The 576,716-nt window shown below is 44.4% G+C and overlaps 1 protein-coding gene across 2 annotated transcripts; it reads left to right on the top strand.

Annotated features, from left to right (window-relative positions):
- The first annotated feature begins 104,535 nt into the window (after positions 1–104,535).
- On the top strand, positions 104,536–411,927 carry LOC119186935 (protein amalgam). Of its 2 annotated transcripts, XM_037435281.2 has the most exons (5): positions 104,536–104,982; positions 337,184–337,377; positions 392,891–393,101; positions 399,289–399,582; positions 411,418–411,927. In XM_037435281.2, exons 1-5 carry the CDS (start codon positions 104,844–104,846, stop codon positions 411,537–411,539), a joined length of 960 nt encoding a protein of 319 aa, XP_037291178.2. In that variant the 5' UTR covers positions 104,536–104,843; the 3' UTR covers positions 411,540–411,927. The 2 variants fall into 2 exon arrangements, with proteins under 2 accessions (XP_037291178.2, XP_075749819.1); XM_075893704.1 differs by lacking the exon at positions 411,418–411,927 and having other exon boundaries at positions 399,289–399,919.
- Positions 411,928–576,716: the final 164,789 nt, after the last annotated feature.

The following is a 576,716-nucleotide window of genomic DNA, read 5'->3' as shown; positions in this document are numbered from 1 at the left end:
GGGCAGAAAGCATATGGAGGGAAGTTACGGATGATGATTGCAGCAACAGGGAAAAAAGACAGCAAGAGGCCTAATGTTGTCTGACGTTAGTACATAAGGTATATATACTCTGCGAGTGCAAATGTTTTATGCCCCACCGTGATGGTCTTGTGGCTAAGGTACTCGGCTGCTGGTGGGCAGGACGTGGGATCGAGTCCCGGCTGTGGCAGCTGCATTTCCGATGGAGACGGAAATGATGTAGGCCCACGTGATCAGACTTGGGCGCACGTTAAAGAACCCCAGGTGATCTAAATTTGCGGCGTCTCTCATAATCATATTTTGGGACGTTAAACGCCATTTATCAATCAGTAATCTGATGATTGATAAGTTTATTTCTTTAGGGTTGTCTCACTTGCATGGCACGTGAACCCACTCGCCGTTTTCTCGCCGAGGTGGCATATAAAAACGCGTGCGCATTTAGAACAATAAGCGAGTGTTAAAGTCCAAGTAGCACACCTCTTCATTATTTACGGTGGAGCTCACCAACAGGAGGAACTGATAGTGAGCGTCCACTCAGGTATCTCCAGCTTGAGAAAGAGGCATGGCCTACAATAACTCGGCGAGAAAGCACAAGGCGAAACAGCGCAACGGCAAATCGTTTTTTGTCGCGTCGTTCACCTGAACACGCTCCGCTGGCGCAGACACGGTCACTGCCATAACAGTAACTTAGCAGCGCCATTAACTGCTTCTGCACTGACGTGCACTGGTCGTTTGCGGGAACATAATCTTCGCACAGGCAGAACAGGCCACAGGTGCACATAGGATGGCATTACGTCTCCAGCAATGCCTTTGTTTCTAGAACCAACAGTTTCTTTTTTTTTTTGTAATCTCTATGCAAGAAACTCTTCGATCAACTTGCGTCAGCCTTTCAGAGTTGCTAACAGTAGTTGCGCTAATACTCGTCAGAAATAAATTTCAGCGCAGTCTCAGCGTATTCTCGGTGTAACACGTGATGTCGTTGATTTAGCGTTAAAACAGAGCAATAAATCTTAGAAAGTGAAACTGACATGCATTTTATCACGCATTAAAAGTAGCAGAATGTTGTATCGCTCGTATTGATTCGATTTTAAAGGGCCAGTTACGAATGCGTTGTTAGACGACGGAGAGCATTAAAACATTTATCGAAGTGCGGATACTACAAGTAAACCCCATTGCTATCATGACTTAGGCATATGAAGAGTTGTGAAACTTGCAGAAAGAGAGGAAGAACATTTCAGAGAAAGGCAGGAAGGTCAAACCAGAATTGTATCCGGTTTGCTACCCAGCTCGATGTGGAGGGGGAAGGGGAGAATACAAGAAAGTGCAAAGTAAACGCACGAAAAAAAAAACGGGGATGCTATAGCCTAATTAACAGGCCACTACCACGCAAAAAGCTCCATAAGGCCTTGTTTGATTTTCTGTGCGAAGAGAGATCGTGTTGAGTTTCGAGCCACCAACTACTAAAATTCACAAGTTAGAAACAAAATGCACAAGTTAGAGTCAAAGCGATTCGATTGATATGTGTGGGTTAACGTCCGGAATTTACCATACGATTATAAAAGACGCTTAGAAAGACGCTTATAAAAGACGCTTAGAAAGTGAAACTGACATGCATTTTATCACGCATTAAAAGTAGCAGAATGTTGTATCGCTCGTATTGATTCGATTTTAAAGGGCCAGTTACGAATGCGTTGTTAGACGACGGAGAGCATTAAAACATTTATCGAAGTGCGGATACTACAAGTAAACCCCATTGCTATCATGACTTAGGCATATGAAGAGTTGTGAAACTTGCAGAAAGAGAGGAAGAACATTTCAGAGAAAGGCAGGAAGGTCAAACCAGAATTGTATCCGGTTTGCTACCCAGCTCGATGTGGAGGGGGAAGGGGAGAATACAAGAAAGTGCAAAGTAAACGCACGAAAAAAAAAACGGGGATGCTATAGCCTAATTAACAGGCCACTACCACGCAAAAAGCTCCATAAGGCCTTGTTTGATTTTCTGTGCGAAGAGAGATCGTGTTGAGTTTCGAGCCACCAACTACTAAAATTCACAAGTTAGAAACAAAATGCACAAGTTAGAGTCAAAGCGATTCGATTGATATGTGTGGGTTAACGTCCGGAATTTACCATACGATTATAAAAGACGCTGTAGTGGGGGCTTCAGAAATTTCGACCACCTGGGGTTCTTTAACGTGCACCGAAATCTGAGCACATGAGCCCGATTACATAGTTGGTTGGTCAAACGTGGGCCAATCAGGAAGGCAGTGTGAACCATTGTAAAGGCATCCGTCTTTGCGCCTCCATCGTAAAGGCATCCATCGCACACTTAAATCTCAGCACATGGGCCTACATTCTTTTCGCCTCCATCGTAAAGGCATCTGTCACAGCCGGGATTCGATCCCGCGACCTGTGGGTCAGCAGCCCAGTAACTTAGCCACTAGACCGCCGCGGCGAGGGAGATGAAGTGTGGCATACTTGCATTGTGCAGAAGAGGCGATCTGTAGATATTAGTAAATAGAGTTGCATTTTATCTTGCAACGTGTTTACAAGGTCTTTTTATAAGGTTAGATAATTAGGTGACGCACGTTCAGCATACTAGTTTTCTAATAAATTTTTTGCCTTGAACGAAAAGCCGTCCTCACGTTCACGTGAAGCAAGCATGTCTCCATGTCTATAAATACGCTCCACAGATGTCTGCGCTCAACTAAATGCGATAACTCTAAACGATTTGCGCCTATGGAAAACTTCTGAAGATTTAAATGGTGAGGTGCATGAGTGAAACGTCTCATACTTGTTGCACCGACAAGATGTGCTGTGAAAACAATGCTTGGCACTAACTTATTCTAGGTTTTTCGAAACCAAAAAAAAAAAACGGGTAAGATTGCACTTTTTTGACTGTACAGAACGTACCTTTGTTTCAGAAAAGTGAGTATAATATACGTGTTAGCGCCTCCGTGTTTACATATTTATTTTAGTTGAGGCACTTGATTAGGTCAAAGAGTTTCTACCAACAGTTTAAGGAACTGAACAAAAAGTGTTACGCATTTTTTGTAGTTAAAAGGGGCTTTTTTTACATGCGGTATTCTCATGTGAAGTTTCTCATATTTTTAACGACAGTTTGTACGCCCTTGTTTACAGTTTCATTTAAAGAAAATAAGTTTGATTTTTAAGTACTACGGCTATACAATGGCTTTATTTTTTGAGACTATATAAACACAACACAGACAGCTTATTTTCTCGCGATTAGTAAAAAGCAGGATAATATAGGCTAAGCAAAGGGCCAAGCAATATGCGCGGGTACCTTCCATACCACTCATTGTATTACTCAAGAAAACATTCGTGCTATTACACTATGGGGTACTAGGACAGCGTACAAAATGGTGCGATGAAATAGAAAATTGCTGGCGCTGCTTGGATTCAGCTAGCCATTCTTTAATGTCTGTGGAAGACTTCTGATTAGTGGAGGACGCAAAAACAGATTGTTAATACCGACCCCAACATCACAGTAATGAGGAATTCACGAGGCTTAAAATTTGATTATCCAATCAGCGCCTACATCCGCGTAGACGCTTTGAGAATGCACCTAAGACATTTCACTCGGCTTCCATCACATCACCTCACCTCACCTCATTTGGAACTCCTAGGCTCCACTCAGCGTTCAGCGCAGCTGTAGCTCAGCATTGCGCCGTGCTTCCATTGCACTTCACGCATGCAGCACAGCCGCCGTTATCCTTGTGGTGCCTACACCCACTTGAAGCCCTTCTTACAATTCCTGGCATCCAAAATTAAAACAAAAAACGTCGTCGAATCTAGCCCTGAAACAGGCCACATTACTCTTCCTGCAAGAGAAGCACAACAAACGCCTTGACATTTACACGGATGGCTCTGTGTCTACAGTAAGCTCAGCAGGGGCGGTGGATATTCCCGCGAGGCACATAACAATTAAATTCGTGACATCGCATTTGACGTCGTCGACAGCTGCAGAACTTGCCGCCATACGTGCAGCTCTGGGGTTTATAGTTGAAGAACCTTCGGGAACTCGGTCTATCTTCTCGGACTCGAAGGCACCTCTTCAATGTCTTATTTCACCCTTTTGTCATGGACCTAATGAGCAGTTAGTAGCTGAAATAAGGCTTCTTCATCACCAAGCAATCGAAAAACAGCACAGCATAGTGTGTCAGTGGATACGAGGTTATTGCGGTGTATATGGCAATGACCGCGCATATGAGGCCGCTAGATCTGCACACGATGGTACCCAATACACAGCCATACCGTTCTCAAGAACCGACGCAGCTACAAGACTTCGTTCGCTTGCACCTGATCTCACATAGGTACAGTAGAACTCATCAGAATTCACAAACGCGCGCCTGCATAACTTGGATCCCGATCTGCAGCTTTGTCTTCCCTCAGAGATATCTCGAGCTGAGGAGACTCTTCAATGCCGCCTGTGGCTTGGAGTGGCCTTCAGGAACGCATACTCTTATCTCATTAGAATGGCCAGCTCTTCTACATGCACGTACTGCAGCTGCGAAGAAACCATCGCGCCCCTTCTATGTGAGTGCACCCATTTCAACGCGCCAAGACAAGAACTGACTGCAGCTCTGAATAGACTAGACGATCGGCCTTTGTCGGAACAAAGGATTATGGGTCATTGGCCGAGCCCATCCTCAGCCCAGAATGCTTTGAAAGCTCTGCTACGTTTTTGCGGACAACTGGCCTCAGAGACAGACTTTAGCGTCTTATACTCTTTGATGTTGCCTTTCCTCCGTCGCTATTTTTTGTAATTTCTTTCTCTCTCTTCCTTCGCAACATTTCTTTTTATCATATTTTATTCCCCGCACCTCTTTCCCCAGTACATGGTAGCCAGCCAGTCTAAGAACTGGCTAACCTCCCTGTCCTTCCGACTAAACTTTCCTCCTCCTCCTCCTTAAAAACTAGGTTCTAGCTTATTTATACGAATAGGATGTTTTTGGGGAGTCAGTGATACCATTCAATTTTTGAATAATTAACAGCTCTCGGTTACCTAATATTCACTTGTTCTTGAACTCTTCAGACTATTTCAGTATCACGGTGCCAATGTCCTTCTAACCGGGACATAGGTGTTTTAGTACCACAGTAAGCTTGTGTCGATTTTCATTTTCCCTGCACTGTATTCATCATATTTATTCGTTTCATGCCCTCGTATTAAACAAAAATAGACACTGAGGTACAAAGCTAGCATGTGGGAGGGAGCGCGAGTGTGAAATAAGGCGGCATGCTGCGAGTAGCGGCATCGATACGATGCCGTGTTTCCAAGGTCACAAAGGGCAGCAGCAAACAACAGACAGGCAGACAGGCCCAGACTCAACGAAGAGACGAAGAAATGAGAATACGCAGCTCGGAATCGCTTAGAAGGAATAGAGTAGAAGAGAACGGCAAGAGCGAGTACAACCGCTTCCATGGTCTCTGCGAGACGCGGCAGCCAACCAGCAGTCCATTGTATACGGCCACAATTGGAAAGAACGGTCACAGCACCGGTCCACCATAAGAAAGATTTATGAAAGATAAGAGGCAGGACACTAGAAGGAGAGAGACAAGAATGGAAGACGCGTAGTGTGCGAGAGAGACTTGCGACTGTGATTCGCAACTGGGGGTCTGTTGTCCGAGACCATTCGCTAGATGGCGATACCAAAAGACCTTCTCTCTCTGAAACCGTACACTCGCCCTCACTACTCTCTTCCATTTCTCTGTTTGAGGCACAGACACGCCACTCTCTGCTGCCACGATGAGAAAAAAGAAAAGGCGACTGTGCCCGGGTAGGGAACAGAATAAACTTCGCAGACCGGTGCAGCCGGGGATAGTTTGGAGAGATGAAAGCTCCGATAGACCGCACGGTCTTTTGTACCCGTTTCTGCGTCGCCCTGTTCCCGTCCTTCTAGTGCTCGGATGCGTGGCTTTTAAATTTGGTGCCTGCGAATAAAAAAAAGACTTAGAGAAAGGTTGGACTAAGGTTAAGAAAATGAAACGGCTTGTGTAGGCCAGACTTCAGCGCTGATGGCACCCCGTAAAGGTGAACGCCACTGCAAGCTGAAGCCGAATCGAGGGAATGCGATAGAGGCTCACACACAACGAGGAGGTCTTTAAGTGAAAAAAAAAGGTCGTGTTACAATGTACCGCATTGTGTGCACTCTTTTTTTATAGAAGAGAGATATCATTGACAGACTATTTCGCAGAAAAGGAGCCATTCTATTCCGCTTTGCCGTACTATTTCACTGGAAACTGCTGCTGCTGGCTGGCTCCTAAAGAAAATAACAGCGGCCACACGCTCAGGTTTTTGTATTTTTCAAAGTGGTTTAGAGACAATAGATGTCTCGTATCTCACCCTCAGTGATCAGTAAATTCAGACAAACGTTTTTAAACCAGCAGAAAGTGGTGTTTGTTTCACAACATAAAGATCCGCCCTGTACGAAGTATCTTTCATTAATAAATAAGTGTCATGTTCTGTCTAGTCACAACACTATATGAATACTTTTGTGTCCTACACTGACGTCCATATTGACTGATTTATTAAATGCACACAAGAAACGAACAAAACAGACAGTTTTGAGCGCACGGGCCTGCATACAAAAAAGTGTTAAACTTGCATAACGAATAAGGGCTCAAATACTCAAAGCAAGTTCATGACAGTCAGAAATATAAGAGAAAAATAATGTTGCATTGAGCGAATAAGAGCCGCTAAAGGAACAGCGTGTTCAAAAAATTGTCAAATCCGACGTACAGTCGGAATCGTTGGTATTTGAAGCACAAATGCGGAAGCTTGATTGTGACTTTAAGGTCAGTACAACCTTGGGAGGTGGGGGTATATTATACCGCACAGAACTGCCATGTCATAATTATCATGTTTGAACGTTTCATTCACCTTCATCATCTATTCACGTCACGTGATACGAAATTTAGCATATGTGGAGCTAGCGAAATGGCACCCCGCCACGGTGGTCTAGTGGCTAAGGTACTCGGTTGCGGACCCGCAGGTTGCGGATCAAATCCTGGTGGTGGCAGCTGCATTTTTGGTGAAGGGAAAACTGCTGTAGGCCCATGTACTGAAATCAGGGCGCAAGTTAAAAAGCCCCAGGTGGTCTAAATTTCTGGAGCCCTACGCTACGGCGTCTCTCATAATGATATGGTGGTTTTGGGCCATTCAACCCCACATATCAAATCATCATTAGCAATATGACCACGAGCCTATCATGAGCATGGTATGTTGTCATGTCTTACATGACACGTTTGTCAGAATTATTATGCTTGCACCAGTCATATACCTTCGTCAGTCATTGACGTCTTGGAACACAATACTTGATATCTGTGAAGCTAGCGAAACAACCATGAGCGCACTATAAGCGTAGCATATAGTCGTGTTCTACATGACATGAATGTCATGATTATCATGTTTGAACATGTCATTCACCTTCGTCATTCATTCGCGACATGATACCAAATTTGTTAATGTGGTGCTAGCGAAACGACTGTGAGCGCTACATGAGCGTGGCTTGTAGTCATGTTACATGACACGCATCTCATGATTATCATGCTTACACTACATTCATACCTTTGTCGTCCATTCACATCCTATAATACCAAATTTGGTAAATTAGGAGCAAGCAAAACGGGCGTGAGCGCAACATGAGCGTGGCTTGTAGTCATGTTGTTACATGACACGCATCTCATGGTTATCATGTTTACACCAGGCACATACCTTCGTCATCTATTCACGTCCCGTAATACCAAATTAGGTATATGTTAAGCTAGCAAAACGGCGGTGAGGGCATCATGGGCCCAATATACTCCGACGTAACGTAGACGCTAGCGCACGCTGGGCACAGCGACTCAAAACGCGTGCACTCTATAGTCTGACGCCCGGCGGGACCGGCGCAAGCAGTGTCCGTCGGTGCGGCCTGGCGGCAACAGGCGCGAACTGCGACATGCTGCGTTTGCGCCGACGGCGTTACCCCGACAGCACCCCGTCTGCCTCTCTTCGTGACGCAGAGACGACGGGCGCGCTCATACGTGCATGCGTCAAAGCGACGCAGAGCGGCGCGCGCCTACGAGCATACTGGCGTGGCATCACCCTTTTCAAGCGATGAAACGAACGCCGCACGTAAGCGCGCGGGGTCACGTCAATGTGTATTGGCGCCTTCAGTGACTGTGGCATGTAGTCATGTTATTACATTACACGCATCTCATGATTATCATGTTTCCACCACTGACATACCTTCGTCATCCATTCACGTCCCGTCATACTAAATTCGGTATATGCGAAGCTCGTGAAACGGTCGCGAGCATATTGTGAGTGTGGTATGTAGTCATGTTGTTACATGACACTCATGTAATGATTTTCATGTTAGGGCCTGTCGCTTGTGTTCGTCATGCAATTATTTCATACCATACCAGTTTTGCGACATGTCGTGCGAACGAAGCTTCCGCAAGCGCAGCAAGATCATGAAATGTAAATGATAACATTCATGTCGTACATGTCATGATTTTCATGTTATGACTAGTCACTTACTCTCTTTATACCGTTACGTTATGTCATTCCAATTTTGGTACCGATACCAGTATTGAAATGGCCAGGAGAGCCAACAGTCGTAGGCAGCTAGATAGATAGATAGATAGATAGATAGATAGATAGATAGATAGATAGATAGATAGATAGATAGATAGACAGACAGACAGACAGACAGACAGACAGACAGACAGACAGACAGACAGACAGACAGACAGACAGATAGATAGATAGATAGATAGATAGATAGATAGATAGATAGATAGATAGATAGATAGATAGATAGATAGATAGATAGATAGATAGATAGATAGATAGATAGATAGATAGATAGATAGATAGATAGATACGCTCAAAGTCACCGAAGTTCGCTAGGAAATGCTTCGCATTTATTATATTATTACTCATATTTAGTATTTATTACAAAATCAATTCGCAACACACTGTAAAATGGTGTAAATACCGCCACGCATAGTACAACGAACGCGCAAGCAAATACGAATAAATATGTCTCGTTAGCCGCAAATATTCGCTAACGACTATATTTGCACCCTCTCAACCTACGTTCTCGAGTTAATTGTATAAGTAGGAATACCAAATATGTTAAAACATTTGTGACAGCCAAGGGGACACTAAGACACTGCAAGAAAATAAGAGAAGCTTTCAGTTGCCGAAAATAGAACATGTGCTACAGTTGTTACTGTAGAGGGTGCACCACTGCAATGTAACGAAGCATGTGGCGAAGATGCCTAGCAAGCCGCCTTTCAAAATTAGTAAACGTGATCTGCATTTTTTTTTTCTGTAGAGAGTGCACCACAATTACACGAGATAGAGAGAAAGAATATCAAAAATATAGGGAGGTTAACTAGACCAAGTTCAGTTTGTTACACTACACATGGGGAGAGGGGAAAGCAGGAGTACAAGATAGAGAGGGGAGGAGACACACGTTGCACGTAGCACACACACACACACACACACACACACACACACACACACACACACACACACACACACACACACACACACACACACACACACACACACACACACACACACACACACACACACACACACACACACACTGTGCTGGTTTCACAGGTGGTCGCACAGTGATGTTGCCCTCAAGAATTGTAGAAGGGCTCGTGTAGCTGCAACATGACTTTGAATGTGGCAAAGCATATACCATGTGGTATTTCGAAACGCAAGTTTTGATGATTAGGCAATACAAAAAATGTGGTGCGTTATTAATTATATACTGAACTTAAGCAATGTAATAGTATTTCGCGCAAGGCAACGTAGAGAAGGTTTCATATGCTATGACTGGTCACGAAATGTGGCTACATATTATGCATTGAAGGCTGTTGGTGGTAAGCGCGAGCAGCGCCTATTGGACACTAGTTGTTATGGTTTCTCGGCCTAGGCACGGCACAGTACTTTGTAAGAACCGTTTATTAGACTTACGATTAAAAAAAAGCACGACGCATCACCCGTTCTCCTTCAGCAGTGCTATTTATCAAATAATTACGGTGAAGTAAAACTGAGGCATATTTACTTAATGACCTTAATTTTTTCTTGACTTAGGTTAATTCTGCAGGCGTAAAACTCGTAGTGAATATAGACAATAAATTTCAAATAAGACGCGTTTTTGCCAATCGTTACAGTAAAACGATGACCAACAACAGTAAACAACTAGAAAACCTTACTTTACCCTCGTAGTGTCTGTAAACATTGTGGACTGCACTTCATTATTGTAGCAGCGAGTCTAGCAGAGATATTTGGATTCCTTAATCATAGGACTTTTGAGTGACTGAGAATTCTAGGAGATGAATTTAAAACAAAAGGAAGGATGATACCTGCAGTAAATAGGCCAACAGTAATAGATAGGAGAAATAGCAGAGAAGGAAAGGCAGAGAGGTTAAACAGTTCAGGGGAACTGATTTCCTACCCCACACACGGGAAGAGGGTGAGATAGATAAACGATCGAGAAAAAAAACAGATGAAAACAGCACATGGGACTGCACACATGGTCATTCACAGTTAGTAACCCATGCGAGGTACGCAATATCCCTGTTACAGGCGCTTGTCCAAGTCCGCTTTTTTTAAAACCTGAGTAGTGCCTTCATTGCTTTCGTCGCCTTCAGCTGCGATGTCCTCTATCGACGACATCTAAGGATGGTTTCAACAGGCATCGGGCTATTGTCAAAGTGCTCCAGAGATGACGCTAGGAACCGTCTGTGAACATTACATCAAGGATAGTAACACAGAATGTGTGGTAGCATTTCCTCGCAACGACAAGCATCGCAAAGAATGTCGTCGGCCACTTCAACGAGAAATGAACAAAATTTCGCAAATGCCACTTCTAGTCCTAAGTGATAAAAACAGATTGGCTTCTTTTCGACTGTGTCTAGAAATGCATATAAGAGGACAGGTGGTAATGAGAACAAGTCCACTTGTTCTGGCTACTTGGTGCGCACCATAAAAAGATATGTGCAAGCAGTCGAACTTTGCTTGCGGCGTTGTTCCTTCACGGCTAAGGTTAAGGACTATGCTACTAATATCAATCGTAGCATAGCCATTATTATACAATGATCGAAAAATTCTTTGACAAATATGGTATGCTTGTCTGACTTCCAAAAGTGACAAATAAAAATAGTACAACCAGAACAACTGATAAATTATGCTGCAGAAGAGTAGTATGACTGGTATACCTTAAATATTAGTGTAGTGGTACGCAAATAATTGACCTAAAGAACATGAGGGCGTGTGCATAATTTTACTGGACTAGCAATAATTTACTACACTTTCGGATAGCGCTTTTTATACTTAAATAGTAGTCAATAAGAAAGATTCATTCGGAGAGCAGTCAATCAATTTGCCTTTTAGGGCCAATAATGGAATGAAATCAATGAAAAGAAAAGGCAGCAGTCATGGGCAGATGGAAGCTTATAATGAAAGTGACAGTAAATGAAGTAAGGCAAAGAGGCTGACCGCCCTTTCGCCTTCTGAAGGCTGCAAATGCTGCACCAGGTCAGAACCAGCTTACAAACTTTTAATGAAGAACAAATATTCTGTATGTTCGCAAGAAATATATTTTAATTTATTCTAGTTCGTTTAAGCCTATCAACCCACTATATTATAACATGTAAATGCTTAGAACGTGACTGGAGTTGTACTTCTTTTCCCAAAACTTCTGCGTATCATAATTTTTGTTTGCGAACCGTGAATCATCCGCTGACCGCGGCTGTCCGCTGTCTGTCTGTTTGACGCACGCACGGATGAATGGATGGCCGCATTGACGAACGAAGGGACGGATGCACGAATGAACAGATGGATAGACGGACGGATGGACGGACGGATGGACGCATGAACGAACGCAGGGACTGACGCATGGAAGGATGGACGCATCGATTGACGCACGAGAGGATGGACGGACGAATGAATGAATGAATGCATAGACGGACGCACGGATTGACGAACGAAAGTTCGTATGAACGGACGGACGCATAGACGGACGCATGAACGGACGCATGGACGGACGCATGGACGGACGAATGGATGCATGGACGAAAGCAGGGACGGACGCATGGACTCACAGATGGACGCACGGATGGACGAACGAAAGGACAGACGTATGGCCACATGGACAGATGGACGCACGGACGAATGCACGAATGGACAGATGGACGCAAGAACGAACGGATGGAATGACAGACGCTTCGCCCCACTCATCATTCACTTCTGGATAAGTTGGCATTTTTATTGCTTATCAAACTATAAGTAACGTCCTTTAGTATCGTACCATTTGCATTTTTCAGCGTATATGCATTTCCTTATACATAAATTACCGCCCTATACGGCCGGTTCGAGAACTAACGAGAGGTGGCTATTTACGATTACGACGGGACGCTCAGCCCACTCGCTAAGAAGCTTCGCTCCTAAAAGCAGCAGCGCCTGCTACATTATCACGGGAAGATGAACAGCCTCGATATCATGTAGTTCTCGCTGTTGTGAGAAAGCCGAGTGGCTACAACCGAAACAGACAGCCGATGAAGGAAGAAAAGCAGAATGTATCGAGCGTAGGTGAGCTGGCATGCGCAGAATTATCGCCAGGTGTAACCTATGGAGAAGTGAGCAGCGCCCAACCAGGCCAAACCAGACAAAAAAACGACAAAAAAAAGTAAGCGAACACGCGGCTCTGCTGCCCCGGGAAACTGGCAGTGACTAATGCCATCGGTGCAGTCGTGGTAACAGCAAAAGACAGTGAATGACGATGCTGGCTTGAAGAGCTGAGTGTAATTTAGCGTGCAGAGCTGGTCTTAGCGCAAGGCACATTGCGTTTGAGGCGTGAAGGTGTACAGGTTCCTACCATTGCAGGTTTTCTTTCTCTCGTACTTTTTTTGTGGTTCTTACCCCCTTACTGGTGGAAGAAATATCTGTGCTATGAGCGGCAACAAACAAAACTTTCGTAGAAGAAAAAAAATGAAGCTGCCCTACTTCTCCTCTGGCGGTACTTCTACTAACGTTGTAGAACTGCCTTTATGTTGGTACGAGAACAATCCAAAGAGAGTATTGACTGCTTAACATCGATTGTATAAGCTTTCTTGTATGAATAACGCGTAGAAACAATGTGAAGAGACAAAGAAACAATGCAAAAAAACAGGCACAGCGAAAGAAATAAACGAAACCAAGCGCTGACTATACCAACAATGCGTTCATATATGTGTTGACCGACTAAGAGATTAGATATATTCACCGTTGAGTATGCTGTAGAGTAGGGCTCGGGCTTGTTTTGGCATCATATTTCCCCTACTCTTATAGGAAAAGCGTTTATATTTTTTACCGCAAAAATCAACGCATTGTCGGTAGTACGCGCTTGGTACTGTTTGTTTCTTTCTGTGTCCCCGCTTCCTGTGTCCTAGGCTCATGCTCACGAAAATATCATTCAGCCGAGCTCACTCAGACCCAAACTCACTAAAGTATTACTCACCCGGGCTCACTCTCACTAAGACGCACGGCTAGATCCGAGTCTTGCCCAGCCGCGGTGGTCTAGTCGATAAGGTACTCGGCTGCTGACCCGCAGGTCGCGGGATTGAATCCCAGCTGCGGCGGCTGCATATCCAGTGGAGGCGGAAATGTAGGCCCGTGTGCTCAGATATGGGTGCACGTTAAAGAACCCCAGGTGGTCGAAATTTTTGGAGCCCTTCACTATGGCGTCTCTCATAATCATATGGTGGTTTTGGGACGCTGAACCCCCCACATCAATCAATCAATCATCTGTGTCTATGTGAGCCCGATCGAGACGACTCATGACTGAGTTGTCAAACCTATGCAAGGAAGACGTACTTTTTTCGCCTCCGCCTCAACCGAACTCGAGGCAGTCTTAACATTTTATTTTTTACAACTGGGTTACGATGATGGCTAAACAAGCGTCAAATTTTTAAAGTAGCCTTTAGGTCTATCAGCAACCACGAACATCGGTTTTTACTGGGACAGACTAAACATCACGATAACAAGTCTAAACCGCTAACCCTGCTGCTCGGATCAGTAAATGCAGTGCCTGGCCTTGCTTCCGAAAACAGAACACACAAGATTAAACTAAGTACTGATTACGACATGCGTGCCGCCATAAGGGCTTCATTTGTGGGTGTGCCACATGTATTATCAAGTAATGGCTGTTGCCCCAATATGGCAATGCAATATTATGACAAGTGAATAAGACAAGCACAGTGATGCATGGAAAGATGGTGATTAGCGTTATCGTTGAACGATGGCCACTTCGACATAACTGAACGATGAAATACACACAGATAACTATGTTTATACAAGCCGACTGTTGTCCCACTAAAGTGAAATACATATTCCTGGCTTCATAAATTGCTTCGTGCAGTCAATAAAGAAACCTTGAGGGTGGGTAACCTACGTTAATTTTTCAGGGGTCTTCTTCAAAGAACGAAGACGAAATATATCACACGAAAAAGAAATGTAGATTAATTTGAGCCTAATTGAGCCAGAGTCGCCGCAACGCAGTCGCTTACCTTGTGCTCGCATTGACCCAATTTCTACATTGCCATTGGTGTGAACCCGAAATTCTTATATAAAATTGTAGTTACGCTGCGGGGGTGTAGCCATTATGATGCTCGGATGCTGACCCTAAAGTAGCAGACTCAATCTCGAGTCAATAAAACGCATTGCTTGGTAAGTTGGTGCATGTCTAAAGATCAAGTTGATGTTTAGTCAATCCCGACCACAGCGGTCGCATTTTGGTGACAACTAAATACTAGAGTTTCGTGTACGATGCGATGTCAGCGCACCTTCGCAACTCTGCAATGAAGGCGTTCGACCAACGTCAGGTGATAATTCGCTTCTGCCGATTAAAAGAGCGAGCCTGAAAGCCGGCTTTCCATTGAGTCCGCTTCTGGTGAATGTGTCTGAAAAAAAATGTCTGTAATGCGTCCCAACACTGCAATCGTAATATCTTTTTTTTTTCATCAGCCTGACTACGCCCACTGCAGTACGAAGGCATCTCCCATGTTCCACCAGTCAATTCGGTCCTGTGCTTGCTGCTGCCACCTTACAACGGCAAACTTCCTATTCTCATTTGCCCTCCTAACTTTCTGTCTCTCCTCTACCCACTTGCTTTCTTCTGGAATCCATTCTGTGATCCTTAATGACCAGCGATTTTCTTCGCTTCCCAGTACGTGCCCTACTCATATCATAGCCATTTCTTCTTCTTTATTTTGACAATGATGTCATTGACACCCATTTGTTCCAGCAGGAATGGTGTAGTGGTTAGATATCAGCCTCACGTGCAAGAAGTCCGTGGTTCGAATCGCGGTGCTGCACAATCCCCGCCACATTTTAAACAGAAAAGTTGTCCACATGATGATGGAATCGCATTGAAGAGGCCGGAGTTTGGTCTTACCGGTGACCTCCGCTGGTGACCTACTGCCTCCCCGGAGAGGGATTGGCCACCCTGGTGCAGTATCTGGTCACTACCTTCCACATGGACACGCGGATTATCATAGACTACACCAGATGGTCTATACATCAGGAGCCCTCATCTGCGGTGTCTGTCAAATTATGGTATTGGGACGGCAAACCTTATCTATTACTACTTTATAAAAACTGTGACTTATGTCCTGTGGCCGTCATCACCAATACAGGACACGCATACATAGCCGGTGCAAGATTCCAGTGACGGACTCTATGACGAAGACCTTCGTGTCACTGCTGAGTTGAGGTCCTTGACAAGCATGATGAGGCAACCGCACTAGCTCGAAGCGCACTGCAAGTCATGGATATCATAGAACCAAACTCTGCAAGCCTTTCTTCGCATTACGCATTGAACTCTACTTCATAAGACAGTCAAGGTCGAACCGTACGATGTGACATCTCGCAGTTTCAACACTTCTGATTTTGCGCGTGAACACGGATATGGGTGTGTGCGTGTATCACTTGTTGCATCCTTGCTTTCGCTCTATCACTTGTTGCATCCTTGCTTTCGCTCTTGCTTTTTTCCTTTACCATCTTTCTTTGCGAAATGTAGGGTAGCAAACCAAGTGCACCTTTGTTAAACTTGTTGTCTTTTATTTGCGTTCAACGTTATTTAACGTTAGAAAAGTGAGACTTTATAAGACCAGTTAAGTGAAGTGATGTACTGTTCTGACATATTTCATCTTCAGTTCAAGAACCGTATTCCCAAAAAGAGCCTAAGCTCAAAATTTCCATAAAATATTATCGGCTCGAATCACGATGCGGGACATTTAGTGAAATCCGCTGGCCAATGAGAAATGAAAACGTGCTCGATGTTCAATGTATACTGCGCGGTACAGAACCCGGACGACAAGCAGACGGGGATAAACAGACGTGTTTTCTACCATGCAGTATACATGGATGATGAATCACCTTCTGACCAAATTGCCAACTTTGACTGGCTTCAAATTTAGTGCCTTGTTGGTTTTGTATCACACACCTAAATACACTGAATCGCATTGGTTTGGCAAAAAAGAAAAAGAAAGTGCGCAGTCCTGCTTGCGTTTAACCGAAGACAATTTCAAAGAGCACGCAAAATTTGTCTTCGCCTATATTAAAAACTGTTGGAAAGAAAATTGAAATACTGTTGAAAAACTGTTGAAAGAAAATTGAAATATATATATAAAACTGTTGGAAAGAAAATTGAAATACCTATTGAATTCGAGTTGGCTGGAGTAAACTTTAAAATAAAAGTGCGGATGAAACAAGTTTGAAAAATGGAGCTTTTACAGCAGACACGATTTCTACTTCACCAATCTTCACATATATGTTTCTGCTATGCTTCGTGAGAATGGCCATAGACGACCTTCTCAAGCCAGCACGTGTGCCAACGACTGTTCCTGCCTAAGAAAACACGGAGTTTTTCGTTGGTCAATATAAAGAAGGCTACATTTGCCTTCTTGCTAGTAGCACGCCTAATCTCGATTGAGCACGTGCAATGTATAAACAGTGGGGCTGCATCGAAACTAACCGAAAGCTTCCGCAAAGAGCGGACGAAAAAGTGCCCTCTACTCTGAGGCAACCAAACTAGAGTTCTTTGTGCACCGATTAAAACACTAAAGCACGTTGCTTCGGCTTGAATAATCAATGCGCGTGCTGACATATCGATGTGCAGCTTTTATTAGCAGAAGCACCAATGATCGATGCTTCAACCTTCAGCCATGAGACTAGCGTGCTACAAAAATATACAATTTTATGGTAACCGTTAGGCGAAGCGACTAGTGCTATTGAATAATCGTTTGCTGTTAGGTGTGCTCTAAAGAACAAGCAGATATACATAATCCTGCTGCATGTGCGTTTCAACCCCTTTTTAAACTTCGTGCACCATCTTAAACGAATATTAGCGTGACAAAACAGGCACTGGAAAAAACTATTTGTGCATAAATCAATGCTTCCCTTATCTATGAAAAGGTGTGTTTGCATTGTTAAGTGCAGCGTCGTTCATTGTGCAATGTGCATAGCACACCAGCGGCTCGGTTTCCTCTGCTATGGGCGGCACATGGCGGCTGTTGCTGAGTATAGAAAAGCGTGTATGCCAGTGTGGATCGGTAAAAACAGCCCTGTGGATCTGCTAGCTTTACATGGTGCTAAAAGCACAATCTAGGACGCAGCTTTACAACCCGGTGTGTTTTTCAAGGCCGCTTTGCATCATGAATGTCAACTACTACGCCTAGCCGCGGTGGTCTAGTGGCTAAGGTACTCGGCTGCTGACCCGCAGGGCGCGGGTTCGAATCCCGGTTGCGGCAGCTGCATTTCCGATGGAGGCGGAAATGTTGTAGGCCCGTGTGCTCAGATTTGGATGCACGTTAAACAACCCCAGGTGGTCTAAATTTCTGGAGCCCTCCACTACGGCGTCTCTCATAATCATACAGTGGTTTTGGGACGTTAAACCCCACATATCAATCAATCATGTCAACTACTACTTTTTTGATGTTGTTGAAAAGTGGTAGAAACGCAGTCCTGCCTTTTGTATTTTGAATTTTTCATTTGGAGAGATTCGTGAGAGCTTATTTGTCTTATATAGAATTGGGGGGCGAATATACTTACATAGTTACGAATTACGCAAATAAATAGCAAATAGTCAGTGGTGAATATGCTTTTCATTTTGTGTGTAGTATTGTAGACAACGTCGCCCAATTTTTTTCATTACCTAATTGTTAAGAAGAAAACTGAATAATGAGATTTCTTGCGTCATAACGTAGTGGGATAATTAGGGTTAAGTGGAAGGGCCACAGATTGGCTAGCCAACGTTTCGATAGGAGGACCTATCTTTTTGAAAGGTGCAATGTCATCTTTGGCGTGTTAGTTTTAAAGGGGTTGTTGGTGACGTCATCTCCTAGTGGTGGCGCGTGTCTCTGCTGATAATCGCCGTCTGAAAAGGAAAAGAAAAACTATAAAGCAGATGAGTGCTGTCCTCGCTTCCCTCCAAGTCAGGTGGTAGGCATTCAAAATTGTTCTCGGAGAATGAAAAAAAAAATCAAAGTTGGAGCGGTGCGCTGAAAAAATGGTGGCCGTGTCCGACGGGAAGAAAATAAAAAAATAGCTTAAAACTTCAGAGCCGGCAGACGGTCGTCACGTCCGGCTGTCACAAAGGGATGACGATAGTGATGACGTCTCTTCCCGTACACCTATGAATGGGACGCACCCTAAGAAAGCAGTTACAAAAAGGGGGAGAAGTAGGCGGCGTACGTTTGCCCCGCCGTGGTGGTCTAGTGGCTAAGGTACTCGGCTGCTGACCCGCAGGTCGCGGGTTCGAATCCCGGCTGTGGCGGCTGCATTTTCGATGGAGGCGGAAATGTTGTAGGCCCGTGTGCTCAGATTTGGGTGCACGTTAAAGAACCCCCGGTGGTCAAAATTTCCGGAGCCCTCCACTACAGCGTCTCTCATAATCTTATGGTGGTTTTGGGACGTTAAACCCCACAAATCCAATCAATAAATAGGCGGCGTACGTTTGCACACCAAGATGTCGAAGGTAACTGACTCCATGCTCCAAAAGTGCTACACAGCCATGCTCCAAACACGCTCCAAAAGCACAAGTGCACCTACACCACTTCTCACTACAAAGTTTTCTAATGCACTCTCTAACAAAAACAACATCTTCGCAACATACTATCCAATTCTAACCAACAACCAGAAAGTTAAGAAAATCATTCCCGAAGCACCTAAAGTGGCCTACAGACGCAACGCTAACCTTAAAGACTTGCTTTTTCACGCAAACACTAAAACAAAGAGTGGGACAACGTCTGATCCCCGTGGCTGGCCCAGATGCTCCACCTGCAAACACATACAGCGTAAAGCGTAAAAAGCACCAGCGTAAAAATCACAACATCTGATTACGTTCACAAGATGACATCTAGGTTCACCTACACTTCAAACAACCTAATCTACTGTCTTGAGTGTGCCATCTGTAGAAAACAATACATAGGCAAAACTGGGCAGCCGGTTCACGTAAGACTGAATGGCCACCAAGCAGACACAAAACACAATTCACCAAAGGCAGTGGCCGGCCACTTCATTGAACAGGACCACAATTTCGACCAAGCGAAGCTTGACATTCTGCAAACTAATTTCCGGTCACCACAAGAGAGAAAATACATGAAATCATACTTACTACACAATTTGAAGTTCCTACACTCATCAGAAATCAATGTAGAACGTGGCAATTCAAAATCATTGAAAGCCATAGCATATCTGTGGCAATAGTTACAGAGAGAAGATACATTCAACCTTCAAATAGACATAACCGGTACAACATTGATGCGCTCCTAGCCCGCACAGCGTACTACTGATGTTGTCTTTCAATTTTTCAATTTGAATTAGAGATATGAATGTGTTTATATACAACTACGAAATTTTCGTTTTTTAGAGCCATTAAACCACTGCTTTGTTTCCTCTTTCCTCGCTTCTAAAAGCCACTCCTACCGCGCATCGTTAAAGACATTGCCAACCCAAAAAGTCCTCTGTGTCTTTCCTCTCTCTTCTTTCTTCTTTTTTCCCCGTCTCTTTGCAGTAACGTCCCGACTACGCCCCCCCCCCTTTCTGCCTGTTCTCCCCCTCCCCTTTGTGTGTGTGTGTATTCCTCTCCTCGTTGCTCATTTCTTTTGCAAAATCGATTTCTCGTTTCGTCAGCCAACATGCCGCCATATTATTTAATCAATTGCTCTGAGCGTGCCACCTACAGGGATACTGAAAGCATATTTTTGACAATGACCTTCCCCATTAAACACGCGCTCTTCGAACCCCATCCGGTATCGCTTACCTTCGACATATTGGCGTTCAAAAGTACGCCACCTGCTTCTCCCCTTGTTTGTAACTGCTTTCTTGCGGTGCGTCCCATTCATAGGTGTACTGGAAGAGACGTCGCAGCCATCGTACGGCAACCTTTTGTGGCAGCCATACGTAACGACCGTCTGCCGGCTCCGAAGTTTTGAGATATTTCGTTTCTTCGCGTCGGACGCGGCCACCACTTTTTAAACACACCGCTTCAACTTTGCGTTTTTTTTTCTTCTTTTGTTTCCATTCTCCGATGCAATTTTGAATCACTACCACCTCACTTGCAGGGAAGCGAGGACAGCACTCCTCTGCTTTAGTTTATTTTTTTTTGCTTTTCAAACGGCGATTACCAGCAGGTATACGCGCCACCAACAGCAGATGACGTCTCCATTAACCTTTTTAAATGTAACATGCCAAGAATGACATTGCGCCTCTGAAAAAGATAGGTCATCCTATCTAAACTTCGGCCAGCCAGTGTGAGGCACTTCCACTGTTAACCCTGATTATCCCACTACGTTCTTTACATATGTCGGCTCCCATCAAGATTTTGCGTCATGGCGGTACTTTAAGAGCACTTACCTATTGCGTTTTTCTTCTTCCTTATTACGTCAAAAACGTGGCCCAATTCTTTGCTGTTTACATTGGATACAGGGTTCAGTATATTACAGAAGCAAGGGAATAGAAAGTTTCTGTTTAATAGAAACAAACATGGATACGTTTGGGCGCAGAGAAATTTCAGACGTGGTCGCCAGGCGCCTGCGGTCGCGACAACCACGCGGGCGGCAGTACGAGCAGGCGAAATTGGAAGAAGTTTGTCTTCATTTACGAGTCAGAGACGGCGAATGTTTGCGACAAGAGCGGCAAAACTAGATTGGGTACGACCGCAGTCTCATGTGTCGAGCCACCTCGATGAGCTCAAACAAGAAAGAATTGGCCGTGTTGTACTATTTCTTTTCGTGCGCGGGCGCGCGCGTGTGTGTTTGTGGGTGCATGTTTGTGTGTATGCGTGTGTTTGTGCGTGTGCGTTTGTGTCCGTGTGCGTTTTTGTGTGTGTGTGTGTGTGTTTGTGTGTGCGTGTGCATGCACGCGCGTGTTGTGCACAACACGGAAGATAGTGTGGGCAACTGGAAAGAGTCGCCACGAATCAGCGCAGAATGCACGTTCTCTTAGGTTATTACCAACACAGGCCGAATTCCGGTCAAACGAGGAACAGCAGCAGAGAAAAATGCCACGAAAATGAACGCCTCCGGCGCCTCTCCAATTCAGCTGACAGTAATAGGCATTTTCTGGCGACCTGATTTTAGAAGCCCGAAGTGGCTTGCATTGCGCAAAATGCAGCCCCATTTGCATTTTTCAGTCGCAGTGGTGATCGTTACGTAGTTAGCGATTGCAAAGTTGAGGTATTAGTCACGTTACGTGACTGGCGACTATTTTGAGTTCTCGTCACCTGGAGTTGGAACCGGGCACCTGGTGAAAACGTTAACTATAAAGCAATTAGGTCTCATAAGCGAATTTTCTTCTATAACTGTACTTCCACCTAATAGCACCGAACTTGGTTATTAGGCACACGTTTGCTATAGCTAATAAGTTAACGCATTATGGGCACATAGTTTATACTTTGTAACAGAAAGAATAGTTATATGTGACAGCGTGATACATGAATGAAATGGCGGTCCATCACCAAGGAGGATAAGCTGTGCTTGCTCATAGTCTTACCTCCTGCCAGTGAGCGATTATTTATTTAATTGTGCTGAACATGCACTAGTTGTATAGAGCCATGTGGTCGTGGCAAGCACCATAACGCAGCATTTTATATGTAATACATAACAGCGTAAATAGTAATCACTATTGAACTGAAGAAATTATATCTGAGAAATCCGTGTTATAGATCGGCTGATTTGGTAAAGAAACCATGCCTATGCTTCTAGTTTTTGCGACCTGTTCACTGGGCTAGCTAAAAGGGACTGGTACAAAAGTACCAACAGCATCGAACAGTTTCTTTTTCGACAACGGACCACTCGCACGTACTCATCAAATGAGACCTTGGCCGCTGGCTACGTGTCTTGTTTGTGGCACAGAAAAAAAAAGCTGCTCTTTCGTTGCCCCTAGTGTATTTATGTCATTTTCGGCGGTTCTTTTCTGCATGCCGTAAGTGTATTTACTTGACACGCGCGGTGGACTCTGTCGAGCGACCACGCAGCGCGTGCCCACTGCTTGTGCGTGGTCTTGTGTCCTTCTGCTAGATCTCCGTGTGTGTCCAGCCTGTTCAATTACGCGGAAGGGTTTGTCTTGTGCGCCGCTGCGCTGGCAACTAAATGGACCGCAAATTGGGTGAGCGTGCCGAGATCCGCTACTCCCTCGGCCCACCGTCTTGTCTTTTCGGACGGCGCCGATTCGCCGTTCCTTGCCTTCTTTTCGCTCCTCTCTGCAGCTCTAATTTCCGCTGCTTCTGCAGATACTTTCGTTTAGGCGTGGCGGAACTTTGCTTTTCATTGTCTTTCCTTACTTCCTTTCTTTAAAGCGAACGCGAGCCGCGTTCCCGGTGGCAACAATTTCTCGGCCTAGTCGCATGACAACATGCCGGAGTAGGGCGCCGTATGCAGCAAAATGTGATGGGAACGTCAATAGAAGGAAGACAAGAGCCTACGTAGACACATTGACACCAACTAATTAGCACGCCTTTCTTTCTGCGAACTTGCCGGCGGTGCAAGTCTCGTCTTGACGACAGCATTTCCTCGCTCGGCAACTGTAAATAAACGGTGCCCGTATAACAATTTGCGGCCTATTCGGCTAAGCGAGCGCTGGTCGTCGAGCCCCGGGCTGGAAGAAACTGCAGGCGCACACACAATAGAACAGCTCGGAGCTCGGCTGGCAAGCGGATTTCACCGTCAGCAGCGACGGGTAACGCTTTGAAGGCGCAATGTAGGAACAGGATTGGGCAGCGTAGTAAGAAACAGAATTCGTTTAGTGAGACGCGGGCAGTAGTGGAAGTAAGTGCGGCGAAGTCTGAAAGCCGGGTCTTGTCTATCTCGAGTCAAGAGGCCGACTGTTTCTTTGTTGCCACTTGTGGCCCGAGGCGATTGCAAACGCGTGGGGTTAATCAGACCACGGAGAATTCACCATGCAGTGCTGACGCACCTACTCGGGAAACTTCTTGTGTGTTTTGCGTGCAAAGAACGCTTCGACAAGGGATGTTTAGCGTGCTGCTGGCGTTCCGAAAGCTCATTTGCTTTTACTGTCACAGAGGTACGAAATGAAGCAGAAAAATTGAAAGAGGGAACAAAATGTATGTGCACGGAAAACGTATCAGTGTGGTTCGGGTTGATGCTGGCGCTGATGCTTTCAGCATCCCTACTTGTGGCTATACGCATGCGACAGCGTGTGTGCGAGTTCGCTAACTTTGACTTGACATAAGCAATCTGTCGAGGCTGCTGTTTGGGATAACTTCGTTTAATTAGACATGCAACTTTTTTTATGGTCGCCCTTTTTGAGCACCATTATTTGCGAAATTTCAAAAAAAATGTATAATCAATGCGTGTAAACATAATGACGTTTCAATGGTTAAGGAGGGAAAGTTCAAAAATGGGCTTTGTTTTACCTTAAATATGCCTGAGAAAATACGTTGAATTCATGTATTTTGCACTGCGCAGGCAGCCGCATCCCATCGGCACATAATACTAACGCATATAAAGTCCCCCTGACTGCATCATTGTAATAAAAATTATATATCACTATAATAGCCAGAAACGCTGAAATTTCTTGGAGGTTCTGTTAGGATTTACCCGGTTATTGCAGTGGAGAATTCCGACTTGGAATGATTACATAAGAAAAGAGTTGACCATTATGGCAGATCATTGAAAAATAAGGGACAGTGAACAGATAGGACACAGCGCTGGATACCAACCAGCTAGTCCACCCAAGAAGTGTCGTGAAGCAGGGCTTAACGCTTTTGTGTTTTAACTGTAATAAATGCGAAGTATTTCTTAGCGAACTACGGCAATATTGAGCGTATCTATCTATCTATCTATCTATCTATCTATCTATCTATCTATCTATCTATCTATCTATCTATCTATCTATCTATCTATCTATCTATCTATCTATCTATCTATCTATCTATCTATCTATCTATCTATCTATCTATCTATCTATCTATCTATCTATCTATCTATCTATCTATCTATCTATCTATCTATCTATCTATCTATCTATCTATCTATCTATCTTAGCCGCCTACGACTTTTAGCTCTCCTGGCCGTTTCGATAATAGTATCGATACTAGACTTGGTATTACATTTACCATGACTCTATGAAGAACATATTTGACTAGTCAAACATGAAAATCATGAGATGTATGTCATAAATGTCATAATATACATTTCATGGCCCTGCAGCTCTTGCGGTGGTTTCATTCACATGGCATGTTGCAAAACTGGTATGGTATTACATAATTTCATGGGGAACACCAGCGACAGACCCTAACAAGAAAATCATTACATGCGTGTCATGTAACAACATGACTACATGCCATGCTCATGATGCACTCGCGGTCATTTCGCTAGCGTCACAAAAACATGACATGCGAGTCATGTAACAACATGACTACACGCCATGCTCATGATGCACTCGCGGTCATTTCGCTAGTGTCACATATACCAAATTTAGTATTGCAGTACGTGAACGGATGACGAAGGTATGTGACTAGTGCAAACACTATAATCATGAGATGTGTGTCACGTAACAACATGACTACATGCCACGCTCATGATGCACTGGCGGTCGTTTCGCTAGCTTCACTTATACCAAATTAGGCATTACGGGACGTGAATGGATAACGAAGGTATGATACTAGTGCAAACATGATAAACGTGACATGTGTGTCATGTAACAACACGACTACACGCTACGCTCATGATGCGCTCATGGCCGTTTCGCTAGCTTCACATCGGTATTACGCAACGCCAATTATTGGGGAAGGTATGTGACTGGTGCAAACATCATAATCGTGAGATGCGCGTCATGTGAGAACATGACTACATGCCACAGTCAAGGTGCCAATACATTTTGGCATGACGTGGTGTGCTGCTCGCCGGCGATCATTTTGTCGCGTCACGCCGGCCTGCCCACGCCAGGCGCCGGCCCTGCCATATACTCGCAGGCGTGCGCCGCGCTATACGTTGCTCCGATGCATGCGCGTTTCAGCGTGTCCGACGTCCCTTCGTCACGAAAAGAGGGAGACACAGAGCTGCCTGGGTAATGCGTTGGCATAGAGTAATGTTATTCTATGGCATCATGACATGCAGCATGTCGCGTATCGCGCCGGTTGCCGTCGGGCCTGCCAACGGACACTTGTCGCGCCTGGCGTCAGACTATAAAGTGCTGGCGTTTTGCTAACGTAGTTTCACTGTGCATAGCGTGCGCGCGCGTCAACACTACATTGGAGTATACTGGGCCCTTTAAGATGTGCTGGCAGCCGTTTTGCTAGCTTCACATATACAGATTTGGTGTTACGTGACGTCAATGGATGACGATATGTATGACTGGTGCAAATAATATAATTCGGACACGCGTGTCATGTAAGAAAATGACAACATACCATGCTCATAGCATGCTCGCGGCCGTTTCGCTAGCTCCACACATACTAAATTTGGTATCACGTGACATGAATAGATGAGGAAAGTACACGAAACATCCAAGCATGATAATAATGACATGGAAGTGATGTACGCCATCATTTACCTCCACCTCGTAACGTTGTGCTGATTTAAAGTCACATATCAACATTCCTCATTCATGCTTCGCATATCATCGATTCCCACTGTACGTGGGATCTACCAAGTTTTTTTCCAGAATTTTGAGCATTCATTCTCTCTCAATCTCAGTGACACAAAAACAACGACGGAAAATAGGAAGCCCTACAGGAACAGTTGTTACTAGGTCATTTTCGCATTCTCCTCACTGCAGCAGTCTCAGGAAAGCAATTACGAATGCTGAGCCCAGCGAAGAGTCGAATACAGCGTTGCCCACTGAGAGGGCTTCACCTGCCCTTGTAATTAACGGGTGGGAGTCGCGCAGGGGTCTCACACATGACGCAACGAGGGAACCGGGTCACCGCTGTCACCGAGTCGCACACGGCTCATAACAGACAAACAGGGCTAGCAGTTCTCCCAGTGCTGTTTATAGTGCGCCGCTGAACGCACGGCAGCTGCAGTTCCAACGGCCGCCTATGCGTACGCGCTGACGCGGCAAACACACGCACCTTAATGTTAAACAGTCGGCGTCTAATTTAGTTGGTGAATTTAGTGGCACGTGTTTTGACTCCAGAGTTAAAGAAATGTCAAGGACCCTTATGCACTCACCCAAGGCGACTGGAACACGGAAGTCATTTTCTTCTCAGTCTATTACATATCTAATCTTGCCCTGCCAACCTCTGATACCTTTCTGCGCGTAACGTGGTTCCATGATGGCCCACATCCATGAACTAGGCACGATGTCTTGTGATGAAACCATCTTGTGATGCCAAGTCACATGAGCACATAATGGCGTCACTAGTTTTGTTAATCTCTGACGTCAGTATGGCGTCATTTGGTAACGTTATCACGTGATTTTAAGGACGAAGCTCCTTAAAGGCCCACTCACCAGGTTTGAAAATTTTGAGCTGCCAAGCGCAATGCGTTGACAAAGCGTTCGTTATCACGTATGCCAAAATTTGCAACGCTACACGCCAAGGAAACGGGTCAAATTTCAAGATGAACGCTGCTCCTCCCTCCTGCCCGCTCGCGCCCAGAGAATGAGGCAATGACGTGCGCGTATGAATGGCCCTGCGTACACGGAAATGCAGTGACGTTGGTCCTCTACGTAGACGACTCTGCTCTGACGTTGCAAACAGTGGCACGTGACATGGCAAAATTGAGTTAACATGGCACGCGTAGTTTATATGAATTGTTCCTTGAAGAGTATAACAAAGCTCTAGATAAATATTGAAACGCAATAAGAGAATGTAAGCGTCTTTTTTCTATTTTCTTCTGTGAATTACAACGAGATACGGGGCTAATGTGTCAGCGTTTTGCAGGCGTTTGTGTACCCGTGGTCAGCGCATCGAGCATACGACCGCCATAGAACATTCCTACGCGTTCGCGCACTCATTGTGCTCATCTATTCTACCGCGTTTAAGCCAGCGTTTCCAAACCATCCCGCAGAAATAGGCAGAAGACCACAAAATAACGCTGGTCAATAAAGCAACGCCGCTTGCGTGCTCGGGGGTCGGACTTGTTTCGGCACGTCATGCGCACGTGACCTCTTGGTCAGATGTCTGAGAGGGTGAGGAAGAAATTTGGCTTGCGAAGGCTACGTGAAGGAGCGGCAAAGGTTTCGAGCTCACCTCCTCCCTTCCTTGTTTCGCGCCGCTTCAAAAAAAAAAAACAGTTTTTTTTTCGCTCGTGATGAACTCATTCAAAAACTTTTTGTGGCAAAATGTTCCTCATCAGACACCCAACAACTTCCACTGCCTAACTAAAATTCGGTATGGAGCCTGGTGAGTGGCCCTTTAAGGTGTGGGTTGGTCGTCACCTATATGTATGCAGGTATTGAGTAACCACCTCATGGCATATCTACAGAGTCAATGACGATGAGTGGGGCGAACCTTCTAAGGGATTTATGGGAAAACCAGGGATCACCGCTGGCCGCGTCCATCTGCCGTCTGTCTGTTTGTGTGTCTGTTTGACACACGGACGGACACAGGGACAGACACACGGACTCACGGATTGACGCACAGACGCACAGACGCCAGGCGGACGAACAGACAGACGTACGCATGGACGAACGTAGGGACGAGTGCACAGAGGGACGCACGGACTGAAGCAAGAACGAATGAACAGATGGAAGTGTGGACGGACTGATGGACGGTTCGCCCCACTCATCATCGTTCACTTCGCTGTGAGTTTTTACTGAGACAGCAGTTAGAAGGGCACACTGCTCATTTTCCCATCGCCGTCATGTCCCAAATATATATATATATATATATATATATATATATATATATATATATATATATATATATATATATATATATATATATATATATATATATATATATATATATATATATATATATATATATATATATATATATATATATATATATATATATATATATATGTATGTATATGTATATGTGTGTGTGTGTGTGTGTGGTGATCTCTCGGCATGGTCTTCGACTTGTGACGATGCTTTCAGGGGATTTCCACGTGTTCCCCGCACGTGCTGGGACCCCTGCTGCACCTAAGCGGAGGCTGAAAGAGCGTCGCCGATTCACTCAGTCACCCCCGCTTGGGCGCGGCAGGAGTCGTGGCACGTGCGTTGAGACTGCGAGTAGAGCGTGGAAAGGCCCTCAACGTACTTCACCCCCTCCTCAGGTCACCTATTCTGTGACACTATCACCCATCTACACCCACAATGATCTACACATACGCTAGTTGTGTAGCGCTGGGCACTATTCCTGCGTGGTGTAGACACGGCTTTCAAGCAGTTACAAGGACACACTGCTTGAGAGTCCATCATTGCGCAAGCCGAACTCTTTAGAATGCTGAAAGCAATATATATATATATATATATATATATATATATATATATATATATATATATATATATATATATATATATATATATATATATATATATATATATATATATATATATATATATATATTTATTTATATATATATATATATATATATATATATATATATATATATATATATATATATATATATATATATATATATATATATATATACATATAGTCTTACCATTTTCTGTTGAAATCTCCATGGTTTCAAGTGAACAAATACATTTTACAAACTTTCGGAAGGTTTGGGGCTGGCTATCAGTTAGAACATAACTAACCACTCGAACTGAACTCGTGTACCTGATTTGGCAAATGATGCAGGTTCATGGGAGTGCTCTAAGGGCGTTTTTTTTTTTGCAACGTTAAAAGCAAACACTCTTGAGATCATTACGTGGGTATAGCGGTAAACGCAAACAACCCCTGCACATCCTGTTTGAGAAGCAATACAAAGGGGCAGATAGTTTATTCAACGAGCATATGCATGTAGCGTACTTACTTACTACACGAATCTGATAACTATCTACTAACTAAACGTACTATTTGCGCTGAGCCAGACTAAGTTTACCATTTCTTTACCTGGATAATCAATCAAGTTCCCTACGCTGTAGTAGGGTGGATATAAAAGTGCGTGCTTACTTTTTGTTCCGAATACTTATCTTGAACCATGATATTACAGAAAGCTTCTTGCATATTCTTAGAACCAAATGCTAACGAAGAAAACAAGTATTATCTGTGTTATACAGACGCACGAGTTCCGGTTAGGGTAGAGTACTTGTAAAGCTATGTTCGAACACACGAGGACCACATTCAAACGCGTCCCAGTGGAACCACAATATATATATATTCCTATCAAGTTTACTACAAATTGTGTTTCAACTCAAACTCTGGACCATACTTCTGAATGCCAAAAAGAGGTTTCTGCGCTATGAATACATAAACATGAGCATACATAAATAGGGTAGACAGCTAAGTCAACGAGCAAAGTGAAAACAAAAACAGGTAGGGTGATGATAAAAATAGACGGACAAAAGGCAATATGACAAGAATAATCTAAAAGAAACGCAGGGTCTTGCATGCCATATTTGAAAACAAATGGAGCGAACTAATATCAGGTACTCAATTACAGATAGTTTTAACCAGTGACGTAAAGTAAAAAAACAAATATAACTTGATGAACTTTTAGTTTTTTTTACTGAATATAAAATTATTATCAGATCAAGGTCTAATATGGAAATGATTATGTGGGCGAGTCAACATTCCCCCAGGACACGCAAAGAATAGCTGCACCACCAGGTCAGGGAGTGAACTCTAGGTGTAAGCTCAGCGGAGTGAACTCGAGGAAGTGTCCAGTACACAAACTTGTATGCAAGACAGTTGTCAAGAATGCAAGCCCACTCACTGTCAGATAACCGTAAATGCAGATGGCATTTACGAATGCAGATGGCAGGCACCTCAGGGCGTGATAGAACGTAGCCGTAGCGTCGGCATAGCTTGCCTGCTGTTAGCGCTAATATTGTAAACGCCACTACAATGTGGTGCACATGGCCCTATGGATTAAGTGTGATATGTACGCTGCTCTAAACTGTTTTGTTAAAAAAACCCGATCTGTCTGCGGAAATAATAACATATAACAATTGAGTGCTGTTATTAAATAATACTTTGTGGAATTAGCTACATGAAACGCCTTCGCCACCTTGATAAAGTTATTCAGAGTAAGGATTCTGCTGCAATGCATTTGTACAAGCCCGAATTTTCAACAGTGGACAAACTGAAACAATCCACGCATTTGCTCGACGTCAGTGATGACGAGTGGGCGAAGCGAGGTCCTAAGGTCCATAATGTCTACGTTGAAGCCACGGACTGGTATAAACAACGGATAGATTGACGGACGGACGCATGGACACACGGATACGTGGACGAACTTGTGGACGGACGTATGGACGAATGGGCAGACAGGTGGGCAGACGGACAGATAAACAGACGGACAGACGGCATGAATGGTCACGTATTGGGCTGTCATATACTTGATTGATGCACACATAAAGTTTTTTTTTTACTCAGACGTTTACGTTTTTCGCTGCGCAGGAGTTCACTTTCGGTAACGGTATTGTGGAGCACTACGGACGCGGATAATAAGGGTCGGCCCTAGAGAGCTTTGCATCTGGAAGGGAAGTTCAGCTCACGCTTTTTTTCTCAAAACACACACCATCACCACACACACAAAAAAAAACAAAAAATGGCGTTGTTTCTGGGAAATATAACCAGCCGGAAACAACGGGGAGAATCAGCCTTGCCGCGGTAATCAGCCTTGCCACTGTGGCGAAGTGGTGACTCTCTTTGTCTGCGTAGGTCACGGGTTCGACTCCGACCGCATCAGTCGCAACGTGATAGGCGCAATGCAACAGATTCGTGTATTGTGGGATACCTGAGCATGTTAAAGAACACCATGCGGATGGTCAAATTCTCAGGAGCTCTCCTCCATATCTCATAGTCATGTCTTGGTTTTGGCACGTGAAACTCCGATATTGTAATTATTACTGGCGCTGTAAAACAAGGGCACAATGTCAGAGAGATTTAATATTGCGGTACACATTTGTCCGCAAAATTCTTGTGGTTGTTTATTCATGCACTTATAATTACTGGGGTTAAAGTCCCAAAACCACCGCATAATTATGAGAGATGCCGTAGTGGAGAGATCAAGAAGTTATAACCACCCGGGGTTCTTGAACGGGCTCCTAAATTGTTTAGTACACGGGTCTCAAACATTTTGCCTTTATAAAAAGCGCGGCCGCCGCTTGCAGCATTCGATCGTCTGACCCGCGGGTCAGCAGCCGCACATCACAACCACCCCACTTCCATGGCGGGCGGGTTGGTGGGCTAGGCCAACAGTTGAATGATGTTTGTTCCTTAAATGACGGCTTCTACATGTCGCTCATGCAGCAGACTTCTTTGCATAGGGCTGGGGTTTTCCAGAAAAAAATTTAGTTTCACGAGAGAAGTTCCGATACGACGGTTCAACGTTTGCATTCGAACGCAGCCCGTATACCTGAGCCAAAGGCGGAACACCCGGTGAGACAAGTGATGATGATTGCGATGATAGTTTTATAAAGATGAAGATGGTGAACTGTACATTAGCCGTCCATAATATTTAGTCTGAAACCACAACCTATGGCACAAACTTGGGATGTAAAAACAGCGCAAAACATAAAGACAAGGACAGAGGAAGAGACGACACCGCGCTTCCTCTTTCCTCGTCTATATGTTTTGCGCTGTTTTTGATTGATGATTGATTCATTTGTGGGGTGTAACGTCCCAAAACCACCATTTGATTATGAGAGACGCCGTAGTGGAGGGCTCCGGAAATTTCGACCACCTGGGGTTCTTTAATGTGCACCCAAATCTGAGCACACGGGCCTACAACATTTCTGCCTCCATCGGAAATGCAGCCGCCGCAGCCGGGATTTGATCCCGCAACCTGCGGGTCGGCAGCCGAATACGTTAGCCACTAGGCCACCACGGCGGTGCTTTTGCGCTGTTTTTACATCCCAGGTATGAACCACCAACTAGCCCAGCTTTCGCTATTATTGCTAAGGGTACAAGTTAGCTAAGAAGTATGAAAAAAATAATAATCATCTTATAACTTCTGTTCTTATTTTATGCGAAAATGATATGTACACAGTTTCTGAAAGCGTGGTGGAAAGAAAGAGAGAAGGGCGGACTGCTCTCGTTAATAATAAACCAGAGTGAAAAGGACCCAACGATGGGAATGTTTGCTATTTATTTCAAGGACGTATTTTAATGACAATTCCATCCATGAGGTAAAGAGCAATAAGCCGTGATAATTCTCCACGCCCTCTTCATGAATTATCGGGAGAGTGGAGTTTGCTGGACTCGTCGTGAAGTTCAGGCATTTACACCCGGAGTCTTAAGGCCAAGAACTTCCAGAGGGACAACTCGAGTGTTGTATGCGGGGCTCTTATAACGAGATCAGTGGTTTCTGTGTATCGCCCGCTTTAGCTTTGCTAAATGATGCGTAAGAAAAAAATTAAAGGAGCATATCTTAGCTTCGTATGCTAACGATGCGCCAATCAATCCAGACCAGTGACTTCCTGATTTTGCTGGACGGGCACTAATGAGGAATACTAGGTTGCCGAGTTGAACCGTGTGAGTAATTTGTCCACCTTCAGTTTCGAGACGAAGACTCTCAAGGAGAGAAGGTTTGGTGTGTCAGAAGATATGCAGAAACAGTACACCGGAACATGGTTATTCCCCACTCTGTTTGTTATGGCATCGCTAAACTTGCAAGTGCATGTTCGGGCCCTATTAATGGCTTGTGCCTGTATTATTGACGCCCTTCATTACTAGAGGAGATGAAAAACGTGAACAGGTGATATTGAGCAAACAATTACCGTAGCACTATATTTAGAGCTTACAGGAAATCATTTTGGAATGAATGGCGTGAAGCAAGCATGCTGGCTCTTACGTTTAGAAATGCAAAATTGGTGAGGCACGTCGCTGATGTTTTTCCGCCAGAAGTGAACCCTTTCTCGTAGAGTTTTAACTCGAAGGCAAGTTTGTACACTTTGGGGCTCATTTTGTCCCTGAACAATAACCGCGAGTTTATCGCGTGCGTATTCAATAGTTCTGTCGTTGCACACATCAGGTGCTTCGCGGTAATGAAAGCCGTGTGTATTTTCAGTGCAACAAACCATTCCCGACTGCAAATGCAGTGGGTGCAGAGTTCCCAAGAAACAAAACGGAAGCAAGACAAGATACGTCTCAGAGGATGTGAACTATCTTTAAAAGGTTGAGCTTCGTGGCCTTTAAATTCTGTATTCTGGCCAGAACCTCTCTGCTAACAATTATATATCGCATTCATGGGCTCAGCAAAACGCGTAAATTTTGGTGCCAACCACGAGGACCAAACTGTGGCGTCTTGATGCGTCTCCTACGCAATTCAACAGAATATCCATCCTTAGTTGAACCTATGTTGTCCTGCATCTTTGGTGACGCTTGTAACGATTATAAACAGGCATGCACACAGACTAAAGCACCATCTTTGACTCATGAGTTATCCGCTAAAATTCAAGGCAACAGCTAGTACATATGCTACAGGAATTTGCGCGTCCTTTCATAAAACTACCATCATCATAGACACGTATACGTTCCACAGAAAATGGGTGAATTCCACTAGAAACAACTTCCACAAAAAAGGAAGAAGGCAGCAATTATCCCCACAAATGGCAGGCACGTTACAATAGTCGCACCACTGTCACGTGATAATTTGCGGTTATAAAAGGTAGTGACTTTACCACCCCGTTAAATCTTAAGAGAAGTTAATAAAGAGCAGTGGCACAATGCATATAAAAGACCGGAAAAACATAGAACTTTGTTAACCTGACTCAGTGAATGCCACCAGTTTCGCTGTTTTAAACTGCATTCGCGAAGCGTAGCTGGTTGAATTTTCTTATGCATGAAGTATCACGCCACCGACATGCCACTATCACCCATTAAGCCAATAGAATACAATATGGCCACTACGATGGCGTCATTGTCTAAACTGTACATCATCTCTTTTGCAGAGTTGCATGCTTGAAGACCTATCTTTGCAAAATTGAAACATCGTAATATGAAGTGAATTGTCCTAGTGGCAATCTACTGTTCCTCCTATTTCGAAAGCTAGAGACCTTGCTCAAGCTGCAGGCTTACCGGTTAACAAGTGCTTCACACTGACGATACGCGTGCTACAACTACAGGCATTAAAAGAGGCAGCCAGCGCGCCGCCCAGGGCAGAGATGTCTGAGCAGCCAAGATTGTATGAATCGTGATGTTGAATAAATTATAGTGTGTTTGTTATGATTTGAAGCATCCTCCATGTTTGCTTTAAGTACGGACAGGAGGCATTAAGTCTAATACTCAACTCTTCATCTGCAGCTTCCATGGGCTTAATACTGCCGTGAGATATTCGTTTCATTTATTTATGAATGTCTGTTTCAAATGTCATTGACCTAAGCGAATCTCATGGGCTCTCCATCAATGTGTAGTAAGTGATGCACCTCCCTACGCCGTGAAAGAATTATGCCTGCGTGTATGTATGGCTTACGCAATAATGGTATACAGAAATGTTCTAAGCCCCTCGGCCTCATGGTTCGATAAATACAGTCCCCATAACTTTATTTATATTAATTAGAAATATTTATTTGCGAAAGGAATCGAGCACCAATAACTCACGCTGGATCTTTGGGAATGAATCACTCTAATATTATTATATAACCGGGTGACCCAGGATGTTTAGAACAAGCAAAAAGGACAGTACAATTGTGCCGATATGTCCCAAACTCTGCAGAAATTTAGACATTTTTGGTGCTGAAACGTGTCATCCACAAGAAACAAGTACGTATCGTAAGTTGAATGTAAATGCTAATGCAGACAACAACACTACGAAATGTTGTCGCTTAACCTTAATATTGTTGATGTCGTAGCATTGATACGCGTGCACGGCTGACGTGGTCACCGATCACCTTATTGCACTTGGTTTAATTTACATTCAATCGCCAAGTTTTTTAAGAGAAACGAATTAACCTTCTCCTTCCCTAATTCAGTGCTGACATTATTTTCGTCTTTTTCGTAACCAGCGGTGAGTAGCGGGTCTTGTCCTATTTCTTCTCGGCGGTATTTCTTCACGGTGGTCTAGTGGCTGAGGTACTCGGCTGCTGACCCGCAGGTCACGGGATGAAATCCCGGCTGTGGCGGCTGCATTCCCGATGGAGACGGAAATGTCGTAGGCCCGTGTGCTCAGATTTGGGTGCACGTTAAAGAGCCCCAGGTGGTCGAAATTTCCGGAGTCCTCCACTACGGCGTCTCTCATAATCATATGGTGGTTTTGGGACGTTAAACCCCACAAATCAATCAATCGTCCTATTTCTGCATAAAGGTTCACGTAGCGCAAAAATTTGACAGAGAACAAGAGAAGACACGACAATTACTTTTTTTTTACATGCATCAAAACTTTGCGCTACGTGAACAATTGTGCATTACAAGGAAGCATAAATTTACAACCGTGTCAAATATTTTGGGGGACACATGCCCACGGGGAAACTGCGCACGATGGTCCCCCGGGATTAGCATCGATAATAAATGGCTTTAATGGGAAATTTGTGCAACGGAAGTTATAGGGTGTTTCTATTAAATTCCGTTGGCTAATCACAACCGCTTGGCCGCCTCGCGAGCGGAGCGCGTCAGTCTGTTCGGCAATGCTCTCGCCAAATCTCCCATTACAACGCGTGCGTCTCCAGTGAGTGAACCGTCGGTGCACGCAAAATAGAGCGAGATGGTGCGAGGGGCATGAAGCGCTTTCTTGGTTGTGCATGGTTGCTTAAGAGAATAAACATCTGGCCGTGATGGCATGAAAGGCAGGCGCCCCGATTACGTCACGTACACTTCCGGTCAGCTCTGTCGATTTCGGTGAAGCAAGAATTCTCGCTTCATAGAGCAATTCAAATTCTGTAGTATTTTTCAATATTCCATTTAAACGCATATTTCATGCTCTTGGTTCTGCCACTGAAATGTATTTGTTCCACTCAGAGCAGTAAACGTTCATCTGGATCTGCCATTGTACTTAAACATAGCAGTTTGTCTTACTTAGTAGCGTCCCTGCATATACATGGATGCGTAAACTGCGTGTGCAGAAGGTTAGGAAAGGATGGAAGAGATTTTAGGTGAGAAAAAAAAAAGTGAACCCCACAACTGGCTGTCACGAAGTGCGGCACCTCAGCAGTGGTTCATAAGGGAAATGATAAGGAGGGATTAAAACAGATAGAGAGAGAAGTAAAGAATGAGAGGAACGTAAGAGATTGGGAGACGGTTATGGAAGTCCGTGGACGGGGCCTCGATTAGCGAACGGTCGTCGAAGAAAATACATTGTGGATGGGGCAACCGTCAGCCACGAAATCCACCGAGCGTCTCCGATTGTCGGTTCGGATTCTTCCTGTTACCGCTGGCGAACGTTTTGCATCTGCAATGTTTGACGTAATATTCCGTGACGGGTGTTAACTAGCGCTAAAAATGCGGCAGTCGTTTGTAAATTACTGACTATAGATGGCTGAATTGCCCCGCTGCGGTGGTCTAGTGGTTAAGGTACTAAGCTGCTGACGCACAGGTCGCGGGATCAAGTCCCGGCTACGGCAGCTGCATTTTAGATGGAGGCGAAAATGCTGTAGGCCCATGGGCTCAGATGAGGGTGAACATTAAAATGCACCAGATGGTCAAAATTTCGGGAGCCCTTCATTGCGGCACCTTTGAAAATCATATGGTGGTTTTGGGACGTTAAGCTTAACACATTAGTCAATCAATCAATCAGGTGGCCGAATCAATAACGCCCTTTTTAAAACACTCAGAGAAATAACACAATATAACCAACAGAGCTGGATCCCAGACGGAGCTACCGCAAGATGTATCACCATTCACAAATTTTATGCAAGATGCCTAGGCAGGGAAGAATTCACGAGCAACTGCGCGTGATGCGCTAAATATACGAGGCCATGACAATGCGGTGCTTAGCACTCGGCGATGCCACTGTAATAATGATACGGGAATTCTCAGACCTTTTTTGATGTGCCTTTTTTTTAGGTAGTATCGTTCTAGTGCAGCCGCAAAGTCGACCATATCGAAGTGCGATAACAAAACGTGGGTTTAAGTTGAAATGCTTGGCACTGCAACAACAGCGTGAAATATGGCTGCGTGTGCTTTCCTTTTTCGGTCTTGTCTTTGCGCAGTTGTTCATGTACTATGCATGCGACTATTTTTGCGCATTTCCGCTATGCACCAGTAACGCCAAGGCGTTGACCCTCTAGGCTTTTTTTTTACATTTTACGATTCTAAAACACGGTTTGGGCAAATAAATTACCGGTTACTGCCAATGACATTATTGACACGTTGCCCCAGTAGCGTGGCCTGAACAACTCACTCCTCCTCATATAATATATATATATATATATATATATATATATATATATATATACAGCGTGTTCATCAGCGCGTAACTGCTGCGAACAGGTGGAAACGACGAACGTCATCACCGAGAAGTGAATTAACGAGCTGGACGCAGCGGTGCTTCCTTGATGACAGCGCGGCGCGCACGTGCCGCTACTCGCAGAAAATTTAGCACCCGTCCAAAGGTAGCTAAAAAAAGCGCGCGCTAATTAAAACCACTAAGTAAACATGCAAATGCCAACTAATGTGACGGAGGAAAGCACAGCGTAGTCGACCGTCACTTTGCGCTCGTGCCGCTGGTGTGGTTCGTTGTCTCCATCAAAACGCGTTGTCTCCATCAAAATGCCGGCTCCGCGCTGGTGAGGCCGTGGAAGTGAAGCGCGCTGGTACAACTGCCGGTCAGTGGCGCGCAGGCCAAGTGGAACGTGCGTTAATTCTCAGACAATTATGGCACTTTGCATGTTTTCTCGGTGGGCAGTGGAGTCCTGTATCAGCCAGTGCTGCTATGGAAATCGCTACCAGCGCATTGAACCAAGAAGTGTATTCTTGCAGAATATTAGCTGGCAGTTTACCGCTGTCCCAGGGCTTTAGACGCCAACGGCAGGAACGAAAAAATACCTTCTCTTCCCTGCTCACGGTTGCCCGTCACATTTTTGATTGCTCTACGCAAACGAAGCATAATTATTGCTTGTACAGTTGTGAAGCGAGGACCTCAGGTCGAAAAAACACAAAATAAAAAAAGCAGCACGTCCGACAAGGCGTCGTGAGACAAAAATCAAGGCAGCTGCTGTATGCAGAGTCACATTAAAAAAATTACACCGTCTCCCGCTAAAGAGAACCATGTGTAGATGCGAAGCAGAGGGCGCTGACGCTTACACTGACGGCGACGTTGACGCTGGCGCTCATCTCGGTGTTGCACAGAAGAGAAACGTTAGGAGGCGCAAAGCATGCAGTCATGGACCGGTGTTCTCTACTTGAACATGTTAATCGCTGCTATCAGGTAATGAGAAACACAAGACTCCATTTGGACAAAGAGAGACCCGCTGCCCATTTTTAGTTAGGGCGCACGCAGCAAATTTTTATTGTTCAACAATGAACAGGAGAAATATCCCACCGGCACCACCTTGAAGGTCAAGACCCGGTGAATAAATATACAGAGGGGCCCGTGAATGGTTGTTCTGCGCGAGCAGTCGGTTTTTAAATGCGAACAATTTCTTAGCGAACTTCGGTGACTTTGTGCGCATCTATCTGTCTATCTATGTAGCCGCCTATGACATTTAGCTGTCCTGGTCGTTTGGATAATGTATCGGTACCAAAATTGGTATGCGATAACATGACTCTATAACGAACATAACCGATCAGTCATAACATGAAAAGCATGACAATATATGTCATTAATGTCATGATTTCTATTTCATTGTCTTGCTGCTCTTGCTGTGATTTCGTTCAGAAGACATATTGCAAAACTGGTATGATATGGCATGACTGCATGGCGAACATAAGCGACAGACCCTAACGTAGAAATCATGAAATGTGTATCATGTGACAACCTAACTACATTCCACGCTCATGATGCGCTTACGGCCATTTCGCTAGCGTCACATGTACCCAATTTGGCATTACGGTACGTGAATGAATGACGAAGACACGTGACTCGTGCAAACATGGCAAATATGAAATGCGTGTGATGTAACAACATGACTACATGCCACGCTCATGCTGCGCTGGTGGCTGTTTCGCTAGCTTCACTTATACCAAATTTGTATCACGGGACGTGAATGGATGACGAAGGTATGATACCGGTGCAAACATGATAATCGTGAGATGCGTGTCATGTGAGAACATGACTACATGCCGCAGTGAAGGTGCCTATACATTTCAGCGTGACGCGGTGCACGTGCGCGCCGACGTTCGCTTTGTCGTGTCACGCCGGCGTTGCCACGCCAGGCATCGGTCCTGCCATATACTCGCAGGCGCGCACCGCGCTGCGTTGCTTTGACGCATGCGCGTTTCAGCGCGTCCGACCAACACCACCTAGAAAAATAAGTTTTTTATGTGTTGTTGGTCCGACGTCCTTCCGTCGCGAAAGGAGGGAGACGCAGTGTTGTCTGGGCAACGAATCGGCGCGAAATGCGCCGGTTGCCATCGGGCCGCGCCGACGGACGCTGGTCGCGCCTGGCGTCGGACTACAGAGTGCTCGCGTTTTGTTAACGTAGCGTCACTGTGCCCAACGTGTGCGCGCGTCAACGCTACATCGGAGTATATTTGGCCCTTCACGATGCGCTCGCGGCCAAGCTCCACATATACCCAATTCGGTGTTACGTGACGTCAATGGACGACGAAAGATATGACTGGTGCAAACATTATCACCCTGACAGCTATGTCATGTATGAACATGACAACATACCACACTCATAGCGTGCTCGTGGCTATTTCGCTAGCTTCACAAATAGACCCGCAGGTCGCGGGTTCAAATCCCGGCTGCGGCGGCTGCATTTCTGATGGAGGCGGAAATGTCGAGGCCCGTGTGCTCAGATTTGGGTGCACGTTAAAGAACCCCAGGTGGTCAAAATTTCCGGAGCCCTTCACTACGGCGTCTCTCATAATCATATGGTGGTTTTGGGACGTTAAACCCCACAAATCATCATCATCATAGCTTCACAAATACTAAGTTTGGTATCACGTAACGTGAATAGATGACGAAGGTAAATGACACATTCAAACATGATAATCATGACATGGAAGTCATGTACGGCATCATTTACTGCTACCTCGTAACGTTGTGCTGATTTTAAAGTGACATATCAACATTTCTTATTCATGATTTGCATATCGTCGATTCCTACCATACATGAGATCGGCCAATTTTGTTTGTTTTTTTTTCGCTCAAAAATCTGGCTAGCAGACGCTGCCTGCATCAGCCTTGCCTGGTGAGACAGGGGGAGGGGATGCGCATTGGAGGTATAAAGCCGCGGGAAAGAATTCCTAGAGGAGAGAGAGGGAGTGAGAAAATGCTGCCTGCGTTAGCATTGCGAGGTGAGAGAGGGGGAGCGTCAGAGAAGAGAGAGGGGGAGGGGGCACACATGCTTCGTAAAGATGGGCACCCCACACACCGGATTGAGTTTGATCATAGGACGCTTCGCATCAAAAGCGTTGGACTGTCATCATTTAGTAAAGAAAGCTCATTTTCTGCAGCAAAGGATCAGACTTCTTGATTTTACGCTGAGAATGCATCCCCATTGCGTATAATGAGCGTTGACGTTCTCAATTATGGCCCATGAGCCAGCAGTTGATTCCGTTACGGTAGTAGTATTTAGTGATCAAATTTACGTGATGGAGACAGGTAATCATCTACAACAATGACCCTAGGACTGTTTTTTCCCGCTGTGAGGCATACTTATTGGTTATCGTCATTAGGTGATACAGGCTGAACAATGTACGTCAGGTCATGGTGAGAGACCAACAGACCCTTACTCTTTTCACTAACAGTTGCCGACATGAATGATTAGAGTTTGGTGGGTCTTTTTGAGTTGGATGAGTTCGGTTCACAGAAGACGACGATGAGAAAGATGTTTGCGAACACGGACCGTCGGAAATTAGCAATGTGTGACGTAAACGGGTAGCTTTCATATTCCCGGAGGGGGCGGGGTGCTCGACTTGCTCTTCCACATGCTCTCCAGTGACTATAGAGCGCCACTGCTGCTGTCACCAGCCGGAGAATCAGCCGAGAAGTTGCGCAGCCACCTCGTTCATTCCACTGCCCCTTTTCAGTACACTATTCGACCATTCCAGCGACTACAGGTGGCGCAGCGGAAGGTTGAAATGGCGGACGGGATGGTGATGTCGCGAGCGTTTACGTTAGCGTCATAGAGCGTGAAGACGCGTTCATTGGTTCATGACTACTGAAATACCGAACTGCATCGCTGTTTTATCACCGTGTGACAGCTTTGGAGCACGGCTACATGTCACCGCCTGCGTCGCTGGAATGACCGAATAAGCCAATTTCTGAAAACATTTCTCTGGCTCTCGCCTGGGAGAACTTTGCCCCCTATGATGCCACCCGGAGGTGGTCCGAGCCCCTTAGACCCCCTTACCCTCCGCCTAAGATCCTGGTGCTTAAAACAATGCATAGGTCTTGGAATAAATAGTCGAACCTGATGACTAAAGTTGTGAAACTTCCCGTAGTAGTTGTGAATGTCACCTTTCACCGTAATCTTCGCGTACCATGTGCTACCATGGTGACCGATGCTCACATTGTAATTGTCTTCCCTCACTGGTTTTATGAGCACCTGAAGATATGCGTTAATCGTAACAGTGTCAAAGTCGTAAATTACTCCTGTTACCATGGCTCCATCAGCCAGTGCGGTGGACTTGACTCTGATGTTACTCAGTTGCGTTACTTGCTGTAGCGTGTTCAGCGCACTCGGGTTCAGCCCAACGATTGACAAGATGTTTGTTCTTGTGTTTTGCCGTACATCTTTGGTCTCGTTTAGCAGAGTGTTCTCAAGATACACAGAGAACGCTTGCCTATGCAGCACACGTGGACTCTCGGTAGCGTTCAGCAGCCCAAACAGAAATGACCTTGTACAAAGAAGATGTATGGTTATTCACCGTAACCCAGCATGATCTGTCGTCAAGACAGCTGTGCATGGGATTGAGAAAAGTGCCCGTCAAGTGGTATAACTTTAACTACAAGCGGGGAGCGGCTGAACAAGTAAAAAGCCTTAGTGAGTGCCCCGCAAATGCTGCCAACCTGCTTTCTCTAATGTACAGGTGTGGATATTATGCCATAAAACTAGTAAGACTTCTGGTAGTGGAGCGGATAGTCAGAAATCAATGTTTACTCGGTATGAGGGAATTTTTACACAAAAGAAAAATACGCTTTGATATCCGGCCAGAATATTTTTATGGGTAATAGAGAAGTGAAACTGTGTAATATATAGAGGTGTTAGTTTCACACAAGCAGTTTTAAATTAAGAAAAAAATGAACAGTTTTTTTACTCTTATGAAATTGGCAAGAATTCGATCAGGCAATAAATATCTTCGTCAGTGCTGAAAAAAATAGACTGCCCAAATTTTTTAGAGGGGTGGATCGTTTGTGATCAAAGCCACATGACAAGAATGGCTTCATGTAAGCAACTAATGTATTCGATGATGAATGATTATAATGATGCAATTCTTTGTCTAGCAACTATCTTGTACTATTCACTGATGCAAGTGCTGAAATCTGAGTTTTGGAAACAGTCAGTCATTGTTTCGGCTTGTACCCTGTTTGAGCACTGTAGTTTGAAGGACTCTCTTCTTTGCATATAAACTTCCAAAGCTCCGCGCGCATGTTAAAAGTGCTTTTTTCGAAGACTATAATAATAATAATAATAATAATAATAATAATAATAATAATAATAATAATAATAATAATAATAATAATAATAATAATAATAATAATAATAATAATAATAATAATAATAATATTAATAATAATAATAATAATAATAATCTAGCTTATGACGTACCTTAACGAATATATGGTTATCACCTCCCGTCCTTCATCCATCTAACATTGCCAATGGATGCTGTTAGTTTTCTGTCTTGAAACCCCCGGTTGCCACATAGCCCTAATATTGGTTCTACGCTAAAGATACAAAGCTGTTTACCCAATCTATACACCTGTTCCAAGTATATTGTTTGCATGATGCGAACTTCATGCGTACGCTTGGTATATGTATTGAATAAGTCGAAAATTTCTGTGAGGCACTCTAGATAAGCGACATCCAATCATGATTATGGCACCACTGGTCTTTCTTGCGTGTGCTCCAACCGCATGTAACTGGCAATTTTCTTGTCCACTATAGAAACGATCACGTTACCTTTATGAGCTCAGGAGAGATCAGTGCACCAAAGGCTGGAGGAGGACGCTAAAGCAATCTATCTGACACAAGCATTTTCAGAAGCCTTTCATTTGTTGTTTTTTCTTTATTCCCTCACCTCACTTTCTGTGCACCAGGATAAGGGGCTTCGGGTTCGCTTTTATGTATATTCATCTGTCTCTGCACTTGTATATTAATTCTGCAACAGTTGTTTCTTCCTCGACAGATACAAAGATGAAGGATTAGGACTAAACAATGAGAAGAAGATGGATAGCGAAGAAAGAAAGGAACACAAGAGGGCAGAGAGAGATCGAGGCAGCGACCTCTCAGCACTTCGCATCCGCGAAGCTCCCTAAGCCGCAGCATGCGCGCCACGATAGTGGGTGGATCAAGAGGCGGTAGAGTTGCGGGTAATGGCTAATGAACGCAAGGCAACGGGAGCTCTTTCGTGATTGGAAAATGGCGCTGGCCTTGAGAAGGAGAGGTCCAGGAGGGGAAGGGAAGGCTTAGGGCTAAGCTAGCGAGCGCCAAGCGCCAGCTGCCACCAGGGTATGCGCTATACTAGAGTGCAGGCTCGGGCGCGCCTTTGCGCCGGCTTGCTCGCGCTAGGACGAGTGTTTACTTGAGTCGGAAAGGTACATAAGCTGGCATACATGTTTTCCGAGCTCTTCCGAGGCCCGCATAGACAAAGATCTGCCTCGAATGCGCTTTGATGAGTGCGTCTGCGCGTTCTTTACGAATGCTAGTGCGGACGTGCGAACGCGTGTTGAGAATGTGACCTTACCCAGCTGAAGTTCCGTCGAAGAACTCGCATTAGAGATACGTTTTACGGATTTCTCAATGTTTGCGGCGCTTCGAATCCCAGAGCTACGCAATCATTCGGTGCATTGTGATGAAAATTTTTGAACCAGGACTGAGGCCTTAGTGAAACAGCTTTTTTCCCTGTTAGTTATTTCCTTCACGAGAAAAGACAGGAATACATATTTCCATGTATTATTTTGTTGCACTTCTTTTTGTAGTATGTTGCTAACTCTGGTACATGTCTAGGTATATAAAGTTAGTCGCCAATGAAAGCGACCAAGAACATTCAAAAACGAATCAAATATATTGAACGCCCAGGTACACGGAACCCAGCATCGGGTTCCGCTGAATTGCTTTTTAAAAACGTGCAACTGCATTTCAATCAGACAACAACAGGTTCTGTATTTTTTTTTTGTCGCGCGGCTTGAAAACTTGAGAACAAAAGTCTTCCACAGTTACCGCGTCACCAACATGAAGGTTTGTTCTGCCGAACCGGGAGGAAGGGTTTTAAAACCTACGCTCTCAATCGTTCAAACGGCTTCAAAACTGCTTCAATAGTTTCCATGTCTAGTACGCTCCCTGAAATAGAAATGACAAGTCTATTAAGGCTGCCGAAAATAATTCCGAGAAACTCCCAGAGAAAATTTACGTCTAGCATTAACAATATTTGGAATTGCATGGGGATAAGTTGAAATAAGTTTGCACACGATTGCGTTTATTCGAAATAATTAAGGCAGGTATTCGTCCTTCATTGGACAAAGAAGTTTGCTGATAATGATAATCATCATTATAAACATCGTCATTGCTAATATTATCAACAACTAAGAATTAAGTGTAATGAAAGAAAGTTTCAGCTGACGCAAATTGCTTGCACCCATCCACATATTCCACGGAACGATGCTGTAGCAGCAGGAGCTGTAGCTCGGTCTTTTTTACCATGTTTTATAAACGTGTACTAACCTTGCCCTGGAAGTGTTGCTAGCGTTATTGAATCCCGAGGGGCCACATCTTTGTGGTGATAACCTGGCAGATTTGAGGAATAAAATCAACACGCGGTTCAATTATTTGACTTGCCCGCACAATGTTAATGTTATTCCATACTTCATATCTCACAGGGCCACCAGAAAATTCGCCGCTCATCAGCGGAAAGTTTGTCGTCAGTTTCATGGCACCAGTGCCGATTATGCCTGCCGTTGGTTGTAAATGATGAACACAAAGCAGTCATTATCATGATACAGCACGCACTATCTTCGTCCTATTCTTTATCTTTGCTCCTAAAACACATGCAACGATTTATCCGGTGTGGGACGGAATAACTATGATAAGTGGAGAAAAAAATAGAAATCACAAAAATTTTTGGCGAAAAGATTCCATGATGAGGCGGAATTCGAGCAGCGTATCCGTGATCCGGGGGCGAGCTTACTAACCACTCGGTTATCCTGGCACAATAGTGAAGCATAACGCAGTCTTATGCATTGTGGCAAGGCAAGAAGGTGGGACTTAGAAGTGAGGCTGAGGAGAAGAGACTAGAAGGTGACAAGGTGGGAAATGAAAAAAGGAGAAAGTGAAGTTTATGTAGAGACAGAGGTAAATAGAGAGAAAGAGAAAGAGAGAAAGAGAGATAAGAAGCGAGCAATGCAAAAAATTATGTAGAGCTAGAAGGAAATAGAAATAGACACTACAGGAAGACATAAGAAATAGAGAAAAGAGAAGAAAAAGAAACGAATGAAGAAAAAAGACCGAAAAAAATTACAGCGAATCCACAGGGTGAGTGATGATGAGTGAGCGAAGCTCTGGAGCTTTAATCGGTACCGTGAATCCTGCGAGAATTTTGCCCAGTCGATCATTATGTAAAGATGGCGAGCACGTGTGGCAGCTCCACCGCCTTGTCTCCGTCGCTTATGAACCACACAGAAGAGAAAGCGCGCCAAGAGCCAAAACATTTTAACTAAAGAGCGAGCATGGTCTCTTACTACACGAGAGCACACAGCCAGCCCCCCAGCGTCATCTCGTATTCAATTCATCACCTATGCCATGCGAGCGCCATCTAAGTGATCTCTCATCACACTATACGCTCCCATTCTGGACGCCGCAGCGCAATTTTGCGAACAACCCGAGAACTAGAGGTGGCTATGAGAATGCCAAACTTGGCTACGCCTTAAGGAGCTTCGCCCCTAAAAGAAAAAGAAGCAAATCAGGCTGCCCACCTCCACACTTCCTTCAGGCTTGACACCACCAGTGCAAATTTGTCTTACTTTTTTTTTAGTACATAGTGATCTAAAGAATGTCTGCTTAAGCCAAGTTTTAACATTGTAGCTATGAAGCTATATTGAAGATAGTTGGAGCTGGTGGGAGCGTGGTTAGGGTCGGAGTGTTTGTTAATCTTCGGAAAGGGGGTGGTGCGTATCTAGACTGTGCTCGACAAAAACGTGACAGAGTTCAATTTTTTTTTCATTGGAACTCTTTAAAAGCTTTAGAAATTTAGTCAAGCTGTTAAAATAGAGCAGTAGAATATCAATAAGAAACGAGGTACAAATTATATCTTTCGTGAGACGGAAATAAATATTAACTTTTTGTGGGTTTTCCTCCGTGCTACCTTTTACTAATGTGCACGTACACCTCTGGTAGTTAGCAGGAGAACAATAACACGCATTGCAAGTGAGTATGTGAGTGAGCGAGCGAGCGAGCGAGTCGGCCAATGAAATTATCAAGTTATGAATTGCAATAAGCCCAATTCTGGGCAATAAGGGCCAGTTGTGGTAAACCTATCACGCTGCGCTTGATATCGCGCTACAGTGTGAAACAAGCTTTAACATCTTTTTTTCCTGGTTTATCGTGGTAGTCTTGCTGAGTGAACGTAGTGGAGGGATTTGGAAGCTCTCGCGCTAGCATATTAGATGGACGTTAAGAGAACACTAGCATCACAGAGTTGAAAATAGCACGGTAGAAAAAAAATTGGCTCTTATCTGCATGTTACACTCAAATGTCGTCGAAAGACGACAGTCTTGCGTCTGGATAGAGTGAAAAAATTTTATTTGATGTTCTGTGCAAGAAAATTGGTGAATGGTATTCTAGAGGCGCTGCGTTATGTAGTGCCTCGAGCGTGCAGCGGAGGCGAACGAGCCCGTCAAGTCACGTCAGACGTGAGACATGGGCGCTATCCTGCAGTTATATTAGAAGACGAAGCACGGCGGCGTGTGCGCCCGTCTCGGAGGCGATAAGGCATAGAATGCAAAGCGATGGGTAGGTGCCACCACCGTGTCACCATAACCAAGCGTTGGAAACACTTGCCTTTTCGCGCATGCGTTGCATTGTCAGCGCAGCATGATAAACGCTACGTTCCTTATAATTATGTATGCCTTTTCTAGTAAAAAGGCACACATAGAATATTGACGTGTTGTTATGGTGCCTCAGATATGTGCAATAATGGCCTTTTAATTGGCAATTTCCCAAGTATGAACTTTAAATATTGAGCAATATTGATGGGCGCTGTGGATGGGGTCGGCCATTTGGGGTATCGTTAAAGGCGGACAAACAAACAAATAGACAGACGAAAAGACAGACCAAAATTTTTTCGTTGAAGGTCCCCGAAAAAGACTATCGTCTTTGAGAGACGTAGTGTGTTCGCGCAAAAAAACAGTAGTGGCATTATTGTGGAAGAGTCTAGAGGTGAAGCTCTCCTACAAAATATATATGTACACGCTCCTAATTATTATTATTGTCCATATTCTGTTTTATGTGTAGGAAGAGAGAGAGATAGGGATGCAAATAAAGACAGGGACGTTCACCAGACGCACGTCCAGTTTGCTACCGTGCACTGGGGAAGGAATGAAAGGGAGAAAAGAGGTTGAAGAGAGAAAAGAAGCACACAATCACGAGCACACTAGGAGGAGCACATGCAGTCTACAGGCGGTCGCTCAGGTTTGTTGTCTTCAAGTAATGTAGGAGCACTTCAGTCACTTTTTGCGCGATTGAAGCAGACGCTCAAGGTCACAGACTCTTCTGCACACAGAATGGTCTAGAGTCCAGTTGGTTCAAAACCATCCGGAGTTGGCATCGCTGCGTGTGGTAGCAACGCGCAGCTGCACAGGATGTGTTCGGTGGTCTTTTCAGCTGCACAGGAGTCGCATGTAGAGGTGTCTAGCATATCGAGGTGAAAGGAGTACACCTTTGTGAATGCAACACCCAACCAAAGGTGGCATAACAGTGTCGCATCGGAACGGCAAAGTTGCGATGGTAGCTGTCTCTTGAGCGAAGGATCCAGTTCATATAAGTGACCCTTTTGTAAGCTAGTAGACGACCAGAACGTGCGTGTAAGATCTCGAACCAGCAAGTAAAGTTGTCTTGCTGCATCAGTCCTTGATAGAGGAATCTCGACCACACGTGTTCCATCGTGGGCTTAGCGGGCTGCATCATTAATTCTTTTCCAGTAATACCGGTATGTGCAGGCAGCTACTGATAAATAATATCATGCCCTTGTGCTTGATCTTGATGGTGACAATTTCGTATTTCATGTGCCAATTGTCCATGATTCCTCTTACGCATGGCAAACTGCAAACTCTGAAGTGCTGCCTTCGAATCGCAGAATATGACCCATTCTCCTGGACGCTCTTGAACGAGTTATTGTAAAGCGGCTCTTATAGCAGCAAGCTCTCACATCGTAGACGTAGTCGTCTGTGACAACTTAAATTTGATTGTCATTGCTGCAGCCGGAATTACAGCAGCACCTGATGAGCTGCTGGACGAGACCGACCCATCAGTGTATATCTACGTTCAGTCCCAGTACCATTCATATAATATTAGCAGTGTTGCTTGCTCCAATGCTACTCTGGAGTGATTGCTTTTCTTTTTGATACCCGGAATTCCTAGACGTATGGCGGCTGGTCGAGGCACTACAAGGGTCATGAAATTCTCGCAGATGGCGTATATTCTGACGGAAGGCTGTTTAGGTACTTGGGTATGACGTCTGAAAACGTAGCACGTGGTCTTTCGGAGGGTATAAGGGCCTCGTGGTGGTCGGGGACACGGCCTGCATGTCTAATGTGCGCTCTGAGGCAATCCACAACTGTATATGTCCTGACGGGATAGTCCTTGGCAAGCTCGATTGTGGCATAGGTAGAAGCACATCGGGGCAGTCTTAGACAGATACACAGCGTCTGGCTTTGCAAACTATCCAACGAATGAATATTGGATTTGCAAGTGTTCGTCAGTATCGTCCAGCTGTAGTGCAAAAGACTCAGAAATAGGGTCCTGTACAACTGTAGCATGGAGGCCACAAAAGTCCTCCATGCTTTTCCGCACACGAATTTCATTATATGCACAATAGATAGCAGTCTCTTCTTCAAGTACGCGTAATCCGGGCTCCATGAGACTTCTGTAGATGATTATGCCCAGGAAACGATGCGTCCATGCATATTTGACACTCTGCCCATTGATGTAAACAGGGTATGGCGTCATTCGTTCGCGTGTGAACGCAATCAACGCGCACTATACAGTTGATATATTTAGGCCTTGTTTCTGAAGGTAGGCTGTTGTGAGGGTTGCTGCCCGCTGTATTCACGCATGCACCTCAGGGCGAATAACTGCAGCACTCCAGAGGCAAATATCATTGGGGTACATGAATAAGTACACCGACTTTGGCAGAACCTCCGCCAGACGAATGAGGGAAACATTGAACAAGGTGGGGCTTAGAACACCTCCCTGAGGTACTCAGCAGTAGGTGTATCGTTCAGTAGTTTTACCTCCATGTGCACAAAAAAGCACCTGCCAGTTATATAGTCTTTTATTCATTGAAACATTCGTCCACCAATGCTCATTACTTCGAAAGAAGTAAGCATGGCATCGTGAGCTACGCTGTCATATGCACTCTTCACGTCAAGAAAGAGTGCCACTGATATACGCTTGCGACTTTTTTCTTGCTGAACAAATATAGATAAGCCAAGGACACAGTTGATGGAGGAGCGGCTCCGACGGAAGCCTGCCATGCAGGAAGAGTAGTTGGTATATATCATTTCAAGTGCCACTCGAGACGAAATAGAACCATTCTGTCCATCACGTAAGACCAGTGTTGTGCATGAGATAAAGCGGTGTTTTGTAGAATCTTGAACAATTAGAAGCCGAATTTTTCGGCATTCAAAACTTGTTGTAGACACCGAAACTGTGCACGCAAAACAGATCTTACGCTTCCAACGTTGTAAATAAATGTAGCCACACTAAATTTTTATCAAAATGCAAAACATTTTGAAACAACCACTCGTGCGACGGAAATCTACGTCAGTATAGCGAAACTTATGCTGTTTGTAATGTCACAAGGGTGACAACAATCAAGCATAGCCACGTAATTATCTGTTTTCAACATGGTTCGCAATATACGGTCTCGTTATCATAACGTTTTTTCCTTCTATTCTCTAACACGATGAGTTTAATTTCCGCTGTTGAATAAACACACTCCTGTATCTTCCTTTCCGGCAAGGCTAAGTGGGGCATCACAGGATTAGATAGCCAGTCCGCAAAGTGTTCGGAAATCATGAATATACCTCGTGTTGACTGTGTCTAATTGTCTACGGTATAGTCTTAATCTGTCAGTGGACACCTAAAGACAGTGGTTCTCAAAGGAGGATCCACGAAGCCAGTTTCAAGTGTCCCTGAACTCCTCTCCTCTCTATCAAGGAGGAATACTCGTTTTTTCGAAGTCATACTATGTCTTATGCACTGTGATTCAGTGGAAACATATGCTTCACTGCATACTCATGAATTGCAGCGGAGCTGAATTATGTTTCCCCTTCCCCACAAGATGGCTGTAAAGCTTTTGTTGTAATGTTTCATGAAAATCTCACAAGCATACTCTTTTTAGGCTTATATAGTTATAGAACAAACATAGCTATGAACAGGTTAGAAATGGTTGCACAGTTCACACGGCTTTGCTTTGTTTCACCATTCATTGCTAGGGAGAAATAAAAGGCACATATTTACGCACCAGGTTGTTCTGATTTATGACCGTCTTTCATCTCTCCATGTTAGGGGTGCCTTATTCTTACATCCGGTCCACAAGGGGTTTTTGAAACTTTGGTGTCCGAGAAGCCCTTTCCTAAGAAGTAAAATACAAACAAAACACGCATGTGGCTAAGGGTGTCTTATGCGAACGCCTTTGCCTGCCGCGTCAGATGGGCAGACAGTGCTGCACGTGACCATTGCGGTGCTGACGAAACCGTCGAACATATTTTGTGTCAGTGCCCTCAGTACAGCTGTCAGAAGCAGTCCCCGTCAGCAGTGATTGCACGCCTCGACGAGCAGCCGCTTTCCGAAAAATCAATTTTGGAATGCCGGTAACATCGAGCTTGACGCCGAGAAGCGACGACGGCTCTCTTGAAATTTCTGCGAGCGACCCGCCTCGTCGAACGATTGCGCCATTACAATGTGTGAGTGTGTGTGTGTTTTCTCTACGCTCTCTCTCTCTCTCTCTCTCTCTCTCTCTATATATATATATATATATATATATATATATATATATATATATATATAGGAGAAAAAAGTGTATGCCTAAGGGCTCGTTTTTCCGTGTTTTGGCACAATAGTAATGAGGTCTAACACACAATATTGCCAAGTATGGAATAGGGAAAGTTATTAGAACCAATGTAATGTAAATAAGAAGAAAGAAAAGTGGGTGAAAAATTAACTTGCCGCAAGCCATATATATATATATATATATATATATATATATATATATATATATATATATATATATATATATATATATCATCACCCTCCTGTTCTTTAATGGTCCTCTTCGTTGTCGCGCCACGTCAGCGTGGCGGCGTATAGTGGCTGGGGTGTCCCATTTCGTTTCTGCTAAGGGTTGGTTTGCGGAATTTGGTTGAACTTGAAGGATGGACGCTAACATGAATAGTGGTCTCAAAGAACACTCGGAAGTGACATTGTAGGTTAAATATAGGTCATACAGGCACCGATATTGGAATGAGATATGTATAGGCACCTATAGGCATTTGGGCATGAACGCTTAAAATAGGCATGTATGAGCGCTATAAAAACACTAGAAAGGCACTCCTTGCAATCTGATTTTTTCTCACGCATCAAAGAAGGGTGACACTAATGAAAGGTAACAAAATAGGCGTTTGCATAAATACTGGTATCTGCTTGTCACATGTGCAAAAGTGATAGCTGTTCGTATCACAGTAGCGATCGAAGGCCGGTTGGCAGGAGGCAATGGCAGCTTTTCAATTGTAACCTTTGAAATGTTCATATAACATAGTATGCATCTGCTTGCACCACTGAAACCGAATAGTGTGGATACGTAGCACACAGTGGTAACTGCATACACACTATGTCAGCTTCATTTTTGAAGGTCTCTACCAACGATGAACTGGTGATGTGCATTTGATCAAGCCTTCGTAGATAGTGTAGATGTACCCAACTTTGTGGGTAATTTTTCATACAAATATTGGCCTCTATATTTGCGATTCTTGTTGCAAGAAAACAGGCAGGCAAATTGCCTCAACTACAACTGCTGTGTAAGACTAACGAAGTGAAAAACAGCGCGCAATGCAGGACAGTGTCAGATACGGACGAAGCGCTCAACTTGATTTATTGATATGTGGAGTTTAACGCCCCAAAAACACCATATGTTTATGAGAGACACTGTAGTGAAGGGCTCCGGAAATTTTGAACACCTGGGGTTCTTTAACATGCACCCAAATCTGAGAACATGGGCCTACAACGTTTCCGCCTCCATCGCAAATGCAGCCACCGCAGCTGGGATTCGATCAGCAGCCGAGTACCTTAGCTACTAGACCACCGCTGCGGGGCAAGTGCTCAACTTACAACCTTCGTCCATCTCTGTCACCGTCCTGTGTTATGTGCTGTTTTCACTTCGTTTATCACGTATCAACTGGCCCAAATAAGCACTTTAGTACTGTGTAAGACTTGCAAGGTATATTTTCAGAAAAAGTTAGACGGCAACATTGGATTAGTTATGGAAGTATAGAAGTAATTATAACACAGTCATATCCGTCCATCCTGGTAATGTAGCGATAGCGATTATGGTGTCCGTCTGCTAATCCGAAGCTGACAGGTTTGATTCCGACCATGGGGGCTCTATTTCGATGGAGGTGAAAATCCGGAGGCCCCTGTGCTGTACGATGTCACTGCACGTTAAGGGACATCAAATGGTAGAAAATTATGAAGCTCCCTACTAAGCATCCCTCAAAATTATATCGTGGTTTAGGGACGTAGAAAATCCAGATAATAATATAATACGCCCATAAGCTTTCTTTCAAGATCATTAATGTAATATCTTATTTAAGACATCACGTAAGCATTCGGCTAACTCTACGCGATTGGTGTTAGCACACTGATCTAAACCAAACATCTACTGAAAGTTCCTGCCCGGTTGCGGAACAAAAGGTGGAGGACAGCCTTAAGCAAACAAGGGAACAAAGAAGCCTCTGCCCCTGTCACAGTTCAGTGCGAAGTCCGATGAGCATGGCGGTAACACGACACAACACTACACCTTTCGTCACTTCGAAAAAAAATGTTGCCTATTGTAGCAGAAATGAAAGTAAAAAATTAAAACAAACTGTGCCGTTACCAGTGGTGACTTACTAACATCAACTGGCAATAGAATAGAATGCGAATTAAAACAAATCATTTATATCACGCATAACAAATTACCTAACAAGTGTCGACGTGTAAAGCGTTAAGGTAATCACACTCGATAAAATTGATATTAGGGCTTGCAAGAGTGAACTTTAGTAAGTGGTTTAACATGGGTTCGCAGTAAGCTTCCGGGTATTGCTATAGTCTCGGAGCGCACAAAATGCGTGTAAGTCTGTTCCATAAAGATGAAAGAAGGGTTCGCGCTGCGACTCGATGTGTTTTATTTTTCTAGAATTCTTTAGAAAGAGTGAGTACCAACCAACTAGATATCCATACCATATTTTGCAGGGCGCCGCTATTCACTGCCACGGCCGCTGTCTCTGTTTTGTTAACAAAACGAGCTCTTTCTCCATTGCGAGTCGCAGCATTGCAAGCCTTCAAATATTAGAAAAAGAAAACAAAGCCCTTTATGAAAACGACGCGTGTGCGTGAATGAATAACAAGTGAGGAAAAGGGGGGACGCGCGCAGTGGCGCCGAGCCAGCGTGGCAGAAGTAACGCGTTCGTATTGACACTTCCAAGTGGACGCTTCTAGACGCATCGTCCCCAGCGTTCCACGAGACTGTTTATGCAATCGATTTGGGGATGCTTTTTCCCCTACCAAAAACTCTGTCGCTTCGCGTTTCTTGCCTCGCCCCATGCTGTTTCTTCGTACCCAACGTCTGCGCCAAAAAGGAATACGCAAGAAGAAGAATTAAATGGCGTCGACAGATAAAATGCAAAGCCCGACAGACAGCTGGCGCACTTCCAGCGAATAGGTCTCTCTTCGACTCCGTCCACCGCCGGCCCTTCTCAACTGCCGACCACTTTGCTTGCTTCGCGCGAAGAAGCGTGGCGATTCACGTATACGTGTTCCGGCTTGTTTCTGCGTCATTTCGTTTCGCCTTCCTCTTGCTCCAAGAGGCTTACGCCGTGCCCTTAGAATACAGGATCCGCGACTGACCAGACGTCGCTGTGCGTTCGCTCCCGCGTCGTTGACATCTCCTGCCTATCTCGATTTTACTTTCGTCACTTCCGCAAAACAGATTTCTCCTTTCTCTCCTCCTCACTCCGAGTACTGGCTGCTCATTTCCGACGCCTCTGTCACGCCGAACACTTCTTAGCGTTGAGAAATAACAGCGCGAGCGCTTGTAGAAATGTAAAAGACAAGGCGGAGAAGTAAAGTAAGTGGAGAAAGAAGAGAAGGAAGCGATGCGTGGAAATATAAAAAGGGGGGAGACCGGCGTCTGTGGGCGAGGGAGAGTGGGAGACAACTATATACACGGAGAGCGTACATGGAGAGCACCCGGATTCCCAAAATACGCAAGCTGCGGTTGACACGTTCCAGTGCTCGTGTTGGGACGCGCGTGGCGGTCGCTTGCCGCCGTGTCGCGCTCGGGTCCTCTCGGCATGTCGAGGCCGGCGGCGCACTGGCGCCCGCCAAGCTTGCTCGTGGTTCCAGCTCAAATTGCTCAAACTGTCATCCGCAGCGGCCGCTACGCGCGGTCCGCAGAACGGAGAGAATGAAGAGAGGAGCCAAATGCGAGAAGGAGATTCGAACAAGGCGGGCCCCGACAACGATGGGCATGTAGCTCGCTCGCCACGGGACGCGTTTTACGTTGGTTTAGGACTGTTGAGAAGCCGATGGCGCGGCGATTTTGAAGAAACACGCTAAGCGTCCACCTATGTTGAATACGGCAGCTCGGGTGTGATAAGCTAGCACTTGAAAAAGTGTCATAAGGTGTGCCGTTGGGTCGCTTTCACCCGTGTTTTCTAGAGACATGACATATTTTGATAGGTTTATTTAAATAGCTCAAAAGGACATACTGGGGAAAAAATTTGTTCTTTTTTTCAAACGAAAGCTTCTGAGTGCTTGACACTTCGCTTACGGACCAAATGCTCTCCCGTCAACGTAAACGTATTCTTTCCTGGAGAGCGATAGCCGACCTCTTCTTGATAATACCTATAATGTCTGGAGTATTACGTCCCAAAACCACCGTGTAAATATGAGAGATGTCGTAGCAGAAGGCTCCGGAAGTTTTGACCATTTGGTGTTCTTGAACGTGCACTGACGTCGCACAGCGCAAGGGCCTCTACCATTTCGGCTACATCGAAATGCAACCCCTGCTTCCGGGATCGAACCCGTGACCTTTGAGTCAGAAGCCGAGCACCATAGTCACTGTTTTACCCAGGTGGACTAGCTGATTTTTCGAATGTTCACTAATGAAATATACGAAGGTGCCCTCATTATTGGGAGCAAACTCCTGTGGGAGAGATAGCACACGTTGTTTCACCGGCACTCCGGGTGTGTTTGTCGCCAGCGATTCATTAAGTAAAGCATACATTTTTTTAGGTTAGGTTTTTCGTAATTTGGTGACGAGTGCGGCGAGTTGGGCGGGTTGGTAACGATGCATGACTAAGAAATCTTAGCGCCACAAAACGGAGACAAAAGAAAGAAACGTAGACAACACGAGCGCTAAACTTCAAACCAAGTTTATTAGGAAACACACATGAATATATACGAAATCAAATCTCAGAAATCTCACGCCTTTTTTTTTTTTTTTTTTTTTTTTTTTTTACACATATAATGTTATACAATGTCAAACAAAACTAAAAAATGTAATATCATGGAATAAACAGGTAAACGCGCATGTGTAAAAGGAACCAAGAAAAAAATTTAGAAAAACTTAACAGCCCCCCGAAAAACCCTACAAACGAAAAATATAATACCAACTGCGCAGGCTTAACTCGGTGAAACTACGAAAACGTGCTCATTAGGAATGAAAACTCTTTATCGTGAAGGAGTACAGACGGTTGACTCACGCACTTATCGCCATGTTTTCGGATGATACAGGCCTCAACTAATTCTCGGGTTAGCTGCTCTCTGTGACGGAATAGCACAGCTGTTTGTTCGAACATTGGAGTGCAGCCACACTGACGGCAATGTAATGCCAAGTGGGATGACGGTGTGCCTTTCAAAGAGCTGTGGTGCTCGCGTAGACGGATATTGAGACACCGCCCAGATTGGCCCACGTAAACGTGTCCGCACGAAAAGGGCGTCTCGTATACCACCCCTTTTACACAAGACACGAAACGAATGCCATGTCTCATTGTGCACTTGCCTTTTTTACCACTTTTTTTATTTTCAAGGTGCTGCAGTCTCGGGCAAATATCCTTCAGTTTACTTTTGGCTGAAAACACCACGTTGACGCCAAAGCGTGCCGCCACTCTCTTAAACCGGTGGGACACTCCGTGAATATAAGGGATTACCGAGAAAGGTCTGCTCCCTTTGCATCGTTCCGTCGGCGCCAGCATACCACCTGCTCTTACGGTTTTAAGCAATCTTTCACTAACAGCGGCTATAACAGCATCAGGGTACCCTGCCTGCCGCAACTTAACTGCTTGTTCACACATGCTTTGTCTAATCAAATGCGGGCATGACTTTGAGATGGCAGACCGGATACAGGAGCTGGCTATTCCGTTCTTTACAAGTCTGGAGTGACCAGACTGGTAGTCGAGCAAGCCCTTTTGAGACCTTGGTTTATATCGCCAGCATATACTATCAGGGTTAAATGCTAACTGGAGGTCTAAATACTGCAAAGCATCGTTCCGGGGTACCTCACATGTGAACGTCAAACCGTGCCCTTGCTCCCTGAACACCTTCATTACATTAATCATTTTTTCGATAAAAACACACCTGTCCACGAAAACCAAGTAATCGTCAACATAACGAAACACTTTGATTGCCAGATCAACAAGACTACCCTGTATAGCCCTGTCCACCTTTGCCAAAAATATTGTGCTCAGAATAGGCGCGACACACGAACCGATACATACGCCAGATTTCTGAGCAAATACTTTCCCTTTCCAAGTGACAAGTGTCGCTTCCAGGTAACACCTCAGTATCTCGAGGAACCCCTCAACTGACACACCTGAACGAGAGGTGAACTCATGTTCGTCCTCTTGATTCCCAATACACTCCTTTACACTCTGCAGAAGAGGGGCTTGCGGTAAGGAGTAGTAAAGATCCTCTATGTCGAGGCTAAATGCCCTTAAACCTCCCGAGTCGTTGTTCCTAAGAAAATCTACGAGCATATCCGAACTGGCCACTTGAAAAGGGTCAACCACAACCAGAGATTCAAGGTTCTTTTGAAGATATCGGGAGACTACTTGAAGCCAAGTGTTCCTTTCAGAAACTATGGTACGGAAGGGAACGTCAGGCTTATGGGTCTTAGCGGTAAAGAAAACATCTAGAGTATCACCCATTTCTTTCTTTACCTTATTGACCAGTTTATCTAAACTTAGGCTTTTGAGCAGTTCCACTGCTTGCTTTTTTACCTTGGAAGGGTTGTGCGACACTTCTCGAAAATTCTTGGCAATAGCCACGCTTCCTTTCTCGGAAAACAATCCACGAGTCAGAACCACGAAGAACCCTTCCTTGTCGGACACTACACAAGTGAGGCCAGAGGAATGCAAGAAATCAACAACCGAAGACATGACAATATCATGCACTCGCCTTGGTCTATGCTTAAGCAGAACATCGGTGCACTCCGCCACACAAGTAGTCCTGCTGTCCTCGGGCACTCTTCGAGCCACGGACCTCGAAACCGATACCAGTTCTGCCGGGCGAAGGGCCGGTTCCACTAATACCAACTGCCTGCGCAGTTGGTATTATATTTTTCGTTTGTAGGGTTTTTCGGGGGGCTGTTAAGTTTTTCTAAATTTTTTTCTTGGTTCCTTTTACACATGCGCGTTTACCTGTTTATTCCATGATATTACATTTTTTAGTTTTGTTTGACATTGTATAACATTATATGTGTAAAAAAAAAAAAAAAAAAAGAAGGCGTGAGATTTCTGAGATTTGATTTCGTATATATTCATGTGTGTTTCCTAATAAACTTGGTTTGAAGTTTAGCGCTCGTGTTGTCTACGTTTCTTTCTTTTGTCTCCGTTTTGTGGCGCTAAGATTTCTTAGTTAGTCATGCGTAATTTGGTGTTTACTACTCTCAAAAAACACTGAATACATGTGTGGAGCTATGAAAATTTTGTTATGGTGGAAGACAAGGTGTGTTACTCTAGCTTGTTGCGAGAGGAAAGTCATAAAGAGAGTGGCACCAACAGGAACTCCTGTCCCAGTTTCTTACGAGTGATGCATCCAAATCTGTGAACCAGCTGAAAATTACTAACGGAATGTTTGACACAAAATCATTCCTGAAAGTCTCCATTTTTTTATATTTGTGATTGTAATAATTTTCGAAAAGAGGAAAATGGAGCGCCGAAAACTACAAGAGATCGTTGCCACATGCTCGACAAACGAGCTAGCAACTACCATCAGCGAGCCGCTGGTGAAATAACCACGTTATGTTGGTCGTTTTCGTTGTGGTTCATTTTTACATATTTTTGGCTTAGCGTGGAGTAAGTGACGCTTTCTCGGACAATGGGCACAGCTGCCCACGAGATCTCTGAATATGCACTAACAGGACAAATACCAATCATCACTTCAAACTATTCTAGTAGCCGTCTAAAAGTCGTTGCTATCCAGATACATTTGATGGGGCAATGTTCTCAAAGCAGCGAGATCAAATGTTAAAAAACACACAGAAGATATACTGTCTTTCTTGTTGCAATAAAACTTCGTCAAAGCATAGAAAAGAAACAAGCAACGTGAACGTTGTGCATCGTAAGGCGTTGAACTTGGGCCATACAAAGCGTAGCTTGACTGTATACCCGAAAGTGCCAACGAGCACAAAAAGCAATAATTACTCTTTTTGTTTTCAGCCTCATATACTGGGTGTGTTGCGAAACCACTGACAGCAGCGGAATAAAAAGTTGCACCTGTGACTCGAAGTCCTTTTGTGTACACCGAAAATAGCAATCACTGCGGCTTAGTTAAGCCACCCAAATGGCCACATATACTCCGATAAAGCCTCGTGAGCTATGCTGGTAGGTGTACTTACATGAGTAGGTTTGCATTCGAGGGAACGTTTTACTTGCGTCTAAACAACGCGAACACTATAGACGTCTCTAATCATGACTAGCCCATCTATTTGTGTCTCTATGCTTGGGCCCGCGTGGAATTTCCAGAAACTTAAGCCAGCGTAACTACGTTTTCACTTAATGTGCAAGGATATCCTAAAACTGTGTGCTCAATACCAGAGCGCCAGGTCCGTAAAATATTACAATGCGTATAGTCGGCTGACCATGGATCGGTTAACGAACACTGCTTTATACTGGTATCACACGAGCACTTTTAACCATGATCATGCGTAATGCGCGTCAAATTTCCCAATCGTGATTGGTTCTTTTAGGCAAGGTGCGGAACGAGTCTAATCACAGTTGATCCATTTGATTTCGATCGTCGTGTGACAGGGGTATTAGAAGATTGTGAGCGTAAATCAACTTTCTAAGATTTTTAGAAAATTGCTGTAAGTCTAAAGCATTGCGGGAGTCGATTCTTGCGTTCGCTTTCTCTCGATTTTGGCAAATAAACCTTCGCAATTCTCCCTGATTTTAGAGCGTTAACCTTTCGATTTATTGCTAGGTGATAAGTGCTGTGGCGGAAAACAAGTCTGCGTCAGGCTAATGAAGCTGACCCTACGAAATAACATCACCAAGGTCGAATCTACGAAGTTTGTCATTCATAAGTGCCTCTAAGAGCGCGTCGACAAGTTTTGCAAATGTGACACGAGTTGCAATGATTTACTATTTATATCTTACGCAGTTGTAGCCTAACAACTTTTTAATAGAAGCTCCAGATCCACAAAAGTCACTACAAAAAAAGTTCGATAAAAGTCTTCACAAATGATATCTCCGGCATCAGTATTTCTTAGCAAACTACAGCGACTTTGAGCGCATCTATCTATCTATCTATCTATCTATCTATCTATCTATCTATCTATCTATCTATCTATCTATCTATCTATCTATCTATCTATCTATCTATCTATCTATCTATCTATCTATCTATCTATCTATCTATCTATCTATCTATCTATCTATCTATCTATCTATCTATCTATCTATCTATCTATCTATCTATCTATCTATCTATCTATCTATCTATCTATCTATCTATCTATCTTAGCCACCTACGACATTTAGCTCTCCTGGCAGATTCGATAATGGTATCAATACCAGACTTGGTATGGCATAACATGACTACATGAAGAACATATTTGGTTAGTGCGGCCATTTCGCTAGTTTCACATATGCTAAATGTTGTGTTACGTGACCTCAATGAAAGACGAAACATACGACTGGTGCAAACATGATAATCCTGAAACGCGTGTCATGTATGAACATGACAACATACCACGCTCATAGCGTGCTTGCGGCCGTTTCGCTAGCTCCACATATAAAAAATTCTGTATCATGTGACGTGAATAGATGACGAAGATAAACGACATATCCGAACATCATAATCACGACACGGGAGTCGTGTAGAACATCATTTAGCTCCACCTCGTAACGTTGTGCTGATTTTGAAGGGAAATATCAACCTTCCTCATTCCTGCTTCGCATATCATCGATTCCTACTGTATGTGAGATCTGCCAAATTTTTTTTCCCTACGAACCATTCTGACGTAAGATAATTTTGTGAGGGCGAGCACTCATGTTAGTCAAAACTGGTGCACCTTCACACTTGCAACGAAGTGCAAGCCGGCTACAACAGAGAAGCGGTCCGACGCACACAGGGTGCCTGTAGACAGCACAATTAAATATTCACAACTCGAGGTTGAATCTCTTCAAGGAGTGAGTGAGCATACTTCTGCGTTCGACGCTCTGTCATGCATATAGACACCCAGTGTTATTGAAATCTACGGTCTCGCTTTGAAATATTCGGCATCATAGCACTACTTCCGCGATCGCAGGATTTTCGAGCGCATGATGCTCATCTTCACCCAGATAGGTCCTTACTTTCAAGGTTTAGAATCGTAATATGTTCTCTGGAACAGATAATGCCTTGTTTGAGAAGATGAGCATTTGGTCGCACACGTACAGGCAACAACGAAAGTTTACGGACCACGCCGGTAGGCACCCATTTCTTGTCCACGCCACCTATATTGCCGACAGCAGCAGACCGTAAACCGATTTTGGTATTCATTAGATCACCAATTTTATACTGGTGTGCAGAACACTGTTAGTTATTTATTAAACTGCTAATTACGAAAACTAGACTCAATACACTCAGAAATGACGAAGACCAGCACAGGTCCTTGTTAATTTTGAGGTATACTGTGCCTGCTTTTTTTTGGCGCTTAGCAGTTACATGAGCCAGCAAACATTCAAAGATAGTGCTAAGAGACAGCACACCAGCACCGAAGCAGTGGGAGGATGCAACGTGCTGCTCGAAGACTAAACAATACTCAAGATTATCTACAAAGTTCGCAAGACAGCAAAGGCCACAGGGTCCCTTGACTGAGGGCGCCACTTTCGACGGAAACATTCCTTTGAAATAACGTTTTCCAGTTCATTTCATAAATATTGCATATCAGCCAGCTTGATCCCGCACTTCACTGTTGGTCGTTGTTCCGAAATCGCAGATCTGTGACATGATCGTCGCACCCCTATACAATGATAACAGAATGAAAGCCACCACGGTGTGCCTCGAACGGGCTGCCGCTGGGTACATACGCCCATCACTTTGTGAAAAATCTTGCCACCGATAACAGTTATGCTGATAGACTACTCCCAAGGCAGATGCACGTAGTCAGGGCTGCGGAAGAGCGAGTTGCTTTAAAAAGTGAAAAGCGGAAATTATTCGTGCCCGGTGGGAAGCAGGACCAATCATTATATATAGTGGATCCACCTTGGGCATAGCGCTGCTGTCGATCATTGCTTACATAGCGAAGGAGCTCCTGGCCACGCTATCGAGTGGTTTGTAAACTTTTGTGCTTGGCTGTACATTTACACAGTCCCGAGGGGGGAAAGTGGCATCGGCTGCCCTTTAGACTATCTGCAAACTTTAGTGGTTCCTGCGTCCTATACAGAATGTTCCCACACTTTCCACTTACTAGTATTTGTTTGTGCTGGACTTATTATCTTTTTATTACTTCATCAAAGAAAAATGGCTGCCGCTGTATTAATTATGATGCACATTTACATTATTTTATTTATGAATAATAATAATTCATGAAGATGCAATTAAGGTGTCTAAAGGGTTAGAACACAAACCATACAACAGCAGGGGTATTTTCTGCTTGTAGTATTACTTTTTATCGTATTAAGGAGCGCATGATACCACATCAACGGTAATGACAGTCTCTGACGAAGTCCTAACAGTTTAGAAGATAGCTTAGAAAGCACACTGGTCTTTTGGTGTTACAATGGAGTAGAACTACATTGTGTAAATGCGTAGAGCACAGGCAGAGTATCGCAGAACTCAGTGTCTCAGGACGACGTAAAACACAGCTACACAGGGACAAAAAAAAACATCTAGATTCTGCAAAAAGTGTAAAATGTAGCGGTGCTCCTCAATCAATCCTCCTCAAGGTTATCCTTTACGTCTGTGAAAAAAAAAAACTGCTTCCTCTTTTAGGTTCTTGCCTATAAATCAGCGAGGGCTATGCGTTACTGCTTTACTGAGCCGGCAACAAAGATTACCCGTTTCTACCATTCACTTTTTCGAAAATAACTTCCGCTCAGAATATCTGTTTGATGATTCTTATAGCTTCCTTCTGCGCTATTATTACGTATTAATATTCTGATTACTGCTTGTTGATTTTATAAAGATGGCTAGCACTGTTGCCGCTAAGACAGCCACGTTGATGCCCAACAGGGTCCAACGCAAACTTTGTGACGTCACGTCACAAAGTTGGCGTCCGACCAAGTTTTATTATACAAACATTATTATTATTATTATTATTATTATTATTATTATTATTATTATTATTATTATTATTATTATTATTATTATTATTATTATTATTATTATCATTCATAAGAAAAGTAGTAAAGCTTTCCTTGTACAACAACCAGCTTTGCTAAATATGTCTTCGACACCACGCTTCCCAAGCAATGTCTTTCTTTCCGTATCTATTTATATGTGACAACATGCAAGAGTAGGCTGCGTCAATGCTGACTATCCCAAAATTATGAAATATATATTGAATCAATGAACAAGCAAGAAACTTCAACCAATCCCACGCCCCTGTTCTCGATTTTCCTTTAGATAGACAAGCATGTGCTATCATTCCACGGCAATCGGACGATAGGCCACTTTTCACGTGGCTGCTTCCTTTGACAGCGGTTCATCGCTCGTTGGTCCGCAAGGCAGTCAAGGCGCTTTTATCACCTTTACTGTGTGCTTCTAGAGTACTATGCTGTTTTGTACCTTTCATTGATGGTGTGATTCCACACGCCTCAATGAACTGACCATTTTTTATTGGTATATATGTCACCTATCATCCTTCTGCTGCTGTTATTTCGCAACGTCCCGGCGTAGAGTAGCCGACTAGACTTTTTTTCTTTAGGTTCACCTGCTTGCCTTCAGCCCTTCTATTTTCTTCCTCCGTTACTTGTTTTCTTGTGGGCTATTAGCACGCACTGCACCAACCAACTGCTAGTTAAGTACAAATGAACCTTACCGGTGTTTAGGCTCAAACTGCAGGCTCCGTGAACGCCAGTTCCCGGTGGTACATTGATGCCGACCTTCACCGCACAAAAAAGAACCGAGGTATGGGGTTCACTGCAATTACCACACAGAAACTGCCACTTGTTTTACACGGCTGGCTAGCGAGCACCGAGAAAGTTACGCCAATCGCTACACGCTTGGTTGAGGGCTTAGCAAGCGCTAACGAAAAATGCTTTTGCAAGCATCATCGCCCGGGCAGACGAAAGCAGACGAAAGGCAGACCACTAGTTCTCCTTACAAACAGCGCTGAAAGGTCAAGCTAAAGAAATCCTCACGTAGCTGTTACACTGCCCTTCGAAGAGCTCGAAAATTGGGCTCACGTGCAAGGGGGAAAATATAATGAACATGACTGGCCTGAGCGATAAAGGAAGCAAGTGTCATTCCTTTTGCTTCGTCATCAGATAACGCCATTAGATGATATTTTGTGATATCAGTCACCTGACTAATTCCTAGGTTTATGGCGGGAACACAATAAATGAGTATTTGTTACTTGATGTTACGTGATTTATAATCCCATTACTAGTTTTTACCTAACTGTACATTCACTTTAGTCATGTAACTAGCTGTTAAGTGACGCTACGTTATATTCAGTCGTGTGGCTAGATTTCTGTGATATGTCATATTTAGTCACGTGAGTAACCATTTCGTAACGTAAATTTGATTTTAGTGACGTGTCCAGTTACATGGACTGTTACCTGATGTTACATTGTGTATTGTTTTGCATGATTTTTAGTCACATGAGTGTTACGCAATGTTACGTGACTCTTAGTCCTGTAGCTAGTTACATTATATTGCATGATTCAAGTCTCGTAACACACTCCCATCAAATATATTGAATTTCACGTGGGATAAATATGCGTACCTGTTGTGGTGGCGAAGCAAGACTTGAAGAGTACTAAGTGAGCGTCGGCCTGTTCATGCCGATGATGATTCCTGGTGGCACTACCATGCGCAACGAAAAGCCTAATGTTCACCCTTAAAATACTATCAAGGTGACTAGCGGCCGGAGCGGGGCTGTGGTCACTACACGTGGCGCTGTGGTCTCCGAGCACACCGATGGCGAGACGTTGATAGAGAGAAAAGAAAAAAAAATATAAAAAGGTAGGAAACGTTAACTAGACTAAGACCTGTTTGCTACCCTCTACGGGGGAGAGGGGAATGAGGAATACAAAAAGAGAGAAAGAAAGAGGAGATACACACCGCACATAACACACACACACTCACACTCACACACACACACACACACACACACACACACACACACACACACACACACACACACACACACACACACACACACAACGCAACACACAATTCAGGTTCCACAGGCGGTCGCACAGTGACGTTTCTCTCAAGGAGCATAGAAGGGCTCGTGTGGCTTTCTGGGCTGATGTACTTGAAGGCCATGCTCTCTAGATCTTCTCCAGAGTAAAGGGTCGATCATGCAGCCTCCCTAAGGATCACTGCAGAGTCCGGCAATCTTTTTCAAAGCCTGGACAATGGCGCAGGACGTGGTTGAGAGTTTCTACATAATGGCAGTTATAACTGTTGGGGGGGAGTCAGCCATACCAATGCGATAACTTAATGAAGGATGACTTTCTATATTGCAAAGCAAAGGCGACGGGTAAAGCGAAAACAAAAAAAAAAACCTGATTGATCTCTCTGTCACAGGAATCAGTATAATACATAAGCAAAACATGTTCTTTCAGAATAAGTTGAATGTTGACTGTATACATTGTTGGAGAAAGCTAGTACAATTTTGCACTTTTAACGGGGACGCATTTACGTTGAGGCTTAGTGATAAATTTCCATCCCGGTGACTGCCATACCAATAATTAATGAAACAAACCTTTGTGGCCATAGAATACTGTGGTAGCTGTAGTATAGTCTACGGTGTCAGCGGAACGAGATGAAATGGTGTGACAGCCAGAAGAGCTTGACTGATTGGTCACCGGGCTTGAACCAAAGTCGCCTATAGCTGGCGGAATCTTAGAGTTATCGAACCCTACTGCCCAGCTAGGTGGAACCCTACTGCCTCATGCTGGGGCTGACTGGTTAGCGGGCACGAAATCTGTTGTCGCGGACGGAGCAGTCGTCTTTCCGGCGATCCTTGACAGAACTTTTCTTCGTCATCTCTTCCATGACGCAATATGTCACTGAACTCTTGGTTAACCCCTGACATTATAAAGAAATTCGCCCAACCTTTCCAGCGTGCGAACGCAAACATCTGATGAACTTGCCTCAAACACCACATATGCTGGTGGGATAGGAGGGGGGGTGAGGGTGGCTTGTTTTAGTATTACCTTACAGAAGCAGCTCTCGAGCATGTTGGAGAACCCTGCTAAGCTACATTAAGCGACAGCGACCGCCTTTACCACCCACCCGGTGAGCTTTTTTTCATATTTATTTCCAGTAATTCAAATTCATAATCACTACTGCAAATATATACCATTTGCCTGACATCGTTAGAGGCCCGTAAACTATACGGACGACGAAACTTAGTTCAGGAATCTAGAGTCTTCAGCGAACGTGCTCGTCGGCTCGTCTGTCCACCTTTCCGTATGCCCTTTCTCAGCGTCCGAAACAAAACGCAAAAAAAAAAAAAACGCGCGCAACTGCCAAGCAGATGAGCGCGCGAGAGCGAACGTCTCTTGGTGGTGTAGCGGCCTGGCGTTTTGTTTTCGCCCACGGACATAAAACCATCGTGGGATAGTCGTACAGAGCTTCACTGTGAAATGGAATGTGGCTTACACTCTCGCTGTCTGCACGCTCGGAGCGGCACATAACGCGATATTTCTGCTACAGGCACAAGCATAGGCGTATCAGCCGGGGGCGGAGGGGAAGGGGGCCAGGGAGGCGTGAGCCCTCCTCCCTCTCCCCCCCCTAAGCAAAGTTGGGGGGGAGGGGACTGAGCTTAGGCCCCCCACTTTGATTATTGATCACTCTTGCTGTACGCTGGGGAAACCAACAAGAATATGAACGTTTACGTCACAACAGTAATCACTCAGCTATGTTCTTACGGGAGAATGAAAATGAAACGACGCAATTATCCAAAATAGTAGAATTTTGCCAACAGTTTCCCTGTGATGATTTTTCTTGTAGGCTCTTTGCGGTGTGGGTTGCCTATGCGACGCTTTTGCGTCTTGCGCTGTAGTATTGCAGAGCAGGCAAACTCCATAATATTTCATCACTTGTTCATTCTTTTATTGTGCTGTAACTTGTTGATGAAGTTACTGAAGGGAATGAGCTAACTTTTCAAAGACCAGTCAAATCATTTGCGGCTTTCGGAAAATAATTTTCTTCAAAAAGGATATATCGTCACCGCTGCTCTGTCGAAACTCTTGTGAGCCCATGAGTGTGACGAATTGTTTTGGATGCGGAAATCGGGCCAAGCGCGCCATTGCTCAGTCTGTTAAAGTGTGATTAAAGTTCGTGGTATCTAAGAAAGCGAGTCGTGTCACTTCGGTGTATTAAAATTTATATCAAAGTGCGAGTGCTCCGAATAATTTCTGTCTTGATATGTATATATATATATATATATATATATATATATATATATATATATATACATATATATGGGGGCCGCGCATATGTAGCACGTAGACAGGATAACCGCTGGTCATCAAGGGTAACTAACTCGATTCCAAGAGAAAGCAAGCGGGTTAGGGGGTGATAGAAGTTTAGGTGGGCATATGAGATTAAGAAGTTTTCGGGTATGAATTGGCAGCAGCATGCACAGGACCGAGTTGACTGGCGGAACATGGGGAAGGCCTTTGTTCTGTCCTGCAGTGTACGTAGTCAGGCTGATATATATATATATATATATATATATATATATATATATATATATATAGATATATATATAGATATATATATATATATACATATATATATATATATATATATATATATATATGTATATATATATATATATATATATATATATATATATATATATATATATATATATATCAGCATACTACGTACACTGCAGGACAGAACAAAGGCCTCGAACGCGTTATTCGAAAGGTCGAAGGTTCGATTCCTGCTCATGGCTGGTTATTTTTTCACCCACTTTTCTTTCTTCTTATTTACATTCCATTGGTTCTAATAACTTCCCCTATACATTCCTTGACATTACTGTCTGTTAGATCTCATTAATATTGCGTCAAAACACGGAAAAACGAGCGCTTAGGTAAACACTTCTTTCCCATATATATATATATACATAGTGGGGAACAAGCCTACCTGACTCGTCCGTATATATATATATATATATATATATATATATATATATATATATATATATATATATATATATATATATATATATACATATATATATATTTATATATACGGACGCAATCCTTACCACCTCTCCACCACCACCCCGTCCGTCCAAACTGGCCGGTATCGAGGAGCAAGCTCCAGAGGCTTTCCACCTCGAGGCTGCAGCTGTGCGCTGCAGCTTACCACATGAGAAGTTCCCGAAGCAAGTTCACTGCGGCGAGAGGCCGCTACCGAAGTCGGACCTCTTGAAGGGCGTTGCTCCAACGAAACAGCCACAGAGAATCATCTGGACTGTGCTGCATTGCCCTTCACAGACGCAACCCCATTCGCACACAGAGCTGAAGTGGAGCAACACCTCGAAGGTACCTCGAAGCCCTCCAGCCGTGCGGCAGTAAGCTTCTCCGCCTATCCTACGAATGACGTCAGACGCAGGTGCGACACGCCACTACTGCTCTCAGTACTCGCGCCGGTACGCGATGCCATCATGTCAGTGGAAGAGGCTGATACCAGACCTCATACCACTCAGTTAGAGAAGCCAGCCCCAATATCACCTTTACTGAGGCAAGTGGAGACACCAGCATCGCCTATGCTTGAACCGCCTACGGTGATGGCGCCGGTGGAGCCCAAGGTACCCAGCGCGTCTTTTGGGATATTCTTTCGGCTACCCTCGTCCGGAGTTCAACGTCTGCCGCTGATTTTGCGGCCCGTCCGAAGCGGGCTGTCAGAAGCATGTTTAGCTGCTTTCCACAGAGAGTCTCTGCATGGCCGAGACCGACCACAACGATGCAGCCAGTCTCGACCTCCCGATAGACTTGTGGAAAACTTTGGCTCCCAGTTTCAGCGTGGCCGAGGCTGACCTCCGAGATGCAGCCACTATATCGACCGCCAGATCTACCTTTGGCAGATACCGGGACCAAATCGCGGCCGAGAGCGTTGGCCGCAACGGGGCAGCCAGTGCCGGCCGCTTGAGTCCACAGCACTTTTTCAAGAGACATCGTGGCGTGCAAAAGAGCGACCAGCTCGAGGCAGCCAGTGCCGTCCACCAGAGACGCTTCCCCCAGACCGTCACTCCATGTTGCATTGTGGTCCGGGCTGACCACCACGATGCAGCCAAGCCCGCCCACCAGAAACTTTGCCGCCAGCTCCGCGCGCGCGCAGTCATGGCCGAGTGTCATGACCAAGAAAGACGCTGGCGCTTCGGCGCGCGTGTGGCTAGAGCAAAGAAGAGAAGAACGAAGTCAGAATAAGAACAGGTGGCCCAGGATCAGGTGTTGTCTCTTGTTCTCTGTCTCGCTCATCACAATATATATATATATATATATATATATATATATATATATATATATATATATATATATATATATATTGCAACGAGCAAGGTTGCGTAAAAACACAGGTTATTATTCCAGAAACGTTAGCCGCAACAAGCTGGTACAGGCAGGAACCCGGCAAGCACGAGCCACACACGGACGTCAACGTCTTCTTTCACGCTGGCACAGAGCTGGCGCCACTATGCTTCGGTACAATTACTCCCCGCGCAGAAAGGAGCCAACCTGGCGACCTAGGGAAAGGACACGACGAGGGGGTCATAGCACGGTTTGAGGCGTGATACGTGTACTGTTTCACGCCCACGGCAGCGTTGGTCCGAAGGTGGATCAATGGGCTCAACTTCATAGTTGACAGGAGGTGTTTGCCGCACCACACGGTAGGGGCCATGGTATTTCGACGAAAGCTTCGGGGAAAGACCGGGAGGGGTAGACGGGACCCAGAGCCAAACCAGCATTCCTGGGTTATAGTGTACAGTAGACGCAAAGGAATCGTGGTCAGTTTTCTGGCGCCATTGGTCTTGTGCGGTAAATGAGCGAGCGAGTTGACGACACTCTTCGGCATAAGCAGCTGCTTCGGAAACAGGTGTCGCTTCGGAAACATCAGGCCTGTAAGGGAGAATGGTGTCCATGGAGCATGATGGCTCACGTCCGTACAGGAGGAAGAAAGGAGAAAAGCCAGTGGTTGTTTGTGGCGCAGAGTTGTACGCGTACGTGACAAAAGGGAGCACTTGGTCCCAATTAGTGTGGTCGTCAGAGGCGTACATGGCAAGCATATCTCCAAGGGTACGGTTAAAGCGTTCCGTCATGCCATTGGTTTCAGGATGGTATGCCGAGGATTTCCGATGGACAGTGCGACATACCTTGAGTAGCTCGTCGACGGCGTTCGAGAGAAACACGCGTCCACGGTCACTCAGTAATTCACGAGGTACACCGTGTCGCGAAATGAGATGGTGAAGAAGAAAGGACGCAACGTCTTTCGCAGTGGTAGCAGGCAGCGCAGATGTTTCAGCGTAGCGTGTCAAATGATCCACGGCGACGATAATCCACCGGTTGCCTCGAAGAGAGTTGGGTAGAGGACCATAAATATCAATTCCGACGCGGTCGAATGGTCTCGCTGGGCAGGTTAAGGGTTGTAAAGGGCCAGCAGTGCTGTGAGAAGGCGTCTTGCGTCGTTGACACGTGGTGCATGACCGAACGTACTGGCGAACGTGCCGATACATGCCGCGCCAGTAGTATCTTAGACGAAGGCGAGAGTAAGTCTTAAATACTCCAGCGTGGCCACACTGGGGGTCATCGTGAAAGGCAGCGCAGATGTCCGAACGCAAATGACGAGGGATGACAAGGAGCCATCTACGGCCGTCCGTCACGTAATTGCGGCGATACAACAAGCCTTCACGGACAGCAAAGTGTCTTGCTTGACGAGAGAGGGAGCGTGAAGTCGTTTCTGACGAACTGCGAGGGAGGACGTCGAGCAAAGAATTGATCCAGGGATCCTTGCGCTGTTCGGATGGCATGTCAGTGATGCTCAAAGATGACGAATCGCAAATGGCAGTTGATAAGCAGGCAAGGTCAGGAGGCAGTGGAGAACGGGATAGTGCATCGGCGTCTGAATGTCTGCGTCCTGAGCGATAAACAACACGGATATCGTATTCCTGAAGGCGTAAAGCCCAACGAGCGAGGCGGCCAGTAGGATCTTTCATGGACGCTAACCAGCATAAGGCATGGTGATCTGTGACAACATCAAACTGGCGTCCGTAAAGGTAGGTGCGAAATTTTCCTATAGCCCAAATGATAGCCAAGCACTCCTTTTCCGTGACGGAATAGTTGGACTCTGCCTTCGTTAGTGTACGGCTGGCATAGGCGACAACGTACTCGTCGCAGCCGTCCTTGCGTTGAGCGAGAATGGCACCGAGGCCGACACCGCTTGCATCCGTGTGAATTTCAGTGGGTGCCTTGGGATCGAAGTGGCGGAGAACTGGCGGCGACGTGAGTAGCCGGCGTAGCGCCGTGAATGCCTCATCGCAGTGGGAATTCCAGCCAGAGAGGTCCGCGCTACGGGAGAGAAGCTGAGTCAGAGGGGCAATTATAGAGGCAAAATTGCGAATGAAACGCCGAAAATAGGAACACAAGCCTACGAAACTACGAAGCTCCTTTAGGGTAGTAGGCTTGGGGTACTCGGCAACGGCACGCAGTTTGGCAGGGTCTGGCGATATTCCTTCTTTTGAAACGACGTGGCCGAGAATTATGAGTTTGCGGGCGCCAAAACGACATTTCTTGAAGTTAAGTTGCAACCCGGCTGCCGTAAGGCACTGGAGAACTTGTTCCAGACGGGAAAGATGAGTTTCGAAATTCGCCGAGAATACAACTATGTCGTCTAAATAGCAAAGACAGATGTGCCATTTAAGTCCCCTGAGGACACTGTCCATCATTCTTTCAAAAGTCGCAGGCGCATTGCAAAGACCGAAGGGCATTACATTAAATTCATATAAGCCGTCAGGGGTCACAAACGCCGTTTTTGGACGGTCTGGTTCAGCCATTGGCACTTGCCAATATCCAGAGCGCAGATCCAGTGAAGAGAAAAACTCCGCACCTTGAAGGCAATCCAAGGCGTCATCAATGCGTGGTAGGGGATAAACATCCTTGCGTGTGATGTTGTTTAGTCGACGATAATCCACGCAAAACCTGATGGAGCCATCCTTTTTTCGCACGAGGACCACTGGCGAAGCCCAAGGACTGTGTGAGTGCTGAATAACACCACGTTGCAGCATCTCGTCGACGTGTTGAGTGATGACGTCACGCTCAGCCTGCGAGACGCGGTAGGGGCGCTGACGAAGTGAAGTATGATGACCGGTGTCGATATGGTGAGCGACAACTGACGTGCGTCCCAAGGGAGGTTGTCCGTGGTCGAAGGAGGCGCGGAAACGGTCAAGTAGTTGAATGAGCTGATTGCGCTGGTCTTGCGTAAGGCCGGTGTCTACGCTGCGCAACAGAACGTCTTCGTCAGGTAGTGAGGGCGCGGTGCCAGCTGTGACAGCATCCACGGACATCGGTGTCGTATCAGAACGGGCATCGAAAGGAAAGATGTCATCATAAGTGTCAAGACTCCCAATGCATTCGCCATGCAATAAGGTAGCGGGACAAGGGAACGGATTGCACACGTACACGACACTGGAGCCATCGGCAAGTGTTATGACGGCAAACGGGACGACAAGGTTCCGGCGACGAGCGCATTCTTGTGACGGCATAAATAGGGCAGTTGAATCGGAAACGGAGTTGCACAAAAGAGATACCGCGGCGACCGAAAAAGCAGAAATGACGACGTCAGCGGCGACGATCACATTTTTGGGTGAGCGAGGGAGATCTATGAATGTCGTGCTGAATGGAAACAAAACGAGTTGAGCCCGAGCGCAGTCAACAACCGCATGATTAGCGGAAAGAAAGTTCCATCCCAGGATGATTTCATGAGACGCATGCGGAAGGACGACAAATTCAACTATGTAAAGCACTCCTTGAATCACAACACGAGCAGTGCATGTGGCAGAAGGTTGGACGTGTTGCGAACTCGCTGTGCGTAAAGAAATTTCAACCAGTGTAGTCGTCACTTTGTTCAGTTTGCGGCATAACACTTCACTGATTATACAAATAGCGGCACCTGTGTCGACAAGAGCAGTTGTGGCGAAACCGTCCACAAACACGGCAATCTCGCTAGGGGGCGAAAGATGAGGCCTTGGAAATTTCGTCGGTGGCGCAGCTCTTGCCTCAGGAACTGCGACTGTTAGTTTTCCTCCTGGGCGTGGTTGGAACGGCGAAGCATGGGGAAAGGAGACCGAAGACGGGGTGAAGGAGATCGACGTCGGCTGAAGTCTGGTCGACGTGAGCGGGGGTCATGTGAATCAGGTGTCACATGCGATTCTGATTGCCGAGGTATGTTGCCGGAATGCTGCACATCATTAAAATAGAATCCACGGCGACGACAGTAGCGTGCGACATGTCCTGGAATACCACAGTTGTAGCAGACGGGCCGGTTATCGGGAGTACGCCAAGAGTTTACAGGTGCTCGAGGTGGTGGAAAGGGCCGATTTACCGGATAAACTGAAACTGGTGACCTGTAGTAGTTAGTGGCTGGACTGTATGAAGGGAGCGGCGGTTGGGCAGGAGGTCGGCGGACGGCTTCTGCATAAGTCAGCGGTGCAGCCACTGATATTGGGGATGCGGGCGAAGGGAGAGCCTCGGCAACTTGCGTCTGAATAGCACGGCGAAGTGAGTGGTCCAGTGTTGTGGGGGTCTCGTTGATGATGGCGACAAGAGAGAGCTGTCGAGCAACTTCTTCCCGGATGTACTGTTGAATTTGAGGCATTAACACGCTGTAGTCGGGGCCACTGCTTTTGCACTCCAAGGTCGAAATATCAGCTGTTTGCGTATTAGCGCGACGTGTAGAATCTCGTTGCTTGCGCAGCTCATCGAAACTTTGACATAACTGAATCACGGCCGTGACGGTCTGTGGGTCTTTGGCCACAAGCATATGAAAAGCGTCGTCATCAATGCCTTTCATTATATTCTTAATTCTTTCAGCCTCCGTCATCCTGGAATCAACTCGCCTACAGAGGCTGATCACATCCTCAATGTAGCTCGTGAAGCTCTCACCATTTCTCTGAAATCGTCCCCGCAGTCTCAGTTCAGCACGAAGCTTACGCATGGCTGGACGACCGAAAAACGAGGTGACGGCCTCTTTGAAAACCGACCAGGTGGGGATGTCGGCTTGGTGGTTGGTGAACCATAGGTTGGCCAAATCCGTCAAGTAGAAGATGACGTGAGTCAGCTTCGCAGGGTCATCCCACTTGTTAATCGCGCTGGCATGCTCGTACTCTGCCAGCCAGTCCTCGACATCTTGATCTTCAGTGCCGTTGTATACTGGTGGGTCACGCAGACGAAGTACACCAGAACACATGACAGGTGGCAGCGTGGAAGAGCCTTGTGGGGGATCGACGCGCTCGGTCATCACGGACTGAGATGGTAGCTTACGGCTGCGGAGCTCCAGGACGTTACCCAGCACGTTTCGACCAAATGCAACGAGCAAGGTTGCGTAAAAACACAGGTTATTATTCCAGAAACGTTAGCCGCAACAAGCTGGTACAGGCAGGAACCCGGCAAGCACGAGCCACACACGGACGTCAACGTCTTCTTTCACGCTGGCACAGAGCTGGCGCCACTATGCTTCGGTAGAATATATATATATATATATATATATATATATATGTATATATATATATATATATATATATATATATATACATATATATATATATATATATATATATATATATATATATATATATATATATATATATATATATATATATATATATATACGGACGACTCAGTTAGGCTTGTTCCCCCACTCGCGAAAAAGTTGGTACGCCACTGGGCCCCCGTCAGTTAGGCTAATCTATGAAAGCGATAGATTTACTGACCTAGTCGAGCAAGTTTCGCCGTGTATCTTCGCTTGGCCTTGTAGCAAGGAACGCATACCACTTGAGCCTGTCACCGCCGTTGCTCCGACTACTGCAAGGATGACAAACGCCGCCTCACCGGAGCTGTCCAAGTGATTTACCACGTGACTCACCGCTCCCTACCGCGCCGAGTCAGCGAGCGAGTGTTTCAGTTCAGCCGTTGTGCCACGGGCGCCTGATGGAAGTCGGGAGCGAGTGCGCTTGTCGATCTGGGCCGAACTCGTCTGCGTGGTCCCAGTAGCGGAAGCAACAGGTTGAGTCAGACCATCCTAAACGGATGCCACTCGGCTTGCTGAGGTGTTGAAGCGGAGCGTTTGCATTAGCGTGCAAAGTTGTAGGCTGGAACGACTGATTAACGGGAACATTGGCGAGATGAAATGTCGGAAGAAGAATGCAGCCCCGCGACAGCGACAAGCTTCAGGGTTGGCAATGAACGCCTCGCGTACAATTTCAGCGGCGGCTTCAGAAATTGACTAACCCCCGTATTCTAGAATGTCCCTTCACTCAATGCTTCACCTTCACTTGAGAAAGCCGATGCGAGAGTCGTCTCTAGGCACGGCAAGTCACGGCATGTCAGCAATAATCTGCTGCGATTATTGAGTAGCGCAGCATCATTTTCAGCCGAGCAGCGGCGCAGTGCTCAACTCTGTCAAGTGAAGGGTGAAAGTCGAGTCGAAGAGCGTATCTGAATACAGGGGTAAACAATGATACTACATGCTCGCAATACGGCACGGTCAAAGAGCCATATTGATCGGCTGGCACTGTCTTCTTCGACTACGGGGGAAAAAAAGCATAATCGAGTGAAGCAAGCTTTTTTTTTTTTTTGCCTAACCGCGCCTAGCTGAGCTAAGCCCAGGCCCCGCAAACTCAGAGCTAGTTTCGGCGTCAGGTAATATATGCGCTCATGTTAATACATGTGTTTGGCGCTTGCCTCCGCTCTCCTTTGCCACTTGCTTAGTGGTATCAAATGTTCGATCACGCTCGGTTAGCGTGCCAAGTATGAACACAGAAAAGATAAGACATTTGATGCGGCGTGCAGTGAACGAAAGCTGCAGTAGGCTTGCAGTGGTGACAGATCAACCGTGCATTACACGAATCATACAAAGAATGCCTAAATTGGGGCACCGCATAAACTGCTCTGCTCTGCACTGTGTTAAAACTGGTATTTTCAGTTCCGTGAAGGTCTTGAGAGAGAGAGAGAGAGAGAAATAAATAAAAGGAAGAGACAGGGAGATTAACCTAGACGAACTGGTTTGCTACACTGTACGGGGGTGGGGAAAAGAGTCGGAAAGAGGGTTGATATAGAGAGATATAAAATAAATTAGAAAAAAACACGCGCACACATTCAGGGAGTTCCGATCACAGTCGTTTGGACAGGCCGGTTGAACGCAAGAGGCGCAGGAGCGCCTTCACAGCCTTCTTCTGCGACACAAAGTTTTGTCGGCAGCGCAGGATTCTTTCTTCCGAAAGAGGCTGGTTGTCTAGTTCATTTAGTGCATTGCAGAGTGACTGTCCCTGCGAGCTGTATTGTGGGAATTCACAGAGAATGTGCCAAGTTGTTTCATCACTGCCACAATGGTCACATGCAGCAGTGTCAGCCATTTCTATGCGGAACGCGTACGCATTGGTAAATGCGACGCCCAACCATAATCTGCACAGTATAGTAGCGTCTCGTCGGTGTAATTCCGGAGTAATTCGAAGACTGAGAGCTGGGTCTCAAGTACCTAACCGTGCATGGATGAAATGGAACTCATTCCAATGTGACGTGGTGCGCTTGCGAGCAAGCATGCGGAGTTTCCGTGCAGCGTCAGTTCTGGAAAGCGGAATTCATATTTCATCGCTTTCAGTATGGGCAGAACGGGCAGCTTGATCGGCCCGTTCATTGCCAATTATTCCACAATGACTTCAAAGCCATTGAAAGGCTATTTCATGTCCTTTCTCAATGAATTGGTGGGGCTTTTCTGCAATCTCAAATACCAGCTGTTCGTACGGGCCGTGGCGTAAAGGTGATAGAAGGGATTGCAGTGCCGCCTTTGAGTCACTAAATATTGTCCATTTTTGGGGCTGTAGATCGCTGATGAATCGCAATGCGGCAAGAAGAGCTGTGAGCTCTGCTCCAGTAGATGTCGTAAGGTGGGAGGTCTTGAATTTTCTTGTGGTGTCTTTTATCAGTATTACAAATGATGCCGTTCAACTCTTCTGTAAAACAGAGCCGTCGGTGTATACGTGTATACAGCCTTGATACGTCTCGTATAACAAGAGCAGAGCAAGCTGTCTAAGTCTTCAAGTTTTCTTAGTGACAACGGGTGTGGGCAAGTATTTAGGTTCGTTATTTTTGAGCAAGTATTCATTTTGAATGAGTGCATGGGTGAACTCCGTCCTCTGTAAGCCTGACTGGAGTGACAAAAGCGCAGTGCCGCTAGAGTACTTTGTTATGAGGGGAGCCTACCTGCTGCTCGTAAATAGTTTCGTGAAAGGCTTTAATGCGTGTTGACTCGGGTTAAAGCGTGTCGATCCTTTACTGCTAGAATGTAGTCAAAACGATGTGACGCAAATATAGCCTTCTTCCTCTCCATGAAAGCCCCACTGAGGTGGTCTAGTGGCTAAGGTACTCGGCTGCTGACCCACACGTCGTGGGATCGAATCCCGGCTGGGGTGGCTGCATTTTCGATGGGGGCGAAAATTCTGTAGGCCCGTGTGCTCAAATTTTGGTGCACGTTAAATACCCCAGGTCGTAGTAATTTCCGGAAACCTCCACTACGGTGTCTATCATAATCATATGGTGGTTTTGTCACGTTAAACCCCACATATCAATCATTATCATCTTAATAGAAATGCGTATAGCCAGTGAGAAACTTTGTAGGCCTTTCCTTCTAAGACTGTAAATGAATTATGTTTGATGGACACACTGAAGCTTCGAGAAATAGTTGAACAGGGTATGCCCCTTAAGCCAACGTTTTGAAAAGTGGGTATTTTTTCCTCAAGGCAATGCCTTGACGAAAGCAAGTCCACTTGTTGAAACGATCTCCAGTGGCATTCACTGTTCAACGGTTTCTCATCGTTTCACGCCCTTATTAACGCGATAGCGTTAGAGAGCTCGTGTCGCAGAAATTCCGCAGTCAGTGTCGGAACCGTTGGTTGTGAGCGAAAAGTCTTTCGTGAGCGAAATGACGATAAAAAAGCAACTAAAATAAAAAGTAAAATCTTCCGTCCCACTGAGAATCGAATCCGTTCCGTTCACGTGGCAAGCAGATGTCCTACCACAAAGCCATGATTCATTTGCACCTGCTTCGGGAAAAATACTACATAAGTGCCATGTAGTGGAAGGAGTCTCCTTAACGCTTTAGTTCGACATGTGTCACGACGAAAACAAGCTCATTCGGCGATTTGTGCGTGCATTTAGGAGGCCATCAAACTACGTCAAAAAAGGCCAGGATAGTGTAGCCATCGCCGCTTAAAGCACACACGAACTTTCAAACAGCTATAAAAATTGACAACTATGTCCATCTAGCGGGAAACATATCGTGTCTTTCCAGAGGCGTTGATCGAGCAAACAGCAAACGCTAGATGATGTACTACCATCTGCGAGGCATTGTGAGACTCTTCAAGGCACTGAGATGGCAAGCGCGTGGCGTGTATCTCGGAGGCCATGCGACTCTTGCTTAAGATCAAAAACCTGTGTGTACCATTCGCGCACGCACGCTGGTGCAATCTACTCTCTCTCTCTCTCTCTCTCTCTCTCTCTCTCTCTCTCTCTGTGTGTGTGTGTGTGTGTGCGTGCGTGTGTGTGTGCGTGCAAGCGTGTGTGTCTGTGTGTCTGTGTGTGTGTGTGTGTGTGTGTGTGTGTATGTGTGTGCGTGCGCGCGCGCGCGTGCGCGACAGAACATATTAAGTGTGCTCTTAGCGGTTGAAGGGCACCAGGGGCCAGATTTCTTTATCGCGTTCTGCTCCTAAAGGTGAAGGCTAAGGGTTAAAAAAACAACAAAATGAAATGTTTGCTGTCCCAAAACGTGATTCAATCAAGTACGACTTGACACACTTGTGAATGTTAGCCATTTTCGCAAGGGTTCGCATATTCTTGGACCATCGTTTGCTCATTATGTGCATTATTAAGCTGTGATATTAAGCTAATTTTGCAGTATAACTCTTCAAAGTACGTGCATGTGTGTTTAAGTACGACACGTGTGATAAAAAGAGTCCGATTTTGCGCGTGTTGATAGAGTTTTGTCTTATTGAAAAATTGTTGAGCTTTTGTTTGTTCACTTGACAACATGCGGACAACATTTAAAAAGTGGTTAACAAATTTAACGAAGGGTAACGTTGCGCAAGCGGCCAGAGGACGTGCTAGATGGCACAAACACATACCGCTTGCATGCGAACGGGCAAAAGAGAGCTTTCGCGGTAGCTTCATAGAATGACATAAAAATGACAAGAGTGGTCACTCGGGCCAAAAAGTGGTTGAGCTACGCAGCTTTACCCAAGCCGTAAGATGGCAGCACTTCACTCATTGCTTCATTCACTCATTGCTTCAAAGAAACACGCGTACTAGTTATTTACTACAGTACCTTTTCTAGTGCATTATACGTCTACGTGTTCTTTCGTATGTGATAGTGACCTGAATCCGCCTTTATCTTCTGTGATTGTGGGGTGCGATAACGTCCGCCTGGGAACAGGCATGCATCGGACGCGAGAGAAGTGCACATGACATCGAAGCGACGGCAACGTTGTCACACTCCGTGTTCATGAGCATTTGCGGCAATGAAGAAGTATGGGCAGCAGCAGGGATGTGCCATAAAAGATGTGCGATAACGTGCATGGCGTGCATTGTGGTCTTCGCTTGTTTCGGCTGCCTCTCACCTTGGCTGCTGGTAGGTACGAATGCCGTCAATACTATGTTAAGTGCGTGTTGCATTTGTCGTTGAATCCTTATTCTAACATTTCTGGCATAGTTCTGTTCAGCGCAAAGATCTCTTTTGTGGTGTTCACTTCACGTGCTGTTTTCGTGGATTGCTTCTCGCGAAAGAAAACTGTCAGAAATGCTTCGCAGCACGTTTGCCAGAAAATTTTCTCTTGGCTCCAGGAATTGAGTCCCCGCTCGCGTTGTTAGGTTTTCGTTGAGCCGCTACATGTATTTGAATTCACTGCATGAGTGAGACTGTGAAAGGTGCAGCTATGCTCAGTATCGTTGTCTGTGCCGTTCCCAAACAGCTTGAAGTGCTAACGATCGCAACACGAAAGAATTGGCGAATCTAGAAAAATATTTGCTAGCTAAACATAGGAGGTAACTTTAAGTAAACACTCCTGCCTCGTTAACGGCTTGCATGACTTCTAGAATTGCTTTGTTTTTCCTGCTACAATTGCTTGCGGCTGTTTTTCGCGAAAGAGCGGTGTAAAGTGGGCAGGAGAAAATTACTTCAAAGGTGGAAAGAAAAACGTAGCCAACATCTTTCTTTTCTTTTTTTTAATCATGCCAGATTCTAGTGCTGAGGCGCCTACTGCCGTGTCGCCTTGTGCACTATATGTGTAGTTGTATGCGTTATTTGCAGCTTTATTCTGCAGCAGTTCTTTTTATATTGTTGCCTGTAGGTTTATTTCTTGTATGTAATTTATAATCACGATATGGGAGCTGTTTCTCCGTGTCTCGTAGTGCAATTAGCCCTTCTTTCTGCCTACGTTTATCAGACATTAACAAACAGGCATGTGTTCACGAAGAATATCACTTGAAAAATAAAGTTTTCGTTCCTCCAATGATTCTCATGTTTTAATTAAATTGTCCTCTCTTGGCGTTTTATATTATACTCTATGGTGAGCCTCCACCCAACTTTTCTCATACTTTCCCACTATTTCCTCCCCTTATCTGTGACGTCATAAATAAATGTTTTGTTTGGAAATTATGTCTAGTAAAATACCCGGCAGGGGCCACCAGTGGTGGAAGCGGCGCTGCTGCAGCGAATCGTCATGCAAGATTGCTTCCCATAAAGGTATAGTGAGTTTCCGCCTCCTGCTAAGCCGTAGCCAATTTTTCACTTCGGGCTATATGACTATGAGTAGAAATCTTGAACTATTTTGGGAAATATAAAAGAAACCATTTATTTACATCAATATAATTGGACTGGAATAAAAAAATTGGATTCACTCGGCAGTGAATCCGTCTTAATAGCTTTTCGAAACAATAGTTCTCAAACTATTTCCATAATTTCTTCGTATCATTCAAGCTGCTCAGTCCAGTAGAGGGAGGGCACTCGGGCCCAATGTGGTTCAATGCTATTGTGCAGTGCACCAGAAAAGATCTCGGTGAGCTCAAAAAACTTGTTTTATGTATTCATCGTATCACGAATAGTTCACAGTGAATTCCAAGGTACACGCCTGGTGCATGGTTTATGGCACATGGTTGTTGCATTGAAGTGCATGATACGACCACACATGACCAGGAATATCGCTTCATTACAAAAACATTTCGGCAGATACCACTCATTGTGGGAATTGAGTTCAGGCGAAGGAGTTAGTGAGTAGCTGCTTGGGCCACACTTAGAACCAAGTCCTGTTCGATTTATCAGTGCCTTTGTGCGATTTCTGTAATGTGCTTATTACCTCGGGTGCTTCTTTTGATTTATTATGTAACTGTAAAACTTATACCTATACCGCTTGCACAAGCCCCGCCCATATGTCTGGGAAACCTTCCAGTTTAATTCAGCCTTCCAATAAGCTTCAGCGTGCAGACGCGAACAGTTATCTTATTTATGACTTCACGCGGCCACCAGGAAGAGGGTTCAAATGTTCCATGCCACAATTATAAATGATGACATGCCTTACAACAGATAAGTTTACTCGATGGGCGATCACTGTCCTTGCCGCTACCACTGCACAGCGTTAATCTCTTCTATCTAAATTTTCATTTTGCATAGGTTCTCCCAAACAAAGAGTTATGTATTTCTGAGTTCTGCTGCAGCCTCCATTACCGTTACGGCCACGTGACAATATTGTGCGCTTTTCAGGTACTACACTGGCATCTGAAGGGTCACTTATTGTCTGACCTAACACAGGCGTTAGCGTTACAACGCTGATGCAACTTCCATTGGAATGAAGTGTAGCACCCGCAGGATTCCCAAGACCTTTACGATGGTTCAGTGACGTCACCTCTTGTGTCCGTGCAGGCGCTGCATTCCCGTATTCCGTAGCGTTGCACTCGCTTCAACTGGCGTTTTAGAAGACCATGATGGCTGCAAAATACGCTCATGTCTTTGAGGAGCTTTCTCGGGCACAAGTGAAGCATTTTGCACGTAGTTTTGCTTTCTTAAGAAGAAACATCTTGTGACACCAGATAAGCCTTCAACCTGCAATGTGCAAAAGAAAAACGATTACGAAGCAGCTGTTACAAATGCGTTACACATGACACACACTACGCGTAGACATGTAACGTATGAGCGATGTTTGGTAGAGGCAGAGAAGGAAGAAGTGACAGTAGAATAAACTTGGCGTATAAGCAGGACCACGTCTCCCATTCATCATAGCGTCACACGAGTGGACGGTATGGAGAACTGCCTGCCCCTTCATCAGTCACTTATCATCGACGCAGTTCTCCACAAGCCGCCCTGGCCATACATCGACTAGGTAATGATCTACTAGCCGCACACAGCGACCAGCACTATGATAGAACCATCGGCTGACCTTGAAATCCCCAAGTACACCGGATAAGCAGACGACGGACCCGTACAGGACTGGTTCAACCTATTCGAGCTCCATGCCACCGCTGCATCCGGGTCGGAACGGGAGATGATCACCAACTTCAGTGACTACATCTCCGGTGAGGCATTTAAGTTTTACCTCACCCACATATTTGAAAACGACGAGTCGTGGCGAAAAATCAAAGAAGAAATGATCATTCGATCCAAACATTACGATGAAAATTTGCTTACAACCAGCGTTCTGAAGGCAATTAATCCCAGTTGTCACAACCACCAGCAGCCTTCAAGCACTGAAACACCCAAATTGAATCGGTCATTCCCATTTCGACATGACCAATTCAAACGTCCGCTCACTGAAAGACATCAAGATCTGTTTCCACGAAGAGTTAATCTTCCACCATGTTTTGCTCCAGCACGAAAATCGACCTTTACATCATTACTTCACCACATGACTCGTGTTACCGAACCATTCAGTGCACTGTACTTCCCGCCTCGTACACTTGGCCCACCACCTGGTTTTACGTCACTTGGCTCTTCAGTTACTCACAACGCCCACCTCACGCCTCACACGCTCGCTACGGCTGCTATAGAGCTGAGGAACTACGAAGATACTCAGCCAAGCCCAGGGCTTACCGTCCACATTCATGCACCAAAACAGCCAAGCTCCAAAGTTGCGCAGACAGAGAGACATATTCAAGCAAAATCCGACTAAAGTAAGCGTTTGTCGGTATCGCCGTCGAGTTCCCTGTCATCCGAGAATCCAACCAACACTAGGCTCGGAAGGATCAACTCTCAAGCACTACCCTGGGCCAGAAGCGTCTATTAAGAATGGCGTTGCAATAGCCTCCAAAGACCTCCCTGTCGATTCTAGTGCACCACCTTCATTTTCTTTCGAGAATCACGACGACCCAACGACTACCAACTATTTACTGGTCACATCAACTATCAAAGAATAGCAGGCTCATGTTACTTAAGGAGTGCCACCTCGTCAGATTCCGCAAGATCAGCAGTGTCATCAAGAACTCAAATAACTCCGGAAAGTACGGCAGTTACATCAAGCACAAAGACGAACTGAAATGAGATCACAAGCAGGTTCGCAGCTTAAGGATGGTCGTCAGGAACGAAACCAACTAAAGGAAAGAGTCAACATCTGAGCCATATTCGTTGAAGGAAACGTCAAGGAAGTCTTCTGTACCAGATATCAAAGCATCATGTACAATTCTACCGACAGAGATACCACCACAAAAAACCACAAAACAGACTGAACGATACCATTTGCAAAATGCGGGAACACAGACATCGTATCATCAACATCAGGTCTCGCAAACGCAAGCTGAAAATAATACTTATGTCTCAGCCACGACACAGAATACAGTACCCATGACCGAAAATTCGGCGTCTACGACGTCCGACCTTCAAATACTGCAAGGACGTCCAACCTCGTTCGTTCTTCGCAGTTGCTGAAGCCGTGTTATGGTCAGTGCAGTTGTGCAGGACGTGGTTATCTCCTCTAGAATGCCACATTCAGCCTCGCCCACCAGAACTCTTGCGTTAACCAGACTGCTGAACTCTCCCCTGAAGTTTTTGAAAGTTTACGGAACTCCCCTGGAACATAAAACATATTGTGAATTTTGACATTTGTGAGTTTTCAACCTCTCCTTGTTTACTTTTTCTTTTCGTAATCCATGCCTTTTTTCGGGGGTAGGGGGAATCATGTGACGTAAGAAGTGATGATTAGTAGAGGCTGAGAAGGAAGAAGTGACAGTGAAATAAACATGGCGTATGAGCCGGGCCACGTCTCCCATTCATCATAGAGATATAATCTGCGAATAGTTGTTCCATCCTAATTATTTAACTGCGCTGTACGCACAAATTCATTCAAAAAAGAAAGAAAAGAAAAACGCCACCATCATATGCGTGAAACCATCCTCGGACGCAGGTTTCTACATCTGCAATAAAAGGAAATTAAATTTTTGTCTTTGACTACCTATTTCTGGCATCGCATCATGAGATTGCCATTTTATTGTCGAAATCACTTGCTACATAACCCGCTTGACAGTGGAGGTTGTTGCACACAACAACCATGCAAAAAACAAAACACAGCTACCAAGCAAGGCGTAGTCAATGGCAGTAAAAGCAAAGTAGAAGCTATTTTAACTATACTGTAGAAAGGATGTTCTTCTTAGCATTGTTTATTTAAAAATTCACCCCATTTCTCAGTGAATATTTACGAGAAATGGCTGCTCTTTCATTGTTGTGTTGAAGTATTCTCATTATGTATGTGAAAAGTATTCTTTTTCGACAATTACAGCTTTTGCAGCTATGAGCGAAGATTCACCTGACCGACAAAGGAATGTTATGAGTATTTACTATCGAATGCACTATTGGCGTCAAATCTTTGCGTGGGATAGCTCGGAGCCAAGCTCTTTCTTAGTGCGTCGGGCAGAAAAATAAGTGTGGCTGACGGTCACTTGGCGTGACGTAGCACGCGGGGAAAGGAAAGTGTGAAGAGGCCTCAAGAATTTTTAAAGTGTATTGATTGCGAGCAGTGTTGGGCTGCGCATTGCCACGAATACGAACAACGCTGGACCTGTTTAATATCGGAGATTAATATGTAAGCACTGCTGTGCTACAACAATATGACGAACTATGAGAAGCAGTGCTATGTGTTTGTCTTGTTTAAGCTTTGCAAAACGTGTGATAAAGTGTTCAATTCCCATTCTTGCTGTCCTGGGTTTGCATAAATTGTGTGTAATCTGTGGCAAACACTCGCATAACATGGACCTGTATGCGTCTATGCGCCAGGCGTGACGACTGCAAAATGTTTCATGACATCTAAGACAGGAATGCTATGTTATTGCGTAATGATCTGCCAGTCAAGTTCATCATGAACTCATACCCTCATATGCCGCTTTTAGTGTTTACCGAGTTAAGCTGGTGACCACGAGAGCAGGTAGGCGTAGGCGGCTTGATAAACAGACATATGGGAAAAAAATGTGCATTTGATTCTCAAAGCAATGCAGCACTCTTCCAAAATCGCGAGCATTGCCTAAATTATGCAAAATAGTACATAAAGCTCTCCCCACGTAAAGATATCGGAGCACTGATTATTTTTTCTCTCATTTCCAAAAGCTTGATCAATATGTATCGTGTTTTCAGTCATGCCACGTGTCGCATGCCTTTCGGTTAACAGAGGCCCACTTCATCAGTTTAAAAGCCTAACCAGCTTTCTCGTGCTCTAACTCCTTGCGAAACTCAACTCTTCTTATCGCTGTGTGCCACTGGAACAAGTTACGAAATCTAAATTGCATCATTTTATTGAGCAAACGATTACGTGTATTCGGGTACATCCTTTATTAGAACATACCATGACAGACAACTTAATTTTGTATGAGCACTTCAATTGGGCGGTAACTACTGTAGAAGGCCTACAGTTTTGTCACGAGAAGGGTAGTGCTACCGCACGTTTGGACAGGCACGTTGTACACTTAATAATAAGCTCTCTAGGAATAATTTTTACAGGTTGGCGTAAAGACGCTCGTTTATAACGTAGCGGGTCGCGTGAAATGTTTTATTACTCTTGGCAGAAATGTATGAGCAATTTGGGGGGGATGCAGTGAAATGGTGCAAATTCACGTCAACAAATCAACTTTTGGTAATGCGAATGCGTCGACGATGACGAAGAGCGGCGAACACCACGATCAGAGTGAAAATATAAATGCCCAGGCAGTTGTATTTGAGTTCGCTGCATTAATTTGCGAACAATAAGTGTGTGCTTGTGTAAAAAAAAACAATACAATGGGCTTAAGAATATTGTTCGAATCAAATAGGCGCGTTTGCACGCTGTCTGCATTTTTGCACAAAGCTGGAAGTTTCCTGTAGAATGCCCTTCGTGTAATCTAGCTCGTTGAAACTCTTGGAACTCGCATACCCCATTTATATTTCAGACACGAGGCACCACCTACGCAAGGGCGAAAAAAAATGGACGCCATCATACTAAGACTTGAGCGAGTTGCACCACCGAGGCGAGATCATGGCAAAAACTTAAAAACTCGTTGGAGGACTGTCCGTAAGAGCGACGGTGGATAGTTTCACAATACTTACGCTTTATCGGAGAATCACCCCTCAGATTTTTCGTATAATCTCTTTCCCTATCCCATAGGCACGGCCGTATATTAGTTAGCGTGGTTATGATATGAGACAGTGATGCCCACTTTATTGATTTATTTTTGTTTTTTTTTGTGTCTCATTTGCCTGGCAACAATATGATATACCAGCCTTTGAATACCCAGTGAGTACCTCGGAAAAGCATCAAAAGCCTGCAGTGAGCTAGGTTTTCCCGAATTACACTCGAAGCTTTTTTATTTACCAAAATGCAGTGGCACCGATAGAAAAGAAAATTCCTATCCCATCACATTTGCCTTGCTTCAGGTGGTGTGTGTAGTGTCCCTAATCTTTCTTTCTTCTTCGCTTCGTGATTTATTGATAGGTTTGCGTTTTTTCGTCGTACCTGAACGCTTTCTCTGTATATTAATTTCGAAATAATATTATGTCTTTACTAATGAAAAGCAGCGTAACCACATTTACTATACCATTTTCAACCTCGTGTTACTAAGAGCTTATTCATTCAAATGCCTCGGTAATAATTAATATAGGCGGCTCGTTTTAACTAACTCGCAATATGTCATTGTACGTACGCGTAAGTGGTCGAGACAGGCGGACGAGATACGAGAATGCACAGGAAAGTAAGTACGCTTAAAGGAACAGTGACGCGTTTGTCATTCTTTTATTTTTTTTTTCTATGTGCGTTGGTGCTATTGAAAGGGGAAGCTTTGGTGTGAAGTTTTGTTGGTGCTGTTACAAGGGGAAGTTTCTGGGAAGTTCCAGTGTTACTAAAAGAAAGGCTGCGGTGTGCAGCTTCGTTGCTGCTATTACAAGGGAAAGTTTCGGGGACGCTCCGGTGTTACTAAAGGAAATGCTGCAGTGTGAAGCTTTGTTCGTGCTATTACAAGGGGAAGTTTCGGGGAAGCTCCGGTGTTACTAAAGGAAAGGTTGCGGTGTGAAGCTTCGTTGGTGCTGTTACAAACGAAAGCTTCGGGGATGCTCCGGTGCTACTAAAAGGGAAGCCTTGGTGTGAAGCTTCGTTGGTGCTATTACAAAAGGAAGTTTGGAGGAGCTCCGGTGTTACTAAAAGAAAGGCTGTGGTGTGAAGCTTTGTTGGTTCTGTCACAAGGAGAAGCTTCGGGGAGGCTCCGGTGTTACTGAAGGGGAAGCATTGAGGTGCAGCTTCGTTCGAGCTTTGACATGGGGGAGGCTTCCATGCTACTACAAAGGGAATCTTCAGTATGAAACTTCGTCGGCGCGGTGACAAGGAGAAGCTTCGGGTAGCTTCGGTGCTATTACAAGGGCAAGCTTCGGGGAAAAACTTCGCTGGTGCTGTTACAAGGGAAAGCTTCAGTGTCATTACAAGGGGAAGCTTCCGTGCTTTATTTTATTTGTCAAAAGCAGAGGAGGTACGAGCACAGTTTATAAGTACAGTAAATGAACACGCCGTGATTGTACCGCTCATGACTGGCATTTTCCAATCAATTCACCTAACCGAAAGTGAGGGAACAAGTGTTGACCAGTGCTAAGAAATGTATTCTTGTGGGAGTTTGTTTTCCTTGCTGCAAATTGTACGAAGACAGGTAAAAACTATGTACGAGTGATCGAAGCGTGTGTACACACGAACAGTCTCAAAAGAAAGTATTTATGGGTACATCACGTGACATGACGATACATCGGCGCCAAAAACGAATCAAGCCTCCATTCTTACTCTCATTCTTCCACCTTATTTTCTTGTGTCGTTATCTTTTTATAACGGCCAAAGGTTCGCGTCCTGACGAAAGTAAATCAATGAGTGCCTGCGAACACATCTACATGTCATTTGTCAAATGACCACACTGTGTGGAAATGTTGCTGTCAGCGATGATATCATTTTTGTGTCGGTATCTTTGTAAGGATTATTCGATCGTGGGATAGAATGTCGCTCAGGATAAACGCTTTTTTACTTCGCACTCGCAGTACCAAACTCTGAGTGAAGAATGCGATACGTCTTCCGCGTAGTATGACTAGCGAAATGTTTTTGTGATATTAGGGCAATTCATGGTCACAAACCAGAAAAGTCTATTGAGTATTAAGGCGATAGCGTTGAAAAGCCCGTTTCACAGAAATTTAAGCGTCCGCATTGTTGGTTATGAGCGAAAAATCATCATCTTACGCATGGCCGAAAAATTGAGAACAATGTAAATATAATAAATATTAAAAAATTCTGGCTCAGAGTGGGCATCTAACCAGGGTCATATGGGTCCGAGCGGAGATCGAACCCGCATTGTTTGCATGGCAAGCGGATGTTCTACCCCACAGCCATGCGTCTGCTTGTGAATGCCGCGAAAAGCACTTCTTCTGCTTGAAAATGCAGTGGAAGCAACTTTCATGCTTTCAAACACATGCATCCTGTATATATGCTTCATAATACAGCATGAAATATTGGAGTACTAATGCGTGGTACAAGCGTACATTGTCATTGGGCGTGTTAACCAGTCATTATCATAATAGCTTCATAGTTTAACTTCGGTCGTCTACAACAAAAGTCACACACGTTACTGTGCCTGCACACTTAATGCCATGTAGCGGGTGCATAGCAGTTTAGAAAAGATTTCATGCACTAAGTGTTTGAAGTACGCACTAGGTACAAGATATTGCTATAGCATTCAACTCTTAAAGGCGCAACTTAAAAGTTTGGCAATCGTTCGTGAAAGCGAATACTGGAACGACGAATATATACGTTGCATGCACCAGTTCCACAGAAAGATTTATTTCGATATTACCGCGAAATACTACTGAAATAGGACAGATAGAACTCGTTTGCTTGCCGTTCTTCATACACATAGCCATAAACTAGCAGCATCACTCCACCTTCTCTCTAAGCGCCTCAAGTCTCAGTCAGTATTTTCTCACCAAAGTAGACACAGAGGCGAAAATTGAGAAACTAAAAAAAAAGCTTCAGTTCATGCTGATTTACTGAGCGCCATCCACCCTGTGACAGCAATGACTGGGTAAAACCGAAATACAAATAGAAAGATACGCATAGAAACGAATATAAAGCAAGTAATAGTACAAGCGCAAAAGGTTGAATAAATCATGGGGCAAAATATACAAACAAAAAATATTACATACACACGTGAGCACAATAAAACATACAGGTAGAGCTCTTTTTTACGTAAGATAAAAACAACAAACTTATATTTTAATAAAAATATGTAAAGTCTTACGTGCCAAAACCCCGATATGTCTATAAGACAAGTGCCCGACAGAAGACATTGCAACAGAAGGTGACGAAAGCTCTGTTGAAATTCCTACGCGACACGGACTTGAACAAGCGGCTGTAACAGCAATGCCACACACCACGAAAGACAAGACTGGACTATAACCGAGTGTGCGCGCGTGTGCTGCCGAATGTGCTGTGTTTCTCACTTCCCTCTCTGCTCTCTATCTTTCATCTCCCCCATCCCTCTGTCATGCGCAGGGTAGCAAACTGGCTGCCTATAGGCTGGTTAACCTCCCTGCCGTTATTTTCCCCCTATTTTCCTTCCTTCCTTCCGTGGTTGAGGGCTTCAGAAATGTTGACCACCACCACCACCACCACCACCACCACCACCACCACCACCACCACCACCACCACCACCACCACCACCACCACCACCACCACCACCACCACCACCACCACCACCACCACCATCATCATCATCATCATCATCATCATCATCATCATCATCATCATCATCATCATCATCATCATCATAATCATCATCATCATCATCATCATCATCAGCCTGACTACGTCCACTGCAGGACAAAGGCCTCTCCCATGTTCCGCCAGTTAACCCGGTCCTGTGCTTGCTGCTGCCAATTTATACCCGCAAACTTCTTAATCTCATCTGCCCACCTAAACTTCTGTCTCCCCCTAACCCGCTTGCCTTCTCTGGGAATCCAGTTAGTTACCCTTAACGACCAGTGGTTATCCTGTCTACGTGCTACATGCCCGGCCTATATCCATTTCTTCTTCTTGATTTCAGCTATGATATCCTTAACCCCCGTTTATTCCCTAATCCACTCTGCTCTCTTCTTGTCTCTTAAGGTTACACCTACCATTTTTCTTTCCATTGCTCGCTGCGTCGTCCTCAATTTAAGCTGAACCCTCTTTGCTAGTCTCCAGGTTTCTGCTCTGTAGCTAAGTACCGGCAAGATACAGCTGTTATATACCTTTCTCTTGAGGGATAGTGGCAATCTACCTGCCATAATTTGAGAGTGCTTGCCAAATGTGCTCCACCCCATTCGTATTCTTCTAGTTACTTCAATCTCGTGGTTCGGCTCCGTGGTTATTACCTGCCCTAAGTAGACATAAACATTTACAACTTGAAGTGCACTATTACCTATCTCGAAGCGCTGCTCTTTTCCGAGGTTGTTGTACATTACTTTCGTTTTCTGCAGATTAATTTTAAGACCCACCTTTCTGCTCTCCTTGTCTAACTCCGTAATCATGGGTTGCAATTGAGTTACTCAGCAATGCAATGTAATCGGCGAAGCGCAGGTTTCTAATGTACTCGCCATTAACTCTTATCCCTAACTGTTCCCATTCTAGGCTTCTGAAAACCTCCTGTAAGCACGCGGTAAATAGCATTGGGGAGATTGTGTCCCCCTGCCTTACACCCTTTTTGATTGGTATTCTGTTGCTTTCTTTATGAAGCACTATGGTAGTTCTTAAACGTGCACTGACATCTCACAGCACACGGGCCTCTGCCACTTTGCCTCCATCGAAATAAGACTGCCGTGGCGGGGATCGAACCCGCGCCCTTCACGTCAGCATCCGAGCACCAGAGCCACTCTTCTACTGAGGCGGCCTTGCACAATGCTATGTTAGGTGTACACTTTGTGAAAAAGGCCTGTAGAAAGCAACACAGAGTTAACAATGTAAACACCTCAAGATAATGTCATTACATTGGTAGTGTTTAATGTGCCGACTTGTATGTTTTGCTGCTTATAAGGATTGTGAATCATTGGTAGCGTGTGCCTGAACCTTTGTGAACCGTCAAGGATGCGCGATAATGGAGTTTTCTAGGGGGGGGGGGGGGGGTTATGTCGACTGAGGTCAATGCTTTGAGTGTTTTCGAGATTTGCAAGAGCCAGAAATGCGTCGATTTTCCCCCTGCTTGCCCTTATGTACGTTTGTAGTGACCTTAATTGGTATATGTCGTTTGTCATGACAATTTAATGTTCAACGAAACGTTGTGCTCATTGTTCGAGGCATGTTATGTATTCTACTGCCTTAGTCGCTCTTTTCCGATGTGTTTTCAGTTTATTTAAATTTGTCGAATTAGCGTTTGCAAAAACCAGAGCAAAGTAGTTCAAGTGGGCATGGAAAAGAGCCTGTATAGTTACGGGCCAAAGACGTCGACAACGATTTAAAAGGGCCATGAAGCACCCTTCGGGCTTGTTGAAAAAACACATCCTGTGGGAAGCACACACGACTATGAGCCGCTCAGTCATATATTGAAGCCGTGCGCACCCCGTAAAATCTACTAGCGGAGCGTGAAGGAGCCAATTTTTCAGGTACCCTCTTTTTAAAAAGAGGCCAGTTCTTGCTCTCGTTGGTGGGCAAGCGTCTCTGATCGGACGTCATGTTTATGCAATTCAACGTCGCAAAATATTATTGGCCAACAGCTGACATAAATCAAGAGCGCTGTTTGGATCACGTGCGCTTGTTGCTGTTGACACGGTGTGTGATAGTTGCTGTACAGTTAAATAAACAGACTACATTATGGTCGTTGCGAGTTTTCGAAAAGATGACTCACTTTCGCTAGAGGCCAACCGTAGTGCGCTGAACTGTGCCCACTTGCGTACGTTCGAGCTTGCGCACATGTAAGTTTGCTTGGAAGTTGAATGCGGCTCAGATAAGTGGTTACGCTGATTATTTTTTGACAAAATGTGCCATATGGTTATTCCGATCCTGACCAACGCATATATAACAAAAAACTTAACTCATTTCTGTTAAGTCTCCACGATCACTGAGAGACAGGCATTTGTTTTTATAAACAAGGTGATAAAGAAACAGGCCTTTGAAATCAGAAATAAAATAAAAACAGCACCCTTGATCTTTGAAGTGTAGTGTAGCAGTATAGCGTGTCAGCTTCGCATTAAAAAGTCCTTCGACTGGTTGGTTTGAGCCTCAATGAGCATGTTTTTTTGTTTTTTTTTATGTCTAACTGCTTATGTTTGAGTCAGAATTACGATCTGACATAAGCAAAATTTTCAAAATCAATTTAAAAGCCGGATTTCGGCCTAAAACGAGTGTGCTTCCTGCCATTGTCGAGCATGCGTCGTGCAGTGTGCAAGCCTTCCATTACCCTACGCAACAATGATCATGTTAGTGTGTTGGGCGTTGGGACAGCGCCATTGTATTTTCCAATTGGTTAGCCCGTAATTTGTCCATGCATTATGGCACCTGCGCTTGTGAGGAAACGTGAACATGTCTGCCATTTTATGCGACGCCAATGCTGTTGATTTTACGCCAATGGCAGTCGCACAGGCAAAGCTTCGCCGCAGAATGAAACACAGAAAAAAAGCCTGCAGTGTAGCCAGAGAGAGAGAGAGAGAGAAAATTTAATGCGGAAAGGCAGGGAGGTTAACCAGAAAACATATCCGGTTTGCTACCCTGCACTGGGGAAAGGGTAAGGGGAAAGGGAGGAAGAGAAGCACAAACACACATACACACACTCGCACACAGTAGTGTCACAATCGTTCAACGAGGCGGGTCGCTCGCAGAAACTTCATCAGCGCCTTCGTTGCTTTCTGGCGTGAAGCTCGATCTTTCCGACATTCCAAGATTGACTGCTCAGAAAATGGCTGGTCGTCGAGGCGAGCAAACACTGCTGAGAGGGACTGTCGCTGAGAGCTGTACTGGGGGCACTGACATAAAATATGTTCAATTGTTTCGTCATTGTCGCAATGGTCGCATGTAGCGCTGTCTCTCATTCCGATGCGGCAGGCAAAAGCGTTCGTGAAAGACACCCCAAGCCACATACGGCAGAGAAGGGTCGTCTCGGATCGGGGTAGGCCAGATGGAATAGTAAGTCGTAGGCATGGGTCCAGGCGGTGAAGACGGGTGTGGAGAAAACCGGGCGTATTCCGCATAGACCTTGTGACATCCTGCGCAAGCGTATTAATCTTTGCTGCTGCGTCGCTTCTTGATAGTGGAATAGGTTCCATCACTCCATTTTCGTGAGCATTCTTAGCTGCATTGTCGGCATGCTCGTTACCGATGATGCCGCAATGGCCTGGTAACCACTGAAAAGATATGTCATGTCCTTCGTCTATTAGGTGATGGTACAGTTGTCGTATTTCGAGCGCCAATTGATCTTGAGGTCCACGACGTAGAGTATTGTGTAGACATTGGAGAGCTGGTTTCGAATCAGTAAAAATGCTCCATTTTTGTGGTGTCTCTTGGTCAATCCTGCGGAGTGCGCTGCGGAGTGCCGCGAGCTCCACGGCTGTCGATGTCGTCTTGTGTGACGTTCTGAACTGGATGGTTTCGGCTCTTGCTGGGAAGATCACAGCTCCTGCAGATCCTCCAACAGTTGTCGAGCCATCCGTGTAAAGTTTGACATGATCTTTGTATTCTTCGTGTAGCATGAGTAGAATCATCTGCTTTAAAGCTGGCGCCGAGAGCTCCGCCTTCTTGCGAATCCCCGGCACTGTCAAGCGCAGTTTTGGTCGGTCCAAGCACCAAGGAGGTGTTAGTATCCGTTCCGGAGGTGTGTAGACTGTTGGAAGGCACTCACGGAAAGTCAGTACTCTCTTACAGAAGGAGGCACTCGGTCGATCTTCTGGAAGCGAAGCTAGGTGGTGGGCAGGGGCGCGAGCAAGGTGTCTAATATGAGCTCTAAGCACCTCCAAAGTAATGTGCACTGTGGCCGGATGATCTTTGGCGATTGCGATGGTTTCCGCTGTTGATGTACAGCGTGGTAATCCAAGACAAACTCTGAGTGCCTGGCCCTGGGCGTTTTCTATTGTGCGTATACTGCTTTTGCAAGCGTTCGTCAGAACCGGCAAGCTATACCGCAGGTACCCCAGAAACAGCGTTTTGTACAAATGCAACATCGCGTGCACTGATGTGCCCCACGTTTTGCCTCCGAGGAACTTGAAAAGTTGTGCGATGGCCGTTAGGCGCTTCTTTAGAGTGGCCACATGGGGACTCCAGCAGAGATTTCGATCGATCGTGACCCCCAAAAACCTGTGGGTCCTGGCGTAGCAGACACTGTGTCCATTGATGGCGATGGGATATGACGTCATTGCCTTCCGCGTGAACGCGACCAGCGCCGATTTCTCAGGAGAAATCTCGAGGCCTTGTTCTCTAAGGTACGCCGATATTGAATTCGCTGCTTTCTGGAGTCTCGCACGTACCTGAGGACGTGTTACACCTGATGTCCAGGCACAAATATCATCTGCATAGAGAGATATCTGCACGGAATCTGGTATGCGTTCAACGAGACCGATCAGAACCAGGTTGAACAGTGTGGGGCTCAATACACCACCTTGAGGAACACCACGGTGTGTATAATGTTCAGAAGTCGGCCCATCATCAGTTTGCATAAACAATGATCTCATATGTAGGTAGCATTGGATCCAGCGGTACACTCGCCCACCCAAACCAACTGACTCGAGGGCGTCAAGTATGGCTTCGTGAGAAACATTGTCATATGCTCCTTTGATATCTAAAAATAGTGCGACAGATAACCGTCTGCTCATTTTCTGGTGTTGTACGTAGGTCACCAGGTCAATGACATTGTCAATGGAGCTCCGAAGACGACGAAAACCGGCCATGGCGTCTGGATATATTCTATGGCGTTCTAGGAACCACTCGAGTCTGGCAAGGATCATTCGCTCCATCAGCTTCCCTACGCAACTAGCCAGCGCTATTGGGCGGTATGATGTCAGCTCTAGAGGCGATTTTCCAGGTTTGAGAAGTGCAACCAACCGGCTTGTTTTCCACTCTCTGGGGACCGTTCCATCTCTCCAAGACTCATTGAATACTTCCAGCAAAGCACTTCGTGCTCGATCACCGAGATTGCATAATAGGCGGTATGATATGCCATCCGGCCCAGGCGATGACGATCGATTGCATGAAGCAAGAGCCACATTCAGTTCTTCCATTGAAAAAGGCAGGTCCAGGTGCGGGTCAAGTGAATGTGGCGTGTAATCAGCAGTAAGGGCTTCTGTGCAATTTGGTGGGCCCGCAATCTTCCTACAAAAATCTTCCGCTACCTCGATATCCCTTCTATTTTGGAAAAGGGCCAAGGCTTTAAACGGAAAACGTTGTTGGGGAAATGTGCGTAGGCCTCGCACGGTTCGCCATATTTGAGAAAGCGGTTTGCGAGGGTCTAGACTCGCGCAAAATTTCGCCCACCGTTGAAACTCCAGTTTGTCTATACGACGCTGGATCTTCTTTTGCATGCGCCTGGCCATCCGTAGATCTTGAATGGATTTTGTGCGTCGATATCTACGCTCCGCACGCCGACGAGTCGCACGGAGTCGCTCTAACTCCATGTCCGTTTCTGAGGGCCTTGAAGAATATGCCAGCGTGCGCATCGCACTCTGCGCTGCTTGTTTGATCGCTTGTTCAATGCCAGAGGTTAAGCCTTTTTCACAAGCGTGTTCAATGTTGGTTGTGAATGCTGAAAGATCGATCCTCCGTACGGTTTTCGGCGGGTGGTCGCTAGCAAAGCCTTCGATGGTGAGATAACTGGGGATGTGATCGCTACCATGTGTCTCAATGTCTAAAAACCACTTAACGCTTGTGGCGAAGCGACGTGACACGAACGTCAAGTCCAAACAGCTGCTGTACGTTGATCCTCGCAGAAATGTAGGGCTCCCATCATTAAGTAGAGACAGTTCATGAGTCGATACAAATGAAGCCAGCCTCCGGCCCGTGGTATTGACTTTTGAACTTCCCCAGATTGGGTGGTGGGCGTTGAAGTCCCCTATAATTATCCACGGATCCGGGACGCTCGAAAGAATGTTATCCAGTCTTTGGCAATCAAAACGGGCTGAGGGAGATAAGTAGACACCTATTAATGTGAAGGTGAGGGTTTTCTGCTTCACAGTCAGGCAAACATATTGGTTCTCATCATGAGGCGACACAGGTTGAATGATGTAGGTAAGCTCCCGACGAATATACACAATGACCTTGCTGCTTTCGTTTCGGGTTTTGGACGGGATTGATTCGTAGCCAGATAGCCTGATCGGGTTTGATAATTTCGGTTCACATATTACGATGATTGGGAAAAGGTTAGAAAACACGTACTGATGAAAATCGGAAATCCGTGATCTAAGTCCTCTTGCGTTCCACTGGATGACTGATGCTTCTCTGACGTCTTTGCGGAACGATTGTTGATCTCCTGCCATGACTCTACGCGAGGGAGGCGAGGACTGAGCTCAGCGCGTCCAACACCTGTAACCCGCTTCGAGCGGTTGGAGTTCCCAGGCTTCTTAGTATGTCTGCCATGACAGCGACGAGGGATCGTAACATCGGGATGATCTGTCGATCGACCCTTGACACATCCTCAACGGAAGTAGACTCGGTGGAAGGTGTAGGGCGGCGAGGCCTCGCAGGAGGCTCCTTTGCAGGCTGTGTACGCGGAAGCGTAGGCCACTCATCCGCAGCTGTGAGCTTCTCCACTTCTTTTCGCTTCGTGCTTACTACTTCACTCGTGCTCGGAGGAAATGGGTTATGCGCAACACTCTGTCCTACACGCCTCCGTCGGCGACTACGTCGCCGCCGTACCCTTTCAGCAGCCTCTCTGTGGGTTGAATTGTCCCTAACCATTTGTTTGATAATGGCGATTTCCTTCTTAATCCGAGGGCATTCCTTGGATGCAGCATCATGCGGACCATCACAGTTTCTGCACTTCAGACTTGTTGCCCGACATGCGTCTGCAGTGTGCGGCTCAGCGCATCGGGGGCATACTGTGGTGTTTGTACATACACTCTTGATGTGACCAATTTTCATGCAGTTATGGCACTGGAGTGGTTTAGGGACAAATGGTCGAACAGGATGTCGGAAGTGTCCCACTTTGACATGCGACGGAATGGAATCTCCTTTGAACATTATCTTTACACATCGGGTGTTTCCGAGGCGAAGTACATTCGCGATGAGAACTCCTTCGTTCGCTGGTTTTATGAGAGTTGGGAGGTCCGAGTTTGCTATGGCCAAATCAATGTCGTAGATTACTCCCGCCGTGCAGGCACCGTCCATTGGAATAACCGGTCGTACTTTGATGCCTCCCAAATCTGGTACTCTGCGAAGCTTGTCTATGGCGCTGGCAGTCATTGTGTCCACAGCTAGAATATTCTTCCGCGTGTTCACCCGGATATCCTTAATGTCGTTTGGTGCTACCCCCTCAAAGTACATAGAGAGAGCTTGCCTGTTTACTGCTCGAAGGCTGATGGTGGAGTCCTCGGGCATGAAGAGGATGGTGTGCGGCCAGCATTCTCCTTTTGACTGAGACGTTAATGTCCCTGCTGGTGAAGACGACTTGATACTTCTTCTTTTGGCCTTCCTGCTTCTCACGGTCTCGAAGTCGTCATCCGACGAGTCGTCGCCAGTGGCCGAGTACAGTTCCGTGTCCTCGCTGGTGCTCGAACAGGTGCTTCGTTTCCGCGACGAGCTTGCCAAAGGTGGTCTATGGTCGGACATAGCCGCAGAAGGCTCCACGTCCACAGCCATGATGCAGTGACTATCACCGTTGGCCTCACTGGTTCTGGGCCAGGCGCGCTGATTTACCGAGGAGCTCGCCATAGCAGACCTCTGGCTGGGCGGACCAGTGGATGACTCCGCGTCCGTCGCCTTGGGGCAGGGAGCAGCGTCTCCCGTAGAAAGCGAAAAACTTGATAACAATGCTCGGAGCCGAAAGCAGAAGCGTTCTATGAAGAGAGACTTCGTCGTCCGCAGTGTAGCCAGCTATATTATGTTGGCAGTGTAGCCAGCTATATTACCAACATATGGTGACAGTGAAATATTGAGCTCAGCTTGCTCTTCGAGTTCATTTCGTTGGAGAACTCACATAGATTCAGGCTAATCCCAATCATATATCACTGCTTATTTTCTAGTAAATCAAGCAAAACTTGATACTATTTAGGGGCAACTTCTCGTGAAACGTCTTTCTTGAAGACCTTGCTAGTCAGCTTAAGCAGTATGCTGCTCTACAGGCAAGCGTTGCTCCAAACAAAATAAAAGAAACGCGTGCTCACCAATAGAAAACCAGTTGTCGCGCGCTCACTTCCAGGACAAAACTGCAGCTTACGGTGGCTTCAGCCGTACACGGTCGAAGCGCCATTCCATTCGCCCGAGGGGAGATAGTGAATGCACTGCTCCAGACCGCAGAGCTTCAGCAGCTACAACGCAGCGAAAAGCACCAGACCAGAACTATGAGTTGTCAGCAGCAGCCGTCAGCACCGCCATGTAACGCGGAAAAGAAACCACACTACATTGGAGTGAGGTGACGTAATGCACACACCATGGGCTGGGTGCAACGAACGGCGTTGCCCTCTCCTGCGGTGTGAAGCGAATTGAGGGGCAATGCATCAAGAAAATATAGGAATCGCCCTATCTCCGGTCCTATTATAGCTTTTCGAAAAATTCTTTCCGCTGTGTATTCCTCGGAGGCATACGACTTATTACAAGGTGTTTTAGACGCCAAGTGCGAGGGGTGGTTCATGACCCCTTTAAAGCGCTTACTACGCTGGTCACGTTTAAGCTAATAGAATTTGTAGGCTCAGTGCTGGATATACGCTCAATATATATTAGTGCAAGCGTCTTAATAGACTTCTTTACTACAGTTTTGTATGGGTCAAGGGTAACGTACTTGGGCAACTGTAGGCATGTACCGAAAGCTCGGAAAAGGACACATTTTGTTTGTGTTTTTACTTAGCTATGAACGGTTTTTGGTGGACCAATCCCGAAACGTACATCTGCTGACCGTTATAGAGCCACCATACGCACCCAGATAAACATTATTTGCGTCCTGGAAAGAAAATTCCTATGAACCAACCAATGGCAGCACCCGCCATGGAGCACAAAAATTTCTGTCAGTAAAATATGGTGCCCAGTCATCAGGACATACCATGAAGTTGAAGTTTTCACCTGTGAAGCAAATGAGGCTAATGTTCACTCTGAAACATGGACGTGTAGGGGCGCTGAGGTTGGTGGCAATTGTGAAAATTGATTTCAAAAAAAATTCCAAGAAAGAAAGGGAACATGAAATACAACATATAGGAAGAGAAAGCGTTCAGGTACTTGTACAGGCACCAAGGCTACAGGTACCGAAATACTGGTACCAAGGCTACACTTGGTACCTGTATTAGTACTGGTACCAAGTGTAGTACCTGTATTGGTACAGGTACCAATACAGGTACCAAGGCTACACTCACGTGTACACTGATGGCTCCGTCGCCAAAGAGACAGCGACATCAGCATTTATATTTCCGGAATTGCGCAAAGAATACGCATGTCGATTGGACCATCTCTCCTCTTCAACAACGTTGGAGCTCGTAGCGATGGCGCTAGCCTTAAGCTTTATTAAACTGTCAACGATACCAAGAAAATGAGTGGTAATTACAGACTCTTTGGCGTCACTGGCGTGTGTGGAAAATTCCACTTGAAGACACATTGATTTGCGTATAGTATACGCTATACTAAAGGAGATTTCAGAAGCTACGAAGTCGAATCAACGAGTGGCATTTCAGTGGATTCCCAGTAACTGCGGAATCAAGAGAAACGAAATGGCACATGAGTTAGTGATTACCACTCATCATTCTACACAAACGTGCCTCATTCCTGTATCTCAACATGATGTAAATAGAATTTTAAGAACAACAAATCGTGAATTCCTACCTCGTTTACAGACAAAACGAAGAAATCGATCCTATATGCTGATGATCCCAATCTTGATTGCCAATTAGACCGTGATCTCCCAAGGCGTATTGACACACTCATAGACCACATAAGACTCGGAACTGCTTACACAAAGCACTTCCTACTTCGTATTCAGCATGCTACATCATCAGCATGTTCATGCGGCCACGACGACGAGGATATCTCTAACTCTAGATCGACTGGCCAAAACACGACACACACCGAAGGCTACTCGAACAGGAACTCAGTACGTTATATCCCGAGCGGCCGTTTGCGTTGGATAAAATACTAGGTCCACGGTCATCTAAAGCAAATAGCAAAGCAATGAAGGTGCTGCCACGCTTTGAAGAAAGGAAGATTTGTGAACACTGCTGAGCCGACTATAGTTAAAAGTGAGCGTGGAGACTACGTGTTTGTTCAGCCCATAGAATTTTCGCACTCATCTATGTAGGACTATATATATGTATATATGCTATTTTGTTTTTTTTTCTATTCTTTATTTGTAAAAATCAAGTGGAAAGGGGTAGCCATCGCCAAGTAGTGGTGACAAAAAACTTCTTTGTTTATTTTCTACTTCAATAAAAAATGCTATCGGGAGCGTCTTTTTAGATTGGCATTGGAGGGTTGGATTGGCAAATGTGACTGTCTGGTCATGACAGGAATATCATAAAGATCTTGTAACGTATCTCGCCAAACTCTTTTCAGCAGACATCTTTGGCACATATCCGCATGCCATAGGCCGTGCTATGCGGGTAACTAGCCCAGGCAATTGACAGTTTACATAGGAACAAGAACTGCGAGAACAGAAATCGGTAATTCGAATGTGGGATCGTTAATAGAAACCGACATCGCCAGCGCTGACCAGACGAATGCAAAAAATAAAAATAAGCACCACATCATGAATAGTACCCAAGGATCCTGCTGGCTGTCACATATTCGGCCACAGCGCTATGCCAGGTCTTCAAACTGCTTTTGGAAAAAAAAACGCTATGCAGGTGTAATGACGGTGCAACATAAATTGTGTTGCATTCCTGGGTATCTAATTTTATGATAAAGCATTGAACAATGCATATGTACTGCCGTGATGCAGGATTCATGTCTGCTTAACGTGAATTTAGGTTCCAGTATTTTTTGGCACAGCACAAGATCGACGAAGATGGAAGACGGAAATGACGCAGACGAGTGTCTTCGTCAATGTCGTGCTTTACCCGAAAATGTGGTCGTAACAACTAGCCCAGCTTTCAATGCTCTTGTGGTTCTAGTGTTGGCTCTACTTTTATAGCAGTATAATTAACATTACACTTAGTCTCCTATGATTCAGTAAGCTATACTCAAGCTTTGGTCGACGTTGCTGGAACACGAAAACGAACGCTACATATAATATTTACATAATCGCACCGTAAAGCGCTCATCGTGTCGACCATGCTGACGTATATGCTCTAACGTGAGCGCTGGCGTTACTACAAACCGTTTTTTCAGCTAATATTAAACGTCAGTGTAGTCAGCATTCCAGGTAAACATACGATGTACAAACACTAAACTTACCAATAGTCGTCGACCTACGTCGAAAAACGTGCCTCAAAGCTAATAAATGTAATATTGAGAATTACTCGCTGTTTGATTCGCATGAAACCGACTACTATAAAAAGTAAGGATCTGCCGATTTTTTTTTTCAGCTTGACGCGTTGCCTCAATTGATATGCAGCTGATGCTCATAATTATTTCACTTCAGCGCTCACCTACATCAGTGCGGTTTTAAAAAGCCCGCCCTATAAACATCACTCACGTGAAACTCATTACAATATTTTGACGTTCTCCATCGTCCCCCCCCCCCTCTGAAGTTTTCTATTCTCCTTGGGCGCTGGCCTCTGACCATGCATTGTTAACCTTTTTTTTTTCAACCATTACCGTTGTTATTTTGATCACAAGCTTCAAGTGTAAAGTGTAAAACTCTGGCGATGATGGTGGCGTCGCCTGCTGACGGGAGGAAATGTCTGGTTTTCAATACAATCTGTGTCAAAGTACGCGCAGTGCAGCGACGAAAACTGCAACCACCGATCCACCGATCACGTTACAAGTTTAAATACTGATCTCTCTCTCTCTCTCTCTCTCTCTCTCTCTATATATATATATATATATATATATATATATATATATATATATTTATATATATATTCTGATTCAGCGTGTCTTCTCTTGCAGTAGAAAGTCGGACATGAAGTAAAGTGTACGGTCTTTATTATTTTTTTTTGTTTAGTGTCACTACAAGGTGTTGGTGCACTCATGAATCATAGAACAATGCACAGCCCCGGGCGACGACAGCTCGCACAATCGTGCGAAAACCCGGTTCTCCTTCAAAGGCCCACGCAATCGGGGGAAGCCGGTAGTTCTCCAAAGATCCACATCCTGCCACATCTCCTACTCGACGGGACCCTCGGTTTTCTCCCCTAGACGGAGTTCTGACGCCGGGTCCTCGCTGCCGCACCAAGCCCTCTCTCATCTCTCTTTCTTACCAGTCGCCTTCCCCATTGGCTCCGTGCCTGTCACGTGGGCCCATGACGTGTTGGTCCAGTTGCGCCGCGCTGCCGCTGCGCGACGCCACCGGTGCTCATTTGTCGATCGCGTCTCTTGTCGGTACCACCGCACGAGGACCGACTGCCCCTTCGGCCGGAAGGATCCCACCGCTAGTTACGACGAAATTCCACCTGCTTTGTTGTTGACTGTGATCGGGGTCTGCTGGCGTAGTTGTGACGAATGTAAATTACCACCACTGCGGTTTTTCCTTCTAGAAGCCCCGACTAATTCTACAAACCTTGAGTACGAGACACCGGGAGATTTGAAAAAAAAAAGAGTCTTTTGTGGCGAAGCCGACTGTGACGCGAGTGTGATTTGAACGTGTGACATTGGTGTACTGCTTGGATCGGCGCGGGCGCATTGGCGACTTTACAACTTTGTTCGTTTTTGTTTCTACTGGTGCTGTGAGAAAACATGCTTTTTAGGCCGGGCTGACTTGTATCAGAATACATTCTAGTTAGACTACGCGGGAGATACTCTGGTGGTGCCGGGGATAGAAAGAAGACAACGAAAACTATGGATTGTCGTCGTGCCGCAGCGGTGTCTGCTGGCGCTGTGACTGTTGGGAAAACGTTCGTCGGTGGATCACATGCCAGGATTTCAGTCTTCTTTCTTATTGGGACTCTCCTCGGAGTCGTCTTGCTCGCCTCACAAGGTCAGTGCAGTCTCGCACAGCAAGCATATCATCGCGGTTGTGGCTGTCGTCTAGTTTTCTTTTCGATTCATTTTTCATCTAACCAGTGCAAGTGACCTTACGCGACTTTGTAATAGACTAGAAAGTAAGTTGAGTTATGCGTTGCGATGTTTGTGGCGTTAACCGGGCAGTTGTGGAAATGGTGTTATTTACACCGAAATCGGGGCACCTTCATTCGAGTATAAACTTCACTCCTAGTTTGTTTCAGGGGGTTGTGCTTGTGAGTTTTCCAAAAACGCAGATGCCATTTCTAGGAATCGTGATGAAAGTGTATTGAGTGTATGGCATCGCACGTCATTCTCCTTTCTACAGTCGTGGCTCAGCAGTACTGATTGAATTATATCACCTACGTGCGTAGTGCTTGTGGGCTCCAAGCGTTAGCAAGCTTTGTGAGAACGAAAACTGTCGAAGTCGCCGAACACACATTTAATTCATTTTATTTTAGTACTAATGATAAAGTCAAATACTGTAGCCATGCACAAGAACTGCTACTTATTTGACATTAATTTCATTGAAAAAAAGTCATATTTGCTGTACAAACCTTAGATACACTTGCGTGTCAAAACGCATTAACATTGCCTGTCCGATTAAGCTGTAGCATTCAAAGCAGTCACTCAACTTTTTCACGGATGTTTGTCATCTGTTGCGTGCAAATTCACCCTGGCCCCGCCGCAGTAGTCTAGTGGCTAAGGTACTCGGCTGCTGACCCGCAGGTCGCGGGTTCGACTCCCGGCTGCGGCGGCTGCATTTCCGATGGAGGCGGAAATGTTGTAGTCCCGTGTACTCAGATTTGGGTGCACGTTAAAGAACCCCAGGTGGTCAAAATTTCCGGAGCCCTCCACTACGGCGTCTCTCATAATCAAATGGTGGTTTTGGGACGTTAAACCCCACAAATCAATCAATCATCAATCAATCAAATTCACCCTGTCCTTCCAATGGCATCTAAGCAGGGCTGGTACTTCCATTAAATGCCTAGCGATAGTTGGTGGTGCTGTGATTTAATTAACATTCCAGTGTACATGCACGTGCTTTTATCAGCTCTAATGAGGTAATAACAAAATATATAAAAATAACTGGTTTGTGTTCCGTGGATGTTACATGTGCGCGGTATGGTAGATATTACGCAATGTAACTTCAAAACGCACCGCTCATCGAAACCCTCGCATCATTTGGGATGCCTGCTTTTACAGCACATTTCACTGATGAGCTGTCAGAGAATTTGTCATGCTGCTAATGACTCAGTGGTAAGCTTGAAACTAAATGAAAAATGAGACGCCATTGAAAAAAAAAACAAAGAAAGACACAACAGGTGTGCATACTTTTCTTCCATAATTTTGTACTAAGGCGTTATATTTAGGATTTGAATTATGTCAGCCGAATAGTTTCATTCTGTCTTGTTTGCTGCATTATAGTGAATAACGACGCCGGTACGCATTCTATGTCACTGTTGCTTGCCAAAAATAACTAACCGTCAGGCAGTGTGCAGAAAAAAGGCGGTAAACAAATGGTCTGTAGAGCAAATACTAGTGAGAGCTTTTTCTCCCGAGTTCTTTCGAAAACATGCCAACTTTTCAATTTCGAATAAAAACTTAGCTGCATGCACACTTGGCAACCGTATGTGTGTATTCATGTCTGTACACCCGTACTTTACGTTTTTTCAATATAGTGAGCAAGCAATTAAACACACTCGAAGAAGTTTCGCGAAACTCATAGATTAATTTATGCTGTCTACAATGCTCAAACAACGCTCATAAAACGAACGAATGCAAACAAAATATTTCATGCAACGTGGGCCTCGTCGTCATACGCTCATGGCACTTCCTTGTGCTTTGCATTTTTTTTACCTTGAGTGGTAAAGCGCAGCTTTATCAACATGGCGAACTATATATTGCTGCACACATTATGCTTACAACAACCAGCACAAGATCAGGAGCGTATGCAAATAAAACTGCATTTCGTTGTTCGTTTTATAGAACGTTATAAACCATTAAGGACTAGAGGGAAGTCAAATTCTGTGCACGCACACTCCGAATATACGCCTGAGGTTTACTGCGAAATGCAGAAAATGCCATAAGTGTTCCTACCAAAGCGTTTTATCGCATCTGCTTTCCAGCATGATCAGTTATTCATTACGACAATTGCACGTGCACGCTAGGCGTACTATCAATGCACTGTTCCCACGGTCATTTCTTCCTATAGCCTCGTATCGATAAGCCAGTTCATTCTCTATTGCCTGTCTATCATACGGCTTCGAATATTTTTGCATCCACGTTTATGGAAATTCCGATTTATTGCAAATGAATAGCCACACTTCGTGTAACCAATTGATTCAGTGGTAGCTTCTTTAGTTGAAGTTCTGTGAAGGTAAATGTGGCCTTGGAAATAGCTAAAACTACATCAAAAGCATGAACTTCGCTCACTTTACGTCAGAACTTCTACTTGACGAAAATGTTGGTGTTTACTACCTTCCTATTTTTGTCCGAATGCATTATGTCTGAACGCATAAGACGCTGTGAATAGCTCGCACACATGCGCGACTATATACTCTTCCGCTTTGCGGCCTGCGTGGCTTACTTTACTCAGAAGCTGGGCAGAAGGTAACTTATGACATAAGATGTATGGCGACCTTTCTGGTAAAATTTTAGGGTATATAAATTATTTCTCCACTCCAAATCTTAATACCTTTATAATCCACTTTTTCATTTACCTTTTTCTTATTGGACAGCCGGCTGTGGTAATTGTATGTGCCTCTGTCATCGTAATGGGCTCAAATATTCTCTTAGGCAAAATTTTAGTCTATGATGTCTTTGTGAATTGCTGCTTTACTTTTATGCAATAACAATACAAAATTCTTTAAGTGGCCATCTTGCGCACTGAATACGGCTCTACTGGAGCAAAATTAACGTTTTACACATACAGGATTACATTCAAGTAAACATACAGGGGTTCACGTTGTAAATCGTTGCTGGTTGAAACTAACTCGTGAGGCCCGATGGCGACTGTTACTGCTATTAGGTTTTCATATATATATATATATATATATATATATATATATATATATATATATATATATATATATATATATATATATATATATATATATATATATATATATATAATAAGGGAAAGAAGTGTATACCTAAGGGCTCGTTTTTCCGTGTTTTTAACACAATAATAATGAGATATAACAGACAGTAATGCCAAGGAATGTACAGGGGAAGTTATTAACATTAATGGAATGTAAATAAGAAGAAAGAAAAGTGGATGAAAAAATTACCAACTGTAAGCAGGAAACGAACCTACGACCTTCGATATATATATATATATATAAATTCTATTTTAACAACCCAAAACAGAGATATGGTTACAATTGATGCCATATGAAGGACTCCAGAAATTTTGGCCTCCTGGTGCTCCTTAACGTACAAAGTACACAGGTCTCAAGTCTTTTCATTCGCATCCACAATGTGGTGACCGGTGGTGCCTGTTATGATGATGATGATGATGATGATGATGATGATGATGATGATGATTGTGATACCTAGAAATTATGCTCTCAGCGCTGTTAATCGAACACTGTGACTAATGAATAATAAGTGATCATTTGCAATTCGCATAACTTGAATACATGCTTACGAACATTAGCTTACCAAGTACCCCTTTTTTTCAAGGTAAATTAAAGCTTTTGAGCGTATCAACGACGCAGCCTGTGCCTACGTTCACAATTATTGATGCTATACCAATAATAAGAAGCAAAAAAAAAACAGATATCCAAAGTACATTGCCTAAAACTCAAGGATAGAATCCGCACCGAGTGGGTAACGTGAGACCAAAAGAGAAAACAAAAAGAGATGAGCACAGCTTGCGCTTGGTTGCGCAAGGCTGGGACACTGCACAGCTGATGGGCACCTAGCTGGTCTTGGCTTGGCTAGTCATTTACACTGTCTCTTTCCCACCCTTTGCTATACTGTGCTACAATTGATTGCTCTCTTTTATTTCTATCTTCCTTATGTCTTTCTCGTTCTGTCTTCCTCTCCATGTCTATTTCTCTCTCTGTGTTATCTTCTTCTGTGTTATCCAATTTCTTTCTTTTTTTACTTCTTTCGGTGTCTGCTTCTCTCTCCCTATTTTTCTGTACTCATTTTTTTGCCTTCTATCTTTTTCTACCTTCCCTTGTTCTTTCTCTCTCTCACTGAACTCATTTTTCCTTGCTCCTTTTCATCCTTCTCGTCTCGCCCCGCCGTGGTGGTCTAGTGGCTAAGGTACACGGCTGCTTACCCGCAGGTCGCGGGTTCGAATCCCGGCTGCGGCGGCTGCGTTTCCGATGGACGCGGCTTGCGTACTAAGATTTGTGTGCCTGCGCGCTTAGATTTGTGTGCACGTTAAAGAAACCCAGGTGGTCGAAATTTCCGGAACCCTCCACTACGGCGTCTCTCATAATCATGTGGTGGTTTTGGGACGTTAGAGCCCACATATCAATCAATCCTTCTCGTCTCTTTCTGTTTCCCTTCCCATCGATATACTACACCATATCCAAGGATATGCTATACTCTGCTATCGTGCCGGGAAAACCGAGCAGTTACGACACTCGTCCCCGGGTCGCGGGGACGTGGGTTCAAATCTCGCCAAGAAATTTCTTTTAGCCAGATTTCTACTTTTTTCTATTCCTTTTTCTTTCTGTGTATTTTTCGACTGGGGATAAGAATTATTGCTTTCAAAGGCAGACGAATCGGTGCACGTGTTCTGGGAGCGATGCAGAAGAATAAAAAGGTGATGAATAAGAGGGAAAAGTGACGTTTTGTCACTTCATAACGAAGAAAATTTTCTATATTTAGCACACGACAAACCTTGAACCTACGACGCTACTGTATGAAGGTTCTCTATTTCTCTCATATCTTTTTATTTGCTACAATAAATTGTGTTTCTACAAAGTCAGCATTTCTTTCACATTCGTATAGCTAATTTGAATGTTGCGTCACGTTAACAGCACAATAATTAAAACGTACAGAAAAGTAACGTCAGCAGTGCGCGCTGGTGTCGTGTTCTCTTTTTAGTAAACTACTTGAGATTGGTCAAGTGAGATTTGAACTTAGGGGACAATCATTAGGTTTGGTCGGTCAGATTTGTGTTTTCTATAAGAGTGTATCGAAAAGAGGAGAAATTTATGTAACATATGATTAGTGCAGCACCCATATTTTACAGTTGCGCGGAAAAAAAAGTACTAAATACCGTCCACCCCTCGTGGTGTAAAGTTATCGCCAGTGCAAGCAAAAGAATAAAAAAAGCACACGAACCCACTTGCTTCCTTCACAGCGTTTAAGCAGCACAAGATGCGAGGATAATCTCCCGGGTACCCGAGACGGTTGCTTTTGCAGTGGCGCGACTGATTGTAGGAAAACGCAAAACGCTGCCAGTGCAACTGGAAACGCCTAAAAGACTGAGACGGTTGCGCGTTTAAGCACTTGCTGTTGCGAGGCAGCGCTATCAGGTTACCCTCTCTGAAGTAACAAGCACGTGCAGTAACACAAGCAAAATGGTTGGCAAGGGCAGCGCAAGCTTTTCGCGCTAATGGAGAAAAAACAACAGCATAGGAACAGAAAGGCAAGCATGGGATTTTTCATGCAGAATGCTGGGAGGGCTAGAAAACGGGAGGTGTTTGGACAGGGCAAGCTGCCTAACCGGTTGCCTCCAGCATGTAATAGGAGCTGTGCAAGTAATTTAGTGAGAATTCAACGAGCGATAAAATAGTGCAAGACGAGGCACGTTGGAGCTGCGGCACAAGACAGTTACCTGGCTGACTTTGCGGCCCATTGACGTCGTGGGGTGCGCAAGTATAGTATAACGTGCGACTGTCTCGACAATATTTCAGGTCATTTACGCAAGGAACTACATGGCTTCAGCGTAACCATAAGCTGTAGGGTGGAGTGATGAAAAGAAACTAGGGAAAAGGTAGGGAAGTTAACTAAGCTTCAGCAATTCTGGTGTGGCGAACACAACAAGCTTGAAAAAAATTTACTGTGCTATTTACCCGATATGTTATATTTTGGTCACTTGACACCCGTATTTTGTTAAGCTGGCCTATTGGCGTAAGAGCACTTGGAAAAACTTCGTTGGGCCCTTGCTTTTATATTGAATGGTTCGTCAACTAAACTTGGCCTGCCCTGAACCATTCGTGAAAAAATGTAATGAACTGTGTTCATACTGTGATCCTCACACGATTCTCACACGATCGATCAGTATGTGCTTCTGCTATGTATCAAAAAGGGTTCGCGAGCTCGGTTTATCACGGAAGTCACATACACTGTACGCCTCATATCGTTAAGTCTGTCAAGCAGCATGTTATGTGGCTTTTATACGTAAGAACTCTAATACTCTAATACGCTTTCTAATATACTAGTGGCGCGTAACAACTTCAGTAATGCCTTTACCAGCTTCCTTTGTATCCTCTGTTTACGTCTGATTATCTGGCCGAAAAGATGCCGGTCGTCTTCAGACACATTAAAGTGCGATATCTTACTCCGGTAAAGTGACTGAAGGACAACTTGGGTAGCTGTTGTATTTGGAAAGTTTCAATTACTCGACATGGCAGTTTAGCCCGTAAGGAGCAGGCTCAAAGGGCGGGTTTTGTTTACTTCTACAGCGGCCGCACTTAGATCAACGCAAATTAAGAGCACCCGTTTGCTTGCACATGGAAGGAGGAAGGGAGACGACAAAGGGAGAAGGCAGGGAGGTTAACCATAAAGACATCTGGTTCGCTGCCCTACACTCAGGATTAGGGAAGGGGACAGAAGAATGGTAAAGAGGGACGAGAAGGAAAATAAAAGAGGGAAAGAGAGACAGTAAATTCACTGCAGCATGTATATATATAGACTGCTACCGCAGGTCACATGGGTTCAGACTAACTCACCGTCCTCAAAACAAAAAGAAACATAAGAGTACTTTCACTGCACGCGGCATACAAAAAAAAATACTAGGTGGCTAAAATTTATCCAGGGTACATCACTGAAGTGTATCTAATAATCGCATACTGACTTTAGGACGTAAAACGCATGCCCAACAATTATATGCAATCTCAAGCATTCCCAGAAGTGCTCGTGTCATATTGATTCTTTTTCCTTATCGCCATGTTTTGACATGCTCATCTCACCATATTATTTCCAATCTTATTTGCGAGCAATAAACGGTAGTTGTGGACGGTTCATAGCTTGTAATCTCTGCTTATTGTGTACCTTCCCCGTTTTCATTGTGTGCGCTGCCATATTCCATTATTTCAATCCTTTCTCCACTCTCGAACTATAGACTCGGTTTCTGGTAAATGAATCCTGATAAACCGTATAAACAAAGAGTGAGGAAGATATAGGAACTAAAAAAGGCGTGCGGGACATACATATTCAATAATTTTACCCCTACGATGTTCACCGTGTTTTCCTACAAAACATAAAAACACGCTCCCTCGAAAACATCAGAACACGGCTCAAGGTCTTTATCTGCATCACCCTTTTAAAAAAATCGATAAAACTTTTATTTATTTTCACCGAATGAGAGTGGACGTTTCGCGTGATTGCTGTGCTCACTCGGGGAAACAAAAACTGATTGTGTGCAGATAAAACTCGGACAAAGGCCTTGAAAGCTGAACGCTTTATGTAAGCAAATAGAGCGCGTGAATGCGAGCAACCACTGGCAGCAAGGAGAAGTTCCTTCCGAGGAAAATACGCAATGCCGTAAATGGCCAGAAGTATGACCTGGATATAGAGAAAAAAAACATAGACTGCATATTATAAACAAACGTGAATGTAGGTCACGGGTCGAAAACATTCGTTGTTTCTGCTCTCTCTTGATCTGCGACTTTTACAGCGAAAGCTGTTATGAGATAAAAACACGGGGCACGCGCGGTGCCGTAGTTATCTGCCGCCGCCGCCGGTGTCCGTAACCGGTTACGCAAGAAATGCGAAAAACAAATCTTTGTCTATATAAAACACCAAAGACACAATGAGATTCAAACCCGGGTCCGCTGCGTGCCAGCCCAGTATTCAGCTACTAAGCCACGGTGGTTTTCTTTCTTTATTACTTTTTTGCTAATCATACAGTAGTAATACAGTGCTTATAAACAGTGCGTACAGAGGTAACGAGCAGGATGGTTACATAGTGATTAGAATTCATTAATACGGATAAGTAGCTCAAGTTCTTCAAGCCACTATGGTACTCGATCTCTCAATTTACAGTCATCAATAAAGTTCATGATCATTTGGCGAAAATATTCACATTTGAGTCACGACGTGCTTGGAACTCGTTGGTAAACTGTCCTTAGGCAGACTTGATGTCGGGAAAGGAATCATAGTGTATGAGTAATAAACTGTTTTAGAACAGCAAAAAAAAAAAAACAACTATGTGTCACACGATGCGAATTGTGTAACGAGTGGTCGTCCAATGCTTCAGCCCATTAGAAAAGCGATCGCCTAATAACAGTTTCGATGGAGGCGAAAATGCTTTAGGCCCGTGTGCTCAGATTTGAATGCACGCTAAGGAACCCCAAATGGTCTAAATTTCTGGAGCCCTCCAGTACGGCGTCTCCCATAATCATATGGTGGCTTTGCGACGTTAAATCTCACATATCAATCAATAAATTGACCACTGTGGCACATACTCACCTAAGGCCTAATTCTTCATCGTCGTGAACCACTGCATAAAAAATGGCACAAAATTTCTTGCAAGTGTGTAAAGAATACCTCGCTTCTCCAAAGAATGACGATTGACGTATAGGGCATAGTGAAGCCTGGCCTACTGCGCGAAAATTATCACTACGGCGTACTGGGCACTCAGCAAGTTTTCGTGTAGAAGTTATTCAATGAGTGTTAGGAATGGTTCTGAAAGGCCGTTCTTGTAGCTTTCGCTGCGACTGTGCTGCGAGTTCCGCGCATGCCTGACGATTCATTTCTTTTTTTCGTAATGTCGTACATAGCCTTTTCTGTGAATATACTCATTTTTTTTATTCTGGCGCAACAAGGCCACCGAAAATTCCAAAAGCGCACGAGAAAAAAAAAGACAGAAATAGTAAGAGGGCTAAAAAGAATACCTAAGAAATCAACAAAAAGACACTGTCACGGAATGCAGACAGAAAAGTAAGAACAAACAAACAAAGACGTTATATTAAGTTTCACCAAGATGAAGAACAAAAAAGGGAAGAAGCACGGAAGTTACAAACATCAGGAAGCGAGCCTTTTCCTAGATTCTCTCGCGTACTTTTTTATATTTGAATTTTCTTTTCGTTGTTCACCCCTAGACTTCTAAGTCCTCACAGACTGAGCGCAGAACTATGGCGCTGAAAGAATAAACGGTCCAAGGTTCGGGGCAGCAGTCACCAGCGCCAAACAGTTTACGGCCGGGAAGCGACCGCGCAAGTTTTACGCACGCACATTTTCTTCCCTCCGAGTCCGGCTCCCGGTTCTGCGCGACGTTTACGGTCAGCGCGGTTGGCGGTGCCTGCTGCTCGCACAGGGCTTCTCGCCATGCTGCCAGGCCGAGGAAGTCGGCCTGTGGGTGGACGGTGCCCCATCCTTTTGTTGTCGGAACGCAGCCACGCTCTGTTCTGGCTCGTGTGTCTTGCCGGACGCCAGCACCTTGGAATGCTTCTTTCGTATAGCTGGGCTCTGTTATTCTAAGACCGCTGAAGCCTCTTACCCTCAACTTCTCTTTGTTTCTGTCTCCTGGCGTATATCATGGGACCGCCGTGCATGGAAACTGAACGCCGATTCCGAACGAGTCCACTTGCGCGGTTTCCGGACGGCCCTCCATGGCGTCTTCACATGGCTCTTGCGATTTTGCGGCTGCCATTGCGATCTGCTTTTATTTGTTATTTTTTAGGTTCCTCGCGTTCCTTGTATTATTTGATATCGAAGTGCAAATTATAAGAGCCTTTAACTGGCACAAATCATAGAACTTAGCTCATGGAGTAAAAAAACAACAACTAATCGTTCCAGTTTTGCTTATGAGGGAGTGTCGGCCCTACATTTACGAATGAAAAGAACCTTCTAAGTATACTAGGTCTCTCATAAAGTACGGCAAACCTGTTTCTACCTAATTATTGCGCCTAACTTCATTTGCCTTTCTCGGAATCCCTTTTTATATTGGTCATCGATACCATTATATTTTCTGAGACAACAAAACGGCATTCATTGTGGCTTTACTGCAGCTTTATCCTTCCTGGAGCTTTTTGAGGTGGACGTCGCCCGCTGTGGGTCTCGCGATGATGTAGGCATGTTAAGCCAGAGCTGAGAAGAAGAGAGAGCGATAGAAGAGGAAGGGGAGGAGGGTGCGCAAGCTTATCGAACTGGGGCAGAAACGGTTGACGGTTATTGAAAGGCATGCACGCATGCTGCTCAAGATCGTTTCGCGGCTCCTCTCAAGGAAAATATAAAACAAAGTGCGAAAAACACATCGGAGTTATGCCAAAGGGAACATATATGAAATCGAAAGCTATCAGAACCAAGACAGAAGCAGATGCGACGATAAATGAAAAGAAACTGAGTTTACCTGAAAAAAAGACACGATCAACGGGCGTTGCTTTACTTGTTATGCGCCCTCTTTTCGCCGACATTGGCATTCACTGAAGTGTACAATGATGTAGGCATTTCCGGGTCAAAAAATTTATAATAGGAGGCACCTCGGGTATACACGTCGCGTTTTGTGAAAAATATCTTTAAGATAATAAACAGCTCTAAAATTTGGTCGGTGGCTCACTCATTCTTTGCATGGGGTCGTGATTAATTTATGGTGTAAGTTTCTCACACCGATTGCGGTCGATAAGAGGGGATGCTTTGAAACATTAATGCTAGTTAACCAGCCCCGTGTTCCGGGTTCGTGCTGGCTTAATCTCGGTGGCGGTGATCACATTTCGGTGGAATTGAAATCGTTGAGGCCCGTATAATGTACCATATCAGTACACATTTAGGAACGCCGGATTGTCAAAATTTCCGAAGCCCTTCACTACGACGGTTTGTGGTTCACATAACAACATCGTGGTTTTGCAACCTTAAACCCAACGTATTATTATTATTATTATTATTATTATTATTATTATTATTATTATTATTATTATTATTATTATTATAGTGTGTCTGAGGACACTACAGCGAAACGCTTCAAATGTAATCGATGAACTTCCCAACTTTCCAGAGTTGTGAATTTGTGCGGCCAAGCAAAATGCAGGAGCTTAATTTTTTCCTGACCGTCATTAATTTTCTTTTGTCCCAATGTATTGGCATTACTGACCAATGCCCGATACTCACAAGGCAGTGCTGGAAGTCTTATAAACCAGTCAACTAGAGCATACATGTATATATATATATATAATGTTCGCCTTTCTCGAAATTTTCTGCCACTCTGAATCATCATCGAGTTGTTTTTCTTCCGGGTGTATTGGGTATGTCAATCGTAAGTTTTTCTCGAGAGGTGCGGCCCAACATGTACGGTAGGTATATTTTCTCAGGTACTAGAAAGTAATCTAGATAATATGACATTTTCTGCAACCAAAACCATGGCATTCGTGCTTTATGCGTAGTATTTCGGCATATTTACCCCGGGTAAGGCTGATATAGCCGCGAGGACCTATTTCAAAGATAATCTCTTAGAATAACGTAACCGTAGCTACTTCAACGTCGTATATAGCCGTGTCTCGATTACTCAGTCGTAAACAAGACACGACAAATGTTATGAGCAGACAACGTTTCCAGTCGTGCGATTAAAGAAATGATACAACATACGCGCCATGCGACGCTCATCAGGACGCCCCTGGTGCGTGAGGCTATACTCTAGCGCTGTTGTTCTTCTTCTTTATCCTATTTTTTTATTCAGGCAGAGAGGGCTGCTTCTGGGTCACGTGACAGCGCCACTGCTTTAAATGGACAGGTAGCACGCGCGCCGCGGCTGCCCTTTTCGCGAGATTGAATGCGTCTTCCACTCCAGAGCTTGCTACTCGACCCCAGCCTCTCCCTCCTCGATTCCTGTTTATTTGCTTTCGTGCGCGTTCGGCATGCTTTAGACGTTATGGTCTCGGAAGATGGCCGCAATTTATTGCGCCCCTTTTCCTGTGCGCAAACAGGCGCGTCTCCATGGCACGACCCGGGGGCCCGGCAAGTTTCTGTGTCACGTCGCCGAGAGAGGAAGCGGCCTTTGTGTCATCGCAGCAAACAAACGGCCGCCTTCCTGCGATGCGGTCGAGGTCACAGCGCTGACCAGGTGCGCTTTGCGATGGCTGACCACCATGTTAACGTTTTCTTGGTATCATCTATTCCTGGCTGTCAGCTGCTCGAGACGACGACAATATCGAGCACTCTTGAAATGAATTGCTAGTTGCTAGCGAAGGTATTGAGCGTACGCAAACAATGTCATTCCATAGATTACTGACTTAATAAGCTATCGTTTTCCATTAGAGTCGTGGTGAAATCTACCCGGCCGTTTGTCCTTGTTTTATCATCGTTGTGTGGGAAAAATGGATTCAATTGCATTAATAAAGCACTTAGTATGGCTATCTCGTATGTCATTCGCAATGTTTACATATATAGATATGCTGTTGCCCACCCACATTTTACCTACTATCCTCACGGCAGGCACGCATGCACTTAAGTATCGGAAAAACACACACACACAAACACATGCATAGACACGCACACACATACACGCACACGAACGAACACACAGACACACACTCAGTATAGACAGGGTTGAAAAATAGGCCGACGCTATCTGTGATGATACGACTAAGTAAATGTGTGTTGCTTACTCTTGTCTAACATATAGCACAATTTTTTCGCTTGATTGCTTACTTAGGCACGAATAATTACGTGAGTTTTCAAGCAGCCAAGTTAATAAAAAATACTTGGGGAAAATTGTAGATTGCTTTGCTGAATGTTTGATAAGACAGTTTATATCCTAATAGCTGTTATTTATTGTTGTTTTTCCGCTTATTGCAAACACCTGCGTAATAAAAAAATGAACGAAGAAAGAAAAGCGACGTGCCATGCCCGATGGCCCGCTTTTTTGCGACCATCTTTTGCTAAGCATTCCATGTGAGGAATACCACTGATTCAATTGGCCGGGTGCCCCGCCGTGGTGGTCTAGTGGCTAAGGTATTCGGCTGCTGACCCACAGATCGTGGCATCGAATCCCAGCTGCGGCGGCTGCATTTCCGATGGAGACGGAAACGCTGTAGGCCCGTGTGCTCAGATTTGGGTGCACGTTAAAGAACCCCAGGTGGTCGAAATTTCCGGAGCCCCCCACTACGGCGTCTCTCATATTCATAGGGTGGTTTTGGGACGTTAAACCACACATATCAATCGATGACATTCTCTTTTTGCCATCACGGCACAGCGCTTGCAAGGTACACGCTATGTGTCATGACAGCCACGACGAAGCACCCACTAAGCCACTATGCAATTCATAATCCTGCTTATAAGCGAGGTACCCGCTACACATTGGTAAGGCATCATGTGTACTTTGGGTGGTGGCTGATGACGATGAATAATAAGCGCGTTCCAGAACACATTCTCTTTCTGCCAAGGATTAAAACAACTGCGGCGGCTGCATTTCCGATGGAGGCGGAAATGTTGTAGGCCCGTGTGCTCAGATTTGGGTGCACGTTAAAGAACCCCAGGTGGTCAAAATTTCCGGAGCCCTCCACTACGGCGTCTCTCGTAATCAAATGGTGGTTTTGGGACGTTAAACCCCACAAATCAATCAATCAAGGATTAAAACAAACGTGAACGCGCTTTTATCCGCGAAGCCGCAGTTGAACGAGTACAAAGGCAAGTCGATCCCGATAGGTTGATGGCTCGCGCAGCTGCCGCGAAACTCGGTGCCGGCAAGCCAACCCGCAGTGTAGGGCTCGCGAAGCTGCAGCGAGACGTGATCATATGAGAAGCGTATCTCAAGTTTGGGGGCCGTAACAGGTGTAATAATAAACCCGGTAATTTCTTGGCCTGAACCTAGGCCGTCCCCGTGGAGGATCGGGCAACCTGTCTCCTCGCTGCCTTGCGGGCTTGCTACATGGCACACAGTTGATGCTGGAGGTTGGAGCTGCGCAGCGCAGCCGTCCGCTACACAGCAGCCTCATCTGGGGAGACTGCATTTTCTTCCGCTAAAGCTGCAAATTCCCAGAGAATGTGCCTAAATGAGGCATGAGTCCAGCCGCACAATTTGCATGTATCATCTGGATACAATTATCATCTGGGTATATCCTCTTAAAATGAATGGGGTTGGGGAATGTCTAGGTTTGCAACTGCCTGCAATCTACCGCTTCGGATCTGTCGATGTTTGGGCTTGGTGGTGGATGAATAACCTAGATTTTTAATAAAAGTTTGTGATTTCGTAGTATCTGGTCATTCTATTCCTCTCTGAAAATTCATATTTCGCACATCAACCTTCTTGTAGGGTAGAGTTACAACAACAGAGAAGCTTACGACCTTAATTTGTTATTATTGGGTTATTATGTCCAAAAACCACCATATGAATATCACAGAGGCTGTATTGGAGAGCTCCGGAAATTTCAACCTCCTGCGGTTCTTTAACTTGCACTTAAACCTGAGCTCACGGGCCGCAAAGATTTTTGCCTCTATCGAAAATGCGGCCGCTGCGGCTGGGATTCGATTCTCTGACCTGCGGGTCACTAGCCGAGTGTTTAGCGAGCGCTTAGCGAGCGTTCAGCCGCAGTGCCATGAATACAGTGAACTAATATACACCATGAACTCGAGGTAGTTGAAGGCGGGAAGTAGATACGAAGGGCAAGCCGTAAGAAAGTAAAAGCCGAATTCTCCTGTCTCTCATTCTCCATTAGTAGCCACTGACATGTACATTGAGCACTATCTGACAAAAAAGGGTGGCTACGTTATACTCACTGGGCGTAACCTCCTTGGTTTTAGAAAGATTTAGCGAGCGTTGGGCCGCAGTGCCATGAATAAAGTGAACTAGTATATACCATGAACTCGAGGTGGTTAAAGGTGAGAAGTAGACACGAAGCGCAAGCCGTAAGAAAGTGTGCGTGTGCCACCTATCGTTTAGTCCTTTGAATGTCTGCTGGATGGCGGTGCTTCGATATGGGGAATATATGATGAGAAGATGCGAGATGATGGTACTTGGAGGGTTGAATATACGGACGAAAGGACACACAGACAGATGCATGGACGGACGCACGGATGACTGCACGGTCGGATGGACGCATAGACGGATGCAGGGGAGGATGCATGGATGAATGCAGGGACGGACGCACGAACAGACGCACGCACGGACAGGCGAATGGACGCACGAACGGTCACTCAGACGGACGGAAGCAAGAATGAATGGATGGACGGATGCTTCGCCCCACTCTCCATCATTTACTCCGTGGATATACTGCCATTTTTTTTTGAGTTCTAAGGGAATCGGAAGATGGTCAGAGATGTACACAGGCGAAGTTGGGATGGGCGGAACACGCAAATCGGAGACAAACGTCGCTAAAGCATGTGGAATGTAAGCCCAGTCGAATCTGCTGGAGGATGGTCCGCGGCGCCATGTCCAAACAAAATTATTCCCGTGCATGACACTATGCGCATCCAGCAATGAAAAATGCTGGACAAGACGTCGCAGCTCACGTGATTTCCAAGCAGACCAACCCTAGCCAGGACCTTGTGCATTGCATCGCGTATTTAGCACAGTATTTATGTCTCCAATTAGAATTAACTGACAACCGTCTAAAAAAAATAACATCCGAATTCTGAAAAAAAAATCATTACAATGTCTGACTTGTGCAGGCGGGCACACACAGAGTATCCTCATTCGAAAAGTAGGTACAATCCAGAGCCAGAACTCTACCAACGCCGTCATAAACAACGTGGTGACTTCTCGATAAAGCCCGATTAAGTATAATAATGTCTACTCTCGTAAAACGAGTTGTAGCGAAAGAGAAAAAACAATCCAAGTTAAACTTTTGTTTAAAAGCCCTAACATCGGATAGCGAAAAGAAATCAGTTTTCTGCTGGCACAAAACATCACAATTTGCAGCAAGGGCTACACTTATCACCTCGGCCTGCTTTACCGGACTGCGAAAAACCTTTTACGTTAAATGAAAGAATATTCAATGAAGTAGCCATCGTAAACAATAAAGACTAATTTGGACACTGAACTCACAGTTCTGACAAACGTGGGAGCAGGTGCCCCGCAAGCAGCTCAATCACTTTTTACGAGCAGACGGCCCACCGGAAGCGCGGGGCTTTTGGGGTCGCATCGAGGTCCGCAGGGGACTTCTGTCTTTGTTGGGGGCCTCTGAGTTGCTGCTGGATATTCTGTGGCGCTTGGTGCCGAGGCTCTGGAGTGAAGATGGCATAAACGCGTCTAAACTGTCCCGGCTGAGGAAGGCTTGGAGTGCTGTCGGTGTCTAACTGCAGGGCCGTGTCACTCCTAGCGCTGTTCGAGTCCTCGTTGATGGAACCTCGTAACCTAGGGACAAAGTCTCTTTAATGGTAGAAGGACTAACAAAAGGCTGGGAAGTCGTGGGGTGAGCATCATGCAGATATCCCGTCATCATCTGCGACGCGTTCACCAAGAGACACCTCCTCTGGCGAGGGCTCGACCTGTGGTTCTGTGGAAATCATGATCGATAAAACAAACTGCTCTCACTGCGCAATCGTTCACTGGCCACCCAGTGTAATACACTGGAATAGGACCTCCAAGATAGTGCCGGTGGGAGATGTCTCCTGTGATTTGCTGAAGAATAAAATTTCACAGCGTGCGCGTTAACTAAAAGTGGACTGCGGGACCATTCGGAGTCTCTATTGTCTCTTAATGCCCATTAGCAGCCATTAACATGTTCCAGCAGGAAACACGAGTTCATCACTGCACGCTTTGCGTCTCCTCAGGTTTCTCTCGCGCGAAACGCCGCGATTCTAATACCACGATGAGCGCTAGCGGGTTAGCGTCCGCTACTTCGCATCTGCACATGGTTTCGTTTAGCCAGATATAGTTTAATCTCTTTCTTTCTTTCCTTCTTTCTTTCTTTCTTTCTTTCTTTCCTTCTTTCTTTCTTTCTTTCTTTATTTCGTTTTCTTTCTTTACATTTTCTTTTCTTTCATTATCTCTTTGTTTCTTGCTTTCTTTCTCACCACTTACATTAAAATAATCTGTTTTGAGATACAGTGCTGATGCTGCGTAAATTTGCTCTGGCATCACGCACGTTCTTCGTGGATGTCGGACGAGTTTCTCTCAGTGCGTACTACAGTGCGCACAAGCGTTCGTAGCACATTAAAATTGCGAAAGGCATTTTTATTGCTGTGTTAATTCTTTAATCCAATTACCGCATTCCGGGCTTAATTTGTGCCTCCCCATCAGGGCGTTCTGGCATGCACCACGATAGCTTGCAGACTTTTTTTTTTTTTTTTTATTGGCGCTAGTATGCCCTACGGCATCAGTTAAATAAAAAGGAAAAGTTTTGTTTCCTGTATGAAGGCCAGGAGTTGTCGATGCAGTGGACCGTGCGTCCAGCGCGTCAAGTCAGGTGGTCGGCCGGGGTGGTGGTGAAGGCCGCGTAGGTGGCGAGTGCGAGCCTGGTGAAGGCCCGGGCAGGTTCCCAATAGGTGATCAAGCGTTGCCTCTGTGGCTGGGGCAACGCAGAATGGGCACGTCGTTGGGGGAGGCTGTGCACCAGATGTCCATGTAGCCCGGATTGCAGGAGTCAAGGCGGCGCCCACACGAATCCTCCTGAGCGCAACCTCCTCTCGGCGAGTTAGGCCGCCGGGAAGGTCAGATCCACGCGGAGGAATGAGAGCACGCGTGGAGCGCCGGAGGGTTTCTTTGTGCACAAGCAAGCTGTCCTTCGGGGACAAACGAAGTAGAGGCAGCGGGTGTTGAACAGTCGCTGGATGGCTTGCAGACGTACGCGCGCGCGCACTCTCAATGAACCGAAGGGCCCAGTCGGCGGCATTCCTTTTGCGCGGCCCAGCTGGACGCACGCGGTCTTCGGAGAAACTTCCCGCTGCCTCAGAATAAAGAACGAAGAATCAGTGGAAGAGCCGAAAATCGAATTCCTCTTCCAGCTGCCCAGGCCGCTAGCAGGAGCCCAGATAGCTTCGGCACGGTTGTGCGTGGGACCGTCCTCCACTTGTACCCCCTGTATTTCTCTTTCCTGCCGGTGAGCGGCACACTTGCCTTCTTTCTCGTCTTCTTCTCTTTTTTCGCGGGTTGCCGTTGGACTGCCCTCAATACTTTCTCCTTTGAGGTCGCACCCCTCGCTTCTTCTTCTCTCGTCCACTTACTGTGACGTTCTGCATTTCGCTCTCTTTCTTTCTTTTTTTTTTTTTGAAGTCTAAGTGCTTCTTCGCCGATTTCTATCTGTTTGTTTTTTTTCTTTCTTCCCTGCTTTCTCGTCTTCTTTTTTTCTTTCCTTTCTTTCTTTTTTTTTCTTTTTTCAGCTGCGGCTTCCCTAATGCATGCGCTTAGCTGATGTCCGTCTTTTCGGCCTTCCACGCTTATTAAGAGTTATTCGACTTTCTAGCCGTCTGAGATTTCGCCGTTTCTGGGGACGCCCGCCGCCGTACGTCTTTCAAGTGCGTGCATTACTACTTCGTTGAAATGTTTTGGCTCACTGTTCTTTTTTTTTCTATGGAGCCCTCTAAAAGCCAGTCACATTTTTCTAAATTTGTTTCAGCTGTTAGTGTATCCGAGTTGTGTAAAAATTAGTATAAAATGGTACGGCGTCTGAAATAGCTAGTACGCGTGTGTGTAAAAAACTAGTAAGCGCGTTATGTGTTCTAGGTAATCGTGTTTCTTGCCTTTGTATGTGGCATATTGCTAAGGAAAAATTGAGGACCATATACTTTCTATGGATCGTTCTGGTGTGTTCAAAAAGATTATTGAAATTATGAATAAAGACATATTTGAAAATAAATGAAATACTGTATTTTTTATGGTAGCAATGCTACAGTGGATAAAACTCTAGGTCGCAGATCTTATCGAAATGATATGTACATACTTTGCGTGGAATAAGATGAAAAAAAAAAATTGAGGCATGCCCACATTTTGGTGCAGTGCAACCAGAAGCCGAAAGACAGAATGCAAAAGAAGCCAAAAGCCAAAATAAGCCAGACGATAATCACTGAAAAGAGTTGTAATAATGGTAAGGTAACACAAAAAGGAATTGAACTACTCGAAAACACAACTTGTTTTTCATAATGGCTGATTAGGATACCTTAGCAAGCAAATATTGCCGGTTCAGTTGTTTTTGCTGACGTTGCTTTAGTTCCTACGGCGAACTCCATCGTTCTCTCATGCTGCATCACGCGCATGCGCGTACACACGCACACGTAAACACACACACACACACACACACACGCACACGCACACGCACACGCACATACACACGCACACGCGTGTGTGTGTCTGTGTTCGCGAGTGGTATTAACATCCGAGACAGATCTGTGGTTCTCCTTTAGTTCCCGCTAGATCATCAGCAGAGATGCGTGAAAAATACCTCAAGTTTTAGGCGATACTACAAACATATATAAGCCTCAACACATCACGGCACGCAGCAGTGTTCACACGGTTCACGCAAACCACAACGGTATTGGACCCACTCCTTCTGCCCCTGCCAAGACACCGACTGGACATTGGGTCGAGCCTCGCTCTCGACAGGGGAACCAAGCAGCAGCAGTGAAAGTGTGCGGGGCGGAAAACTTGTTATGGCGAGATTGATATTCGATCGCTCCTTCCGAACACTTCTCGGCGTCAGTTACCTTCCTGGTGACTACACACTTTGCTGCAATGTGTTTCCGTGGCGCAGCGTGTTTACTCTTCAGGCAGCGCTGCGGTTAGCGTATACGTGTCCCACCGCTAAGTTCACGAAAATCTCCTATATCAACGTTACATCTTTCGATCAAGCCATCGAGTACTTCCCCACTGCTGTTTATCCTCAAAGTGGCTACCACCCGACCCTTGGTCGTGCGGGGCTTTTGTTTCCGTTAGTGGGAGGCTAACCGGAGTAGAAAGATCGGTGAAATGTTGCTAATACCGGCAACAGGAATGGATACATAAAAAAAAAAAACACGCCGCGAGTATCACAGGGGTTTTGGTCTTCCTCACGCATAAGCCTATTTCAGCGTTAGTAATCTTGCTATTCTCTTTCTCACTTTGCTCCTCCTTGCGCCTCTCTTGCACGCAAGCCGTGTCACTCATGTTTCTTTTCCCCACTTTCTTTTTATTATTTTGAGCTCTCAGCGCCGAGATTCATTCGAGAAGAATGTGTCGTGTAGCGCTGACTGCAGCAAGGGTGTCGAGACAAAACAAAAACGCAGAGGAGGTATCTGGCAAAAAAACTTTTCTTTTGTTATTATTGCAGTTAGTTGTTTTGTTCATATTCGTCGACGAAGAAAGGAGGGCGGTAGAGCGAAGAAGCCTCGGTGAGGAAAGGTCAAAACGACTTTGCGGTGCGCGTGGCCGCGATGGCAGCCATTACCGAGAATTGAGAGGTCGCTCGTAGAAAAGGAGGAACGAAAAGAAACAACAGCATTTTTAACGAATTATTAAGAAATAAGAAGAGCGACGGGGAGAGCTGAGGGAGGCGTTTGGCTCCTGTACTCGTAACAGCGTTGAAGAAAAAAAAACAAGTAGTGAAAAAAGTTGGGGTAATGGCTTCTATATTCCGTACCTTTGTAGCCGCGCTTTTATTTCGCCGTTGTTCCGCGTGTATGTGGTGGTTCGATATTTCCCTGCGACAGCGATCATTCTTTCGCGGCAAATTTTCGCTTCTCTCTTTATCTCCGTTCCCGTCAGGAAGCCTCGTTTAGGTCGTTTGCGACCTCATGCGCCCACCAAAATGATGGTCTTGTTACGTTGGCACGTACCGGGGCTGCTAAACATGTTCGGCTGCACAGTATATATGAGGTTCCTTATATACACGTGGCACTGTTATCACCACTGGTGTACATTATTTGACACCGACATGTGGGACGCCTTTTAGGCTAGTCACAATGAAAAAATTGGCTCATTTTACCGTAACGCTTCGGGCGCCTCGAGTAAACGCTATAGGCAAATCTTATTATGCATGTGTTCGAATAGTACGCTAACGAAATAGCAACGTGAACGTTCGTACGTGAAAGAACACTAAAAAAGGTAGAGACGGCGTAAAAACAAACTGCGAAATAAGATGTTCTGGAACCAGAAGTCACAGTGCAGCACCAGCACTCCATTACGTCGGATTACTTACAGTTTACCTATTATTTTATTCGTACTGAAAGGCAATGGATGTAATTCCAAAAACCGTATAGCCAGGAAAACTTCTTGACTTGCTTGACATAATTGTTGCGAACACTGTAGTATTTTTTAAGTTACTATTTTCTCTGCTTATTGCACATTCTTTCTCAGACTGATTGTTTTCCATACTTTATTCGGTAATAGCTACACAAGCATGTGTTCATTTGCGATTGCTACTAAACCCGCACCGTTCGAGATAATAATTTGTGCCTCTAATCAATGCTATCACAACGTTATCTTTCAGAAATATATGCATTACCATTGTGCACGCTTAATTGATATGTGAGGTTCAACGTCCAAAAAGCACCTTATGATTATGAGAGACGCCGTAGTGGAGGGCTCCACAAATTTCGAATATAGGTGTGCACTGTGGGGGCACGGTTCTTTTCCGCGCACCGACAGTGCACACTTATTCCCATTTAGCGCGTTCCCAAGTGAATTAAGCTCACAGTGTACTCTGTGCGGGATGGGGGAGGGGGGGGGGCGTGCGATTTTGAGCTCATGCTCTGCAGGTTATTTGAGGACCCCCGTTATTTGAGGACAAGAAGCTGACAGAACAAAAATGGAGCTGGGCCTTTAAGATTCGGGGTATAAATATCAACTTCAGGCTGTTGAGAGAACCTTCAATTCGGTGATTAGGCTATAGGTCTAACTGTCCCCACGCGGGAGCGCCCAGCGGTGCCACTCGGAATGCTTTAACGAATGTTTTTCGTATATCAAACTATTATCAGTCAGTCACATAAAATATTTCAGTCACCAGACAACCAATTGTTTTCGAAGAATGGCTGATAAAAAGCCTGCCGGAATATGCTTATTGCAGCCCACAAAATAAATCTAACTCTCTTATTGTACTTGTGATACTAGCTGCTTATTGCGCTCAATTCGTTGTCTTTGTAGACTGTCGCAAGCGCATTAAGGAAAACTGACAAAAATCATGTTGAGGCTTCAATAAAACACAAATTAAATGCCTCAGCCTGCACCATAGAAGTATAACGGGCTTAATTTAATTAAAATAAAGTGAATAGGGCTTGCGCCAAAGAGTTGGTTTGGAAAATAAAGGATTAACAGGAAGAAAAAGAAAAGGAGAAGTGGAGAGGGAGGATAAAAAAAGTTAAATACGGTGCAGCTCCCCCAGCTACGGGAACCAGCCCAGCAAATCAGCAGAATTTATTTTCAATAAAATATGTGATTATACAATGGATTTCCTTCATGAGCTCCGTATCTTGACTAACAAACTTCTTCTCGAGTTTCTTGGGTCTTGTGCTTGGATCTTTTTTCGTTCTTCTTTGTCGCCTGTTTCACGGGTTGACTTTCGCTCTCAATTCCTCCTCCTGCTCGAGAGAAGGTTATTAGTGGCATGTTACGCACTGTTTTTTAATACCGAGTATGTTGCCTCCTGATTTCTCGATTTGTTTATTTGAAACCTTCTTATATTGCAGGTTCGCTAAAAACTGGATAACTAACTGGAACATTTGGAAGCCTGGACGGTTAATGAGTTGGGTTTTAACTTGTCAGTCATCACTGGCTGTCTCCGTGCGAGGTTTTCAGCTATACCTTTTCGTACTCATTCAATATGTTGATGTTATATGTTTCTTTTCCTTGTGTCATTGCCTCTTTTCATTTGTTTAGTGTTATCACACTTTCCCTCTTTTCATGTGTGATAGTCTTTGCTTGACCAGGGATCGTGGTGGACCCGAAGCAAAGATAATAGATTGTTTGTAAAGGTTGTCCTCTCAGTACTGTGCCACTTTGAAATAATTTTTATTCATTATTATGTTGATTATTTCCTTTTTCCTATGTCTTTTTCCTTAATATTAGGTTTTGACGATGGTACACAAAGAGAATTGATGTTCGAATGCATCATCTTTGCCAATTGTAATATTTCGATTCTTGTTCTCGTTTATCCGTCATCCAAACATGCCTGCCTGGGGTGACTCCGCATCTCTTCATCTCATGTTCCTGGGTGGTTATGTTCAGGTCTAGGATTAGGAATCAGGAAGGCCTCTTGCGTGAAACTTACCCGAACTTTCATGAGGTCTATCTTATTCGATAGCTCGAAGGCTGTGCTTTACGTCCTTTTTTTGAGAGTGGATGAATTTGATTATGCACGAGTTTCATGCTGAATTCTTTGATTTTGCATAGGTCTGGGACCCAGAGTGCTGTCGTATGCGCATTAAGAAAAACTGACAGGATCCCTGAATGATTCTGCACAAATGTGGTAGTTTTGTACTGCATGCCTCCAGTACCGGAGCCATTAGCAGCTCCTGCCCCTGATCTGGTATGCGCTACCGTTGTGATCGACACACACTTGTCCAAGCGATTATTTCATGGGAAGACGTCAACATGTGACGTCCCATTATAGCGTTTTTACAAGAAATCATCGGTTGGTCATGTGTGGGTTGATCATAATGTGACGTTCGGGTGTGTGACGTCACAGTAACGTAAATTTTGCTGATCTGCACCATCATGATGGTGTCTTGTGATGATCTCTTGACGTGATGACGATATTTTTTTTTTGCATATTTGATGCCGACGCCGACGCGAGACGTCAGCACCGGTGGTCAATCTTTGCTGTTTTTATAAGCCGTTTGAGAATATAATCTGAAAATTGATGTTTCCTATTAGGCGTCAGTTCCGAGGTGAGTAGCGGGGCCAACAGCAGTGAAAGATGGGTTGACCAGGGTCGCACTTGGAGTTGTAGAAACAGCCAGGGTATCACGCAACCTCCCAGCATCACATGTCGCAAGCGCAGCACTCCTATATAACCGCACACGTCGCCGCCGCTGCTGCAACAAGCAGGACATTCGACGCCACAGAGACAGTGTTATCGGTGAAGCCGGACGTCCAGGGGCTCCACTTTGAAAAAGGGGCTTGGAATATGGCAGCCTCGGGGTATCTCTTCCAACAAACAGCTCCAACTTCGCGTGCTGACGAGAGATACGGCCCTGTTATTCTGTCCGCTCCGGGCGAGCCCTTGCGTCGCAGTTCTCTCGTTGTTCGCAGCGGCGCTGGGTGACGTTTGCGTCCTTGGGAAAGGTTAGAACGCGGGAACTTACACGCTCCGAGATACTGCACACTCGCACGAACACGCACACAAAGACACACACACGCACGCGGGAAAACACACACGCACGCACTACTCTCTCGTAATAAATTGCGAAACACATCCGATAAGGCAGAGCATCACTGGGTGCACAATGATGCTATTTTACACCATTGAAATAAGTACAACAGGAAAGGTGAAATAACTAATGGTACTCTGATTAGAGAATGAGCAATGAAACATCTAGATTACGTTCATGTCCCTGAGAGAGACAGTACACTGGCAATACAGAAATAACTCTTCAACAATTGACTGGTTTCGCATTTGTGCATGCTCCAGTCATGTACCCTACAGAGCTTACTGAACTTAGCATTTGCACCGTGTGATGAACTTCGTCCGGGATCGCTATGAAAAAAAAAAAGGGATACGTGATTTCAATGCAACCAATTAAACTACAAGCTTCATTTGAGTTTGTATTGTAGAAAGTATATGCCGCATTCAATGTAAGTCTTGTGGCACGCAGTTGGCTTTTAAAGCAGCCATTGTGACTGCTATTACAAATATATCAAGACATGACATATCATGTGCACCACCGAACAGAAACTACATGACATGTCTCTTAGAGTGAAGGACAGAAGCTAGTGTGTTTGCGGCTGATTTAAATGACGAAAAGATAGTTCAGCAGGCAATCTGAATTGATGTGAAAAAGATCAACAGACAGAAAAATCGACCCCGGGACTGGGTGGGGTAATTAAAAAGGCCCTTAGTAACTTGGACAACGAGACCATCTCTGAACTTAATAAGTAGACAGGAGAATCGGCAGCGTCGGCACCCCACAAGGCTCCGTCATCTCGCCGATGCTCTTCAATCTCGTTATGATCGCCCTCCTCGAACGCCTAAACGCCTTAGAGGGAGTGAATCATGCCACATACGCAGACGACATTGCAATTTGGGTATGCGTTGAAAGTGACGGAGACATCTCGCAGTGGCTAGAGACTGGGATTGAGGTAGTGGAACAGTACCTTGTGGGAACAGGTCCTGTCTGCAGAAAAATCTGAACTTCCCCTATACCACCCGACGCTCAAGGGAAGACCTCGCAAATGTTTCATCCGGCATGCAAAGTACGAAGAAGTTTGCTAGCGCACACAACATGAGCAAGAACTTTCTCGCGTAAAGCAGATCAAGGTGTTTGGACTCAAAATAGAATCAAATGGTGCCAAATGCAGGAACGATAAGGAACCTGGAGATTAAGGTCATGAACACCACGGGCCTCATCAGGAGAATCACCAATAGACATCGGGGCATGAAGGACGCCAGTGTCGTCATACTTACCCATTCCTTCGTTATTAGCTACATTGCATACGTGGCCGCCTACCCCAAATAGTACACTGCTGAAAAGACTAAGCTGAACAACCTTATTAGAAGAACACAGAAGATGGCGCTGAGACTTACAGACAGCACCAGCGCGGAACTTCTACTGCAGTTGGGCATGCCAAATGCACTTGAAGAGCTATTAGAGGCACATTAAATGTCACAACTGGACAGACTAACCAGGACACAAACGGGCAGGAACATCGGAAAAAAAAACACGGTATAGCCTATCACAAGACGCACGGCGATAATAAATCCCTCCCCAGCCCGGTCAGAGAACACCTCCATGGGGCTAACTTACCCAAGAACATTCACTCTGAAATTAATCAGGGTCGAAGAGAGCAGAACCAGGACTCTACTACAAACCTTTGGTATAGATACGAGGAAGCGCAGTTCATAGACGTGATACAACATGCGTATCTACGTGCCTTCACAGCGGCAGTCCTCAATACTGACAAGCAATAGGTCAGCTCATGTAGTGTACGCAGCAGACACCCTGAGGTAACGGAAGAAGAGCCGATAGCCCTAGCCATAGTTTTCCCCAATAGCTGATATATTCTAAGTGATTCGCAGACAGCGGTCAAAACTATGCACAAGGCTGAATTTTGCCATAGACCGCGGCAATCATTAAAGCCAGCGGAAAGCATATGACCTCTGTAGAGACTAAAGAACGACATATTATATGATTCCCGACTCACACGTTCCCCCACACCCCCGTTCTCAGCCTCAATGCGGAAATCCATCGCGTAGTGCGAGGTCTCACGTTTTGTGCCCACGTAGAAAGGTCTTCTTCAGAGAATGAACATCCCGTGAAAGACTGAACAGAGAGGGATAGAATGACCCAATACTGCGACATTCAGAACTTTTATAAAAAATATAGGCGTATTTATGCACCACCAAGCTTCAAACTCGACAAATCGGAAGTGGTAGATTAGAGGAATTTACAAGCACACACCTTCCCCAACCCCATTAATTTTAAGAGAATATACCAATATGTCTATCCAGATAATACTTGCGAATTGTGCGGTTGGACTCACGCATTGCATAGACACGTTCTCTGGGAATGTGCAGTTTTGGCAGAAAAAAAATGCAGTCTCCCCAGACGAGGCTGCGGCGTGGTAGATGGCCACACCCGCAACCACAGTCAGAGCTCCAACCTCCAGGATCAACTGTGAGCCAATCAGCACGCCCGCGAGGCGGCGAGGAGACAGGATCTCCGGTCCTCCTCGGAGGTGCACGTGGCCTAGGCCCAGGCCACGAATTCGCCGGAGTCAATAATTTCATTTCATTTCATTTCATTTATTTACTCTCAAGGCCGAAGCATTACAGAGAGGAGCGGGTATACATCGTACAGAAAATCAGAAAATACAGCAAATCAAAATTATATGCGCACAATGGTGATCTGAAAACCATAAAAGAAAAGAAAGACTGCGTGATGTGAAGAAGAGGCAGGGTGGTTGTAACAACAATGTTCAACATGGTTGCGTCTTTGAATGACACGCGCACACAAAAAACTAACAAGAGAAAACACAGCGTGACTTAAGTGGCGAGTTTACGCGAAATGGTTAGAGAGGGCGTTTTTAAACAAAGTGAGGTCAGTGATAGCAGCGATAGGGCGGGAAGGTGGTTCCACTCATTTGCAGTTTTCGGGATGAATGATTCAAAATATAAATTCGTGCGGGCGCTAGGAACGCCCACTTTAAACTGATGATCGTTGCGTGAGGAAACGTACGAGGGGGGCTGGAAAAGAGTGTTGTCAAAAGACGGAATACAATGAAAGATCTTATGGAACAGGCAAAGGCGAGATATTTTACGCCACAGTGAGAGAGTGGGTAAGTGAAGATTGGCTTTCATCGAGGTAACACTGGACGTGCGATGGTAGTTTGACATGACAAAACGTGCCGAGCGATTTTGAACCGCCTCGATGCTGTCAGCGAGGTAATTGGTATGTGGATCCCAGACTGATGACGCGTACTCGAGTTTAGGTCGGACTAATGTTTGGACAATAAGGTTGTTACCACCACCACTTCCTCAAATGCATCTACACACCTGATGGCTAGAGACTAAAAGGACTGCAGATATGTGTGAAAGCGCGTGTTGTGATCGTTTTGTTTCTCTGATTTTGTTCACTGTCTAATATCCTTTTTTGCTTCACTTTTTTTTTACGATTGAAGTAGTTTATGAGTAATCTCATAAGTTACGTACAAAACCACGATAGGAATACGAAGTACGCCGCATTCGAAGGCTCAGAAATGTTCAACTTTTTGAAGTCCTTTAACGTGCGCGGGCCTCTGGAATTCAGCTTTTATCACAATGCCACCACCACGGCCAGAATTTAACTTGAGATCTTCGATTCGGCTACCGAGAACCGCAACCACTACCCCACCACGGTCAAACATGAACCAGTTTCAGCAAGGTAAAAAACCATGCACCTTCCTCGTCGTTCTTGTTTACGTTCGTCAATAAACACCATTACTCCACTCTCTAAATCAAGTTATTCGCAGTTCGATGAGCGATAGGCGGCCCGCAGCGGCTGTGTTCATGGGCAGTAGTGGGGTTTATAATAATAATAATAATAATAATAATAATAATAATAATAATAATAATAATAATAATAATAATAATAATAATAATAATAATAATAATAATAATAATAATAATAATAACGGTTGGAGTTTAATGTCCCGAAACCGCCATGTGATTAGAGAGACGTCGTGGCGGAGCGCTTCGGAGTTTTTGCCCACATAGGTTTCTTTAACGTGCACCTCAATAGGAGAATGCTCCCCTCGAGCATTTTATCTAAAATGCAGGCACCGCAGCTGGGATTTATTCCCGCGATGTGCTGGTCAGCTGTCAACAACCATAACCACTAGAACATCGTGGCGCTTCAGTAATATGGTTTCACTCGCAGCTTTAGCACAAGTTTTCAATTACTTCAAGAGAATGCTCGCAAGAAAATGTTCTTCAAGCCAAGCTTGGCATTTGTTGAACACATTCGTCACAGCGTTGTCGTGTGCGAAAAACCCCGCGCGGGAACGAATCGATTCTTCGCGCCAGTGGAGCTGCAGCCCTCGAAGGTTCACCGCTCGCATGCGTGTTTGTTTGCGCAGTTTTCCCATTGCTGGTGCTCTATCGATCATGAGCTTGTTGGTGACGAGCCGTTTCGCACATGAAAACCAGATCTGTCATCGAGGTCATTTGCAATTTAACGTCGCCACGCTTAATAGTTGTCTGGACATAAACGTATGACCCCACGTTTTGGCACAGGAACGTGAGTCAATAGACACAAGGCCAACTGCGCAGGCATGGCCCCACGCCCCACCCGCAACAAGTCAAAGCTGTTTCGTGCCAGCTCTGGAGAGGAAGGACTTGTGAAACCATGGAAGAAGAAAGAAAGAAAGAAAGAAAGAAAGAAAGAAAGAAAGAAAGAAAGAAAGAAAGAAAGAAAGAAAGAAAGAAAGAAAGAAAGAATTTTGGTTAGGCACGCCCACACGAAGCCTTCTTTGTCCCCATTTTTCTGATATGGGGAAGGGCTCCTGCTTTTACTTCTTTTTTTTTGCTTTTCAATCAGCCTATTGCACTATAGAGGGAAAGGAACACCAGGTACACCTAGATTACCAAATCTATGTTAACGATGCCTGAGTAGCAATACAAAGAGAGGACCATGAAAGGATAGGCACATACAACACGGTACTTGCAAATAAGCTTATTGAAAAAAAAAATCAGCTTTTAAAGCCACATAACAAGCGTATGCGCATGCTCACTGTAAAGGAAACAGTCCAAATAGGAACATAAGAGCAGGGAAAACTTTGTCTTGCACACGCACCTGTGCGTTTTTACAGCATGAAGAAAAGTAAACGCTTCAGGGAACGCTAACGTGCTGCTCAGATATGTATTATGTAGACTCTGTGCAAAAAAAACATATTCTAATATTTTGCATCTGCGTATTGAATTTGAGTTTATTTGATAACACGTTATATTAATGTTTCGAAACACTTCCGATATTGTTTCAGCTTAGGCAATATGCGTTTCAGAATTTCCATATCGGTCCTCAAACGTGGGCTGCATCGGTTCACACAGTGCGTACTTGTATTTCTTCTTGTCTCGTGAAAACTTCTGCTCTCTCACAGGACTTGGCAGCAGCTGCAACAGTGAAGCATGTGAATGCAGTAGAATAAACAAACACTAGCAAGAAGCGGGAAAAATAAACTGTCACAAAATAATCGTTCCGCTGCTTTCAATTCGGTTGCGCAATCCACTGCAGAATTGTTTATAGATAATTTCGAGCACGTCGCTTATATCAGCAACATGCAGCACGCGAACCTAATTGAAGCTTTATCACCAAGCATGAATTTACGTTCGCTTATTAAACATGACCATCGTTCAGGCGGCGCTGTTTCTTTACATGGTGACCGTAAATAAAACTATATACTTCGCCAAGCGGTCATTTCTGTTCTCTTATTTACGCTATAATGTATGCTTTCGAGCGCATTCGGGTTTTTACAGGTGATAAGAGTGCTTTGATTGATGCTTTTACAATGTACGCGTTATGTGAACGCTCAGAATAACTTAAACGCAAAAAACGTATCTCCACTTTATTGAATTGGAGATAGCTTTTTCACATTTCACATTTGTGAGTTTCAGATGGCCCGAAGTGTATCCAGGCTAGTGTTTATATTCTCACGTAGGTTTTAGCAAGATAATGCTAACAGAAATATGCCACGTAGTAACGATATTGTTCTTTACGTGCTAAAACTGCGATCATTAAGAAGTATGCCATGGCTGAGGGCTCTGGACATGCTTAACATCTAATGCTCTTTAACGTGCACCAACATCACGCAGTTCACGGGCCTGAAACGTTTCGCCTCTATCGAAATGCGACTGCCGTGGCCGGAGTCGAACCCGGTACCTTCAGTTCAGCAGTCCTGTGCTGTCGACTGTCACCACAGAGGCGTACATCAAACATAACGGGCACGTCAGCATGTTATAAGAGCTGAAGGTTTCATCTTAGGAAGTAGCAGCAACGGAAAGTTATTTTAAGTCATTCTCGACATTACGACTGGAGTCCGGCACCCACTAAGGATCTGAGTGCAATACGATGTCATGGCGTTAACTGTAATTCGGCAGGTACAGCATCTGCTTCAAGGAACAAGAATTCTAACAGCTGCCAGATGATTTGGCAAAATGGTACACATGCGGCCGACGACCCTAAAACCTATGGCCACTTCGGTGGTGATGGACCAATTTAAAAGTAATCTTTGCGACTGCCCACAGTACTGTATAAAGTGATTATGACTTTGCAGTGCGCCCACGACACATTTTCAGCCTTTTCGCAACCTTTTCAGAAGAGGCAATCCTGTGCCATCGACAGAAGTTCATGCCACAGAATAAGACTAAGCAAACGCTACTTCTCTTTTAACGTTCAAGCAGTCTATCAGAACAGCTCTGGTTGGATCATCCTACCTATGTCTTCGTGCGTGGTGTGTGCGCGCGCGCTTTCATTTTATTTTGTCTGCCTCTCTGTCAGCTTTCCGACTCCTGTTTCCTACCCCTATGCAGGGTAGAAAACGAGTTACTAGCCCTACGTTGACCCCCCTGGCATTTCTTTTCATCTATTTTCTTCTCTCTCTCTCTCTCTCTCTCAGTTTCATTGTGTTTTCCTTTAAACCAACAAGAAGTTGTCTGCTGGCCTAAAGCGTTATTCATTTAAAAATTAAGCAGACCGCTTCTGATTAACTTTTTGCGAGTGAACACTTACCGGCGAGTGGTTACGCTTTGCAAGCATATACGCCTATTGTGTATGTACCTAACTCGCACACTGTTTTGCGCATCGTGATCCTACTCTGTGAAGCTCAAGGTAAGAGATGGGGCAGACGCTGTATAAACTTCATGGCGTTCCGCACCTCGCGTGTTGCAACCTGGATTCCTCATGGTATATACGACATGCACCATCACGGAAAATAGTAGTAACTGGCCGAGTGAAACTTTAGTACCTTGATCTGCACTTTTTGAAAACTTGATTTTCCGCTACTGGAAAACCATGGCGTACACATTTTTTATTAAGGTTGTTTTTTATTACAGCCTCCCCGAAACTTTTGTGAGGAATGTATTTCTACATGGCTTTCGTGAATATTACAATGCGCCGAAATCCTGATCTATAACGTTGCCTGAGATGAAGGGCGTAATGTATGTCCCTGCATGGAAGATTGGGTGAGATTGATGGTGTAATGTATGACTGTGTATGAAAAAGTGAGCATTTAAGTTTTAAGTGATCTTTGGAGTGAATGCTTTTATACCTCACTTTTATCACTTTTATCACTTTTATACCACATAAATAATTATCTGCTTTTAACATGCTCAGCGCCGGTTGCTGGACACTGCAGAGAGTTTGCTCTTTAATTCTTGCTCTTCAAAAAAAAATCATTTAAACATCATGTTGTATTGTCAGCTACGAATCGTGTTATTTCTAAATACTGGGGAGCCTTCCTTTTGTACTTGGGACATGCATCTTGTTGAGTTTGTGTAGGCTAACTTATTCTCCGACACAGGTGATCATTGGAAGTTTATAACCAAAAAGATAAGGAGCAAGAAATGGAGGGCCACGATGTAGTTCCGACTCTACAATAGCTTCCGGTGAATACGGGTCACTATATAGCTTAACCTCGGGAATCCATCTTCTTTCATTTCACTCATGAAATCAATGGCTAAAAATTTGACATGGATAGAAAGAGGCACCCACAGTTGTCGCAGTTGCAATGAGTTATGCATGCTATCTCCAAGAAGGTGATGAGAAATGCGAGCTACTACACACAAGGCATATGCAAAGGGGTATGCTTGTGAAGGAGTTCGGGTGCATTGTGGTCTGCTGGTGCAGAGCGTCCTATGCAGGCACTTATAACAATGTCCTATGAAGGCACCTATACCAATTGCTTAAAAGAAAAACAAAAGCTTAATACAGAGTATAGGAATTGTTTTTTTTTTCATGAGTGCTCTTTACTATTAACCAGCTGAATCTGCCTCTGATATGTTGCCCTTTAGGAGTGGCTGAATGGTAATCACACGGTAACGTTACAACATGTATATGCAGACGATTAGAGCAAAGTAGGGTTCAAGGTTATTCGAAATTTTGACCCATGATTCAAACTGTGCATTTAATGAATATTGCATGAGCACTGGTTTGTTAATTATTAGTGCAGTGAATGAAGTTTTGCAAAGAGAATAAAGCTTTTTGAGAGAAAGGTACGGGTTGATGTGCGTTTGTGAAAGGCTGTTTTTCTTTTAATAACCATTCAATCGGCAGTCAGTGCGTCTTCCGTGGTCTTCGTTCCTGTGCTGTTCTCGTTGCACTCATGACGTTTCACTATCTGCCCCGAATTTTACTTGATACATGTTGAGTGTCAAAGAGGCTGTGGAAATCGCGGTCCATGACTGTCTCAGTTTCGTTCTATTTGGTACGCGAACTACCGCTTCGAGGAGTGAGTGCGCGTGGCTGACAGGTTGCGACGGCGATGTCAAAGCAGCACGAGAGATGCGGAACATGGCACGTAAGAAATGTTTCCTAATGAACCATTCAAGTACGGAAGTTTTAGAGCGCACAAGTTCATTAACACGAAACGCCCCAGAGAAAAATCAAGCGTGGAGATGAAGTGCGCAGTAGAATTGGTTGTGGAAGTGGGACTGAAAGTCAACTAAATTGAAATTGGCGCTATCAAAAAAAAAAAAAAACGACGAAACCCGACCGTATACGAAGTAAATAAAAGGTGGGAAATTTTTTCGAGGGGCTTGTTTCTTGTTTCAGTAGAACTAAATTAATCCAATGGACTATTAAGCCAGGTGGCAGTGGTGCTGGTCACTACATTTCGGCCGGCCAGGTTCACCTGGCACACATAGGAGGCAGCAGTCCCACCTCTGCGTCTCCTGAAATGCAGGGGTCTGTCACCACGTTTTGAAGAACCCAGTGTCTGGAAGAAAGGCAATCGAAACTCGTTGCACGCTCCTTTTCGTTGCTGCGGGCCATTCGAAAAAAAAAATGGAAATTTCAAATGTTCGGTTCGCAAATGTTCCCGTTATTATATTATTATTATTATTATTATTATTATTATTATTATTATTATTATTATTATTATTATTATTCCTAATGAAAGCATTATGCTTCCCCTGGGGTGCGATGCAGGATGGCCCGAGCTTCTCGGGCAGCCGAATTTGCTCCGAGCTCGCTTGCGGTGGCTGTGGCATGAAGACAGTGTGGAGCGCGTGATAGCAGCGTTGATAAAAATGGCTACATGAACGTGCATGTCGTTGGAAACGCGTTAGGGACATTCGCGGCAGTTATCAAAGAAAAACCGCGTGCAAGCGCGTCAGCGCCGCCGCTCACTCAACATTTTAGCAGTGCAGCAACGTCAGCGTAACTGTCGCGCTATCTTTTTGCCAACTCAACACGCTACTCCCAAAGACGTGTTTGTGGGCGTACGCCCTCTTTCGGACAGGTTCTTTCGTTCCCCCTGCCACACGGAAATTTTTACTCTCAAATGTAGCAAAGGTGCACACGTAGCACTCTCATGCTGCTCGTCTTGCTTCTGTGAAATATTGCAGATAAATATAAAGACAGGTGGTCACCAGGGGCGCTCGCATCACTGCGGCAACGCGGCTGTGATTGGACACGTCATGAGCGCGGTGAAATTGAATGCGAGACGTCGTAGCCACGTGCTGATATCCCTTTCACTTGTGCGTGCGTGTCTGCACTAAAGACTGTGCAATAAAGCTGATAGAGCAATCGTGCCGCTCGCTGGCGTTGTGGCGTGAGCAATGCTCCTCGGCCAAAGCAAACGTGATGGGCGTACCCAAACTTCGCCGCGGGCGTTTGTCAATTAGACTGATTGACGCATGAACTCTGATACAAACTCGTTGATTCTGAGAAGGCCCGAGTTCAACTCGTGACTGTGATAGTGCCGGTGTGGCTGTCAAGCGTTTGATGCGGTGAAGGCCAAGCGGCAGCTTTTTTGCATAAAAAATAGTTTGGCGAGTTTACACTACCTGTGCAAGGATGAAGCCAAGGAGGAGTTTGTGATAATCTAGCTCTTTGCAGCTATTTAAGTTGGTGGTCTACTTTTGTGCGCAGTCGGCTCCAAAGTGCAGACTTCAACAGTTCTACCTTAATTGTTATTGTACTAATTGGCTGAGGCTTAACGACCATTACATTTAGCTGCCATGTCATCATTAATAAGGCTTTATTTAAAAGGCAATTATTTCGGGCGCAATTACTGTGGCCACCATCAGTATCGAACTATTAAATGTAATCCTAGTTAGCAGGATACTAATTGTCATCATATTAGAAAGGGGTATTGAGCATGATTTTACTTAGCTTGCTCAAGATTAACGTCGCGTTAATTAGAATATTTTGGTTAGCTCATCAACTAGCATGCTTTAGTTAGCCCGGTTCTAGCTTTACATGGCATCATTAGCATGGTCGTCTTAAGATGTGGCTTGAATGCTTTGGCCTTACCATGACTTAGCGCAATTAGCTTGTTCATAGCATGTTCTGGCCAAACTAGCCAATTATGCCGTCTAGCCAAAAAATCATGGCATATCTACGGAAGAAATGATGATGAGTGTGGCGAAGCTTCAGGGGGTTTATCGGTATAAACTGTGAAACTTCTGTCTGTCTGTCTGTCTGTCTGTCTGTCTGTCTGTCTGTCTGTCTGTCTGTCTGTCTGTGTGTGTGTCTGTCTGTCTGTCCGTCCGCCTGTCCGCCCGTCCGTTCATTCACACCTGCTGAGTCATTTACAAGGTGGTGACGTCCCACGAGCTACGAGGGACAGACCCACGGCTTCAGGAGCTTTGCCCCTAATAGCTAATTAACCGGCCGCGCGTGCTTGGGTGCTAGCGGGCGATGGCAACAAAGACGACGCACACTGGCCGAGCAGCGCACTAGAAGGTACAGGCTGACCATGATGTATAACACGTGACCTCGGGTTTAGCTGCGGTCGTGATTTCGTAAGACGCTCGTCCAGTGCTGATCTCAGAGGCCACCGTGCTGATGATTCTAAAAGATACTTAGTGGAGGCTTTAAATGCTTCAAAATTAATTTGAACACCTCGCTCCTCTAAAAAATATCATCACTTCTGCACTCAGTGGAACGACAAATAAATGAAGGAAGATGCCAGTGGTTTTATAACACCGCCCAACTTAGTCGACCGTCCTTGACGCGATGACTGGTTCCATCGTAACCAATGAAATGCAGCGCGCTGAAGGGTGGATTTGACTGTTTTGTACTGTTGGGTCGTTCTTAAGGGGGTGTCGCCAGAGCTCGGGAAGATGCCGAGTTTTGCGAAACTCGGCCTATCCTGCATAGCGCCCCCGTCGCGCACTCTGAGCATGGCGACGCCGCCTGGGTAAAGCATGGCGCTGCGTCCAAATAAAATGTGGTAGGACGAAGCCAGCTGCAAAACAGCGAGAGTGAGAACATATATGTGTAGCCTCACGTTAGTGCTTGTCTTTTATTCGGCTTGAACATGCTGATTACACCCGACGCCTACTTTAATTATAAAATGCTCGCTTTGCATACTACAAGCATAGCTACACAGGGCATCTCTCTCCATAACCTGTTTAACCAAGGCGCTAAGCAAAAAAAAAAAAAACATAGGACTCTGCGCAGTCTACATTTTCACGTCCTTAACTTGTTTTTATATAACCGGAACGTGTCTGAGTACCCGGATGTACACTTTCATCGTTGGTGTATACCTGTACATCGGCATCACCGAGAGCAGCAGCAGCGGGCCTAGAAGCTGTGCCGCAATCATAAAAGCATGAAATACGAGTCGCGACGGTGGGCGCGCCTCGCGCATACACAGCGGCACGTCGTCATTTCCCCAGCTCGGCCATTCGTGGACACGTATAGTGAGATACGCGGTGACGCGTGCGAGTCTTCGCTCATGCCTGACACGGAAGGAGTGGCAAAACGAAGCACCCGCAGGATCGCCTCCTCTATGGCCTCCTCCTTTTCTTTCCTCCCTTCTCTCTCTCTCTCTCTTTCGGTCTTCTTGCTTGCAAGCGTGAGCGAGTAGAGACGGTGCTCGCTACCACCTCTGAATTCATTCGCTTCAAACGCTGCACCGCACACTGCAGCAAAAGCGGAGAAGCGGAGATGTGCCCGGCCAAGCTGTCATCCTCGTGTTGAGGCTGCTACACACCGAGACTCAGAGTTGACCAGGCGGCTGTCGTCCCTTGATTGCGTATGTTCGGCTTAGCTGGCCTGTCGTCCGCGTAGTAACTACATTTTCCCAAAGTAGACTTTGTTGGCTCATTGTACCTATCTTTGTTTGTTTGTTTGTTTGTTTGTTTGTTTGTTAAAGTTAGTAAGGGAAGAAAGTTTGGTTTGACCGATAATGCCGGTGTTAGACATAGGTACTCCTCAGGAAAAGCATGGTAACAAGAAAAAGCAAGGATACGTTGTGATTGAGTATTCGCTTTCCTTGTGACAAAACACGCGTGAATATATCTACTAGCGACGCTTAAAAAAAAAACTTGCAGGAAATCATGACTTTTCTTTCTTGCCGCAATCTCTCTCTGTTTCTCAGATTTTACAGTTGCCTAATGATTCACTGATCTAAATGAGTCTCGTCTTCACTTCCCTTCCCTCATCCTTTTCGAATTTTTGACTACTTCAAGCGCGCAACTATCACGCTTTGATACACGTAGAGTGAAAAAAGATGACTAAAGTGGAATAAAAAACAACTGAGTACTTCAGATGGCTCCGAAATTTTCACGTTCTAAAACAGCTTATGCCATGTGGTGCAGGTAGAAGGTAGAAACTTACATGAAATTCATCTCATTTCGAACGTGCGTTTCGTACAGTGTAGGTGGAGCCAGCTGTTTGCAACACCTACCAAAGGTACACGTCATTCTACATTCAGCAGCTCACAGGTAACAAGAGTGTGCCCACTTATTTCAATGTTCTTTAGCCTTATTGAGTGAATAAAGTCATCGTGACGTCTTATACCATCCGAGACACGCAGAAAGATATCTTGAGGCAGTCGTTTGATGGTGGCATGATTTAACTGAATGCTGACGTGCCTGATGAAATGTTAGCCTTCCAATCCTCAAGCCACGCGTTAAAGAGTGACGTTCGGAACACCGACCTCGTTACCTAAGCATTCGGCACACTTTCACAGCATCCGTAAGTCGTCAAGTACCTCGCGACTATGTGTGCATTCCTCAATGGAATGTCGATGCTCGAATAATTCACAGAACCTCCTATGCATTCACTTATGGCGACTCGAAGTTGCAAGTCATTATCTTCTTTTTTTTTGTCCGAGTCTATGTATTGATTTACCTTCCCCCTATTTCTGCTGCCTCTAAGTTGTTTTCCGTTGCCTCTGAGATCTGACCACCATACAAAGAAAGCATCATATGGCATGCAATAATGTGACGCTGTGTTTAAATACGTTTATAGGTAAGGATTTTTTCACCAGTCATGTTGACACCACCGACGCGGTACGCCAATGCCGCCGATAGTCCATTTTCGAGGTTGATGATGCGTCTATGTCTTTCAGCTTAATACCTACCAGACAAACGCCGAAAAAAAGAACATACTTTGCCCAAAAAATACTTGGTTAATGCGGCAAACTACCGCACTTGCGGTATACACAAAGCGTGCTTTGTTCCGCAGCGCTGTGACAACTTGCGCGTTCTTGACGGCATCCCGTCCTTAAGAGGCTTTGCTCGAGACGAAACCTTATCGCAATCCTTAGCTGCGCATGAGAGAGCCCGATGACTGAATAACATGGGGGTCAATAGGGCTTTCAGTATATACTCTAGACGAGTGCATTCGTATCTATACAGTTGTGAAATAAGCCTTGACTGGCTTTAGCTTTCGAGTGGCACGTTTCGGTGCTGGTAAATCACGACCCAGAACTCATCGCAGAACTTTTACGGAAACTTTGAGTCGAGGGTTCGCAAGATTGCAACAACCTGCATTTCCAGCTAGCGCGTGAACGACCGGAGAAACACGCCCCATTCTTAGTCACGAGCTTCCAAGCTGTGCGCATTTATTGCTTATCTAAGTCTTCAAGGCGGCATCTCGTGCTGTTCTGGCTCCAGTCATCTCTTATTCATATTTCTTCCTGGTTTATGCATCTTGCAGTCACTGACTGCGTGTTTCGGAAAAGAAAGTATAAATATATCAGTAGTTCGTTCACGATTTCTCAATAATATATTGAAATAGCCTGTGCTAATGCAGTGTACCTTTCGATCGGCGGGCAAGCAGTTATTAAACAAGAACACACATTCGTAATCGATTCCAAGACTCGCTTAAATCCCGTCTGGAAATCGCTTGCGGTGGTACTTTGGTTTCTCAACTCCATACATAACTTTGATCGAAAACACAGATGTCTACTTCACTGTAGGAAAGCTGTTGTTAGACGTACACCAATGTAGGTTCCAAAATAAATATGGACTCCACTACGACAAACGAACGCAACTGAAAGCGAATGCCAAGTGTGTTTCTGTTTCCGTTCGCTTGCACGCATTTTTCATGCCTTGCATATTGACATTCACCTTACATTTTGGCATCCCTACATTACTACCCGGTAATTATTAATGAATTTATAAGGAAATAGTCCCCATGTGAGCTGAAAGCAGTCGTCACACTTACCCATTCTCTTTTCAAATTTTCTTTTGACGGGGACATGAACGGGGCGTAGCCTAACGCTGTTTGATATGAAATACAAAACAAGAAGTAAACGCATGCAGCATTGTTGTAGTCACCTTTCGCAGTGATGTGCATGGAGCAGCATAAAGAACACAGCACAAAACTCATTATTTATACAATATGCGCCCCTCTGGCGAAACATGTGAAACAGAAGAAAGAATATTTTAAAAACACCTGCCTTAATGTTTCATAATATATTAACCGGTATTCAACTAACTGGTAATAACTCTGGATTAGACTTACGCAAACATAGCTATCAGTCACAACCAGTCATTAGCTCTCCAGAATGCCAAAATATGGAAATTATATGCACGTCGTACGAAGTATATTATTTATATGAACGTGATAACTAGCTTATGAGGCGTAAATATTCGCCCGAACTTTCAAAACTGGCAACAGCAGCAGCAAAAAAAAAAAAAAAACACTTGAGTGGACTTGCTGTGTGTATTTTGATTTTATCGAAATTAGTCCCGTTTACCATTAAGCGAACCACATATCCTACCTCCAAACGAATTCAAATTACGCTTTTATCAAACGTAGTGCGCTTGACAGTTGCTAATAGCGGTGGTATGAGCTGCTTTCTCCAGTTACACGCACTACGAAGTCCAGGACTATTTAACTTGTTCGATATATAGAAAAAAGCGAGGGATTAGCTTTCTGTGTTTACGGAGAGTGTATTTTCGATGGCTTTTTATTCAGAGAGTTTATTGTTCTGGCCATACATACCACGAAATCCGGAACAATACGAACTTGTTCGAGAAATGGAAAAAGCGGGGGAATCGCTTTTTATCTTTACGGAAAGTGTATTGTCGTCCACTTTTTATTCAGAGTATATATTCTTCTGGCCAAGGTCATCTCTCATGTTTGAGTGATGAGCTGTCTGAGTGAGCATGGTGTCTTATTGTTGTCATACTTGCTTTTCTTTTGTGTGTAGTTGTCGTCTTTACTAGCAGCAATATGTCATACAGTATTCTTGACTCAGTTATATATCAATACACAGGCCTATAACTCCTTCCTTGTCGTGACGATGCAAAATGTAGGGCAGTTAGGAGAACCTGTAGAACCTTCACGCTAAATATTTCAAGTCTCTCACATTTTCTATCTATCTATCTATCTATCTATCTATCTATCTATCTATCTATCTATCTATCTATCTATCTATCTATCTATCTATCTATCTATCTATCTATCTATCTATCTATCTATCTATCTATCTGTCTATCTGTCGGTCTTTCTGTCTGTCTGTCTGTCTGTCTGTCTGTCTGTCTGTCTGTCTGTCTGTCTGTCTGTCTGTCTGTCTATCTATCTATCTATCTATCTATCTATCTATCTATCTATCTATCTATCTATCTATCTATCTATCTATCTATCTATCTATCTATCTATCTATCTATCTATCTATCTATCTATCTATCTATCTATCTATCTGTCTGTCTGTCTGTCTGTCTGTCTGTCTGTCTGTCTGTCTGTCTGTCTGTCTGTCTGTCTGTCTGTTTTATCGCAACGTCAAATCAGCGCAATGCTTGACACGGTGTTGAGTATCAGTAGTAATATTCAGCGTTGGTTCACAAAATTGCGCAGTCAAAGTAAGCCCCTAACATAGCTCTCATTTATCTAACGGAGCACCAACATTATCGCCGCTTTCACTGACATCCACGTGGGTTACTGTTAAAGACTTTTTGTTTCGCCGAACAAGCAAAAACCAACCGTTACTCCTGGGGACATAGCATGTGTAGTACGTAACAGCACTCCGTCGTACGGAGGTACAGTAGCCGGGACTAAAAAGCGAAAGCTTGCAAAACGCCCTATTCGCAACTCAGCACTTTGCCATCTAATACACAAGCGTGACATGATTCTAGCTGTTCAGCCTGTGGTTCAATTTGGCCAAGTTCCAATTCATTTTTGTCATTATTTTTGTTAGTTGCTCTATATTTTCTCACTTCCCTCCCCATTTCCCCGAACGGAGGCTCGGCCAGTCGAAAAGGCGCGTTAACCGCGCAAGCCGCGCTATATCCACGTCCTCACTACGTGCGTGGTAGCACCAGGAAGGGAACGTTCTCCGCAGCAACGAACAAGTGGAAGCCGGGAGCCCGATCCGACCGGGCCGAATGAACGGTCGGTCGCTAACAGATGACCGTCATTCGTCAAAGTCGCCAAGGAATGACCGCCTCTCTTCCTCTCTAGTCGACTGCGTCCCCGATCTCCCTCCTTCTCGACCCCTTCCTCCTCGAAAACGGGGCTATCATCTTTCTCTTTCCGCCGGCAGAGCACCTCATCCCCTTTCGGTTCGTAAAGCGATGCTTAAGCCCTTGTTTCGTGCACCGACGATCCGCTGGCGTGTGAAAAGGTTCGTGTCCCTTCTGTGACCGGACTCACTCGCACGTACAAGCATACAGACAGGGAAAGAGTGAAGGCGTGAAGGGCGTGAAGTATGGACGACTGTCGCGGTAGGAAAGCGCGACTCTGTTTCGACGTGCGATCTGCGGTTATGAGACGAAGCACCACGCTCGCGCGTGGCACATCGAGCGTGAAGGGGCCTTCCTTCCCCTGCGGCTCACTCCCCTCTCTCTCTCCCACTCTCTGCAGCATGTGCGCCCCCTCGGTGTCCCGTGATCCCAGATTTGATTTGACCCTTCCGGCAATTGGGAGTTTCTCATCCTGCCACGTGCCAGTCCGTTTTCTACGTGTTGTTCTTGCTGCTCCCTCTGGCATCCTGTCAAAGCCATGCCCGTCTCCGAAAGCTTGCTGCTCCTCCTTAATCTTCATTAGATGGGCTTAAGCCTGCTGTTGCGAGAAGATTCGCTTGCAAAAGCAAAGGCCATAGGGAAAAAAAACAGAGAAGCTATGAATTGTATTTTTGCTTTATTTTCAAGTTGACTGTTCGATTTGATGAAGACGCGCGTTGCTTAGCGCGGCTACACGTTCTGTTGTGAGAGATCGGGGGGAGGGGGGGGGGAGGAAGCTCATGGGCGTACCTTGTGAAAAATAGGGTCCATCAGAACCTCCTGTTCCTCTCGAGAAATGTGCAGATCGATGCCTGCACCGGCTTCTGGATTGGGCAAAAGTTGCAGGGTGCACTGGAATGCCTCATCTGGCTTTGGTGCCGGTCATCATCGTCCTTCAAGTGAAAGTTCGTTGTTGAATAACCGCACACAAGAACTGGTAAACAGACGTCTGCTTTGTCTCGATGCTGCTGCCTAGAAAAGAAATCTCGAATGTGGTGCAAGTCGGGTAGTCGACCCCTGATATATACGCCAAGGTTACCGCTGTTTCTCGTGCACGCTGAGTCACATTATCTTTTAGTGTAGCTCACTTTAATATTTGAGTTATCGCTGGCTTGGTTAGTAAAGCATATCTCCCCCAACCTATTGATCTGGAGAACACTCTAGACACACGTGCTTACATCTTTGTAGTATTTTACCACAAGTCACTTGCGGCTTTTTTCATGCTGGGCAGAGACCATTTGTCTAACTGTAAGAATAGTATTAGATATTGAAATATTCGTCGAAATGGTAAGAATGTCCCATTCTATTATACTGATGTATATTCGCTTATTGTTACTCTTTTACTCAGGATATCTGCGTTTAAGTGGCGCCAAGGCAATGGTTCGCTTAAGAGTACTATGAAAAATTACGAAAGAATAACTATCTATTACGGCCGTGGAATATCACCATGTCGACCTGCTTAGCCGTGTTCTCAAAATATTGTTTACTTATTTACTTATTTTGAATCTGCAGCAAACCAGACAACTTTCGCGCTTTTTACAGACAGAAAGCAATGGCATTGCGCAAATTTTTCTGTGCGTTGGGTTGGCGGGATCACCCAAGACCGCTTGACTCTCAAGGCCTGTCTCTCCTTTTCTAAACGCCTTTATTCGCCCGGACTTTAGCCAGCGAGGCACGTAGATATGCCACCATTTCTTTTTTATACCAAAGCTGCTAATGTTAGAGGCAAAATGTCGGTTTACCCAAGAAAGCCCTTCACGTGGTTTCTTATCCTGCACCGTTGCTCATCAGCCTCGCCCATCGACCGAGAGAGTCCACGAAGCGGCCGCACAGCGTTAGCCCACCACGTGAGCCGAGTACGGGCGATGAAAGGCCAGCGCGCACTTCTATGCGGGGGGCACCAGAGCTAGCTTGGCGCGTTAGCTCTGGTGGTGTAGTTTGGACAATCATGCATGGTATGTGACAAGCACTGGTCAAACTCTACTTTGTCTACGCCAATGAAAGACCTGTAGCGTCAGCAAAGAGGGCCACGTTAACCCAATAAGATCATCTAGCTGCCCTGTTTCGTAAGCTTTACATGGCAAGTGTGAACGTCCCCACAACTTTTTTTTTTAACTCAGAAAAAAAAAGATGGCAAGGCAGTCTAAGCAAGATTGAAGTCTCTCAAAATCATGACTTCCTTGCTCAAGTGACTCGGAAAAATAGCAGTGAAAGGAAAACAATAAATATTCAAGTGATAGACCCATACACACCCTATATGCACATTGTTTCCCGGGAAGCAGCGCTGCGAAGATAATCCAGAACACTGCTAGAAATACGTTATAGCGAGGACGAACAGTAATGTCAACCATAAGCCACATGTAACGTGTGAGTGCGCTAAAATACACTATAGTCATAGTGTTGCGTGCCAGACAAACGTCCATTTTGAAATAAGCTGACTGCTAACTTAAAAAAAAAAGTCCAGTTTAGCTGAGCCATAGGCTTACAATTTATGAGACGCCATTGTTTATATTCTGGTCTTTGCTATAACGTGTCTTTTTTTTTGCAACTCTTTGTTTATTCTGTAGACAGTAACCAGATAAATGTAACTATTTCTTCTTAAATGGTTATAATTGCCCTAATTTTAAATCGGAGTTTGCCAAACGTAATAAAATGGGTTTCTTCATGGTCTGAGACACTCCTGCCTCTTATGCATGATGTTAGAAAGCATGGCTAATAGTGGGAATGGCACTGACATGAGCGCGAGTGCACTTTATGTTGTTTTGATGTCTTCACACAAGCATGCACTGTAACTCGTCTGTTCATTAACACGAGTCGTAATTTACATGGCCATTAAAACGTTAGTTATGAAAGAAAAAAACATGTTAACATAATCGTAAAAATTACACAGAGAAACTTCACATAAAATTCTTAGCGAATAACTTGCGAGTGCTATTTGTTAAAGAAACATGACAGTATCGCTCTGGTGTTATGTCCCAAAATTTGCTTCTCAATTTTCTTTCACCGCTAGATCTCAGAAAGCATGTCTGCTCATTTCCATTTCCAATGCGTCTCCTGCGAGAAAAAAAGATGCTGCTGCGACCAATTTTTATATTAAGGTATTTCGCGCGTGTTTTTTTTTTTTGGCTAATAGTTTCACTTGTACTTTGATCCTGTTTCGCGAGCGATATCGATGAAGCGTCAGAAAATAAAACACGGGTCAGGAACCCAATCGGGACTCGCCGGCAGCTGAAGCACAGTTCATTACAGTATCACTCGTTGGGTTGGAAGGGGCGCGTGCTTAGTGCAATTTCCTCTCACAAATGGAGTCTACAGGCATTTGCACACTGCGCTGATAAGAAATCCCAGCCATGCTTGATTCGAAGCAATAATATTATTTTTCTATGGCGTGCTCTTGCTGGGAGCCTTTCGCTTTGTGTTTTCAGGTTCATCGCAAATGAGTTTTAAGCGTGTACTTAATTTTGTTATTCATATGGCATACTCTTACCTCAAGTTTTTTTTTTTACTTTTCTGCTTCTAATGTTATCGTAAGGTTAACGCGCTATAGGCAACATTTCAGAAGGAGCACGTCATAGCGCTGACTTCAGCAGTGATCTAACCTTAGGCAAACCAGCGGAATCGCTTAACGTGTTCTCGCATCAACAACTGAGATAACGTGATGTGAGGTCGTTAATGTGGAAGTAACTATGACATGCAGATGTCATAATGTTGAAAAAAGACATTCGAATCAGTAGGAAACACGTAAGACGCCGAGAAATAAAAAAAACGAGAAAGCTAACTTACATCTAAGCTCAACGTAGGAAAAGAAATCCTCAGTCTAGACGTGTGGTTCTGTACAACAGCTACTTAAAATACCCGACCAAGATGCACACTCGTATTTACTTGTTTCTAGCTAGGCCGTTGTTATTGGGCATGACGGGGAAAAAGAGAGTGATGAGGGGATTTGCGTGACTCAAATGAAATAGAATTGAAACAGGCTTCTAGTGACCGAGTGCACTCTAGCCATGCACTGCAGCACACTGTGGGCAAGCCTTCTTTAGTTTACGTTTGATTCGTTCTTTTGTTGAAATCCCGCATCCACTGACCATTTGCGTTCCACATAGACGCGCAATTCGGTTAGAGACTATCCTTTTCATTGCTGTTTTGTGGCACGTAGGAAATGCGCGTGTCTATTGGTCAGCCAGGCTGCGCTACAACGACTGTGCTTTCGGAGGGAACCGGACCCACTTATTGAATTACCGCCTTCGATATTACTTATGAAAGCAATCACTCTTCCCAACTCATTCGAGCGTGTAGTCGATCTTCGAATGTTTGTGCCCGAGGCCCATTGCTACAACATTCTTGTAACATGGTCATGCATTCATGCAGGAATGTTATTTTTCGTGCTTTTTGAAGGAATGCGTGCCCTCAGAATAACGTTTGTTGTCCCTGCTTCTCATCGCCCTTTTCTTGTAATCTTTCTATTACCGAGTGGTTTCAATAAAAAAAAACACTTCTGGTGGAGGTTGTTGAATTTTGTTCCTGCAGCGTCTACTGTACGCGTTAATCGATTCTTGCATTTGTGGGCTTCTACAGAAAAAGAAAGGCAGTTTATCCTCTAACATGATAGTATAGTATAACTGTTGGGACTTCACGGGCGAACATTACGCTGTGATTATGAGAGACGCCATAGTGGAGGGCTCCGAAAATTTCGACCACACTGAGTTCTTCAACGTACACCTGAATCAATGTCCTTAGGCATTCTCGCCTCAGTCGAAAATGAGCAGAACAAAAATTATCGTCAACATGAACAGGCACGGGCTCCATATACACTCTCTTTGATCGCCATTTTCTTTTTCTGCATCACCGCAGAAAAGTTGCGGTGATTTGTTCAACGCTGGGCGCAGTATTCTGGTGGGCGAAAGCACAAGCACGGAGAGAGAGAAAGACAGAGAGAAAAGAAAGAGGAAAAATTACTGATTAGGTGGGATTCGAACCCACTTTTCCATGGTCTGAAGGCGAATATTGTAACCACCCTGGTATATCCAGGCACGCTAACAGAACATGACGTAGCCTTTTATAGTATAGCATGGTATAGTAGAGTAGAGTATAGCAAGGGAGAGCAAGAGGGAAGTGAATGCGAGGAGAGGAGATAGGAGACGTCAAAGAGTGTCAGAAAGGGAAGCACAGCTTAGACGAAATTAGCAAAGGAGAATCAAGTGTAGAAACAGAAGGAGTGAGAGAGAGATAAAACAGAGGAAAGAGAAATAAAAGAATAGAGCTACAAAATAGACAGAAAGCGGAAGCAATCTAGAAATGGATAAAGAGAAGCAAAGAGGCGAAGTAGAAAGAGAAATATGAATATTAGGTTGAGGTTTATACATGTGTGTGTGTTGAGAGAGAGAGAGAGAAAAAAAGAAAGAAGGATAAGCACAGAATGAGAGAACAAAACAGAACGCATATTAATTGAGAAAGAAAAAGAAACAAAGACCAGCAGAAAGTAAGACAAAAAGAAAGCATTTGTCTTCAGCTCCGCACTGCCTTCAGGCTTGGCACCACTAGTGCAAAGTTCTGATTTTTAAAAAAAAAATTAGAATGGTTGAGCGCTTTTTATGCACTTCAGAATTTCGATAGGCGAAACACGATATCAAAATATTTTTCGCACCTTAGGCGAGTGACACCTGCTTTGTCCTTACAGCAAGAATTAAAATTCTGATTTACCAAAGAAACTTAAAGATGCTGCAAAAACTGAAGCACGAACTGATCGCCTAAGCGCTAACTAAGGTGATGTTACGGAATTCCATTTTTTTAAAGCTTGAAGTTTATTCAATGTCTAATACAGGAAAAGCTCATGCAAAGTATGTACATTCACGTATAAGAAAAGCCCCCATACTCTAAACGTCGACGTCGTGTGTCATACACGTATCTGCCCTACTTATAAGAAATGATTGATCTCGTTTGTTAATAAACTACATTGTTGAATTTATTACTTCGTGTTCTGAGATGTGAGCACGCATTAAAATTTGCCCTGTTGAAGCTCTCGCTTTCGATTTTCACGTAGAAGAAAATAAATACCTGACTTCCATACCTTTCATGGATTCGCGACTCTTAAACGTATGTTGGCTGAGTAATGAATTCGTATATCCCACAACTTTTTCCCTTGCTTAGCGCTTATTCTTGCCGCGACTAATCTTCCAATTCTGTGCCATGTCTTGGGGCCCTGGACACATACCCTTGGTTTATTCTGTAATTAATTGTTCCTCCGTACTTTCTAGCCGCTTCCAGTTGCCAGTTTACCGTATGCAATATGCCTGTGCGGATGATGTTTAAGCAATCACATTGGGATTACGCAGCCAAATGTAAGTCGGCAGCACGCGATGCAAGCCCTGTCGGCAGTTCTAAAGCATGCGTAGAAAGATATTTTTAATAAATTATATATAAGGAGAAGTCAGTGCGAATGCATGGCGCCGGTTACTCCTTTTCTCATGCGACATCGCATGTTAGGTAACAAACATACGGCTATACATAGGTACATAGCACAACACATACGCTGTGGATCCAAGTGTTTTTATACAGAAACGTGTCCACACCACACAGAATTCCAAAAACACAAGTAATCACGCAATCGAGATGTCCACACTAAACGTGAAAGTTCCCTAAATTGTCAAAGGTGATCATGTCCCTTGAATACTGTAATGTTTTCACAAAGGTTTTCAGAAAGGTTTTCCCTCGGATATTGTTGTGAAACACAAGAACAACGTTGTGAAACATACCAGTTGAGAGTAACGCGAAAACAATTTCTTTTTGGTTTAGCACTTTTGAGATGTTTCTGATTCCTTCAGAAAGTGAATTACTGCACGCGCAGCAGCGGTTTGTAGGTTTTCTTTTGGCCATGGACACAATATGTTTCTATAAAAAGAGGTCGCTTATCTGAAGAATTTAGTTTTTGTTAAAGTTTCTTTTCGAAGGCAATCATAATTTTTACAATATAGAACATTGTGCTCAACAACGTTTCCTTCAGCTTCTCCACACGAGCAGGTAGGACTGCTAGCTTTTACTATTCTATGTACAGGAAGGCCTTCCTCTAGGCCGTGCCAAGTCGAAGCCTATAGATGAGAGTTTCTACTTTTAACAGAATATTTATTCTACAGGGGGATCAATGCTGAATAGCTGGGAGTTTTTCGCACCATTGTTGAACCGAGTTTCCTAGGACAATGAACACCTCAGCTTATTTATTGTACATTGCGCATCGTTCATTAGTAGAGGTATGTGTGATACATCACTATATTGATGCGCTGCATTTGCCAGGCGATCAACTACGCCATTTCCTATGATTTTACGGTGGCTTGGTACTCACTTAAACATCATGGTAGCGTTTAAAATTTTTGCTATAGTTAAGTCCTTTGTATTTTGTATGCAAACACAATAGTGTTGTTGCCCAGGCTGTCTCCTTTTAAACGAACTAATGAGGATTGTGAGTCACTCAGAACTACCCATCGAATAAGACCTGACTGTAAACATATCTAACGTAAATAACAGAGTGTTGCACAAAGCTCTGCCGTTGTGGATGTTGTTAAATGGCTGAGCTTGAAAGCTTTTTTCTCTTGGTATGCAGGTATAAATAATGCTGATGTAGAGCTTTGATTCTGACATGATCTGTCGATGTGCACGTGAATACAGTCTTCATACTTGTTGTAAAGATGTGCTAGAGTTAATGATTCATCGGAATCATTGGAATTTACTTGTTAGAATGATGTGGAAAGAGCTTTACGGCACGTAGTTAACTGCTTGACACTATCCTAAGGACGACAGAAGGAGCTTGCACGTCGGCTGTGTTTTGAAACGATGGAATCTGGCGCTGAAACAATTCTACTTTGATGAAAGTGACTTTGTGAGAGCACTTGCGGTGCCCACAAAGTGCGTGTTTTCAAGATCATGAAATGTACACCTTGCAATAAATTATGAAATGTGGTAACGAGCTCTTGTAGAACAGGAGACGGCCACAGCGACCACAGAAGAGCCCCCTCATAATGGTGTCAGCATTAACTTCGGAGGGAGAGAGAGGGTGAAATGTGGTCTGGAAAAGCAGGAAGGTTAACCAGTAAATAAAAATTCGGACACACACACGGCCGCAGACACCCGCACGCACACACACCTGCACACGTACATGGGAGTGTCGTATTTGTTCCACGAGATCGATCACTCGTAGAAACTTCAGCAAAGTCTTCATAGCTTTGTGGCGTCGCATCTGTAACACCTAATGATGACATCTAAGACGCGTCATTGAGAGATTTGTGCTTGCTTCAATTGGCGTTCACTTATCGTGTTTTGATGATATATTACCGGCATTGTTTCATTCTGCTAGAGAAAAAAAAACTAAGTAGGAACCTACGTTTACTTTCAAATTTTGTGTTGTCAATATTATTATCATAAGGCAGCGCTTCAACAACTGTCTTCTCTTTTCTTTAATCAATAGGTTGCTGTGGAGAGGTATGGCAAAGAACGTCTCGGCTACTAGATTTCATAAGTTGCAGTTAATAGTAAATGAGGCTGGCATCAACCGTTCGTAGGAGAAACTGTAGGAAAAAAAAGTGCCCTAGTGTGCATCAGAGAGTAGGGAAAGAACATATATATATATATATATATATATATATATATATATATATATATATATATATATATATATATATATATATATATATATATATATATATATATATATATATATATATATATATATATATATATATATATATAAATCAGATTTTTAAACGTCATTCACGCTGGACCCGACGTATTGTATGCAAGAAAAAGACGACGAAACTTTCGTGGAAACGTCTTTACTAAACGTTTTCAGCTGGTCCATATATATATATATATATATATATATATATATATATATATATATATATATATATATATATATATATATATATATATATATATATGATGAATAATAGACGAGGCTGAGAATTGACTAAGTATGAAGACTGTATGAGAAAAGCATGCAGCTTCCTGCATGCTACACCGCACTGCGGTAATAAAGACGCAGTTATATTCACGCCACAACTTTCTATAGCAACAAAGCTTCGTCACCAGGTAACGACAGGATCGCACTTCTTTGTATTCTAGTGTGTGATCCCGAATTCAGCAAAGTTGCCTATGCTTCGTGGACTAGATTTACGTGTATCTATCGTAGCGGCGCTGTATTTAAAGATTAATATAGCATGCTACGTGTAGCTATACGCAAATATGCGCTGAACCGTCGCCGACCAAGATTTATATGCCATAGTCCACTCCCGGTGACTCATTGTGCAAAGGCCTGCTCTGAAATTCGCTGGATCTATACCTGGTCGATATCGACACTCCTTATATATTGCCGTGTTATAGCTCGATATAACTGTACCAACCAACAAAAGCGTATGCGATAAATATTCCATAGTGTCATCTCAGCCAGCACTTCATTGCAGAGATCAAGCAGGTAGTGCAGGCAAAAGTGGTTCCGAAATTTCAAGTTTGTTGTCCAATGTGGCCACACAGTTGTCTTTCTATGAAGGAAAGAAGCAGTACATTACGACAGTATCGCAACGTGATAGAAACACTGAGGTGTAAGGCAGTCTTCTATGGACTTGTCGCTCGGTAGTGTGACTTCGACACCCCTGTTGCATCAGTACGCCCATGCCGACATCCTTCGCCTTTCCTTTAGGGTTATCGCCCACTAAATCGTCTATACATCCGGGAGGCCGTGCCGAAATACCCCTCCAAGGCATGCGGATGGATACTAGTAGGATTACGGCTGAGTGAGTTTTCAGTCTAAGCCTTCGACCGGATAGAAGAGACCCCAGGCGCCCTTCGATCGGGCTTCTAAGCCTCCGAGATTAAGTGATTAAGTCAACCATGGGAGTAGGGGCACAACGGGAATATTCATCATGTGTCGGGGCTTTGCAGCGGGTGTTTTTTCTTGTGTTTTTATAGTTCATTCACGAATTTCTGGGCACTCCGAAACTCGGATCTTGGTAATTGGAGTGTCCACTGGCTGGACAATGCTAGGTTTCCCTAAAAAGATGCCATTGTTGAACGAGCACCGTTCATAATCCCTAAATCCTATGACAGTGGCACCAAATCAGTAAGAAAAGTAAGAATATAAGTGAGAAGGGAAATTACGTTTTGAGACGACACTCTAGTGCCCGAACTAAAATTGCAGTTGCGTATTAGACAATAGGCTGCACAGCGTGACGACGCTGCTTGTACAAGTCGACGTTGTCAAGTATGCTGTTTATTAGCGCCCTGTTTCGGGCCTAATTGCCTGCGCTCATGAATGCTTAGTGATTAAGCAATTTTTGACTTTACGTCTGCAACTATACTGATTGTTACGAAACAACCATGTGATTTATCAGCGGAAAAAGAGAACCTAGAGGATAGGTAATTTATATGCTATGTAACTTTGTTTTGGCTATTATAATATATATTTTATAAAGCACAACCAGTTATTATCTTTCGCAAAACCACTTTTCTATCAAGGCGTTTTTATTTCACGTAGTGAACGGTTTTGAATACCTTCACCTCACAAAGAGTCCTCACAAACTTTATGTTAAAATAGTGCTAGAACAGGTAACTCATTTGATCCGCCGGCATATTTTGCAGAGGTGTATGATTTTTAATGAACAGGTGGGGAGAAAGGAGCACTTAATACACAGTACACGCACGCATGGCTCGGCTTGTAAACAGCAACGCAGGTTCAAACATAAAGATGTCTCTTCGTAATGATGTCTTGGAGGTAAAGAACCTGTCTATTACCCAATCATTCACACACATCTGTTTTCCCCCCTCCCCCACCCCAACAAAATAAAATAAAATAAAACAAGCCTTGAAAAAGCAATTTCATCCACTCGTGATGAAATCGTGAGAGCCTCATTAATATCAGCTCACAATGTCAGAAGCCTCTTGCATTCCCAACGGTGTTGTCAGACAAAGCCCGCGTTTATGGAATTGTGTTATAAGCGCCATTTTTTCTACGTTCCTGCCTTCAAGGAATTCTGTTCCTTTCTGGCTTCGCCATTTACACAGCGAGGCATTTCACATACCCAGGAGCGCCATTCACAAGCAAGACGATGGCCATTGTTTTGCCTGAATGAATATGGCTGGTTGGTCTTTCCTTTATGAGCACATGACAGCAGCTAGATAACACTAAGTTTAAATCAATATACAGGTGCACTGACTTTTGCGACAGCATTTCTTTAACATTTCATTGCATCGCTACGACAAGAAGCAGAACACTATGCCTAATGTGCTGTATAAGATGGCCATTCAACTCTGGATATTTTGCGCATGATAGCAGTAATTTTCTCGTATTTTTATCATTCACCAGCATCACTGTTCGATATTTTACGTTGCGAAACTGCTGCGGAGTTGTAGGAACGACTGGATTTGGCAACCACTACTTTTCTGTTTGAGTACTGACAATCGTGTTGCTTCTTGTGGTGAGATTCGCAAAATTATGTTCCCCATGCAATGTTTGGTAGATTAGGCAACTGTAGTTCTGCTTCCATGCGATATAATTGTCACAAATGAAGATAAAAAAAATGAGAAAAGAAATCGTTAACTGAGGTACGACGGGAGATATTTCCAAAGGCCTTAATCTATTAGGCTAAAAAAGGCCCAATTTTTTCTACACGAATGTTTAGTGTTAGATTATTTAACGAAATTGGTGAAATTAAGGTTGTTACTTTATTTTCGTGATGATAGATAATAAAATATTTGACTTATTCAAGAAAATACGTAAAGTTCAGCTGTTTCAGAGAAGATTGCCCTAAGCCAACGTAAGTCACAGATACTTAACGGCTGCATAAAGGCAGTGCATCAACGTTATATTTCTCGAACACTCATGTAGTCAGTGACGTTACCTTGAATGACTGCGCAGCCATGAAATATGACAGCATGTTTCTGAGAAATCTCATAGTTGCTGTCATTAATATTATTGATATGATTATGTACATGGTTTATATTCTAACGGCATGATCATGTAAATGCATTTAAAAAATCAAGCGAATTTTTCTTCTTTGAATTATGAAAATACATTGTTTAGAAGACGTGAGGTTAATGCCTGAAAAATTTCTGTGGTGTACGTCGTACGGACTTGTGTAAGAACCTTCAAGGAATACTTGACAAAACAGACAGACAGACAGACAGACAGACAGACAGACAGACAGACAGACAGACAGACAGACAGACAGACAGGCAGGCAGGCAGGCAGGCAGGCAGGCAGGCAGGCAGGCAGGCAGGCAGGCGGGCGGGCGGGCGGGCGGGCAGGCGGGCGGGCGGGCGGGCGGGCGGACGGAAAGACGGACGGACGGACGGACAGACGGGCGGATTAATGGATGGATCGATGGATGGATGGACAGACGAATGGATGGACAAATGCGTCTTTCTACTGCTTACATGCTACAGGCGTAAGTTGACTGTGGCGTTTTAAAGAACGTTAAAAGAAGAATATAAATGACGCATGCTATACCAGGGATGAATAGGCGAAAGGAAAGATTGTCAACTCCCAATTAACTTTATTTTTTTTGGAAACCACCACACTGCTTCTTTCCACACATGCACAATAACTCATAATTTCGTCAAATCGCACAATTGGACCACTGCGCGTGTTAGGGCAGAATCCGTAAAAAAATCTAATTTCCCTGAACGCAGGGCCACCGACGTATCGCTAATACAAATACACCTTCTCTTCCTATTGAGGTGTGTTTCCAGCATGTCTCGCTCAATCATCTCCTTGATTCTACCTAGAATGGTGGTATTAGCAAATCTTTTTACACATACCCACGTGCTGCAGTGTATAGGTAAATGTTCCAAAAGATTATTCTTGATCGAAAGATCACGCTCTCGTGCGGTCATTTGCTCATCGGCAAACTAGCATGATTCAATCTTTTCGTACATTTGCCTATGCAATGCAGCACGTGCGGTTTTGTAGCAAGATTTGCTGATACCACCATTCTAGGGGGAATCAAAAAGGTTAGAGAGAGATGCTAGAGGCATACCTAATCAGGAAGAAAAACGATATTTGTTCTAGCGAGACCTTGTGGTACTGCGCGTTAAAATGAAATTGATCTTATGACTAGTTTCTGAGCTAGCACGTGCAGTGTGAGTGTGCGATATTGTGATGTGACGTAACGGTGGGTTATTGTCGAATTTGTGGCGTGGCGCGTGTAGTGCGGTCGTTTTTCAGAAATATATTTAGTTTGCGAAGTGACTTTATTTTCTTTCGCTTATTCTCTCCGGTAGTTTGCATCGTCTAATTTTCTTGTTACCTCACCAACTAGTCCAACAACGAGTTTTACTAAACGTTAGAACCCCGTTGGAACCACATAACTGGCTGCATCTTTATTCTGTGGTCCTCCTTCCTACAAGTCTCGCACGTTAATTCTTTACAGCATTGCCCACCGTTTGACACACAATTAGGAGAACTGGGGTTCATCGCGTGGCTGTTTATCGTTGGCTGACTCAAACTATTTTGACCATCCTGTGCTGCCATATAAATAACTGTTATAAGCGTTTCATAAATGGATTCGTACCAGCAGATAACCACCTTATTCAGATGATTAGTTAAATCTCCGAGCACTGAGAAAGATTTCGGTACATAGTGACGTCATCCAATTAACTGCTGCCCCTATAATCGCCTAAATTGGAACTCTTACCCAATCACACTTCCATTCTATCTTGAAAAGAACGCACTTTCGACATCGTCACACACACACGCAAAAAATTAGAAGACGCCCAAGGTTGCAGTGTTTTTTTTTCTTTTACTGTTGCTGAAGCTCCTCTGTCTGATTATTTCAAAATCAGATTAAGTTCACTGCCTAAAGCTTTTTGTGGAATTCCGAAGTAAATTGCCTTTCACTGCATTAAATTAGATCTCAGCTTCCCTAATGGGTGGCCGTGCTTTGAATATGTCATGTTTTTTTGTAGTACTCTTTTGCAATTAAGATAATAGAGGTTCGCAAAAGCTTCCACATGGCAAAAAGAAGCGTAGATAGAGATGATCTGCACAACCAGGGACAGCAGGGTGGTAAGGAAGGCGAACACGTGGCGTTTACGTTGTTTTGAATTTATATTCAAGCGGCTGTTGTCACTAGAGTCATCTACGGTACAGTAACGAACTATAAAACATCTTTATGTTGCCATCGGGGTCAGAGCAGGATAATAGGAGTGCTTCTCACTGCTTGAGTTTCTTTTCATGTGCGTCACGTGGCAAAAAGAAGCACTACGCACACACGCACGCACACACGCGCGCCCACACACTCACACACACACACAAACACACACACATACACACACATACAGAAGCTGAAGTGACGTGCTTTGTACATTATTGCTTTGCCAATGCAACTATCGATTTAGATGGCGGCGATTATATGGACAAACATTTGAACTCCAGGAATTCGTAATGTGTGGTATAAAAAATTTGCTCGTGAAGACATCATTAGGTAGAACAAGAGTAGCCGGCTTTCTCTGGATATTGAATTTTTCTGTTAGATGTTGGCTCACTGGCACTTTTTTACGTGAGCAAGAGAGAGAGAGTTTGTCGGAGGGTGGAGAAGTCGGCCTGATCTAGGGCGCTCAAGCCTTATAAACAGACCATGTACATGCTAACACATAACTTACATCGCATCTCAGATCAATAATCATAATATTGTATACACCAGGCTTCTTGTCGTTTGCGCGCTTCTCTGTCATTGTGTGCACTGTGTCCATCCGTACATTCTTCCTTCCACGGCCACCAGCCATAAGCTAATGCTTGTAAACTTGCCATAATTGCATACAGACTGTCTAAACTTCTTTATAAAAACACAATGAAAACACTTTTACGTACACGTATTTGTCCCATTACTGATAGAGTTTCTTAAACTTAACTAGAGGAGACTCTGTCGCTGCGATAGTTCAGCGACCACGGAATGATGGGTAGTGCACACATTTGCCTAGTATTCGTACTTGTGGGTGGCGAATCGTACTTGCGGCTTTGTTTATTTATGTGTTCCGGTTTTGTTTTGAAAGAAAAATTCAACCCTTTTGAGCTTCGTGACCCAACTTGGAAAGGTAAGTCTAAAAGAATAAGGTGGTGAAGCGCCACCGCCGAACATTTGCTGATTTTTGTTTGAAGAGAAAACAGCTCCAAGCCCCACGAACACACACGAAGCCAAAAGCAGGCCAGAAGTACGAAGATTAGACAAATGTGTGTACTACCCATCATTTCTATGCTCGCTGAAGTGCCGTGCGTTGCAGCTCCTATAGACACTAGCGCCAGAGTTCCCTCTAGTGTATATTAGGAAAGTCTATGCCATTACTGTGGCAATAGTGACGCATTACGACAACACAGAACTTCTTGAAGGTCATTCACGTGACATTCAATGAATGTTTTTTGAGGAGTTTTCCGAGAAAAAAAATTATTCCTACATGACGTAAACATTTTAAGCTGACGAAGCAAAACTTGGACTTTACAAAACAAGCGCGAACTACAACACTTAAAAAAGTATGCTAAAGAACACACGAAAGCCACTCCTCGTCTTTGTGTTCTTATTTGCACTGTTTCTAACTTATTCAGGAATTAATACCAACTAGCTGTTCTTCTGTGATGTTACAACTTGTGTTTCTCACCGAGACTCAAAGATAAAATTGGAAAAAAGTTTTTTATTAAAAGCACGCCAGTGTGCTTACTAATGCAGTAGCTGTGGCTCTGACCAAAACTTTATATTGATTGCGTCTATGCTTCGGTCGTATGACAGAATAGGGATTCTGTTTTGTCGCTGTAGAAAGCATTCGCACAAGTATACGTTATGTAATCAAACACTTCTAAAGGGTCAGTCTCACGAAGAGCGTGTTTGTGTTTGCTCTAAACTTCTTTTTAAACCTTTTGGCCGGGTTCTCGAGAGGCTGAGAGACAAAAATGAAATTAACTGTGACATATCTAGTAGGAATAAAAGTTATCGGCCCTTGATTGCTTTAACGATTTACTGCCCGCATTAGAAGACCTTATACAGCATGTTCACCTGCAGATTGTTTTTGTATTTATTCATAGACGTACATTTGTCCACTATGTCCTCGTAAAAATTAATAGCTCCCGGAGAGCGTATTACGAAAATGGACGGCTTAGTGAGTCACTTAATACCTAATATTCTAGAGGGAATTTAAATAGTGCCAAAAACACACAGGGAACGCAGAAGGACGTGCACGTGCACTCAGCGCCGAATATTTCTTAAATGTGCTCAAGGTAATGCATCTTCTTCTTTGAAAGTGAGGTAAATCTTTATGTCTGCCCAGCTTTCTTCACATTGTTTTATTTTTTAACCATACTACTACATAAGATTCAGCAATGTGAGTATGGTAATGCGCATAGAAGAGGTTACAAGTGTTTAAAATGGCTTGGCGCACCGCAAAATTCTTTACGGGAATTCATTTATGAAGCAAGGTTCTCTCCTTCGCGGGAGTTGGGAAACCATCACTTGCAAGAAACTAAAAACGTGCACCCATTCGAGATAGTGTGCAAAATCAGCAGAAACAAATACGGCGGAGAACGCGTGGGCGAACAAACAGAACAGTGATAAGCGAGCTCGAAGCATGTACTCTAAGCAATGAGGCGCCAATTTTTGTGCAATAGTTTCGTAATGTTTGAAAGATCCAGCGTAGAATAAGCAGCGGAGAAGCTGAAAGAGCATCGGCCCACGTGGGGAGCTTGCACTGCGAAAAGAAGCCAGTGCAATTTGCTAATTGCCGGACCTTGTCTGAGTGGAGTGAAAATAAAAGCCTCTCACCCAGCAGCGGGAAAACCTCGCGCAGTCATACTCGATTTCCTCTTTACTTTCCGTTTTGGCTCGGCCCAGTGGCACACCTTTGCACGTAAAGAAATAAAGAAATACAAAGTAAGTTAGAAGAGAAACGGGAGCAATGGAAGGGAAGCCTTTTGGTACGTGTTAACGTTGCCGTGATTGCGTGACGGACAGGCAAGGGCAATGCAGACGGAAGCCCGCCTAAGAGCCTTCGATCACGCTAACCGTTCCTGCAGTGGGCATGCGTGTGACTCTGCGCTATATGACTATGTGGATGGATTGAGTCAAAGGTGTCAAAAGAGGATGTGAGGAAGGAAAAAAAAATGCGTCTCGTGTTCCGGCTTCATCGATATACGTATACATTTCGAGAACAACGTGGTGCTTTCTTTTTTTTTTCTCACCCAAGTGAGAGCACTCGGGCTGAGGTGTCTGAGTCATAATGACATTTATAATAACAAGTGTGATCTTTATGTTGCATGTACACTTACTCCCAAATGTTGCATGGCATATTTGCGAAGTAGGATTTAAACTCAATTGTGCAGATTTGGCGCTAAAGCTGAGTGTGAAGGAGTGGAAAACGGGAGAAATTAAAGCAAATATCCACTTTTAGCCGTAAAATTCAAGTTTCTGTTGTTACTTTACAAAATTGCTTTCATTACTGTAGCATGCCATTGCGCTGCGGTCTAAACGTCTCTCGCAATATTTATCATAAGCAAACAAGTCGAAGCAAATGGTTGTCTTTAGCGCCAAACTATGTCTGGCCTAAAACCAGTCTTCTATTTCTTTTTTCATTGTGTCCTTTTAAGTCATGTCTCAGAGGCACCATCTGTTCAGCGTTGCTGTGTTGGGGGTGCTTTAGTGCACTGACTAACCATGGACAAGAGGATCGAGAATTGGAGCGAGAAATTCAAAGAGAAAAATAATTGCAGTATCGACTCGTTTGGGGTTCACGATGTGCTATATAGTAGAATGGCTAATGTAAAGCTCTTGTAAATTGCTGCACGGGTGATTCGTTGCATTATATAGCTGTCCCGAGCATTTGAGACCAAGCTATCAAGCGTCAGATTCTCTATATGTACCTCAATTGAAATGAACGGCTTTTTCATTCATGCCATTGCATATCTCTCATTTCTCACTTCAGCATGAGTCATCATATTCAGCTAGTCAAGACACCGCTTAACACTCAAGCACCGCTGCTTATTTAGCTGGATTACCGCATCAGGCCAATACAAACTTGACTATTTGTCTTCAAAAACTGGCGACGCGCACACGCACACTAACGCTTCAATTTAGAGTTATCTGTATAACCACGTACGCTCATTTGCCGCAGTTATCTATAACGATGTGCACGCACTGATGCGCAGAAATGTTAGGTAGTCTCGTAATCATTGATTATTTTTGCCCTATACTTTCTTTGGCGTGTTCATGCGACATGTGCCAGCGAAGAAGCACGTCTCACATAATAATATCGCATTTCAATGAATATTTATAGAATAATAGTTTTAAAAGGGGTTTCTAATAAAGAGATTTGACCAGCCAATTGTAGTGAATTGCTTTTAAAACTTATCTGATTAATACTGATACGAATTTGATCTCGTAAACTGTTTATTAACGAGCTGCGAAAGAAAGCTCGCTCTATCTGAGTTTCTTTGCTTGCATAAAAAACATTGTTCAGAGATGCACCGCATTGACCTAGCTAAAGAACGAGTAAGGAAAAGAAAATATACAGTTTCCAAACAACAGCTACACATAGTAACTCATGAGAGGCGAGCGTTCCCCCTACACATTCGCGCTTTCATGGCACAAAACAACGCCTTATTCTGTCAGGTATAAATAAGCCAATTCATCAAGCACAGGCACCCACGTAGAGTTGACGTTTTTTTTCTACATTATCTCGACATTTTTTCTCTCCTAGGTCTTCCGAAACCTGAATTGACCCAGTCTAGTATATTTGATTCTTCAGACTTCTTACAGAGGAGCCCTTTGGCTCTCGTCAAACACGAATTATGGTCACGTTGGCGTTCGCCGTTTCTGCTTTCAGCCTGCGTACCTGCGACGTTCTTTTACTATTTTTTTTTTATCAGGCGCTCATTTTTTTTCTCGACATACCACATGAGCTAGCTCTTGAAAACAGAAGCGCTGTCTGCCACGCGACCCCCCCCCCCCCAAATAGAGGCGCACAAACTTGACAAAACCCCCGCGTCTAGCATCGCCAAAACAAAGAGTAAGTGTCGGCAACAAACGCTCCTGCGAGTTTGCCGCGTACCAAAGCTCGCTGATAAATGGAAGTTTGCTTTTGTTAGGAGAAGCGCTCCGTCGTATTCGCTCTGGTATCGTTTGCTTTCGGCTGCATGCACAACCGACTCCTTCGCTTAGTCCTTATTTTAAGACGGCCTCAGTATTACTCTTTTTTGTTTTTCTTTTTCTTGTAGTTCCTTTCTGCATCAGCACTGCGAGCGACGCTCGCGGGCAATGTCCGCGGCATTTCTTTGTCGGACTTCACGCGTGAATTCACGATTGTGTTCAAACACTGCGCCAAAAAACTGGTGTTTTTACTTCGCGGTTCTTTCCACTGGTCATTCTTTATTTTGTGGTTATTTCTTATTGTCCTCGTAAGCGGGTGCCTGGTTGAAAGCTGATCTCATTTTTGTTTTCACTTTTCCATTTGTCAGACGCATTTCTGTTATGGTGTAGCGTGATATGCCCGCAAGAAATCAAAAGGTAACTAGAGCAAGCTGCAAGACAGGAATCTCTTTCTTGTTCATATTTTGCTGGGCACTATTTCTGCAGTTTCAGAAACTGAATGTATGTTGGTTAAACATTATTACTACCAGCTTTTTGAAAATATGTACAGTGAACTGCTGAAACATAGTATTTTGTTTTTTTTATCATTGAACTTGAGTATATGATCCACAGGTCAAAGTTGAGAATTTGTATAGCCTTTCTTGAGATGAATATACCTGCCAAAGCTGCAGTCTTCTCAGTCGATGCAAAATACTTTGTAAGTAGCTTTCTTACAAAGGTTTTTCACTTGTCACAAGGTGCGGTATGCCCATGTATCAGTTTACTCTTGCTCGAAAACAGTTTCTTGCGCAATATTTGTGCGCCATTATCATATTTTTGCCCTTTTCAACGAAATGGGTGCTTCGTCAAGTACACCGATGCGGCAACATTGTTCTTAGCTACGTTGTTAGTCGGACACTTATACAAGCGGACAAGAATGGCATGACATTAAGCGTCGGTTTTTTGTTGACTGTCAGGGTTCAGAGTCGCAAGCTGCCAGACAGAAGTGAAAAAGGGTAGCCAGCTGAACGACAGAACAAATGTTTCAAGGACATTTCAGTCTGTAAGTCAGGATAGCAAATGCTTTTCGCAAAAGCTTTGTTTTAATTGGCTGTGTTGATTACACTGCACTACTTTGATGGTTAAAGGATTCATGTATTCCCTTTTTCTTTTTACTTCATCATCACATTAAAGCTGTTGTTTAAAGTTTTGTTCATTAACCCAAATCAGCACGGTAAACTGCGTAGTTTGTCTCACTACGCTTCATTTTGATCTGTCCAACACGCTATTGCATTTCTTTTACATGTTTTAAACTTACCTATTCATTTGGAATACATACGACTACTATTGTACTTGGACATATTTTTGCTGTTGTTGAGGTACTACATTGTTCTTACTGACTTGTTAACCCAATTTGTTATTACTTTGCATCGGCCCCCCCCTTACACAATGCCTCTGCGAGGACTGTAAAGTACGTGTAAATAAATAAACAAATAAATAAATAAATAAATAAAAGCATATTTTAAGGGCTCTCCTCTTGTTTTATTGCCCAGTCGTTTGATACACACCATTATAATCGACCAAAGCATCAATATTCAGTGCAGCTGCGTGACTGCAAAGCATGGGTATTGCCTTACGGACTCGTAGGGAGTGCTTCGCTGTTACGCAGTCTAAATGATTATGGTGAAGTGCGCACTAAACATCTGCACATGCAGTATGCAGCACGAAGAAGCAAAGCATGACAAAATGGCAAATTAATATGAAACGTTCGTGAACGGCGTCTGATTACGCTATAATGCTCTGTTTTTGGATGCTCTTGGTTTAGGCGTTCTCCATGTTTAGTGCTAGGTATATTTATGACTTTAGTAAGTTCGTGTTCGAACAATAGGTGTACTTTCAAATATCAAGTTATAGTCGAGTCATTAGCCTTTAGGGGCATAGAGAGATAAACATGAATCTACCAAGTGGTGCCACGCCTGAGAATCGACACATCATAAATATATTTATAGAATTCTGAATTTTGCGAAACCTTTCGGTGCTTTCTCTCTTTCAGGTGCCAAGCATCTTATGGTCCAGCTCAATGCGTTGTGCGGTGTGATCACCCATACCACGCATGAACGCCCATCCCCCTCTCCTAGGCTTCCCCCTTTCGTCTCGCAGTGCGGACACAGGCAGCGTCCACTAGCCCCCCTTCTCTCTTCTTCTACGACCTCCCCCCTCTCTCGCCTTGCAACGCCGACGCAGGCCAACTGCTCGCGCTGCGAAATTGTTCACTGGCCACCCCGTATATTTAGGCACTGGATTTTTACCGCCAAGGGAGTGCCGGTGAGGGATTTTAGAGGCAAACCCCTTTACGCCGAGGGTCGTATATCCTGTGTTGTCGTAGTTGACGTAGTAGCCAGTTGCATTGCATTGCATGGCAATAAAAAAATAGTGTCATAGCATATCCACGGAGTGAATGATGATGAGTGGGGCGAATCATCCGCCAGTCCGTCCATGCATCCGTCGGTGCGTTCGTTCGTGTGTCCTTTCATCCGTCCATGCGTCCGTCTGTACATCCGTCTGTGCGTCTGTCCGCTTCGCCCCACTCATCAGCATTTACCTCGTGAATATGCTGTGATTTGTTACTGTGGGTTGTTGAACAATAAAAATTCGCAGCGTCCGTGTTATCTTAAAAGTGGACTGCGGGTCTCTATGTCCAGTTTGAGTTTTCTGTCCTTAATTGGCCATTAACAGTGATGGGAAAGTTCCAGTAAGAAACACCGGTCCATCACTGCACTCTTCGCTCCTCTTGCGGTTTCTCTCCCGCGCAACACCACCTTGAGTTTAAGCGTTAGCTCCCGCTGCTTCTCATCTACACGTGGTTCCCTTTAGCAGGTGGTGGCATAATTTTTTTATGGAAGCGTGATAAATGTGACACTAGGGACACGCACAAAGGCATCACCATAAGCTCATTGCGCTTCTTCAAAATTCATACGTATTTTTGGAAAGCGTTCGGAAAGCGGGTCGATCATGTAGCAGCCGATTCGTATGCCAAACATCCATCTTTGCACTCTAGTGGTAAGTTGGAGCTCATTTGTTGCATCGAATTCAAACGACGTGTCTCGATATAGTGAAGAAAAAAAAAAGACCTCATTTTCCAAAGCGCGTGAGGAAACTTGCACTCGGCCTATGTCTGCGACTCGCATCCGTTGCGCAGATGCCACGAAAGCGAGTTCTGCACTTGCGCCACAAGAACCACTTTTTCATTGTTATTTATTTCGCACAACTTCCATCTTTCGCATGCGTTCGAATAAACGTAATATAGTATATGCCGTAAAATATTGTTGCCTTGACGACGTAGTTGCACAATGCCGTGAGGCGCGAGTGCATCTGAGGTGAATCAAATGACAGGAGGTGTGCGCAAGCCAAGCATTTGAAAGCCAGCCTCCAACTGCAACGCGGGCGCACTGTGAAAGAAGGCGACTGAACCATATACGAGGCAGAGCCAGTCGTTGTGTACAGGAACGTTTGGCTCAAGCACATCGAAGTTGTGTGACGGCGGTATTCATGACTGTTCGCTTGGCACCGGCTCTTAAGCAAGCCTGCTTGAATATGTCACGCTCCAGCCATTCGACTGGCTTGGTACAATGAAATTCAAGCTCACTATTTTTTTTATTTAATGTAAAGCTTGCTTCCTTCTATTTATCAGAGCTCTATGGGTTCACTTTTTTTAAACACCATCTTTTCATCTGTGTTAGCCCCATTTTCGGAAGTAGGTGCCTTGTGTTTCGCGATTTTTTTTTCACATATTGATTTTTTTTCACATATTGGTTTGTTATGCTTGTTTTTTGTTTCAATATAGCGGCTGCGAAACCGCTCGATACGAGTTCTACAAATTGTCCGTATTTCTATTTCTTTTTCCGCCTTGTTGGTTCGATAAATCTCTCATTTCTTTCATACTTGCGCAAACGTGGACGCGTGCCGTGTTTGTTCACTCTTGGGCCTTGTGACTGATTTGCTTTTGGGAACTTGAAAAACCGGGTCTCTTCTCGGATCCTTCCTTCTACGTCGATAGTTCTTGCTCCTCGTTGGTCCCGTCTTCACTGGGAACCGTTTTTGAGGTCTTCTCCTATGAACGATATATTTCGCCCCCATCGCTGGTAATCGGCCTCTTTCAACGCTCCGATGGGACCGCGTGTGGTACGGAGCTCCAGGGATGGGACCCATCGAGCCGGTTCGAAACCTCCCCGACGGTTTTCTTGCCGTCTCATTGAGCACTTGCATCTGCGACGTGAAGGCACTGTGCCTGTTTCTGTGTTGCTATCCCAAACTTGGTGCTTCTCTTCTGCGCCGCCACTGTACCAGCCTCGCCTTCTTCACCGACGTCCAGCGCATTGTTTGCCATCCGGGTTCTTCCTCGATCGGCGTAGTGCTCTGTCGCCGTTGCTTTTCTCGTATTGCCTCGCCCTCTCCTCATCGTATGTCGAGGCGCGCAGACTTTAAATGGGCTAAACAAGGAAAAGAGCGCACGTTTCCATTGGTGCAGAAAGAAAGCGGTGCGGAGACGTGATACCGGCCACAGAAACAAACACGGTTAGAAGCTAGTAGCAAGAAGAAGAGCGGGAGGCCTCGCGCTATTTAGCGGCGCTACCGCTTTTGTGCGTGTATGCGCTCATCGCTTTTGCGCCGCTCGGTCTGAGTGTTCTTTGTGAAGCATTTTTTTGTTTATTTTTCCCCCTGCTTGCGTTTTGTAAAGTCTCGGCAAGAAGAGCGGTTTGCGGATCCCTTCGAGAGCGCTTATGCCACATGGATATCACAAACAAAAAAAAAACAGCAATTGAGTAACACAAGTTGTAGATACAGCATTACGAGTAAGAGGAGCAACACGGCGGAAAGGTTGGGCGTCTTTAATACGTCAAATTGATGGTCGTTGTTGAAGTGTGCACACTTAGGATAGCACCCGTCTTCGATGTCGAGTTTTTTTTTTCCGTGGCCATTGATCGGTACGTGATTGGTGGTGAGTCTTGTCGTGTGGCCATTTCTCAGCCACCTTATAAGAGTGCGTGCGACATTTGTTTTTTTTTGTTTTTGGTGTCATGTTTAACATCGCAACGTGTAACGCAATGTCGATGAACAAAGTATTCCTACTTCTCTGCTACGGCCACTTGAAAGGTGCATACTGCTCGACGGTTTCGTTCCACTGTCACAAATGTTTTTGCTGAATTGCATTAACGTGATGCTTGGCATCTGCGTGAATATTACGCTAGAAAAGAAACGCGCGGTTAAACTAAGCAGTGAACGTACGGGATCACACTAACTAATTTTACGAAGATGTCGGACTTAAATAATAAAATTACGCCCAAAATAAAATCGCCTAGATTGAAATACGCCGCTTCATCTCCCTCTCTATGTGCTCCCTTTTACGGAAACGTTATTCCATACCATAATCAAGCAGAGGTAAAAGGGAAATAAATATAACAATGGTGTAATTTGGAACAAAGAGCGAACCTAAAGGTAGAGTAACATTGGTTTTGTCATCTTTCTAGAATTTAAAAACATTGAAAGTTGTTTCGTAAGTATTGCATTTCTACGTAGCCATCTACCCGGTTACTCTTTATTATACTGCCTAACATACTTTTGTATACTATATAACTTCAGAAAATAAATTGAGTACTTATATCCACAAAAAGGAATGAACGAGTAGGGCAGTAGCGCAATACGGCTCTCAAAGGGGCAATTCACACTTTTCAGGTGTCGCGGAAAAAGCTGCTAATCGGTAGTCGAGGCTCCTAAACACACGCGAGACAAACAATATAGCACTGCACGCGGCCTAGAATTTACAAATAATTTTCGGTCATCTTAAAATCGATTCCTCTTTTTTTTCTCTAAATGACGCCGTGTATACCGAGATGACTGCGCCGTATACCCAAATTCATGGTCATTGACAGATTTGAGCATCGTGAGTAGCAGATTCACCGGGGTCTGCCAGGGGTGACACCATGAGTCCACGCGCTTGCTCATGATCACACTCAATGGAAGTGGCACATTAAGAAGGAGATACAAAGAAAGTGCTCTAGGTTAGGATGTGCGTGTGATCTAACGTCTTTGCCCCATGCGATCAATCGCTGCTTTGCTTACAGCGTGCTCGTCAGGACGAAGGATGAGAGAAAGCAACGAGTTCCTGTACCTGCGCTTTTGACTGATTCTATAATTGTTTAAGCTGGTCGACTTGTGAATCAATGAGTTTCCCTGAAGAGTCCATTTGACGGTAACACCAAAAAGTGTTGCAGGGCCCTTCTAAGCTACCTATCAACTTACCCTCTCTTTACTATGTATTTGACCAGTAGTGTCAGTGCCAAGCACTTTCTCTAAAAAGGTGGCAATTTTGGCATTGATAATGACTGTAGAAACGTTCTGCACAACCTGCATAAAGAAAGAAAAAAAGAGAGAAAGAAAGAAAGCAAGCAAAAAATAAAGAAAAAATAAAAAAAAAATAAAGAAAAAAAATAAAGAAAGAACGAAATATAGAAAGGAAGGAAGAAAGGAAGAAAGAAAGAAATGCGCAAAGCTTTTATGTGTATTCTGCCAGCTCCCTGTTGCGTTTTCATCATTGTGACATCTCCGTTTCACTAAAAACGTTCAGAATAGTTTCTGATATTTATGGAACATTCAGCAATACTCTAACAAACAAACATTCAATGGGAATGGGTGAGAGAAGATAATGCAGTTTCTATGCATACCTCAAATAAAAGAAAACAACACCTGCCATGTGAGATTGAACAGTGCAGATCGCAGACAAGTGTTCATATTAATGCAATATGAAGTTTAAAAGTCAAATGAAGTTGCGTTTACATACTACTCATCGAAAACTAGGTGCGAAATTGCAGTGCTGGAATATACCAGCCTTTAGATGTGGTTGAACAACGATGTTTACAAAGTACACGAACATTGCACATACACCGATTTACCTCACAGTGTGCCGTACTCAAAAGCAAAAAAAATGGCTTATTTGCGCTAGTGTTGATGTTTTTTGCCCAACGTTAGTTGTTTCATGGCTAGAATTCTACACTTTTACACGTGAATAGTGCATTAGAATTTCTCCTTCCTAACGTTCATTTAACATGGGTCAATTTTGTGGCCTTCATTTACCCTTCCTCGTCACCTAAGCCAAACAGTTACTTGAGTGCTGCAAGCGAGTTTGTTAACGCGTGGTGACCGGATTAGCCAACAGAAAGCGGTTTAGTGTGAGCGCTAACGAACCATTTCCTAACTTCAGTGGGAATGCAATTACGCCATTTCAGATTCTTCTAGTAGAACTGACACTAAACTACTGCTGTATGGCTTCCCAGGTCATTAACTTAGCAAGCCAATGTTTAGTTGTCGCAATGTTTTTGCAATAACTTCTGACTTGTCTATAAGGACCTAAGAAAATGTTGCTAAGTATACGGCAGTTAACGAAAGCTATTTTTTCACTATTTGTGAGATTGCGTTGTCAGTTTGGTGTTTCGTGAATAGCATTGAACTGCATACGATTACTACTTTAGCTAAGGTCACATTGCAGTTCTTGGGTTACGTTTTATTATTTTTTCATCGAGTCCCATTCGCACCGCTGCTTCATTGCCACTTTGCTCGCCTTGTAATTTATGATACGCATGCGTGCGTTCTAACACGACTTTAGTACGTATCAGTGAGGCACGTGTCGCGACCAGATTTCTTTTTCGCTAATACTTTTCGCAAACAAGAAGCTGATGATCCGTTTTCTTAAACAAAACATATGTAAGTTTGTTACTTTCACTACCGTTGAGACTAATAGGTAAGAACTTGCCATGGAGAACTTGGACGGAGCCTAAACTACCTAAAACTCGCCTACACTACCTTAAACCTAAGTTGAAACAAGAATATAAAGAGACATTTGACCTCACACTCGAAAACGTAGTTTTCTTCGGTGATGGAGAGAGAGACAGAGAGAGAGATAAAAAGAAAGAAAAAAGAGACAACTAATTTTACATATGTCGGCTACCTAAAAAGGGCATGGGTGACGAAGCGCGCCGTTGTAGTTTCCGCACGTACTTACGGATTTCTAAGGTAACAAAATGTCGCTCTTTAAAAATTACTATGAGGAAGCATAAACACGTATCGACCACACATTTGTTCGTAGACGTTGTAAGTAACCTAAACAGTGTCTAAGGCTTAGCAATTTTTCCTTAAACAAAATAACAAAGATGCGCTGTTCTAAATAAATAAATTAAGAATATACTGAAAGTCATGATAATGTGCACTAGCTAGGCACAGGCTGCCCCTTCTTTGTCAATGGAGTAGAAAGTTCGATAATGTAACTAGAAGGGAAGCCGAAAAAAAATAAACCGAACATTTGAGTATAACACTTCAAGCGAGGTATATAACACAACATTGCTTCGATAAATGCCGATTTCAGAAGTCCGAATCAATGTATATAGTTTTTAATTCAGATATGATGTTTACCACTGGCCGTCAACTTTAATTAAATCTATGCCCTATATTGGCAAGAATCTATTTCTTTAAACAAATCTCGCGAAACATATCGTTTGAATGAGGTTAGGGCCTGTTATTTAGTGATTTTTTGTGCACGTACATTTCTTCATAAGTATACACAACATTCCAAAATAAAAAGCTAATATATGGGCTGTTCTTTTTGAAAAAAATAGGTCTCACCGTAAGGGTGATGCAATGAATGCGCTAGCATCAAATTATAATGTTATGCAAAGAAGTGCTTGCAGCTAACTCTTCTGAATTCAATTTCGTGTCACCCCATAAATTGCCTGTGGAAGGAAATATGGCTGATCCAGAGAGAGCTGACATTTTCACGCAGCACATCACGAAGAAGCTGATGCCTGCTGAGATAGCGCGCACTAACGATCGTAATAGTCGGCAGGCCTGGCACACAGGATGGTGTTATCCCACTCACCCTCAGTGTGCATAAACAAGTGGGCTCATTTCATCTCTGCTTCAGCCCCGCTCATTGCACCCGCTTGCATGTGTTTACTCGCGGATAGAAGATGCGATGCGCGGAGAGATGTTATCAATTTCGGCTTGATACCGAACATAATGGTGACGGCGACGGCAAGAACCCGTCAAGAGTGTCCATGTTTTTGCTAGTGCAATAAAAGGCTCAATATAATCTTAACGGATAGATGAGTTGTCTTTCTCAGGTAGTTAACATTAACGTAGCCAAATGTGAAACTTCGGTCTCACAAATAGCTTGATTGGTGGTATATGATAAAGTTTAACGAGCTATTGCTAGTGCACTTCAGCACGACAAGTTTGGTTAAGCCGGCTCTAATCATTTACATGCTGGAGGGCATACGAGAGCATCGACTACCTCGGCGCTGAAGAAAATGTATAGATGTTGGCGTGGCAGCAAGTTTGAGAGAACAAGGAGATGAGGGTTAAAAGACCAAACACTCTAAGGTTTTCTCACTGGCGCTCCGGATGCAAATAGGACTCATTTTGGTGCAGTAACTTGTTATCCTACTCATCAGCAAGGGTTACGAGAGAGCGTCATTTCGAGTACTGCCTACCTGATATATTATCTTGCTCTTTATACAAGATTCGCCTAGCAGGCTCGTATAATAGGCGACGGACAATGGAGCCCGGCGGCAGCACTTCCCGAGCGGCTACTAGGTGCCGTGTCCGTGAGACAATGGCGTCCCGGGCAGTGAGCGATGTTTCACGCTGTTCATAGCTCGCGTGGGCACACCGGCGCGATAACGGTGCTCCGAAGAAAGCGTGGTCCGGTGGTGGTTGTCGTTTTTCTCTCTTCCCCGCTTACTCACCTCCTCATCACTTTCTCTCGGGCTTCCGTCTTGCATGCTCCAAACAGCCGCAAAGGCTGCGCTAAACGACCGTGCCGAGGCAGGCATGCCAGCTGCGCAGCGTGGTGCTCTTTCGTCGCACATTGTCCTAAGCTTCAGAGCTAAAATAAGGAGCAAGAAAAAAAAACTATAGTCGTACAAAAAAAAACGAAAAAGGCGTGCACGGGACAACGCGTGCGTAATTCACGCAGCTTCCGGAGCTGTAAAGATGGGTGAAAAAAGAAGAGGAGGCAAGGAGCCTACGGCCTTTTGTGCTTTTTTGCGGTGGTAGTGCCACCTCTTCTCCATACAAGCACTGGCGCATAACATATGCCGTGTAATGCCTGCTTCGCCGTCGTGCATCTCCCGCCCCTTTTGCGCCACGCTGCCTTCATCGCATCTGCATCAGCCGCGGTGTAGCTAGCGCTACCATACTCGTTGCCTTTGTTGTTCCTTGGAGCGAAGGCAAAATAAGAATTAATACACTGTAAAAATCTGGCCGCTACAAGAGTAAGCTGAAGTGCCAAGAAAAGAATGCGCCTGTGATGCCCCATCGAATGAGGTAGAGACAAGAAGGCGGCCTTTGCAACAGTTCCAGCGAGGCTTCCTTGCACTGACGTTACTTTACTGTAAGATACTGCAAGACGAAGACGACACCTAACAGGGAAGTGAAGAATCTGTCTTGCTGCTCGATATTGATGCACAGGGTGAGAAACAGAACGATGGAAAGGAGAGCAGATAATCAGAGAAACATTCTGTTTTATGCCCTACTGTGACTGCACTAGCATCTTGACATTACTAGCACCTTCTTCAAACATATTTTGGCTCTTCTTGTGAATTATTCATGCCTCTTTGCGCGCACATGCTATTTATTGTAGCTCGATTACTGAACGTGAGCTTTCAGTTAACCAGCGGGGGGAAAATATGACATAGTTTCAAAATATCATGCGTAATAGTGTAAGGCAACCTTAAGATTTGAAATGTTAAAGAACCCGAGGTGGGTTTGCAAAAGTATTCCAATTCGCTGAGGGAACAAATGTGTCATTCATTTTTTTTTTCTGTTTTACAGGGTGTTCGTAGCGAAGTCGTGTGTAGCGAAATGAAACCGAAGGCTTTCATAGGTTGTTTTCTTTGCTACACTGTAGTGCCTCACAGACAAAGCACGCTTTACAGAAGAGAAAGTGAATAAAGACGCATCGGGTCTGATATAATATAATAGTACAATCCGCACACCTTAGTTCTGATATCTGTATGTAGTAGAATGACTGAATCCTTAGAAGGAAAATTTTTGATGTCCCACTAAACGTAAAAAGGGAGTCACAATGCTGGCAGACACACGAGTGATGCAAAAAATTTTCGCTGGGTTCAGTGCGGGCCATTCCCGGGGGCACGTTTGATGCAGAATGCTTGGAATACCTTCGCTCCCGATGGCAGTGCAAAAACCACACTAAGTGAAGAAATGTTTCGGGAGTGAGGGGGATCAAGACAAGAGACGGAGAAGAAAAAAGAACAATGAGAAGGTTTTCACGTTATCAGTAATGTTTAGCGAATGCTTAAAACACCCTGTCAGTGTTTTGCTCAAAACTTCGCTTGCATCTGGATTGATTTTGTAGCAAATTGTTTCCTTAAATATTACAAACTATTATATCCCAGAGATATGCCTAACACGGATGCAGCCTTAGACAGGTTGCACAATAGTTGAGAAACGTGTGTTGCTACCTGTGGTTGCAACCACGACGACGCCTTACTAAATAACTGAGCCTCCTACAGTTTTAAAACCCAACTTACAACAAAAGCAACGCCTTCAGCCTGTAGCTGGCTCAGACTGTTTGGGCAAACTACCCACTGACGTTTTGTTTATGTCATCGTCTGGAGTGATACCTCAGGTGGCTCATTAATCAGAGTCTAAATAAGTGCTCTCTTACATACGTGACGCTGCGTGCGACGTTCCCCTTTGAGTTTCCACCTCCAAAAAAAAGTGCTGAGCACAGCTCGAAATAGGCACTACGTGCTCATTATAGTACACTGCAACATAGATGCAGTGGCTTAAATGCATGGCTGCAGAATGGAAGCGCACGCCGGTTGCTGGGTGTCGCAGAAAACGCGTTTTTGCATTCGTGGTACTTCCGCTGCCCGAGCGCGCCTTGATACCCGCATGACGCAACACACAATAGCGTGCTACACAAAATGTACAGGGTGGCACGAAATGCGTGGTGCAAGCAAATGAGCCTTTCTGATGATGAGCGGAGATATTAGGCACATTGTTAAACTCATCCGAGTTCATTAGGAATGGTAAAAAAGAACAATTTCAAGTTGTGGCCTGTTTTAACTAGAGAATGTTATACAAGCCAAAAGATGCACTGAAAAGAAAACTCCAAAGACAGATAGTTTTTTTATTAATCACAGCTGTACTTTGCCAGAGTGTCTTCGAAGACCTTTAGTCTTTTTCATAAAGTTCAATTATAAAAAAAAAATCAAGGCAGCTTCACTCTAGGAGTATCAAGCTCGAAGAAAAGTGGGAGCTCTGCAGCCTTTATTTTTCATTTTCCTCTATTTTTCTGTTCCTTTCTTCCTCTGTTTCTTTCTTCCGATGTCATCTCTGTTTACGTGTGTTTTTGTTTATTTTTATTGGGTTTTGCTCTTTATAGGCATGTCTTTCTCTTTCCTCCCCTTTTCTCTGTCCCTTACTTGCTTCCTCTGCCTTTCTATCTCTTTTTCTTTCTATTTCTTTCCCTTCCTATTGTTGGTCCCTTTCTTCGTCACTACTTCTCTCTTTCTTCTTATGTTTTACTTGAATGTTTTAATCTGTCTCTTTTTGTGGAAAAGGAGAAAAAGGAGTCGATTGGTAAACACGCAAGAAACGCTGCTATATTCCTCTAGCTGACTAATAAGCACATCTTACAAGACATAACCCGGAACAATGCTTAGATTCATCATGCCGCATGCATCCATCACTGAATATTAGCGAATAACCAATCTATCAAGTCATGCAGCTACACTCTTCTTTATCGCCACACTACAACATTGCTTGACAGACGACTAGTTGAAGTATTTGTATACCGTCCGCTTCCTACGACCGTACACCCTTCGAGGCTTATGTTTTGGATTTCGTGTCTAACACACGTTTGACAGCGCAGTTTTCTAATGACCATGAAGTGGGTGCCTTCAAGCTCTACATGGGCGGTATATTCCGACCAGATGGCTTGAAGTTTTGTAGCTGGGTTTACTTGTAATTTATTAAGGGGGAGACATTGTTGCCCACTTCAGCGAGACTCTGGTTGCCCTCAAGTTCAGCTTAGGGGAGGCGGGGAGCATGAATGATGGAAAGAGACCGGAAAGCGGTTTACCAGAAGCCCTTTACGCTCCGCAGGCGCCCTGACGAGGTCCCTGGTAAATGAAACGCAGACCGTATACCGGTGATTAGGCGATGATACCTGGGAAGCAACGGAGACCGGGAGGGTGGGCTTTCCCGCTCCACTGCGCTTTATCGATCGCCGCCACCACTCCAGCAGCCGGATCTGCGTGCCGCCGCCCCAGTGGGGGAGAGCTGCGCGGGACTAGGGATGCGAGAGCGGGCTGCCGCCTTCGAAGATTGCCGCACGTGCGCACGAGTGTACGCGTGCATCTCTCGCGAGGCCGGATGGGATTTGGCTGGCTGGCGGGAAATGTGGAAGTTTAGATGCGCGTTTGTGCGCGCGTGTGCGAGAAGATATTACCCTGTAAATCGGGGTGTAATTCTGATGGACCCCGTTCGCCTTTCCATTCCTCTTTCCCCCTCTGTGGTGAATTTCGCTCAAACGTTCATCAGAGATGTACTTCGCTAGTGCACAAACGGCACCGACCACGTTCCGTTTCTGCATGTTTCCTGATGCGATGTTGCCCTTGAAGATTTATATAGAGAAAATATTGTCTTGACTATGCAGCGATAATTTACTGCTAGCATTGATAAAAGTAGCCCTGGAAGCCCCATTTAGTCGCTGATCAAATTGAAAAGGCTGTTTGGCTGACGTATCGTATGTTCCTTCCCGGAATTCTAAGCAAGTGCGTGAGTATTATAGTACGTGAACTTGTATAGTTTGCTGTTTTCTGTTTACTTTTGGACGAGAAACATAATGAAAAAGAAGGGGTATTGACACTTCTATAGGCATCACTGACATCCTCTCTTTATACACACTCTCTAAAAAAGAATTATTGTTATACGATGATGATAATAAGTACTTTTTTTTTCACTAGCGCTCTTCAATGACATTGGCGATTGGTACCTTGTAAAAAAAATTGCCGGTGATTATTATACTGCCTCATGGAAACTCTGAGGGCAGCTTCCTGTTGAGGCAACGCCAACTGTGTTTTATGTTGAGTGTTTCCGCTGTCGTAGCGATGTTACATACGATACATATTACCACAAAAACTGCCAGCGCTCGCGTGCTTAGCGTTCGCTCCTAACGCCAGGCCTATCGTCCCATATGTCTCTTCGCATATATCAGAGCGGCCATTCCAGAGCCCACTCTTAACTCTATTGAGTCACTTAATGCAAGTACATATGCAAGGCATCCGCTATGTCATAGGTTTTGAAGAATATGGCGGCACCCACTACGTTACTATCCATCTTTCTACGATGGGAGACCAGCGCCGAACAGGTGGCGCGCCGAAAAAGGGCCCCTAGTAGTAAGTCACGACGTGACTCAGTCGCTCGCCCAGATGAGCGGTCGCATGCATGGGTTCCGCAGCGAGCACTCACACGAGCGCTGTTCCCGGGCTTTATTTCAGCACGAGCGGCTCGAGCAGCCCTTGCGCCCGTAAAATTTCACTGTGGTTCACTTTGTCACTTGTAACTTTATTTCTAGGCTACTTTCTCAGAAAAGCGCTGAAAAGTGGAGCGAATTTCTCCAAAGCGGCTTACGCCAGCGGGAACGGCTGGGATATGCGCGCTTTCACTGTCAGGGTAACCGAGGAGGCTCCACCGCTGGTGCCGTATAAGCGAAGACCTGGGTTTGATTCGAACTTAAACGAAAGGCTTTATTATGCGAAACTGTTTTTTACCCGTGGCTTCGCAGTCCATTAGCGTTGCGCCGGTCACGGGATCTTTCGGCAGGGTGAAAGGGGGACTGCGCTGTGCCAAGTGTGGCGAGGGCTAAGTTCGGTGGTTATGATGGACCAATTAGGGGTGTACAAATACGGGTGAGTGTAAACCTGAGCTTGGCCGTTTCTACAGTGTTCGCGAAGTGGAGCTGGTACCACTTTTTATTATATATTCTATTTGCGTCCTTCTTGATTCTTCGGCCAAGGACATCGCCGATTTTTCGCTCACAACCAACGACGCTGGCACCAGCGCCAACTCCAAAATTTCTGCGGAAAAGGCTCTTTAGGGCTATCCCGTTATTCGGTTGTGGATACTACTGCTGATTGGGCCGCCTATGTAGTGCGAAAAATATCAAGTTTTAGTTTGTGCGTTGTCAAGTGAAGGAAAAAAAAGGATAGTAAAACAAGCCTGTCACTTGAGGCTCAGCACGATTTCTATATGCTCTTGAATATGTTTATATACTGGTGATTAAAACATGACAAACATTAGCGTAAAATAAGCTTGAAAATTTAGGTAAAAAGCGAGCACCGGCATGATCATAGAAGGTCACGAAATAGTACGATTGCACTAGCTTGGGATTCACTGAAAACAAGTAGGCCTCGCTTTTGTAGTTGGTTCTATTTAACGCAATAAACTAAATCCCGGGTAGGCTTTCCCATTAAAAAAAAGTAAAATGAAATAAGGGTGCGAGCACAGTAAAAGAAGCGCATGGAAGTAGGATCAACGGAACAGAAGAGAATACGTGACAAAAATACGCGCTTCAGATTTTCACAAAACGAAAGCCATGCTGGGCGGTCAAGCGCTGCCGATATGCCCATGAAGCGTAGAATCTCCGGTAAGTCCGGTATTCCTGTGCGTGGCAGTGAGCCTTCTGAAAGCGGCCCTGGAAGAGAGTAAAAAGAAATAGAGGCGAGGCATCTCTTTAGCGGCCCATTGCATAATCAAGGTGAGGCGGAGGCAAGCGCCAGCTGGAAAGGCCCTGTACATTCCACGAGCGACGTGCCTGTGCCATAATTAAAGTGTGCGAGCTCCCAACATACCTTTCTTCACATTTCTCTCCTCTCTGCTTCGCGCACCGTGTGAAAGCACCTGCCTACCTCTGTTCAAGTTATCGCTCCCCTTCCCTTTCTTTCTCAATCTCTTTCTCTCTCTCTCTCTCTCGCTTTCGTCGTTATTCGGATAGACAGTTTTCTGAATAGTCGCCGTCTTTTTTTGTTTTTCTTCCTCCACGTGAAAGTGAAGATGCGTAGCTTCCAAACCCACTCACCCCTCGCTTATTGCCATTCAGCACGAGCTCGTCAAAGGATCGCGCTCTTCGACAGTTTGTTCCACCCGCAATAACTTCACTGTTTTTAGTCCGGAGCATGGCGGACGTACGTGAAAACTGGTCATCGTTACTGGTGTTATGTTAATTCATCGATATTTTTTACTTGCCTGGTTTTTACTAGCTATATACTTGTAAGAAAAAAAAAGTACGATCATGTTACGCGGCGAGCATGGCACGTCGACGAACTTCGAGGGCCTGCATACCTGCAGCTGACGTGCCTTCACCTTCCTTCCCCGTCATGCGAGCTCGAGGTATGCACATACCTTCAGAAGTGTACCACCGTGATTGAATTTATACGCGATCAAGCTTTCGGATAACGCTTTTTCTGTGGGTATTTTTATTCGCTGGAAAATGAAAGCCATCAAAAATCATGCTTTTGATAAATGACAGCGTTTGTCAGCCGTGCTAGTGTGAAAGCATGTTAAAACCGCTTCGTTATTATGCTCCTTTCTGTCTGAGTTTCAGCAGATACGTAATATAATATTTTTATATCAGACGTCTCACGTGAAGGGAAGTTTAAAATAATGGCACTCGCTTCCTTTGCAACTCCACCTTCTTTTTCTATACGCTTGCAAAGAAACGTTGATTGATTGATATGTGCGGTTTAACGTCCCAAAACCAATATATGATTATGAGAGACGCCGTAGTGGAGGGCTCCGGAGATTTCGACCACCTGGGGTTCTTTAACGTGCACCCAAATCTGAGCACACGGGCCTACAACAGTTCCACCTCCATCGGAAATGCAGCCGCCACAGCCGGGCTTCGAACCCGCGACCTGCGGGTCAGCAACCGAGTACCTTAGCCACTAGACCACCACGGCGGGCTTGCAAAGAAACGTTAAGGGCGTGCATTGGTGGGACATAAATGTAGCGATGTTGAGGCCCGCAAGCTAATATGAAACTCACGTAATATTAAGGCAAGGATTTTCAAGGCAATAACGGTAGTTTACAACTATGCCTCAAAAAGAAGCTATATAACAGCTGCATCTTACCCGTACTTATCTACTCTACAGCAACTTGAGGGCTTACAAAAAGGGTTCAACTTATATTGAAGATGACGCAGTGAGCAATGGAAAGGAAAATGATAAGTGTACTTTAAGGAGCAAGGAGAGAGCAAAGTCAAAGTGAGCGAGGGAGCTAACGAATGTAAAGCATGGGCACCTTAGTCAAAATAAAGAAGAAAAAATGGGCGTGAACGAGGCTTGCAGCACGTAAGCAAGATGGCCTGTGGCTCGACCTTACCTGGTGAATGGACGTCAACCCTAACGCAATGTTTCGAAACACCCGCCATCCTTGTCGAAAGTCATTATTTTACAATGCAAAGAAGCGAAAACCTTATGGTGCAATTTTATCTGTTGGTCTGTGCGGCCAATTTTACAAGCTAATTATTCTGTCGCTCGGTTAAACGGGTAATTAGAAAACAGCAGGAGACAGCTTAGGAAACTGCGTTTATGTTGATTAAGTTCAAGTGATGCAAAATCCTCAGAGCGCCTCATTGACGAGTTAGTGTTAGGCGTCTATTACGGGTCAAGATAAATATAATTGTCTGAAGCCCGGTTGTCACAAGTTATACATAGCAGACTAGCCAGACCAAGAAAGACTCACATTAGAAAGGGGCAACAAAAAATGATACTAACGCTAAGAGGAATTTGCGTCCGAAGGAAAGAAGAACAACAAGAGAGAAGGCAGAGAGGTTAACCAGGCACATTTCTGGTTTGCTACCTTACGCTGGGGGAAGGGGGAAAATTCTGAAGTTCCTGCACTGAAATAGCCGGTGCACTATGCAGTGAGGGTGCACATAAGTTAAGTATCGCTGATCTAGAAATGTTACCTTTAGGTTCATCCATGAGTGGCCTGCCTGTGTCTACATATTATTCACATTTCTGATCTGTGCGTCACCCCTAGGATACGCAAATGTCCGCTTGTGGAACACTGAACTATTGGGCCCTGGTTTCGGATGACGACATCGTGAATGGTTTCGGAAGAATCGTTCCCGTTATGAAATATTTGAGGATAAAGTCGCTACAACGTCAGCGTATTATAATCCATCCTTTACAAAGCTCCCCATTTTCTCCTTGCGATAGGCGCAATAATTCTGAGCCACACCCACTCCGCCCGTTTGTCATGCTGCCTTACGAGAACCAATATAGCTTTGAGAACGATGTGCACACGCTGATTATGCAAGACCAGACAAAAACATTGGGTTTGGTTTCGGCACTTTTGTCGTACTTTTGTGCCAGTAGCTTTTTTTTTCACTATCAAACTTCGTGAGTTCACGTAACTGTAGTGCCTGTCCGTCACGCAATGTAACTGAACCACAAAAGCGCACACGTCCAACATTATTGGAACCTTTTTTCTATTTTCTTGAAAACCAGACATTTCGAAGTCGCTTGGATAGGAATAGATGGCTGCCCAACGATCTCTCTGGCATTTTGTTGTCGTAGCAGTCATTGCTAACGAATCTATGTTTTGTTTAATGAATGTTTAATGATCAATGAGTGTCTGGTGCGGGGCAGTGTAACATTCCCCAGCACTTGTAACTCGTATGTGACACTGCTTTAGTTTTCGACAAGTGTTTAGTATTCAGCAAGCGTTTGTTGCAGTTAGAGAACCAATATAGCCGACGTACCTTCGATGGGACAACGCAAAATTAAATAAAAAAGGTCGTTCCACGTCTGTGATTGTTTTCACTCCGATAGATTGGCGAGTGATTCTCTAATGAAAAGAAGAGAAACGCGAGTCCCGTAACTGTCTCTCAGGGGCAGGACACCTCAACAGTAGCTCACGAGGGGTGAGGGTAAGGAGGGATTAAAAAGATAGGATTAAAAGGTATAGAGATATAGAGAGGGGTAAGGAGAAAGCGTGGTGCAGGGGCAGTGACATACGGAAGTAAGGAGAAAATAGGAAAGATGAATTGGTCCTGCTATCCTGTTCCTTTAAGCGCGGTCTTCACTTTTTTAGTAACCTGTAAGGTGAGAAACTTATGTGAGAGTAGAATAGGATGGAAACAAAACCACCTCCTGCAAGCAGTGAGAGTGGTTGATGGTCTTTTTCAGAAAACATCGCAAAACATATCCATCGAAAGAGGTTTACGTTTATAGAGCACGCTTTATGTTGACACAGTGTTATTGCTACCAGAGGGCACGCACTGAAGGCGGCAACAAAGGGAAGAACGAAACATGATGGTGACTATGTGAACGCGTACCAATACGTCCAGTTTTCTGCTTTCTTGCTTATAGAAACCTACCAAGCAATTCGTGCAGCGCTCATGCAAATACAGCCGTTTTTTTTTTTCAAGTTCTCTTCATTTGTACCCTGCTACAAATTTCTCCTGCAAATCTTTACTACAAATATTGCTACAAATCTAGAAATTTTATTGCAACATTTTTGAATTATCATTACTGTTATAGCCACGTGCGTATATAGCCAGCGTTATTAGTAAAGATGATCAAGGTTAACATCCTTTGATTCGGAGGTTGCGAAATGCCTTTGTGTGGTTTCTATCAGGTAACATGGGCCGCTCTCACGGCTAGCATGGCCACTCTATTTATCGAGTAATATGTGTTTCTACTGTTATATTACTGCTTATCGCCACGCGTATAGCTCCTTAGGCCATTTTTAGGGATGAACCGTACACAACATTTTGTGCGCGTCTACTGGGAATACTCCCGTCACCGACTGAAAGCACACAGGGTCTAACGGAGTCGTTAAGGCGGATAACGAACATATTACGATGACGTTCGACCCCCGCGCGCCCCTCGGTCGACTGGCCATTATGAGGGAACCGCTGAAGCGCTGCATGGCTCAGCACAAAAGTGGCGTGCCGTGGCTCCTCGCATCAGCGAAACGGTGAGGCTTCATTAGCCTAGTCGTTCCCGCGCTAGTTCATTTACCGGGTTTTTCACACGCGTCAGCTTCACGGTCACTTCGGCGCCGCCGTCTGTCTGCTAAAGAACATCTCCTGCCAACTTTGTGACCAGGCATATTATAACCCACCGAGCCGTCGGCCGATGTATGAACGTCTTGAAGAGGGCCTAGAAAGCATCTCTCTTTCTCTCGTATTTTTTTCACGTTCATACATTGCTGCTCTTCTTCTCAGCACTCAACTTATAGGCTCCTTAGCTGGACCCCGCATACACGTGCTATACACTCACGACTCTACTTTGTGAAATTCGCCAAATTCTGTCTCCGATCGAAGCAGCCAAAATTGCCTGCAGGAAGAGAAAGAAATACGAATAAATATGCATCGTTTCTCTCATTTGATGAAAGACTGAGCTGTCGTTTTATTCCGGGTGGGTGCGCTGATATCGCCTCTAATTTTCGTCGCTCTCGTGAACGTAGAACAGCGCAGATTCTACGGATCATTTGGCTGCTTCACCACGAGACGTGCTTTGCTGTATATGCTGTTGAACGGTTTGCGGATCAGGCTGTCTTCTTTCAATAAGAGGGCGAAGACTGCCAAGAACTCTCGTCATGCAGTAATTTGTAAATTTTCGTAACAGCGATCCCCCTGTTCACCCTCTCGCTACAAGAAAAAACAGTAACAGAAGGCAGATTTTGCAGTAATGAAGCAGGTATTACTAAGAGAATGAATATCAGAAAGATTAATTATGGCGAAACTATACAATGGTAAATGATTTACATTTTTAATTATAGGATGCAACGGTCGGGTCAAATGAAAGAAGTGAAGTGATTCCTGCGAAAAGAAGATCACCGCTTTGAAATTACCAGAAAGGGGTCGGAGGTATAGTACTTTTGTCGCAGTGATGAAATTCGTGATTCTGCAATAATTACTGTCAATCTCTTTTTGGAAATCTGAAAAAACCTGAAAACGGGAATGGGTCCCCCGCAGGATGATCTTCGATTCTTCGACCCCCAGTCTCATCTAGTTATGTTTTTTAAGAAACATACAGGAAAAGTCCCCGGTCAACCTAAATTGAGCGTTGGAGCGAATGTTACGGAACCCCAATAAATAAACTCTATAGCGGGTCTTTCCCGGCTAGTCCCTCAGGACTTCATTGACGTGCTTTTAGTTGTCTGTATATCATATCAAAAGAAAGCCCTTGGTGTCGCCCTAAGAGGTGGCATTTCAAATGACATTTAAATAATGTTCTTCAAACACATAGAGATTCATACAAGAATACATAGAGAGGAATGTGGCACTGCGATCGTGTACCCTCATGGGAATTATGGGAAGTACAGGCTTCGGATTGAATCGCATTAGCCAGTGAACTGTCTACGGATCTTTTTCTGCAGTTTCAGTTTCGTTCTTCGCGTAGAGTGGGTAGTGGAATAAGTGCAAATGACTTAAGTTGCGCCTGTGTTGTTCAAAGAAGCTAAAAACTGCTAGACCTCTCAATTTACTGCAACGATGGAGCTGTATAAGTCGTGTTTGACAGTTTAAGCGAAGCGTCGTCCACTCACTACTGCGCATATATAGATGTAGCGTCCCATGCCAGTGCGGGATATTACATCGATTTCACGCTTGTTGTTAATGCGTCTTGCCAAAACTTGTTGAAATAATCTGCAAAACGACGGCGACGTGAAGTAGACGCACTGTCACGCTTCTGTGACTCGACTTCACAACAAAATGAGAGGTGCGTTGAGGGCAGACCAGTTGAACAGACGCACCTCGCATCGCAGCAGACAAATTATTAAGTGTTTCTCACTTAGTACGCAATGGCAGAGCAATGCATACCCTGGTGGTTAAATTTGTCGAGGTTTCACTTCTACCGCCTAGCCACAAGAACCATTTGCAATAACGATTGCGTACAAAAAAAACGAAGCAAGTTTTTATTTGATATAACTTCTTATTACTTTGTTTCACACTCGGAAGGGAATCGTCGAGAATCTCAAGAAGTTGTTCCATTCGAAGCAGATCCGAAGCCTGTACTTCCAATCATTCCGATGTGGGTACAGCGCTGAAGGAGCCCGCGTAGACACTAGCGCCAGATTCCACTCTAGGTATCATTGTATGGAACTTTATGTTCGAACCTTATCGTTCTAGTTAAGAATTGCGTAGGATTAACGTATTATGGGGACATAAGAAGGGCTTACTATTGGAATATGAGACAAGGGTTGACTCATTGCTAGGGTAATGAATGTAGAAACCAGTTTAGATAATCCTAGTGAAAGAGCAGAGCAGACTGTTTTCTCATGGTGTGATTGCACATGCCCATATGAACAGTTTGCTCGCAACTATAGAATAATGCTGACTATTCATTTAGACCAATGACACGATGTTGGCGATGCTGTTGACACAGGTCCAGATGGGGTAACACAATCGGGGAAGCACAGTCCCGCATAGCGAAGAGAAACGACGTCCACGCGCGCTCCGCAGAGCAGCGCAGAGCAGCGCGGCAACGCTGACAGCGGCCATAGAGTGACCAACGGCGTTATCACCGACGCCGCTCCCGGAGGCGCCAGCGACAATTTGACAGTCGGCGGCGATGAGAAAGCGAAGGGCAGCCCGGCACGCTACTTGCGATGAAGGAAGGAGGGGAAAAAATAAGCGGGCCGAATGGAGAAAGGAGGCCGACGACCATTCTCGCCCGAGTTGCCAATTCATCGGAAAGGAAAACGGGCTCCCAGCAGATCCGATTTCGTCGCACGTCAGCCGACTCCCCATGGGGAGGCGTTCTGATAACGGTTATTTGGGAGCGGCCACCATTTGGACATAACCCTTTTTTTCTTTTTTTTCCTTTTTTTTTTGACGCACTGTCGGAGTGGTATGCCTTGTGCCGATACTGTACAGACAAGCTACGACTTGCAGCCTGTACGTCGAAACCCGACGCGATATCTTGACGTGGCTCGGTGACGGCGGGGTGACGACGGCCCGCCCGTCTCATGCCACGGCGATTGCTTGGCGCACGTTCGACGTGTCAACGAGACTGTGCTCGTTGGTATCTCCGTTTAGATTTTTTCCCCCACTGTGTAGCTTTAGTTGCTCTCGGGCTCGGCACCATTGGGAGACGCCCGCAAATATGAGCGACACTGCAGCCAATAGCTTCGGTTGCGGAATGCTCGAGCCGCGAGACCAGACGTAACCGTTATTTTCTCTCGAAGATATGAGTATTGTCGATGGGCACGACCCTGGTCGGGGCAATAATGTTCGCCTGCCCCATAACTCCTATGAAAAGAGAAAAGTTCTTGCACAATGGAGATGTGATTATAATCACCTACGTAGACCTGTAATGGGTGCTCATTTGTACATGTGGCGTCAGACAGAGGTGTGACGCAAAGCCCATCTGCCGCGGCAGTTCACTTGCGTAATTGACGTTGCTTTGTACAGGGTGAGACTGATGGTTTATTTATAGCCACAGTGAGTTCAATCTGTTAGCTTCCTAGAAACGATTGTTCATACAGCACATTGTTTAAACGGTAAAGGCCCCCCAAATCACCGGAAATTAGTGCTGATGCAAATGCTAAAGTGTCCGAAACATTCCAACCTTGTATCTGTCAGGTGAACCCCACAATTTATTGAACAATGACAAGGTTTTGTAAGGACATTCAATTGTTATCACAGCTCTTAAGATCCGCTCCTCGTCATTTTTCAGGTTGGTACACTTGCTTTCCATTCAATTTCTACCCACAGCTGCTGGGATGACAAGGGTGGGCAGGACAATTAGGCTAAACAAGTACATAACGCCTGGTGCAGTTTGTGAAGCGTGTCGAGCGCCGTCACATCGAATATAATTTGATTTTCAAATCAGCAAAGATCGCACATGAGCATCGTTGAAGTTAAAGCAGGACGGATGGTGCCTGGTTGCTGAACCAAAGGTCGCCAGTTTGTGAACCGGCTGCTGTGGTTGCATTTCGACGAAGGAGATATGCTGGAGGCCTGCTGTGTACAGTGTGGCGTCGGCGCATGTTAAAATATCAGCAGATGGTAGAAATTTCCGGTACCCTCCACTAAGGTGTCTATCCTAATGATATCACGGCTTTGGCGTACGTAAGAGCGCACCTATTATTATCATTGCCTGAAATAACAGAGTGACAGTTAACTGCTTATAACATGCACAACAGTTCGTGGACTTTCTTATCATCATGTGTTATTGTGAACTTGAAGAATTAAACCTATCCAAAAATGTTGAACGTCAACGTCCCAATGATAGGGACGATAGCCGACGTGTAAGCGCACGGGTCTTACCGTGCGCGGCGTGATAGGCCATGCGCTTGATCTCGGGAAGAGCGCTGTCCTGAAGAGTGATACGTGTAGGGCATGGAGGGGAATCATGCTTAACCTCCTTTCCTCTCTTTTGGCATTATTATCTCTCCATCTGTTTCATGGTTGACCGGGCGTCGTTGCAGTATAGGAAAGAGATAAAATAAAAGAAAAAAAATTGAAACCATGCCAGGGACGTTGGTCATTGCGATAGCGGTTCCAAGGAATACGCGTTCTTCGCAATTTGCAGACCAAGGAGCGTCGTTTACGAATACTTGAATGCTTCTGCATTGTTTGTCTGCGCATTTAAAAACGATTTTTTTTAACCAGGCGGCTTTGTAAGCGCGCACTGATCCGGGATGCTGGAATGCGGCGCGCCGCTGAAAACGACGTGGCTGGAGCCCGCAGACGCAGCAGAGCTCGTTGCGCCAGTCGGTGCGACCTCCATCGCCGCCTCTTCGCACGCTGTCGCGGACGGCCTGAAAAAAAGAGAAAAAAAAAAGAACTATCCGCAAAGTTATCACCATTTCTGACAGCACCGTGCGCGCCTTCCGAGGCGTCGTGGTGGACGGGCGATGGCTCCGTCGTTTCGCTTCGTTTTAAGCGGCGCGACAATTTTCTTCGCGCCCGTCACCGTCGTAAAACGGGCTCGCGTCCGAAACTCTCCATCCCTCCGTATTCGTTCGCGCGAGGCCGCCTCCCGCATCGCTCGTGTGGCAATCGCGGAGGAGAAATAACGCTCTTCGGCCGTTTTTACTGCGGCCTCACTTTCCCCCTCCCAGAGGTAATTTATCACAGCAACCGATGAAGAAACTCGGCTCGAATAAGGAAACCCAATATATGTGTATGTCCGCTTTCTCGGTCGGTCTGTTAGTGCGCAACAAGAGACCCCCGTCCCGCAACAACAGGAATGTACCTTGTATATACCTCTTCATTAAGTCGCCAAAAATAATATTGCTCGTAAAAAAATATATATGTATGAATAAATTGGGAAACCTTGGACGAAGACTTTTTTATCGGCTTATGTTTAAACGGTGTTTCGTTGATGATTACTGATGTCCACCGCTTTGTCTTGTTTGCATTTTTTCTTGGTTTCTTTTTAAATACACTGCTTTATTATGGGTTCCTGCACGCCTAGATCGATGTCGTTATGGAGAAACTGCAGTGGGCAGGTCAGCTACCGTTTTCTGACCCCGCACAAATGAATGTGTACACTTACAGCTAGAAGTTGCGCCATTTCTGTAAAACCTACAAAGAGGCGACAATGACCCACTTAGCTTGGATAACACATCTAAAGACTTTCTCTGGGCGTAAAAAAGTTTAGCCCGGGCCATTGGACCAGCTGTGTTTTCCCATTCCACCCGATTGGGATGTGTCCGGCGTGGCAATATAGACCGAAGAGTGAGGAAAGAAGAGTCGACGGCGTTTATAACGAATATTTTCTCTCTTTTTTTATCGTTCATCGTGCAAAGCACTCTCTCGCTATAATAACGCGGTAATTTTGTGTGCGGATGATTAATAGTGGGATGTTGGGTTACAGTGTTTCGAAACAGAGACCTCTCGGGGACTGGGCTCGTAACCTCAGCGGTGTTAGACAGCGTCTAGGAAAGCAATTGTGAGCTGGTTTTTATTTGCGTTTAGACAAAAAAGAACTTGCTGTAGAGGAGATAATCTGAATTCGACGTTAATGATAATATTCATCTTCCTCTTTCAGCAGCAACATTTAGCATGAACTATGAAATGTACAAATTCGGCTATCATGCAAAGATACAGCTACATACTGATTTAATGTGAACATGTCTTCTTATGTGTACCTACAGGTAGGCATAATGAAGCCTACATACAAATAGGGTATTGAAAGTACAAGTGACATTGTTTCTTGCCTTCAACTGAAATTGATTGAATATAGCCTAAATAGAAAAAGAAAGAAAGAGAACGATAATGCGCTCTTTTTTCGTCAACGGGACCCGAACCAACAACTTCTGATTTATTTCGTAACAAAATCATACGTATTATTCTCCAATTGTAGGACACTCATCCAGATGGTTAAGGCTCACACTCTTTTCATTGATAACTTATGATGGTAAAAAAACATATTCCGAGGTGAAACTATTCATTTATTTATTTTTTTGTAGGTACAATCATAAATATTTCTCAGGAGAATTCACAAGACTCAAGCACTTGCCCCTTTTTATGGAGGCAATTTTCTGAAAATGCCATGCCCAGGCGATCTAACGTTGACCCGCCATCTATAAAACGTCTCTTGGCGAAGAAAACTCAGCGCAAGTTGCATCATGTCAGGTTGTCGCAATCGGTGAAGAGATCGATGTCTATTAAAAGCTAGCAAGGGGCTTAACTTGGACATGTCATTACACAAGCTTTGCTCTGCGTCGTCGCGCCTCGTATTGCGTCATTGACTTCGGTAATAGCTACAAAGCTAGGCTATCAAAATTACAGAGGCGCTGCCGAGGTATACGTTTAGGGTCATATTTTCTAGAGGCGAATCAGGGAGTGACCGCTACAGCCGAATCTGTCTTTCATCTACTAATGTGCTTAGTTGCTGGCTATGCCATTGACGACAAAGAAAGGAACCAGTATAGAGACTACTCAAAGCGGTGGTATTCATATGAAGACGAGAAGCTACTGATCATGTGAAGCTACATCAAATGTGAGGCTATTCGAGTGGTATAAGACGAGCTTAGTGTAATCAGCTAAATGGTTATTTTTTTTCGGAATGGGGTCTACGTTAATTTCGCAAAAGATGCACATCCCCTACTTCAGACACAAAAAAGTGCTGTCACTTTGATGTGTGCCTTTAAAACGCATTTATTTGTGTGTTGTTCTATTGCTGCCATTTTTTATTGCCATTTCCGGGCAAGAACATAACCAGTCTGTGTTTCTCTTTTTCAGGTAAGTCTTAGCGATCGTGACTTCTTGGTTGGCTTCGAGCATCATGGTACGTGTTCACACAGCTTCAAAATCACTGTTTAGTGTGTAATAAGCGTTCTCTTTGGGACATGTGTAAAGTCAGTACCCTAGCTTGAAATAGCTCGTGACCTTTTTGGGCCTACTTTCAGACCTTTTTGCTTTGCTATAGGAAGAGGCATAATTGTCATGAGACTGTTCATAACCTGTAGCAACTTCATCATGATCATGAGCAGGCCATTGCCGGCTCAAAACAGCTGGTCCCCGTCCCAGTCACCCTTTGGACTTAGAAGAGTAGACACATGAACCGTTCCACCAACCCTCACAAGGCTGACTTCGCGCACGCATTCAAATTGTTTGTTTGAGTGCGACATGCCTCTCCCGTCATTACGCACATTTGTTATGCCTAAGGGCAGTCTCAAATTTAAAAAAAAGGAAGAAAGAAACTTCGCTACGTATGACACGTGGTGTGCAAAAGGGGTCAATCAGGTGTAGTGCAACGCCCTTGCAATGAGCACGTGCGTGCTGTTTGTCTGGCATAGCGGTCACGGCTTAATTAAGTATCCTAATAAACAAGAGCACGCATGGAAAACAGAACAATGCATACGTGCGCATGTTCTCACTGACAAATACGACCTCTAACTCCACCCTCAACCAAACACAGCCTCACTCGCAATTTATGTGTCCGCAGAGAAACGTACATGTCCAGCCCAGTTCCTTTAGCACACTTGAAAAAAGAAATAACTGTGACCATTGTACACCAGGCACACCGAACAGCAAACGTGATCAGTTTGAGAGAGAAAAGAAGAGAAGGAGGATGAAATTAACGGTGCGCAAACTTAGAATAAGAGATTCGAGACAGAGAGCGAAGCAAACAGTAAAACACAAGATCGAGGAAGCACTCTTATCGTACTCGTTTCCCTCGGACTGCGAGATTTGGCGTGCGCGGCTGGAAAGTCACGTGCGCCCGCGGACACGTTCGTCGACGTTGTCGGCGTTTTCTTTTTTTTTTCCGAGGCTTCGCCTAGGAGGGTGATGTGCTCGTTGGTCACGTGGAAGGATAAGGGGGGGGGGGGGCAGCTACGTGGACCAATGACAAGCACATACCTTCAAGAGGAGAAGAAGCCGGCTTGACAAAAGGGAAGGAGGACGTCGTAGGAGAGACGCGAGAGGAAAAGCAGGTTGAGGCGACACACAGATGCTAAGCCCGGGCCCGACACGTCTCGACACAGAGATCGTTTATCAATCCGTTCTCCTGCTGGTGGCGAGCAAGAGCGGGCGAGAGCCCACTGCCGCTGCGGTGGTCGCTTTTTGTACGTGGCGCGGCCGCTCTGTGACCCCGTGGCCGATGGGTGGCCTTCCCGAGCGCCGGCCGCGGTGCCCACACCACGACGGGCATCGATTGCTCGCGGCTGCCCATTGTTCTTGGGGCGCGGCGGCGATATGGTCACACGGCACTCGCCCTGCTTCTTCTCTCCTTCTTCGATCGTCCCGTGCAGGCCAATGCTTTGGGGCACCCACCGTAGGATGGGTGAAGAGGAAGGGATTAGTCTTTCAGGCAGCTCGCACTATAACGGGCCTCACCAAACTATCTGGCCGAGGAAAGAAAAGGTCCACTGGAGCGCGATATCAAGCTGTTGTTATTTATCAGCACCTCTTTCTTCTTTGCATGTTATTTCAGCGTTCCTTTGATCTACGTGTTGGTGAAAGATTGAGCCCGAGTGGCGTATAGGTATAGTTCATTAATTTATCTTTTAAGTCCAGAGAGATAGAGGATGGTTAATTCAAATGCTTGGAGGTTAACTTGAAAAAAAATTTCGGTTCGCTATTCTGCCTCTATTTTTTTTAGGAAAATTCTGTTGTGGCCGATGCACACGTGCACTAACCTCTTTTTACGGCGAAAAAGAATAAATATGAAGAAATACGATGTAATTTATTGTTATTTGCTCCTGTAAAAAGTTTTCAGACAGCGAAGGGTTAGAGAAAGTGGTAAATTTTACTGCACATTGTTTGTAGGGGCTATTTTTGCCAAATGGAGACGGGAAACACATTTGCTTTATTATTTTACGCTCCGTTGAATACTGGCAATCAGATAAAAATGGCTAAGGTAATCATAGTGCTTAAAAAATGTTTAATTTTTACAATGTCGGTTTAGGCACAAGATGTTGAGTAACGAGAGTTTTTGTGTTTTTTGTTTGTCCAACATAAAAGGCTTGATGCCAGTGCACATGAATTTAGTGCACGATAAAGAATCCCATCAGCTTGATATTCGCGGAGCCCAACACTGATAAGATATTGATGTCATGCTTTTCGGACGTTAAACCTCAACAATCATTATTATTACTGCTAGTCTACAGAGAACACGCACGTTTTTTATTATAGAGTATACTAGCGTTCGAAACCTTCAAAGATCACGAGGGTCGTCATACAATCTTTCAATGTGCGTGGAGGCTTGATCCTGGTGAGTGGAGCCAGCGTCAATTTATCAAGCGCCGTATTTTTTTTTTCTAGTTAGCGAAAAGTTGACGTGCAGTACTTCGCTTCTAGGTCTCAAATTTGAACTACTCAGCCTCTCCATAAATAGTAACCTGAGAACAGATTACAAAGACTGGCTTGCACAAGTAGCTCAGTCTATCGGCAGCTTCACAGAAAAAAAGTACATTTAAGCACGCTACGAGAAAGCCACGAGGAGAACACAAAAAATTAACGTCATGTCGCGAGCAATTTTCTTTTAATGACAACGCTGCATGAGAGCGTACAGAGGCGATCTTTCTATGAACCCGAAGCAGCTGAGAAAATCCCCGGCAGCATCTGTACCATTTCGTCGACGAACCCAAATGTTTGCGAATGAAAAGGCGGACGTTCAAACGTCCGTCCTGCAGCAATGAGCCCTCAGTAACAGCATTCATTTTTCATTTTCTCTGCTCTCATGCGTAAATAGCCAGACTGATTTTCCGGTACTTATTTTCTTCGAGAAGATGACAAACGAAACCGGGAGGAGCTCCCATGCACGCAATATTATGGAGATTCGTAGCATACATTTCACGAAAAGTTTTCGGCTAGAGAGCCTCAAGAGTGGTGATGCAATGCTGCTTTGTGGGGAGAACACGGCCTCTCCCCCAATTTCCTGGCTTGCAAAAAGGTTACTTTCATTTCCTTTTTTTATTTTTTTAACAAACATCCATGCTCATTTGTTCCTCTATCTCTCGCACCCCGCGTGATTTCAGCTGCGTCCCGTCGCGTTTTCCTGTCTTTATTTCTGTCATTTTTTTTTCTCTTCTCGTTTTTTATGGGTGAAAATTTTCTCTCGCAGTTCTTTTCTTTTCTTTTTCATAACCAACCTAACATTACGCTCAGTTTTCTTTCGCTGTCTGAGCTTGACGTATCTCTTTATTTGCTTTAGAGGGGTTTATTTTCATTTGTTTCTTTCATCGGCCTCGAATTCAGGGAGCGGGAACAAATCAAGCGTAAAATTCGGTGGAGAATTCGTACGGGTCAGGTTCACTCCTCGCGCCTTGATATCGCTGCACCTACATCGTTGACAAATTGGATCTCAGTCTTTGTTGTGTACAAATACATGGGTTCCTATGGAACGCCCGTTTTTTGTTTTTGATTTGCTTACACGTTTTTTTTTTTCGTTTCTTATATCTTTCCTGATTGTGCGAATAAATTCCGGCAGTGGCAGCAACACTGACGCTCCCTGGTGTTGCGTGATAGGGGCGATTGATTTTTCTAACGGAGCTTCTTGTGACTCACAGATTTCGGTGCTGGTGCCGTGCTTGAAAAACACGGTGCAGGCAAGCGTACATAAAGGCGCGGTCCACGAAAGGTCGGTGGTCAAATATTATGTACGCGCCCTTTTCCAATAACTGAGACTCATTGGTCGAGACCTTCCGATTTTCTGATACGACAAGCTGATCTGTCATCAAAGTTCGTCGTTATTTTCTGCTGCCGCATGTTTTGTTGTCGGGATATCAACACGTGGCCATCACTGCTGCCTGTAGCGACTTAAATATTTCTGCACGTACACTGATAAAGGTCTTATACTCAAGCAACTATAGGAAACATGAAAAAGAGAGTGTTACGCAAAGCGGAAGGAAGCAGAAAAGAAAGAAAAAATGAAAATCTATCTATCTATCTATCTATCTATCTATCTATCTATCTATCTATCTATCTATCTATCTATCTATCTATCTATCTATCTATCTATCTATATATATATATATCTATATCTGTCTCTCTGTTTATCTATCTATCTATCTATCTATCTATCTATCTATCTATCTATCTATCTATCTATCTATCTATCTATCTATCTATCTATCTGTCTGTCTGTCTGTCTGTCTGTCTGTCTGTCTGTCTGTCTGTCTGTCTGTCTGTCTGTCTGTCTGTCTGTCTGTCTATCTATCTATCTATCTATCTATCTATCTATCTATCTATCTATCTATCTATCTATCTATCTATCTATCTATCTATCTATCTATCTATCTATGTTGACATCAAAGAAAAGGAAATGTCGGGGAGGTAATGACGCAGAGACGGTTTATACATGCTCCTTTTTTGAAGTCTTCAGGGGCCTGTCACGTCAGTGAAAGACTGCTTAATAAGAGATATCACTCGTACAAACCAAGTTCGCATATTTTATAATAATAAAAATAATAAATATCAATGGCTGCGATGAGTGGGGAGGTAAGGAAAAGACAGAAAACCACAGTTGGAGTTTCCAATGTGGAAATACAAGCGCAACGAAAGCCATATTTCTAAGAAATTTGGCAGATCTCACGTACCTGAGAATCGACGCAATGCGAAGCATGCGGAGGGTAGGTGACTGTGCTGCATTTTTTTTAGAAACACATCATGAAATGGCGCTAAATATATGTACAGTTGTTGCATGCACATCATCATAATCATCGTCGTCATCATCATCACCATCATCATCAGCTTTTATTTTCTGTTAAAAGCCCCTGTTGTGGTATTAGATAAGGGGTGGGGGTAACATAGAAAGTTTGACATGAGACTCGTCAAGTCACAAATTGGAAACACATATCTCAGTGAAATATATTACCTATTTAGGCGCAAAATAAAAACATTACAATTTAACGAGACATGAAGAACAGTGGAAGGTCGCAATGAATATTACAGTGTGAGGTGATCACTAAAAAACGGCTTAAACACAATGTTGTTACGCTCGGTGACAACACTATCCGGCAATATATTCCACTTTGTAATGGCAATCGGCAAAAACGATTGATTGAAAGAAGACGTTGAACCATGCAACCACTGGATGCTGCAAGAGTAAAAAAGGCGGCGAGATGTATGGTGTGGGGGGGTTCTGAATTTGCCACAATGTTGAGGGAAGTTGTAATAGAGCCTATGGAACAAGCACAGCCTTATAATCTCACGTCGGAATGACAATGACTCGAGTCCCAGGGATGACATTATGACACTGATGCTTTCATCACGCCTGTACCTGGAAGAGGTGAACCTGGCCGCACACTTCTGTATGGATCCCAAAACATTAACGAGGTACGCTTGGTGAGGGCTCTAAAGAGCTGAGGCATATTCAAGCTTACTCCGTATGAATGTTTCATACGCCAGTTTTCGCGTGGCTGAGGGACACAAGAAAACGGAACGTCTGATGTGACCAAGTGATTTAGTGGTATCGCCAGCTAATTTTGTGATGTGATCGGATGATGTAAAATTGTTATTTATTGTGACACCAAGATGACGATATGATTCGACGGAGGACAAAACTATCGAATTTAGGGAGTAAGTGTATTTACTGTTTGAGCGCTTACGGTATATCTGCATCACTTTGCTTTCGAGATGTCGAGTTTCATTAATGAATTAGAACGCGAGGTTTACATTAGATGCAAATCATTTTGGATGATATCATGGTCACTGTGGTGTGCAATGCGACGATAAAGAACACAGTCGTCTGCAAAAAGTCGAATGAGCGATGAAATGTCGTTAAGAACGTCGTTTATGAAGATGAGAAAGGCAGATGACCAAGGACGGATCCCTGTGGTACTCCAGAAATCACGTCAGTAATGGCTGAACATCGATTTCTGAAACTGTGTATTGGAAGTGATTTGTCAGAAAACAACGGATCTATGAAAATGCAAAGGGGTCTAGCCCTTGACATGCAAGCTTGGCCAAAAGTCCCTGGTAAGGAACGCAATCAAAAGCTTTGCCAAGATCTAGGTAGATGACATCAGTTTGAAAAGATGAGTCTACGTTTTAAGTGAAGATCTGTAACAAATTCAAAGAACTGAGTATCCCACGAAAAGCCTGGGCGAAAACCATGTTGATGGTAAGAAAAGAAGGAATTATTACTTGGATGACATGCTATTTGTGAATATATTATATGTTTTAAAAGTTTGCAAGCAATGCTTGTAAGCGAATTGGGATGGTAGTTTGAAGGATTGAAGGATTTGAGTGGCTGCCAGACTTGAATACCGGTACTACCCTATCAATTTTCCAGTCATTCGAAGCAAACTGTCTGTGATGGACTGCATGAAAATCATCTCTATTGTGGAAGTGGATAATACCTTTGTTGCTTTTAGTGTTTTGGCTGTAATACCATCATTCCCGGGGGCACCATAAGTCCTAATTTTTTTATGAGTTTCAAGATTCCTTCAAAAGTGATGGTTATGGGAGCAATTCGGAAGAAAGTAGTTGGGTGGATCAAAGCCGCTTAGCGTAAGTCCATTTGTAAAAACGAATAAAAAGTATGAGTTGATTACATCTGATCGCACATCAATTGGCACATTGTAACCGTCAAGGTAACTTAAAGAAATGTTATTGGAGCCTTCACTTGGCGTGAGGACTTTCCAAAATTTTGGAAGGTTGGTGCACATAATTATCTGTGAGTCATGCTGAAAGAACTTCTTGTTGGATCGTCTCAAAGCAGTAGTGTATTCGCGCAGGCATGCAAAATACTTTCTCCACTTTGAAGAAGAAGTTTTCGAGCGTTTCGCATTGCGGGAAAGACACTTTTTCTTCCCTGACAATCTCTTTAGAGTATTCAAAAAGCAGTTATTTTTAAAATCGCCATGAATGCGTACAAGAGGTACGTCTAACTCAATGAGTGATGTTATTTTATTCCTAAATAACAGCCAATTGTCATCTACTGAGCGAGATGGAGCAGCCCGACGAAAGAAATCAAGAAAAAGACTCAATTCGAAGTTTATTTTTGTGAAGTCGGCTTTGCCATAATTCCTGATGTGTTAGTGGGGGCCTGTTGTACAGGACATCGAATTCAGAGGTTAAATAGGACCAAGTTGTGATCACTTAGACCATCGACGTATGATAGCGATTTAATTATATCGGGTTTTGATACAAGAATGAGGTCTAAAATATTTTCTCTGCGGGTTGGTGAGTTAACCATTTGAATAAAGTTGTAACGTCACAATAATATTAAGAAAGTCTTTGCATTGACAAACAATTGTTGTACCAATGTTGCACGCACAGACATTTGTTGAAAAGTTGCAGATGTTTTTATAACCTGTTGTTTGCAGTTGTGCAACGATGCCTGTTAGAGCATGCGTATTAGCTACACCGGAAGCTGATATGAAGCCCTGATGCTCGCGAGAATGCTGGCCCTAAACACTACTACATAAATCAACCTCTGAACATGGGAACTAACCACTATTTACGTTAGCCCGACGTGAAGGCTGTAATAAAAAAGTACATAAGTAATGCTCCTAAAATTGGTTAGGCAGCACTGTAACCACGATTGACATTTTATGAAGATTAGCGTCTATTGGAAAAGTATTTCCGAGAAGTCACGTAGCTCTGTGGTAAAATGCTTCATTACCTCGCAGAATGCTTGGGTTTCATTTCATCTTTGACCCTGACATTTATTCCTTGCATTGGTCGGGTCGACGCCACCATTCAGGCATTTCTTAACACTCGTGCGTTGAAATTGCCCATGTGTGTCCTTGTCGTTTCTGGGTATATGCTAAGAGTCAATCACCTGTGACACATACCCGCATACCAGTGGCACATACCCGCCCGTGGATATGTGCCTCTGTCTTGCGGGAAGCGTTCGATGGCGTACGCAACGGGATTGTGACGTTATTCATGTCTTGACCAGCGTGTCATATTCGTCAAGCCATCTTACCCTCCCATGCTAATTTTGGTTCACGCCAAGTGTTCAGGGGGTGACCACGAGAGCACCCAAATTTAAGCGGCTATATAGATAGATAGATAGATAGATAGATAGATAGATAGATAGATAGATAGATAGATAGATAGATAGATAGATAGATAGATAGATAGATAGATAGATAGATAGATAGATAGATAGATAGATAGATAGATAGATAGATAGATAGATAGATGCTCAAAGTCACCGAAGCTTGCTAAGGAATGCCTCGCATTAAAAAAAATTTGGGCTGGCTAAAGCTCGAAATTTCTGAGAAATTATCCACATTGAGCACCTTTTCAGTTTCAAATGGATGTTCAGTACTTACGTTCAGGAATCGACTAAGCAAAGAAAAAAAATTGGTTATGTAATAAAACGAAACAGACAGAAAAAGTGGCCCCCATTGTGCCCTGCGTACCCGAATGCCCAGCGAAGAGTAAACACCACCCATTCCGGTTCGAGGGAGGGGGGAATGCTTTATTACTGCATTGGTTGTGGTGATACAGACAGTGAGAGACAAGTTTATTTACAGAAAGGCAGAGAGGTCAGCCTGAACGATAGCCTGCTCTTGCCTGCTACTCTACACTGGGGCCGGAGAAAGGGGGAGAAAAAAATAGTAAAGAATGAGGATGGTGAGATACATATGTGAGTATATACAATCCTTTACAGCTGAGAAAAATATTATAGCCACGCATATAGTCCAGTTGCTTTTAAAAAATGCTATAACCTCTGTTATGATCACAGTTGCACTGTCGGTGTTAATGGTGATAATACCTTTGTGATTGCTACAATAGACAGTGATTGGCTCCATGACCGTTTTCAGCAAGTTAAAATTGTTCGTTACGTCAATTATTGTATTTACGTTGTTATTGTGGTGTTTTTAATAATCGTGCACGGCTATAACGTTGACAGTCTTAGAACAAACTAAATGGGCAGCCAGACAAGTCCTTCTTTTATACTTGAAAGCGGAAAGCACACGCGGATGGAACAAAGGAACGTTTAGCATCATTCGAATCTTTCGTGTGAAGTGCAAAGGAGCTGCAACCTAATGTTTATCGGGAATTCGTGGGAAAGTGGTACCACTGTTCACAGGTTCGCCATCATCCATTTTGTGGTTTGCAAGCTTGTTTTGTCATTTTCTTTCTTGAAATGAGTAGTTGGGGAGTGGGGGAAATGAGAGTTGGGGGTTATTCTACATACATGTATTGCAGTGAAAGATATGCCGTTTGCACTCAATCGTTACAGGGCTCCTAAAGCGCATCGACTTCATAGGTGAAACAGCAGTTTCTTCCTCGCCTTCACTTCACAAAACACGTGGAGTGTCAGCACTGGGCGTTGATCCAGTCAGGATTTGGTGCTTCTTGACCGCACGCTGATATCTCCCCTTGCACAGTCGCAAACGCTGAAAACAAAGTCAAGTCGCGTTATTACGCACAACAGTTATGCGAGACAGGGCACAACGGGTGGGTGGCAGCATTGCAAAGTGGGGTAGGCAACAATGGAGAAGAGATATCCCCCGTATATTGACCAATCGGAAACATATTTCATCATGAAGTACATGAACCAACAGCTGGCACCGCGCATTGTGCAGTGAAGACAGGAGAAGCCAGGCGAGAATAACGGAGTCAATCTTCGTGTTTCTTGAGGAGTTTAGGGGCCTTTAAAAAAGGCTCTAAACCGCGCACAGATTGAAATTTAGTCTTCAAATTGCAGTTCTACGCAGCCTACAATGAAGATGTAAATCGAATTGTCTTGCCGTCTCCCCGAATGTCTCTTTTGAGCTTCCGAAGTGAAAACGCAGAGCGCCCGTATCTGCTCGGAGGAGCACGCAAACGCGAGCGTCTGTGGGTGGTTTAGGGTCGCAGTGTTTTGTGTTTCAGCCATAGAGACAAAAAAAAAACGGACAGTTCTTTTTTGAGTCACTCGGAAGGAATATACGGCAATGAAATGTACTCGCTTGCTGTTTGCGATGATTTCAATTCGGGCACAGCGGCGGTACGCGGCCGAGAAAAAAAAAGGTCACGGAGAAAAGTTTCCTCCTTTCAAAGTTTATTTTCATGTGTTTTCATTAAACACAATAAAACTTAGATAAATGCTAAATATCTTGTTTCAGTGGATAATTGAGGACAAACAACTACGTTTTATGATCTCGTTTGAAAAACGTGGCATGTTCTTTGCGGAGTAAGGAATATTCAGGCAACAGCAAACACCAGGAGAGTACTAGTTAAGTTTTCTTTTGGAGGATCTATAGAATTAAAGCACTGGTTGTTTTAACTCGTGCTGCGACGTAATGCCTGCTACACTAGTATGACGTTTTTTTTTTCTTCTGAAGCGGGGACGCTATATTTAATCTGATAGAGTGGGCCGACTATACCCTTAAAATTGCCATGCACTTGATTTCGAAGTACTTCTAACGTCTTTTTTTTCTTGTTCAGAGTTTGCATGAAACACGAATAAAAATCACCATTGAACATCTCCTTAGGTTACTGCGAGTTTGGTTAAAATGAGAAATGTCTTGCATATTTGAATATATAGCCTAATCGGCAAGCATGCTAACCTGATCGTAATCTTTTTTTTTGGGGGGGGGGGGGGGGAAGCAGCGTGATTTGGGCCCACTGGTTATTTTCACCTGGCCTTCTGGACCGAACTGGTTAGCGAAGTAAGTAGTTTCTTAAAACAAGAAGATAGGAAAGAAGCGCAATTATTATTCACGTGTTCTTCTACGCCGAAGTAATATCATCAGAAAACTTAGGAAGCACTTTCCTGAAAGCTAACAGGTGCAATGCGATAAAGCAGCATGTGCTTTTAAACTGTCTGGACACAAAAAGAACAACACTTACTTTGTCAAATACACTTTCTTCACAATCCTCTCAAGCTGTTTAAGCAAGCGTTTTGCTTGTTAACAATGATTGAAGAAGAATAGAATGTAAAGCGTAGCAGGAGATAGTGAAGGATCAACTGTCTTGAATTCTCATAAATAAACTTTCTTAAATTACAGGGACAGCTCTCGCGTTATAAAAACAATGAAGTCTCAAGTGTTTGCGACAATATTATTAAAGATTTATTTGCTCAGCCACGTACTTTTGTGCTAATTTTTTTATTTTTTACTCCGCCGTGGTGGTCTACGGTGGTTACGGTACTCGGCTGCTGACCCGCTAGTCGCGAGATGAAATCCCGGCAGCGGCGGCTGCATTTCCGATGGAGGTGGAAATGTTGTAGGCACGTGTGCTCAGATTTGGGTGCACTTTAAAGAACCCCAGGTGGTCGAAATTTCCGGAGTTTTTCACGACGGCGTCTATCATAATCATATGGTGGTTTTGCGACGTTAAACACCACATATCAATCAATTCTTATCTGTTATTATACACTGGAAGCTTGTCTTTAGGCTGCGTCACTGCAGTCCCGAAAAGTAAACGCCCTTTTTTGACATTAGGTAATTTTAAATGAATCAACGATAAAAAAGTAGTGCTTACTTTAGCGGTTAAAAATCAAACCCCTCCCAAATTGCTAAATGCTACACCTAACTCTCATAATTTACCCCGTTCATTTTTGAAAAGTTAGATAGAACTCATTGCACAGAGTCTGTCACTATATTTCATTCAGTCCTGTCTGAAAATTTTATCCTACATCTTTCTCCGTCCTTTTAGAACAACTTTAGGATAACTTGTTCAAACGCTGCACAGCGTGAAAACCCCTTAACCGACAAGTAAAACTCGTTCATCTCGCTTAATTTTAATGTTTACATGAACAGGCGCGAATTGGAGAGTATATTTTAGTACGTTCTTCCTATCTTTATTAGAAAAGATTGAGGGAACCATGTGTTGAAGTCACTTTTCAACTATTTATTGTGTGAGCACTTGTACCAAGAATGTAAAGAAAGCAGGCTCACTTACTATATTTACTTACTTTCATATTCAGGTACCTCGTTCGTAGAAAGTAAGCCGGAAGTATTGTGAAACGTATTTCTTACGGTAGCTTTAGATCTTGTTAAAAAAACGCTTTGTGGGAAAGTATACGGTGTACAGACGCGTACACTACAGAGTACACTAAAATCATGAAAATTAAGCTGCAAAGACGCATTGCGAGAAATTGTCCACACGCTACGCGCTTGCAGTACCTTAATCGAGTGTTAGGTGGGAGACCACAATGCCATTCTTGCAGTAGTCAAGACAGTCGGATGGTGCCAGAGAAAAACGCCAGGCCTGCGTGGAAGGCGCAGCATACACAGTAACAGCAAAATCTATAGGAGAGCGGTCTTTCAGAGCCTTTTCTAAACACTTATTGGGTAACTGCTGCAAGCACACTTGCTTGATGCCCGCTACGGCATTCATAGCTATGCTATTTTCGTCATTCTCCTGAGAAGCGTGGTATCCGCTGAACTCTTGCAAGGAATTTCGTGCCAATTGTTCGTGCTGTGGCTGAAGGTAATTAGGAATTATGCCTGAAGTGGATACGCGCCACAGTTAAGAGCTGAACAAAAACGAGCTTTTGTAATGGGTTCGAGCATTCGATGACCCATTCGTTACGCTATTCGGATTGTGTGACCACGGGTTGTACTTTCGCGGTTTTAAAACGCTTCATAAGTTCGTATTAACGCGATTTCTTTCCCGACATCAAGACTGTCCAAGGCGAATTCGCCAGCTGGTCCCGTGCACCAGCGTGATATTCGCCACGTTCATCTGGAGCTCTACGTGGGAGAGAACATCTAGAACGAACTTGTTTCGGCGAGTTAAGCAAGGAGGGCTGTCTCTGTGCCATCTGTTTCTTAACCAAGTAATATCACGTTTTCTGCTCATTAGAGACCAGAGAGACTCTTTTTCACGTTCTTTATTTCAAACAACGCTGTTACACCACATGCTTGACTTCTTTGTATCTTCAGACAGGCGAGAAAGACACACCTTGTCACCGTTCTTGCTTGAAGTTGTGTTCTCATATCGTTTCTTAAGGGCGAGGTTTTCAATAGATTACCTAACTAATGTGAAAAGAAAGCGACTTATGAAAGACCTAATACAGAATGTTTTTCTTGTGCCCCTGTACCGTTCAAAGTATGAAAAATTATATGGTCATGACGTACTAAAGCGAGTGAAAAACATGTGTATACCACCCAATGTGAAAACCTTCTTTTTTAAACTTCATACGGGAACCTTGCCAGTAAAAACGTGGCTTGAAGAGAGAGGGATGTATGTACCATGGGGAAGCAGTTGTCTCCTGTGTAACAAACCTGAGACCATTGAACATGTGTTTATTGATTGTAAGAACACTATTTTGTTTTGGGACATTCTACAGAGGTCTTTAAAAAAAAGATTTACCTCTTACTCTATATGGAATTCGTTTTTTTCCTTGTGATACTTCTGTGGAAAATTTGGATGTTATATTTTTACATGGTCTTCATTCGGTTTGGCGTAGTATGCTATCGTACAGACACTGTGATGTGAAAGTTCTATCCGTTAGTGAGTGTTTCATGGAAGCTGTTATAAAAGTGCGATATGTGTATAAGACTACCGACTGTGTTGAAGATGTAATATCTTTGACGCGTTATCACGCATGAAACACGTGTGATAGTGATTGTCATATTAGCTTGACCTGTAGTCAAGAAGGCAATAAAGAAAAAAAAAGTGGCTCAGTGGTAGAATACTGAGCTGGCGCCCAACAGACCTGGGTTTGAGCCCCACTGTGTCATTTGTACTAGTTTTTTTTTTAAGTGATGTAAGGTTACGAACACCGGCGGTGGTGGCGTTGGACCACTATACGCCGTTGTGCGAGACCCGAGCTGTGATCTCACAACATTTTTCGCTGTAAAAGCCAGTGATTTGATTCACTCTCGTGAATATACAAAACAATAGAGGAGAAGAAAGTAGGATAACATTGCGCACAAGCGCACTTGAGAGCTTCGGCCTTATCATTCAATGGGTTATCGAAATTGCTTCCGCCTTAGTAACCAAAACGCTCGACCGGGTTTTTGGCCCGTGTGGAGCGACGCAGTTGCTGTGGCTGCGCTTCTGAGGTACTCTGCGAGTTAGCAGGTGCCATTGTTTCTATTTCTGGCCCAGGGAAGCCTGTTGCGTAAGTCCATGACATGTCTTCGGCTGCTAGGTTTTCATCTGTGATCCGCTTACAACCTTGATCCACGTGGCGGTGGACAAGCCCATCCGCAGTTTTGACATCCAGGAGACGAGTGCTGCGAGTAGATTCCTCTGTGCCTGGAAACCACTGAAAAGACACGTCCACACTTTTGTGCAGAAGGTATCCTAATATCCTCTCTGAGGAAGAAAGGCCTTCTTGTTGTGGGGCATTCCGATCATTGCACAATACGCGTTCCAGTGGCGTGAAGAGGCAAGTGGCTCCTATTTTCTTCACACCTCCTTTGATAGCGCACACGGCTTGCTGTGCCACTCCATTACTCTGTGGGTGATAGGGAGGTGTTCGAATATGATCTATTCTGTTGCGCTGCATAAATTGCTTGAACTCCCGTGCAGTGAATGGCGTCCCCTTGACAGAGATCACCGTGCACGGTATTGTCAGACCACCCTGAGGAAATCAACTGTACTACGCGAGTTGGCCTGCGACACGGGGAGCGCCTCAATCCACTTCGTGACAGAGTCGACGACTTCAAGTACCAGCTTCCTTTTTATTTGTCCTGCATAGTCCGGATGCAAACGTGGCCACCTTTCGCGCATCTCGGACCAATTCACTGGTTCTTTATCCCGGTCTGGCCTGCGCCTTCGTCGTGTACACTCCTTGGTGGGCTTCATGCAGAAGTCTCAGCAGCCTTCCGCCCGCTGCTGTTGGCACTAGCAAGTGATGACCCTGATAAAGCAGTTCTTCATTGACGGACAACTCATGGGACTTTTTTTAACAAATTGGAGATTCCTTTAGTTCTCAAGGCTGCCAAATCAAGCTTCTGTGGCCAACCATCCCGAGTTTATTTGCGTACCCGAGAAAGTGCGTCATCCTAGATGGCGAGTACCTAGACTTCCTTTAATGGCAGGGCTGGCTTATTCAAATTGCCCAAGGTTAGAACAACTTGTGCTTCATCATACTGCTCCATTTCTTTCTGCAAATCTTGAGATAGACGGCTCAGAGCATCAGCATTGCACATGAATTTGCCCGGTCGATGTTGCAACAGACATTGGTGGGCTCCAAGTATGATGACCCAACGTTGAATGCAGGCTGCAGCCATAGCTGGCGCCTGACGATTCACCCTTAGGAGACGCAAGAATAGTTGATGATCGGTTTTGAGCGTGAACTGTTTGCCCACAAGATAATCTCGGAATCGCGTGACGCCATAAACCAGAGCCAACGCCTCATGTTCATTCTGTGAATAATTATTTTCAATGGAAGTAAGCGGCCGCGATCGAAATCTAAGGGGCTGATAATTTCCTTCAAGTCGGTGGGATGGAGCCACTCCCACACCGTAGGGTGACGCATCGCACTCCAGAAATAGCTCTCATGCTGGATCGAAGTGACTTAGCACAGGCGCGGAACACAAAGTGTCTTTTTTTTCTGGGAGGAATTGTTTTTACCACTCTCTACAAGATTATTTCAATTTCTCTCCCAAAAGAAGGTAAAGGTGACTCAAGAGTGTGAACGGATTAGGCAAGAATCTATTGCAGAAAGTTAGTATTCCGAAAAAGGACTGCGACTCTGTGATATTGCGAGGAGTCGGGGCCAGCTTAATTGCTTTGATGTCTTACTCTGACTGATGTAACCCCGCCGCGTCAATGTTGTGTCCTGGATACGAAACTTATGATGCCTCACCTATTCAGCACTTACCAGTAAGGAGTTTGGCGCCTTATTCCCTGAACCGCTGCAAGATTGCTTGAAGGTTCGCAGTTGGTATATCATTTGACCCTGTTATCAGGACGTCATATAGGTCCGCTTGAACGCCTGGAGGACCTTGCAGAACATGCTAAATTGTTCTTTGAAACATAGTAGGTGATGAGGCAATCCCGAGCGTTTACTTATTATAACAAAGGGCCTTTGTGAGTGTTTATAACGGCTACATGGCGCAAGGATTCGTCTGAAAAAATTAGGGTGAAGGGATTGCGTAGATACAAGATCCTGAGCTGCTGACCTACACGAAATAAAGCAAAAATGTCATCCAGTATGGGCAGAAGAGATATCTCCATTTCGTACACTGAGTTAAGAGCAGCTTTGAAATTCCCACAGATGCGAATTTTCTCTTCGCGTTTCAGTACTGGAACCACCGAGGTGGCACATTCTGAATAGGAAACAGGCGAAATAATGTCTTCGGCCATAAGTAAATCTAGCTCGGCGGACAATCTAGCACCGTAAACTGATTTTTTTTTTTGCCCTACAGAATCTTGGGGTTGCTCCATCCTTTATATGAAACCGTGCTGCTGGTCCCTTAATGACTCCCAGGCCTTCCGAAAAAATGCCAGGATACTGTTGCGTCATGGGTGAAGCTGCCGGACCCTCCAGCTTCCCAACAGATGAGAGCAACGTGATTTAACGAAGTGGTGCCCCTTGTGTCCCGAGATTCTGTAATAGGTCACAACCGAAAAGGCTAGGACCTTCGTCGTCTAATACAACGAGATCGCAGTCAGCCGTTGCTTACTTGCAGGAAGCTTGCATTTATGCCAAGCCCCACACAGGTATCTTTCTAAGATAGCATAACAGAGATAATACAGCTTTACAAAGCAGAAACCACTTATTATGATGAGCTTCGTATATAGTTTCAGGCACTACGCACACAGGTGAACCTGTGTCAATTATCTTACTCAGTGGCACCATGTAACATGTTTGCGCCGGAGCGGAACCAGGCATTCATTAGTTTTGAGTGACCATATTTGTAGTGCATTACAGTCGTTATCTTTCTGTCCCGCTGAACACTCTGTTATTGCAAAAGTTCTGTTGGTGGTTGCCGTTCCGGTGCAAACTAGCGCCAAGTGACCTTGTCGTCCACATTTGTTGTAGCACCTGCGCCGTCGTAATGAGCATTCCCTGGCTTGAAGTCCCCGTTTGCCGCAACAGCTGCAGTTCTGAGATAAGCTACTCCGTTCGCTCCTGAAGTTTGCCGGTTGCCTGTTACCCTCACATTGAACACACCAACGGCATCATCTTGCAGAGTAATCGGTTGCAATCCTAACATTGTGCTTTCGGCTGCTGAAGCTAGTGCTTCCGCTTCTGGCAGCGTCAACTCCTTTTACTGCGATAGCAATTATATGAGCACTCTCGGCTGGATTTTGTCGCCGGCGTCGGCGTCCACGTAGGTGACCGCCGTCATTCACCGTATATGTATATATATGAAAACGCAAGAAAGAAAAATGATGCAGCAAATGACTCCGGCGCGCGGAATCGAACGTCTGACCTCTCGCTTGTGAGCGCGTGGCGTTAGCCACGAAGGAGCAGTTCCTAAAACGTTGAAATGGCAAACTGTTTATATCTACCATTTACCACTGGTGATCCTGACCACGGGGAAGTTATTGTGCTTTCAGCATTACCAGCGAGATGGGGCAAAGAGCGCACGTCGCCAGATCGTCACAACGCCGCGATGCGCAGTCATTTCCCATGCGAAATTTACCCCACGGAGAAGGGGGCGGGGAGAGTAGACGTTCACGCGTTTGCATGCTATCTCGTGGTGGGGATAATTGTACGCCTTGGGCTTTCACCGGAACGATTCCGCAGTAGTAACTGGGTGCACAAAGGTCACTGAACTCGCTGCATAGTCTATGATTGCGAAAAGGGAGTGCTTTTCAGACGCAGCGAAGTAACAACTTAGACTATTATCCGCGTTCATCTGTACCTATGAGTACATTTAGTCTTTCATTAGTGCGTGAGCAACACGGGGCACATTTTGATGTGCTTGCAGTTCTTCGCGTGGCATATCAATTTTTTGCTGTCGCATTCAATGCTTCGCATTAGCGGCAAAGCTGTGACTTTTTTGGCTAATATTTATTTATGTAGGTCTCTCCACCGCACTTCACAAACAATGCGATTCCTTAACATTCGCTCCAACATCAAACCAAAGTTGCCGTTATGACCTAACTTGCGAATCTAGACAATAAAAGCCTGCATGGAATCGCCTTCTTGTTAGTTTCTGTAAAAGAACTTGAAGCTTTCCGATACCTCGTTAGGAGACGGATCATAGTGCTCATTCAAAGTTGAAACAACTCTTTGATGGCTCTACGAGCTCGGTTTTCGCGGTGCAATTTGGCCGCAAAAGATTTCAACGGTCCTCGATTCTAATGCAGCCACCAACAAGGCCATTTTTTGCGCGCCGTCAGTCTACTCATTTGCTTCGAAATAGGCGTAAATCGTTACGAGAAATGCTTGCCACTTACCTGTCTCCTCTGCTAAATCCGGAAGCTTAATTGATGGCCATGGCTCGTGGCTGGTGACTGGCAGCCTACATGTATCGGTGGATATTCCCGTCGCCGCTGTTCGGTACTACAGCAGCAACGCCACTACAGCAGTAAACTAGACAGCCAGATCGTGCCAAAAAGAAGCCGTTGGTTTTATTCACACTCGTGATTAGAGAAGAAACTAAAGGGGAAAAGGAAGGGTATAACATTGCGCACATCTGCACTTCAGAGCTTCGGCCACATCATTCAATGGGTTATCACATCCAGTATTGGGGAAAAGCCAGTTAGCCGGATTTCAGCATTTGCACGTTCTGGCTGGCAGAATAGTGTTAGCCTATTCAGGCAATAAATATGCATTCCTGAAAAGTTCAAGACATGTAAATAGAGCACTGAGACAATGAAGGAGGCGAGACGCTCATGTTGCTGTCTATACAGAACGATTTTAACGTGTCTTGCTTTCGAAATTATAGGTGACGGGAAAAAAAGCAAGCAAGTAAGAACGAAAGACAGCAATATTTTTTAAGTAACTGTGACACATGCCCCCCCCCCCCCCTGGCCCCCTCCTCTAGTCTTGTGAAACCCACTATTTTACTTTCGAGCACTGACGACATGCAAGCACACATTCCTCTTTTTTTTTTTCGAGGAAAAGAAGGATTAACAGGGGTTTCACAATACCTGCGCATAACCTGACACCCTGCAATATCAGGCTGGCCTTCGAGCTGGCAATATGACAAAGCAAAATGCCTACCATAACACTACACTTGAGCGAATTGACAAGTTCTCACAGTAAATGGCCAGTTTTGGCCGAATAGCAAATACATGATAAAACCACTGTCATGCATGGGCTTTGCGTGCCATAACCACACTGTGGGTACTAGAGACGCTTATCCTATCTAGAAAGAGTCTCATGTTGGGCCTGTTTGTATATAACCTGAAATCAAGGAACCCCTACCTAAATAAAATGAAAGCATGTACACAAGAATAGAAATATGACGTAAGATAAAAGTATTCCCAGTGTATGTGGTCGTGATACTTCCATTCTTGTGAACGTCTTTATTAGAAGTCGGGTTCCTCAATTTCAAGCCTCAGGAAAAATAATCTGTTTTTTCAAAGTACTCCTAAAAGTGTAAGTACACAGGCCTTTAGCGTTATGGCCTTCATTTAAATGCAACCACCGCGATGTTCAGGTAAGCAGCCAAGCATGGTAACAACTGTAACACAGCGTTGTAATGATGATTACGGCCATTTTTCAATGGTGCTAGCCAACAATATGGACTTAGGTTACTCTTCGTTCTTTGCATGGTACTTCGCGTCTTCAAAGTAGCGAAGCATATTTTCATGATTTTTCGCGCGAAAAGTTCCAACACTTGTGCCTCTTACGAAGGTACCAGAGACACTCAATGAGAAGCATAAAGACTAGATAGGCTATGCTTGCTTTGAAAAAAAAAAAGAAGAACATAATTGACAATACTCAACCAAAACACCCCGCTTATATTCAACGACGAAGACTTATTCTCAGCAAAACTGAAAGTCCATTCAAGTTGATTCAAAGCGAAATTTTATACCGTTCTTTTTATTCTACTTTTTATATATTGTTTTTAAAATATCGTCGCTTTTCGGCTAATTGTATGCACAGCCAGGCAAGCTTTGTGAGAAGAAGAAAATTTCTGCATGCGGGAGTCGCTTGAATCAATTATTATGCAAAAATGCTTTGTATGTTTTTGTCTCTGCAGAACTGCTAAAACGTTTGTGTGCTGCGAGAATTCTGTTTTTTTTTTCTTCTTCCGAAGGCTTATCCAGCTATATTCGCTTCCTCCAACGACTCACGAGTGCATAATAAACATTAATTGCCTCGCATGACCTGTGTAAGCCAGTTTGAACGCAAAAGCGCCTACAGAATGAAGAAAAAACAATACTAAACAAAATATAAATAGGCTAAGGGTGTCCTATATGAACTACAACACATACAGGTAAAATTGCCCATCGAGTGCTTACATGCGCAATCAAAAAAAGTGGAGCACTTTATCAGCGGGCAGACATTGACACGTGCCACTTACAGACGCGTCAGTGGAACTGTAATAACAAGCCGAACAAAATATAATTATAACTACAAGACTGATCTCAGAAAAGAGAAAAATAACAGCAAAAAATAGTCAAATAAATGCATTGCATATAACGCCTTAACAAAAGAAAAAAAACAGGTCCAGAGAATGAGACACATACGTTTACTGCTATATAAGAAATGACAGTGATTTTCTCTGCTAACAGCTGATCGAACAGGCGCGCGCGGCCTGATCCAATGAGTCACGACACGTGCGCGCGGAAAAGACGCATCCGAGTGGCACAGCATTTCACAGCGCATTGTCTGCTACGCGCTGGCGTTTTGCCGCTGCTGCCCGTTTGGGGAGCGAGGCAGTGGTACAAATCGGTCCTGCCGCCTCCCTTGCACTCGATGCGCTCCCTGGCGAAGTGCATCGCCTCCCTCTCGTCGCACCACGTATGCTTTTCTTCGCTTGCTCTTTGTTTGTCACGCCACCGGTTGTACTGCGCCCATCAGTTTTGGCAGCTCTCGCCTTGGACCCCGCCTCCTCGCGAGGAACGTCACCAGTCATCGGGACGTGGCCGCGTGCCCAGTCACGCGCATGCGCCGTCCACAAAAGGACCCTCGTCCTCCCTCTTTCACCTTTACGCCCTCTTTTTTCTCCTCCTCATTCTTTTCATTCTTTCTTGATCTTTTTCCCTGCGTAGGGAAGCTCTTTTCCCCAACCTCGTCTCTGCTGCTCTCCTTTCACCTCTCCCCAACCTCCCGTTTCCCAGCCTGCCTTTCGCTTGACCCCTTACACGGAGTGCTAGCAGCTTCCCCGCATTACAATCCTCCCTGCCTTCTCTTGTCCTCCACCGGTGTCCCCCCTCCTCTTTTTTTTTCAGCTCTAGAATCTGAATCCCTGACGCTGCCATGCGTACCCCTCGCGTACCTAACAGCAACGCCCAGTTCACAACAACTTCTTCCACCCAGCGACTTAGTTTGTAATCGGATTGCCTCCCCGTCGCAATATTGTCTCTCCTTTTCCTCCCACTATGTTCATTCCCTTGTCGATCGCCCTCTTCCTAGCCTTCTCCTCGAATGCAGTACAAGCGCATATATCGCGGGCTACAGCTGTGCGATTTGCGAGACCCGGGACTCCACTTCTTCCTCAGCGCTCATTTCTGCTCGAGATGGCACCGCTGCCCGGATGAGCGGCATTTGTCGACGTCATTGTCGTCGTTGTGTAGCGCGTTGTCTTTTCCTTGGTTGGTGCGTTGGGATATGGCTAGTTATCAGCCTGGGCACAAGCCGGATGAGAGAAGCGAGGGAAACAGAGAAGCCGGGAGGGCGGCACACAAGTGCTCCTCTGTTTGGCCCCGTTATTAAACTCGGAGTCGAGGATATGCGCGCTCGTCGAGTCGCGATTCAGCCCGTGTTCTGCGATCGGAACAAATCCGGATTGAATCACGGGCACCCACTATGAGAAAATGATTTATTGCTCAAGAGCACAGCCTCTCCACTACGAAGAAAAAGACGTTGCGTGTGTGTGTGTTTTTCGGTTTTTTTTCCTTTCCTTACACGCTAAATAGACTTAGTTCTGTGTGATTGCTCATACACGTGTTTCACGAAGGTTTGCATAAATGGCATTTGCGGGTTGCTAAGAGCAAATGTTTCAAGAATTTAAATGGAAATAATACTATTCGTTGAAGAGAAACTTGTGCCTGCTATTCACCTCGTAAAGTTAACAGATAAGTAAATAGCACAACGACTCATACTTTGCGACACGGAATAGCTTGAAAAAGCCTTTCGGTTTTTGCCGGTAGGTGGAATGTCTTGTATGCTTTACGCCGCGTTGCTCAACATTGCACACTTTAGCTTTCGGGAAATCTTTTGCCTTTCACATTGAGATGAAAAATAGCATTGCGCGTGATTAAAGCAGCAACCTGACAACACGTACTTCGTAGTCGTCGGCGTTTGCACAGGCAGTCCCGAACAATTGTGGTAAGGCTGCTTCTTATGAAGTGCGTGATTCTAGAATGACTACATATGTAGTTCTTCATACTACATAAGTAGTATGAGGAAAACTGTGAATTTAAGGGCTCGTTTCGTTTGTTAGAGTCAACATCAATGAGAACTAAGACAATGATGCCGAGAGAAGTAGACGACTGCCAATGGGAAGTTATCTCTTCATCCACTTTTATATATTCATATTTACAATACAATTATTTCTAATAACAACCCCTATACTTATCTTGACAAATTGTCTGTTAGTTCCCACTAATATTGTGTCTACATGAATACTATGTCCCTCCCGAGTACTCTTGAACCACGGAAAGCGATAAACATGCAGCGTAGACAGAGGCACACTATAAGGCTATGAACATCTCTGTCCGGTTCACAATGTTTCTCGTTTCCTATGAGCATGTACCGAACTCGGCACTATTAAGTACTGTAGTACTATGGGAACATTACTGAATCTTTACAGCAAAAACTGTTATGGAAACACAAGGGCGGGTTCAGGCGACGCAGTTGTCCGCTATACTGCACCGCGGGGGTTCGTAACGCTATCGCGTGGAATAAAAAAAACAATAAATAGAAAATATCTAGAATGGAAGACGGTCCCTCTCCTTGGCAGCCCAACATTCTGCCACAGAGCCATGCCAGTGCGTGTAACTACTCCGTAAAAGAGATGTACGCCCTTTTGCGAAACATATGTAATACAGTGTAGCAGAAGAGTGAAATAACAACCAGACGCCACAAAATTTGAATTCTGTAATCAGGAGTCACACAGTACGAATGGCATAACGAGTGCGTCGTTGAATGCTTCCCGGCTGTTACAAAGAGCTCAGCAATAATTCTTGACAGGCATGTGCCGCCGTATCTAAAAAGTGCAAAGTTGCTTGCAAACGCATAGCAGCTATCTTCGCTTCACCACAGACTGACGAATAATGGCGTAGTAGGTCATTCTCAACTTGACAAAAATTATGATTTATGGCGTAGTGCTTACCTTGCAAGCATACTTGTATTAGTAGCCCCGAGACAGTGTCCTACGGGATCAAGAAATGCCGCTATCTCAGCTTTCACTGTGACTTTGCTGCGCTTTTCTCACGGGCCTGGTGCTTTTAAAGCGGCAGTCGTCTCTAAAGGAGATTTAGTTCTCGCTGTTCTCGCCTCCTGTAGTATTTTTCACACGCCTGCTTTTTGACTCCGCCTTTTTTTGCGCGCTTTTCTTTTATTTTTATGTAGAAAGCGATGTGGATGGTTTCTTTTTACCGCCTTCCGTTCGTTTTTTTTTTTTACCTCTTCTTCAAGTGATACTGGAACAAATTTCGCAGTTGATATAACCTGCGGGATCAATTCCCGTGAACGGGCGTATATACTCTGCAAAATATCAACGGTGAACATAGCGGTGAAAGGTATTTTGCATGAATATTGAAGTTCACGTATGCGATCGAGCACGTCGTTGTATTTGCTGAAGCCCGTGTGCTCAGATTTGGTTGCTAGTTAAAGAACCCAGGTGGGCGATATTTCCGGAGTCCTCCCCTATTCGGCGTCTCCCATAATCTCATGGTGGTTTTGGGACGTTAAACCCTACACATCAAACGAAACCTTGTCGTATTGACACCCTCGAAAGTGAGCCTTGGTGCACCACTGTAAACAGAAATAAGCCGAGATGGGAGTAACTGACCTTGACCTCTAGCGCACGCCCCGATGGGAGTTTTATTAACACAGTCCGGAGGGAGTAAACCATCAGTAGGGGGTTTTTGCATGGTGCCAAGCGGGTTTTTATTCACATCCATCCGGGAACTTTTTCAGGTCAGTATGGGAGTAAATTTTTTGCATCAACCGAGAAAAAAAAATACGTCAGAAGCCATACCTTGCGCAAGCGTAGCTTTAATTGCATTACCTTCAAAACACATGACAATGATTACAGTACACAAACATGCTCACAACGTTCACGTAATATTGCAACACTCACACTCACCACAGCTTGCCACCCGCGCTCTACACCTACGATTCAGTCACCGGGTATATATAGGCACGACATTCTCACCTCTCATGTAGCCCTGGAGGGACCCATTTTTCGCTGTTACTTAAACAATAAACACGCACGGCGTAGGTATAAAGTTGCGGTGGCCTGATGTAAGCACTTCAACACACATGCCTTTTATCGTAAGCCTGCCAATTATTCAATATTTTTTAACTATAGCGAAAAAGTTTTATCAGTTGGCGCTATGTCGTACGAGCTGAATTTGCATTAGCAGTACTGTTTGTGGATCCGTAAAATGCACTGAATCATACACAAAGCTCGCGCGGCCTTGAATGAACACATTAACGAGGCACATTCAGCAGCTCCAGCGATGAACCGAGGTAGACCACTGCTACCGCGTCCGGCGACTAGGCCTCACTCACGAGTACGGCACGGTGATTCGATGAATCTGGCGATCACAAAATGCTTGCTGATGTGCCGTTTACGTCTCGTTATTTTTCCCATGCACAGAAATAGGTGTCCGCCATCCACGCAGTTTAAGCTACGGAGCAATAGACTTAAACTAACGAGACGGTTCGCAGTCGCTGTTCCCGTTGCTCGCACGCATCGCATGGGCATGCATGCATGCCATACGCTGTGTCTGTGTTTTTCTGCCTCCTTCAGCGCTCGCCCTCGAGTTAGTCATTTGATAGCTGTGGTCGCATGGCGCAGAAGTCTGTTATTCATCCCAGTAGTCCTTACTTTTTTCTAAAACACATTGATTGCGTCGCCGGTAGTCAGTGCTATGCTAGCTCGTATAGAGCTCACCACGGCGGCCGGTGCGCAGTGCGAGCTCGATACGATGCCGGCTTGATACCGACAGCATAGCGAGGCCTTCTTACCACTTAGATGTTGCAGCGGGTTAAAATCCGGTGACACTCTGAGAACTCACCATCGGCGGAGACGGGGTGAGCGCGTCGCCGGCAACTCTCACACCAGTTGCCGGCCAGCCTGCCGTGGTCGAGCGAAGCCTACTTCGAACCGCTTCGGAGTTTTTCACGGCGAAACTTCAGGAGCAGCCGCTGACGATCGTAACAGCTTACTTTTACCACCATTAATGTATTCTTTGAAGTTTTTCGTTACTCGGCCCTTTGAAGCGTAGCATTCACGGCGTTTCGTTGAGGAATCGGACCGATGTGGAGCGTGGTTTAACGGTGTGAAATATATTGAAATGTTCACAGTAAATACCAACCGGTCGTTGCAATTCTTCGCTGCGCTTACAATTTCGTTGCCTGTTGACAGATGCTCACATGGTTAGCCATACAAAGCACCTGTGTTTCACTCCGATCTGCAAACATATGGGCACACACACACACACACACACACACACACACACACACACACACACACACACACACACACACACACACACACACACACACACACACACACACACACACACACACACACACACACACACACACACACACACACACACACACACACACACACACACACACACACACAAACACACACACACACACACACACGTCACGCCCAAAGAGAGTTTTTAAAGGTAAAGCTCCTATAGAGAGTTTGTAACCACGTGACCTGAAACTCCCTGGGGAGTTTAAGAAGGTCATGTCGTTCATAAACTCTGTCATTAAGCAGGGGGTGTTTTACGATGACATGTGCCGAGTTCACTCCCTAACAGGGAGTAAATAATTGGGGCAGGGGAGTTTTGTGGGCTCAGTTACTGGAGAAACTCCCATCTCGGCTAACTTTTGCTTACAAACTGCCTACTTCCCTCGCGTCACCACGCTGCAGTCGATATACGTTATTATGACGTCATAGCCGTCATTTTCTTTTGACCACGCTTGCTTCAGCAGGCTATTACTCGGCTACTGCTCGCGAGTACATGGCCGTGGCGCACGCGTTGAAAGTTCCGTGTAAGGTGGCACTGCTATCCCGTTTGTCGTTGAAACAGACTTCTTGATGCATACCACGCGGGTTTGGGTCACAGCTCTGTGAGCTGAGGTCGTCGAACATTGCACGCGCTGGGTGGTGACATATAGTTGTGCCCAGCAGCTTGTCGGTTTTGGAGGTGTCTCTAACCAGAACATAGACTCGTTGCTAATGAGAAGCCTTTAATAATTATCTGTTGTACGCGGCAACAAGCAATGTGCCGTGTTATGGCTGATAGCCCTTCAGCAAGACATTGCAGTAAAACACACACACACCACACACACACACACGCACACAAGGTCGACATTTCGGAGTCGCTACCCCTTCATGTACACCACACGGGGCCTCACGGTTATATTCACAAAACCAATAAATAAGTGGTACGTACTAGACTTTCCATTTCATTACCGCATTTTCGCCAAATTAAAGAAGAAAACAGGAAAGAAAAAAAGGGCGCGAAATAATTGCGAAATATGTCACGCACTACCGAATACCAATAAAGAAGGGTGTAAGGCATGGAGACACGACCTCTTCAATGCTAATCACAGCGTGTTTACAGGAGGTTTTCAGGTCCCTAGATATGGAAGACTTAGAGAAAGAGTTAATGGAGGGTATCTTAGTAACCTGTGCTTCGCGAAGGACATTGCCTTGACGAGTAACTCAGGGGATGAATTACAGCTCATAGTTACTGATATCTACACGGAAAGCAGAGAAGTAGGTCTGAAAATTTATATGCATAAAACTAAATTAACGTGCAGCAGTTTCGGCAAAAAACAGCACTTTCCGATAGATGGAAAGACCCCGGAAGTTGTAAGTTAATATGTCCACTTTGGACAACTAGTAACCGTGGAGCCGAACCATGAGAGTAGAATAACTATAAGAATAAAGATTGGGTGGATCACATTCGGCAAGCATTTTCAAATCATGAAACGTAATCAGCCACTAACCCTCGAGAAGAAGGTATACAACAGCTGCATCTTTCCGGCACTTACTTACGGAGCAGAAACGTTACAAAAAGGTTACAGCCTGCATTGGGGATGACGCAGCGAGCGGTGGAAAGGAAAATTATAAATGTAACCATAAGGGAAAAGAAGAGAGCAGAGTGGATTAGGGAACAAACCGGGTTTTAGGATATCATACTTGAAATCAAGAAAAAATGGACAGGGGCCGGGCACGTAGTAAGTATGCAGAATTACCACTGGGCATTATAGTAACTGACTGAATTCCAGAGAAGGCAAACGTTTGAAGGGAAGACAGAAAGTTAGGTGGGATGACGAGATTAAAAAGTTATCTAGTATAACACCACAAGAGAAAGCACAAGACTGGGTTGATTGGGGAATCATTGGGTAGGCCTTTGTCCGGCAGTGGCCGTAGTCAGACTTATGATGATGATGATGATGGTGACACCACACAACTGTCCACCCCACACCGTCGTTGGCCATTCCTATACGGACAAAGCAAACAAACACAATGCCTTAGGCTTGTTCAGAATCATTCACATAAATGGCTTCAAAAACTATGGAGATGTACTTGAAATGCTTCACATAACTTATGTCAAAAAATAATGAAAGCAACGCATACGCTGCTGTGCTTGATGCCTTCTAATATCAACACATTTCATAGAACAAGTGATATGCCCTGATATTTAGATTAAGATTGAAAATAACCATTGTTCAACAAGAACAGTGGCTACATACTTGTTCAAGTAAAACGTCACGTCCTATAAGACTTAATCTAAAGGGAAAAGGGACGGTACGCTTTTCTAGCAAAATTTCAATGTGTTTTCTTTCTTTCTTTTTGGCTGCTGCATCTTAAAATCAAATCAAATATGCTTGTTTGCTATACTGAAACTGTCGCATACAATTTGCTTTGTTGCTTAGTTTCTGTTTTTTTTTGTTCTCAGTGTGTCTTTGGGTGTGGAATATTAACAAAAACGCTTCGAAGATATCCAGCATACTCTTGATACACTGTTGACATCGAAAACCACGTAAAATCCTCTCACCTTAAGTGTTGTTGTTGTTTTTTTGCGAACAGTGTGTCATAATAAAGAATGATAAAAGATCATGAGAGTATGGTCAATGTTTTGCCCGTAGAAAGTGGTATTTTTCTGCAAAGCAACGTGATTTAATGAACTCGGACACCTGTAAACTGTTTCGACTATCTTTTTTGTTCGATAGTGACGTAAAACATGAAGGCACTTGTCTAACCTCTCTTTCGTGCAATCGAAAGTGGCAGGCACTGGCGACAGCTTTTTTGTTTAGTGCTCCGTTGCGAAACTTTTAAGCGAGGCCGTGAATATATATGCATTTTATAGTGTCCTTTATTCTGTATATGGAAGCGTCAAACCCAAAAAAAGAAAAACGCATCGACCATAGTTTGAATGTTTCGTTGAAAGCTCTGGCCTCTCATGCTTTTATGCTCAGCTAACGCACTTTGAAGCTTCCAGGAAAACAGGGCGGAGAAACTCAAGGAGAACGCACCATGCGTTTTAAAGCGCCCACAACGTTTTCCCGGACACTTCAAAGAAATATGGAAGAGCAGCGGCAAGATATAAGAGAGAAATACTGGCAAAGAAAAAGAAAGAAGCAGCAGCTTTGTCGAGGCATTTGTTTGACCTGTCAAGACGCTCGAAGCTTTGAGAATTGAAGTGAGCTTCGCGCCATCTTTCTGCGGCTCGTTCCTGAGCATCGTAAGTACTCGCGATGACTGCGCTTTGCGCAAAATCACGATGATAAAGCAGTGCCCAAGAAGCCGGCTTGCTAGGACGAGTCCTCGAGGAAGAAAGATTGGCGAAACCCAAACACTACACACGCAGCCGTCATCGCCTGCGCAGTCCATTGTCCCCGAGGACAAGCTCGGGACTTACAGCGTCGCTTCGAGGAAAACGTACGCAGGACGCCCACGAAAGACACCGCGCACTGAACACATACACACACCGCGCCACCCTTCTCGCTTGCACACCAGAGAACTAAGCGCCGACTTCCATCCTGTTGTGCACCGCTCTCCTCCTTACTGTTGTCTCCATCGCGTTGTTCCGCTGCTATCGTTTATCGATTGCAAATGCCGGTGCACGTATTTTCTTCGATACTTTATTTTATGTTCTCGCACTAGTCGCTTCCCGCCGAAGGGGACGCGAATCATCGCCTAATAGAGATCCAACCTGGCCCTAATCCGGGGTTCCTGTACCACGCGATGTCCGAGGGAAAAACAAAACAAAAACAAAGACACGCACGTTCGTCTACGGCTGAGTCCGCCGGGAGGAGGAGACAAGTTTCCTCGTCCCACCCGACCGACCGAGAGAAAGATTTGTGGCTGCCACGTTCCAGGCGCCGACGTTGATTGTATTGCAGCGCCTCGAGCAGAAGAAGGAGGGTTGGGGGGATGCGAGGTGGGCGCGTGGGGCTGAGGGTCGCAGCGTTCAGGCTCCGCTGTGTATCGACTGCCGAGCGCGCATCTGCAGCCTCTCCGGCCGAGGCTGTGCAGTGGTTCACGCCAGTGATGTCAGCCAGCGACAGGTTACTTGTCGCTACTCAATCTCGCGTTGTTGATACAGAGGCTGCTTGACCAGCCTTTTTAATCGGTTGTTGAAATTAGCAGAAAGCCAACAAGATAATGATGTGGAGATATCGCTGAAAGTTTCTCCTCTTCGATGGTTCCGGGTATGGTGTTCCTTGCGGTCAACTCTAGTTCTACCGTACAGATGCGATGCGGCGTTACTTGGTTTTAATTCGTTATATAGACACAAGGCCGCAGCACCAGTTGCAAAGTACTGATTGTGAAATAGTGGGTGTAAACCAATTTGATATCAACGCGCACTACAAGAACGAGTCAGAGATGCGTAGTCGTTCACACATTTAAAGTGGCTGGCCGATATATACGTTGAATACACAGGGCTGAGAGAAACCGAAGGAGCGTATACGAGCCAACGCTCGCGTGTGTCACTTCTTACCATCTAATTCACGTTTTCTTACACAAGGGCTTAACTACCGGCTAGCAAAGTTATCAATCTCAATGTTTCATTCTTGAGTATTCGTCCGGTTTTGGCAACTTCGGTGTCAGTGATGAAGACCTTGTTGTCTACTGATATATGTCGCTTGTAAATATGAAACTGTGCATACAGCTGCAGGGTGTCAAAGAATCTAGGCTAGGCAGTTGTGCTTCGAAGACTCCTCGAGTGTATTGTAAATGAAATTAAGATGAGGCAAAACTGTTGATGTAGGCGTAGCCGTGTGGAGTAGGCGTCTAACTGAGGTTGGAAGGATAGGGCGAGTTTCACTTCAGTGATCAACCTCCTCTCTGCTATTGGTTGTCGAGTCCGACAAAAAACAATCTTCCAAAAAACAAGCTTTGCAGTGAATTCGAAGATCTATGCTGAGAAGAAGGTGTAGTGGTCAGCCTGAACAGCGGGCCTCTAGCCTGCTACTCCTCTGAGGGAAAAAGTAAAAAAAGAGAGAAACAGGAAGACAACAGTAGGTATCAGTGTGGTAAAGCACAATGAGTCACTGCACACATTCTCCCGTTCGAGGTAGGACAAGCTCAAAGCTTTCTACGTTAGATACATTAGCACGTGATCTAAATACGAGAATCTAAACCAGTCTTGCCGAGAAATGCAAGCAAGCTCTTTATACTGCGTTGGGCGTGATCTACATGAGCCCAAGCACCGAAAAGCTTCTCCTCTGAAAAGGGTCAGCAGTCTAGACGAACGTGAGGCACTTTAGTGATTGTCTTTCGACCGCTTATTGAGGGCGCACGCATAGAAGTATAAACGAAGCAAGATTTGCTTGTCACTATTGTTTCACTGTGGTTCTTAGTTTTGCGGGATAAATTTGGGAAGGAAACAGCGTCTGGAATGAAACATCGGTGACGCACTGCCATCATTATGGACAGAAACATGTGTCACCATTTCTTTGTAAACGACGATAGAGCAGGTCAGAGTAAGTGAAGGTACAAGACAGACAGGGACCCTTTTTAGATCAAAATAAAAGAGAGGGCTGCCTCTCTCCTTCTCCCTTGCGCGCACATGTACATAAATGTAGACAAATGTAACAAACCCTACGTACCCAAAGTGTAATTTATGTCTTCACTGGCTTCTAGCTTGACAACCAAGATTACTCGTTGAATAGGAGACTCTATTTTGCTATCGTAAGCAGCAGAATCCCATCCGCATGGCGTAGTCTCTACCTTCGACCAACAACGTAATCAATACCATGACTGCTGCAAGAAACCTAATCAAACACTGCATACAATGAACACCCATCCAAGAAACAAAAGAAGGGAATAACTACAAAAAACCGTACTGAAACCACCCCTTTGCGTTTTGATTCATGGTCACCCTAATGAGGAGCGCTATCAAAATTTGCTCAGGAGGAGGTGCCCTACCATGTCGAAACATTTCCAGCGACTGTGCACATATCGAATCGCTGCAATGGCGCAGCATTTCACTTGTACATCGATAAAAAGAAAACGGTGTTACCGCGCTACCCCGTTTCGTCACCGTCGCGGGATAATTATCATGTATTTTTTATAACACCATGGGTATGTCAGGGGTCTGGACCATGCAGATAAGTTGAGGTGGGGAGAAGGCACGACAGGGGTTTCGCAGTACGCTTATTTCACTTGTCTAAACATGCTTACTATCTATAGAGCTAACGAATTTCCTAATTCTCCACTGCATCTCATAGATCATTAAGCAAAAATGACACATTTATGTGTCGAGCTCAAATAAGTAAAGAGTCTTAAAGGTGCTCTCAGCCTTGACAAAAGCGCATACACCTTTAATTTTTTTTATTTTTTGTACTGGCAAAATTTGAATGTATCTTGCTGATAGCCTCTCGCGTTCTGAATCAGCGTAATGCTAATAGACATAGCTATCAGAGTTTGCACAGGAGGGGAAAACCTTCTCGTGCCGAAACCTGTCCAGCAGCCATATACATTAAAAGAAAGGAGCATGAATAAACGAATTCTATTCTTTTATGTGCAAGTGGCTACATAGGAAGGAAGTAAAGTAGGGGGAAAAGAACGGCAGGGAGGTTAACCAGCCTATAGGCGGCCGGTTTGCTACCCTGCGCATGGGAGAGGGATGGGGGAGATGAAAGATAGTGAGCAGAGAGGGAAGAGAGAAACACAGCACATTTGGCAGCACACGCGCGCACACTCAGTCATAGTCTAGTCTTGTCTTTTGCGGTGTGTGACATTGCCATTACAGTCGCTTAGGAATTTCAACAGAGCTTTCGTCGCCTTGTGTTTCATTGTCTTTTCACGGTTACATGACAGAAAAGTGTCCACAGACATTTGGCTGTTGTCGATGCGCGCAAAAGCGGACGCCAGTGACTGTCTCTAGATTTCATACAACGGACAGTCACATAGGATGTGGTGTAGCGTAAGTGGCTACATAAATTTTCAAAGAGCCAGTGTAGCTTTCAAGAGAGAAACGCGTCGTCGTAGTAATTGCACCATTTCTGAACAAAAAAAAAAAAGAAACTGCAGCATATCTTAGAAGGTAATGATGATGACTGGATGAAGCTCCGGGAAATCATTCCGGTAACTGTGTGTCCCCCGTACGTTGCCCATTATAACATGCTAATGAGTGACGATGTAAGGAGAACTTTACACAAACGAGGTTTTTACATGCCGCCCTGTTGTTGGTTGTTTAGATTCATATGAAATTCATCTGAAAGAATACCGCGGTGTCATATGCCGCACAAGCCAATCGTCGTTCATGATGTCTACAATAATGTCACCAGCCAGTATAGAAAGGTCATTCATGCATTTGGTAATATAATCTTGCTTTGCTATAACTATTTATTTCACCGGGATGCATCGAGGAAGATTTGGCGCCAGTTAATGTCATCAAAGCGCTTACATTTGATAGTTCTGTCGCAGCATGTTCGCCTATTTTTTGGGGAGGGCCATTGGTAGCTTGAGATCCACCCCGGTCTCTGGTAGTTTAATGTTTAGATCCGAACACCGCCCGCCAGACGCTCTGCTTCTGTGCAGGCGACTGGAACAAATAGATTGACGAATGGTTTTCTCGCGTTTCATGTTTCGGTAAAGCAGAGGACGCCCGCTTTCGTCAGTGTGGGATCACGCTCAATGTAGTGAGCGTGGGCATTGAGAGAGCGAGCGTTGAGCAAGACCAGAGTAGTATAAAGTCTCTTGCGGGGTCGCCATCTTCTTGAAAGGCTCGAAGGTGCGTCAGTGTCGGCATTCTGTGCCGCCGCTGCCGTTTCGCTGCAGCTGCTCGAATCCTCGCTGCCTCCGGTTCGGCTTTCCGACGCACACGTGCCACTGCAGTTTCGTGGGTGACAGCGCGTTCACGAACGTTTTCATCAGTGGCAGAAAGAGGAGGTGTTGTCTGGAAGGTTCTTATTCTTCATTGTAATCAGCCACAGCACAAGTACATATAATGCCATATGTATGTGTTGTGAGCAACTCACTAATGAGCAGAATGACATAATTGCATAGTAGATGCTTCATCGTCACCTTCATGAAGTATAGTGGGTACCTTGAATCTGCTATGCCGTGAAGACAGAGATTGTGAGGTCTGGAATGTGTTCTTGATCGTCATCAGCGTCATCGTCATGGATGGACGACGGCTGACATGGCTTTTAACCCGAAGTAGTAGCCCATAAAATAACAAGAGTAAGCAGCTAACAGGATCGCAAGCAATCGCTGAATGACAAAAGCGAAATGGTTCCGTCCTATGCAGGCTGCATTACTAAGTCTCAGTATTAAATGTAAAGCCTTAAAACCCATGAATATGACCTCATAGCGGCAAAAAAATGATGAATGGAAGTCGTGAAGCTCTATTCATTACTTTCTACGGTAAGAAATCGCTCCGAACAGAGGCAAGTCGTATAAAGGATGCGAATTCGACAAATTTGCATGTAGGCGAAGTCGCATGTCGTCAATACAATGGAGCTCGAGACCCACAGAAGTCAGGAAGCGTTGAATCTAACTTCAGAAAAACTGTTATTGTTTCCACTGCGCGCATTTTAGTTCCTTCAGAACACTATACAAGAAAGCAAAAAAGCATAAAGCAAACCTGACTTCTTCGAACGTGGTTGCGAATTCCTCGAACTCTGAGCAGAAATTGTCAGAACAACGCCTTCGTTCCGGTGTTTTCGAGGCATTCACTTGCCACTTCGCAAATGAAGACGTTGCTTGCGAGTGTTATTATTTACTGTGTGAAACGAGGATGCGAGGCTGTGTAGGATGGGAGTGACGCGAAGGCGAGCACCGGACACGATACCGTCGCGCGTAATGACCCGTCCAAATGCCTCGCGGTGATAGGGCACGTGGCTTTCTTTCGCTCCTTGCCCGCATCCTCGAAAACAGTTGCGTGCCGGTCTTCTCAAGTATGGGGCTCCGTCAGCGTGAGCGAAGCTCATTAATTCAAAGCAGCCGAGCAAGAAACGCATCCGACGGCCTTTCTGAAACTCTTTGTTCGCCGTTTCTTCCCAACTTCCTGTATCCTTTTTTTTCTCTCAGTTTTCTTTTTTCACTCTCCCAGTTTTACTCCACAGAAACCTCGACTGACTTGCAAGCTGTCATTTCGTTGTTTCTTTTTTTTTTGACCCAAGAATCTTCGCCACTTCAAGGCGGAGCTTTCACTCCGAGATGCGCTTCTCACGCATTCGCGTTTGGCTTTCATTCATTCAGCCCCGCCTTCATTCTTGACACTTGATTCTTGTCTCGTGTCCTTCGTTTCTTCTTTTTTTTCAACTCGTGCTGCTCCTAGCGCTCCCGCTAAGAAGTTCGGGGGTTCAGATCTCTAACTGCGCGGGAGGAGACGCAGCTCCTGTTCTCAGGAGCACTTTATCTTCGACCGCCTGTTCTCACTCTGCTTTCCTTCCGAGCTTTATTCTTTCTCTACTTTGCTTATCAGCGAAACAGAATGAATTGCCTCTCAGGAATGGGTGGCGGTCCGTGAAATCTACAAACTCCCCTCTTCTCCTAGACATTCCCTTCCTCGCGCGTTATTTAGGCGGCCCTCGGCTCTTTCATACAGCATGGGTTTCTCGTCTCTACGACAGGGAGGCTGTGTGGTGGGCCAATAGTTTTCGATAGCTTTCGATGATGCGGAAGCTTTTTTCTATGCTGAATAACAAGTGTCGTCGAGGGTTTTAGCTGCACGCTAATGCGAGTAACTGTTGAGATATCTCTTGTCTTTGTACGAGATGCTGTGGTTTATACATGAGCAAATTGACGCAAACTTCAAGAAGGCTAGCACCTAAACCTTACACTAGAGTGCTGTTAATGACCTTATTTCTTTTATTTTACATGAATTCATAGAATTTTATTCATTTGGTATTCTGAGGGCCGCCGGTTTCATAGATTGTGTGGCAGGTAGACGATTGAACCTGTTATCCTGGAGTACCGCAAACCTATCGTCATCCTAGCATTTGTGCTTGATGCAAAACATCCCGTTTATTTGTAAGCTGCTGCGCCCGTTTCTCTGTCTTTATCCTGTAATCAGATATGCACACGTTTTGACGTTTTTTTGCACTAAGAAACAAAATAAAATTGTCCGTTTAGCGAAGCCGCCAACGTGTGCCATTCTCGCGCCTCGCGTTACGGAAGCGAAGTTACCAGATATAGTATGTGTTTCGGTGGTGGTTTGGGGGATAAAAAGCATCCCGGCGATGAGACTGTACTAGGAACCATTAGGCGAAGTGATTATACCGAGACGGGCAAGTTAAATACTTATTAAATTTATTAGATAATTATCAATTCTTTTATTCCGTTCGACATTTCCTGGGCATCTCGTAGATGCTGCCATTTTCGCTGGAAACATTTGGTCATTTAAGGCGTCTTTTAGTTTAGATGATCAGTTTTCTTGTGTGCTAATGACAGTGGACGTTCCCATTAAATGAAGTGAAGTCTTCGAGTTTGTATTGTTCTATTATTCTGCTTCCATTTCCGGTGAAACTTCGTTTTACTGCTTTATTGAACTCTTGTGCTCTCTTTAGTATTTATTGTCTGATGTTCTTTCCTTTCACTGTGTTTTCTCTTTAGAATGTGTAAAATGAAAAAAAAATGTTTACAGTTCATATTATATTATATGGCTACCATGAAAAAACTTTTTAACTACGAAGCTGTAAAAAAGGAAACTATGTATTGGCCCCGCCTTGCGAAAATTGTGGAGAGAGAGAGAGACATGAGCACACTGTTGCGGATGATTGCGGATGGGCGGCAACAAGAAGCAGAGCATTGTTGAAGAGATGAACTTGGAGTTAGGCACGAGTGGTCGATTAAACATGGAGTGCATGGACTAGGGCTCGGGCTCGCTATTGCGTGACACACACAATGACAGTAGCTAAGGCAGAATAGCTTATAAGCTCGTGGTTTCTGGACATATGAAACAATTTTTAAATTAACTGGTGACAAGTATATATTTTGTTTCTTGTTTGTTGGCCTTTGTTATTGATTCACCTATAGTCGGTTGTCTTCACTTCTTACCGAGCCCCGTCACGGTGGTGTAGTGGCTAATCTACTCGGCTTCTGAGCCACAGGTCGCGGGATCGAATCTCGGCTGCAGCAGTTGCATTTTTGATGGAGGCGAAAATGTTGAAGGTCTATGTGCTCAAATTTGGGTGCACGTTAAAGAATGCCCGGTGGTCAAAATTTCTGGAGACCATGACTACGGCGTCTCTCAAATACATATGGTGGTTTTGGGACCTTAAACCCCACATATAAATCTATCAATCACTTTTTACCAAATGTTAAGAGGACATGTATGATAAAAACTAAAGTTTGGACTATATTGCATTCGAAATCTAACAGTGTTCCTTATGCATTCGCCTACGGCGGCTTTGAAGCAAATGCAGTTTCTTTCTTGGTTTCCCGCCCCACCGCAGTGGTCTAGTGTCTAAGGTACTCGGCTGCTGACACGCAGGTCGCGGGTTCAAATCCCAGCTGCGGCGGCTGAATTTCCGATGGAGGTGGAAAAGTTGTAGGCCCGTGTGCACAGATTTGGGTGCACGTTAAAGAACCCCAGGTGGTCGAAATTTCCGGAGCCCTCCACTACGGCGTCTCTCAGAATCATAAGGTGGTTTTGGGACGTTAAACCACATATATCAATCAATCTTGCTTTCCCCCTAATTTGATTTATGGATCCTCGTCACCTCCCTCCAAAACATAGCGTGGCTTCGCACTGGCCCTAGGGTTGAACGAACTGTAAGCTTTTTGCATTTCATCTTGTTTTGAGCTGTGTTCACAATCAGCCCAGCTTTAACCAAGCTAAAATGTTGTGCCTATACTTTGTTATGTGACGTCCCCGACTTGGGTGATCTATGACGCCGCCGTTATGCCGTGTATGGTGACGTCACCACGTGCTAATGACGATATTCACTCACGTTGATAATCACTTCCGTTGACGCTGAGAGCGTTGAGCTTTGATCTTCAAAAAAAAAAAAGAGAGAATGGGCACTGACTCGGTCTGTAGTTATCAGCCGCTATTGCAATCAGCCGGACCTCTCTGAGGCAGCTAACACCGTGGTTAGGCAGACTGATTAAATCTCAGCAGGCCGGCTGCTCGCTTTTGTCTGGCCAATAAATACGTCTATGGGACTCCCGGGGGTGCTCTATGAGTTCATCGAGCGAAGGCCACGCCACGTTGCAGAAACTACAAATAAAAAGCAAAAAATTGAGCGAAGACAGAAACGAAACAAAATTTAAACAAAAAAAGCTATACTGACGAGACCGCCGAAATCGTGTTTGTGGTGACACGAGAATGCGATGAGTGGCGTAACTCTCTTTTTATGTCTTCGTTTGTTGGTTCTTTTTTTCATTGCTCACTAGTTTGTTACTGTCGAGGTATTACCAATGAACACTCATCACAGTAAGGGCCCCTTTATTTCCCGAGCCTCTAGCATTATGGGAATTCATTCATGCTGCTACTAGATGACTTTTGGGGTAACTGCGCAAGTGCACCTGACGTACAGCTGATTAGGGTAGACTCACGAGCGTATTGTTGTTCTTTTCTTTTTTCCCCTTTCTTTAGTGATGCAAACGGAACCTCATACGTAAGAGCATAATTTTCTAGCCTTCAATATGTTACCTTCAGTCCATGTGGTGAATGCGTCTTTTTAGAATGCATCCGAGGAAATTGGCAAGGCTAAATACTGTTTAGGTTGACATGGGAGCGCTAAAGACAAGTACACGGTGAAGAAAACAAGATGGGCTGAAATTTCCAGAGCCCTCCACTACGTCGTCTCTCATAATCTAATGGTGGTTTCGTGATGTAAAACCACAGAATATTATTATAATTATTGTATTTGAAATCATCCTTTCACGCAACAACAACAACAACAAAACTCTCGAGGGAACTGATCGAGGCTTTCCACATGCGTCGCAAGGTGAGAGTTATGTTTCATCAGCCGCCCATAGTCCTGAATAACGTTAAAATCGCGTATCTCATCAGCACGTGCGAATTGCAACGATCATGACGCGGTGATGTTCTTGACGAGCTCTGTTTTTATTTTTGTAGCTTCACGTCACGTTACGACACGCCCTTATACGTATGAATGTTTTCCAAACAAAAAAGATAGTCAATAGTGAGCCCATGTCTTGCTCGCTTCTTAACTTACTGCTAATATTTGCGAGCGCTGCGCGAGGCAAATTAGGACTACTTATAACCTGTGCTCAGGCGAGAAACTCGCGTAGCGTTCTAGTGGCTGCTCATGTCTGTCGATTAATCTTCGGCCCTCTTTCCGGCTTGAAGGGCAACCGAGAAACGCCTGAACAAAAATATTAACAATGAAACAAAGCCAGTATATTATACGAATCACTGCGCCACTGTTGCATCTGAAGCAATACGGCTGAAAGGAGCGTGCCATATGAAACACAAACGCTGACTTCTTTTAGTCTTGCTGGAGCAATGGCAATAGGAAAGGATAAGAAAGAAGTAGAGAAAAATAAACTGCGAAGTCAACGTTTCCTTGGACGAAGACAGATACGGATTCGGGTGGCCGTTGGTATGGAACAACAAAGGGCGTACATCGGCAAAGGCACGTTGATGATTGCTGATGTGCGTGCGTGCGTGAGCACCCCGGTGGGGAGGGGAGAGGAGGCTGTTCCGTATACAATGGCGTGTGGCAAAAACTGGGCGCCGTGCACCACCGCTGAGCTCGGAGGCTAGAGAGGCAGTTTCCATCGCGCACCACTTGCAATTGCCTGCTTGCGAAAGAGAGAGAGAGAAAGAGAGAGAGACCGGCCGAAACCATCGTAGCATGAAAACGATATACCCGGCTCTAATAACCTTCCGGTCTCTCATGAAGGCCCACTCCTCGCTCCATGCATCCTTCCTTCCTTGTGTGCTTCTCCGCAAAGCTGAGCTGACTTGCACGATAGGAACCTGGCCGGCCAGCAGTATAGTGCCCCAAGATTTCCTCGTCTCCTGGCTGCCTTCTGCACGAATGTGTGGGCGCTCCAGTTTTGACAATGTCCTCTGTTGTGCTCAAAGCCTCGGTTCTATTTTTGTTTATTTTTTTCTTTGCGCAGCATCAATTCTGCAATTTTTTTTTTGTTTAGCCGCGTTTGATCATTCTTTTTGCCCACTTGTCTCAGTGCGGAAGGGCATTTGAGATTGGCACAGAAGAAGGCAACTGCTTCAAAATAGCCGACGTCGCCGCCGGGCTCAGCGCAACCGTCGGATTGCCTGTGGTTCTCGGAATGAACTCTGTTTGTCTTCGCGTGCTCAAGGAGGCTGCAAAAGAAACCAAAAAAAAAAGTTTACGAAATTTCTCAAAAAACAAGGACGAGAAAAATGATCTACGGGAAAAAAAAAGCGAAAGGGAGTGTAACGAAAGAGCTCGCCTCGCTCTGGCGTTTCAGCGTGGGATCAGTTTTTGCAATCACAGTAAATACCGGGGCTGAGAGAGCATTTTCGTGGGGCCACGCGCTATCGGCCGTATGCGAGGCTCAGATTACGCGGCTTATCTACCGAGTAAATCTCTGTAAAGTTTCTTTGGAAGAACGCCAGGATGCCTGATTGGCTCTCTCGACTTTAGAAGAAGCTCGAGTATTACGGTTACGTCGACCTTAACTGAGACATGGCAGCGTTCTGTAATACGTCCGGTAATAAATAGAAAAATGAAACAACAATGTGCTGAAGTAACGATATATGCGTGGTACGTATGTGAGTGTGTTACAGAATACGGGTTTCCTCCCCCCCCCCCAAGAAAAAGCGACACGTCTTCATTTCTTACATTACATAGAGGTCACCTTCGCGTTTTTCAACAGCTCAAGGAATATAAATGCATCACATTTTGAAATTTAGACACAGTATCTGGGCAATATTTGTGAAATATAACAATGGCTATCTATCTATCTATCTATCTATCTATCTATCTATCTATCTATCTATCTATCTATCTATCTATCTATCTATCTATCTATCTATCTATCTATCTATCTATCTATCTATCTATCTATCTATCTATCTATCTATCTATCTATCTATCTATCTACCTACCTACCTACCTACCTACCTACCTACCTACTTACCCACCTACCTACCTACCTACATCTAGGTGCTCTCGTGAAGACTTTTGTAGCTTGGTGTAGATGAAAATTGGTATAAAGGGTAAGAGAGTGAAGAATATAACTGTCTCCTTACCGCATCATCACCATGAAAGTCCTGGCACAAGTATCGTCAAACCCTTTGCTCCAAACACGTGGGTAACATACCCGTACACCACGGGCTGTGGTAAGTGGGTATTCCCCATAGGTGACAGACGATTTATATTTACTCCAGAAAGGCGCGGAGTAACATTAGTAACCTAAATGTGAGATACTTAGGAGAAGCTGATTCACTAGTGAAGACCCGACGAATGCAAACATAAAAAACGTGCATCTCAGCAGCAGCCAAACTCGCGCGTTCTCTGTGGCAATCGCGTAACCTACCACATTGCCATGACAGGTCTTGGAACTGTTTTGGAAGAAAGTACTCAGCAGGCGTAGAGTCAGCGCAATGGCAGGTGTGGTTGCAGTCCTGGCTATCTATTTTACAAGAAAGCAATGAATACTACTTATGTAAACCTGTGACAGAGACGTCATGCCTGATTAACATTTATGGTGGTTCCAATTTTGACTCAGATTTTATAGAAATCTGAGAAAGTCTTTATTCGTATTCCAACGATTCAGGGCTATATTCAAGTGTAGCTCTATACTTCGGAGGAATACACTAACAAAAGTTATGCATGATGTTCACAATGTGACACCGTAAAGCTTTCTTCATCTCGATAATACTGACGTCTGTGTTCTAACGCAGGTGCTGACGTTATGCCAGTCTAAAAGTTACTCAGTGTAGTTACCATACTCACCATACTTGCCAATTTGGTCGTGATAAGCCATGATAGGCACGCAAATACTGCACCAGCATCAATCCACCTCATGACACTTGCATCGAAACAAAGAAAAAAGTGTGCTTGTGCTTCAGCATTACGCTTAGCCTAATGAACAACACGAACTAATGCACGAAAGACGTTTTAGCTTATCACTGCTAGGACTGGTAGGGAACACGTTAGTGGTTGTGTGGTTACGCAAGAATGAATAACCAGTTGTCACACCTGCATTATTTAGATATGCCAATGTGGAGTAGATTCTACATGTGTTTTCCGAGCACTATATTCATCCACGTGTGGAGGGTATGCTCATTTTAACAGTGCAACTTAGCAAATCTTTTTTAATCAAGCTGCGCATATCATTGATTCCTACGGTACGTCTTTTATGCCAAATTTGTTTTATTATTCTGAGGACAAATTAGTACAGACATACGTCCGCAGTACATTAGGAGTAATCGATTGGACAAACGTACATATCTAAACACAAACAACGTCTTTTCGCGTTCTAGTCTCCATCTGCACTTTCGTTCTGAACTGTCATTGGAAACTACTTTTCTGGAAGTGGAACACTGACTTCAAGCGTGCTACTTTGACTGCGTCATGATGTCAGAAACGATGAGCACAAACGAGAAACCAAAGAAATGTGAAAGCAGCTATTAGCAGCGAGTGTTTCATCAGCACCGATACGTACGCAGGTATACGAAATGACAGGGCGGGGAAGCGAGCTCCGAAGCAAATGACGCTCTCGCGGAGTCATTCGGTCAATAAAAATAGCATCGTTCAAATCGGGCATTGCATGTCCATCTCAAAGAAAGATATAAACAGAGAACGTGAACCAACGTACAGTTTCGCTTTCCGTGAGGCGTTGCAGGTATGGGCATGCTCTGCGATGAAGTTATGACGCGCGTTCTTGGGTCGTTTTCTTTCAGAGAAACAGAAATGAAAGAGATAATGATAACGTGTCCCAGAAATAAATAAGCTCGGAATGCCGTTACAAACGGCATCACACCGCTCATCTTTTGGGGCCGCTCTTCTAACGGTCGAAGCGTAATTCTAACGAGTCGGGCGCTGGTCCCGCCAGGGCCGAGCATTCATAAAGAAGCAGCTTTCCGCTTAAATGGCGCCATTCGCCAGAAACAAATGAGCGGCGCCGTCCCGATCACAGCGAGGCACGATGGGTGCTGAAAGAGTGGTCATGCCTTTAAAATGAATGGTTTCGCTAACGGCGTGTTTTATGACATGCTCTCTGCGCTGGCGCAACATTCGGCTTGGCGGTACACTTTTTTTAGTTTGTATTTTTTTCTTTTAGTTTCGTCTCCGTAGAAATATTTCGCTGGACGCGGGGCATTAGGGCTTTTAAAAAAAGATCGAGTTCACAACAGGCATGGCAGGGATGGTGGTTTGGCGTACAGAATATACGAGCAAAAAACAGCCGCGTTCGGCATTATGTTCCGTTGTTTCAGAGGTATGTGTGCCCTTCTCTTGCAAAGCACCATGTACTTCTGCCCGTTTGTTACAATTCTTTTTTTTTTCGAGGACATTAGGATAACTTGAGCAAACATTCAACGCTCTAATGTGGTGGCACATTACAACGACCATTGCGCAAGCTACACCCCGGCCCTATTTCCCCTAAAAATACCCCCAGGGTGCTCGTTTGGGAGCAAACCGTTGTGGCGCAAGTATAGATCGTTGCTTATGCGGTGAATATTGCACAGGATCTCTTGTCGTCATTTGTTATTTCTGTCCATATCGACCTTACTGCGACCGCTGTCACTGCGGTCCGTGCGTGGCGCTTAGAGGACAATTCTCCAGTTGGATTTTCCTTGTAGAGGGAACTAGCACTGACAAGCGCGTATGAAAGTGCAGAGTACGTTATCATATAAGACAAACGACACAACTCTAACAAGAAAACGAAATCAATACTATAATAGTTCTTTGATGTGGTCGGCATTGCGGAAAGCCCGAACGACACAAATTCACCCTGCTAGCTAATAATGAGTTCTGTTCTGACCTCCAAAGCAAATGTTTGGCCGGGCAGTCTGTGCGCTCCTAACCACTGTTATATATTCACAGTCAAATAAACAATCTCGTTTCACATCTGAAATGACTAAATACCACATTTGTGCCATCTCCGGCTTTCATCAAGCCGGCATCGCTATTTTTCCCTGAATATACGACAGTCAGGACCTTGCTTCTTGCACTGTACCATGCTCAGTAGTAAAAGCGCCATCTAAAGGAGACAACTACGTAGACGTGTGCAGTGTAATGAAGACATATTCAACGCTGTATTATTGGACGATATTTCTACACTTTTGCACATAGATTGCACATGCCACAGAAGGCATAAGCGAAAATTTCTCAACAGATTTCGAGGTACTTGGGATCTGCCAAATATTTTCTTGTGTTTATGCCGCCACAATAATGTATAATCAGACTCTTAGGCGTAGTTGTGCATTCCGAAATTAACCGACTGAAGAAGTAAAGTAAGGCTGCCCAATAAGAGTGAAGCAATATCACTTTGAAGCCGCCGTCTCTTAGTTTCTCCGACACAAATGTGCAATCCGAGCGTCACGCCTCGCTACTTCAGATACCCACTCTTTTCTTTTTGTTTGTGTGTTTGCCGTGAAGTAGAATTGCCAATTTGGTTTCTAGATAACTTTTTCTTGCTCTTTCATCTTTTCTCTTCTGCGAAGTGCCACCTGCTAACGGGAACGAAGCAACAGAGCTCGAGGCGTAAGTTGTTCTCGTCCTCTGCCGGCGTTTGCTTTCAATGCCACAACTTTGTCGCCGAGTTGATCCGTCTTAGCCGCGCCTCACTGATGCGCTTTCCCAACCAACCCCAGGAGTGTCCTAATTTGTCCTATTCCTAGAAGATTAGAAAAAAAAAGGAAGACTGCGCTTTGCTCTCGTCATTTAGCGCATTATTCGATTGTCTTTCCGAGTTCCGTTCACTTCTCTACTCTACGAGTTCTTCTTTTGATCTTTTTTTTTCTCAAGGTAACATACTACAGCCTATTCTTTTCGCGATTTGTGTGTTTTTAGCTGGCTTCCACTTACCAACCAGCTGGAATTTACTCAGTTCTCCAATCCATATGTGAGTGTCTTGTTTTGTGTGTTGTGTGTTTATCTCATTGTTTGGCTGCTGCCTCGTGCGGCTGTGGCGGTAGTGCGGTGGTGGATAAGCCTGAAGCCTCGGAGGCAAACTCTCCAGGGGCTTGGTGTCCGGTGAATGCCCACTGGCGTCAGCGCCAACAAAGCTGCCCTTCCGTTTGCTCCGTACAGAGGAGTGCTTTCTAGCTTTCGTATAGCCCGAAGTGCTTTCTGCCTGACAATCTATTTGCTGTTACTCCTTCGTTGTTTAAGTACTTTTACGTACCATGCATTTTCCGAACAAGCTCTTTCGCCATGTTTCTGAAGATGTTTACGAGGCCACCCACGGTCTGTACAGAAAGTCATAAACGCTGCTGCTCACCGCCCACCAAGCGGGCACTCAAAACCCTTCGCTCCTCAAGATCCTGTGATCAGGGTCTGCAGAAACAACTACATACAGACTCACAGGCATTGACATTTCGCAGAATTTTTGAATGACGAAACTGCAATGTCGGAACGAAGAAGAGAAGTTAAGGGTTCATTTTTTTAGGCACAACTTTAATAAAATCTATGCTCAATATACCAAAGATAGACACATGATTTGTCATTTGTGCGCTTTTTACACAATTGAAGCTAAAGTAAATGTGACAGAACTAAAGTATAGAAGAAAACAACTTGACACCGGCAGGACCGAACCTACAGTTTTTGGATAACGAGCCCGAATGTTGCTGCTTGTCTCACGACTGTAAATGTTCATTGCATCAAGACCACGTGAAAGCCAAAGAAACGAGAGAGAGAGAGAAACCATACAACAGTCTAGTGGAGTGATACCATTTCGCGCTTTGTCTAAAATTTCAAGAGAGAGCACCAATAGCTATCTCATTATTGAGTAGAAGATAATAAAATAATTTGTGCTATATTAGTTGTCTTAGACAAATGTGTTGGCTTCCTAAAAATCCGCCGATTACAGATCAACTATGTGTTCTGACTTTGCGGTTCAAGGTCCGATGGAAATGTATTTACAATTTATTTTATTCATTCAGTTTTCGAGGAGTATTACTGAGCACTTACTATGACAACAAGAGAAAGGTAGAAAGAGCGTAATGTCAACTCCCATTCAATATATGCATCCTTACAGCATAGAAGAAGACGACGTATGATGCTAATCTTCAATCATCAGCAGATCAGTCTATAATTATATAATGTGGGAGTTGGCTTGTAAAGAATTTCTACCTCAGCACGCAAGTTCATAGCATCCGTACAACATGGAAGGGGGCGATATAAAACGTTCATCTGTCATAATAAGCAGATCACTCTATGATTATATCATATGGCGATTGACTTGTAAATAAACTGTATCTCAGCGCAAAAAATAAATAATAAAAACCACTTTATAATGCCGCAGACAACCAATAACTTAATTTCTCAGACTCGTGCTGAAATGCTGAACTAAAATTGGTATTTTGTTGGAGGCATCACTGTACAAAAATACGCCTGGGATAGCATTTATGTTTCTGTTTCCCGGGTTTAAGACGAAGTTTTGTAGCAACACACTTTTATTTTACTACTTGAATTTCCTTGCAAGATGAAATGATATTGCTTTAGCACAGCTCATTTTGAGCGTGAGGGAAAGATGCTATGCAGTCAAGAAGGGGAAAAATAGACGACAGTGTGAGCGCTCAAACTGAGCTGTGCTAAAGCAACATAACTTTATCATTCACCAGCTCGCCCAACCAGCAGTACTTGTCGATTCCTTGCAAGGCTACAAAATGATGTGCTTCGTGTGTACAAATTGGAAACATGACAGGTTTGTGTATGGTGGGATTCAGGTGTAACCGTCGCGGATTATCGAAAGAGCGATAAACGGTGAGCCAGGCTTGGCAAACCCAAGTGGCCACGCTTGCTGACGAGGGTCGATGCTCCCAAGGCTCACTCAACCGCACCGAGCAACGTTTCGACTGAGACGCCGTTATTGATTTTCGATCAGGTCGTTTCTTACGAGTAGTGAGGGTAGTTCGAGAGCTCTTTTGCAAGGCGATCATATCTTTATGTATCTCCGCGGTCGAGAGCCTTCCCCGTTCGAACAGTAATTCTATCATGTGATGCAACACGTGACATTATGAGGGCGTCGACAAGAAGTATATAGGCAGCATTCAGAACTGGACGGAGGCTCAATCAGTTAGCGTTAGGTCGGGGTAAACTTCTGTGCACTCCGGGCAGTTTTGCCCTTAGTAGTTTGCGTAATAAACATTGTTCTCCTCCAATTTCTGCAAACTTAAATTCTGCTTGGGGAAGGCACAGTAATTTGCGATAGCTATCAGTCGAGACGACCGAGGTGTTTCTGTAGAATGAAGTGAATGCTGTGACTAAGATAGAATGTTTCAGAATCGAGCGGAATTACGCAATTACCAGGTGAATAGTTTTACGGGTAGACAAAAATGTTTTCTGAGGAGAGGGGTGGTATCATTTGCACTTCATATATGTTTGTGCGCCTGTCTTTATGTGTGCCTGTATATTTGCACGTTCCGATCTGAAACATTTCGGGGAGATTGGAACTTCCACAACATTTTATGCCCTCTTCTTACACAATTTTATTTGCTTTCTAAGAAAAAAAGAGTTATCATTTGTTATTTAACTATGAGTTTAACTTCCATCATAACACGAGTAAAAGTAAATGTATAACACTAATATTTAAGCGCATTAAAATAATTAGGCGGACGTTTCCGGTCTGATATAATATTGTTGCCACACAAAAAATTAAAATCTAAATAAGTAGAAGTTGTGAGAAAGGCAGAATATTTAACCGCCAAAAAACTCTTGCAACTAGGGGTGTCACTGGAGCCATCTTTTAGACAAGCGCCCTGGTTTTGTTCAAAGCCGTAACCGTTTACTTTAGCACGGGCATGCTTTGCTCTCCCTCTGCTAAAAATAGAGTTACACGACGATAGTTATAGCGCGAGAACAGAACGACGACACAGAGACAAGAAGGACACGCAAGAAACGTCTCTGTGTCGTCTCTGTGTCGTCTTGTGTCGTCTCTGTGTCGTTTCTGTGTCGTCGTTCTGTTCTCGCGCTATAACTATCGTCATGTCATACCAACTAGCCCAAGCTGCCACACTTCTAAGTTACACAGACACACCATGCTGTAAAAACTTTTCTCAACAGAGAAAATGTTTCTGCGAAGTAGCATGATGCTTCTTCCATGTCATTAACGAAAGTTGGACCCCAATTGTTGCGGCAGTGCTTGCTTTGACTACGGGTTACCGAATCACAAATGACTGTTTCGGCTGCGGCCATTATGGGCATTTTGCACTATAGATAAGGTAGCAATGCAGGAACAAGACGGAGTCAAGATAGTGTGGAAACATAGCCTGCAGCATTTTTTTCAAGTATGGTTCGGTAATGAAACATATGCAGAATCAAATGAAGCACGCCACTTGTTTGTCACGAAAATAAAAGAAATAATTTTAGTTATGCTATTACTTTATTCTTCATAAATGTCACCTTTCTTTCAGTATGCACGTTTGCTGCTTGCATAAAATGAACGTAAGCTACATCCTCATACTTTTTACCTACAAGAAGAAGCAGTTCCGAATGAAGAAAGTTTATAAAAATTATTTTTCCAGATATTTCTTTTTTATTTGTAATAATGTAATATGGCCGTAGCATTCATTCTTCGTACATGTTAATAAGGAGATTTTCATGGTTGTTGATTTTATTATGGTTTCTGATTGTTAAACCCTTTAGTGGTGCTCCACGTAATTTCAGTTGATGGATCTGTTTATTTTTATATCTGAGACTATGTGCGTCTGCAGCTCCTCTATTTTACTTGCGTGAATTTTCATGGCATGATTCTTAACTTCGGCGCTCTTCGTAACCGCTGAGTTTTTATAACGTTCCTGCTTGCTTTCTGGCAAGCATGATAATATATGGTAGCGCAGACAAAGGACACGGACAAGAAAAGGCACATTTAAGACAACACAGTTGTCTTGAATGTGTTTTCTTGAATGTGCCTTGAATTCAAGACACAGTGTTGTCTTGAATGTGCATTCTCTTGTTCGTGACCTTTGTCTGTGCTACCATATATTATCATGCCACATACCAACAAGCCCTAATTGCCGCCCTCATTCTCGCAAGTAGCGATATGTTCTATATAGGTGCCGAAAAGCGGCGTTTCTGGAAACTTGTTGTTTTCGATGGTGCTGACGTCGTAGCTGCAACCACTGTGTCTGGGCACAACGGCTAATAAAACCGAATTTAGAGAGCCATATCACTTCCCAAGCTGGTTTGTGTAATTGTCCTGATAACAGCCGTAATTTCCAATGAGCAGAAAGCTGCAACGTCTAGATCCCTCAACTATGTAGAGTCAGCCCCGTTACAAGTTGCTGATAAAAAACTTTGGCAGCATGTCACAGCATTTAAATGTGACGTATTATGCCTGTAGAATTGAATCATTCTTTTCGTCAATATTTTGGGAAAGCTCTAATCTCTGCGCTCATGAGCACCTCAATTGGCAACCCTGAAGTTCATTGCTTTATCTGAGGCCGATATGATTGTGATAAAGGTGGGCCTGTCATATGCTGTGTTTGGCTAAACGTACACAAAAAATCCATATTAGCACTTGATTTGCAACAACCGATCGCTATAGCGCTGCAATTTCACTGCAGAAATCGGCTTTTGGCTGCCCTAATTCGCAGTAATCAGTATTCCGATGCATTCGTCGTAGCAGTATTCACTCCTATTGCAATGTAAACTATATATAAGCTATCGGCGAGTATTTGCCCTTGTCGTCGCCGTCATGTCCCAGGTATGTATGTGTACCTATATACAAATAAAAGTGATAAAAATTTATAACAGAAGAAAAATTTGTTTAAGTTCACCACCGAGATTTCAACCTGCGACCTTAAGCTTCAGAGCCAACTGCTACGTTGTACAACTTTGCCATGAGCCACTCGTTGTTTGGTATGGTAACGGTGTGCATTTTCTGCTGGCGGCACGCAGGTCTCGAAGGCGCTTCGACGTGTTCAGTATACCACCTGCGAAATGGTAAGAAGGGTGCGCCTTAAAGCAACACTCCTGCGTTTTCTTGCTTGTGATGCGCCACAAGATGTGAAAGCATCAGGGATTACACAGGGAAAACCTTGCAACACCGTTTTAAGACCTCGCAAAAAGCATCACAAGCATGAATACAAACCGACTAGCCCCCATCGCCGCCTTATTCATCGGACATTTTGTTTCCACTGCCCCTGCCACCCACACTGTGAAATGTGCCACATTTCGGTACCCACTCGCGATGTGGAACACCAGGTAAATAATGCTTCGAACGCCACGCGCCACACGTGGCGCAGGGGGTCGAAGGCACAGCTTCAGCAAGGAGGCGCTGACGTAATCTATACTTGAAACATAATCTATACTTAAGCACGAAGTAACAGCTGTGACAAATCGCACTCGCCTTGTGTATTCCAGCACGTTCTTTTCGGGCATCCTTCTTTGTGCTTGAGCAATGTAATGCAAGTGCCAAGTTGTTACAGTTTATACTTCGCACTCATTTGGTGTGGGTTTTTTTTTTTTTTTTGGTGCGTCTTTTGTGCTTGAGTGACGCTCCGCAGATATTGAGTTGCTTTCTGTTCATTGTGGGACATTCTATTTTATTGCTGTCGCGTTCATTGCTCTGCCCTTGCGGCGAAACTCTGAATTTTTCTTCAACAGTAAAGCGGGTATCTTTGAACCTACTCATGCACCTTTTGAACAACTTCATTATTTGTAGAAGAGTTTATCTGATGCGTCTTTTTTAAATTGTAGTGAAACCGGCTGTAGGGGCTAGTTTTCGTGACTTCATAGCTTAACGCAATGGCGAGCTTACGAGTGACTAGAAGAGACAAAACACACAGGCGAGCGCGTATTACCTGTTTATCTTCAAGAGTCGTACCCCTTAGTTTTTCATCAATACTTGCCAGCGAGTTTAGCTATGCATGTTTTGAAAGCGCTATCTACATAATAGGATTATAAAAACTGTTACTTTATATTTTTTCTGTACCTATAGCTTTACCACTTTTGTTTATCAATATTGGAAGAGATCTGCAGCAAAAGGTGTTGGCGAATTGCTATTAATTAGAAGCTGTCTACCCTTACTGACAGCACCGACAGCACTTGAAGTGCGCAGACGTGAGATCCACTTTTCAAGTCACAGGTCTCCCCATGTCGACATAGCGAGAATAAACATTTCCAAACTGTCCAAGTACGAAAAATAAAAAAAGAAGCGCTACCAAAGATGAAGTGTTAGAATGGTTTTGTAGAAGCACTGTGCAATAAAGATTTTGTACAGTACCTAATAAAGTCAGCCTTTAACATACTCGCTTCATTACATTAGTGAAAAACTACCCAGTTCGGTCAATTTAAGAGCGAAAGACTGGCCTAAAGGTTCCAATTCTAGCTGGCAGCGTACATAAGGCTGATCAAGACGAAGAAATTTTCTTAATATTCACAATCTCGAATGCTGTTCTGAAAGGCAAGACACAAATATGCGATTTTTTTATTCACAAAATGAAAGCAAATATATTCATTATTTGGTAAAATATAATTATGCCGCGTGATTAAAATTAATTTGAGGACCTCGAAGCGGTATTAGCCAGTCTGTTTCGCATTTCATTAGGCCTCTATTTCGCATTTAGATAATCAGGCTGCCGGGCTCAGCCTTGGTTAACTTTCCCGCTTGCCTTCTTATTCTCTATCACCCCTTCCCCGAGTACTGGGTAGCAAACCGAATGCGTGTCCGGTTTCCTTCCTTGCCTTTTGTATCTTCCATTCCTCCTATTTTCCTCTCTCTCACGATAGCCTTGTGCTTAAAATAACAAACTTTTATAGCACCATAGGAATAGAAATACCTCATGCAGTTCTAATTATTTTATTAAATGTAAACGTCGGGAGCTCTTTAAACCACAGTGTAGGTCATTCACCACTTACTATAATAAAGACTGAAAGTGATGATCGCGGCTTGCAGTACTCCAAATGTATGAATTGACAGAAAACGATCTTGATTGATCATAATAACTGTAATGATGCAGCCTTAGAAATCAGTCAATAACCTCTGAGTTGGCGCGAAGAAAGTACAATCCACACATGTACCAACCACAAAGTGGCACTGATTTCTCTGTAGGAAATGACAAACAACAGGGTTGTGCCGTTACTGTGGGGCACCTTTGTCTAGCAACGGAAGTCCCTGCATTGCACTGTTTTACTCATCTTTGTTGCCGCAACGAGGACGAATCACAATGGTGCACGTGGGGACCACCGGTGAAGAAGTGGACAATAAAGTTGGGGGCGTGAGCGAGTGACCGAGCTCCGGCGAATTGTCAAACTCCTTGCCGCGGGGATTCGACGCACGTCTGGCGGCTGGTTTGCAGAGCCGTAGCGGCGAAGGCGGTCATGCCGAACTGAGACAGCGGTGGCGAGGTGCCGAGGCGGAGACGACGCCCAGGGAAACGCACACACACAAGTGCCACCCTGGTCGCTTTTCTCTATCAGAAACGAATCAAACAAACATCTCCGAACACGGAAGACACATCGGAACGAAGGCGGACTCACCGAGCATGGAGAAGGGTAACAAATAGGTAACAGAGTGTAAATCAGGCGAAAGAATCAATGCGGAGAAAGAAAGTGCGATAGGGGGGGGGGGGGGGGACGGAAGAAACAACGAAGTGGAGCGGCAGCTACAGGATCGGAAGTGCGGAGCTGTGGAGGCTAGCCTCGCGAGGCGACAAACAGCATTCGTGACGTCTCTCTCTTCCAGGCCGATAGCCTTCCTCCCCGTCTTTCTTACTACGACCCACAAACAGCGCCGCCGTTGTTCCCGCCATCAGTATTGTACCGGATGTTGGTATGCATTGGAATGCGGCTTGGAATTCGTTCGCGCGACTGCTCAAACACACAAAGTTCCCCAGGACCTGACCCCTCCTCGTACTACTACATGCACTGGCTCGTTTCATTCTTGGGGCTTTCCTTTCCTAACCCGTGGCCTCTTGGTGACCATTCGTGGTTGCGTGGGTTTTGTGCCTCGAGAATTTTTTTTCATTCTTTTCTTTTGCTCGCTAGCTTGATTCGCCGCCAGCGGCTGCCGAAGGCCCTCCGGCGTGTTCCAGAGCGCGTACCTGCGATTCAACGCACGTTTTGGAATAGGACCGCGCTATTTATTTCCGTGTGGGCCGATCGAACGGCATCCTTTTATCCGATTTTTTCTTTCACTATAGCTATCATTGTTCTCTTTGTGCACTTTATTTTGTTTTGTTCATGTAACCCGAGACGGCCGGGTATGGAAAACTAATGCGCTGCTTCTGATGGGAAATTTATGAGCAGTCTCACGGGAAGAGATAAAAATGGTACGATGATGCATTTGGCGTTCGTGTTCTCTGAGTGGATTTCAACGTAAACGCGAGTAGTTGAGATGTGAGGAAAAAGTTATAATTTGCAAACAAAACAAAAAGCTTTTCGCCTCAAAGCTTTCATTACTCTTATGCGCTAAGATATGTGACAACCCGGCAAAAGTCCGTAGAATGAGATAGATAAATAGATAGATAGATAGATAGATAGATAGATAGATAGATAGATAGATAGATAGATAGATAGATAGATAGATAGATAGATAGATAGATAGATAGATAGATAGATAGATAGATCTATCTATCTATCTATCTATTTCCGCCTACGTCTGGGTGCTCTCATCATCACCCGCTTAACACAAACCAAAATTAGTAGGGGAGAGTAAGATGGTTTGACGAACACGACGCGCTGGTCATGACGTGAACAATGTCACAATCTCGTTGCGCACGTCATCAAACACTTTCCGAAAACAGCAGGTAGGAGCTACAGGTAGGCGGGTATGTGCCACAGATGTAAGACATTTTATATTCACCCAGGAACGGCAAAAACACATATGGGTAACTTTAACGCTTCTGCGTTAATAAAAACTGACATATGTAGGCAGCATCGACCGGACGAACGCAAAGAATGAATGTCAATGTCCCAGCAGGAATCGAACCCTAGCGTTCTGCGTGGCATTAAAATATTCTACCACAGAGCCACGCCAGGTTTCAGAAATTCTTTGCAAACAGCCCCTAATCATCGTGAAACGTTCATTCTGGTGACAGTACTGGCTATCAAGTTTTGTAAACATTACATATGTACTCCCCTGATACAGCCGTCCTGATGGATTAACGTCATGTGGGGATAGGTGCCATCCACTGAGGTTCGTTTGTGTAGCAGTGTTGAGGGCTACCATTTTCGTAAGCCCCAGTGAAAACATGGGCGCTTCATATCAGCCTACCACTTTTGGTGTTGCTAATATCCATAATGCAGCTCATCGTCACGCAACTGCAAGCAACTGCTAATATAAAACATATGCGGCTGCTTAACGTATGTGCGTGCGTCGGTTTGTACATATATTGAGCGCCACATCATAACATCTCGCTCAATGAAAAAAATTCAAACACATTCACCTTGCATCCACATGCTTCGCATAACTTCGATACTGAAGGTACGTGGCATCTGCCTTATTTCTCTCCCAACTCTTTTTCTGTGGCGTTAACCATTAACCTCTCTGTGTCCTTATGAGCTTCGTCTACGTCCTCTCACTTGTATGTTGTCTAGTCTTTGCGACAAACATCATCATGACGATTTGTTCCAACAACTCGCCAAGAAACAAAATTTCTGTGTGTTTGCAAATTAGAGGAAAGAAGGGGACATACATGCCGTCCTCTTGCCTCCTAGTCCTCCTCTTTTCAATAACGGCTTTCAGATGTCAATTCAAGCTATCTCGTGCTGCGCAATCGTATATATATATATATATGTAAATATATATATATATATATGTATATATATATATATGTATATATATATATATATATATATATATATATATATATATATATATATATATATATATATATAAAGCCTTTTTGCTTCTTCTGTTTGACGTCATGGTTTTTCTTGCTGTATAATCATTATATATCACCGTTGCTATATGAAAACTGAAAAAAAAAGGTGATAGGAACCTAGTAGCGCAAGAACGACCAACGTTGTATTTAGTTAGGTGTACAACAAGAACAATAAAATTTCTAAAACGAGCCGCATGAAGCAAGAACAAGATGTTTATTTCAGTTTCTGGGGTCATTCGACACTTGAGAATACCTTAACGAAATATCTGTCGTGAATATTGTGGTGCGATTTCAGTACCTTTTACACTGGGCGTTGTAAGAATAGATCAAAAGTGCAGCTCTTGTATGCCATAAGGACTCATTAGGCACGATGAAACGTGCCTTGGTAGGCTGACATTTAACGTTGCTTATACAAGAGAAAGAGAGAGAGAGAAGGGTAAAGCGAAAGGCAGAGAGATTAATAGGAAGGAAGTTTTCAGGTGTGCTGTCCTGTAGAGGGGAAGGTGTAAGGGTAGGTAAACAGGGGCAAAGTTTGCTAAAAATATAAGGCACACACACAAAAAACACGCACACACATTGAAGCATGGAAGTGTCATAGTCGTTTATCGAGCCCTGTTGACAGCACAACTTTCAGCAGCTGCTTCGTCGCTTACTGGTTAAAAGCTTGAACGTTCCGACACTCCTATACGAAATATGTCAAGCACGAGATCAGACAGTCGGAGTCACCTACATGCGTCAGATGAAATACTCGGGAGACTTTAAAACCCATCCTCTGTGACATTTCCAGCTGCGACACAGTACGACAGATTGCGAAGGCATCACTGCATTTGCAACGCGGCTTGAGCTTGGGGCAATGGCACCTTCGGGGCATGTTGCAAGACAGCAGTTGTGCGATGCGTAACACAGAACCACTGCTGGTGTTTTTCAGAGTCACTCGACTTAGCAAAACTTCATTAATGACTCTTTCGTGCACATCTGTGTTTGCGACAGTACCTATTATTAGTGCTGTTATGGGATCGTTGTATGTAACCTGACCATCACTCGACACTTGGAGTAGAAAGCCAGGTGATCATCCCGGCTAACATATCTGGGAACTTCATTAAATTTGCAATCGCTCTTAGGCCATGTTCTAGTAAAACCAATGTTACCTTTGCTACGCGTTAGAGTGCACGTACCTTGTCGCGTTTTCCTGGGCCGTATGGGGTGGCATGCATGAATTAGATCCTAGTCATCGCTTCACGATCAAGAAAAATTATTCATCTATCTTCATGGTGTGCAATAGAAAGCCCTTCAGAATGAAGTTTGCTGCTTCTATAAGCAAAAAAAAGAAAAGAAATCACGATGAAAAAGACATCGTAAGTACTTGATAAGCATGTAATCCTGAGAGTCTTTGCCAACTCAGCTATCATAATGCATGCTTCGCCTTTGATTTGAACGGCGAAAGGCTTGATATTGCCAAATTGCACCACCGTTCTTATGCAGTCAGGAATCACACTCATTTTCTAAATATATAACTTGATTACAGTCACTCATATCGCGTGAATAAAATTTCAGTTTCCTTGCTTTGACAGGGACATCTTAACAACTCTCAAATGGAGGAAGATTCATGACAGCGACGGATAACGCCTTGCACTTTTTCATCATCCTTGTCACAGGCCCAATCGATACCACAAAATCATTTTGGAATTCATTGTGTGCGTTCTAAAGCCCACAATCAACGTCAAAGAAATATAAAGCTTTGTGAAATAGGTTTGGCCGCCCCAGACAATGTCTGCGTGAGGCTTCTCCTTCTCAATGTTTTTTCCAGTAATTTTTTTTTATCGTCCGCAAGACTATCTTGAAGAAATGGGTGGAAAGATAGAGCGCTCGGACTCTTACGAAGATTCCTACATCACTATTTCTTTTGCACAGTGTGGGTAGGTGTTTTCCAGCTTCAACCTTGTGGGTGTGCCACTTCTGGCAGTGTTTTGTGATTGCGTGCTCCTACATTTCAAAGCATCGCTGAGGGTCCTCCTTTCCTTCGCCTTCTTTCTGAAGGCGCAAGCTGCTTCGTCGGCAGTTTATTCGCTTTGATGGGGCTGGGTCTCATTACAGGCACCGAAGCGTCGCTAATCCGAAGCAAATACTTTTTCCCCAAATGTTTTGCTCGTATCCAGGTTCTTTGTGCTGACTCAAACTAAGAGGCGAGTGTATGAACAACTCGGTGAATTCCGCGGCTTATAATGTTCACACAAGTTTACCGCAAAAGACTCCTTTAGAAGGATGTCGGAATGAGAAAAAAAAATGGCACTAAGAATTTTGCACAAGCTCGTTTAGACGTGACGACACAGACCCTACCGGAGTTAAAAAAAGGATGACGCGACACGCTGTGTATTGCGTGTGTTCTGTGCGGCACGTGTGTTTACATATACACAAATACTTGATGAGTCTCAAGAGAAGTATGAAGGTTTCGCTGGCAGCCACGAGGTGCATGGAAACAAGGATAATGAAACTTTGCGGGGAGCTGCGTGTCGACTTTGCGCAGTGCCGCAGTACCCGAAAGTAAATTGCCACCAGGAGCGCGCATTGCCGGGCAAAAGCAAGAGAGGGTAAACATATCGCCTCATGAAACGCTGCCCGGATGCGTTATGGCTTATTCTCATAGATGCCTTTCCTTTCCTTTTGCTTTATTTGTGTGAAGAATTACGCCTGGAACGCGGCCGCTTGGCGACTTCGATCGTGAATGTTCCCGCAGGGTATTAGAAACGAGCAGATGGTTAGTTACCGCTTGGCCGGTTCAGAAAAAGCTAAAAAAGGAATCTGGTGAACAATACACCAAGTATGCATGGAGCCTGCAGAAAAGGTTTGAATTGCAGGCTGGGATGAGAACCTTCTTTCATTTCAGGATGAAATTTTGTGCCGTCGACAACACACTTTTTTTCTGTGTGTACGAAGTTTGCTTAGCAAAAAAGAAATGATAATTTGTTTCATGCGTACACGGAATGGTTTTCTCTGTTATTTGTGTGTTAGATTGGATATATAATCCTTCGCTGAAAACATTGATCAGACGTTTCTTTATCGCATAATATTTACTATGTTTGCCTGAGGTATATGAAAGCATTAAGGCCAACGTAGTTATGAGAAACGAAGGTGTTGTAGTCTTGTTAGAAAGCAGCTCCTCACACGCACAGGCGCGTACTCCTATTCACCATTGTTAGCTTTTTAGACTTCTCTTGGGCAGATATCATTTTCGAAGGGCTCACTCGGAAGAATGAAACAGCCTTGCCAAAATATGTCTCTGAAGTTTTAAAAGGTTCGCATTTGCTTCCGACACATTGTAATCGCAACACTCTTTCATCCACTCTAACTAACTCATTTAGGAATAGGCAGCATCGATGCCACCAATGAAAATTTTGGCTCTGAGTTCGTTTCAAAGAACATGTATTGAGCCAGTATGAACAGCGCGAATGGTACGCAGAATTAGAGAATCTCTATAAAAAATATGTAATGGTCACAGTAACTTAGCCATGGCGTCCTAAAACAAGAAAACTCAAAATTTAAATGCCAAATATGTCCAAGAAAATCAAGTTGATGAACGAGTTATGCGGAATAAATTAAGACTCTTACTTAATTACCGCCAGCATACATCGCCTCTAAACTTTAACGTAGAGCTGGTGCCAAAATGCATAGCTATGAGGCCTCATCTAGCCTCCTTTCTAATTTTATAGCCGAGAGCCCTGCAGCTTTATTGAATTCTCTCTAAACGTCCTTCGAGTAGAAAATAAGATTGGGGTTGGGGGTGAAAGTTAATCTGGTAATGAAGATGGGGACAGCAAAAAAATTGTTCATAGCTCCCCTTGTGATTATTCTTGTCCCTCGAAAACGTGCTCTGACCTTTACACATAGTTCTTTGAAGTCTTATATTTGTGGGAGTGTTGATATTGCGTAAGTACATTACCACGTGTTTTGAGCGCAGTTATGAGTTTTAGTAAATCTTCAATACGAAAATCAATTCAAAGCGAGCCTTTGTGTTTCTTCAGACCACGCAAAAAGGAAATTCCTTTTGCTTAACGTTCATTCGCCTCCTATTACTACAATTGCCTTCAAGATAGCATTGCTGGGGTTCTTTACACAAAATCTATCTTCATTTGAAATCAGCGTTTAAACAAATTGCGATTTCAGCGTAAGACGATTATAAGATTAGCACCTGTGAGATTTTCACTGCAGCACCGAGACGTTCGCGTACAAGTCACTGATTCCAGTTCATCGAGAGGTGATTAAATTAATACTTCCACTATCGAGTGGAGTACAATGAATTTAGAAAGTTGCACGTATATTTTCTTGTCCTTGCACGATTCACGGAATTTATTGTGAAGATAAGTATATTAGGCAGTAAATTGCATCCCAATGAAGGCTTGTATTCAATTCCCTCTACAACAAAGCAAAGGTCTTTTATATGACGGCATCTGAGCATAAACGAGGTAATATGTGCACGAATTCTTTACTACGTTGCTCTTTAAGTGTTTTATTTACTCCTGCGGCACACTACTGCTTATAACTAATTGGTATTGCGTGCGTTATTTTTTCATGTGTATAAGGCAAATACCAGATTTGTCATATGATTGACTTCTTCCACTTTTCTTTTATATTTCTCCTGTTCTATGCTTTGAGGAAACCAACGTTCAATTAGAAAAGAAAAAAAAAGCAAAAACGCTTGAATTATGCGAATCTTTAAAGGAAAAATGACAATTATTCCAAAATGCGAGACGATCACCATGAAACCTTTTATGGTATGTAGCGAATGCATTAGTCCAAACAAATAAAATGATCACACAAAAATATAAAGAAAATGTTGCATAAAATTAAATTTCTTGCTCCCGCGATGAGGATTTACACTTATATATTGAACCTTCAGACAATAATATCTGAAGGGGGCCTTACTTTCTTGATTTTCTTGGCAAGTAGCTGCACTGAGGTATGCAAAACCAGGCCTGACGCTCATTTGACTAATTTAGCACAAGAAACACAGATATTAGCACAATTTCAAGCTTTCATCTTGGCGTGCCTTACTGCATGTGGCGTGTTGCCTGCAAACAGAACAAAAGTGATAACAGTGGGGCTGTTGTTCTCTGCTAATGAAAACGTACAGTGATTCAAGTTTTCCTTTTCTGTGATGTTGAAGTTACCTTGTGACTTGAAGTTGTGTCGTTTTCCGAATGCATGAAGAAAAAAAGAATCTCCAAACTTGTAAATTTTACCGTGAATATGTCAGTAAAAAAGTTTTTGAGAATATTTAGAATGAAGTTGTTTCCGAGTCTTGGTGCTTTCAAAGTTAACGTGTATGTGACGAAAATGAATGAAACTGGTTGTGCTTATAATATTTCGTTCCTAATTTCTGACTTAAATTGCGCTCACCTCAGTCAAGAAAGTATGAGTTGTTTAACGACGACCTTGTATAATCTAACGTGATCGACCAGCAATATACCACGCCTTGTAATACAGCGAAAATAGCCAAGCCGACAATATGAGTGTCAACCAATGTTACCTACAGAAACCTACAAGCAAAATAAAACAACAGTGTTCGATAAAATGAATGGCAGCTATTTCCCTTTGTTCTCATTTTTTAGTATATTATTTTCCACTGCGAGATATCCTTCTGTTTTCTTCTGTATTGTCCTATTTCGTTTTATTTTGTTCGCTCGTGTCCTGTTTTATTGCATTCTGTTTTGTTCTTTTATACACTGCTTGCGTTGGACAGATTTTATTTGAAGATTCGTTTGCGTCTTGACCTCCATCGCCGATAGAAGAGAAGTAAAAAGTATACAGGAAGAGAAACTGTGGGGCACTCTTTATTGAGAAGGCGCATCGCCACCTCGAAAGCAAGAAAGACTTCTCGGCTCGGCAGTAGAGCTCTCAGGGCTTTGGTTATTTCGGACTGAGGCACTGCTTCCGGCAAAGTCGTTTCATCCGCAAGGCACCCGCTTCCACCAGCAGTTGCCGCTGGCACCGGCGCCTTTGCTGCGGCTCATGTGCCGCAAATGTGCTTGCGGTGCCTTCCACTGTCCAGCATGCCTTTACCTTGTCCTTTATTTATTTTTTTGCCTGACTTTCACATACATCGGAACATGTGCTCTGGCGCTTCCTACTTGTTCCATGCAAGCTCGGCTTTTGTGAAAGGCTTCAGCTTTAGGCGAAGGGGCGATTGCTTCTTCCACTAGAAAATAAATCGTGAATAGTGACACCGTCGCACGCAAATATTCTGTTTTGAACGAAAAAAAAATAACAACTACAGCTTTGTCAACCAACCATTTCTGAATTTTTTTCTTCCATAAGCCCTTCCCTTACTTATGCAAACAACTATAGGTGCAATTCGGACGAGGACAAAATCAATGTAGATAGTATGGACGTTAGGCTACCTGGCCGCATACAATAAAAACTGTTATACTACAACATGGTCATGCAATAACGCCTCCAGGTTTTTTTTTCGTTGTATGCTCCACACCATCACTGAATAAAGCCCCGCCACGGTGGTCTAGTGGCTAATGTACTCGGCTGCTGACCCGCATGTCGCGGGATCAAATCCCGGCTCTGGCCGCTGCATTTCCGATGGAGGCGGAAATGTTGTAGACCCGTGTACTCAGATTTGGGTGCACGTTAAAGAACCCCAGCTGGTCATAATTTCCGAAGCCCTCCACTACGACGTCTTTCATAATCAAATAGTGGTTTTGGGACGTTAAACCCCACAAATCAATCAATCAAATCAATCACTGAATAAAAAGACGAAGATGCTGACTAAAAGAAAACAAAAGTAGTAATTTGTTGTTCCGGCTCCCATATGCTTTACATTTTTTTTTGTGATCATGAAATCAGAACATTGGGACACATTTTTTTTTTTGCGCGTTCATTTTTTTGTGTTCTCACTTGGCGATTTTTAACGCCGTTGTAGTTGCAGTGTTTTCTTTTTTTTTTATTGGTGGACATTAAGGTGGCGTTGGTCGCGCCATTGCCTTTGTTGCTCAACAGTTAGTGAAAACTTCTACGAGAATACTTGAATTGTTAACTCTTTACACGTTAGATGATCGGGCTTTCGCCAGAACTCACGAGCGAGACTTCCAGAAAATGTTTCTGCTAAGCCTGTGGCGAACAGGGGGAAGAATTTGACAAGACCCAAGATATGCTGCGCAATTCAGAATCTTGTAGAGTACTTCTAGAATGTCGCGACGCTCTAGCGGTATCGTTTCTGCTTGAGGTTCAGAATAATGAGGTTACTCCTCACCACGAGAAAAGGGGTGCTCCCATGGTCTGTCGGCTGCTCCAGGCGTAAGGGTAGAAGATCAACTGGACCACTGAAATTGTAAAAAAGGATGACTGGCCGAGAAAGATTTAAGAAACAACGATTGAGGTAAAGCAGAATGACTGAAAGATGGGTTAATTATGGACAGTATTTGAACACATTTTAACTCAGCGCACGACTACGCGCTACGGTTTGTCCCTTATTCTCCTGTGTGCGCGCAGTTGTGCTCTGGATTAAAATATGATTGAGATGGAGCAGTTTCGCAGATACCCATTAAAAAAGATTTGCCGAATCAGGAAAGAAAACAGAGACGAGGAAATTGCGGTTTTCAGCTCGTTTTACGATTCCTTTGTGCGTTCATGGCTCTGGAATTGCACTGCTTTCGTGTTCAGATTTAATTGGCTCCACAGAAAGCCGGAAATGTCGGCATGGTGAACTGACGGGTACAGTAAACCACCTCCACTTTCTGGAACGGGTGCCCAATACAACCGGACGCTTCAACTCGACGTGACGGAGATGAAGAAAAATATGGAAAAAACACGTATGATGTAGCCTCTTAGGAAAACCCATCACGTATAGCTGGACACCCAAACTGAGTGCCTGTCGCTTTGTTCCTCTAGGTATATAGATATCTTCTGGTTGCGTTTCCGTCTTTCCGTTTATTATAGTTATTTTTTCCGGAACGCCGTTGAATGATCAACATCGTTTTTTTTTCGTTCGTTTGTTTTTTGTTACTTTGGGGCTTTCTTCTACCCACAGTTTTTGTTCTTCCTGCGTTCACACATTTCTTTCTTTTATGAAAGAAAAAAGGGGGGCTAGATCTGGCTCTCTCTTTTTTGTGTACTTATGGCCTTCGCATTTGCAAGTAAATTTGGCGTGTCAGGGTCAGCGAGTGTCCGGCCCCATATTATAACTTATTTTTCTTTTTTTCATTCCTTCTCCTGTCTCTGTCTCTTTTCCATCAGAACGTTGCGCAGTACTTCCTTTCTGCTTTTATTCTCGAAGGTGCCTCACGAGGTTCTCACCATTCAGAAACAGCTTTACTCTTGTATTTTTCCCCCTTAATCTGACTCTTCACTTTTCTGGCGTGCCTGCGCGGCTGGGGACGTTCTATAATACATATCTTCCCTTGGCCTGCGGCGACGGCACTGCTTCCCCTGGCATGGACGACGACGTGACCCGAAGAAATGTGCTCGTCGAGCGACGCGCCTATCTGACATTTTCCTGTCCTTTTTTTTCTTTCTATGCCTGTTTTCTTTTCTTTTTACTTATACTTTTTAGCGCCTCTAAGCCTCTTCGCGGTTTCGCATTCCCCGCGCATGTATCTCTGTATTCGTTTTTTTTTTCTGTCCATGCCCTTATCGTCGCGACCCGGCGCCCTTGTCCGTCCGTGCTCGCGAACATTCGCACCCAATGCACCATGCTCGCGGAAGGCCGTCTTTTCTCCTCCCTCTCTGTCGCTCGTTGCACGTCGGTTACTGTTTTCTAGGAGTTTGTACAGTGGCGCACGTGTCCTGAAAGCTCCCCAGTTCTCACGAGACAAAGGTTTGCGCCGTATTAGTGCACGCATGCCTGTTCGCAAATGCATAAAGTTTGCATTTACATTGTCGGGCTAGGAGATGATCGACAAAGCGGGCATTGTTGGTGGACGTCGAATGGCAGTGATAGTTTGTCTCTCTTTCACTCTTTCTGTGTGCGTGCGTGCGTGCATGTGTGTGTGCATGCGCAGGTGTGTTTATGTATGAATGTCGAAAGTAATGTGTAGAAATTGCGTGAGATTTGCGAATTCCGAAACAGACTTTCATCGTGCAGTTTGACAGCCTTTTGTGAAAATCTAGGTCGATGTGCACAATGTGCATCACGTGGATGAGTGCTTCGACCTGTATAAGAATTAAGTGGGTGCATAGCGAAAATATTTTGTGTATCATAGTTCGCCCATGAACACAATAAAATAGGAGCTTCAATGCCCAATCATTTGTCTTTGTATGTTATTGTTTTAGTTTAGTCTTCAGTGCAAACAAATACCGGCATTTATGCTTAAAGAAGGCATTTTTGTTCTTTTGTCCACTCAATCTAGGGTTAACGTTTTAGCTTTGAGGACCTGCGCAGGATGGTAAGGAAAAAATTTTGGACAGCTTCACACTAGTGTGGGCAAGCCTAAAGCAAGTGTGGTGTTTGGCAGTGTTCTAAGGTTTCCTCTTTTTTTACTCCTGTCTTTTTTTTTTCGTTTTGTATTTTCCAGTTTTTTACTCTTTTTTTTCTGTTTATTCATGTTTTTTCCTAATTTTTTTCTATATTTTTAGCATGCTTTCTTTTTTTTTCAGTCTAATACGCTATTTTGCTTGCGATACGCCAAGGGATGAAAACATACTACAGCCCTGGTGCATGAAACGCTCTGAACTTAATATCATCGTCAAACTACTCGAATGACAAGATAACGAAGGCGCCCCTTTGGAGCAATCGCACGCTCAATGTGCTACAAAGGGCTACGCTATATGCCGTTTTGATATTATGATCAAAGTGCTCGAAGAGCGAAAGGATCAAGTCTTTTTGGCGGGAGCGCGCGCTACAGATGGCTATGCTATACGCGTATGTGGTTTTGCCTGTGTTACGCATAGCGACGACGACAGCATACGATCACAGCAATCGACAGTCGAGCCCACTAACGTGCTCAACACTTAAAGTTTGACATTGTTGGTATTCTGTTGTATGAGTTTAACAATCCTTCTAGAACATTTGTTTGTTTACTGTATTCTTGATTTAGATCTTTTACTTTGCGTCTCGGTCCGACTGTACTGCTAATGACTTATTTATTACGATTTCTTTCACTTTTCAATAAAACAAAAGAACAGTTCTACGCTTGTGCAATCTGCGTAAAAAAGCTCAGCCGGTAGGCAATGGGCCCCATCTGCCCAAGGCAGACTGAGTTTTTTCGTTCTTATCCATCTTCTTTATTTTCTTATCCTTTTTTATACTGCCTTTTCTTTTCTCCTCACCTTCAGATAACACCCCTTATATCTCACTTCTGCTTCACACTGCTTACTGTCGCATACTGTACATGTATTGCTATGGTTATGCTTTCAGCTTCTCTTTTAATCTCTTTTCCTCACCCTCACTCACCTTTCTGACACCCTTGTAATGTATAAGCCCTCTAATTCTCCCCTTACCCGTCAAATCACTGTTTCTCACCTTTACTTTTTTCCCGTCTTGCTGCGCTATACAGTGAACTATAACTTGTAGGAACGTTGTTTTAATGAACATCTCGAAATTACGAGCCTTTAGAAAATCACTAGCTGCTTTCTCTGCATTCTAGCAATGATGTTTCAGTTAAATGATTTCCTAAATAGTGAGAATTTCAAGTTAAACAAATTTGATCAGTGGATCAAGGCTATCTTTTTCAGATCAGTTGAATGAAGTTTTGCGCTTTGCAGCACTTGCGCAGCTTATGCGTGCCATCCCTGGATCGCCCATCAATCGGTGGTGATGCAACAGCAGCACTTCTGCATGCAGCGCCGCCTGGGAAAAGCGGCCGTGCGAGGGACTAAAACGAGTCACGTGTCCTTTAGACTCTGCCAAGAACTATCATGTTTGAAAATTGTTTCCAGCGTCCGTCTGGAACCCGAAATAATAAATGTCCGATGAAGAAGTAATGGTGGAGGCAGTTTCAAATCCTGCATAGCTAGACGAAGCTATAGGATGGTTGCTAGACTCTTGTCGAAACACACGTACAAACAAACCTTGTTTCTATGTCTTCAACTTGGAATCACACTTCTAGATACTTAAGTAAGCTCGCGCAAAACATGACATTCCATAAGTGGCAAACATCACCGTTCGTATATCGACTTGATTCTCTAGACCCGCCTCTACGACTTCGGCAACCCCCTGTTCTTTCCAGAAAAGAAGGTACCGTGTTGTGCCGTATGCGTCAAGGCGTCCATCGCGAATGACTGCTCATTTAAGATTGGTATGGTCGACAGCGTGGAGTGTAACAACTATGCCGTCAATGGGACTATTGGACACTTTTTGTGTTACTGCGTGGCATACTTAAACAAGTTCTAAATAAACTGGACTCAAAAGAGTTTACTGTCGAAAAGGTATTAGGGACATGGCACTGTCAATTTCTGAAAGGCAACGAAAGCTTCGTTGCGGTTTCTCAGGGACACCGGTCTGTGATGTAAAACGTGAAACTGCAATGCGTCTGTCCAGACGGTGACATTTTTTCTCCTCCTCTATAACTTTCCTTTCCGCTTCCCCAGTGCAAGGGCAGTCTACCCGGCTCAGGCCTAGTTAACCTCCTTGCCTTTCTCTTTATTTTTTTTCTCTCGTGCCAAACCAAGAAGGTCTACCAAAGGCACTGCACAAAAACGTACAGACGGCTTCGTCTTTTTTTGTGATTTGTGCACGCCTGTTCAAACTAAAACTACTAAGTTACTTTCAAAATAGGTTGCATATCATACTTCTGACCTAATATCTGTTGTACCCAATGGTGTTTGCTGTTCTAGTGAATATTCAGATTGGTGAACTTTCAGCTACTTCAGCTATTTACTTGCGTTCCTTGCAGTTTACTCAAGTGAGTGTTCACCGTATTATATTGGGTTATATGTAATAGTTTGCCCTTATCACCTAGGTTTGCCCCTCCTACTTCTAACATCAATTCACACCCTTAGTTCAATCTTATAACTCTTTGCAACACTACACTAAACAACGCTATATCATACTTTAAATTCTCCCCCCTTTCTTTCGTTTGTCTTTCTCCTTCTATTCCTTGTGCTCTCCCTACTTAACTTTTGCTCCATCTTGCTATGCTATAATATGCGTGTTAGGCTATGCAAAGAGCCGCTTGGCACTAGCCCACTTTCTGTGGCGCATACACTTCTGGCAACTCCTCTCTTTCTAAGGGCCCCCCTCACCTTTACAGCAAAAGCTGTTATAAGATTACAACACGGCTCACCTGCGGTGCCGTAGTTGTCTGCTACCGTCACTGGTGTCCGTAACCACTGTCGCACGAAATACAAAAAAAAATTCAGTAAGTAAGGAACATTAGGGACACAGTGGGATTCGAACCGGGTCCCCTGCATGCGAGCCCAGTACTCTACGACTGAGCCACGCCAGTACTTGAAACTCGCTTGCAAACTTGCCATAGGCAGGCTCGATGTCGGGAATGGAATCTAGTTAACATGTGTTATAAAGTGTTTTAGAACAGTGATTCACACAATGTGAATTGGGTAACGAGTGGGTCGTCCAATGCTTCAAGCCATTACAAAAGCTTGTTCTTGATCCCCTATAAGCAATACTGATTGTTGGCCTAGTTGGTACTTGCTTACTGACATAAATTGGCCGCAAATAATACACACACAAAGTAAATAAACCCTCAACGACAAGCACAAGCGGAACTTCGAACTTCCAGTTGGAAGTGCCGCTTGTGCTTGTCGTTGAGTGTTTCTTTACTTTGTGTGCGTATTATTTGCGGCCAAATCATGCCCCTAATAACTGTTGCGCATACCCACTTCAGGCCTAATTATTTATCATCACCAGCTACTGCATGCACATTGGCACAAAATTTCTTGAAAGTATGTTGCCTGTTACATGCTCTTTGAATAATGGCGAAGGATTGCATAGTGAATGCCAGCCTACTACATAAAAATTATGTTTATTTCGGGCGTAGCGGGTACCGAGCCGGCGTTCTTGTAGCAGTTACCCAAATAGTGTTCATAAAAGGCTCTGAAAGGACCCTCTTTGAGATTTCGCTGTGACTGTGCTGCGCGTTCCGCGCAGGCCTGACGGTCTTTTTCTTTTCGCAGTCCCCTGCTAACTATGCTATATCATCCTATACCATACTACACTATACTATACTGTACTATGCATGACTGTGCTATGTTAGGAGCTGCTTGTAACGTACCCGCTTTCTCTGCCAAGCGAACCAGCGGAACAAAAATTTCAACAGCACTAAAATTAGAAACAGCTCATTTGAGAAGTAAGCTTTGCTTTAGCACATCGCTGAGAAAGACAGAGGACGCTTTACAGGGGCAGCATAAGCTGAAGGAAGTAACAAGAACGTTACCAGAGGGCAGGAAGAGAGGTAGTAGTTCTCTTTGGAAACGCTGGTCGCTATTTGAAAAACAAAAATAAAATATTCTTACAAAGCAGTCCTCAGTATTCAAAGTAAAACAAGAAATTTAAAAAACACAAGCGTGAGTTGAAACACCTTGGTTCAATGTTTTTGATGAATAATGTAAGCTACTGAATTCAATGCGCTGCCTAAATACTTTTTTTTTTCGAAATTAAAGCCGAAGAAGAAATCGTGATATATGCGAAGGACATGTACGTAGAGTTGCTGACGGCTACATTGTTTAAAAATATTATTTACATAGTTACTGGGTATTTGCTTGCTTCACGCGTAAACAACTGATTTGAATGTTTGTTTCTGGAATTCATCGCGAATACAAACAAAGTCGCTTTCAAGCACTCAATGCTTTGACTCGAAGTCTTTTTAGTTATATCTTGAGTTTTAGAAGGAAGGGCTAGGTTAACTAGAATAGAATCCAAGCATTGTGTTACGCAAATACACTTTTGCTTAATCTCCCTCCATTTCCTTTTTTGACGTAATGAAGAGACGTAGCTGCAAGTTCTGTGCTTTTGGGTAGTTTTTTACCAATCGTTCTCTAAGTTGCGATACAAAGAAAAAAATGAAGAAGAAAGTTCTGTAGCTAGTCTGGTTTTAGTTTTGTATTATTAAAGTTCAAACCAAATTTTGTTGGAGAGCTATTTGTTCTTATAATTTCCCCAATTCAGACATAGTGCTGCCTAATGTGTTTACCTTTAAAAGAAAAATAAAACTTGCAAACCCAGAAAGAAGTATGTTAACTAGTCTTTTTCGATTGAAACAGTGCATTCGAGACGTGGACGAACAAAGATGAGCACTCAACACGCGCTGGCTGTGATATGCATCGTAGATAACATCTACTTGTTTTTCCCCCAAAAAAGTTTAGTTGTGAGTCAGCACCTGTTTTATGCTCCTGCTTTAACCAAAGATGAACGCCCACCAATTCGCCCAAGTCTCTATTTTTGAGTGTTAACTAGTAGTTCTTCTTTTGGGTCAGATAAGGTTTTATGCATAATTGTATAATTTAATCAGCGTTTATTATCGCTAACCAAGAGTAAGGAAACCTCAGAAAACGAAGTTCAAGTATTTAACATTACTTAACGTTAGAGAAAAAGTTAGGTATGCAAACGAAGACGCAGCTTATCTGTGGAAAAAATTACTTTTGTAGCGTCAAATTGGCCTGACTGATGTTAAATAATTTTTTGAAGATGGAAAGTGATACAGCTGTCTTAAGTTTTAGAGAACAAAACTGTATGTCTAGGTAGAAAATTATATGCATATATTTAAAGCTATTTAGGGTATGTGACGTATCTTCCACCCCCCGTAATGTCACAGTTATGAGGCCATCTCAGTTCATGTGTGTCCTTGTTTTATTTACGCTTCGCGTATAACTGGCGGTGCACGCAAATAAGTTTCTCTTCTAGAATTTGCAATTTTTATTTTACACTGCAGGAAATATTTCGTCATTGTGAAGTTTTCAAGCGTTTACTTTCGAAAATTTATGAACACAATAGAGTAATTTTGTTGTCACTGTTCGTTTTATTAGTTTTTAGGGTAATAATGCTAAGAACAAGCCTCTGCAGCGTTCACACATCCAGGAAACAACCAGGCGCTTGGTCGGGGGGAAGCTATTCCCTTCGATTGAGTGGATATCTCCCGGCAGGATTCGAACCATGCACCAAACTCCCGTAGTTAAAGCTGACACCCTAAGTCACTGCTCCGTGTTTTTATTAATCTTCCTGCGGGTATAGTCGAAAGTATACTGAAGAATAATGACCAAACCAGAGCGTACACTTATTGATCTCGACTCAAACATATGCATTTATCTCTGCATCCTGCGTCGGACATCACAACATTGACTGGAAGTAAACGAATTAAAGTGCCTCGAATTTTACGGGAGTTGAGCGAAGTACTTTACTTGGCCTTAAAAAGCATGCGTAACAATGCAAGTGCAAGCGTTTCGACCCTCCCTCCCACCTCGAACTACCGTACAGCGCAGACTTCTGGTACGAAAGACAATGGAATGCGTCACACAAGCACTTGTGTGCGTCGCTATCTACTGTCTCTCGTCTCTCTAGTAAACCGCATATACAGCAGCAGTTCATTAGGGTACAAACTAGCCAAAACAAGAAACCTTGCTATGTTATATTTTCCTCCCCTCTCATCCACTAAGGCCAGGTGAAGTTCCACCAAGCCGACAGTGCTGCACGGCCAGTGTCTTCGAGCGCATGCTTCGCAATTCGACTCGCATTGCTCACTGATGGCACGCACGGGCGTATCCAGGAAAACTAAGAAGCGAAGGTAATCGCGGGGAAAGTATATTGCACAGCCTGGGCTCGCTCGCTTTGGGCAGTTTTCGGCACTGAGGCGGCGAGGAAGTTCGCTTTCTGCGTGCACGTCTCGCCGGGAAGACGCGACCGTGGCGTCACTAATGGCTTTAGGTCACGCCGTTTCGAGGCCATCTCAGTGCCAAATGAGGCGGTAGTCCGCTGGTTTGGGAGAGGCACGTGGTCCTCTATCGACTGTATGGCACCGGTCACATTTTGGCCCCGGTAATGTCTGCCTATCTGCTGCAGTAAAAGTCGGACACTGTGCCGCACTTTTTTTGGCCTCTGTTCACTTCTGGAATTTCAGTGATCCAGTTCACCGGGTCCATTAGTCCTTGTCTCATTTCCTTTGCCTTGTCTTTTTTCACTAATCATTACTTTTTTGCGCATGCTTTTCTTTCGCTTCATTTTTTCATTAATTTTTTTTTTGCTGGCACTTGGCATCACACTGTGCTCGTAGCTGACCGTTTAAAATAAAGTAAGTCCAGTATAACTGTAATATATGCATGCAAGTGTCTTATATACGTGAAAAAAAATATTTGCATTGTTGTTGGAGCATGCGCACTCAGTGTAATTTGTTCTCCTATCAATAAAAAGTTGGTAATAAGCAACACGTTTCACGATAAAACTGAGTTCTCAGAAACCACGGTGTAAATTTTGGCTATGATTTATGATTATTACTTCCAATTTTCGCGGTGCTTTCTGGAAAAGCGTTATTATTTCTTTCGACGAATGTTCATTACAAAGAAAATGGAACCACTTGCTTCGTTTTTTGGCAGAATGAGGAAAATCAACACGGATGAATTAAGACGTAATAAATGCCTGCTATAAGGACAACATAATAACACAATGGGCTTCTCTTTAGTGTCATCTATTTGCTTAGAAATATAAACGATTGTGACGTATTTTAAACAACACTGACTATTTGAAATACTTTAAATATATCTTGGTAGTGCAATATCTCCTCTCACTAACCTTAACTCTGGCTTGCTTATATCTGCACAATTAAAGGAAACATTATTTTCAATGTAGTGCGGTTATGTCCTAAAGGTATAAATACATTCCTAACACCTTTTTCACATATAATGTAAAATTAAAATTGTTTGCCGCAAGAAGTACTTGAATTTGCTCTTCTTTCGGAGTTAGTGTGGCCAATGGCAAATTTTTTTACTCACATGTACACACAATTGTTAATTCTGTACTTATATCTCTTCCTTTGTATTGTTGCAGGTAAGACTCTTCTGCTTTTTGATGCCACAAAAAACTGTAAGTACGTCATGCATAATTTGAAATTGTGCGTTACATTCAAAATCTTGAGTTGGTGTTATATCACACGTTTCTTCATTCAATATACACACCCGGAGTGCTACAAGCGGTGAGATGTGTCCGAACACCTTCACAACCCGTGTTACAGTTGTAATTATGACTATGACGATGACAAGTTTATAATTACCGCGTGTCACATTATGCGTTTTATGTCGGAATTGTTCGTACTTTTTTCTGAACGTGTTGTGTGCACTGGCGTGCGAAACTGGAATAGTTTGTTTATCTCTATAGTAAAGCAGTGGAAAAGAACATGTATGCGCACATAACAGCTTAGCAACGCAAAAAGACAAACACAAGAGATAAAGAACTCCTGTGTATGATTTTCCATCTCGTGTCTTTGTCTTTTTGCGCTGTTAAACTATTCTGTGTGCGCATGTCTCATTCAATCTCATTCAAATCCACGCAGAACATCATTCGGCAGTAGTCTGAGCTTCACTTCATACATTACACCGGCCTAACGGCGCACATTTATTGCACATATATCCACAAAGTAACATGCCTAGTGGCAAATCTATGTCGCAATAAAAAAAAAGTGATGTGTAAGCATAGGAGTTTGTTGAATGCAGCTTTTTTACCTGAGGCGCTATTTTCAAGCGGCATCGGCTCAGCATCTTTCATGTTACTTCTACACTGTAAGGAGAAAAAAAAGGAGTATTTCTGACTCCTTTCTGGTAGTCCTGACTTGCCACGTAATGACTTTCTTTGATGAGGGTGACACAACTCCCAAAAGGAGGTATAATTACCCCTCAAAAAGGGTTTATATGCCTTTTCAAAGAGGTTCAAATGCGTGACAAGATTAGAACTCTCTAAAAACAGTCAAATGACGCTTTTTTTGTTTAGCGTTCTTCAGCGTCTCGCACGACCTCGCAGGAGCTGTATCTTATGACCATCGAAGCACGAGTTCGGCATAAAATTTTGCAATGATCACATCTTTCTGGTGTGCTTGAATTTCGACGCTGGCTTTAGACGTTGTCTCAGAAAAAATTTTATTTCGCTACTACGAAAATCACTGACACCTTCAACAAAGTTTTTTACGGCAGTTTCTGGGGTATGTAGGACTCAATTGTATGCGACAGAAGTGTACATTCTGAGAGTGTGCCAGCAATAAAAAAGAAAAAAAAAGAAAACGCGGGCTTGTAACGGAGTGGTTCGCACACAATTCAGAGCATGGTGGTACTCAGTATCAGCCAAGACCAGCCGTTTTCTAGTTATGTAGGCATTTATTGTTCGGACTGGCGCCGTCTATCACACGTCGTGACTATCACAAAAGAAGTGCATGAACAGTGATGGCATAGTTGTGCATTTGAACGCCGTACACTTTTGAGTCCTTTATGTCAAACGCTCAACAATACCGTATATAGCATTCTAACTGCTTTCACTTGAATACAATGGTGTGACAAACAGCGACAACTAGAACGTAGCCAGAATGCAGAAAAAGAGACATTACATATAATTCATACAAGACACGAAGTAACTTGTCATATCGCACAGACAGATATTGAGCGCGATTACAGAAAAACTAACCCGTTTTCCCTGCCGTTTACCACGCTGAACTTTCCTTCACACGGCTGCCCACATATGCATGCAAATTTATATGTTAGGGCAGCAGAGTCTCTTTCAAAGCGGCCCACTTCAACACTATCCAGGCGAAGTAACGTTGACTCCCGGCGTGACTCGTGGCAGTAAATTCTGCCACTCTCTTTGCGAACGTAAACTTCTCCCTTGCACCCGCGTTTTGCGCATGCATCACGCTTGCGAGAAGTAAGGGCAAGCGGAGTAAAAAAATAGAGAAGAAGAAAAGCAATAAAAAAACGGATATTCAGGGCGGCCACATTTTGCTGCAGGGGCATCAGAACAGAGTGGCTAAAAAGGGAAAAATAAGGAAAACTGAAATGACCACTATAAATATGTGGTTGCCGAAAAAAAAAGCAGGGGCTAAAAAACACGACCGGGCAACGCGGTAAAGTCGAGTGTTCGCGTGAGTGCTAGTACTACCCGAAAGAAACGCGGTGGGTGCGTGGAAACGGCGCGAGATTTTTCGCCAAAACGACAGCACTTTGGCCCGGGTGCTGCGCCCCGTGTTTTTGACCCGGGCGAACTTACTCTCGCTGCTTGCAGCAACGGCAGCCGTGCGAGACGAAGGGGGCTCCGACTTCTGATTATAGGTGGCGCGGAATAAATGACCGTCGTTCTCATTCGGCATTCATGTATGCGTTTCGGCCGCTGCGACCGCGTATAGTATAGACCGTGTACAGCTCGCGCGTGCGCTAGTTCCGTGAACAGCAGGGGCGAGATATGGTTCTTCATGTACGCCCGGCTCTGCCGTTGTTTTCTTTTGTTGACGGCTTCGCAAGAGTTACATGTGCCGCCATCCAAAAGACCAGCCTCTGCAGCGTGCCCCTCAGTCACGGCTGTCACTGTGATGTGGTTTCCGTGTTCCGTCCGAAGCGTTCTCTCGTGCACCTGCTTTTGCTTTCATTTCTCGACGTATAGTCCCAGAAATCAACGCCTTATTTTGAGCTCTTGCAGATTATATAATAAAGCAAAAACCGTTTGCTAAACTTCTTAATTTCCTTTCTTCACCCCCCGCTACTTGGTATTTTCACAGCATGGCTCGTCTAAAGAAAACACAACACAGGGCTCGCTGATATTTGTGGGTGCTCCAAGTTTCACTAATAAAACGTGAAGAATAATGATCTCGCCGTGGACAGGCCTGCGTCATTGCTCATATAGGCAGGAAATACCGTGGCTTTATGAACTCCCTGTAAAGTTACTTCTGTCCTGGCCGCGGTTTCTTTCAACCTTAGGCTTCGAATTTGACTTTTGCCGTAGTGATTTTACAGCATAGTACACGCCTATGTGATAGATTGCCGAAAGAAGCTCTTTCAACCACCGCAATTTTTTTAACCAATAACTGATCTTGTCTGATAACGTTTCTCCCGGTATTATTAAAAAGAGCGTATCGTCGTAAACAACGATAATCGCTATGGTAGCATTAAGTTCTGTTAGTATGAGAGAAAGAGAGAGATAGAAAGATTTCAATGGTCATGTTTGACTGCCTATTTACTTAGAATGCTAGTCCAAGGGTTGGCTACCTGATGATTATGATATGCACAATGATAAACACATAACACATACAGCTACACACAAGTATACTATTCTACTTACAAAGTTTTCTTGAGAATCGTGGCCCGCAAGAAAGTCAACAGCACTTTCATTGCGGGTAACGTGCAGGTGCTGCTTTTCCGTGGGTTCAGAATATGTCGCCACTCTACGCACGAGTGCTGATGAAGATATCCTGATCTGATAATACGCTTTTGAGCACCTGAAGCATGACGAAGGTAGCGTCAGGGGCGGTAGCTCAAGTTCAACGATTCGCGTACAGAAGCACTACATAGAACATTAGCTCTGAATTTAGAATTACTCAGCTATGGCATGTCGCACCTAGCTTTTAATCTAAAAAGCCTTGAGAGCGATGCAATAGCCCGAAATTTCACTAAAAATTAAAGTTACTGCCGTGTATCAGCATCTCCGCATGTGTCGTCTTTTCTCTCTATCTCTTCACTCGCAGGAAATTCATCCGTGAATCGTAGCCTCTTCCTTTCATCGCGTCTTCTACTGAGAGCCTTGACAACGTCGCTTCGCGGGACAGCCAAGCGGCTTACGGAAAGCCATCGTGTCGTGCCTCGCTCTCCCCTTTCCTTCCTTCTCTTTAGCTCTCTCTGTCTGTCCCAGGGTCTGACATGCCTAACACTTTGGAATACCGCACGCAGTAGCGGTGCGCACGCGCGAGGGAGTAGCTACGGCGCATTGTGTTGCCAACAACGACCGAGTTCTGGGGCTTTGTTGAGATGCCTCGTGCTCTGTATAGTCGCTTTAACTCGCACGACGTTAGCTTGAAGCTTCATCCTTGAAGTCCCCACCCGTCTATGAAAGCACCGGCGCGTTCCTCGTGAAGTAAAAAAAAGAGAAGCGCTTATTTTCCAGTTTTCTTTTTTATTACTTTTTCATCTTTCCCTGCTCTTTTTCGCTAGCTCTCGTTTTTATTTTGTTCAAGCGCTCGCCCAAGCTTACCCCATTTCAGTCTCGAGTACGTCCGCATCCATCCATCACCGCTTTAAGGAGCGCCCTATGTCCTTTCTTCGGGTATTTCCTTCTCTCTCTTCTAGGCCCTTCTCTCTTCCACTCTTAGCTATCCTCTGCGCGTTATTATGCCGCGTCACCCTTTCGCGATCTCTCTCTCTCTCTCTGTACTAACCTTCTTCCTCTTTTTCACTCACGCTGTGGCTTTGAAGGTTGTTGTTGGGCGTTTTGCCCAAAGTCAACAGAGTATACCAATAATTCTCAAAGCACTTCCGCATGACGGATTTACGGAGCAGCTCCCTTCTCGCTGCCACCGGCGTCGCAAAAAATGCGATGCTGTTTTCGGGAGCATCGTAAAGAAGATTCATGGAGCCCGAAAGCTGCTCTGAACTCCCCTGTCCGCCCTTCCTCATTTTCAAGATTTCATTTTTTCTCCTCGTACAAAGTCTCACTTACTGAGCACTATAAGGCGCGAGGCAACGCAAAGTCATCTCTTATTTGACGCGAGGCTGGAAAAATGAGATGACAAGCGTCGAACACCATCTTTTTATCTTCCTCTCGTATAGCACTTTGCGCTTTAACCCCAATTTATGTTACATAGTCGTTCTAAACTTCGTGCTCTACGAAGTCGGCGTGAGTGGAACGCCAAAAAAGACTAATATAAGAGATAGAAGCTAAATATTGATTGCTGAAATCATTGATTATTAAATTTTTGTGTGTGTGAGTCTTCGGTAAGATGAATTTATTATTGTCAACAACGTTGATATGGATGTTGAATATTGCAATTTTCAGGAGCATTGGTGCAGTTTGCGATGTATTTCTTTCTTAATGCATTCTCGTGGGTGCATTCCTATGTGTGCTTGCCCATATTAAGGAGTGGGCTGTATGACTTCGAGTGGCACTAAGAAGGCAAAGTAAAATACCATAAATGCCGGTTATCTGGCAACATCATCATCCAAAAACAGAGCGTATTATTTTGCCGGACAATCATGGTCTATGTTAGGTATTGTGATTATGAATTCTCGAAACTTTCGGCAATACTACAGCATCTAGTTAGTTATATAATGCTGGTGGGTCTAATAGTAAGTGTTCTAAACACGGCTTTCGTGTTATCGCATCCACTAGCTATAGAGACTGCGTTATGAAGAGAATCACAAAAGGTGAAGAAGGTATAAACGGACATTCAGAGTGTTTCGTTTAAATTTTCTCTTGCTTCCTCTCTCTCTAATACATATATCTATAAAACGGACAAATCCTCGTGTTTGTTTTATATAAGAGCTTATAATAACGCTTTTCTAAACACGCTATTGTTATTTAGTGCAGTTGTACTTACGCGAAAGTGCGACAACGATCTTTTGTTAATTCGGGAAGTGCTTCGCAGCTACTTGCAACAGACTACGGCAGTGGCAGTATATTTTCAGTGCTTGACGTAGCAACAAAACGATTAACACCAAGTTGACATTGACGTCAGCGCTTGGAGACATGACTTATCTCTTCGGGTTGTGTGGCAACGTTAAGCCGAACACAGGGCATGAAACGCTGGTAAACATGGAACTAGATTCACTGAATGAGGAAAGCATATAGATGTCGCTGAACATTGTGGGCTCTGTAGCTAGATTTTTGCCTTCTGCTACTTTCGGCAAGAGTCAACCTTCAAACATGTGCAGACCTTGTCTAATTGTTTCCATGTGGTCTTTAACCGACGGTGTATTACTGTATAAAATGAATTAAAAAAGCAAATGAAAAAAAAGACGCATCATGAATACAGGCGGAATCATGGGCATTCACTACGAAGGCGAAGAAGTGTACGACAAGAGCTAGCTTTCCTCACGTCTGCGAATAAACAGAAAGAAATCCGGCAGATCCCAAGTAATGTCAGAATCACGTCAGGCGGAGCAGTGGGCGTTCACCACCACATGAAAGATTTTTGCTATTAGACAAGCATTACAAAGTGGATCAACGTCCATGTGTAAATTTGGCTGTTTGTATATCGTGGGCTTAGAGAGTACGCCGAGTTAAATGGCGTATAAAAGGTAACTCAGGGTCTTACGTAACGTCGGCACTTATCTTAGAGCAGTGACGTCAGTTTTATTGTCATGAAGAACACGCTACAGTACGAGGATGGGCATATGTATAGTTGAGTGCAACAATTCACTGTAGCTTGTTATACTGATAAGGCACACGCATATAATATTTATTACATTGATATGAAATTGGATAGTTATCTCCGCAACCCCAACAGGGGTTGTCCTCACGTAACGCTAGTACAAGGTATTTTGTAAAGTAGCTTGTAGCACAGGCCTGGCTCTGTGGTGAAATACTTCCGTGCCACGCAAAATGCCTGCATTCAATTCTGGATTGAGCCGTGACATTATGCTTTGCTGGCGTTGGGGTGGTGAGTGAGTGAGTAACAACCTTATTTATCGAATGAGTGAGGGAGGGTAAGCCACGTGGGCTGCCAGGCTACGCTTCTCGATGACGTCTTGCGCTCGTTCCAGTACTCGAGTCCGGATGTCTTTGTCGCTGTTGCAGAGAAGCGCCTTCCATTGTTGCTAACTCGGAGGTGGGCGAATGAGGATGGTGGGTGGGGGTTGTCTGCGCAGCCCAAAAGGATGTGGTAAACTGCTATTGATCAGCTGAATATTTACCATGGTAGCAAATCTAAACAAGTAGCTTGAGAGAAAGCGTACTTTTAAAATTTATTCTTCAGTATAATAATCCGGAACTTCAGCTTGCCAGTGTCGCTGTCTCTCAGCGTAACTGCTGCAATTATCTTTGTAATGAAAAACCAGCTTTCCGCAAAAGTGCTACTCCATTCTTGCGCTTATACTACCTCCTGTGTGTCGCTAATAAGTGATATAGTTGATAAATAAAAGCTCAGATAGTCGTTCAATCATGCACGAAAAGACAAATGAACATGGGCTGTCTCAACCTCCATACATCAGCGCACCGCAGTGAACATCTGAACAGTCCCAGAAGAATCATTTTCTAAACTGCGCGCTTTGTCATTTCTCATCAGTTTCTCTGAATAAAGAGTAAAAAAAAAAGCACTCATCACAAGAACAACGAGAAGAACGATACAATAGAGCGTAATGTAGACGATTGTGTGCTACGTGTCCAAGGTGCTTCTCGCTCACCAGCGAAGATTTATTTAAAACTACGTGCACGCTGAGTTTAAGCGCCACAAGCCCGTTTCATGCGGGCAGCCATGATTTGAATCTTCCACGAAATAATTGACTTCGCCCGTAAGGTTGGTGAAACTTCCGAGCCCACTTTCTCTTCTTTTGTCTCAAGTTCGTCGCAATCCGTTGTGTCGGCCCGTTCTCTCAAGCTGTTCACTCACCTACAGCGGAACTGTGGAAAGGGGGGGATTGGATAATGGCCATGCTCTTAATCGACTGGCCACACGCAAACTGGCGTGACGGTGCAGTTTCACTGGCGTTCGCAAGAGCACGCTCCCAGACGTACGCCCTTTCTCCCTACACTCCTGCGAGAGAGGCGGAGTCGAAAGTCTGGCGAATTTCAAAGTTTACTATTGTTTCCGTTTTGCGCGTTTGTATTTCTCACGCCGAACACAAGTGAACGGTTACGCCGTCGGTGCTTCATCAAAGTTTTACTCGGTGGCACGTTTTGTACAAGCGTATTTAGAGAAGAAATAGTAATTTATGACGGTGCATGCCACCACTTTAGTAAATTTTTTCCCCCTACCCTCATAACCCTCCTTTTTTTTCGGAGGGAATAAAAAAAAGCACGTGTTTTTGTAAACTGCTGGCATCTTTCTCTAACCTTTTTTTCCTATTCGTGGAACAAATAAGAATAGCTACGAGTATTCTTACACTTTAAATACGATCTTTGTACAATTTAATGGTGAAATAAAGTTTGCGACTACTCCAGGGAACAGGAAGTGCTCGTTGTAACTTTTTTAACCGACTCATGCGTAAATGACTTAAAAGCGATGCAGTATAAAACAAACTATTTGCCCGGTCTGACAACATTCTCTGGTCATTAGGATGGGCTATATAAATAAAATCAAATTCAAACAATACATCTTTTTCGAATAAATCTGCTGACTGCCTACAACATCCTAATCCTAATTCTATTTTTCGAATAAACACCAGACCGGTGGACCCATTGTTACGCCACGCGTTTGCGTCTTGCCTGACATACGCATCGCCCGACATGCATGCTGGCGATTGTTGCATGCTACAGGCTGTATATAGTACAGAAATACAGCAGGACTCTCAAATGATTCGGTGGCACATTGTTGTAAATCCAGCAAGCAGACAAGCACAAAAGAAAAATTTTGTAAAGTTTATTGTAAAGCATGTTGTTTATTCAAGTGAGGCCCGTGGAAAAGAGGAACACTAGATTGAAAGACAAGGGCTACGTATTTCTGCTGTTCAAATTGTTTTGTGATGCTCAAGTTTCTTTGCACTTGGTTGCTCTAGACTGCCTCTATAGTATTTCACTATTAAGCTCAAGCACATCTCTTCGCTTCTTCGTCTTCCTGCCTTTCGATTGTGCTAAAGGCAAAAACACTAGTTTGCTTAGAATTAAGTGTACGTTGAAGAATCCGATCTGGCAAAAAAAATTACTGAGGTTTCCTCACTATGGTACCCCACATTGATATTAGGATGCCCATACATAAATTCCTCGGATGTAATTTTTGAGGGTAACGTAAGAAGAACGTGATAATTTTGCAAATTACATATTCATAATTTTCTTTTCATCATCTCTGATGTTGAGTAAGTTATTGCATTTTTCAAGGAAAGTAACACATGGTCGAGTTGTTTTTTTCTCCTTTTTCTCCTTCTACTTCGTCTATTGCTTCTACATTTTTTTACGGCTGGCATTTAAAGGCTCAAATTTGAGTTTGCATTGTATCCGTCCTGTTCTGTTGGGCTGATGCCTACTGCTGTCACCATAGGCGACGCACAATGGCAATTTTCGTGCTGGCCGGATAGCTATTCCCACCATCGCAACTTGATTCCTACCAGAGCTTGCGAAAAAAAAAAAGAAGCCATCTATTGGAAAAGATTTTCTCCTGGAATACGCTGTGCTTCGAAACTGTGATGCGAAGATACAATGTTCCCCAGGGAGACGATCGTGCTAGGCGTCGAGCGCCCAGTTTTTTTTTTTTTTTTTGCTACACAGGCGACATTTTTTTTGTCAATGACGTACTACAAATAATTAAGGTCTCATGTGAATGTACACTCAAAAATTAAACAAAAGAACAGCATTGAGTATCGAAGACGTACATACACTTCTGGACTAGTGGTACTTCTTGTGCTACGAACACAGTATGAACGACACCTTTGTACCCTCTCCCCCAAAATAAAAATAAAAATAAAAAACGCCAGGCCTACGCGAAATGCTCCGCACAGTCACAGCGAAAACTAAAAGAGCGGTTTTTCGAAACCTTTTGCAACCACTCTTTGTGATGCTACAAGCCCGCCGCTGGGTACCCACTACGCCATAAATAATCATAAATTTTGTGTGTAGGCCAGTATTCACTATACGCTATTATTCGTCATTCTTTGGAGAAGAGTGGTGTCCGCTACACACTTGCTAGAAATTTTGTGCAGTTTTTTATGCAGTGGCTGATCACGATGAAAAATTATGTCTGAAGTGGGTATGTGCCACATTTAATAGGTCATCAAGAACACGTTTCCTAATACGTTAGAGCATTGGACGACCCACTAGTTACGTGGTTCGCAATGTGTGACGCCTGGCTCAAAAAATCTTTATTACTCGTAATAACGCGATTCATTTCCCGACATCGAGCTTGAATAAGTCTACATTAGAATCGTGTTCCAAGCACTCGCATGGCTCAGTAGTAAAATACTGAGATGGTACGCAGAGGACCCGAGTTGGAATCTCTTTGTGTCATTTGTGTTTTTTTTATTTACAGAGTTTTTTTTTTTGTTCTATTCTGGTTACGGACACCGGTGGCGGTGGAAGTGGCGGTGGCGGCGGACCACTACGGCACCACGGGCGACCCATGTTCTGATCTAGCTTGCTTGCTTAACAGCTTTCGCTGCTAAGCAAGCTAGCGTAATTCGAAGTGCTTAAGTGTCCATCTCGCAAATGCATTGTTCTTTTGAAACAGCGTCCAAAGAACATTAAATAGAAAATCACGCCACTCTCACTTCGTTCCCTGCCTTTCTTCAAATACGTATTATTCACCATAGGACATCTTCATGACATTTGGACTGCATGGTTTCTTCAGTTATCGCCCAATGACACTGTAGCGTCGTCTCTAATACGTGGCATTAAGAGGACAACAAATAGACATCGGTGGTGTCTCTACATATAATTTGTGAGGAAAGAACGCTGAAGCACTTTCTTCTAATTTTTTTACGTTGTGCGCTTCATATGATAAATTATTCCTCACAACATAAATTCGCCCTCTCATGCAACACCTCATTGATCCGTTCGTGAAAGTATACATCAGCGGCTCAGAGAAGGGCTGTATTACAAATATTAAGGCTAAGAAGCTTTGTTATTTGTGCGTGGTTCATTTAAATATATTAAAATGGGAAAAATTATATTTAAAGGGCAGTAAACACGGCATGCGGATACCTATATTTAAGGATGCTCCGATTTCGACAGTTTGCGGAGGAAGTGTAAACACTGCAGTACGTCATTTCTAACAAGAGGAACCGAAGAATAAAGTGACACACAAGCTTAGCATGAATTTATTTAGGCAAGTTCTCACAGGCAGGTTAGACTACGTGATTCTTTTGTTTTGTAAAGGCAGAAGTAGCCCACCTTTAACTTGGCGATTCGCATGCAACGATTATGTACCTTCTTCGCGAGTAAAATAGAAGAAACAAAAACACAAATCAGATAGATGCAAGGCCAGCGGTAGTTGTAGATGCAGGAGTGCTGAGCCGAACAAATTGCTTGACCCGGCTGGGTTGTTTTACTGTCCTTTATTTTTCGTATTCACCGCGATGCCAGGACGCTTACAGCCTTTACATCCCAACTATGCCACCGGCAAGGATTGCACGTAAAACTATTCGAAGCTCGTCGGGTGTAATATACCTCCAGTTTCTGGAAGTGACTATCCTAACGAACGAATGCTCGCATTCCACATGGAGATAGGCTCTGTTTCAACATGCGTCACGGCAGGGTACATGTATCGATTTTGAGAGTGCAGAGTTCCTGAAGGAGCTCTCATGAATCGATCGAATAATTTTGTGAATAGGTAAGGTGGCCCGGCTTGAAGGTGTAGGAGAGTGAGCTCAAAGGCGCACACTGAGCTGTAGTTTCGGGCACTACCTAAATGAACCATTCGTTAATCCGTTCTCTAGTGCACTCCTGTTGCACACGCATGCACTGTGACAAACCAAAAATGCGGGTAGACAGCGACAGCAATTCACGTGTTATCGCGTCACGTGCAGCTTTTCTAAAGCTGTGAGTTCAGTTAACGCTTCTGACGCCGATGCTTCTGAATCGAAATTGCGAGGAGTGATCCATGCGAGACCGGAAAGTTCCACAAAGCGGCAGTGGTATTGCAAGAATAAAACAGCGCCTCTTAAGCAGAGTCGACGCGCGTGCTTGTCTTAGGCGCTGCAATAATTAGGGTTAATTCAATTCAGAGTTTCCCTAAATTGTACCCGCATTTACAAATGGTGTTTTTTACCGCTTCTGAAAGTAAAAAAAACAAAGTAAAATAAAGAAAAAAAGGCCGGGAATCTCACCCTGCGTCACCACTGAGAGTTTCTGTGCCTCGCCCTAATTGAGCCATTTCTCATCTGCCGTGCCCCACTGAGACGCCAACGACGCGTACAGTGCCTCCACCCTGGCAATCGAACGAGAAAGAGAGAGCGTCGTGTAGGTCTTAATTTAACGACACGGCTGGCACTGTCCTTATTCGGCTTTAAAGTAGAGTCATCATTACCAGACTTGCAAGAAAGCGAATCAATGGTAAAGAGCCCAAGCTGCACTGCAAGAAAGAACGTACAGCTAGTTATATATAAAAAGAGTCGTTGAACCAAGTGAGTGATTACGTTGAGTCACGGAAGCCATACAATGCTTAGTTCCTGCAAGTAATGACAAAAAAAAAAGAAACACCCTGCGACTGCTTGAGAAATTGTGCAGTACATGACGACACTTTTTGTATGGCACTTCAAAAGTTTTGGCATAGATCGCAATTGATTTCACTGTTCTTCGCTGTACCGCTTAATTATGATGGTCTGCTACACAATGTACCTGCGCCCGTTTTCGAAAAAAAAAACGTCTACGCTAAAAATAAATGTAACGTCATGCTGGCGGTGTCAAGGCTGAAGAAAGAGCAGAAATGGGTGGCCTGCAGTGTTTAGTTTTATTTTTTAGGCTACGGTTTGTTTCTTTTGTACTGTTGTCTTTTATCTGTCTATTTGCTTGCCGGCATTTCCACCTGCAATATCTTGTGTTTTTTTTTTATTACACTGTCTTCAGTATTTCACAAGCTGTAAGTACTGTTCAAGACAGATCTCTTAATTTTTTTTTTGTCCCCCGATGTGTATTAAGATTTCGTTACCTTTGTTTCTTTTAGCTTTTTGTAAAGTTCACGCCTGCTTATGGCTTGTAAAGCGAGCTGGCAAACTAAATAAATAAAAATATATTTAAAGAGCGGAGCACTTTATGGGGCCGATCTGCTTTATGCTGTCGTTTGCGCTTGTCGTTGCCTGTCGTAACGCGCTCAAAACAACGTGTTGCATAGCCATCTGAAGCATATTGAGTGCGTGCTCGTGCCAACAAGTATTCTTCCTCTTGTTCTTCGGGCACCTTGACAACGATGTTAAGTGCGGACGTTACTTGAGAATTGAGCGATAAAAAAAGCGCTATAGAAAAAGAGAAAAAAATAACAGAACGAAAAAAATAAACGTGGGAGGAGAAGAAGAAAAAACTAAGAACAAAAAAAGCTGCCCAGCCGCGCATTTCTTTCAAGCTGAGGCAAGACTAGGGCAAAGTTGCCTTAATTTCTTCTACTTTTCCTTGCACCTCTCTTTCTTTGTTTTTGCCTTCTGACTTTTCTAGTGATCTTTTATCGCTGATTATGTTTCTATTCCTGTCTTTTTACTTATCTCAATTTTTTTGATCCTCTCTCTCTCTTTATTTATGCTCTTTCTCGCTTTTTTTCTATAATTTTTGTGGGTTTCTTTCTTTCTTTATGTATCTATTGTTTTCTTTTTCTGTGCTCCTTTCCATGGCCATCCAAGTAGCGCCTTCCACGCCGAAGTAATCAGCGCGTGTTTTTTGCGAGTGAAGCAGAAAAGAAAGAAAAGAACGAAGAGAAACAAGAGGACCAACAGAGTGCGCCAGTTCATGATGGTGATGATGAAAACTTCTTGTTTGCTCTGCCCTAAATAACATTCAGTTCAAACAGCCTCAATGATAATTTTTTGTAACAGAATATTTCCGCCAATCACGATGCACGACGTATCATTAATGAAGCCAGCTGACCAATGGAAAAATGCACTCACGAAACAGATGCTTTTTTGAAATCAGCCTATGAATTTCGGTGCATAAGTACTCTGAATAGTACAGGTATGGAGCTCGGCATTATCTTCGCACATGTGTAGAGTACAGAAGACGGAAAGAAATCACCAAGGCTGCATGTGCAATATACATGTGCGTTTAAAATGCCGTGCACTTGTTCAATCTTCCCAACAACTCCATCAGCCTTTTTTGTGCGAATACTCAGAAACACGCGCACATTGGCTTGTTTGCACATTCTTAAAGAGATTAAAAGCACCACGCAAAAGCATGTCACATTTAGAGCGTAGGACGTGATGGGCCAAAATGTATTTTGTTTTCTTCATTCAGACTACAGCTTCGATTAAGCAATTGCTGTCCATGGACGCTCCAAATGCCTCTCGAAACGTAGATGCCTTTGCGTGATTGACACTCATCGCTTTTGTAGAGGAAATCGCGTGACTTCATACAGAGAGTCCCTTCCAAAGACTCCAGATTTGTGCACCAACCCCGTAAGTGGTACGGGCCCGTGAATTATTCCGATGCTGGCTTACGAATGAGGTTCCGTCTCGATATAGAAACATAATTAGGCCTCGATTTCGCACAACGTTGTGAAATATTGCGTAGCTCTCGGCGTGCCTTAATGAGGACACGTGTAGCGTTAGCCACAGATGGAAATACACGGATACACGCAGCACAGACGATCCTAACCGTGGTATGTCTCCGCGCCTTCATTTATGGGGACGTTCTGCTTATGACGAAAGGCAAATATCCACTGGCCCAACAATTCCTCCCCTAAATTCACCACATGAAGTTCCCTTTAAATAATACACGGCTTTGGCACAAAAGCGAAGCATTGAATGCGATAGCAACTACTTGGAATGTCACACGAAGAATGGCAAGCAGATCGAAACGTGCAACGCGTTTCTCACGCACAAATGGCGTACGAAACGTACTCACGGGTACGGATAAACGCGTATAAGCGTCTCAGTTTTAACTTTGCTGTTAGGGAGCATTCACGTTCGCGCGTCTCTGTAGACGCGTGCGCATGAAGGCTCCCTACTTCGCCGTGTCTGAAAAGCGCGCTCTTTTCGCAAACGATGACTATGCACCGACTGCAGTGACCTTTGTGCGCCACGTAACTACAATAGAATTGTTTCGATTAAAGCCCATGGCGTACGATTGTCCCCGCCGCGAAATAAGCGAGTGCACGCGTGAGCGTCCCCTCTTCAAGGGGCGAAAAATTCGGCAGATCCCACGTACCTGGGAATTAACGTTATACGAAGCATGCGGAGGGAAGGTGACCATGTTCAAATTTTAAATCGAGCAGCACGCCATTAAAGACGCTAAATATATGTACAAATGTTGCACGCACAGGCATATGTTGAAGACTTGCAGATGTTTATATGACCAGTTGTTTGCACTTGCGCAACGACGCCAACTGGGACATGCGTATCATGTACACTAGAAGCTGATATGAAGCACCGATGCTCGCGAGGATGCTGGCCCTAAACACTGCTACACAAATGAGCTTCAGCGCATGGCAACTGATCACAATCTACGTTCACTCCACGCGACAGCTGTATCAAAGAAGAACATATGTAATGCTTTTAAAATTGAGTAGCCAGCAGTGCAACCACTATTAAGGTTTCACGAAGATTAGCGTCTATTTCAAAAGTAGTTCCGGGACGTGGCGTAGCTCTGTGGCAAAATCCTTCACTGCCACACAGAATGCATTTCAGCTGGGACCGACGATTTCAGCTGCAGGACCCTCACATTTATTCTTTGCATTCGTCGGGTCGACGCTACCGATGTCGTGTATTTCTTAACGCTAGCTCGTGAAAATCGCCCATGTGTGTTTTCTCGTTCCTGGGTCATCACCTGCGGCACGTACACCCATACCTGCGGCACGTACACCCATACCAGTGGCACATACCCGCCCATGGATACGTGCCACTGTCTGGCGGAAATTGTTTGAAGATGCATGTGACTGGATTGTTACATTATTCATGTCTTGACCAGCGCACCACATTCGTCGCACCATCTTACCCTCCCCTGTTAATTCTGGTTCACGCCAAGTCAAGGGGGTGACACTGAGAGCACCCAAACGTAAGTGGCCAGATAGATAGATAGATAGATAGATAGATAGATAGATAGATAGATAGATAGATAGATAGATAGATAGATAGATAGATAGATAGATAGATAGATAGATAGATAGATAGATAGATAGATAGATAGATAGATAGATAGATAGATAGATAGATAGATAGATAGATATGCTCAAAGTCGCCGAAGTTCGCTAAGAAATGCTTCGTATCTAAAGCACGTGGTATATGAGAGCGCGTGCCGCTGCGTCGTGATGATCTGGTGACGCGCGCTCATTGCCCCACCTCGCTGGTAATGCTTAAAACGCGATGGCTCCTCCGAGATTCCCATAGCAAGCGGCAAGTGTTAGATATGAATATCTTGCGTTTGAACGTTCAAGGAGGTGCTCCTTCGTGGCTCAGTCGCTATCGCCTCACACTCGTGATTCAGAGGTCGGATGTTCGATTACGCGTGCCAGAGTCTTTTTCCTGAATATTTTTTCTTGCTTTTATATATATATATATATATATATATATATATATATATATACATTGTAGTGAAGAAGAGGGGCCTCAGCAGCATTTCTCGGCACCTCAGGGGCATCGCCATCAGCATAAACTCGTGCTTGCTGCGCTTGGCCGGACGCTGCTGACTGCTTCGCCTTCTGCGTTCTGCTCTGCAAATAAACCCCGTTACAAGTGGTGGAGGTGCTTGGTTTCGATCACGCTGGATCTCCGAAATCGCATTTTACCATCCATTATGCCTACCGACGCAAGCGCCGCTTCAACTCCTCCACCGGCACCGCCTACTGTTCTCTGCGCCGGTTCTCTGCGTCTGCGAGATCCCCCTGTTTTCTCGGGCACAGAAGAAAAGGACGTTGACGACTGGATTTCAATGTACGAGCGAGTGAGTACTCACAACAAATGGGATGACGCCGCCAAGTTGGCCTACGTCTCCTTCTACCTGTCGGACGTGGCCAAGCTGTGGTTTATAAACCACGAAGCGGAACTCCCTACATGGTCGGTCTTCAAAACGAGCCTCACACAAGTTTTCGGACGGCCTGAGGTACGCAAACGCCGTGCTGAACAACGCTTGCATACTCAGTCCCAGCGGCTTGGTGAGAATTTCACAAGCTATATTGAGGACGTTCTGGGCCTTTGCAAGCGAGTCAACGAGTCGATGTCCGAAGAGCTTAAGATCAAGCACATCTTGAAGGGCATTGAGGACGACGCTTTCCAAATGTTGCTTTCTAAGAGTCCTCGCACTGTCTTAGAACTGACCGAGTTATGCCAGATTTTTGACGAGTTGCGCAGGCAACGTCTTTCCACCCGACGTCCCCCGGTGCTCGACAACTCTTTGTCCAGCCTGTCCACCCTTAGCATAGAAGAAGACCATGCCCCTCTTCTCTCCAAGATCCAAGAGTTTATCCGCGCTGAGGTCGCTCGTCAGCTCTCTTTGATGTCCTGCGTACCCGATCAACCACGCAGATTGACGTCTACACTCCGCGACTTCATTCAAGACCAAGTCGCACAAGTTCTTCCTCCCGCCCGTGAACCGCCGCCAGTCGCCGCACCTCTCACGTACGCCGAGGCTGTTGCTCGACCTCAACAGCCTGCGTTCCAGCCAGCGCCTACGTATTCGTCGCCGCCCTTTTCGCCGCCAATCTATTCCCCGCCGCCTATGCCGATACCACCTCGGCCGCAGTTTTCTGCCCCCCAGCCACAAGTCGGAGTCTACTCCGACCAATGGCGGACCCACGACAACTGTCCGATATGTTTTGCTTGTGGCGGTGTTGGCCACGTGGCACGTTATTGTCGTCGTCGCCAGGCTGCTCAGAACATTCGACGAATGCCCTCTTTCGACCCTCAGTTTTCTTCTACGCCTTCGAGCCCTCCTTCCTCTTCCTTTCTTTCTGATCGTCGTCACGGTCCCACCCGCCGCTCCCCATCTCCACGTCGACGTTCGCTTCCGGACCCACTGACCAGGAAAACTAACGGCCGCAGTTCCCGGGGCATGAACTGCGTCCCCGTCGCCATGTACGAGTCCTCGCCCCTGTCCAGCTAACGTCATTGAATTGTCAGTCGATGGTATCGTCGTCATGGCGCTTGTCGACACCGGAGCCGCTCTATCCGTCCTTTCCATCAACCTGTGCCGCAAACTTCGCAAAGTTCTGACGCCATTATCCGGCCTCTCTCTTAGAACGGCTAACGCACAAAGTGTAACACCTCTCGCAGCCTGTACCACACGAGTCGTCATCGAAGGGATTGTGTATATCCTCGAATTCGTAGTGCTGCCCTCGTGTTCCCACGACATGATACTCGGCTGGGACTTCTTTGCGAATAATAATGCCGTCATTGACTGCTGTCGTGCTGAACTTGAGCTATCTGCACTTCCTGATGTTGACGCTGTCGAAGCCTCCCTGCCGTATTATAAACTGTCTGTTTCCGACGACACCACCGTACCACCGCGCTCTTCTCTGCTGGTGACTGTGCCGTGTGACGCTATTTCCGACAGTGATGTTCTATTTACGCCCTCTGCCCTGTTCGTTCAACGCAAATGTTCTCCACTGCCTGTTGCTCTCCTTTCTCTCCACCATGGCGTCACGAAGACGCTCGTGTACAATACGCTAGAAGGGCCTTTACCTTTATTCTATGGTGAATGTCTCGGTCACGTGCATCCGATCGATGCCCGTCACATTTTTGACGCTCCATCTAGTTTACTTTCTACGGACCTCAGCGCACTCATTTCTGACTCTGTTGTTGACCAGTCACTCCTTGACGCTTTCCATCGCTCCATCGATGTCGCAACGTCTTCTTCAGAACGAAGCCAGTTGGTGAACCTCCTGCAAAAGTTTCGTGCTTCTTTTGACAGCCACGCTTCTGGCCTCAGTCGCACATCAAACATATCTCACAAGATTGACACAAGAAGCAATATGCCTCTACGGCAGCGCCCCTACCGAGTCTCAGCATCGGAGCGCCGTGTTATTGACGACCAGGTCGCTGCTATGCTCTAGCGGGGTATTTTACAGCCTTCTAATAGTCCCTGGGCGTCACTGGTCGTTCTTGTTAAGAAGAAGGACGGCTCCATTTGATTCTGTGTGGACTATCGATGTTTAAACAAGATCACCCGTAAGGACGTTTACCCGTTACCGCGAATAGACGACGCCCTTGACTGTTTGCAGGGAGCAGAATACTTCTCTTCGCTGGATTTACGGTCTGGATACTGGCAAGTACCTATGGAACCATCTGACCGACCGAAAACAACATTTGTCACACCTGATGGATTATACGAATTCACCGTTATGCCTTTCGGCCTTTGTAACGGTCCAGGCACTTTTGAAAGGATGATGGACTGTATTTTACGAGGCCTCAAGTGGAACACATGTTTATGCTACCTCGATGACATAGTTGTCTTTTGACGTAGTTGTCGTAGTTGTCACGGGCTCTGATGACGTAGTTGTCACAGGCTGTGACGACTGCCATAGCACGTGACGTTGGAACGTTTCTGTTGCAACGTTTCATTCTGCGTCATGGTGCCCCTCGCGAGCTCTTAAGTGACAGAGGCCGTGCCTTCCTTCCTGACGCCTTGAAGGCATTACTCAACGAATGCCGAATCGTGCACCACACCAGTACAGCGTACCACCCTCAAACAAATAGCATGACGGAGCGCTTCAACCGTACTCTTGGCAATATGCTGTCGATGTACGTCGCCTCTAACCATTCAAATTGGGACCAAGTTCTCCCGTTCGTCACCTACGCGTATAATACCGCCGTACAAGCTACTACTGGGTATCCGCCATACTTTCTTCTGTACGGACGAGAACGTTCAAATAAAATAGACACTATTTTCCCATATAAACCTTATGAGTCCGAAAGTACAACTCTGTCCGAAGCTGCTCGACATGCTGAAGAATGCCGCCAGCTTGCCCGCTCTTTTTCTACCGAGGACCACTGGCAGCAGCAATCCCGCCAGACTGGGGACTGTTCGGCTCCAAACTTCCCACCTGGTTCATTGGTATGGCTTAGGGCACCTGCTACCGCACCTGGCCGCTCCGCAAAACTTCTTCCGAAATACATCGGGCCCTACTGCGTTGTAGAGCAAACGTCACTCGTCAACTATATCGTGGAGCCCATCATCCCATCCACAGACCTACGCTACCGCGGTCGCAACACTGTCCACGTCTCTCGCCTCAAGCCATATTATGAGCCATTAGTCGTTTCCTCTCTTTAATCTGCCAGGATGGCGTTTTTTTCTGCGGAGGGCAATTGTAGTGAAGAAGAGTGGCCTCAGCAGCATTTCTCGGCGCCTCAGGGGCATCGCCATCAGCATAAGCTCGTGCTTGCTGCGCTTGGCCGGACGCTGCTGACTGCTTCGCCTTCTGCGTTCTGCTCTGCAAATAAACCCTGTTACAATATATATATATATATATATATATATATATATATATATATATATATATATATATATAATATATATATATATATATATATATATATATATATATATATATATATATATATATATACGTATACAAATATGGTGAATGATGGTGGTCGTGACGGCAAAAAACCAGCCGAGACTGCCCATATGTCTGCTATTGCAATGAAACGAGGTAAGAGCTTCTAGAATGCAGATTTCTCGCTTTAAAAGGCTTAACTATAGAGGGTTAAACCAGTGGCAGTAGTGCTTAGTGTTTTTTATGTATAGTTTTGGTATAGCTAGTCTCACCTGTTTCATAGTTAGTAAGAAAAGTGAAAAAAAAAACGTGGCTGATCTCACCTTCTAGGCATCGGTATTTCTTCTAGGAATGAATGCTACAGAAACAAATCGTCAAGTCATGCGAAGAACGGCAAGCAGCTCGAAACTTGCAGAACGCACCTCAAGCAGAAATCACACTCGAAATAAGCATACTCAGGTCGATCGCGGACTAATAACCATCACAGCTTGACAATTAAAGCTCACTGTTCAACCAGAAAGGAAGCCACACCAAATGAACGCACAAGCATACACAGGACAAGCACGAACAACAGGCGCAATTTTTACTTCGCGTCTGAGCAGTGTGCTCCTTTCGTAAACGCTGCCGCGGCAGCAAGCGAAGTGACCTTAGCGCCCTCCCGAATCACGAAGCTGATAAGCACGCGCGCAGAAGACCACGCACCGTTGAGACAGCTCTCAACGAAAAGCAAGAGGTGAGGACCTTGAAAGAGAATTCAACGCGTGGACGGCACGTCATTTCGCTACTCATGATGAAAACGCGCTGACTTCGCAAAGCTTATAGGACCGCGAAATTGTGTACATAAATGACATGTAGTTAGCAAGGGCTGGTATCAAACACTCCGTTGTTTAATGGTTAGCTCGACGCGTTGCGGATCGTAAGGTCACTCGTGCGATGCCCCGTGACAGAACGTTTCCTTCTCGTTTTTTTTTTCTTTCTTTTGAAATGTGTTCATATACATTTTACAACGACATATTTGTGACGGACATACATCTGTGGATCCATGATGAGCCCCGGCATAAAACACTTTCTGTTGAAATGTCTTGAATGTGAGAATGAAAAAGCGATATATTTTTGTGCAGAAGCTGGTTACTGCATTGTGCTGGTTATTTTTATAGACTATCAGGCTAATGCCAGTGCCATGCAAACCATGACGTGCAACTGGAGCGGGACCAAGCGCCAAGAATAAACGACGACCACCCAATGGAAACGCGGGAGGCCAAGCTCGTTTTCGAATAGCTAGAAGACCAGCGACAAATCGTCGCCAGGGCCAAGAGGGCAGTCGAAGCCAGAGGGTTCTTAAACTAGGGAATCCTTCCACCTTAGGGTGACACCGGGCCTCGCTCAGAACACTGTTTTTAAATAAACTTTTATTTCTCTCATCACGTTAATTCAAGAAATAATTTCGGGAGAGCTGAATAATAAATCAAGCTTTTCCTGTCAATACCATGATATTATCATAAGACGAGCCCCAGTGGAAGGCTGTGGAAATTTTAACAGTCTTGAGTTCTTCAACATGCTCTTAAATCTAAGTACACGGGCCCCTAGCATTTTGCCTTCATCACTGAGGGGCCACCAAAGCTGGAATCGAACCTTTGATTTTCGGGTTGGCAACCTAGCGTCATAATGACTGTACCATCGTGTGGCTGTAGAGTTCAGTGCTAACATCAATGAAGGGTGCTTCAGTTAGTGTTGAGAGGCCCACTTATTGAGGAACGACATTAAGAGACCGAAATACGGAGATTGCTGAAAAACGCAGCAGATCAATAATTTCTGTGTAATCGCTGACTGTGCAATCTTTCCGAAGTGTGCTGAAACGCTTGCCGAAGGTTCAGCTGTCTACGCACTAGCGGGTTCCAAACGATCACTGCAGAAGATATGCCGAAAAGTTCGGAAAACAAATAGGTTCCAGCTCTGTGCCTTACATTTCTGTAGACGATTGTTCATCACGTGCACTCTCACCAAAATACACCATCTCGATAAAGGGCGGCCTTGCATGTTTGTGAAAATGTCTGTTAACTACAGAACTATTGCACTAGAGCAAATGTATTTCCCCAGTGCCCATATGGTACTTAGACACTGATGTTTCCTCACTTCCTGCGCCTCACGAAGCACAAGAAAACCAACATGTTATTTGTAACTAAAGCGCACTGCAGGCTCAAAGCGGACTGGTGGTTTCTCCAGTGCTTGAAAAAATCACCGCCCAAGCACTGTGTTAACCAGTGAAGCTGAAACCTGTGGCCGCAGGCCGTTGCCGATGACGCTGCATGCCGAAGCAAAGTGCCGATCAAGAAACTACTGCTGAAAATGAGAATCGGCCTCCACGAACGCGTTTCGGCCATTGCCACATTGACGCTGGTCTGCCTGTGATGCAACTTTCTCGACTCGCCATTGTCACTTGAATTCAGCTCGAAAAGTTGCCGGATTTTCGGTGAGCACGTACTGCTCGCGCTTCACTTCCCGAGCCTGTTCTTGTGCCCGGACTGAGGCACCGGCCCGACAACATCATTTTCTTCACAGATCAGCTGTCGGCGTCCTTCTTGGAGAGTTCTCTGCTGTTCGGGCGTTAGTACGATCCGTGCCTACCGAATGTGCAAGTTGTAAGCTGAAAGTGCTTCGCGCGGACACGGTGACAAAGCTGCGAAGGGATGAGCGACGTCACCCATGGGCACCCCAATGGCGCCCGCACTTTGGTGCGGCGTAGAGAATGACATAACCGACGAAGCAGCCAACAGAGACTGTTATCGTTTCTCATGGCGAACGGTTTCTCGGTCGGTCTAGCCATATACAACTTTCCTGGGGAAAAAAAAAATATTCGCGTTTTCTCGCAACATTTCCACGCGTTTTGGACACAGCAAAAAATAAGAAGAATGCACAAAAATCGCACCTTATTCACGGAGTGAATGATGATGAGTGGGGCGAGGCGTTTGTCAGCCCGTCCGTGCTTTCGTCCGTCTGCGCTACCATCAGTGCGTTGATCCATGCCTCCTCCGTTCATCCGTCTGTCCGTCTGTCCGTTCATTCCTGCTTCCGTCTGTCGGTGCGACCATCCATGCGTTCATCCGCCTGTCCGTGCGTCCGTACATGCGCGCGTCCGTCCATCCGTCTGTTCGTCTGCTAGTCTGTTTGTGCGTCCGTCCGTGTGTCCTTCTAGTGAACACACCCACTATAGAGCGGGTATGTGCCAAAGGTGGCTACGTACTGCTCCATACATGCGGAGGAGCGACAAACCCACGCCCTAAGGAGCTTCGTGCCCGAAAATCAGCTGACTGAGACTGGAAGCATTCATTCCACTGAAATCACTGAATCAATTTGAAGTGAGTGCATCCCCTATATCTTGAAGTATTTTCTCCAATCGAGTTGATATGTTCTATTTGAAAGGCTTGTCATAAATTCAGACAGCAATATATTGATAACCATCAGTGTGTGCATGAATGGGGCCCCTTTCCACTCCCCTCGGCTTGAATGACGTAACAGAGGCGCAGATTTGTCGCACGTGTTCGCTCTGTCAGACTGGCCCCGTCATTGTTTAAAAAGCTGTTTTATGGTCGCCCACGTTTTTTACAATAATGGTGACCGGAGGCTCTTGTTGTTGCACTCCAAGAACATTACGTCGCATCTTTGCTCATGTAAATCCAGATAGTAAAAAAAATGCCACTATGATGAAGTTATCACTTTATGTTCTATCAGAATTTTAAAGAGATCATTGCACAGAAGTTCTGGTGGCATCAGCATTGTTACTTGTAAGCGTAAAATCATATTTTCCGTGACTGCAAAATCAAAAAAGACGCGAAAAAATAATAAAAGTTCTCTGTTTGAGTGAAAATCAAACCCATGTTTCCTGCGTGGAAAGCACTGCTCTGCCTCAGAGACACGCAATTGAAATTTGATAGCCAGCACTGCAGCAATTATTGACGCATTATCAACATTCAGCCTGCGAAGGGTGTTTTCGCACAGCAGTTTCGAGGTTTGGTGAGGCACTGAGAAAGAATAGCTAATTTTCATGCAGAAGCTTTCGCAATGAAGTATTGAAAATGAATTTATAGGTCTAAAATTTTGCTGGCCCACACGCAATCACTGACGAGAGAATAAAACAGTGTAAAACAACTGAAGTCATTCGTGACTCTGAAAGAACTCCTATATTTTCAGTGACAGTGTCGTCAAAAGTTTAAACAAAGCGTGACGGTGCAGGATTCGTCCTCGGCCAACCTTTTGGTAATAGGTTGAAAAGAAAGCAGAAACATGATAGACATGTAAAGACAAAAGCTCTTGCTGCCGACTTTGTGGCTAACTAGCACGCTCTTTGCCTTCTTGGCGATAACCTGTAATAAGCTTTCGATTGGGGCTTAGTGGAGACTGGCAGCGGTCTACCATCCGCGCTCCTTTGGCACAAATGTGCCCACGTGTTTCTTTCGACGTTCGCAGTGCGCGCTCCTTCAGCAGCTAATGGGTCCTGAAGCGAATGTTCTTTTAAAGTTCAGGGCAAATGACAGAAAAAAAAGCTGTTCCCATTAGCGTCGTTCGTCTATGCATACGTGATTGCTTCATCTATTTTTCTTCTTTTGTCACTGCCTTTAAAAGTATGCAGGTAAGGTGAACTGTATTTTTGTTTTTCATCTGATAGGACCACCACGTGGTGACACCACGCGGTGAGTGCAGGATAAAGAAAAATGTTTTAAGAAGAAAAGTGCTTCATTGTTGCAATTGCTCGATAAGTGTGCTTATGGAGAGCCTAATGATATAGCCAAGTTCTTGATCCTTGTCTCTATGAACTGCGCAGGCTTGAGAACGTCTGGTACATTAGTGTAGCTTTTCTTGGAGTAACTGATGACGAACACATTCGAAGATAAGTGAATATTTACGCTTTCAATGGTGATAATTGTGCTTTGTTTTTGAATGTTCACACAAACTAAGAAATAATCATTGCAAAATCGTTTTAAAATTTCTGCTGTGTGCAAACTTTTGTGAATTTGTCACGTTCTCTAAAAAATATTCGACAAATACCATCACTTATCAGCCAGAGGATGACAGGGCAGTGGGGCTTGGCGCCTTCGCTCATCACGAACATCAGTTTGCTTTTGCGCAGCACTGTTGAACGAATCTTCTGAACGTAGATGTTATTTCTTACCAGCAAAACATAAAAGCATGGAAGTGCGGTGCGTTAGACAAGAAGCAGAACATGAATTCAAGGCTCTCTATTGCGGGTCAATGTACAAAACAACATGGACATACTGAAGGAACTAACACAATGCGGAGCATTTTACTCGTGCGTGGTCTGTCACGTGATTGTTTTTGAAAGATTTGTTAGGGGCTGACTTATGCTGTTTAGAGAAAGCTCATATTATCAATGGTGATATTAAATTATTCTAAGAGGCAGCGTCATCCCAAACTACATCATTCATCATAATTTTCAGGCTACCTTATATCTATTGTAGGTGGATGCCTCAGCAAGCTCATATTAACCTCACCTTGCGTGTATTTCTATTTATATTTTGTAGTTGCAAACGCAAATGTTTATCAGTTGATTATCTCGCCTAACAAATCGCCATCGTCGGCTGTGTTCCCCACCATACAATACCCATTCGGTCATCAATCACTTTCTGCTCTTCGCAATCAGGATCCGGGCAGCGTCAGACGTAATATCTAGCTGGAAACATGAGAAGTCAGTGATAAGTACCACCATGCAAATATTGTAAAACTAGAAGAATAAGAATGGGGTGGAGCACATTCGGCAAGCACTCTCGAACCATGACTGATAGATTGCCACTGTTCCTCAGAGAAAGGTATATAAGAGCTGCATCTTGCTGGTACTTACCTAAGAAGAAACCTGAAGGCTTACAAAAAGGGTTCACCTGAAATTGAGGATGACGCAGCGAGCGATGGAAAGGAAAACTATGTGTAGCTTTAAGAGACAAGAAGAGAGCATAGTCGGTCAGGAAACAAACCAGGGTTAAGGATATCATAGCTGAAATCAAGAAGAAGAAATGGACATGGGCCAGAAATATAGCACGTATGCAGGATGACCGCTGGTCATTAAGGATAAATGACTGGATTCTCAGGGAAGGCAAGCGGGCTAGGAGGATACAAAAAGTTGGGGGAGGGGGCAGATGAGATTAGGAAGTTTGTGGGTATAAAGTGGCAGCATCAAGCACAGGACCGAGTTGATTGGCGGAACTTGGGAGAGGCCTTTGTCCTGCAATGAACATAGTCAGGCTGAGGATGATGATGACGACGACGACGATGATGATGATGGTGATGATGGTGATGATGGTGATGATTATGATGGTGGTTATCTTCGCCTTGCCTCAACGATAAGATTTTTGGTGTCTGCCACGATCGTGAAGTAGTGACACCACTGTGACATCGTGGAAACGTCCAAATGCATTGTTCTCGCCTCAACGACAGGCACCATTACTCTATAATATGCGTTAAAGTTGTGTTGGATATGTGCCCTCCAAAGGGCCTGCTATGATATGAAGCAAATGTACCATGAAGTTAGGAATGGTAGCTTTGGATTTTTACACATTTCTGATATAGATGCCTAAGAGTTCAGCACGGTGTACACAGTCCCGATCAGGGCAAATGAAGTCAAATAATTTACCCTTCTCAAGAAAAATGCATGGCTTATGAAAGAACTTGTCATGAATATTTTGAAATTTTTTTCAGCGATTCTAGATTTCTTAACGTGGCTCATATCTAATTAGAAGAGCACTTTTTCATGCTCCGCTACCTGATTGTGGCCGCCTATGCGCAGCATAATGACCACTGTATCTGGTGGACAATAATGATGATGATGATGATGAAGGTGGTGACGATGATGGTAGTGATTAAGACACTGGTGTTAATCTATGCTGTCCCTAGACAGTAAAAATAAATTCTTTACTAGGCACACCTATGTCATGCTGTGCATATTCGTCTCAACACGGCACCGCAGAACTCATAAAAAAATTGCAGGTACCTTCCACATCGTGAACGTGGGCTGCGCACAAGCCAAGTGGTACTGTCTCTATAAGCACTGCCCATAAAACCTCTCAGTGCGTTCACCAAAATGACTTTTACCCATTCCAAGACCGTGGTTTCAGAAATGGAGCACTTAGGCTTCCGCGTAATAGAGGTTTCCCCGACCGCTTTCCTCCAGGACTGGAATATCAGATGTTCGAGGTCATCAAGCGAGATGTGCTCGAGTTTGCTCGTGCAATCAGGCACCATGGCTGTTTACGCAACTAGTACGCGAATGCTTTCTCCCGTTTCCAGCATTGTGGCTCTTGACCCTAAAACGCCTCTTTCGCAACACTTCATTACTTCTCTCTCCTTGTGCGGTATGCCTGTAGGTGTCATCGTTTGTGTAGACACGCTACACGACATCGATTTGAAAAATGGGGCATTTACACTTGCGTGTATATAAGAGGTTTTAAACTAAATGTGACGAGAAGTGAAGGTTATTAGGCATTGTCGATTTCGTAGAGCTTGGTAATATGTGTGAGTTCTCTTGACACTTGACATAGGTGTTTAAGCAATACATCTTTATGTATTTATAAGATACTTTATCATTACTTCAATATTTTATGCACAGATAAGTTATCTTTCTTTTTTTTCATTCCATTTCTTCACCTTCTTTGCCTGATCTGTTTCTTTCCTCATGCGCGCGGTAGAAAACCGAGCATGAACTGGTGTAACCTACTACCCTGCTTACTTTCTTTTATCTCTCTCTCTCTCTCTCTCTCTCTCTCTCTCTCTCTCTCTCTCTCTATATATATATATATATATATATATATATATATATATATATATATATATATATATATATCGCACCTTTATTCTGCCGCTTACTTTATTGCCTTAGGTCCAAATCTTCCGGTCCTTCTTTACATTACTCTAGCGCTAGTGAAGAATTAAAAAAAGAGACCAGTCTGAAAAGAAGCTGAATGCTGCATTCTAAGGACAAAGGCACAAATAAACTATCGCCGATGAGCGAACGTACAAATGAATGACAGCACGAAACTGCGTGGGTGCGTACAATTTGTGTGTACGTGCGTGTGTGTGCTGGAGGATGGAAAAGAAAGAGAAAGTGAAAAGAAGGACGACACTTTTCTTGTTTGTCCAGACTGCTACCCGCCGTACGCAGCTTCTCCGCATGCTGCTTGGAAGGCGCCACCATATACCCTCTGGGCATAGCCGTTCACGCATGGCAGGCTCTTAGAAAGCTTGTGGCCGTATATGCACACGCGACCGTCAATACTGCCACAAACTGCCCGGCGGCGAACGACGAGGACAAAGAGGGGGCCGACGTCGTCTGGGCCTCATCCTCGGTCCTTCGCGCTCATCATGAGCCTTTCCGGTAATCGTGCCCGGGTACTTCTGTTTTACGGCCTCCCGTAGTCCGCGGGTATGCGACGCCGCACACTGGGAACCGTATCCCGCGGCGTCATCTTCGATTTCCCCTTTGAACAATTCTCCTCAACGCTCCGCTCACATCGAACGGAGCGCGCGTCCACCCGTCCAAATCCGTATGATTGCAAAACGGGCTTTATTGTGTCGTATTCCGGGAGACGTGACCGCGTCGGCAGCGCGGGGCCCCGATGCCAGGTCGTTGGTCAAACGGTCTCGGCCGTTTGTACTGACGGGTCTGGAGTTGTGCACCGCTGAAAGCCCTGGACGAAGCCGAGTCGAACTGAATGGTCGTCGTTTGGTGCCAGTATAGGTATACAACAGGGGACGAAATGCTTCTATCGGAGACAAAGGGAAAGACGATAAACTGTCGAAGGCTTAGAGTGGAGCCACATGGCGCAGGGATAGAAAGTGGAGCTCACGCAGGTCAGAAATACGTTTCTGAAGCGTGCACTCGAGTAAGAGACCCATGGCGTGCAGTTGTTTTCGATGTTTTCTTACGGGTGATTTTAAACATTTGTGGTTTATTACTTCCTGGTTCCTGCTGTTTAAGCGGTGCACATAAGATAAGTATACCTTGTAATTGCGAATTGTTAGTGTTTATGAAGGCCGTCTATCCACTTATTATGCAAAAGTTTACAACAACTTTTGAGGATACGATATATTTTGCTTTGAGTAAGCCTAGCTCTACAGGCATAGTTTACTGCATGCCATGTGAGATTTTTCCGCAAATAAAGAAAAAAGGTGGCAATCAATAAAATATATTCATGCGAAATATTATAGTGGGAAGCAATAACGACAGCGATTTACAAAATGGGGCATTTACACTGCATAACGGTAGAACGTAGCATGCGTCGCTATATAATCGTAAGTCTGTATATCAGTATTTTTCAAATTGTCATGATCTTCCTCCCTACAAATACCAGTAGAGCTATATCGCTTCTATATACTTCATGTAAAGGATGGCGCCATGTTACTAAAGCAAGGAAGAAAGCAAATACTTGGGAAGAGAAAAGCACCACCCAACTAAGCAAAGACGCCGTATCGATGAGTGACATAATCTACGCTGCGCGTGCATGTCAGTACATGCATGAAGTGCAGGGAAGGCTGTGCATGAACACAGTAAAACAAATGTCCTTGTGTAATGCACCCTTTGTCATACGTTACGTATTGGAACGACGGTGTTAAGAAAAACGTGAAATGAATTGTCGCTCGGAGAATATCACTTGGCAACAAAGGCTGTGCGGCATAACGTTCCCTTCTGGTTTATTTCGTGCTTGGTGGGCGAGATGCACACTTCTGTACTGGGAATTCTATAGCTTACGGTCAACGAAACAAAATAAAGAAACAATGCAGTTAGGTTTCATACATTCCGCGAATTCATCGTCTAGGCCAAAATGTCTGGTCAGTTTTGGTCATCGACCAGTCAACAAGTCTCAGGGAGCATTGAACAAATGCCATGGGTGAAGTCTACTGTAGTCCTCGCTGTCAGGAGACATTGTCTCGCGCGTTGTCGGTGCCGGCGCGTTAATAACACTCCAGTGCCACACAGAAGGAAAAAAAGGAGAAACGCTATTGTGGCGGATGGAATTAATTCGATTGCCCTAAAGCGAGCGTGTCGTCATTATCGGCTGGGCTGACACTCGAACACGCGTGAGCCTCTTCCACAATTTCGCGTGCCGTGGTCTCGCTGTACCGAAAGCACACGTGTTTACTTCCTGCAGTCCGGCGAATCGATTGATTTCGCTTTCAAGGCGATGACAGGGTCCGGTTAATCTTCAAAGCGTGGCCCGAGAAGAGGAAAAAAACAAGTGCACCCCCTTGCACACGCCACAGTGCAGCTGCTTCATCTCGGTACCGTGCTACTTTAGATTCCTCGCTCTGGTCATGCGAACTGCGGGGACGTTTACAAAGGCTCTTCATCGACATGCGCAAACAGGCTGTGCCTCATCGAACGGCAGCCACTGCATCCGTGGCCTCTATACTCCGATGCATGCCGCAGCCGAGTCTACAGTCCCACCATCGATCAGCGCCTGTATGTATACGAGAACTGCGCGATGTGCGCGCGTGGTTGGCGACCAACCTCGTTTGCACGTGTGTCCATCCGCCTAATGTTTACGGTGCCCTTCTTGTATGAAGTCTCGGTGGCTCTATGTACCTTGAAGGAGGCAATAAGTTTGAGTCGTGGGCTGAAGGCCAGTAGGTATACGGCGGTGTTGACTTGCGAGGGTTAGACCTGTGTGCGGTGGCTTCGTAAAGCGTTTATGGTAAAAGGTTGTCCTCAAGTGTCCTTCTACAAAGGGCTGCATTCTGTTTAATTACTTAGGTGGCTGTGCACCTTGTCTCTGTACCTACGTAATTATCGTTCTTCGTTTCGTTCCCAACAATTATTTCTCTTTAATGAACTGCCGATGCAGCGCGCACGTATATCATTCCATTAACGCCGCCAGCAAAAATGTTTTCGAGTTTACTTGTTTCCTTATAAAGTCGCCTCAAATAGTCAATTATTTGCATGTTTCGTAAACAAACACGTCTACGAGAAAGAATGCTCTGGCGTGCTAGTCATTTGTCTTCATATAACGTCGTTAGCTATTCTCCGGGATCCAGTACATGTCAAAAATATTGAGCACCAGCATCACATTATTTTGTTTAATGTATCACTTTCTTCTTTAAGTACGACGAACAAGAAATGTTTTGCCATGTCGTGTACAGGGACCAGATGGTTCCTATTGATACTTACAGCGAACATGCCAGATGTAATCACCATAGGCTCAACTGAGCTGCATTTATTTTAGATAGACACAAGGCTGTTCCGACGCTATCCGCTCTAACAGTTCCCCGCTGAAAGACATTTCTTGCAATAAATGTGCGTGCGTGTGTGCGTGTGTGTGTGTGTGCGTGCGTGTGTGTGCGTGCGTGCGTGCGCGCGCGTGTGTGTGTGTGTGTGTGTGTGTGTGTGTTTACCTTCAATTGCGACACTTTTTTTAATGACTTCCTTCATATATAAATACTTGATATATTACGTTTTCAAAATACGTTACTGGGGAAAATCAATGCGTATGAGAGCGCATTCGTGTTAGTGCGTGTTTGTGACGTGTGTCTCCAGTTTGTTTGAAAAAGTATGTTTAGTAACTTTTAATGCCTGAGAGCTGCAGTAATGCCTGGATAAATGACACGACGCTCTTCAGGGAATTATTGCTTTGTTGTCACAGGCCCTTTTAACGTTTATTGAAACATCGGTAAATAGGCGTGTTTAATTCACACAGGGCATGGCTGACGTAGCCTATAATCGAATACACAACATCGATTTTGATCAACTACATTACAAACAGAAGTTTTACTGCCTCAGATATCTCATTTCAGACGCCAGTATGTAAAGCGTGCGAGCACAGCATGGAGCTAAAAAAAAATACTTGCGCAAATTTACAGCAATAAAATGCTAACTAAACGATCTGCCGGCACACGGTATCACAGTTATTTTGTGTGTGCAGAAGCATTCTTCTGAACAGCAGCAACTAGCTTTGTGAGAATTTACTATTTCATATAAAAGGCTAAACTTACCTTTAACCCAACGAGATATAGCTCTGTGTGTCCGCTTTGCAACGTACCGGACACCCTGGCGCACTTGCTTCTTGCATGCCAGTGTATCGCCAGACGTAACCTGCAACAACACACGACTGATAACGAAGCAGGACGGACGAACGAAGACCTAACCGAAACGTGGGAGGCGAAGCTCGACCTCGAGGACCTGGAAGAGCAACAACAACTCGTCGCCAGGGCCAAGAGGGCAGTAGAAGCCAGAGGGTTCCTGGACTAAGGAGCCCTCCCACCTCAGGTTGACACCAGGCATTGCTCGGGGCACTGTTTCAAAATAAACGTTTACTTCTCTCTCTCTCTCTCTTACCTGACATCCCAGTTGTGCATAATAATAGCAGGTTAAATCGCGTGTTTCATAGTTGTTATTGTATGCTGTTCTATTTGTTTTTATTCTGCGATCTTTTAACCTCATTTCCTGTGCATATGTAGAGTAGGATGCCAGCGGTACATAGAAGCCGGCAATATCTGCTTTTTGAATGAGGTGCTTTTGTCTCATTGTCTCTCATTTCAAATTAGCGCTGCTTCTACTTTACCTCCCATGTTCAGGTGTCGGGTCTGACTACAGTCGCCAAGCCTCTCGGATAGCATAAAATCCCACTGCGATCAACTTTCGTTGTTCCTAATTAGTCCAAGTCCATCCCACCTCCAAACACACTCCGCTTCCTTTGATACCTTTTGCGCGCCACTTCTCTGACTGCCCTTGGTCAAGACTTCGGCCAAGCAGTCCTGGCATTGCGTGCCACTTAATCATTCGGAAAGTGGCTGGCCAGTTTGTCTGTTTTCTTTTTTTTGTAACAAAAGCAAAGAAAGACAAGAATTAAAAATATGTTCGTTCACCCGTTTACTCGGAAGCTCGTAATTTGCGAGATGACTTTCCAAGGCACGTCAAGGAAGGAGAATGCGTGCAAGCAGAAAGAGTTATGTAATTCCTATTTCCCGTGTGGCGTGCGGGTATACCTCTCACTCTCTGAATGCCACTGATTTCATAGAAAGAAAGGGTCGCCGAGGAAAGAGCGCGGAATATTGGCGGCGCTGCGTGTTCGTACCGGAAAGCGGCGCTCCGCACGAAACCGAGGAACGGGTGGCACACTGAAAGGACTGTTAGCGCTAAAAGCATTACTCGGTAATGCTTTTAGCTGTTCCTTCTCGCGGCGCCCTTGAAGAGTAATGCTCAAGATAGATGATCCCTAAGCCTCGCAATGGTCGCTGTTGGTCGCCCTCAAGACCTGTGCGGCCCTTGACGACGGTCCTCGCTGCTGCTCTGGTGGTTCTCAGCACGTTTGTTTATTTCGTTTTTTCATTCTGCCCATTTCCTGGAGAAGGGTCAGTCGCAGTGCCGATGAAGAGCCCTTTTCGGCGAGATCACAACTTCCTCCGGGTAGTGCCTGGCCGGTGACAAATGACGCCACTGCTACGTAGAGGACGGCTTCGTTTGAGGGAGCCAGTAAAATAAACCAAGTGGTATAAGACCCGTTCCATATACCACTGTAATCTTAGCCGTCGAGTACGGTCTAATTATTCTCCGATAGGTGACTGTCCCCTCCTTTATGGCAATGGCTTTGAAGAGGTGTCAGAAAACGGAAATGGATGTCAAGAATCTATTGCGTATGGTTCCTGTCGCCGGTGTAATCCTTATTCCACGCTGTAACGTTGCGGGTATCCTCTGATGCCTGCAAGAGGTTGAATGATTGCTGAGCCTCAGTGCGGCAGAAGAATAAAAAGCCGCATCTGTTGCACAGGCTTTATGCGTGGCGTAACAAATCCTTAAGTGCGGCATGTGTGCGGGCGTGCGCGTATGTATGTATGTATGTATGTATGTATGTATGTATGTATGTATGTATGTATGTATGTATGTATGTAGATTGATTGATTGATATGTGGGGTCTAACGTCCTAAAACCACCATATGATTATGAGAGACGCCGTAGTGGAGTGCTCCGGAAATTTCGACCGCCTGGTGTTCTTTAACGTGCACCCAAATCTGAGCACACGGGCCTACAACATTTCCGCCTCCATCGGAAATGCGGCGGCCAAGGCCGGGATTCGAACCTGCGACCTGCGGGTCAGCAGCCGAGTACCTTAGCCACTAGACCACCGCGGCGGGGCTATGTATGTATGTATGTATGTATGTATGTATGTATGTATGTATGTATGTATGTATGTATGTATGTATGTATGTATGTATGTATGTATGTATGTATGTATGTATGTGACGAGAAGTTAAAAAATAAATAATAAGGCACGAAGACTGCTTGCCACTGTTCTGACCATCAAAATGAAATAATTTGCAAGTTTAGCACACATGATCATTCATCAGAGCAATGCGTCGACAATAATCTACTTTTTTATAGCTCGAGTCATTTCATGCATTTCGGCTCCATGGTAGCTGCGCGATAACTTCAAGCAGCGGTTGCTAATAGAGGGGAAGACCCGAGCTGTATGCTTACTTCCTCACAGGCATAGACCAAATAATTATCTCAATAGCGAACTCGTTTTGGAAGAGGAGATAGTAAAACGAGCACAAAATTTAACACGAGAATTGAGGGCAGGAGTGTGAGAATAGAAATGGCAAAGAAATCGCTATTGCAGCCGCTCTCTGGCGCTCTTAATGCGTTCACCGTACGCGAAAAGAAGGGCACTTCCGGCGCGAAAGAAAGGGCGGTGTCTGAGACGATGAGCACCTGGTCCTTCAGATATCAGCTGCTGCATTGCTCTCTGTTCGATGCATTTGCGGAGCACGTGGACTCGTTTGGAAGTTGTTCTCGGCGCGACGGTCGAGTAGGGGCCCAAACACAGACGCAGATTGAAGAAGAAACGAGAGTGGTGCCGGGTGTGGAAACGCCCCCCTTTTTTTTGCTTGTTTACTGGTTTCCCGTCTGCTCCGGGAAGCGTAATCTGGGACCGCGCGTGCTGGGGACCGAGGGCGCTGATTACCTCGGCAACCGATTCGCCGCCGCGCCAGGTCCTTCTCGTCGCACGCCAACGTGCAACCGTGCTCTGCTACCGCAGGGGAGCGCTACACTCAGCAGCGACACCGGAAATGAGGGTGAGGCTGTCTCTTTAGCCCAGGTTCGCTCGACTGCCGGTTGTGCGTCTCCTGCGTTTTGCTTTTTTCATTAGTGCCGGATCACATTGGCGACCCTCTTTTATCTCGTAGCTCGTAACGCGGACCTGACGCGATCGTTTTCCTCTGCCTCTCTCTCTCTCTCTCTCTCTCTCTCTCTCTCTCTCTCTGTCATCTCTATCTTACTCTCTACACATCTTACTCTTTTATTATAGCTGCTACCGATATATGGGCCGGGAATTCGCTGCTTCGCTGTTTCTTTTTCTGAATTCCTCGCATCCACTCTCATTTCCCGGGTTTGCGTCATTGTAAGATGTCAAGGTCACTGCCTGCTCGCGCAAGATTTGAGGGTACGAACAAGAACGAACAGCTCAAAGAAGAATGTCGTTACCTGGTCGCCTTTTGTTTCCGGTTATATGCGTTCCTAATGTTCGCCCTGTAAAGCATTCAATGTTGGCGTGCGTTGCGTTTTAGTCTATTATCAGGACGAAAAAGAGAAAGACGTGCTCGTAATACTAAGATTTCGAGTAACGAAGGCATAAAAAATAATGAATCGAACTGGAGTGTGGACCAAATAAATGATAAGAATATGAAGCTTCTGATTTCTCGTTTTTGCTCGTATCAACAACAAAGAGAAGGGAACAATAATGATACATACCCTGGGAAGTTTTCTGAAAAAGTACAATCTTTGTCGTTCACGTTTGTTGAACGTGCATACTCAATTTTGAGAGCTGATGTACACATCTTTGTCCAAATGTTTGCGAGATATGTATAGCCTGCGATTACGACGTGAAGCTTTTTTTTCTGCTAGGTCAAGAACAGAAGATTATATAATAGTATGAAATGACTCATCACAGCTAGAGATAAATGTATCATAAGAACAGAAGCCTGTATAAAACTATGAGAAAAAATATTGAGATAGGCAAGGCGCTAGACCTTAATACACGGAGAACTAAATGGTTGTAGGGTGCTGTACTATTGGTCGGAAGACTGTTTAAAATGGGATAGAAATAAAGAACATCGCCATCATAATCAGCTGCTTTACTTTTGTAGTGCGGTGTATGCTCTTGCTTGGATCTTTTTAAAATAATGCGTAATGGAAAACTTTATGTAGGTGGCTACATATCTGCTGCTTCCGACGACTGCATATACATTCTTTGATAGTTCATCAAGTTTTAATTCTTATAATTGTTTACGTAGCATGTACGTTAGTGCTTATTAAAGTAAATGCGTGTAAAACAAGTTATAAAGACACTTGAAAAAAAAAGAAGATATTTTAATTCTATCCGTAGTAGTCCCTTTCGCTGTAACGTATTCAGGCTGCAGGGAGCCAGTAAGCTCACGTGATGACTTTCGATCAACTGGTTTCATTAGGCACCGCAGCGTTAATCACGACGTGTGTTATCGTGTCGATATTACACCATTAAGGAACTCGAAAAAAAAGATATACATGAAGTATCGCATCTACTTTCAAGGCTTATTTCCACAATCACAGGAATATCACTGACAAAACACTAATTGAAGAGCAAAAATCCCAAAACAAAATTTACTCCATTATTCATAATTTCGTAACCGCATACTTTAAGATTACTTTTCTCGAAGCTTGGGAAATAATCTCCAAGCTTGCAAATACCTCGGTCGCGTCGTAACAGGCAACAATTTGGAAGTGCTGCTCAGGTTAGAGCTTTGAGCTGGCTGTTAATATTTATTCATGTTAATACTCGTTTTTTTTTCACTGCTGAATTTCTCTACGTTTGTTAGCTCTCGCTTATCGGCGCCAAACGCGTACACATCAGGAGGGGGCTCTCAATGCAAATTTAAAAAAAATAGAGGCTCTAAACAGTGCTATTAAAAGCGCGTCAGCGTACGCCGCTTTCGTGAAATATTTATGAGATTTAGGTGCCGCCCTTCATAACCAAATCATGGAAAATTGAGGAAAACCTTTTCTTCGTCCAGCATTGTTCATTGCGGCTTGGCTTCTGGCTTTTCGTTGGCTTTGGAAAAATCACGTCAAGTCCGTGAGGCAATGCGTGGCATTTATTCTCTTGTCGTTGCTGGGATTGCGGGGGTTGCAATGCCGCATCGTATTTTTTTTTTTTTTGTGTGTGGGACAATATGTTTGCGAAGGTTCAGTTCATGCACTTTCTTTCTTGGTCTCTGTCTTTCTTTTTGACGTGAAGAGGGATAACGCGGTTGTCATCATACGAGCTTATATAATAATAATAATAAAAACACCAGAATTCCCGCGAGGCCTTACCGCTTATGCTCGGTGCTTTGAGTGGGAGCTTTCCTCCCCGCTCGGCGGGAGCAGCACATTCATTGCACGATGGGGAGATTTAAAGTTTGTGATAAACACTCTCCGAGTGTTTGCGTTCAATCGTGTTGCTTTCCTTCACCCGTTCATCCAACTTTTCTCGGTTAAAGTCAGCTTAGGTGGCCATATTATGCACGAGCATTGCTGATTTGTATAGAAGTTCTTATTTTTTTATTTCGCTAATGAAAACGATTCATGGGGATTACATACATATTGTAGCCCTGTTAACCTTGTTGTTTCTGGAAATTGACCAAGGCCTGTTTAACCAGAAATAATACGTTTTTTTTTTTGGGGTAGGGGGGGGGTTACAATTACAAGGTAATATCGCAATAATGAATTTGCGCACTTGAAGGCACAAAAAAACAACAACAACCAACTTTTTCATCCTGAGCACTCTTATTGTATTTTATGTTTCAATAATGTCTTACTAGGGTATTCATAGAATAACGATATTTCGGCAACTTTATATGACCCAGTTACAGCACTGAAGCTGTTGTTTCGATAGAAGTTGGAATAAAGCAGCCATGAATATTGCCGCCAGACGGACAGACGGATAGGATAGTATGACGGCAGTCCGCTCAGAATACGACAGACGGTAGCCCACTCATGTCATAGTCAACAGCTTTTGCTCTCGACTATAACCTGATCGTAGCACGCTTTGGACTCTTAATCAGAGTCGAGTACCGTCACCCGCCACTGTAGGGTGCTTTTGCGAGTGCGCTGGTGACGGACGGACGGAAAAACGGACGGACGAATGCACAAATGGACGCACAGACGGACAGGCGGATGGAACCTACGGAGCTTCGCCCAGTCATCATCATTCACTCCGTGGAATATCTCAGTACAGGTTCGCATAAAAATTTGTACAGAAATTTAGTAGAAACAGTTTTTTTCCTGTTCCTCTATATAGAACAATATATCGCGTAAGCCCTAGACGGAATGTCTTAAGCCGCGTGAAAAAAAATGTAGGTATCACCGGGGGTGAAATCTTTATTTTTAAATTGCACGCTGGAACCTTGACCGTGAAAACGTGGATGCAAGAAAAAGGCTTATTCGTTCCTTGCGGTGATGATTGTTTACTCTGCAACAAACCGTAGACAATCGAACATGTTTTCCATGACTGTTGGATTGCAGTCTTTTTTTTTCTTTGGGAGGGGGCGGGGAATGTTACTCAAAGGACTTTGAAAAAGGATCTGCCTATTGATGCCTACGACATCAGATTTCTCCTCGTATCAAATGAAGAAGGAATACCTTTCGACCTATAGCTTTGTTACTGCGCCTGCACAGTGAATTGTAATCTAGAATTGTGGTGCGCAATGATGATGTTAATGCACGTCCGGTTAGACAATACTTCTTTCAACCTGTCTGTTCATTCGTGGAATCAGAAAAGGGTAAACAAGATGTGCCCGAATGGCTTCATCAAATAGAAAGCCTTCTTCAAATGAAGGATTTTGAAAAAGCATGTGAACTTTGACGCATTTTACCTCTTCTTTTTTGCTCATGTTTGCATTTGCATTTTGTTTGATGTACATTTGTTTGTGAGAGCTATGTGTACACAGGCAATAAATAAAGGAAAAAAATGGATATGCTGTGATTTTTTTCTTGCCCTATTCCTCTTATGGCCTCTTTGTCCTCAGTCCCTTTGCTCTATGCAAATGAGCATGTGGGCGCCTTTATATCCGCCGGCAGAATTCTTTGTTTTTAATTAGAAAGCATTCTCTCTCACCTTCTCGTCGTGAAGTAGCATGGCAGCGGAACTCACTTATATTCTGGGAACGTTCCTAGGTTGGTTTACCGACATTAAACGTAAAAGCATTTGCATCGAACGCTCTACCGCAATGTATATACGAAAGAGTAACGTCCATCTAGCGGTGTAGTAATAACCGTGTTTTTGTGCGATGGGGTGCATCACTGTAGATCGTGTTAGAGGATCGAGTAAAAAAAATTATAGTGATGAAAAGAAAGACACCACAGCCCGCATGATAGCTTTCACTCTTGAGTATAACTTGAGCGTAGCATGCTTTGGACTCTTAATCAGAGTGGAATGCTGACACCCACCACCGGAGGGTGCTTTTGCGAGTGCGCTGGCAATGGCGCGGCCTGTTTCTGAGCAAGGCATAGCCGCCCCTCCTCTCGTCGATGACATCCATACGCACTTACCGCAGAGTGCGCCGGCGAGCGTGACTGGCATCGTGGACACGCCACCTTGCTTTTACGAGAGGATTACAGTGTAGCTGTAAGAGGAGGAAGAGGGGCGGGGCAATTGAGAGAGAGGGGGAATTCGGTAGAGATGGGACATTTTATAGCAGGCTATTCGGAGCCATCAGGGATGTGAGCGATCGTTTCCACATAAGCGGCAATGATGGAGGTCGAAATTTATGGAACTTTTCTACTTAAAAAAAAAGTTGAGGTTTAAACTTTGAAAAGAAAAAGAAATCTGAAACCACTAGTACATCGTTCCAGTTGCTCTCTATTGTTTAGCCTTGAAATGAGGCAATGGTGGCGGTGGTTTGAGAAGGGATGGGGAAGGGTTGGGAGCCTAATATGCGTTGTACTATAGAGCAAGAAGAACGAGAAATGCTAAGACTGTATGAACGCTGTTAATATAATGTTTTCGGCAGGTCGCGGGATCAAATCCCGGCTGTGGCGGCTGCATTTCCGATGGAGGCGGAAATGTTGTAGGCCCGTGTACTCAGATTTGGGTGCACGTTAAAGAACCCCAGGTGGTCGAAATTTCCGGAGCCCTCCACTACGGCGTCTCTCATAATCATATAGTGGTTTTGGGACGTTACACCCCACAAATAAATTAATCAATCAATATAATGTTTTCGAATAGCCACCTGGACAAATGACAGCAAAATATAACTACGTTGGCTTAGCCCAAAATGACGGCTCTAATGAACCACTTTATCGAGCACCTTAAAGAAAAGTGTCGCCCAGAAAAAAAAACAAAAAAACAAGATAGCCTAAGTGAAAAAGAAATCTAAGGGCTTTAGTTTCAGTGTTTTAAACAAAGCGTCTCTCTTTCTGATCCGTATTATTAGGGCTCATATTGGTTCCCCTGAGCAATGCAATAATTATAGCAACCGAAATGCCGTCTTCTGGACAGCGAACACTGAAGCTCTTGTGCTGACCTCGGAAAACATTTCTCAAATACCTGCGTATAGATCAAGTACTTCTCCCTCATATGTTGTAAACGTTGTTAGCTTTCGGCATATCTTCTCTTTTCACTTGGTCAGATTTACCGTCATAAATTTCAAATTGAGAAAATAAGGGCCTATGCTATGGACGTCATTACGGGAGAGCCTTTATTGCTGGCATTAATCTTAAGCATTGCAGCGCGCATGACGATACGTCTCAAATGTTTTGCTTATAGCCATTCATGATAATATTAATAATAATGATAATAATAAATGCTGAGCTGTACCTGCCAACGTAGCAATGTGATTATGATGTACTCCGAAGCGTAGGACACCAATTTATCTAATTTAGACAACCTGGGTTCTTTACCGTAGACCTAGATCTAGTAACACATGTTTGCTTTGCATTTGGCTCCTATCGAAATGCTACCTCCATGGGCGGCGATGAAACCTGCACCCTTAAACACAGAAGCATAGCAACATGTGCCAAGCTAGGACCCGTCATGCCCTTGATCACTATTCCAAATGATAATAACGAACAAATATACAACAGTTCAGATGCTCGCTGATTTCAGCTTTCTCAATAGCGATACGGACCTCTGAATATTTCTGAAAAATATTTCATGTGAATATGTTACGAAATATAGATAGTTGTCAAGTAAGCAATTGACAGTTCGCAAGCAGTCAGGGCACGAAAGACACACCACCAGAAGGACTTTTCACTTTGTTATCAGCATCACAGTACTTTCAGTATGATTTGTTGCTTTTCAAAGGTATAAATATATTCCTCACGTCATCGTGGTGTTCGCTTTGGTGCTTGTTTGATGTGGTAAGTAGCACAACAAATGTGCTGTTAGTGCCATTTTCACCACCAAATATATCATCGGGGCTGGCTGCAGACACGTTAAAACAAGAAGGATGAAAGTAGGAATGATTGCTGTGCACGTCTCTTCGAGTCAATCGACTAATCAACGTTTCTTATCATGTCGGTATCATGCCAGCGTAGTATAAGATCGCACATGCGTATAACGCTTCCTTGGGTTTACACCTCACTATTCCTTGGGTTTACACCTCAAGATGCGGCGAAACGCCTTCAGGAAAAAAAAAGATGGGAGCGATGGGGATGCGTTGCATACTGTTAAAGCTACTGAAAGTTCAACAGAGCACTCCAAGATGATTTTGTTCATCCATGCGCGTGCGCACACCTACACACAAGGCACTTTGAAATTATGTCACGAATTCAAGGGTGTTCGAGGGCAGAGCTCCTCGCAACACGCTTGAGCAAAAGTAGTTTTGTCTAGGGTTCTTTTCGTGAAATATGAGAGAGAACTTTTGTTATTACATTCCGCGTGTTTGCATATACGAGTTGGTAGTTTCTTGCAGTTCGAAATCTCGTTCACGTATCCGTAAGCGGCGACGTGCAAGACCTTTCTGTAACTTCCGTTTTTATTCTCACGTGTGGCAATATCTCTTCTGTCTCTCTCCTACATCTGCAATATAATCTTCCTTTCTTCGAGCGCCCACCATTTGTTGTGAATTTCGTCTACCTTTAGCTTCCTCAGCCCGAAGTCTCACGAACACCAACTGGTTGACATGAGCCGATGCGTGTAGCCTTCATTCCTATTCGGCCTTGGAAAAATCCCCAAGGAGAAATATGCGAAGCGGTGCGTAGTCGGTGCACACGAAACAACAATGCTTAGTTTGCAGGGTGCATGAAAGAAAGGAACATCAAAAGCATGACTCGCTGCCTACGCGACGAGAGCTCCCGCTAGATGCTCGTTCACCGAGCCAGGACCCATCCGAGGCACGGGCGTAGAGGGAAGGAGTTCTCAGTTCGCACAATACTGAAAAACTGCTTCTGGTCGCCTTCTGAGACCATACCCGCCTCCTGTTTCCACTTGGTGCCTACATGGGCCGCAGTTGAAAAACGTTCGAGGTTGTCGGCGGGCACGAGGTTGGCGTTTACTTCCAGAAAAAGACATAAAAAGGGCGACTATGGCAGGCGATCTGCTTTTCTAGCGTAGCAAGCAGCTTGCTCCTAATTTACATTTTATATGTGCCGCTGAGAACTAGAGCAACCAGGCGCTAAGCGAAACGGTATGGAAATGTTTCATCTCGGCTGCCGAGAGCTCCGGCTTTCTTCGCTTTGGCTGCCGTCGTTGCCTTTGCGGTTGACGCAGAGGCGGGTGCCTTTTGTTCGGTGCTTTGTGCCTACGCCTCTGGTCATGCTACTCACTACTTGTTTGTTTTCTTTTGTCACCTCATCGTGTGATTAATTTGTTAGTTTTTTGTCTCCCGCTGCTTACTGGACAGGTCTCCGCAATCCCTTTCGAGTGCTGGTACCTGTGATCTGAACAAGTTGATGGGCTCTCGTTGTGAAAACAGATCGTGCCCTCTTTATGAGCTTGTTCTAGCAAGTAGTTCCTTCAAAGTTTAATTGAATATGCCCAGCTGCCGTTTCACCATGAAGTGTGTAAGCGAAATGTTGTGATTCCCATTTTTTTTACACGTGTAGTGTGACTGGTCGAAGTGGCAGTGCTGATATAGGCACGCGACATACCTGATAGCAGTAACCTTTGTACATATCTCGTTTTGCTTACAATAACTGTTCCTGCTTTTCTCGCGTTTTTTTCTTTCTCATATATACACCTTAACTTTGTATTGTTGTTTAAAAAATTTTATAAATACCACTCTAGACGACAATGACCGAGACGACCTCCCACGAATACAACAATTAACGCTTGGCCCTCAGTCCCCAGATGCTGCAAAGCAACTGTACAATGCCGCGGTCAGACCTGTGGCAAAGCGGAGAGTGCTAATATTCTCTGGGGGCAGACAGGCCGCCATTGGAATTTTAACTTGGATACTTTCAACGCTATAACTCTATCTATTGAGGCTGGTCTTGCGGTGCTATTCGAGATGAAACCTGGAGGCTTACAAAGAGGGTTTAGCTTAAATTGAAGGCGACGCAGTGAGTGATGGAAAGGAAAATCATATGTGTAACCTTAGGGGCCAAGAAGAGGGCAGAGTGGGTCAGGGAACAAACCATGGTTAAAGATGTCATTGTTGAAATCAAGAAGAAGAAATGGACATGGGCTCGGTACGTAGCATGTAGGCAGGATAACCGCTGATCATTAAGGGTAAGTGACTGGATACCCGGAAAAGCAAATGCACGAGGGGGAGACAGAAAGTTAGGTGGGCTGATGAGATTAAAAAGTTCACAGGTATAACGTGGCAGCAAGAATCGCAAGACTGGGTTGATTGGCAGACCACGGGAGAGGCCTTTGGCCAGCAGTGGGCGTGGTCAGGCTGATGATAATGATGATGATGATGATGAAGAAGAAGAAGAAGAAGAAGAAGAAGAAGAAGAAGAAGAAGAAGAAGAAGAAGAAGAAGAAGAAGAAGAAGAAGAAGAAGATGATGATGATGATGATGATGATAGTGTGATTCTGATTGTGGTCGGAAATTTTTACACTTGCTTGTTTTTTAAGTTACAATGCAAACAGAACGTTTAAAGAGATATGAAAGGCGAATGCGAGCTTTAAATTTCGGGAAGTATCAATCAGCATGTTTGGTACTATAAATTATCAAATGAAAATGATAATAGTTGTGGCGTGTTGAGCGTTTTCTTCCTTCTGTGGTTTTCGTACATGTGAATTTGAACCCAAGTGTGCAGATCACAGCGTGACAGAGCGGAGAAGCTCAATAACCACGTTACTGAGTTGGATAAGATTCTCACAATTGTGGCATATTAATTAATGGCACCTGCAAAGTATATGACAAGATAGGTTACTTAGTAGTTACTAAGATGAAATAACTTTGAAAGCCTCCCTGGTTAGCAACAGCAATATTTACAAGCTTTACTAGCTGCTGGTTGGTAAATAGACAACGCGAAAGCAATAAATATATTCTTGACTGGGAGGTACGTGCGGTTACTAACTGTTCATTAAGTTTTACACCTGAATGATGAGAAATCGGGTAGTGTCCATGCAAGTACCAGACAAATGTTACGATCCACTGGTACTCATACTAAATACAGAAACCATCCTTCATTGTTCAATTGACAACCGTTTGGATAGCTGTGGATCCAGCACGACAAGAAAAAAAAATGCCGTCAATCGACGGACTGTTGACCATGTTGAACGATCGCAGGACGAATGATGCCACATTAAGACGGCGGCTCGTTATGTCTCAGTGACACGCCTTGAACGGGGCTTCAGGCTAAAGCCTCGTTTGTTGCGCGGCCCTTTTCTTTCATTCTGAATTCTCAGTGCTTGCTTTCCCTCCATCATTTCTAGCCGCGGGTGCCTTTCATTTTCGGCCGTGCCACAAACGTCCTTTTGTTGCCTTTGAGGTCCGCGCGCGTGGCTCGTTTCCGAGTATGATTTCGGTCGCAGGGCGCCATTCCCGACGGAAGTCGTTTAGTAGCTGGCCGCTTGTCGCTCCATCTCTTTCATCACCTTTTCTCCACTATCGCATGGACACCATTACCGCCTTTAATTCGTGGATGCGAGATTGCTTTGTTTTTCGCTCTTCGAACCCATTTCGCTTTGACCAGGCGTGTAAGTGTAGGCTCCTTGTTCTGACTAACTCGAAAGTGTTAGGTACGGTCGTGAAGCGCACTGGTGCATCCACATTACGTAATTCTTAAACTTCTTTAGATTACCTTTCGTTTTTTTCTCTTTTTTTTTAGGATTCGAGTTGGGTTCACGGTATTCTGCGCCGGAAATGTCTTCACGGCTCGCTGGACTTTGCTGTGCAGAATGTAGATGATAATCACTAATCAGGGATAACTTTCGCAGGCTCACGTGATTTACTGACAATTACCATAATCAAAAGCATGTGTTTGTTCAAAGAAAGCTCTATTATGGATGTATACTTCCACACAAATAAAGGCCTACGACACAAGATAATGAATGCGGACAATCTTTATAGGGCTCTGAAGGGGTACCAATCTACTACTATAGGCATAAAACGAAGAAAACAGGAACGCTCATTATGAGTACAAAAGAAAACGTTTACCTGAACAGTTGGTTGTTATATTTACACATATTGTCTGCAAATAAAGACCTTTTTTGTGTATATGTGAGGAAGTACGATTTCCAATGACATGCTGTATGGTTTGCGGTACATCTATTTGAATAAATAGATCTATAGCTCAAGAAGGTCAGCTGACTTTTTGTCAAGTTCTATACATTTAAGGGATGCTGATACAAACCCTACATTGTCAGTACTACCACGACTAACCGCCAGTACACACAAAGGCGTCATCTGTGTTTTAAAGCATAACAACAGCAACAAGGAAGGTATACGGCACTTTTACAACGTTCCCTTCTCTTTACTGTTTTCGTAGCCAGGTTTGCAGCAGCTGCCACCACTCTTCTTATTTTTTCTGTTGTACTTGAGCCTCACGATTCATCCCCACTCATATTGTGGAAAACGGCAGCGTTTCTCACTGCTGTTAAATTTAGGAACGTTATTAAAGAAATTTCACAGTGTTTCCCAGCGTTCCCGTTTATTATCTTGCTTCTTACGCCTTCAGCATACATTTGCCATTAAAATGCCTACGAAGTATTCCTTTCGTCAAAATATCTTGGCTTGCATAGCACATGAGTATTTAATATCGCACATTTTTCAAAAGACAGGATGAAGGAAATATATAAGAAATGCGGTACAGGCCGCTTCCTTATTATTATACTTGGCTTAAGCATCATATCCGAAAAGAAACCGTCTTGTGAGCCAAAAGCCGTATTGCGGTTTTCTTAATTTTTTACGCTAAGAAATTTTCGCCTTCATTTTTTTCTTTCTGAAAGGGTCGCCTTTTCTTTCACGATTACGTGGAAAACCAGAATGATAGCTTTTAATTCTGTTTTTTTTTTGTCGTAAAATTTTCAATTACTATAACATACGTACGTCTGCGCACGTATTGCGTTTTCAGAAGCATGAACCTAAACTTGTCAACAAAGACATCTTCTTGAAATTCGCATTCAAAACGATGACGTCAACAACGAAAGGTCAAAGTGAACTCTTGCCGTAGTTTTTCACGAAATTTAATGGACCGTAAGATCGTACGTTAGGCTATGCATTAGTGATTCTTCCACTTTTATTAAGAGTCTGAAAATTTCGGTATATGAAAGCGGGGGGTTGTTCTCACTGGAAAGCTCTCTGGGTTAGCATCGCTTTGCGTCTGGAAAGTTACTCGGAGTATACCACTTTCTCGACTCAATCGTATAATCATGTTCATCTAGTCGTCTCGACTTCCCTCGGAGATCTTCTGACAATGCGGTAGAAGAAGAGGAAAAAAAAGAAACACAGACACTTTTGTGTTTGTTGCGCGTGCATGATAACCTTGACGCTAACTGAAGCGCGAAATAACCCCACTTCACATAAGGACTCGCCTGAGTGCAAGGCTGGATGAGAGCGTGGGCGCATTCCTTGCAGCCCACTTCTTTGCGCAACGGGTCAGCATAAGCTCGCCCATGAATATCCTATAACCTTCTTCGTGGTTGGCTGGCGTTGGGAAATTGGTGACACCAAGAAAGCTGACACTGCATCTTATTTGTACGCGAGTTATACCATATACCGCTTTACGCATGAACGTTCACGTCTCTTTCGCACTTCCTCGCTGGGCAACACTTCGAAAAAACAACCCTGGGCTCGACATGATAATAGATGGCTTTCAATGTTAAGGGATGGTACAGATGATACTTCTCTTGTTCTCGTTAAGGGTAATTCTCATTGTTGTTGTATTATTTTTTGGGGTGGGGTGGGGATTTAGACAGGTTGACAGCGCAGAGATTTTTTTCGTTAACTTGCCCGTGCGAGCACCTGTAACCATCTCAAGGTACCGGCAATGGTTACTAATTCATCTACGCAAAAAAGACACAAAAACAAACACAAAGTAAAGCAAAAAAAATCTAGTTATCTACCCTTCACTGTAAAAAGGAAGAAACTGAAAGTGACTTTCATTTGATTCAGGGTAGCCGGCTTTTAACACGCAATGCTTGAGGAATTCCACTTTGCTGTTAAAGATTGCAGCTTTGGTATTAGTTTTTCACCTAACTGAACAAAACAGACAGTAATAATTGCGTCTGACCACCGTAATTAAACCCCAAAACTCAACGAAACATGTGATTGTTACCAAATAATGCTTAGCAGCAACTTTTCGCCAATAGGTGAGCTGTAAGTGCGGTTTTCCAATAATCTATTTTCACTTTACGAGTACAGTTTGAGCAACATCTTTGTATATGTTCTAAACTTATTGAGAAGGAACTGCGTATCTAACGTTTCTCATGGGCAGCGGTGTCTTTAGCGGGACGGCTTAGTGCTCTCCCATAGTTGAGTACGAAGTACTCGAAATTGTTAAACATTTTGTTTTCTAAACACATGACCATAACGTGAACTTTAATAGCGTTCATTATATGCGCAACCAAATTTTGTTCATAATACAGTGAAGTCATCGCTTCAGTGTCATCGCTTCATAATACAGTGAAGATGGCGGAAACTCTTGCGAGTTGTACGTGTGAACCTTTTAGTTCCGCAGCAGGAATAATAAAAATTTCTGTAACAACCTTGCAGCATCAATAACGAGGACATTTTAATAAATCAGCAATGAAAAGAATTATCGATCCTCCTTTTGCACTTGGCGAATCACGCTGCGCATAAAAGCAGTCGAAAGAAGCGTACCCTCTGATGGATTTCACACTTAGTTAATGTATACGTACTTCAAGCGCCATTCAAGTTCATTATGAATCTTTCTACTTCTTCGTCCCTGTAAAAATTAAAACAAACCTGCCCCCGTCAATGAAGTCAGAGCATTGGGTGTCTCGTGTGTTTCTGCAAGGAAACCATGGTGACGAGCAAATGTGATTTGTAAGATGCGCTGTTGTAGCACAAACTGACAATGAAGTAAATTTATTCAGCGACATTATAAAAAAAGTCAAACCTAGCATGTGAATGAATGATATATACAGGCACGGGTATTCAAATATATGCATGTCAGGCATAAAATCCTGATGTATCAAGCTCTGTGATTCTCTAATGATAATAATAATAATAATAACAACAACAACAATAATAATAATAATAAATGTTATATATATATATATATATATATATATATATATATATATATATATATATATATATATATATATATATATATATATATATATATATATATGTATATATATACCAATTTGTCTAGCTCATTGCACTCAATATGCTTTTAGTTCATCCACTAACAAGACAAGACAATAAATAAATGTAAAAAGTATACGCGGAAAATGTCGAAGGAACGCAACACGCAGCGAGAATTCTGTGGAGGCGGTAATGGGAGGTGTTGGGCATGCGCATTGCTGAGCCGACTGACAGGCCCACCCACCAAGCAAGATCGATCGATGAAATGACTTGCCGGCTAGATGGATAGATGGATGGCCTAGATGGATCGGTTACTGCGCGTATTATTGGTCTCCCCGCCACCACCACCTCCAACGCATCTCGTGCGGAAGTTTTCGGGGCCCTCGTTAACGTGGCCTCGAGACTTCGCTGGACTCCACTTCTGGCCTCACGAAGCAGTCGCAGTCACGCACCGGCTGATGCTGTCGCTAATGCTGTGCCTAGGAATACATTCTTGGATGAACGAGTTCCTTCCTGTGCAGAACTTGATTATGTTATTGCGCTGCAACGAAAACAAAGACGAAGGAAAGGTGGCGTTCGGAAACTTGCCATGGAATACGCGCTTCTTTTTTTTATTTATGACTTAATCACGCACCCTAGGATGAAACACATGATTACTGCATCAAGGATCGCTTTGACTTCAAGAATACCGCTATGATGGGGCACCATTACTATATTTATTGAAATGGCTAGTATGGTCGAAATTTCCGGAGCCTTCCACTACGGCGTCTCTCATATTCATGTGGTGATTTTGTGACGTTAAATCCCAAATAATAATCAATCAATTGCTATAGCAACATGTCACATTTGCTGTAATGTGCGTCTTTATAATTGAGACTTTATGTTACCATGCACGAAGAAAGTAAAGCTCACTTACAATATGCCTGACAACTTCCCGCTAAAAATTTCGACTGGCACGACAAAAAAAAATAAAAAGAAAGAACTCGAGCAATAACGTTGCAGTCGAGCGTACGTCTCAAGGACGTTGTCTTAATTTGGTGGTTCTTTCTAGCACCGTCTAAAGAGCCCATTATTAGACCCATTCTAACTGCTCTTTCCCGAACCGGACTTCGGAGTCTCGCGCTCACTTCAGAGTTATGCTATTGTCACGAACGTCTGAACAAAACAAGTAAAGTTTATTCAAAATACGCCTACATACCAGTCTGGCGAATGAATAAATTGCTCGTGTTTGCCACAATATATCTTATTTATTGTACTCAGCATGTCAGACTTTTTCTTTAATTTCGCACCCATCCATCGAACAGCAAAAATAAAGCTACAAAACTTTCCTGAAGAAGCTGACGTGGCATTACCAAAGTAGTTTTCTTTTTTTTATTCTTCATTCCCGAGAATGTCGAATGAACATATCCGAATCGATATCAAAGTCGTTATCAGTGCTCTATCGCTAATTGTTTCCGGCTCTGTCCTGCTTATACAGAGGCGAAAACACAGCGCATATTTTGAGACTCACTGGATCATTGTATATTTAGAAAAGAATGAGCTACTCACAGAAAAGTGAGTTGACGTTTAAAAAAGTAAGCTCATCGAAAGGGAGGCTCCCATCATGGACAATTACGATTTGCTACCCCAATATTGGTTGAACAAACATGGGTGGCTTAAAATAATGAGAACAAATAATTAAGATCACGAGGGCCATGGTAATAAGCAGATTAATGTTGTAAACACCACTTTACATCAAAAAAGTTATATAAAGTACTGATAGGCTCTGGAATTCTTATTTATTATTATTTCAGATATAGTTAGGTAAGTGGGTAATTATATATTCTTATGCAATTACTTACTTGGTCACTCTTTGATTGATTGATCAATTAATTGATTTATTGATTGATTTATTCTTTCATTCATACATTCAATACTGCGGGCTTTCCCGAGCCTCTACAGCAGAGGGCGTGCAAAATAACTATGACCTCATATTGACTTCAATAGTATTAAAATTTGAAGTATAACTTTAACCGACTGCGTTTCTCTAGCACACATTAATATATACACTTCAACGTTTTTACGTGCCGCTGCCATCAAAATGTGGTCGTCCAAGTTATGCCTTGCATAACTTCAAGCTCTTATTCAAAAGCATATCTACCGGGCCATTGCAGTAGTACAGTTTAAAAAAATAGATATAACAACCAGGCCACTGTACCCACACTAGCTGCCATGATGTCGGCATGTCACGTTCGAAAGTCGGGTGCGAAAAATTGCGCCCCACCGCTTTACGTTGGCTTCATGGCTTGCGTCATTTCACAAACGTGCTGAACCGCAGTTTGAGTGGTTTCCTAACACGGGCGTCTGTGTTATAGCATAGACTCTCGGGCGAGCTAGATCCATGCTGCCTATATGGCTCAATGAAAACGTCGACCGCCAGCGCTGATCATCAAACATTCACAACCTAGTCTGTGCCCTTGCCAGACAGCATAGCTATTTGTTTATTCTGACTGGAACTCCTGGTGTTGGCCTTATTGCTCTTCGGTGCTCCCGTCTGCCGTGACTGTCGCACGCATGCACACTCGCGACCGGGTGATATACTTATATTGCTCATTCACCCTTCCGCAATTTGGCCCAGCCACGCCACAGTGTTATTATCAGACTCACCTGAATGATACCTTAAGCGATCCTTCGGAAGGAGATTATATATTGTACGGCAGTATCTTATTGATACTGCGACTTAGTGCTTTACACGCCTATATTAAGCCTAGAAGACGTGGTCAAAATAGTCACCTCCGAGGCACAGAACATAATCAATCTATATCCCCACGAACGATGAAGATGAAGAACATTATGTGATGATTATGTGAAAGTGGGGAAGAAGCGTCTTATAATTGCCCACAATAATGTTACGGGGAAACACCCGAAACCACCAGGACAGATACCTCAAGGTGCCTGTGTGTTCGCACTCATGATGCTGCGGGTAAGTAAGAAGCTTCGCGTGCAAGAATGATTAATTAATCAAGAAAACTTGAGAAGACTACGTATAAAAAGGTGCAATGATTTTTCTTACAGTGACAAATCAGTACAAACTCACGAAATTAGAAAGGACTGCAGAAGGTACCCGTTTCACACCTGCGATTTTCGCTCTGCTTATCACTTGGTTAGCCATACATACAACTGATTCTGAAACAATGAGTCAACTACATACCATGTTTACTCCGTCCATTTCAGGTTTTGAAGGATAAATTTGACGATCAGAAGAGAACAAATGTACCACCCTTACGGTAAATTATAGAGTCGAGGGAAATATAGTATCAAACATTGGAAATATATTTAACTGTAAAAGATGGGCGTTGAATACATAATCTTTGCTAAAGTTTCGTATGAATGCTGTAAACCCATACAAAAAAAAGGAACGTAGTAGATGAGTCTATCTACATTGTGGATTGCCACTGCTATCAGTTGAAGCAGCGTTTTGAGTTACGGTACTACTGAGGCCCCAACCAACTTTTCATTCCCTAGAGCATCGCAAGCGAAATAGTCACTGAACTTTTCGAATCTGTTTGAATTGGCCCGTTTTCGCGACATAGTTATTTTTTACATATCTTTGCGTAAACTAATACACGTGTGTGCCATGCATTTTGTGTTGTGTATTGTTTGATTAGCTATTAACAAGTGAAGAATAAAAAAACTATTTCTTTATTAGATGGTTTGTTGGCATGTTTTATATATATATATGAAACTATAGCTACAGTTCTTCAATATCACTTGAATGTATTTTCTGAGACGCTATGTTTTAGAAGAATTTTTAATCACTCAAGGGCTTTTAGCATATGCTTGTGTGAAATAAAAAATAAAAGCTAGTAGCATCGCCTTTACAACTGGTATTGTCCGGCTAAATTATCCAAATGTATTTGAGGTTTCTTTCGAGCATTTTAGGGGAGCGAATAGTCTGTGTGTATACGAGCTTCTCCGCAAAGGACGTCCAAAGATTTGTCTTCCGTATGAAGAGGTTTTCTGTGTGAGGTTCTCTGTATGGAAATCATGTTCTGTATGAAGAGGGAGACGAAAACGTTTATTTGATGTTTTGCGCCAGAATACCCGTGAGTGCAGCGTAATATATGGCGCTTTTGAAAGTAATCTGAAGAAATTAAAGTTTTTTTTTACAAACAAGAGGAACTGGTAGGTGGCAGCACCGTGTCATTTTAGCGAAACTTAGGAAACAAGCGCTTTTTCGTTGATTGCGTCACATTGTCAGCGCAGCGTAATAAACACAGTGGTCTTTAGAATTGCGTATATGTGAATTTTTCACATAAAGAAGCACCCTGCCTGATGCTTACGTATTGATGTTGCGCCTCAGGTATGCATTGCATTTCCTTTTTGATTGACAATGTTCACAAGCATGAATGCAGCTACTAGATCAAGATGGGTGGGCGTTGAGCACTGGCTTAAACTTTTGCCGGGTTGTAGAATCATTAAATATAACATCAGACAGACATACGAACAAAAGTTTTACATTGAAGTATTCCAAGAAAGATTTCATCTTCAAAATACAGGTAAGTCATAGAGTAAAATGTTTACTATGTTACTTCATGGGTAAGTTATCCAGACAAAGAAGCTCTGGTGGGAAACTATGCACTTCTAAGCGAAGTTCTAAACTGAGGGAGTAGAGAAAGTGATCGGTATCTTAAGTCTGCCTCCTTTCACGTACCTGTGAATGCAAGACGGAGCAAGACAAACTGTAGCCTACCTAGATTTTCAAGATATGCTGGCATTTGCCCCAACCAACATCTATATTGCGAAATAATTTTTCGTGAGGGGGAGGGGATTAATATTGAAGATCGTAGCGCATCACAATAAAACAATATTTTGGATTTCACAGCCCAAAATTATGATTTCGTTATGAGAAACGCCTTACTGAAGAACTTCGGAAATTTTGAGCACCTGAGGTTCTTTAATTCTTTCGTTACCACGCCTTTTCAAGTCTATCACCGGTTATTGGAGCTTTGAATCATTATTTTTGGCATGTTGAATTTGTTTTATTTGTGCAAAAAACACTTTCTATAGTTAGCCATGTCACTGAACTTTCAGAATCTGTTTGGATTTGCCCGTTTTCGTGACATAGTGATTTTTGACAGATCTTTGCGTAATACTAGTATAAGTGTGTTTTTAGGAAAATGCGCTTGACAGGCAAACTCAACAGAGGTGCGTGCCTGTAGTTATGCGAATGTAAGATCAAAATTCTCTAACCAAAAGAACTTATGCCAGCGAAATATCAAATTATGGGGTCAGCTTTGCAATCTCACAGTGTTGAGTGGTAACAATTGTCAGCAATTTATAACAGCTATATTCTAGAGAATCCTTGCTTGAAGCAAAGGGAATTCATTCAACAAAAATATTTCTGAAGTACCGCCCCATGTATAAAGCGTGAAAGTGGCTATATCAGCCAGTTTCCAGCAGATTTTCTTTCGCTTGCATCGTTATGTCAGACACAGGGCCACATCGAGTGTCACTATTCGCTACTATGGCGTCACTGTCTCGCACGCAGGCATGCGCATTTACGCCGTGAAACGACGTGCGCCTCTCAAAAATGTCTTGAAGCTGCACCTAAAATAAGTGGCGACGAGCATTGAGCCTAAACAGGACAGCACGTGAGCTTTAAGGTCTCATGGCGGCGACGTCTTGCGTCACCCAGGGACATCCCCTGCCGTTCATGGGTTGGTCTTGTTTTCAGCCTCGAATGTTCTTTCCCGCAGCAGGTGCTTAGCTGCTGACCTTTGTGCTTAATCTTAGAGCTTCTCTCATTACGTGCACCTTGTCACTAGGGCGCGAAGTGCAAAGCCGGCTGCAGAGATTCTCCTCAAGACAGGAGAGCCGCTGGAGCACATCTAGGCACCGCACTACGGAGCGGCAGAAGTTGTTTCAAGGCTGTGCGCTATATTGTTCTTGTTTCAGTACTATCTGTCAAAATACTAATACATACGCGTGAATGCATATATTAGAACGCCAACCTATGCGATTAGAGGTGGCTCATGAAAAGAGTTCACGCTAGACGAACGAGTGATGTTCATTGGATACCTGATGTATAGTGAAAGTGTTCATGGCACGGGCATCCATCTATATTCAGACACCTTCAGGCTGCCAAAAAAATTTAAATTTGATGAGAAAAGTGAACGACTTCAGTTGTGTCTCGAGAAAATCAAGCAATGCTTCACCTCATGACATGAGCAAATAGCGCCACGTCGGTTCAAATTCTATTTGTAACTGCTAATAGAATCATTGTGTAGACCATTTATTATTTTTGTACTATTCGTAGGTCATTTAACTTTGAAATGTACATTCTGAGTTCCATTTTTTTTTATACTTTTGCATATATAGGGCTTTTTATTGCACTGCTTACCACCTGACAGATCTTTATTTCCTTCAAGATATTTTTGTTGCTTCCCTTGCCGCGGTGGTATAGCGGCTGAGGTACTTGGCTGCTGATCCGCAGGTTGCGGTATCGAATCCCGGCGGCAACGGCTGCATTTGCGATGGAGGCGGAAATGTTGTAGGCCCGTGTTCTCAGATTTTGGTGCACGTTAAAGAATCATAGGTGGTCGAAATGTCCGGAGCCATCCACTATAGCGTCTCTCGTAATTATATGGTGGTTTTGGAACGTTAAAACCTCACATATCTCTCATTTTTGTTGCTCTACTATTTATATTTCATAGAAACATGATTTAATTGTTTATAATTTTTATGCTTCAATGCAAGCCAGTGCACTTTTTAAACTAATAAAAGAAAGCGTTCCTTCTGAGGCATATGAAAAATAGTCATTTTCTCGTGGTAACAAAAGAGTTAACTTGCACCTAAATCTAAGTATACGGGCATCAGTCATTTTCTCCTCCATCGAAAATGCAGCTGCTGCAGCCGAAATTTGATCCCTCGGTCTTCGGTGTAGCAGTCGAGTGTCATTACCACTAAACCACTGCCACGGGGAATTCACAGCGCATGCCAGTGAATGAAAGCATTCGATTGTTTATAATTTATCAGGCATGTTTTTAAAAACTACGATATAATTGATAAGAGATGATGCAGTGAAGGGCTCCAGAGATTTTGACCACCTGGTGTTCTTTAACGCCCACCCAAGTCTAAGGACACGGGTCTAAAAAAAATTCCGCCTCCATCGAAAATGAGGCTGCCGCAGCCTCGGTTGGATCCGGTAACCTGCGGGTCAGTATTCAAGCACTGTAACTATTACGCCACCACGGCTGGTAACATTCAATAGATTTTCAATAGACTAGGAACGTAAAAATTAAATTCGGGCTGATTGGCGCGGTGCAACAGCGGTGGTTGCGATCCGAGAATTGCAAGCAGCGGTGCCGAAGCTACCGATCTAAACAAAAAAAATAATAACACACATTCAAAGTGTTTTCCTTCACTCCGCAATATGTACGGAAACGAGGCTTCTACTTTATATTGGTACCAGCACCTATTTTGGAAGCGACAGTAATTCTTTACCTTGAGTGTTCCCTTTTTCTTGCAAAACTGTTCTAAAGGTGTTGCTTCTTCGGTAATCTGCTCTCTCACTTCCATTATCAAATAATCTCGCTGGAAATCACTTGTTTCTCAGCAGGTTAGAGTTATTGCGAATGTTACTTCTGCAAATGAACATCATTCCCTTATTTCTTTATGGGGTCCTGTCAAAGACAAAGTATGCCAAGCGGGAGGTGCATCTCTCCGAGCAAAACACGTGTATGCGGGCTCGCGCAAAAAAGGATCTGTTTGAGAATGGGGAAATTTAATCTCTTTCACGGAGTTTTTGTCACAGAGCAGCGACATCTTAAAGCAAAAAAAAAATGCACCAGTATAGAAAGAGGAGTGCGTGGGTGGTTGTTTTAATGCTGCCTCAATGCTCTTGTAAAGTAATAACAGATCGAAACGATTCCTAGAAGGTCCGAGTGGGATGAAGAACGTTTTTATGATGCTTGCAAAAGACAGAAGACATTAAAATACTGAGCCTTTGTTCTTCGGGTCAGCTGCCATTCTAGCGGATGTTTTTTGAAGCCGCACAAACAGCTGTTTCATAATTCGTATGCTTATCTTACAAAGAAGGTTACGTATAGTTTTAACTTCAGCCTGTGTTCGACAGACGTATTTCAACGTGTCGTTCTACTTTTTGTTATTATCTGAAATGAACTACAAGCTTTTATATGTTAGCTCCGTGTTAGTATTCCAGATTTTGCTTTCATCTTCTTGTATCATCTTCGTTATTCTTTGCACTCTTATCTCAACGAAGCTAATCTGTACAAGAAGTGTATTTTACCCCTTCTCCTTGTTCTATAGAAAATGAACAAACAAAATTTGGTGGTTTCCTTGGTCAAAGGCTAGCTTAAGAATCTTTGGCTATGTTTCCTTCTTGTTTAATTATTGTTCTTGCTATTCATGTGACCTTACAAAACCTCAACAGAGCAAGTAAAAGAAACTGGTTAGGCTAAAGGTGCACCACACCCACGTGCTTGAAGAGTAGATCGATATACCAAAGGGAGTAGAGAAATATAGGAGAATGGCAAGGTTTAGCTTGTACATGTTGCGCAAGGCTGCTCGGCACCTGACTGGTGCTTGCGTTTTGAGGTTGTGGCAAAGTTTTGAATCGTTGAGCTGCATGCGGCCATTCCACGTCTCGGTATATTGTATCAACATAGTCCTCCGCAGCAGTTGTCGTGGTTAACGTACATGGCGTGGCTATGCAGTGAACTCACGTTGAACAAGACCAATATTAATTGGTATTCTTCGACCCCGCATGACGGCCCGGCCAGCTCGGCTAATTGTCTTGTCTTGACTGGCATAGCTGAGGGGTGGCGTGCGTTTGCAGAGGTGGGTGGGTGGAGCCAACTGCGAGTGCTCCGCGCTGACATCCCGACACATGCGCACCTGTCAGGAGCTTGGCGCAGCTGAGTCTGGGGTACCAATATAGGCTTGTTGGTTCATCGTAGACTGGCTTTTAGGAGATATTGTGGAAACAAAGAGGGAAGAAGAAGAAGTACAAGATGAACACGACTGCAAACTTCCAACAACAAAACTTTTATTTTCAGAATCAGTCATACCCCGAATCCAGGTACAGTGATGGCCACTTCTTGTTTTACAAATCACGGACATGAAAAAGGCCAGGCCTTCAGTCTTGTTGGCCAAACCTGCGGACCACAGTTTCTTCATTGTGACCAAGCAACTTAATGACATGCATAAATACTCAATTTCTACTGTATCAGCAAGCCATCATTGTCATTGTCTGCCATTTAAATATATTGAGTGCAATAATAGCGAAAGTTGGGCTAGTTGGTGGTTCATACTTGGGAAGTATAAACAGCGCAAAAATACAGACAAGGAGAGAGGAGCGTGGTGTCGTCTCTTCCTCTGTCCTTGTCTGTATTTTTGCGCTGTTTTTACTTCCCAAATAATGAGTGGTACTTTTTTTCTCTCTCACGGGTTGCTGGGCTGCATAACTGAATGATAAATACATTTTATAGCTTAGAGGCTACTTACGTGTTGGCGCAGCAAGAGCCAACCACAAAATACGCGTTCCGATAAACATTTATACTTTCAATAGGGATTAGAATAAGGCCGGTCAACATTGAAATTTTGTTCTATTGGTTTTAAAACTGAGTTGCCAGATGAGGGCGGTTATTATACCTTTCAAACATTAGCAGATATATCCTTCTAATTAATATTTGTTCAATTGCGCCAAACATTCCACTTTAATTTCTTTTCTATAGTGTTCTAATATTGAGTGAGAAGAAATCATTGGGTTTGACCTCGACAGGCTAATTGGCGGTGTATTGGTATGCGCAGTTTAGCGCTTCAGTATTCACCTGTTTAAATCATTCATGTTGAAAAAAACCTTCATGAGTGGCTTCATAACTAATACTTGTTTGAAATATAGATAAAGCAGATTCTAAGGAAAGGTGGAAAGTTGAATTCATTGAAATTCTTTGCAATATGGCGTGTTTCTAGAGTGAACATTTCAACAGGCAGACTTCTATTTAAGTCTAAAAAGTATATTTAAAGCAGGTTCTTTTAACCAACACATAGAAATATGAACGAATGAATAAATTTGATGCGGATTGAAAGAAGGAGACTGCCAAGTTATAACTATAAAATCATAGCACCAACACAAAATTCGTCGGTCATTTAAACAAGTATTCTCGCGGCTCACTCATGAGCATCAAGGAACACGTGCCATTGCCGAAGACAAGGTAGAAGCAAACTTCTATACCAGCGAAATGAAAGGAGGAAATATGGCAATGACGAGTGCAATAAAATGTCTGCACCGATATCGCGGAATGTGGTTCTTACAGTTTCGAATGGGAGCCCGGCTGCGCTCCTAGGTGAAGCCATAACGCTGAAGAAGTAACGACGCTTACAAAAAAATGAAGAAAAATGTTTAATAGAGAGGAGTGTTAAAATGAAAACACCAGGAGAACATGGCAATGGAAGTTTAAGTGCTTCCCCAATATTCACGGATTGCTACGCCGCAAGCGAAAAAGGAACATCTGGAGTGAGGAGAAATATCGACAGGTAACCAATGTAGGATGAAATGAAATCGAAAAATGAAATGCAGAAGCTGGTGCGCCGAAAGTGGCAGCGCTAGATCCTCAGTTCCAGTTGTGCGTTCGCAACACTCCGCACTCTCGTGTTATATGAGAACCGAGAAATCCTACTTACTTCTATTGCACAGACTCTCGTACGAGAAGTATTGCTTTAGCTGGCAACACTCTAAAGATCAAGATTTGAATGTACATGCGCAGGAAAGGTATAGGCGGCAGTAATAAATGCAAGTTATCGTTCGAAGATGCGCAGACATTCAAGAACGCTGTACTATGTATTCTCAGTGTCGTGTATACAGAAAATTCGCCACGCCGTATGTATGAAGACATCGCGCCGGCATCACCGCGCAACTGGTAAGGAATGCGCGAAGCAATCCAGTGTGGCTTCCTTGCTGTAGGCAAACGCATATAATGGTAGGAAATTTCAAGTCGTCGGAATGAGAGTAGTAAAAATTATTTTGGCAACTTCGCAGTGGTGGCGCCAAGCCTGAACGGTGCGCGGACCGGGGCGACCTGCCTTGTTTCTTCTTATTTATCTATATTATTTTGATGGCATTTAAAAAGAAACTCCGGACGGATTTTTGCCATTACCGTCGCCGTTGCCGTCATGTCCCCGATATGTATAGGTATGTATGAAAAGATACAAAGAAAATTAATCATGAGAAAAATTCCGAAACACACAGCTGGAATTGCAACCAGCTGCCCTCGCTCCACAGCACGCTGCGTTAGACAACTCAACCACGCGCCACGAATGCGAGAGAAGAGGGAGGGGGAAAATAACGGTGGGCAATTAGTATACACTTTATACCGCTGGCGGTACGCATATCTCGAAGAAGCTTGTGTGTGTTCGCTATCCCCCAACGCTCCTGTGGTATCTTCCAATAAGAAAATTGCCTTTGATACGCGATCTCGAAAGAGACCCTTTTTCGTTCCACATACCGAGTACCCACATGGGATGAGGAACGAAAAAAAAACTCTCTGCACACCTCCCCCACATGACAGGAGGCTCTAAGAGATCACTAAACTCACCACAGTTGAAAAGATAAAGGAACATTGAAGAGAAAAAGGTTTTGCATCAAGTTGTCAACATCTTCAGTGCAATGCTCATACACAAACGTGTAACAACTGTGACAGTTGTTAAGGCGAAAGCGTTGAAGAGATTGTTTCGCGGAAATTACCCCGTCGGTCTCGTCATTTTATGCATGGCCGACAAAGTAAGAACGATGCAAATGAAATAAAAATTTCTGGTGTGAGTGGGTACCAAAACTGGGTAGTTTTTGGGTCTGCGTGGGGACAGAACCTGAGATGTTCGCGTGGCAAACGCATGTTACACCACATGACCATGCTTGTTCTGGTAAATACAGTGAAAGTAACTTTATCTGCTTGGAAATGCTTTAAAATGAACTTTCATACTTCACAAACACGCGCGTCCTGTACACGTGCTTCGCAATACAACATGTAATATTGCAGCCATGATGCGGGGCACAAGCGCACGTTCCCATCGGACGTCAGAACATGTGATTATCATATTGACTTCGTGGTTTAAAGCCAGTCAACTAGTACACGCTGCTGCACCTATTTCCCTAGGGCCACTTAGGGGGTGCATAGCAAGTTCGAAAAGGGTTCATGCAACAATTTTTTAAAGCACGCATAGGAACAGAACATCGCTATCGCGTTCAATTAATAAAGCGAAGCTTTTGAGTTTCTTATGGCGTGGCTTGTCCTTCGTTGTAGTGTGTAACCACCGGTGGCACATACCCGAAAGGGCAGTCCTTAGAATGTCCGCTGGATGGTGGCACTTGTATATGATGAATACATGATGAAATTATGTCAGATGGCTGTACTCGGAGTGTTCACTAGATTAACAGACGGAGGGACGGACGGACATACAGGTGGACGTACGGACGGAGCTTAAAAGGACTGACAATTGCCAGGAACGTGAAACGAGATGACTGCACGGATGGAAAGATTGTCCCTTGTATTGACTCAAACTAACCCTGTTTTTCTCGTGAGAAGTAGATTTTCATGTTTTATTTCTTCATTGAATTAGCGATATATGATTTGTGGCGTCTCTGTTGGCAAAAACATAAACTATCATGAATCCCCTGTCACGTGACCATGCTTTTGTGTACACGGTCAACAATTTATTGATTAGTGCTGAACTATTGTTTGATTCTCTATAGTAAAAGATAATATTTTATAAAAGTATACGTATAAGCTTGCGTTCGTAGTACGCATTAAAGTGGCGCTGCCTTTGCGTGACATATACGCAGTTACGTTTTCGATTACTCTGTTGGCGACGTGGTACAAACGCCGGGAAGCTCTATAGAGCCACACCATCTCAATGTAACGGCTTTTTATTTTCAAAAAAATAGTTCTAAAGCGCAGAATAAACATGGTTAAGCATAGTTCTAGGAAATACTGCAAAATAAGAACAATAAACGTGGTTAAGCATAGTTCCAGGAAAACTGCGAAATAAGAACAATGACAGCATGCATAAACCACCAGAAAGGCTCACCAGATCAATACTCAGCGTTGCAGGATGAAAAGGCACTACCATGTTCAGAGCCTTTCAGATCGAAAAATACTGCTTATAAAATGACTACGAGCTCTTGGGAATAACTACTGCAGCTGCGATCACTACCAAGGGTAAGACTTCTGTCGCGCAGGAAGAAACTGCACCGAAAAAAGTCAGTTGTTGGTCCCTTTCAAATATTCCATTAGGATTACACAGGTAATACGATCTGCTTCGGTTAAGCGCTGAGTTCACTGTGTGTGTGTCTCGTGATAGGGGCGATGTTCCTAAAGCCGTGGGTTTGTCCATCCCTTTTATATCTCTCGTGGTACCTCCCCACCTAGTTCTAAGATGCGCGCATTAGTGTGATAGGAGCGGGCGGAAAAACGGACGGACGGATGGACGGATGGACGGATGAATGGACAAATGGATGGATGGATGGATGGATGGATGGATGGATGGATGGATGGATGGATGGATGGATGGATGGATGGATGGATGGATGGATGGATGAATGGATGGATGGACGGACGGACGGACGGACAGACAGACAGACAGACAGACAGACAGACAGACAGATGGAGATGGATAGACAGGTGGATGGATGGAGATGGATAGACAGATGGATGGATGGATGGACTGGCAGACAGACGGACGCTTCGCCCCACTGATCATAATTCACTGGGTGCATTTTTGATTTCGACCTGTGCATTTTTTTTTATTTCGACCAGGCTTCGTAGCGTGAACTGCAGTTTGAGAGAAGAGCTATAGTTTCATCAAGATTGGGTTGGCTTCAATCGGGACTCCTCTTTCTCTACACTCTCTCCTTCCACTTCCGTATACTCGGGGCGTAGCGACGAGATTTTGAGTAAACACCTTATTATTGCAGCAACACACAGCACTGATAAGCAGTACGACTAGAAAAAAGGATACTATAACAAAAGGGTAGAAAAGTAACGTAATACCTTGTCTATTCTTAAAGTTTACGGTACGATGCGCCTTCGAGCTCGCTCGACGAATACTGCTGTCTGTCTCCCCGCTATGGAAAAATACACAGACACACCCGTTGTTCATCAAAACGAAGCAAAAAATCAGAGCTCTGGGTGTCTGGATTACGTTGTAACTCTGTCTCTTCCAACCGGCGCTTCTGAGACGTTGAACACGCTGAGCGTGGCTGCAGCACCAACCCCAGCGGAGGCCTTCTCTCTTTGACTTGCAAAAAAACCTCGAGGTTCCCCAGAGCCTCGTGCCAACGCCAGAATGTTTCCGTCGCGATATCAGAGACTCGAGAAACACACGCCTGGATCCGCCTGGCTGGGCGTCGTGTTTTCTCGTCGGCTGCTCACTCTGTTGTATTTACATATCCCCGCAATTCGCCGAAGAAACTACTGAAACTCTAAGGAAAGGCATGGCTATGGGCTGGCAGAGCGCACCTAGAGATGCGCTCGAGCAGCCTGTTTTTCAGTGTTGCGTCCGCAGTCTGATACCGTAAGCAAATGTTTATTTAGGACTTGAAATCCGTAAGCAGTGACCCAGTGAAAGAAATACTGCGCAGATGATGTGTCATGATCATACGAATATGATTAGAAGAATTGTTTGGAATGATCCAAAGTTGAAAAAAAAAACTTTGAACTGCAACTCAAATTTAGCCAAATGATCTCAATGTCTTTCTTATATCATCAATTTTAGTTGACTTTATTAAACGAGTCGATCGTTTTGTAGTTTACACAGTATGATTTTGCAGTGAAAGGACTTCTTGTGTTCTGCTTGTATCACCTGTCTGTTTTACGCAGAAGTAGAGTAATCTCCATTTTCACTATTTTTATAGTGCCAAAAGTTTTGGACCAATAAAACGAAAACAAATCGTCAGCAGCAATGCTTTTACTGGCTTGTTTATTATAGATATCAACCTTTATTACCTCGGCAAATTTTTGTCTCTAAGTGACATAGTTTTATTATTCAACTTTTCAAAGCCTTTTAGAGATATTCATAAACTTTTTCAAACAAAAGTGAGTTTTCAAAACAAATAGTAAACCACAGCAATAAATGAAAGCGTCTAGAAGCATACCTGCCTAAACAGTGGGTGTGCATTACTATAGTACTTTTTATTGGAGTTCTCCTATGCCAATACTAACTACCATTGCATAAAGACAGGCAAGATAATCAAGGGATCCATTAGTCACTATGCTGCTCGTACTTTCTGAATGCCAGCCTCGGCTTACAAGTATCTAGTGCAAATTCTGTAGCATATTTGTGATCCAGTTGAGTCAGCAGGCATAATTCAAACTTTAAACGTGATAGCGTTCAGGAGCTTGTTTCGCCGGAATTCCGGAGTCAGCATCGGTGGTGGTCAGCGAAAAGTCATCATCCCACGCGTGACCTAAAAATTGAAAACGATGCAAATAAAAGAAATGATAAAAAAGACCTTGGCTTGAGGAGGCATCGAGCCCGGGTCTTTTGGGTTCGCGTGGGAATCGAACCCTGGACGTTTCCATGGCAAGCGGATGTTCTACCACACGACCACGCCTCAGCTGGCGCATAGAAAGAAAATAACTTCACCTGCTTGGAAATGCCGTGAAAGGAACTTGCATAGTTTACAAACGTACACTTCCTGTATACATGCTCCAGTATAGAACATGAAATGTTGCAGCAATAATGCGGGGTACGAGCGTACATTGCCATCGGGCGTCATAACACGTGATTATTATATTGACATCATAGTTTAAAGCCAGTCACACACTACAAAAGGCACATTGCCTACTGTGCCTATTTCCCTAAGTACACTTGGTGGGTGCTTAGCAAGTTCGAAAAAAGATAGATGCACTAAGTGTTTGAAGCACGCACTGGAAACAAGACATCCCTACGTTCAACTCCTAAAGGTGAAGCGTTAGGGTTTGCTAATTTTTCAAAGACTTACAGAGATATCCCTTTCTAACCATTAATGCCCTGTGCTTACTACCGTTCAGTTAATGATAGAAACTGGAGGCATCAATATGCTGACATTAGGCACGCATTACGAGCCTTTTGTTAGTGCAGTTTCTCCTGTGTGTTGTCCTGCCACACTGCTTTCTTTAGCTTGTGAAATATTTAGGAGTAAAGCGCCTGAGGATATTGTCTTGGCGACGTGTCATGCCAACGTAATGGTCCATCTTAGACGGGTATGCACCACGAAAATTGTGTCAGCCCCACTACTCCCTACTGGTCCACTAAACAGTATTTAATAGCACTGCATAAGAGAGAACTTACATTTAAGGTCTAAAAATTGGTTTATATGCCGAATTTTATCATATAAGCAATACTTCGTACACTGTTGTGGTGCGTTACATAAAGCTGACTTACGGCAAAATCACTGATAGTGGGCAATGAGCGAAAGATGAAGAGGAATATGAATGGAGGAGAAAATTGTCCCAGTTTTGGCTTAAGACCGAAGCAATGAATGCAATAGCAACACATTGGGCTGTTTTACGAAGTTAGGTAAGTAGACCATACGAAATGTAGTGATAGTGGTAGATTGTGCTTGACTCGACAGTAATGCAGTAACCACAATATCTAAACAGTTGTTGTGAATAGTTGACTGCGCGACGTGTGACAGGAGGCGAAGTCCAAGTTCTGTATCGGGAAACGTCACAAGCCACTGGTTATCATGTCGAAGTACATTAACATCGAAGTCTCCAGTGACTATCACGGAAAATCCTGTAGGCACACCGCACCGAAGTTGTGCAGCAAGAACTTCATGACGTCAGTCTTGGAGGTTCCTGGTGAGATGTATACTGTTTCAACGACGAGGCCGTGGGATGTTATAATGGCGCAAGCGTCACCACAACTCATCTGGGGCGGCGAGTTGGGTGTGTCCGTCTACAGTGATAGCAGCGGTGTGCATTTCGATGGAAACCAAATTCATAGGCATGAAAGGACCGGAGACTTTTCTAAAAGTCCAGGACTTGATGCGAGCAATTTTTCCTATCACTTCGAAGTGATATCGGAGCCAGAGGCTTTATGGAACGCCCCTTCTATTCAACTGTAAGTGCTTCAGTGAACCCACTCCTCTATTGATCAAGCCATGGGACAAGTAAATGTTTAGGGTATAGCTTATACAAAGTGGATGTTTGTACTTTGTATAAGTATCGGCATAGTTTACTGTCGTTTTTATAAGTCGCTTAATGAGGTTTAATTGTTCAAAATAAATATCACTTGATGTTAGAAGTTTATTTCTGGCCCGCAGCCTCGACGCAGCTACCTGCTTTCGCCAAATGCCACCAAGTATAGGGGGGATTTCTTCACAGTGAATCTGTGTATTGATTCTGGGAACAATCGGACTATAACTGAATGACATTGCTACATTTTTTTTGTTCTTCTGTTTTCATACCGTGGTGTCATATAATAGGCACCACGATGAAGCGTTTCCTCATAACCTAACCTTTTCTTCCTTTCTCTGCTGCATTTTCATTTTAGACCTTACCTTTTCTTCCTTTCTGTGCTTCATTTTCATTTTATTTGTATTTTCTCCCTATGGCGTTGCGAAATCTCGTTAACTTAAACCACTATTGTGATGCGTAGCGCTAGCCGTGCAGGAAATGCAAAAAAGAAAATCCATCATTATCTCCCTTTTGAAGATGGCGTGCACCCCATGCGTCACCGGTACACAGAGAAACCTGTGTTCACGCAATCGCCTGTTCGTTGGCGCTGCTGCACAAATGGGGGCGCTTCAAGCTCGTGAAACGTTGCGACATACTAGGGGAGTGCCTTGCTACGGATGAACGCGTTCGAACAAACGTGGTCGTAGGCATCCGGCAAACTATTTTCTGTTTGTTTGTTTCGTTCTCTTTAGGGATCCTATATTCACTCGTTACGTCAGTGCTCCTCTACAAACGTTCCAGGCGTTTTTTTTTTCGCGTAGGGAAATATGAAAATTAGAAACATCGTGTGACCACCCTCGACACTGTTTTCCTTCCTCGTTAAAGAGGGGGAGGGGGAACCTTGAAAGCAGTCGTTGGTAAATGCGATAAAAAAGAGAAGATGTGATGCCCAAAGTTCGCTTGAGTGACGTCTCAGGAGCAAGCAGCTGAGCCAGCATTCACCGGCAGTATACCCATGCTGTGCGTACTTGAGCTCTTTATTTTTCTAGTCCATGGTGGCAGTGTTTCAATCAAGCCGAGGCTACGGTGGCGCAGCAGTAGCAAAGACAGCAGCAACAGCGAAGCGAGCGTTTGGCGAACAGACAGCCTCTTTCCCGAGGCTGTCTGTTCGACAGGCCGCGCCTTTCCATGGCCGTAAAATTTCGAGGAGGCGTTTCCTTCTCGTCCGCCATTCTGTCGTTCCTCCGTCTTTTCTCTACTTCTCTCTTTCCTCTCGCTATCACATCCTGCACTCCCGTTCGATATTGTTTATTCAGCGATTATCCTGTTATGACGCGCCGTCCAACAATCTCCAGTCAGCTTCACATATATATATGATTTTCTTTTTTTCTCGCTTTTCTGACATTTTCACTTCTTTCTTCATCGTGTTCGAGATTCCCTCGCGCGTTTTCCTTCAGACTTCTTTTTTTCTTTCCCTACTTGACTGCGCTTTATTTTTACATTCCGTGATTTTGACACTTTCGCGTTATCGCGTTTTGTTGCCGCCACTGGAGGGGCCGGGCGAAGAGTGTTATCGGTCCTCTGGAAATCGTTTACGCGCGCGCGCGCTCGTGGAGGCGCGAGCTTTTCGCTCTAAAAGGAAGACGGCACCCCCTCTCCTCCCCTCCATTTTAACAATAACGGATGACTCTTTCTTTGGGGATCATTGTTTAATTGAGAAGGCGGCCATTTCCTCGCCCCATGGAGCGTGGCATCACAGAGAAAATGTTTGCTTGGATCTCGGGCAAGTCGCTTTCCCGCTCACTTGGCTCGTGCGTATTCGGTCGTTTATTCTCTTTCGCGCTGCGCTGTTTGTCGCGGCGGGCTGCTCAAAGCCAGTGTTGTTGCTGTTTTTCGCTCTCTCATTTCGTATTGCCTCAATCTCTCTCTATTTCTTAAACTCTTCTGAAGCAATGCTCTTCTCTCTCTGTTTATATGCTATAGATAATGTCAACCACAATCTTGAAGACATTTTTCGCTTGTTTGTTTGTGCATCGGTCTTGTCTTTACAGCAGCGTGACCTCTTGCGAAAAAGGACGGCCTTGCAAGAGGAGGAAACAGCGATTAGCGGCAAAGCAAAATAAAGCGCTGAGCTTCGTGCAGGGCTAGGAGTGCAATAAATTGCAAGAAAGTGACAACCGCGCAGTTCTGGCCAAGGCGTGCGTGTCAAAAGAAAGCCGCCAGGGCATGTTTTTCTTTAATGGCTTCGACACTGGTCGTCTATGCTTCCTCTTCCCGCTTCCTCCGCTGCGTGGACAAAAAACAGGAGAGGGCTGCAAGTATGTCACGTACTGAAAGGGGAAGCCAAATGTTGTAAAATGAAGGACCTCGAGCCTCTGTACGTAAAATCTTTAGGAAGCAGATATCGGAAAACAGAAGTCGTGGGGCCTGACTTTGCCCTCAATGAAAACTAATAGGAGCCGGCGTCTCACATTGGCAGTTGTGCGTCATTTATACAAGCTTGTTTTATTTTTTCGTTCATTTCATCTGCCTTCTCGATTTAGTGTGTATAGCGTGTGCGCCGTGTCTTGAACATCAGAAGGCGTCCTGTGAAGCTCCTAGATTTCTCTTTTTCGGGGTGTTTGATACTTTTTGTCACGACGCTGTGCAGAAGACAGCGCGCAAAATACGTAAGCCCCGCGGGTCTTATTTTGCTTCCAGTTGTCTGGAAAGAGAGCAAAATACTGCCTCCTGTGATGGGCGCCAAACACAAAGAAAAGCAGCATCGTGTTTACTTCGCTGTTGGCTTTGATTGAGCTGTCTAGAAAAGTCTTCCTTGACTCCCACGACTTTCGAATGTTCGTGTACCAGTACTGTCAGACAAAGTTGCCCTTCACTGTAATTCTTTTATTTGTCTTATTGTAGGGGCCTCCAAAAACCGCTCATGATAATAGACGCCGTCAGGTAAAGGAACAGGTGAACATTAATTACAGATTTTAAAGACGGCAAGCTCGCCATCGTACTCCTCTAAATAACTTGTAACTGGTTAACAAGTTATTTATATAACTGGATGACAAGTTATAACTGGTTAACGAACGTAACTCGCACAAAACAACATAACGCACACAATGTGCAGTTGGTGTGGTGTCGCCGTCGTCTGACTCTCTACAAGAGTCCGTGAACCCGAACCGTGGAATCATCCGCCCGGAACTCCCAAAGAGCCTTCCGTCGCCGACCATATCAGTTCGCAAAATGAGAAAGCGCTTTTCCTCAAGCTCTGACATGATCTCGCTTCCCGCCAAGTCACGTCACCGCTCATGCACAGTGCCACCTCTAGCTTATTGACGAAACTAATTATGCTAACTACGACTAACTTTTTCATCACTTCCACGGTGCGCGTATGGGTGCGTACCTGCATGACGAGAAACACGGAAACACGGCCCGTTCGAAGCAATCTTGCAACAGTACTTGAATTGAGAGACGATGAAATGAGCTTTGAGTCTGAACATGACAGCGTCTCACCTCCAACCTCTGATGGCGACGATGCTTTGGGCCAAGACTGGCACCTCCACAGCTATTCAAGAGTGGGTTTCTTTTACGGCCTCAGGAGTCGTGCTCCGCTGCAGGTTCGTAGCTGCTGACCTTTGCGAACAACGTTATAGCTACTCGGTTGCGTGCGAGGTCCACACAAGCTGCGAAGCTTCTCTTCACGCTAAGAAAGCCACCCGGAACACATCGCGGCCCCGCACTGTGGAGTGGCGCTAGGCGTTTTACGACCGCACGTGATTGGGCTCTTTTTTGTCCCGATGGCGGTGATCAATGCAATCTTCAAAAATACAAGTATGTGACGGTACACTCTGCGCACATTCCCACGCAGCCTCCGCCCCGCTATTTTAAAGTTTGGCATGACACGGCTACGTGCTGCATTGCATGGCGATCAAGTACAGTGCCACCACTGTGTCACTGAAAGTATACACGTCATTGGCGGTGGCTGCTTAAACGGACGGCTAGGATTGCAAGATCTCCTCCGCTACACGGACGAGCGTATAGCGTTCGTATGCTCACCCGCTGCTGCTGATAGGCGAATGAAAAGTCGTTATGTTTTCTTGTTGGAATTCGTCCTTCCGTTGACCCGACAACCCACATATGCTTCGACGCACATTTCGGAAAGTCAGTCTGTGCTGAGAGAGGTGACTGTTAGAAAGAGGTGACGTAAGACGAACGGCTGAATTTCAAAGGAGTCCTGACGTACGTAGGCATTATTCTCACACAGCGAATCAAATTATATTGAAACGCCAGCAAGCCTTTCTCATAGAAAAGCGAAAATTTTCTGCGAGAAGTGCATGAGTGTTTCAGAAATGCGAAGTTCACCACGTGGCTCGAGCAATGAAGCTGTAGCTTGTTTGATATGTTTTGGTATGCTAATAGCAGCGTTGCGTACAGCAATGATCTTTCTGATACTATTCCTCAGTCATTTCTTTTTTTCAATACACATGTTTTTAGTTTTTTTTGTTTCTCGAATGTTTTTGTATATGTAGTGTTTTCTGTTTCCGTGTTTATCAGGTGGCAACAAACAATAACATACTTTAAAATTTTTGCATATTCCATAACATTCTTCTCGTTTTAAACTCATATTTTTTTGCAAATAGCATTCAGTATGGACAATTTGGTATGCTAGAATGCGTGCTCAAGTACCTTTTGAATGACATATAATTCTTCCCGTGACCTGTAAAAACTGCTTGATTGATATGTAGGGTTTAACGTCGCAAAACTACTATATGATCATTAGAGACGCCACCTGTAAAAACGGACTTTTTTGTTGTTGTTGTAACGAAATGGCTTAGCCGCCTGGCGCGCATGCGCCATCAGGTGATAACTACTGCACTGGGGGTGAAATTACGCGCACCCTCCACTACCTTCATTCCTTGACATTAAGTCCTCACAACGCTCTGTGATGACAATGCTTAGGAAAATTTGCAGGTACAAAGCAGTACCACTTATCAGTAATCGACTCGGTGAAGCGTTCAATGATACTTTGATAACGTTAGTTTACTTACAGTATGCTAAAATTTCCCATTTTCAAGCCTGTTCAAAGCAACGGAATATTGGCAAGAGGGCGAGTGGTTGAAGTGTGGTTCTAATGCGCTTAGTTCTAAGCCGAGTCACCAGGGGGATTCGGAACGCTTCTCAGTAATCTGCATCGAAAGTAATGGCGCTCAATACCTCAGGATAATACAATGCGTTGTTGTGTAAGCAAAACTGTTTCAACGATTTCCACGTTCTTGAAAACTTCACTTTTATATTTTATAGTTATTTTGGGGCACATACACTGTAAACATTATTTTTACTCTTGATCACCACGTCATCTGTAGTTGCATCTAGAGGGCACTATATTTTTTTAAATATCATTCCCCATAAGAATGTCGGTACTTCTAGTGACAACTGGGGCCGCGAAATCACCGGGCTTATTTTCGTCGTGTTTTTTCTCTGCACAGGTAAAAAAGCCGCACCTTTAACATCTTACAGCTCTGTCGTTTCAGAGATAATGCAGACATGTTCGGGCTGTCGCCTTCACTGAGATGTCACGTATAATGTTTAAGTGTGATAAGATTCTATTCGTGCATCGAGCGCCTTATGATGTGGGCATGAAAGGAAGAGTATGCACTTAGTAGTGAAGAAGTATGACAGCTTGATGCTCGAGCATCGCAAACAGCGGAAGGGCAGGTGAAGGCTCAAAATCTCGGCTAAGGTTACTCCTCTGATAGCGCACTTGTAGTTGATGGATGACTAGAAAGGGCTTTTGGGGGTAAAACTACATAGGACAACACTATGAAAGACAGAAAACAGTTTATGTACTTTTTAGTTCACGTATTATATCGTGTCCCCCTGTTCCTCTTCCAGATTCCTTCATGTTTCTGCGCACATTTCACCATGCTTGGCAACCTAACCGGTAAACAGATGTGTAAAGCGATAGATACGGCAAATCAAAATAGACCATAACCCTTTAATGTCACTGTGTAACGCGTTGCTGGCGCTGTATATGACTGGCCTTTTAAAACATATTTTTTCTTGTTCTTTTTGTTTGCTATTCTACGCTTGGAAAGCGTGGACGTTTTTCTTTGGCGCTGGCTGCATCGAATACGTGCTATCGAAATGCAGATAAAAATGCCAAAATGTAGCTGAAAATATGGCAATAAACCGTAAAGCTTATCTCAGTAAAAAAAAATCTACGCTTAAGATTGAATTAACCCACTTCTCATGAAAGAAATATTTGTTTTTCTTTATGTCACCGAGCCTCTACCTCACCACACATGAGAAAATGGTACTGCTTAATCATATACAAGTTTAGAGTGCATTCCTTCTTTGTATACGTTTTTGACGTGTCTCTTACCTTGTTGTTTTTGATGTCTTTTCAGGGCTGGCCGAGATGCACAGCCGGTCCAAGCATTACTCACACCGGCTGCGCTCGGCGGCCGGAAGGTCCGTCAGGGCTCCGGACCCGTCCGAGCCATCGCCCTACTTCGACAACAGCACATCGAGGAACGTCACCACGAGTGCTGGCAAAGCAGTCTTCCTGCCTTGCAAAGTGCGCCACCTTGGCGACAGAACGGTCAGTGCTCACCGCTGTACACTGTACTACGCTGTATTCTGTAAGTGACCACCTGACAGAAAAAAAAGTTAGAACAGGCGCATTTATGATTACTGCCATGCATCACCTACTGCGACACGAAAACCAGCTAAAAGACTGCAGCAGCCCTTAAATAAGGCAGACGAAACAAAGACAAGAAAAGAGACAGGAACAGGAAGGACGTTGGATGATAAACTGACTTTATTTCATTAAAACACGAACAGCAAGCCGATGTGAGCATACGCGGCGAAAAAGGCAATCACAATGAAAACACCCTATTACTATACATTCTTAAATCATTGTCGAGAAACCGGAGCTAGCCAGCCCTTTGTCATTCGAAACCGCAGATGGCACGCTCACACACTTAGCTGAACAAGTTTTAATCTGAAACGCTTCAATACCTTCCCTCTCTCTCTCTGTTTCTGAGCAAGGTTTTTTTATACGCAAAACTGCCTTGCACAACTGAGATTTGTTGACACGTGCAACTGCTTTATTCTATTACTTCCCATGTTATCTTTGCACCAGGGGAATATTCCTGTGAGACGATAAGATCTGGAACGAAAACTTGCGAAATATCAGTATCAAATAGTAGATGGGTGAGGCTTAGTGTTGATGGAAAAGTCCAAATACAATTGCTGCAATTTCATATTAGGCTGCGCGGAAGAAAACACGGTGTTCGTATATATATATCATCCGGAAAATAAAATCGAAATTTTTGCTATTAAGTTAGCAAGCCTTTTGTAAAGGTTCCTTCATTTATTCTTCAACTTGAGCGTGCGGTGAATCCTGCGCCAAAAACCTGAAATTTTGTGCTGTTGGGCTTAATGTCCTTCACCAACTGTTATGGCATCTGACAAGAATGGATTTACTTCTCATCCTAATAAACGAAAAAGTAACAGCTACCAAAATTGCGATATTCGCATCTGGAGGTTAAACACACCCTACTAGTGGTTTATTGCATGTTGTATTCACTACATTGTAGCTAGAAATTTCGACATACCTATGAAATTAGGAAACGGTTTTTCGAAGGCATTGCTCTTCATTCTATCAAAACGTTACTCTGCGACGTTACTTTTTTAAGTTAATCAGAACGAGCATAGTCATAAAGAATCATAGCCATCGATGAACAAGGAAAAAAAAAGAAATATCTGTAAGGCATAACTTACTTCGCTCTGCTTTAAATAATGCCTGAATCACAATGTTGCCTTTGCTGAAAGGATATAAATTTGCATAACTTGAAGCATTGCCTTTTGTTTTGCTTCAGACTGTCGCAGCGCCTCACGCCTTTCATTGCTCCGTTTATAATTAAGGTTCGGGTACGCTGTGTGTTTTTTTTCTTTCGCTTTGAAAGCATGCTGTCATAATGCAAAAGCAGGCTCATCCGTGTTTTTGATAGCTTAGTGCTTAATGAGAGTTTCTCCTTGAGCAGATAAATAAACGATCTGCATCTGAGTGGCTGCGCCGAGGACGGTGTCCTTGTTATTTCAGCGTCATCTTTCCCTTGAATGTGCTCGTGTCACTTTTTTTTAATCCTAACTCAGGATTGCTAAGAATGACCTTCCATAATTAAACTGGGATTAATGCGTTTACTTTATTTCCTTTGAAGACCCGTCGAGAATACCAAAGACGACATCGGAATATCGAAAATAAACGAAGAAAAATTCGGCGGATCCGACATACCTTGGCAGTTGACGTTATCCGAAGCATGTGGAGGAAAGCTGAACTTGTTGCAAATTTTATGTAGCGACACGTCATGAAATGACGCTAAAGGTGACCCACGCATCGACATATGTTGCAGAGCTGCAAATGTTTATGTAGCGGCGAGAGAAGAGAGACGTGAGACGGCGTCGAAGGCGGCAGACGGGGCCGTGCTGATCTCGCCACTTTATTCCACGCCTGAAGCGGAACCGCGGTGGCTGTCCACGTCCGACGCGCCAAGTGCGTGAGCTCGTTCTAATCCTCGCGCAGCTTGAGCTAGCATCAGCTGCGCGAGAGGCGCGGCGCGGTGATCTAGAAATGATGATGGTGATGATGGCACTACAGGGCTCCCCCCCTAGCGCTTTGCGCGATTTGAAGGCATATGAAAAAAGAAAGAGAGCGACAAATGCTATATACATGAACGACAATCCATAAAGTGTTCATTTGGAAAGTCCAGGTTGTCAACGTTGATTGGCCATCGGTAAGCAGCGGGTCTCTGGCGGGCGACACTGGGAGAAGCGCAAGGAACGAAGGAGGAAGTGCCGGGTCACTGTGGTAGCCGACAAGCGGGTCTCATGGTGACCTGGTCGGACAGGCCGAGAGTGGACCGTGTGTCGCGAGGTCATGACAGGATGGTGGGTGACAATGTTGGCGCTGGGTGCAGAGGACACTACGCTGCCGCCTGTCGAGATTAGAGGTCCCGACAGGGCCCCATGATGGTGGTGGTGGTGGTGATGGTGGTCATGCGACAGCATCTGCAGCTGGGTGAACGTCGGTATCTGCACCAGAGATTGGTGCTGGTCTGTCTGGAACGCACCCAGTGTGAGCTGGGCCAGCATGGTCTGCGTGGGCAGCATGGCCTGCAGCTGTTGCAGCGTCAGTGGCTGTACCGGGACTATGGCAAACGAGGGGGGCGACATCATGCGTGGCGGTGCCAGAAAGATGTTGGGCCTTGGCCCCAGGTTCTGTGGGATGAGAAGCGTCGGGGTGCCAGGCGGTCCTTGATGTCCCCCATGGGGCCTGGGCCCCGTCTTATGTCCCAGGGTCAGGCCCGTGACATGGGGTGGCCGCAGGGCCAGCTGGACTCCCTGTATCTGTCCCAGAGAGCTCTGGGTCTGCCCCAATGCGCCTTGTATCAGAATCGGGCTGTGGCCCAGGCCCGGAATGTACTGGTTCAGCAGGAAAGTGCCCTGCGCAGGTCCAGCCGGAAACATGCCCGGCTGCGCTGCCGCGGGGTTCCCGATGAGCAGCGGACTCCCCGTGTTCAGCCCCATCGCGGCGCCGCGCTGCACCGTGGTCGCAGGCTGCGGCACCGGTACAGGCGCGGGCCGCGGTGTGGCCTTGTGCTGGGCCGCCCGGGGAAACTGGGACCGGGTGGTCGCCGCTGCCGAAGGCGTGGTCATGTTCGCGCTGCCGCTCGACAGCTTGGGCAGGATCTGTGGCTGTTTCGGCTGGATGAGCCGGGGGGCACCGGAGGTGCGAGGACTGGGGCTGGCCGAAACCACCTGTGCGACGCCGGGTCTCGACGCAGGTGCCTGCTGCGGCGCCACGGGCAGAGGGGCGACGGTGGCAGTTGCTTTGGTGGTTGCCGGTGTCGACGCCGACGATGAGAGCAGGCTCTGGCTCAGCGAAGGCACGGCGCTGGGGCCCGTCGTAGACCACGAAACAGAGACAGGGACAGGGGCGGGGAGCGGGGACGCCGAGTGTGGTCGGCTGCTGGCAGGATAGGTGCGAGTGGAATGTGGCGAGGCACCCGGCAGGCCATTGCTGGCACCAGTGGCAGGTGGCGGAGTGGCAGGGGGCACCGTCGAGGAGCTGACCAGCAGCTGCGGCGAGGAGGAGGCCGAGACGTCTGAGCTGGTGGTCGCGGAAACGGCGAGAGCCACGGTGTCGCGTGCCGTCGCTTTCGTAGAAAACGTGCATGTAGCAAGCGTGCCAGAAGGACCATCGGCCGAGGACTTCGAAAAAACGCACTTTGTGGTATATAGGTTGTCGGCAGCAGGAACGACTTCAAGAACCTCGTCGGATCTGTGACCGGGTGCGACACCGGGTGCGAGACTCACTGCGCTAGTGGCCGGACGAGATGTTGTAGGAGACGTAGTCGGGGAAGTTAGGTCCCGGTCAGTGAAGACTTTCGGGCCGGAGCGTACCGCACGCTGCGACGCAGACGGAACCTGTAAGTCGCGGGTGAACGGCAGCGGGTGGTAGGTGAGGCCATAACTGGCAAGCACCGCAGAGCAGACGTCATCGTAAGGCTGCTGGCTGGAGGTTGAAGTGCCAGAGAGATGACGCAACTCTACCGGAAGGGCGTCTTAAAGAATGGCGTGCATCAGCGGCTGGTCCGTGACGCCATTAAACGCCAGAACGGCATCGAGCTGCATGAACCATACCTTGGGGTAGGTCGATTGGAACGGCGGCACTGGCGGGCAGAGTTGCGGGAACATGGCCGCGGGCCGCTCGGCGAAGGGCGTGTTCTCCGAGTCACCAATGTTGTGGCGAGAGAAGAGAGACGTGAGACGGCGTCGAAGGCGGCAGACGGGGCCGTGCTGATCTCGTCACTTTATTCCACGCCTGAAGCGGAGCCGCGGTCGCTGTCCACGTCCGACGCGCCAGGTGCGTGAGCTCGTTCTAATCCTCGCGCAGCTCGAGCTAGCATCAGCTGCGCGAGAGGCGCGGCGCGGTGATCCAGAAATGATGATGGTGATGATGGCACTACATTTATATAACCAGTTGTTAGCACTTGCGCAATAATGCCAACAGGAACATGAGTATGAACAACACTATAAGCGATGAGCTGATATGAAGTGCTGGAGCTTGCGTAGCCTTGGATGTTGCTACATAAATCAACTCCAGCGTATGGTACCTAACTACTGTTGACGTTAGCCCGACGTGACGGCTTTATCATAGGAGCACATATGTCACGTTTATAAGAATTAGATAGTCAGCACAGAAACCACAATTGGCGTTTCACGAACATTAGCGTCTATTTTAAAAAGTATTTCAGAGACCTGGCGTCGCTTTGTGGTGGATTCTTTTATTCCCATGCAGAATGCTTGAGTTCTATTCCTGTTGAGACTCTGACATTTATTCTTTGCATTTGTTGCGTCAGCACAAATCAGCCGATCTCAGGTTTTTCTGAACGCTCACGCATTAAAATTGCCCATGTGAAGGAAAATAGAAAGGAAAGAACGGCAGGGAGGTTAACCAGCCTATAGGCAGCTGGTTTGCTACTTTGCGCATGGGAAGGGGATAGGGGAGATGAAAGTAGAGAGCAGAGAGGGAAGAGAGATAAACACAGCACATTCCGCAGCACACGCGCGCACACTCAGTTTTAGTCCAGTCTTGTCTTTGGCGGTGTGTGACATTGCTGTTAACAGCCGCTTGTTCAAGTCCGTGTCGCGTAGGAATTTCAACAGAGCTTTTGTCGCCTTCTGTTGCAATGTCTTATCTCGGGCACTTGACAGAATAGTGTCCACAGATATTTGGCTGTTGTCGATGCGCGCAAGAACGGACGCCAGTGACTGTCTCTGGATGTCAGACAACGGACAGTCGCACAGGATGAGGTGTAGCGTCTCTTCGCAACGACAGGTGTTGCAGAGAGCGTTGTCGGCCATTCCTATGACAAATGGATAAAATTTTGTAAATGTCACTCCTAGCCATAAGCTATGAAGAAGGGTGGCTTCTCTTCGGTCGAGCCCAGTGGGCATGCGGAGAGCCATCAAAGAGGACAGGCGGTGTTGACGATTCGTCTCGTTGCTTGGTGGACACTATAGTGAAAACGTGATTTCACGCGCAAATCGTCGAAGATTACTGGCAGCATAGGTCCGCGAAAGTGGTATGGCTTTTTCTCGTGCTCCTTCAAGAGCTGCCCGCGTGGCAGTATTGGCATGTTCGTTCCCTATAATGCCGCAGTGACTTGGCAGCCACTGAAACGTCACATTATGCACTTTCTCATGTGAAGTGTGAAGAAGGCATCAAATTTCGAAAACAAGCTGTTCGTACGGCCGGCGACGCAGTGCTGAGAGCACAGATTGTAGGACAGCCCTTGAGTCACTGAAAATCGACCATTGTTGCGGTGGTTCCTGATTGACCACACAAAGTGCTGCGCGCAAAGCAGCTAGTTCCGCTGCTGTAGATGCCGTGGAGGGGTCAGTCTTAAAGCTGATGGTAACACCTCTTGCTGGGACAACTACTTCACCTGATGAACACGGGTGGTTCGTGTAGCTATCGGTATATATATGTACAGTGTCTGAATATTTCTCGTGCAAAATAAGAAGCGACATTTGTTTCATCACGGGCGATGAAAGCTCAGATTTTCTCCGGATCCCTGGTACACTAAGATGCACTGTTGGTCGAATAAGACAACAAGAAGGTATCGACGGTTTAGATGCAGGAGTGAAGTCCGAGGGAAGTTTCTCATTGTACTTTACAATCATTTTAGTGAACAATTCTTGGCGCCTCTCTGAAGGTAACAGTGCAATATGATGACAGGGAGCACGTGCGAAGTGTCTGATGTGCGTTCTCAGGACTTCTACAGCAATGTGAGTTTGTATCGGACAGTCACCAGTAATTGCAATTGTTGCCTCTGTTGACGTACATCTGGGCAGACCAAGGCACCCACTCAGTGCTTGCCTTGTACTGCCTGTAGAACACGAACATTGGTCTTGCAGGTATTGCTAAGCACGGGCAAGCTATATCTCAGAAAACCGAGAAACAGGGCTCAGTAGAGTTCCATCATTGCGTCTATTGACATCCCCCACGTCTTTCCTGCCAGGAACATGAACAATTGGGAAATAGCGGTCAGGCGCTTCTTCATAGAGGCCACATGCGGACTCCAATATAGGTCCCTATCAATAATGATGCCCAGAAGCCGGTGAGTTCTGGCGAAAGAAATCGGTCGCCCGTAGATTGAGGTGACATAAGAGTCATTGCTTCGCGAGTGGAGGCCACCAGCGCGCATTTTTCTGGTGATATGCTGAGACATTGTTTTAACAAGTAGTTGGCAATCATGGTTGCTGCTCTTTGAAGCCGAGAACGTATCTGAGGACGTGTTACTGCCGAAGTTCAGACACAGATGTTGTCTGCGTATATTAAGATTTTAATGGTACTTGGCAAGTATTTAGCAAGGCCAATTAGTGCAAGATTGAATAGCGTCGGGCTAAGAACTCCGCCTTGAGGAACAGCCCTGGAAGTATAGCATCGCGTAGTTGGGCCATTTTTCGTTAACACAAAGAATGATCTTGCAGCCAGGTAACTCGAAATCCACTAAAAGACTCAACCGCCAAGGCCAGCCACCGCAAGAGCACCCAAAATGGCTTCATGTAGTACATTATCGTAAGCGCCTTTGACATCTAGAAAGAAAGCTGTAGATAGTCGTTTACGGGATCTTTCGTGCTGAACGTACGAAACTAGATCAAGGACATTGTCAATGGAAGAGCGGTCACGTCGGAAACCAGCCGTATAATTCGGATAAATCTTGTAGTATTCAAGATACCACTACAGGTGGCCTAGTATTATCCGTTCCATTATCTGTCCTATGCAGCTGGCCAGTGCTATTGGGCGGTATGAGGCGAGTTCGAGTGGGGATTTTCCCTGCTTCAAGATTTCCCATGTGTGTTCTCGTTGTTCCTGCGTATATACTAATTGTCAATAACCTGTGGCACAATACCCGCATACCAGTGGCACATGCCCAGCCGCTGCTACGTGCCACTGTTTGGCGGGAGGTGTTTGGAAACCTGCCCGACAGGATTATGAGATTAATCATGTCTAACCAGCGTGCCACATTCATCAAACTACCTTACCTTCCCATACTAATTTCGATTCACGCCAAGTTAAGTGACTGATCACGAAAGAACTCAGATGTTAGCGGCTAGTTTAATAGATAGACAGGTAGATGCCAAAGGTGCCTGCAGTACGCAGAGATATGCTTTGCATTCAAAAGGCGATCTTGTTCTTTCTTCATTGCCTTTAGAAAGTCTAGGATAACTAAAAATAGACTAATTTGACTGCTTATTGTCCACCTGTGCAGGCCATTAAGAAATTCCTAATCAATCATGGGTTTACGTGAAGGCAGAGAATGCACCTTATTAGTACAAACAGCGTCGCCATGGAGCCAAATAAATAAAACGATGAAAGAAAATTGGCAGGGCAAACGTACAGTGGGAACCGATGGTATGCGAAGCACGAATGAAGAAGAGTGATAGGTCACTTTAAAATCAGCACAACGTTCAAAGGTGGAGGTAAATTATGCCGTACATGACTTTCATGTGATGATTATTATGTTTGGACGTTTTATTTTCCTTTGTAGTCTATCAACGTCACCTGATACCAACTTTGGTATATATGGAGCTAGCGAAACGGCCATGAGCGCGCTATATGCGTAGCATGTAGTCATGTTTTACATATAAATAATTTCTGGATTATCATAGTTGGTCATGTAATTTACATTCATCGTCCATTGACGTCACGTAACACCAAATTTGGTATATGTGGAACTAGTGAAACCCCGCAAGAACGCTAATAGCGTAGCATGTAGTGATGTTTTACATGAAACGCATATTATGACTACCAGATTTGGACGTGTCATTTACCTTCGTAGTCTACTCACTTTCCGCGATACTAAATTTGGTACATGCGGAGTTAGCGCAATGGCAGTGAGCACGTCATGAAGGGCCCAACATACTCCGCCGCGACGTTGATGCAGGCGCCGGCTGAGCGCAGCGACGCCACACTAGCAAAATGCGAGCACTCTATAGTGCGACGCCAGGCGCGACCAGCGCGACCAGAGTCCTTCGGTGCGGCCCGGTGGCAACCGGCGTAAAATGTGACATGCTGCATTTCGTGCCGATGACGTTACTTAGACTGCAACGCGTCTGCCTGTCTTCGTGACGGAGGGACGCCATGTGCGCTCAAACGCGCATGCGTCAAAGGAACGAGGTGCGGCGCGCGCCGGCGAGTACATGGCATGCTGATCCACAACGAAGGTCAGTGAGAAGCTCTACTGATCTCTACTAGGCGGATATCGGCGCCTGGCGTGGTATCACCGGCGTGCCGAGATAAAACTAACACCGGAAAGCACGCGCGCTGGCTCACGTTGAAGTCTATTGGCACCTTGAGTGTGGCGTGTATTAATGTTCTGACATGACACGCATCATAATATTGTCATGTTTGCACCAGTCAGATAGCTTCGTCGTTTATTCACGTGACATAATACCACATTTTGGCATGTGTGAAGGTAGCGAAACGGTAGCAAGCGCATCATGAATGTGGGACGTAGTCTTGTTGTTGCATGGGCCGCATGTCGTGATCAACATGTTTGGACATGTCATTTACCCATGTCGTCCGTTCGCATCACGTAATACTGAATTTAGTACATGTGAAGCTAGCGAAATGGCCGCGAGCGCATAATGAGCGTAGCATGTAGTCATATTTTTACATGACACGCATCTCATGATTATCATGTTTGCACCACTCACATACCTTCGTCATCCATTCACGTCCCGCAATACCAAAATCGGTATATCTAAAGCTAGCGAAACGGCCGCGAGCGCATCATGAGTGTGATATGGAGTGATGTTCTTACGTGACACGCAAGTCACGATTTTGATGTTAAGGTCTGTCGCTTCTGTTCGCCATGCAGTCATGTCATAGCATACCAGTTTTACAACGTATCATGTGAATGAAACCACCGCAAGTGCAGCAAGACCATGACATGTCAATTATGACATTTATGACAGACATATCATGATTTTCATGTTATGACTAGTCAGTTATATTTGTCATACTGTCTTGTTATATCATACCAAGTTTGGTATCGATACCATTATCCAAACAGCCAGGAGAGCTAAAAGTCGTAGGCAGCTAGATAGATAGATAGATAGATAGATAGATAGATAGATAGATAGATAGATAGATAGATAGATAGATAGATAGATAGATAGATAGATAGATAGATAGATAGATAGATAGATAGATAGATAGATAGATAGATAGATAGATAGATAGATAGATAGATAGATAGATAGATAGACAGACAGACAGACAGATAGATAGATAGATAGATAGATAGATAGATAGATAGATAGATAGATAGATAGATAGATAGATAGATAGATAGATAGATAGATAGATAGATATACGCTCAAAGTCACCGAAGTTCGCCGAAGTTCGAAGAAATGCTTCGCAATGAAAATAGTTTTTTTGTGCGCTTATCTAAGTAGTATGGCTTGTTCTGCGGGGTCGTTTATCGCAACTATTAATGCGCAAAAATAACAACAAAAAGAGGATGCACGTCATGAAAAGCTTCGAACTCAGAAATGCGCCTCAGCTTTAAATAAAAAAAGTTATTAAAATTTCAGACACGATCGTCCCTAAAAAAACTAGGCAGTGTTTTGGGGATGCTTCTGTGAGGCCACGCTACATGTGATAGATTTGTTCACGTGTAATCCTGCATCAAAATTAAAGTTAATTTTACCGTAGACAGATGAAGATATACACTCATATGCGTAGTAATATTGTTTGGGGCTTCGGTTCTAAAACCACGATGTGATTACAAGGAACGCAGTACTGGAGGGCTACTGAAATTTATACCGACTGGTTTCATCAACGTGCATCCCAATCAATGTGCCCGAGGCGTCGATCGAAAATTGGGTCGCCATGGTTGGGACTCGATCGGGAGACCTTCGGGTGTGCATCCGAGCACAAAAATGACAGAACCCCCATAACGTGTATGCGTATGCATGCCGCCTTTTACTATGTCGGGTATTGTTGCGTTGTGCTGCTTGTTTCGAAGGCTGGGAAAATGAAATAAATAATGCCTAATGCTGCTTCTTTCAATCAACGTTATGATCAATAGTTGGTGCATTTTCTAGCTGCAGTAATTCTTCCTGGTTTTTTCTTATGCATCTAGGACCACAACTGAAAATGAGTGACGGCACAATCGTTTCTAACTGGTCAGTATCCGCGTGCAACTATACATTCACGGATACGTTGTTATCAGGACAGCGTGGGCAAGTGGAAAATCAAGATCAAGGAACGAAATGATAATTGTTCGATTCAAACCAATTCGGTATTTCCTTAACAAGCATCTTTATTTCGAAGCTTCTTCCTAGAAATGTGATAACGTAGAAACAAATTTGGTCATCTACCGCTGCATAGATTTCAGCATAGCTTCTAAGACTTCTGCGGAGCCCTTCTAAACGTTGTAATAACGTCCGACAGTCTACACAGCCTACACATCGAATTCGAGGTATTTGGTTGTCACTATGTACTTGGCGGCTACTTGCGTACTTGTAAATAATTTTTGAAATAGGGTCGTTTTAGACAGTTTATATTATTCAGTGCCTTGAATGAAACATTGGTGCTGTCGAATGAAAGAGCGCTTATGGGACTCTCGAACGTGCAACTATTTCTATTCAAACCACCCAAGCTCACGTCACAAAAAAAGTTTCAGCACTATATAAACAAGGTTCGATAGATGACTCTGAATTTGACTAATAATAATAATAATAATAATAATAATAATAATAATAATAATAATAATAATAATAATAATAATAATAATAATAATAATAATAATAATAATAATAATTTATTTCTTCAAACAAAGGAAGGAAGGAAGGAAAATAGAGGGAAAAGAAAGGCAGGGAGGTTAGCCAGCCTATAGGCAGCCGGTTTGCTACCCTGCGCATGGGAGAGGGATGGGGGAGACGAAAGAGAGCAGAGAGGGAAGAGAGAAGCAGCACATTCGGCAGCACATGCGCGCACACTCAGTCATAGTCCAGTCTTGTCTTTCGCGGTGTGTGACATTGCAAAAAGCAGTAAATATGGCTAGGCCTGCCAACGCCAAATGGAGGCTTGAGTGGCAGAGCCTGCTATACAGAAATCAAAACCAAACACGTTACATCAATTATAGTTAAATGCACATTAGTGATTATAGGACCTGACAACATGCACACTAGTTCAGAAGACGAGGGCATTACCGTTAGTTTTGATTAAACCACTAACTTATTATAGCAGTGGAAGTATTATTGTGTTGTTGCATCATCCTAGCTTCCTTCACAATTTGCGCGAGTGCGTCAGCGAGCAAACATGATCTTTGGCTGATTGAACGCGCTGTTTGTCTATAATCAAGTGACTTCCACTCCTGCTTGAATCCCGAACACGCCCATGTTATATGACAGATCCGACTTTCTTGCTACTTTTCGATACGACTTCTCATTCTAAGACCCTCGAAATTTTGGCTGCAATGTATGGCTTTGCTTTAGCATACATATTTTAGTCGTTTTATATTCTTATTAAGTCTTCTGATTTCTTGCGCATGAGTATGAAACGTCGCTGCATTTGTGACGTCCCGACAGAGGATATGTCACCATCATAGTACGCGCTGTCGGCTGATCAGAATTCTTGGCCCTGTCTAGCCCATCTAGGAGAAATGCAAATACTCAAACTTTCATTCTAGCTCACCGCGGTGGCCTAGTGGCTAAGGTACTCGGCTGCTGACCCACAGGTCGCGGTATCAAATCCCGGCTGTGGCGGCTGCATTTCAGATGGAGGCGGAAAAGTTGTATGCCCGTGTGCTCAGATTTGGGTGCACGTTAAAGAACCCCAGCTGGTCGAAATTTTCGGAGCCCTCCTCTATGGCGCCTCTCATAATCATATGGTGGTTTTGGGACCTTAAACCACACACATAAATCATCAAACTTTAATTCTTGTCAAGTGTCATTACTTTCCAGCTTCATTTATAGCATCCCAGTTTTCTCGTTGCTCGCTCGAAAAAATCTTCGGTTTATTCGCTTATCGCGTCATGGCCTCAGTATGAAATGTCGCATTGCGGCGCTGTTCTTTGTATCCCATGCAGCAGTGCAGAGATATCGTTTTTCTAGCGGTTTCATTCTGTTCGTTTCATTCACGCGCCGAATGTTGTCGGTGCGCGCGTATCTTTTCAGGCACTGAAACTCATCCTCGCTTTCGCAAGAAAGCACGCGCTTGCGCGCAGCGGCACATCCTCAGCTCGCATTGAGAACAGCGCGTGTTCCCGCATCGTCAAAGCATTATTATTCAGGCCGCATTCCAGGCCCTACCGGTTCGGCTTGATTCCGGCTCCGAAAACATGCGAGACGCAGTGAAACTGAAATTGAGCACTCGTCGAAGACGAAAGAAAGCAAAAAACGGAAACCAAAAAAAGAAAAAAAAGAAAAAAACGTGATGGCAGGGGAAGTCAGGAGACAGGCAACGGAAACTCTCACGCACCGTGTCTCTCGTGCAGTTTCTGTTCTTTCCGTTAGTGACCGACTCTTGCATCGTAGCACGATAGGCCAGATAGGAGGTAGATAGGACAAAAACAGAACAAGAAAGGCCAGACGCGGAACAAACTGCTGAAGTTGAAATAGCATAAAGTGAAACTTTCATCAACGAAGCAAGCTAGGAACACTTCGAAGAAAGCGTCGTTGTAAGGAACCGCGAAGAGAAAGTTGGGGAACAATCGCGCAGTCAGCTCTGAAGAGCTCAGGCTCGGCTACGCCACGGCGAGCGAGGCGTTGTCGTCGGCCGTCGAAGCTCCATTGTTGGGATCGAAGCACTGTCGCGCGGTTGTGTTCTTTTGCTGCATGCATTCTTTCAGGTGCACTGAGTATTGGCCTAATGGTGACTCGAGGGCTGGTTGGTTTTGTGAAAGAAGCCTTTCTTTCAGCATTGTAACGGGTGCGCAGGCAGGTTTGTAACTAACTCTTTGTTCACAAAAGAGATATAAAGCAAGGTGTGCACGATGTGGTTGCTGGTCGCGATATGATGCGCATGTTTATGGCTGACCATGCCGAGTAGCAAGCTGCGGGCATCTACTGTGCACGCAAATATATCCAAGACCTGGTGTCGCTTTGTGGTAGAATACTTCATTGCCATGCAGAATGTTAGGGTTCAATTCCCGCTATGACACTGACATTTATTGTTTGCATTCGTCCAGTTAACACTGCCTACTACAGCTTTTTTTCTTAGCGCTCAAGCGTTAAGGTTACCCATGTGGGTTCTCGTCACTCCTAGATAGATATAAAATGCCTATCACCTGTGGCACATCCGCACATACCAGGGCACTCCCTGGTAAAACTGCAGTATCACGGCATGCTCCGTGCTGTGTTCGGGGCGACCACTTCCGCTCAGTTGATCGATGGGGCATGGGCGAGTTTTTTGAGTGAATAGCTGCGTCTATGTCAGCTTTCGCGCAATCGGTCCCCGTTATGCTTGCGTTTGTCAGCCTTTATAGCCGCACATCAAGCTAGCTCTGCTGTATTGTTTCGTTCTTTTGTCTACTGCTCGATGATTTTTTGTGAATTCCAAATAGAATATTGCTGCCATATAGATTGTGCTAACTGAACAAGTCAGATGTGCATCAAAGGCAACAAAGATGCATGTGTCCTCTCTGAGTGTGTGTATTTTTTGGCGCTTGTTTCATCATGAACCTTTACCAACACGCCCAACTGGCAGTCATCCTAAACAAAGATGAGATGGTGCGCGCTTTAGAGTTCATTTTGTTCATTTATCTTACGTCTAGACTCATGTGGGCCGCTCTAATTGACCTTTTTAGGCATAAACGGCATCTTGAATTCTGATAACAGGTCAAGAATAGAGATAGATAAAAGTGTGAAAGAGAGAGAGAAAAAGATAAACGGGAAATGGTTGGGAGGTTTACTGAAAAAAAGTATCTAACGTTGAACCAAAGAAACCTTCCGCTTTTTTTGCGAACACACTGAACACGTTTTCTTCGAAATGCATTAACACCTTACAGCCTTTTTTTACGTCACTAGAAACAATCAAAATATAAAATTATACCCTGCTCCAGGTTAAGGAGTTGGGATGCTTGGCTGCTGATACTAAAGACACGATTACCCACGACGAAATATCTGCTTTCTCTGCAAATGCAATTTCGTTGGTAAGTTCCGACATTCGCCGTACAGGACAAGCCTAACGATACGTTTCTCGAAGTAAGCATAATACGTCCTCTATTTGTACCATTACGTAAATAACAGAAATGTACAAAAAAAACATTACGATGAATAGCTGCTCTCACAGAATAATAAAAAAGTTACAGTCACATTCCACGCATGTTCGCAAAAGACGACATATTCCTTTGCTTAAAAAAACCGGTCCTGCGCAGTCTACCTGACGAAGAAGTGGCGTCGACCTACTTTATAATCAGCCGTCGCTGGTCCGTGTGGTCTCAATTTTTGTTACAACGTACGACGCAGCTGTGCATCGTTCAGCATGGGCCGAAGAATGCCCCTCACTAAGATAACGTAACATAAATGCTACAACATCCGGGCGCGAAGGCTTGCCCTGCCGGTCTTCCCGGGTGAAAGATTACGGCGACGCTTGGGAATGGAGAGAGCGTCCCGGGACCAGATTTCCAGCTCGCGTCATTTGTACCACGGCGCTCCCAGTGGGGACAGCTCGCGTCTATTGTGCCGGCTGCTGCATTTTCACGCGAGATCTTTTGTCTTCCCTGATCGCTCTCGCAGACGGAATTTGTTGCCAGGGAAGCTAGTTCCGAATGGTGGGCCTCCGGTGTAGGACACGGTCAGCTAGGGTCAAAGCCGCTGCTTTACCGCAGGCACGAATTCCTGCCACACCATACTTTTCTATTTTTACGCTATCTCTGTGGTTTTAATCTTTCCTGGATAGCTCTTATCCTCAATTAAAAGCATTTGCGTAGTGTAATATAATAATAATAATAATAATAATAATAATAATAATAATAATAATAATAATAATAATAATAATAATAATAATAATTTTCGAAAGCAAGTTAGTCGTCTTTTCGACGGCCGCGAGTACACGTCGTGTCTTCAGCAATGTCTTCAGCGCATGTAATCCTACGTAGCTGTGCGTCCTCATTTAGGTTTTGCTGCATACGAGCGAACTACAGCTTTGCGTGTCCCTGTTTCTGTATAATTTAACGTGAAAGTATGCACCCTCGGGTGTGTAAATGCGTCGCCAACGGCCATGTTAGTGAAGGGATTCGTGGTGTTCATACGTCCATCCATCCACCCGTACGTCTGTTTGCCTGTCTGTGTCCGACCATCTGCAATTGCAGAGTGAGTCACAGAAGTAGGCGGTCACGTACCAAGAGAGGCATGCATGCACAGACTGATGGCTTAAGGTGCTTCGCCCCTAAAAACACACGATATCGGATAAAATAGCGAAATAACGCATGAGCACACAATTTCGTAATAACACGTTTCAAAATTGGCGCAGCTAAAGTCTATTCAGTGTTCCATGTCTTGCTTGGGGACAACGTAGTTTTCAGCACAGTGTCCCTTTGAGACAAAGGATTACGGGACACCGTAATCAACACAGTACACGCACGTATACGAAAACCCATGCCAATGCCTAGAGACCTAATCAATGACTACTGAGATAATTAAAACAACCACAGCTTATCCACGCAGTTAGTGATAAAATCTTCCGAAGCTTCGGAGGATTTTATCGCTAAACCGTGAATCCTTCATCCATCCGTCCATCTGTTTGTCTGCCCCACCGCGGTGTTCTAATGGCTAAGGTACTCGGCTGCTGACCCGCAGGTCGCGGGCTCAAATCACGGCTGCAGCGGCTGCATTTCCGATAGAGACGTGAGTGTTGTAGGCCCGTGTGCTCAGATTTGGGTGCACGTTAAAGAACCCCAGGGGGTCGAAATTTCCGGAGCCCTCCACTACGGCGCCTCTCATAATCATGTGGTGGTTTTGGGACCTTGAACCTCACATCAATCAATCAATCAATCAATCATCGGTTTGTCTGTGTATCTGCACCTGCTGAGTGATTTATAGAAGTAGGTGATCACGTGCTAAGATACACAATAAATGTACTATTGTGAGCAATATGAGTTCGAACGTGCGACTGCCTGGCCAAGAGCCTCAAAATACAGATAACGTGATACGAGGATGGCGCTGCCGGAACTTGAAGGAAAAGAAGAGCACTGTTCCGCTGACTGTTTGCACTCTCACATAACCATACCCGCATGATCGTTGCTGTGAAACGGCAGTTGATTGCATGATTACAGGAAAAGAAAAAAAATCACCTAAAACAAAGATGCGTATCAAAATGCTCAGCGAACACCGTCTAATGTAATAAAAGCATGGACTCTGCATTGCCGCCGGCTACGTCACAGCCGGTGTTTTTGTAGCTTCGTAGCCTGCTAAGTCAACTGCTTGTAGAAGTGCACGCTGATGTGAGTTCACATCACCGACAGCAGCCACTAGGAGCTGACACGATATAACCTGCGTTTTGAAGCAACGATATCGAGGAGGGAGTATGAACAGCAGGCGTAAGCGCGCCGCCCTTTCCTCTTTGTTTTTCACAGCGGCCACTGCAAATCAGTCGATGCAGGGTTCGAGGCTATTCGACACGCGTTCGCGTGTTCGAGTTCATATTGCTCACGATAGTACAGACCCACGGCCTTAGGACCTTCGCCTCTAAAAAAAGTTCTAACATTGCTTGTAAAGCGTGCTTTGCCTGTAAGGCACTTGAGTAAGTGGAAGAAGCCTAAAAACAGAACACGATTGAATTTAGATGACAACAGAAAAGACCACATTATGAGACCACAATATGATTATGAAAGAAGCCTTAGTAGAGGGCTTCGGAAATTTTGACCACCTAGGGTTCTTTAACGTGCAACAAAATCTGAGCACACGGGCCTACAGCATTTTCGCCTCCATTGATAATGCAGCCACCGCAGCCGGGATTTGATCCCGCGACCTAAAAAAGTAGGAGAAGAAATACGAAAAGAAAAGCGCAAACACAGGGAGGTTAACCAGTTCTCAGAGCAGATGGCTACCTGTGGTGGGAAAGTGGGAGTAAAATATGACAAAAAAAAAGGTTGTTTGATCAAGGAAAAAAATTGTCTCACCTCCATGAAAGGAATCTTGAGGAAATGCGAATGAATTTCTTGCGCCGACGGTGCACGGGGTAGTAATTTTAACGGCATAAATTAATGACGAGACGATTATTTGAACAGTAATCATTTATTTACACATTCAGCAGCCAGCGCGTGTAAGGCGGAACGTGCTCTGTTTATCTCTCTTCCCTTTCTCCTCTCCATCTTTCATCTCTCCCACTCTCCTCCCATGCGCAGGGTAGCAAACCGGCTGCCTATAGGCTGGTTAACCTCCCTACCATTCTTTTCCTCCTATTTTCCTTCCTTTTCATCAGCCAGCGAACGGTCGAGAGTGAGGCGTGCGCTTCACTCTGTTTATATATACGTACGAGCGAGCGGACGGGAGAGTGGGGCACAGGCAGGAGAGAGAGTGAACTGTGAGAGAAAGAGTGGCGAAGCACTGCAGCTGTCATTGTACCTAATGGTCATAATATCAGCGTCTTATTATGACAAACGCTACACAAACGCTGGTAGCACAAATGCTACAAACGCGTTTGAACTGCACTGCATTGAGACAGTGGCAAGAAACGTTCAAATCAAGGAGGTCGGGGCTCCAGTTGCTAAGGGCGAGGATAACAGCGCGCCCGTAGCTGTTGCTGATAGCTGCCGACGCCGGAGCGTGACATGGAGGGGGATGCGGTTACTAGGGACGCACGCACCCACGCCTGTTGCTATGGGAGAGGGTGGTGAACGGATACCGACGAACGCGTGACACATAGCCCGACTAAGAAATGCATTCGCATTTAAAAAAAAAAGAGGGGAGAAAATGAGAACTATATTATGACAAACGACGTGGCCTAAAGGTTCTCTGAGCTGAACTGTTCGCAAGAAACGGAACAAAGCCTTTAATGCCTTGAATGCCGAGGACTGTCTCGGCCAGTGTCAAAGGACCTTTTTCCTTCGACAATGGGTGGTTGCCAAGTCTACCTGGTACATTGGAATGTCATTTTCTTGGGGTACTCAAGTGAGGACGCACACAGAGTAGATGGGCGGGAAGTAAACATCCAACGTTCGAATATCGGGAAAGGGCATTGGGATTTCGTCTCGTCATGCGAAATTATTTACCGCGCGGCTAGATTAAAGTTCGGTGCTCCTTCCCCAAGGAACGTACTATATCATCACTCAAATATTCATAGGCCCTACTGCTTGCTTCTTTTCTACGTCGCTGCGTACAGAAATTGCGATCGAAACACGTAAATGAATCGTCCTGTGGAATATAAGGCATGCCTTTCGTACACTGGCATGGGCTCAATGAAGTGCCACGTGGAGACGATTATCCCTTCCATTAAAAATAAGTGGTTATAACACGGAAGATGTCACTTTGAGATTCGTAAGGGCACACAGCTTTCGGGATAATTCGAGATCGTTCAGATACTCGCAGCTCTCATGACGAACAGCTCCTGTACTAAAACATGAGCAGAATAACGACCACATTGTTTGCATTTTGCGAAGAGGCCTGCTATTGGCTACTTTTGTGGCTACGCGTAGCTTTGCAGTTACGGAGCTCTATAAGGCGTAGCCGACTTTTTTTATTTGTATTAGTATGTACACTATCCGAATACTGCAGAATTCCTGGACGACTACGTCGTGTACCATTTGTTGCTCGACTGTCAAAAACATGAGACACGTAGGCGGCGACTCGACCAGGAACTGGACACGTTAGACTCAGAGCGAACTTGTTCGTTGACTAAACTACTAGGTACATGACCACCTAGGGACGATCCAGCGTTCTATTCTATTTTTATAACACCAATTTTTGAAGATTGTGGTGTGCACAGCGACTGCACGCTTGCTCTGCCCAAATAATAATAATAAATACCAACTTTATATCATCATCATCATCATCACCATCATCATCATCAGCAGCCCGACTACGCCTACTGCAGGACAAAGGCCTCTCCCATGTTTCGCCAGTCAACTCGGTTTTGTGCTTGCTGCTGCCAATGCCAATTTATACCAGCAAACTTCTTAATCTTATCTGCCCACCTAACCTTCTGTCTCCCCCTAACCTGCTTGCCTTCTCTGGGAATCCAGTTAGTTACCCTTAATGACCAACGTTTATCCTGTCTACGCACTACATGCCCGGCCCATGTCCATTTCCGCTTCTTGATTTCAGCTATGATATCCTTAACCCCCGTTTGTTCCCTAATCGACTCTGCTCTCTTCTTGTCTCCTAAGGGTACACCTACCATTTTTTTCCATTGCTTGCTGCGTCGTCCTCAATTTAAGCTGAACCCTCTTTGTAAGTTTCCAAATTTCTGCTCCATAGCTAAGTACCGGAGAGATGCAGCTGTTATATACCTTCCTCTTGAGGGATAGAGGCAATCTACCTGTCATGATTTGAGAGTGCTTGCCAAATGTGCTCCACCCCATTTTTATTCTTCCAATTACTTCAATCTCATGATTTCGCTCCGCGGCTATTACCTGTCCTAAGTTTAGTCTTTTACAACTTGAAGTGCACTATTACCTATCTCTAAGTGCTGCTTTCTTCCGAGGTTGTTGTACATTACTTTAGTTTTCTGCAGATTAATTTTAATACCCACCTTTCTGCTCTCCTTGTCTAACTGCGTAATCTTGAGTTGGAATTCGTCCCCTGAGTTACTCAGCAACGCAGTGTCATCGGCGAAGCGCAGGTTACTAAGGTACTCTCCATTAATTCTTATCTCTAACTGCTCCCATTCTAGGCATCTGAAAACCTCCTGTGAGTACGCGGTATATCGTCTCCTCCTGCCTTACACCCTTCTTTATTGGTATTTTGTTGCTTCCTTTATGAACATTTTATATATGTTTATAATTTTTATATTGCTTTCTGATTTATTATATTATAATTACCAGTAGCTATCACCAATCATTAGTGACAGCTATTGCGTTACTCTTTCTTTTTTTTCAAAGAAATGTAGACAAGAATTACGCTGTCTTATTGAACGTAGTGTTTGAGAGCAGAACAAAAAAAAAGACGTAGTGATAAACACTACTGGTCTCAAAGCTACAAGATCTTTCTAGCAAGACTCTTTCATTCATTCAGACAGCAGTGGCAAAAACTGCTCAAGCTTGGCATACGCAGTTTAGAAAATTACAAAATGATGTACGCGGTTCAACTTAAACTTATGCTGAGCTGATACATTTCGATGGAGGCGCTTTTTTAATATGTGTTGCTCAATATATTGCGAATCGTAATTACAGGCGACCACTCTTCTTGTCCAATGAATTTGAATAATTGACGCCACTGTTATATAAAAAAATCACAAAACATTACCTTTAAAAATTACTGATATGAGCAAATTAAACACTCTTCCTTTTCGTGTCAAGCAGCATAATTAGGTGAAGTACACTGCGAGCTAAAATAAGGAAAAAACTGTGATGACAGCAATAATTAAAAAGGTACTGGAATGCCGAGTGCAGTTATACTAGCTGCACTGTAGTCAGCACACCAAAGAAAGCATATACTTATAAGTCGACAAGTAGCCAAAGCAGGAAAAATGAAAGACGGACAGTTAGCTGGCACTAGGCGATATATTCTGTGCTCAGTGTTTGCTAAGAGTATCGCTCGCTTCCAGGATTCTCTGGAGGGTCATTAGCACTTGCGTTCACGATGACTGTGTTGGCCATGAACCAAGGGTTTTTTCTAAGCTGTTGGAGTGACTGTCCGAATATATGAAATCATGTATCAAGTTTCTTCCTCTATCGGTGCACTAAAGATTGATTATACGTTTCTATACTAATCGACGTGGCCTGAATTACATTTAGTAGTAGGAGTGCAAGATATTTAGTTAACAAAATTTTAGGGCAATTTCAACGCCACTGCAATGAACAAACACACAATACAATTCAAGTTCTTTGCTTGGAAATTTGTATGATTTTCACTGCGCGAGCTGTTAAGGGAATGAAACAGACACTGTATGATATTGCGATATGATATCATTTACTCTAATTTATAAAATTGTTTATCACAACGAAAGATAACTTCTCCCAACAGAGTACTTAGCACTTTCTTAATACATCATGCTCTAAGTTTTCATTGTTTGAGCTATGATACGAAAAGTATAGGATGTCTTACGAGAAACATTGCTTCATTATAGAAAATTAGCAAAAATTTGGGGGATCCTTCGGCTTGATCATTAGGAGTTTAACGCGATAGTGATATCCTGTTACTAGTGCGTATTTCAAACGGTTAGTGCCTGAAATCATTTTGAACTTGCTATGTATCAACTACGTTGCCTTAAGGGCCAGTAAACAGGCTCCAACTTTTTTTTACACCCCCCATACAAGCTCGGCAATTCGTAGATTAGACCACAGCGATCACGTTTTCTGAATATTACATCGCTGCGCGCCGCGCAGAGCCTCTCTTTTGAAAAACAATTTCCGCGCATCCTTTCTGCGCCTGACCGACCCCCTTGCACGCCTAGTGACGTCAACTCGGCGACGTGACGTAGCACGCAGCTCGCCGATTGGTCTAAATCAGGTGTGAAAAAACAGTAGTGAAGTCAACGTCAGTTCTTGTTCCCACCCACAGCTACAAAACTGCCCCTTGTTTCTTGGCATTGCGGTGAAAGAACCAGCCTCGCAGTTGTCGCGTGCACGTGTACACGCCTCGCTCAACTGCAGCGCCTGTGTACACACACGAACGTACTATCAGCGTCAAATGATACCCGAACAGCGCCAAGCCTTCTCGGTGGTATAGTGCACGCCGTGCACTAATCACTACGATGGGCACGCGTATGTGCGCAATGCTGCCGAACGCGATGCGCGCGCCTGTCACTGGTGATAACTGGACGGCACGCACTACACTATCGCAAAGGCTTGCCACTGTTCGCGTTTCATTTCACACTGATCGTACTTCGGCCTTGACATGAGCAACACGGGTAAAAAGCGTTGCTCTGTTGTCGGCTACAAATCGAGCGACTGAGCAGCGGAGAAGCATCGGCACCGGGTGCCTTACAATGGGGCTCTGCGCGCTGCATGGCTGAAGCGAATCGGCCATTCAGCGACGTACATCGGGGACCTGATCGTTTGTGGTCGACACTTCGCACCTGACGCTTACACGGTTGACCCGTGGCTGATGCGGCAAACGGTAAACAAACAACCACGCTTCGCAGCAAGCGGAAGTGCATTGCGACTGATCGAGTTCATCGATGACATCAATCGCCGACGTGGTGTCACGTTGCCGAAGTAGGTGGAGTTACGACGGTGGGCTACGCCTTCCCCTTTATGGAAGGGAGAAGGGGAGCGAGGCCGCGCAAAAATTTGAAACCAGCTTTTACTAATGTTCTAACCCTTGTAACTTCCTTAATATAGCACGTATTCGCAAAATTTTTGTGGCAGCGTGTTCGGAAAGAAAAACTGTGCATATATCTCTTTTTAAAATTATTTGGCCCTCAGGGCTTTTTACAGGCCCTTTAAAAAAATAGGTGCAGTGACATGTGTGCGCTTTGCAGTAATTATTATTATCATTAATAATAAGGGAGTCTAACGTCCCAAAACCACCATATAATTATGAGAAACACCATAGTGAAGTTCTCCGAAAATTTTGACCACCAGTGGTTCTTTAACGTGCGCCTAAATCTAAGCCCGCGGGCTTCAAGCATTTTCACCTTAATCACGGCCGCCGCAACCGCCATTCAATCCCGCATCCTGCGGGTCAGCAGCCGAGTGCCTTCGTCACTATACCACCGTGACGGGTGCCTTTTGTTTTGAGTTACCGGCTCCGAACCATGAAGCGATCATGATAATCAAATGTTCTGACGCTCGATGGCAATGTAAGCGTGTTCCATAGTGCTATAATTAAAATATTTGATGTATTGTGAAGCAGGTATACAGTACGCGTGTGTTTGTGACGATGAAAGTTACTTTCACTACGTTTCCAAGGACAGGAAGTCATTTCAACTATATTGACAAGCATACGTGTGGCTGTTCGGCAGAACACCTGCTTGCCACGAAAGTGACTCGTGTTCGTCCCCCACTCTGACCCCAGAATTTCATTATTATTCATTTTATTGGCATCACTCTCGTTTTTTCCGTCACACAAAAGATAAATTTTCGTTCACAACCTACGATGCCGACGCTGACACCCAAGCCGACGCCTAGGCCAGGATTCCTGCCGAACGAGTTCTTTAACGCTATCGCGTCAGAACCTATAGACTCGCATGCATGGCGCATTGCAGCACGCTTCCAAATATGGAAGCTAATATGCGCCACAACGACGAAGATAAGAATTCTTCACGTCAGGAAAGCTGTCTTTTCTGACATCGCAACTGTAATTAGCTCTCACGCTTCACATTCATTTTTATCCTATTTTCGCTAAGGTCATGATGATCGCTAAGGTGTCTACTCTATCTGTTACTGTGATTTTTTCTTTCTGTATACCTCTCTATGCCTCTCACTAAGGGATGCCTGGAAGTTGTATCTTCGCGTGCGCACACTCCGGTGCCGACCTGTCCAAGCAGTGCTCGCCCGACGTAATTAATTACTGCTAATTAATTAGACGCTGTTCGCCACTTCGCTCCGGCGCTCTTTTTGGCGCCGCGCACCATCGCACAAGCGTGGTGGGATGCACAAACCTCATTAGCATGGAGCGCCTGCCCCCGCGAGCCTCTTTGCTATTTTGACCGAAACGTCTTGCCGCTAGCGCTTCTTTCACTTCCCCACTCACGCACCTCTAGCCCCCAGGTGTGAGAATCGCAACTGTCGTATTGCTATCGAACGTGGCGCCAGGCTTTTTGTATGTGGGAGTTTGTGCTAATGCTCTTGTTCGCATCCCTTGGCGTCATCAAAAAGTGATTTAGCGCACGCACTACCGGTAGTTATAAATCTATGCATGCGCGAGCACGAAACTGGCGTGGTATATCTGGCGTGCTGATGCGGAGCAGCTGACTTGACGTGACGAAAGGTAGACTAGCAAGATGTGCGGCCTATAAAGGGCATCGATGCCCTTGAAAGGTTATGCGTCCTGTTAGTGATTGCACCGGAATAGTATCAACCAAGGAGAAAAGTAATTTAAGGAAGACGTTGAACGTATGTGTATCTGAGTTAGTAAACAGTAGAATCGCATAGGTAGTACTCAACTCTGTTTACAATAAATGGTCTGAAAGTTGAGGTACGCTGTGACAGCAGTTCTCGCATGGTCACCTTGGAACTGTATTATCGCATAAAATTTCTTGTGTTGGAAAAAAATACCAGCATTATATTTTTTTGATCAAATTGAAAAAAATCAGGTAAAATTCATGTGCATTTACGCACTCTCTTCACCTGATTTTTCTGCATGTTTATCAGCCGTGGCTTCATAGAGTGGTACTTTAAATGCTGCTGTATGTGAGTATTTCCGAATGAAAAGCCCTAACTATTATTTCTAGTTTTTTTTTGTAAAGTAAGTAGGACTGCATTAGTAAGGTGTTTCTGTGTCACTACCGTAAGTATTTTCTTATCATTTCTTATCATTCCATAAGTATTTTCTTTCTTGCTTTCTAAGTAGGCTTTCTGTTATCAACAAATCTTGCGTGTACCATTTTTTTATTATTTACTGTCTTCCACAGTTCCCGACAATTACTCCTTTCAAGTTTTTTTAGTGTTTTTCGCCAATTTTTTTATGTAAAGAAATTATTCAACGTGCTGTTGAACACGAGCCTGCTTCTCAAGCTCCCTCTATTATAGTCTACCGGACTAAGGTTACGTTTGACATATTTGTTCAGTTGCACCTATTGCAGCGCACATGAAGGGCTATAGCTGGAGTGGGAACGTTGCAAAATACCATTATGTAACGAACAAAAATGCAAAAAAGTTATGTTACCTTTAAAAATGGTGTGCCGAACTCTCACAAAAGACGAATGAATAGAAATAAAGTCTTTTACATGGTATTGAGATGGTCACTGTGGGCGCTCATTTGTTAAACTATCAATACACCCGCTCATTTTCAGCGATATATTTAAGCTCACTTACGCGTTAAGCATTAGAATGGCTTCCCCAAGCTATGCTACACATAAATTACTCTCAAATGTAATAACTGTCGTATATTTCATAAAGATATGCGGCTAGGTAATCCCTCTGAAAGTTGTCTTTTCCATATGTTTACTATCGGTACATATTATATGAGGCATTGGTATGATCAAGAGAAACGGCCTATTTGTAATAACGTAGTGTAGCCCGTAACAATTACCTGCATATATCTGATATCGGTTTCGCGCAACAGAGTCATCACCTGACCGATCATTCTAACCTCGTATAGGCATCCATATAGTTTCCCATTTTCCACACAACGTCGTCGAAGACGCCTCTTCAGCTCCTTGTGTCACTCCATTCACGTTACATCCCTCCTGCCGCACCGAAATAGATGCAACAACACTCAAGTCCACGTCACTCTCAAAATGCTGCAGCGTTTCGTAATGAATGAGTACACTGTTTATCGCTTGCTGATTCGGTGCACCTGCATGGTACAGGAGACTAATCTGCTCTCACGAGTGCGTTCTTGCTTTTTGTATGGCCCGCTCGCGTCTTCAGCGATGTCTTCAGCGCACGTAATCCTGTGTAGCTGTGCGTCCTCATTTAGCTTTTGCTGCATACGTGCGAACTAAAGCTTTGTGTGTCCCCGTTTCTGCATAATGTAACGTGAGAGCATGCATCCTCGGGTGCGTAAATGCGTCGCCAACGGCCATGTTGGTGAAGGGATTCGTGGTGCTTTGAAATAATGATGAACGCGCTCGCATAAGCGGCACAGGCTACTCGTGCTTTCAAAAAAATGGGCTTTTTTTGTGTGTGATGCCCCTACAAGAATGCCTTGTGTTTGAGTTTCAGTCAAGCGTGAACATCTATACCCGCAACGTCAAATATTTTCATTTTTCTGTATTTCATTTCATTTACTTTCGTATGCTGCATTTTTACTTCTGAATTATATTTGGGTGTCTTGCTGTTTTCGTTAAGTTTTGTTTTTATTTTTGCGAACGCACTTGAGTCAGAGTTTTCTACATAATGGTGTAAATATTACACGCACAAACCGCGTAAGCACACCCGCACGTTCTATTGTGGCCTGATGTCTTGCATGCAACTCTAAAACACGGCAATTTAGTTGACATTCGTTAAGTTATTAGGGACGATATGGGCTTGATTAGAGTACTTTGCATGCTTCATCTTATATTGTTTAGGTTTTGAATAAATAATGGTGCATGTTTTTTTTTAAAGTGGTGGTAGCGTTATAGGAAGCGAAATCGATTTGAGAAACAAAAGAGATAAGAAATCTTGTTCTTTTGTTAAAAGCAGCTTCTGTTTCTTTCAGTAAATTGAATCATGTATAAGACAGACTGAAGTATACAAAAGGGCTATTTTTCTGCCCTGTTTCGGGCCTTCCGCCTTCCTACGCAAACATTCGGAATGCATTTGTGCAAAACTGTGTTAGTAGTGGAGGGTGAAAAAAAAATACTGTTTAGAAACGAGTGCGAAAGCTTCACTTCTTTTAGTCAAGCGTTTTAAATATGCTGCTTGGAAAATAAAGAGCTATACGTAGCACTTTTCCACAAAAAGAAGCACACCAGTTTTTATTTTCCTAATTATAATATTCAAATCGATAACAATATTTACTTCGGTAATTAAACTGCTCTTTAAGCTAATAATTATTAACAGTGGAGTAGCTTATTATCTGTCATTATTGCATCAACGCGTACTTGTCCTTTCAGATGTACGAGGTAACTTTGCTCCCGCGCTCTGTAAAATGTGCTATGAAACAAACCAGCGTTGCAAGTAAGAAATTACGTGGTCTTAAACAATGCATTTCCTCAGTACAAGGTAACATGGTGATTATTATGAACTAGTTAGCATATGCGCGTTTCTCTTCTGTACTGTTTTGCTTTCTTCATTCACTTACGGAACATTAACCGCAATGTAGTATCATCCCAAAACTTCTTCACTGTGCATAAAATAAAATGCTACTTCAACGATGTACAATACAAAGTACGATGTTCTCATCGACGCACTCATGCACGAAGAGAGAATAATAAACTTTGCATTGTGTAGACAAATTTAATCTTCCCAGTACTTGTGATTCATTCTGACAATATGATGAAAATGTATCCACTAAACGAAGGCAAAGGAAGGACCTATGCAGACTGCAGCGAAAAATGTTTGTTCATCCCTTCAATAGTTTCAATCAAAATGTCAGAAAACTGTGATGTTGGTTGTGATGGCGCGGCCAACTTCATTATGTAGCGCACTGAATAATGACCTCAAAAGACGGACGCCTCAAAATAATCGAGGGCTCAAAAGACCTCCTGCTCTGCCGCAGTGGTCTAATGGCTATGGTACTCGGCTGCTGACCCGCAGGTCGCGGGATTGAAACCCGGCTGCGGCGGCTGCATTTTTGATAGAGGCGAAAGTGCTGTAGGCCCGTGTGCTCAGATATGAGTGCACGTGAAAGAACCCCAAGTGTTCCAAACTTCCGGAGCCCTTCACTACGGCATCTCTCATAATCATATGGTGGTTTTAGAACGTTAAGACCCACATGTCAGTCATCAACAAAAACGTCCTACGTATATTAGTAATAACTGAGTGCAATGTTCCATCGTTTTCATTAAAAATATTGGTCTTTCTTCTGCATTATGTTAACTAAACTTACAGGGATAACACAATTTATTCTCACACAATTTCAGAATTTTGGAGTACATGTCATGCAAACGTGACATCAAGGCTAGTGTGTGATTTGAAGCGTTTAGAAAGAAAAAGTAAAGTTGGAAAAATATACCACTCTGCTGCACGTGTGCACGATATACCATGTACTTTATCTAGGGCTCAGAAAACTAAGACAGAAACATCGAAATTCCATGTTTTGTGACAGCCTTTTTCGCTCCGATTGGTCGATTTTGTTAATAATATCTTCACCATCAGGTGTAAGTGTTTTTTTTTTTTACATGAACTTTCAACTTAAGAGGTTTATGTGGGTAAGGGCGCAGTCAAGAAACGTGCTAGTTGGAAAAACAGCTTCGAGGTGCCATGGTCATAAGACAAATGAGCTTGTGGGAAATCCATTTTCGGTAGAGCTGCCACAAGGATGAAAAAATTAATTGCGTCCGCCTCCGTGAGGTACGCAATGGTTTCAGCAAACGCACTTCTTGAGCGTTTGCAACACATTTAAAAAGGCACAGGGCAGAACTGTATTATAGATATTTCGCCATTAAAGTTAAGAAGGTCCAAGCTCTAGGCAGTAAGACACAGCTCGAATACAATGATTCAACATCTGGTCTTATAAAGCTTGCAAGAAAAAAAACGGATATTTTATTTTACACATCCGTCTTCTTCGGCATTAAGGCGGGTCGTATATTCTGATGTCGCAACTTCGCCGTGATACATTGAAACATACGAAAGCTTTTGGTGGGGTGCTATAGTGCATTGCGTATAGCGACCAGCAGGGGCCGACTATTGGTTGCGAAAGGGCCTTCACCATCTCTTGCCTCTTCTTATTAGCCCCCGTAGATGGCTCCCACTCTAAAAGCTGAACATTTACACTTCGTTCCTGTTTTTTGTTCTTGTTCTCCTGTTGGCGAAAACTGTTCGCAGTACGCGTACATTGATTGAGCAAACTTTACGCTATCTCTCGAAATCAGCCCTCTTACTCGTGGCGGCTGCCGCGTGGTGGGAGCTGGGACAAAGTGAATCAAATATCCTTTTTATCGTGACTATCGTAGGGTGGACATCGAATTCTCGAAACAAATTGACATTGAGGACAACGAACGAGGACGTTAGGAGAAAGAGCGCGGCACTGGAGAGGGAGGGGCGTACGTGTTCTTTTCGCGCATACGCTGCGCTTGAATCAAACTATATACACAGCGCAGCTGCCTCGGCAAGTTAGTCGTCTTTTCGTCGGCCGCGTAGCCATCTTGAAGATGCCTTCGTCGCTGCCTCCTCCGCCGTCGTGTGTGCAACCGGCTGGCTGGCCAAATTGAATTGCTATCGACCCATGCGTGACGGGGGGAGGTCAGCCCCGTGCCGCCGGGAATCAATCATTGGACGCGCAGTATTCGGCCCCGCACGTCCTCCGCTGTGGTAGTTCTCTCTCGCCCGAGGAGCGAGTGTGCATCTTTTCGAAAATGGACACGTGTGCGCACGTGCGACAGCGTGAGTGTGGAGGGAGGATGACCCCCAGGGGTCGACTGCGAACGCAAAGGGGTGTCTGCGCATTACGACCGGGTCGGCTGTGTTTGCAAAGCGGCATCGAGTTTGCGATCAGCCAGTGCGTGTTCCAACTCGCGTTTCCGAGCTTTTAACGACGACGGTGATCACAGAGATGCGGAATGCGCTGAGCAGAGGGGCGGAGAGGGGGGAGGGGGACATTTTCAGCTGCCGACATGGTTAGTTAAGAGTCGTGTCTCAAATGCGTCGGAAACTGTGTAAACGCGCGGGTGTGTCTCTTCGCGTACGAGACACGCATTTCAAATCAAAGAAGGCTTGAGGTACGCTGTTTCTCTTACTCATGGGAAATATAAGAAATAAATTTTAATTGTGCATTTCAATTACACGAGAGAGAAGCAGAGACAGGAGAGGTCTGGAAATTAACCAGGTTGTACATGGTTTGCTACCTTACGAGCAGTGAGAGAAAGTGGAAATAAATACCAGCCAATAGGAAGTCAATCCAGCAAATCAAGCAATCTGGCTTATGACTTCCATGGAACGTTAGGGAGAACCAGAATTATGGCGTGCATAAGCGTGCCAGGGGGTTAGTCACGCGGTATTTTTTTGTAATTTTCAGGCATTTGTAGTTAGCAAAAAATACCAGTGATTAACAGATATAAAGTACGAAACTGTGTAATTCAATGTTTTCCAAACTGATCTACAACTTTCTAATGAAAAAGTTTGGCCCATCGTCGTTGCTTCTGAAGTTAGTTATTTAAAAAGGTTCTAATTAAACAATTAATCAAAACACAAAACAGTCTGATTCGCTCCAGACAATAGTCATGGCAGCAACATGAGTTTGATTGCGTCATGATTGTCTGTGTCGGCATAGTTTTAAACTCTGGCTAAAGATAGCAGGGCACCCTATAGGTATGTATACACATTCGGTGAATGACGGCGGTCACCAATGTCGACGCCAAATGACGGTGGCGAAATCCAGCCGAGAGCGTCCATATAATTGCTATCACAATAGAACTAAAGAAGAAAGAGAACTTTCCAGATCCGCACTTCCTTCATGCACCAGTATAATGCCAAGATATCCTAGTTTATGTTACAGCGAAAGTTGTTGTGAGATCACAACTTCGGTCACGTGCAGTTGTCCGCCGCCGGTGTCCGTAACTACATCACGTGAAATTAGAAAAAGAAGCTCCAAAGATACAGTGGAGCTCGAAACCCGCGTCTGCTGGGTGGTAGCCCAGTATTCTACCATTAAGCTACGCTCATGCTTGCGACTTGTTGGCAAACTTGCCTTAGGCAGGCTTCATGTCCGGAAAGCAATCGCGTTAGCACGACTTATAAAGCGTTATAAAACAGCGACAGAACAACCCGTCGTCGCACAATGCGAATAGCGTAACGAGTGGGTCGTCGAATGCTCCAACACATTACAAAAGCTTGTTCTTGTTCCCCTATGAACTTTGGTGCATACCCACTTCAGCCATAATTCCTCATCGTCGTCAGCCACTGCATGAACAATTGGCACAAAATTCCTTGCAAGCCTTCAGCGGATACCACGCTTCTCAGAAGAATAACAAAAAATAGCATAGTGAATGCCAGCCTACTACCCAAAAGTTTATTATTGATGGCCTAGTGGGTATCAAGCGAGTGTGCTTGCAATAGTTACCCAATGAGTGTTTTGAAAAGGCTCTGAAACACCGCTCTTCTAGCTTGCGCTTTGACTGCGCTGCACCTTACACGCAGGCTTGGTGTTTTTTGTTTTTAACAACAAAACAGCAACAGCAACAGTGTAGCAACAAAAGCAAGAAGTGTGATAGAAATATTCCACAGCATTGGCGCTGTTCGTCGGCATACAGCGGACATTGTCGCCTTGCTTAAATGGATCGGTCCCTAACAAGGATCCCAGCGACACCACCCACTCGCACAGGGCGGCTTCATTTGATGCGCCGTGGCGAGAGTGCCCGAACTGGGTCGCGAATGGCAGAAGGAACGGGAGGTGAACTCTGCCAGGACAGAATATTACATTTAGTAGAGCCTTCGGCGACCACATTAGTGCAAATGGACAAGACCACGTCGTTAGGCGACCACCGCATATGTTCATTTTCTTTCCACTTGCGCTAGCGAGTTTATTTTGTTGCTTTTTTGTTTTGCCATAGATTCCTTCTCTTTTGGTACGCGTTAGAGGCAAAGTACGCTAACGCGGAAGAGCGAACGGGAAACATCACCCCCACCCCCACCCCTAAAAAAATAAAACAAGAATTACGGAGCATGATTTCCAACGAAAAAAAAATTCCTTGCGCAAGGCATAGAGTTAGCGGGGGGTGGCGGCGGGGTGTGGTACAAGCCGAGGGATAGGGCACAAAAGGCAGTCAGATCTTTCAAGCAACATAGATGATGGTACTAAGAGCCCGGCCGGCTGCTTCGCACCGTAGGCTGGAAGGTGCCAAGTGCCTCCGCTTTTTCTCCGGCTCCTTCAGTCCTCGGCTTGAGATCTCCGAGAGAACTGCTTCAGACAAAAGGCGTACGAAAGCGCCAGGGAGTTCGTTCGCTGCGGCGAAACACGAAAAGGGAGGAGTTGTAAATGTCCTGGAACTTGGAGAGGTACACCCTTCCCCCCTCCTCCTTCTTCGGCTAAGCGCTTGAACATCGTATACTACGAGAAGACGAGAGGAGAGAAGCGGGTGAGCCGCCTTTTCATCCGGTTGATGCACGCGGCCAAGCAGATATCAAGATGCCCGCCGGGCTCTCTCTCGGCCGCTTTCCTTGAAAAGAAACGACTCGAAGAGCTAGCTTGTCGTCCGGAAAAACAGGGTCGTTGACTGCGTCCTCTGCAAACCAACGCGTGCGCACTCCAGTCCCGATCTTTAGATTTAATTATCTGCTCCGTTAAAACGAAACTAACCAGGACAAATAAAAATGTTTACTTTGAGATGTTGGTTTCCCGAAAAAGCAGGCAAATGCCTCGATTTGGAAAGCCCTTAAATTTCATGTATATTAACGCAGGAGAAAAAAAAGAGGCAGGGGGAGAGTCGCTAGATGCGCGGACGCATCTAACTCGATTCGAGCTTGTTTACTTTGTGAAATGAAAGAATGCCGAATTTGAAACTCGAAAAGTTTCGTCGTTGCTAAATAAGTTTTCTACAAATAAAGGAAGGTAAAAATAGTGATGAATTTCCTTGATTTGGCTCCACGACTTTTCTAAAAGAAGTATTCGAGACACCGCAAACTCTTAGCAAACGTAACCTCATTAAAACTTGATGAAATCGACACTACAGCAGCAAGCACACAGCATCACCCTTAAATCCCCAATATAACTTAGTTACATTCTGAGATTCACTGCAATAAAATTGCGGCTCGATTCCTTATATTGCAGCGTGTTAATACATTATAAAAATAAAACTGCGACGACATGAAACAGTAAGAAAATTAACATTTAACTGAATGGGGTCAAGTTGCACGGTAATAATGTGAAGTTATAAACGGTCATTAAGTATTAGTAATGATTAATTTACATGCAACAAGAATAATATGCGTTTCAACGTGTGATGCCATTTCGTCCGTAGCAGAAAAATGTCCCAATTTGTCGCTGACAGTGATACACATTGAACTGAAATGTTAAATGTCCAGCAGGTCTTGACGGCATTCGAAATGCACATTTGATTTGTTACGCAAAATTATTAACCTCATTTACTGTAAATATGTATGCAAATAAATGAGTTCTGCGTCGGAATCGCTGTAAATGTTTTGCTTGTTGCCAAGACTAAAACCGGAAATGTAGGAAAGGGTGTTTCCGCCATAATAACGTCGTCAAAAAACTGCGTCAAGATGTAGCTTATCCTACAGTTGTGTTTGCTCTTCTTCTTCTTCTTCTTCTTCTTCTTCTTCTTCTTCTTCTTCTTCTTCTTCTTCTTCTTCTTCTTCTTCTTCTTCTTCTTCTTCTTCTTCTTCTTCTTCTTCTTCTTCTTCTTCTTCTTCTTCTTCTTCTTCTTCTTCTTCTTCTTCTTCTTCTTCTTCTTCTTCTTCTTCTTCTTCTTCTTCTTTTTCTTTTTCTTTTTCTTCTTCTTCTTCTTCTTCTTCTTCTTCTTCTTAACATAGTTTTTTTTTTTGCTCCACTAACTTTGTCGGCTATTCGTTGGGCCAGCTGTTGCCTCCTTCATTTTCACTGTACCGGTAATGAGTGGATTTACCCATTAGGGGACATACTCGTTTTTGATTGAACGTGACTACATGACATACCGTGCCGACAGGACACTCCGACAAGTCGAGACCCTAAGTATACATCGTAACTAAAGCGATGCGAAACAAGCAGCACGTACGTATAATGTTGAAATAGCGTCTACTACTTAAGTGAACGAGTAGAAAGGTGGTTTTAAGAAACCTGTTGTATAATAAGCATCCAGATGATGTTGCGTGGTAGTGCGCTTATCATTCCAGAACAGGCACTAACGACAAAAAGATTTCGGACTTTCTCGAAAGACGTCGTCTGCAGCAGCGGAGCTTCAAAATTCGTTGTTGAAAGCCAGCAAAGGCAAAACTGGGTAATATATTCTCACTCTAAAAAAGCGCTGCAAATAATCAAGAATTTTTATCTTGATATAGATGATAGCATCATATATAAAATATTAAAAACAATCACCATCGATTATCTGGACAGCCACAAGATATTTTTTCAGTGAATTACAAGTCACGTACGAGTGATAGGAAACAAAATTGCTGATAAATTAGCCAACGCAGCACACGGAAAAGTTCACTTGACACCAGCACACGTTTATTTCTCAGAGAGCAAGAAGGTTCTTTCTGAACTGTGCCACAAGTTATGCAAAGATGCCTGGTTTGACGAAAATGCAAAGTAGTCACTCTTACATCAAATAGATCCGTCTCTCCGATTTTCACCTAATCAAAAGATCGATAGACCATTCGTTATGTTATTGCATCGTCTACGGTAAGGTGTTTCATACATACTTCACTTTTTATGCCGCATACAAAAAAGAACGTCCCCGCACTGCGACCACATCGATCATGTCGATGCGTCAGAGGAGCATATTTTTCAGGATTTCCGCAATGCGATCACCAACGCGCTGAACTGAGGGATCGCTTGAACCGACTTGACAGTCGACCATTCACAATTACAAAAATACCTGGACCGCGCACACATTCAGATAATCAAATGCGTGCAGTGAGCGCCCTCCGCGATTTTTTAATGAACACAAATCTAATGAACTGTCTTTAGTTCATATCATACCTTGCCGCTACCTGTACGGACTCTATCCGCAATGTGATCCCAATATATTACCTGGACTATAACAATACATAGTGTGCTTATTCATGCAATATATGTTCTATAATTTATATAGTATTTTACGAATGGCATTTGATTTGTTTTCCTTATTTTATTCCTAATTTCGCTTTTTGTGTGTTTATATTGTACACTACTGTTATGATGTTGGGATAGCCGGCTCTAATGTAGCCTACCTTCCCATGTTCCACTAAATATAAATAAAGAATAAGAAAGAAAGGAAGAAATAGAAAAGGAAAGAAAGAAAGAAAGAAAGAAAGAAAGAAAGAAAGAAAGAAAAAGAAAAAGAAAGGAAGAAAGAAAGAAAGAAAGAAAGAAATAGAAAGATTGGAAGAAAGAAAGAAAGAAAGAAGGAAAAAAAGAAAGAAAGTTTACTCCGTTTACGGTCTAAAATATGCACAATCATTTTTTAAAATTTATTTCTTGTGAGAAGTTGGCTGTTACCTTTGCACTGTGCTGTCATCAACTATGCCTCTGAGGGAATCCGCCGATCATTAGATGGGCATACTCCTTATTTTCGAAAAACTAAAGGCAACTGCGGAAAAACTCGCAAAACGCTTAATGACCACGAGCCTCGAAACGCTGGCTTATGTTTAGACGTTTCATTATGAAGAACTTTGAACAACCTTCGAATTAATCGTTTTGCTCCTTGCTGTCCTCGTGTGAGTCCGGAGTGAAGGCCTCGTCAGGAGATGTAGGAGTCTCCTTTTGCCTTGCCTCGTGGACGTATTTCATGTTGTTATGTAACTATGTCCGAATAACTTATCCTGAAGCTATCCTGAAATATATAACATGGACTAACTCATGCAGGTTATCCTTATTTATTAAGGTCGCACGAGAATGCCAACAGGAAAAACGATAAGAATAAATTAAAACGAAGCATGTGATCTTCTCTCTATCTTTCTCTTTTTTTTTTACACGCGCCTTGACTGTTTACTCAGCAGGGTGCACTATTAATCAAGCCGAACAGTGACATACCGTATCATGGCAGGGTTTAAGAAGGCTCAGCTTATCTTCCTCGTAATTAAATACAGTTCATCAGAAAGAACAAACGAAGTGAGAGCGTGATGAAAAAAAATATGAGTGAAAAACTAAAACGTGAGTAACAAAGTCGGCTAAATTTTTCGCATGGTTTGGTGATTCCGTGTTTGCTCGCTGTCTTCTGTCCCGGACGACCACTCCTGTTATCGCGAATAATCCATGTCGCAGCTTTACGAGAATCAGCAATTAGCATTAGACAGGTTCTTCTTTAACGGCAGCTATATAACGAAGCGTATCCGTTGTAGACAGCTAGAGAGAAATTTCATTTGGTAATGTTCGTTCCCTGTACGCATGAGTTAAGCCTGTTTTAATGGCCTACAATGGATGCGTGCTCATGATACTGGTACGTCAAAAAAGCAATCGAAGTAGAAGTGGAACATGGCCCTGAAACGTACAGAGTGTTTCGATCCTTGATTTCGCATTCTCCTGTTTCTCAGCATAGCGTATCAAGCTATACGAACACAATAAATTATCATCGACGCAACAGATTATGCAGTGACTCTTACACCCGTCAATATATCCTTTTTCAGTTAATTTTTTTTCATTCGAAGTACTGCTTCTTATCAACCAACAAAAAAGTTATTAATTTTGAGTTTAGAATAAATTAGTACTTGCCGCTTGTTTAAGTTGTGGCGGATTGAAATTCATAGCCACAAGCTCGGATTTTTCGAAAAAGAATTCATTATGGCGGCGCGCAGCTGAATGTGCGTTCTGTTGAGTCTTGCCCTCATTATAAATGCTATGAATGTGTATCCGCTTCGTATCTCAGCTTTGTTTCAACTTGGTGTTCCTGCTTTGAGAATGACACCATTTAGGTCTCCATACTCAGAAATTTTATCGACTGCACTGCAATCCATTATTGTCCCATTTGCTTACATTTAGTTATTTGAGTATCACATATTTGAAAGTCCTTGAATTAGAATTGGTGTTAAGTTAAATAACACTGAAGCCTAAGTAGACAATAGGCACCGTGCAGTGCATGCCACGTATTAGCTAGGATAATCTCCCGCTGCGTTGGGGCAACGGTTATGGTGCTTGGATCATCATAATTCTGGCTACACCTTTTAAATCCCTCTTTCTTGTTCCGCCAAACAGTCTGGTCCTATGCTTCATGCTGCCCCGTTATACCTGCAAACTTCTTTGTCTGATCTGCTCACCTAATTTTCTCTGCTGCTGACACTGAGGTAGCGGAATCAAATCCCGGTCGTAGGGGTGGCACTTCGATCGTGGTGATATGCCAGAATCTCTTGTGCACTGATACAGTTGCACACTAAGTTACCTCGTGTGGTATAAATTTCTAGAGCCCTAAAGTACAAGACACTTCATAGCCATTTTGTGGTTTTGAGACATAAAATTCTGAATGTTTTATTACTACCTATGTTATTTCTCCATTTGCTCAAGACGTAAACTGTACAACAGTGGCATAAAACTAAAAACAGTTCATGTGAATACTTTACACGTCAGAATGTGCAAACTCCTTTCTTGATGCCCCTGGATTGATTCTAGAAGGCTGTACTGTCACTGTGCCGTTAAATTACGAGAGGTCAGTTCTACCGACCACCACCGATCTCTTTTCGTCCTATACGTAGTGGTGCGGCGCTTACGATGTTCTTCTGCTAACCGGAAGATCGCGGGTTCTATTGCAACCATGGTGTTCGCATTACAATGGAGGGTAAATGCTAGAGCCATGTGTACTGTGCAATATCTATGCACGTCAAAGAACTCCAAACGTTTTACACTTCCAGGAGCCCTCCCCTACGGCCTTCCTCGTAATCGCGTTCTGGTTTTGAGACGTAGAACACCAGATATATTGTTAATAAATCGCCGTACCGCAAGCCGGTGATAGGTGATGACAGGTCGCCCTTCTGTATTGAGATACTGTTACCAATTTCACTCTGTCTACCCGGTCAGCCATTTCGCTTCGGAGTCTCACGCCACGCAAGTGCCTGCGTTCGCATATTTCATTATACGCAGGGCGGGGGTTGTTACGTCGCATTAGCTGTAGGGATTCTGGCTCGAACTAAGAAAACGTACCAGTGCGCTTACTTCCCTTTTCCTTAACACAATTTCGTCACCCACGGTGAGGCCAGCTCTTTGTGAATGGGTAGTGCACAGGTTACACTGCCTTTACGAGACGCAAGCAGATATAGCAGGCTTGCCTGTCTAGTGCTACAGTAATTCACTGCATCATACCTACCATGATGATACGACTGACCGTCGATTGCATCTTTAGATGCGAAGCATCTCTTGCTCAGGCCTATGCCCCGTAGCCTCGGCGGTGTCCGCACTCACACCACGCATGTGCTTCTCCTCCTTTTCTATCTCCAACAGCTTAGCGTTACTCTCTCCACTTTATAGGGGCGAAGCTCCTTAAAGAAGCACCCGTTCGTCCATCGTCGTAGTCGTAGTGCGTAACCAGTCTTACGCTTTGACCTGCAAGGTGCTGCCGGTGGGAGATTTCTCCTGTGCGTTGTTGAACAATAATAAATTCGCAGCGTGCGTGTTAACTAAGAGCCGAATTGTCCTGTCTCTCCTTCCCAACTAGCAGCCATTGGCATGTACATTGAGCACTATCTGACAAGAAAGGGTTGCTACGTTATACTCGCTGGGCGTCACCTCCATGGTTTTATAAAGGGTTAGCGAGCGTTGGGCCACAGTGCCATGAATACAGTGAAATACTATATACCATGAATTCGAGGTGGTTAAAGGTGGGAAGTAGACACGAAGCGCAAGCTGTAAGAAAGTATGCGTGTGCCACCTCCCATTTAGTCCTTGGAAAGACCGCTGGATGGCGGTGCATATGCGCAATATATGGTGGAAAGATGCGAGATGGTGGTACTTGGAGTGTTGAATAGGTGGATGGACGTACACACTGACAGATGCATGGATGGACTCACGGATGGCTGCATCGACGGATGGACGCATGGACGGACGCATGGGTAAATTCATGGACGAACGCACGAACAGACGCACGTGCGGACGGGCGAATGAACGCACGGGCGGTCACACAGACGGACGCATGAACGGACGGAAGCAAGAACGAATGGACGGACGGATGCTTCGCCTCACTCTCCATTATTCACTCCGTGGATATGCTGCCATTTTTTTTCTTTCAACTGCTTGTTCGTGCTCCCCCCCCCCCCCCCCTCTCACCTCTAGGGATCCCGCCTAGCGGTGTCAACTCCCTCGTTGTGCATGCGCGTCTCCTCGACTCATTCTCCTCTCCTACGCTACCCCTTTCTCGCCTCGCAACACCGATGCCCGCAGCCTCTGCTAGCAAGTTTTTTTATTAAAAATAACCGACTCATCGCGCTTTACTACCGTTCGCTGGCCACCCCGTATATAGTGGCACTGCATTTTGACCACCAATGTTGAAAGCATTTTGACCACCAAAGTTGAAAAGAGAAATCTCCGGTAGGAGATCTCTCATGCTGTTGGTGAAAAATAAAAATTTGTGGTGTGCACGTTAACTAAAAGCGCACTGCGGGTCTCTGCGTCCTATCAGCGTCTTCTGATTCTCACTCTTCATTAGCAGCCATTGAAATGTTCCTGTAGGAAACACTGGACCTTCACTGCACGCTTTACACCTCTTCACGTTTCTCTCCTGCGCGACGACGCGATGAGTGCTAGCGTAAACGTCGCCGCTAATTTATAAAGCGTTTGTGCCCGCTGCTTCGCAACTACACATGACTCCATTTAGCGAGACAGGGCGCGTTTTTTTTTTCTTTCGCGATACCGGGCTCCCTATGTTCCTTGACGGCTGAGCAGAGACAAGGACTCGGCTCTCTTGGAGGCCCGACTTCCGCCCCTTTTCTACTGCTACGTGCATAAGTATCAAGCAGACTGCAACCGCCAGTGCAATCATGCTGTTCACACTCTTTTAATCAAATGTCGCTTTATTAACAAAGTCACAGGGTTCTTCACGCAGTCACATAAGGTGACGCTAATGCGAAAGCCACCTTCTTTCTTTCTTTTCAATCGAAGCATCCATCTCTCCCCCCTCCTGAAGATTCCTGCACCTAACGTGATTCCTGCACCTAACGTTGTATTGCCTCTTTTCACCCCAATCCCCTTCCACGAACTTTCTGCACTTCACCTGGTTTAGCTATGCCTTCACGAGGAGTGCGCCTTTGATCGAACAAATATATGGTAGTGACGTCAGCGTGCGATCCCAAGTGATGCCATGGTTATGTAAGCGATGTCATGGTTACGTCATAATTTCTCATTTTCCGTGATGTAACGATGACTTGAACACGTGAGGATAATATTTCGCATCTCTTGCATTCTCACCGATAATAGTTTCTTGTTCGCTGAAGTATCTAAAGATTTTTTACTGGTGTTCAGGAGATGCTGGCACTGGTATATAGCACCAGCAGCTTGATCCCTTTCACCGATACCCTTCATGTAAACTAAAGCAATGAAAAAAAACAATGGCAGCTAGCATCATTAATTTAAGTGCGTTTCCATAACAGCACAAAAAAGGAAAATTTCAGTTCCGCTATATAAGACTGTAGGTCACATAAGTGCAGTTCCGCAAACACCATATGTACTATAAATAACGCAACATTCAATCAGATGCTAGCTAGCACTGAATGCTAGTCCAGGTATAGAGATACATAATGAGTTCGCTCGTGAAGCCAGACAATACGCGACACGGTCAGATAAAACCATATGCATAAAACTTGTCTAAAGAAATTTTCTCAGTAATGCCCAATTATGCAACTCACAAGGATTGGGATGAGGGCTTTTTGGGTCGCACACCTTCAGTAGGTTTCTTTGGTAATATTATCTGGAGCTGAACGCACCAAAAGCTCAATATGATTATGAGAGACGCTGTAGTAGAAAGCTTCGAAAGTTTCGACCACCTGGCGTTCCTTAACGGGCACCGGAAGCTAAGCACACGGCCCTCAACAACTTTCGCCTCCATCTAAAATGCGGCCGCCATGGCCGGATTTGATCTCGCGACTTGCGGCTCAGCAGTTCAGTGCCATAACCGCTAGACCACCGTCACGAGTTCGTAGATTCCTTTGAACTACACTTAAAATATAGAGCAAAATAAGGCCCATTTAGACACCAGCATAATTTATTCTCGGAAACTAAGGTACTTTTGAACGCTCACCTGATCACTTATAGCCACGTGGTTTCGCAAGGTATATATTTGTTGTCCAAAGGTGCATCCACAAAGCATCAGTGAACCTCTGATAGCTTCCTTCGATTTATTAAATATGTTTTAGATACAAAACAGCTTTTTGACTCAGGTGTGTAACGCCGTACGTACGTGCGTCCGTATGAGCACGTCGCAACGCATTCCCATGGCCACAAGTGTTGTACAGCGATAGCAAGTAGGTCATGATATTGCGGATTGGTTTTGCTACTCCTCATTTCTTTTAATATGGAACTGTTTTATGCCGGAGTCCGCCAAGAATTTGGTAACGTGCTTCCATCACGGAACTGACGTTTAAAAAATAAATTTCGCATGGGAAAAAAAAGTTACGTCATTGGGAGTCGAACCCACGACCTTTCGGTCGGCGATAACAGCTTCCGGGCACTACACTATAGTCACATACTTTGTAGGCTTTAAAAACACGCCGTTATATATTTGCCACTGCCATCTCGCAGTTTTTTTTGTAAAGTGTATAATGCATCATATCCGTTGAATCTATGATTAGTTCATTTAATGCGTCGTTTCTATGCGTTCGTCCTACTCGGTGCCTTTCCAACAGGAGATCTATTTCTAACGCATTACCAGGTGATCACCATACGCAAAGTGTTTAATCTAGAGATCTTACGTCACGCCGCAGCTGCGCGTTGACGTCACGCTTCCCTCGCACACTCCTCTAGCAGATGCGCGCCGACGGCACTCTCTCTCTCTCACCCGCAGCACAGCAGCTAGCAGCGCCAGCAGCTACCGCCACCGCCGCCGGCTTGCAACACACTTTTCTCTCGCTTCACCTTCTACACTGCGCGGAACGACCACCCGTCGAGTGGAAACACTCGTTCGGCTCGTTTATCAGCGATGGAACCTACACGAAACTCTACCCGCCTCTCGTGTATTTGCGTTTTAAGCAAACCTTTACTCGAGTAAACGCTACACTGAATTTCGCTTAAAACCGTTCTTCCAGCACCCGCGTCAACACCCGTTTCAACTGGGTCAATGCCGTGCGCACCGCTGCTGCTTCGCATCCCATCAGGGTTTCCTTCAGAGAGATGTTCCATATTTTTTATTATGGACTGATATTTGTATTTCCAAAAAGGTTGGAGTTTCATCGTTATTGAGACATAATTACAACGCTCTTCGCATAATTCACTTGTTCTCATGTTTCAGGAATAGCAACTCGCATAGATTATCTTTTAGTTAAGTTATCTATAATCCTATAATGCTACTAGGCTCTGGGTCAACAAGAAGAGCTTCAACAACAACAACAACAAAAAGCTTATATTCATACAATTAGACAGTCCTAGACAGATGCGGCTTATAACCAATCCTAAGATTAGCGTATATCTTAAGCGAGCCACATAGTAACCATCGCAATTGAATATAGTGCCGGAAAGGATGCTTTTTTAATCATAACATGGCTTTTTTAATCATAACATAATAATGAGCTGAAACACTTCTCAATGGCAGATACAGGCAGGATGCGATCGTGGGCCTATAGCTAGCGCGAACTGCATCAACGTGCAGCACCAGCTACTTCTGCATAGCGCTGACAATACCGCTGCGATGCTTTGCAGGGTGAACTCCTTCTTCATCACAACAATAAATTCTAGGCATTAAACACTCATGGTGACACAAAAGTATATTAACTTCTTTGCATTGCAGATGAGCGATACATAAGCAGGCTAATTTTATTTTGTTGATGCAAAGAGTTCTTTATATATCCATACCAGGGCCCTAACTATATATCAGACTCAAATTATTCGCTTCCATTAGCTTGTCAGCCGGCTCTAATACGTATATTCAGTAAACTTGGGCCTCTTTGTACAAACGAGTTCCGGGATACAAAGGTAATTTTCTTGTTCCTCGCCTTTCATTGTTTCTCATTTTTTATTATTTTGTTGGCTCGCTCAGATTTGGCGTCCTTTGTTAGCTGAAATGATTGCTTGCATATTCAGGAGCAAGTATGTGGAGCTTTTTCTCGCTGCGTCACGCAAATTTAGGCTACCGTTCAATCTATGTCGTCTTAGCTTGATTGAGCCTTTAATTTTGCATCATTTGTTGGCACACTACCATTCTTTGTAAGTTGTTTCTCTTCCTATTTTTTCGGTATTCTAGTGTACTATCATACGTAGGCTGCCGCTGAGTATCGTAATTAAGGCTGGAGTGCTCGAATAAGCGGAACAAGAAAAAATAAAATGACGAGAAAGGAAAATACATGAAAGCAATGGTGCTTACAGAACAGAAAAGCGCGTTGAAAGAGCTAAAGAACAACTGTGGACCGACGCTTGCTTTGAAATGCAGCGCAACTTGGCATGTGCTGTATTGAATGAAAGCTGTCGCTTCAGCTTTCTACGCTTTTCTGAAGCTATCATTGTAAATTAGCGGCGCTGATAAACATGGGATTAAAGAGAGAAATCCTACCCACGTGGCTATGTTTCTCTTAACGTTAACGCCAAATGCTGCCTCTTTATGCCAGCCGCTCTCAATGTAATGCGTCAGTAAACTTTCTTGCTTAGGCCGTACTAATAGCTCTTGCTTCCAGTTAAGTTTGCTTGCACCTCTAATACTAGTAATGAAAAGTGCAACTACTTCAGCGTGCTAACGGAACATAAGAAGCTTTGTACATATAAAAATAGGATGCCAAGCAGTTTCTGATTTCCAAAAAACATTTTATCAAGTTTCTTCACTCCAGTAGCAATATTTCTAGTTTTTGTAAAGAAAGTCAAGATACAAAAAAATTTAATCGTTTCTGAGATATAGTAACCAGTATCTATCTATCTATCTATCTATCTATCTATCTATCTATCTATCTATCTATCTATCTATCTATCTATCTATCTATCTATCTATCTATCTATCTATCTATCTATCTATCTATCTATCTAATTAACCTGTGTGTCTGTGCACACTTCGCCAAAACTTCGTTGTTTTGATTTGTGGCACACCCTGGAGGGGAACTCTGGATGATTCTTGACTACTTGTGCTCATTAACGTGCCCCTGCTCCGTGATTTTGAACCTACGCGTATTCCTTCATTTCGTGTCTATCGAAATGCGTCCGGCGTCACGCTGAATTTAACACGCGTCCGGCTGCATAGAAGCACAGGAGCTCAGCTGCAAACCTGTGCCCTGCTTCAAGTGGACCTAATAGTAATAATTACGTAGCTCATGCAACTCGCGTAATCCTAAGCCTCCTCTTTTTGCGGTTGTAGTTTACATAAATTCAATGATATGGATATGCTTTAAGGAAAATGTAAAAGCAATTGCCCAGCTTTGCAATCTCAGTTCATAGCGGACCTAGCAAACGAGCGCCACTAGCTGGTGAACGCAGATCATTTCTTCACCACTTTTCACATATTATTATTTCTTCAATCTTTTTGTATTTCTTCTCTTGATGTCGTTTTTCCCCTTACTGCACTTCCTTTCCCTTTTCTGACCTTAGAGCATCCTATAAATGCTTTGGGGGAACTCTGGTGCTAGTGTCTATGCGAACTGCAACGCATGACGCCTGCTTCAGCGAGCAATGGAATGATGGGTAGCACACAAATTTGTCTAATCTTTGTACTCTCGGCTCTGTTTGGCTTCGCGTCGCTTGGTGATGATTTTGTCACTAGACGACAATTAGCAGATGTTCAGAAGTTGCATTTCACCACCTTAACCTTTGAGGCTCACCAATACAAATCGTGTCACGAAGTTCAAGACGGCCCGTTCTTTTATTAAAAACAAAACCTAAACGCAGCAATAAACAAAGATGGGAGTGCGTTCGAAGCCTGTAAGCACGAATACTAGGCAAGTATGTGTAGTGCCCATTATTCTCATGGTCGCTGAAGCGCCAGAGTTCCTCTAAGCAGTTTTAAGAAACTCTATGCTCGTGACCCTGACGTCACCCACCCCTCCTCACTCTAGCATCTGTCCTCTTCCCCGCCTTCCTGGCTTACCTTTCCCATCCCCTTGCTGGGCTATACGATGCATGGCTACGCCACGTTTTATCTCTTCCTCAACTTCTTTTTCCTGCTCACATTCACTTACCTTTTACACTCCCAGTCTTTTCTCGAATACATTATAGGGACTGCTTGGCTCACACCTGCTTTCTGCATGCAGCGCATACCCACTGAATTTCCTGTATACGACACCGCCTTTACTCCGAGCTTAAAAAGCTCTGCTGTTAAAACGCTCCTTTTCAATTCACTTGGCTGGTCTACCTTCTCTGTTCTACGACACCCTCTTCTCTCCAACTGCGGTCGTCGTCATTATTTCATTCGCTCACGTTCCCCGTCAACCATCGGTGCAGATGCACCCACCACCGGTGATCAACCCAGGTTAAGACACCACGATGCTTATTCCGAGCATGGCGAATGTCAGATAATTGCTTCCAATCGCGAGCCTCACGAAGCAATCTCGCAACCGCGCACAAAGCCCGTCCCGCAGACAGTGGCAGTATGCCGCTGTATCTGCGGGCGCCGTAGGCCTTCGCGAGCGTGTCCATTAGCGAGCCACAAAGGCCGGGTGCCCATTCAACCTTTAGCCGCACGGCGTTCCTTTTGTGCTGCCCGCTGGCATCTTTCCCCTTCTCTCTTTCTCTATTCCCTCGACGACCACGACCCGTGAACGGTAGCCCCATCGGCTTGCTTCGGGTGGGATGCGCGGAACGCCATCGAAAATTCATCACGGGTGGCTTCTGTGTCACCACCGGGCAGCCGAGTCAGCGGCCGGTGATGATTTTCACTATTGTCACTGTGACTCGCTCATCTTCGCTAGGATTCTAGTTCTTCATGTGGCTGTTGTATATGATTTCCATTGTCGATGTTCGTGAGAGACGAATGTCGCTGAATTCCGAACTGCTGTCGGCAAAGCTCAGGTACATGATTAAGAAGAAAAGCTGAAGAGGGCGACGTCTACGCTGCTCTTTGCTTTGTTGTAGTGTGTCGCAAACTATCACCAAGTCATTACGCCATGACGCTTCTGTTCGGGGAGCAGCTCTGTATGGTAAGCAGCGACATATCTTCAAGAATGACCCAGACATATGAGATTGCTTCTAGTTGCTTTACATTGCCAGCTACAAATCCTCTTGTTAATGAATCTAACTTGCAAAAATGCAGCCTTAGATGACTTTGTGACTTACCGCAACTTTCGAGCACGAAGCATATAGTGAAGTGGACTTTGGTGTAGCTAGACAACTTGCGTGTATTTCGTGTCTGCTGCTATATTCCCACCACAATATTGATATATACTGGTGGAATAGTTGATGCGATACAACCAGTGACCACTTACTTTCTATATACAGCACGAATGACGACAAACGATTGCCGCATTGCGAAACAAAGGCTCTTTTCAGCCCAGAAAGTTATTGCCATATGGTAGATTTCCTTAGACATAGCTGTGTAATAATTCATCAGGCAGTATATTTAATGTATGGAAATGCCAATAGAAAGGTAGTTTTATTGAGAACCGCCTTTATTTATACACCATCTCGGACTCAGTGATACTATTTCTGACTACAATCTTGAAAGACTCACAAAAATTGCAAGTGAAAAAACTGCTGAATATGTTCATTTTAGAAGGCGAGGCCATTTAAACAGTCGATTTTTGCTAGAAATGCTCAGAATATTTTGGCTCCTGTTGCATCCGCATATTACCATTATATTCTGGCCACTTAGGCCAATTCATTCCGTCTTGCTTCACCTCGACTATGTACAGGAACTATTGGACAAACGTTACTATCATGTTTCTAGTAAGGCTATTTGTATTGTCTATCTACAGGATAGCCTGAGTGTATGTACATCATTAGTTTTTGGTTTGCGATCCACCCACACTGCCTCGTTAACTTTCCCGTACGGTATTTCCCCAAATCCCCGAGACCCTACCTCCTGGCAAAAGAGACAGTTGTACCGCCTTCGGTGATTTCAGTGGCGTCACGTGCCGCAAGTCTTTGTGTGTCTCCCAATCCTTCACGCCTACCGCTGTCAGTAATGCACTAACAAGGACACGAAAGGCGAACTCGAAGTTAGCCTGCCGCCTTCTCCAATGAACCAACCGAAAGGGAGCACCCTTCTTCCTAACCTTCTTAGCGTTGGGCTGTTTGTCAGCAGATTCTCGCCGAGCTCAATCAACTTGCTACAGCGACGTCAACGCAGTGCGCGTTTCTGTCGCTGTATTTGTGCCTTCCGCCGTTGTTCGCTTGCATCCATTTCTCGGGCTGCGTGCGCGCGGGATCGTCCGTGCAGCTCCATTTCCCCGGCACTTTTCCTTTCATCCGGGCACGCCGCTTTCGCTCTCGCGTGCTGCAATGCGACCCTATCTGCCGAACTTGGGGAGCGTAGGCTGACGGAGGTGGCTGACAGCGGGACACCCAGGGACGGGCACAAGAGGAACCAGAAACGGGAGCGCACGCTGCGGAGCGAACCAGAGTGGTCGCGAGGCTGAGGAGGTTCGGGACGGCGTTGTTAGCGCAGCCCAGACAGCACACAAAGACTCCGTGCTTGCTCGACCCTCCCCGTTTCGCCAAAGTTGTTTCAGTTCCGTTCGAGCTCCCCCCATTTGCTCTCGCGTTTCCGTCGCTACGCTACGCACACCCGTGACGTCTGGTGCGCTGCTTTCTCTTCTCTCCTCTCCTTTTTTTTCGTTGTTATTCTGTCCACCAAAGTGTTTCTTTTGTTGCGTCAGTTCTCTTGTTTCTCTCGCATCCCATCGGCAGCAGCGGGTGGCCTGAGAGAGAAAGCTCGTTGTTTCTGTTTTCTGCCTCGTTGTACGCTTTCAGCGTGGAGACTGCTGACACAATACAGCTTTCGTAACCCCCTAGGCCCAGCGCAAATCAGTGCCAAGTCTTCGCCCCAGGATCAAACGCAACGACCTCTGTTTCCACTGAAAGCATTGGCAGTGCTACTCCGTAAGGGCCGAATGTTTCCGCTGCGAAAAGTACAAATGCATGTTCTGTGTATTGGCGCGGACAAGTCGAAGTGGAGCGATTGCCTAAGGCGTCTCTTTCTTAACGTTAGTTGTTGGCAGGAAAGGCTTAATCTTGTTACGGAAATGCACTGCTGACAAATGCCAAAAACTTTAACAAACAAACGTATTGGTATTTTTTTAATAAGAAAAGGATGCAGCACACCAGATGGCTGAAGGGTAACGCTTCCATTACTAATTCAGGTATGCCGCAACAATGGATTTCCTTGGATGCTGTACAGCTCTGTTGTAGATAAGTATAGCAGTGTAACAGTAGTCTCGTCTAAAAGCAATTTACTCAATCTCGCTGCACTGCAATTACACTAAGTAAACGTTTTGTGTTCACGCTTGTTCTATAGCCCGAATTGTCATAATAAGGCTTGTTCGCCACACAGAATACATGAATACGAGGCTTGTTTAACTACAGGCCTCACTTGGTTTGTTGACATGCGTCACAGAAGGAAAAAGCGTGAAGAGTAAACCGAGTGTTAAGATGTCACACGCTATAGCACACATCATAAGTTGCTTTGAATATAAAGTTACAGTGCTATAGATATATTTACACGAAATAGTATTGCTGAAAGGATGAAGCAAAACTACGAACGTTGCAGTGGATCAACAGGTGAAATCAGATATGGTACTGTATCACTTTAAAATGACCATATAGTTGCTTTTTATAACTACTAGTCTAAATAAATATAAATGGTGTTTTTTTAGGAGCATAATACGTGTGCAATAATCACTTACTTCGGGAAACTTCGTAATTCACTAGCGTGCTGGGTGAGTGCAAGAAATAGAGTGATAAAATAAATTACTTTGAGCATATAAAGTTGTTTAAACATAGGACAAATGATGCCCTCAGTGCATGACGACAGAAACGTTAAACACTAAATCTAAGAGACAGCCAAAGCTCAGATATTTCAACTGCATTTGTATTGAGAAAAATTCCGTAGATAACAGTAAACGTGTCGTCCCTTAATACCCCCATCTAAATAGAGCAGATATAAACCTGCTTCTTTACACCTAATGATCCTTCACAACGCTACTGCTAACCCCTTAAAAACTATCATTTCGTAAAATGAAGGAGTTCTAGTTAATAAAAGCTTGTAATCCACCTCACTGTGCAGTCGTTTTTGCATACAATTCATTCGATTGATATGCATCAGATGTTATGACGTGCGTCAGATATCGTGATATCACTTGACAGGGGATTTTACTTAAGTTGGAAGTGAGAAACTTTTGCTGTATGCGCCTGTCTGAAAGTGGGTTTAGCTAAATAGTACTACTGTAGTGTTCATATATGAGGTGGACAAATATGTGTCGTAAAATATATTTTTACTCCAAGTTGATTGCCTCCCCATGCACTCAAAGCTTTTCTTTAAGCGTAACAGCTAATGCCCTCAGCTGCTGTCTTAAATGCATCAGTTTTTTCATGATGGATAAAAGCGTTACAAATTAGGCACTTATCTAATACGCTGCGAATGATGTTAAGGCTTTATTTGTAGGGCAAATGCCTTGCAGGTTCCTAATTTACACTTTCAGACGTGTGCAAGCTAAGAACAGCAGAACGTTTTTTTACAACCATCCCGATACGGTTTAACGATCACCACAATACTTAACGAAAATGCATAAATGAACGTGCACTTACATAATGGTGCACGTAGAGGAACGTCGCGTATGTCGACACAACAGGATATATAAATCTACGTATAAACGTGGGAACCATAAAAGCAGTTTACATTCATGCTGTCAAAAATACTCTTGTCTAATCTCTCTCGAAAAATTTCAGCATCTCCAAGAACACGCCTTGTTTCCTCATGCGTTTAAGGCAACTCGTGTATTTCGATAACATCAGCAAGTAACCTTTGCCTATTTCTTTATTTTGAATATTTGCTCAACTATCAAAAAGACGAGTCTAGCTGGGTTTCCTGCCGTAAAAGTTTGGATTGAGTCATAAACAAGAAGCGAAGCACCACTTTTTTATTGGCTCGTTTTACGCAGAAATCCGTATTTTTCAGACACGGCATATGGAGGCACGTTAGTGGGTTTAGAAATTTAAAGTTCTTCCTCCGCGTGGTTTATTGACTACATTAGCAAGCTTTACACACACTTTGGTTATGCGCAAATGAACCTGTCGTTAAATATAACTGTGCGAGAAAAGAAGAAACAGTTTCTTGGCACCCATGACAATGCGAGTTCAAGTTGTAGATTTCCGAATTTTCTGACCACGGGCAGAAACACACAGTAAAGAAACGTGCGCCCTTAGCGATATTTTTTTACGTCTGTAAATAACCTGCACTAATGTGTGCAATTTTTTGTAAACTGTCGCACCTATAAGAAAGGTTCCAGAAGAATATGAAAATTGTAAGAATTTTTTTTTTATTAGATGCGAAAAATCTTATGAGCGAGGTTGATCCGGTGGCTTCCGTACACCACTATGCATTTATATACTCTCCCTCCCACTTTTCTCCTTTACGCAGGGGTTCGATAACCTTCTCTCCTCCTGAGCCCACGCTGGATCCTGCCAACCCACTCCTTCCTCTCCCTCTCCCACTTAATTAAGCGCGTGCACTCAGCCGGCTTCGGTCATTCTCGCTTCGCTGCCGTTAAGATCGGTTGTAACATCAACGTCGGTGCCAGTTGCGACAGCTCTTAAACGTCTACCGAGATCGAGATCGTTGCAAAGCAGCATCATCGCTGGGGTCGCGATGCCGAACGCGAACGCCCGTGCAGGCACGGCTATTCCGAACTGCGGGACAGGGAAGCGCAAGCCAAGTCTTGGCTTCGAGCTGCAAACCCTGATGTCCACAACGACGCGAGCTACCGCTTTCACTACAGAGAAACCACGCGAGTCTACGGTGAGGGTAGCGAGGCTTTCTAGACAACTGCAGCGACCTCCCGGAGCAACCACACGATTCAATGGAGACTTCCTCGACAACGCGCGAACACAAACAGCAGTGCAACACAAATACTAAATACAAACCAGACACACTAATGGAAACGCTGAGTAAACGTAAACGAAAACTTGGTGTGTACCATACATGCTACGTTGCATCCCCTCATGGTTCTCTTTATGGGGAGATGGTGTAATTTCTTAAAGGCGATAGTCTTTCTTGGGGTACTTGACGCAAAAAGTTTGGTTTGTCCGTCTGTTCATTTTCTGTACGTTTGTCTGTTTGTCCACCGTAACGGTACCCCAAACGGCCAACCACATCCGCAGCGCCCACCAATGCTGCTCAAGTTTCAGCATTCACACTCGTGCAATTGTCAAATAAAAAGCAATTATTGTGCATATCTGAGGCCCCATAACAACTCGTCAATATGTTGTATGTGTGTCTTTATAGGAGGCATACATAAGTAATTCTAGGGACCGTAGCGTTTATCAAGCTGCGCTGACAAACCGATGCGATGCTCAAAAAGGCAAGTGTTTATAAGCTTTGCTAAGACGACACGGTGGTGGCACCTGCCCGTCGCTTAGCGTTCTACACCTTATCGTCACTGAGACAGGTGCGCATGCCTTCTTTCGTTTTCGAAGATAACTGCGAGATAGCGCTCGTGTCTAACGTGCGTCGATGCGCTCGTTCGCCTTGGCTGCACGGATCGAGGCTCTCTAACGCAGCGCGTCCATAATACAATCCACAGATTTTGTCACGCAGAACATGATTGATATGTGGGGTTTAACGTCCCAATACCACCATATGATTATGAGAGACGCCGTAGCGGAGGGCTCCAGAAATTTCGACCACCTGGGGTTCTTTAACGGGCACACAAATCTGAGCACAGGGGTCTACAACATTTCCGCTTCCATCGAAAATGCAGCCGCCGCAGCCAGGATTCGATCCCACGACCTGCGGGTCAGCAGCCGAGTGCCTTATCCACGAGACCACCGCGGCAGGTCACGCAGAACATCAAATAAACGTTTTGTTCACTCTCTCCAGACGCAAGAATATCGTCTTTCGACGACATTTGCAGGCAAACATGTAGATATATGGCCATTTTTTTTTTACTCACAGCCACCGGAGAATTCAGACGAGGTTGTTTTGTGGCATTGCACCATTTGACATATGATTATTCAAAAACTTAGAAATAAACAAAAAATAAGAGATGCCAGAAAAAACATTTTAGTGCACACATAGACAAGTCTGAAGCACGTTATCGCCAATCCTAAATTGTTAAACGGAATAACTGTAAAATCTTGTCTACAGACATGCGGCTGGTGAACATATTTCCAGGTGTCTGCAAAGCATGCGTGGTTATCGGCTATTACATTTGTCGTCAGTGACCTGTCATTTTTTCTAACCTTACTGTTTTTATGTTTACATAAAACCAATAATAACGGGAGTAAACTGGCTGTTTGCTAAGTGTAGTGAATTAATTGTGATCTTGTAAATTAAACTGACTTCGTTATCTAGCCATTGTACATTTTTGTGACTAAAAAATGGTCAATTTGATTGTTTGTCACTTATATCACCTTTATCACATGATGAGGAGTCCGCGCATATCTTCAAAGCATGAACACGTGGGCACATGTTGTTTTAGTTACCAGCAGTTACAGACACTGTAACGTAAAAGTGTAATAGAAGGAGCCTGCTGTGTGTGATCCAAGAAAAAATAAGCACAGTATTTTGACACTTGAGAGGAAACATCACAGGGAGCAGCCCTTAAACGTTCAGTAAAAGAATTTTCAGGTAATAATATCAAGACTACCTGCAAAGAGTGAGAGTGGAACCTTATGTGCATTGTCATATGTTGCTGAAGAATATCATTCTGAAAAGACGGCGCAACAGCGAGAGGCCACTGACGCACAAGTATTGGCCCACAGCCCAATATCTGCGAAGGCTGATAGTCATGGCAGAATGCCACAACGCACTCATACTTGCACGATGAGTTAAAAAACTCCTGCTAGCACGTCCGCCGCGCAGGCAGCAGAAGCCCGCGTGGATGTCTACACTTCGGATTTCGCTCCATGTGCATACATGGCGTAATTTCAGGAACAGCTGGCTAGGGAAAGGCAACCTCCGGGTCTTCACTGGGTTCTGATAATGCTGTGGAGTTTCCCTGTGTCCTCGCCCTCCAGCATTCAATGGCATACGTGTTCAGCACGCTTTTAGAGTTGAGCAGGCTTACAGCAACACAAGAGCAAATTTTCGAGGCCTTCCCGATGAGCATTGAAGAAGTATTTGCGTAAGTGCACCCTAAAGTATCACTGTTCATTCAAAGATGGAACGGGTATGTTTCAGCCAAGCTTTCGCATGAGATAGGAAGAGAATCTTCATCCAATATTTTTTTCTTGTGCCTCGTGACTATGCCCAGCCTACGATGCGTGTCACAATAAAGAAGACTTGAAGTTCAGCGCTTGCCCTGTCTTTGCTTTACCCAATTCTTTCTTTCGTGATGCAATAATTCATAGGCCTACGTGTCAGAGAGTGACCAAGAAGGTATTCCTATTCCTCCAAGGGCATTTGACTATTGAGCGTAAGCAGTCGCATACTAAACCTCCTGTCGAGGCCTCCCGCAAATGATTATGCTTCGAGAAACTTCCGAAAGGCGCGTTAGTTTTCACGAGAAGACACAATTCTTGCGCCACCGTGGTGCACGCCCATGAGGCAATACATTACGCCTTTGCGAATTTACCTTTGTGTATACAAATGCGTTGCCACGATAAGTTGATAGGTCGTTCCGTTGTCATCAATTTGTCGTTATTACGCTGCTCATTTGCCTGTAGCTGCCGCAGAACGTGTTCCTCTCGATGCCATTAGCGCGTCAGTCATTCGCACAGACCACCGATTTTTTATTATTGCAGACTTTCATCACTCTTTATCAGGTTCGTCACGTGCACTCCATGAACGCGAATAGTATACAAAAAAAAGTTTTCTATGGACTTTGAAGAGACACAGCGCTGTCGAAAAGGCGCGAAAATGTTGCTTTTTTTTCGCTCCCATCGACGGGAAGCTTCCATTAAGTCGCCGCCGCGTCTAGAAAGCGACGGCCGGCCGAGAGCGCGCGCGAGCCGCCTAAACGCGCGCGACAATTTGCCTATCAGGATTCATGGCGTGCGTGCGCCGACTAAACCGGGCGCTCTACCACTGCGGCGGTGGCGCGCTTTGGAAGCCAAGACACGAAGCAATTTGGCGTGTCCCCGCGCGTGCTTTGAATGGTTCGTCGCGTTTTCATGCCGTCCCCGTACCCCCCTCCCACCCCCACCCACTTTTTTTTTATTCCAGCAACTTTCTTTTCCCATTTCATGTCGAAGCCTTCGAGCCATCGGTATGTAGAAGGAAGATGAAAGTGAAGAAGAGAGTAAGATGCGTGTTGATTTTGCGACTTACTTCGCAAATGCCTGCCGCTGCGCAAACCGGCCTCATGAATGCGTGCAGTGCCACAGTTCACGTGCGCTTTGAGACTGCATGCAGCGGCGTTGGTGGAGTGAATAAAAAAAAAACAAGAGTGCGTTACTGTATGATTGCGACACACAAATGCTGGGAAGAACCAAATAGGAAAATGAAGACCTTGACACGAAAACACAATTTTCCTTCACAGCGAAACGCCGAACTACTCCTACGTGTAGGTCATAACACGAAGGAGAGGAGTAGATTATGTTACATTCCATATTTTGAAATTGCTGGCAGTATTTCTTAACACACAGAAGCTGAAAATAGTGCGGAATTGTTATTCAAGTCGTGTCTGTAATTAGTGACCTTATGCTTTTAGTCACATTACTCTTACGGAAGCGCTGCATCACACCTTATTTCCCTCACTGGATTTAATAGTTGGGTGAAGTACGATGAAGCACTTTTTCCATGGTGTTGTGATAAAGGCGCTGTATTTTGGTGAGTTGTAGTATACTCTGTTATCGTAAAAAAAAGGTTCAGATTATCAGCAAATGCTTCGTACTGGGTGAGCAAATGCAACTGATCACGCCACGCTCAATGTGACGTCATTCTTTTATCCCACTATCGCGATCGTGTGTGGTGATATACATGTGGTGAGTGCTTCAGAAAGCGAAACAGACCCGCCCACATTTCGGTCTGCTAAGGCTTTGCAGTGAAACATCGGCCGTAACCTATCTCATGGCTTTGTGGTGAGCACTCAAGAAGTAACGTAACCACTGTACCAATGCAGCGACTTACCTAACCGTTTTAGTCACGACGGCGCGTCACCACCAGATTACCTGTCTTGTGTGCTTGTCTTTCATTATCCCATTTCCCGAACGAGCAGGCAAGTGTTGTGCCCCTCCTGCTCGCTGAAATTCACTATCCTACTCTCTCCCTGTCTTCGCTTATTCCTTGTGTTTTTGTGTATGCAATTCAAATCGGATAATTCTCCGTCTGCGCTTGTTTGCAGGTGTCGTGGATCCGGAGGCGGGACCTGCACGTTCTGACGGTGGGTCGCTTCACGTACACCTCGGACCAGCGGTTTCAGGCGATACACATGGACAACTCGGACCTGTGGATGCTCCAGATCCAGTATCCGCAGAAAAGGGACGCCGGAATGTACGAGTGCCAAGTCAGCACTCTTCCCAAGATATCACGTTTCATCGCGCTCAACGTGATCGGTGAGTACGCAGTGCACTCACCCGTGCACGGATGACTGAATCGGCCGAACTACGGGGTGCAGACACATAATTTCGCTTACGTAGGTTGCTTCCACTACTGGAATCAGCAGTGTCCATTGCCTCTTCTAACCATTCACAATCATTCGTGGTGAGCATCCCTGCACAGGGGCATTAGAAGACATTGTTTTTACGTATATGATATATAAGAAGATGGTAGCGCATAAATAGGGCACCAGCTGCTCCTTAGCTTTTGATTGAATATTGAGCATAAGAAATAAAATACAAAAAGCAGTCAGGAAAACTTTAGCCAACGTATTTATGAGCGTAAATGAAGCGCAGATATAGCTCACAGGCAGCGGCCTGTACCTTCATATTTTGATGGGCACATGCATGGGTAAGTTAGTCAACTGATTTTTGTAACCTTCATTTAGCATAAAACGGCGAAATTGATAACTGGCCGATAAAAATTTTTCAGAGCTGCTTGTCATTACTTTTTCTAGCCTTGGTATAATACATCAACGTTCATTTACTATCACAATCGACCAGAGCATCTTCTTACAAGGTTCTGGAGGAAATAACTGTCATAAACATGCCTTTTTTTCCTTGCCTTTCTTTTATCCTCATCTCTCTCTTTCTCCCCGTCTCTCAACTTTAACTCCCTTTTGTCATTCCCTCTGCACAAGGTAGCCAACTGGGCATGTGTCTGGTTAACATCGCTGTCTTGTCTCATGTCTCTTTATAGCGTTTCCTTCCATTTCTCTTTCAATATCCTTGTTTGTCAAAACATTCATGCGACTTGAAGGCAAAAAGGGTACTGACCTTAACTCACTAGGCTAATGCCAAATGATATTTTTTGTGGAAATGCATACCAACATACTTATTTGCATAGTCGAATGTTCTTCTATGGCCCTCTTCGTATGCGAATGTCATTTCTTAGGTTGAGTAAGCTTACCCTTGAACAGATGCATACATATTTTGCAGCAATGCATTTATAGTCTTGGGTGCCTAACTTTATTTAAACTTATCTCACTGGAGCTTCCTATGTGAAGGGGTGATCATCCAGTTTGTCAAACAACGTCGTGATTGTTTTTGTTTCTTGAAAAAAAAAATGGTGATGAAGACAGTATATCTGGTGGGTTGCGCGACCATCTCTGGAAGTAGTATTGTATTTGTGTTGTCTTATACTGCAATATCAGCTACCTTGACAATTTCTAAAGGTTTACAGTCATCCTGATGGTCGGTATGAAGTTGAATTCGATAACATGGCCGCACAATCTGTGTTCTACGCTTCAGTAAAACCACGCAAGTGCTTGGGATGAAGCTCAGTCGAAACGAACCAGCCATCTCTGTCGCACGACGAGTGCATGCGATAACATGACGCCATGTGAGAGGTCTCCCATTGATGGCTCTTCAAGTAAAAAAAAAACACACCCACCCCCCTCCCTCTGGTCCTTTCGGTTGACGGAGCATGCAGGGACTCCGTAGAGAGGAGGCCTATGAATCGTTTGAGCAGCAGCTGCGAACCTTTACCGTAACGGCGCGTTCGCCAGTGCAGGCGTGCGCGCTGTCTTACCGCTCACATCACGTTAAACGACAGAGAGCTCGAACACCGCTTCACCCTGAAGCGACTGTATTAGCCGGCGTTTTCCAGAGCTACGCTGGATGGAATTAAACGTAGCTGCTATAGCTTTATGTCGTATAACATTCGTATAACATTCCAATTCGTCGCTACCGCATTATTACTGCACCGTGCAGTGAAACTGCAATTTTTTTTTCGCAGGTCACACCTTAGATTCTTCTTCATCTATATTCTTAGCGTGTGTCTGGTAGCAAGCGGCTGCTTACACTTGTGAACATCCCTGCCTTTCATTATCCTGAACATGCAATTAAACATGTTATATATCAAATAATCAGATAAGTAAATAAATAAATATCCGTGTAAACGTTTTAACACTCCTAGCTTTTATTGATTGAATTATATCGTATGGAAGTTGATTATCTCATTTTCGATAATTCGTCTCATGTTTCCTGCAATAATTATGCACTGTCAAATAGCGCCAGGCTGCAAGGCAGAATGACGTAAAAATGCATAATAAAATGCGTAATAAATATGCATAATACTGCCAAATCTGCCTTTACACAGGCACTGATAACCTAACTACTGCACGGCAGTTAGGTTACCCTTTTTTTTTACTACCCCTAGGCACAACGTATACAACCTGTGATCTAGGATGATGAGATGATGAGTATACTTTTGTGAAGTTCTGTTCTTTCCATGCTACCATTTCTAAAGAAGCACGTGACCGCTTAAGGTTATCGACTTAGCGTACTGCGTTAGTGCAGGGCACCTGCGTAAAACATCAGCCATTCGAGCTTCCCGCCACCGTGTAAGGGGGCTGCATCACCTTTCAAACAGACAGCGGTGTTCTCGCTTTAATCTCGCTGTTAAGCACATTCTCTTCTTCAGAGGGGTAAGCGCATTGAAACAGAAGAAACGAGTGCAAATGGACAAAGAGCGGACGTCGAGATTACAACAAGATGCGAGAAAGCACTGAAGCAGTAACAAAACACCACGCAGGAACGAAGTATCTCACTGAAGTAGATGAGCTCTCAGTCGGAGCAAACAGCGGAGCTCGCGAGTTCATTTGTATGGAGCCGACTCTTTTGTTCCAAGCTATCCTCTTTTGATTCGAGCTGCAGCAGGTCACCGCTTGACGGGTACACAAAAGAAAAGGAGAGAGACGAGAAGATATGGAAAGTAGATTTGATTGTGTTCTTCGCTGAATGTCATTACCGAAACGACGGAGGAGCACGTTCATCGCGCCCCTCTTTCTCTGCGGCCCTCCCCGCGGCTCTAGGCATCGCCGAGCCCGCTGCCGTGCGGTGCCTGATAGAATTGGAAATTCGCGACACTGGCTCGGTCGAGAAGAGAAAAGCTACCAGCGGTGACGGCGGCGAGGACGCACCGCCGAACGTGCGAGCTAGGTGCGCGGTCGTCACACTGTTTGCAGCGAACAGCGGTGTGCGCTGATCGTGACGTATTTCGATGCGGCGCCCGACGGAATAGAATTGGCCGAGTCCCGGGGCTTCGGCAGTGCCCTCCAGTTCGTTCGCACTTTCTTCGGGTCTACATCACGGTTCCGCAAGCAATTCTTTCCTTTGTTCGATCACTCGTTTCTTTTTTTTTCTCTCTCTAGGCTCGACAACTTGTTGTATCCGACGCATGAACAGAGCCCCCTTGTCCACTGCCCGTTTTCAGTAAATGCATGCTTAGTTTTAGCTGGGTATACTGCAAGTGAGCGTATGTAAGTTGGTCAATCTGAATCGATTCCCTGAAGCTCCTTGTTCTGTTATCTTTTTATTCACGCGTTACATACCAGGATGCGAATATACGAATGCACATGCTCTATAGCACGCGATCATAGAATGCAAAACATCCATTTAATACAACAGCACGCATGCGGAATATGTAAGCAGGAGCAATGGGCATGCTTCCTCGCATGACAACGTATACAAGCACAATCAGCTGTTCACACGCATATTCGGTAGTGCATTATACTGTGGTCTAGTGGCCGTCATACTCGGCTGTTTATGCATACATTGGCTGCGTATGCTTCATGAGTTGCGCTATATTTTACCCAAGTGCTTACTTGGCGTCCTATTCATGCGATAACTTGTTTTGCATTATTGTACACGGGAGTTAGTATGCATCTCTCTCAGTTTATATGGTCATATGCCTAACATGACTTTCGTGAAGCCTCGTAGGAATTGTGTTTGATATGTCTCATCCATGCTGTCTCGATTTTTAGCGTACACGAGTAAGCATTTTCATGTCTACTCACAAAGCCGACTATATAACCACCATAAATATCCCTCCGACAATTTCGTTTTTACAAGCATTGCTACGCCCAAGCTATTTGCGTAAGAGTAAGCGCCAGCCAATTGTGATGCCGTATTGTTTATGAACGAAAGCAGTCGGCCCATAGAAAACAAATGTTATGAAAAAAATCCTTTGCGAATTGGGTCATGGCTTATTTTATCATATTCAGCGGCAACCGCTCGATTGTACAAACAAACAAGCCTGCAGCCTCGCAAAAAAAGCAATAAAAGACAGTGTTAGCAGCGCAAGCTAAGCTTTCTTAGGAGTGCACTTTAGTATGAGGACATTCGTAGAGACATACACACAATAAGCGCTGTTTTGTATACTCTAATGTACATCGATAAGTTTCCTACATTTCATCTGCCAAGAATAATAATATTCAGCCTACTACATGTTTATGATGAACACGACACAAATTTTCATTCAAGGCCCGCCTCGGGGGCCTAGTCTAAGGTACTCAGCTGCTGACACGCAGGTCACGATATCGAATCGCGGCTGCAGCGGCTGCATTTTCGATGGAAGTGAAAATGCTGTAGGCTTGTGTGCCTAGATTTGGATGCACGTTGAAGAACCCCAGTTGGTCGAAACTTCCGGAGCCCTCCACTACGGCATCTTTCCAAATCATACGACGCTAAACCCAACATGTCGTCAGCACCGAATTTCTATTGGTCTCGTCAGTTTCACTGCCCACAATGCGATTCGCATTTCGTGACGTTCAACAAGGTATTGTTCCCAAATGTAAAGAAGCGCGGGCTTATGTTGTGTGCAGAAAGTCATCTTCTTCGGTTAATGTATATGCGCTTGTAAATCTTGAATAAAAAACTTGAACAAATAATTATTCACGAAAATTGGATCTAAATCTTAACGCATAAACTTTCGAATTTCAGAGTTGTTGGATTGTATATGAACTACAGCAACAAATATACTTATTTGGTAAGGGTACAGCTCGACAAACTATAAGTGCAAGTATTCTATTGTCCAAGAAATTCATTCTTATCGGTGTGTTACGATAACAGACCTCGTGGACGCTGTCGCAGTTCGATTTTTTTTTATTTCAGCGCCATGCACTGCTCCATTTTCAGAGAGCCAAAAAGCAATCGCTTTTGAAACCGCGTAAATCAAGATTCCCAAGCGGGTAGCTCACCACCTTTCGCCATATAGGGCCACCTCGTGCCCGACTGTCTTTGTTTCCTCCTCCATTTCTTTAAATGATTAAATGAGCTCTCTGGTCGAGTATGAGAGATGTAACACCTGCGATTGATCATGAAGGCGTATTCCGTACGAGTCAATGCGGAGGTTTCTTCACTGGTCGCAGCTAATCATTGCCTGACATGACTAATCATTGCCTGACAGCATGTTATGCTTTGAGCTCATTTTGGGTTCATAATTTTAGGCTCAAGGATGATAAAGATATGTAGCTAACCGATATTCGTAACATTTTCTGTCTTGTGGCAATCGATGGCGCTTTCTCCAGGTAATTCGTCACTATGGATTAGTATGTAAGGTGCTCGGCTGCTCATCCAATAGTCGCGAGCAAAATCCAGGCCGTGGTTTCGGATTTTGGTGAAGACGAAATGGTAGAGACCCGTGAATTTCGACTAGATGGTCGAAATTTACGGCACCCTCCACTACGGCGTCTTTCGTAATCATACCGTGGTTTTAGCACGTCAATCCCTGGACATTATTATTATTATTATTATTATTATTATTATTATTATTATTATTATTATTATTATTATTATTATTATTATTATTATTATTATTATTATTATTATTATTATTATTATTTGTTCCGATGGGATACTCAGGTATGACAGGTTTAGAGCATTTTTCTTTCATGAAGCACAGATGTGGTCACGATATGTTGAAGCATAATTGTAAGGTAAACGCTCCATGATGAAGCATTGCATTCAATTAAATGATAAAACTATATAATGATTAACACTTTTTTTTTATACTGCATTTCCGATGGACGCGGAAATGTCGTAGGCCCGTGTGCTCGGATTTGGGTGCACGTTAAAGAACCCCAGGTGGTCAAAATTTCCGGAGTCCTCCACTACGGCGTCTCTCATAATCATATGGTGGTTTTGGGACGTTAAACCCCACAAATCAATCAACACCTTTTTATAATTCTTACCTCAAGGCCTCTTGAGAAATCACTTCTAAAAGGTTTGAGAGAAGCCTTTTTTAAAATGACGACGTTAGCTCACATTTCACTCCATAATGCTACGACATTTCTCTTCGCATGTACCGTTGCGTTGTTTTTTTTTTTTTGAGTATTCTCTGTGTTCTGCGACGTCTGTGCAGTGAGCAAGGCGAGCATCGCCGGAGGCCCGACGCTCTACCTGAACAGCGGCAGCACCCTGAACCTGACCTGCGAGGTGATGGAGAGCCCCGTGCCTCCCGACTACGTGTTCTGGTACCACGACGCGCGCGTCATCAACTACGACATCCAGCACGGGGTCTCGGTGCAGACGGAGAAGTCGCCGCGAACGCAAAGCCGCCTCCTGATCGCCAACGCGCAGCCACACGACTCCGGAAACTACTCGTGCGTGCCGTCGAATGCCGAGCCCGCCAGCATCGTCGTCCACGTGTTGAACGGTGAGCTGCCAACGTCGATGGCCGTCGGACTCGGCTCGAATGAGATCGGCCGAGAAAGTGAACCCTCCTCAGTCGCTTCTGTCCCTCGGAGCGCAGCAAAGCCTAATGAAACATCTCCCGAACCCCGATGGGATGTATGCGAGTTCTCCAAAAAAGTGGGATGGTTTCTAATATCTTTCGGTGGTTATCTCACATAGCGTCAGTCAAACGCTATTATGAATTCATTTATCTGGACCGATTTGGATTGACTAAAGGCCTCCGCATTACTAATGAACGTGACCAAGGACACCAGAGATAGAGACAGGACAACCGTAGACGTCAACTTGCTTTTGAAATGTCCTTTTGAAAAGAACTTAGTTGGTTACATGAAACTTGCATACCCGCAGTCGAATTCTGCACATTCTGCTCTTCATGTCGACAAAATTAGTGGAGACCTAGTGTCGTTTTTTTTTGTTCTGGTGTACTTGAGCATGTTCTTTAGCTATACGGAAGCATTCAAGCATTAGGAATATTCAAGGAATTTTTTTTTCTTAGCGTGCGATGAATACCATGTCTAGAACTTGCAATATTAGGGTATTTTGTGTGTGTTTTTCTAAATCTTCAAATCTGTCCACGTCCCTTGAATTTCATGAAGTGTTCACATGGTCCCATACATGCTTATTATGAAGACAGCTGGGACCAGCAGAGTTTGTTTACTGCTGAATCATTGCTCAATGTTCTGCTTAAGAGAGTCTGTTCATGTTGTGTGTATCAACTGCATTATTCTTCCAAGCTTTAAAACAATGAAAATCAATAAAAAACAGATAACAAAACGGTGTTCGGCTCGAAATACTGAGAAGCCACAAAAGGGAGAGAAATTAGCATTGCTTTGTGTAAGCGAATCTGATATTATAGCAAAACGCGCCTTGTACTTACGGCAAACGTACTTCAGCAGTGATAGTGATAGATTCATTCTTTTAGGAAATGCACGTTAAACAAACACATTACATATGGATGTCAGCCATATGCAACATTACGCAGAGTAGCAGTTTTTTTGAAAATATATAATTAGAATATCACACTTGAGTTATTTGTTAATTTTTTTATTATTGTTGTAGTTGGAGCTGCTGCGTATATAGAGAAGAGAAATACAGCAAGAAAGAATGTAGGGAAATTTTACCAGGCTTAACCGAGTTCAAGGCTACTTGGCTAAGACGCAAAAATAGGATGATATTCAACTATCGCATCTGTTTGTAATGTGCACTAACAGCGAAAAGTTTACTAAAATATTGTAAAATAATAAAAATACTATACATAAAATATACAGCCTTAAAGCATTTAATACAGCCTATGTACAAAGGCTGTGCTCAGAGTAGTATGGTCACACATTTTGTTTTGTTTTTTTACAAATGTCTAAAAACACATAAGAATGAACGCTTCTGTCAAGCACGCTTGAAGAGTTGTTAGAATGCTTACTTAGAATACATAAAAATCTATGTACACGACACCATGGTCTTGCTGTCACTTGTGATTTTGAATTAGCAGGTTAGAGAACGTAGTGAAGAGTTTGTCAAACGAAATCGCCTCACACAGGGCCTCCATTTGTCGTCATATGGCGGTTGACATTTGCTGAAACTGGTAACTCAAACCAGAAATTTACGACATTCTCTCTGTTTGACGAGGACGAATCTTGTATGTTCACGAGGAGCCTGTCAATATGGGCAGTTGAGCGCTTGTAGTCTGCGAACAGCGGAGAAAAGGCGCCTAACTACACTGTGCGGCGTTCGTGATATATAGCGCAGTAGAGGTAAGAAGTGGATGATGAACTACTTAGCTACTCGGCCAATAGTTCTTCTCGATACGCTTTATACATCTGAGGCTCTGATAGCATAGTTACCGAGATTAAAGAATAACAATCTTGACACTCTCAAATGAGTGTACAGCGCGTTCACACGAATGATAATCGAGAGAATAGAATGCATTACAACCACCTTCATTGAACTTTATTAAAATGTCATTTCCGTTATTTGAGATAACGGAAGTTACCTTGCATCACTGAGTCCTGGTCTATACAATGATTGGACGGAGATTTGTTGAAGCTTGCCGCTCGGTGCAGGACAACGTTCGATAAACGAGAAAGATGTGAACTCACGAACGTGGAGCGAAATGTCTAAGCTTATAGAAATGACGGCAGCGCAAAAAGAAAAAAGGAAGCATGAACGAAAAATTCGACAATATGTAATTGAGACCTTCAGCTCTCTGCATCAAGACCTAATTACTTATTCAACGGTGTTGCTTTCATCAGCATTGTATATTACGTTAACAGCTTCTTTGTAGAATAGTGTTTATTTCCTCCACAGCTTCTCTTCTATTTGCGCAGACAAGCTTGATACCATAAAATGATGAGCATGTTAGTCTGACCTTTGCACTTGTTTTCTTTGTTTTAATAATACGTTTCTTGCAGGACTAAATTGGTAGCAAATAAACATACTTTGAATACTGAATGTCTGTCAGCTGGTGCGTATTTAACATTCAACATGCAAATCTGGGTCAATATTTAAATTTTTATATTTGTAGTTTGTTTTTAAAGTATGTTTACTATAACTGGCGTGTTTCGCTTTTTGGAACTAAATCTACGAAAAGGATTTCTTGTATTAAAGCAAGCTAACTGTCCCGCAGAACCTGTTTAAAGAATGGATGCACTTCAGCATTGTATACGGTTATGCCAACTTTTTCTTTGAATGTGTTTTGAGTGCTGCATGATGTCTTCATTTTATGTGTTGGCCCTACTTCAACTCCTCGTAGATGCTCTCCCGGTGAGCCCTATTGTGCACGCCGTACTTTTATATACACATCAGCATAGTTTTTCCTAATCTGCGGCAAAAATTGAATGAACGTTCACTTTACCTTTTTTCTGATGCATTGCCAATTCTTGTAAGCACAGCAATATAAGTGAACAAAAAATACTAAATGTGTAGGTCAATATACAACAGGCTAAGCTTGTTCTTTCAGTGTTTCAGATTCAATTTAGCAATGAGTGTTCAATGTCATCTTTCCAAATGCTGCATTCTTATTTCACGTTGTTCTGGTTATTGCTGGGTGTTTCTTATTTCATGTTTTTTTGCATGAACTGCCACTCTGTTGTAACACATTTTGCACCTGTTTTCTTTCGCGCTGTGTTTTTTGTACTGCAGATTACATATCGAGCCTTGTCCTCGGCAACTGTTTTCGTTTTTAGTATTTCCTTATGTTGCTTGCATGTGGCTGATCGCACAATTACTAAATCAATTTTAGTGAGCATGTTTTTTCTTGTTTTTTGGATATGTTCAAAAACGTGCTGTGACGATATGTTGCTAGCATGTCACTGATTGCACAAGTACGCAATTATTTTTGCGTCAGCATGTACTTTTCAATCTGCCCAAAGAACACGCTTTGACAATGTGCTGTGTGTATCTTCCTTTGCACCAATAAACTCGTTCATTTCTGACTCAGATGATATCAAAAATTTGTTCCTGTCGAGATCAAACAGGAAGAAGAGAGGGGAGGGTAGATGTGTTCTGCGACACAGTTGACAAAGGCCATCAGGCCAGTTCCTGCTTTGGAGCTCATTTATCGTTTCCGAGAAGTTCCGAGTGAGCTGAGAGCACGGTATTTCGGAGCATACCTCTTTTTTTTTTTTTTAGCGCCACGCAGAGAATGGTGGTAGAATGCAAAACCATCGTCGAAAATAAACGAGCTCAGAGATCAGCAACCGAAAGACTTTCCTGCTCTGCTCTGGGGGCTTGAACTCGACGTCGGCATTGGCGACGCTCGCTCATAAGCTTGCCTCCGGGGCGCCCTTCCACTAATGACCCCTGACGAATTCGTAGCAGGGCGACGCCACAGTGCTGCGTTGACAATGATGGATCAATACGGAGCTCTCCATTGATTAGAACGCGCACCGGAAACTTCGTGTTATGAATTCGTGAAGTTCATTTTGTCATAGTCCGCGGTCGTTGTTTGCGCAGTGTCGACGTAGAAGAGAACGCGGAAAAACAACTGCAGCGCACGTGGAGGCACGAGCGACAAATTGCGCGAGTGTTTGCCGCTCCTTTTTGCCGTTAATTTTGGCCCAGCTTCTCTCGCGTCCCCAATCTTCGTGCCTCCGCGACGGTCTGTTGCTGCCACGCTCTAACGATGTTGACATATTTCGCGAAAACAAGAGAGCTCGCGCAGGCCGGCCCGCGCGAGAACGTTGCCGACTCGCGAAAAGTTGAAGCACAGCAAATATGTAGAACGGCGCACCGCTGGAGAAGAAAAAAATACTAATAATGGGTAAATTAGCCAACAAGTTTTGTCGCAGTGCTGCATTTTTTATCGCGACAACGCTGTCTGCTAGACTAATTTATCGCTCTTTCAGTTTCGCCGTTTTTAAGAGGCAGTCAAGGTTGTCATCAACGTATCTCTTGTTTGCATATAGTTATTCGGCACGTGTTAAAACTTTGTTCGGAGTCTATTTGCATAGAAGCACTGCACGACAGAAATTCCGCGTTTGAATCGAAACGTAGTGCAGCGTTTATATACCACATAGGGCCTTTTTTTTAAATAAAATAAGACTAAATTATCTAGATGCTGGCTGCCTTAGAGGCAGCAATTGGTCCTCACCTAATTTTGAGAATAAAACAAGGAAATCATTCTGCCTTAATAAATATTCAAAGAGGAGTTCATACAATCGATTTCACAAATGACCACTTTCAAATGCAATTTAAAATAAAAAGATTGTTCAGCAAAAAAAGAAAAAATATGCAGAAGGTGCCATACATTTTGGAAGGTCGTAATCACACCAACGCAATACGACATTACCACGTAAATAACGGCCACACAGGAGAACATATTAACGTGACAGCGTTAAAAAGATCGTTTCGCAGAAGTTCTGGCGTCGGCGTTGGTGTGGGCGTCATTGGTTGTGAGCGAAAAATTACCATCTAATGCGTGAACGAAAAATCGAGAATGATACAAATGAAATGTCGAAACCCTTATTCATTGGTTAAGATTAGGCACTGCCTACACGAAGCATTTTTAGAGAGAATTAGCCGCGCTGAATCTTCAGAATGTTTCTACGGATTTGTAGATGAAGACATATATATCCTTTTTCTAGAATGTTCACAACAAGAAACACCAAGACACCAACTTAGATCATCATCGATGACTTTAAATAACAGACCCTTCCGCTTAAGGAAGCTGCTGGGACCGTGGCCAAATACGTTTACAGAAGTGCGCCATAAAAGCGTTTAAAGCTTTCTTTGAAGACCGTGGCATTTTGGCTGATATTAGTACAATTCAGTTTTTTATAGGTGACATAATTATGGGCCTATTAACTGTTCTGTTAAGTATGTGATTATGATGTTAACATTTATGTTAGTGTTCGACGGTACGGAGTGGGTTCTCTCGAATTTTTCACATCCCCGTATATGCACTTATATAAGATTGTCGAATACGTTGTTTCAAATTATAACATCCTTACTGTTACGCCAAATTGTTTATTGTACGTGCTGTGGACTTGCAATTCTTGGAGACTTGAACGTTCCATGAACTTTGTTGTTATACACTTTTAAGTGATAAGGAGTAGCAAGCCCCTTATTGGTGCGCCAACATCTCTTAACATCACATCAATAAAAAAATAAATCATAAAAACATGGTTCATCGTTTTGTCATAGCAATCGGTAAAACACGAAAGTAAAACGTGTTCTTACAAAAGTAGTTTAATTTACATTGATGTAACAGAGCTTGCACAGTGTCAATTGGTGTTCGACAGCTACAGCATCGCTTAAAACTGATGCATCCATGCTGACGGCTAGTCATACATCTAGATCTTGATCACTAACGCCCCTCAATAGGGATTAAAGGAACCCTTCCTTGAGGTCACATATATTTGTGACAGCTGTAGTAATTCAAGGGGAGAGCGGAAACAAACAAAGCGATGTGACAGCCAGAAGAGTGTGACTGAATGGCCACTGAACTTGGTCTAAGGTCGCCGATTGGAATTATTTAACACCAGTGCCCGATCAGAGGGAAACGTAACGCGCGTCGTCTCTTCCCTTTGTCAGGCCGCGATTATCCTGGGCGAGCGTAAGTGGGTAACGCGTAGCTACACTACATCGAGGCGAAAGAGGCGCGTTCCAGAGGTTTCAAAGCTATGTTTGGAATGGACGGATGCTATCAGCTACGCTGACGCTAGTCGTAAGGTCGCTCCCTGGGGGTGGGTTAAGCAGTTGACGAAAATGCACTTCTGCTACTGCAAACGCGCCGAATTGGATGAACGCTTAGAAACGACGCGTTAAAGGACTAAACACGGATGCCATTGTCATAATGCATTACTGCCTTTTACCAAGAATGCCGTGAGAGGGCAGCATTTTTTAAGCGTGCAAAGTTTGTAACGTGGCCATGGGTTCGATTGCTTTGGACGGAACTTTTTTTTTTTTGTCCTCTGATCATGCGTATTTTTTGAAGTCATTTCCGTGACGTGCATACGTCACTGAAGTCTTGGTGTACTCAGCATAAAACACTTTTCTGTTTTATGCTGGAGTCCACCAAGACAATCCTGGGTCACAGTGGGGACCAAACCAGGGTCGTTTGGGTCCGAGTGGTACGAAACCGGTTCGTTTGCGTGGCAAGCGGTTGTTCTGCCACATGGCCAATCGTCTGCTTGCGAATACAGTGAAAAAAACTTAAACTTCTTAGAAATGAAGTGAAATCAGCTTTGATGCTTTGCAAGCACACACGTTCACTATAACTGCATCACAATGCAACACCAAATATTGCAGTAGTATTGCGTGGTACAAGTGGTCATTGCCAGCAGACGTCAGAGCTTGTGAATATCATAATGGCTTCATAGTTTAAAGCCGGTCACCCACTACAAAATGCACACACACACTACTGAGCCTATTCCCTTGAGGTCCCGGTCGGTGCATAGCAAGTTTGAAAAAGTTTCGTGCAATGCGTGTCTGAAGTACCCACTAGGTAGAGGATATGGCTATCGCGTTCAACTCCTAAAGGCGAAGCTTTAGTCTCTCATAATTTTTACTTCTATTTCTAGTGTAGCACGAGAGAGAATTTTTTTAGAGACAAATGAACATGATTGGGTAGTTAACAACGCACGCTTGTGCACTTAAGCACAAATACATGGCAGACACACACGAACACTCGTATGTGCCTGCCATGTTCTAGTGTCTTAAGTGCGCAGCCATGGTTACGTACCAAATCGCAACGAACTCGTCCAGCAGAAAATTTTATTGAACACATTTGCCGCGATCATTTTGCGTTATGCACAATATTTGGTCCAATGCCCGGCTTTTCAAGACAGTGACGGATTTAGAAATTACTATGTAATTGCCTGTCAAAAATCAGCCTCATTGGTTAACACTAATGGCTAACTATTTGATAAAAAGCCTTGTACTTACCTAACATATCGGTTGTAAATATTTGTATTGGGTTCACCTGTGCGTTTGATATTTTTATATTCCTTTTATTTTTTTACTAACTCCTTCAATATCTTGTGCAATCTAATAATCAATTCTGCATATAGCCCGGTACAGAGTAGCATACCAGGGTTATATACACTCTAGCAAAAACCTTGCTTTCTAATAAATAGTCGTTCTCTTCCGGGGATCATATCTGCAGCCACTGGCTTTTCCTATTAACAAGCGAAACAAAAATAAATGTGTACGTTTCTGCCCCCATGCTTGACGTGGTTGATGATTGGTTGTTATGCGGGCCTTAACGTCCCAAAACCTGACGTGGCTGAAACGCTCTCAGTGGTTCTTTTGTTCAGTCATTTTATTTAGTGGTAGTGGAAAAGCATTTATTCCGTAAAGCACTTGAAGTTGCACTACAAATGAACTTGAGTGATCTCCTTATCTTTCGTTCAGCCCTGCTTACGACCGAGAACGTTTTGTTCTGTTGCATTCTTAGCAAAAAGTAGGTTTGTGTTTTTTTTATGGTTATGCTCAGATATGTAACTTGTTACTTATATGTTAAATGTTTTGTCGGAGTGTGCTATTGCCTACTCTGGACTCGGACAACACTTATGGGCAGTCCAACGGGCCTAGGACATAGCAGAAGTATTTGATCGTTCTGTTCAAACGTTCGAGCGGCCCGCAATGTTCTAAAGCGTGTTCCGTAGGACTACAATGTAATTTATTCATCTATCTATCCATATATCTCAATCAGGTGAAGCAAATAAAAAAGATACGAGCTTCTAAATTCGATTTTCTTTCCACATATAGGAGGAGATTGCCTCCTGTAAGTTACAAATGAACCAATTAGGCAATTGATTATACAGAGAGCTTTCATACACCCTTTGAAATGCGCATATTCCACATGTGACCAAGAGTTCGACGAAAGCCTGTCTGTTCGGGATGAGACCTGTAAAAATGAAGCCAGGGACACCAGCCAAATTATGATAAACATTAACTACGAACAAAATACGTTTTGGCTTTACTAAGGTAGCTTTGTCCATATTAATTAGGCGAAGGCAAGTTACAGGTGCTTATGTACTCTTCAGCTCGTCATGGGTTGCTTACGTGACGTGCATAAGAGTACCTAAGCACCTGCAACTTGCATTCATCCCAATAAGGTTAACAATGGTTTTGTAGTGAGTTCAAAATGTCTTCTATTATTTTTATATTTTGGTTTGATCAGTGTACTTCTTGTTATTGCCTCATATTGTACACGTAATAAACTTGAAGCGTAGAAAAAGGTAATCAAAGTGAAGGTGATTACAAATTAAATATTGTATGTCTATTTGGTTTACATTCATTTTAACTTCATCTCGGATTTACCCACCTAGTGAATTTGTTTCATATTCAACATCTTTGACAACCCTTTTGCCTTATTGGTTATATGACGCCATAACATGAAACAAATATTAATAATGGCTGCTACTATTGTGATGAACCACTAAGTTTATATATCTATTTTGACAAGAATAATGAAAAAATTGCTTCGCGACACCTGTCAATATTTACACTGATCGCCCGTATTTTAATCACTTCACTAAACTGCATAATAAAACTAAACGTACAATAAAGCCTCTTGGTATATGCAATTTATGACTACGTGTAGTATACAAAAGCAGAATGTCAAATTATTCAAAGTGAATAATTCAATACCAGTCGATTTTTTTAGCTGATTACAGTCCAAGAAAGTTTGTTTTTTACAGCAACACTGTTAAGGTCAAGATTTTTCTTGTGTCGTTGATAAAAAATGATCAGCGCGTGCTCAATCACTACTCTTTTAAGGCACATTTCTATCGGGAGCAAAATCTTTGTGGTATATATTCTTGCATAGGAGGTTTTAGGAAAAAGGCTTTTATGTGCCGCCATCATCGAAAACCTTGCGCAAGCATGAAGCTTTTTTCAGCCAAACATTATACCCTATCCTAGAAAGCAAGCAATGGCGTAAAATAAAATAGAAAAAAAAGAAGTAGTCAGATTGAATAACCTTCATGTAAATGAATGTACTTGTAACTGAAGAATGTGCCATGGCATCTGCATTTAGTTTTTTTTTTATCACCTGCTTTTCATTGCGAAGTTTCTGTGAACTCTCATAAGCGTCACAGCTGCGTATGATACTTGTCGTGGATGAAAGTTTTGTGACGGGTGTAAGTACTCGGGTTAGGACTAGTCTGTAAATAGATTTACGCCCTTGCATCTTCTAAAGAAATGGAGCAGATCATTAAGATAGCATCGTATTTAAATATTGCTCGACATTACTTGTTTAAAGTACGATCTAGAACGCATCAAGAATTTAAATGTAGTTTTTCTATTCTTATGAGTGTGAGAGAGAGAGTGTGTGAGAGTCCATAAGAAGATTCGCTTGCTCCGGAGCTTACAGAAACCGAGTTTAACGTTAAAGCATCAATTTTTCAGCTTAGGAAGCTGTCTTAATTGTCTGTCTAACCCATGATTGAAAAGCTTGACAGTGAGCTTACTTAATGCGAACACAATTTTGTTTTGAGAAAGCGGTAGAGCAGAAATTTCTGTGCCACATTAAACCACAACGGGAAGCGCTTTTTTTCAATGTTTATTCGATATGGCTTAGAATCTGATGTTGTGCAAATAACACGAATAACCAGAAACCTAACTCCGCTTGTTAACGTCGCAAACGGAACGCCATTTTATGTACCTAGATCTTATATCTGACTGTAAAAGGAAAAAAATTGCTAGGGCCGGAACACTAACCATCATAGAATCGTATTGCTTATCGTTGGAAGTTTGCCTAGGCTGCAAACGCCGCAGCACATCGCTGTTAACAGTGTCTTGTTTGCAAGCAAAGGGAAGTGCCGCAAACTGCAATGAAAACTTAGAGTACGCGGAAGTATAATGAAAGCATGGAGTTTCGTTTCACTCAAAGCGAAGCTCAAACTAACAGAGATACCATAAACAGCAGCGTAATACTACTGATAGCTTAGTCTCAGAACCAGTGTCGTCCTAGTGAAGAAATAAACTCAGTTACCACACATGGCACGCACCTATAGTTAGTTAACGTTGACACAGTGTTTGCACTCACTTTTCTTTTCTGTTGTGATTTTTTTTTGGGTGTAGTATTCACTAGCGTCGGTGTACTAATATACCTGTTCGCTGTGCATACAAGACGGTGGTTTGGCTTGACTAGAAAGCAGGCAACTATGAGCCTGTTTGTCCTCTAAACCGTCAGGCAGTTCTTCAGAGACTTGCTTGAAAGAGCAGAATATCGAGCGCCGCAGCATCGCTACAGACGTTCTTGCTCACCGGCCTTCCTCATTCTTTCAGATCCCAGTCTAGTTACGTACACCAGCACCACATATAGTAATAAGAGAAACATAAATCTTTCTTTTTGTTTTTCACGTCGACTTGTTCTGGTGTGTTTGTTTCTCGGGCAGAGTAAACGCCTCGAAGACATAAGGCTTTTTTTTTCTTATTTGAATCAAACAAAAGGATACGCGAAAAGGTGGTCATAACAAAACACCAGAAATACGCGATACTTCGACCAGCAATGATTTCGGTTGTGGTACAGGACATTCATTATTATTTTTTACGTTGCTTTTGCTACTAAATTGCAGCCCGTGTGCAAAATATATGACTAGAGAAATTCTGTAGTACTGGGAGGAAATGTAGCACTTCAAAAAAATTAGCCAGTATGTTCACCAACTAGCAAATGCTACTCAAGCTAAACCATGTCTTGACTTAGTTTTATTTACTTACGCGCTGTTTAGCTTCGGCTTTTGTTCGGAACGAAAATGTTCAATTCACTTCATATAATTATTATCGTGTCTATTCTAGAGCATTACTAACCGAACGGGTATAGGCGAGCCAAAGCCAGCCCATAGCCGTTGAGTTAACAAATGCATGAAAACACTGTGCCCTAGTTTCTATAAAAGCGCCAAGGAAAAAAAAACGTGACATGCAACGATACGCGGAAAATATATGTGTGCCATCCAAAATCAATTGTGGCTTAAAGCATTGCCTCCTCTACAAAGCTTTGATTACTAAGTTTACAGCGTGCTTAAAGGCATGCAAAAGAAAAAAAGTAATATCTCGCGTAATTTGTGTATGACCTTTTCACAATGAAAAAAAAGCACAGCTTTCTTTTCAATCAGACGCTTAGTAAGCAACTAAAACATGCACAGGAATGTTGCCAGTTCTCAGACCGGCTGGCTACCTCATGTCGGCGAAAGGGCAAGTAAAGGACGGCAGAAAAGAGATGTTAGAAAGAAGGGGAGAAAAAGAAAACAATAATACGATAAATGACACTGCCTAGAGTCTATCTCTGAGACTGTATAGAGCTCGCATGGAGCCAGTGGCGCTGAGGCACGCTGTCCTTGTCCCTTCTTCGCAGGCGAGAACCCTGCAGCCATGCAGCACGGCAAGCACCCGTCGGCAGCCATGTGCGCCCGGTCGGCGCCGTTCACGCTGTTCGCCGTGGCACTGTGTCTCCAGGTGTGCTCGAGGCGCCGGTGACGAGCGACAGGCCACCACCCAGAAGAGCCGGACGTTGTGACAAACTGAGACGGCGCTCGACGCCGTGTCGTGCGTGACGGGAGAGACGGCGCACACCCGGAGAGACAACGCAGCCGCGAAGAGGCGTCGAGCGGCGGTCGTGGCGGCGGCTCACCCAACCACCGCGGGTGACGAGTGCGCACTCTATGAGAGGGTTCAGCCGAGTGAACGGTTCTCCTCGCGATGGAAGTGATAAGGGCTGCGGAGCACTTGTTTTCACGCTGCAGCACTCACTATACTTGACACTTGGAACCACGTCCGTACAATACGCCGGGCTGCAGACACCGCTCGTGGGGCTACCCGCTCGTACACATACGCGTCTTTGTTGTTACAGGAGAAGGAATCACCCCGACGATTTTCGCCGACAAAGAAGACGTTTCTCGCTCATTTATTTCGACTTTCTTTACTCAGACTTTGTGCTTTGTCGCGGGTGACACACCTCCGTTATCTCTCGGGTGGTAAAAAAAAAGAACAAAAAAAAGTCTACACGGTGTTGTTTTAGTCTTACCGGGTCTCTCTCAGTGTTGAGACTTGAGATGACGGTGAATCCACGTGAAGTGTGAAGAAGAACGTCGACATGGGGACGATGCCTCGGACAGTGATACGAACTGAAAATGGGCAGTGGCCACCTGATACAGCTGCGGTTCTTCACGTGGCCTCCGTGAACACCGACGAAGCAGAGAAGAGTTACGTGACCCTGTTTTAATCCTCATATCGTTCAAAACGGGGCCGCAATTGTATATAATGTACGAAAGAGTTAACGACCCATAAACAAAACAGCGAGTGGGGTACACATAATGTCTAAATCAAGAAACGGAAACTGAGTATCCTTCAATCGTGTGAACGGAAACGGAAAAAGATGTTTAGTGTCGCGGTGTAATGGGAGCGTAGAAACATGCATTGTAAGCACAGCGCCTAGGTTCCTGGCTCAACACCGTGCACCGGTGCTCAATGGCACAATACACTAACCAGAAAATTAGACTCGTCCAATTGCATTGCTTTATTTTAGACCCTACTCCTGTTCATCGACGTTAACTGCGTTCTAGGTGATATTGCTTGCTCATCCCTTGGGTCAGGACCATCAGTCACCGGTTTATTTTGAAATAGTGTCCTGTATAGCACGCACACCTTGTTTCTTCTAGTCAGACAATGTCGGAGCAGGCGCAACCACGTCGCATGATTTGGTCACAGGCGTCTGTGAATACCCCTCAGCTGTTTTCTCCCTTGAAATTTTAGAACCAGAGTGAGTTTTTGTAATTATCGGAATTGAACTGCTGCTTCCTGTAACAGTGGTTGTAAAGGATATCGCGGGTTGACCATTAAAGTGTAATGTTGTTTGTTTGTGGCGTCTCTTTCTTGTAAGTCACGTGCGCTATGGTGTTTCTGCTCGGAAGAATCCTGGCGTCCAGACTTTTGTCTCGAAACACGCATACGGTACAGCACATCAGGTAAATTAAGATGCTTAATACGGCATGCATGTAGTATTGCAAAGTGGTGAATAAGCATCTGAGGGATCATATCCTTTGATCCTTTGAAGCTTGGCAATATTCTTCGCACTCGAAAGGAGTGCTAAGACCGGGGATGGGAAAGTCCACAGGAGGGATATTAGTTACAGGGTCGGCCAGACCGGCGAGCATATCTATCTAAGCAGTAGATCTACGTATAAAGCCCAGCTCAGATATAGCAAACTGGTATGTGTTAGGTATGTTTGAAATAACCGCTAAATGGGTTCGCAATAAGCGACGTGAAGAAAAACTGAAGGTGCATGACAAAGCGAGTTTTACACACTACGCATCAACGCAACTAGGGAGAGAGAGTGAGAGATAAATAGAGAAGAAAGGCAGGGAGGTTAACCAAGCTTGGCTTGGTTGGCTACCCTACACTTGGGAAGGGGGGAAGAGAGAATAATAGAAAGGAAAGAGATATAAAGGAAGGGGAGTAAGAAAGAGAAGCATGAATAGTCAGCTCTAGACTACACAGCACGGTCTCACACTGTTCTTTCACAAGCGCTCGTGAAGTATGGCAGTCCCTAAGAAGTACAAGAGGGCTTTCGTGGCTTTGCGCGTATGCGAAACCATTGGCCAAGGTCCCAGTATCTTCTTTTCTGTAAGCGGCCGTGAATCCAGCTGAGTGATCTCGGCTTCCATAATACGTCGTTTAGACTGGTATGTTGGACAGTGGCATAGAATGCGCTCAAGCGTCTCCTCGCAGGCGCAGATGTTGCATGCAACTAGAGAGAAAATCAAATACCTCTCATGGAGAAATGATGCAGAAAAGAGGTAAGGTATACAATATTACCGGTCTTATAGTAGAAGATGTAGCACAATTTTCGTTTTTTGTTTTTGTTTTCTGCAGCTCCTGGAAGTGGCGTGTCGAAAATCACGTTAACCACTCGAGAGTCCCAACCTTATTATTTTATTTTCCTCGACGCGGAAAGCATATAGGGGTGGTGCTAATGATATTATCTTCACCGTCAAAAAGTGTGAGTAAGGTATCACTTTACGTATCCTTTACGTATCCGATAAACGGACGACCAATGCTGTTTGAAACACAATAAGGTGCCTAATTTCTTGAGAAACACCTAAACCCTTAATGGGTGCACCTACACCCATTAAGGGTGTAGGTGCACCCTTAATGGCATCACATGTGTGCGTAGAGCCGGTAAGAGGAGTTAAATAAAGAATGGTTTCAGAAACGTCTGAGCTTCCATAATAGGTGCCGTAGAAGCTGTGGTGACCTGGCAGGCTCACGCAATCATGATGACGAGTGATGCACTGATGAAATCGGGCGATGATGAGTAAAAGGTCGTTTCACGAAAATGTTTCTGCTGAACAACATTGGGTGTTGTCCAGCACCCACTTAAATTCGTCGCCAACGAAGCCGCTGACGATTTCGAAAACTTCATTTTTCAGAAACATCTGTTTCTTAAGATTTACTGTTAAGTTGCTAACCTCAGTGCTGCTTCAATAGTGAGTCAACATTCACTGTCTTTTCTTTGTCCACTATCACTGCCTTTCAGTCATGCTTGAAATAATATAGCATCAATACCAGCTATTACTATCATCAGTTGTGCTTAGAGACGCGTGTAATGCCCTCTCACGGCAAAACTTACGCTGGTAGTGAATAATAATTATTTCTACAAGCGCATTGAGTTCGTTTAAACAGGATCCACTTATTTCACGTAAATTATTATCGGCGTACTACATATACCAACCACCAGCTAGATAAACGACCGTATCTTTGGCCTCAAACATTTCTGTTGGCTTGAACGTAACCTTGGTTTTAATAAGGTGTTTCACGCTAGTATAAGAACAAACACGAGGCCCGGCTATGAAACTTGAAGGGATGCTCATATGAAATAATTTGATCCTGTTTAGTCGGATTTGACGCGTTTGTAACTACAATGCAAAGCCACTGCCACCGTCGGAGCAGGCCTCAATCTTGTCTACCCTAATCGATACCGTAACCGATAGTCAATAGGACTGTCGCAAGTAGGTCATCAGCCATTCGAATACAATAATGCAGGGGCGTTCATGAATTCCACGTGGATTACGTGCACCAGCCAAGCGACATCACAGTATATCCAGCGTTCTAGGCTGCCGTTAACTTTTCAGACGTCGCTGCTCTGACGTGACGCTGTGCTCTTTAGGTAACATGGCACCATCGTAGCGGTGAAAAAATGAAGTGTGATTTACGCCGAACAGTTTCACTTCAAAGTTGGTGATGGTCTTGCTGTCTTATCGATCTACGAACGCAGCAACTAGAAAAAGACCAGTGCCATGGTTTGTGACAACAAATAACGTCAGCGTGCTGTAGCATTGGACTTCAAACTTCAAGAACAAGCAAACAAGTCTGTGAAAATGGTGAGTCACAGTCACATTGGCGAAGTTGAAGCCTTTGATTAAACTGTAAGTAACTAACTAATCTACAAATATGGAGGCTGGATAATTTTTTTTTTTTGCAGAAACAAAGTGCACGCGTTTCTTGTGGTTCTGCAAGCGTACTGTTTATTCGTCTCGCTCTTTCCACCGGAAAAGCATGAAGTAAGAAAGGCACAGAAATCACACAGAAATGCTCGCACCTACTTTATGCCCGACCTGTCCGCCATAGGAGAGCGAGCTAAGCTACACAACCGCTATCAGTGCTACTGCGGGAGCACCGCCCAAAGTGTAGCGGAGCTACAGAAACAGCTTAAACGTGCGAATCTTGCTGAGCCGCTCAGGTGGGCACATGCATGCCTGAGGTGCCTAACTTTTCATAGAGCAATAGAGCCCACTTTGACTTTATAAACGAAGAAAAACGTCCAGGAAGTGCGTAAGAACTAGAAAAACAGGGATGAGAGCTGGGCTAATTTGGTAAGTATTCATGTTAAAAGACAGGAAGTGCTTTTACGAATCCAGAACTCAAGACACCGCACACGTCGTTCGTCTGCTGCTTATTCTTTTCTGTGTCCATGTTTACAGGCACCGTTCGTAGACGAACAAAATATTGAGTCTTTTAAACACTAATGGGAAATTGCATATGATTAGCCCAACCCGGGTGAAAGGTTTGGATTCTCCACTGAAACTAAAACTGACACGGAAACTCCACATAAACTGTTCAAAAAGCCTGCCTCTGTGGGTCAGTGTTCGGCTGCTGAGCCGAGGGCCACGGGTTCTGATCCTGGTGTCGGCGGTCGCATTTCGATGGAGACCTGTGTACTGTGTGATGTCAGTGCATATCGTGGAAGACCAGATGGTCAAAATTTCCGAAGCCTTCCACTACAGCGTCTCTGGTAATCATATAGTGGTTTTGGGACTTAAAACCTAAACATTGTTACTAACTGTTCAAGAAATCGTAAGCAATGCGCCACTTGCTCCACCCTGTCGTTTATGATTCCGCTGCTCATTTAGTTTCACTCTCTTAGCTTAGCGTGATGAAACTTCACGATATCGGCGTAAAATGTTTACGCATATGTATGCTTTCCGGCATCATTAGGAGCATACGTGGGCGCTTCGTGATTACGCTACGCATGCTGAGTCACGAGCGGAAGCGTTACGTGGACACCTCCATCGCTGGTACAAATGGTTGACTTGTTTTCACCTACAAACGCCTTTGTTTACAGCAGCGAGAGGAAAATATATGAGAGCAGGGTGTGACGTTCGTTTCTTGCATTTTTCTGTGAAAGATGTATATCACTAGTTTGCTGCGTTTTCTTTAGTTAGTGTAAAAAAACAACATTTATATTAAGCAAAGGGAAAAGGTGCCCAAATAGCGAAAAATTCGCAAGATTGCGGCGCTGACAAACAAACACGCTATCAAAAAAAAAGGGGGAAATATTTACATAGAACCTCAAAATAACCATACATCCTTTAAAAAAGAAAAGGAAACACGATACTCCACCAGCAGACTTCTACATTTTACGTGCTTCTGCACGCCACCTTGATAGCAACGTTACCTGTTTACTTCATAATTTATTGTTGCTTTCCGGTGATACCTGTAAGCTGTCGAGCGCAACATAGCTAAATTAAACTAGTAACGTTTCTCGTGCGTCTTTTTGGGGTATGACTTGAGCGTGCTTAACGACCAGCCATGGCCGATTTACAGCACCCACCCAACAAGGCTACCAGAGGACACACCGCATGGCTTGGCAGCGTTGTTCGCGATTGCATCACCACCGCATTGTCAATATCATAGCAGCCATACTGAATGGGTTGGCTCATCAATGCGACGTATATATTCCGATGTCCACGCAGTGGCTTCGGCGAGCGGTAACGTGCGCTGCGACATCAGCAAAACTTTTGTCTTTGGTGTAAATGTATCAACCAGCTCCGGTTATTTAGTGTATGCGTTCTCTCGTACTTGGCGGCGTGCGTGCAACTAGCTAGCTCAGAACCACGAAAGTTACTCGCAGCCAGTGATTTCGCAACGCAGCTCGAGCGGAACCTAGCTCATACAGGTTCTCAGGATAAGAAGATCAGCGCTCGACGCACGTTTTGCGTGCTCGTATGAAAGAGAACTGCACCGGCTGCGCACCGGCACTGCCACATTTGTTGCGAGAAATATCTTCATGAGGAGGTAGGAACGACCCTGCAGACTGGGCTGCTTTCGCTGCTATTGATAACACTAATGACATGCCTGCAGCACACGCCAGTCGACGCAGTCTAGAGGCGCACGTGCGTGCAAGCGAGAAGCCACCAGTAGAAAAAACAAGGTGAGTGAGGTATTGTTGTAATCGGAGAAGCGATGGGCATGTCGGCCAAGGTTTGTGCACCTGTTACGTGAGCCGGGGCCCACTTTTATACTTTTACAAGACTAGGTGCAATAAGGTTATGCCACACATCAGTCCTTTTATTACCATTTCTTCTCCATTCTTTCCGTTGTTGCGCCTAGGTAAGTGTGCTAACCTGCTGTTGTAGCCATCCAGGGATTCCGCTATCTCTCGCGTGCACCAGGTGCATGGACAAAAAGTATAGCTGAAGTGATGATGTAACGCTGCAATAGAGTACTGCAGCATGCCTTCTGGGGATTTTTTTTCTTTGTACCGGCTGATTTTTATGGACCCGTGGAGAAATTTCGCCCTTCTATAATGGTAATGACGGGTTTGGGCCCTACAGGTTAGATGACGCTAGCAGCGCGTCAGCGCCTAGACCTTGCGTATGGAGCGTCTTATAACCCGTTTCGAAAATCTTGGAGGAAAATAAAATGAAATTCCAAATTTTATTAGTTTGCTTGCTTAGCGTAGAAAAGATACTTTTCCTCCTGTGTGCAAACTGTAATATTAGCGTAGAAGCTGCGCTTCGGTTACACGCTTCTAGTGCACCAGAGGAAACTAAAGTAAATGAAATAGAATCGATAGTTTATTTCAGTGCACTTGGAATATTCAGACGTGTGTGCCTTTTGGAGAAGAACTTAAATCAACAGCGGCCACTTAGGGGGCGTAAGAATGCCGGAAATAAAGTGGCCCTGAGAGAGAGAGAGAATAAGGTTAAGGGAAAAGCAGAGAGTAAGTGCGAGGATATCGAAGAGCGAGGGTCAGGGCACAGAAGTTCATCTCTATTCGAGCTATTATTGAAGTGGTTCTGCTTTGTCGAAATGGGTATGCAGAAAGCAGAAATTCAGGTTCATGAAACAATAGCATTATAGTTAGCGATGAGGGAGTGAGATCCACGATGAAGAATTGGAAGGAAACAAGAGAAGCACGAGATGAAATAATTTTTTACTTGGAGGTTCAGAAGACATTCGCGCGTGATTATAAAGTGAAGATGGTTATCGTTTAAATCTTCTCACCTGAAATAATTGTTTCCCATGACGTATTACCTGACAGCAAGTTAGAACCTGGCGTACATGTTGAGCTCAACCATCACCATTTATCAAGGCAGCTTTTTGTGTTTTACTCATTTGCGATATATATGTCGTAAACCTATTCTTGCCAATAAAGAAGAACGAAAACGAAGTACAAGGTGCTTCATTTTAACAAAAAATAAAAAAAGAAGTATAATCATTCGTATACGCGCAAACGTTCAAATTTTTTTCATGATATACTGGTGAGTTATTTGGTTATTCATAGGAAAATGTACTACTGCTTACATAAACAAAGACTACATTAAAATGAGGAAATCGGGGGGCTTTTTTATGTTACTCTATTCAGGCGTCATGTCAGATGGCATTAAATACAGTGTTTTTTTTTTCTCCTTCTAACGACTGCTCTTTCAATGGTGGCGCATAGCCTGCCACTCTTACGCAATCGTATGTGTTAGACTTTTCGACGACATCAACAGTGCATTGCACCAACGGTTTATTTTGAGCTGGGTCTACTTCATGATCGAAATACACATTATCAATTCAAATACTCAGTAAACTAACGTGGGAGGTTTCATATATTTCTTCTATGTAACGTTGGATAAGTGCATTGCAGAACAAATGTAAATTTAGTTTGTAACAGCTTTTATTCCGCAAAAGGCACAATCAATTTATTGAGTGCGGAGAGCTCGAACTTCATATGATAAAGCGGTGATGGCACTGCTTATGTGTCTTCGGCCGACCGGCCTCGCTAAACTTCTATGGAAGAAGTCATGTTTTCGTCCACTTTTATGTCTTCACACACACACACACACACACACACACACACACACACATATATATATATATATATATATATATATATATATATATATATATATATATATATATATATATATATATATATATATATATATATATATAAATATATATATATATATATATATATATATATATATATATATATATATATATATATATGTACATAGATAGATAGATAGATAGATAGATAGATAGATAGATAGATAGATAGATATATCGCAATTACTACAATACGCTAAACCAGCACAAATAACGACCACATTTTTTTTTTTGGTGGTCAGCAGGCCTTCATCAACAATGTGTCAAATGAAAAAGCAAGCGCTCTAATTTCTCTGCTTTCATTCATTCATAACGACGGTCTCGTTGCAGCCGACTTGATGTATTCAGGTAGTATGCAAGGGCTTGCTGATCGCTTGTTCAATTCAAAAAAAAAAAAAAGATCACGGGCTACGACAGGCCAGTTGGTGAAGAAAGATTCTTTCACACTTGCTGTTGTGGCTGCAAGTGGCCTGGACTAACATCTCTATATGGTTTACATGTACACACGTACCCCCCGAAAAGGTCGAGGGGACGACGACCATCGTAGCTCGCTCGGTAAGAGCGTCGGGTGCAAAATCAGAAGGTTGCAGGTTCGACTTCTGCCGGTGGCAAGTTGTCTATTCGTCCTCTTCCCTTTGTTTTCATCGACGTCACAATCATTAGGATACACTTAAAAGAGTACAGCTAGAGTTGCCTAATATTTCCTCTTGCATTATATGCAAGTTTTCATCAACGTAGTTTCCAGCAAAGGAACCAGCTCTCAACGATGTTTTCATTCCCATACTTAAATGTAACGAGTGTGTGCGTACGCATGCGCACTTGTGTTTTATTTTTCCATTCTAAAGGTTTCAACCCTTTCTCTGTCACTTCTATCGCTTTTTTCTATGCACGACCCTTTCTCTTTTCCAGTGCAGGGTCACAAACCGGATTGTTATCTTCTAGTTAATCTCTCTACTTTTCACTTAATTGTTATCTCTCTCTGTCTAATCCACAATTTCGAAGGAAAGAACGCAACGTATAGAGAACCAAAAAATTGCGACTTTCGTTCAGCGTGGAAAAAAGTGACAAAGAGGCAGGTTAACGAATACTATGCTTGATCACTTGGTTCTTGGTAATTTATTTCTTGTGGCAGAGATACTAACTCCGTTATCTATGTGGGCTCTGCATACTGCCCTCCTAAAGAATAAAAAAAAAACGTTTTCCCTTGAGTGTCGCGATTAGTGCTTGCTTCATCGACAGTGCTGCAACCGCCAAAGGCGCGACACTTTTTGCAGCAATGGACAAAAAAAAAAAGATGGCTATTGGCTCCTGAGAACTCGGGAGCCACCGTTTTCTTCTCCCCGAGAAAAAAACCGCAGGCAGGCTCGGGTGAAGCAGTGCGAACGCACACGCACTAGCGAGGCGAGAAGCTTTCAGAGCACTCGCAGCTTAATCAGCGCGCCCGTTGTGACCTCGAGTTAATTATTAACGCCTCGCTTGGGGAAGGTTTCGACCACAGCTCCCTAAATTACCGGCATCGCCTTCGGGACGTCGCGGCAAACGCCGGGCTGCTTATCTTCCTTTCCCCGTGTCGACCGCTACGGCGACCGGCAGTGCGTAGCCCCGGCCGACGGCGTAAAAGACGCCAAAGTGAAGGCGCAGAGCGTCGTCACTGCGAAGCTGACTTCTTCGTGATGTCTCTCTCGTGCCTTGCGAGGTAAACGTGCCCGAAGACTGCCTACGCCTAGAGAAAAGCTTTCTCTATATACGGAAGACAGAGACCACGTAAAAAACCAAACAAAAAAAAAACAGGGAGTTCTTTAGATTTACATAATAAGCCAATTTGTGCCCCGGATCTTTACGGCTAATGGTTCCCTCTTCGAGGGGCAAGTGGCTCTTCGAAAAGCTCCCGCCTCCAGCTTCCCAAACTCTCTTTATCTCCACCTTCCGCGCTCCTTACTACGCCGAGAAAACCCGGCGTCGGGCGCAAAGGGTTGCGAATCTTCTCCCCGCCGCCCCAGCGAAAGGCTGCTCCCTTTTCCGTTTTCTTTTTTTTATTTCCCCGGGCGAGGCAGCCCTGGTTCGTTCACCGGAAAAAAGCGATGGCCAGAAGTAACGCAGCCGCGTGGCTTGTTTCCTCCTTGGCGCGCACCGGACTTGAGAAAGTCAAGCTAAGGCGGCTTAACTCGTTCCCCATTCTGACCTTACGGTTTCCCTCCCTGAACATAAGGCCTCCGCTGGGACTCCCCATCGAGTCTCCCGCCAGCGCGCCTATGCAGCGAGCGCTTCGTTCTCCTTCCTTTTCACCGCCTTATGCCACGGATAGGTACCGAAAATAGGCCGACCAATTTTGACTCTGCGATGTATAATTTCCGCCTCTCTATGCCACTGGGGGGACATTATGAGGTAAGACGCAGATAATCGAGGAGCACGAGGCAGGCGGAAAGGTATTGTTCTCCCTCCCCGTTTACTTAGTTCGGCGAACGACGTCGTCGTGCTCATTCGGGCTTAATAAGGTGGTCTTCGACTAGCCTCACTTATGCCTTATAGAATGCCCCTGGTTGTTGCACTAGGCACACATACTTCAAAGAAAGCATGCGACTTGCAGCCGACCAGAGAATAGACCCTCATACAAGGCCTACTTGCACTGCGCAAGGTCGAGTATAAAGCGATAAGCTGGCTGTGAACGGGCTTTGCCTGTTCATAATATATGAAAAGAAGCAGTGGTTTAGGCACTTAAAAACCAAAATCAAACAAGAAATAAGCTCATGGGACATTCTTTTTTAAACAACTCCGCTGAAAGGGGTTGTAAATTACGGCGTCCACTTTGGTGGTACATTAGTTACGGTGCTCGACTGCTGAGAAGAAGGTTGCGGGTTCGATCCAGACTGCGGCAGTCGCATTTAAATTGTGGCTTTGGGGTAAATGCCCAGATATTGTTAATAATATTATTGTTGTTGTTGTTGTTGTTGTTGTTGTTGTTGTCGTCGTTTTCGTCGTCGTTTTTGTTGTCGTCGTTCTTGTTGTTGTCGTCGTTGCCATCGTCATTGTCGTCGTCGTCGTCGTCGTTGTTGCTGTTGTTGTTATTGTTGTTGTTGTTGTTGTTGTTGTTGTTGTTGTTGTTGTTGTTGTTGTTGTTGTTGTTGTTGTTGTTGTTGTTGTTGCTGTTGTTGTTGTTGTTGTTGTTGTTGTCGTCGTCTTCGTCGTCGTCGTCGGTGGTGGTGGTGGTGTGGTGCTGGTGGCGGTAATATTAGTAGATTGATGTTCTAGCTTAGAGTAGAACAAAACCGCGGTTTAGGCGGGACGATATGACCATGACAGTACACGCCTCTAAATAGCAACCAATATTGGCTGCAGTTAAACTCTGATAATACCAGGCAAAAATCTGGCAACAAAATAAGAGAGGCAAGAGGTATGCCGGGAGGCTAACCAAATATCAGCATGCACTTCTCTATACCAAGCATTGGGAATGGGGGGGGGGGGGGGGTGGATAGCGGCAAGAAAGTGGGTGTAGAAAGAGAGAGAGAAAACAACCAGAACAAAAATACACGTGCAGTCAGGAGAAAACAAAAAACGTACACAAAAAGGGCGTTCTAGCTACAACCGTTCAGAAAGGCCGGTCGATCGCAAAAAGCGCACTAGCGATTGCAGGGCCTTCGTCTCTGACGTAGCACAGTATGCACATATATCTCAAGAAAACCATAAAAACAACAACTTCAACTGCCTTCTCAGCAAACTGGGGCATCATTTTCCAGATCTGTCATTTTACTGATATAAGAAAGAAATGAAAGGAGCGCTGGCGCAAGAAACAGCGTGTTGCTAAACGCACAAAACTCGGCTTATCTCACGGTTACTCTGCTCAGGGGAACGCACGACGGCGCACTATAAAATTATTTGCCAGCATGTGCAATTTCTACGATGGTGAGTCAGATGAGTGGCGACCGAGCCCATGAGCAAGTAAACATGCTCTCTATGCGGTTCAGTTATACAACGGTCTGCTTGCCCTATTTAAAAAGCACCCACAGGGAAGGCGATATTGAGTACATTAGCACACGCTCTTCCGAGAATTCGTCAAACCCCTTCGCGTGTTTTGTGACTTGGGCTTCTAGTAGAGATTTAGTATCTGAATAACTATGTTTGTGGCCTTCCTTATTGATTATTGTCCTTGTTCTTATACTGCGCGGGATCAATTGAAGTGAGTGTGAGCTCTACGCTAATACTGTAAATAGAAAGGTGAGTGTTTTGCTTGCAGGCAGATAGAACTTCTTGAGACCTTTCGTTCAATCGCTTCGATTATTGCTGTATTTCAGTACTAAAAAAAGTGATTCATTTACGCAAGTGTAGCTCAAATAACAACAAAGATAAGTATCTCTCACTTTGACTTTCTTCTAAAGCGCGCAAAACCATCGGAAATGTTGGTTACTTGTTTCTTCAGATGGATCGGTCATAACAAAAAAAGGTAAACGTTACTTGATAGAAATGGTGCGCGTGGTTGGCTTGGTTGCATGACAAAACATAACAGGAGTATGAATCAATAGAGCGCATAGGGTTCGGCCGACATGGCTCACAGCTGGTCATGACTGTTTGCGTTACCTCTGACATGAATGCACCTGACTACTACATTGAGGACCATGGACAACTTTTCGTGGCAGTTGAAGTAGCTTACTTAATATATGCACATATCGAACGGTACGTACCACAGCCAAAGGTGTACGTTGTCGTGCAAACGAAGCCGAGGTCGTTGTTCCTAAACTACTTTCTGAAACCGTAGTTTCGCTGCCTCGAAAGCCCCACGTGTATGCGGTTCGCCAGCCTTGTTGTGGTTTCGCGTGCAGCTTGGCGTCCTGTTCACACAAGGCTTCGCTGAAAGAGCGTTATGATTGGTGCTCGGAAGTACAGCTGTGGCTGCTTGGTAAATAGCCACGTAGTCAGCCTAACGAATGCGAGAGATGACGTTCGTAACGTGCGAAGGGTATCCGTATATATATATATATATATATATATATATATATATATATATATATATATATATATATATATATATATAAGGGAGAGAAGTGTTTACCTAAGGGCTCGTATTTCCGTGTTTTAACACAATATTAATGAGATATAACAGATAGTAATGCCAAGGAATGTACAGGGGAAGTTATTAGAACCAATGGAATGTAAATAAGAAAAAAGAAGAAAGAAAAGTGGATGAAAAAGTTACCAGCTGTGAGCAGGAATCGAACCTACGACCTTCTAATAACGCGTTTGATGCTCTAACCACTGAGCTATCACAGCGGCCGTCCCTCCATTCACTTTTTGGGGTTTATATGTGAATTTAGAAGTAGGAGTGACAGTCAGCGCCATCTATAAGCCAAACAACGAGTGTGAAAACACTCTTATTCGCATGTTTGGCGTCACGTAGCACGTGAACTTATTATGAGCGGGCAGCTGATTAATTGTCCCTCTTATACAACCGAAACACACCAAGTATGCCAGTACAAGACCCTCGTTCAATGAACTAAGGGAGAGAAGTGTATACCTAAGGGCTCACTTTTCCGTGTTTTAACACAATAATAATGAGATCTAACAGACAGTAATGCCAAGGAATGTACAGGGGAAGTTATTAGAACTATTGGAATGTAAATAGGAAGAAAGAAAAGTGGATGAAAAAATAACCAGCCGTGAGGTTATCTTTTCATCCACTTTTCTTCCTTCTTATTTACATTCCATTGGTTCTAATAACTTCCCCTGTGCATTCCTTGGCATTACTGTCTGTTAGATCTCATTAATATTATATATATATATATATATATATACATATATATATATATATATATATATATATATATATATATATATATATATATATATATATATATATATATATATATATATATATATATATATATATATATATATATATATATATATATATATATATATATATATATATATATATATATATATATATATATATATATATATATATATATATATATATATATATATATATATATATATATATATATATATATATATATATATATATATATATATATATATATATATATATATATATATATATATATATATATATATATATATATGCACATGTTAGTGGCAGTCGAGGCTGGGTGAGAAGGAAACAGTTGTGTGCTGCTGAGGTTGAAAGTAAACAACCATTCGCTAATTCACTACCCCTTTTGTCGTTTCCTTTCGTGACAAACTGGTGCAAGTGCTGGGTATTTCGACGTCCTATGCCTGCTGGTCCTGGACTGGAAACAACCAACGCCACTACACCCGTTTCTGCTGAAGTCCATCGAAGCAGCCGTCGCCTCCAACGTCTACCACCCCAACACGGTCCCCTGGCAAGTTCTGCGAGGAAAATGTTTTCCACGACCGCAACCCAGACTGAGCATGTCGATGACCCATCCGCTGCCGTACCGTGCGTCGTCAACACGCCTCGCACGCCTAGTCTTTTCCACGGCGATCCCGGTGAGGATGTGGAAGACTGGTTGGACTCTTTCGAACGGGTGGCTGCCATAAATGACTGGGACAATTGCCGCAAGTTGAAAAACGTCTACAAACCCCTTCTTGATACGGCAAGAGTGTGGTACGAGAACCACGGGGCTTCGTTCACAAGTTGGCCGGAGTTCCATCACCTACAAGGCCTTCAGCAACCCACAAGGCCTTCAGCAAGCTGCTTGATGATCACCACAAGGCCTTCAGCAACCCCGCGCGGAAAGAAAGAGCTGAGCAGGCACTGTCTACACGATTTAAAATGCCGAACGAGAGGGTCACGATGTTTGTTGAAGAGATGTCACGACTGTTCCGACGAGGCAAAGCGCAAATGCCAGAGGCCAGAAAAGACGAATGTTCATGCGTGGCGTAAAGGAACAGCTTTTCGTGGGCGTCGTTCGCAACCCGCCAACAACGGTGTCTGAGTTCGCCCGTGAGGCGACAATTGTGGAGCGCATGCTTCGGCAGTGGTTATCCCAGTACGAGCGACAGACTGCCCTCTCCGCTGCGTGCTCGCTTGCGCCTGAGTCTTACGACAGGGAGTCGCTTACAGAGCCTGTACGGCAGGTTGTCCGAGAGGAACTTCAGAAGTGTCATACAGAGGCACCTCCGAGCGTCACAGCTGTCGCCGACCTTATTCGGGATGAAGTAAGACAAATCATTCCTCCTTCAGCACGATCCTGAGCCGAACTTACCACGCTACCCTCCGCGGATGCCCTGCGAGCCTCTACACCGTCGACGGCACATTTCTCGCATCCACCTGCTGAGACTCCTCGACACTTCATAAGCCCAATCTACCACCCAGCTTTGCAGACCGAATATCACCCTGGCCCGCGGAAGTCCACCGTATGGCGTGCACCTGACAATCGACCTTTGTGCTTTCACTGTGGTGATGAAGCCAGACACATGTACCGCGACTGCTACTACCGAAGAATAGGCCTGCACGGATTTAGCCCGGATTCCCGTTGTCCACGCTCTTGTGAGCGTCCGTACGAAATCGAAAAGTGCTTAGGAAGTAGTCATCTTCCTTCTGGCCCTCAGTGACGAGTCACGATCACCATCACCCCATCGGCCCGCATCGCCAAACCACGTCCGAGCAACCTTTGAGTCCACTGGTGTCAGTGGCTCAAGTCCACACCGGGGAAACTGAGAACGGCGACCTCCAGGATGAGGCCGCTGTCATGGGAACTGACAAATATCCTCCGATGCCACCCCCCGATGAAGTGCCGCTGACGCCTTCCTCCGTTACCACTTAAAGAACGTCTTCTGCTATAACCTTTTCCGTTGACTGTCATCCAGTAACCGCACTAGTCGATACAGGAGTTGATTACTCAGTAATTAGTGCTGCATTAGCTACCGAGCTACACAAGCTACTGACAACGTGGGACGGCCCAAAACTGATCACCACTGGAGGGCATATGGCGTGCACCTCGTGTCATCAATCGGCCGGTGCACTGCAAAACATCAAATCTGTGCGTTGGCCTTCGTAGCATCTTTCATTGTACTGCCCAATTCTTCCCGACCAGTTATATTGCGTATTAATTTTCTTCAGGAGTATAAAGCGGTCAATAATCTGCGAGATTTGTTCGTAACCTTCGCTAACTGTGTTCATGCTGATTCGGATGACGTGGACGAACATCTGCGAGTGGCGTTACGCGTTGTTGACGACTGTGTAACATTGCCACCTCAAATGGCCCTTGCGCCACAAAACATCAAACATCATCATCAACATTGCCACCTCGTAGTAGCGTCTTCGTCCTTGTTGAGTGCCACCCGCAGGAACAACCAGGTACAGGCATCGCCGAAGGTAACGTTGCCTTACTTCTGAATCTAGAGGTCGCCATAGCTCGTGGTACCGTAGAGCTTTGAAATGGGCAGACTGTGTTCTTGGTGACCAACTTCAGTGGTGAATACAAGAATTTGGCAAGGCGCAACACCATAGCCCACCGAGAAATTCTCGACAATTTGAGCACCTGCGCTTCGATTACGACGCACTCTACAGATAGATCAACGCTGTGATGTAGATTTTACGAACCACATCAACGTTTGTCGACAGTTGGATCAACACAAGCGGCAAAGGCTACTCAGCTTACCGTCATCTTTTAGCGACTGTTTCGCCACTACATTGAAAGTGCGGCAGACTCCGCTAACCAAACACAGAATCATCATTGAGCCAACCGTGCAACCGGTGCGTCAACACACATACCGCGTATCACAGAAAGAACAGGATGCTATTCGTCAGCAAGTAAAACCTCCAACCAGTCCGTGGATGTCCCCTGTTGTACTAGTTAAGAACAAAGATGGCTCGCTTGGATTCTGTGTGAATTACCGTAAGTTGAACTCCATTACGAAGAAAGACGTTTATTCCCTTCGCCGTATCGACGACTGTTTAGCTCGCCTGTGACATCCCCGCTACTTTTCGTCGATGGATCTTCGTAGCGGTACTGGCAGATTGAAGTTGACGAACGAGATCGGGAAAGAACGGCGTTTATTACCCCTGACGGCCTTTACGAATTTAAGGTCCTCGTTTTGGGTTATGTTCCGCTCCACCTGCGTGCCAACGAATGATGGACACAGTTAGCTGACCTGAAGTGGAATTAATGTGTAGTGTACTTAGACGACGTAGTTGTTTTTTACACGACGTTTGAAGAGCACATCAAGCAGCTTCAGGATGTACTTCAGACCATTCGTACTGCCGGTCTATCTCTGAAGCCTGAAAATGTCACTTTCGATACGAGGAGCTAAAATTCTTGCGACATATTGTGAGCAGTAGAGGTGCGCATCCTGACCCGGAAAAAGCCATGGCAGTTGCTCTGTTCCCGATGCCGAAGACGAATCAAGATGTGGCCTTTGTGCGTATTACCACCGTTTTGTGCCAAATGTTTCTAAAATCGCAGAACTTTTGCAACAACTGATCAAGGACGACATCACCTTTACCTGGGGCTCGACACGTTCTGACACTTTCCGTGAGCTTCAGCAACTTCTTCAAAACCCTCCGATCCTTGGTCATTTTGAAACAGAAGCAGATAGGGAAGTGCACACTGATGCTAGCAACCTTGGTCTCGGAGCCATTCACGTACAGTTTCAAGATGGCGTCCAATGCGTTCCTTTCAATTATTCTTTTGCACATTCTTTTGCATTATTTTCTGTTAGATCTCATTATTATTGTGTAAAAACACGGAAACACGAGCCCTTAATAATACCCTTCTTTCCCTTATTCATTAACGAGGGTCTCGTACTGGCAGACTTGGTGCCGTTAGGTTGTATACGAGGTACTATTGGTCAGCTGCCAGCTCGTAATAGGTTCACGTGCTACGTGGCGCCAAAGAGGCTCATAAGGAGTGTGCCACACTCGCCGCCATGGCTACAGGTAGCGCTGACTGATACTCCCACGTTTAAATTCACATATAAACCCAATGAAGTGGCTGAGGGAATAGCCGCCATGATAGCTCAGTAGTAGAGCATCGAATGCGTTATTCGAAGGTTGCAGGTTCGGGTCCTCTTCACGGCAAATTATCCTTTCACCCACTTTTTTTTCTTCCCATTTACACTACAACTGGGTCTAATTACTTCCCCTATACATGTTTTGCATTATTGTCTAATATATATAAATAAATAAATAAATAAATATCTATATAAAGGAGTGGAGCTTAGACAGAGGTATTTGCGATAGAATGCGGTGCTTTTCATCCACACGCAGCGAATGATACGCTTCAGAAACTAGTTAGGAAGTTTTTTTTTTGTTGTCGTTGTTGTTAGTGACTAGAAAGGATCATTCGTGTTATTCAGTTGTATTCAATGTCCGAGCGCAATTCCCGATACTCTTTTTAGTTTGCCCCCTCACTGCAAGACTGCAGCTATTATTATATGCATGGAGCAAGCAAAGAACGAGTAATTCCTCCGACGTCTTCATGAATATATGTCCCAACAGAAGCAAGTGACGCCTAGCACAGAACGCGGACAAGGAGCTAATGCTGCTTGAAAAATGGCCTTGCTTGCAATAATGCATGGAGGACACGCACTCGAAAATTGTGCTCGCACATTGTCCTTCCTCTCGGTTTCCCAACATGCATTTCTCATTAGAGGTGTGAAGGCCCCCCTACCCCACCCCCTCTTCAATTTCTTCTCTGATGGCCGCTTGGCCACGTCTTGGCACTACGTGTGCAAAGCTTATGAGAGCCGTATTAGATAACGCAATCTGTCTAATGCATCTCCCGCATCGTTCTTCGCTAGTTGGGCCCGCTGGGTGTCTGCCTGAAGCACGTGTCTGAGCTGCCGATGCAGAGCTAGACGTCCAAGACAAGCCACGTGTTACATTAGAGTTCAAGTCATCGTTGGTTGATTCATGCTTTGTTGGTTACGTTCCTTCCCACAGAGCAGTCGTTTCTTCCATCTGCGATTCACTTCTCTCTTGTTGCCAGCTTCTTCTTTTCGTTGATGGAGTATAGCGAAACTCGTGTCTTCGTTAGCAAGAATAATAAAAAAAAATGTGAGTGAACTTTCGGCTGTTGAAGGGCGCTGGTGCCTCGTTTCTTTAGTGTCTGTCTTCGCGAAGTGTACGCCGTATGTGAAGCCAAAATAAAGTGGCTTTAGGAGAAGTGAAGTGGAGTGACGCAAAATATACGCGAAAATAGAGGACAAACTACGCTCCCGCCTAGAGAGCGGTTAGCCGCAGACCAACGGACAGCCCAGAGCTAATACTTGCTTTGATTATCGGGACGGAAATAGATTATCTTTACACATAGCACAGCTAAATAACAGCTCGGTATATGACGGGTTAACCCCCCCCCCACACACACACACATATATTTATTCACAGAATGAAAGACCACAGATTCGCGTACATACCGTAAGTATCTTATAGGGAACAGCTGTCCGGTGAGCTTGCATGTGTATAAGACCACTTTTGGTACTACGGCATTCAAACCGATTAGGAGCGCTTTTATTGATCTCTCATGCACTTGCGCTGTCTCGAGCATCTTTTGTAATTGACGTGTTACCCCATTTTTCTGATTGACTGTCTGTGTCTTCACCCACTGCTCCTGAAAAAATAAAAAACGAGGGTATTAGGGATCGTGTACGTGATTAGCGAAGCACTTTCATATGGTCGATAATACACTTTTGATGTCGCTAAAAAAGGCGTAGCAGAGGCCTTTTTTTCGAGTGCATGCGTTTTGGTGAGATCGTATGGCCGCATCGATATAATGCTCAAACCAAAGAGTGGCAAAGGCCCTACTGAACGGGTTAAAATCCAGCCACATTGCTTTCCATATATCAGCTTTGGGCTGTCCAGACAGCCCATGCACGATGCGGCGGTCAGGCTTAGCCGGCCCGTCTAAACGTGGGAGAAGCCTCTGCACACTAGTCGCGTTTCTCAGGACTACAAATTAAGTTCTTCCACCCACTCATTAGCCTCCAGTCTTTTTAATGTTAATGGCGCGTAACGTATGCATGTTTTGTAATTTATATATGTCTTCTTCCACACATGATTTCGTTTTATACCGTCTTCGCTTACCCTTTATACAACTGAGAGAGAATAAATGGTAGAGAAGGAAAGGTAGGGAGGTCAACCAGTCCAGGATAATCGGTTTGCTACCGTAAGGAAACTCTAAGGAAACTTGGTTACTTAAAGCGAAGATTGAAAAACTCGACAAAAGATTGTAAGTTAACTGCCTACAAGACACTAGTGAGACCGATACTCGAGTACGCCTCTGTGGCTTGGTCACCTCATCTTGAGCAAGATAAAAACAGGTTAGAATCTGTGCAGAATAAGGCTATACGGTTCGTTTTTAACCGTTATGATCGGGACTTCTCCCCGTCTTCACATGCTCATTTGTTGTCACTTCATTCACTGGAACACCACCGTACACGTGAGAGTACTGTCTTGTTGCACAAGATTGTACACAAAATGACCCGCGTTCACGCGCCTTTATCTTTCGCTGATATACCAGCGCGTACAACACGTAGTAGAGACGATTTGAACCTTGTACCCTTCAGGTCTCGTTTGGATTGTTTTAAATTCTCTTTTTTTCCGCGTGTGGTGGAAGTTTGGAACAAGCTTGATGGTGCATTGCGTAGACTAAACACTGTAGAGTTCGGGAAAAATTTTATGTGTTAGTCACATAAATTTGTGCGCACTATTGTTTGTTTCTGTGCTTTTGTTAATTTTTCTGTACCCGCTCCTGCAATGTCCCAGGCATGGGACAGCAGTACTTGTAAATAAATAAAATAATAATAACAAAACGTGGTTAACGGGATGGGGGAGACCGAAATAGAAAGATAGAAAAAAGAGAGGAAAAAGATAGAAGTATGGCAAATCACACAACGCTTACACAAGCACGCAGTCAGTAACGATTCCTCTATCTGGCGTAGAACGCAACATCACTGTCACAGCCCGTTCCCCATGTTCGCTTTTCTCAAAAACCTCGGCAGTTGCTTAGCTCCTATAAGCTGCGACGTCCTCTGACGACGATATGCAAGAATAGATTCAGCAGACATTTGTCTATTGTGAGATGCGCTGTAATGGATGCCAGAGATTCTCTCAGAATATTATAGACCCGACAGTCACACAGGATGTGGCGCAGGGTCTCCTTGTGACTACAGGCATTGTCGAAAGCGTTGTTGGCCATTCCAGTGGGGAAGGAATACGATTTCGTAAATGTCACATCAAACCATAAACAGTAAAGCAGTGTGGTCTCTCCTCAGCAGAGTCCGCTTGCATATAGAGATGCACCAAAGAGCATAAGAGGTGTGGTTGATTAGTTCGGTGGGTCTGTCTGCTTGGTGGACACTATAGAGAGAGCGTGATCTTCAGTGCAAGCTCTTGAAAACTACTGGCATCGTCAGACCTTGAAAGGGGTACGGCATCATCCTGTATGCCGTCAACAACAGCCCGAGCCGAATTATCAGCGTATTCGTTTCCTGTGAAGCCGCAGTGACTTGGAAGCCACTGAAACATCACATGGTGCCCTTTCCCTAAGATGAAGGAAGAAGATGCCTAATTTATAAAAACACGAGTTATTCGTACGGTCCCCGACGCAGTGCTGATAACACAGATGGTAGATCGAGTTGCCTTGGAGTTACTGAAGATTGACCACAGTTGTGGTGGTTACCGATTGACCAAACGAAGTGCTGCTCTTAGAGAAGCTAGTGCCGCAGCTGCTGACACCGTGGTGTGGTCAGTCCTTAAGACTTTGAGGGGGCAACCACTGCACCATATGAAAACTGGCGGTTTGTAGAACAATCAATGTATATATTTATATTATATATATATACTGAGAGACGTGGCCAGGCTCATACTCTATGCTCATTTCATTCTGACTTCTTCGTCCTCAGCTTCTACCAACCATCGCTATCATCGCTATCTTCTTACGTTACAGGATTCCTCCTCCCTCCGAAATAATGCGTGCATTGCATATTACAATACATGATGAACAAGCAATCTTAGAACACGAAAAAATGTCCAAATGCGCTGTAGTTCCACATCACATTGAAGTTGCGTAAAATCGCACAGACTTCACAGGAGAGGGCAGCTATCCGGGGTTATAAAGTATGGCTCTTGTGGGTGAGGCTGACTGTGGCATTCTGGAGAAGATAACCGCGCCCTGCCAAACTGCACTGACCATGACACGGCTTCAGCCGCTGCGAAGAACAAACGAGGTTGGACGTCCATGTAGCATTTGAAGGTCGGACGTCGTAGGCACCGAATTTTCTGTAGTGGGCGCTGTATTTTGTGAAGTGGTTTAGACAAAAGCATTGCTTCTAGCTTGCTTTTGAGAGTACCAAAGCTGATGAAACGATGTCTGTGTTCCTGCATTTTACAAAAGGTAGCGTTCAGTCTGTTTCGTGATTTTCTGTGGTGGTATCTCCGTTGGTAGTGTCGTACATGATGCCTTGCTATCTAGTACAGAAGATTTCCTTGACGTTTCCTTCTACGAATATGGCTGAGATGTTGACTTGGTCTTTTCTTTAGTTGGTGTCGTTTCTGACGACCATCCTTAAGCCGCAAATCTGCTTGTGATCTCATTTTAGTTCGTCGTTGTGCTTGATGTAGCTGCCGTAGTTTCCGGAGTTCTTTGAGTTCTTGATGACACTGCTGATGTTGCGGAATTTGACGAGGTGGTACTCCTTTAGTAACACGAGCGTGCTTTTCTGTGTTAGTTGATGTGATCAGTAAATAGTTGATAGTCGTCGGGTTGTCGTGATTCTCGAAAGAAATTGAAGGTGGTCCACTGGAATCGACAGGAAGGTCTTTGGAGGCTCTTGCAACGCCATTCTTAATCGACGCTTCTGGCACAAGGAAGTGCTTGAGAATTGATACTTCCGAGCCTACTGTGTTGGTTGGAATCTCAGGTCTCAGGGAATGTCTCCCTGTTGGCGCAAGTTAGGAGCTTGGCTGTTCATATGCGTGAATATAGACGGTATACCCTGGGCTTGGCCGAGCACCTTCGGAGTTCTTTAGCTCTATACAAACCGTAGCGAGCATGTGAGGCGTGAGGTGGGTGTTGTAACTGAAGAGCCAAGTGACGAAAAACCAGGTGGTGCGCCAAGTGTACGAGGCGGGAAGTACAGTGCGATGGATTATTCGGTAACACTAGTCCTACGGTTCAGTATTGATGTAAAGGTCGATTTTCGTGCCGTAGCAAAACACGGTGGAAGATTAACTATTCGTCTAAATAGACCTTGATGTCTTTCAGTGAGCCGATGTTTGAACTGGTCTTGTCGGAATAGGAATGGTCGACTCAATTTGGTTGTTTTAGTGCTTGAAGACTGTTGGTGGTTTTGACAACTGAGATCGATTGCCCTCAAATAGCGGCCTGTAAGCGAATCTTCATCGTAATCTTTAAATCAAATTATCATTTCTTTTTTTGATATTTTGCCACGATTCGTCGTTCTCGAAGATGTGGGTGAGGTAAAATGTGAATGCCTCACCGGTTACGTAGTCGCTGAAATTAGTGACAATTTCCCGTTTTGACCAGGATGCAGTGGTAGCGTGGCGTTCCAAGAAATTGAAAAAGTGCTGTACGAGCCGATCGTCAGCTGATCCTGTGTGCTTCGGAACGTCGAGGTCTGTCAGTGATGATGCCATGGTGCTAGTCACGGCATACAGCGATGATACGCTTCTTGCGTGGCCGGTGAAATGGCTGCCAGGTCTTTATCTTGTCGACTTGTTTGACGTTATGATCTCTGGGAGACGTTACCTGGCTTATACCCCATGTTTGATGCTGATGTTGTTGCTGATGACCTCAGATGGATGGCACTCGCCCACAGAGGGAGATGGGCCAAGAAGCGGGTGGCAGGATACTTAAATGAAATTAAAATGAAAGTAAAGCCAATCTGGGAAATCATTTTTAAGATATTACTGCCAATAAACAAAAATGGTTGCTGAGCAAGTGGTCAAACCATCTCTTGTTCCTGACAGACATCGCTACAAATCATAAACTAAAGATCTGAAAAGGTTAGGGTTTACTGGAATGGTAATCTTTTTGTTGAATTGATGTAATCAAATACAGTGGAGCATATATCCATGTGGCAGTAACCAAATGAAGTGCCGCCAAGTGATAAAAATACTGCTACATTTACTTGTATTCTTGTAGCTTTTGTAATGGGGCTACTAAAAATCTTTTTTTCTAATAAGAGTAATGACGACAGAATAAAAAAAATGTTCAATTGTTTCAATTTTGTTGCAAAAAATGCACAGAGTGACGCCTTTAGTCGAGCTTTGTTAAGGTAATAATTTAGTTGTGGAGCTGTACAGCGCAATCTGGTATAAGTAACCTCTAACTGGCGAGATACACATCACTGTATATTCCAGCAATATTATAAATGCCCGAAATTTTCAAATTTATCCAAATTGCCTATTCCCCATTGCAAACAAGAATTTCGTAATCTTAGCGCTGTCACGGAAGCCGTATCTGGAAAAACTGGGGTGGTGGGCCTTCCCAGGGATCCTGCTGCTAAAGAGTCCACCATTTCGTTCAAATATAATCTGCGGTAGCGTACTACCCATGACAAATGCAGTTTTTTTACGTTTTTTTGGTGTAAACGCCGAAACGTATTAAGCAGCTCTGCATTTGCTGCCGAAGAAAGTGCATTACATACTGATAACGAATATGTAATAATGACTGCTCATGATTCGGGTGAGGGCAATTTGCATAGGGCAGCAACAATAGCCAATAATTCTGCAATAAATGCAAGGGTATAATCTGGGAGTCAAATCGGAAAGGACGAGTCAAAAGAAGGAGAGAAGATGCCAACCCCAGCCTTTTCTTTTGACACAGATACATCAGTCGCAATGATATTGCTTATCTCTAGGTGAGCTAGATAATCTGCTAACTGGTCATTTAGGTACCTATGGGCCAATTGTTTCGCTTTATGCGGAAATATATAATGAGATTGTATGCTAAGCATTGACTTTAGTTTGTGTATTGAACCAATATGTTTAATTCTTACATTCAGTTGGTGTAGCATCGCTTGTGCAAATATTATTTGTGGGGTGTGTAGTCGCGACCAATGTGTTTCGAAAAATGAAGTTGGGTCTTGATTGAAAACGTAAAATGAGCGTCTTTGGTGTGAACTGTGTATCTTTAGGAATGCTTGCACAGTAAGAATTTTAAACCTATTTAGCAGAGAAGGTAGGCGAGCTTCCATACACAACACGTTGTTTGCAACAAACTTTGGGAGACCCAGACACAAACGCAACGCTTCTCCTTCCAGCAGTATTAGAGGTCTCATTTTATAAGCTGCACTGCCAGAAAAGAATACACATCCGAATTCCATGATAGGCCGCACATAAAGTTTATATATCATTATTAGCGCATCTCTTTTTAAACCCGCTTTACGGTTGGTGAGTTTCCGTATCCACATCATGGCCCGTGTTTCCTTGGAGTACACATCCTTAATGAGACTTCTCCAATTTACTGTATCATTATATAGGATGCCCAAATATTTAGGGAAATTTGCCTACTGAATGAGCTCGTTACTACATATGTTGATATTTAATGGCTGCAGAAAAGAGAATGGAAGAAATGCACTTTTCTTTACGTTCAGCGCCATATGAATGTTTTTGAGCCATCTTTTTATCATATTGAGATAATTTTGTAGACTCTGCTATGGGGATTGAAGATCGGTATTACTTGCAAAGAAAGCAAAGTAGTCCACGTACACATATAACTGAATATTCTTAGTTGATGGAATAGAGCTTAAAAAGATGTTAAATGAAACTGGCGACAGGACAGCCACCTGTGGTACGCCACGTGTCTGCTTATATCTATTCGATGAGTACCCATTTTTAAAGCAGTAATATTCTCTCCCTCTTAAAAAATCCGACACCTACGCAGTGATGTAGTTGGGAAAGTGGTGATATTCCATCTGTTTTAAGAAAATTGAATGCTCAACCCTATCGTATGCTTTAGCCAAATCCAGAGTAACTTGTGCACAGTATAGGCGCCGACGCCTAGACAGTTGTATTCGGCTCTCTAACTCAACATGCGCACACCATATTGAGTAACCAGATATAAAACCATTTTGACTGGGATTTGAGATTGCATTATCATCAATATATTTCATTGCCCGGGAATTCGAAACTTTTTCAACTAGCTTAACTAGAATAGACGTGAGTGTTGTCGGCCTTACATTGTCTAAGGCAAATCCTGTTTCCTGCTTTTTAAGAAGTGGAATCACTTTAGACAGTTTCCATTCCACAGGTATCCAAGCTTCTGTTTAAAAAATCAGCAGAATAAGTACTTCAGTTGGAGAAATGTCGAATATAACTTTTATGATTGCATTTGTTACCCCGAATGGTCCAAGTGCTGAAGGAGAAAAGTGCCTTATTATCGCTGCCAGCTCATCTAAGGTAACCTTCTCGAAATCCTCGCCCGCCATTGGGTTCACATTGTGCAGTAGTATAGCTGACAAAAATCTATTTTGGAGCCTTTTCGCAATATTTCTACTAAATCAGAGAGTTCATGGGGGGAAAGAACGGAAGAGTCAATATTTTCAGCGGATGGTAACATTTTTTGCGATCTTAAAAATCTGAAACGCTCTTTTTTGTTTTTAGCCCTAGGAAGATAATGATATCGTTTCATATTATAGCCGTCTTTTGCCGTAATTATTGTGCGTTTGAAATCTGCTGCTGAAAATTTATATTCACAGCAAGTTTTTTGACAATGGTTGCCCAGCAGCTGTTTCCATGCAGCTTTACGTTTTTTCTAGCTACTCATGCACCCTTCATTGCACCATGGACTAAAAGAACCTTTTGTGGCCGAGTTTAATTCATAAGTAGCGTCTTTTACTGACCTTTTTACCACTGCACACACGCATAGCCCTTATGTCACCTTGCATGTCCTTGTGACAATCAAAAGTAGCCCTCAAGTCTTTTTTCTAATTTTCTTTACTTGAGGAATGAGCCGACCTTTTCGGCGACAACTATTCTCGGAAGGAGGAGGAGGAGGATAAACAACAAGAGGGAAGGCAGGGAGGTTAACCAGGCACATGCCCGGTTTGCTACCCTACGCTGGGGGAATGGAAAGGGGGCCATGAAGATGAGAGGGAAGAAGGAGAAGAGAAAGAGAGAGAGAGAGAGAAAAAAATAGAGGATTGTCAGTCAATCGGCTGGCGCGTATGCAGCGGTGGCGCTACACCAAAGTTAAAGGTGGTCACGTAGGCCTGCAGGTAGTCCTCAAAAAGCACAAGACAGCTTTGACTGCTTTTTGAGCCGACGAAAGGCGATGACGGTGTTCCAGTAGCATCTGCACAGAGAGTGGCCGATCGTCCAATTGTCGCAATGCGTCCGAAAGCTTCTGTCTTTCAGAGGCAAATCGAGGACAATGGCATATCAGATGGTCGATGTCTTCTTTGGTGCAGCAGACTTCGCATTCCGCATTGTCGGTCAATCCGATGAGGGTTTTATATGCTTTTGTGAAGGCAACCCCCAATCAAAGGCGACAAAGAAGCGAAGCTTCACGTCAACGAAGTCCGGATGGAGGTCGAAGTTCCAGTCGAGGGTTTATTTGGTATAGTCTCGTATGTCTTATGCTTGGGGTGTTCCACTCCTGCAGACTAAGACTACGTGCCAGGTGACGAAGTTGCTTTGCAGCGTCAGCCCTTGACAAAGGAATCGGAAGGGTGTGCTCTTCTTGGTGCGATGTGCGAGCCGCGTTGTCTGTGGAATCATTGCCACTGATTATACAATGGCCAGGAAGCCACTGAAACTAGACCTCGTGGCATGTTTCTGTGACGTGGGGAACAAGCTTGACAACTTCGTAAGGTAAATGTTTATGGCAACCTCGTCGAAGGACTGACTCCATGCTCCGTAGGGCTGGTTTCGAGTCGGAAAACACAGCCCATTTACTCGGTCTTTGAGATTTGATGTACTCTAGGGCGCCACGCAAAGCCGCAACTTCTGCCGCCGTAGACTTAGTGACGTGTGACAGTTTGATTCACAGAGTGATTCCTCTAGCTGGAATCACCACCGCACCGCCAGAACCAGACGCTGTGGTTGAACCATCGGTGTATATATGTACGTGGTTGTTGTACATTTCGTGCAGAAGGCTCAAGCTCAATTGTTTTAGGGCCGATGAAGGCAAATTTCATTTTTTCTGTGTTCCTGGAATTGAAACACGTACTTGTGGAAGTGTCAGGCACCACGGAGAATACATCAGTTTCTCAGCAGGCGTAAAACCTGACGTAAACGACGCACAATGAACACAGACAATTGCACTAAACTTCGTGCGGGGCCTCTCAGTAGCGAGGGTTGCCAAGTGGTGGGAAGGATTCCGAGCATGATGCCTGAGGTACGCACGCATCGTTTCAATGGTGATGTGCGTCATGATCGAGTAGTTCTGTGCAATGGAAATTGTCTCAGCTGTCGATGCGCAGCGTGGTAAACCAAGGCATATCCTAAGTGCTTGAACTGGAATATTTTGGATTGTGCGCAGGTTCGTTTTGCACGTGTTAGATGTAACAGGTAGGCTATACCGCAGGAATTCAGTAAATAATACCTTGTACAGCTGTAACATAGACTCGACAGACATTCCCCAAATTTCCCAGCAAGAAACCTGAATAAGTGACAGCTGGCATTCAGCCGATTTTTCACGTAGTTTACGTGGGGTGTCCAAGACAGGTTTCGGTCGATTACGACTCCCAAGAACCTGTGACTCCGGCTGCATGACACCAACTGCCCGTTAATTGATATGCCGTAAGCGGACATTGGTTTTTTGGTGAAGGCCACGACTGCACACTTCTCACTTGCGATTTCAAGCCCTTGTTTGCGTACGTGGTACGACGTCACTGATGCTGCCTTCTGAAGTCGAGCGCGATGTTGAAGTCGACTCACACCTGATGTCCACACACAGATGTCATCAGCATTAATGGAAAGTCGTACACTGCTTGGTTGCTTGCCAACTAGTCCAATGAGTGTTAGCTTGAACAGCGTCGGGCTTAGCACTCCACCTTTCGGCACTCCTCGGCTGCAGTAATACTCGGGTGTCGGGCCATTCTCTGTCTCCACGTGAAATGATCTATTCTGTAGGTAGCTCTGAACCCACGTATATATCCTGCCACCGAGTCCTACTCCTTCTAGTGCGCTGAGAATGGCTTCGTGGGTGATATTGTCGTATGCCCCTTTAACGTCAAGAAACAGAGCAGCAGATAACCGTTTGCAGGCCTTCTGGTGTTCTACATATGTCACCAAGTCAACTACATTGTCAATTGACGAGCGGCCTCGTCTGAATCCGGACATGGCATCTGGATATTTTCGTAGAACTCTAAGTACCATTCCAGACGCGTTAAAATCACCCTTTCCATAACTTATCCCACACATATCGTGAGGGCAATCGGGCGGTAAGAAGAAATGTCCAAGGGTGACTTGCCGGCTTTGAGAAGGGGAATCAGGCGACTTGACTTCCATTCCTCTGGAACCATGCCAGTTTGCCAGGAGTCGTTGTACAGCTGCAAGAGTGCCTTCCAAGCTTGATCTCCTAGGTGACATAGAGCGCGGTAAGGGATGTCATCAGGTCCTGGCGCTGAAGAACGTCTACACAAAGCAAGCGCAGCCTTTAGTTCGTCCATTGAAAACGAAATCTCCATTCGGTGATCATGTGAGGATACAGAAAAGTCGGGCGTCTTCGTCCCAGTTGAATTTGACCCGCAGGCAATCCTTCGACAGAAAGAATCTGCGACATCAATCTCTTCGCAGCGTAAGTGAAGTGCCAGAGATTTTAATGGGTAGCGTTGAGTAATTGTTGTACGAAGACTCTCGTATTCTCGGAAAGTTGAGTACAAAACTAATAGGCAAGTGGTAACTGTAAGTAGCACAATCTGAAATTCGCCACGAACATATATTTAGAGATGAGCTTGAAAATGTCAAGTAAATTACAGATTTAGTGAGACCTCGGACAAAAGTAGCAGAGCGCGAATTTAAGCAAGATAAATTCTTGTCAATAGCGTATTTCCTCAACCGTTTTCCGCTTAAATATGTTTCACAACCACAAGCCACATGATGTGAATTGAAGTCTCCAATGGTTAATCTATTATTTCTGCAGGCAGAGAACATATCGTCTAGATTTCATGTGTCTAGCACCCTGGCTGGGAAGTATGCATTTACAAACGAGAAAGGAGAATAGTTGGATAATATTATGTCTACTATCAAAATTTCACAATCTGGAGTCATACACCGATAAGAGATTTTAGATTTGTGACTAAACTTAGTTGCTATCAAGACACCAAGTGCACCATCTCTGCTAGGTTGGTCCAATCGAAATAGCCGATACTTTTTTAGATAAAACTTCTGGCCGGTTGAAAGCCAGGTTTCTTGCAGTGATAAAATATCCGGAGATAGTTGTCAAGAAAGATATGATAGGTCTGTGGCTGCGGAAACAATAGATCTGCAATTTTACTGTAATATGGTTAGTGAACCTAAAACCGCAGCAGAAACTGCTTGATCTAAAATGTCATTTCGCAAAAAGTCTTTCTCAGACATGTTCTCAAAGAAATCTTTTTTTTTGGACTGATACTTTTCTTATTTCGAATTATGCGAAGACCTTTTTGATCGGGGAGATCGGGTTCGCTTCAGAGCATTATGAGAGTCCGTATTCATATCTGCACATGCTTCCGAATCATCTGCTAGATCACCCTCTTCCGTTGTTTCGGAAGACCCTGCCTCAGTAGAAACCAATCGCTGACGTGTTGTCGCACTATCTATCGCCGTACGCTGCGATACCACTGATATATGAAGATCCCGATCGTTCGTATATGCTACACCAAGAATTTGGGACAGTTGATTTGCAATCACTTGTGCCAAGCTTTTAAAAAGGTTGTTTGCGAGGTGTTCTCTTGCCATTTCTGTAGCCTTCTCTATGGCCTCTGCGATACATGTTGCGAGAGATGCATCGATGGCGGTGGTATTACGTGATGCAACACTATCATATCCTTTGGATCTCGCCTGCATTTCTGCAATTGCTTCTCTCCGAGAGCACCGCTTGCGTTCTACAATAAGCTCCCTTTCTTTTGCTGCACCGTCTGCAGAGCCTGCAGGGGGTGCCCTATTACATAAGCAGCACCGCTCTTTCTCAGAGCTGCACTTGTGGCTGTCATGGCTTTCTTCATACCGACGGCATCTAAGAACTGATCGGCACCGTCTCACACTATGTCCATATCGCCAACATTTCAAACACTGCAGGGGTTTGGGGGGAAGTGCCTCTACCTTATAGATGAGTGGCCATGCCTTAATTTCGGAAAGTCAGACTGTTCCTAAAAAGGTCAATATCACCAATTTCATTGGGGATTTTCTGTTATAAATTTTACGGGTGCACCTGTACACTGAAATTACACCCGCCACCGAAAACAAATGGAGCACTTCTGCAGGTGCCAGGCTTTTGTCTACACCGTGGACTAATTCTTTCGAGCATGCGAGGTGTGCCGGAATGAACGGGCTTACCGGATGTGCTGCGAATTCAGAACATTGCAGGAGCTCACGAATGTATTCCTCCTCTAGGGAACAGCACGGGATGCCTCCGTGACCAAACTGGCCTACCTCATTGATCTCCTGGAAATGCGAAGTGGCTTTTCGAAGTTCCGCTTGAATCGTCTTTGAGTTCTTCATCGGAATACTGCCCCCATCTGTAGGTACCAGAGCCACAGTGACACTGCTCGCCCCACTGCGTAACAAATAGTCAATCGGCCAATTCTTGGCCGCAGTGGAAGCTAACCAAGGGGAGTGCCCTAGGCTGGTAGATAAAAATGACATCAAGATCGAATGACTCACTTAAGCTGAGAAAGACCGATACAGTTACCGAAAATAGCGAACTCTCAATGAGCAATAAGGATACTGTCGCCCGATCCAGAGGCCGGGCAGCTTCTTCACAGTCGAGCTTCACAGTATCAGAGCCTCACAGATCGCTCTTCTCTGGGAGCCACGTCTGGAAGCTCGGCCAACGACAACTCGTTCGTATTCCAGCCAAACCCCATGTTTATTCCATTCTGACTTCTTCCTCCTCAGCTTCTACCAACCATCTCTACCTTCTTACGTTACTACTCCATTTCCTGATATATTGTTTCTTATTATGAGACTGTACTTGTTGATGCGTTAAAGTTCACGAAATAACGAGCTTTTAATTATACAGCACTTTTACTCTTTTTTCTCTTATATATATATATATATATATATATAAATAAATATATATATATATATATATATATATATATATATATATATATATATATATATATATATATATATATATATATATATATATATATATATATATTGTCACGATGAGTCACAAGTACTGGGGGATATATTGAACGATCGGGTAGCTAGCTCTAGGACGATGCGTCATTCGTGGCTGGCTCTCGAGCCGAGAAGAGACACGCAAATCTTCTTTCTTTCCTCCAGATGGTAGAGCCGCTCTTGCAGTCAACCCACTACGTGTGGGTGGCATTATCCCCCCATTCGAAAAGAAAAAAAAAGTCCCAAAAGGGGGAAAAAAGTACATAGCACCACCACGATGTTACGACATAGACACGTGGAAAAAAAGAAATTGGAAATTCGGATAAAGTAAAAATAGAAATGAACGAGCGTGCCGATATAGGAAAAATCAGTGAACGAAGAAGCAAGTACACAAAAATAAATAAATAACACAAAGAACGCTGTACGGCAAGAAAAAAGTTATGAACAACGCGCAATAAATGGTTTCATGCGCAACACATGAATGACGTCCGACCTCGGTCGTGTCCTACTCCGTGCCTGCGATGTTGAGTCCGGAACCACTTCGTAGTTCACGTCACTGACACGACGTAACACTTTATAAGGGCCAAAGTACCGGCTCAGTAACTTTTCACTAAGGCCACGGCGGCGGACGGGCGTCCACACCCAAACTTGGTCTCCGGGGTTGTAAAATACTTCACTGTGGCGGATGTTATAGCGCCGTGCGTCTGCCTGCTGTTGCTGGCCGATGTGTAGTCGCGCTAGCTGCCGGGCTTCTTCAGCACGCTCTGCGAATTCATCGGCGTCAGTTGCCAACTCGTCTTCGTCTTGACACGATAGCATTGAGTCCAGCATGGTCTGCACTTCGCGGCCGTAGAGAAGCCGAAATGGCGTGAATCGCGTGGTCTCTTGCACGGCGGTATTATACGCGAAGGTCACGTAAGGTAAGATCCGGTCCCATGTTTTGTGCTGTACGTCGATGTACATTGAGATCATGTCTGCGATGGTCTTATTCAGTCGCTCGGTAAGTCCGTTGGTTTGCGGGTGGTACGCAGTTGTCTTTCGGTGTCTGGTGTTGCTCAGTTTGAAAACCTCGTCCATAAGCTGCGCCGTGAATGCCGTCCCTCTGTCCGTTATTATACTGGAAGGAGCACCGTGTCGTAACACGATGTGGCGCATGAAAAATTGTGCTACCTCAGAAGCCGTGGCTCGTGGGATCGCCTGCGTCTCAGCGTAGCGTGTCAGATAGTCGGTCACGACGATCACCCATTTGTTGCTGTCCGCAGATAGGGGGAATAGCCCGAGAATGTCCATGCCGACTTGGTCGAACGGCGTGCAGGGTGCTTCAACGGGCTGAAGCAAACCAGCTGGCTTACCAGATGGTTGCTTTCGACGCTGACATTCCCGACAGCTCTTGACGTACTTCTTGACGCTTGACGAAAGTCCTGGCCAATAGTACCTCTCACTCACTCTGGCAAGTGTCGGTGAGTAGGCCAGGTGACCGGATGTGGGTTCGTCATGGCAAGCGAAGAGGACGTCGTCTCGCATGTCTCGAGGAACCACCAGGAGGTAGGTACGGTTGTTCGAACGAGCGTTCTTCTTGTACAGGACACCCTCTAGAAGGCAGAACGACGGCAACGAGCGGGATAAATGACGTGGTATGATTGTGCCCTGGCCCTCTAAATGATCAATGATCGGACGAATCTCTGCGTCATCCCGCTGCAGTTTACTCAAGTCTGATGAGCTAATGGCGCCCAGGAAGCCTTCGTCTTCCTCTGCTTCCTGACTGACGACATGAAGGGGTGCGCGTGACAGTGTGTCAGCGTCTTCATGCTTACGGCCGGACTTATGGACGATGGTGACGTCAAATTCCTGCAGCCGCAAGCTCCACCGTGCAAGCCGTCCTGAAGGGTCGCGCAGGCTTGCCAACCAGCAGAGGGCATGGTGGTCTGTCACTACCTTGAAGGGACGACCATAAAGGTACGGGCGAAACTTGGTGATTGCCCACACGACTGCGAGGCACTCTTTCTCCGTAGTGGAATAATTCGCCTCGGCACGGGATAGAGAACGGCTGGCGTAGGCTATCACCCTTTCGATGTCATCTTGACGCTGAACGAGCACTGCACCAAGCCCAACGTTAATAGCGTCAGTATGGACCTCCGTGTCAGCATCATCGTCGAAATGAGCGAGAACGGGTGCTGATTGCATGCGCTGTCGCAGTTCATCAAAAGCTGCTTGTTGCTCGTTTTCCCAGACAAACGGCGTGTCGTCCCTTGTGAGACGAGTCAGAGGTTCTGCTATCTGTGAAAAGCCATGAATGAACCGGCGATAGTAGGCGCACAAACCAAGGAAGCGCTGGACGGCTTTCTTATCGACAGGAGCTGGTAATTCGGCAACAGTGGCAAGCTTGTCTGGATCGGGCCGGACTCCTTCAGCGCTAACTACATGTCCAAGAAATTTCAGTTCTTCATAGCCGAAGTGGCGCTTCTGTGGCTTTAGAGTGAGGTCCGCCGATCGGATAGCCTCCAGCACGCTGCGCAGGCGCTGTAGGTGCTGCTCGAACGTGGCAGAGAAGACCACCACATCATCAAGGTAGACAAGACAAGTCTGCCACTTGAGCCCTGTGAGGACAGTGTCCATCATTCGCTGGAAAGTTGCCGGCGCTGAACACAAGCCGAAAGGGAGTACTCGAAATTGGTATAGGCCGTCTGGAGTCACGAAGGCTGTTTTCTCACGGTCTCGCTGATCTACCTCGATTTGCCAATACCCGCTTTTCAGATCGAGAGAAGTGAAATAATGGGCACGACGAAGTCTATCCAGCGAATCGTCGATACGCGGTAGCGGGTACACATCCTTTTTGGTCACGTTTTTGAGCTTTCGGTAATCGACGCAGAAGCGTAGCGATCCGTCCTTCTTTTTGACAAGCACGACTGGAGATGACCACGGGCTGTTGGATGGTTCGATAACGCCATCGTCAAGCATCTCGCGAACTTGCGTACGTATCGCTTCACGTTCTTTAGCCGACACGCGGTAGGGGTGCTGGTGTATTGGCCGTGCGTCCTCGTACGTGATGATCCTGTGCTGAGTGATGGATGTCAGGCGGATCTTTGAGCAACTTGCGAAGCAATACCTGTACTCGAACAAGAGCGCTCACAGCGCAGTCTGGTTATCGGTGGACAGATCAGGATTGATGTCAATGTTGCTCATTGATGTGTCTGCGTTATCCACTATTTCTGACGTGGGACAGTTGGTTACGTTTGCTACTTCGTGGGCAAACGCTATCGAAGTGCCACGGAAAAGGTGTCGATGCTCGTTGCTAAAGTTGGTAACGAGCAATTCAGATCGGCCGTCGCGAACGTGTATTACACTTCTCGCTACACATATGCCTTGCTGCAGGAGGTGTTCTAAATTTGTCTCGGCCACCACATTGCCATCGCTCAAACCACAGCATGTTACGTCGACTAAAACACTGGCTCGGGGAGGAAGCGTCACGCTCTGTTCAGAAATACGGAGTACGTCGACACGCATTCCGTCATCCTGCACGTTGATTGCTCGCTGGGCTGAGAACGTGACGCGGCGCTCTTGCAGATCAATGATAGCTCCATTTTTCTGTAGAAAATCAACTCCCAGAATGACGTCACGGGAGCATTCACGTAGAACAAGGCAGCTTGCTACGAATATGTACCCTTGAATCTGTACTCTAGTTGTGCAGGCACCCAGTGGAGTTACGACATGGCCACCAGCTGTCCGAATCTGCGAGTTATGCCACGGCGTGATTACTTTCTTCAGCTGCGTTGTCAGTTTCCCGCTCAGTATGGAATAGTCTGCGCCGGTGTCCACTAACGCATTAACTACATAACCATCAATTGTTACTGCTATGTCTAGTGAAAGCCGGCTATCCTTTGCAGCAGCAGGTGATGTCGAACCAGTTTCTGTACGGTTCTGCGTCGATAGGAGGTCTTCAGCGCTTCGACGTTCAGTGACCCCGCCCCCAGAGGTCGCTTCGGCTAGTTTTCCCGGCGGGGGCTGGGAGATCGTGCGGTAGAATACCGCTGGGGCATTGATGAAAATCGCCTCGGTGATCGCGAGCGCGACTGGCGCCCGGCAGACGGTGGTTCATGCTGCTGGGAGAGGTAGTTTTGGATGTCGCGTGGTCTCTGACCGTAACGGGGGGGGGGGGGGGGGGCGGCGAGTACGCAGAGAAGCCGCGAAGCCCAAGACGGCGATAAGGACACTGGCGGTAGAAGTGATTAGCTTCTCCGCAATGAAAGCATAGAGGCCGGTGATCGGGTGTGCGCCAGACATCAGACTTCCGAGGATACGAGTGCCGATCGTCGATGTACTGGGCCGGTTGTACCGAACGATGGGCAACAGAAGCACCACGGCCAAAGGGCAGGGGCGGTGGCGTGTACGTGCCTTCGTAGTGTGGTATGTGCTGCGCTGACTCGAGTGAAACTGCAGGGACAGGATGAACGAACAAAGGCGGCGATGCAGCAGGGCGTTTCAAGGCTTCCGCGTAGGTTGTCTTACGGTGGTATTCAGCAGGAGCTGGCGCAGCTGTATCAGGAGGCAAGGTGTCCCGGAGGGCCTGGTGCAGCTCATCTTTGATGACAGTTGCAACAGAGCTAACCGTAGGATGAGGTGTTACACCAGCCTTTTGCAACTCTTCACGTACGATATTACGGATGAGTCATGTAAGGAGTCAATGCTGGTCCCAGCGGCGGCGAAAATGTCAGCAGTGGACATGCCACTGACTTGCCTGTCGTATTGGTTTGATCGCTGCTGTAGCATTTTTTCCATTGTCACGGCTTCAGACAAGAACTCCGCGACCGTCTTCGGAGGGCTTCGCACGAGGCCGGCGAAAAGCTGGTCCTTAACACCACGCATCAAGTGACGCAACTTCTTGTCCTCCGTCATTCTTGAATCTGCCCGTCGGAAGAGACGCGTCATGTCTTCGACGTACGCGGTCACAGTTTCGTTTGGCGACTGGACGCGGGCAAGAATAGCTCGTTCAGCTCTTTCTTGGCGGTCAGCGCTGGCATATGTCTGCAGAAGTCTACGAGAGAATTCTGGCCACGTCGTCAGCTGCTCCTCTCGATTTCGATACCACGTGCGAGCCCCGTCTTCGAGATAGAAGTAGACACGACCCAGTTTCGCCACGTTGTCCCACTGATTCAAGTTTGCTATGCGCTCGAAGTCCGCCAACCAGTCCTCAACGTCTTCGCTCTCCGTACCATGGAACGTCGTCGGTGCCCGTGGGCTTTCCAACGTATATCGGTTCGACGACGTGCTTCCCGTGCCGGTTGGCAAGGTTTGTACCGAAGTGATGGTCATGTTTGTTGACGTGGTGGTAGCAGTATCGTTGACTTCCGGAGGCAATCCCCTGATTCGGCGGCTCGTCCGATGCACGGGAGTATTGACTGGCACTGGACTCGTATTACGGCTTCCTGGGGGGGTCTGCAGCATCCGTGAGACTACCCAGCACCTCCACCAGTTTGTCACGATGAGTCACAAGTACTGGGGGATATATTGAACGATCGGGTAGCTAGCTCTAGGACGATGCGTCAGTCGTGGCTGGCTCTCGAGCCGAGAAGAGTCACGCAAATCTTCTTTCTTTCCTCCAGATGGTAGAGCCGCTCTTGCAGTCGACCCACTACGTGTGGGTGGCAATATATACATATATATATATATATATATATATATATATATATATATATATATATATATATATGTGTGTGTGTGTGTGTGTGTGTGTGTTTGTGTGTGTGTGTGTGTGTGTGTGTGTGACGTAGGAACGCAGTGACTGATGGTAGAGGATGAGGAAGAAGAGGTGAGAATAAAATAAACATAGGGTATGCGCCAGGCCATGTCGCCCGTTCATCGTAGCGTCGCACGAGTCGACACGATGAAGACCTGCCAACCCCCTCATCAATCACTCATCATCTACGCAGTTTTCCACATAACACCCTGAGCATACATTGACTACGGTACAAGCGCCTAGCATTACGCATCGACCAGCATCATGTCAGAAGCATCTACTAATCTTCCCATCCCCAAGTACACCGGAGCAGCGGACGATAGACCCGTACAAGGCTGGTTCGACCTGTTCGAGCTCCACGCTACCGCTGCATCTTGGTCAGAACGGGAGAGTTACGAACTTCAGTGACTACGTCACCGGTAAGGCATTTAAATTTTACCTTACCCACAAATTCAAGAACGATGAGTCTTGGCAAAAGCTAAAAGAAGAAATTATCATCTGGTTTCAAGACTATAATGAAGATTTAGTTACAACCAGCCATATCGATGCACTCAAATTCAGTAATCACAGTCATAAGCAGACTTCACGCGTTCGAGCACACAGCAGAAGTATATGATTCCCGTCAGGCGAAGTCAGTCATCTGCTCATAGAAAGACAACCTAGCCGTTTTTCTACAAGGCCGAACCTTCCACCTGGTTTCTCATCTACACAAATATCACCAACGCTAACCTCTTCCATACAACACACAAATCAAGACAATATTCAAGCACGCCGCCAGCACACAGGCATCTAGCCGTCACCATCCCTCAAGAAGCACGCATTCTAGATAGAATGCGTCTGTCACAGCCACGACTTGAAATCCGACGCATGATACTTCCAACTTTCCAACGATACAAGGACTCAGAACCTTGTTCGTTTTTCGCTACTATCCAGGCTGTGTAATCATTATTTTCTACGTCGAATGCATGGTTATGCTCTCCAGAACGCAACAGCCAACCTCGCCCACCTGAGGTCTCTTAGATGTCACTGGACAGCCTTTCCTGTGTATGTTTTTGTGCAAGTACATGAAACTGCCGTGTTACATGGAACTACTCCAATTTGTGATATTTTTTTATGATGAGACACCCCTTGTTCATGCTTCATAGTTTGTAGCTCACGCGTTTATTCGGGGGAGGGGGAATCCTATGACGTAAGAACGCAGTGACTGATGGTAGAAGATGAGGAAGAAGTAGTGAGAATAGAATAAACATGGGGTATGCGCCAGGCCACGTCGCCCGTTCATTGTAGCATCACACACACACACACACACACACACACATATATATATATATATATATATATATATATATATATATATATATATATATATATATATATATATATATATATATATATAAATTGAAACGAAGATGCGCGAGCCTACGGGGCGCGGAGGAAGAAGAATAGTGGAGCGGCGCCTGGACTGTGTGGTTGGGTTCAAGCGTTCTAGGCCTGTCTCAGAAGTACGCTGCTCTTTCACAACGCCATTTGACCTCATATTTAAATAAACACAGTCACTCGTAACAGTTTGGTGGAAGGTGCCGGGTACATCGATCTTGACGACCCAGCTCTACCGATTTCGCGACGAAGCAGACGCTTGGCAGGCTTGCCACCGCAGCTACCAGACATGGAAGACGCGGGAGCAGGCCATAACAACCTCGTTGCTGATGAGCAACAGGCTCACCCACCAGGATAAGATCGCTGCGGCATGCCGGAACGTCAGCCGAGGACCTTTTCGGGGCAGCCGGATGACGATGTTGACGACTGGCTCAAGCACTACCAAAGAGTGAGTCGCAGCAACCGCTGTAGCACTGCTAAGCAGCTCGAGAACGTGGCGTTTTTTCTCGTCGGCACCGCGCCTCTTTGGTTCGAAAACCGTGAGAGTGCATTGACCACATGGGACATTTTCGTGGACGAGCTGAAGAGGTGTTTTGGTGACTCAACAGCTAAGGTCAAGCAGGCGGAGCAAACGCTTTCACGCAGAGCTCAGTTACCTGACGAAACATGCACCACCTACATCGAGGCCGTCTTGAAGATTTGCGGAATCGTGAGTGCGACCATGTGTGACGAAGACAAGGTAGGTCATCTGCTCAAGGGAATCGTGGAAGACGTGTACAATTTTCTTATCACTAAGGAAGACTTACACACACCTTCCGACCTAAGGAGACACTGCCGAGCGTTTGAAGCGCTAAAGAGGAGGAGAGTCCTACCGAAATTTGGACATCTTGAGAATGTGCCCACGACTGCAAGTGTCAACCTTCCATCGCAGGACGACATCTTTCATAAGACGAGTTGTTAAGGAAGAACTTGCTCAACTGCAAGCTGTGGACACCGCTGGTGTCTGCCATCAGTGTGCATTCGACCAATGGCCCCGTGAACCACTGGTACCTCGGATGCGACAGAGCTACTTTGAGCCTCGCCGGAATTCCACCGATCGAATCGAACGAAGGAGTGAATGACCACTCGAAAACCAGGAACGCAGGCAAGCTGCATCACAGCGATTTACTCCTCGGCCACCATCGCCGGGCTTTTATCAACCGATGAGGTCTACTTCGCCGGGGACGACTAGACGCGACACCCGTACTTGCTACAACTGCGATCTACCTGGACACATCGCTAGGTACTGCTACCGTCGCCAGCAGCGAGCTCCACGATTCAACGTGTACACGCCCTATGTACCTGATGGCGAGTCTCGACCATTTCAAGGCTCTTTCCAACAGCAACACGCAGCACGTGCTGACTCGCCTTGCTCCGACCGCAGCGTTACACCACCCGCACACCAACAGCGATCCCCGTCTCCGCGTCACCGCTTGGGGACGCCACCACCGCTGGGAAACTAACTGGTGCGACCAATGGGGGCGAGGCCGCAAAATCAGTTTCCGCAAGACCCCCTTGTGTTGTAGTGGTTGAGAACAAAGTGAGTGTTTTTATAGACAATGTGAGTACTGTTGCACTAGTTGATACCGGTGCTGCCGTTTCCATAATGAGCATGTCTTTTAAAAGTCGCCTTGGGACAAAAGTAATGATTGCTTGGAATCGGAGTGCTACGTTCCGCGGCGTATGGGGAGAAACGTTGAGCCCGGTCGGAGTTTGTTCTGTTTTACTTTCTGTACGAAATCAAACATTTCGAGCTGGACTAACGGTGCTTGCATGAGCGACCCACGACGTCATTCTAGGTATAGATTTTTTGCGGGAATGTGGTGCAACTCTAGATTGTGATAGTGGTGGGATTATTTTTCGTCCCGTATTGCCGTCTCCATTGAAGAAAGATACCGTTGATGACTGCTTAGAAGTGTTTTCCGTGTCTGAAGACGTCTGCTTGGCCCCGCATACCGCAATGTTTGTGCGTGTAAACTCTTTGCGTTCTTGTGCGGGTTCTTACTACGGTTTAGCCGAGCCGAACTTCAGTAACGCACTTAAGAAAAACGTTATTGTGCCTCGTTGCCTCGTGCTCACCGTCGATGGTTGTGCCGATTTGTGGACTGTGAACGTTTTCGCGCAGCCCATATATCTGCCTGCAGGACTTAAATTGGCAAGCTTTGAAGAGCAAAGTACTCTTACCATACGGTCACTCCAACTGTCGGTGGATGTAAAGAAACCCCACGCCAACTCGTACCCCGACTATTCTGCCAGCATTGACCGTATTATTAACAAGTCACTTCCATCAACTGAACGGTCGCTGCTGCAGGAGGTGATCGCACGCTACGCCTCAGTCTTTGACTTTGCCCAAGACGAGACGTCTACCATTACGCCACCGTCTTCACGTACGCAACACCGCATCTATACAGGCCAAGCACCACCAATACGGCAGAAGCCCTATCGTGTATCGCCTTCCGAAAGGAAAGTCATCGCTGAGCAAGTTGAAGACATGCTAAATAAGGGCGTCATACAGGAATCGTGTAGTCCATGGGCAGCTCCTGTCATTTTCGTGAGGAAAAAGGATAATTCATGGATATTCTGCGTAGACTATCGTCGCCTAAATGCCATCACAAAAAAAGACGTCTACCCTTTGCCACGTATAGATGACGCCGTGGACTGCCTGCATTCTCCCTCCTATTTTTCTTCTGTTGACTTGCGTTCTGGGTAGTGGCAAATTCCTATGCATCCCTCAGATGAAGAGAAGACGGCCTTCGTAACACCAGACGGTCTCTTTGAGTTTAACGTTATGCCCTTTGGTTTGTGCAATGCTCCAGTGACATTCGAGAGATTTATGGATACAGTACTCCGTGGACTAAAATGGGAAATTTGCATGTGCTATTTAGATGACGTGATTATCTACGGCAAGACTTTTCAAGAGCATAACCACCGCTTGTCGCTTGTGTTTGAATGCTTACGCGAAGCTGGCCTTGTTTTAAACTCAAAGGAGCGTCATTTTGGAGAATGTCAAGCCCTCGTATTAGGCTTTCTCGTGGATAAAGAAGGCGTGCGACCAGACCCACAGAAGACCGCAGTGGTTCGCAATTTTGAACCACCACGAACAGTGAAGGACCCGCGAAGTTTTCTGGATCTGTGCTCATATTTCCGCCGATTTATTGAGAACTTCGCACAACTTGCCTCCCCACTGACGTCCTTCTTCATAAAGACACACCGCACTACAGGGATGATAAATGTGAGGATGAATTTCAACAGCTGAAGTTTTATTGACTTCAGGACCCATCCTAAAACATTTTGATCCTGATGCTTTGACTGAACTTCATACTGATGCTGGTGGGCTAGGTGTTGGTGCTGTGCTGGTCCAACTTTGCAACAGCCGTCAGCACGTCGTAGCATATGCCAGTCGGACACTGACCCGAGCAGAGACGAACTACACCGCACCGAGCTCGAGTGCTTAGCAGTCGTCTTCGCCATTCAGAAGTTCCGACCGTACTACATGCCACGAGTTCACAATAGTGACCGATCACCACTCACTATGCTGGCTTGTGGGACTTTGTGACCCGTCTGGCCGGCTGGCTCGTTGGGCGTTGCGCCTCCAAGAGTACAGCTTTTCTTTTACCTATAAAAGCGGACAATGTCACACAGATGCCGACTGCTTATCCCGCCTTCGTTCAGTACACACCAGTGCTTATAACGATGACATTGATGAATATTTAGTTTCTGTCTCGTCCGACTTCCCAGATACCGGCAGCTTCAAACGTGAGCAGCACGCGACCCTTCTCTGAAACCCTTGCTCGAAGCTGCACATAACTCCGTCGACAAGCATTTTAAAATTTCAAATGGCTTGCTGTATAAAAGAAACTATTCAGCCGATGGCCTCCCGTTGCTTCTAGTGGTGCCGGAAAGCCTGCGCCAGGTCGTCCTTCATTCTGTGCACGATGACATAACATCCGGTCATCTCGGTTTCACACGTACGCTACATCGACTACGTGAGAGGCTCTACTGGCCGAAAATGTGGAAGACCACAAAACAGTACGTCGCCAGCTGCGCTATACGTCAGTGCCACAAGCGATCCACCACTGCCCCGGCAGGTTATTTGCAGCCCATCCCTCCACCGACATCCCCTTTTGAAAAAGTCGGCATCGACTTGCTCGGACCCCTTCCTAAGACCCCATCGGGCCACCGATATGTTATAGTGTGCGTGGATTATTTAACGCGTTATATGTAAACGGGCGCACTGACATCCGCCACAGCAGTCGCTGTTTCTTCTTTTCTGTTACAACGGGTCATACTGCGTCACGGTGCTCCACGGGTTGTCATGAGTGACCGTAGACGACAATTTATCGCCGATGTGGTTGAAGAAATTTTGCGCCTCTGTGGCTCCTCTTATCGCCACTCCACCCCTTACCATCCGCAAACTAACGGTCTCACTGAGAGAACAAATTGAACTCTCACGAATATGCTATCGATGTACGTTGATGCTGACCACAGGAACTGGGACGCCGTCTTACCGTTTGTTACTTACGCGTATAACACCGCCAAGCATGAAGTTACTGGACATTCGCCCTTCTTTCTGCTTTACGCACGAAATCGACAGAGTATTCTGGACACTCTATTACTTCTCTCGCATCAGGAAGATCTGTTCATCGCTCAGACGTTGTGTCGCGCTGAAGAAGCACGTCAACTAGCGTGCCTTCGAGCATTGTCTTCGCAAGAACACAGCAAGAGTCGCTACGATGCCAAGCATATCCCCGTAGAGTTTTCTCCTGGTGACTACGTGTGGCTGTGGACTCCTGTTCGTAGAAAAGGATTGTACCGGAAGTTTCAAGCAAACTATTCCGGCCCATTCGTGATAGTCACTCGTCTCAGTGACGTGAATTACGTTGTCGCCCGAGTCACAGCCAATAACCGGCGTTCGCGCACTACGCAAATTGTTCACGTAGCCCGCCTCAAACAGTACCATCACAGGCCTATTTAACTCGCTCGGCGAGCTTCGTCTGCTGCCGGGGGAAATGAAACGAAGATGCGCGAGCTACGGGGTGCGGAAGAAGAAGAAGAGTAGTAGAAGGGCGCCTGGACTGTGTGGTTGGGTAGAAATGTTCTAGGCCTGTCTCAGAAGTACGCTGCTCTTTCACAACGCCATTTCACCTCATCTTTAAATAAACACAGTCACTCGTAACAATATATATATATATATATATATATATATATATATATATATATATATATATATATATATATATATATATATAGATATATAGCATACCTTTCGTGCAAAAGTAGTGGAGACAGTTGCAATAGTGCATCGATACATTAGATGTCATGGTGAAGCCCGAGGGTAGTTTGAGGGTAGCAGAGAGAATAGTTACCTTCTAATAAACCTTCAATAGTTTTGTATCTCATTTAGATGCACTCTTTTAAACTGTGACAGGCGTTGTCAAAATGTGCACGGTGATTTGAGTGAATATTCAAGGAAAATAAGGAGTTTCGAAAACTAACAATACAGAGCTTGACAAACCTTTCTAACTGTTACAAAAAAGAAGAGAACAAAGACTGTCAGCTCCTACGACACATATTAAAAAATGGCTATGCCAACTCCGCCGATTTTCGAGGTCAATGGATGTCAATGAAATTCACTGGGTGAGTTTATTTGCACGTTTGCGTCACTCGTGCCAAATTTCAGGCTTGAGCATCGATTTCTTTCTCCGTGTTGGTTGGCATGCGATAGGTGGCAAGTCGTATTGCGTAGCTGGCCGCATACGATTCACCATATATTCACTATAACAGCGTAATCGTATTACCCGATCGACGCAGGCAACTTGGACGGTGTGGACAGGTAGTGCCATCTGGCGGGCATTATGCGCAATCAGGCAGGTTCGGGCAAAGGTTTACGTCACACGTAGAAGCGCACTAGGTTGGGTTTCGGTATAGCGATATTTCGCTAATTAAAATTATTTACGAATTCGTCGAGCCATTCAGCTATTGGGTGCGTGACAGGAGTGTCTTAGGAACATAAAAACACCATTATTCTGACATCGTCAAAATATCGCCGGAGTTTGCCTTTAAACGGGCTTCTTTCCACCAAGGCTATTTTCTTCGTCATTGGTAGACCTTCATTAGAAGTTATGACAGATCCATTAGTCGTGCTGAAGCGCCATCGCTAATGACGGTTCACCCTGAGCGAATACCTCCTTCGTTTTTTTTTTTCAGAAACAGCTGGCCTGTTGTTTTTAGACACTTCTTTTGTTCTAAACCCTCCATTTGGATCGATACGCATTTTTTCGTAGAACTACTAAAGAAAGCACGACAAGTGGTGCGTTAACCTTCCATCTCTTACCTAAATAACAAATACCAATATGTAGACTTTTTTGCACGCAGTTGCCAATACTGATTCCTGAGTTTTGCAATAGACGTTGAAGCTGGATTGAAGTTCCAATAAAGGTTGTTGCTGTGTTTTTCGGTTGTATTCAATGTCCGAGCACTAATCCCAATACTCTTATTAGTTTGTCCACTCTTTGTGAGACAGCACGGAGGGGACTTTTCCTTAGTCATTTGCATGGACGTTCTCACTGAGGGTAGGGAGAGGACGGGGAAAAAAAGCCCCTTCCCCCTCTTCTTCCCTGAATTCAGTTATATAAAGTGGGGCGGTGCAAATTCTCCCTAGTGGAAGCGAGGGCGACCACTGGAGAGGCCAGTGCTGCTGTCGCTGTGACGTAGTAAACGGCATCACGTGGCTCACCTATGCCGACGTCAGTGCAGCTCGCTTGCTTTCAACCCCAACTCAGTTCATTTTGTAACTTACACGTTTGTTTATACGATCTTTGCCGCAGCACCGGATGTATTCGAGTGATCCTTAAATGGGAATGAGCCTTTCAAAAACGTTGCGGCACCGGTACACTTGACTGATAAAACTGAGAGTGGTGAAACAACTCAGAATTTGTTCTCAGCTGTGCTGCTCACTCAGTGGCCACTTTTTCTTGTTTTTTTCCTTGTTTATTTATATTTTTTGAGCGTTGGTGCATCCGCAAAAATTTTTCGTCTGGAATTGGAGATAAAATTTTTGGTAAGTATGATGGTGTACTTTCCGCATCTGCAAGCATAGAATCGATTGATGATTGATATGTGGGGTTTAACGTCCCAAAACCACAGTATGGTTATGAGAGACGCCGTAGGGGAGGGCTCCGGAAATTTCGACCACCTGGGGTTCTTTAACGGGCACCCAAATCTGAGCACACCGGCCTACAACATTTCCGCCTCCATCGGAAATGCAACTGCCACAGCCGGGATTCGATATCGCGACCTGCGGGTCAGCAGGTCGCGGGATCATCTTAGCCTTTAGACCACCGCGGCGGGGCACTATAAAATATTACCGGTCTCGTTGGTCTTGCTACCGATGAGTGAAAAACAAGATTTCTTTGTTAAGTTAGAGAGGTAATTTTGTTTTTATTGTCATCACTTGTGAAGTATTGGTAGCATATCATTTTTATCAATGTGTCAAGACATCAGAGCTTGCGCCTTGATGAAACATCTGAATTTTTAAGGTCACGGGGATAGACGAAGCTGGGACAAAATTGTGACCTATGATTTAGTTCTTCTAAGAAGTCATGACAGCTCAAATGCCGAACATCTCAGTCGCCATCTGCATCAGTTTTCTGCAATGGTTACAAACTGCGCAAAGAGAAAAAACAAAAACAAAAAGTACATTCACCAGAAAATAACAAACGTTGGCACTTACACAAATCCAGCCTATTCACCATTTACCAAACCAACCATGCCATATCGGTTCCTCGAACACGTATATTTCGCTATCAGCTATACTTTTTAAAGCAGTACTAGCTGTGTCTTGAACTTTTTATCCAACAAAAGAAAAGATCCTGTATATTCGGCTCACTATCTCAGAAGCAGCCAGGCGTTCATCTATCATTTCATATCAGATTGTGCTTGACTAGTGCCGCTGGAACAGACATATCGAGGGCGCGTCACAGAAGTTTTATACTTGGAAAAAAGATCTTTCGTCTGGAACACACGCTTTCGGTGATACCGAAACGCTACGTGACGCGCTTCATTGCATTTTACGTCAACGGTATCAAATAACCATGTTCTCTTCCGGTGCCAGAAGCACCGTTCGTGCTTCTTTTTTGGGCGTTTTTTCGCAGAAGGACCCTGCATCATTTGCACGTCCACCCTTACTTCCCAAACCCCATCAGTTACTTTGGGCCATCTCGCTAGGTAAGTCTCCGGCGATTTATCCGGCTTGTTTCCCTGAATATATTCGCATCTCTCGTTCTTTCGCTGTTTGCCCCAAACGCATTTCACCTGATGCCTGTCTGATTTGCTTTTACCGTTCACGTTGTACCTCGACGGCACCCTCCCATCTTTTACTGCTTCGTTTGGGCGTGTATCTCGTAGAAATAGTGACGCCGCATCTTCTTCTGCAAAAAAAAAAAAACTGAAATTAGCGTTTATTACCCCCAGCGTATCTGATGACTCTTTAGGTTTAGCTGCTGGCCCCACCATGGTGGTCTAGTCGCTAAGGTACTCGGCTGCTGACCCGCAGGTTGCGGGATTGGATCCCGGCTGCTGCGGCTGCATTCCGATGGAGGCGGAAACGTTGTAGGCCCGTGTGCTCAGATTTGGGTACACGTTAAAGGACCCCAGGTGGTCGAAATTACCGGAGCCCTCCCCTACAGCGTCTCTCACAATGATATGGTGGTTTTGGGACGTGAAACCCCACATATCAGTTTTAGCTGGTGAAATTAAGGTCATGGGCATGCAACCATCTCGCCAGTACCTATATTAGGTGAGTTACCCACACAATGCCGCCTTCAGGTGAACAAGTGTAAAGGTAGATGAATGGAGGGATGAAGAACATCAATAGGGTGCAATAGGCTGTGCCTTCCGGCCGATGTCTGACTTTTTCATTTGTTGTTACGAATGTGCAAGTCGCATTCATTTGTGCCGATATCACACTTTGTTTCGCTGATATTTGTTACCGCTGCACCAAATGCGGCTTGTTCAGCACTGCTCTGGCATGTGATGCTGCACAGGGAGGCTGCGTAAATGGCGATCATCACGTTCAGGCATGCGCACAGTGTTGTACACGTTCCTATCGAAAAGTAACAACAAAAAACTCGTTCTTCGTTTCGTTCCTTCCTAATTTTGTAACGAGTTCCCACTTGAAGTTCCGTAAATTCAAAAGGAACTGAGCACAGATATATAAATATGTATATATATATATATATGTGTGTGTGTGTGTGTGTGTGTGTGTGTGTGTGTGTGTGTGTGTGTGTGTGTGTGTGTGTGTGTGTGTGTGTGTGTGTGATGAGATCTAACAGACAGTAATACCAAGGAATGTATAGGGGAAGTTATTAGTTATTAAAATCAAAGGAATGTAAATAAGAAGAAAGAAAAGTGGGTGAAAAGATAACCAGCCGTGAGCAGGACTGCTCACGGCTGGTTATATATATATATATATATATATATATATATATATATGTTGCGACATGTCGTTACATTACTCCTTACATTTACATTCCATTTTTTGTATGAAATGTAGTGATGGGTACTCTGCAGACCAAATAAAGTAAAAAAAAAATCGCAACATATCTACGAAGAGACGAGGGAGCGAAGCGTCTGTCTGTCTCTTTCTGTTCGTCATCCATGCATCTGTCTGTCCATGTGTGTGTGCGTCCGTCTGCCGGTTAATCCAGCTGTCCATCCGTCCGTGTGTCCATGTGTCCGTCTATCTGGCCATGAGTGCGAGCCGCCGAGGCCGTCCCCTCCACTTCGTCCATGCCCCATCAACGAGGCGACAAGCACGAGCCGCGTTACAAATGTTGCGAATGTTGCACCGCAAATGTTGTGTAACTAGGTAGGGTTTCGGAATGCCTAATTGTTATTTCGTGTTTAGTAATGTCATGAATTTAATGAAGGAGAAGCGTTGGCTTCAACGAGTGGTAAGACGCAAATATTGAGCTGTGCTTCACTACTGGTTGAACGTATTGTTGCTTCCATCACACCTACTCAAGTCTAGCAAAGCGTCAAGTCAAGTGAAAGCCAAGTTGTAGACGGCCTTGACTGAATCGCAAACACGGGATTCAGTGCCTACATATACGGGGTGGCTAGTGAACGGTTGTGCAGTGCGAGCAGTCGGTCGGTCGGTGCAAGTAAGTGGTTAAGGGTGTAACGGGCTAGACACTTAAAAATAGCGAAAGAAGCTCGTGTGATACTATTACGATGGTATGCATTGCCACACTGGCATTACTTCTAAAGCATTAAAACCTAGGGTCACCTTACGAGGTCTTAGACGCTCAATTAACATAGAGTAACAAGCGTGGCTACTATAAATGGACCTTTACGACAAGGACCCTACTTTGGCACTTTACATTAGAAAAAAGACAAAGTGATTATAAGGTCATGTGTAGTTGCGGACATCAGACTAGTTTTTACCATATGGGTTATCTGAAAATCTAACGTACGAACTTTATTTATTTATTTGTTTTTAATTTGCCCTCCATCCATAAACGCCTGACGTGACTTGCCCCGCCGCGGTAGTCTAGAGGCTAAGGTACTCGGCTGCTGACCCGCAAGTCGTGGGATCGAATCTCGGCTGCGGCGGCTGCATTTCCGATGGAGGCGGAAATGTTGTAGGGCCATGTGCTCAGATTTGGATGCAAGTTAAAAAACCCCAGGTGGTCGAAATTTCCGGAGCTCTCCACAACGGCGTCTCTCATATTCATATGGTGGTTTTGGGACGTTAAACCCCACATATCAATCATCAAGCCTGACGCGACTTGGGATTAAAATTGTCTCCTAGTACTCAGCAACTAAACAGTGGGTAAACATGACGACTGTGAGCTTCAAGCTAGTGACGCACATTTCAACACGTATCAATAGATGGCTTGCACTGACTCATGGTTTTTGCACGTTAAGCCCCATCAGATAATTAAATATTGCAGCGAAGTCACTTTCATAGTCAAGTTTGAGCACCTACATGATGGGACACTAACTTTGTATACAATGTTACGTTAGTACAGTACATCGCACGCTCTTCATTATTCATACGCAGAAGCCCAAGTTCGTTTTGGCGACGTTATTATCACACTTAAGTAGGTTAATTGAATACAACAAGATAGCGCTGTTTTACGTCATCTCAGCCGCCATTTTGGAGCCATGTCGTGCATCCGGGACGCCTTGTGCAAGCTGTCAATAATTTATCAAAGAGAAAAGTCTGCACTCATCTCATGCTGTTTTTTTTTTTCTGTTCAGTCGTGACCAAACTGCTAATACCACCTAGGCTGAAGTGATTTATTTCTTGAACGGCCTTTGCGTGGTGCCAGCTCTCTTAATAAGTGATGAACTGATGGTGGACGAATGTTGAGTATTTTGAGAGTTTTGCGAACTTTCCGCAATCCTTGTCACGTTGATATATATGCGGGCGTGGATGCATACGTTCCGTCGGCCACGCTCTTCGCAAGCAAGGAACGATCGGTGCGGCGTAGTTTGTCAATGCCGTATGGTGTCTTATTTAGATGACGCACGCCAACACCCCCCGTTGCGACATTACGTGGACGCTGAAACCACAGTGGGTGCGAATGCGTGTTTCGCTATTCGTATTACAACGTGCAGCCATTCGTAACTTTCGGGAGCTGCATGCCTATCAAAAGCATAGAAACTCTCATACATGTTTTTACTCCTTTTAAGGGGCGAAGCTTCTTAAAGTGGCACCCGTTCGTCCTTTGTAGTAGTTGCGTAACATGTTTTACGCTTTCACCTGCAAGGTGGTGCCGGTGGGAGATTTCTCCTGTGCGTTGTTGAACTATAAAAAATTCGCAGCATGCGCGTTCTCTAAAAGCCGAATTCTCCTGTCTCTCATTCCCCATTAGCAGCCATTGGCATGTACATTGAGCACTATCTGACAAGAATGGATTGCTACCAATACTCGCTGGGTATAACCTTCTTGGTTTTAGAAAGGTTTAGCGAGAGTTAGGCCGCAGTGCCATGAATACATTGAACTAGTATATACCATGAACTCGAGGTGGTTAAAGGTGGGAAGTATATAGACACGAAGCGCAAGTCGTTAGAAAGTGTGCGTGTGCCACCACTCATTTAGTCATTGGAATGTCCACTGGATGGCGGTGCTTCTATATGTAGAATATATGATGAAAAGATGCCAGATGGTGGTAGTTGGAGTGTTGACTAGATGGACGAACGGACACACAGACAGATGCATGGACGGACGCATAAGTGGCTGCACGGATGGAGGGACGCATGGACCGATGCAAGGGCGGATGCATGGACGAACACAGGGGCGGACGCACAGATGGACGTGCGGACGCACTAACAGACGCACACGCGGACGGGCGAATGGACGCACGGGCGGTCATACAGACGGACGCATGAACGGACGGAAGCAAGAACGAATGGACGGACAGATGCTTCGCCCCACTCTCCATTATTCACCCCGTGGTTATGCTGCCATTTTTTTTTTCACTGTATTCATGTATTTTTAGTTTGTTCTCCTTTCTTTTTTTGCTTGCTTTCTTTTTTTGTCTTTGCATTCCTGTCTACCTTTTTCTTTCTACTTTCTTTTCTTTCTTTTTTTCTTTTTTCTTTTTTGTGAGTGTGTCAGTACAATTAGCCCTGTTTAGAAACGTAGTAAATCTCACAAACATCTTGTTGACCCACTTCTCGTTTCTTATCTCTTGCGTGAAAACGTCATCGTTGTCATGACCACCAACAGTTTTTATTTACCTTACTATTTTTTTGCTCTGCTTTGCAGGTTTGGCATATTTCGTTGTTCTGTAATCGTAAGTTTCGCACAAAAAATAACTTCTGTGTCATAATAACGCATTCAAAATGAAGGCATTGTGACATTCTCAAAGTTGCATATTTCTGCTCTGTGCATTTTGAAATAATATATGCGGACAATAAGTCAATCAATCACAATTTTAATTTATAAACTTTTATGAACTGACGATTTAAACTGCAGTCACGCTCCATCATTTTGTGAATCGAATGCTGAAAACATTGTAAGGTGATTAGGACGTCACATAGTAGTGGGGAACAAAAGCCCAATCGTAGTCATAATCATGTGCTTGTTAAAAAAACCGGTGGTGACATTTATCCTGGTTTCCCGTGCCTCATATGCATATAATGGGTCTGGCTCGCAAAACTCGCGCACTCAATTTATTCTAGAAAAAAATGAAACAGGACGCGAAATCATTTTTAATGTTTTTTTTTTGTGTTGAAACAGGGTATTTCCGGCAACAACCCGGCATCACACGTTGTTCAAGCCCTGATCAAGAACAATGATCGAGTGTACCTTAATCGTGAAAGCTGTTTATTCAGGGGCGTTAGAAGAATTCTAGTCATGCGAGACGTGATGAAATATGTGGCGCCATTTCACGTGAAAAACTGCTGCCGGTAAATCTTTCAGTGAACGCAGTATGCATATATATTGTGTGTGTGTAATCATACTGCACTTACTAAACGAGCGCACATATTCATTTCAGTTAAGAGCGTTAAAGCAAACCATAACATGGGCCGCCACTGCATTCGAGCTCCCAGCTTTTCATCGTGACAGTTTTCATGTATTTTAATTTCGCGGATGAGTGGTTTCAGCAAAATATTCTTACTTCTTTCGATTTAATTTGCTTCTGTTGCACGGAGAATGCTGCATTAAGACTTTTTTATTTAGAACTACAGTTTATTATTCGCTCCTTGAATTTCATCTATTTGTTTAAACTAAGTGACAACGCTGGCCTTAAGTTACTCCGCATTCATTTGCGCATCTGCCGCCTTCCCTGCGCGATATAAACTTTTTTTATGATTTGTGTTGACAGTAGCACCACACTTTTATTTTCACGAGAAACTTTTTCACAAACTTAAGCTTTTTGCGCAGCACAGACTTACCGTCGACCTCATGCAAGAGAGTTCATTTATATTTCATGTCGCTACGTGATTATTGCCTTTCCATTGTGGAAAGCGACTTAATATCGCAGTACATCGGGAGCAAAATGAGGGCACGCTTAATCTTAGAGATTAAATATGAAGCAAACGCCTTAAAAATCAACCATAATCTTTTTACTCTCTGTCGAGTGTGCGTGAGAGCGCCCTAGGAAGCGAACGAAACAGCTCCTGTGGAGGCAGCACAGAACGACCTATATTCTGCCCTTTCGCGTTCTCTCGGTTCGCCATCATAGCCAGTATTGATTGCCACTGCTATGCCTTCGGGAGTTTCTATTGTATTTCGAGCAGGTAGAGACGAGCGTCTCCTGTTAGCTTCCTAAACTTTTTTTTCCGAGGGCTTTTTCACCCGAGATTCCATTTTTTTTCTGTTCGTTTGACTAACAGAACTAACGATGTTACGCTACTGAAACTGAGTAATGGGCTGCCATTTTATTTTTATTTTCTACATTTTACGCTCAGCCACTTCACTCCGTGGCAGGTGCTAGATTGCTCGTTAGGGAATACCTGCCGGGAAGATTTATCTCCCCGGTAGCGTGAAACGCTGACATCAGCTTATGCCACGACATTTGGTTCCCGGAACTCGATCTATATACCCCCTGCGTGACGTTGCATTTCTAACAAGGAACTCATATTTTGTTTTTGTTTTTGTTCTTTTAAATTCTAGTCCCAAATTCCCCCCCCCTCAACCCTACTTCATTTTTATTTACCGTTTCGCTGACGCAGGATCAATATAACCCCATAGAGAGTTAAATTCAATACTTTTTATGTGAGTATTTTAAAGGTTTGATAAGAAATGCTAAAATAACAAAACTTTTGCTATTTTTCAACGTATGAATCTGTTTTGGTTTTGCTGCAATGTCCTAAAGCCTGTGAGCTATTCTTGTGTAGAAGCGACGCTTTCGTTACATGTCTCCTATTGCAGGAATACAGGCTGGCCTTATTGCTTTGGAACGGCTGCTGTTACTGCATACTACATAGCGTTGATGTGACGCCTATTGTCACTTTCAAAGAGTTGTTAATTTGGCCAGCATTCATTATAGGCAAGGGCTATCTACATTTGAAATTCTAGATAGCACGCTATTGTTCCTCTGAGGAAACGATGTAAAGAGAAAAGTCATAAGTGTAAAAAAAAGAAACGTTACAGCGTCCGAACGCATCGTGAGAAATTCGGCAGTTCTGACGCTATAAACATGCACACGTTTATCTCCAAATGCGCTTACGAAAAATGAAAAGCTTTGCAAAGGTGACTGCTTTCACCTATTTATTTATTCAATTCTTTGTTTTAGGTATTTACTTATTCCTTTCTTCATTTTTAGGTATTTATTTATTTCTTATTTATTCACTTATTGGTGTGCGCAAAAGCAGTGCTCAAGCTTAAACGGAGTGCTCATTGGTGCCTCTTCCCTATTCATTTTTTTTTAGACATTCATCAGATACGGTGCTTTCAAAAGTCAGGTTCCCCGCATCTGTGCCACGTACAACTCAGCGAAAAGAGCTACAAAACAAGATTCAGCAACACGTTATTTATTTAAAGCTGAGCGCACTGAATAGCTGCTATTTAGTATATAAAATAATAATTGCACCAAAATATTGGTCGTGGGTAACAAGGACGGCGCACTGGAAACAAGGGCTACTGAAGAACAGATACGACAATAAAGGATGTATTGTGCTTGATTTTCCCTATGTCTGTTACCGCAAAAAAAGCTTGTATGAGATCCCAATAACAGCTAATTTTGATGGCGTAGAGTTGTCAGCCACCGCTGCCGGTGCCTGTAACTGCTATCGCACAAAATGAGATAAAAAATATATCCAGGATAGAATCGGGCTTGAACCTATGACCTCTGTGTGGCAGTCTATTTCTAACACAGCCCCGCCGCGGGGGTCTAGTGGCTAAGGTACTCGGCTGCTGACCCGCAGGTCGCGGGATCGAATCCCGGCTGCGGCGGCTGCATTTTCGATGGAGGCGAAAATGCTGTAGGCCCGTGTGCTCAGATTTGGGTGCACGTTGAAAAAGCTCAAGTGGTCGAAATTTCCGGAGCCCTCCACTACGGCGTCTCTCATGATCGTATGGTTGTTTTGGGACCTTAAACCCCACCTATCACCATTATCATATATTCTAACGCAGAACCACACTGCTACTTGAAACACCTTCGCAAAAAGACCCTATGCAGGCGTTCTGTCGGCCAAAGAACTATGTTAACATAGGTAATAGAACGTGGTAAAAGAGTAAAACAACAAATAGGCATCGCACAATGCGAATCTTGCAACTGGTGGTTCACAGCCTCCCACCATGTATATATATATATATATATATATATATATATATATATATATATAGGTATGGGATATGGCACAACGGGAGCGTTGTCAACAAGGACAAATATATTTATTTAGCAACAGTTTCGGGAAGGGTCCTCCCTTCATCAGGAGATGAGTTATACTGACATGAATTTCCAAACTTCGTTGCTGCCGCGTCCCTCTCGCCTTGAAACATGTTTGCGAGAGTGAGAGGGAACTAAAAAAGGGGGGGAAAAAGAAAATGAAAGAAAAGAAAGAAAGTAAAAAAGAGGAAGAACCACTGTCAACACTGAGAACGAAACCAACTGTCCGTGTACGTCCACATACGTTTCTTATCACGTGCTGTTCAGTTCTCGACGTGTGTTGGGCCACCCAAGATTGTCGCCGCGGTGCCGGGAGGGTCCGTGACGGCGTGCGTAAAGAAAGGGTTTCCCCGTAATGGGTCGGTCGGCATGCGGCGTGCGTAAAGGAAGGGTCTCCCGTTAATGGGTTGGTCGGCTCTTTTTACCTTTAATCTTCGTCCGTTTCCCTTCAATGGTCATCAAGTGGTAGGCGAAAAACTATATATATATATATATATATATATATATATATATATATATATATATATATATATATATAATGCTCAGTCATAACCCTTCATTGTCATTAGCCAGACCATCGACAAAAAGAGAGAGAGAGAGAGAGAGAGAGATCGTATGAAGAAAAGCAGGTAGATTAGGCGGAAAGCAAGTATCTAGTTTGCTACACTGCGCTGGCGAAACACCATTGACAATGTACACATAATGCCTTACATATGTGTAGCGGGTATGCCTCGCTTCTCTGCAGAATGACGACTAATCGCAGAGATGTGTGCGTCCCTACTTCGCAAAAATTATTTATGACGCGTACGCCATAAATCGCCATAAACCAACTATAGTTGGTACCTGGCAGTGGCCTACTTGTAGCAGTTAATTTAAAAGGGTTTACGATGGGTTGTATATAAAGGCCGCTCTTTCACCTTTTTTCTGTAACTGTACGGCACAATCCGCTAGGCGTGGCGCTTTCTCCTCCTATCATTCGTTCCTTCTTTCCCTCTCTCTCTCTTTTCGTTGTTTGATTTCTTTCCGAGTTCTGTTACTTTTCGCATGGGGTCACAGGTAGAGTGGGGCACGTGTTCCAGCTTACGGCACTCCAGGATGGCTGACTCGATGTGTGCGGGACGCAGATATAGGGAAAGGGGGGGGGGGGCGCACTCCGAGAGCGCCGCTAAAACCTCGACGGAAAATAAGGTGGATCCCCGGCCGAGCTAGCGCGCACGGACGCACATCCGCAAGCCGGAGAACACGAACACGGGTGCGCTGAAAGTGCGACCCGAGTACGTAATGCGAGCGCCGCCATTTATTCCCCAAAGCGGCCGCAATTGCCTGCGAGTGCTGCTGATAGTCGCCGCCGACGCCCGTGCCGAATGGTGCCACGCGCACATGCGAAAGACAAAAAGCGAAGAAGCGTGAAACCAAACAGATAACAAAGATTAACACCATTCTCCCCCCCCCCCCCAAAAAAAAGGAAAAAAAGGTGAATTCGGGTTGCTAGCCACCGCTGTAGAGTGACGCGCCTACAAGGCGAGAGTGTGCTCGACTGACGACTCCCCACAGGCGTGCCTGTTTTACGGTAGCTCCTCGAACTGCGGAGAAAACCCCACCTCCGATTTCGGGGGAAGTGGGGGAGAGAAGCTATTGTAACTACGTCCTCCTGACTTTCTTTCTTCTTTTCGTGAGGAAAGGGCACTGTTTACCTCGCAAAACTTCTATACGCGTTTAGCTCTCGCGAGGGTCGAAGCAACGGTAAAGAGCGTGGCCTCTTTTCAACGTCTGATCACGACGCAGCCAGCTGTGCCAAAGCCCTAATTTCGTACGGTACGCCGTTGGGGGAGAGGTGATTCGGGAAGTATATACCCGCACTCCCCACCTGTTCGCTTATGCATCACAATGCCTCTTCGGGTATTTGTGTCTGGGGCTTATTTCTTTTTTTATTTCCTGTCGAACAATCATGCTACCGTCTTATATATTTACTTTAGTTCGCACTTAACGATGCGCCCTCAACCGTTCTACAAGTGCCTCCGTGCATGTCTGTGTCAATTCTCAGTCAAGAACCAAGACATGCGTAAAGTATAAATAAGAATGATTCAATTTAGCAGTCAATATTCTGATCTCAAGGTACATTAGCACACTTTGTCTGAGTGCCGACAGGCTTGCCCATTGATACCAAAATTGTTTCCTGTTTATGTAAAACATATTCTGAATGTATATCATGTAGAAATAAGCTATGTAACTAAATAAGATATGTATAATGTCACTTATTTGTATATGTATGTTACTGATGTGTGAATATGTGTAATATGGCACTGATGCAGACTGTATCAGGAGGTCAAGACCTCGTCAGGCTATTTAGCCTTTAGTCTTTGCCTCCCGCAGGGAAGTTTTTGTATTTTTTTCCTGCAAACTTTTTTTCCTGCAAATTAACATAGATTAAAAAAAGAAAGTAGCGGGAACAGAAGCTTGCGCAGTCAATGCATGCATATAAAGTAAGCTTGGTTGTTGACCTTTTTATTGATTCTCCTTATTCGGAGCCTTTTGTATTGTCACTGTTCGTAAGCTCTTCAGTCGTGTCCCTTTTGTGACTATTCGAACCTGAGCTAACATTGTTTTTTTTTTCGTGTTTTCGTTTTCGTTTTTCGCAGTTACATTGCATTCAAATTACAATCACATTCACATTGCATTCACATTGCATTCACATTGCATTCACATTCACATACACATTCAGTTACATTCACATTGCAATCAATTCGATGCTTTTTCCGCGAGTATAAAACTTAGCTTTCCGTAACGGGTAGCTGACCACGCGGGAGTTCCTCAAAGCCCGAGTGTGCTGCAGTTCAGTATGCTGACTGTACCCGTAGGTATGTGTACCTTTTGAATCGATATTTTGACGTCGAAATGGGTCTCTGCTTATCACGACAGCAAGCATCATGCAGTCCGCTCACTATCAGCTTAAAAGACATCGCAATGGCATTAAGCAATCGCTGCAAGACAGTTCTGGGACACAAGCACCATACTATCCGAAACATTAAAGATTTAGTGCTTCATATACGGTGACTGTAGGTCTACTGCAAATTTCAAGCTAGCGCAATTGAGCCTACACTGCCTAGTACTTTAGAAGTTGTTTTAATGTGCTTGGAGTTGCTCCAATTGTGATTTGGGATCATTAGAACCAGCTTTGTAGTTGTCACCAAAACTGGCGCTAGCACAAGACGATGTTTGCAAGCACGCGACCCAGACAGCTCAAGTAAATTAAAGAATAAAGCTCCCTTTTTAAGGAGGAGACTGAAGAAGGTACTGAAGTTTAATACCCGGAGCTACAAGCCCATGGGTAATGCGGCAAACACTTCTTCTCGGTATTCAGCAAGGTGTCTGGAAGGCTGGAGTACAAGTTCGTGGTGGAAAAGCTGGTCCTTTAGGGCAAGAGTGACAGGTGGCTAATTGCTAAGGTTTGCATGCGCATCGTGGCATAGGCGGCAGGTGGACGTGACCACTGTGCGTGTGGTAATGAGCTGCGGACTCATGCCTTCCACGCGGAAAAATATTTCCATGAAGAGGGGTCCAAATGTGCTTACTGCATAGCGTTGCGAAGCATGGGGAAGTCTACGTTCTAAGCAGTAACGTATAAACGCAGTAAAGCCCATCGGTCATTGAGACTCTAGGGGTCAGGAAAGGGGCTGGTTTGTGAGAGCGTAGTTCATTCCGCTTCCAAGGTACGGGGTATCCGAGGCGTTTTTGCCGGCTGGCAGGATTGACCTGGCTTATAAAGTGACGTGCACAATATGATACATGAGTGACTCTCACAGCTGCTGTCGAGCACACCGAAATTTAATTAATAAAGTTAGTAAAAGGTGATTGGTCAAAAGTTCAGCATGATATGTATACCAGCGAAAACATTAACTGGTGTAATGGAATGTTCATTGAAAAGCAGAAACGCAGGGCTTCTGATAGTGAAATGGTAACAGGAGTAACAGGATACGCAACATCGTTATACCAATTATATTGTACTTACGCTGAAGACTCAGACTACACAAAATTTGCACTCGGGCATGCACTTATCACGGAAAATATGACCATACAGGTAAACAGAGTTTTGGCATAAATTCTCCAAGCGTTGGGACTTCCTTACGCATGTATTGTATAGTAATGCTGTGAGAGCGAAGCCATGCAACTTGAACTGCTAAAAACAAAAAAGACAAATGAAAGAACACATTCGTATATTAATTTTAATTTTCAATATTATTTTTGTATATATTAATACAATCACGTTTCCGAGACAGCCCTTAAGCACAACAAAGTATGAGATGCACCTAAAGGCGCACCGAAAGATATATGGTCGAGGTTGCCTGTGCCTTGCACTTTAAGAACACTAAGTTGGAGAGATATTATGCAAAAAACACAGCGGTGACCCCCTACGAGCCAGCACAAAAGTATAGCAATATCATAATAAATGTGCTTGTACCAAGCATATTCAACTGTGTGTCAACCCAAATATTACTTTCTCTCGCATTTTTAATGGCATTGTTCGCGAGCGCGGTGGTCACTGCCACTGTAGAAAGAGAAACTGCAGGTGGCCAGAGAAACAAAGGTAGGTAGAACTCTTCATTTCAGGGAGATGCGGCTTAAGATTAGCCTTACACATCACCATCCCCGTCACCCCAAGACAATTCATGAGCTGTGTTTAAACACTTCACTCTCTTTTACCTACCTATACCGCCTGATTTTGACCACCAATTCATATTGGGATAACTATGGCGCGTTATTTTAGCAACAGCGCTAGAACTCTTTTTTTTAATGTCGGTTTTACAGATATGAGCCAACTCTTTTTTCTTTTACTACAATAACTTCCCTTTTCCTAGCGCCAATAGACAACTGAAAGATATTGAACTCTTATACAAACAAGTAGGTAAGTTGTGCCGGATCATTGAAGTTCATTGCGAATGAACAGCAGGTTGTGAGACGACTACGCCCTCATTTTCTTGCCCCGTTCGTAATCAAGTGCTTTTTCGTGGATACGAAATATCTTTTTCTATGTATTCTCCTAGGAAGCTACAATAAAAATTTAAAACCTCTATGAAACTAGTGAGTCATGATCAATTCTACGAAAAAAAAAAACAACTAAATTCTGTATATGCATGTTCCGACAAAGACAGTTTTATGGGACGTTTGCAAGTAATTGGAAAGTGATTACATTTGTCGACATATGTTACTAAAGATAATTGGCCAAGCTTGCACCAAGCCGCAAAAGCCACAAAACAGCCGGGCTGGTAGATCCACTAGACTACCCGGCTGATGACACCCGATGGAGATTATAAAGTGATCAGAATCTCCATTCCTTTATACGCGCTTTTAAAAACATCCGCTGCGACATAATCTAGATTGCTTCTAGGTTCTCACTATGCTTTAGCTATAAGAGATGTTAGGTTGGGATTTGCCAGTTTCTTAATTTTTTTCTTCTCTGCCTTCAATCAGTTTTCAATTCATTGTAGTAGACCAGTGGTGAGTAGCGTAATATCTACTCAATTTTCGTGGCACGTACCAGTTTACGACAATGATAGGGTTCGTGGCGTCAGCTACATGGGTCAGGCCAAAGTGGTATTGCGTGTAAGTACAAGATTCATGCTGCGCATGCGCGCGAAACAGTGGCCACGCGTGCCTCGCCTGTCTACGCATTCCAGAGGAGTGACGTCATAGTCGCGGCAAGCGCATTCTGATCGTACCCTGTGGCGTGTGCACTTAGAGCCACGCTGCTCTCTTTGGTCCGGTTTGCCACGGTGCTACGTATATACAGCGGGGCGTTTTCCACTATTGTATAGCTGTAAAAACCCACAGCGAAATTGCTGCTCAGCGGCGCAGAGGAGCGGTGTGGCGGTGAACGACTTCATGCGTGTGAAAGTCAAAATGCAAAACAATACTTAAAAAATAAAAAGCAGCTTTATGGGCTGCTTTCAGGCTGCCCGGTTGTGGCGTCCAGGTAGCGCCTAGCCGCGACGTCCTCTGCCCAAGCCACAGCAGTCGTTGCAGGTCCGGCCTAGTGCTGGTCAAAGCAGCCTCCTACTGCTGTGGACTTCTGAGGTGCCAAGAGGCAGGGGGCAAGTGTGTTGGACGGGAGTAAAAGGCGTGTTGATAGTTGGTGATGGAGTCGCCATATAGGCATCAGGCCGGCGAATAGGTTTCGGGGTAGAAAATGGTGAGACGTGAGGCTTAACACGTCGGATCCCGTAGCAGTTGCCTGGCAATTAGCGGTTGAGCGTAAAAAAAATGGCAGCATATCCACGGAGTGAATGATGGGAGTGGGGTGAAGCATTCGTCCGTCCATTCGTTCTTGATTCCGTCCGTTTCTGCGTACGTCTGTGTAACCATCCACGCGTCCATCCACCCGTCCGTGCGGGCGTCTGTTCGTGCGTCCGTCCATGCATTCGTCCATGCATCCGCGACTGCGTCCGTTCATGCGTCCATCCATGCATCTGCCTGTCTGTCCGTTCGTCCATCTATTCAGCACTCCAAGTACCACCATCTCGCATCTTTTCATCATATATTCTCCATATAGAAGCACCGCCATCCAGCGGACGTTTCAAGGACTATACGGGAGGTGGCACATGCACACTTTCTTACGGCTTTCGCTTCGGGTTTACTTCCCACCTTTAACCACCTCGAGTTCATGGTATATACTAGTTCACTGTATTCATGGCTATGCGGCCCAACACTCGCTAAACCTTTCTAAAACCAAGGAGGTTACACCCAGCGAGTATAACGGAGCAACCCTTTCTTGTCAGATCGTGCTCAATGTACATGCCTATAGCTGCTAATGGGGATCGCAGCGTGCGCGTTACCTAAAGGCCGAATGCTCCTGTATCTCATTCCCCCTTAGCAGCCATTAACATGTGCATTGAGCACTATCTTTTATTGTTCAACAACGCACAGAAGAAATCTCTCACCGGAACCACTTTGGAGGTCAAAATCGTAAGGACCGCTATTTCGGGTATGTGCCACTGGTGGTTACGTACGAAGAGGGACGCACAAGCCACACCATAAGGAGCTTCGCCTCTAAAAGAACTAACGGAAGGAGGCTAAACTTACTGCGGAGACCGAGCCAAAGGCAGGAACGTGTACCAAAGACGCTTTGTCAGGAGGCCTATTTACTGATTATACGGTGTAACTTCCCGAAAGCGCCACTGCGACTCGGGCCTTCGAGACGGACTCAGAGAACGATTCCATTGTACATGTGTGCGACGCTTCGAATATCCTAGCATAGGCGAGCTAAGCCACTGCTATAGATTTTTATTATTCGTTTCAATAAGGATTTTCAATTCTAATTTATTTTTAGTAGACCTACATGGGGAGTAATGTTACCTACCAAGTTGCTGTGGCACACACATTTTTATGATGAAGGTAGTTTTTCGGGTAGGCTGCAGTATTGGCACATACACGATAGGCCCCGCAAATTAGGGCTTACTTAAATATCTTCGCTGTTAGAAGTTTGAGCTTCACCTTCGAGAGTAGAACGCGATAGCGTAATTGGACCTCGCGCGCATTACCGTCTCCATTGTTACCGTTGGTTTTGTTTTGGGTGGATGCCACAACTAGGCCACAAGAAAACCAACGTCTGAGCGGTTAATAATGGCCAATTCAAGCTATCCTAGAATGCATACTGCAAGTACAGTTGTGAAGTGCCGACTGCGTCATAATTCTTTGTTTTGCGAATCATCGCAGGGCCTGGTACACGCGTCCATAGCGCAACACGAAAGTTTACGCAGCTGCACACTTTGTTGATGCTTTTGCTGCTGATCATCATAAATTATGTCTGAGCGCTTTTTAATGGGCAGGCTTTTCAAAGTACTCCCACATGCGTTCTTCCAAATTTTTTTTTAACTTCTGACGAGGTTTTGCGCTTCTACCACGCAATATTGCGTGTGGAGCCTCCTCTAATAAGATGACAATCATGCATACCATAGTGCTTCTTTTTTTGAAGGAATTTCAAGCAATCTCGGGGCTCTGTCGTAGAACTGCTGCTTGCCCCGCCAAAGGTTGGCATTTCACTCGAAGAGAAATTTTTAATATTTATTTCTTTTACGTCTTCCTTCATTTTTTTTTCTCACAGACAACGCTGATTTATTGCTCACAACTAAACGCCAACGCTATATTTTGAGCAAACAGAGCTCTTTAATGTTTTTGTGTTAAAATCTGCAAACGTGCGTAAATTTACATTGGAGCTCGAGCACATGCCAATTGACATAAAACGCAATGACACATCGTTATGTAATATATATGAGGACCATTTATTGTGACAACAAGAAACAACATTTTGAAATTCTATTCGCCTGTTTTTGGCCGTTGCACTATTAATAAAGCAAGGAACAGGAAGAATGTGTCACGAAAATTTTCAAAAATCAGTTTATATATCAAGACTTAACAATAGAAAGGGAGCGCGTCCTAAACTATAAATTATGAAACACAATAACTAACTGCCATAAGCTCCACCTGGAGCCTGAAAGTGTCTTAATACAATCATGAAAATTTGTGTCTTAACTCAAGAATTCGGCAGATCCCACGTATCTTGGAAATTGATGTTATGCAAAGCATTCGCATACATGGCGTCTGTGTTGTCATTTTTTTTATTAAGAGAAGTGTTACGAACTTGCGTTATTGATATGTGCCAATGCACACGTAGACTCATTCAACAGCCACATATCTTTTATATTACCGTTCCCTGTTGCGTGTAACGATGCCAAGAGCAACATGAATATTAGCAACATCGGAAGCGGTAAGTTGATACAAAGCGCTGCTTCTCGCTAAAATTATAGCCCTGCATTCTGCTACATGAATAAACCTAAGCGAATGACACCTGACTACAATTGATGTTCATCCAACGTGATGGCTGTTTAGCAGTAGTACACATGAAAAGGTGGAAACTTAGGTCGACGCTCTTTGCCTCTGTTGTCACGTCGTTTTTAATCGCTCTATGTGCTGTTAACACTTTTTGAAATGAATGCATATGTAATCTTTAAAAAACTGGAAAGCCAGCACTGCAACCGCAATTGGTGTTTCATGAACGTTAGCGTCTATTTTAAATGTAGTTCAGAGACCATGCGTGGTTCTGTAGTAGAATGCCTGGTTGCCACACAGAATGCCGTGGTTTGATTTCTGCTGGGAGGTTCAGGTTTAGGGTTTAGGCTTCTTACGCCATTGGTCGTATGTTCCGTGTCATCGTCGACATCGTTGTAGCCAGTTGCATTGCATTTCACGTCAATATAAACAGTGTCACAGCCTATCCACGGAGTAAATTGTGATGAGCGGGACGAAACGTCCATCCGTGCTTTTTTTGCGTCTGTCCATGCGTTTGTCCGTTCATCCATTCATCCGTCCGTCCGTGCAGCCATCGGTCCGCTTCGCCCCTCTCGTCATCATTCACCTCGAGGATATGCTGTGATTTTTGCATTCATCCAGTCAGCGCTGCCGGTGCCAGCTTTTTCCTAACGCTGAAGAGTTAAAAATTACTTATGTGCGTTATCATTGTTTCTGGGTAGATATAATTTGTCAAACACCAGTGGCACACACCCACATACCAGTGGCACATACCCACCACCGGGTATGATGTGCCACTGTATTCTTTAGTGCTGGACGACGTGCGTGACGAGATTGTGACACTATTCATGCCATAACCAGTGATTCGTATTCGTCAAACCATTTTACCCTTCCGTAATAATTTGGTTCACCCTAAGTTAAAGGGGTGATCATGGGAGCACAGAAACGTAGACAGACAGACAGACAGACAGACAGACAGACAGACAGACAGACAGACAGACAGACAGACAGACAGACAGACAGACAGACAGACAGACAGACAGACAGACAGACAGACAGACAGACAGACAGACGCACAAAGTGTCTAGAGTATGCAAAAATTGCTTCGCATTTATTAAGATATTTCCTCTGCAATGATTACTTTCCAGTGTAATTTGCAATCCAAATAGGTAAGTTTTCATTTTTCTTTGATATCTCTAAATTACGAATTGATAGTTAGGCATTGTAAAGTCTGGCAATGAATACATATTGTGAGATGCTTCACGTTTTTATTATAAGTAGTTTTCTTTTTTACATCATCTGACTGCAATATTTCCTTATAATTACCTTGTTCATTATAATACAAATATGAGGTGACAAGCGATAGTTGGTCAACAATTGAAAAGGTGAAATTTTAAGCATCTATTTCTTGATAATAGAAGAGTGAATCAAACTATTCAGAGCTCTTTATCTGCTTATCATTATATCGGTGAATGTAGTCATTATTATCATTATTAACAAAGCCAAAGAAAGATCTACACGTAGACGTGCTGTGCAATTGGTCCTTCGCAAAGTTTCCTCATAATTCACAAAATTAAAAGGAAGCAATCTGGTTTTTCTCCAGCAACATATTTCTCGGGATTATTTTCTCAATTTCGTGGGTTACAGTAGTCATTAAGAAACCTCACATGACACATGACGCATTGGGATGGCCGACACCGCAGCCTGTGGCCACTGTGGCAAATAAGAAACGATCCGACATATTCTTTGTGACTGCCTAGCGTATAGTAAACAACGGCTATGCCTTCGCAAGGAAGTCAGCAAATTAGATAATCAGCCTCTGTTGGAGCAAGGAATTCTACAATATCGACAAGATTCAACTTCACAGAAGAAGGCCCTGAAAGCGCTACTACATTTTTTGCGATCGACCGGCCTTACTGAACGGTTGTAGCTAGGACGTCCTTCCTGTGTATGTTTTCGTTTTCACATGAGTGCGCATGCGTTTTTTTTTTCTCTATCTACCCCCTCTTTTTTGCCCCTACTTCCCCGCCCCAAGCGCTGGGTAGCAAACCAGATGCCAATATATGGTTAACCTCCCGGCCTTTCCTTTCTCTCTCTCTCACATGACACAGGTTTCGACCAACTCACCTTAACGAGGGTTGAAACTTTTCAGCGAGTACCAGTGTCAAACTTATACAAGTAGGAAATTAATTCCATATTTCTTATGTGTGTCTGACAGTACAAACGTAAAACAAGTCACGTGCTGCAAGTCACCTTATTTCTGCTTGTAAATTTGCGTAATTCTAGACAATATTGCGCACATATGGTACAACACGTTACTTTTGGCACAAGCAAATATGGTAGTGCACTTGAACAATTTCTTGTGCGAATAAAATCTTCAATGCGCGTTCTTGATCTCGTAATTTCTATTATTATTCACAGCTTCCATTATGCTGCGATGTCGTCTTGATGAGTGAGTACCATATTCGCATTCTCCATATTGCTTAGTCTCATTTCCTTCGAACAGTTGTCTTCCACTTCGTGTAATTGTCATTACGCCTGTAATTATATTATTCCTTCAAGCTGTGTGCCGGGCATCTCGTCGCACACAAAATGAAACGTCCAAAAAATGGAATCGTCCCCCTGCGGCATCAACTTTCGTGTGGTCTTGCCCACACACCTGACAGCTCCTTTGTTTGTCCTCCGTCTCTCCACATACGACGTCATCTGTTTTCATTTCTCTATGTATTATTCACACCGTGGAAGCTGGCTCTCTGTGACCCCATCTCGAGATATTCAGCATGCCCTCTGCGAAATGTGGCTTTTCTTTTTTACCATTCGCGTAATTTATTTTAGTACTTTCTTTCGCTCGACGTTATTGAGTTACACTGGCCTCCGGTCGAGATTAGGTTTTCTCTTCAAACAAGATTTGCCCTCTGTGAGTGTTTGAATAACCTTTACATAAATATGAGTCACACCTCGTCCTTATCTGGCTTGTGTGAAATATTGGCTACCTGATCTTTCCGGCACATATTCATTGCTTGACCAGAATTTTGGGTTGTGGAAATAACGTTAATAAGTACGCAGACATACGTAAGGCAACTGTGATTTATTTGGGCTATTTTCATGCATCCTCATCAACGACATTTGAAGATCGTGTTATCAACGATACCTTTCGGCGTTGGCGCAAGCTTCGTCTCCCTGTCGGGCACTGAAATTATCCCAGGTAATATACAAGAACACCTTTACTCTGACTTTGTGCCGATGTCGTGTTGATAGTAGGGGTGTTGGGGTGGCTACAAACCTGGTTAGCTTGTGAAAAATGTCTGGATATATCTTCACCTAGTGGAACAATCCGCTAAGAGTTCAGTGATAACAAAAACGTGGTATTGGTCTATATTTTGTTGCACATTATACGCACACTGCTTTTGGAAAAATTACCAGTTCAGTAAATATACAAAAACAAGGGAAACAGATAATCTCATGGTCGTTTTGTTTCTAGCAAAGCTTCATAACATTTTAGCTGACTGTTCATCTTTATGGGACGTGTCTAAATTTATTCAAACTTTTCAATATGGCTGGCATTATTTGATTTATATTTCATTTTATTGCGTTCAGACATTTTCGTTAAGAATATTTGAATTTCTTCGGTGTGGTTGCCAGCTATTATTGATGAAGTTTTAGATCACTTTTCTAGTGGAAGCTTAGAGCATTCACTATTATTGAATTCGTGAACAGTTGATGCGAATTAGGCTTTTCGGTAGCGTGTAAAGATTAAACAGCCCTATTTGCGCAGGTCCACTAGTAACCTTTAAAGCAATTTTCCATGCTTTAAGCTTTCAAACTTCTAGTATTCACCAAGCATAGCACTTTCCCCGTTATATGGCAGCACTAGTTGTCTATCTTCACAAATATTATTGTCCTGACTCGACAAATCTCTGGAAATTTTTTTTGCGTGTTTGAAGGTGTCCGAAATAGCTTACGGGAATGTTTGAACGACGTTTGGCGGGTACGCATTTATACATCTAAAGGGTTTATTTTTAAACCAAAAATATTCTTTCAAAGCTAAGTACTTCACATTACTAAACATATAAAAAATGGTCGGGTATTCTTTTTCCTATTTTTATTTGGCAAAGTTTCGCTGTTTATACGCTTTTAAGCAAAAGCTTATGAGATGGACTTTATATTATCAACGTTGCCCTATATTTTGTGAGTACGCATCAAATTATTCTCACGACTGCTTGAAACCACCGATCACGAACACACTGCCACTAGCGGCTGTGAAAGACTTTGGCAAACATTTTGCTTTTTCTGAGGTACAGAAGGCATACGGGATCACCCTGGCTTAACAAAAAAAAACTAAAAACACGGATCGGCTTTCAGGGCACGGTTTGGGAAGTTGAGAATCGCACACTTTGCTTTCTAATAAAAAAGCGCTACCTATGATTTAATTTTATGCAATTTCTTTATGATCAAACACAGTGGCCTGCTCATCTATTCGCATGCTGCCGGAGACTTCGCATAAGAAGCTATATAGTTAATATATGCGAAAAAATATTGAACCTATCATTTTTGGTTAGCTTCGTATTCTCGTCATGGCAGGTTTGTGTGAGTTTGTCATCCATACAAGCTTTTGGCAACGGTATCAGACATTCAGCGGCATATAAGTGCAGGAAATCACCAGAACGAAGATTTCCACTTGCTAATGAAGTTCTCACACCTGAAAAAGGATTTCACGCATATTTTCTATCGCTACTTCAAAAACCTTTGGGCGGTGCACACCAGCCTTCTTGCCGTGTTGGCCGTTGCATTCGCGACGCAATTTTTGCCGCATGAAGGAGACGTCTTAAACAATGTCATGTGTCAAAGCTGTCAAGGATCGGAAGGATGTCGTTCACGCGAAACTTATCATCCTCGCTCCTTTCTTATTTCTTGAGTTTTAAGAGGATATGGAGAACAGAAATCGCTTTGTTCGCAGCATTTATTTTTAAAGTAATGTGGGACGGTTTTATGGCGACGTCAAAACAACACATAAAGCACGACAGAAAACACACAGTGCAAACGTTTTAGAAACGTTCCATCGATCATATGTTTGAACGCTTCAGAAGGTCCGCACCAAATGAAGAAAAAAGAAAAAAGGGCGGAAGCTTGGGAGCAGACAAAAATGAGCACTCTTTCTGCTCCCTTTGTATTCTATTTTCTTTTACCGCCAGTATTTTTTCTTCAAAAGCACGTCTTTCTTTGCGTGTGCAATACAATGGCAATAAACGCTCCAAGTTCTAACACTAACGCAGATGGGTGCAGTAGGGGCGTAATTGGAGCTCTTTCACTGTCTGCTCTTTGTAAATTTCATATGAAAAACAGAGCATGGTTGTTTTCGGCAGATAAGGCATTGGTCGGTTGGTGTTTGTATTCCTAAATTTGTTACTTCGTGTTCCTTCGTTGTGTGTGTGTGTGTGTGTGTGTGTGTGTGTGTGTGTGTGTGTGTGTGTGTGTGTGTTGTGGGAAAACTGCAATGTTTTTCACGCAAATGTGCTAAGAGATAGAAAGATATGAAGATGAAGACTGGGAGGCTAACCAGATAGCACACCGTTTCCTACCCTGCCCAGGCTTGGGAAAATGGGGGCATGAAGAGGGTGTAAAGAGATTGAGATAAAAACAAGGAGAGAAAAAACGCGTACAGGAAGGGCGTTGTGGCTACGATCCTTCAGAAAGGCCGGTCGATCGCAAAAATTTCAGCAGCGCGTGCAGTGCCTTCATTTGTAACGTTTTTCCTTTTTTGTGACGAATTTCTAAAACACTTCACTGCAGCGTCTTTCATAATCGTTTTCATAATCGCAGTTTTTTTTGATACGTTAAACACCAACAATTATTACTAGTATCACTCTTCAATGCATCGTAATAGAGCTTTTGCCTCCTAGTCGTCTCAGCGATAGTATAAAAGACGCTCGAAGTGTTGTTGTTTTTTTAATTATGCGTCTTCCTCCCCATTAGCCCTTCGCTATATTGGCCAGAAATTTTTTGTTCGCCCTAAACACGCCTTCCTGTAAGTCGACTCAGCAAGACCATACAAGCACGGCCAAAATGGCAATTTCCCGTATGATAGCCTGTCAGTGCCATTTTGGAAACGGTATAAAAGATTGCCTCCTGGCGGTAATTTTGCCTATGGTTACTAGTATCTGCTGACAAAGATAGATTAGATTCCCTGTAACTAATAGTTCTAGTGTTATTGTAACGCTTTCGAGCCGTCTTTCCTCATGATGCTCCGCAAGCTTTCTTGGTGAGGAGACTTTTCTTGAATTCCTTGCTGCCAGCTTCCATGCTGGTTGCAACTCGACGCTCAATAAGCAATGGGTTGCAAGCCAATCAGAGGCAGAGGCGAAGCCTTCATGCACCGCATTAGTTCTGAGAGCTCAAGAAAACTAGACCATTGGTGCACTTTTGTAGAATATCGAGTCATGTCTAAAAGTAGGTAATAAATTGTCAGATGAGGCATCGTCATTCGCCTTTTTAGGAGCAAAAAGGCAATTTCTGTAACCAGGAAGAGTATTCGATCGGGCACGTCAGGAAATCTGGCTGGTTTACACCCATGTTTGCGTTCGTGATGACGCAAATCGGTCGTCAGGTAGAACGGGACGGGTCACAATAGTCCTTTGTTGTGCTGCCACAGGACAGACGCTGTTTTTATTTAACGGTTGATATCGACAGTGCTTTAAAATATAACGGTGATGCAAGTTCTGATCATCTGGTCGTATAGAGGCAACCATATTGAAACTCACGCTCGTTTGCAGAATGCTAGTCAGTTTCCCGTCTTCTTTCCGCATGCCCCAACTCCGCACTCCTTTCAGCGAAGCAGTCAGTTAACCACGTGTGGAAATGCCGCAGGGTACACACACAGGCATTGAGGGCTAGGTACCAAGCATATGTTCTGCGTACTCAAAATGTTTGTCTCTAACGTTTTGTTTTACTAGTAAAAAATGTTCACCGAATACGCATAAATTACTTGGAAACGGAATGGGAAATTCTGAATTTATTTGAACATATGAGCAGCCAAGGTGGATGCAATAAGACATCAAAAGGCTGTGTAATTTTGCTAAGGTGTTTGAGAAGGCTACAGCAGCTCGATAAGGTTTCCCGCAAAGTGCGCCGTCGTATCGCGGATTTCTATTGCTACGATGATTTCATCAAACGCGAAAAACGAACGCCAGCGTCGGACCGCCGGCGTCAACAGGAGTGATGCGTAATAACATCACCCGAATACGACACCGTATTACGTCATCATGACGTCATATATGAGATAATCAGTAGGTTGATTGAGAAAAAATTAGATCATCTTCCACTAAAGGGAACCTTGGAAAGCAGCGCGTGGGTCGACTTAGTTCCGTTCATCACGGGCACCATGCCAGATGTAAACGCGTCCTTGCAGGTGGAGCTAAGTATCAATTCACTGTAGTTTCTGTTGCTGTTCGTCGTCCCAAACTCTTGTTGGAGTACGTCACACGGCTGCATCGCCCCGCCACGCGAGAGCATGCGGGTTCATCGCACGTCAGCAGAACCTCGTACCCCGGCGACATCAAAGATTGCTGAGACAGTGTAAGGGGGAGAAGCCACAGCACGTTACCCAGCCTCTTACGCAGGTTAGAACGCACTAGCGCGTGCCAGCGCGTTCTGACTAGGATACGAAGCGTTGGTTCACCACGCGTCTGCATAATATCGTTCCCCCATGCCATCGCATGATAGATGAGAGTCTAAGAGAGATAGGCCACAGTGAATTACCCAGCCCCTTACACAGGCCGCAACACGCTAGCGCATGGTCACGCCATTGCGCGTGCGCAGTTGGGGTGGTCACGCCGCACGCTGGATTGAACTCCGTCATAAGTTGCTTCACATCTAAAAGATGACGTTCGCCTTTGAGTCATCTTTGGCAAATGCGTGGGGCATCATGTTATATTATGGCTTGTGTGTGTGCATGAAAGTGTGAGAAGGTAAATTTCCAAATCAAGGCTTCTACAGCAAACACAAATGATGACGATGATCATGAAAACTTTATTTAGGCCCAGAGATGACGCAGGGGACGTAATAGACCATGAATTCTTTAAAGGTGAACTAAAATGAGGGCCGTCCAATTTTAGTTTTGGTAGGCTTCATTTGTGCCGCAATAATCGTATAATATAGGGGCAAAAATAATCGAAACAACTATGCTGTCTGCTCGTGAAAGTTTAGTATTCTAATAGTTACATACATTCCTAGTTGCATCGTCGGTCAGAAAAAAATCGGTGAAAATAGAATGAACAAGTAGATTGTAGCGCTCCAGGACAGTACGACATACGAGAACAGCCTCGTCGTCTGAAATGTCGTCAGTGATTTCGCAATAGGAACCACTATCTAAAAGGTGGCGACTATCGAAAAATAAGCATAAAACTGCAGCACGTCTTGTTTTTCTCTCAACAGTTTGTCCAACACCAAAATGTAGCGCAATATCTAACGTTGGTGTGCCTATTTTTACATCATAGTCGGTGAGAAATAAAGCTGGTCACAACATATAAGTGGTGAAATTGTAATAGTTATTGTTGAATCAATATTATAAACTTACCTGTACTACAAACGCTACCTACTGTATACTTTACTAAACCATGTTTCATTTTTTATGTACAACGGACAGTAATAAGCCGCTTGTTCTCAATGGGTTATGGAGCACTTGCATAGAAGACATAGTTTTCCTTCTTTTTTTGCCCTCCTTCTTTTTCTCAAATGCTAGCCTCTCGTCGACGTTCACTCGCACCACACCCCTTGTCGACAATATTTCATTGGGCCAATCAGGCGTGTAAGACCCCGTTACATGAACGAATCATTAGTCCGTTTAGCCGGTGTACCTGGTCACTAATTCGGAACGGTCGTACAAGCTGCGCAGGTAATTAATACCGGTCCCCCTTCCGCAAGAACAAAAGGCTGCTGCTCTACGGTGCTTCTCTCCGCACGAACACGCACACACAGAGCATTATAGCGCATTACCTATGGATCATGATGAATCACTTCTCCTTGAGGTGCGGCCTTCGCGATGGGCTTCTCAATTCATCAACGTCATGCGGCGGCACAGGCCCGAGGAATACATTCTTTGGCGATAGTGCGAGTGCGCAGGATTGATTCGGCGTCGGAAGTATACACGTTGTGAAGGCGATAAATCGGCGCTCGCGCGCATATCGTGCACTGGTGATGAATGAACGCACGCTTGGTTGCAGTCGTCAAGTCAACAAGGTGGTCGCTCGTCCAGGAAGAGACCCGCTTTGCAGATGTGTGTCGGCTGTAGTAATCACGCCATTAGGCGAGTGCGCGAGTGCAGTGGTGTCGAATGAGTGGTCATGGTCGCAAGTGAGAAGAGTCTGTTTGCCGCGCTCATCCTCACTCGTTATTCTCGATGACATGTTTTGAGCGAATCCAACGGCCTGCGTCTTAGTTAAGGTCCTTGTAGCTCATAAACACATTGTATTTGTAGGTAGGAGAGGAACAATAGACTTAAAGAACGCCTTTTTTTAATTTGTACATATAGAGGTGCTTGCTTTGTTGGGCATAAGTTTAAAGAGGCTGAGAAGCGATAAACATGTAAGAATGCCCGGCTATAATTTGGAGAACAATGTTAAAAGACTACATGACATCGTCAGTGCACACTATACAAGCCAATAGATGGCTGTAAATGAGCATCCTGTTGTAGAAACTGTCCACGTGCATCTCGCTGAGAGTTACCGCTTGTACAGTGTCTCCAACGAAATGTGCGGCGACCTTGCCACCTTGAGCTGGTGTGAGCACTTGCACAAATATCATTCTTTTTTTTTTTTGTCTGCATCGAGGATTGCCCGTATCGTTGGTGCTACTGTGGGCAGCTGGCAAGATTCCGCAAGAACTGCAGATTAGCCGCTTGGTACCCCTTCTTAAGCCTAACAAATCTCCTTTAAAAATCACCTGAGTTATGAATTAATATCACTTTGAAAACGTGACAACAATCATGAGTCGATACAGCGATGATAATTTCTATTTGTTTTCCCTAGGAAATGCGTAGATCTTAAAATTGCGAAGGCAACGATTTTATTTACCTTTTTTCCGAATTTTTTTTTTCAACTTTAGATGCGTTAGGAAAGATGCGCCACGCTCTTGGAGGGAACGGAGACGGCAGACGCGGTCGGTGCACACCAAAACAGCAACATACACTTGTTTAACTAATTTTAGCACGACGATATCGTCCGCTGAATTATTATAACATAAATCGTGATTGGCACGCTAGGACATTACACAATATACCATACACTCCAAAACATAACAAACACAAAAAATTGCCCGCAGCTTCCCTCGGGGGAACACTGAGGAGGATGCGGACCATATAATTGGTTAACGGGGTGTTAAAGTGCGACTTACTTGGGTCGATGGCTAAATTGGTTAACGTGGTTGTGAAATGGGGTGTTAAATTGCGACTTACTTGGGTCGATGGCTAAATTGGTTAACGTGGTTGTAGGAGGGGGTGTTAAATGAGTGAACACGTACACACGTATGCGAAAGGGCGGCGCTGGTCGAAGGGACGTCGATCATTGTGTTTGTGGATTCGTTGGAATTCATTTCACCGCGACCTTGGACGTCGACGCGCCGTACAAACCAACCGACGAGCGGCAACTGAGCGAGCGAGCGCCGACCTTGAGTATATATACAGCACGGCGGCGCATGCACTGTCAGCTGTTGAATGTTCTCGAAGCGCGACGCCACATGCGCGTCCACTGGAGAATCAGGAGAATTGTAGATGTCGAACGCGGTGTGTAGAGGAGGAAGGGTGCACAGATGGTGGAGGAGTGAAGCGCGCGCGGTGTGTAGAGGAGGAAGGGATGCACAGATGGTGGAAGAGTGGGCGACGGCGCGACGGCGCATGCGCGCGCGTCAGCTGTCGAATGTTCGAGAAGCGGTGCGGACGGCGCACTACAAGGCGCGAGTATAAGATGCTCCGCATCTAATAACACACCTAAGGCGGCGTCACCAACGCTTAACTTACCACGAGGGCCCCTGACGCGCAACCCGCGGTGCCACGCACCGTGGACCCACGCTAGAGGCAACCGTTCGCGGCAACCGCCATGCGCAGAAGAGATGCTTCTTGCGCGCCGCCACCAAGGCTTGCCTGCCGCCAGGGGTCACTGCCGGTGCTACCATACTAACAACCATGATGATGATAGTGGTCATCACCGCTCGCGTACACAACACCACCTATCGCTCAATAGGCGTGACCCCGAAATACGGCTTCTGCGCGACACACGTGCGCCACGCGGCGCAAACAACTTTACAGGAAAGTGTCAGCATCCTCGCATACTGTACGACACCATTCCGCATTTTTCAAGTTGTGGCCGAAAGTCACTTTTCTCGTTTGAAGACTTATCTAATGCGTTCGCCTCAATAATCTTAAGAATGGTACAGTGATCCGCACACAATTCGCTACATTACGTCTGCTCATCTTCCACCGTTTTCCGGGTTTATGACAATCGTCAAAGTGACTCTACAAAGGCAACGGAACAACGACACAAGCGAGGTTCATGTACATAAAACAAATGTTCTTTATTTATCTTTTTTACTATTTTGTGTCATTGTTCCCTAGCACTACATGAATTTCCACAATTTAGCCGAGTTACCTGTTCTCGTAAGCAGCTGAAATGCTTGGCAAAATTTATAACTGTAATTGGCGCAAAACTGGCGCAGTACGGAGCCACTTACGGCTGGTGCGGATCTTTCCATGCATGGAGTTTGTTTCTTTATTGACCGCTTTCGGAAGCTCCACTTGTGGGTCACGATAGAGGCTCGTCATGCTACCGCCGATTGCCGATCCGTCCCCGACCCAGCCAGATTCCGCCATTGGGGGAGTCACCCAGCTGGGAGTCTCTTGAAAGGCGGACGAGGCGAGAGGGAGAAATTGAAGCCGGACGGCGATAATGGTGAAGGCTTTACGAAGGAAAGAAGGACCCCGCAAAAGTGCGTGCGCGGCAGGGAGGCTGCGGAATTTATTGCGAGGGTAAACTGTCCTGCTCCCCGAACCCCTCGACTTGAAAGCGGGTCATCAATCATCTTAGGACCTAAATGCGCCGGTTTCATGAACAAATTTGACAACAGAAACTTCACGCGCGGGGTGAAAATGTATTGATTCAATTTGACTCGGTGGGGCGCGACCCCACTATTTTTATTGGAGAACACTTACGAAACAGCTTGGTCTAATCTCACAGTCCATTTGGGTCTTGTTTTCTTGTTATAAGTATTTTTCTTAAGACCTCCAAACACATTGCTATTTCTACTCCGACATTGAGTATTTCTCTAGATAACACTTACATTTAAGCATATTTATTTGTTGGTCGCTGTGTGCCCCTTTTTCTGCGTCTATTTCCGTGTCCAAAGATCTGTGCCCACATCTTCACAAGCACACAGATAAGGATCAACAGCTTAAACACTTTGTTCAACATTCCACGTCGCAAATTTTATTGAATTATTTTTATTGAATTGTCTAGCACACCCTCTTTAGTGTGTTATGGCGTAAATTTCTGTTTAATTTTGCACAAATACGGAATAAAACGTTTCAAAGAGGCGGGAACAAAATACCCTCCTTCCATCCCACTCTCTGCATATGGCTACGCTAACGACCCACGCTGTTAAAGATAAATTAAACAACAAAAATACGTATAGCTTTCAGAACATGAAAAAAAAAACCACTCGTAAAATAACTTGTACGTAGTGATTTAGATATATGTTTACGTATGTTTCGGTACCCATTACCTAAAATAATAAAATAGATGTAGAAAGGGATAGACGTGAAGACTTCGTTTTGCAGAAATTCTTGTCCGCAGCGTCCGCGGCATTGAGAACAATTTCAGCGTTGGCCATGAGCGAAGATTTGAGACAGATGCAAATAACGATAGCGATGAGTGTGGATAGCCAAAAGCTGTCCACACTCAGGTTTTCCTTACGGTATGGTTGAGGTCTCTACCGAGAAGCGATTGATTGATATGTGGGGTTTAACGTCCCAAAACCACCATATGATCATGAGAGACGCCTACCGAGAAGCGAAGACAGTTTAGTGATTGGGAAGGCGATACACACATGGCACGATTCAGCTGTTGCGTTCTGCTCTTTTTGGCAGCCTCTTCCGTGAGAGATGGGTGCGCGGTGTCGTGGCACCATATCTAGAAGGTGTAGTTGCACAAAACCCCGTGTTTAGTTACACAGAACCGACAGGAAATGTTATTACACATTTACATGCGTCTAGCATCAGTTACAGCTCTCTTGTTTGGAAACTTACACAGCGAATTTCGCAGTTTGTTTGTCTGACGCGTATAAAGTGGGTGAAGTGCCTTGAATGAAGTTCCTGTCAAGCTGCCATATATTAATCAGCGAGTTTCTATTAGTACAAGCATACGTTCATGAAGGCATTTCGCGAAAGCTTCAATGTCTTTTTTTTTTAGAAAAGGTTGAAGTAAAAGTCGCTGCTACTGCTTACATTGGGCGCTTTAAAAAAAAAATTAGAACATTAACTTTTGTGCCCCACATCATTATTGTTGTCAACATTACATCGTTTCCTGTGCAACATATGGCTATATATTACTATAAAATTGCCGAATCCCCCTATTGCTTCTTGTATAAGCCTACGAGCTTATTGAAAAAGTCCCAACTGCAGCAGAACGGAGATGCTGCAGCACGCTATTTTTCAGTCGTTGGTGCCTTAAGTCATCTGGCACATAGTACAACGTCGCTTTGGCGTTCGGACATTGTGCGTGAGAAAAGAGCGGAGGCTATTCACCCGACAAGTCATTACAGCCACCTTGTCCAAAAATGGAGGTGACGCTGTTAAGCGGAAGCGCACCCCGTGCAACCTTCATCAAGGCGCCGGCCCCAAACTCCAGAAAGTGCATCTCGTTGCGAGGAATTGCGTTATGGGCAGCTGAAAGAATGCGGAGAAAACGATTTGCTTCAAGGATGGCACTCACTTTTTTTTTCTAAGTTAACGAAGGGGCACGTTGAAATAACGAAGGGGCACGGCGAGTTGACCGGCGAAACATGGGAGAGGCATTGGTCCCGTAGTGGACGTAGCCAGGCTGACGACGACGACGACGACGACGATGATGATGATGATGATGATGGACAACTCTCTACAGCATTGCTTGGCTTATTTGAAAAACATAGTTGGTGGAATCGCTTGTCGTACGTACGGGGGAAGTCTTGTCGGCCTAGGTACAGGCCGAACAGCGTTGTTTGTACTAGCAATAATATATTTCTGTGTTGCAAATCACACGTTTACATCGCTATTCTGTGTATACACGCCACTTGCCACACTTCGACAGTGTCAGCTACAGCCTCATCATTCATTCCTACTCCTTCCTGCTGGTTATTCTCATTTCTCACACTTGTACCTGTAACTGACCCGAGTTCTTTCCTATAACTCATTCCCTGGCACCATACATTTTCCTGGGCCTTTCACCCTCCCTAGTATATTTAACCTATTTACCTTTTATGTGAATTCCTCTTCATTGTCGGTTAGTCAATGCCGGGAATACTAATGTAAAGAGGAGGCAGTAGTTAACGCGAGCGCAGCAGCTTCGTTCGTATCGCGCGCGGGTGGCCATAACACGGGCTGCCGTTGGCGAAACAAGCGCCGCGCCTGTTCATCGTCATCGCTACCGCGGCGACAGTGAGACAACGGACGCTTCTGTTAGCGAGCAGCGCTCTCTCACAAACGAGCTCACGGAGTAAAGTATACAGACGCTCTCGGTTTGCTGTTGTTCTCGGCGAAGACGACGCCGCGACTGTCGTCGCACGCGCAACTGCAGTGCAGGGAGGGTGGCAGAAAAAGTGCGCGGGAGATGGAGAGCAGGAGCGACGTAATGGCGCGTTCAAACGACGTGCCGGCGACAGCTTTTACTCGTAGCGAGGCCGAACCCGCCAACAGCCTGTTCTTCATTAATTCCGGCCAGCGAAGCAAGAAAGCTCTATCGCGCTCGTGAATCAAGCTCTCCTTCCTTTCCTCAGCAGATCCCAGCCGTGTCCGTTCCCATCACTGAACAGCGCACACGCGCGCACATACATGACACCCCTTTCTTTCCACTCTTAAGGCCACCACGTTGGGCCTCTCGTCGACGCTCGTATCGCCTAGATCCCACCAGGGAACCTACAGCGCTTTCAGCTCCCGTGGGGTGCACTTTTGTTCCTGTATTGGCACCGTCACCATCCATAGTGAACTGCGAAAGATCTACTTTTGTTTGTTTCTTCGGCCATTTTTTTTATTCCCCTTTTACTTCGAAAGCCTGCGTAAGACAGCTGCTTTCAACCTCCTCCTCAGCGCTATCTACATTCTCTCACGTTCACCGCTTGCCCCATGGGCCGCTTGGTTGGCACGAGCCGGCGCACGTAGCCTGAAATTGATTTCCGCCGCTGACTGTCAATTGGCTTGAACAAGAATTACATTGTGGAAAATAATCTCGTGGTTGCTACTTTGTTATCAAAAAATTGCCCTTCTGGGAGTATGAAACTGTAGAGATAGGAGGTGCGCATTACTTTTTGTCATAACGCATCCACCATATCGGTCATTGCCTTTGAACGCTTTTGAGAATTAAACAGCGTAGGGAGAATGATATTAAATTTAGCAGCATTTCTAATTTTCTGAAACTCGGATGAGTTGCGTTAGAGTGCACACACTTGCGGCAACGTGTTCGTCCTGTATTTCTATAAAGAAACTTCGCGCTCTGTGTCTATCTCTACCGACTACCACCTATCAATACGATGACACAACTTCATCTGGAAAGGCTGATGATCACAGCGATTGAGAGCACCATAGGGAACCTATAGCTATATAACGATGACGAGGTGATATAACCTCGATGTTATTCCACAACGGCCGGTAGTTTATCTTTTGCTTGAACTCAAGTATGACTGTAACAATAAAAATTTTAGGTAATGGTTCTTTCTGTTTTCGATCATTTATTTTTGTTTCGCGTTTATTGGCTTACAGCGCACGACGCTACCGTTTTCTTTGGAGTTGACCACTCGGCACAAGGAATTCAAAGAAAACGAGTTTATTAAAGTGCCGACTGTTAAATAAATATACCTCTTGGAGCAGCGCGATAGCTTGGTCCACGTGGCTGAAATACTCGTATCATGTCCCTTCTAGATCATCCTAGTGCGAATTGGGCGAAGCATTGCTCAATAGATTAGCAGCGCTGAAAAAAAGAACAAAAAGATGCATGAGAAAGAGTGCTCCTTTCCACGAAGTTCAATTTTATTTTCAGTACGTGTTACCTGCAACAGTACCACAAAATTGAACTCCACCCTGAAGAATTCGTGATATATATATATATATATATATATATATATATATATATATATATATATATTTATCAGAAGGACGCAGTTATCCCAATAATATTGTGTCACACACGAAAAAACGATCCCTTAATTATAAACTTCTTACGTTATTTCATTAACGAGGGTCTCGTGATGGAAGACTTGGTGCCTTTAGGTTGTATACGAGGGACTATTGGTCAGATGCCCGCTCGTAATAAGTTCATGTGCTACGTCCACCCAACAGGCTCATAATGAGTGTGCCACAGTCGTCACCATGGCTATTCGTGGCGCTGGCTGACACTCCCACGTTTAAATTCACGTATATACCCGATAAAGTTGCTGGGAGGATAGTCGCCCTGGTAGCTCAGTGGTAGAGCATCGAACGCGTTATTCGAAGGTCACAAGTTCGTTTGCTGCCATCGGCAAGTTATCTTTTTTTACCCACGCTTTTTTGACATTTACAGTACAATTCGGTCTAATAACTTCCCCTATACTTTCCTTGGCATTATTGTCTGTAAGATCTCAATAATATTGTGTCACACACAAAAAAACAAGCCATGAAGTATACACTTGTCTTTATATATATATATATATATTGTAAGCACATTCCAAGCATTTGATCGTTCTCACTTGCACATACCCATCATCATCGTTCTCACTTGCACATACCCATCATCATCGTCCTCTCTCTTGGTGTGGTTCTGAGCGGAGCCAGACATCGCAGAATAAACGCTCCTGCTCGCCCTGCCTGCTCGCCGTACCTAGTCTGCCTGCGTCTTTCAATATATATATATATATATATATATATATATATATATATATATATATATATATATATATATATATACGTATGGGATATGGCACAACGGGAGCGTTGTCTCATCCCCTGATGAAGGGAGGACCCCTCCCGAAACTGTTGGGAAATAAATATATTTATTCTTGTTGACAACGCTCCCGTTGTGCCATATCCCATACCTTCACAAAGACTAACTGGCCCATTGAATTATTACTCCCACTATATATATATATATATATATATATATATATATATATATATTGATTTAACTTACACTACTGCTACGCAGGTCGCGGGTTCAAATCCCGGCTGCGGCGGCTGCATTTCATATATATATATATATATATATATATATATATATATATATATATATATATATATTGATTTAATTTACACTACTGCTACGCAGGTCGCGGGTTCAAATCCCGGCTGAGGCGGCTGCATTTCCGATGGAAGCGGAAATGTTGTAGGCTCGTGTGCTCATATTTGGGTGCACGTTAAAGAACCCCAGGTGGCCGAAATTTCCCGAGCCCTCCACTACGGCGTCTCTCATAATCAAATGGTGGTTTTGGGACGTTAAACCCCACATATCAATCAATCAACAATACTGCTAATCCCATTCGGGATCATTGCAGGAGAAACAGGGTCACATACAATAGTAATAAAGCAAAAACAACAAAAAATATGTAGTACATACATAGTAAGCTCCTTGGTTCTATATATATATATATATTTATATATATTATATATATATATATATATATATATATATATATATATATATATATATATATATATATATTTCCCAATTCGAATAGCCGAAAAGTTCCTTTCTGTGTATTGCGAACTTTCGTCATGCTGAACAAAACAGTTCTGCATTGTTCCCACATATGTATTTGTGGAAAGCACTTTCAACAGGCGTGCGAGGCGAACAATAGCGTAATGCGCTTCGCCGTGTCTGCGATAACCCTCCGAACGAACCATCGGCCGCGGTAACACCCTTATTGTGTGGTCGCATTACGTATCTGAGCCAAACGGCGCCGCCATTCACTTCCTACGTCTTATTGCCGCCGCAGCGCAACGCAATAGCAGCGCACCCCGCCGAAGTGAACGCGGACGCCGAGAAGAGACCGCCGATGCCGCTCGACCAGATAAACAACCGTTCTGCGTGTGTGGTGATATACAGGAATTCCGGAAACTAGCTCGCTGTGCACCAGGGCTCGTGTGTTTGCGCTGTCCGATAATTCCTGCACGCGCGGGTGCTTACCCCGTGCTTGTCTGAATAACGTGAGCACGGCAGCTTCCTCGAATGGGTTATCAACTCCCTTATTTTCGTGGATCCTTCTCGCTACGGAGCCGAGCAACGAACTGACTACGGGATCTATATATAGGTTCGGCGATGTCGATCTCTTTCGGAGAAGCAGATGACGGGGACGAGGCACAGGTGTGCATGCGTAGGCACCGACCTGCAACGGTAATCAATACGGACATGCAGTCGCTGGCCTATTTTTGATGTACGTATGTATGAGCAGAAGATTGTGTGTGTGTGTGTTTTTCTTGTAAGCGTATTTCTTAATGGAAGGCTCTCTTGCAACACTAGCGCATACCCTCACTTCAAAAATTGCCTCAATAAATATGACCCACCCCCACCTCCAGAATGAAGAAAGAATGTGAGAGCACTCTGTCCAACAGCTGCTTAACGATCTTGAGCCTTAGAGGTGTAGTGTTTATTACGGTGTTTGGGCACGCATTTTTCCTTGACATTAGAGACGAGCTTACCTGCGTCAGTAAAAGAAGTGAAGATGAGCCGAGGTTTCTCAAGGGACAATCTACGACGCAGCCATTGGTTAAAAACATGTTATCCCTTCTTTTATGTCACGTAATTAAGGGCACCGACACCTTCTGCGTCTGATGAAAATGACACTTGAGTGGGCTGCGTAACCTTAACCTTGGATAACGACGTATTATAACAAAGAATGAAAAGAATAAATGAAAGCATTGCAACTAATGGGAAAGCGTTGAAATAAATTATTTGTTTATGAAAATTTCGTGCTTTGACTCAAGCGGCAGCCGTATATCTTGAAAGTGCAGAATAAACATTAGAAATACTTTTATTTATAATATATACACTTGCTATTCAGTATAGAAAGTGGACAAATGAGCTACTCTTTTTTCTTTTCAAGCCTATTAGCCAAAAAAAAGTTCCATCTATGAGGCATGACGCAATATGTGATAATGGGTTAAGCACTAACGCAAGTTCATGTGGACCTGTGTGCATGTGTTGTATGCCGGAGTACATCATTAAGTGCACCACCATGGCGATTCACATATTGGCATGCTAAATATGTGGATCAGCGAACGTCTTCAGAGAAGCGCGGTTATTGTGCTCCTACAAATAAGCTCTACGGAAGGGAATAACTAAAATGTATATTATTGATATATCTTTGTTCAAACTTTAGGGCTGTAAAAACTATGAACAAGGGTGTAAGGTCCTCTGTCTAATGATGTGACTTAGCGTAAAACATCCTTTTGATTTTCATGTACAAAGAAACAATCAACCAATTTTTCAGATTGAAAAATAAAACAATTTTTTTTAATTCTGAAAGTCAAGCCATATGTGACATGGAATATCTGTTCACCGCATGACTCATAGGACAAGAAGAGAGTGAGAGAAATAGATGAATAGTTAACATCCTGATGAGAGCACTGACCACAGTTTATATATGTTGCTGGGACTTTTTTTTTGGAGGGGGGGGGGGGTATTTTCGAATATTGTGTCTCCGATTCACTTTGCTTTCTTTTCTCACCATCTTCTCTCGGTTCCGTTCTGTTTTTTGCTGTGAAGAGGTGGTGGAGGTCCATATTACTTTGGCTACTTCGTATCAATAAGTTCTACAGCGAAAAAAAAAACTCGAAAGTTTCCTGAAGTGAACAATATGCTAAAAGTTCATAATAGCCCACTAGAACACATTTATATTAAATGACACTGTACAGTGTGCTTGCAGCCATTCAGGCTGCCTGTTTCGCTTCGCCGCAATGGTTTAGTGGTTAAGGTACTCGGCTGCTGATCCGCAGGTCACGGGATTAAATCCCGGCTGCGGCGGCTGCGTTTTCGGTGGAGGTGAAAATACTGTAGACCCGAGTGCTCAAATTTGGGTGCACGTTAAAGAACCCAAAATGGTCAAAAAATCCGGAGTGCTCCAATGCAGCGTCTCTCAAAACATATGGTGGTTTTGGAAACGTTAAACTGCACATATCAATCATCGGCTCGCGCTGCCATTAAATGTTCACACGCACACCTTTCTAGGCCTACTTACAGTACATATACTAGCACATCATTCAATTCATACCAACACCTATCTGTATATCACAAGCGCTTATCCGGGTTGTCTCCACTAAGAAGTCTTTCAGAAAGATGAAATGCACATTTAGAAAAAGGCAAACATCTTCCCTCTCTTTCTCTCTCCACGCCCCTTTTTTATAACTAATATTTCCCCAACGGGTCGCCGGGTAGCAAGCGAAAATTTAATATCTGGATAACCTCCAGACATTCCTCCTCATCTTGATGTTCCAGGGGCGAAGCTCCTAAAGCCATGGGTCTATTCATTCCCTGTGTCTCGTTTTGCTACGTGACCGCCTATAGTTCTATAACTCACTCAGCAGGTGCGGACGGACAGACAGACAGGCAGGCAGAAAGACAGACAGACAGACGGATGGACGGGCGGGTGGACGGGCGGGCGGGCGGGCGGGCGGGCGGACGGACGGACGGACGGACGGACGGAAAGAAAGAAAGGAAGAAAGAAAGCAAGAGAAAGCAAAGCAAAGAAAGAAAGAAAGACAAAGAAAGAAAGCAAGAGAAAGAAACAAAGCAAGAAAGATAGAAAGAAAGAAAGAGAAAGAAAGAAAAAAAGACAGGAAGAAAGAAAGAAAGGAAGAAAGTAAGAAAGCAAGAGAAAGCAAGAAAGAAAGAAAGAAAGACAGAAAGAAAGAAAGAGAGAAAGAAAGGAAGAAAGAGAGAGGGAGAGAAAGAAAGCAAGCAAGAAAGAAAGACAGAAAGAAAGCAAGAAAGAGAGAGGGAGAGAAAGAAAGAAAGCAAGTAAAAGAAATAAGGAAAGCAAGAGAAAGAAAAAAGAAAGAGAAAGCAAGAAAGAAAGCAAGAGAAAGCAAGAAAGAAAGCAAGAAAGAAAGCAAGAAAGAAAGCAAGAAAGCAAGCAACCAAGAAAGAAAGACAGTGTCACACGTCCCGTTAATTAGGGAGGCGATCTCTGGGTTAATTCTAAGGGCTGAAGTATCGGCCCCCCGAACTGCACCACGAAAGCGCGGACAATTTAGAAGTGGTCCTATGTGGCGTGCCAGCGGTCACCGGCTGTGGTCCGAAGAACGAGTCAGAGCCGAGAGTTGATAAACAAAACAAAATTATATTCCAAAATATTGCAGATCAAACGATACGCAAATATGCACACTCGACAATAGTTGAATACGATATGTCACCAATCAAACAACGTACTGCACAGTACAATCAGCTACACTCGAAACAACGGACTCAAACAACAATACGCGCTACACTGCAATCACATGCATCGAACAACCAAGACACTTAAAGACTAAAGAGTTCGAAAACTTATTGAATCCAAAGTCCTTGAAACAAAGCCTAAATGGTACTCTTCCAAGAATCACTCACCCAAAGTCCAGCGCTGTTGTCGTTCCACTGCCCTCAAAGTTTCACTTCCAGGAAACCTTGCGTCTTCAATTGGCTGCTTTCGAAGCACCATCTTTTTCGCCGGTAACACGTCGGCTTCCCACGCGCAGCTGTTGCAACGCGTCTTCACTCGCTGGCGGTAGACACACTCTTCTGCTTGTAGCACGAGTCTTCACCCCTCAGGTGGAAATCCTCTTCTTCTCCTCCTTTGTCACTGAGGACTGAAGGCTTCGCGCACACGGCGGAAAGACCCTACGCACACCAGCACAACAATCCTTCTCCTACGCACCTTGCGCAAACTTCTTTTTCTCCTTCTTTCCTTCCTCTGTTCCTCGCTTAAATACCTTTCGCGCTAGATTCCAGAAAATTCTCTTCGTTTCGTCGGCGCGATGCACAGCCAAGGCTGGGGAAAGAGCGAGACGTTTCGAGGGCCGTCCGCGACACGTGACGCAACTCTGCATCACCACGCCCCTTTCCTTCGAGAACCTTCCAGAACTCGCTCGGCCGCAGGTTGGTCGGCGAAACTACGCTTCCGAGAGGGGAGAGACAGACGGCGCGCCTGGGGAGTCTTTGAATGCTTGTTTTCTTCGTTATCGTTGACCTTGAGGCGTCTCTCAGTGCTTTGTATTGTTACTGTTGCTAGAATTCGGCGGCACGCGCTTTTTTGGAGCGCTCTTTTGTGACAGACAGACAGACAGACAGACAGACAGACAGACAGACAGACAGACAGACAGATCGACAGACAGACATACAGACACCCCACTCATCATCATTCACTTCGTGAACATGCTGTGATTTTTCTCTCTCTCGGTCTTACGGAAATTACCACTGACAAATATGAAGGGATGAAAAACAACAAGAGAGATGACAGAGAGGTTAACCAAGAACCAGTTTCAAAATAGTTGTGATTTTAGCAATAATAAAGCTAACTACAAGATGTTCGCAATTCGTGTAATGCAGTATCCAAATTGCCAAAACTTTATACTGTTCAAATTTCATTGAATAAACTATACTTTTCTAGCTTCTTTTGTTATTTACCATAGCCAACTACAAGATGTTCGCAATTCATGTGATACAGTATCCAAGTTGCCAAAACATTACATGTTCAAATTTCACTGAATAAACTATACTTTCCTGGCTTCATTTGTTATTTACCTTTTAGAAAAGCCGCACACTGCATTCATTAGCCTTCTGCTTTCGAAATGTATGAATTTTGAAAGGTAGTGCGGAAGGGTCATCAAAAATACATGAACTGACTTCTCATTCGAACACGCCTTGCAAAAATTTTTTCTGAGCACGCTATCTTCTTTACTTCTCGCTGTTTTACTTCTGCAACCTCCTTGCCATTGCTCGTGCGAAGGTTTGCCAAAAAAAACATGACATCACTTCCCCATATGCTCAGAAACTTTCCTGTGAGATCCAGAGGGGTATCTTGCTCAAAAATTCTAAGTATACAGGGTCATACTGCAGTTGGAAGAATATTTAAGTGAAGCAAACCCAGCCGACAAGGGGCCGACGACAATTAGGAAGATAAATTACATTGACGATTTGATGCGTATGCAAAACAATAATAATGGCGAGAACAGCGCAATGCGACAGCTAAAAAACAAAAAAGTATATATATTTTACATACAAACAGCTAATTGCTCTATACGTACCACGTTTCATTTGCCTTCATTAGCGGAAAGAAAAAGAAACCAACCATTTGCCTTCCATTCAAACAAAAAATGTAGTGGCAGTACTCTCGGGACATTAAACGACACCTCGTATTCTTAACTACTCATTTGTTTTAGGCGTATGAAGTGTGCTTTTGCTAATAATATTGCTACCCGAGATTTCATGCGGTAGAAAATAGAAAATCACGAACATAAGACGAAGAACGGAACCACAATATTATTTGACTTGATCAATTTCAAACTCTGCTAACTTTTTCCTCTGATCAGTAATACACAACCCGCGCTTTATATATATTCTTTATCAATAACACGACGGCTCCCGTTCGACTTCCCGTGGCGACAGTGTTTCAGGGAGTAAAAATTGCAAGAACATCTCTGAAATTAAGGAGTTCAAGGTTGTGGGAATTGTTAGGCGTCATCCTTTACTCCTTGCACGTTTCATAATCATACTTCGCTTTTCTCAAGTGTGTTTGAGAAAAATGGCCTGTACTGATTTAGCAAACTACCTGGCATATAGGTTTCTTATAAAGTGGTGACGCCGACCATGTACCAGGCCGTGCTATATTTGACGCCGATGTACAAACACGTGTTCGTGGTTGCTTCCGAATAAATGAAAAAAAAACTATTTCAGCAAAGTAACTTTCCTGGCAAATGTGGAGCCCTCAGTTCAGCGCTTCGGTGACCTCAGCCATCTTGCGAGCTCTGTCGGTTCTGCTGGAGTTGCGCGCTCGAGGCTACTTGCAGTGAGAAAACTCGGCACAAGCACGAGGCAGCCGAGATTAAACAAGATGGTAAAATACTCTCACAAGTTTATTCCTTGACGTTGGTAATTGTGGTAAATGCGTTACGCTAGAGTATACTATGCCGTGGTCGTCCCTACAGCCAAGCCATACAGATAGGGCGTGCATGTTCGACAAGGCAGTGACTGTTATAAGAAACAGCACAGCTTCGTTCACGTCGATGTCATGTGGAGGTGACCATGTCATACCTCTTGGCCTGACACAATAAACCTCCGCTCATTATTGCCGTATAGTAGGCATAGAGAAACGCATGCGATAAAGCTGGACGTCGCTCATTAGCTGCATAGGCACCAAAGCATATCAGCACGTTCATTTTCTAATGCCTACATGCTCTTTACTATACCATATGATGTCGAATATAAATACTATTACAACACGCAATGATTGTAGCTGGTCATATAAGCATCGAAGAATAAAAAGTGACAGTTTTCAAATACGAAGAATTTGCGATGTCAGGTAAGACCGGCAAACAAATCAAAACTTGAAGTGTGGTAGCCCAACTGAGGGACGCATGAAAAGAGCACACAGAGAACGAATCCCCACTAACGAGGTTCCCGGGTACTTCACTACGCTTGAATGATACGCTTCTTTCGATTCTATCTCCAGTGAGCGAAGTGACCTTTGAGCACTCGGTAACACAAAGGCAATCTTTCCGGCGAAAGTACACAACGTACAAACTGCCCCTAACACAAGACTATCACACGTGTGCTTGGACGCGCATGGGTGTGGCCACGACCGACAGCGCCCCGTTGGGCAATGTGCAGGTTTTTAGCCTCTCCGGTACACCATATATACGCAAAATATTTTGCGTCTACCAGAATACCGGGTATGATTGGCGCATGCGAGCACCCGGCAAAACACTTACACGTTTGCCTAAAACGTTTGCCTTCCACCTTGAATCTAATATGTGGCCGTCGTGCACTCTGTAGCTAACTAGCTTCAAGTAGATGCTTTTGTTTGCTTCAGATTTCCATCCTCAAGCTTTGACAGTGAACCATTTTTGTCGATTATTCGCTGTCTTTGGGAGACTTTCTGAAATAATAATTCTGTAGGCTTAGTGAGTTCCGTTCGCTCCCGGATTCTCGGAGATTGTAGAGTATGTGCTTCTACATTGTCCTCCATTTTCCCCAGATGGCGCCACTTGACGTGGCGACTGCTATGGCACATTATCTGGTAATACGCTTTGCCTTTGCGTTACCGGGATACCAGACAGACTGTAGATTACGTGCTTCTCGTTGTCCTCCACTTTCCATAGATGACGCCATTTGACGTGGTGACCGCTACGGCACACTATCCGGTACGCTTCGTCTTTGCATTACCGGAATACCGGACAGACACAGAACCCCTGTACGCGCATCACAGCGAGTGGGGTGCAGAGCGCGCACTTCACGCCATCTCACTTGTAAGGCAGATAATGCGTCGATATTCCACCGAGATCGGCGTATCACCAGTGGTAAATGGTATATATATATATATATATATATATATATATATATATATATATATATATATATATATATATATATATATATATATATATATATATATATATATATATATAGCCAAGAATACCAAGACTTCATACGTGGTGGAGGTAGATTTTCGGTCCTCTGACCTCCTCCAGCCCGCTATACCCCGCACCTCCACCACGTATGAAGTCTTGGTAGTCTTGGCTGCGTCAGCGTTTATTTGAAGAAGAAAGACCTCGCAAAACGAATGGGCAGAGCCAGTACACAGACGATGACGATGATGATGACCCAGAGTGGCAATGAGGACAAAGAGACAAGCTGATGATGGTGATTGTGATAATGCAGGGATGATGACGATGTAAGTAACAAATGCCCACAATATATATATATATATATATATATATATATATAAATAAATAAACAAATAAATATATATATATATATATATAAATAAATAAACAAATATATATATATATATATATATATATATATATATATATATATATATATATATATATATATATAAAGAAAAATAAAAATAGAGTATGACGCACGTTGGTTTTGCACTGTATATTGATTTGCTCACCGTGGAAAAACAACGTACGTCGTACTCTATTTTTCCTAATTCTACTGGAGCCAGCGTTACTTCCTTGCTGCAACTATGTATACTACAATTTGGCTACATATATATATATATATAAATATATATATATATATATATATATATATATATATATATATATATATATATTCTCTTTCGGGAGTAAAGTAACGGGAAGCCATTAGAAGTTTACTCTGATCACGAAAGAGGTGTTGTAACGTGTCATAATTTCATTCACGTTGCCCGCAGACTCCAGAACAATCAACTAATTCCACAGTACGGCATAGCTGAAAAGACCCTTTAAGCGCGCCATTGACCTAGTTACGAACACGTGAGCAGTGAAAGTCAACTGTTCCTCTTTACCGCAAGTTAAATCATGCTGCTGTCGGAAGCACAAATGAAAATAAAAACATGTGGGAAATAAACGAAAAGGAAGCCATCATCAGCGGTGCGTGCGTGCGCAGCGAGCCGTACTGAAAGCCGACGCTGCGTCTCCGCGCCAATGCGCTGATAATTGCGTTACGGCGCAAGCATCAGCGGCAAACCACGTGCGCGCGCGTTTGAAAGACGGCAACGCTAAGCGCTCCCTCCCCTCCCCCCCGCCAGAGCCGCTCTTGACAAATGGTTCACTCTTCAAGCGATACACCTGGTGCTGACATCGATGCCAGCGTGCGTGGGGTGTGATGGCACGCCGCCACCAAGAAGCGCCATTTCCAATTACTGTGAGCCTCACTTCGGAAAGTTGGAAAGAGCGGCGGAAGCAGATAGGAAGGAAGGTAGGCGACGAAAGGATATCCTGGATAAAGCGGGATTCGGGTGCTGCGGATGTGCCAACTCGAGCAGTGGGACGAGATTGAGTTTTAAAAGAAACCATTTTTTCACTCATTGAAATGCGCAACACCTTCGCCTTTCGATGCTTTCATTGCCCGCTATATGCGACTTATTTCTCTGAATTTGCATGTGGCCTTGCAGTCTAACATTTATGTAGACATGCAAACAAAAATTAAAAAACTAACAAATTAAAAAAGGAAATAGATTCAGCCTACGCTGAGGACACTTGGTGGCCGGTATCTTCGCGTCTTGCACACAGGTTGTTGTGTTCTCTTGGTTTCTTTAAAACAACGTACACAGAGGCCCACAATACAATGTACTAGGCCGACACGCACAGTAGCACATGCCAACACATATGTTCATAATACAAACGTAGCAGCCATTTTGATCCATCTTGCTAAGAAGCGCAGCCACTATAACAAAGAACACACAACACAAGCGAATTTTTTGGTATCGAATGCCAAAACTGTCGTTAAGGCGTTGTCCAGAGATGTGAAGGATTTGTACTATTCTTTACCCCATGAAATGCTTCTAGAATTTGTTGAGGAGTGCATACTTGAGCATAGTGCAGTGACCTTTCAGAACACTTGTGGTATGTCAGTGAGAGGTTTTCTAGATTTACTGGCTTTGTATTTAACGTCCACATTCGTAAATTGGAATGGGAACACCTATATCCAAAAACAGGGTATTTGTATTGGTTCCGCCATTGCACCCGTCCTTAGTGATATTTTCATGGCCCACTTAGATCGATTAATTGATGAGAGGTTGTCGGGAACTAAGGTTTTAAAGATCTTCAGGTTTGTGGATGATTATTTGGTTTTTTTAAAGTGTGATGCCAAAGAGTTTCAAAGTGCTGCTGTTTTGACACTTGAAGTATTTGAGACAGTTTGCCAGCCTCTGAAACTTACACATGAAATGCCCTATGGTGACACGCTCAGGTTCCTAGATCTGTCGTTGCAATTTCAAGATGACCACGTTTGCTGGCTTTATGAGCCCAGGAGCAAAAAGCCATTGTTGCCTTTCTCTTCTGCACATACCAAAGTAGTGAAGAGGCCTGTTGCGCGAATGTGCCTTTTTAATTCGTTGAAGAAGTCATGTTTTCACCTCATGCAGAAGAGCTTTGAGCACCAGGTTTTGCGTCTGAAGGCAGCAGGCTACCCACAACGAATGGTTATAAGCGTCGCTGAATCGCTACATAGGGACCTAAAGAAACAAAGTAGGCAGCGTATTACCACTTCCCTGCAGCAGCGAAAAACGGCTGTTGTCCCCTATATCCATAGTGTGGCGCACAATCTTAAAAAGATTGGTAATAAGGTGGGCGTCCGAGTGGTTATGTCTGCTCCTGAAAAACTGTCCAGAATATGTCGCCAAACTTGTCCTGTTTCAAAAGAAAAGAAAGGTTGCCAAATTAAGCATCGCAATAAATTTGTTGAGTGTGCACAGTCTGTTGTTTACAGAGTTCCCTTGTCATGTGGTCTTGTTTATGTGGGAACAACCGAAAGATGCATCAATGAAAGGCTAAAGGAGCACCACAATAAAGTGCAGAAGGGTACTGATGGTCACTTGGCGATCCACTGTAAGGAGTGCGGTTGTGTGCCTTATTTTGATAACACGTGCGTGCTGTATCGAGACAGAGATTTGTTAACCCGTTTGATAGTAGAAGCGGCTGAAATGACACGCGATGATTTTGAATGTGTTAGTGCACCCTCTATCTCGCTCACGCGGAAAGAACTATGTTTTTTGGATGGGGTGATAGACAATAACGGATAGCGATGTACGGGACTGGCACGTGTGTTTTTTGTTGTCTACCATTTTTATCTTTTAATTCACTTTGCTCTTTTTCTCTTTTCTTCCCCTTTATATACTCTGACGTTTGAAATAAACGTTTAGTTGAAGTTAAGCGCTTGTGTTGTGTGTTCTTTGTTATAGTGGCTGCGCTTCTTAGCAAGATGGATCCTTACCAACTGGCCCGATACAATTGTTTATTGAGCCATTTTGAAGCGTTCTTCGGTAATGGTGGCGGAGTCTTGCACTTAGTTTTACGCTGGTCCATACACAGAAGCGCTAATATACAGAAAGACTAAGCATTGCCAACGCTCACTCAGTCACTCACTCACTCACTCACTCACTCACTCGCTCACATAAGCCACTACACGGATTCACACCTGCATGAAAATAAAATAGACAAAAGGACAAAATACGGCGTTCCTTAAACTGCGAAGCGTACTATAGAGCTCAAATCAACACACATGTGTTTTGCTTTTATTATTGTGCTTTTAAGATTTAATAGCATACAAAAGAATTTCACAGCTTGAGCACCACATGAATGTAGCACAAGCATATAGCAGCGCGTGTGCGTACCTACATAAAATGTTGCATGCATACACATCTGCGTGCAAAAAATTGATTGAAAAAGTGCCGTCACTGATGCTTCCCGAGCGAGCAGAGCAGGGTTTTAGGGGCGAAGCTCCTTCTGGCGTGGCTTGTGCGTCACCTTTGTCGTAGTGCGTAACCTGTTTTATCGCCCCGCCGCGGTGGTCTAGTGGCTAAGGCAATCGGCTGCTGACCCGCAGGTTGCGGGATCGAATCCCGGCTGCGGCGGCTGCATTTCCGATGGAGGCGGAAATGTTGTAGGCCCGTGTGCTCAGATTTGGGTGCACGTTAAAGAACCCCAGGTGGTCTAAATTTCCCGAGCCCTCCACTACGGCGTCTCTCATAATCATATGGTGGTTTTGGGACGTTAAATCCCTCATATCAATCAAACCTGTTTTATCCCCCTTACCCCCTTCCCCAGTACAGGGTAGCCAGCCGGTCTGAGAACTGGCTAGCCTCTTTGTCCTTTCTCTTTCATTCCTCCTCCTCCTCCTGTGGCACATACCCGCGTGCCTGTGGCACATGCTCGCCCTCGGGCACATATCCGCATGTCCACAAGCTACAAAAAACGTAGCACGGTGCTGTTATCGCCCTCCCGGTGTTAACAAAGCGCTGACAGCAGAAATGTGGTACATACTCTCGTTTGGTCCTTAGACTGTCCACTGGATGGCGGTACTTGTATATGATTAATATATGATAAAACAGAAGCGAGATGGCGGTACTTGAAGTGTTCACTAGATGGATAGATGGACGCACGGATGGACAGACAGACAAGCAGACGGACAGACACACAGAGTGACGCACAGAAGCACGAACGGGCGCACGTACATACGGACGGGCGGAAGCATGGACGAATTGATGGACGCTTCGCCCCACCCATCATCATTCGTTCCGCGGATATGCTGTGATTTTTTTTCTTTAGCGCATGCCTGCGCTATGTGAGCATGTTTCGAAGGCATGGCAAAGAAATGGCAATCAGGTGCACGCACCTGCCTGAAAGCCCGCCATTCTCCCCCCACCCTCCACCCACCGCCTTCCCTACTGTACACACTCTCGCATTCACTCAGAAAAAAATATCATCATCATCAGCAGCAGCAGCAGCTTGTCTACGTCCGCTGCAGGACAAAGGCCTCTCTCATGTTCCTCCATTCATCTCGGTCTTGTGCATGCTTCTGCGATTTGATACCCGCAAACTTCCTTTTCTCATCTGCCCACCTAACTTTCTGTCTCCCCCTAACCCTATTGCCTTCTCTGAAAAAAAAATATATAATAATGATATATTAGGTTCAAGGTATCACAACCGTTATATAACTACGAGAGACGCCGTCATGGAGGGCTCCAGAAATGTTGACCACGTGCAACGGTGTTCGTTCCCTAGCGTTTCGCCTTCAGCGAAACGCGACCACAGTGGCCGAGGTCGCACCCACCGACTTTTGAGCAAGCAGCCGACCGAGCAAAGTAACCACTACACCCCGGAGAAACATGTGCACAAGAATATTAACTAGCCATAAGGATAACTGCATCCCTTAATAACCGGTCACGACATCTATAGGTGAGTTTTGTTGCTGTGGCAAATTGAAAAAAAATTCGTACTTTATTTCAGCATCAAGGCAGCTCCCAAACCTGCCTTGTTATGCTTGTCCTAAACAAACTGCCAACGTGATAGCTTTTTTACGGAAATCATACAAAAATAACCTTTTCACTGCACTAGGAATGGACGTCAAAGGCAAGTCTTTCAACGGAGATCATTTGAAAGGAATAAAGAAGGAGGGTTTGTCCTCTCGCGCGCATCGGTAATCCAAAAATCGTTTTCTTCCCGAACGATTTTTGTTGACTCTTCCTATTTTTCTCTGTCTCCAACTTTATTACGCTTCGTTTTTTCTCCATAACACAAAAGAAAGAACGTGATGGTTTGTACGAAGACTTCCGCCTTGCGCATTTCGCGCACGTCATTCCGGCGCACCATTTCGGTCAGTGCGCTTCCCGTACTTCCCATACTACGTTGCCTCTCCTTTTTTCTCCTTTACTTCCCCGTTTTACTGCTTCCATTTCTATGTATCCCCTTCTTCTTTTACAAGTTCCTCTTTTGCGCCATGGGTATCCTTTTCAGCCGGGACACATTTTTTCTATGGACGGACGCCCAGTCAGTTTCAGACGACGACTACAACACTGCGAGAAAGACGGTAGCGATGGAAACCTGGAAGATTTGGCGCTGCGTCCTCGCAAACAAACAGAGTCAATCGACTGCGGTGCCGTTTTCGGAGACCGACAGCGCCGTTCCAAGGCCCGTCTTGAGAAAGAGAGAGGGAGAAAGAGGAGGACCTGGAAGAGAAGTCCATTTCCAGCGACAAGGGGGGCGAAGAATTGCTTTCAGACCACTCGCTGCATCCACTGCGGCTCTCAGGTTCTGCTGATGCTGACGGAGGCCGGATGGAGGCTTCATTACTCGACTGCCTCTGAGACGCCGTACTGTGCGCCGTTAGTACGCCGCGCTGCGAGCATCGGGGATGTAGGGTGAAACCGAAAAGAAAAGCAATCATGGCGAAGGAACACAGCCACGCCACCTGAGTCGACAATCGTCGGTAGAGGTGTGTCGCGAATTAAGGAGAACGTGTTTGGGATGCTGCCTCGGGAGGAAATAACAACCTACGAAGAACGGAGGAAATATTAACTGGCGAAGATGAAAAAGAAAAATATCTTGAAACTGATGCGCATGTAAAGTAGGAAAGTCAGAACCAGGATGATTCGTGAACGCTACGATCAAACGCCTGTTTCACGTAATACATGTCCCTTTGGCAAGGTAAACTCACAGTTATATATAATTATCGCGCCTGATGCCAAAAGCAATACAATGAGCTATTGCTGTCGCTTCACATAGAACGAATACAAGCATTATATTTTATCACAATAATAATTTAAAAAACAGGTGGACTGTTGCTACCAATGATACGAGTATATTCGGGACGGTATAGCAAGTCTATTTGTACAATATGCATGTCTATTTTTGTAAGTACAGTCACGTAAGGTTTAGCGCAAATACCGAAGTACATGTGAAGCGAGACTTTCGTGAGGCACTTATTCAAATATCAAACTGACCCAGGTCCCATTTTAAGGCCCAAACACTGCGATCATTTGAAATCACTAATTGATAGCGGTAAGTTATGATAAAACGGGCCAGTTAACCAGATATGCAAGCTGAGCTTAAATAGCCCACAAAGGGATGTAGACATACAAGAGGGGAATACGAAGCAGCAGTAAAACAATTATTCGGGTTTCTCCAATGAGAGGCGAGGCGAACAGGCGGGGTGTGGTTGAAGGTGGCCCGTAGCGGGGTATTTGGGAACTACGTTAACATAAGAGTATTGGGGCATGTTATCTCGGTGCTACCGTATGTGCGAGGCACCGCGTTACTTCGGCGTTGCTACCGGGCGTCGCCACCGCTTGCAAAGACTAAAATCAATCAAGCCTCTGATAGCGACAACGAGGTGGCAGCCATCGCAGAGGGGCCTAGTTTTGTCTTCTTTCCAGCCCCAGCGAGGGAGAGGGTGGCCACTCAAGGCCCGACCAAAGGGAAGCCTCAAAGGCACCTCTATGAAAAACTAGAATTAGAACGGCAGTGATGGGTGGGGGCACATTTAATAGGAGAATTAAGGCCTCTAGGGCATGAGAGGAGCGAAAAAAAAAAGTATGCACGGTCGTCGTCGAAGATAAAAGGTAATGGTAGCTGGCGCAAGAAGAAAATGTCGCCGTCTGACCAAGCCTTTCAACGCGCCTTCATTTCAGAAACCTTTTGTCTTCTTCTCTCCCGTTCGATTTCGCCCTCATCCTCTACGAGTGCTCTGGAGTTTCACATTATCTAAGCCGTTTTGCGTAACTCCTGCCTGTTTTTCGCACAATTATGCGACACCGCTAAAATTTTCCTTTTCGTACAATGTCCGACGCTTCACCGGCCGCCGCCGCCGGTCCTTTTGACAGCGCATTCTGGTTGTGAAAAGAAGGGTCACGACAGCTTTCTTAAAATGGCGTATTTTTGTCTGATTTTTTTTTGTTTGCTTCGTTTGACTTGCTTCTTTCATGAAGAACACTCGCGTTCCTGTGATTGCTTCTTCTTCTTCGTAGGTATTAAACGTCTCGCTTTAATGTTCGCTTCTTTTAACCGCGATCTCACGTTATTTCTGTCCCTCCCGGCTCACGTATACCCTGCCTGTTAAACGCGCGCCCTGGGAGAAACCCGACTAAAAAGAGTAAGAGCCTTCAAGCACGGCCGTATACGAATGAAACCTGAAAGAATAACACAACAATGGAAATAATTAGGCGCTACGCTGTATGGGTGGTGTCACCGATAAGAGGCGTTGAAGAGTAGCGACGTCAAAGAAAAAGCAAGATGGAAAACCAAACTAAAAGAACTACAAACTAAGATATGTACATTTACTTTTTTTTCTACATTGCCGATTCCTTCCGCTACTCTCCTGCCCACTCCTATTATCTTATTAGGGACGTAATGACCACGAGAAGCTGTTGTGTGGGTAAGTTTTTATTTATTCTTCCACAAGAGAAAGTAGCTAAGTAATAGTTAATGAAAACTAAAAGTAAAAGAAATTTGCGAGAAAAACTAGAGGACAATTAAAACAGCGCCAGAATAACAAAGTGTGGGGAAACACAATAACTGGTGACGCAAGACGACCAAAAACCTTGTAGTTAAAGAAATTAAGAAAAAAAAGAGCTGATTGTAGTCCTGAGCAAACGAAGGGCCTTACAGAGAACGAGGCCGCGTCGAGAGGGTCTGCCTGGAAATTAAATCGACGGTGATTTGCGCACGCTCGAAGAAAACGTAAAAGAACGACGAAAATGCATAAACCTACGTTCCGCTTCGTGTAGGCCAATGTCTGCCAGATTTCGACATTCCCTGTCAGGTTTAACATGAGCAAGCAGCAGCATAGAAGTTTGTAAGAGGCTGAGCGACGCAGAAGAAAAAAAAGCACTCCCGACGAAATTTAACGAACGCCTTAGCAAGGCCGTTAAGCACAGGAACCTTCATCTTACTTTCCGAGTTTCGTGGGCAAGTTAACAAGAAAGAAATGCGAATGAGCCACGGTCCAAGGTTATTCCTGCAAACTCTTCAGTGTCCTGAATTTATTCGAAGAAGAAACGCAGATAAAAATGGATAGCCGGCATGGCGCGGATGTTTCTCCTACGAACTAAAATGGAGTAGAAGGAAGGTCACTGCCACGTGGTTCAATCTGGATGATTGGTTCTGAAGAGTTTCGCAAATAAGCTATCAACGTGGGCCCGTCGTCGTATGGACACCAGCAGGCCGTTTATTTCGCCTCCACGCTTCATTCCCGGTAGCGCAGGTCCAGGTCCTTATTTTTCTTCTCTTTACCTTTTCATTTGGTGCTTCCTCTACTCTTTGTCGCGAACAAGGGAATCCAGGTCGCCGAGAACCGTGGGGCCTAGATGTATGTTCTTAATGAAACAGATAAGAACAGCGTTGGGAAGGAGACTTCGCCTTTGCAGCTCAGTGAAACTCGTCTACTGCAGCCAAGTCGATCAAGAGACATTTTGAGAAGAGCAATCCTGCGGCCAAGTTTCAAAGAAACTTATTGCCGAGGAGACGGAACGCTAAGAATGGCACTTCGAATGTGATCTGTTTCTCTCTTTGACCTGCGTGTAGATTTGTTTAGGTCGTATGTACACATGTCATAGACCTGAAAAAGGGACTATAAAAGAACAAGCTTCGCTGTTGCCTGCCACAGCGTAGAACACAAAATTAAACTAATATAAAATGATGCGGTGGACGAAGGTCTTTGAGGGACACTAGTCCGAATTTAGGAATTCACTTAAGCTGTATAGAACTGCCTCTGACGTATATGGCATGACATCCTACTTCATGCCAAATGCAGTCTCGATTTACGCTGTTAGCTAAGCTTGATCTGAACTTTACTTCGGGTAATGTCACCGTCATAGGAGACTTTCGGGATGACAGTGGTCTTAAGACCACAAAAGTTTTCCGAAGGACGTCAGGGGTGGCACTAGAAGAGAATACAGGAAAAGCACGAGCACCCCCCACCCCCTTCTCCAAACACACAATTCCCTCCTGCGCCGCTTTGCGTTACCTCAAGATCAAACATAGTCATAATAAAAAGTATAAGTTGCCTGCCTCCCTGTTTCCTTTTAAAAGACTCGCTTATCATGGCTGCCCCCCCCCCCCAAGTCCGAAAATCCTAGCTCCACTTCTGAAAGATGTTCATGTTGATGAGTTTCAGAGAAGCATTAGGAGTAATGCCAGACAAGCAATACTTTTTCACGGTCCCCTTCATGTTTATTACCTTAAGTATGGGCATTCTGAGTATCACATTATTGTTCGTTGACCAACTAGTCGAGGTCCCCATACTTGAGTTTAGAAAGAGAGAGAAATAAATAAAGAAAAGGAAGAGACAGGGAGGTTAACATAGAAGAAATGGTTTGCTACCCTGTACAGGATGGGGAAATAAGGGTCGGAAAGAGGATAGATAGAGAGATATAAAATAAAGTAGAAAAAAAAGATTCACATGCACACACATGCAGGGCATTCCAATCACAGTCGTTTGGAGAGGCTGGTTGAACGCAAAAAGCGCAGAAGCAGAAGCGCCTCCACAGCCTTCTTCTGCGACATAAAGTCCTGTCGGTAGCGCGGTTCGCAGGATTCTTTCTTCCGAAAGAGTGTGGTTTTCCAGTTCGTCTTATGTATTGCAGAGTGACTGTCTTTTCGAGCAGTATTGTGGGCATTCACACAGAATGTGCGGAGTTGTTTCGTCACTGCCACAATGGTCGCATGCAGAATTGTCGACCATTCCTATGCCGAACGCGTACGCATTGGTAAATGCGACACCCAACCATAATCTGCACAGCATAGTAGCGTCCCGTCGGCGAAGTTCTGGAGGAATTCGAGCACTGAGAGTTGGGTCTAAGGTACATATTCGTGCATGGGTGAAACTCGTTCCATTGCGACGTGATGTGCTCTCGAGCAAGCATATGGAGTTTCAATGCAGCGTTAGTTCTGGAGAGCGGAATCGATATTTGATCACTTTCAGTATGGGCAGAACGGGCAGCTCGATCGGCCAGTTCATTGCAAATTATTCCACAATGACTTAGAAACCATTGAAAGGCTATTTCATGTACTTTATCAATAAAATGGTGAGTCTTTTCTGCAATATGGAATACCAGTTATTCGTACGGGCCGCGGCGTAAAGGTGATGGAAGGGATGGCACGGCCGCTTTTGAATCACTGAAAATTGTTCATTTTTGTGGCTGTTGATCACTGATGAATGCCAATGTGGCAAGAAGAGCTGTGAGCTCCGCTTCCATTGGTGTCGTAAGGTGGGAGGTCTTGGATTTGGTTGTTGTGTCTTTTATTAGTATAACAATTGATGCCGTTTAAGTGTTCTGTAAAACAGAGCCATCGGTGTATACGTGTATACAGCCTTAATACGTCTCGTATAACAAGAGCAGAGCAAGCTACCTAAGAGCAGATGATGACATATCTGCTTTTTATGAATGCCAGGTATAGTTAGCCTGAGTCAGGCACAAAGCAGGAGTCGAAGGTCTGGCGGCGGGTGCGAAGTATGTTGGCGAATATTCGCGATACGTCGTTACCGCTTGGCGAAAGGACGAACGTGGTCTGTCTGCTGGTAAAGAGGCTAGGTGGTGGCAGGGTGTCCGAGCAATATGCCTTATATGTGTCCCGAGTGTCTCAACGTCAATATGTGTCGTGATGAGGTGGTCACCAACGATCGCTATAGAAGCCATTGTCGACGCACTACGAGGCAAGCCGAGGCGAATCTGGAGTGCCTGGGACTGAGTACTCTGTAACGTTCGTAAGCTTTTTTTTTTGCTTTCATTGGTCAATACCAGTAAGCTGTACCGCAGGAAACCGAGAAAAAGTACCCTGTACAGCTGTGGTATTGCACTGGGTGACATTCCCCAAGTCTTCCCGTAAAAGAACTTCAGTAGCTTACAGATGTTTATTAACCGTTTTTTTATGTACGAAACGTGATCGCTCCATGATAAATTCCTGTCAATTATGACACCTAAACACTTGTGCTATCGAACGTATGGTACAGTTTGACCATTGATTCTTATGATGTACTTATTCGTAGGCCTGCGTGTAAAAGCTACGAGGGCGTATTTCTCGCAGGAAATTTCCAAGTCTTGATTTCAGAGGTAACGAATTGTTTCAGTGGCAGCTTTTTTAATTCTCGCTTGCAAGCGCAGGCGTGTTACAGCCGATGCCCAAACGCAGATATCATCTGCATGCATTGATAGCCTGACTGTGCTTGAAAGATGCTCAGTGAGAGCAACTAGCGTAAAGTTGAACAGCACAAGGCTGAGTACGCCATCCTGGGGGACGCCACGGTGGCTGTAATGTGGAGAGATTTGACCGTCTTCAGTGCTCACAAAGAAGGATCGCATTGACAAATAACTACGTATCCAGCGATACATCTGATCACCTACTCCTACATCGTCGAGATCGGTGAGGACTGCTTCATGCGTAACGCTGTCATACACCCCTTTGACGTCTAGGAACAAAGATGTGCAGAGACGCTTACGGCCTTTCTCGTGTTGGACGTAAGTGACCCTGTCGACTACGTGGTCGATTGATGATCGACCACGCCGAAATATTACCTTAGCAGCCAGGTAGATGTTGTTGCACTCCAAGTACCACTCCAGGTGTCCCAAGATCATCCTCTCCATTACTTTACCTACACAACTGGCCAATGCGACCAGGCGATAGGATGAGAGCTCCAACGGTGACTTGCCTGGCTTCAGAAGTGGAACTACGCGATTTGTGTTCCAACTTGTCTGGAGCGTCCAATCTTGACAAGATTCGTTGTACAACTCCAGCAGCAAGATTCTCACGCGTTCACCCAGATGACACACGGCCCTATAAGGAGTTGCATCAGCCCTGGTGCCGACGTGCGTCCACACAAGGCTAGTGCTGCTCTGAGTTCAACGATGGAAAAAGGCATATCTATGCGGGAATCCAGTGTTTGTGGACAGTTGGTCCAGGGCAATAGGCTATTGGGCACTGCGAATGGTCGAGATAATCTGGCACAGAAGTCTTCTACCACTTCAATGTCGCGTCTTGGTTCATTAAGTACGAGAGCCCTGAATAGTGACCACTGAGTGGGTTTTGTGCAGAGACCTCGTACCGTTTCCACAATTGTGATAAAGGTTTGCACGGGTTAAGAGACTCGCAAAAAGCAGTCCAACGTTGTGACTCGAGTTGAGCTATCCGGTGCAGAATTTTCTTCTGTATACGTCAAGCGATCCGTAAGTCTTCCATTGTCTCCGTGCGTCGGTATCTTCGTTCGGCACGCTGTCGGATTGCTAGAAGTCGTTCTAACTCGATGTCAAATTCCGTTACTTTGGAAGAGAATGTGAGAGTACACGTAGCGTCGTGTATTGTGCTTTTGATTATCTTTTCTATGTCAAGGGACCTGTTTGTTTGACATTGATTTTCCATGCGAGACTGAAATTTCAACCAGTCCACACTTTGAACGCTACCACGTATCTTAGAATAGAACAATCCTTCAATTTTGACGTAAGTAGGAATGTGGTCACTTCCATGCGTTTCTATTTCTGAAAACCACTCAGCATGCCTGACGAGGCCTCGTGAGACAAAGGCCAGGGCAAGGCTACTGCTATACTTTGAACCACGCAGAAACGTTTGACTACCGTCCTTTAGAAAGAAGAGTTCGGTGTCGGAGGCGAAGGACACCAACTTTCTCCCTTTAGCATAGGTCTTCTAACTTCCCAGATTGTATATTATGAGCGTTGAAGTCGCCGATTATAATCCATGGGTGAGAAGTTGCTGACAGGATACCTTGTAGTCTTGTATGGTCGAAACGGCTTAACGGAGAGAGGTAGGCCCCCACAACCGTGACGGTAAGTCTGTTCTTCTTTGTTATATATTGATTGTCGTCGTGGAATGACACCGGGTGATGAAAGTAGCTGAGGTCGCGGCGAGTAAATATCAGGACTTTGCCATTGTTCGCAGTCGCAGACGACATGAATGACTTATAACTATAGAAAGTCCGATTTTGTCCGGCAAATTTGGCTCGCAGATGACAATGATGGGGACCTTATTGGTGTACACGAACAGACGGAAATCGGCAATGCATGATCTCAGTCCCCGGGCATTCCATTAAAGAATCGCGACCTTTCGGACCTCTTCCCTGAAAGACAGTGGCTTGTGAGCCATTATTTACTTAAGTGCTGCGAGTACTCGACTCAAAGCGTCCAGTAATTGTAATGCTCTTCTTGCTGACGTTGTGTGCGTGTTGCTTAGCAACAAACAAATGGCGTTAATTAAGGGGCGCAGAAAAGCTATCACTTGCTGATTTGTGTTCCACAAGTCCTCCATCGCAGCAGCTTGCTCTGAAGAAGACGGCTTCTGCTGCGGTTCTTCTACGCGTTGTGTACGCGTAAGTGGCGGCTACTCTCATGTAGAGACTGATCTGTCCTTTTGTTCTTTTTCAATGTCTGCGTTTGTCGTGCTGGAAATAACGGCTGGCGATTTTTCCTGGTGCATCGACTTACTGCGTGAAGTTGGCGCTGTCCGAAGTGAATGCCTTCGACGGCGACGTCGTCTTCGCCGGATTTTTTGCGGAGCTCCTGTGTTTGCGGAGCTCCTGCAAACACCCTTTACATGGCCGATATTCTTACAGTTGAAGCATTAAACAGGTTTTGGAGTAAACGGTCAAACTTGTTGACGAAAGTTGCCAACCTTCCCAACCTTCACGTAGGCGGGAAGACAGTCACCTTTGAACGTTACCCTCACACAACGTGTGTTTCCAAGGCGTCCAACGCTGACCATGACGTTGTCTTGACTCGCTGGTTTTGTAAGTATTGGAAGGTCTGCGCTTGAGATTTCCGTGTTAATATTGTAAATGACTCCTGATGTGGTCGCACCATTGGTTGGTATAATGGACTTAACTGCAATGTTTCCCACTTGTGTTACTTGTTGCAGACTGCTCAGCGCACTCGGGTGCCGCACATCGACAGCCAGGATGTCTCTTCTTGTATTTAGCTGTACGTCTTTGATCTCGTTTGGCACAGTATTCTCAAAATAGAGTGAAAGTTCAGAACATGCAGACTTTCGGTAGCGTTCTTTGGGACGAACAGGGTGAAATGGGACCATCGCTGGGGTGCTGTTTTCACGGTAGCCGTATATTGACACCGATGATGTTATGAAGGTCCGTCACTTGGCCTTGCGGTGCAGGACAGGCTGAAAGCCGTCATCTGAGGACTCGTCGCAGGATGCGGAGTACAGCTCAGTGTCATCGCTCTCGCTGGATGTGTTTCCTCGCTTCCTCGAGGTAGTAGCCGCGGTCGAACTGGAGTCGGACGACACCTCGTGAGGTTGTACATCCATTACCACAACGTACGGGGCAAAACACCCCAAAACTACAGCGAAAAGTCCAGAAAACCACTAAGACGAGTGAGATGTGTTTCACAAAGAATCACTTTATCTTCATCCATGCTTGATTTTAAATTGTAGTCTTACCCTTCTGCCACAACAGAGAAAGGGCTTTCAGAAAAAAAAGAACACTTTTGACATTTTTGATGAAGTCTACTTGCGTCCTATACGCAAAGGTCTAGCACAACAGCTTCAGCGTAATGACTCGAGTGTGTGTGCGCGCACATGTGCACATCGCACATGCTCATACCCACTGTACGCTATCAACTTCATTTGTAATCTCTATCTCTCTTTTTTTCCCCTGTCTTTTGTTCCTCTACCAGATCTCTTTCCCAAAGCTGTAGGCTGCTGATGAAACTCCCCCAGGAAGCATCTCTGCTTTTGTCGCAGTGAGGGGTTTCTAAGCGTCTTGAAGGGACACTAAAGTCTAAGAACAAGTAATGCCCGTATGAGAGGTCAATTTTGGGGAACATCAATGTTATCAAAAGCGTTGGTTTTCACGTATTACAAGAAGTGAAAAAAAAACTGCTGTTTGAGCGTTTGTTTTCGATTAGTGGAAAAAAGAGAACTTAGCGTTATTATGGTGATCGTAGCAGGCGTATCAAATGTTCCATTTTTATCGGGATGTGTTCCACTTGCACCGTCCTTCTGCGTGACATGCGTGCTCGCTACTGCAGTCGTATTATCGTGGCTTCTTTCATGAACCAGCCCTCTCCGCGACTCGGAGCTAAATGAGCCGTGAGGCGCCTTCTGCACAACTCCCTGAAGGAGACGAACAATGGTCCAACGGACGAGCACCACACAAATGAAGGCTGCACACACAGATTTCACGCTATATGTGGGTTGATTGTGTCGCATTCGGCGGCTCGGCGCCCCAGTGGCGTAAACGGAGGCTCTTTGAATGGTGCCAGCTGAAATACACAAAGATGAGGCGGCCATATTTCCGCCCTGACGGCCGGATCGCATGCAGCTTCTGGATACTCAGCAGTGTCCAAGTATCAAGCGCTTCCAATGTAAGCAGTAGCAGCTGCCAGTGAAAGAAGCATAACGGGAAGTATTCTTGCGTGCATTTCAGATGGAGGGCGCAGCGTTGGCACATAATAGAACGTGCTGGAGTAGAAGCCGCTAAAGGTGCCGTTGGGGAGTGCGTATACGTCAAAAGCTCTTAAGAGTCGGGTGGTTTGAATTGAGCTAACTGTGTCTGGACCACTAAAGCGGGATTTTAATTTTAATTCAGCACTTCTCTAGCCCGAAAAAATCACTACGATACTTCTGAAATGGTATTTCAAAACTGCACACCGGGTTGTATCTTTAGTGTAAATTTAATAAAACAGACGCAAGTCTGGTAGACCTTCCTTTATTTATTTCTTCTCTCATCGTTTCTTCTTGACAATCACTGTGTAGACTGACCTGGTGAGTACTTCACAGGAATCTCCTGTACTCTTATATATGATTTTAACAGCATTGAATTGCCGAAATGGACATCCAGATAGAACGGGAGACACAGTATTACGCAGAATATACTTTGCCTCTCATCCTGTTTGAAAATCGATTCTCGCGCTTTAATGTTCCCAGAATATATGCAGCGTTTTTCCGAATAGCAGGCTGGGTTAAACTCTACTTATCAGAGTGCAGGCATTTCGTCCCCGTTCCTGCTTTGAGCGATAGAATGCATCCTGCCTCTCTTGCCTCCAGCGTAAACTTACGAGCTAGAATTGTGAGAGACGGAATGGTGACGAGGAAAGCAGAATATTGCATACGCGCTACTACAACGTGGTGCTATTGCATATATAACCTGATTGTATTCGCAATGAAGGTGTACACACATACAGATCAGGACATTGTGTCTCATCGTTCATTTGTCGACCGACATCCCAGAGAGAATTTTTGTCCATTCCACTCGGCAGCCAAAAACGAAATGCCCTAGGACTGTAACGTCACCTCGAAACCTCTGTGAGCAAGCAAATACAAACACAAAAAATATTGCCGAAGGACAGAGATTTAAAGCACGTTCTTTTTCCACAATAACTGTCAGCACAAATTTATTTGTAAAACTTTTTCTTGCAAATAGCAGATGAATACTAAGAGCACTGTTTGGCATATAGTGGAAATCTCATTGTGACTACAGTTACTGTGTTCTCACTACTAGCCTGTCTAACTTTACTAGTTGTTCACTTAAATTTACTTGGTCTTAGCTAAACATACTGGTTACCTACGTGACTAAGAATAATCCCATCAGGTGTTGTGGTTCCACAGGATAGCTGCTATCTAAAGTAAAATACACAAGGTACCATCGCGTGTTTCATTTTACTTCCATGTTTTACCAGTTTAAAGCAACGCTTATTTGTTTCCATTCAGGCTTTGACACGAGAATACCCACGTACGAAATGCTCACCACGTTCAGGAAGAACTGCAGTAGAAGCAAAATAATTTTAGATTTTTTTTTTGTAGAATTGCAAAAAAGCTCTCACAAGAGCTCGCCATGGTTGGAAAAAATATTTGCCGGCTTTCTCGAGTTCAAAATTTTATCGTTTTGTTCATTCGGCAAGACAAAATAGATTCTGTGCTGCTGTAATGGACGTGACGGGGCATTAGTCTAGTATATAGAATCGAAGCGTCGAGTTCAATTACAAGTGTTCTGGCTGTACTTAAATCGCAGGAAATGTAGTTTCCTTTGCTCATGTGTATTTCGGAACTCGTCTAAAAGCTAGAGAAGGGGTTTGCAATTGAAAAACTCCAAACACGTTTGAGACATAACACGCGAGAAAAAATATTGGTTCATTTTGTGCCAGTGCTTCGCACTACTATTTCAATATTTATTTTGCCTATTGGTCGAAGCAAGTGGACATGGTGGTATTTTATTTGATGAAATCTTTAAAGTAAAGAAAAACAGTCAAGACAGATACTTAGTGATTCCCAGTTGTACCGTGTACCCACAGAAAGAAAAATGTGCATAACACTCACCGGTTCTCCTTTGCTTTCAATAAAGACAACTAAAAGGCAAGATCTATATTCATTTTCTTCTCAGTTGATTTATCTATCCTCTTCGCTCCCTCCCAAAATATGTTTACACATAGATATCGATTCCCCACTGCTTTCTACAGCTAACTGGGTTTCACACTGCCTCTGTGATCGGCACACCTTTGACAAAGCTATGACGCCATGTAATGATGTCATAAATTTGGGTGATTTTTGACATCAAAATGGATGGATGAATGAATGAAAGAATGAATGGATGAAGGAATAGATGAATGAATGGATGGATAAATGAATTAATGGTTGGATGGATGGATGGATGGATGGATGGATGGATGGATGGATGGATGGATGGATGGATGGATGGATGGATGGATGGATGGATGGATGGATGGATGGATGGATGGATGGATGGATGGATGGATGGATGGATGGATGGATGGATGGATGGATGGATGGATGGATGGATGGACGAACGAACGGACGAACGGACGGACGGACGAACGAACGAACGAACGAACGGACGGACGGATGAATGGATGAATGGATGGAATGAATGGACGGGTCACACCACGTAGCCACAGAGTTAAGTACTATCACTATGTGTTTAGAGATTGGATCTCACTTGCGTCATTCGTTTTATCTCCGCAAAGTAAGCAAGTACATGAAACTGAACAATCATCACCAGGCATACGACCTTGACGAGTCATCTAATGAAATTCTCACCTGAAAAAAAAAGTTATTTCAAAATACGTCACGAATTGAAGTTTCGAGAACATCCCTCTCTGAATTCAATATTGCCGGCCACATGAAAAGAAAGTCCCTTATCGGTTCAATTCTGTTGAAAGCGTCGTGCATAAGACGCGTTTTCAGGCCCCATTTTTGTACGAACGTCGTGTTCGTGCTTTTTGCAATATAAAAGAGAAAGTAACAACGCAAATACAAACGAAGCCGCAACGGGTTTTCACTAAACATTTTGTTGTTGCAACCATTGTTGCCGGGAAGAACAAAGCACGTCCCCAACAGCGGCATAGGCCACGCCTTGCCTCTGTCAATAGCCCGCTGATTTCATACAGGAACATATCGCGCCTACGGTATATGAGAAATTATTGGTACTTTTCAGTAAGCTTCGCTGCTTTGATTTCAAAAATAACCACTAGAGTAGTCATCTCAGAGTTATTCTGCAGAATGATAACAATAATAAAATTTTTAATATTCTAAAGTTGCGATTGCACACACATAAAAATTCTCTCCCCCCCCCCCCCCCCCTTCCTATTCGGAGAGTCATTCAGGAGGAAAGATTAAGCGGAAGGACAGGGAGGTTAACCACTTCTTAGACTGGCTGGCTACCCTGTGCTTGGAAAAGAGGTGAGGTGACACCAAACAAATCAAGGTGAAAGCCTTCGAAGCCCTATCGAACGCCAAAATTCACAGTCGGGGAAACCAGGAGTCGTACAAAAAATCGTCACATGATGACGTGACTTTTCACAATTCGTGGGGTCATCATGGCATCACATGACGTGACGTCACATCATAAAACATCGTAACCATAAGGCACCAGGTAGCTCGTAAATGAGAACGTTTGTCTGTGAGTGTACCTGCCTTGTATTTTAGGGTTGTAAAATATTCACGAAAGGGTAAAAATGGCAATCTGTATCGGTTCCTACCCAACAGTTAGGATGATGACCGAGTGAAGCCACAGCATCGTTGCGTATCTGCAGAGCTCCAAGCGAGGCCAATGCGGCTAGACGCGCGCCGTTTCAAGGCCGACATCAGATCACCGCAGCCACTGGACTACGCAGAGCGACTAAGTGAGCCTACGGCCACCAGAGCACGTACCACCAACACCCTCTAAAAACCACGCGCACACGGGCAGCGTGCGCCGAGCGTACTTGTGGTTTGGGCCTAATGCTGCACATGCTCACATCATGGCGCCCTCCCAGCAGCGCTGGGCGTTAACTCGGAGGCCCACACACGGTAAAACACAAGAATGGGAGGGGGTAACGTAAGCGGTACACAACACAATATGTTTGATTGATATGTGAGGTTTAACGTCCCAAAACCACCATATGAATATGAGAGACGCCGTAGTGGAGGGCTCCGGAAGTTTTGACCACCTGGGGTTCTTTAACGTGCGCCCAAATCTGAGCACACGGGCCTACAACATTTCCGCCTCCATCAGAAATGCAGCCGCCGCAGCCGGGATTTGATCCCGTGACCTGCGGGTCAGCAGCCGAGTACCTTAGCCAATAGACCACCGCGGCTCTGTGGTACACAACATATACACAGCTCCACACGCAAATAAAACATACACGGAAATATACAAATGGACACACAAGTAAACACCAGCCCTGCTTCGCATCCCAATATGGTTTCCTTTAGTGGGAGATGGTATACCTTTTTTTCCCATAACATACAAAGCACAAATTGATACTCAAACGGTATGTGCCTGCACGCTCCCCGCCTTCCGAACAAGTTGATGCACCACCCCACCCAAACACCCGCGAAAATGTTTCCGCCCACGCCCCTGGAGACGCTATGAAAAAAAAAGACAATACAATGTTTGGTGATACGGTAGTTAAAGCTAGAGTCAGGGACAAGGTAGCGCGGGAAATTGAAGAGGCGTATCTCATCAACAAAGATGGTGATTCATGTGTCGCGCAACCCTCGGTTGTGTTACTTGCCGCTGAGGAAGCTTTTCTCGAAGCACATCATTAATACAGTCTGTCTTCTCATCCAATCATTTTCTCTTACTACACGTTTTCTCGTAACCACATATATATGTCTGCTTTTTTTAAAATAAAGTTTCAGTTAGTTGCGCTGTGTCCAGGTGTCTTCCTTTTGTACTTCAATTTCTTGCGCACCTCTGTTAGGATGAATTACCAACTCGCCCAGCACTGTGTGATTCTTAAAGAAACAAACATAAAACACGCTTGAACCTTAAGTAGAACAGCATGGTGCATATTTTGGCGAATTCTGCCCACAGATTTAAATTTGTAGGCTTGGTATACAGCTTACAGATCTCCTGATATGAAGAATGCTCGAGTGAGTAGTAAATATATAACACATCTCGTTGATTTCTTCGGGCCGCTTTCTAGGGAGCAGGGGAAGAAGGAACTTTGATGCGGTATATCGTCAGCCGCTCTCTTAGGATTGATATGCAGTTTTACATACATTATGTAGGTTTCGCTCACAGGAGAGTCAGAAAGCGGACATGGCACCAAACTTGTCCGGCAGAACTGAAATGTATTATTTTAATAAAAAAGATTCTATCCTTTGGCAAGTGAAGAAACTACGGTGAAAAATAATTTAGGCGATTTTTTTTTGTGGACACGTCCATCGTCATTTCGTAGCACTATTGGCTGTTAATTGCGCCACCAGTTTCTTGTTTACGCTTCCCCCCCCCCCCCAAATCTTCACTTCTGAAACAGTGAGGGACCAGTTGGATTGAAACAGGGGTTCATACATGGTTTAGCTATTTGTGTAGGCTTAGGGGTTGCCTGGCATTGGCAGAAAGTATTCCAGTTATGCGCTGGCCACTGCCGGAGCACGCAAGTCAGCCCATCTGTGGCCAGGATGTACCTCTATCCTTAATTAGTTTTCCTGACAAGCCTTCGTGCCGAGTCCACAATCTTTAATGACTTGGCCAGTATTGATCTTCGAGGCGTATTTGTGTTCTTCCTTTTCTAGAGGTCGTTTACGGAACAGATGAACAGAGAGGCACTCAACCAATCAATATCACGTATAAGCGTACAAGAAAAACAGTAACCTTGGCTTCTTTCCAACCAGGAAAGAAAATTGAATGTATAATATTTCTTTAATGTGATGATCGCTTTCAAATTTCGGCCAGAACAAACCTAGAGAGAGTTAGACCTTGTAGATTTTATTCAAATCACCACGAGAAAATTGAACTGCGCTACTAGAATTTAAATGCTTTAGTTGCCCTTCGAAGGGTACCAGCTTGCGCATATAAAGTCTCTCTAGGATCTCTCGTGCCCCGTTTCAGATGTTTATATTTGACATGGTATCTTTTCTCTCTCCTCCTCCTAATCTATCTTCAATTTCTTTCACCATTCATATTAGGATTATTTTCTTCTGCTGCCTCGGGGCTGAGACGTTTTAGTTTTCTGCATGGCCCCGACAGCCTCACACAGACTTCATCTGAATGCAAAAGTAATCGCCAGCAGCACATTAAAGCAATACGTCCAACACAAACAAATTTAGAGCTTTAAGTTGTACGATATATTGTAACGAATGGCTACTATGGCCAGCTAACCCCTTAGCCAAGCATAAAAATATATCAAAAATATAAATATGGCACATTACCGCGATAGTGAGAAATATTGGAAAGCTTCAATTTTCATCACTATATTATAAACAGAACTTCAAAAAGAAACAAAAGAAAGAGACGAGAAGTGACCCATAAAAAAGCGCCCAGACATTTACTCTTGATAAACACCGCTAAAATCGATGTTTGTTTTACTGAAGAAAATGAATTCTACATTTTTCATACATCTTCCAAAAAATAACACTTAAAAACAGGGTTTCGCTTGTTTACTCAAAGTTTTGAACCTGCAGTACTCTGCATAATGCTACGCTAATTGCAGTGGTGAACCAATGTCCGAATTTACTGCATAATGTCACACAATACAGTGATGTCAGCACGCGTTCAAGAGTGCTGACAATAATCAAGCCATAATAAAGCCAAAAATTTGGCGGAATCATGAGCTTCGGCATCAAGACTAGAACGCGGCCGCGAAATTTGTCTCTAAATTCGCATCGCTTTTTCAATCACTAACTTTGCTTGACTTCTCGCTGGATACCTCACGCATGCTGGAAGGAAAGAAACGCCTGCGCGTGTGTAAAAAGGTTGTTTGAAACCGTCCTTGTGCACACTGCAAGTACAGTTGGAAAGTGTTGTTGATGCTGATCCTGATTACGGTGAGACCTCTAACATCACTCCTATTCGCTCAAAGAGATTCCCTTAGAACCGATCGTTGGGCGAGTTGGTGAATGGAAATTTGCGCAAAAGAACATGAAGAAGAAGGAAGAGAGCACAGGGAAGAAGGAAGAGAACACGAGAAGAAGGAAGAGAGCTAGTCCGTGCTCTCTTCCTGCTTGTCCGTGTGTTTTTGTGCGAATTTCCGTCCAAGATTGCCCAAAAATTTAATATATGAATGTGAGATCTTCTTTACTGAATATTGATAACCAAAAACAAACAAAAAACAACACACGTAAAACTGGGAGTGCGATGATAGTTTTTCACCCATTCAGACGAGACAGTATAGGCGTTATCTTGAACAGAGTTTAAGGTGATCTTGAAAAAAGACTTTTTTAAAGGGCCCGTCATACCCCCTCCTCCCTCCATCGAAAAAAAAACTTCGCAATTCGTCGTAGAGTAGACCACGGCGATCAATTTTTCCAAATATTACAGCGCTGCGCGCCACAGGGTCGCCAGTCGGCGACTTAACGTAGCACGCAGCTCGACGATTGTTTTAAACCAGTCATGACGACGGGCGATGCCTTTCCCTCCGTGAAATGGAGAAGGGTGGTGAAGCCGCGCCAAAGTTTGAATTCGATTTTCTAACCCCTGTAACTTTCTAAGTATAGCACGTATTCGCAAAATATATTGGACAGCATGTTCATAAAGCAAAAGTGCACTTATTTCTCTTTGTAGCCAGTTTTGGACCTCAGGGTTGTTTGCTGGCCTTTGAAGTAAATTTATTAGTGTAGTATAGTACTTACACGAGTGGGAACTTAGTCACATTTGTTTTATTTTGTACAGGTAACTTCAAACGTCATCAAAAGCGTTCTTGCGGCCGAAACCCAGAGCCTAAGCACCGAAGGTAATTATATTGTCACTTGTGAAGTTTAGCCCCAGGCCAACGAATAGAATAACGAGAAGTCTTTTTCTTAGTAATCTGCATTGGTGACATGACAATAACGTAGGGCTTTAATATTTCCATTTCTGGACAAGCTTTGCAGGGGTGCTGTCACTGCAGACCAGGCCTGTGTGAATATAAGTTTGACTGGGGAACTTGACATAGTAATCTAGTTACTAAAAATGGCAATTGTCTAGTACAACACCACTTCATTTTCTACGGAAGATTTAAATGATTAAATTTTCCCCGTGATGTTGTTGAGCGATGAATGGATGGATGATGAAAGTTTCAGTATAGTCCTGAGAGAAGTGACTAGTGCTCGGTGGGCTTCTGATGACTGTGCTGTGATTCTTCCTTATTCAAACTGGCAAAATACCCACCGTGCATCTGTAAGAGGGCACGCGCACCTGCGTATCTGCTATATACTTTGTTAATTTTGTTGATGAGGATGATAGTTAATTATCCTTCATTGTTTTGTGGGGGTAGGTCTCTAAAGCAATCCTACGGTGCGCAACTGATATGTTTTGACGCCTTGTAAAATTCAACGCTTCTGCCATGCACTATTACTAATTGCAATGGCATTTATTGCACGCCTCAAAGTTTATAGAGTGTTTTTTGCGCAGAAATTTTCAGCATAGGAGCATCTCTGTGGTAGAACGTATGCTTGCCAAGATGGAGGCATGGGTTCGATTTCCGCTCAAACCAAAGGTCTACATTTATTTATTTATTTATTTATTTATTTATTTATTTATTTATTTATTTATTTGTTTATTTATTTATTTATTTATTTGTTAACTTTTTTATTTATTTAATTATTCATATATTTGTATTTATTTATTTGTATATATTTCACTTTTTCACTCACGAAGAGTGACAGTGACACCGACAGCGGCATTTCCTCACATCGGGCTTTTTAACGCTCTTGCGCTAAAAGCGCTTATCAAATGACTATCTAGTGCAGAAGAAACGCTGAAAGCTAAAACAAAGCATCAATTTTGTGCTCAAGTTGCTGGTGACGCACTGCAAGAAAACAAATAAGAGAACCTGATTTTATGAAAATGCACGCGCGCTCATGGCATCATGTATGGGCGCCAGAAATGTAGAGTGCGTTTCTGGCTTGTACGTACATAGGAAACCTGATTGAAGCTGGCATAAAAAAACCACCGCAAGAGCTCTAGGACCACGAAATGTGAATTTTGACATTCATGGCATACATGCAATGATTTTCATATTATGACTAGTCAAATATGTTCTTCATACAGTCACGTTGTGCCATACCAACGTTTCTATAGAACTAGGTAAGTTGCAAAACTGAGTGGCGTTGCGCGGCGCCGCCGCTGCCAGCGACAAATGTGGCGCGGCTGTCGCATCCGTATTCACTCACAGCATGCTCTCTCGTGTCATTCCCGTAACCTCTATCGCCTGTGCATGTTGCAGTGCGTCGATATCTGTGGAGGCTTCTTTCTGCGTGAACAGTTTTGTTCTTCAGCGTGCCCTGTTTTGCTTTGTATGTGTTGCGTATTTTCATCATGCCCAGATGTTGCGTTCTTGGTTGTACAGTAGCTACAGAAAATTGGAGACACCACAACATTTATTTTGTACCCACGTGTACCTCAACAGCGAGAGGTATGGGACCACGCTATTCCTCGTGCGGATAAGAAACTGCCGAGCAGCTCACGTGTGTGTGATAAGCACTTTCATGAGAAGGACATCCTGAAGACTTTCACTCAAGTCATATGGTAAGAAGGTACAAATCGCCAGAGGAAAGTGGGACCTCGTCGAATGATGCGTTCCCTGAATGTTCCCGAATTTGCCCGCTTACCTTCTTCGCGGGGCCCGCGACAAAGAAGCGAAAGCTGCCCGGTAGGAGTGGGGTATTTTCCTGAATATCGTCGGTGAAAAAGAATAGACTATCTCCGAGAACTGATTTCAAAGACAGTGAAATAAGTCCCGACATGCCGTCAACTAGTGGCATCATTTCACTTCAAGACATAGAAAACGTTTGTTTGCCAGCTGCATGCTGGTGGAAAGTTGTTGAGAATGGCAAGGCAAGTCGTCTTGTGGTGTTTCTTGTGCTCAAACAAAAGCACCATTTGTGGAGCAATGTGTTGTCGTCGCAGAACACATGACAGTCACCATTAGCAGCCGTCACCATCGCTTGGCGAAGTCGCCCGGCAATGCAGATACCATCACCCAATTGGCCGAACTTCTGGGGGATATAGAAAAGCTCAAAGTGTGTTCATGATGTCCCAGTGCGTCAGCAGGCAGACTCGTGAGTGATGACTACGAAATGCTCACCGATACCCTAAAGTGCGGTCTCTGCTCGAAGCTTTGGCTGCAGCTGTGTTAACAGGTTTCATTAGAGGAACTCAAGAAGAAGCAGAGGGAAGACATTCTTAAGATAATGGCCGCACGCGTAGCTTTTCGACTGTCTACGTTGCTAAAGAATGTGACTGACATGAAAAAAAAAAGCTGTTTACATAACCAGACAAAAGCCACGAGATTGTGCCACATAGTTGTAATTTATTTTCAAGTACGAAAAACACAGCCACAAGAGACTATGCAAGAGACTGTAGTTAGGCTTTTCACGTCTAAAAATCTATTGTGAACCTACACTAACTAGCAATTAGCGAAAGACTCGTGTATGTTATGCTATATATATCAAGCATTGTTTATTGTGGGCTGTTCAGAAAGACATTATAGTATTTTTGCCTTACACCGCTAAATATTACGCAGTAATGTGTTTCTGCGGCAGCATAACAAATCTCGATAATATACTGTTGGCAAAGCTCTTTCAGAACGGCCACCTCGGCGTCTTGCCACGACGACTACGCGTTTTCGTCTGCTAGCGGAAGCTTGTTGCGCCGCCAGTGCCACCAAACCGGAAGCTATCCCGGCGCCGTGTGCCGAGTAGTCTGACGTGGGGAGTTTTGCAACTTACCTAGTCTAGAAACGTTGATGCCATACCTAGTTTGGTATTGATGGCATGCCGAAATGGCCAGGAGAGCTAAAAGCCGTAGGCGGCTATGAAGATAGATAGATAGATAGATAGATAGATAGATAGATAGATAGATAGATAGATAGATAGATAGATAGATAGATAGATAGATAGATAGATAGATAGATAGATAGATAGATAGATAGATAGATAGATAGATAGATAGATAGATAGATAGATAGATAGATAGATAGATAGATAGATAGATAGATAGATAGATAGATAGATAGATAGATAGATAGATAGATAGATAGATAGATAGATAGATAGATAGATAGATAGATAGATAGATAGATAGATAGATAGATAGATAGATAGATAGATAGATAGATAGATAGATGGACGGATGGACAGGCAGACAGATAGAAAGAGAGACAGAGAGAGAGAGACATACAGAGAGAGAGAGAGAGAGACTTAAAGTCACAGAAGTTCGCTAAGAAATGCTTCGCGTTTAAAATTTACTATAGAAAATTGTCTATCTCAAGAGCCACTATACAAACTTCACAGCAATGGTTCCTTTCTGTAAGGACAAATTTTGAGGGCTCGATTCCGTGCCACGGGGGTTACGCATGTGTACAGCTCGAGCGCTTAGATTCAGCTCTGATAAAACCTATTGGCGTTCAATATAATTCTGAAGCACTGCGCCACGGCCTGCATGGTTGCCGTGGTGATTCTGACACGAGAAAACCTACAGTTCTGAATAAAATATTAAAAATACATGTCTGCTGCGTTGAAACCTCAGGAAGTTCTTATAGCGTGGTCGCACAGTTATTCTTGTTCGTATGGAGTTCGCATTGCTCTGTTTACCAAGCCATGAATGTTTGAGGTAAGTATACCGGGCTTCTCTCGTCGGAGAGATTAGCAAACTTGTATGCGATATGTGCAATACGCTTTGATGCGCTTTATCAAATTCTTGCTTGTCCCGACAGTTTAGATACCTGTCGTTTGCAACAGGTTCCGTCAAGTTCTTTCATCTTTCAAACCAACCACCAGTGAAGTGCAAGTGGGCGGTGCAATCGCGTGCTCTGTGAAACGGTGGTGCCCTCTACTGCGTGGCGCAAGAGTCAGCTGCATATGTCTCAAGCATTCTTAGCGATGTTAAGTTAATGATTGTGATTACTTCTTGGTTATCGCTGTTATGTTATTTCAGGCCATGTTAGTTTACTTTTCTGTTGCTTTGAGGATATCTAGCCCTCTTTCAGGCCTGTATTGAACACTTGATTGTGAGCGTGAACACGCCTGATATTTATGAATAGCCGAGAAGGAGGGCCCCTAAAGTGCTAGCCACTAACTGTCCTGTTAGTGTACGTGTAACCAAATGCTGTTCCACATGACGAGTGAGTTTTTAAAGAGGTCGAATTTAATTTCGCGCAACAAAATTGGGAGATTACCACGTGACCCCACATGTATGACTGTCTAACTTCAGCTAAGTTCTGTGAAAACTACAGGCTGCAATTATTTCAGAGCAGATTTATTTCCGCCGGGCGTTTTGTGTTGCCTTTAAATTTTTTTTAGAACGGCTTTCATTCCAAGGTTCTTAAAGCTTCGGAGAAAACGAGCTGAAAATGCGTACGCACTGAATGAGGAGACAAATTTATCGATAATCGAAGTTTCCGGCTGCTGTTGCGTGGAGGGTAAGCCCTCGCTTAGAGATCCAAAGGATTCACCCTTCGATGGTCATTTTTCCTTTGTTACTTTTTTCTCTTGTTCTGCATCCTAGAATAACCACCTCTATTGATTATCGACAAAGTAAGGCGAGCGCAAGGACAGCGCGAGAGCTTTTACTGCTTGAAACTGGCGCTATCGGGGAATAGGTGTGCAGTCGTCAGTGACGGCGTTCACATTATAAAGAAGGCTACTGTAAACAAAGCACAGCTGCGCCTATCAGGCAGCCTGCATAAATATATGAAGTGGCTGTGAGCGTACCAGCCTACCCACGGCACCTGCGTTTTTTGCAGCTGGCTTAGATGGCCTCCTTTTTTTGTCTTGCTGTTGTAGTAACCGTTACTGTTCTTGCTCCAGGCTGAGTAGCACTGGCTCAAGAAGAAGCATCGGCCTGATTCTATTGTAATAGTCAACTTCTGTGCATATCATAAAGCAATCTTAAACGCACTTTGTGTTTTCAAGTAACTGCGCATGTTGGTTAATGTATGTGGATGTTAGCCCCACGCGTTCTTGGGCTTTTTCAGTCTTCTTCGACTTCGGTTGTTCTCTGTGCATTTTTCGGTGGAACCAAAAAACGCATGTTAGACATCATGGCAAAGGCGCACGCAGGTTTGTATTATACTCTATTATATTCAGTTGACAACAAACTTTGCCACAGTACCAGCATGATACTGTAATTGTCGGGGCTTAACATCCCTCAATCACAATGTGATTACTTCATAATCGCCCAAAAATTATTCTACTCTTGCTGTTGAAATTACATGTTCGCATTTAACATTGGCGTCATCGACTGTTTTCGAAACGGAACATTGTAAATTTTACGAATGGGAACTGCTGAATGTCCGTGTTAAGCACTTCTTTAGGTTTCGCTGTAGTGCAGATGCATATGATAGTTTTTTTTTCTTTTATAAACAGCTGCCGTCGTTCCTTACCTTCACAAATGCACGCCTGTGTTTCATTATCTACTCACCATACTGATGCTGTTTGTCCTGATTTGTCCTGACTTGTAAGCGCGAGTAGCCATGGTAGCGTAACAATATTTTAGCAGATAATGCGGCCCAACGTAAAAATGTCCGGAGAAGAAGCAAACAGAGGGCCAGTTGTGCGCCAATTTGTTCTGCATACCTTTTGTGAAGCAATGCATCAGTTTGTCTATTTATTTTACCCCGCTCACAGATTTATACTGCTTCCCATACACCCCCCGTTAGCATTTTTTAGAGTCAACCCTTTCAGAGCCCAGACAGTTCTGTGGATCAGACAAACATAGTGCCATACGCTAGAACAAAGTAGCTTTTTTTTTTTCTTTAACATCTTCATATTTCTATCCCTGGTGTTCATCTGTTATTTGCTTTCTTTTATTTGTCTCTCTCACTGGCCTGTCCATCTTGAGGGCTTCATTGGCACCCGTGTGTAACGTCTTTCGAAGCACCCGAGAGAGCTACTTTTGCTGACAAGTCTGCAAAGAAGCAGCAGGCAGCAGAAGCCGCATCGCAAGGCGCATTCATGAATGCTCGATGAGCGGCGCTCCTGTCATTTATTTTCGCGCCACCTATAATCAGAAGTTAGGAGCCGGAAATTTTCGTCTCTTCCGCGAGAGAGTGCGCTCTCCTCTCGTTCTTTGTTGGCTCTCTTATCTCACATCTCGCTCCTATTCCCTCTATCTTCACGCTTCCCTCAGTTGCGCAAGGTTTCTCGCACCGTTCGCCCAGGCTTTCACCACCATTCGTCGTGCAACCATCGGCTTCTAGCGTATTCTCGTTTTTAATAATTCTTATTTCTTTTCTAGCTTCCAGTACCATTGCCCGATTTTACTTGACGCTTCCCAGCCTTTCTCCAGCTGTGTTCTGTACCTTAATGCAAAGGTTGTTTCAAATAAAAATATATTTGAATAAACACAAGAGTCAAGAGTGAACTGAGAGGAGGAGAAAGAAAGAACAGATGGATGAACGTTGTAAGCAGTTCGCAGCCCACAGAGGAGGGCATTCCAAAGGGCGGAGGAGTCAAGCTTAACGCGCTTTGTGCGAAGTTACCTGTCTGTCAATTTTTTTTTCTCGGTCTACAAATGCATGCTCTCTCTCTTTTTTTTTTCTTTGGCAAAAGTGGGAAGCGCCGTTTCCAGTCCAATCATAGGCCATCATTACGGGCAGCGCACACGTTCGGAGATTGACGAGTGGAGATGCGATATGGCTTGTACGATACTGGAAGGAAAAAAGTAACAAGCAAAGAGTAAACGTATGATAGGTAGTGGAAGAGAAGGAAGAGAGTCGTCAAGGAGCACCAGACCGCGAGCAAGGCAGTTGCAAAGTGGTGCCTATAGAGAACGTGCGGTCTGAAAGGAGTCATGGTGGAAGGCCCGTCCGCAGCACCGCTCTACGGCAGGCGGGGTTGCAGCGCGAACGCTTCGGTGCTTCCAGCGCACATCTTCTTGTGGCGCAGTGGTTCTTCCATCAAGCCAGCCACTCAAAAATTTTGATAGAATTACGTTGCCGTTTAGCGTGGCTAGAACGCGAGCGCCACCTTCTTCACACTACACTTTTCTCCACCCGTTGCTCAGAAAATTTCCGTCACACCAGCAGAGGAAAAACTAAAAATCAGGATATCCACGTACCTTGGGAGTCGATGTTATGCGAAGCATGCGGATGGAAGCTGACTGTCTACTTAATTTTTTTTATTCGGCGAAACGTTACCAAGGGGCGATAAACATGTGTACACATGCACGGACAGGCATAAGTTGAACAGCTGCATATTTTTCATACAACAAGCTGCTTACAGTTGCCCAACGATGCCAACAACACGAATAATAGCAAGGCCAGAAACGGTAAGCTAATATGAAGCGCTAGTGCTCGCGAGGATGGTTGCACTGGACATTGCTACATAAATCAACTTCAGAAGACGGCGCCTAACTACATTTCACGTTAACCCAGAAGACGGCTTTTTTCATAACAGTACATGTGTAATGTTTATAGAATCGCGTAGACAGCACTGCAGCAACAATGACGTTTCGTGAACATTAGGGCCTATTTAAAAGGTAGTTACGAGAACAGGTGTGGCTCAATGATAGAATATTTGATTGCCACGCAAAATACTATGGTTCGATTCTCGCTAGAACTCTGACATTTATCATTCGCATTTGTCGGGTCAACGCTGCTAATATCCTCTTTTTCCTCACGCTCATGTGATGTTTATATAAACTGTCAGTAATCTGTGGCTCATACGCGCGCACCAGTGGCACATACTCACCAGCGAGTATGGCCCCCACAGCTGTTGTAAAGGGTCTGACGACGTACGTGGTTGAATTGTGCCATTATTAATGTGATAACCAGTGTGTGATAATCGCCGAAGCATAAAACCTTTTCATACTACTTTCAGTTTCCCTCGAATTAAGGGGGTCATCACGCGAGCACCTAAATCTGGGCGGCTAGACAGACAGACATACGCACAGACAGATAGATGATGGCGATGGATGATGGATGGATTGATGGATGATGGATAGATAGATGATGAAAGATGGATGATGAATGGATGATGAATGGATGATGGATGGACGATGGATGTATAGATGATGGATAGATGATGAATAAATGATATAATATGTATTGATCATAGACAAATGATATAGGGATAGATAGGTAAATAGATAGATAGATAGATAGATAGATAGATAGATAGATAGATAGATAGATAGATAGATAGATAGATAGATAGATAGATAGATTGATAGATAGATTGATAGATAGATAGATAGATAGATTGATAGATTGATAGATAGATAGATAGATAGATTGATAGATAGATTGATAGATAGATTGATAGATAGATTGATAGATAGATAGATTGATAGATAGATTGATAGATGGATTGATAGATGGATAGATAGATGGATAGATGGATTGATAGATGGATTGATAGATGGGTAGATAGATAGATGGATGGATGGATAGATAGATAGATAGATAGATAGATAGATAGATAGATAGATAGATAGATAGATAGATAGATAGATAGATAGATAGATAGATAGATAGATAGATAGATAGATAGATAGATAGATAGATAGATAGATAGATAGATAGATAGATAGATAGATAGATAGATAGATAGATAGATAGATAGATGAATGGACGGACGGACGGACGGACGGATGGATAGATGGATGGATAGATGGATGGATGGATGGATAGGCAGATAGATGGATAGATAGACTCCGAATCTGCATGCAGAATGCAAAAAAAAATGTTTCGCATTTGAAAGCTACACAGTCGGTGATGAAAGTTATAACATACCGCGCAAATTCGGCAAATTTAGAATTCTACAAATCTGGGCTATACCTAGCCCGTTCAAATCATAACATTACAACGAGCTTAGTGTAACAACCTTGCGCTACAAAATGTTTTTTTTCAGGTATCACGGGCTTGCACATTGTGCGTGCTTTACGAAATCTTTGTGGCGCTAATTAAGAACGAGGGAGGGAAGTGCAACAATACAGCATAATGCACCAGACTTAGATTTATTTTCCGCACATCACCCAAATATTGTATTTTCAGAAGCACACCCACATAGAGGGCGCAGCACGTGCAAATTATCAAAGAGCACTATCAAGAAAGGATCACACAACACTGTCTCAAAGTAAGCATTCAGTCTTCATTGATTCATTGTTTGATATGTGGTGTTTAACATCCTAAAACCACCATATCATTAAGAGAGACGCCGTAGTGGAAGGCTCCGGAAGTTTCGACCACCTGGGTTTTTTTACCATGCGCCCAAACCTGAGCACACGGGCCTACTACATTTGCGCCTCCATCGGAAATGCGGCCGCCGCAGCCGAAATTTGATACCGCGTCCTGCGTGTCAGCAGCCGTGTACATTAGCAACTTGACCACCGTGGCGGGGCAAAAAGCATTCACTCTTGAACACAGAGAACGGAGCACGACGCATTACAGGAGTGAATAGCTATTTTTGGACAGCGCTGTGCGATAGTTTACACGTGCTTCGTCTTCTGTTTGAGCGAATTCATAAAAGTAGATTATTTGGGTAATGTGCGGGAAATAAACTAGCTTGAAGTTCAGCGCCACCACTTGTATACTATCTTGTCTTGCTTTCATGTTCTCACTTGCGCCACAAGTCTTTTTTTATGTTATGCACCAATTCGTAATACCTAGCACACTGGTAAATTTTGTGTTCTTATCATGTAGCAGATTTCGCCTTGCTGTCACCTGCGTTTTATTCGCCAAGATAAGAACACTAATGATAACAACACTCTTAAGGTTCATCAAACAAAGTTAAACCGAATAACAAAACTCACAGTTCGAGGCGACAAAGCACACGGCATTCGGTAAAACTGCTGCGTTTTACAAAACAGTTGTCGCAAGAGTAAACATTATGATTCGGATGGAACCCATGCATGCACGAACTCGCGCTTGCGCTGTGTTTGTGAAAGATCTCTGCGCTTTCTCGCACAAAGCGCTGTCGCCGTAATTCCGGACATCGTAATCCTATACACAGCGCATCTCCAATTTCCGTTACCCCGGAAGCTTTACTTCGGCACCGAACCATGAGGGCGCAAGCAGGCCACTTGAACTCGGGCTACTGCGACGCTCGCGGTCACTGGTCGCATATTTTGGAAATAAAATTTTATCTGTAGAAAAAGTAAACAAGAAAAATCTGTGAAAACAATTATTTGTGACTAAAATGGTGAAAACTGTCCTTGTTTTACAGAGTCCTTCAAGGCCACTAGAGTTATTTCCAGAATAGGAGGCAATTCTTGGGCGCCTCATATTCGTGGAGCAAGCTGCTGCTGTGGCATTTGTTGTGTTGGTTTTTCTTTTTTTTTTACCATTTGAACTTTTAAATGGCACACAGCTGTTGTAATGTTTTGAAAGTAGAGCTCTTGATAAATAAGAAAGGAGAACAATATAACTATTTACAAAACAACCCTAGTAATGTTGTGTTAGTATACGATTATTATACTAATACAGTATTATATTATACACACACGCACACGCGTTCACTTTGGTTCACTAAATCAGAGTCACTTTTTTCCTCGAAATGGCCGATCTCAGTGAAAACGTAAGCATAATTCTTTTGGACACATTTAGAAAACCTGCACAGGAAATAATTCTTAAAAGCTTTGTGTCCGAACAAGATTCAAAGTAGAAGTCGTTGTGTAAGCAGTATTGACAATTATATTTAGCCGTTCCATTGATATGTGGAGTATAACGTCCCAAAAACACCATTCAGCCGTTAGAATTCGGTAGATTGTTCCCGCTTTCTGCTTGCAGGTGCTTGCAAGTTATTTTGAATGTGCGAGACATGTTTGCTCCATGTCTTAGACGTCTGCCTAATAATTGTAAACACTTATAAAATAGGGCTGTTTCTTGTTTTGTTTTTCTTGACCCCCATGTTTGAACATCGACTTGGTTTTGTTTCTTTCTATTCCTTACTTAATTCTTCTTTTTCTTAGGCGAGCTTCTACCAGTAGCTCACTTCATGGTAAAGAGGATGGGATACGTGAATATAGAGTAAGTATGAGCCAACGAAAACGTAAAAATAAAATCGTGGAAAAGAAGACACGTTTGCTTCTGCATTTTCATCACTAGCGCCCGAGCAAACAAACGAGAATGACTTCTTTCCCAATCACGCTTAACTCCGGTCACCGGGCCCAGAATATATATAGCCTGCAGGAGGTGCAAGATGATTTCTTCGATAAGGCAAACAGAGCGCCTTCATTCGCCGCTCCTCAACCTTCCTGTCGATCTGCCTCACCCTGCAAAGGGGTAAACCGGTCGAAGTTTGCCCAGCACGCTGTGTCAAGTAGGTTGATTACGGGTACGCCACCTACGCGTTTCTATCTTTCTGTGATGAGTTGATGGTTTGTGCAGATGCTGCAATAAGTTTCTTGCTTTCGTTCCTGTTCGTGGAGTTACTTGCGGCCTTCTTCCAAACTACGCACACTGGGGGCAACATTCTCACTTACGCTTAAGAGTTGATCGGAGTTAAGAACAGTGACACTGCGCAGGGCGAAGACAACCTGTGAGTTTGCGCAGAAATGTACTGCTTCGAGAACGATACAGCAGAAAATGCACCCTGCGAACATTCAGAGGTGGTGTGTTTAGCGAAATTGCTTCGGCGATTTCGGGGAATCATTGTGTATAATTCTTCGAACTCTCGAAGGGCTAAACTGTCACACCCCACTGTGAGAGTGTCACGCTGGGGTAAGTCACCGCGCTCTCTTAAAACTAGTTAATATACTTCAACACGTGCTCCCACGCACTCACGCATGTACAATTACACACACACACACGCACACGCACGCACACGCACGCACACACACACATGCACGCGCACGCGAACGCACGCACACGCACACACGCACACACGAACACGCACGCACGCACAACGAACACGCACATGCACACGTGCGTGGTCATCTATCATTTAGTGCAGATGGCTAAATGATCTATCATTTTTAATTCGATGCGTATAACCATAACCAACTATGGTGCATGGCAGTTGAACAAAAAAGAAAAGCTGATGTGATAACCAACGGTAAACAGAAAACAAATAGTTGTTAGTATGGCCCAAATTCATATAATCTTTTCCCAAGTTCTCTGAAATACTTAAACTACGTCGTAATGATGTCAAATATAATATATTTTTTTAATCGAGCGCTTGCGCTTCTATGCGTAAAGCGAAAAGAAATGAATTGCCCGTAACAATACGCGGAATGCTTATAGCGAATGCATTTGTTGTTTTCCCCCGAGCTGAATGCGGTAACATCAGTAAAATATACGGTAAATGCGGTAAAATGTACGCTTCAATGCGTATATATATATATATATATATATATATATATATATATATATATATATATATATATATATATATATATATATATATATATATATACATACACTCTGTGTGGCAGCTGACGCAGATTACTTATGAAAAACGAAAAGCATGTTTACTCCTCTAGGCATCTGACCTTATCATCTATATGTTAGCTTAATTTTTTTATGCTCCTTCTTTGCATCCACATCTCTCCATAATTTAATAGAATGCTACTGAGCGTTCACAAAGCTGCTAAGCCCAAACTTAGCTAGCGTGTCGCACAATAAACGCTAGACTATAGGTTCAAACTGAGGCTAAATGGTGAAAATGGTGAAACTTTAAGTTCATGCCCTGAAAAAAAAAGCAAAGGGCCATATATGAGTCATGGGAAACAACATCGCACATGCAAGCGCAGCACAAAGCGACTGAATAAAAAAAAAACAATACCGATGATATTATCGCATCAAGCAAGTTACACAGAAGAGTTACGATAGCTGTTATAGTGATGGTTAAGGGACGTTCGTCACTATGTTTGTTGATAGCGGACGAGAAATCATTAACATGAACTTTTTTATTCCATGGCATGGGTGGAACGGCTGACGACGCACGGATACGCTACCATGTGCAGCGCCGTTTAGTCGGACGTCGCGGCCAACCCAGCAGTCAGGGTCGCAACTCCGGAGGTCCTGGATTAGGCCACGTCTCACGAGGACCACACCCGGTAGGCCTCGTCCACGAACCTGCTCCCGGCCACTGCACCCAGGCAGGAGCCGTTCGGCAGGTCTCGGCCTTGGACCTTGAACAGAAACACCGGCGGACTCGACCCTGAACGAACAGACCGGAGCTCGACCTGGCCGACACGTACGGGTCCCACGTCCGGCTCAGGAACGCTCCAAGGAACTCGTCCTCTCGAGCGGCACACCGTTTCGTCTGCCTTCGTGGCCTCAACTCTCGAGCTGCAGTGGCGGAGATGCCTTGACCAGCGCGACCTCGGACCTCGTTTCCAAGCTTTTGATCACCTTCCGGGCGTAGCGGTTCCATGTGCGGGTTCTGGCCAGCACAGCACCATCTGTGCCGTGCTGAAAGGCTGCTCGCTACAGCTGCGGTGCGGCAGCTCACTCACCGGCGTTCGTCGCCTTGGCCAGGGCACAGCCAGGTACCCTCGGGTGCGCACCTCGTGAGCTCGCGGCCCACTTCCGAGGCTGGCGCGTAGCTCGGTACGGCTCGGCACCACTCGGCGATCCTCGATTCGGGCAGCACTCCCCTGGCCCCTCGAACCTCGGCCACTCTGGACCTCGCCCGGCTCCATGGTCCTCCATACACACGCCCGCGTCTCGCCCGGCAGAACATCTCGCTCGTCCCTTGCCGAAGTGCGACGCTCTGGTGACACTGGCGCTTGATGGCGTGGGTGCGGCCACGGAGCAGTCAACCCGCATCGGAGACGCGATGCTCCATGCGGGGCATGGCCAGCCCGTACAGCGAAGAGCGTGCGCCGAGACGCGATGCTCGACGCAACCGTGACCATTAGCCAGGCCACGTTCATCGCTGTGTCGACCGGCTGACCGTGGAGACGCCTCGCCGAGATCCGCGATGCCCTCGGCAAGGAAGAGAACAGCAGGCCAGGCCGCGCCCCGAGATGCAGTACTCGTGCCGGCAACGCCGCCCCAGCTGGTAGTTGGACGGCAGTAGCGTGGACGGCCGCGTTCCCTGGCCGGAACCTGGATCGCCTGCGTCCGACGCTTCGGCCCGCTGTCTCCCGTCTGCCGCTGCTCCGGCTCGTCCCCAGCCACAAAGCCCACTGCCACGTGATGGTCGCCCGTGGCTCAATCGTGGCACGCCACCTCTATGGGCCACCACTGGTCATCAGCTGATTCGCTGACAGTCACGCGCACATTAAACGCGCCTTGCCCCGCACTTCCGTCGTTGTCGTTTTCTTCGCTCATCACAGCTGTATATTTTCGTGACAGAAATTTATTAGCATGTAACTTATGCCTATGCGGTAAAAAGATAGAACTTCTGAAGGTTCTAAATTAAAATTTTCAGAGTTGAGTGCTTAGGTGGCTGGACCATCATAAGCTGTCGTGTGCTGTAGTATGCTGTGGTCTTTCTTGGTAACAGTGCTCCATGTGTACCCTCGCTCACGCTAATAATTCCTCTTCCTCTTGTTCTACGGGCACCTTGCTGATGATCACTTATTATCATCAGCTAAAGAAAATAAAACTAGTGTGGTATACGTACCGCAGGTAAAACCACGCACATTATAGAAAAAAGTAAGCAAGGACGAAATAGACTGAAAAGTGAAAAAAAAACGGGAAAAATAAGAGGAATGGCAAGAAAGAGAAATAAACGAGAAATAGGAAAGAAGAAATACATAAAAATATAGAGATATGAAAATATACAAAAATAGCAAAGTAGAACAAAGAGAGAGTAGAAAAGAAACACAAAACCAAAGACAAGCAACGAAGTCTGCCCTGCTCCACAGTTTTTTTTTGTTTTTTTAGGACTTTGCACACCAAGTGCAAAGCTGTGCCTTACTAATTTTGCAGATTTTACACGCCGTTGGGCAGATATCGTGTCTGCATTTTTTTCAGGCGGGGGGGGGGGGGGGGTCGCATAGTCTGTGAGCAGACCCCGTCAAATAAACTTCTCCCCAAAAATTTTTTTCGTAAAGAAAAAATAAGAAACACGTACCAAAGATATACACCATGCGCTCAAAAGAATTTTATAAAATCCATAAATCTGCAGAGTTACCTCAATGCTCAAACGACAACATTCGCTTATACACGGACTGAAAGGCAGGAAAAGTGCACGAAGAACAACAATTAAGGCAGGCTTTGCTCTGGCGTAACCCAGCTGGCGCTGTATGGAAAAACATTCCAAGCAGCCCAAAAATAATCAGAATTGTAACCACGCGGTGCGTGTTAAATAGACGAGTATTTATCATAATGAGCACTTATAATTATGGTTTAATCAGTAACGTTAAGCTTGTTAGTTCACCTTCAAAATCAATTCCTTTATTTAGTGAGTGCTACCTGCTTCCACCCTTTTTCCTTCTGCAGCTACTCTTAGTTACATGTCTATGCGAGCTTCATATTGAGCGATTTTGCATAAGCGAATGGCACACGAAAAGATGTTTTATTTATCTTCGGGCAACGGCTGGCGTGTTGCTGTTTACTTCTGATCTCATAATTTTCTCGGGACGAGAACCGAACAAGTGTATTACTTCGAGGTTAACAATATCCCGCTCGTCATATAAAATTGTGACCTCACCATTCTGAAGCGGTGCTATTTCATAAACAAATGAAAAATCGGAATTGAAACGGCATACTTCTGGGAAGTAGTTACGTAACTTTATGAAGGGGCAAAGGCATCATTAGCGGAGCGCTTAAAAGCCTAATTTGAATCGGAGATCAATTTGGAGAAGCAGTGAAGCGAATGGCGCACACTGGTACAAGGCATAAAACCTTCCGGGTCATTATGGAGAGCCCATTTGCACGAGGTTTTGTTTGCGATTGCCCGCGACCCAAAAGATCCAATTCCGCCGAAATGACCGAGACTATAGTGTGAAGGCGATGGAAACACGACTTGCTCCTTTCCCTTGCTGGTGTTGCTGTTGTTACCGACCTCCGCACCATTATCCCACAATTCGATGCCGTTAGAACGAACGTGGTAGCGTGCGTTCGAGAAAATGAACAATTATGACGGGCCAGTTGGTATGCGCACACCTTTTACACAGGAACACAGGCGCTTGTGTCTTGTGTTAAAAGGTGTGTGCTTCCTACCAAGACGACTGAATGAAATCTGAAACATTACGAATCAAACAACAGGATCGTGTTTTTACTGAAGCTTATAAGTTATGCAGAATATTTTATGTACTTGGGTAAGGTATAGAATATTTCTCACGCAGATGTATTCAAGTTGAAAAAAATTGTCTCTGACTTGATTGTTATCAGCTCTAGGAGGCAATTGTATGTTTCTTACTAACGGTAATTATATCTTGCAGCCACGGATATGGGACACAGCTAACATTGAACTGCATGCGATCCAGACTAAGCATAAAAAGAACGAAAAGGTGACAAGCCAGATTTACTGATGCAAAAGCACACGCACAAAAAAATGAATAGATTTCACTGGCAGGATTGAGTGCTTCGTACTCCCCCACATAAATTAATAATTTATACGAATAAACCTAAAGACAAAATATCGCACAGCAGAAGCGTCGTGAGAAACACCCTAAACTCCTGAAAGTGACTGGTTTTTCGCGGGAAGTGATCAGAGCCTTCGTATTCTGCCTAACGAAGCATGCAAATGAGGTGTAGTGGCTATACTACGTACACTAAAAAGTAGTGTTACTTACTACTTTTAAAGTAGCAAGCGCTTGTCATGATATTTACTACCTGCGTAGTAACCGAAGTTAGTAACCACCAAGTTAGTAACTCTACCGTTATTGCACAATACTTACTTACTACCTACAGGAAGGTGATATGGCAGAGTTGATAACGTGACACTGACAAGCGCGAAGTAATGAAAAAAGAAGTATAGCAGCTTCGCTACTGGTAAAGCTCAGATGTGTAACCGCTAGTGTTCGTAACAGATATCGCAGAAGTTAAGAAAATAAAACTAATCAGAAAACGTGTCCATGGTAGAACGGGATTTGAACGCTGGTCCTCTGAGTGGCAGCCGGGTATTCTCTCAGAAAGTCACGCCGGGGATTGAAACGCCTTTGCAAACAGACCGTATTCAGGCTTCATGTCTATTGAAAGAATGGCGTTAACTTGTCTAATATAGTGTTTCAAAAAAGTAAAATAACAACCCCGCGTCACAGAATGCCAATTGCGTTACGAGTGGGCTACTGAATGCTTCTAAGCCATTACAAAGGGCGCAGTCCTAATTCTTTATCATAATCACACAGAGAGTAAACAAAGTGCACCATATATTACCTTACAAGTCTGTAGCGGGTACCATGCTTCTACGAATATTGATAATGGTGGCATAGTGGAGGCTTTCCTACTAAACAAAAAAGATATTAATGGCGCTGTGGGTATCTAAACAGTGTACTTGTATTAGAGGCCAAAGAAACATGTTTACATACGTAATATAGCGTGGCAGGAGAATAAATTAACTACCGTGCTTCGCACAATACGAATAGCGTATATATAGCTAGTCGGTCATTTAACGCTTTCAAAAGGTTACAAAGGACTCGGCCATAATTTTTTCTCATCATCAGCCACTAGATCAACAAAATGCACATAACGCTTTACATACTTCTAGCGGGTATCTCACCGCTACAAGAATAAATAACTAATGACCTAGGGGGTTCCCTACTTCCAAGAAATATTTGGGCAGGTTCGCAATGCTAGTGTAAAGCCTGATGTGTTAAGAAAAAGTGGTTTAAGTGCTGAACTGGCCAGCCTTATTTTTTTTTCGTAGGGTTATCTCTATTTACTCTTGCATTTTATTATTTTTCTCTTTACCTTTTATGGTTGTTTTTCTCTCCTTGATGCTCCTATTTATCGCTCTTTTTCCTACTATCTTTTTCTGGTACTTTCTTTTCTATTTTTTTCGTTTACTTTCTCTTTTATGTATTTTTCTACAAGGTTTTGCCTGCGTTACGCTAAGCGAAGGCAGCATGCGAGATCATGTGACAACCCGGACTCCTAAAGCTCTGCGCTCCTAATATCATCATCTGGGCCCTCGAAATAGAAGAGGAAGGTCACTTCTCTTTGGCGCGGGCACGCCCGCGATATGCTACAGATGCCTATGAGATCTGTGGGCTTGCCTGCGATGCACCAAGTGACGACGACAGCATAGACAGCACACAACAGACCGTGTGGGCCTTAAATGGCTCCTCGCTTTAAATTATGATGATATATGGCATAGTGGGCGCCACGCAAGTATAGTGGTTGTAGTTGCACCAAGACAGTTTACAAAATGGTCTAGAAAGGTTGCTCTTTCAGCTTTTGCATTGACTGCGCTGCACGTAATGTGCGGGTTTGGAAGTTTATTTTTAATGCGCGCCATTTCGGCGTATCCTATTCTTAGTAAAAAACAGTAGCTGGCGCAGTAGAGAAGCGCTAATATATCCCAAAACATTGTGTATTGTACGATAGAAAGAACTTCGTTTTATTCAACTACACAGCCAGGGTGCTCCAACGTGAAGACAGTTATATTTAGCCTAAGCGCCCTATCGCAGGCTTGAAGTTGGTATTGCTACTCCGAGCTCTTGAGGACGGAGGTCCATTTTTGTTCTTTGAGGACCACAACTAGGCCACTGCTAGAGCATGTGATCGAGATTGTGCGTCATCCCGCAGCGAGACACTGTGAGGTACATTCACTTGAAAACAGGCTGTGCGTGAAAGCGAGTCAGCGATAGAAATATTTATAAAACTGGTGATTTGGGCTAGTGAATAAAGTTCATTTTTGAACTATCTTGCAGTGCGAGTGCTAAAGGTTAGACGACAAAGTGAAAATCGGAAGTCAAAGAGGAATTAGTCTGGAGCTTCCTAAGGGCCATAACTTGTGCTCTATAGTGAGATTTTTGTCTGGTGTGAGAAGTACTCTCTCTTTCATGTAGAACTGTGTCGTGAATTCAATGAAATAGAACAAGGTGTCCCGAAACTCTTGGACCCCGAGCTGCGACAAGGTGTCGCGATCGCCCTTCGCTAGGATATTTAGTATACGCGCATCCGGCAGTGGATGATGTCGTTGTGGTTGTTGGATAAGTCTCAATTGTGGTCCAAGTATTCCGGCAACGAAGTGATCGTTCGCATAATTGTAGATCCTGTGCAACAGGAGCATTGTCCCTAAGTTCATCGGTGATTCGACGACTTTTCTTTTGTGTCAAGACTGGATTGAGACCCAGAATGGCTAAGATACTTTTCCAGGAAAAAAAAAAGCAGAATGGCCGAGACAGCTGGGCTCATTTCTGTGCTTCCGCGATTTTATCCTAAGTGATAGATGTGTTCTGTACTAGCAGTTATGAGAATATCGGGGGTACTTTGATTCTTTTTTTCCAAATGATGGTGTTTAGCTTCGTTTTTATTTTCTTGTGAAGGCGTAACAATTGTACATGGTCACTACGTAGGCGATTTGGCTCGTCACGAAGGCATGGAAAAAGCCATGGTACGCTGCCTTATTTAAAGCCTCCTCGTCCGTTAGACACCCTACAGATGAGTGTGATAACCATTTCTGTTTTCTTGGTGATCCAATTTAACGTGAAGCTATTGGATTCATAGTATTTGATAATCTTGCCCAACGCACACACAAACTCGACTAGAAATGAGGTTTCCGGTACGTGTGTTCAGCCTGATATCTACATCCGCAAATGGCTTCCAGCCCCTAGGCTTGAGACTTCGTTCTATCTATCTCTAAAGAAGTACCTCTAGCTTTTTCGCATTCTTCGTAGAATAATCCCAACGAAAGCCAATCCTGTTGTAATAAATCATGTTCCTCTTCTCTCTATGATCCCAACTGCATTTGTGAAAGACGTGCTTCACAATTTTCCCAGTCATGACGCCAGGGAGATGAGCCGAAGGCTGGTCTTTGCGGTCTTCTCAAGTTCAGAATAAAGACAACCAGTGAGGACTTCGGGGTCTCTGAAACCAGACCCCACTCACACTCCCCATTATCTCATCAGTAAGGTATTCGATAGAGTCGTCCTTCAGATTCTTAAGAGCCCTGTTGGAGATCCCGTCTGGACCTGAAGCAAGCTGCCCAATTAGCTCAAGAAACATTTAGTTTTGAAAATCAGCGTTGCTAATTCCATACGTAACCTTAAGCATTTTAAATGTAGGTGTTGATGCTATGAAATATAAACTCTTCATCAACTAAAGGTTGTGGACGGTGCAAGCCTCGCGCCATGTTTTTTTTTTTTTTTTGTGCGTGTTCTGGCTCGCACTGCCTCATCTTGTTTGATGGTACAAATGCCGGAAAGTGCGTTTTCTTTTCGGTATGAGTGGCACCGCAAATCTCATGCAACTGCGTTGCAGATGTACTGTGAAAAATAATATGTAGTCCCATTTCATTTTACATATACAATACCCTGAAGCTTAACGTCCTAAAACATTGGCCGCGTATCGGAGGGCCTCGCTGCAAATAACGTCGAAAGACGATCATTTGTCATCAAAATACCTGTTTTAAGTTCATTATTTGTCGATTTGTAAACCTAAAGTTGCCCTGAAACACTTTTCAAGTAACCATAAAATGTATTTACAAAAAGAGCTTATTGCCTCACGAATTTAACGCCACAAAAATTTTAAGAATATGTCCAGTACGAGCGGAGTTGCAAAGATTTGTCGCACGCTGCAAACTCATTCTCTCTCCTCTCGTCCCGACAGCAGCGCTGGCAGCTAAGCAGGGAGGGATGCCATGACTAAAGAAAATGCGTCACACGTGTCTCGTGATCATGAGCCCCCCCCCCCCCTTTTTTTTCGAATACGTGTCTTTTCCAGAGCGATCGCGCGCGCACGAGTAGACAAGTTGCGGCCTCTCACGGCGATCCCTGTAACGACCAAGTGTGTCATGTTCAAATCAGCCAATGGCTGATTGATGGTCTTCTATTAGTGATTTTTGAGCATCTGCCGTCATTTGTAGAGAGAAGAGAAAGTAATTTTTCGTGGACTTTGATAATTCATTGTCCATTCCAGGCCACATGCTGCGCTAAATTATTTGGCTCGCATGTTTTTAAGAGCCTCCACTACCGATCAGCAGTGTTTTTTAACCATGCTCAAAAAGTGTTGCATGGCCCCTTTCACAAATGTATATCCAGTCCGCTAAAATAATATTTGAGGGTTTCAGTATTCATAAATCAATAAGTAAATAAATGAACCTGTGGCCACCCGTGATGCTGTTCTCGTACCATTTCCGTCCTGCCAGGTGACAGCATCATATCATAGGCAGATGGCCTTTTCCTGCATAACGTCACCTTTTCAGCGCAGCGTGAAAAACACCAAGGTCTTTAGAGCTACGTATCTATGTGTCTTCTAGTAAAGGAACACACCACCTAACGCCTACGTATTGATGTTGCTGCTCAGGTATGCGTAATATTTGCTTTTGATCGACAATATTCACAAGTATGAACGCAGTCAATAGTTCAAGATAGCAGGGCGTTCAGAAAGTGCTTGAACTTTTACCGGTTTGTTTAAGTGTGTGACAGACAGACAGACAGACAGACAGACAGACAGACATACAGACAGACAGACGGACGGACGGACGGACGGACGGATGGACAAACAGACAGACGGACAGACAGACAGAGGGACGGACGGACGGACGGACAGACAGACAGACAGAGGGACGGACGGACGGACGGACAGACAGAGGGGCGGACGGACGGACGGACAGACAGACAGACAAACAGAGGGACGGACGGACGGACGGACGGACAGACAGACAGACAGACAGACAGACAGACAGAGGGACGGACGGACGGACAGAGGGACGGACGGACGGACAGACAGGCGGACAGAGGGACGGACGGACAGACAGACAGACAGACAGACAGACAGAGGGACGGACGGACGGATGGACGGATAGTGCTGCGTTCAAATATACCGAGAAATACTATCGTCTATAAAACTACGATATGATAATGAGGGACGCCTCAGTGGAACTCTCCGAAAAATTCAGCCACTTGGCGATCTTTTACATGCACCTAAATACAAATGAATGGACCTCAAACATTTTCGCCCCTATTGAAAACGTTGACACCGTTGACGGAATTGGACCTCGCGTCCTGCGGGTCAGCAGACGAGCACGATAGCCACTATGGCGTGTGTTGCTTTCAACTTAAAAATGCAGCGCGAAAACGAAAAAAAAAACATTCATCATTTATCCAGTGAATCGCGACGCGTGGCTTGAACGAATAGACAACTGAATAACACCTATGCCAAATTACCTTCGCTCAAGTAAAAAAAAACACTACAAACCTAGGCATACGACATTAGCGTATTTACACAGGTTCTCCAGGGGTCAGCGATTCCTAGTATAGTAAAAAATTAAGACTGGTCAGTCGTACTAATGTGTCGTAAGAAATAAAACTACACTAAATATTTAAAGACGCCACAATTACCAAGAACCTAATCGCATCATTAGATGACCTTCTGTTTAGCTGTATTTATCCTTTCATACGTGTAGTTTCTTTAGTTATTTGTCTTCCATCCCGCCTCCCGCCTCCACCATCTCTTCTTGCTGCTTTTCCGCGTCGAAAGGCGTACTTAATTCTATTAGTGCATTCGTGAACCTCATCTTTTACGTCTCGGAAAAGCCTGCCCAATATGAACTTATGCTTCAGTGACACATACGAAAGCACCTGGGTTAAGTAAAATCAGTGGAAAATAAAAGTAAACAAATGGAGACTAAAAACATCCCAGTTATTTAGTTTTCCGCATCCGGTTTGCAAGAATCACAGTCACAAACACTGCGTTAAACGCAATGTGATTTCTTCGCAAAGAATCGGTGATCACGCTGCGAAGACACAAACGCGCATACTGCGGCGTCGCACCAAAGCGGCAACAGCTAGAGGCATCCGCAACAACACCAAAAAAACGCATTCGATATGCACACTGCATCCTGCGACCCGCTTTTTGGCGCGGCGCAGACACGCCGAAGCGGTAATTAAACGCGCGTTTCAGTACTCATGTGCGTCTCATCGGTAGTCAAAACGTTCTCCGCGATTTTGTGACGATCAAAAGAGGGCAAGAAGCGCGGACACCGCTTCATTGCCTCGGCTTCCTTTAATCAGGAAGTCCCGCTTGCGCAAAGGGAATCCGGAAGTAAGGCGATTTGCTCAGGGGGGTTTGCGAAAAGGACGAGGAAGCGGGAAGCACTTCGCGGCGATCTTTTGCTACTCCTTATATGCGGCCTCTCGCTTCTGCTGCTGTTGTCTCTGCTACTTTTTTGCTTTGTTTTTTAAAGCAACGCCAATGCTTTTTCTGGAGAGGTAACGGCCATTAGTGTCCCCAGCTCCAGTTGAAAAATGAACTGCGCCACGGAGGAACTCATGTTCGCCTGGAAGCTCAGAATCGGTGAGGAGTGCGAATTTCCTGAGATCATCAGTACAAGAATAAAAAGTAATTCCAAATGATAATCTGCGTGAAAGTCAAGAAGATGGGCATAAGGACTGGGTGACTCAAGGGAACGTTTTGGGCTGAAAAATAAATTTTCCGTAATTATACTTCACAATGTACCTTAATATCAACGTTCTTGATTGGATTTATATATTTTGGCAGCATTTAACCAAACGATCACACAACATCACGTATTTAAAATAAGGTGTGCGCCGATGGTTTGCGAATGGAAATATTCAGTGAATGTTGTCACATGCTTGTGAATAAGCGGTGTTAATTGACGTAAAAGAAATGGCCTGTTTGGCGATGCACATGGTTTGTTTTGAATGATGAAGAAAAGATTTAAGATGTGTCACGTACTATGGATTTCGTTTGCTACGGCAATAAAAATACGACCTTTCACCGCTTCTATGGACGTCTTGCCGGCTCTGTACCCTGGCCAATATTCTGCCGGATAATTAATAATTTTTTCCATCCAGCCAGCCACGTGATATAGGTGATGTTATGCAGCCCACAACGTAGCCGATATAAAAAGTTGTGTTGTCAACTTTCTTCATCGTTAAATCATACTTTTTCATTTCGCAATCTATTGAATTTCATTTAAGCGGGCACAGCGCAGATAAATGTATTACGGCTAGCTGTCATTGTTCAGTGCAAGTCTGTATGGTACTTACAGAAAAATCTGTCTGAGTATGAAGGCTGTGGTTTGCATGAGTTTGCATGAGGCTGTGGTCTGAGTATGAAGGCTGTGGTTTGCATGTGGTTTGCATGAGGCTGTGGTAACATGCGAATAATATTGAGAAGAAATTTTATCTTGAGCTGTGTTTGCATTCAGGTCGTACATGTGTTGTGATTTCTTTTACCTGCACAAAGCACAGGCCTCTGCAAGCTTCGCAGTGTCCAACGTGGTGAAAAAAAGTAGCGCAGTTACACACACTCCTAAACATGATGGCCGATCGTTTGTTGTATACGGAAGAACATCAATACACGTTCTCTCCCAATGCTTTCTGGAGCAGCAGTACTCATTTTATATATTTCCCTTCTCCAAATGAAGGTGAATCAGGTCTTGTCCCCAACCATTAACGAAACCCGCCAATTAGATATTATATAAGCCTTGGTGGTACACTGTTTGTTTGAAAGCAGTCGGGCATTGGAGGCCTAGCGCTTCACTGGAATAGCACATATACCATTTACGAAGAATGCTTCACTATAGTACTTCCGCTTGCAAGCACATTTGCCGCCGAAATAACATCTGTTGCTTTTTTTCCCTTTTGGCCTTTCCGCTCCTAGCGTACTGTCGTTAATAATAGGCGTCACACTTCGCGTTCCTCGGCGGCAAGCAAGAAAAGCGACAAAGCGCATAAAATTGATTAAAGATGTGACAGGACCGAGCGGACTGTCAGCGCGAAGGTTCTTTTACGGATTCTCCCGGATGACGGTCCCCATTACCTGCACGCGGAATTCGGGGCTAAAAAAAAAAAACTGAGCAAGGAAGACACGGATAGAAAAAGAGCGTGTGGAGCAGTAGGCCTAGCATGACAGCAGAGAGCTTCGGGTCCGCGGAACTCAATTACGCCGATGCAGCGCGTAAAGCCTCCGGTAATACATGACGGGAGTAATCTAGCGCGGTTTTCCCTTTCTTTTTTGTCGCTCGACGCGAGCTCGTTCGGATTCTAATGGAAGACGAAATTTGTCACCACGTATTTAATGTTTGTGCAGCGAAACATCGGCATGGAACAAGGAGAGAAGAGTTAGTCCCATACACACGTCCGTCGGCACTTGATCGCGTACGGAAGGATGCGATGAGTATCAAATTTTACTGTCAAAAAGATTGCGAAGCGCATTAGAGAGGGATACAGATGAAAAAATGCAGATAACTTAATCAGGCCCAAGTAACCTTTCTGCTACGTGAGACTCAGGTAAGAAATCAAGTGTCGGAACGAGCACAAAAACCATAAACAAAAAATGGCCCCGTATCTGCATCCATCACTGCAAATGTCGTCAAAAGACGATAGTTTTGCGTCTGGAGAGAGTGAACAAAGGGTTTGTTTGATGTACAGCGCGAGAAAATCGGTGAATTGTATTCCGGAGGCACTGCGTTAGAGTGTCTCGATCCGTGCAGCGAAGGCGATTTAGCGCATCGACGCACGTTGAGCGCTATCTGGCAGTTATCTTCGAAAACGAAGGAAGGCAGTATGAGGAGTGAAAAAGAGTATACATTATGTTTCCTTCCTTCTTGAATAAATATCAGTTGTTTTTCTGCGCCGGTCCCTGTGTGCTTTTCGTGTGTGACCTTGAGAGCGTGCGCTAAATATTCAGTATGTGAAGGAAGGCGTGCATGCGTGCCTGTTTCGGAGGCGATAAGGTGTCGAACGCAAAGCGGCGGGCAGGTGCCACCGCCGTGTCGTCTTAGCAAAGCGTTGGAAGCACTTGCCATTTTGTGCAGAGCAGCGTGTTAAACGCTATACGAACTTTAGAATTACTTATGTATGCTTTCTCTAGTATAAAGCCGCACATACAGAATTTGACGTGCTGTCATGGTGCCTCAGATATGCACAATAATTGCTTTTTGATTGACAATCGCACAAGTATGAACGCTGAAACTTGAGCAATATTGGTGGGGTCTGAGGATGGGGTTGGCAGGTTAGAGTATCATTAGGGGCCTATTTGAAGTATCGTTACGGTGGGCAAACGGACAAATGTACAGATAGGCAGACCACAATTTTTGTGTTGAAGTACCCCAAGAAAGGCTATCGTCTTTAACACAGCTATGACAGCTTCGTGCTAGTAACGCAAAACCATTAGTACAAAGCTAGGAAGAGTGGGAAGGCGGCTTTTGTTTCTCTGTATCAACAAAAAAAGGTTTTATGCTGGGGTTCACAAAGATTACACCGGCCCATTTCCGTCACATATGTGACGTCGCTAAAATGCCTGCTAACTGATGAGAAGAAAGGAAAAACTATAGAGATGCACTAACGGGAGCTGAACCCATGACCTTTCGGTCCGTGACGATAGGCACCCGGGCTCTATCAACTACGCGACCAAGGCCAAATGCATGAGGTTCCACAATTACGCTTTAAACCCTTCGCACATACTGTTTCCCAGAGTTGGCTGCGCTAGGCTAGGTGACTAGCTAGGCGAAGCGGGGTGGGGCGGCAACACCCGCTTTTAGGGGTGAATTACTGCGTCACGACCCTAAAATTCACCGACAGGGAATCATTTAACGTGACGCAGCGAGAGTGTCTCGATGGTAGCGATAGACGCTGGCCGCGCTAACATGCATGGAGAAGTTGCACATAGACCAAGTTATGTTTTCAGCCTTTTGTTTCATGTTAGCGTGTGATAGTTCGTTGTAAAAGTAGTTCAGATTCCGCTTAAATCAATGGTATTTCTCTCCCACCAATCACGTTTAGTGTGATAGCATTGACTAATAAAACCTCTGCAATAAGCGCCGCAGAAATGCAGTGAAGTCAACGGGTGAATTCCGTGCCTTTGTGGAGCGAGACAGAAACGAACCGTGCACAACTTCGCATGTTCACGGTTCGAGCTACGAATATCTGCCTTTCATGCTGCTGAAGCGCAACGTTGTATTGTATGCATGACCACAGGTGTAGGTTGTTCGGGAGTGTTCACCGTGCCTTGTGTCTGTTCAGTTTACGACGCCTTGAGAAAGGGCAATCGCGCGCCAGTGTTTATTATGTGCTGGTCGATGCCATCTTGGCACGGCATTCACGATAAATCGGGTCGAGATATTAGTTAACAACTTCTGCTGTCAGGGCGAATAAATCATGATCATGGGTGTTAGTTGTCGTGATCAAGATGTGCCGCAAGGCGTTAACGCGGGCGCATCCATGTCAAATGGCGCTACATATGCCAAACACCAAGAGCCATTGTACAAGCAATCATAGATCAATGCACAATAAGCAATCGACTGTGTACGTGAAAACACGTGTCACTTTTGTGTTGTATCGAATATTATTACAGAGAAGTCAGCCCTGTTATTGATTTCGGTTTGTCTCTTTGTTTTTTGATATTGTTCTATCGGCTTCACGTACTTCTCTATTTCTGACTCCATCTATTTTTCTTTTTGTTGTCTTTCCTCCAAGGTGTTCTTCGGTTTTTTGTCTCTGTCCCTATTGCGGCCTCTTTGTTCATATCTATTTCTTCTTCTGTGTGCCTTACATCTCTTTCTCTCTGCTATATTTTGCGGTCTTTTTATCTTCTAATGTTTGTTCTTCTTCTTACTTTTCATTTTAGTCTTCAGCCTTATTTCCGCCTCTCTCTTTTTGCTTTTCATATCTGCCCCTCTCTTTTTTGCGTGCTTTTATTGTTCACACGTGCATATACCGTACATGTTATTGACGCTGGCCCAGTTCCTGTTGCGCATACCCATTCGAGGAGTCACATGATGGAGCACAAAGAGACGGCTAGCTTAAACAGCTTCATTATTAAGAGATTGAATTGAGCATGCACTGCTTTATAATGATGAAATTTTGTTTTTTTTGTGACGTAGCACAAGTTGCCGGCAGCTTGAAATAGCCCAGCACCGCTTTTTTAGAGCATGGTCCGAAAACGCTGCAGATTGGTAGTCGAGGCCCGCGAGAACGCGCGAACTAAATATTATGGCGCTGCACGCGGCCTGGAACTCACAATAAATCCTCAACATCAGCAGAAAATTTATTTCTCTTCTCTCGACAAATGATGCTACAGCCATTCTTCCAGCCATTGGCTGATTTAAGCAAGGCATGCTCGGTCGTTATAGTTGCAAGACGTTTCAGCGCGCGAACAAAGGAAACAGGACAGGGTAGACAGAAAGAGCGCTGACTTCCAACTAACTTTATTTCACAGAGTGGCAAGATTATATACTGCTAAAAAGGATGAAGCTGCAATAAAATACGTGTGGATTTCTTTAAAAGAAAAAAAGTTTCTCAGTAGCCAAAAAATTCGTCCTGGTCCGGGGCTTAAACCCAAAACCAACTCCTTTCCGGGGCGGTTGCTCTACCAATTGAGCTAACTAGGAAGCAGGAAGCTAGCAACTGACAGCGCGAGGGCGAATTCATAAACATCTCGAAGCACACGGACACAAGCATTGCAAATGAGTTCGGCGGAAACCCGCAAGGTGTCGGAAAGGTTAGGAAGGAGAGAAAAGACAACCACCCATTTGTAGCGCAAAGCCACAAGGAAATTCATATGAATTTCTCAGAAAGAGAAGCTTCTCACTTGCCGCACAAGGACGGATTTCTCGGAAACTAAGAAGCTTTTTTTTTCTGAGAAATAAACACGTATTTTCATATGGCTTCATGCTGCGAATGGGTGGTTGTCTTTTATTGTCTTTCTTAGATGTGCAGCATTGTACACCCTTTTTATATAAACTAATGCAAGATTAGTAGTTTTGAGGTCTCCTCAATTTAGCTGCACTATCTAAACTTAGTTCACAAAAGTGTCGTGCCAGTTCCGTGTCAACTCGTTAGTGCAGCAGGATACTAGCGGTTTCAGTGCGGCGGTCAAATCGAAGGCGAAAGGGCAGCCACCTTGCGCTACCTGCACGAGATGAGAACTAGTGGGGAAGCTAGTGCTGAAGTACGGATGAACCCGTGCAGCCCAACGTCAAATTGAGGGCAGAAGTGCAGGTAGTGTTACCTGCGTTTGCCAAATTGATTGCAAATGTGTAGCACTGTTGAACTGGTGCAGAAAGTGCAGTCAAATCGAGAAGACCTTTGGAAACATATGCCTGAGACGATTCCATAAAGCGCACTTGTTATTCTCTACATCGTTGTTGTAGGGATAGTGCTAGAATAGGAAAAAACAATATAGATATGACTAAGTATTTAAACGATTGCCCAGTGGCCAAATATATACAACAACCTCGACACCCTGTTGACCTTTATGATTACACGGGACTTGTGGCCTAACCCCGCCGCGGTGGTCTAGTGGCTAAGGTACGCGCCTGCTGACCCGCAGGTCGCGGGATCAAATCCCGGCTGCGGCGGCTGCATTTCCGATGGAGGCGGAAAGTTTGTAGGCCCGTGTGCTCAGATTTGGGTGCACGTTAAAGAACCCCAGGTGGTCGAAATTTCCAGAGCCCTCCACTACGGCGTCTCTCATAATCATATGCTGGTTTTGGGACGTTAAACCCCACAAATCAATCAACCTTTGAATTGTAGGACTTGTGTTGTTGCTTCCTGATTAGGAAGGTCCAGAAGTTCGTGGAGTAACTTCGGACTGCGTCAGGTGTAGTGTCTGAGCGACCTAATAAACCATCTCAAAACAATAAACGCTTGTCAAAAGTACTTGCTTGAATAGCCAATAATTACAGTAATTGAAACATATATAAATATGAACTTTGTTTTACGAGTAACACATCTGAAACACCCTTATTAGACATAGAATAAACTTCATTGCCATTATATAAATCGCCGGCCGTAGTGGTCTAGTCGTTATAGCACTTGACTGCTCACCAGAGGGCCGCACGATCGAGTCCCGGCTGCAGTGGCAGCATTACCGATTAGGGCGAAAATGTTTCAGGCCCGTGTACTTGGGTTTCGGTGAAAGTTGAGGATTCCCAGGTCACTAAAACTTCCGTAGCCCTCCATTATGGCTTCTCTTATAATCTTGTCGTGGTTTCGAGACGCTAAATTTGAGATATTTTATATTTATTCTCTATATATGAGTAAAAATGTCAGCATTGCCATTATTGAATGCGAAGCATTTTCTTGCATACTGCAAACAATTTCGGTATCTATCTATCTATCTATCTATCTATCTATCTTGTCTGACAGCGTCGAATTAATGTCGACGTGGTCTAGAAATTCTTAATCCTCATGCGTTTCCTCGGACGCGAAGCACTCCGTGACGTCGGCAACAGGTTCTCCATAGGCTACGGTGGTTCCGCGGAAAAGATGCCGGTGCTCGTAGTTGAAGTTCGTAACTAGTATTTGCGACTGTTCGTTACGGACACGCACAACACTTCGGGCGGCACATACACCTTGGAGTAGCAGAAGTGATAGGTTGCTTTCAGCCACCACGTCACCGTCCCGGAGGTCTTCACAAATGACTTCGATGGGAACAGTCGCTCGAACAGTCGCTATCTCTCTATCTATCTATCTATCTATCTATCTATCTATCTATCTATCTATCTATCTATCTATCTATCTATCTATCTATCTATCTATCTATCTATCTATCTATCTGTATGATAACCCCCTTAACATGGCGTGAACCAAAATTTGTAAGGGCAGGTAAGGTGGTTTTGACCAATATGACGCGCTGGTCAAGACATCAGCAATGTGACAATCTCTTTGTGTACGCCATCAAACAGTTACCGCCGGATGACACATACCAGGGGGCGAATATGTGTCAGACAAGAACACTCATGGGCAATTTTAACGCGTGGGCGTGAAGACAAACCTGGCATCTCTAGTGCTGACCCGACGAATGCAAAGAATAAATGTCACAATCCCAGGACGAATTGAACCCAAGCATTTACCACAGAGCCATGCCACGTCTCGGTACTACCTTTCAAATTCACCCAATTTTCGTGAAACGCCAATGGTTGTTTAAGTTCTGGCTTTCCAATTTTATAAACATTACATACGTACTCCTATGATACACCCGTCACGACAGGTTAACGTCAGTTCTAGTTAGCTACGATGCGCTAAGTTTATTTGCCGTATGTAGCAGTGTCCAGGGCTACCATCCTCGCGAGCACCAGTACTTCACATCAGCTTATCGCTTCTGGCATTTCTAATGCTGATGTTCCTGATGGTATCGTTGTGCAAGTGCCAACAACTATATAGACATCTGAAATTATTCAACATATGTCTGTGCCTTCAACAGTTATACATATATTTAGCGTCGTTACATGATGTGTCACTAAATAAAAAAATTACAAGATGGTCACCTTTCCTCTGCATGCTTCGCATAACGTCGATTCTCAAGGGACCCTGCATCTGCTGAATATTTTTCATTAGCCCAATTTAAAACTGTACTTCCAGTTCGAATAAAGTTAAATTCATTGTTTTAAAAATATAATGTTTTTAAGCTACCTAAAGATATCACGATATCTATCTAAAATTCTTTGTTGGTGCCCATGCACGTGAAAAGCCTAAAAACAGAACCAAGCTATGATACTGTTAGTGGTTCTTTTTTTTTTGTTTCGAGCACAAACCAGAACATAAAAACAGATGTCCATCGTTGTTTCGGAGACAAATCCTCTTAACTTAGATCTTAGTGCTAGCTGACTAGTTCCATGAAGATCCTATAGCGTACCTTAGGGTATCATACATTACCTGATGGATTTGAGAAGGATGGGATTATCCTTGCAGGCGTGGTATGTTTTATGTGTTTGCTTTTCTTGTTATCAAAAAGGAGTCACCTCTCGGGTATATCAAAGTGTACGACACTAGTATATCTGTTTCAAACAAGCCCAAACGAAAACCAGAGACTACGGAAGTAACAACCATAGAAATTCTGGGATCATTGATAACTATCCTGCCATCCTACTCCCAATATTGCTTTTCTTTTCTTGGCGGGCACTTTACTTGGTTCATCTGGTAAGGAAAAGGTTTCTGGCGTATTTACAAGGCGGTTTCTTTGACAGAACCCACACGAAGACGAGCAGTCTTGCCTGAACTTCGGCGTCAGCGGGATCTTCCAGTTGGCCTGCATTTATCCCTTAAAAGATCACCCTCATTCCCATCGTATTTTCTTTACTCAATATTCTTCTTATTCGGCATAGCACAGACAACTTCAACTGAAGCGCCTCTTTGAGAGGAGCTTCTGCAGAACTCCGTTTACCTAAGATTACAGAGAAGAAAGCGAAAGAGAAAAAAAATTCTGCGGGTACAACCCTTTAAAGTGGTCGTGTGGTTCTCAGAGTAAAGAATTCGCACGTGCCAAACAAAAACGCCCTGCAAGGCATACTAAAATTTAAAAGGCGCGTTAAGGCAGAAAGAAAAGCGTGCGCAATAAAAAGCGAGTCATGCCCGCGAGCACGAACTGCAGGGCATAGAGCAACGCACAAAGCCGAAAATAATTGCAGAGATGAAACGCCAACGCGATTTATTTCGCGCAAAGTGACAAGAAGTAAACGAAAAGCTCAGCGCACAAAAAGAAAGAAAGGGGACAGAGAGAACCGGTGCGGTATAAGATGCAGAATGAGACAAAAAAAAATGAACAAGAAAAATGCAGGCAGAGAGAAGAGGGCGAGGCATGGCACGGGGATGCAACCGTGGAACGAATGGGGAACTTCACAGATTGCACCGGGCCCCGGGGAATTCAGCGTGACAACCCGCAGGCACAGAATACGAATGCGCGAAAATCAACAAAACAGCGAGATTAAAAGGGACGAGACGGGGCGACGTGGGAAGGGGGGACACTCCCGCGCTCTGCGGGCGATGCGTATGCGCATGCGGATGGGCGTAAGCCGGTCTCCGCCATAGCATTTGACTAGCGTTTGACTGCGGCCTATATTGCGGACCGAAAGCATCAAAAAGAGTGGTTCTATGCATGATAGCACGGGGGGGGGGGGGGGGGGGGGATTTAGCCATACAGAGCTCGAAGGAGCAATAGAAATACTTGCATGGATATTTGTTCTTCTCTTGCTCGTGTGATCACTAAATTGTTTGTTTCAAGTTTGATTTTCGGTTGCCTTTTTCCCTCTCGGAATTTCAGTTATACCATTACTCGTCAGCAAATGTGCCGCACTCGCAGCTAGAGCTGGCAACCCGTTGAAATGGATGCTCCCTCTGGCTGAGAATGGCCACGATGTGTGGCTAGCGCGCCGTGATTGCCTCCTCGCGTGCGTCTTCCGTCCTTTATGTTGTAGCTTCAAATTTAGAGCTGGCTGTATGTACTCTTACCATCACAACTGAGTGACTTTCCACCCTTGTACATATATATATATATATATATATATATATATATATATATATATATATATATATATATATATATATATATATATATATATATATATATACATATATATATATATATATATAGAAGGGGTAGAGAGAGAGAGAGAGACAGTCCTATTGACGACCAAGCTTCCCGCGGTGATTCTCTTTTTGCTTTTCTTTACCACATTGAGGGGTGAACAACCTCACCGTACAAATGTCTCCACGTTTGTTCTTGCACGTGTGATAGTGTGTATTGAAGTGACATCTATCAACTATGCGTGGCTTTGAGACTTATTTTAGAAATTCGTCCCGGGAAGGTCGAGGCTTCAAGAGGTAAAAAATTTTTGAACAGGGATTTACGCTAGAGCTCATGGTTCGAAAAGCGGACACGTATTCTTCAAGGTGGACGCTGTAATTAACGGTTCTTGCTCCTGGTGTCAAACATGTCAGTGCGGCAGGAAGGCCTTGTCGGGAGACATGTGAGTCTCCTTTTGCCTTACCTTGTAGACATATTTCACACTGTGAATTGTGTATATACGTCTGAAATCAACAAATTGAATTGGATTTATTGAATGTGGCATTTTTTGAACAGAAATGTGTTGCTGTACAGCCTTTCCGTGGGAGTACGCTTTTTTTTTCAAGCTTGACATCGGCTTATTTTCAGAACCTGTTCTGCAGGCAAACTTTTTTTCCTTGTTAGTGAGGAGCATGAAACCATCTTGACACTGAGAGACGTCAAAAGAAAAAAACTGGCAATATAGCCCAGTCGTGAGCCCTAAGTTTATGAAAAAAAAAAGGAAAGTAAAATCACGCGAGTCTCTTGGTATGGTATATTATACCGTCTGTTTCTGTCACCCCGTAAAAAAGACCTCTTAATGCCAGCTGGAAAATATAATCCCGTCTACTTGAACGCCGTAAATGTGGGGAAGAAAGCCTCAACTATATGGATGCTATAGCAGATATAGTCCGCGCTTGGCACACTTGCTTTCTATTCTCTTTCCCTCTCTCTTTACAAACTTGGACTTTCTTGGAAAAGGTTCAACTCAAATATTCTCCAAAAGGCCCACATATGAGTAATTCATATTGACGGCGTGTTCGTGTGACAATTGTATTAGCCAAATCTTTAGTTTGCTTGCAGAAAATACGAGGTTCCATCTCTCTCTCTCTCACATACACACACAAACAAACAAGCAAACAAACAAACACACATGACATTGTATGGCTGAAAAACAACATGTATCTACTTCTTAAATGTGGTGCTGTGGGTCGTCGGGTAGTATCTACGTCTGTGGAGTACCACGCTCGTAGGGAACGCCGCGTTAGTGTATCCACTGTTTCCTCAGAATGCGAGCGCACCTTCAGCGGTTGGCATAGCAGCCAAGCTCAACAGCGATGTCAATCACTATCTGGAACGGTGGATGCTGGTAGAAGATGATAAGAGCGAAAGGCCTGCTCGACAAAGACGAGAAATAAAGGCGTGGCGAGGCCACCATAAGCGAGGAGCTCAGACCACAATACTGGGGGTTTCACCAATGACAAAGACATCGTGAACAAGGATGCCGATGAAATGGAGGCGAAAAAAATTTGCCCCGTATCTACATGTCACACTGCAAATGTCGTCAAAAGACGATAGTCTTACGTCTGGAGAGAGTGAACAAAACGTTTATTTGATGTTCTGCGCCAAAACATCGGTGAATGGTATTCTGCAGGCACTGCGTTAGATTGCCTCGAGCGTGCAGCAGAGGCGAACGAGTGCATCAAGTCACGTCACACGCGAGACATGAGCGCTATCTGGCAGTTATCCTGAAAAATGAAGCGCGCGGCATGCGCGCCCGTCTCTGATAAGGTGATAAGTCGTAGAACGCAAGGCGACGGGTAGGTGCCACCACCGTGTCGTCTTAGCAAAGTGTTGGAGACACTTGCCTTTTTGTGCAAGCGCTGCATGGTCAGCGCAGCATGATAAACGCTATAATCCCTAAAATTACGCATGTATGCCTTTTCTAGTAAAAATACACACATACAGAAGATTGACGTGTTGTTATAGTGCCTCAGATATACGCAATAATTGCTTTTAATTGACAATCGCACAAGTATGAAGGCTGAATTTCGAGCACTATTGGGGGACGCTGCAGATGGGGTGAGCCGTTTGCAGTATCGTTTGGTCAATTTGGTGCCGATTAGGGTACCGTTAAGATCGCACAAACAGACAAAAGTACAGACAGACAAACACAGACAGATAGACAGACAGATCAAAATTCTTACGTCGAAGGTTCCCAAAAAAGACTATCGTATTTAAAAATTATGAAGCATGTTTTGTGAGGGAACACCAACTGATGTTTGGACGCGACGCTCGCGTGGCTTAGGTATGCGTTACTGGAAATAGACGTTGCCAATTATGGTGCTTTGCCACCGCATATAGTTCACTATACCACCTGATTAGCCCATGACTGTGGCAAGGACACGTGTGGTAATGCACACCTCATTCTACCCGGAGCACTGCTAGTGAGGGATAGTTACATTGTGTCACACCACAGACAGCAATTCGAGAGATCTGTGCATGCGTAGAAGTGGTATCGGCACTGTTGTCGCGAAATAACGCGCCGCGGATATTCCCAGTTATGGTATAATCAGTGGTGCCGCTCGACGTTGCTTTGGAGTGTGGTTTGCAGTCTTGAACACGGCAGCACATACTGCATGACACCATCACGGCGACACACAGTGACGCGAGGCCTGACACATGCTACGTTCTTTATTATACTAATTATCATAATTATCGGTCTGTTTGTGTCCTGTGCAAGATACAAGTCTCTTCTAATAATCTCCGGGTTACCTTGTACTGTGCGAGCTGATTCCATTTTAGCTCTGCAAACATCCCCATTTGTCACTGTAATGAACCACCTGTCTTCCCTGACTGCGTTTTCAATCCCTTGGTTACCATTCTATAGTTCTTACTGCCCACAGATTGTCAATCCTACACACTGCGTAGCCAATGGCGGTTCATATATTTCGCTTGATCTGAAGTGGAATATTGGCTACCCCTGTTTGTTGCCTAACTCATTCTGCCATAGTCCAAACTTTTAAAGGGGCTCCTTAGCACTTTTTAGCTTGGTCTGAAAACTCTGCCGATCGGTAGTCAACGCTCCTGAGAACACGTGTGCAAATACTATTGTGCAGCATGCGCACTTACAATTAATTGTCAAAATTAGCCAGAAATTGCTTCCTATTTTCTCTACAAATGCCACGAGTTCAAGTTTCTGCGTCATATACCCACAGTTCACGGCTGTTGACTGACCTGAGCATCGTGTACCGCATAGTTACAGTGACCGCCGTTGGATGCCGCTATGCGTACACATGCTCGTTCGCGATTACATTGAAGGTAAGCCACGTGTTCGAGGGGAAAAAAAGAAACGTGTTCAAGGTCACGAAGTGCATTGATGAAGAAAGCACCGAGAAAGAGACATAATAAAAGAATATGAGAGAATTGCATGAAGTGAGGTAAACAAAAAGAAAAAAAGAAGAAAAAGTTGCAGAATATTCACGGAGTGAATGATGATGAGTAGGGTGAAGCATCCATCCGTCCATTCATGCTTACGTCTATCCGTGCTTCCGTGCGTCCGTGCATACGTCGGTCCGTCCATGTGACCATCCGCCTTATTGCACACACTTATTCGATCAACACCATCTAGGAAATGAGACGATCAATGATAACGAGACAGCGTCGTCTATATACTGTTCCGGAGATACTGTCTGTTATGCCTGACGCAGGACAAGGGTATAGACTAAGAGAAGCTTTGCCTTTAAAAGGAAGGAAGCGAGAAGCAGAGAGAGAGGAGAGAAGTTCGCTTCATATCAACACATCCTGCCATAGCCATTTGTATTCATTATTTTCACATGCGTTCAAATTCGCACCTGCACAGATTATGCCATAAGCTAATTTTATTATAGTTACATCAAATTAATATGTTAGTTATGTTTTTATTGTTTAGTAGCGTTGACATGTATGTTTCCTCGTGTTTTTGACAACTTGATATTTCCTAGCCATGCTGTTGCCATTTAGTGTTTTTGATGTTGTAATGCTGTTAGAGACCCTTTAACAATTTTGCTGGGTCCCTGAATGTTTAGGTACATTAACCATTCAAATAAAAAAAACTTCAATAATCAAAGATGGCATAAGGAGCGCAAGAAGATATGCTTTGAAGAATTACTAATAAAGATGTTCAGAACTTCACCATTTTAGCTGCAGAGAAATGCCTATCGGCCGTCCTATTTAAGGTGTGCAAGAAATTATGGAAGATTGATGTATACCGTGCACAATTCAAAACAAAAGTAAAGCTTCCGTGGTGGCTTAAGATGTTCGTTCACTTCAGTTATGGCAGATTTGTTTACTATATGTCTAAGTTCCGGAAAGTATACAGTTTTTCTTCAAAAGAAACGTCAAGTTCCTAAGCCGGATCCCCTCTCAGGCTACGCTGCACTTGAAAAAAATAAGTGAAAAAAATTCGAAAGGAATTACTCGAGTGTGGGTTATAGTCAACTAATAAACTTATAGGAGAATGTCCTGAATCCGCAGCAGCCTACTATCAGTAGATTTTTATGTTCCTATAAATATTTGCATCCCATTTATGACTAGCTCCTTCACCTGTATTCTCTATCCTCCGCCGGAGAACCAAAAAAGTTGCGATGCTGTGCTGGTACGCATCACGATGATGTTAGTTGCATTAGTCGAAAAACAAGATTTAGCAAATAGTCTGGGGCGTAAACTTGAATAGCGAATACTGCAGCGACCGTCACGTTGTTTTTCATACACTCATCAGGTTAAGTTTAGCCAAACTAAAAGGGAACGAAATGAAAATAAAGCAACAAAAAAGGGCTTTTCAAGCTATTCTTATCAAATGCTTCATGAAATAGTGCTTTCAAAAATACGTTTTGCATACTTTCTCGTGATTTCATCGTAAGCATGCTTGCTAAAATTATAAGAAACTTTTTAGATTGTACAGAGAAGTGAATCGTAGTAATAATGACTCTATAAAGTCCTGGTGTTTCGTTCGTTTTCTGCTTCTTTCATATGTGCATGTTATTAGTGTGCATGGGTTTTTAAAATACCGGTGCAATGCCATACCTCACAGTACATTTTTTAGAGCCTCAATTGGCACGGGGACGCAATTTTTTCAAATGATTCAGTATACATAAGCGCCTGTGCTTTATAAGGACATATTTTAAGAAGAAAACTGCAATATATAAAATTCACTTTTTTAAAGGTGACTCTTATTTAATTATTTTTCAAAATGTAGCTTTTTTTAACTTGTTGAAAAGGCAACCATAAATGGTGCTGTTAATTGAGCTAGGTATAAGTGAAAATTTCATGTTGAATAAAGCGTTGCGAAATTTAATTTCACTGCCAGTTGGACGTAAGATTACAGCCATGTTAGAAATTGGGCAAAAGGAAGACATCGGTTCATCAAAAGGGACGTATTTACTTTTATCGTGGGACTTGTACTAACGTTCACTTGTCGAAACTTGATCTGCACTCGAACGGAGAGAGTCGAAATGAGGGACGCTTGCGAAATGTTTTTTCAGACGGCACATCCCGAAGTCTTTAGATGTCGCGCCAGTTTCGCAACAATCTCATTAACTCGAGCACTGCGTAACTGCGCTGTTCGCTGTATAGGGTAAGGGAGCGTCGATTCACGATTGGCTGATTTTCAATCACAATACAGAACTGTAATAGTGCCCAAAAGCGACCTGTGTTCTAAGTGAAATATGCAGGCGAACGTGATGAGCACCCATTGGTCGAGATCTTTTCTTCCCCTTTTTCTTATTCGCTTGAGAGATCTCTTTGATCGGAAGGCGTGTATCACTGATTCTAGGTTAAATTGGGATGTCCGAAACTAGTCCGCGGTGTAGGCTTAAAGTCGCGGCACCACCGCTCATTTGGGGAGTTTTTCACGCCCGTGTGGACGGCGCATGGAAAGGGGGTGCACACAATCAAGCTCAACTATCCCAATGTCTTGTTCTGTCCCAAAAGATGCGAGTTCAAAACAGACATCGGCAGCAGTATTTTAATGAAGGTACGGTGCTAGAAGCCCCTGAATCACGAGATGTCAAATTCCATTAAAAACCTCGGCATCGGCCCGGCAGACAGGAATTCTCTCACAAATCAGTTGTCGGTGCTGTTTTTAGAGAGTTGTCTGCTGTTGCAATGTTCCCGCGATCCTTGCCTTCCCCATGCGGAAGCTGTAAGCTGAAACTGCATCGCACGGACTCGGCGTCATGACTGTGGAGGAAGAAACGACGTCACTGACGGCATAGCCAGTGGCTCACGCGTGCTTGGTTACGACGCGAAGAATGGCGTCGCTAACGGTGCTGCCAATGACGCACGCGCTTGTGTGCGACGTAGAGAACGACGTAATGGACGGTGTAGCCGATAGAGACCATTATCGAAACTCGTGTAGAATGGTTGTTCGTCTCATGTGGCCAATCGCAGCTTTCGCTGTAAAACCATTATTCACATAGAAGCTATTGTTACTGACTTATGAAGGGAAGCTTTCCGTTTTTAATCGGAAACATTTGTCTGCATGCTACCTTAGAGTAACGTTGTGGCAGGAAATAATCCTCGAATTGTTTTCATGAATGAGTCACTTATGCTACACTATGAATCTTGGGGAAAAAAGGAATAGAAAAAGAAAGTGAAGCGCCAGCTTTTAAGCAGCACTAAAGTAAAGTATGCGTAAGTACGTGTAAATATATTCAAGCAATAAAAAAACAAGTCTTGTGTATGCTTTTTATTTGATCTGACAGTATCAATGCGGCAATTCTATCATCCCACACATGTTTATTGTTTAGGGAGTCTCTAAAAAAATCCAACACTTCTCCCTGTTAATTCAAATAACACTCATAATGAATTCTATGCGTGTTAAGCGCACCCCATAGTCTCACCCTGTATTATTACTCTGCATAGTACACTCCAGCGTGTACCTGGAGTGCAACCCTGAATGATTGCGTTCGACAAGTCATGCGTCAAGTCTTCGACACAAGGCGCGTGTGACCCGTTTGACACACACACACGCGCGCATACAATGTCGTCTCACTGCCATTTCGTGCACGCCTGGCAAGGGCGGGCATTCGTCTTCATTGAGTTCTATGCAGTCGCACAGGGCGGTGGCACGCGGGTAATCATCGCGTTGCCTTCGAACGGGCCAGCCTTCACTTGACGCTGTGTCGTCGTTTCGCCACCATCGGGACCGTCGTTGCTGCCGAGAGAGCACGTCGTCAGTGGCGTCTCTTCGGCGCAGTTTGAAAGCGTAATGCGAGGCAGACAACCAACCGTGTGCAAGTTACCCACCACCGTTGGCAAGGAAGTATCGGAATGCGTGCACTGCACGCCTGGCGACCGAATGCAGCCGTGGGCTGATCGAGAATCGATACGCGAAACCCGAAACGTCTTTGGTGGAGCAACGTTACAGGAAAATTCCCCGGCACTTGTCCTCTTTCACTCCTTTCTTCGTGCGTCTTGTTCCCTTTCTTCTTACCTTCATCTCGGATGAGCGTTTATGTTCGCTCTTCGCCGTGGTGGTTATTTGTTCCCGAGTAAAAGGAATTCTGTGACGTCCTGCTCAATGCACTCGGAAAAGTCTCGCAGGGTCTATTCGCTCCTCCGCGTGTCACGTTGCCTGTTGAGATCATGCGTCTGTTCGTCTCTCTTCGTTCGCTACACCGGCTTGCCTGAACCAACTGTGCAATCTTAGTTTCACTGAGATGTCTTCGAGAGAAGACTTTGCAGAAGTATTAGTTCCAGCGGCACCCGTTGTTCATTGTTATTCCGTGCCCGGCAAAGAATACGCGAGTTTCTGTCCTCTCGGAACCACCAGGAAGCGATGGGCCGTAACTTCTCAGCCTGTATGTATGCTAAAAATTCTTCTGGTGCCATTGTTATTCTTCGTTTTTCCTTTTCTTTCTTTTTTGAACTGTGGGGCTGCTTAAGCCGGAGAACGTCTGTCAGCCGGGTACGAGAATGATTATAGTCATGAACCGCACATCGCTCTCTTCACCCTCTTCTTCGTGTTTTTCTATGCTCGCAAAACAAGTGCACTGATTTGTTCAGCGTGAGATGTGGTAACTCTGATGGGTGAGGGGAGTACATAAAAAGAGAGAAACGAATAGACATAGAAGGTAATATGTAGAGAGATTGATAAGCAGAACTGGGGAGAAACAAAAAATAGAGAAAGAAAAAGATATAAACACAAAAAGAAATGAACAAAGATAGAAAAGGAGAATAAAGAGACACGCAAATGAAATAGAAAAAGCTGAGAGCAAGGCAAAACGAGAATAGAAATAAATAAATAAAACGGTAAATTAAGGGAGAGAGAAAAAGATATGAAGATAGAAGAAGGGAAAAATTCAAAGATAGATAAAGGGGAGAAAGACAGACAGAGTGGGAAGGTAAAAGAATAGAGAGAGTAAAAGAAAGAAAGACGGAAGGATGGAAGAAAGGATGGAAAGAAGGGAGGGACGTTTGGAGGAAGTCAGGAAGGAATGAAGAAAGTAAAGAAGCGTAACGCTTCCTTTCTTCCTTCAGGCACCAAGCTTCGCCATACATTCAGGCTTTGCATCACTAGTGCGAAACTGCTTTGATTTTTCTTCTGTTATCATTTGCATACATGTGCTGTTACGAAAACATGCGAACTCGTGCTGCAAAACGTCTATTCAACAAAACGCACGGAAGTATTGAACGAAAGTTGTGAAAAGCAAGATAAATGTGTGTGTTCTTTCGTGCTTATCAAACCTCAAAGAGTTATTTGTTTCCAAAAACTGCACAGACTAGGCCTAAGTATTCATTCTGAAAGAGAAGATTCGCAATAACGTCACTATGTGATGCTATAAAACTTAGCACGTAGATGAAGCGAGCCTTTCAGTTTCCGTTTCAAGGGGGTGAGTCAAGCGGATAGTCACTTTTGTTTTCAGCCCAGCCATCAACTGTGTATTAGTGGAAAATAATAATGATAATAATATTTATTATTATTATTATTATTATCATTATTATTATTATTATTATTATTATTATTATTATTATTATTATTATTATTATTATTATTATTATTATTATTATTATTATTATTATTATTATTATTATTATTATTATTATCTTTTCTTGGGGCAGCTTTCTGCTTTCCCATACTAAAGTACGCAGTGCTCGAAATTGTTCTACATTTTTTCTACAGACAAATTTGAAATAGAATGATTACTTACGAAGTGTACGCTGATGTGGGTCTCAGGGAAAAAAATCTCCTGCGGCACCCTTTGTTAACAAAATAACTTCCTTGAAAATGCCTTCTATGCATGAGTTCGTATGCACCAATTGAAAGTTAACGTTTCTGAATACTTACTTTTCAGAGTAAACGGGGTAAAAAAAAAGCGCTGCTCTTTACTTACTGTTCATGTTCAGGACAGCTGAGCAATTTTGATATCAACGTAGGTTATCTCCGATTATTCAGATACTCAGCTTCCTAGTTTCGGTTTTTTTTCTCATGGCATTCGTATTTAAACAGCGACAACAGCAATGACGACGACAATACCAACAGACAACAATTGCGACAATGACGAATGAAACATGTTCTTTGTAAATATTGCCACGTTACGTTTCCCAAGTTTTTGTTATCGTCCCAAAACACCACACGATTCTCAGCGCAAACCGCACTTGCAGTTTTCGAGAAGGTTCCAGACTGTAGTAGAAGATCGTTTCGATAAGATCACGCCCACTGTGCGAACGGTACAGATTGTTCTGGAACCTACGCCACCGCCAGCGATAACGCTAGAACATTCGACGGCAAGAGTATAAAATGCCGACGCGCTTCGCCGCTTGTCAGTTGTTGATCGAAGGCCGACGCTGCGTTCGCCGCTATCAGTCCGAGACTGCTATCTGTGCGAGACTGCTGCTGTAATTGGACTTTCCGTTTACCGGGCACAGGTTCGCCCAAATAAACAGTTAAATCCCAACACGAAGTCTCCTGTCTTCGGCCACGCCACGACCCCGTGACATCTGGTGGAGGTGCTGCATCGTTCGTGTACCGGACGCCCCCGTCAAGCCGCGAACCCAGCCCACGTCGCGGAGAAGACACCGACGCCAACCAAGAACAGTGAATAAGCCGCCGACAGCAAGGGCTACCACCGGAGTACGGGCTTCTACAAGACAAGGCACGGAAGACCAAGGCCATGACAGCGACTGCAGCGAATATGACAACCGCAGCGTCCCAGCCTACGATGATCATGCATCAACTCAGGGAACCACCAATTTTCCATGGGTCATCGTTCGAAGACCCGGAGTCCTGGCTAGAAATACACGACCGTGTGGCCGCCCTCAACCACTGGGACCATGACGAGAAGCTGCGTCGTGTGTTCTTCTATTTGGAAGACACCGCAAGGACCTGGCTCGAAAATTGAGAGTCCATGCTCCGAACGAGGGATGTTTTCTGCGGCGCATTCCTGCAAACGTTCGCTAGCGTCGCTCGCAAAGAGAGGGCCGCTGCTCTACTAGAGACCCGGGTTCAGCTACCAAATGAGAAGGTTGGAATTTTCACAGAGATGACCCGCCTATTTCGTCACGCTGACCCAGACATGCCTGAGGAGAAAAAAGTTCGTTTCCTCATGCGAGGGGTCAAACAAGAGCTCTTCGCGGGACTACTGAGGAATCCACCGAACACCGTCCAAGAATTTGTATCCGAGGCGACCACCATCGAAAAAACCCTTGACATGCGCACCAGACAGTATAATCGTCGCCTGACTCCAGAATGCGCTGCTGCTCAAACCAGTGACTCCGAAAACCTGCGTGAAACGATCCGAGCGATCGTGCGGCAAGAGCTACGCAAACTGTTGCCTTCGGCGCACCCTCAAGTGGATTCGATCACCGACATTGTGCGAGAAGAAGTTCGGCAATCACTTCGAATTCCCCAAACACCGCTGCCCGAGCCAGAAACTATGAGCTACGCCGCTGCAGTGCGCCACAACGCTCCTCCCCGTCCACGCCAAAACGCCGCCCCGTCGCACTTCCGTCGCCAAACACCACCGCCGCCACCACCCCCACCGACGATCTACCGTTCACCAGCGGGCCAGCGCAGTGCGCCGAGGAAAACCGACGTTTGGCGCACCCCTGACCACCGCCCACTGTGCTTCCACTGCGGCGAGGCCGGGCACACTTACCGCCGTTGCCAGTACCGACAGATGGGACTGCGTGGCTTCGCCGTCGATGCACCACGTCCGCAGCCAGGGGAACGGCCACGTGACATCGCCGACTACCTGACAGGAACTCAATGGACACCACGAAGTCCTTCCCGTTCGCCGTCGCCCAGCCGCCGCATGTGACCGCACCCCCGGCAGTACTCCGGCCCAACGCGGGGCCGGTCTCCTAGCCCGTATCCGGGAAACTAAGGGCAGCAACCGGTGGAGGTGCGGTTGCTGTGCGATGAACTACCGAAGATCCTCCGACGACGACGACGCCGCGACGGAGCTTTCCGAACACAATGCCAACCAGGCAAAGCCCTGATGGCAAAAGCTCACTTACCGAAGGTGGCCTGACGACGCAACACGGAAGCAGCGGAACAAGCCGACGCAGCCGTGACCCGACGCCACGCCCTAACTGTAATGCGAGACGGCGAACTAGCGACATTGACGTTCTTATCGACGGCCACAGTGTGACCGCTCTCGTCGATACTGAAGCCGACTATTCTGTCATCAGTGGGTCGTTCGCCGCGAAGCTAAAGAAAGTTAGGACAGCTTGGAAAGGCCCTGAAATCCGCACAGTCGGAGGTCATCTCGCAACGCCTGCAGGAATCTGCACAGCGAGAGTCACCATTAACGGCCGTATTTATCCTACAGACTTCGTAGTCCTACAGCGTTGCTCGAGAGATGTCATCCTTGGCATGGACTTCTTATGCCTCCATGGTGCTGTCATCAACCTAAAAACAAAGTCGATAACGTTATCCACAGAAGAAGCACTACCGCCGCGCACGCCGTCAGGACACCATGCCTTGATTGTGCTGGAAGAACAAGTCACCATTCCGCCTCGCTCAAGCGTCATTATTCCAGTCGGTGCTCCTAAATCACCTGACTTGGAAGGCGTCATTGAAGGCAGTCAGCATCTGTTGGTCACCCGAAATATTTGCGTCGCAAGAGGAATTGCAGAGCTGCGGGGAGGCAAAGCAATGGTTATGCTCACAAAATTCAGCAATGAGTACAAACATGTGAACAAAGGAACAACGGTCGCATACATCGAAGAAATTGTCGAAGCCACCAGTGCTTTCGCCCTCGTCGATTCTTCGGAACCTGCTCAGAGGAACCAAGCCCCTCCCATAGCTTTCGACGTCAATCCCAGACTTCCGAACGATAAGCAAGAACAGCTCAAGGTCCTGTTCCTGCAATACGAAGATTGCTTTTCGTCGTCATCGAAAATTTGGCAGACCCCAATCACGAAACATCCCATGATAACCGAAGAAAATGCCAGACCACTCCGTCAGAGTCCGTACAGGGTTTCGACGCGAGAACGTGAGGCCATGAAGAGACAAGTTGATGAAATGCTGCGGGATGACATTATCCAGCCGTCCAAGAGTCTATGGGCATCCCCCGTGGTGTTAGTGAAGAAAAAAGATGGGACCCTACGTTTCTGCGTCGATTATCGCCGCCTGAACAAAATCACAAGAAAGGACGTGTATCCTCTTCCACAAATAGACGACGCACTTGATCGGCTCCATAACGCCAAGTACTTTTCGTCAATGGACCTCAAGACTGGCTATTGGCAAATTGAAGTCGACGAAAGAGACCGAGAGAAGACGGCGTTTATAACACCGGACGGCCTCTTCGAGTTTAAGGTGATGCCCTTCGGCCTTTGCTCAGCACCTGCAACTTTTCAACGCGTTATGGATACAGTACTGGCAGGATTGAAGTGGCAGACTTGCCTTGTGTACTTGGACGACGTCGTCATGTTTTCCTCGAGTTTCGACGAGCATCTTCGGCGCCTTGAAGCTGTACTTCAAGCCATAAAGACTTCCGGACTCACACTGAAGCCAGAAAAGTGCAGATTTGCGTATGAGGAGCTTTTGTTTCTGGGGCACGTTATCAGCAAGTCTGGAGTTCGTCCCGATCCACGGAAAACAGCCGCCATCGCCGACTTCCCGCCGCCCACTGACAAGAAAGCCGTGCGCCGATTTCTGGGCCTGTGTACCTATTATAGGCGGTTCGTGAAAAACTTCGCCCGCATCGCCGATCCTCTCACTAACCTTGCCAAGGCCGACGTGGAGTTTAAGTGGGAAACGCCGCAGGAACACGCTTTCCAGGAGCTTAAACATCGCCTCCAGACAGCTCCGTTACTTGCCCATTTCGACGAATTCACCGAGACAGAAATACATACTGACGCAAGCAGCGTAGGTCTTGGCGCCATTCTTGTGCAGAGGGCTGACGGACTTGAAAGGGTTATTAGTTACGCCAGCCGATCGCTATCCAAAGCAGAAGCAAATTATTCCACAACAGAAAAGGAGTGCCTCGCCATCATCTGGGCTACGTCGAAATTTCGCCCCTACCTCTACGGCAGGTCCTTCAAAGTTGTGAGTGACCACCACGCATTGTGTTGGCTAGCCACCTTGAAGGACCCTACTGGTCGCCTCGCACGGTGGAGCCTGAGACTTCAAGAATATGACATTACTGTCATTTACAAGTCCGGCAAAAAACACTCCGACGCCGACTGTCTCTCTCGTGCGCATGTCGACCAACCGCTACCCGACGACCCGGATGACGACTTTTTCTTAGGAACGATAACTACCGACGACTTCGCTGAACGACAGAGGGCCGACCCGGAACTTAAAGCCCTAATAGAATACCTCGAAGGCAGGACCGCCGAGGTCCCGAAGGTATTCAAGCGCGCACTTGCGTCGTTCTTTCTACGAAACGGTCTTCTACAAAAGAAAAACTTTTCACCGCTTCGAGCTAAGTACCTCCTTGTGGTGCCTTCAGCTCTGCGACCAGAACTCCTGCAGGCCCCGCACGACAATCCGACGGCAGGGCACCTCGGTGTGTCTCGCACGCTCGCGAGGATACAAGAAAGGTACTACTGGCCACGCCTTACCACCGACGTCACTCGTTATGTGAGAACATGCCGGGACTGTCAGCGACGCAAGACACCGCCCACAAAACCAGCGGGACTTCTGCAGCCAAATGATCCACCTTGCCGATCTTTCCAGCAGATTGGTATGGACCTACTGGGGCCGTTCCCGACGTCGGCTTTCGGAAACAAGTGGATCGTGGTAGCTACCGACTACCTCACCCGCTACGCCGAGACAAAAGCCCTGCCAAAAGGTAGTGCATCCGAAGTAGCTAAGTTCTTCGTCGAAAATATGGTCCTACGTCACGGCACCTCGGAGGCCCTTATCACCGACAAAGGAACGGCATTCTCTGCCGACTTAACTCAAGCGATCTTGGCATACAGCCAAACAAACCACCGCCGGACGACAGCGTACCACCCACAGACCAACGGCCTCACCGAACGGCTTAACAAGACGATCGCCGACATGCTGTCAATGTACGTCGATGTCGAACACAAGACGTGGGACACCATTCTTCCGTATGTGACCTTCGCATACAACACGGCGGTGCAGGAGACGACGCAGATATTTTCATACAAATTGGTCTACGGAAGGAGCCCGGCAACGACGCTCGATGCCATGTTACCCAACGTCACCGACGAATAAAGCCTTGATGTGAGTGAGTACCTTCAACGTGCCGAAGAAGCCCGACAACTTGCGCGTCTCCGTATCAAGAATCAACAGACGACAGACAGCCACCGTTACAACCTTCGACGACGCTTCGTGGAATACCAGCCCGGTGAACGTGTTTGGGTGTGGACGCCGATACGCCGACGTGGACTAAGTGAAAAGCTTCTGCGACGGTACTTCGGACCGTACAGGGTGGTTCGACGTCTCGGCCCACTTGATTTAGAGGTTCTCCCCGACGGCATCACGAACTCTCAACGACGCCGATCGCGACCTGAAGTCGTTCATGTCGCGCGCCTCAAGCCGTTTCATGCGCGTTAACAAACTGAACCAGTGTTTTTTTGTATTATTGTTGTATCGTAATCTATCCATTGTACTTTCTTGCATTATTATTGTACTTTCATCTTTAGTTAAAGCATCGGGACGATGCCTTTTTTCAGAGGGGGGCAATGCCACGTTCCATTTCCCAAGTTTTTGTTATCGTCCCAAAACACCACACGATTCTCAGCGCAAACTACGCCTGCAGTTTTCGAGAAGGTTCCAGACTGTAGTAGAAGATCGTTTCGATAAGATCACGCCCACTGTGCGAACGGTACAGATTGTTCTGGAACCTACGCCACCGCCAGCGATAACGCTAGAACATTCGACGGCAAGAGTATAAAATGCCGACGCGCTTCGCCGCTTGTCAGTTGTTGATCGAAGGCCGACGCTGCGTTCGCCGCTATCAGTCCGAGACTGCTATCTGTGCGAGACTGCTGCTGTAATTGGACTTTCCGTTTACCGGGCACAGGTTCGCCCAAATAAACAGTTAAATCCCAACACGAAGTCTCCTGTCTTCGGCCATGTCACGACCCCGTGACAATATATGTTACGGAGCAGGTCGCCATGTTGTCATTGACTTCGGGAGCTTAAATGGTATGTCACTGGCCTGAAACGTACATTTTGAGCAATCTTGATTGCTGTACTACTATAACTAGAACTAACACAGAAGGATAAGAAGGAAAGCATAGCGGGTGCATTATATAGTAATTATGATGCAAATGTGAAGAAAGTAATGTTAACGAAAGGTAACTTGCTGCTGGCACGAAGCAAACCTGCGACCTTCGAATAGCGCGTCCGATGCTATGGCAGCTGAGCTATAGCGACAGTCATCTCCCCCTGCAGTTTATGGGGTAATGGGCAGTTAAATCTGGGAGTATTAGTGAGCGCCACCAGTAGCCATGATGGCGAGTCTGGAACAGACTTTTTCACCCTGCTGACGTCACGCAGCTCATGAAATATTTATAATGGTCCAGCTGAGCTCGCATACTACTTGAGGGTGTCTGGTCACGTAGAAAGAGGGACACGCTACGAATTAACGAAAAATTTGAAAGTTTAAGGGCTTGGTTTGCTTCCCTAGACACAACAATAACTAGGACAAGAAAGCTAAGGAAAGTACAGGGTTCTGTTATCGCGATATTGTAATTATTATGTAAATGTGAAAAAACAAGCATTTAAATAGTGCTTGTTTCGTTGTTTCCTAGAGAGGGCCTCATTCAGGCCTTCAACGTATGTGAAGAATTATTGGTCAGGTGTCATCTCTTCAAGAGTTTGCATGCTTAGCGACTCCAACAAGCAGAAAAAGAAGACTCTACGCTCGCCGTAACGGCTACTGACAGCACTGACAAACACTCCAAAGTTTAAATGCGCATGCATATGTACCCCACAAAGTGACGGGTGGATCGCTGCCATTGTAGCTCAATTTGTAGTGCTTTAGACGCGTTATCCCAAAGAAACAGGGTTGGTTCTTGCCAGAGGCAAGTTATTTTTTTTTTCGCTCGCTTTGCTTTCTACGCATGTACATCATAACTAGCACTAATAAGATCCCCTGTATTTTCCTTGGCTTTCTTCTCTGCTGGTTCCGAGTAATCTTGAGCCGAGAGCGACATCCTTGAAATTTCGCTTCTTTTGTTCTTGGTTGCTACGGTGATTATTATTTTTATGAGTACACTGAAACTTTCCAAAATCAATGTTATGCCGACGTTTTTTGGCCCAAGTATACATCCGATTACCAGTCAATGCCGTATCATTGATAAAAACAACAGCCTGATGTGTGACCACAACAAAGTTGAAAAGTGCACTGCTGTAAGTGCACAAAAAAACCAAACAACAACAGAGTGGCATCAAAAAGGTGTCTGTACGCCCAAAAATAAATAAAACAGAATGAAAATTTTTGTTTAATTGAATTTCGGGGCATTTTAAAATGATTCATTACGCCTGGCCAGATGCGTGGAGGCTGCAGCTTGTATTCAATTTCTAACACGTACGTTATCAAGTGCATACTTTCATTCCTTTGTATCTTGATACGTTTGAGTTTATATATAATAGAATGGCATTGTCGTTTTGCTGC

Source organism: Rhipicephalus microplus, chromosome 1, assembly GCF_043290135.1.
Source record: "Rhipicephalus microplus isolate Deutch F79 chromosome 1, USDA_Rmic, whole genome shotgun sequence".
NCBI classification, from domain to species: domain Eukaryota; kingdom Metazoa; phylum Arthropoda; class Arachnida; order Ixodida; family Ixodidae; genus Rhipicephalus; species Rhipicephalus microplus.
Note: the sequence above shows the minus strand (reverse complement) of the source record. Positions and strands in the feature narration are given on the sequence as shown.

What these genes read in the sequence shown, in the direction of transcription:
- LOC119186935 (XM_075893704.1), top strand. Translation starts at nt 104,844, where the DNA reads ATGGATTGTCGTCGTGCCGCAGCGGTGTCTGCTGGCGCTGTGACTGTT. An exon ending in GCCACCTTGGCGACAGAACG is followed by an intron (nt 337,378 to 392,890) that starts GTCAGTGCTCAC and finishes GCTTGTTTGCAG; the next exon opens with GTGTCGTGGATCCGGAGGCG. An exon ending in CATCGCGCTCAACGTGATCG is followed by an intron (nt 393,102 to 399,288) that starts GTGAGTACGCAG and finishes ACGTCTGTGCAG; the next exon opens with TGAGCAAGGCGAGCATCGCC.